The sequence below is a fragment of the Peromyscus leucopus genome, chromosome 9 (assembly GCF_004664715.2).
Source record: "Peromyscus leucopus breed LL Stock chromosome 9, UCI_PerLeu_2.1, whole genome shotgun sequence".
NCBI lineage: Eukaryota > Metazoa > Chordata > Mammalia > Rodentia > Cricetidae > Peromyscus > Peromyscus leucopus.
The window spans coordinates 73,935,823-74,493,099 of record NC_051070.1 but is presented as its reverse complement, the minus strand read 5'-3'; the positions used below and the strand labels follow the sequence as shown (position 1 = coordinate 74,493,099).

At 41.7% G+C, this 557,277-nt stretch overlaps 3 protein-coding genes across 8 annotated transcripts; 1 reads left to right on the top strand and 2 right to left on the bottom strand.

Annotated features, from left to right (window-relative positions):
- The first annotated feature begins 75,672 nt into the window (after positions 1-75,672).
- On the top strand, positions 75,673-91,817 carry Naa30 (N-alpha-acetyltransferase 30, NatC catalytic subunit). Of its 2 annotated transcripts, XM_028873551.2 has the most exons (5): positions 75,673-75,726; positions 75,966-76,770; positions 80,920-81,043; positions 82,436-82,491; positions 88,365-91,817. In XM_028873551.2, the coding sequence occupies exons 2-5, from the start codon at positions 75,967-75,969 to the stop codon at positions 88,500-88,502; spliced, it is 1,122 nt and encodes a 373-aa protein (XP_028729384.1). In that variant the 5' UTR covers positions 75,673-75,726; position 75,966; the 3' UTR covers positions 88,503-91,817. The 2 variants fall into 2 exon arrangements, with proteins under 2 accessions (XP_028729384.1, XP_028729383.1); XM_028873550.2 differs by lacking the exon at positions 75,673-75,726 and having other exon boundaries at positions 75,826-76,770.
- A 6,888-nt stretch (positions 91,818-98,705) lies between these two features.
- Positions 98,706-147,127, bottom strand: Ccdc198 (coiled-coil domain containing 198). Of its 4 annotated transcripts, XR_005092186.1 has the most exons (9): positions 146,622-147,127; positions 146,297-146,523; positions 143,398-143,480; positions 135,553-135,639; positions 134,150-134,251; positions 131,942-132,098; positions 124,212-124,487; positions 101,587-101,704; positions 98,706-99,065 (listed from the first exon to the last, which is right to left on the bottom strand). XR_005092186.1 is itself a non-coding variant. In XM_028873549.2 (8 exons), the coding sequence occupies exons 2-7, from the start codon at positions 146,517-146,519 to the stop codon at positions 124,252-124,254; spliced, it is 888 nt and encodes a 295-aa protein (XP_028729382.1). In that variant the 5' UTR covers positions 146,520-146,523; positions 146,622-147,123; the 3' UTR covers positions 120,529-120,828; positions 124,212-124,251. The 4 variants fall into 4 exon arrangements, 3 of the variants coding, with proteins under 3 accessions (XP_028729382.1, XP_037064473.1, XP_037064474.1); XM_028873549.2 differs by lacking the exons at positions 98,706-99,065; positions 101,587-101,704 and adding an exon at positions 120,529-120,828 and having other exon boundaries at positions 146,622-147,123; XM_037208578.1 differs by lacking the exons at positions 98,706-99,065; positions 101,587-101,704 and adding an exon at positions 120,529-120,828 and having other exon boundaries at positions 134,150-134,248; positions 146,622-147,122.
- A 47,066-nt stretch (positions 147,128-194,193) lies between these two features.
- On the bottom strand, positions 194,194-431,975 carry Slc35f4 (solute carrier family 35 member F4). Of its 2 annotated transcripts, XM_028873547.2 has the most exons (8): positions 431,417-431,975; positions 219,524-219,709; positions 216,128-216,425; positions 210,432-210,651; positions 201,830-201,955; positions 199,780-199,972; positions 196,269-196,358; positions 194,194-194,638 (listed from the first exon to the last, which is right to left on the bottom strand). In XM_028873547.2, exons 1-8 carry the CDS (start codon positions 431,517-431,519, stop codon positions 194,397-194,399), a joined length of 1,458 nt encoding a protein of 485 aa, XP_028729380.1. In that variant the 5' UTR covers positions 431,520-431,975; the 3' UTR covers positions 194,194-194,396. The 2 variants fall into 2 exon arrangements, with proteins under 2 accessions (XP_028729380.1, XP_028729381.1); XM_028873548.2 differs by lacking the exons at positions 210,432-210,651; positions 216,128-216,425 and having other exon boundaries at positions 194,221-194,638; positions 431,417-431,716.
- Positions 431,976-557,277: the final 125,302 nt, after the last annotated feature.

Genomic DNA, 557,277 nt, shown 5'->3' with positions numbered 1-557,277 from the left:
TATTGTTGAGTTTAGTACAAGGAATGTCATTCCAGTGAAATATCCAGAATGTTGTCTAGGGCTCACATTCCCTCACTGAAAGAAAATATGGGGAATATTTCAATATATTTAAGTTTATTCAAAACTTTGAGAATAGCTTCATGTTACCGTTTATCTTTTTTAAAAACCCATACATTTGAAATAGCAAGCCCTGCTTTTTCAGTTTGCATCAAGTAAAATGACATGAATTCTAAAATTTATACCTTTTAAATAATAAAGTTCAATAATTACCTGAATGAAAAAGTTAAAAGTTGCACAAGTAACCAGGTGATGTCACGTTAGGGGTCCGTGTTTAAAGGGACCAGTCGACCTCGCTTTGGTATTGTTAGTCTGTAGGTTTCCCCCACTAATAAAAGTATTTTTAGTTGAAGGCAACATTTTCCCCTCCAAGGTGTAGAATATGCCCCATGCAGAATACACCAGCCCCTCGACTTAGTGTACGCTTCCTTTCTTTTGGGCATAGCAGATTCGTCTCTAAGATGTAGTTCATCTGTGACGCTGTAGAGCTCGGTGCGGCTGGCACTTCTGGTTCAGTTAACTCAGCGAGGCTGCTGGGAAGCTAAGTGTGAGAACAAGAGAAGTGGCTTGGTCAGATCCACAGAAACAGGTTTCTTTGCAAGCAGTGTAATGATTCTGACCATCAACCTTGAAAAGCAAATTAGAACAGGCAGAGGACTATTGAAAATTCTTCCAGTGCTCTGCTGTTGCTACTGTGCTGGCCATGGCTCCGCCAGAGGCAAAGGAAACACACACTGCTTGGGGTTGACAAAGGAAACATCATTAAAGTGAATGTTTACATTGTGTTTATTGAAGTGTTCAAAGTCTGTGTGTTGCCTCTTCAAGCAGCCCGCTGCTCCTCGGAGGATTAAAACTGCATAGCTGATAGTAAAAACCAGTTACTTAGACGTTATACAGACAGATGGCTTTTAAACAGAATGGTGCTTTTGCTTGTATTTTTTTTTTTCTGTAAAAACTGTATCCCATTCAGGGTGAGGGACCTTCATTTACTCCCACACATTCCGCTTTTTTCCAAGTCCTTTATATGACTCGGAAACTGTTACGCTTAAATAATGGTTTTATTTCTTAATACACCACAAATAACAGAACATGAAAATGATTATGAAATTACTGGCATGGCTGTCCAGTTGAGTATTAGTGTGTATTGGACAGCTTCTTCCAGATTGGTGTGGACTCTTGGGAGTGACATTTATCTTGAGCTCCCTCACACAAATTAAATTGATAACGGCAGAGTCACTGTATAACAAACATGCCAACCTGACATCTGAGAGTCTAATACATAGTATTTGTACCAGTAAAATGAGAAAGTTGACAGAAATACCGCTGTTGTTTTGTTTTTTGAGACAGGGTTTCTCTGTGTAGTCCTGGCTGTCCTGGAACTCCCTCTCTGTAGACCAGGCTGGCCTCAAGCTCAGAAATCCACCTTCCTCTGACTCCCGAGTGCTGAGATTAAAGGCATACACCATCACCACCCGCCATTACTGATCTTCCTAATATGAGCAATATGAATTACTTTTCAATTGTAAAGCTAGTATAGCATTTAATAGGGATTAAAGGGGCTGGGTCTGAGATAGCTCAGTCAGTAAAAAAGTGCCTGCTTCATAAGCTTGACCTGAGCTGGCTCTCCAGTGCCCGCAAGACAACCCAAGGTGTAATGGCTTATGCTTGTAATCCCAGCTCTAGAGAAGCAGAGATGGACAGACTCCTGGGGTGCATTAGCCAGCCTGAGCAGCGAGTCCAACACCCCAGTGAAAGGCAAAGTCTCAAAAAACAAGGCAGATGGCTCCTGAGGAGCAACACCCAAAGTTGACCGTGGGCCTCCATGTGTGTGGCCACAGTCACTTGCAAACACAGGAACATGCACATGTGCGCGCACACACACAAAAGTTAAAGTACTATACTCTCCTGCATTCCTTAGGTGGTGTTGATTGAAAGTTCATTATAGAACCCCTTGCAAATCAGCTAAATTCTGGAGGACTGTTTTCTTAGACTCACTATCAGGACATGAGATTGTTAATCTCTCATCTCATTCACTATTTCTGCAACACATGGAGCACCCTACATTGATTATTTCATAGTTCAGAATTATAAAAATCCTTTTTCTGTAATGAGAAAATTTGTATGAATCTAGAATAAAGAAGGTTCCAGTCCTCTGACGTGGCTTTGGCTAATCAGTAACAGGAGGGGGTTAGTGATGCTTGTAACCTTTTAAACTAATGTCCTACCAAAGGGCTTTGAGTGCGCGTGCGTGCGTGTGTGCATGCGTGTGTGTGTGTGTGTGTGTGTGTGTGTGTGTGTGTTGTGTGCATATATGTTGTGTCCTGAGAATTGAACCCCAGGGCTAAGCATGTGCTCCACCACTGAGCTATATTCTCAGTCCCAAGGAATTCAACTAATGTGACTGTCACTGGCCTTAAGCCCAAAATGCATCTTCCCTTACATATAACTAAAATAGAACATACTATTCATTGTATTTAATGTTGAGACCTAAACATGAACTAGACACATCAGAATGAAAAGTTGCTGAGCAATCCAGAATTGAAACTGGAGTCCTTGTGTAGCTGATGCCTAATTTTAAACTTTTAACATGGTTTTACTATTTTTATGGCTCTCCAGATGTAGGCAGACAAGAAAGTACAGACTTGGATCATGCATTATAGCTTCTACAATGTATTGATAGTTTAACATGGAAAAATACTCTTCACCATTGTTCATACAGAAACTGTCCAAAAGGATGGTGGCTGAATCACCAGGTAGACAAGAGGAGCATCCCAAGAGCAACATACATCTCTGTAGGTCTGTCCGACATGCCTGAAAAGACAAAAAGTAGATTACAAAGAGCCCATTTATGCAAGAAAATACCTTTTGCTTCCAAGTGATTTCAGTTTGGATGTGTAGAATAAAGTAATTACGTTTAATTCAGTGTGTTTAATATGCCAGGTTAAATCCAGATACAAATATGCCTTCATACTAAATATGTGTCTTCCCATTGACCCATTTTATTGCTACATTGTCAGTGAAGAAACTATAATGTATAGATAGTATTAAAGGGAAAACATACACGAAATTCCATATGATCATATCGATACTGAAATGCATATGATTTGTAGTCACTGATTCACATCTAGGAAACTTTCTGCCTTGTAACATTACAAGCCGTGTATTCATTGTGTGTGTGTGTGTGTGTGATCAAATTGATTTATTTTACTATACAAATCCTTTCCCTAGCTCCTACCTAATTTTTTTGGCAGTGACATTTATCTTCACATCTTTTTATTACCAAAGCCACTAGGAACAAATAAGAAGCCGAGGAATGGTGTAATGCGTAGCAGAATCTCAAGTGTGTAATAAAGACAGTTGTCTTCCCACCTAGACACGTCAGCAACTGTTGTTAGAGGTGTGAGTGTGAAAAGCTCCCGGTGTAAGCTGTGCTTTGACTGCCTTGCACACAGGTAAGATGTACTCTGCCATTTCTAGCACTCTGGGAAGCTGGTGGCATTAAGGGCACCACTCACTGCAGAGTATTCAGTCTGTAAGACTTAACGTTAGTTAAGGTTGCGATCCTAGGAGACTCCTGGCTCTGCTTCAGTGAACCTCAGAAATTCCCTTCTGGAACTTACGCGACAACAAACAGCTTTGTAGGCTCCCCGCTATTTCCCAAAGGCAAACCTGATTTGGTTTGATACTATATGATCAGGGAGGCACCCCCTTCCATAAAGCCACAGCATTCATTCATTCCTGTACAGCGATGAAATGGACTTGCTGGTATCTAAAAAAAGTATGTGATTCTGTGTGTGTGTGTGTGTGTGTGTGTGTGTGTGTGCGCGCGCGCGCGCACGCGCGCGCGTATGTGTGTGGTGATAATGATGGAAGGAACACAGAGCCTTGTACACTTACTAAGCCAGTATTCTGCCACTATTCCCAGCCCCCAGTGATACTTTAAACATTTCTTTTAACCATACGACCAGAGAATAGTCCTTGACGTCACAAAGGCCTGATTTCAAATCCTAATGCACTGTTTACAAGCTGGGTGGTCCCGGGGAAGTTATTTAACCTTTGTGGTCTTTGGTTTCTTGTTTCTTGGGGTTACTGTGAGCACTGAATGATACCAAGTTAGAAGTTCGTAAGTACTTAATGCCCATTCCTTTCTATATCAAAGATTTGTAGCAGCCCTTCCATGGACCTGTCTGTTTTTAAATGCCTGTAGTTTTGAGTGTGGGGCTGTGTGTTATGTTGCAGGAGCTAAGTCTGTTGCCTCACTGGGGCCTGAGAGTAGAACAGCTGTAAAACCGTGTGTGTTCCGTCGTGAATTCACAGAACGACATTCACTCAAAATCCACATAAAAAAAATAGTCATGTTTTATTAACAGCAAAGCTGAGTGAAAGTAAAATTTGCCCTCAGAAACAGTGCACAAATTCAATGATAAACCCCAAACGGTTAATGGAGTTCAGTTGATTTCTGGAGGTCTTTCCGTTGTCTAAAGAAAGGTATGTGTCATTTATAATAAATTCCTGTGAGTGGAAGGCGCTGTGATAAGATGAATCACTGATTAAATATGAACTGGCTATCTGGTAGAGATGACTATATTATGAACATCCTATCATATTTATTATGCCATACCTGCCCAGGAAAAAAAAAATGTAAGATTTGACTACGGGCTTGCTTTCTCGGAATTTACAATTTACAGAAGATCTAAAAGTGCTTAGGTCTCTCTCTCTCTTTTTTTTTTTTAATTTAAATGTTTTAAAGTATTTAATTGACAAATACTTGTCAGGTGGCCTGACTTATGATTTAATGGGACATTACTGAGTTATAAAATTTAGCTTCTAAAAAGCTGTTTTGTTTGTTTCAAAACAAGGGCATTCATGCTAAAGGGAAAATAGTAATTACAGAAAAGAGACTTCAGGGCTGGAGAGATGGCTTGGTGCTTAAAGACTGACCGCTCTTCCCTAGGACCCAGGTTCAATTCCCAGCACCCATGGGGCAGCTCACAATCATCTGTAGCTCCAGTTCCAAGGGATCTGACACTCTTCTGGCTTTCAAAGGCACTGGGCATGCTCATGGTACACACACATACAGGTAGTCAAAACACCCAGACAAATGAAAACAAATAAATGATATTTTTAAAAGAGACTTTAATTTGTTGGAAAGTGGATGGAACTGGCGATCGCTGTACTTAGGAAAACAAGCCAGGCTCAGAAAGACAGTTTTATCTTCTGTGTGGAATCTGTATTTAAAAAGTACAAGACATGAAGACGAAGGGGATCTTTTGGGGAAAAGGAAGGAGACCAGTGAGAAGAGGATGAAGAATGAGGATTTGAATATGAAGTGTATGGTCTATATGCCTGAAAATGTCACAATAAAGCCCATCATTTTGTAAAATGAATACATCCTAGTGACTTTTAAAGTAAGAAGGGCACAGTGCCTAATAAAGGAGGTTTTCTTCCCTCTAATTCTATCAATCCTTCTGCCCAAATGAGCTCCATGCGGTACTGTGGAGCTCGTTTTCTCCTGGCAGGAGACGTGATCCTGTGTGGGGACCAGCATCTCCACCAGAGCACCAGGCTTACTGACATCTACAGAAGTGAATGACCGGAAGCCGGGGGCCACAGGAACTTCTGCTGCAGACCACCCTGTCCACTCAAGCTGCTTCCCAACACTCAACTCCTGTGCCCATCACCCCTCACACATACGGTTGTCAGTGCCCAAGCACTGTATATACATCTTAGTAGTTATTTCTCTTTGTGTTTTCTTTTTATCTCTTCCAGATACACTGGTTTTACATTGCCAATTCTAACAAAATTTCTGCTAATTTTTAAAAATAAATTCACATCAAGGAGAATGTTGAATAACAGTTAAGCAATAACCGTTCAAGGTACATATCTAATATAGAAGTTGAAACTCAGGATGCACAAACGTGACCTAGGGCCTTCATAGAAATCAAAGCTAGATGCTTAGGGAATCTATAATAGAGGAAAGCATCATACTGCCTAAGATTTCCAGTGAAGCTTGAGTTCGTGACCAGCATAGTGGAGGGTGTACTCTGATGGGTGAGGCCGAGCATGGTTCAAATACCATCTCTCTTCAAGCAGACCTTGGGCCCAGGGTCCTCACTTTCAAAATAGTACTATTACCTTGTGACATGAGTGTATGGATTACATGAAGTTGCACATACTTCTATTCATAGCCTCTGAGCATGAATACAGTTTTGTTTTTTTTGTTTTTTTTTTTTTTTTGATGTTTTAGTAAACTAGGAAAAGGCCAAGTGTTTACATATCACATGGGGTTTTTTTGATAACGTTTTAGTAAACTAGGGAAAGGTCAAGTGTTGAATCTATATTGCAGCACATAGACTTTATCTCAGTGGCAGATGAGCTAACAAGAGCACGCACAGACACCCAGAAACTGAGCACACACTGCAGAGATGCTGCTACAGTCCCAGCTCTCGGAAGGCTAAGAAGGGAGAAAAATGAGTTTAGGGGTAGCTTGGGCTACGTAACAGGTTCAAAGGTGGTAGTCTGGGCTACACAGCGAGATCCTACCTTATGAAAAGAAGGAGATGGAAGGAGAAAGAGGAGAGGTCTCAAGTGAATGCATAGATATATCCTTATAACTGATGAATTTCTCTGTTTTGTTAACTAGGAAGCCGAGAGCTGAAATTCCCGCCTTTATTAAGTGCCTTTTCTCCACACGTGATTAGCAGCTTTTAAAAAATGGTTTTTTTTTTCTTTTTTTTATTATTTTATTTTATTTTCCAATACTATTCAGTTCTACATAACAGCCACAGATTCCCTTGTTCTCCCCCTTCCTGCCCCCCTCCCTTTCCCCCCAGCCCACTCCCCCATTCCCACGTCCTCCAGAGCAAGGCCTCCCCTGAGGACTGAGACTGACCTGATAGATTCAGTCCAGGCAGGTCCTGTCCCCTCCTCCCAGATTGAGCCAAGTGTCCCTGCGTAAGTCCCAGGTTTCAAACAGCTAACTCATGCAATGAGCCAGGACCTGGTACCACTGCCTAGATGCCTCCCAAACAGATCAAGCCAATCAACTGTCTCACCTATTCAGAGGGCCTGATCCAGTTGGGGGCCCCTCAGCCTTTGGTTCATAGTTCATGTGTTTCCATTCGTTTGGCTATTTGTCCCTGTAATTTATCCAACCTTGGTTTCAACAATTCTTGCTCATATAAACCCTCCTCTTTCTCGATAATTAGACTTCCGGCGCTCCACCCAGGGCCTAGCCGTGGATCTGTGCATCCAGATTCCTCAGTCCTTGGATGAAGTTTCTGGCACAACTATTAGGGTGTTTGGCCATCCCATCACCAGAGTAGGTCAGTCCCGGCTGTCTCTAGGCCATTGCCAGCAGTCTTTTGTGGGGGTATCTTTGTGGATTTCTGTGGGCCTCTTTAGCACTTTGTTTCTTCCTTTTCTCATGTGGTCTTCATGTACCATGGTCTCCTATTCCTTGTTCTCTCTCTCTGTTCTTGATCCAGCTGGGATCTCCCGCTCTCTTTCCCTAGACCCTCGACATGTAGAAGGCTGCAAATAGATCCATATCTGTCACCGTGCACAAAACTTAAGTCCAAGTGGATCAAGGACCTCAACATAAATCTAGCTACTCTGAACCTGCTAGAAGAGAAAGTAGGAAGTAGTCTTGAACGCATTGGCATAGGAGATCACTTCCTAAATATAACACCAGTAGCACAGACACTGAGAGAAACAATCAATCAATGGGACCTCTTGAAACTGAGAAGCTTTTGTAGAGCAAAGGATACGGTCAACAAGGCAAAGCAACAGCCTAAAAATGGTTTTAATTACACTCTTCTGTCTTTCCTTCCATCTATGTCTCAGTATCTTTTGCCCCGTTATGTTCTACTGCGCTACACTCTTGGCCTTGGCCTTGGTTGATGTTATACTATTCTGTGTTCACTATAATTTTTGAGAAATTTGGAATAAGGCTAAAAGTAATTACTTTTGCAAATAATGGCATGAATCCACTGCCCACAAAGGATCCGGGCCCAATTTAAGGGGGAAAGCATAGAGAAACACAAATCTGATTTTTGCCAGGCACTTTCCTGTCAAATGTTTGATTATGTTTCATTCCTGCCCAAACATAGATACATTATTTATCCATAAGGCCTTCACTTCTAATATCATTAGAATCTGATGGACTATTAAAAGGGGGAGTGGCTGGGGATGCCTGAGTTCCATCTCCTGAACCCACATCCTTCCCCCTTGTGAGCCCTGCAATTGGCTGGCCAGCCAGCCTTGCCTAGTCAGCCAGCCTTGGGTCCCAGTGAGAGATGCTGTCTCAAAAGAGCAAGGTGAATGGATCCTGAGGAAGGACAACTGAGGCTGCCACAAACACACAACAAACCCATACCCACATTCACACACCAAGAAAGAAACTTTTAAAAAAAAAAAAGCACATCAAGCTGGCCGTGGTGGCACACACCTTTAATCCCAGCAGTTGGGAGGCAGAGGCAGGCAGATCTCTGAGTGTGAGGTCAGCCTGGTCTATGAGTTCCAGGACAGTCAGAGCTACATAGTGAGAGTCTGCCTCGATAGACAGACAGACAGACAAATAGATGATAGATAGATAGATAGATAGATAGATAGATAGATAGATAGATAGATAGATAGATGATAGATAGATAGATGATAGATAGATAGATGATAGATAGTAAATAAATAAAATCACATCAATAACTGCATGAATGTATGTTTTCAAAGAAAGCTATAGTTCCAGTAATGTTCTTCACAAAAATATTTAGGGGACCCCCCCCCCTGCAAAAACCTTTGAAGCTACTTTGGAAGCCCTAGGAGGAGAATGAACCTTGTAGCTTCCTCTTCTTAAAAAACCTACATTTATTTCTTTTGTGAAGGTGTGCACACATGTGAGGCCAGAGTGCAACTTGCAGGGGTCAGTTCTCTCCTTCCACTCCATGGGTCCTGGGTATTGAACTCAGGCTGTCAGCCTTGGTGGCGGGCATCTCTACCCACTGAACCATCCTGCCAACCTTGGTTGGCAGTACAGACATCTGGAACATAACAAGCCCACGTTTCTAGAAGCCAAAATATTTCAATATTAGAATTGTTTGGGTTCCATTTACACAGGGCATAAAGATAAATTCCAAAAATAAAAATAGTAATTTGGGGATCTTTTGAAGAAAATATCTATTTTGACAGGAAAATTACAGCAATTGTACCTGGAGTGTGGTATAGTCGAGGGCTGAGGTTGCTTAAAATGAGGAGGAAATAAAAGCATGTTTGTACACATGTTTTTGTATTCTGATTTGAATGCCCTATCAAGAGAAACTAAGAATTATGTTTTATGGATCATTCTTATGACAATCTTGTGGTTATTTATATTTTGTATTAAATATTTCCTTACATTTTTGCTTCAATTATGTTTAACTGTTCACCCACAAACGCTGTAAGGCCTACATAATTACTTCTTTTCAATTCACAAAAGGTGTGCATTTGCCTATTTGTTGTATTGCTGTTCGTGCTAGCATGCTGCTTCTGTGGCAAGACTATGTTGGACACATGGAAGGTAAATAGATGTTGTATGTTGCTGTGATGGTTATTCTTGACCACATCTGGAATTAACTAAAAACCCAGCAGCTGGGCACACCTGTAAGGGATTTTTTTTCTTGATTGGATCATTTGAGGTAGGAAGATGCACCTTAAATCTGGGCCACACCTTCTGGTGGCAGCGTATATGAAGGACATGAAAGAAGGAAGCTTTTGTTTTTGCCTGCTTGCCCTTATCCTCACTGGCAAGTTAATCTATCCTCCTGCTAAGGCATTCCTTTACTAGTATTAGAACCTATTTTTTTATTATTATTATTATTATTATTATTATTATTATTATTATTCAGGATGTCACTGTTACTGAAGATCAGTTGAGACATCCAGCTTCATGGACTGAAAGCTAATGGCCTCTTGGACATTTCATCAGGAGACAGTCATTATTGGATTAGCTGGACTGTAGCCTGTAAACTACGCTAATAGATACTATTCATATACACTATCAGTTAGTCTGCCAGTTATGTTCATCCAGAGAACCCTGACTATACAGTTGCACAGAAAACCCAATAACTTAAGTCAATGTATGATAAGAATTATTATCTTGTAATGGAGTTAAAATGGAAGTGAAATTGGCCTCATTGGCTTAGTAATCACATAAAAATAAAGTCAAGGTGTAGAGCATATATTTGCAAAGTGGCAAGTGGTCAATAACAATCTCTCATTAATAGTGTCTAGAAGAACTTGGTATACCAGCAGTATACAAAGTAGTGCCAAGCCTAGGGCTGACAAGGGCCATCCATCGCCCCCCACAGGGAAAAGGGTTTTTAGTAGTTACAACAGAAGGGACAAGAGTGAATGTCAGAAAAGGAGTGTGGAGAATGTTAAATATGTATCTGTGGACGTGGCTACCAGCCAGGTATGCTGGCATGCCTGTCATCCCAGCACTCAGGAAGCTGAAGCAGGAGGATTGCCACAAACTCTAGGCTAGTCTCATAATGAGTTTCAGGATATCTTGAGCTATAGAACAGTATCCTGCCACCAACCAAACCCAAACCATACTAGTACCAATAGGGAATATGTATTGAAGAATAAGGAAGTATACAGGCCTTTAATTCACATAAATGTGTCTTAGAAACAGGAAGGTTTATACCTAATATTGACCCATTACAATAATGTGTAAGAACATAATAACCAATTAAGAGGATTTTAATAAAATCAAAACTCTTGCAAGGCATCAGAGCCATTTGAATAACCGCACAATAGCATTGATTTGACCGTGTTCTCTTCAGCTCTGCTTTAGTTTAAAACAAATGGTTACATTTGTCTGAAGCACTCTTCAACTACGGCGGAAGACCTGATGTCTGGGAGGAACGCTCACCTCTAGAGCGAGCGTTGCACCTCAGGTGTTGGGCTGTCTCACAGCTGTCAGAACAACTGTACCCAGAGACCTAGCCGCACCTCGGGTTCTGCTTCTTTCTCTTTAAAACCAAGTATGCTTTTCAAAAGTGAAGTTACGGAGTAGGACAAAGTTTGGAGATGAAAAGTGTCTGGGAAACAAGCTTCAACATGGCTCAGAAGTTAGGTTCTCCCAAAAGGAGTGTCGTCACAGCCGAGTCTGTGTGGAGATTCAGCTGGGAATTCTCTACACTAACATGGGTGCAGGACACGGTGTTTACTAACGAAGAAATTATCAGAGTGCTATCAGCTTGATTGCTTGAGCGAGAGGTGGTTTGGGGAGGGTTGCATATGGCAGTAGCAAAAAGCAGCCAGCTAGCGCTTCCCTTTAGACCCAGCACTTGGGAGACAGAAGCAGGAAGATCTCTGTGAGTTCGACATCAGCCTGGTCTACACAGCAAGTAAGTTAGAGGCTAGGCAGGGCTGTATAGTGAGACTCTGTTTTGAAATAGAAAAGAAAGGAGGTAGGGAGGGAAGGAAAGGAGAGAAGAGAAGAGGGAAAGAGAGGAGAGGGAAGGGGGAGGGGAGGGGAGGGAAGAGTTGGGAAAGGGGAGGGAAAGGAAGGGGGAGGGGAAGGAAGGGGAGGGGAAGGGAGGGAAGGAAGAAAAAGCAGCCAACTTTTGGTCAGTGTTATTATTATTCTGACTTCCTGGCAGATGATGTGTCCCCTACATTATTCTGTATCCTACATTACTGACTTTCATCTCTGCTCCCCCAAACATGCCTTGTATTGTGTAGTTTGGTGCCAGGTACATCTGGTAACAGAAGGCAGAGGTATGGACTCATCCCCACCCTTATGTGTTCAGCAGCATTCACTGGGTGAGAAGCAGATCTAAGGGTGCTCCCGTCGCTAACAATTCTCCAGATTCATCCAGATGCTTCCCAGGGCCTTTATGCGGCGTGATTAGCCATGTGTTGACACTCACTGTGAAAACTCCAAGCCTTGTTAATTCATCCAATGCAGAGAAAACTCAGCTGGCCTTACGTGCTTAGTTGGCCCTCAGCACTGGTGCAGCCTTAGCATCCATGCTGCTCTTTCTGCAGGGCTCTCAGCACTTCTGTTCTCCGGAATTTCTGGGATGACACCAAAGTTTCTGTGTCCCCAGTAAGTATCAGGAACCTTTTGTGTTGCAGCATTCGGGGGATTCGCTTTGCAATTAGGATCGTAGAATGGGTAAGGCTTACCGCAAAGCCCAGCGGTAAAACTTTTGAGGATGGGAGTATTCCTTGCTGGGGTCTAGGGTCTCTGTGCTCCTTCTCCATCACACTAGGTCTGTGACCCCCGTCCGTCCTGCTCATGTGGCCCACCCTGATGAGGTAACCATGGAACTTAGTTGTTTCTGATTGCAGATGGGGGACGAGGCCTCATGAGTTTAAGGGAGCTTCCTCCTTGATGAGCAGAGACTGGCAAATCTTTTTAATGAATGATGGGTTCTCTAGAACTGAAGCACAAAACCCAGATTCAAACAATGAGGGAAACTGTACAATGACATCATCTACATCGCTTCCCATATGGGAAGCAAATAGGGATGGGAGAAGTGACTAGGTTTTTCCCCTACCCCCTTTAATTTGTGTGTGTGTGTGTGTGTGTGTGTGTGTGTGTGTGTGTGTGTGTGTGTGTACATGCCACAGCACATATGTGGAGATAACCTGCAAGAGTCAGATCTTGCCTTTGACCGTATAGGCCCTGGGGACCAAACTCATGTCAGGCTTTTACCTGCAAAGTCACCTCCCCTGCTCCCCTCTCTTCCTAACATCGTGTCAATGTAGGTATCAAATTTTTTCATTTATATGCCACATAATTTTGAGAGAAGAGTCAAATTTTTACTAATATAGGAGAAGTGGTGGTGGCGGTGATTACAGGCAGATCACAGAAGGAAGAAAAACGTAGAGTTACAAAAACCTTTCCCATATACAGTGTCAGTCACACACACAAAAAAAAAGGTTGGGGGCTGGAGAGATGGCTCAGTGGTTAAGAACACTGACTGCTCTTCCAGAGGACCCAGGTTCAATTCCCAGCTCCCACATAGCAGCTCACAACTGTCTGTAACTCCATTTCCAGTGGATCTGGCATTCTCACACAGACATATATGCAGGCAAAACACAAATGCACATAAAACAAAAATAAATAAATTATTTAAAAATGTTTAACATATTGTATTTACACATAACTATTTATTTAGCATCTACTAGCACCAGGCATTGTTTTAGGCATGGGGGAGAGGGGGTAGATTAAAACCTGCCATTACCATGGAGTTGGGCTACAGTAGCAGATGGAAAATAAAGACATGAATGAATGAAAGACAAATGGGATTGTGTGTTTACACATTGTTTGAAATGAACAAAGAAAGAGAACTAAAGGGCTTGGGGTGGACGGGTGTGCAACATTTACAACCTAATGAATCCTGGTCGCAGAAGGGGTGGGAGGTAAGGGAAGGCGAAAGAGAACCACTTAGCCATCCAGAAAGGAGCCGAACATGTTGTGAAATAGCTCTTACCCATGCTGCTCAGGATGGAGCTGGTCAGTGCCTGAGTGACACCTGAGTGTGCCTGTGCAGTCCCCAGCACCGGTGACACTACAATCGGTGCTACTTCTCAACCCCAATGTCTTGATAAAAGTGAACACACTTGAGAACAACTACTGTCCTGTTGTAGAATATTTAACTAGGCAAAGATGTGTTACTTTTGTTTATGCTACATTGTTACTGGAGTTATCTCCAGCCCCCCCCTCCCGCCCCCAAATTGCACAAATATCCTTTACTGCTCTTTAAAGATTATTTTTATTATTTTATCTATAAAAGTGTCTGCCTGCATATGTGTATGTACACCATGTGTGTGTGTGTGCCAGGTACCCTTGGAGGCCAGAAGAGGATGTCAAAGTGAGATGGTTGTGAGCAACCATGTCAGTGCTGAGACCTGACCCCAGGTGCTCAGCAAGAGCACCAAGTACTCTTCACCTCTGAGCTATCTACCTCCCCAGCCCCCATTTACTGCTCTTAAATCAAGAGGAAACCAGGTAAAATTACTTACTCGATGCCACTCGAGGTTTTAAATCCTGGTCTCCAGGAGGACATTTTGGTAATAATCACTATTACACAGGTGTTTATTTATGCTATACGCATGCAGCGCTTTAGGCTGATTCTGAACCTGGGTAACTAAGATAGCTGGGTACCACGGACAACTCGGCTGTCCCTGGGATGAATCCCTGAGCATTGTCTCCTCCATCCTTAAGTAACACGTACAGGTTGGCTCTTTCAGTACTTCCATTGTACAAAGGAGGAAAACTGGGGCTTCGGAAGGTTAAATGCTGAAGCGAGCCTCTGAGGCCAGGATAACCTCTTTGGGGAGCCTTCTCCCTTCTCCATCATCCAGGAGACAAGCCACATTTGCAAAGCGAAGCCTCGCATCTCCTCTTTCCCTCGGAGAAAGACACACAACACCAAAGCTACGGAACTACCATCCGCGTCCATCTTCTCCCTAGTGAGGAAGTGTGGCCATGTCTTCCTACCTTTCCTCCTTAACCCCGCCTTGCCCAGTGGTGGCGTCTCTCGTCCACGTGTGCTCCCCAGCACCCTTGACAATGATGACTCTTAGTCACCTTGAGTCCCTCCCTTTCCACAAGAAAATGATTCACTCCAATCTCACAGTCAAGAGGCGAGACCAATGTAACTGCGGTTCTGTGAAATGTCTCCTTTGCGGACAGGGGCTGCGCATTGCAGAGGCTAATTGTCAGAAAGTTTAATTGTTACTCTGCAGCTCCGGCTTCCCCGTGTGCTGGGGCACACCATAGGTGCTAATAGTGAGAAACCCTGCCTGCAACCCTGCTACTCTCTTCATTAGGCTAATGGAACATTTTCCTCTCATTTTCTCCCCAGGGTGGCCGTAGGAGTACAACCTGATAATTGTTGCTCTTACGGTAATTGGAGGTGGTGGGAGTACATATAATCTTATTGTCTTTTCCGTGTGGTTGTAGTTTATTTATGACCTATTGATAATTCCCAGCCAGCCGCAGAAAACTCAGTGAGTTCTGCATTAGCGTTCCCTCCCAGGAGAGCGACTACTCAACAAAGACTATTATTAGCCAGAAAGAACACCTACCAGGGATGGCCCACCATACCAAATATAAACTTCCTTCCTGCAGAGATTGACCCCTCTGGGTATCATGGGTGGGATTTTTTTTGTTGTTGTTGTTGTGTTTTGTTTTTCTTCACTAGAACATCTAAAGCCTTAATCTGTACCCTTATTTAGAGGCAAAGACTAAACTTCGTGAACCATGTTGAGAGGCTCTCCAAGGCCACCACACACTTTCCTCAAAGTGATGGGAGTTGTATTTAGCCATTAAAGGCGTTGGAGTACTGTAACCCCAGGGGAAAAACATGCACCAGCCTCCACTCATGCATGACTTGGATCTGAAATATCTCGCAAAGGCTCATGTGTTTAATTCAGGCTTGGCCTCAGCACAGCAGTGTTTATAGGTGGCACTTTTGGAGAAGTCCTTGGATTTCTGAGGGCTCTGATCTCATCAATGGATTCATCCTCAGGTGGATTCACAATTGCATTGACTTCTGGGAGGTAGTGGAGAATGTAGGAAATGGGTCCTAGTTGGAAGAAGTAGATCAATGAGGTGTGTGCCCCTAGAGCTGTATCTTGTCTCAACATTGCCCCTGCTTCCAGGTTGCCTTGAGGTGAGAAACCTTTCTCTCTGTGTGCTTCCTGCCATGATGTTCTTTTCTTCCTGTGGCCCAGAAACAATGGTGTCAAGTGACCATGGACAGCCAAGATAAGTGTTCCCTCCTAGAGCTGGTTTTCTGTCATTTTGTAGCAACAGTGAAAACAAACCTACCTCCCATGTCTAGAGGGGAGAAGAGCTCTCTGGGGTCCCTTGTCTAAGGAACAATTCTATTCATGGGGGCTATCTATGCCTTTATTGCCTCAGTCTCTCCTAAAGTCCCCACCTCTGAAAATATCAACATGTGAGTCTGAGGAGGGACATCAACCTTCCTCCTATGGCGGATGCTAACACTGCTTCCAGCCATTTTGCAAAGCAAGGCCACCATCTTGGTGTAGATGGGGAAAGGGACATTTAAACGTGTCTACATGGCTTGGTTCACCCTTCTGCCTCTAGCCATGCAAAGGGACAGCTGTCTTTGAGTGTATCTGAATTATATTTTGAAGTATACAGATTCTCTGTAGGTTCTGAAAAGGCTACATGATGCAGTGTTAGCTGTCCCTCTGAACATCCATCCTTCTGTCTTCAGTCATCAGGGAAGATGACTAACTGATAAACTTAGCTAAGTTTTTTTTTTTTTTTTTTTTTTTGGTTTTTCGAGACAGGGTTTCTCTTGTGTAGCTTTGTGCCTTTCCTGAAACTCACTTGGTAGTCCAGGCTGGCCTCGAACTCACAGAGATCCGCCTGCCTCTGCCTCCCGAGTGCTGGGATTAAAGGCGTGCGCCACCACCGCCCGGCTAAGTTTTTCATTTTTTAAGTGCTTGTCAAATTAGAGATAGCATATCATGTAGTGAAATAGCATTTGTCCAGCATGTGAGAGCCCTGGGCTCCATCCTAGCACCAGAAAAACAAACCAAAGCAAAAAAAAAAACAAACAAAACTACAAGACTGTAAAGAACAGTTGATCGTTTCTGAAATCAGAGCTTCCTGTCTTCTACTTTCTTTTGGCATCAATTTTCCATTGTCTCATCATTATAATCTAGCCTTCAAACTATTTAAACCAAGAGGGAATAAACAATGTTTTCAGAGAAGGGGTTGGATGGGCTTCTAGATCTATATAATACAACTTTTAGAGAGAAAAAAAAAAGGGGATATCATACTCTGCTTTCAATTTCCCTAACATCTTGCAGTTCACTGTGTTTTCAGCAGGTCTAGATTTAAAGAAAATGTTACAGGGAACCATTTTCTATGCATTGTGTTTCTATAGTGCATGTGGATGTTTGCCCATCGATCCTAGCTTGAGAGACTACCTTTCCCCTTCCTACATGGTGAAGGTGTAAACAGCTGTAACATCTGCATGGGAACTATGCCTCTCCCCAGGTGGAGTATGCTTCCTCCTGACCACAGTTTGGTTCATGGGTCGAGGATGTTTTGTATATGGCCCTAGATGGTGTAAGGAAGGGTCCTTCTTGAGACTTTATTGCCAAAGAATAAAAGAGGCTTTTCTCTTCCTCTTGGACGAGGTATATGAAGAATATAAACCTATTGGCTCTAACGGCCATTTCTCCAGAGCCTCAGAGGACAGCCGTAGGCTCCATGAAAGAATGTAGTCAGGAGCTGAGAATGGGTGATACTAAGGAAAAGAGCACACGAAAGTCCCAGCTTCTTTAGCCATGTGTTACCCACCTGGTCCTGAGCCTGGACTCTGAGCACAAAACCAACAAAACACTCTTTCAAATCCTATTTAGTTTGTTGTGGATTTGTTATTAAAATGGAATGATTTTTAATTTAACTTTTTTTAAAAAATGGATATCATAAGAAGAACATATATATAGCAAAAAATGTCTTCTCCAGGTTTTCCTCACCTGCCAAGCCCCCACCCCCACCCCCACCCCCACCCCCCCACCCCCCATCCCCCGCCGCCGTCGCCCACAAGTCATTTTTTGGGGGTGGGGTTTGAGTTTTTAAGACAAAGTTTCTCTGTGTAACTCTGGTTATCCTGAAACTCACTCTGCAGATGCTGCAGAGGCAGCAGAAATCCCAGAAGGACAGTCCTTAAAGGTAGTGCCACACTAGGTCATGTCCAAACCCTAGTTCTGACATCTTGGAAGAGGGAGGCTGCATATATATGTATATATGTACACACACATTATATATATATATATATATATTATAATAAATATATAATTATATATATATACATATATAAATTAAAAGTCTAGTAGAAAAATCCAAGAAATCAGAAGAAAATTTGACAACCCCTTCTGAAATTGGAGCACTGGGTGAGTATACTCCTCAGTAATTCTTGCACTTGGGAAAGTAGAGGCCAAAGGGTTGAGAATTCAGCAGTGTAGGCCAGCCACACCGCCAGATAATGTCAGGAAGGTCGAAAGAGGGGCTGGGGATAGTAATCACAAGCTAGTATAGAGGGAAGCAGACGCTCCAACCTCAGCCTCCCAGCATGACAGAGGGGTAGAAATCAGCAGCAAAGACATTCAGCAGAGCCGGGTTTGGCAGCCCACGCCTATAACCCAGCACTTGGGAGACCGAGGCAGGCAAAGCATGACTTCCCAGCCAGCGTTACCTACAAAGCTGGTTCCAGGCCTGCCTGGAACACATAAAATCCTCTTTTGAAAATCCATGGAGAGTTCCCATAACTAAATGAAGAGTTTTACATCCCAAAGGCTCTGGCTGTGTCTAGCACAACAAATAAAAATATACTAGGCTCATAAACATGACATTTTTAGAACTCAGAAAACAATGAAAAGACCTACAAATTTTTCAGAGGTAATAGGTTAGCTACAAACAGCCAGGTCTCAAAACTAACTTTCTTAGGGGAAGACAGGGAGCCAGTAAAAAATGAGGGAAGATAATTGGGATTTCAGAGTTCTAACCTCAGTAGAAACACCATTTGAGTTACAGATGTAGAGATTCAAGTTGCCCCAAATTTGCTCATGTGTCAATTTTTATGAGACTAGTACAGAAAGTCTTCCATCCACAGAAAGAAAAAAGGGGAGCTCATCAGGAAAACCTACAATCTACTAGACGATATTGCAGAGGCTGAAGAGGCAACAGAAATCCCAGAACAACAGAACTTAGAGCTAGTGCCACACTGGGTCATGTCCAAACCCCATTTCTGACACCTTGGAAGAGGCTGCAGAAAGAACAAGAGTTAGGGGATGGGGAGGAGAACGTAACCCTGTTTCCCGACATGGCACGGTCGTGGTACTCCTGAACCCACAGCTGCTGTGGTTACCTGCCTGCGATCAAGCCAGTCAGCATTCCATCATGGACAGGGGAGGGGCTCATGAAGCCTCATCCCTAGCTGAGGAGCCCCTGGCCATTGGTATCATTCTCTTTGTGGGTGTGGCTGCTGGGAGGGTGCTGATGGCTCCACACCTGTGCACATGTGCACTACTTGGACTCAGTGGGTTATGCAGAAAAAGAAGAGGTCATGAACGTGAGAGGGGTTGTGGTGGTGGTGAGATGTGGACATGATCAAGTTATATTGTATACATGTATGAAATTGTCAAAGAATAAGGGCTGGTGAGATGACTCAGTAGCCTCGCTGCCGAGCCCAATGACCAGAGTTCCATCTCAACATCCGCATGGTAAATGGAGAGGACTGATTCCTGCAAGTTGTTCTCTGACCTCTGTATAGCTGAGGCGCGCGCGCATGCGCACACACACACACACACACACACACACACACACACACACACACACTATCAAGGAATATGTGAAAAATATACATTTATAACTACAGTTGCAGCTTGTTGTGGTTTGAGTGAGAATGTCCCTCATACTTTTAGGCATTTGAATACTTGCTACCAGTTGGTGATGCTTTTGGAGGATTAGGAAGTGTGACCTTATTGGAAAAACAGTGACCCTGGGGATGGACTTTGAGGTTTCAAAGCTGGGTACCATACCCAACATGTTCTCTCTACTTCCCGCTTGTGGTTCAAGATGTAAACTCTCTCAGCTTCCAGCTCCAGCTGCCATGCCTCTTCTCTCCCATCATGGACTCATATCACTCTGGTGCCAGAAGCCCAAATAAATTCTTTCTTTTATAAGTTGCCTTGGTCATAGTGTTTTATCAGAGCAGTAGAAAAGTAACAAATGCCCAGCATATGTTCACCAGCTTATGCACACCCTTCATGTGAACATCAGCTTCAAACAAAAACATGGACTTCTTCAAACCCAATCAACCCCCTGATCACCAATACCCAGAAAGATGAAAAGCCTTGGGTGTGGCAGAGGAGTGCTTTCCACAATGATGCACACACACTCACCCTCGCCAGTTTCCTGAAATCTATCTGAACTGTGAAACGGAACTGGTCTTAAACATCCTTTCTGCAAAGTAAACTCCCACTTTTAGAATAATTGTAGAATGAAAGAAGATTGTAAAAACAAATTTAGAGCTCCATATATATGTATATGTTCCTAATACCCTTAGAAATAGTAACTAAAAATAACGATTTACAAGCCACTTAAAAATGCTAAGCATGTAATCCAAGTGTCAGAGACAGTAATATTAAACACCTTAGTACCTGAAGTCCCATTAATACATCAGATAATTAACAGTTTTAGTCTATTATTAAGAAGATGGAACTTGTTTCATAAATACAATACCAAGTCTTTTAGCGTAGGCACTGTCATTTTTAATCTTAAGTACCTTTATTATTAGCCAACAGTAGAACCCAGAAAGAAGTTAAACTTGTATGAAATCTGTGCTATGTAACTGTGAATTCAAAGTTAATTGTATCTTTTCCCCAAAATGCTACATTTGATTTGCACTTCAAAAATACAGGACTCAGCTCAACTCCTGTGGCCTTAAATTTACGATGGGATGTAAAATTTTAGTGAGGGAGAAAAATAATACATTCTTTTCTTTAAAATAAGTTTGCCATTCAAAGGATTCCCTCAGTTGGGCCTCCAAATTCTACTTTTAACCTGAGAAAATCTTGAGCACAAACCTTGGCTTCAAAGGCTTTTACATTCAAATCTAACTTTACTCAGAAATGAACTAAAGAGAAACTGGGTGTACCGGGACCATACTTAATCCCCTAGAAGTCAGCATTGCATTTTTTAAAATTAAGCCCTTCTCTTTGTTTCTCTCCTCTCCACCAGGCTGGCTTCAGTAGAACAGGCAATGTTTTTCTTTGCTAGTTCATTTGGAAAAGTTGCTCAGCTAATTGAGAAACAGTTAATGAATTTTACTTGTATTAAACTAAAGGTGATTGCTTAGTGGCAACAATGTACACAGTTGAGAAAGTCATTACATTTATGTATTGTGTTTTCATGTAAATACTTTAAATACTAATACTTTTGCCAAAATGTATTAGCAAGGACTATAATATTATGGTTCATGGTTCATGTGGTATCTGAGAAGAATAATTGTATAAGTAATCAGGGAAAACAAAGTAAATGTTCCTCTTGGCCTTGCACAATAAAAATGGAATTAAAATTATTCAGGCTCAAAAATGCAAATAGAATGCCTCTCTCTCAGCTAAGAAAATAAAATAAAATTTCAAGGCAAAGTTTGTATATTCAATTTCTCCAAAAGTCCCAGCTTAATTCCAGAACCAACCTCATCAAAATTCACTTGATATTTTTTTCAAAGTCATCAAATATTTCCTTGTTTTAAAAACAATGAAATTATAATTCATGCTCCTGAACAAGATCACTTCCTATTCAGAACACATTTTGGGGAAAGTTATGCTAATCGGTGCAGGAAAGCAACCATATAGCACTTCAGTGTATTAAACATGAGATTAAATTTATAGTGAACTTAAGAGCAAATAACCACTATCCATTTAAACAGATTAAATCTTGGGAAAGGGCAGAGTTTAGAATGATCATAAGAACCAAATTGACAGTAGGTCTTGCATTAGACAACAGCGCCCCCTACTGGAATTTTGAGGCTGCCTAGCTAGGCATCCTTGGAGCCTACAGAAAAGGAGGGCCGGGTTCATAGAGGGAATGGATTTCCCTGCTAGGCACCGGTGAGAGTTCAAGGCTACCAGCGCTGGAAATATTTCTGTCCTCTGTGTCATTATAAAGATCAGGCTCATTGCCTGGCATTTTTAATATTCTTCAACTGTAAGTGTGCAAGAAATTGATTCAGCTTTGATATGTTATTTTACTTGCTTTTTTGAGACTGAATTTCTCGTAATCCAGACTGACGGCAAACTTCCTAGGTACATGAGGACGGATGGCCTTGACCTTCTGATCCTCCTGCATCCACCATCCCAAGGGCTAGGATTACAGAAGTGCACTACCAGGCCTGCTTGTGTGGTGCTGGGAAATGAGCCCACTTCTTCGTTCATACCAGGCTAGCCCTCTACCAACGGAGCTACACCCGCTAGCCTCGATTCGGGTATATTTGGAGAGTCTCTTCAGTCAGTGTAAATACACGATGAATTCCTGACATGAAAAAGAGATGCCTGGTAATGCAATTATCTCGATTAGACTTCTGTTAACGATGTGTTTCGCAGGGTGCTTTGATCTAATACTGTAACAGTCATGCATGACAACATTTGTTTTTAAATACACGTATTCACACATCTTACACACATGAGGATGGCGTGCACGCTGTGGCTCAGAATGAAACCTTGTAGCCCAGAAGCTTAAATAAGATGAAAACTCCCCATCCCCAGGTTAACTTCCTCCCCACCAAGTGCAGGTTGATGACTTTGGCTGGCATTATTCTCTAGGTGGGCAAATACCCTTAACCATCACAAGACAAGACATTAACACTTGCAAGGTGATAAAAGGCAAATAGTTGATAAATAGATTGGCCACCTATAAAACACTCTTAAAAATCCACGTAAAATGCCAAATTGTATCTTAGATGCAATAACTCAAATAAGTCAAATACCTAATAAATTGACTGATATCTATTACTAAAGCAAGCCTCGATCAAGCTAACTTGCTAAGTGTGTATAAACATCTCTAAGCTGTAAGCACAGAAATGAGAGGAAAGCGTTGAAAGAAAACTTTGGGAGTCAGTTTTACCGATGGACAAAACACAGAGAGACACAGGAAGAAGACACGGAAGCCTGACATAGAGTAGACCCATATCAACACCCACTGAAGGACAAAAGAAAGGATGGAAAAATTCAGAGCACGTACCTCACTGACTGGACTCCGCCTGCTCCCATCTAGCATAACGATCATTCTATGGAGTACTGTTAGATCCTACCTCGTGCTACACAGTTCTCATAAAACCTGATTTACCATCAGAAATCCCTCTGAAAAACTGTGAAATGTCTTCCTTTTGAAAGATAAAAAAACTCAGGCACAGAGGTCAAATGTCACACAGGCTCACACAGCTGAGATTTGATGTTGGGTCCGGCTGGGATGTGATTTGGGGCTCTTACATCCTGACTCATCAGTCCAAAACCTCATAATGCTTTTGATCTGGTTTCTACAGGGAATGCCTGGTATGCCTGAAGACACCTCCAGTTGAATGTTTAGCCCTTAAGGAAATGGCTTTACTGTGTGCAAAACAGATTCCGACTTTCCCTGGACTCTCTCCTTGTGTGTTTCAGAGAGTCTCAGGAAGACAAAGACCAACTTCTTCCCTCTGCTTCCGGGAGAGTGGATGCAGCCTCTAAGGGATTCACTTGCTGGGGTCATATTCCTTCCTTGTGGGCTTTAACAAAAACCATTCACACGAATGACACCACACCTCAGTATTTGATATTGGAGGTGGGACGGGAGATGCTCATAACGGAAAAGAGAAAGCTGTGTGCTAAGTTCTCCTTCAAACTTTTTCAAGGGGAGCCTGGTTTTCATGCTTTCCTGTTCTAAATGAATGAATTTGCTGTAATTCACCCATCCTGTTGTGTTGAGGTATGTGAGCTCGCACCCCCAGATGCTGATTAAACAGGTAGATAATGTAGAGGCAATGTATGTTTCCCGTGAGTCCCAGGTAGAAGAAGGCTACTAGGCTCTTCAGCCATCCACCGGAATCCCATCTCTGTCCACATTCTGTAAGAGTTGAACAACAAACACAATGGACAAGTCAACAAATGATTATTAACCTGATCCTGGGATTGTGACAGACCAAGGTAGTTCCTTTGTGTTGGATAGCTACACGGTATCAAGAATATCTCTAGGTCCTTAAGGGAGTGTAACAAAATATCTAAGTTTTTTTTTTTTTTCCTCCTTGGAAATCTTATCGGAAACAGTGGCAAACTAAATCCAACGCCTACATCTGGCATCCAATAAGCTGCCTCAGCAAAAGCAAGTAAAAGGGAAGGCGGAAGAGTTGCATCAAAGAGTTGACAGACAGGATCATCAGCCTGACAGACAGCCTTTTCATCATTTGCTTTGCTTCTGCGCGCGTGTGCGTGCGTGCGTGCGTGCGTGCGTGCGTGCGTGCGTGTGTGTGTGTGTGTGTGTGTGTGTGTGTTGGTGGTGGTTGTTTTGTTTTGTTTTTGTTTGTCTGTTTTTCCTTTTATGGGAAATATGCTCTTTGTAACTGTGAAGTTTTCATTCATTCACCATCAGTTCATGGGAAGAAATTTCAAAATTACTGTATGAATCTCTGGAGTAAGTCAGCTGATGCTCCAATGACAGGAAGTCTTACAAAGGCGGGAATGAAATTTCAGCTGATGGTCTAAACCAGTGGTTCTCAAGCTGTGGGTTGAGACCCCTTTGGAGTTCTTGTATCAGACATCTTGCATATCAGATTTTACATTACCATTCATAACAGTAGCAAACTTGAAGCAGGAATGAAATAATTTTATAGTTGGGATCACCACACCATGAGGAACTGTATTAAAGGATCACAGCATTAGGAGGGTTGAGAATCGCTGATAAACAAACTGTCCCCGTGGTTCATGTAGATTCCTCTGGTTATCTGGCTTGCTCATATTTCATCCTTCATCTATAGCAAATTCATAAAGCTCAACCAGTCCAGTTTTGCTTCATTACCATAGCAACACAATAGTGACAAAAGCATACAGTTCCTCCGCTGAGCCACATGCACACCCTTTACAGTTTCTTCTGTTCAGTCTGCATCTGTTTGTGTTTGGTTTTTTAATTTCTTTCTCATAGGCTTGATCTCCACCCCCTCCAAGATGCAGCCACAAAAAGCATACCTATAACTAAACAAAACATTCTGAATTCTCAAGGCCCGCTTGTTTTTCTGCCGCATACTTCGTAGTCAGCCCTAGTGAGGGACAGCTACGCTTTTGCTGGAAAACTTAAAAATTTGATACTTCTAGATATAAATAATTTTGGTTTGAATGAAGTAGAAGAAGAGACCGAATAATGGGGAGGAGTAAATAGATTCTGAGTAAGTATTCCAATTCCTTCTCCTCGGCCTCTCTCATAGACACAGGGAATCCACATTGATTTTAGTGACTATAGGGAAGTGAGACCCACATAGACAATGTCACAGATGAACATTCACACCTGATGCAATCAGAGACCTGGACAACTGTTTTCTTCACAAAGGAAGTACAGGTGGCCTTCCTCTTGAAATGACTGTGGGCCCCTGCCTTCGCTGTGTCTTCCTCCTTCCTAAGAACGATGATGTCACTCAGCCTCTGTCCTATTTCTGGAAGCCATGTCCTTCAGAAGAGGCGAACCCAACTTCGTAACATAACATAAACACATGCCGTTTCCATGGCACCCTTCCTTCATTACGGTTGGCTTAGGCACGAATGTGCAGTAATGTGTAAGAGGAACCTGCTGGCGGCTTCCGGGTGATTTGAGAGGCACGTGAACATGACATGACTACTTGTAGCTTGGCCACTAGATACACTCCATTTATGGATCAGCAGGATGAAGTCACAAGGGCACAGTGACACCCAGAACACAGATTGTATTTCTCAACCCACTTAGCCTGACATGTGCAAGCAGACACAGCGTGGAAAGCTCCTCCTGGACAGCTGACTCGTGTTCTCTGCCTCTTTCTGTTCTGGTTTTGCTACATACAATGTGGATGTCATAGCTGGGGGTACAGCAGTCACCTCAGTCTGCGGATGACTTTGGGAATGGACACCATGTATCACAGAGTAGAAAAGAAACCACACTCCAGCCACCGTTGCTTTTCGTTTTTTCTGACATTTGCATTCAATCCTAACACTAAATAAATGATACAAAGGAAGACATGGCTATTTGCAGACACTGGATGTTGAGGTGTCTGGGAGTTACAGCCAGAACTACGGCGGCCATTTTGCAAATATGACGAGCCTGAGCCCAAAGCCCAGCGCAGGGTAGCAGGTGATGATAGAAAGGCAACCGACCCTGTGGTGACTTTCCCGGGGCGTTTTATTATGTGAGAAAATGTCCTTCATTATTCTTTGAGGTACTGCCTCGGTGATTTCCATCTCTTGCAGCTGAAAGCAGCTCTGACCGGGTTTAATGGTTTCCAGTGGTTGTAAACGACATGCTCCTTCTGAAAGGGCTCAGTAGTCAGAGATTTGGAGGACGCTGAGGAAGGTGTGCTGCAAAACATTTCATAAATAGAAAACAGGGGGAAACAATAGTCCCGCCAGTCCTCGGTAATCATGATGATAATTTGGGCTTTACGGCCCTTTTTTAAAAGTACTATACCTAACTACATATATTTTTTGCATACAGGTAATCACACTGTATGTCTGACTTTGGTGCCTACTTTGCGCAAATACAATCTCTGTACACAATGCAAGACCCAGCTACCTGGGAGTTCAAGACAGGAAAGTTAAATAAGGCAGTTTGAAGGAGAAATTCAAAACGTGAGGCAAAATCACAATGGTGGTGACTTCCTGGACTGGCAGATGATAATTCTGGAACCTGAACTCATTCCTTTCTTGTGGGATGGGTGTCACAATGGTAGCGGTCATGTGTCTGCTCTTTTGTGGTTGAATTTTGACTTTTTTTGGCGTTTTTGCTTCTTGGTCTTCCAGATTTTATTGAAGGGTGAGCCAAGTTAGAGGATCACTCAGCAGACACAGAAAAGAGAGCCTTTTAGGCCAGGGGCCAGGAATGAAAAACCACGAAAGTAGAAGATTGTATAAGAACCTTCTAGAACCTCCTTGCCGCCTCCGTGGAGCCAGCAGCAGTTAGACACTGCAGCAGCTCTGCCCCCCCCTCCCCTGTTGCAGTGGTCTCCTCTGGCCATCTTCAGACTTCACCATTTTCATTCTGTCCGGCCAAGACGTCTTTGGATTTCTTCTGTTTAACAGTCATGGAGTGTCTTGACTATGTGCACAGCTTTTCACAAGGTAGGCATTTTTCACACATTCCAAGTAAATTTTCAGCACCAATTGCTTTTTCCTCCTCTTCTCAGGACTCTGGTAACTCATCTCAGGCTGCTTGCTAAGTTCTGCAGGTGCCGGAGGTTCTGTTCTTCCAACTGGATTTTTTTGTTTGTTTGTTTGTTTGTTTGTTGTTTTGTTTTTTGAGACAGTTTCCCTGTGTAACCCTGGCTGTCCTGGAACTCACTCTGTAGACCAAGCAGGTCTCAAACTCACAGAGAGCCACCTGCCTCCGCCTCCAGAGTGCTGGGATTAAAGGTGTGCGCCCCAACTGGATCATTTCTATCAATGATTCTTCAAGCCTGCCAGCTCTTCTCTGCCGTCTCAACCTTGCCATTGAGATATTCCATCCCCCCTCCACCCCCAGTTTGAGACAATGGCTTGCTATGTAATCCAAGCTAGCCTTAAATTGAACCCTCCTGCCTCAGTCCCCTTAGTGTTGGAATTACAGATCCATTTACTTTGTTTTGTTTTGAAACAGGGTCTCATGTAGCCCAGGCTGGCCCCAAACTCGCGGAAGGAATCCCCCAGCTCCAGTACGTCAGGCAAATGCTCTACCTCTGAGTCACACTCTCCACTCTCATGGGCAGTTTCCCAGTTTTACTTCAACCTTAGGCAGGGCCAGGCATGGCTGTTTTCTGTCCTGTGGCTATTACTGCCCTTGACCAGCTAGCTGATGTTCCTTTGCCTTGCTGGCCCACAGTCCTCAGCCACTCTAGAAAGAGTAAAGATGAGAAGTCGTGTGAGGACACCAAACTTTAGGTATAGGACATGATAATCAAGCTTGGTGTTTAAATTCTCTCTCTCTCTCTCTCTCTCTCTCTCTCTCTCTCTCTCTCTCTCTCTCTCTCTCTCTCTCTGTGTGTGTGTGTGTGTGTGTGTGCATGTGTGTGTGTGTGTGTGTGACTGTCTCTGTCTGTCTCTCTCTCTCTCTCTCTGTCTTTCTCTCTCCTCCCTTCCTCTGTCTTTCCCTCCCTTCTCTCCTATTTTCTTTTCCTTTTTTGGTGAAAAAACAAAAAGGCCAGGTAACTAGAAAACATGGAAATCTCTGAGGACACCTGGGAATGCCGTTCAACTGTAGAGTGCTTAGCACATATGAGACCCTGGAGTCATCCCAGTAGGGCATCAACAAGGCATGGTGGCTCATGCCTGTGACCACAGTACTGGGGAGGGGAAGGCAGAATCAGACTCTCGAGGCCTTCTGCAGTATGTATGAAGTTCCAGGACATCATAGTGATGACGAGAGTTCTCCACTTTCCTTTTCTAATTTACCTTAAAATTTATTTCATTGCAAACATTAGACACCTCTTTGGGCCTCTTAAATCATATTCCTTGGAATAAGATTTTCTTATCTGTTTTAAAAGAAGACACATAGTATCAAAAAAGTATTAACAGTTAACTTATTTGAAATCATTTATAACACCAGTCTTTTCTTTGTTTTCTGTGTTGATAGGAACTATGAAGCAAAAATTGCCATTTTCATTATACCCCACGTCCACTAGTCTGACGTCACAGCAGGCAAAAAACTTCTAATTCCTGATTTTCTTTTACCAGAAGAATACAATTAGTTGTTGGATCCAAGAGGTGGGCCTGGTAGATCTGGCAACCCCCTGACTTTCCCCTCCCATCTGTCAATCTGAGGGGTCCTGAGACTAGATTCCAGGCCGTGACTCGAAGCTATCTAGGAGTCTCACTCCTGCTACAAATGAGCAAAATCTAAAGACAAATACATCAAAGACAGCATTTGCTAAGAGGGAAGACTTGGCGGTCCTCAAAATACTCATGGATCACAGAGAGGGCCCCCAGGATGGCAGGGGCCAGACCGCTCCATTAGGGGGCTGTTTGCTTCCTGCAAAATGTCCTGATAATCATCGTTCAGGAATGCTCCTTTTTAAGGGTCAACCTTTGGGTGCTGTGATGTTTAATCTTGGTTTTCAACTTGACACACCTGGGAAGACAGACCCTCAGTTGACATATTGGTGTCATCACACTGTCCCGTGGGCATGTCTGTGGGGCGTTTTCTTGATTGTTAATTGACACTGGAGAGCCTAGCTCCCTGCAGTACTATCCTTTAGGCAGGTGGGCCTGGGCTGAATAAGAAAGGGAGCTGAACTTGAGCCAGAGTGCAAGCCAGTAAGAAGTACTCCTCCATGGTCTCTGGATCAGTTCCTGTCTCCAGGTTCCTGCCTTGAGTTCCTGTCCTGACTTCTCTTGATGATGGGCTGTAACCCGGAAGATGGAATAAACCCTTTCCTCCCCACGTTGTTTCTGGTCATAATGTTTATTGTAGAAACTGAATGCTGGCTAGAACAGGTGTTCCTCTGTAATGAGTTCTGTGCATTGCTTACTTTAACATCACAACCTAGATGTCAAAAGAAATCAAATTATTTTGCTATTTCATTGCATAACTGTGATTTTGTTTTGAACCTCTGCTATCTATGTTATTTGAAAACAGTCATTTTATCAATAATATGACAATTTAGAAAACTCTGTCACTTAAATAATTCACATTCCTTTATATTTTATTACTTGTAAAACATTGTCCGTAAAGGTACAGAACATTTTTGTAGCCACCAAGTACAATTTAAATTTTTTATTACATTTATTTATTGTGCATGCATGTGTGTGTGTTTATGTGTACATGCAGATATGTGTGTATGATTATGTGGAGGTCAGAGGCTTGTGGGAGTTAGTTCTCCTCAACTCATGGGTTCTGGGGACTAAACTCAGGTCAACAGGTTTTGCCTCAACCCTTACCTACTGAGTCATCTCACCAGACCCCAGTTCAATTTTTTTTTTTTAATTTATGAGACAGTGTCTTACTATGTTGCCTAGGTTGGCCTAGAATCCGCTATGGGGACCAAGCCAGCTTTGAACTCTCAGGGATCTGCCTGCCTCTGCCTCCCAGTGCAGGGATTAAAGCTGTGCACCACCCTACCCTACCCAAGTACAATCTTTTAAATACAGTCATCTCTGATGATATTTCTCTAGACAGTTCTTCAGTTGGGCATCCACGGTATAGGAGTGTCTATGTAGGTATCTGAACTATTTATACATTTCTCACAAAGTGAAGATCATCAAAGGGTTTGTTGGTTTGTTTGTTTTTAGATTACCTTTCGCCAGATATGGTTTGCAAGGTCTGTGACTAGCATAAACATTTCTCCCAGCTTTCAGGCAAGAATGAGAGCTGAAAAAGAGTAGACATTGTTTAAAGACAAAAACCTTTGCAATGCATTCACAATGATAAAGTTTAACAGAGGTGTTGAAACGTTTGTTGTGATCAGGGTAATGTGGGCACATGAAAAGCCTGGTAAGTAAATAGAGCTTAGGTGTACTGTGAATGAGGCGAGGTAATGGTGGAGCCCTGGGTAACCTTGCTGCTTGTAGGGCAGAGGGGCTGGAAGCCCAGGGGAGGGTGTACTCGACTACAGAGTTTCCACCCTAGAGAAACATCCATCTCCCTTATTGTCCCATGGTGCCTTTCTGCCACACATCAAACACCAGCTGGACAGCCAGCTGTCGGGGAGCATTGCCTGCTTGCCTCCTGGATGGGAGGACAGTGTGTGGATTGGACCATTTTCGACTCTTGTACTTTCATGTGAGGAGTGCTTGTGAGGCCGCGGGAGCTCAGGGCAGGGGTTGCGTGCAGTGAAAATGTCAAGGAACATCAAACATTAGGCTTGCTATGGAAAGGTAGGCTCTGGCTTGAGCGCTGATTCCTTTGGCTCTAGCTGAGTCAAATAGTACACAAAGAATAGACAAAAGCCTGCACACAACTGGCAGTCACCATGGGGGACGCCAACCGATGCTGATTTGCTACAGACATTGTTCTTGCCCGTGGCAAAGCCGCTGCACCTGCGGCCAGTTGAGGCTTGGTCTCATCAACTCCTCTAGACTTCTGGAAAACTCTCCGGGGCAAGAAGACTGAACTCTGCCTAGTGAAGGCCCATTTCTATGCACAACTGATGCTTATTGGCAGGGAGATTTTTATTCTTTGGTTGTTACTGATTTAATCTTGGGTCTTTTTACACTGAACATAAATTAAAGCATAGTAGCTGTAAACAGTATCTCTCCTTCAGTGATCCAGCCTCTCTGCAGTTTCAGTTTCCTGGAGGTTTATGGGACTAGCCACGTATCTGGATTGTTACCCGCCCAACCTTTGGACACCCCAAACCAGTCACTCTTTTCAATTTTTTACTCTCTTGTGATAACACAAGACCTCATCTCACCGACTATTCTTTTTTTTTTTTTCTAGTGGTCATGATGCAGGATAACAACAGATTAGTGGGCACTAAGAACCAGCAGCCCCCTGGGTTCATTTCAAACAAACATTTTTCAGTGTGCATCCAATGTCCTAACACTTAGCCAGACGTAGTGGCCCACAACTTTAATCACAACTGGGGAGGCAGAGGCAGGTGAATTTGTGAGTTCAAGGACAGCCAGAGCTGTGAGACTGGGAGGGGGTGGGGAATGGTGTGGGGGGGGGGGGCTAGTCCTGACACTTAAGAATCGCCCAACTGGTACCTTTTCCATTTTATGGAAAATAAAATTCAGACTGGCCATATGCTTTCTATAGAATTCTATCATGCAATCTGGGCTTGTGAGGTTTAGAAATGTTGTGGAGACTGGGGGTAGGGGGTGGGGGTGGGGGTAGCGCATGCCTTTAATCCCAGCATTCGGGAGGCAGAGCCAGGTGGATTTCTGTGAGTTCAAGGCCAGTCTGGTCTACAGAGCAAGATCCAGGACAGGCACCAAAACTACACAGAGAAACCCTGTCTCGAAAAACCAGAAAGAAAGAAAGAAAGAAAGAAAGGAAGGAAGGAAGGAAGGAAGGAAGGAAGGAAGGAAGGAAGGAAGGAAGGAAGAAAGAAAGGAAAGAAAGAAAAGAAAGAAAGAAAGAAAGAAAGAAAGAAAGAAAGAAAGAAAGAAAGAAAGAAAGAAAGAAAGAGAGAAAGAAAGAAAAGAAGGAAAGAAAAGAAAGGTTGTGGAATAAAGTGATTGAATCACTGTCAGCTGGGTTGTCATAGTGACCTAACCACTGTGAGTCTTATTGCCAGAGTGATTTAATCATTGTTAGTTCTGCTGTCATTCATCAGGTCAGGAATGCCATCAGGAAATCTGCATGTGTGTCTTTTATGAGAGGCAAAGCTGTGGGACGGATGGCATTCCTCTCCATATTTTTTGCCTTGGGATTTTTCTCCTCTGTCTCCAGCAGGGTAGGATTACTGGCTGGTGGCTGCAGCCTCAGTGTGATCCTGGATGTTTCTAAGACAGTGCTTTCCTGAGCAGGAGATGCCTAGGAGTGGCTGAAGCCCAGAGCATACTGGGAAAAACAAAACAAAACAAAAAAACTACTTACAGAGAAAACTGGCCTCTTGTGTTAGACTTTTATTTGCGGTTACCTGGATGGAAGGTCCCAGTTATGTCTTGCATCTGTTTGTATTCACACAAATACACAGCTATTTTATGTTCACAAAAAAAACACGCTTTTCAGAAGTCGACCTTCAAATATCCTTGAAAGCAGAAAGGCAAACAAGTGTGCCATTGTTCACGTAGATGTCACAGGGCACCTCCCAGTGTTTCCTGTAATCTGCTAATACCCCGTGGCAGGTGGAAACAGTACAAAGAATTCCCACAAGAACCGCTTTCTCAGTTGTGCAAGATGGAAATGGCACTGGATAAAATTCAAATGTCACCTGTGACTGCGGTACATAAAGACATCAAAAGAGTCGGTGACACCGTGGCAACCGCTCCTGAAACTATTGCTGTCCCTTAAAACCCATCCCTCCAGCCTGTTTGCACAACATAAGAAAGACAGCAGGATGTGGTAATCCACATATGTCCTGGCAACTCATTTACAGAGCCCATTTTTTTTTTTATTTTTAAAGCTGGTAAAAGGGGGACACTCTTTGTTTAGTTCATAATCAATCATGTAGCCTCCCAACGTGGACCTCTGCCTCCGTCATGAAGCACACGGGCTACCAGTGCCCTCGCAGAAAACTAACGTTTCCAAAAGATCACTTGTCACAAATAATTTCTGTGGAAATTCGGTACCGGGGAAAGGCCTACGGCAAGGACTTAACACGGTGAAGATACCGCAAATGCTGCATATAACTGAGAGAATGCACCAATCCTGAAGGGGGGTTGTAATGCTGGTGGGGGTCACATGCTTTCATGGGTACCTTGTGTACAAAGGACAGACGGCACCTTGTGTACAAAGGACAGATGCCTCACAGATTTATAAAACCAAACATTTTGAAGCAACTGAGATCCCTGTTTCAGTAACAGTGTCACAAAAATAAGTAAGACCCTAACTTCTGCAGGAGGGAGGAATGAAAAAAATAATAAAGCAAAAGAATTGGGAAATGGAAGATAGACTCTTGGTAAGCGGTTTCACGCTTTCGTCCAGAACACAGAGGGTAAAGATTGCAGAGATGGCTCGTTTTGATGGCAGTATAGAAGAGAATGTTCTTAGCCTAAGTCTTTACCGGCTGCAAACAGTTATTGATAACCCAAACAGGTGTGACTGGCAGCTCTTCAGTCAAGGAAGAGGCACAGTAAACATCAGAAAGGGGAATCTGTGGCTATGGGATGTCAGAAGAAACAGGGATGGCCTTTGTTATAAAGCCAACACAATTAGCTTTAAATGCTCTCTCTTATTAAATCTGTTATGTTTTAAATGAAAGATACGAACTAGCGCCGAGGTTGTAGCTCAACGAGAGAACACTTGCCTAGCTCACTAGCCCCTGGGTTCCGCCCCCCCCCCCCAGCATCGAAAAGGAAAGGAAAGAAGAAGAAAAGGGAGGGAGGAATTGGGGGATTAAACTAGCCTTAGTTCAATATGTCTTGCAGCAAAATCATATACAGTATGATCAGGACTGTAACACATGTGAAGAGCCAAAGACATTAATTAACTTTACAACTCGTGTGTGTGTGTGTGTGTGTGTGTGTGTGTGTGTGTGTGTGTGTACCATGGTGTGCGTGTGGAGGTCAGAAAACAGCTTTGGGGAGTCGATTCTTGCCTTCCACCTTGGTGAGGTCTTTTGTTGTTTCTACTGCTGCACCACACACTGCATAAAATTCTTCCATGTCCACCTCTCACCTTGTTACAGGAGTGCTGGAATATTCTGCATTGGGGAAACATCAAAGAAAAAATCTGCAATGGAACCTCGGGCGTTGGTGTGTTTTAGAGGCTGTGTGAGGTAAATGCAGAGCCCCTGACTTTCAGGCTTCCCTCAAACTCACCTGCCTTAGCTTTGGTCACATTTGAAAGTCTGTTCTGGATTGGACTTTATTGCTACTCAGAGGTTGCATGTGACTATCTCTACTATGCACATAGGAAGATTGAGGATTCAAGTAAATGTGACAAAAAGTGTCTCTCTTGACAGACTCGACCTCCCTGAACGGTTCTTTTCTCTCAGGTTCCTGAGAAGCTTTTAGCTTGCCCCAAACCAAGTTTGCCATAGCCATAGCATCCTGTAAGGATGATGATACTCGTTATATTTACAGGAGGTAGACGTGGAAATTGTCAGGACAGTTAGTCCAAATGATCTACCAAATTCACAATTGAGCTGTAACTGGATGTAACTAGGGCCCCATCTTGATGCCTTTTGCTGGGGCTTGTTCGAATAAAAGCATTAGTGATTTTAAGGCCATTACAACTGAGAAATAGTTCAGACTTCTGATCATTTTCTGAGTGATAGTGATGCACTTCTCAAAAGAAAGTAAAAGCACATATAAAGGTGTCGGAATTGTATAATTTGGTAGCATGCTTTCTATGTTTTCATAGATTGAAAAGATAATAATATGGGATGAAAATAAATATATATTCACATCCAAGATACTTATTATGCAATAACAAGGTGAAGAAATGACAGAATCTTGAGGAGAGGGGCAACATCATGATATTAAAAATATAAATAAAAGAAAACAGGACCGGTCTGTCTTGGGTAACCCAAAGCAGTGGGAGTTATTTAACAGGTTAGCTGAATTTGTAATTACTGATTCTCCAAATCACCATGACCATTTACTTCCTTTACTTCAGCTAGAGGCACATGGATATTTTACAGGAAATTATTACTCCTTATTCATTTGCCCATGATATGATGGATGTGGCATAATATGATATAATAGGAGATAAGAGATGATAGAATAAATTATACTGGATAGCTTCCCCTGAATTACATAAATGTTACCAAGATTGTGGTCATGAAATTTTTTATGGAGCAGATAAAAATGGTTTTAAGAATATGAATAATTGAAACTAGATTTCTAAGGGAAACTGAAAGTCAATGTATAACAGAGAAGATGCAAAAAACATTATCTTATTCAAATACTGTTTTTAGAACAATGTATTGGGGGCTGGAGAGATGGTTCAAAGGTTAAGAACACTTGCTGCTCTTGTAGAGGACCTGGGTTTGGTTCCTAGCACCCACATAGGGCAGCCTACAACTGTCTGTAACTCTAGCTCCAGGAGATCTGACACCTTCTTCTTGACTCCTTGGGCACCTGAATATTTGTTTACATAGACAGACAATCAACCATACATGTACACATAAAATCTATTTGAATTTTCATTACATCCATTTATTTGGTATGGGTATGGGTACCACAGTGCACACATAGCCGCTGGAGGACATCCCCCTCAGGAGCCAGTTCTTTCCTTCCACAGGCAGCTGTAACTGAAAGTTTTTCTGTGTATCACCCAGTCTGTAGCTGCTCAGACACAAGTAAACACACACAGCCTTATATTAATTAAAACTGCTCGGCCATTAGCTCAGGCTTACTACTGACTAGCTCTTACACTTTAACTCAACACATTTCTGTTAATCTATATGTTGCCACCAGTTCCATGGCTTTATCTGTGTGCCATTACATGCTGCTCCCTGGATGGCAGGTTGGCATCTCCTGACTTAGCCTTTCTCCACCCAGAATTCTCCTTGTCTGTTTATCCTGCCTATACTTCCTGCCTGGCTGACCAATCAGCGTTTTATTAAACCAGTGTACAAAAGCATTATCCCACAGCAGACAGCAACTGCTCAGAATCATGAGAGGCTACAAGGAAAGTCTACTTTAGACCCAGCTGAACAGAACTATCCTAAGGTGGGTGGCACGGTGTTGAGCAGCTTATCTTCAATGGGTGTTATTTCAAAGTCTGCTTCAGGAGCACATTGTGCCAGCCAGAATACCTTGGTCTTTTTATTCTGTCTAGTGTAGCTCCAGGAAGGAAATTCACTCCGGTTTAGGTTTGGAATAGAATCTGCAACATTCTCCATGCCTGCTCTGGGCCTAATAGCTTGAAGAAAGAGAGTCTTCCTTAAGGCTCACACATCGTGGCTGTCCATGTTCATCAAGGTGAAATATGTGTTTTTGAAATGTTAGGTCTCCTTTTTAGAAACAGTGTAATATGAAGTTAAGTTATCAAAGAGTGGGCTTTTTTTAAAGATTATTTTATTTTATGTGTATAAGTGTTTTGTCTGTGTGTATGTACATGCCTGGCTGGTGCTGCGGAGGTCAGAAGAGGGAGCTGGATCCTCTGGAACAAGAGTTTCAGATGGTTGTAAGACACTCTGTGGGCACTGAGAACAGAACATTATGGATATGATAAGATAAAAAGGTAGATTATTGAATCCACTTTTAAAAAGGAACTACTTATTTTACATAGGATAAGTAATGAAAATTTTTTTGTCTGAGTTTATCAAATGTTACTGGACTGGACATTGTTAATATATATAATGGAATTTTTCATCTGAATCTGTCAAATGTTAATAAACTAGACATTGTTAATGCAATTCTTGACTGTATATATTGTATATACTTATTGATATAGTTTTTCTTGTATTAGTTATAAACTTTTTAAAATTTTAGACAAAAAGGGGGAAATGTGGTGATATTGTGTTCCCCAATATATTGTGCATCCTAATAAATTTATCTGGGGTCAGAGGACAGAACAGCCACTAGATAGACATAGGGGCCAGAAAATGGTCGCACACATGCCTTTAATCCTATCATTTGGGAGGCAGAGATCCATCCGGATCTCTGTGAGTTTATTATATATACAGTATTCTATCTGCATGTATGCCTGCACACCAGAAGAGGGCGCCAGATATCATTGGGTGGTTGTGAGCCACCATGTGGTTGCTGGGAATTGAACTCAGGACCTCTGGAAGAGTAGTCAGTGCTCTTAACCACTGAGCCATCTCTCTAGCGCCCAAGGATCTCTGTGAGTTTAAAGCCACACTGGAAACAGCTTTTGAGCAGCAGTTCAGCTGAGATCCACTTGGATGAGGACACAGAAGCTTCCAGTCTGAGGAAACAGGATCAGCTGAGGAATTGGCAAGGTGAGCTGGCTGTGGCTTGTTCTGCTTTTCTGATCTTCCAGCGTTCACCCCAATACCTGGCTTCAGGTTTGTTTTTATTAATAAGACCTTTAATATTCGTGCTATAGAACATGAGTCCTCTGCAAGAGCAACGAGCACTCTTCACCCTGATCTATCTCTCCAGCTTCCTGCCCTGAGGTTTTCGTTTTTTCTTTAAATACTAAAAAGGCAATAGCTTTTCAACTATTCCAGATGAATTTATATAAACTGTATCAGGAAGCACTTTATAAATATTATACACTGTGATGCTCCTTATAGACTATTGTGATATTACAGAAAATGAAATTTCAAATTTGCATTGTGTTGTTTCTTCACACCCAGAGTCAAATCTTGCTCATGATGAGGTAGGTATCAGACTCTGTTGGTCATGGTGGATTATGTACTGACCAGTAAATTATCCTGATTTACATAACATTATCTTAATATTTTTTGAAGACTGACTATTTTTGTTAGGTGGGATGATTCTATATGAAATATTCATTATTAATTAAAATATTGATGGCAAAACATCAATTTAAATATTAGTTTTGATGACACTTGGCATGCAATCATTTCTAAAAACAAAACCAGAGGTCCCCATGTTTAAACACTCAGATATCCTGAGTTGCCCAACACATCAGCATTTCCATATTTCCCTTTAGGTGACTTTGAGAATGTGCACCTCCCTCTGGGGCGTTCTCAATTGCTGATACTGAGAGCATCGATCCAGAAAAGGTGTTGACTGGCAAAGGACTCGTCTTTACACAGCTATCAACCCGGGGACCTTTGCATCCTTCCAAACCTGAGCATACCATCTGTCAAGATTCTCCTTTAATAATGAAGTCAGGTGGAATTGTAGCATTCACATTATTTGAAGCAACTGGCTCCATACATACCATAGCCTTTAGGGAGCAAGGTACTCAACTCATAATGTACCACAGCCTAGCCATTTCACAGGGATCTGCTAGGACTTTTATTCTTCTGTCCTTCTCGTTTTCCTAAAGAGGATTTCAAGAGAACTTGGGATTGCTAATGTGAGACTTAGGATGTTTTATTAATTCAGCTAGCATGAATTTATAAAAGCCTACTGTATACCAGGCATCATGTTTAGCTCTAGGCAGCGGTTCTCAACCTGTGGGTGGCGGTCCCCTTGGGTGTCAAACAACCCTTTCACAGGGGTCACCTAAGACCACTGGAAAACACACATTTACATTATGATTCATAATAATATAAAAATCTGACAATAGTTATCCTTTATTATATAGATTATTATGCAATATCCTGCTATTATATAGATTTGGATCTTGACAAATCCAGGGGGGGTAAAGTCAATGATAAAAGTAAAAAAAGAAGTAGGAGCTGTCAAGGAGTTTGGTCAGAAACTTCCTCAAGGAAGATAAACAAACGGCTAATACACAGCTGAAAAGATGCTCGACATAGCCGATCACCAGAGAGGTAAAAAATGTCACCACTGTGACAGGCTACCTGATGCACACTAGAATTCCTAAAATAAAAGATAAGAGCAAGTGTTGATGAGGAAGCCGAGAACATGGAACTTTCATACACTGTTGTCCCCGAGGAAGGCAGCTTAGAAGTTCCAAGGAAGTTAAATATGGAATAAATGAAAGACCCAGCAATTCCATTTGTAGGCGTGGGCCCAAAAGAACTAAAAGCAGGCACTCGTATGTGCAGGTAAAGGAATGTTCACAGAACTAAGTTCACAAAAGCCAACAAGTGCTGGGAACAGATGTCCACCAGAGGACAGAACTGATAAGCAGAAAAACGATCTACCTGTCTGGTAACTATGACTTCACTGTTAGGTCTCAAACCCAGGGCAGTCTCACTCAGTTCCTGTGGCTCTTTCCAGCAGTCCTCATCCTGTCCCCTACCCTAAACCTCTCCTCTCAGGGGCTGGGCTTCTGCTTTCCTCCTGAGCCTGATTCCTACGTAAATCAGCCATTGTGGCTACACCAGTCTCTTGACCTCTCAGCCCAGGCTTCGTCTCTTGGTTGTCGGCTCCTCTCTTGCTCTCCCTCCCCCTCTTCCTGCTATGCCCTCTGGGACACCTACCACATAGGCATCTCTCTACTAAGGAGCCTCCTATGCCCAGTGCACCCATCACGAGGGCATAAGACTTAATCCTGTTCTCATCTTCCCCTAGGAGCTGCCTGCTAAGTCCTGCAACTTCTCTAGGTCCTTATGGCCTCTGCAGTATTGGAACCGTCTGATGGGTGGAGTTCCTGCTTATTCCTCCTTATCCCTCAGGGCTACACTGTTCTCTCTCTCTCAGCTTCCTCTTGGAGCTTATTAGAACCCTTCCTATGGTAGAATCATTTCCCATCCTCCTTTTCTCTTCAGACTCAATTCCTTTCTCAACTCAGAGAGTTTATTAAAGCCTGTTCCCGAAAACAGCTGTACAGCCTCTGTACAGCTCAACAGCCAAAGATGGAGCATTCTAGTTTCAAATTCTCTCAGATTGTAGCATCTGCCACCACACAAGTAAATGATCCCAAAGTTTCTTATCTCTAAGGTTTTTCAACTTTCCTCTCTTGAAAATCTTTGGTCTCTATGATTTCTCTGAACTCTGCTCTCAAGAAATCCTTTAAAACTATTGTATAAAGAGTCTTTATTCCGGGGCTGGAGAAATGGCTCGGAGGTTAAGAGCACTGGCTGCTCTTCCAGAGGTCCTGAGTTCAGTTCCCAGCTGGCTCAAACCATCTCTGTAATGAGGTCTGGTGCCCTCTTCTGGCCTGCAGACTTACATGCAGGCAGAACATTGTACATAATAAATAAACAAATCTTTTTAAAAAAGTCTTTATCTCCCAGGATTTGTAAATTCATTGGATGTGTTAAAGATATCTATAACAGAAAGTCAGCTTATCCAAAGCTACAGAGAAACCCTGCCTCAAAAAACAACAACAAAGGTAGCTTAAATTTAAAACAAAAAGCTTATGCATATGTAATTTTAATTTGATACAACATACTATGTATGTGATTCAACTTTGGTTTAGAATATACTGTATATGAAACTTGGATTCAAGACTTGTTTTTAAAAGTAGATCTATTAGAAAAATAGATGTTTTAAATAGTAACCATACAACTTGCCTCCATCTTGGCTGATGAACTCATTAAGATGGAAGTAGCCATGTGACCGGCAGCCATCTTTGCTAAGGTTAAGGGGTACATGCCATGTAACTCAGCCGCCATCACAGTTAGGATGACCATGTGGTATAAAGCAACTAAAGCAACTATAAAACCTCTTAGTCCTGCTGAACCCTCTGTTTATCATCCTATCCTCTTTTTAGACTAAGGAGACAACAGGTCTCCAAAATATCTTGGATTAAAATGGTTTTTTAAATTAATACAATCTAGGCTTATAATTTTTAAGGTTATAAAGGTGTTGTGGGATATATGTACACTGTGTGAAAATGTATTGCTGGGATTGGTGTAATAAAAAGCCAAACAGCCAATAGCTAGGCAGGAGGTATAGGCGGGACTTCTAGGCACAGAGAGAGGAAGAAAGAGGAGATAATTGAGGCACAGGGAGATACAGAATGAAAGAAAGGTAAAAAGCCACATGAATAGAAGAAAGGTAGAAAGCTGTGGTAGAAAGCTTTAATCCCAGCACTCGGGAGGCAGAGGCAGGCGGATCTCTGTGAGTTCGAGGCCAGCCTGGACTACAAAGCGAGTTCCAGGAAAGGTACAAAGCTACACAGAGAAACCCTGTCTCAAAAAAACAAACAAAATGTAGATTAATAAAAGCAGGTTAATTGAAGTTATAAAAGCTGGTGGGACAAGCCTAAACTAAGGCTGAGCTTTCATAATTAATAATAAGTTTCTGTGTTCTTATTTGTGAGCTGGTGGCACAAAGAAAAATCCGACTACATAAAGGTCTACTCACTCGGACTAACAAAAGCTGACTTAGAGATTCCACCTAACTTCTTATGTCTTTGCTAACTGTTCAACACCAGGCTTCTAGAAAATTTTAGATAAGTAACATTTATTAAATATATATTTGATAAATAATATATGTATATTTGATAAATAAGGTTTATAAATTCCCAAGGATATAAAAGTATACTCAGGTTAACAGGAAGTGACTTAGAGATGTATGTCTAACCACTTATGTCTTTGCTAACTGCCCAACACCAGGCTTCTAGAAAATTTTAAATTAGGAACAGCATATGTTTGATAAGTAAGGTTTATAAATTCCTAAGGTCTACCCAGATTAACAAAAAAACTGACTTGCGGTTGGTGGTGGTGCATGCCTTTAATTCCAGCACTCAAGAGGCAATCAGTCAGATCTCTGTGAGTTCAAGGCCAGCTTGGTCTACAGAGGGAGTTCCAGGACATCCAGAGCTGGTACACAGAGAAACCCTGTCTCAAAAAATAACAAAAAACTGACTTAACGATATATATCTAGTCTTTTTGTCTTTACTAACTTTTTTAAGCTTTAGCTATTTGTATAAACTGAGTCCTATAAGAAACTGTAATATTCTGTAATGGTGCATTATGAAAGGATCAAAAGTCCCCAGTTTCTCTAGAGATTGTATTTATGGTTTAAAGTTTTAGTTTTGATGCTAAAGGATCTTCAATTAAATCTTTAACTCAAAATTTTAAAGCTCAAACTTTCCAGGGATAAAGCCAACTAATGGTTAGACACCTCATAAAGGATCAAATTCTTTAATGGTCTCAGAACTATACTTGCAGTCATGATAAGTTCAAATGCAATTCATTTACAATGATAAGCTTTATTCAGCCTCCTGTATGTGTTTTCAAGGTTAAGTGTAGGGCAAAGCTTGTTTAACTCAGGTTTACTTAACAGATGGTCTTCAGACTCTTCAGAGATCTGCTGAATGTGGCATTTAAAGTGTTTAATGAAACAGCTTCCCAGTGTAGACAGAAATGCCAGATTTCTGTTCCTAGAGGTAATCCTAAGGTCTCTAAAGAAGACAGATGGGACACAGACTATGCCACCTGGATTGTGCTAACACTATCCATTGCCCCATGCCTTGCCTGCTGCCAGGGCTCTGCCAAAACTGTGGGCATTCTTGGGTTGATTGTGCTATGCTACCTTGTTGAAGGTCAACTTTCTCAATTCCCTTCTCTCCAGAAAAATCTCCGAGACCTTCTGGGTTTGGCAGCAGAAGGCCAGTGCTGTCCTGTGTGGCAGCTGAAGATTTAACACTGTCCTGTAGGGCAGTCAAAGACCTGTGTATGGCCTCTGCCCCGCAACAGAGCCATTGAGACCTTGGGAGCCTAGGGTAACCATCCAGGTAACAGTAAATCTCTGTCATATTAATTGATACATAGGCCATTTGGGTTATACTTCCTGGTATAATTTATCCTTCTCAGATCTCTGATGATATTGACAGCTGCTGTGTGTTAATAGCAGCAAGCAAACCAGCGCCTTCCCCAAGGCTGCAGCTGCCTTATTAATTCATCTCATATATAAAATCAGGCCCTGGGCCTCACTTTTCTAGTTCTCAGGTTTCCTGCTAAAAAAGGGCAGGAATAGACAGTTGACCTTGCTGACAGACTCCTAAAGAGATAAACACTTGACGGGTTCCAAAGTAACTTTTTACTACTCCTTTATTTAAAGGAACTTGCTTTGCAATGACTGCTCTCAGTAATCAACCACCTGTGTCTCATGGTGAATGATTGGATAGGGAAACAAGGTTTAAAGCGTCAGTAGGCTGTTGGGGTCTAGATAAGTGTTTTAAGATGTCTTAAATGCAGCCTTAGTTATAAGGTCTAAGGAAGTGATGTAAGGTGTGTGAAAAATGAAAACGGTTTCAGATTTCTTTCCTTCTTGCTTTGCTATTGTTGTACTAAGATTTCAAAAGTTTGGAATTTTAACATTAATCAATGGAATTCTTATCACACAAACACAAAGTTTTAAATTTCCTTTGGCTGTCTTCTAAGTATAAACCTAAAAATGCTTCTCATTGTACCAAAAACATCTCTGTCCAGTCTATACACCCAGCCATCTGGACAGAGAAAATTGTATTCATGCTTTTAACCCTGAATCATTTTTGGGGGGTTCCCAAACTTCTACTAGGACTCAAAGGTTTGAGTCTACTGCCCTCTCTACAATGTGGATTTCAGTACAGATTGCAAACAGTGGTAATTCTAATACAGCTAAAATTTTTATCTCCTTTTATAAACTTAAAAAATTCATGTAAGCTTCAAGGGGTCTCCTTGGAGTCATCTCTTGAAGGTCAAACTGACTCCAGATTTGTACATCTAAGTTTCCCTACCTGCCTATTCCTGAAGATGGGATCACCCTCTTCCCTGGTCCTGGGGCTCCCCTCCCCCAGTTACCATGACCATGGGCCTGAAAGTTGCAAATGTTCACACAAGATAAACATTTTCCCCTAAACTCTTTAACTTTACCTTCTATCTTTCATCTGTAGCTGTCCCAGGAGAACAAATGAAGATTGAAAACCACTCCAAATGTGTCAGCCCTAAATGCTTCTGATGGGATTCCAACCAGCCAGAGCTCCTGTATCCTAGACTGCTCCAAAGCTCGGTGAGCCAACATCACAGGCTGCTTACAGCTGCCCTCACTTCACTAGCCCTTGGTGGTCTCTCAAAACCTGGGTACTGAGCAAAACAGATGTCCCTGCTCCCCTCTCCCTTCCCATTCTTTGAGCATCATTCCAGCCTCCCTGGGTCCCAACAACGATGCCCAGATTTCAGCAGGAAATAGTGAAGAGAAGTCTCTTCTCTAAGAGAAGAGACCATGTGGTCCCTCTATCATCAGCAAAAGGCCGTAATGTTAGGTCTCAAATCCAGAACAAGTCTCACCTAGTACCTGTGGCTCCTCCAGCACTTCTCACTGAACCCCCTAACCTAAACCTCTCCCTCCCAGGGGCTGGGTGTCCCTTCCCTTCCCCCAGCTTCAGATTCCTGTATAACTCAGACCTTTTGGCTATGCTAGTCTTTTGGTCTCTTGGCCCAGGCCAGCTTTCTTGGTTGTTGGCCCCTCTCTTGCTCTTCCTTCTCCACTCTCCTTTCACGGTCCAGTTTAGTCCGCAGCCATGTTCAGCCTGGCCTGCTTTCTCCCTTGTATCTACAATAAACATCTTCTCCCTACTTTAGGCGTAGTCAGTTCCTCCTCCTTTTATTTCATTTTTCATTCAACCATGGAAAGAAAACAAGTCCCTATTCTGCGACAGCATGGCTGAGTCTTGACAACGACACACTGAGTATAAGAAGCCAGCCACCAAAGGCCACATATTATATACACAATTCTACTTATGAAATATGTTCAGAGTGAACCACCCTACAGAAATAGAAAGCCGATCGATGGTTTTGAGTGGCGGGGAAGAGGGGGGAGGCGACTGTTAATGGAATCTGGATTCCTTTTGGAAGTGGTGAAAACAATTTCAGTGTTGGGGACCCAACCCAGGGTCTTGCGTGCTGGGCAAGCATTCTGTCATGGAGGCACACCACCAGCCCAAGGAAAATACTTTATAGTGGGGGTTGTATAAGCCTGAATAAAATGTGTTGAATTACATTTTTATAAATCTCATAGTGTGTGAGTTATACATGACATTTGAGAAGAAATAAAATTAGATAGGCATCTAGTAAGAACCTTAAAGAGAAACAGAATGGTTTTCTTTTTTTTCCTCCACTTTTATTAAAAATACTCTTTTTGTGATGACTATTGTTATATTTTAAGTTTAAATGACTGTACTTAAGAAAACTATAAAACAACAACAAAAAAAAAAAAAAAAAAACGCCCCTGTCAGCCCCACTTGCCCAAAGACAGACAACTTTCTGGAATGCTGGGGGCTGTTGTTCATGTAAGACAACAAGCTGAGTGTTCTCCCTTCTGTAAACAAGCTTGCCCCAACAGCACAGGACATGGGCTTGATCTCACATAGGGAGGAGGTACGGTCAGGATGTGTGCTTGCCTCTTACTGGACAAAGGCAGGAAGTACAGAGCTTTGTGGGTTTTGCCTTTAACAGCCTCAAACTAATGTAATTTGGTGCCATATTCTGAACATGAGTCTCAGGTATGGACCTGGCCAGTATCCATTGTCCTGGCCAGTATTTAATAAAGCCTCTTATTTATTAAAAATGTATTCACGGTCAGCCTGGTGAGTCTCTGGAACCCAGACACTAGCATTTTCTCATAAATAGATCCTGAGTACAGTTTCCCCTTCCTCTCCTCCTCTCAGTTCCTCTCCATCTCCTTTCCCATCTGGATCCACTGGTTTTGTTTTTCTTGATCCTAAACATCCCAAACACCCTTGGCCTGGGTGTGATAAGGGCGGGAACAGCACTAACAGGATAGATACTGAGTTGGCTGGGTAGGGGAATTATTTCCCAAGCTAAGCTCAGAGTTTTCAATGAAGAAGGTGTGAAATACAGGGAGTGACTTATAGCATGAACTCACTGGTTTCCTGGAAAACAGTGGCTAAGGTATTTGTATTTTGCACACCAGTTCCTAAACCACTTACGTGAAGTTAGCTTTTTAGAAAATGGAACGTTCTGGAAATGGGTAAAAATGGTAGCAGAGATAATTTTATACACGCCAAGAGAGAAATACCTTGCAATCCCTATTTTAGTTGAAAAATGCTGTATATATGTGTGCTACACACATGTGTAACAGAGGATGAGAACGTCTTAGGTCTCTGTGGGCATTTCAGTGAGTTTTCAACACTTAGGATGAGTGTCTTCATTCTATGCTTAGAAGAGATGGAGTGTGGAAGGATCTAGGCCTTTGTGAAATGACCTTCAAAGGTAGAATTTTCATAGCTCTTTGTTAGCAGATTTCAAAAAATTTTAACTTATAAAAGGCTTTTTAGTCTCCAAGAGTAAGATTTAGCTTGGGAACTCACTCACAGATACAGTAATCAACCAGTCCTTCAAACCCAAAGCATCCTGGACAAACCACAAGCACCCTTGCCTCCATGCTCTAGAATTTCCTTCATTATTTGTCTCCTTATGTTTTGGATCAATTCAGGTGAGATTTCAGAAATCTCCGGGCAGCTCTTGTCCTTGTGCCTGTACCCTCTTAAGAAGGCAGGCGTGGTGGAGCACACCTGTAATCCTAGCTACTCAAGAAGGATCATCTCTGCTGGAAGCAAGAGATCAGTCATCAGATGAGTCAAGTAACAAAGTACAACCAGTCAGGAGTAGGGAGCAGAAAGAGAGAGAGGGAAATAAGGAGAAGAAAGGAAACAGTAGAGGAGAGGCAAGAGAGCGGAGTCCATGGAAACTACATGAAGTGTCATCAGGAGACATAAATGGTTTTGAAATGAGCCATGGAAATGATTCTTTATAGCTCTGAACCCACAGGAAGAAGTTGCAGTCTTTCTTTTCATTTATTAAAAACAAAAGGCAAGAAGAAATAAATGCTTGGGTTTTTGCTACATCCATTTTCCTCTTTATAAACCCATGATCCTCTTTGAAGGTCAGTAGCTAGATGCTAAGTAAAAATCATAATACAAAAAGAACCCAGAGGGCTGCAGAGGACCAGAGTTTGGTTCTCAGCACCCACAATGAGAGGCTAACAACAGCCTGTATCTCCAGCTCCATGGGATCTAACTAACACCTTCTCCTGGCCTTATTGTGGGAGCCCACAATGACTCCAGCTTGTGGCTTGATTCCGTCTTGACTTAAGGTCAAGAAGTTCAAGCTGTTTTTGCTCCTCAAGGCTGCCAAATAACAGGATGATTGGCCAAAGGCGTGGTTACTAGATGTTTTGAGAACTAAGGTGTTTATGCTTGTTTGCTCCTTAAACCATGGTGAGGAACTCTTTTGCCCCCCTTGCTTTGGGTATAAAAAGACTATGAGAAATAAATTCAAGGCAGCTGCGGTATTCACTGAGAGCCCTCCTGAATCTATCCTATGTCTCTGTTTTCGTCCTATCTGTTTTTTCTTAATCCTCACTCCCCTAATTCAGGTGCTGTTGGACAGGTCGACTGGTCCTGACACCTTATATGATACCCACACATACATGCACATGCTTGCATGAGTAAACACACATACACATACACATACACACACACACACACACACACACACACACACACACACACCAATCAATCTTTTAAAAAAAATCACCAAGAATCATTGATCAGTGGCATAATCTCTGGTCCCTTTCCTCCAGTAATGTCCCAAGCCACTCAAAGACACTAAGCAATGTAGTGATAGAAATCCCTATGCCCAGAACACAATGGTGAATGTGTGGGGCTTTGGCTTACCCAGGGTAGATAAGCAGTAACATAGTTGCTTGCCCCAAGGATGATGCTCACCAGGATGCCCATGGTCTAACAGATGATGTTACTGTAGCCCAGGTTTGTCTTCAGAATCCTTTTCATCATGGTATGACAGGCAGCCACTCATTTCCACTGGATTTACCTCAAGAGAAGAAGCAGGTTCAACATGGTCTGTTCAGACACGAAGGGCACAAAGATGTAGAGAGGATGGAACCACTAAGGCCAAGCAAAGAGGGTCCTGTGAGATGGCTCAGTAGGTCAAGGTGCTTGCTGCCAAGACTGAATACCTGGGTTTGATCCTTGGGGCCCACATGAGGAAAGGAAAGAACTGACTCCTGCAAACTGTTCACATGCATCCTCCCAAGTACATTCAAAATAAATAAATATGTAGTAAAAATTTCAAAAGAGAAATAATGAATTTATCAAGTTTAAAAAGACATAGACACACAAACCAGTACTGTATGTGGCTCTCTGAAGAACACGCATGTTGAGAACTGGGAGGGTGCCTCAGTTAGTAAAGTGTTTGCTTTGCAAGCATGGGGACCAGGGTTCAGACCCTCAGCACCATCAGAAGCCTGCCCTGGGGGCGTGTACCTGTAATTCTAGCAGATCCAGGAAGATCCATGGACCTTATTTGTCAGATAGTCTTAATGAAGGGGTAATCTCCAGGTCCAGTGAGAGACTCTGTTGTGAAGAACAATGTGGGGAGTGATAGAGGAACATGTCTGGTGTCAACCTCAGGCCTCCACACACAAGCAAACAGTGCATTCCCCCACCACACACTAAAGAATACTAATGTTGGGTTCTGAGACTGAGGCACAGTAGTGGGAAACACACCCATAAAGCCTTGGGTTCAGTCATCTGTGCATATTGTTATGACAAATATTAGATGCCATTTTTTTTTACTATAACCAAACAAAGCTCTGGTTTGTCTAACACTTTCTTTAGGGGTTTTAAATTATATATATATATATATATATATATATATATATATATATATATATATATATGTGTGTGTGTGTGTGTGTGTGTGTGTGTGTTTATGTGTATGCTTCTACTTAAAAAAACAGTTTAGATCTGGAGTACTCATCTACAACACAACTAAGGCTCAGGGAACATCATGGAAGATGGTGTACAAAGATTGTAAGTCAGAGGACCAGGAAATCTGCTGTGAGACTGACTCTCCTAAAACTGATGCGGAAGCTTCACCATGACATCTTAATAACATGGTTGACTAAATACGGTTGAACAAGGACAACACCAATAGACATGCTAACGTGGACAGCAGAAAACTCACAGACACCAATAGACATGCTAACGTGGACAGCAGAAAACTCACAAACACCAATAGACATGCTAACGTGGACAGCAGAAAACTCATAGGGGCCCAACCTTAGACAAAGAACTACAGGCAACCAAAGGATGCTAAGGTTGGGAGAAATAGCCTTCCTCTGTGGAGGAGACCCCCATTTAGTTTATTCCTTACCAAGTGGTCAGCCCTGAAATCATGTACATGGAACACCTGAATGGACTCAGCAAGTTGTATTTCTACATTTATGAGCATGTGTGTGTGTGTGTGTAACAATAACAGTTAGGAAGGAGGAGGCCAGGAATTTGAGAGGAAGTAAGAGGAGGAGTATGGGATGAGTTGGAGAAAGAAAGTGGAAGAGAGGGAAATGATATAATTATTTTAATAATAAAAAAGAGCTAAAACACAAAAGGAGCATTTGCTGGAATGCATGAAAATTAACCCAAAAGAGCCTCTACTGAGGGACCAAAGCTTCATTTGTCAGAGATAGATCTAAATTAGTAGCTAGAAAACACACGGCACTATTTTAGACCTATGGATTCCGAAGCCATAGTCAATAAGTAGAATGATGATATATTTAAACCCAGAAAGTCAGTGTCAGTTTCCAAACATTAAAGACCTCATCTTTTACTGCCTTGGTCAACAGATGACAGGGCCAAGAGTGACAACTGGCTTGTCACATCCCCTTCCCCCTCTAATAAAATGGACCGGAGCTCAAAAGAGGCAGTTTGTTCTTATTTTTTCAAATTCAACCATTAGTAAAACATATAATGGGAACAACAAGTCCCGGTCTACATCACACCCACACTAGAGAGATAACTCAGTGATTAGGTGTCTATCTCATCATGGCTTTCTTCATGCATTTTTATCTTAGTCTTCTTGACAACGGTATCGTATTTTGCTGTCTAGACGCCTCAGAGTTGATTTAACCAGGGTTTAGGGATGAAGACAGCACTGTTCTGTGATGAGCAGCACTGTAGTCATGATCCCAGCACACATGTCTTTGTGTATTTGTACACGCACTCCTGCAGAAGAAAAGAACTCTCTAGAGGTGAAAAGGCAGGATTGAACATATGCACATGTAAAGTTGTAATAAAAATACAACTAAACTCTGAAGATGATGTATTAATTTATGCTCCCACCAATAGTTATTAGACTGCATGCTTACGTTTTTTTTTTTTTTAACACAAAAACAGTGAGAAAAAAATTGTGAGATTGGGCTCATCTAGTCTTAGACCACAGGATTCAATAGACAGAAAAAAAAATGTATGTGTTCAAAGGGAGAGATGTTCCAGCTGCCAGTTGTAAGGCAGAATACCATAACGAACCTTCTTGTGCATTGTTTTGATTTCTGAGATTCCTCCATAATGTTAGGGTGGAAAGCTAGCCCAGCGTGCAGGTTCACCTGCATGCAGGAAGGGAAAGGAGGGCGAAGTGCAGGCCCATTGTTTATTATTATTATTGTCATTACTACTATTCTTTACTGTTATTTGTTATTGCTATTTGTTCATCTACCACCTCAGCATTTGGTCTCAAGATCAGGAAAGGGAATTACTGAGAACAATATAATACAGAAAATTAGATTCCTACAAGTGACAACCCATTTTTTCCCACCAAGTACTAGTGTTTGGCAAAGCCAATTAAATAACAAGTTTGAATGGAAACACACACACACTTTTGAAATTCACTTCTTGTTAGAGTCAATGCAGCCTACACTTACAGAACTTTTTGTATTAAATAGCGAGCCAGGGTAGCTTAGTAGGTAAGACATCAGTAGCTAGTGATAGGAATTCCAGCCACGCTCCCATGATCGACCACGCCCCAGTAGGACACTTAAATCATTTCCGCCTAGTCATTTCCGGTTCATACATCCTACGTAGCCCATGTGCTGTGTGGTCACATAAATCGCAGGTGGCGTGACCACGTGATCTATGCGCATGTGTGGAGTAGCCATGTGGGCCTGTGTGCGCATGCACAGGGTGGGTGGTCCTTAAAAGGCAAACCCCATGTCCCTCCCCACCCCCTCCCTTCATGTGTCCTTTCAGCGGGCCTGAACACATCTATCCCTCTCCCCTTTCTCAATAAAACTCTTGCTAGTGGGTTCTGTCGTGTTCCATGTCTTTTCCTCGCAGGGTAAGAGTGCGGCTAAAAACCATCAGCTAGTACCAATGCTAATAACTATTAGCATCTTCGAACACAGGCACCATTGAGGTTGACAGTCATCATGTCACTGGAGGTGGAGTTTTTCTGTGTCCCAGCAGTCGCTCCCAAATAACCACTTAGAAACTTAATAGTAATTATGAATGCTCAGCTGATAGCTTGGGCTTGTCTCCAGCCAGCTCTTACAACTTAAAAAACCCATTTCGATTCATCTATGTGATGCCCCGAGGCCCGTTTACCTCATCTATGAGCTTCCCATGTTGCTTCTTCCGCTTCTGGCTCAAGACTCCTCAGACTCCTCCCTTCTTCTTCCCGACATTCTCTCTGCCCCGAAAATCCTGCCTAGTTATATCGGCCAATCAGCTTTTTATTAACAATGAGAACAACACATTTCCACAGTGTACAGAAAGATTATTCCACAGTATGTGACTACTATTCATTATAATGTCAAAAAGTGTATATTATTGTTATCCCCATTAGGAGTCCAATATATAGCTTTTTCCTGCTGGAACTCTTGAAGCACAGTTGCAAATGCAGATGCTTTAGATGGCAGTCGAGGGAACGGAGAAGAGCCTAAGGCTCACCTTATTTCAAGTTCACCTGCTTCCTGTGCTTCAATCTCCCTTCGGAAGGGGGTCTCAACTGACCACACCTTACTTCTCCTGCACTGGCTATTGTAAGGGTTCTCCATCAGCACACAAATAGGACTCATTGTGGGTTTACTTGGTGAAGGGGACGTTTTAAAACCTCATAGTGAGTACTTTCGTCCAGATGAAACAGGGGTACGATTCAGCCTTGGAAGCTGGGGTTCTGCTGGCAGGGAAGGCAGGCTTCACTGCCGTGCTAAAGCTCAGGTGGGCAGGACTCGACTTGCTCTTCAAAACAGGAGAGGGTCTGCAGCTGCCCCTAAGGAAACAGAAGGAATAGAAGGCTGGCACTCACAGACCAACCATCACTGTCCTCATTGATGAGCAACTCTTGGACTATCGATGAGCTGTGTTACAAGGCAAAAGCAGGGGAGACGCAAGCCCCAGTGTACAGCAAAAACCCAGATTCCATTTGGCAGGGAAGGGATCCATGGAGAAAAAGAAGTTTGCAATCTTAGCAGACACATGCTGGGCACAGCATCAGCAATAACTTTTGAGGTTTGTAGAGTAAAAATGGCATTGCTGAGGCAAAGGAAGAAAAGAGAGCAATGGATGTGGATGCTCAAAGGGGGGTTAGCTTTGTTCTACTTCAACACAAAGTGATATTGTGTTTGTATTGAAGTATAAATTCCAAACAATGCTTCGTCTGCACCCCAGTCTGCCTGCAATAAAGATGCCCTCCTTGAGGCACTCACAAGAAGTCTCAGATAGTTATCCATTAGGGGGAAGAGGCTAATGAATCAGCCTTGATGCTAGAGCAAAAGTAAGGAGGAAGAAGGGGAGTTGGTGAGGTTTTGTGAATCAAAGGCTTAAGGAAAGAATGACAGTGTCTTCTGGTGTAACCGCTGATATTTAATGCATTTATAAATTGTAACTCTGTTATGTCTTCTGCTGTTCCTCCATGTGAATACTTATCATTTAATAAACTCAGTTCCTGGCGGGGGGGGGGGGGATGCCGAGCGCTCTGTCAAATTTTATCTGAGAAATGAGTTCTAGAGAAAAGGAATACTTTGGAGATGAATTTATGATCTCCTTCTACTGCCCCTTTCATGGCCTTTAACTGCTTTCTGCCCAACTGGGAAGCTAATCTGGAATGTTCTCAGGAAGCTTGAGTTCTTGCAAGTCTTTTCCCTAAAGCGGGATCACAGCTGTACAGGGAACATCCTTTGAAGTTACCATGCTCCCTCTTCTAGCACGTGTCCGGCTTTGATCTACAAGTAGCATTTTTCTTTCCTAGAAAGCTTACTCATGACTGTTATATTCCCTATCACAAGCCATTCTTATTCTGTAATGCCCATATTCCTATGAAGCAAGGTGGGCCAAGATGAGCAGCTTTTTCGTCAATTGTGCTGTCCTTGGGGACAGCGGAGCAAGAGCAGCAGTCCACCTCAAGTGATGCAACACTTTTTTACATTTCCAGATGCGCATCTCATGATTTCTTTTATGTTTACATTATGGTATTTGTAAGACAGGTGGAGTTGTTTATTGGAAACTTAAAGAAAAATAAAGATAAGGGGGAAAATCAGATCAACCTCTCAGTGTTTTTTTTTTTTTTTAATTTTAACAGGTACAGGGCTTGGGAAGTTTTGTTTCAAATGTTTAAGAACGATTTGATGTATGTGTAATATTTTCTGAAATACTTACTAACTCTTACATGTAGAGTCATAGGTACTAAATGTGATGGGGAAACCAAGGAGGAAAAAAAAAACTGAAAGGAGAAGCTGGGTGGTGGTGGCTCACGCCTTTGATCCCTGCGCTCGGGAGGGAGAGGCAGGGGAATCTCTGGTTTTGAAGCCATCCTGGTTTAAAGAGTAAGTTCCAGGACAGTCAGGGCTACACAAAGAAACCCTGTCTCAGGGGGAAAAATTGAAAGGAGAAAAGGAAGAAAATTCAGCAAGGGAAAATGGAAACAAAAGAAAAATCAAGAAAAAACAGGAAAGAGGGAAATGGGAACGGATTGTTTTCTACAAAGCTTAGTAGCGTGAGTTATTGATATATATGTGCATGTGTTAATATAGCGATATACATTCTTTTTTAAAGTGTTTTTAATTGTGTGTGTTGTGTGCGTGCATGCCTGTGCATGAGTGCAGTGCCCAATGAGGATAGTGTGGAGGCCCACAAAAATTTCCTAGTGAGATCTGAGCTTGCTTTACCCAGCAGGGCTGCATTTAGAGGATGGCTTGGCCATGTGCATGGTTACTAGGTGATTGAAAGGGTCTACACTTGGCTGGGCTAGGGGGAGGGAGGTCTTTTGCTCCACCCCTTGGCATACCTATAAATAGCCCTTTGGATGATACAGGAGGGTCCAGTGGATAAGGATCCAGGCCCTCCTGAGGCTATCCTGTGTTTCTATCTGTTTCTCTCCCCTCTGTCCTTCTACCTAATATTTCTCACTTCTCCCTCCAAGAGTACCCTGAGAAGAAAATGTGGGAGCTGGTCTCCCACAGGATAGAAGAGGGCAGAACTAGAGTTATAGGCAGTGGTGAGCCATCTTAAGAACTGAACTTTGGTTTTCTACCAGAGAGCAGAATATACTCTTAATCTCTGAGCCATGTCTCCAACCTCCATATCCATTAATTGCTTTTTATTTTTATGTGTGGGTGTTTTGCTTGCATGTGTGTCTGTGTATCACAAGCATGTCTGGTGCCCTTGGAAGACAGAAGAGGGCATCAGGTGCCCTGGAACTGAACTAACATATGGCTGTGAGCTGCCATGTGGGTGGTGGGAATCTAAATCCAGGTCCTCTGCAAGATCAGCCAGCACTCGTAACTGCTGAGCCATCTCTCTACCCACATATCCATTTCTTTAAATAAATGTATTTCCTGAGTACTCATCATATGTAGAAAAAGGAGTCCTAAATGCTTTTTCTTCCCCATTACTTTATCTCACAGAAAGCGCCTTTAAAGATGACCTTTACCTCTCAATGTTCTTGATGCAAGAGTAAATGTTGTTTATTATTTTTTTACAAAGCATCATTTGTGTAGATTTTCCTAGCCTAATGTTTGCCGTTAAGAGGTTCACATTTTTGTAGTCTGGAAGATAATTGCATCGCTGAGGGAATACTTTAGCTCCTTCCAACAAAAGGTACTAACAATGCTGAGCTAAGTATAGAGCCCTGTGTACAAAAGCCATTTTGATAACAAAATCAAATTCCTCTCAGTCAACAGATGGCTAACTCTTCCAGAGGGCAGTGGATGCAGGCCGGGCTCAAATGCATGGCCCCACATTGAGAAAAGGTCAGTTGAGAGTGCCTAGCTTGGGTGCCAACATTCTTTCATTTCATCTTTTCACACTTTGAACCCAGTTTTGCGCTCAGGACCACCTCGCAATTAGCACTCAGTCTGCTGCCCTGGTGTGGCCTCTTGTGGAATACTACAAACCTTGAGCGTACATGGCTGCTGTAATACGTAGCAAAAACGCTCTGTATAACAAGTCTAGGGTGCATCAAAGCAGCTTTTAGCATTGGCATTTGGATTTGGACTTCCCTAGTTTTTTTCCAGATGTCTTCTCTGCAAGATGGTAGACCTCTGTCTGTTAGCTAGAGGGCATCCCAGGGAACTCGCTCGGCTCACAGGGTTTTGCTCTTGGTTCTTTGCCTGTGTGTGTGGCTACCTTGTATTGTGTTCTTGCACCAGAAGGGACTAAGTAAGGGTCAAGCCAAGCAGCAACATGGAATTGAAAGCCAACTGCTGTGAGAGACGGAGCCAAGGATAGACTCGTCTGAACAAAGAGACCAATGTAATTCCACATGTGTTCCATACCCTCAAGGACAGAGTCCCAAAGCGGGGAGCTTGCGCAGTCTCACAACATGGTTGATACCCACTCACACACCTGGCTGCTCTTCTCAGAGCAGAAAACAGGACATTCTGAAATGTGCGCCGCCCATGCTTCTGAACACAATGGTACTTTTCATCTATTTCTGGTGACTTTTATTTTCTTTTGTTGCCGGATCCCCTCCATAATTGTAAGCATCTCCGAGGCGAGCACAATGGCGAGCGGCGGGTGAACGCTTCCTCCGCAGACGCACACAATGTCTGCCCGGCTGGCACGGCTTAATTCGGCCATTAACCCACTTTTATACGCCCTTTTGAGGAGAAAAAAAAAAAAAAAAGATGCAGAAAAGCTCTTAAGAACTTAAATGAGAAGACGCTTTTCAATTTCATTTCCTGACGCGAGATGTTTCTGCGAAGCCATCTGAAAATGCCATGGAAAAGAATCAGAAAGGCCTTCCGAAGAGTCGCAAACAACCCCTGGGGCTCATTTAGCGCAAATGATACACATCATCACTACCCCGCGACTCTCAGAGCAACCCAGTCAGATGGACAGATGGAAAAGTATCCTGCAAGCCATGTTTCCGATGGAGAGGAGCGACCCATGTGGACCTCGGGAATGTGCAAACCACAAGCCCCTTTATGTCCTCGTACCGGGGCTGTGGAGGGTCTCAGAACCAGTGAGATCCCCTGCCTTGGAAGTTCAAGATTTGCTTCCAGGCCTCTCAGAGCCGGCAATTACAATTGCAATGTGTTCTTCTCTGGGTTCCACCCTCACTGGTTTCCCCATCCAGTCCATCCTGCAAACAGCTTCAGGCTAACCCCTGCGAGGTTCAGTGATTGAACTGTGCTGTCTGATGGAGGACTTCAGGACTTGTTCTTCCCTAGAGGGAATAGTCATACAGCTTGCCAACACACCCCTACTGTAGCTGGAAGTTTCTCCCGTCCCACCCAGCTCCGTTGTCCCGTGTTTCTCTGGTCCCATGGTCCTGCAGCTGCTTATAAAATAATCATTCAGAGGCTTAATATTAATTGCAAATTATATGGCCTATGGCTCAGGCTTCTTACTAGCTAGCTCTTAGAACATAACTCAACCCACAACTTTTAATCTATGTATCACCACGTGTTCCGGGGTTTTACCTGAGTCCCGTTACAGGTTGCTCCTTGGAGGGTGGTTTGGCATCTCACCCACCTACCCCCAACTCTCCTTTCTCCTCTCATTATTTCTCTTGGATTTTCCTGCCTGGCTCCATCCTGCTCTGCCATAGGCCAATGTAGCTTTATTTTCTAACCAATGGGAACAGCATATATTCACAGCATACAGAAAGACATCCCACAGCACCTTACTTGAAGTGTGGCTCTTGCAGAACTGGAGAGCACACTGGACAAAGTACTTGAGATTTACTGGGCATGCCCTGTGCATCCTATTGATAAGCTGTTGTTTTTCTTACTTCCTACTCATTCTCTTCTACTGAAATCTAGGGATGCTGTGGGATAATGCCGGACACTAGCGCCAACACGCTGAGGGAAGATGATGTGAAGGCAGCTACGTGGCCACAGCAGCAGAGTCTAGACTGGTAGTCTCTGCTGTGGGATGGTCTGTATGTCAAATTGTTCTGATTGGTCAATAAATAAAACACTGATTGGCCAGTGGCCAGGCAGGAAGTAGGTGGGACAAGGAGAGAGGAGAATTCTGGGAAGCAGAAGGTTGAGGCAGAGAGACACTGCCAGCTGCCGCCATGATCAGCAACATGTGAAGACACCGGTAAGCCACCAGCCACGTGGCAAGGTATAGATTTATAGAAATGGATTAATTTAAGCTATAAGAACAGTTAGCAAGAAGCCTGCCACGGCCATACAGTTTGTAAGCGATATAAGTCTCTGTGTTTACTTGGTTGGGTCTGAGTGGCTGTGGGACTGGTGGGTGACAAAGATTTGTCCTGACTGTGGGCAAGGCAGGAAAACTCTAGCTACAAGTCTCTGCACTCTGGATACCGGTACAGCTAGTCGGGCAAATGGTGACCATTCCTCTTCTACAGTGAGAGTCATGCATTTCCATGAACTTGTTTCTGGAAAAAAAAAAATTTTTACATTTATTTATTTATTGTGGGCCTGGTCTACACGTGCCACAGTGTGTGAATGGAGGTGGAGGACAACTTGAAGGAGTCAGGTCACTTCCCCCTACCATGTGGGCTCTGGGTATTGAACTCAGGTAGTCAGGTTTGGTGGCAAGTGGCTACCAATTCACTGGCCCACACTTTGGAAAGGCAAAACATGTTGTGTTCTATGTTTAAAACTATTATTTGATGAAATATATTTCAAAGTATTAATTCTTAATGATACAATCAGAAAAATACATTTTTAGCAAATAACCAAATTATGTTAAATTTATTCTTTATGCATATGTACATTTATAAATTGCAACAATCCTGCCTTGGCTCTACAGCACTGTCTGTAGGTCCCAAACTGGTTTTCTTCTCAGTGTTTGAAAGGATGCTATAGTTACAGTCAGATCTAAAAGGTCATTTTCAGACTTCCCCTTCTGAAAGCTATGCAGGGCTCTGAGATCATATGAAGCATGGTATATAGTCTAGAAGTCTGACACAGGGGAATGTCACCTTTGTTGTGGAATAAACTTTTTGTACACTGTGAGAATTTGTCACTCAGATTGGTTTAACAAAAAGCTGAATGGCCAATAGCTAGGCAGGATTATTTTTTTTCCAGGGTAGAGAGAACAATGAGAAGAAGAAAGGCAGAGTTGCTAGGAGATGCCATGAGACAAAGAGTAAGCAGGATGGGAAGTATGTAGATGAGGTAAATGAGCCTCAGGGTAGCACATAGATGAGTAGAAATGGGTTAAGTTAAAAGAGCTAGCTAAAAACAAGCCTAAGCTATTGCCTGAGCTTTCCTAATTAATAAGAAGTCTCCCTGTAGTTATTTGGGAGCTGGCAGGCGGGACAGAAAAGTGTGCCTAACACACCCTCCCCCTGAGTATGGAAACTCTGAGATAAGAAAGCCCTGAGCATACCGTCTGTATCTGTGAGTCCCTGAGTCCTTACGGCTGTTGGTTTCCATGGCATTTGCCAAGTGGCATCCAGTGGTGTTTTTTACACAAGCCAGTTTGACACAGTATATTAGTAATGGGTTGCAGTCTGGGTTGTATGTCCCAGGACTAAAGTCTACCAATGCCACCCATCCAGGATAGTAAACATTCTCTAGGAGAACCAACAATCTCTAATGAGCAGCACTTAGTGCTTATTTCGTACCAAACACTATATTAGGTTCTGAGACTATAAAAAGCAGACAAACACAATGCCAGTCCTCAAGGACTTTATAGTAAAAGGAGAGAAACAAAAACGAAATCTTGGCCTTTCTTCACTGTGGATTTTTCTATGTTTTAACTACACTCAGATGAAATGTGGCCCTGTTAGCATGGGCCCCTGGAGAGAAAGGGGTCATCTGCAGTAAGACAGTGTTGGAAACCTCTGTATTTCTTATCTGTTTGCCTTTGTTAGATGGTCAGGTGGGGGTTGGCTATTACACAATTTTGTGTAATAAGCATATCTGTAAACAACTTCCATTATTTTATGAATAATAGCATCTCTTATACTCTTTTAAAATCACAAAACAAGCTCTTTGGACAGTTTCGCTCATGCTGAACTCACAGTTGCCTTTCCCTTGTGAAGATCCACAAGGCATAACATATAAGCACATCTCACAGTGATGGATTTCTTGTCAAGATCCGCAAGGCATAGCACCCAAGCACATCTCACAGTGATAGAGATCTCTCTGTGAGACCACACAGGTGTCTGTAATCCATAAGATAGCAGGCAGTCCATCATCATGACTCTGGGCAGTTGTTTTCCTCCAACTCATCTGGGATTACAGATTTGTGTCCTTGTGGTGATGGCTAGATAATAAAATGCACCATTCTCACCCTCAGTCAGTATATAATTCAGTGACATCGACTCAAACTACTCTGTCTCCGTCACTGTTATCCATTTCCCCATGATCTTCATCATCTCAAACAGAAACTATGCCATGGGGGAGAGTTTCACTTTCTTCCTTAGCCCCTGGTAACCATGATCATAATTTCTGTCACTACCACTTAGATTTTTGTAGATACTTCAAGTAAGTGAAATCTTATGACATTTGGCCTTTGGTGTATGACTAAATTTTAATGAACACAATATTTTTAAATTTCATGCATGTTGTAGCATGTATTGGAACTTTTTTTTAAAAGGCCCAGTAGTACTCCATTGTATGTTTAAATAATTTGTTGTTTGTCCATCTACGTGTTGATCAGTTGCTTCTACCTTTTGGCTATCGTCAAAAATGATGCTATTTTTTTTTTTTACATCACACTTGGCACTGCTCTTCACTGTTCCTTCCTTCTAAAGGCCCAGGAATTCGATGAGTGCTTACATCAACTACCTAATGGTTTACGTCACTTTTGCCTTGAGTTTGTGGGTACACTGAGGTACCTGTGGAGTCAGAGACTTGAGCTAAAAAAAAAAAAGGCACTGATATGGTGCTTCTAGGCTGAAAAAACTCTTTATTCATAGAACTGACACACAATGTCAGTGTGTTCAAGGAAAGAATGTATCAACAGCCCTGGCAGTGGTGGCGCACGCCTTTAATCCCAGCACTCGGGAGGCAGAGGCAGGCGGATCTCTGAGTTCAAGGCCAGCATGGTCTACAGAGCAAGATCCAGGACAGGCTCCAAAGCTACACAGAGAAACTCTGTCACAAAAAAAAAAAAAAAAATTATCAACAATCAAAACTGACTTGTAGACAAGTATAGAAAGAAGTAGACTTTGGTGTTGGAGAGCTGTGAAAAGCAGACCAGAAAGAGCGAGGCTGTGGAGCAAACTTCTCCACTGTCGAGGTGACCACAGCAAACTGCTGTGAGACAGTCAGTGTTGTTTTAAGTTAGCACACAAAGGAGTGGGGTTCATTATGGCATTTCTCACATGTGTGTTTCATACACACTTTATTATAATGCAGCCTTCTCGCTCACTACCCTTTCCTTCCCTGCCTGTCCTCTCTTATTGGTTCCCTTCTTCACCCAAATACCTCTCCTTCTGCCTTCATGACACAGATATTCTATTATCTTCTTTTCCCACCTCAGCCACATCTCCTTTCTCATAGTCCCCTGTCTAGTTTACACACACACACACACACACACACACACACACACACACACACACGTGCAAGTTAAATATAGGTTCTGCATATGAAAAAATGTGCTATTTGTCTGAGTCTGACTTATTTTACTCACAGTGATGTCCAGTTCCAATGTTTTGAAATTGTCATGATTTCATTTTTCTTTATAGTTGAATAAAATGCCACCACATAACACATATTTATGAAATAAAAAATCTAAGTTATAAATGTAAAAAAATGTTCTATCCAGGTTTGGTGGCACATGTCAGTAATCTCAGCACTCAGAGACCGAGAGAGGAGGACAGGGAATTCCAGGCCATCTTGAGCTATATAGTGAGACCCTGTCCTCCTACTCCATAAAAATGAGTCTTTCTCCATAACCTTCAACCTTCATGCCCACCCACGTATGTTCTGTAGACCCCAGAGCATTCTTACTCACAGTTCAACTCAATAATAAGTTATCCAGGTGTTTGTCGAATAAATGTTTCTTTCCTTGAAGCAAATGTAGGACAAGGTTTGTGTTTCTTTTATTGTACACACACACACACACACACACACACACACACACACACACACACACACGTAAATTTGGTTTGTCTGGTTCTCTCAGAACTGGAGATTAAATGTCAGAACATGAAAAGATGAAGCTGCCAACTCTAAGTAACTCATCAAGATAAACTTGCATTATCATCTAGTTAAACAGGCAGTCTAGCAAAATCCTTTCCACTTATTTGTCTGCTCTCCTTGCCCAATGGAATTCAAGTTTGCTCAAGTGCCTCATAGATATGATAGAAAGGTTTTCAGATGCTGGGAAAGGATCTGTGTAGAAACGTGAACAAGCATGTAAATGATAAAACCCAAAATCTAGGTGGAATAATGCAAAGCTAATAGTTTTTCTCTTCTTTTTTTCGGTGCTGAGGATGAAGCCTAGGGCCTCATTCAGGCAAAGCAATTGCTCTACCATTAAGTTACATTCCCAACTTACAGTATGGCTGATAGTATTCTTAATGACACATTTGCTTCCCACTCAGACACTCTAAGCAACTGTGAAAATGTGGAGTCTCGCGGAAAGGACAGAAGACTTCAGCATGTGCCTCGTCTGTTCTCTGAAAGCAGCAAGGGACAGTTCTACAAACTGAACTGTGTGTCTTTTTCTTTCTTTCTAATTTCAGTTTTCTGTCTTCCCCAAACGGAGACTATTTGAGGGTATGGAGGTGACCTGACAGAACTGTCTTTCGCTGAACGTCATATTGTCCATGGTAGACATAAGCCTTGTTAAAGCAACTTCCCCGAAAGCGCTGCATAGTTCGTTTGTCCTCTTGGGAAACTCATCCCTTATTAAAACAGTGCCACTTGAGATCCTGTCAGCAGACATTCTGGACGCTGAGGCTCCTTAATGAAGGCTCTTATGGACAGAGCAAGGGTCTCTCAAAATGGAGGAACGAGTAGGTGTGGTTTTCTACATAGGTCCCATAAGTCACTCTTTGCACACTCATTAAGTTGTTACAGTTATGGGCTGGGGATGAAGTTAGATGATAATGTGCTTACCTAGCATGCATAAAGCCCTGGTTTCAGTCCCCATCATGGCATAAATGGGGAGTAGTGGCACACACCAGTAATGCTTGCAGGACAGAAGCAGGAGTGTCAAATACTCAAGGTCATTCTTAGCAATAATTCACAGACAAGTCCAGCCTGCGATAAATATGGACCTCTCTCTCTCTCTCTCTCTCTCTCTATATATATATATATATATATATATATATGTGTGTGTGTGTGTGTGTGTGTGTGTGTAATATATTATGTATGTTATATATTATTTATATATATTATATATTGTGCACATGTGTGTGTATATCTGCTGCTAATTTCCCATTCCTTCTCTCTAGGAACTTAAGAAAGGCCAAGTGTATCTTAAAATATGGCAGCTGGGTGTGGTGTCAGTCATATGCCTTTAATCACAGCACTCAGAAGACAGGCAGGCAGATCTCTGTAAGTTGGAGACCAGTCTGGTTTACAGAGTGAGTTCCAGGACAGCCAGAGCTATATAGAGAAACCCTGTCTGGAAAAACCAAACCAAAAAAAAGTGTGTGGGTGGGGAAAATAGCTCTAATCTGAATTTATTGTCTCATAGCCTGTGCTAATCTCCCCTTCTTCCTCCAGCTGGATTCTTACCTGTATCCTGTATTCTGATGGCTGGACCTTAATTTTCTTTAGGGATTCCCAAGGTTGTCTTGTAGAAGAGAAAATGCCTAACCAAAGCTTATCTTGAACCGGACACTGCCACAAGCATTTTCTGACTTAAGTTTTTAACCTTTCCATGATGGAATGATGGGTTTTCACCATAAAACTGCATTATTCAAATGAGGAACATAAGGCACAGAACGGGTGAAGAAACAGGCTCTATGCCCACAGTAAGTTATGGTAGAAACTGAGGATCCAAACCCACAATTAGCTACAGTGCTACACTGCTCTTTAGTACTAGACTTGGTCATTGAATCTTACGACGTTCTTCTATCAATATTATCAGAATGACGCCTGCTTCTACTCCCCCATCTCCCCGTGCTACTTGCCATAAAACCCCAAATCTGTTTAGATAGGGTGCATGGAAGCTGGTACTGCGTCTGCAAGTCAACATCCAGAAGGGGCTTTTCATGCTCAGGCGTGTTATCGCCTGGAACTTGCCATTTTCTCATGACCATCTTTTCTAGATATTTTACTTAAGTGTCAGGAGACTCTCAGGAGGTGGCTAAAAGACCATACACTTTTACTTCACCAAATCATTAGGATATTTTCTTTCTTTAGTTATTTATTAATTTATTTATTAAAAATAGCCTTGGGCCAGAGAGATGACTTAGGGGTTAAGAGCCTGTACTGTTCTTCCAAAGGATCCGAGTTCAGTTCCCAGCACCCACATGGCAGTGCTCAACCACCTGTAACTCTAGTTACAGGAGATCTGACTCTCTTCTGCCGTCTGTCTACACCTGTACTCACGTGCACACACACACCCATAATTAGAAAAACAAAGTGAAGAAAAGAATAAAAGTCTTACTGGGCATGGTAGCACAGGTCTATAATCTCTGAATTAAGAAACTGAGGCAGGAGAGGAGTCTAGGCAACATAGTGAAACCCATCACAGAATAAATCAGACTACACACACACACACACACACACACACACACACACACACACACACCCCGAGTTTTATTTTTATATGTATGTGATATTTTTTACCAAATCCTATAGAAAAGAAGAATTGTTCTATTTGCCTTCTATATCATATCTATCTCCTTGCTTTTCTAAAAATTGAAGCCAACAAATACAGTAGTCAAATAAAATATAGATTCAGTGGTTTGTTTCCCCCCAAGATTTATAAACAAGATCAGCACAATTCCAATCCAGAATTCATTATATGGATATCAATGCTAAATTTCCTTGCAAATTTACCTTTCTATAAATTAACAACAAGACAATACATATTAACAAGTCTGTAAGCATCTCCTATGGAAAAACTCACAGTCGATGAAAAACAATGACTTACGTTTCATCTTATGCAAACATTTTATCGCTGTGCAAGATTGCCCTCTTGTGTTTTCTCTAGCTAAATCATTTTTTACTGATTTAATGTTCTAACTTTTCTATCTAAAATTCATTGACTCCTAAATTAACTTTAAAACTAAATCATGAAAAATGACACAGATCAGTGTTATGACTTGTGAAATGAGGTTAACCCCCAACATCATTTATAAAATACTATGGCCTAATATTAAGGAGAACCAGAATCAAGGAGAAATAGTTATATACCTTATTTCCTGCCCCCCCCCAATAATGTCAAAGAATTTCAAGAGCCAGATACTAAGCCCCAATACTACCCAAGTGATGGAAGATGCAGTCAGTTAGCCTACCGGAGAGACTTTGCCTTAATATCTCCAGTCAGTTTCTCTCTTTGCTGTCTCAGTTACTATGTATAAAACATTCACATTTTTATTAATTAAAAAAAATTCCTTGTGTATTCAGTGAGCCAAATTTTCTTTTCAATGTTGTCTAATTATTAAAGCAGGTAATCATACATTCCAATAGAAATGTAAATTTGGTGCACATACATGCATCCATGTGTGCGTACATGCGCACGCACACGGTCATTTGGGTTAAAACGGATGTGCCTTTTCTCTGGTTTAACTCTTGCCTACCCTTTAAGTCTCTGATATCATGTTGCTTTTCTTTGGAAGTCTGCACGGTCCGTGCTGCTGGCATTCTTCCTGGCACGGCTCTTCCTAGTGTAATTTGCTCTGGGTGCTGTTGAAATCTCTGTGGCGCTGGGGACAGAATCCAGGTTCTCATGCATTCAAGGATAGTAGTTGAGCACTAAACTGTATGCTGCACACCCCAGCCTCCCACCCTTAACTCTCCTCTTCTCTTCTTCATCCAGATTTTGGGCTTTGTGAGGGCAGAGCTAAGTTTTCCCTTTTCTCCTTGGCACCCAATAGTGCTCAGCAGGGAAGCAACAGTTGTTCATTCAATGTAATGGAGCGAGTGAATAAGTGAGATATCCTGATTATATTTGACCTCTGCACAACTCTAGCAAAGCATTCCAATAAATAAACATGAAATAAATATTTCTTTATAAATAAAATATTTATTTCATATTGAAATAAATACGAGAATCTTGTGATGATGATGGTCCAGGGGGATGCTAGGGGTATTGTGTCTGGTGTCAGTCTCTCAATTTTGTCTTATATGTCTGTGTCTGTTTCTCTCTCTCTCTCTCTCTCTCTCTCTCTCTCACTACCCCACTCCTCTGTACTTTAAAATTGTTTTTCAAATGTTTTATGGGGGAGGGTCAATTTTGATATATTGACTTATCTCTAATACTTTAGAGACATCTCTAATAGTAAGTGAATAAAATAGGATTTATTAATGATTACAAATAATCTCTAAAGACACAAGAAAATATTCACTTATTTTAATTAATATTAGCTACTTATTAATTGGTGTCTAACATATATTTAATTGTCTAATTAATGAGTGAAAAGTATGCTCAGTGATTGAACTTGGGACTATTTTTTTTAATGTACACAATTTTGTTGTTGTTTGAGACAGGGTTTCTCTGTGTAGCCCTGGCTGTCCTGGACTTGCTCCACTAGGCCAGGTGGTTTGAACTCAGATATCTACCTGCCTCCACCTCCTGTGTGCTGAGATTAAAAGTGTGTGCCATCACCACCCAGCTATATACACAATTATATTCGCTGTGAATAAAGCCTGCTTCAGGTTCTCCTTTCCAAAAATATTTTTTAAGTATACAAACTGCATGATTTGAAATAAATTGATATAAAATATATTATGTATTTAATTAAGATATACGAAGTAGATGGCTGCGGTGGTGCACTCAGGAGGCAAGGCAGGTGGGTCTCTGTGAGTTTGAGGCCAGCCTGGTCTAATATAATTAAGACCTATAATATAATTGTCTTTGAGGGCTATTCTGTGTAAAATGTTTTTTTTTCTTTAGAGTTTTTAGTGTTTTCTCTGAATGAGCATGTATTATGTTTGTTAAAGGGCCAAGAATTAAAAATCTTTATATCAGCATGAATGTCATGATAATTAACCAATTTGCAAATGTGTTTGTAACTCTAACTCATTTCCAAATGATTTAGAAACTAGGCCAAAGGGATGCATCAGGCTCTAAGCAGCAGCTCCCACAGCTGGCCAGGAAAAGCCCCTCACCTGCTCCAGTTACCTCGACAAATCTAGGAAGTCGCTTTTCTTTTGCTTAACAATAGGTCCCAGTGATAAGCAAAACCGCTCTCCTCCAAAGCTCCTTGAAGTGCAAGAAGTCAGTGAGGATCAAAGGAACCATTAGCCACTCCCGGAACTTCAAAGGTTTCTCCGGTGGGAACCCTGAGAAGCAGCTGCCCCCGTCTGCTTTGGAGACTTCCATTACTGTGGAGAAACACAACATTACCTAGAAAAAAGGTCACTGCACCGGTCTCTTTCTTCACGACAGTTGCATTGGCGGTTTTGAACACGTACCTAAATTGATGTGCAAATCAAAGTATGTATTAGGAGGAGAGACCCATCCACTCCAATGAGCATTGTAGTATTTTTTTTTTCAGATGATTTGTGTTTTAATGCAACATTAAAGTCTACAAAGTCTACTTAAGTTTTTCAGAGCCTTGGTCCCAGCCTTGAAAAATGTCCTTTTACTAATAAAACATTTCATGCAGGCTATGGTGACCTGAAGCCAAAATAATGCAGTCAACCATATAAACTGCTGTTTTATTGTAAACATTGCCTCCAAATGTTCATTTTAATGATAAAATCTTATCTGTAAGTTATGATTTTAAGAAATGTTATCTTTTTTTAAAGATTTATTTATTTAGAAGAGGTCGTCAGATCTCATTTACAGATGGTTGTGAGCTACCATATGGGTGCTGGGAATTGAACTCAGGACCTGTGAAAGAGCAGCCAGTGTTCTTAACCTCTGAGCCATCTCTCCAGCCCCAAAAAATGTTATCTTAAGTCCCAAGTATATCATCTATGTAATAAAAGAAAGTCCTATATAGTTAAACTTAGTTAAATATGTTCATACTAATAGAAAGCTACATTTTTTTTCTTTCAAGACAGGGTTTCTCTATGTAGCCCTGGCTGTCCTGGCACTCACTAGGTAGACTAGGCTGGCCTTAGACTCACAGAGATCTACCTGCTTCTGCCTCTCAAGTGCTGGGATTAAAAGCCTGTACCAGCACCGCCCAGCTGAGAGCTACATTCTTAAAAAATGTAACACAACTCAATCTTGTACCCACAACTTTAGAATAAATGCATTGCACAAAGCATTCCTACTCCTAAGAAATCTTTCATAGGGGCTAGAAATATGGCTTTGTGAGAGAGCACTTGCTGTTCTTAAAGAGGCCCCGGGAGGGATTCAGTTCCCAGCACTCATGTGGTGGCTTACATAGGTCCCTAAACTACAGTTTCAGGAGTTCTGGCACCCTCCTACAGCCTCCAGAGGCACTATATGCTCATGATGCACAGTCACCCATAAAAATAGATCCATGTCTGATAAAAACTCTTTTCTAGAAGAAGTCACAGACAGACAAGCAAAGGGATGGTCCTAAGAAGTGCAAGCACAGACATCTGAAGCACACAGAGGCTGGTTCTTCATGGGGAAGTGTGTATGCCGTGTAGAACCGGGAGGAGTGGACTAGAGGTTAGTATGATGGTTCCGGGCACAGGTGACGGTATCTCGAGCACAGCCACGGGGGCTGGAAATCGCGAGGCACATTTTGGGAACTTCAAACAATTCATCTCTAAAGTCACTCATTCATTAAAAAACAATCACCATTAGTTGACTATTTTGAGTTGAATTTGTTACTAGAAGAAGAAAATAATGGAAAATGTACTAACATACCAAGAGGGGAAAAAATGTCCTGAAGGGCATGGCAGGAAGAAATGCCACAGAGGAGCAAATTGACAGGAGCACTAAGGAGGCCAGAGGTCCAGCTTTGGGAACACAGCAGGGAACTATTGCCGCAGGGCAGAGCGGAGGAGAGAGACACCATCACATTAGTTGAAGGATGAGCCTGCACTCAAGGGGGGCAGGAGCTGTAGTGTGGATTCTTTTGCATGAAAGGCCATGGGGACAGCACAGAGAAGGGAGAGTTTGCAATGGGGCGTGTTTTTCAACTCCGAGGCTCCATTCCCAGCCGGGGCACATGGAACATCCAGGGGGCAACCGTGACCGTGAAGGTCCAGAGCCCCTGAAACAGGCTGCGGGAGTCTCTTGGGTGAAGGGAGGTGTGAGCCATGGAGAACTCTGGACTGGGGGCAATAGGTGAGGGTGAGCTCAGATACCGTTTGTTGGATAGGGTGGTGTGGGGGGACCAGCCCCCACATTTATTTACCCCAGGGACTCTTGAGGAATGAGGGCTAAGACTTAGCTAGAAATAAAGAGAGAGAAATGCAGGATAACCTGGATCCTTATCCACCCGCCTGAGCTTTACGCCAAAGGTCTATTCATAACAATGCCAAGGGGTGGCGCAAAAGACCTCCCCCCGCTTGCTAGTTAGACCCATACAAACCCCTGGTACCCAGGCCCGTGGTCCAGTCAACCTCCCATGCAGTCCTGCTGGGTACAGCCACTGGGAAACCTAGTGGGCTCCAACAGAGTGGCAAGCACAGCTAAGAAATAGTTCACTTTCTTAGTAAAATGGCAGCAGTTGCCCGTGTGAGCATGATAAGCCAGCAGTGATTCAGCTTGGTCGCAGTTAGCTTGGCCCCAGAGACTGGCGGAAAGTCTCTGAAGTATCGATCAACAGCTAAGGGCACAGCTAACTTGGGGACCAATAATTTTCAACAGCTTTCAAATGAAAGGAAGGTAGTTCTCCCCAGGGCCTCTTACCAGCCCTGCATTCAGGTCTGTAGGGTGGTTATGAAATTAGAACAGGGTAGAAAGTAATGGGAAGAGCGCTGTTTGACCATAACCCTATCTGCTTCGGAGGCCTCTGGTCTGTGCCTGCAGTTGAGACCACCAATTACTGTTCTCAAAAGAAGGCAAGAGGTTAAAGAACAGACCACCACCCCAAGCCCTCCATTCAAAGGAAGAATCTACATTAATTAAAGCATTTTAAACTGGGAATCTTGGTGTACCAGGTTAGGGAATAAAATTACTGTTTTACTAATATTCATCCTTTGGCTAAATCATAATAGCCCTCAGATTTGAGATATGTCCGTTCTTTCCACTAGAATGAAAAAAGTTAAGGACACACACATCCAGCACTTTATGTATAATAGATAAGATTAGTAGGATTAAGAACCACATGACATGTAAAATAAAACTACACAAATACTTAAATTATTCAGTGTTTGTGCCTATGGCACATCGTGTCATCCTGCTGAGTTAAGGGAACTGAAAGCATCTTTTCATTATTAATGTCTTCATTCCCACGGTTGCCATGCAGGTCCGTAACGCAGATCAGTTTCTCCGCTAAACCTAGACAAAAAGAGAAAAATGTCTTGCTGATAGCGAGACTTGGAAAAGAACTTTTCTTCTTCGGGGGAAATTCCGCCAAGTTGCTTTAAGATGTTGTTTTGAAATTGCTGTTGGTCTTTTTAACTGGTTTAATGAGGAGAGTGTTTTTCTTCTAAAAGTTAAGATGTGCCCTTTTGTTATTCAAAAGAGAACAACAGCAGTTGTGTTGTTTTTTTCAAGTGGCTATTGCATCATAGAATATTACAAAGCAGCAAAAATACCAATTACCCAGATAGAGGAGTAGCTGTATCACTCCCCTGCTCTGAGGCCATTTCTTTTCCTGTGAAGTCTTTGCTCACGGAGGTAGCTTTCTTTGTAGAATCTCACAGCAGGCAGATATGCCTGCAGCATTGTAGTGAATTAGTTCTATTCCTGTGTTACAACAACATTATCGCCATGTCAAGTGAAAAGTCAAAAAGGGACACTATTTCCTAAGTAGAAAAGTGACTTCCAAGAGAGGTCATCTGACCCAGGAGGTCATTACTGAGATTTTAATACTGGATTACCAAGAGAACTCATTGGTGCTCAGGTGTCAGAGACATTTCTGGCGATTGTAAAGGAAGCCAGAATTTACTTTGTTACTGTAAGAATTCAAGACGGCTGAAGGATTGTGTCAAAAAAGCTTAAGATTCCTTTCTGTGTCAGCTGGGAAATACAAAATAACAGCCTCCTGGCTTTAAGGAGGGCTTCCCATTCTGAAAAAATGAAAACAAAAGCAAAACAAAACAAAAAACCAAACCTCACTTTTTTGTAACATTTGTGTGTGTGTGTGTGTGTGTGTGTGTGTGTGTGTGTGTGTGTGTGTGTGTGTGATGAGGGAAGAAGATATGCCTGTCACAGATCCTGTTTGGAGGTCAGAGGACAACTGATGAACTGATGGGAACTGTTTCAGTCCCTCCTCTACTCAGGGCCCTGAGATTGAGTCAGGTCATCAGCTTGGTGGTGACCTCCTAGACCCTATGGACCTTCTCCCTGAACCACAATTCTGATTTATTTATTTTTGAAAATAACTTTTTGAGAGACAATATCCAATCAGCCCTTCAATGTGACCAAATTCATTGTCAACTAACAATACAGAAAAACCTTTAAGACAAGTTGCCCCTCTTTATTACACTGGGGTTATGTGTGTTTTAAGAGACAGCTGTATTCCAAAGAGAAAGGATAAGCCACATTATTCTAAGTGAGAATTTCCCTTAAACAGTTCTCTGAGGATTGTGTGAAGCCATTTGGGTATTGTTCCTTCGTGATTTGAACAGATCATGTTCCTCTGGCCCAATTCCCAGATAATGCTTAGGAACTATGTATTTTGAAACGTGTGTGTGTGTGTGTGTAGCTAGAGTTTTCCTGCCTTGCCCACAGTCAGGACAAATTTTTGTCACCCACCAGTCCCACAGCCGCTCAGACCCAACCAAGTAAACACAGAGACTTATATTGCTTACAAACTGTATGGCCGTGGCAGGCTTCTTGCTAACTGTTCTTATAGCTTAAATTAACCCATTTCTATAAATCTATACCTTACCACGTGGCTCATGGCTTACCGGCATCTTCACATGCGGCTTGTCATGGTGGCGGCTGGCAGTGTCTCTGACTCAGCCTTCTACTTCCCAGAATTCTTCTCCTCCTTGTCCCGCCTATACTTCCTCCTGCCTGACTACTGGCCAATCAGTGTTTTATTTACTAACCAATCAGAGCAACACATTTGCCATACAGAATATCCCACAGCATATATCACAGAATATATATATATATTTACTGAACTTTTTAAGATTTGTTTATGTGTATGGGTGTTTTGCTTGCATGTATGTATGTATGTATGTGTACCATGTGCATGCCTGGTACCTATGGAGTTCAGAAGGTGGCATCAGATTCCCTAGAATGAGTTATGGATTGTTGGGGGCCACCATGTGAGTTTGGGGAACCAAATTGGGTCCTTTGTAAGACCAACAAGTGCTCTTAACCACACACACACACACACACACAAAACCACATATAACCATCTCTCCAGGCCCCTATATATGTTTGTTTGTGTGATAGACTCTCGCTGTGTAGCCCAGGCTGACTCAAGCTCGTAATTCTCTCCCCCAGACTTCAGAAAACTGTCATTATGGGTGGTCAACACTATACCTGGCCTGAAAAATGTATATCTTTAAACAATGTATTCATATATTTGAAAATATGATTGCTGTGATGATTGTATTGTTTTTTCGAAGCAAGGTCTCACCATGTGGCCCAGGCTTAACTTGAACTTGCTGTGTAGCAAAGGCTGGCTTTGAACTTACAACATTCCTACCTCAACCTCTCAAACGCTAGGATTATATGTGTATGCCCCTAGGCCTGGGTTTGGAAATTTTTATTTTTGTGTTTTTTGAAGAGGGGAGACAGGATTATGTCACACTCATGTGTCTTACTTCCCTTTCCTATAAGGTATCAGGAAGGGACACGCCTTTGTGTTTGAGATAGAGTCTCATGAGGTAGTCCTGTCTATCCTGGAACTCCACGTATAGACTAAGTTGGCCTTGAGCTTGTGGCAATTCCCCTGTTTCTATCTTTTGAGTGCTGAGGTTACAGGTGTGGCTCACTAGCTTGGCTTTAGGAAACCTTTCCATGTAAGTGTCTATGGCAACTCAAATGGCCTGTCCTAGTGAGGGTTTCTATTGCTGCAATGAAACACTATGACCAAAAGCAAGCTCAGGAGGAAAGGAATTATTCAGCTTACACGTCCACATTGTAGTCCATCATTGAAGGAAGTCAAGACAGGAACTCAAGCAAGGCAGGAACCCGGAGGCAGGCGCTGATGCAGAAGCCATGGAGGGGTGCTGCTTACTGGCCTCCTCAGCCTGTTTTCTTATAGAACCCAGGACCACCAGCCTAGGGATGGCACCATCCACAACAGGCTTGGCCCTCCCCCATCAGTCACTAATTAAGAAAATGCCTTACAGCTTGGTTTTGTTTGTTTGTTTTTGTTTTTCAAGACAGGGTTTCTCTGTGTAGCCCTGGCTGTCCTGGAACTCACTCTGTAGTCCAGGCTGGCCTCAAACTCACAGAGATCTTCTTGCCTCTGCCTCCCTACTGTCCAGCTATTGGAGTCCATGGAGGTTTCCTAGTGGCTTTACCCAGTAGGTCTGCATAAGAGGATGATTGGGCAATGGGCCTGGGTAGCAGGTGTTTGGAAGGGGCTACACTTGGTTATATCTAGCAGGGGGAGGTCTTTTTGCCCCACCCCTTGGCATTGTTATAAAAAGCCCGTTTGAATAAAGTTCTGTGCTGGTGGGTTTTGACCCAGGCCCTCTCAAAGCTATCCTGTGTTTCTGTCTTCCCTCTTGTCAACTAGGTATCTCTTTTTATCTAAATATTTCCCACTTCTCCCCTGCTCAAGAGTGCCCTGGTCATAAAAGTGGGGGATGATCCCCCACACATCTGGCACAACTGACCCCTTCTCAACTTGACAAAAAAATACATCACCATTAAGTCACACCTTTGCTTACTTATCCCCAAGATCTCACATTAAAAAAAATAAATAACTTTAAAAGTCCCACAGTCTTTACAAATTCAAACACACTAAAATTTCAGTCCCTTAAAAAAATATCCAATCTATTTTAAAATCCAAATTTTTCTGTAAAACTCCAAAACCTCTTTCTCTCTTTTTAAGTTTAAAGTCAACTGTGGGCTCCTGTAAAATCAAAAATAAGCTAAGCACTTTATTGCTTCAAAGAGGGAAGAAGCAGGGCACAGTCACAGTTTGAACTGTGCAAAAACCAAATTCCCAACAGTGTAAACAGCACAATGTCCAATGTATGGGGCCCTCATCATCTGGGCTCCTCTAAAGGACTTGGATCTTTTTCCCGGCTCTGTCCTCTGCAACACACACAGCTTGTCTTCTAGGCTCCAAACGGCTTCGCTCCATAGCTACTGCTGTTCTTGGTGGTCATCTCCAAAATGCTGGGGTCTTCTACTGTAGCTGGGCTGCATTTTCACCGATAGCTTCTCCCTAGGCTCTCCTCGTGGTGCCAAGATGCAAAGTCTCTGCAGGACCCTCCAATCCTGGGTCTTCAACTGCTACTGTGGCTGCACCTTCACCAACGGCTTCTCACAGTGCCGAACCTCAGCTACTCTCCATGACCCCTTCATGCCTTCAAAACTTCAAAACCATTCAGCTGTCATTACAACCTTGGCCCCCCTCTAAAACACTGCTTCTGTGTGCTCTCAAGGAAACACTCCCCAGAAGGTTTTACCTCAATGATACTGGTCTCTTAATCACTGATAATTTCTCAGCTCCAGGTGACCAGAATGGAGTACTTTAGCCAAGCAAAGGTTTTCACTTTAGTAGTTTCTGGGATCTTGTTAATCACAGCTGATTCTTCAGCCCCAGCTAACGAGAACCACAAATTCTTAATTCCAATGGCCTGGTCGAGTCACAAGCCAGGCCTTCACCATCTGCACTGCTCTCAACGTTCTTATCAAGCAGCTACAGAAGAGTTCACTGCGCTCTCAAGACTCAAGGACATTTTTAGTCTCAAGTTCCAAAGTCCTCCTCCAGTCCTCCCCCAAGACAACATGGTCAGGTCTGTCACAGCAATACCCCACCCATCCTGGCACAAACTTGTCTTAGGGTTTCTATTGCTGTGCTCAAACACCATGAGTATGGCGGTTTGAAAGAAAATGGCCCCCAAAGGGAGTGGTACTAAAATGGAAGATGTGGCCTTGTTGGAGAAGTGTGTCACTGTGGAGGTAGGCTTTGAGGTCTCATATATGCCAACATCTTCTGTCACAGAAGCCTATCCCTGAAAACATTAATCGTGGGCACACCCGACTAGCTCTATAAACCAGTCTAAATAAAAACTATTTTAATACATTTTATTTTTTTTTAAACATACATGGGTGTTTTGCCTGTATGTGTGCTTGTCTGTGTACCATGTGCATTCCTGAAGTCCTTGGAGGCCGGAAGAGCTTGTAGCATCCCTTGGACCTGTAATTACAGACTGTTGTGAACTGCCATATGGGTGCTGGGAACCTAACCCCAGGAGCAAGTGTTCCTACCAGCTAACTCATCTCGCCAGCCCCTACAAACAACTTAAAACAAAAACAAATAACTTGATTAGTATGCATGTGAGTTATTTACACAACTTTTGTGCCTCTGAGCTCAGCTAGGCAGCAAACTACCAGCTGTGGACTAGAGCAGACAGAGGTAAGCCACATGCTCAAATGCATGCTGAGGCTCTAGTCTTCTACACCTGCTTAGCACGCATGTCACACGAGTGGATCCCGTGAACTCTTTCTCGGTGCTTCTCAACCTAACACATTTACAATCACAAATTAGCAATGTGCTTCTTAGCCGCCACCATCTCTGCCACTCTCCCCCAGGGGTGCCCGTAGCAGTCCAGCACCTGTTAGTCATTTATGCCTCCAGTCTTCGGGATGGAGGAATAGGGCAAAAGGGACTTTGGAAGTCCCAACGGGATAATGAAGTTCTTTCCCATTGCAAAATGCTATCTCCACAGCCCAGTGCTTTTAAATTCCCTCTTTTTCGCCGTGCAGTCGGGGACTTGCTACCTTCTGCAGCGGCTGCTCCCTGCCCCACGCGCCAGGTCAGAGCAAAAGTTGAAACCGTGCGGCTGCGAAACGGCTCTGGAGATGGGCTGTCGATAGCCACAAGCCGCCGCAGCAGTCCCAGGGGCCGGGCCAGCCCAGCCTTGCCCTGCCCTGGAGGCTGCCCGGCGACTTCCGGGGGCCAAGAACCCTAGGCTAGCGCCACACCCCCCCCCCCGGCGCGCGGCCTCCCGGAAGCCCTCCGGAGACACCTCGGGCCCCGCCCCTGCCCAGGTCACCTCCCTCCACGCCCCTTTTTTCTGGCCCGGCAGCCGGCAGGCAGGGAAGTGTCGTAAAGCCTGGCCCAGGAAACTTTACCCGGGGTAACAGGCGAGGCGCTTTACGGCGGCGGCGGCGGCGGCGGCGGCCGGGTGAGAGGCTCGGCGGCGGCGGCGGCGGCGGCAGCGGCGGCGGCGGCGGCAGCGGAGCGGCCGCAGCGGCAAAGGCGGCTGCGGCGGTGGCTGAGGGAGAGGAGCGGCGGCAGCGGCGGCGGCGGGGAGCGGCGCGGGGTGAGCCGCGAGGAGGGGCGGGTGGGAGGCGGTGACACGGCCGGCGGCGGGGCTCGGGCGGCCGGGGACGGTGGCCGGCACGGCGGCGTGGGGGCGGCGCGGCGTTGGGGACACTCGGTGAGGGACGGTTTCTGCCTTTGTTCCCCCCCGCCTCGGCCGCCCCCGGCCCGCCGGCCCGCGCTGCCTGGCGCCGCTCGGCCGCCTCTCATGGCCTCCTCTCTCGGCTGTGTCGCTTCTAGGATGGCGGAGGTACCGCCTGGGCCTAGCAGCCTCCTCCCACCACCAGCGCCTGCGGCCCCAGCGGCGGCCGAGCCCCGCTGCCCGTTCCCGGCGGGGGCCGCCCTCGCTTGCTGCAGCGAGGACGAGGAGGACGACGAGGAGCACGAAGGCGGCTGCGGGAGCCCCGCGGGCGGCGAGGCGGCGACCCCGGCCAAGGCGCGTTCTTGCCGTCGCTGCCCGCCGCTGCCCCAGGAGCAGCAGCAGCAGCAGCAGCAGCAGCAGCTGAACGGATTGATCGGCCCAGAACTGCGACACCTCCGGGCCGCGGCGACCCTCAAGAGTAAGGTCCTGAGTGCAGCGGAGGCGGCCGCCCCCGACGGGGCCCCCAAAGTGACTGCCACAAAAGGAGCCGGAGAACACCCGGAGGAGAGACCAACCCACTCGGTCCCCAACAATGCAAGAACTGCGCTCTCCGGCCGGCCAGAGGCGGCGGTGGCGGCGGCGGCTGTGGCCGGCGACCCCGTGGCGGCGGCGGCCAGCGACCCCGCGGCGGCTCGCAACGGACTGGTGGAGGGCAACGAGCCGGAGGAGGAGGACGAGCAGGTGCGGCTGCTGTCTTCGTCTCTGACCGCCGGCTGCAGTATAAGGAGCTCCCTGGGCCGGGAGGCCGAGCCCGGGGAGGATCGGACGATACGATACGTCCGATATGAATCCGAGCTCCAAATGCCTGATATCATGAGACTGATCACCAAAGATCTGTCTGAACCCTACTCCATTTATACGTATAGATATTTTATCCACAACTGGCCACAGCTGTGTTTCTTGGTAAGTGGATGGCGTGAGAACAGGGTGAGCCCAGCCGAGATCTTGGCCACTCAGGGCAGGGAGCGTGAGGGCCCGGTGGTTGTGGCAGTGGTTGTATCTTTCATTTTCGTAGTACCTTACAGATGGATGTGACTGGCTAACGTGCGCGGGCACATTCCTAGTTATTAAGTGGAAAATGTGTGGAAGGTAAGAGCTCCTGATCTGGGTTAACTTGCTACTGTTGTAACAGCAGCAAGCCTGCGCAAAGCGTGTTTCACCTGGGGTGTGGGGGGAGGAGGTGTCTTCCGTCCTGTTTACCTTAGCGCCTAATCATGGTTAGTCTTCATTATTACCCCCCCCCCCCCTTCATCCTCAGAGCATTTTGTAGTGATTTAATTGGAACACGGTGCTGTTCGCAGACAGGCCTTTGTAATAATTCAGCTACAACCATGGTCAGGGAAGGATATATGCAGTAAACATGTTATGGTGAACATGGTTGTCTGTAAACTTGCTGTGGCCGCTTTGGAGAATGAAATCTCAGAGCCATGTTCACTGATTATGGGTATTGTACCCTTCGGTAGGACAGTGGTTGTAGCCAGCCTGCTTTCAGGTGTGCCATTGCAGAATGTGTCCCTGACACCTTTGGTGGCCGAAAGTCACCTGAAACTTGGAAAAGAAAGTCCTTTTGTGGGATGCAAGAAATTTAAGCGTGAAACTACTTAAAAACTGGTACCATTGGTTTGTATCGGGTATAGTGGACAGAAGTTGTTTTTTTTCCTACCTATATGTAAGCCAAACAGATCGGTCTATTGGATAAGATGAATAACCATTTTAAGTTTACGTTCCCAGCACCAGTAATCTCTCAACAGTAACATTGACCCACTTTCTGTCTATGTGAAATCCTTAACCGAGATAGTGTTAGACTGGAGGTGTGAGCTGTGTGTCAGTGAACACAGCACACACTTTGAAGAGAGTAAAGGTCCTCCTGTTCTTGTGTTAACCCTGACTTAGTTGCACTCAGTATTCCTTGCAGTATGTTTTGACAAGACATCAAAAGTCTTGTGGTTGCTTCCACAGCTTAGTGGTAATCCAGAAATACTATTAGATATTGTAGATATTGATAGTTTTGCTAGCCTTCATGTTAATTATGCTTGAACTTTATTTTAGAACATTTGTTTAAACTTTAGGTACTATTTTGTATTCCAGAAAACGTGGTTTTTTTTCTTCTTAAGGATTCTTAGCATTGTATTAAAATAGTTACGCTGAACTTGGTGGCGCACACCTTAAATCCCAGCAATTGGGAGGCAGAGGCAGGAGGATCTCTGAGTTCAAGGCCAGCCTGGTCTACACAGCAAGTTCCAGGACAGCCAGGACTGTGTAGAGAGACCCTATCTCAAAAAACAAAGACAAAAGTTCAAGACATTAGTGGCAGTGAATATGGGACAGTACTTACAACACTATTATAAATGTCATTAAATGCAATTCCTTAGAATTGTGTATTGATTTAATTGTAAGTTAATCCACAGAGTGTATAATGGAGTCCCATTGGAAACTGAATTGGAGCTGGGGATGTGGTTCAGTGGTAGTGGGCTTGAGTCGTGTTTTCTCTAGACCTCAGTTTTTCTGGCATTTTATACTATGGTAAAACTTCAGTCTTTTATGTACACCCCTCTTAATTGACCAGTTAATTTGTACGTTAGCCTTTACTAGCCAAAGTTTTACATTAGGTTATGAATATCTAGAAGTTGAAATGTATACAAGTGGCTGGCCTCTAAGGTTTCTCATGGAATATGACTCTGTAGATAGCGAACAATAAAACTAGTTACACAACAGAGGCAGTTTACAACTAGATCTTTTATATGCTTTTCAAATTGAATTTCCCATAAGAACTAATTTTTATAAACAATGTCTTTCAAATTATGTCAGAAAGGACAACCTTAGAGATAATCTAGACCCACCTCCTTTTCTCTTTTTAAAGGGAATAAAAAACCATGGTGATGTATAATGTTTAAATCTTCAGCTGTTTAGGAGCAGAGAGGTCTTTACCTCTCTGGTCTCCTGGCCTCTCATGATGGCAGGTAAGATGAGGAACCATATTTTCATGGCACATAATTGTCGTCACCAAGGGACAGTTGTCATTTTAAGCATCAGTCTTGGGATTAGAACCCCCAAAGTGCCCCTAGGTTCCAGGGAGAACATGTAGTAGACCAAATGGGATATGTGAGGTTGAACCTTAAAATTGCCTATATTTGGTTGACTCATAAAAGCAAGTTTTTAAAGACTCTTCCTAATATTTGTAACACTTTGGAAAATAGAAAATAGAAGCTAGTACAAATGAGTCACTGTCAGTTACCATAAATTTTACCCCTGTATAGGTCACAGTATTTTCAGTTTCAGTGTTTTCAGAAGTTCTTAAACTTATGACTAGCTATGCAATGTAGTATTTCCACTTGTTTGTTCTAAATTTAACTTTCTTGTGTCCTCCAGGGTTCTCTTTGTAATGTTCTGGAATTCGGGAATCTGTATTTTGCACATACACATTTCCATAGTTCTGTAGACTTGACAGGCTTTTAAAAAGCCTTGAGAAATTAAACAGATTTACTACTTCCTATACTTCAGAAACACATTTAATAATATGCTTCAAAAGTGTGTGCAGCAGCTTTTGCTTGGGAAAAAAAACAAGTAATTTAGTGATTATTATAAATGTTGATAAGCAATTTATTAGGATTGCGGTATTGATTTTTATAATGAGCAAGTTATATATCCATATATCAGATTTTTATTTTTAGATGATGTGTACAACTTGATTTATGCTTCTCTACATTTTTTAATTAGGGAAACAATGTAGTAGTCTCAAGAATAAACTAACATAATATTTTGTTTGCTTTTTACTTACAATAAACTAACATAATATTTTGTTTGCTTTCTACTTACATGGACAGAAAACAAATATTTGTTTGAAATCCCACTGCAATTTGAAAGTATTGTCTATATTTAGTGGCTTTAATTTTACTTATTGAATGGCTTTATTAACTGTAGGATGGATACAGCTGTCCTATGGGCTTATGTAAGATTTACATGTATTTCCATTTCTCATGAGCCTAGCTTACTAGGTCAGGGCAAATTTTTTTTTCTGGCTGTTAGAAGTATATGAATTGTTCTGTGATAATTATGTATATGTGTACACATGTGCACATATATACATACATATGCATATATATGCATATATATATTACTGTGTATATGTATACTGACAATCCAAGTCAGGAAATGCTATTAGTTGGGCCGGGCATGTAGCTCAGTGATAGAATACATGCATGTGACTGGGTTCAGTCCTCAGCACGAAAAAGGTTGTGTATATATATTTATATTTTGGAGACAGGATTTTGCTGTGTAGATCAAGCTGGCCTTGAACTTAGATCCTTCTGACTAAGATCCTTCCATCTTAGCCTACTGAGTGCAGGCTATTGAATTTCTGGGAGCTTTATGATAATGACTCATACAGTCCGGAATATCCTGAAAATGAGACCATTATGTATTAGTTTTTGTAGTGCTAAAGTGCCTTTTGAGTGTGATCTAAGTAATACCTTCTAAACAGTGCCTTTTCTGAAGAAAAAAAAAAAAACTACAGGTACTTTTTTCTTGATCAAAGTTAACTACCAGGTGTAATTTTCAGTTATGTTTTATATTTATCCTTCATTAAATCTTTATTATAAAAACTTGTAATACTCTGCTGATGGGAAAATTGTACAATATTTTATTGTATTCTAATAAGTAGATGTTTCTTTAAAATAATTTGTTTACTCCCTCTTCCCAAATGTAAACCAGTCTTTATTGCAAACTATATTAATTGTAAGCACTTGATATGTAGTCTGTAAAAGTCATTAAGTGTTTACCTTGTAGAAATCTTGTCTGTCTCTCCCTTAGGGCTTTAATAAGCATTTAAAAAAAAGTCATGATCTGAAGAAAGTTTGAGTTTTAGAAACAAGAATATTTGAAGAATTTTGAGATTCAGATTTCTGAAACTTTCTGTGATTGCTGTTTTGCTCTGGAGTTCTACTGATTTCTTCTCTCAAAAATGCTGACCAAGGGTCAGTTGCTGTTTTCCCTTGGTAATTTTGCAGTACCTGATGGCATTGTATCCTTCATAACTGTTTGTTTATTTTCAAGGCCATGGTAGGGGAGGAGTGTGTAGGTGCCATCGTTTGCAAGTTGGATATGCACAAAAAGATGTTCCGCAGAGGTTATATAGCCATGTTAGCCGTGGATTCCAAATACAGGAGAAATGGCATTGGTAAGGAAAATGTTATTTCACAAAGGATGAATAAATTATTTTTATTTTTTGTTTTGAAACAAAAGATTTAAATGTCAATATGTAGGAATAAACTTCAAGGTAAGGGAAGAAAGTTTTTTTTTTTTTAATAAATTTATTGTGTGTCTATGTATACACATGGTTACAGATGTCTGAGGACAGCTTTGGGGAGTTAGTTCTCCTTTCACATGGGTTCTGGGGATTGAATCAGATTATCAGGCTTTATGGCCAAGCGCTTTTACTTGCTTGGCCATATCACTGTCCTTAAGATTTTTTTTTTCAACGTATTTTCAGAACATTCTTAAAATAGGTTTTATAATTAATGTTTTTGAGAGATTATGTTTTTAACAAGTAGATGATGATCAGTTTTTGTCTTGAGAGTTTTTAAAAAAATTGATCCAGAATGCTTTGTATTATAGTAAGTACTGGAGAAAGTATTCTTGTTTTTTTTTATAGAGTTATGAGAGCATTTTATACCAGGTACTACTTTCAAGTTCACTGGACATTAATGGAGCTAAAATTATGGAGTAATTGTTATCATTACATAATGCTAATTATCAAACCTGTTGTAATTTGAGAGTCCAGTAATTATTATTCTGAGATGCATGTTCCTAGACTTCTTTTAAAGTTGCATTCCTTAGTTTTTTTAAAATTTGTGTGCGTGTGTGTGAGACAGAGACAGAGATACAGTGCATGTGTAGAGGTGAGAGGACAATTTGGGGAGTCTCTTTTGTGCGTCCCAGGGATCTTATCTCCTGTGGAGCCATCTCTGGGTCAGCATGTGTGTGGTTTTAACTGTCACTAGCATCACCTGGATGGTCTAAAAGCAGATGGTTAGACCCTCCTTGAGAATCTCATTCAGCTGGCTGGGCTCAAGCTTTCTCTGTTGACTGTTTTGTAAGCCTAGTTAGAACTACTGTCCTAGTGTCTGGTACCTGCTGGTTCTTTTTTCACAGTGGACAGTAAGATGGAGAAGTGCTTGTTGGGATGTGTAAAATCCTAGGGTGTTTTTAAAGCTAAGTCAATATTTATGAAATAATATTTTATATGCTTTTAGTACTATTAGCAGTTTTGTTACTTGTAGCTTTAAAGGAATATAGATATTACTGCCTAATACTCATATTTAATTCAAAGTTAGGATCATGTCATGAGAAATCTTTATAAATATAAATATGTCAAATAAATATTTATTTGACAATGAGTTTAAACCTGGGCTTCTCCCAGCTGACTTCTGGTTTATTTTTCATTTAGAGATGATCACTGTATCTATATTCAACCTAATATTGACATTTCTGTGCATTTCTGATTATCATAATTTAGATTCTTTAAGAAACTTATACTTTCCCTTCATTAATACTCAGATCTATATTCTAGGTACTAACTTGGTAAAGAAAGCTATATATGCCATGGTTGAAGGAGACTGTGATGAGGTGAGTCTTTCAAGTGTTTAATCCTCTTGTCCCAGGCAGGGTTCTTCTGGGTAGATTTTTACAGTATCCTGTAGTAATAGTACTGTCAGTGCATTGCAGATCTTCTACACAAATGCAGATTGTAGAGGAAAAGTTATTTTGTTTAGAAACAATTATAGAGTAAATTTTAAGATAACGAAGTTGAATTTCTTCAGAATACAGATTGAAATCTAAACATATTCAGTAAATACTTAATATACAAAGCTTTGTTATCAGGTGAGTCATTTAAGTGGTGGTGTTCGTCTTTTGCTTACCTTTTGTCCTGTTTAGCTAGCTGGCTTTCTTTTCTTTTTTCTTTCTTTCTTTGTTTCTTTCTTTTCTTTTCTTTCCTTCCTTCCTTCCTTCCTTCCTTCCTTCCTTCCTTCCTTTCTTTCTTTCTTTCTTTTTTTAAAAAAAAAGAAAACATGGGAAAACTCTCAACCTGTATGGAGGACATTTCACTCTAGGAAAATGTCTCTAAGTATTAAGTAATGAATGACTGATTTGCATATTAACATAAGAGCACATCTTCTCTCTTCTGCTTGTCTGTAAGGCCTTTTGCCACCTGTACTTTCTTTTTTACTATAGCACTATGCTTTACATATGCTTAGTAAATATTGGTGATAACTGGGGATGTTAACATTGTACCTAATATAGGTGGGAACAGTTAACTAGAGAATGGATGCCTTTTATAGCAGTGATGACTAAGAAATAAAGTTATTGTACTTTATGAACAACACAAATAAATGACAGTTATCCACGGAAAAAAGTCACTTGTTTGGTCTTTTGGGACAGAGTCTCACTATGTAGCCCTGGCTGGCCTGGCACTCACTGATGCTTGCCTCAGCTTCTCAAATGCTGGGATTAGAGGTGTGTACCATTATGCTCAGCACCTGTCTTTACTGTGAGGATGTAGATGTGTCTTAGCAAAGTTGTCAGGTACACGGCATTAGGTGATTCCTTTGTTTGGACCTTAATAAATGCTTTGACTTTTTAAACCCCAGGGTTTTTGTTTTGTTTTGTTATGAGTCACGGTCTCTATCTCAGGCTGGCCTAGAGTTTACTAGGTAGTTCAGGATGCCCTTAAACTGGCTATTCTCCTGCCTTAGTCTCCAGAGTACTAGAATTACAGAAATGTGCCCTGCTAAATTGCTGTGGGATGTTCTGGAAAACTCTAGCTACACTCAATAAAGTTAAGTGTTTGGTATAAAATTTATAGTAATTTAAAATAAGAGTCTCTGTGTGTTTTTAAAAAATTCCCCCTACTGTCTTGTTCCTCAACTATGTCCTTTCTCCTGAAAGCTGATTATCTACCTTCATATTTTCTAAGCATATTTTCATGCAGATGTAATAACTTTTTAGGCTTTACAAAGGTTGCTTAGCTGTTTGGAGAAGTCTTTGAGTTGATAGACTGTATTTTGATTTTCTGCTACTGAGAATTATTTCTTGTGAACAGGAATGCTTAGGGCCAGGAACTACTTTGTTTCTGGGGTTAAGGCTTTCATGAGTTATATTAGTCATTGCCTATAAGGCAAGATGTGTACTTACTAAGTGTTGAACTAATTACTAGCCTTTCATCAAAACTTCTAAGATAGTATGCGGAGATTTTGAAAAAAATGTGTTAGTATATGGCTAAATCTTAATTTTATTATGTATTTTAAAATTAAATACTGCTATTTATGTATGTATTTATTGTGTGTGTGTGTGTGTGTGTGTGTGTGTGTGTGTGTGTGTGTGTAAGTGTAAGTATGTGGGCATGTAGAGGCCAGAGGTTGAAACTGATTGTCTTCTTTAATTACTTTCCACCTTAATTTTTGAGATAGGGTTTCATTGAACCTAGACTTTATCAGTTCAGTTGGGCTTGGTAGCACTTTATTCATTAAGCTGTCTCACTGGCCCCATACTGTAAGTATCTTGAGTGAATGGTTTGGCTTATTTAAAGAACTCAGTATGAGACACCTTGATTTCTTATCCATCTTCTGTGACTTAGTTGTATAATTGAGGGCAAATCATTTTACTTTGCCTACTCTGTCATTTTGAGTGAAGTTATGTTAATATGCTTTTAGCTTTTGTTGTGAAGAACAGTAGTTACTTGTTCATTCATCAGATATCTAGTCAAGGTCTGTAGGGAGCCAGATAACAGTGGGTACAGCCTGCTGTCCATGAACTTCCAGCCTACAGTGTTAAAGGGTATTGTCCAAATTGTGCCAGTTTGGCTTATCTTCATAATGGGTTATTGGTGGATAATTGGTGGAGCATCACTGCAATTGTATTTCTCTTGTAAAAAAGAATCAAACACATTAAGCTTCTTTAAAAAAGTGTGTGTGTGTGTGTCTGTCTGTCTGTCTTGTCTGCCAGCTGGTGTGTAGGTGTTCAAGAAGGTCAGAAGAGTGAGCCCCTTACAATAGCTCAAGGTGTGAGCTGTCTTGATACATAGGTGCTGGGAACCTATGTGTTTCTTTAGGACCAAAAAATTCCAGAATTATCTTGTTTTTTTTTTTTTTTTTACTCTTTGAGATCTTTACCCTTGGGGGGCCCGCCTCCCAGCTCCCAAAGAAATCACACACACAGAGGCTTATTATTACTTACAAGTGCCCAGCCTTAGCTTGGCATATGTCTAGCCAGCTCTCCTAAGTTAACCTGTCTGCCTTTTGCCTCTCTCTATTTCTGTCAACCTTTCATTACTTCTTACTCTGTGGCTGGCCCCTTGTGTCCTCCTCTCCTCGCTTGCTCCTTCCTTCTCCTTTTCTTTCCTATTTATTCTCTTTCCTGCCAGCCTTGCCTATCCTTTCTCCTGCCTCACTATTGGCCATTCAGTTCTTTATTAGACCATTAGGTGTTTTAGACAGGCACATTAACACAGCTTCACAGAGTTAAACAAATGCAAAATAAAAAAATGCAACACGTCTTTGCGTCATTAAGCAAATGTTCCACAGCATAAACAAATGTAACACATCTTACAATATTATTGTACAACAATTATCTTTTGGCTTCTTTCGTCACACTTCTATGTAAAGTAAAAGAGCTTTGTAGTAAATTTCCATTATAAACCTTGATTTAAAAAAATAAGGTGCCAGATGGCTGTGGTGCATGCCTTTAATCCCAGCACTTGGGAGGCAGAGCCAGGTAGATCTCTTGAGTTCTAGGCCAGCCTGGTCTACACAGCGAGTTCCAGGAGAGGCACCAAAACGACACAGAGAAACCCTGTCTCGAAAAACAAAAAACAAAATAAAAATAAATAAATAAATAAAATATTTATGTGTTGAAGTGATAAAAATGTTGAAAAATAGTTAACTTTTTTTTGCTATTGTTATGAAGTATAATGTAAATATTTTTGGAGATAGAAGTTTGTCAAAGGGTCACGACCCACAGGTTGAGAACCAGTGATACAGATAGCCATGTCTATTTCTTTCTTTCTTTTTTTTTTTTTTAAAGATTTTATTTATCATGTATACAGTGAGTGTTCAGCCTGCAGGCCAGAAGAGGGCACCATATCTCATTGTAGATGGTTGTGAGCCACCATGTGGTTGCTGGGAATTGAATTCAGGACCTCTGGAAGAACAGTCAGTGCTCTTAACCTCTGAGCCATCTCTCCAGCCCTGCCATGTCTATTTCTTAAGGTTGCTGTCTAAATATAGCTATCCTTCTAAAAATTTTCACTTTTTATTATAGTGAAATCAGTTAGTAATTTTGCATCATGGCAACATTAGTTTTTTTTTTCACATTAAATTGCCTAATTGCTTACATGGGTATAGGAGAGTGGTGGGAAAAGAGTTTAGATCCCTGGGTCTCAGGCTGAGGAACTGGATGGTGAGATAGAGAGCCTCTTCACCATGATGCAGAATTGTGCAGGTCCTGAGTGGTTTTGGACAAAGCAAATTGAGGTGCTATCTGTTCTGTCTCTTGAATTCTTGTCGAAGATGGAACAGGAAGAGACTCAAGTCTTTATAGATGCTTTGTGTCTGTGTTTAGTTGTACTTTTGCCATTTTCCCCTCATTCTAAGTGCCCAACCTTTGAACTGTGATTAGCTGTGTTGCTAATTCTCAGTGACACAGGTGAGAATAAATACAAAAGGTAAATAGAGTAACATACATAAAAGCTGGGAAGGAAGAGAGTGTTTAGGTAGAGGAAAGTAGAAATAAGAGCTCATAGTTTCAGAAATATCAGCCCTATGGTGTCAGGGCTACCAGTTCAGTGATAATTCTAAAAGACTCAAATGGAACCTAATACTCTGTGAGCCTCTGTTAAGTTTTGATCTGAGTAATATTTAGACCACTGATTCTCAGTGACATCAATCTCACCTTGTCATTTGTTTAAAATGCAAATTCTTGGGCCCTCTTCTAAGTAAGTCTCTTTATGTGTGAGTATATGTGTATGGCATATATATGTGCATGCGAGTTGGAGGTCTAAAATCAACAAGGGATCTTCTTCAGTTGCTTGCCTTATTTTTCCCAACTTTAGTTTTGTAATTATTACTGTTTGTATATAGTTGTGATGTGTGAGTGCATACACCATGGTATATGTGGACATCAGATAACTCTGTAACAGAGTTGGTTCTGTTCTTACACCACCGTGTGAGCTTCCCACTGTCAAGCTCAGGTTGCCAGACTTGCTCTGCAAACACATCACCTGCTTAACCATCACCAGTCCTCCTTAGTTTTGACACAGGGTCTCTCCATCTAACTTGTAGCTTGCTGATTTGTCCAGACAGGCCAGTGATTTAGAGATGTGCTTGTCTGCTCAACCTCGCATCTTTCTTCCTCAGCCCTCAGCGATCTTATTCTAACCATCCCTCCAGGTGACTGATGGACCCTAATGTTTAAAGTCCTTGGTTTAGTTAGGTTCAGTAAACTTTTTCTGCAAAAGACCAGATACTAAATATTTTAAGTTTTATAAACCATGGGTCTTCGTGACAGCTGCTTAGCTCTGTTCTGTGTCAAGAAAGGAGCCATAGGCATGTGCACAAATGGATATAGCTGTGTTCTTTTTTTTCTTTCTCTCTCCCTCTTTTTCTCTCTTCCCTCTCTTTTCTTTTGGATGTTTTGCTGAAAATTGAATCCCAAACCTCATGCATGCTAGACAAGTACTCTGCCATTGAGCTTTATCCCCAGCCCACCAGGAAAATTTTATCTATGGAAACTGACAGTATTAGGATATTTGGCTCAATTCTTGTAGTTTGCAGACTGGTCTAGACTCTAGACCAGCGGTTCTCAACTAGTGGCTTGTGACCCTTTTGGGGGGGGGGAGAGGGATGATGTCAGATCTTTCACAGGGGTCGCCAAAGACCATGTGCTTAATATATGTTTATGACTCATAACAGTAGCAAAATTATAATTACAAAGTAGCAATGGAAATAATTTTATGATTGGGGGTCACCACAACATGAAGAACTGTATTAAGGGTTTACTGCATTAGGAAGGTTGAGAAACCACTGCTCTAGCCAATATGGTAGTTGTTAACCAGGATAAACAGTGACAGGTTAATACAAACAGGAGTTAGAGGTCAGACTAAATAATTTCAAGTACTGACTTTTAAAACTTTTGATTTTTGATTTTTCTTTTTCTTTATATATCACCTTAGTTTTCACCACAGGAAAATAGTTCATCTTTGTTTTTTTATAAACATGTAGTCAAGTCCTAAAAGTTGAAACAGCACAAAAACCAGGAGAAAAGTTCTCAGTGATTTTACCCATCTTAACTCAAAAATAATTAGTATTTTGATGACTTTTTCTGTACACCAGTATTGTTTTATTATTTTTTTAACAAATCAATGTAATTTTAAAAATATTTAATTATATACTTTGTCAGTTTTTAATATAAAATTATAACTTAAGTTTTTTTTTCCTCTTTTGAAGGTTGTTTTGGAAACAGAAATAACGAATAAGTCTGCTTTGAAACTTTATGAAAACCTTGGTTTTGTTCGCGATAAGAGGCTGTTCAGATACTATTTAAACGGAGTTGACGCACTGCGACTTAAACTGTGGCTGCGCTGAGAGACTGCCAGCAAGGAGTGGCTCCCCCATGGAAGCGACTTGTGCATGCAATGCAATTTGTGCAGAATTGCTTTGCAGGTGGATGTAGTAATTCCCATGCAGCTGTTATCTGTCAGTGTCCATTGAGTGTCGCACAACATTTGTTGCACTTTGGCATGGCGCATTTGTTCTGAATTAAATGAGATTGTTTTAAACTTCAAGGGTTCTTTTGGTACCAACAGGATGTGCCAGTTCCTAGCCAAGACTTGTTCATTTGCAAAGTTTGCTGACAGTGCTCTTTACATAGTGATCATTTTATCACAGAACAAGGAAGTGGGACATGATTTTGTTCCTTAAGACGCCAATGTAGTAAGTCTCTTAAGTATACTAACATTTCACACAAAACCTGCCATAGTTTTCTGAAGAGGGTGAGGGAAAAGCTTCAATTTAGGTTTTATTTTTTCAATATTAAATTTTCCATTCTTGAATATTATTGGTACCTCAGTAATTAGTGGATGAAAAGTGTGGGGTGGGATTTGTCTTACAATGAGTAAAGATGACAATTCAGTTGCGTCTGCCAGTGCCTGTGTAGATAAGTATTCCTGTCTTCATCTCTAGTTTTTGAATGCATGCTGTCTTTTCTTTTTCTTTAATGCCTTTGCAAGCAAACTTGTTTTTATTTAAATTCTAAATTTGATAATAAATTATTTCAGATTTTTATAATTTGGACAGTTTTTCCAGGTGAGTGACAGTGGTTTGTTGTAGGAGTCCCTTTTTCCCTTACAGTAAGAAGTTGAATCTACTTGGGAAATGGAAATGGCTTAAAGGGATGGAGCTGGAAATTGCTGGGTTTTGGATGCACTTTTTTTGTTTTTGTTTTTTGAGAACGGGGAATTTTTGGAAAGGAATAGAAAATTAATGTAAATTGGTATGATTTTATTTAATCAAAATGATTGCTAAGCTGTGAAGAACAGCTTCTATAAAGTAGCTGGGTTTTTTTTTTTTTTTTTTTTTTTACTTGATTTGAATTCACATTGCTTCCATTTTTGAAAAATACTTCACTTATGGTTCTTTGTCTTAGAAATAAATTTCAAAGAGCATTGTATCCGTTTTAAGCTGCATTTATTTTCTTTACACTCGAGCAGATTCTTGGGGGACCTTTGCTTTGTTTCTCCAGAAAAAGGGGAGGGATGAAAATTTTTTTTAATGAGTTCTTTGGGTTTTCTGAGCAGCCAAGGTGTTTATTAGTTACAGTGTATTTTGGCTAATCAGTGTAATGTTAATAAATTTTAGCTAATTGTTTTGAGTTGAGTCCGTAAACTTGTGATGGATAATTTATTTAACTAGAAAACCTAAGCACTCATAAGGAAAAGATTCATTCTCTGAAAAATGTTTTATAGGAATCTGGCATTCATGTTGTTATTTTCATTTGACTATACTTTTCTTCTGCTCTAGTACTTGGTTTGAATTTTATTTTATGGCTGTAATTACTGTATTTTTTTAAAACCCTACCTCCATTAACAGTTGGTAAAAGCCCCTTTTCAGGAAAGTTTGTTGCTTTTTTTTCCTTTTTTTTTTTTTTTAAAGGAAAGCTGCTCTTTGCTCAGTATAATATTTTGAAAGTGAACATGGTAACAAGTACTTTTAAAATAAAGATGCACACTTTATATTTGAAAATAAAAATTCCTGCTGGTGGGATCATTTATAGTTCCTTATTTTTAAGAAAATGTGTCTTTCCATTTTATATTGCTCTTTAAAGTTCAATGCAGAATACTGGTAATATTAAAAATGTGATGGCCACATAGTACTCAGCTTTTCTGCTGACCATTTTGAGTCTGTTTTGGTCAAACTTCATTTGGGCTCCAACATTTAGAAGACTGCCAGTCATCATGATGCTTCTGTTTCATTTTCAGTGTGAAGGAAAGTAGCTAAACAGTGTACTTGACATCATCAAAGTTTGTTTTGATTTGCTGGTACATAAGTATGAATTGTTGATGAACATACATTTTCTTGACTCACTCTAATGGGTATAGTTGTAAAGTAGATACATGCTAGATTTATCAATTCGAAAGTTTTGTTCTTCTAGGTAGTCAATGAGACTGTCAGGACTCCCCTTAACTTCAGAATTGCTGAATTAACTGAACTGATTGTCTGGTGATTTGTAAACATGACCTGAACTATGTGACTAAAATATCAGATCATTACAATACTGCTCAATGGATGGATACATGATGAATATACTTTGATATTTTTAATTAATTGACCAATTTTTTTTTTTTTACCTAAAATTTTTACCTCTAACTTGATAACCTGATTACAAAATTAAAGCTTTCCAAGTTGAAATAGCTTCAAACATTAATTTGATATTAGGCTTTCATTTTTCTTATATCAGCTTAAAGTAATTCCATTTATAATTGACAGTGGGTTCACTTGGCTAAAACTGAGCAAAATTGGTGCAACTTTCTTTTAGTGGGGTGCTGCTTCTTTAAGACTGACTGTACTATCCACTGATATCGGTTTGGCAGTTGATACTGCTGAACATTAAACACATGCTACCATGAAGCTGTATATGTTAGTATTGAAGAAAGCTAACGGTATGCTACCAGTCTTGATGTGTGAGCTGATTATAATTTCCCTTACATTGGGATGAAACTACTTAACTCTGGAATAATCAAAGTCCACAAATCATAACATTAGTACCTGATGTTGAAGCCAGCACAATAAGAAAAAATTAGTATTAAATGTTGATTTTTAAGGTTTTTTTTGCCTCTCTTCTCCAAATTACCCTCTACACACAAGAGAAAAGTCTGTGTGAAGGAGTTTAACTGATATATCAACCCTTCCCATGCCCTGTGAGACAAATCTGTGTAAAGGAGTTTAACTCATATTTCAACTCTTCCCATGCCCTGTATTGTGATATTGGCTGGCATGTATAAGACTGGATGTGTATATTTATTATGGTGTCTAAAAATGATGAGGTTCATCACTTTCCAGGAACATCGAGGAAATCAGATTGGTAGTACACCAGTTACTTTTCAGTACACCTCGACATCACTAGGATGAGTGCTATAATGTCCTAGGGCTTTCAGGTTTGTAAAAACATAACCATAAGTTATATTGACGTCACATATGAGTTGAGTATCTATGAAATATCACGTGTATCTCAAAAATATTGGACTGCTGTTTAATGACTGGGGTATTGCTGCATAGTTTTCTCCTATTGACCCCTATCCTTTCGGAGAGAGATTTAATGGGATTTGAAATGTGCAAGCTGTGTGAATAACATGCAGTCAAATAAAGTATGGTTAAGTTGTGTTTGTATTTTTCTTTAAGATACAGCTGTGTACATTCTATACTTCGGTTTCAGATAATCAAAAAGCAACCTGTTCTATTTCTCACTGCCCTCCATCAAGAGTTACTTGGAAGGAATGATACAGTTGTTATCTTCCTACGTTATGTTCTGACAAAGTAAATTTGAAAATAAAATTACAAACTTGATTGCTACAAACTTGATTGCTAAATGTACTCAGAGTTAGTCAACTGAGATAGCAGTACGAGGGAGAGCATTTTTAAACACTCATTAACTGGAAGGAGTTATTGTCCTTACTCCTCGCAACTTACTCTTAAGACAATTTTATGTTTACTGTTTGTACAGTACCTCCTTGTGTAAGTAGTACTTTTTTCCTCCTGCTAAACAGTGAAGTAGAGCAGGAGCTCATGGGCTTTTTGGCCCATTCTTGTGAAGACCTTAAATTGGTAGTTGTGTATGCTTTTATATTTGAAGTACTGAATATCAGTTGAAGGGTGAGATGATATGTTTTAATTATGACTGCTAAGTTTTATCACCCTTGCTGAGTATTTTGTTCTTTGTAACAGTGTGAAGTGTCTGATGGAGTTCATATTGTACTTGGATCTGAATGCTTCATAAACTTAGTGTTTAAAGAGGACCAGAAATGTGAGACCGTTGGTGTCCAGTCCTTGTTTGTTTTTTTATAAGCAGCTTAAAGGGTTTAAAAGTCAGTCTTAGCATATAGCACAGTTGTGCTCCTGACAGCTGGATGAGCTGTCAGGTTGTGCTGTTCACAATAATGGAAATGCTCTGCACTCTTCAGATGGGAGCTGCTCCTCGGTCTTTACTAGACAGGGAACTTAATTTTTAATTTTACTTATTTGAAATTAGTTACATGTAGCCATTGGCTCCTTATGGATAGCAGAACTTTAGACAGCATATGCCTGAGGAAAGCTTATTGAAATGTGAAATTAATGGATGACTTAAGATTGTCTGTGAACAAAAGCAAAAACACGAAGCTGCTTGTGTGTTGACACTTTCATGTGCTGCTCCCCCCCCCACCACCACCATGAATCACCCTTTGTTTGAAAAGGCAGTTCTTACATCTTACTGCTCTTGCAAGTGCTTGGAATTGCTGAGACTATGGACTCAAGTGCTAGAAACTGGTTTCTGAGACTTCATACTTTTTAGCTTTAAAACCTGTAGCATTAGGCCCAACAATTTATTTTAGATTAACTTGAAATAATTATCCTGCTAAATCAAATAGATCTCATTTCACCAGTGGTCAAACTGGAGTGTGGAGGTATGTCATATTTATACATTTTTAAAGCTAATGAGACTAAAGGCAAATGTTCTTAATTCTAACGAGTTACTTGGATCTGTTTTCCTGGAGTATCACTTCATCTTTGCTGGTCATTTGATCAGTTGTCCTTCCTTAAAAGGCAACAGTGAGGATGCCACCACAGAAGAGTTCTGGGTTGGTACACCCTTTGATGAGCTCTCAGCCTGTTGTGTTGATAGCACGCAGCTTGTGTAATTTCCATGTGACAAAAATAGAAGCACCAAGATGTATGTTCTGCTACCTTAAAATTGATACAGTATAGGGGTTATGGTGAAATAATTAATAGTATATTGAAAGTTTGCTTTTTGCTTTTGTTTTTCAAGACAGGGTTTCTCTGTATAGTTCTGGCTGTCCTGGAACTTGCTCTGTAGACTATGCTGGCCTTGAAATCAGAGATCTGCCTGCCTCTGCCTCCCGAGTGCTGGGATTAAAGGTGTGTGCCACTACTGCCCAGTTATTTAATGATAAAAATAAGTGTACTTTATGGTAGATTTTCATGAATACTTCTTTGCTGTATAAATGCATCTTAACTTATTGATACCTCAGTCTCCTGAGAAAAGACATTTTTGTAAATAACTTGCCATATCCTAGGGGAAGGACCCTGTCTCTTGAAGTTGTCTAGAGAGTTACTGGATGTTACATAGTGAATCAATTTCAAATTTCTTAAGATTTTAGAGAAAAAAAAGGTTTTAGAGACTTGACAGGGTAGTAAATGCACTCTTTAGTAAAATTTCCATTCTATGAAATGTATATCTTTATTTGTTCACTTACAACTAAGTTTCTGTGTATTTGACACTTTTCTTTCATGTCATAGAAACAGCATTTTATAAAGTTAGCAGGTTATATGAACTAATACCCCTCCAAAGCCCCCACAAATCCCCAAATTTCCCAGTCAAATAGGCAGTTATAAGTCTTATTTCTTGAGATTTAAGTAATTTCAGAGTTAAAGTGAGAGATGGCATGCTTTTTTAGCAGTTCATTAACCGCATTAAGGAAAATACTGGTACCTTAAGAGAACTATTGCATTAAGTTCTACAGATGCATGAAACTTTCAAAGTTGATTTAAAATAATAATGTATTATTAATAATATAAATTTGTTTATACTTGCAATTCAATGCCCTGGTAGGTAAGGAATTGATCACTGACATCTTTAGGGCCAGGTTTCCTGTTATTGTTAATGTCATTTTTAAGGGAGCTGAACCTATTGCCTTAAATTTAAGCCTGCTGCATCTAGATGCTGTTCTCCTCCAGACTGGCTGTAACCTGTGACTGCACAGTCATCATGAATACCTGCTTTTACTGTGAATGCAATTAAAAGAGTTAAGCCCATCAAGCATTGACTTAACTAGGTAAATGTAAACTGATTTCAAGTTTGTCTTCAGTCATGTCTACTCAATAGCTTAAAGTTTAGAAACAAAGTACATTAATATGGATGGAAGCATTGTTTTGTGTTCTGTAACAATTATTTTTCTTCCTATTAGGAACTAAAGATGAACATTGAAAGTGTTTGTCTTCATATTTCTGGGCAATCACGCTTTTGAACTTTTGGTGAAACCTGTGACAAAGTTATGCAGAATAAATGGCATAATGTTTATTGGTAACCTAATGCATAGTAACTAAGTAACTAAGCTACTAGTAATACAAATCAGCTGTTATAGTGAGTGTTAAGGCACCATTTGAACAGAAGTAGATACTAGATTTTTAAATAAAAAGATTTACTTTTGGGTGTGTGTGTGTGCACATCATGTGCACACACGCTTATGTTAGGCAATAGCTCGCACAGATAGCAAAACAAAGATGCTGTGTAAGAATTGAGTTCCTCTGCCGGAATGTGGGCTTTAATGCTGCCCAGAGCTGGAAGTGCTGTTGACATACTTTTTAGCAGTCAGCTTCTTTAGCTTCCACCAAGAAGAACTGGTTGGCACAGTGTTCCATCCTTTCCTGGGGCAGCCTAGATCCAAGGCCTGGTTGATATGGGTGTAAAGGCTCAACTGCACTTCTGCCAATCTGGTAGGACCAGAAATCTTTGCAGGTTGCTTGAACCTTCACTGGCACTACATCTTACTTAAGCTTCCCACTTCTTAGCCTAGCTACCTAAGAATATTTCCTAATCAGTTTCCAGAATGCTGATCTCCATCTCAGATCTTGTTTCCCAAGGAAGCGCTGGGAACACAGTACGCCTAGGATGGTCAGAGTTGATCAGAGGCAAAGGTTTTAATAGATAGCTTTAATAGTAGACAGTTTGGTGTTTTTTCAATAAGGAATGATAAGAGATGGGAGAACTGTGCCAAGAAATTCAGAGCCACTGCAGTTTAGGCTTAAAGGATGGGCAGTGAAAGGGCCCAGCCCTATGAAAATTTTATCTTACAGATAAGTGTTAATTGAATTAAAATCTAAGTTATTTAAATATTTTAAACTTCTGTTTTCTTATCTAGAAAGCAGGAATAATAAGTTATTTTATGTGTTTGTGGTGATAGTTAAATAGCAGTTGCTGTGATGTGGTCATCGTCATTGTTACTGCTTAGTTCTGGTTCATTTAATGCTCAACCACACAGAGGAACCAAAGACAGCTTGTAAATGACACCAACCTGCCCATTTCATTAGTTGTGGCTAACACAAGGACAGACCCCAAGGGAATGCTCTGTTATCTTTGACTTTCAGTGCTCTGAATGATAATGTCCACACCTGCTAAGAGATCTTATACATGGGAATGAGGCTCTGGGAGGGAGGCCTGCTTCTAAGTTGAAGAGCTAGTTTTCTGTTGCTGTCTTGAGCAAGAGCAGGGCTTGGTAGAGTCTGAACAGTGTCTTGAAAGTGTAGTGAGTGATCAGAGATACACCTTAAATTCTCAGCAAATCTAGGGGGTGGCCAGAGGGGATTATGATCTTTGTTCATAATTAGAGACTGAGGAAACCATGAAAGCTTGGGTCAAGAGAGCAGAAAGTAGTTAGGACTGAAGGTGAAGGGCTGGCTGACTTCCACAAAGTATTATCCTATGCTTCTCAGCCTTCTGGGAGGATGGACTCACATCCACAGAGGACAGGCCATGAAACTACATCAGATACCCAAAGCTGTCTAGTATACTAAACAGCTACCACTTGGGAGTTTGGATTCTGTGTGTGTCATAGTTGCCATTTAAAGTTTTAACTCTTCATCTTGCTTTCAAGTGAGTAAAAGGTTCTAGCAAGTTTTTTCCATGTATAGCTCATGACTTCTTCCCAGCACATCAGCCTGAGTCACTGGAGGAATGAGTAGTCTCGCTTGAAGTGCACTTCGATTTGGGATACATTCATCACTCTAGGGTGAGTTCTGGGCTTATGTCTGGGACAGTAAATGGGACTAGGAGTCACAAAAGCTTTTGACATACCACCCATTTCTTACACAGGACCTAAGGGCCTGGTGGCCATTGCCTTCATGTGATGTGTGTGAAAGGTAATGGGACTGAGGAGTCACAAAAGCTTTTGACATACCACCCATTTCTTACACAGGACCTAAGGGCCTGGTGGCCATTAGCCTTCATGTGATGTGTGTGAAAGGTACTGTTCTACATCAGCTTGAATTCTAAACCACAGGAGGTGGAGCATTTGGTAGCATAAGACACAGGGATTCTGTCCTTGTTTTCTGTTCCAGAGAACTTCAGAACTAGAGTTTCTGTCATTCTGCATAGGAGGTGAGCCAGAGAGATAATATAACTGTCCCAATGACCTTGTACCTGTTCTCTCCCCCATGATCTTTAAACAAATTACACCTCCAGGATACTTAATACTTGCCATTTGTTTCAATGGGAACTTCAAGGGTATCTTTTTTACAGTTACAAATCCAATTTACAATGAAAGTTTACTGATACAAGTCAAAATTGGTGCATACAGCAACTAAACATGAGAGGTCAGTGAACAGATCTTTTTTTTTTTTGGGGGGGGTGGCGGGGAAGGCGGGCGGCTCACTATGTAGCCCTGTAGCCCTGGCTGTCTAGACTCACTCAAGGTCTTTAAAACCGGCAATCTCAGCTTTGTGTCATTTCTTGGGTGGGAGTGATTGCTAACAAACTTCTTTGCCTCCACTACCTGTCTGGGTTTCTGTGGTATGGATCTAGGTAAAATACAAAAAGGTAAAATTAAGGGGGAAGGGAGGAATGGCAATAACCCTAAAAGGAAGAACCAATCAAATTTAACTTGGGATATATAAAAATGTATCTATAGCTACTTGTGACATATTACTTATAACAGTTGACTCAAAAAGTTACAAATTCTTTTTCATAATTTGAAGTCAATAGTATGCCTATAATAATGTCCCCAGATCTTACTGTGTACTGATACCATTTCCTTTGTGAAAGCGATGAATGCAGTTCCAGCAGATCCTTCAGGGAGTGTGTGAGAGGGCATGTTCCATGATTGTCCACTGTGCACCGATGAAAGCCTGCAAGCTCCTGGGCCTGGACTTGTAGTTTGAGATCATGATTTATTTGATCTGGCTCTTGGACAATCCTGGTTTATTTTTGCAGATACTATTCAGGAGGAGCTATTGGATCATTTTTTAAAAAAAGATTTTCTTTGTGTATGAATGTTTTGCCTACATGTATGTATACCATGTACATGTCTGTTGCCCTAGGAGGTTCTGGGTGCCCGTGTGGGAAATGGGGAACAGAGCCTGGGGCCTGTGCAAAAACAAGTGCTCTTGTACCAGGTGTGGTGGTGCATGTTTTTAATCCCAGCACTGGGAGGGAGGAGAGGGAGCAGCAGAGGCAGGTAGATCTCTCTGAATTCTAGGCCAGCCTGGTCTACATAATGAGTTCCATGACAGCAGGGCTATGAGAGACCCTGTCTCAAAAACAACAATGGAAAAAACAAGTGCTCTCAACTACTGGACCATCTTTTGAGCCCTATATTTGTCACCTTTAAAAGTTCGACTGAGGACACAATATAGTCAAGTCTTTAATTAAGAGCACAAAATGAATAGTTTTTTACACTTTGTAAGCAACCCCTCCCACCTTCCCCTAACCAAAATATCAAAGTACCAGTTTGCAAGTACTTAGCAAGCCACTAAGTAGCACTCCTGCATGACTTCTGCATCAGCCCTTGCCTCCAGGTACCTCCCCTGTTTGAGTTCCTGTCCTCCTTCAGTGATGAACAGTGATGTGGAAGTGTAAGTCAAATAAACTTTCCTCCCCAAGTTACTGTGCTCACATTGTTTTGTCACAGCAGTATAAATCCTAAGACACTTAGCATGCTGTCAGCAGACCATCAGTTGACATGGTCACCCCACACATTCAACCTGGGATCTGTTGTCTGACAGAAAGAATTGCCATTTTTTTTAATTGAAGAGCTTCAGAGATTCTAGATAATATTGCTCGACCTAGATTGAGTTACAGATACTCTTTATGCAGCTCTCTCCCCCAAGTTGAATGCCTACTGCTTATTTATGAAAATTAAATCTTTCATTTTACATTTAATCTACCTACACTTCTTTGTTATTAAAGAAGTTGGAACTTCTTCAGCACAGCAAATGAGTGGTGATATTATTTTTAATTTCCAGTTTATGAGAACAGAATATATACCTTTCTAAACTTAATTTTGAAGTAATTTTCAATTGATGGAAAATTTGCAAAATAAAAGGTTTAATTATTTTATGTCATTTGAATAGGTTTTTTTTCCGTCTTGATACTTACCCATCATTCTTTGAGCAGTTACTTTCTAATACAATAAGATGCTGTGGGTTCAGGAGTAGGTAGCCCAAGTAGCTGCACAAGAAACTGCATCAGCATGTTCTCACTTGAGAATACAAGAGTCCTTAAGCTGTGGCCATTGCTGGTGTTCGACAGTTGGTATGCAGTACTGAATTGGCTGTTATGACCTCTCAAGGCTTTGATCAGCAGGTTAGTGTCTTAATGCTTGAAGACTGCCAATGCCTTCAGTCATCTATATTATGTGTCAATTTGTCCACCAACACAGTGTCCTGGAAGAGGGGAGAACAAAACTAGAACCTTACAAGACCAGACAGCAGCAAACTGCTTTCCAGATGCCACGGACATGCCAGGCCTTCAGGCAGAAAAGTAATAGTAAGCCTTGCTGACTATTTTTATTAAGCAAGACTGAGGTGACTAGGGACAGGCTGAGGGCAGGGATTCGATAGTTTGTCTGTTCCCTTCAGTGTTCCTCATGGAACAAAGTCAGATGAGTAAGCAGAAAGAAAACAAATGATCAATAAGCTTATACTTAATCAGCTGCATGGAATGCTTTCACATTTACTACTACATTAAGTCTTCATAAGTCACCCAGTGGTAAATGACCTTATTACCACTAGATAAGGAGAAGGAGACGAGAGTGACACTTGTATGATTACCCAGATAGCAAGTGTCATAGAAGTTCTCAGACTCTGACTTAAATTCAGTGTTTGTGCAATAAAACATTGTGTCGGGCAACAGTTTCTATTAGGAGTTTCTTTTCCTTCCCAGGAGGACGTTATTGAAGAAAATAGACACTGCCATGCATGAAAGTGTCAAGCCAGCAGACCTACTTACATTTTTTGCCTAAGTAACAACAAGGTCATTTACTTAGGAGTGTTGTCTTTGCTTCTGAATTGCATTATTTGCTCATACAGAAATGTATTGTTTTAACAGCATTTGTTCCAGTTGGTAGCCACACAACTGTGTGGCTTTATATTAATGGATGCCTCCTCACCACTATAAAAGCCACAGCAAGAGAGAAGGCATTTGCTTTTATTCATCTGCTCCTGCTCTTTGCACAATGCCTGGTATGAAAGAATTCGTTGAAAGAGTAACTAGTGATAAGAGGACACGAGAAGAAAACTGGCCAAATTTTGTTTCAGAATGGGACTTAGAGAAAAACCCAAATCAAACAAACCTTGGGTTTTGGTTCTTTTGTTCACCAGTCCCCTTCCCCCTCATTTCCCTTCTTTCGGTAGAACTTACTCTCCTCTCCCGTCCTCCTCCATTTCCTGTCTCCTTTCAGTAGAACTTACTCTCCTTCCCATCCTCATTTCCCTTGCTTTCTTACCCTTCCTTCCTCACTTTTACTCCAGTGAGAACTCTTTCTTAATGAACAAAGGTTATGAAGCATTACATTAACAAGGAAAATGCAGATCAGCTTTTTGGAAGGGGCTTCAGAAGTTCTGAGATGCTTCACTAGAGTCTGAATTAAAGCACCTGTTCCCTTAGGACTACTAGTTTTGTAATGAATTTCTTTTTTATCTTAAAAATCATAGTTTTATTTAGTTATGAAACTAAATAGAAAATTTCAAAATTATATAAAATAATGTTCATGTTTATGTAGTCTATCCAGTTTTAATAATTAATAGTGTTTGTCAAACTGGTTTCATTTTTCTCCCTCAGTTTTTATTAAAGCACATGCCAACCCATGTCATAGTCAAGTAACTCATGTAAGAATTTTAGAAAACAATCTTGTGCTACCATAACTCAAAAATAATTTCTGCCCATGCTTAAATATCTGTCATTTAAAATTATCCTAAAATTGTTTTGTTTAGGATCAAACATACTTTACACTACATCATTTCCCCAAGTCTTTTTAGTCCATAACAATTTTTTCTCCTTCTACCTTTTAAATTGGCATTTGTTGTATAAACTGGATCATTTATCTCATACATTATCCTGTCTTCTAGGTTTGGCTTATTGTCTCCTTGCCAAGTTGTTCTTTTCATTTAAAAAAAAAAAAAAGACTCACAGTAGTACATGTTTTAGAATTTCAGTGTAACATTTCAACCCATGTGTGCAGTGCATGTAGATTAGATTAGGATAATTAATATACTCATCATCACAGTCTTCCATGAGACCCTTGAGTTTATATGTTGCAAGCAAACCTGCACTCTGCTTGTCCTATCTTCTCAAAGATGGTTGTATAGTGAACAGTTTTGGAAGACAAAGACAGTGTCTCTTATCTGGGTAGAGGGCAGACAAGCTTACCCATATAACATCAGAATTCCATAATTTTAGTGTTCTTTTCCTCAAATACAACTCACTATGTGCCTCTTTATGTTGCTCTGCTGGAACTAGAGCTCAGGGAATCAGCATAATGACAGTTCTCTGACTATTGCTGTTGCTATGGACAACAGTCTACCTTTGTTCTCTGTATTAGTCTGGGTCTTCAGAAAACAAACCAGTAGAGTGCGTATATATCAACCATATCTTTTACTTATTTGCCTATTCCTGTCTCTCAGTGTATAATTGACTTTATAGTCAAAATTCTGTGTTTAAGAGTTACCAGAAACACTGGAGAGACGATTCAGCAGCCAGGAGCTCATGCTACTTTTGTAGAGGACCTGAGGTTCGTTCCCAGTACCCATAGTAGATGGTTCACAATCATCTGTAATTCTAGTTCTATGGGATCTGATGCCATCTTCCATACTCCACGTGTACCTGTATTTAATATGCACATAACCTCTCCACATATCCTCACATATATGCATCATTAAAATAATACAAATCTTTTAAAAGACTTACTTTAAGTCAAGTGCGGTGGTACCTGTGATCTTAGCACATGGGAAGTGGAAGGTTTGAGATTTCAAGGCTTATCCCTGCTATATAGTGAGTCTAAGGCCATCCTGTATTACATGGCTCCCTGCTTAAAGAAAAAGAAAAAAAAAGGTCCATAAATGTTTTCTCTGGTTGTTTCCACTTTGATAATTGAGCTCTTTATATGTAATAACAACTGACTTGTAAAAATAAAATTTATCTTCTCGAGTAATTTTGGGTTTCCCCTAAGAAAACAGTAGAAAATACAGAGTTCCTGGCAACAAGAGATGGCCAGTTGAGACTCCATATCCCCTATTATTAGGAGTTGTGATATTTTGTGATCTAATAAAAAAGCTTGCCAGAAAATCAGAGTGCAGAGCTAGCCACTAGTTAACTATAGAGGCCAGGCAATGGTGGCATACACCTTTAATCCCAGCATTGAGGATCTCATACCTCAGGACCTCTTGCCTTTGATCTCAGTGCTTGGGAGGCACATGCCTTTAGTCTCAGCATTAGGGAGGTGGAGACAGGAAGTGATATGGCTTGGCAGAGAGAGAAATACAAGGCAGGAGGAGACAGGAGCTCAGCCCCCTTTCAGGCTGAGGAGTTGGCAAGGTAAGAGGTAGTTGTGGCTTGCTCCTTTGTCACTCTGATCTTTCAACATTTACCCTGAAATTTGACTCTGGGTTTTTATTAAGACCAACAAGGAGTCCTCATTAGGATCACTTTCATAGATTCTAGGCATTTTCCTCTGCACTAGGTTTCCATACTACCCCCCAAATCCCACCAATTCCAGCTGTGTCTACCTGCACTGTCTCACTCCTCATCCCCATTCTGATGCTCACCTCCTGTCCCCACCCACTCCCAGTTGGCCTGTAAAGTCTTTTTTTTTTCCCCGAGACAGGGTTTCTCTGTGTAGCTTTGTGCCTTTCCTGGAACTCGCTTTGGAGACCAGGCTGGCCTAGAACTCACAGAGATCCGCCTGCCTCTGCCTCCCAAGTGCTGGGATTAAAGGCGTGTGCCACCACTGCCTGGCAAAGTCTTTTCTATTTCCCCCTCCCAGGGAGATCTATGTGTCTCCCCTAAACCCCTCATCTTTACCTAACTTCTATAGGTCTATGGATGGTAGCTTGGTTATTATTTAGTTAATGGCTAATTTTTACTTAGGAGTGAATACATACATTCATGATGTCATTTTTTTAACAGCTGAGTAATACTCCATTGTGTAAAAGTACCACATTTTGTTTATCCATTCTTCTGTTGAGGAACATCTAGATTGTTTCCAGTTTATGGCAATTATGAATTGCCACTATGAAATTATGAAAGCCACTATGAACATAGTTGAGCAAGTGTCTTTGTGGTAAGATGGAGTGTCCTTTGACTATATGTCCAAGAGTGGTATACCTGTGTCTTGAGGTAGATTGATTTTTGATTTTCTGAGGCACTGCCATATTGATTTTCCTAGTGGCTGTACAAGTTTGCACTCTCTCCAGCAATGGGGGAGTGTTCCCCTTGTTCCACATCCTTGCCATCATGAGCTGTCACTCTGTTACTGATCTTAGCCATTCTGACAGGTACAAGATGAAATCTCTAATCTTGATTTTCATTTTGCTGATGGCTAAGGATGTTGAACATTTCTTTAAATGTTTCTCAGCCATTTTTTTTTATTGAGAATTCTCTGATTAGATCTGTACCCCATTTAAAAAATTAGATTAGTTTTTTTTTCTTCCCCCGAGACAGGTTTCTCTGTGTAGCTTTGCGCCTTTCTTGGAACTCACTCTGTAGCCCAGGTTGTCCTCAAACTCCCAGAGATCCACCTGGTTCTGCCTCCCAAGTGCTGGGATTAAAGGCATGTGCCACCACTGCCCGGCTTGTTTATTTGGTTTTTTGATATCTAGTTTGAGTTTCTTTCTTTTCTTTTCTTTCTTTCTTTTTTTTTTTTTTTGGATCGTCTGTATCATATGTTGAGTTTGTAAAAATCTTTTTCTATTCTGTAGGTTGCTGCTTTGTTTGAATGACTGTGTCCTTTGCCTTAGAGAAGCTTTTCAGTTTCATGAAGTTCCATTTATTAATTGTTGATCTTAGTGCCTGTGCTATTGGTGTCCTGTTCAGAAATGTATATTCTGTGCTAAGGCATTCAAGGCTATTCCCCACTTTCTCTTCTGTCAGGTTCAGTGTATCTGGTTTTATTTTGAAGTGTTTGATCCACTTGGACTTGAATTTTGTGCAGGGTGATAGTTATGGATCTGTTTGGATTCTTCTACATACAGCTATCCAGTTTGACCAGCACCATTTGTTGAAGATGCTGTCTTTTTTCCAGTATATGTTTCTGGCTTTATCAAAAATCAGGTGTTCATATGTGTGTGGATTTATGCCTGGGTCTTCAATTTGACTCTATTGATCAACATGTCTGTTTTTATGTCAATACCATGCAGTTTTTATTACTGCAGCTCAGTATTACAACTTGAATCATCAGAGAGGCTTCTTCTGGCAACAGATGGGAACAGATGTAGAGACCCACAGCCAGACATTATGCAGAGATAGAATAAAAATGGGAGGTCTCCATCAAATTCCTCCCCTCAGAGCTCAGGAAATCCAGTGGAGATTGTAAGAGCCAGAGGAAATGGAGGACACCAGAAATTAGCCCTTTGAATCAGCTAAGCAAGGTGCATATGTGCTCATAGAGACTGAAGCAGCAAGCACAGGAGGTCCTCTGTGTACATATGACAGCTTTTAGCTCAGTGATTTGATGGGACTCCTGACGATGAGAACGAGTGGGTCTCTTGACTCCTGTGCCTGCTCTTGGGACTTTTTCTCTAGTTGGGTTGTTTTTTCTCTAGTTGGGTTGCCATGTCCCACTTTGATATGACAGATTTTGCTTCATCTTCTAATGAAAGACAGAAAAGGAGTGGATCCAGAGGGAGGGGGAGGTGGGAAGGATCTGGGAGGAGTAGAGAGAGGGGAAATGATAATAAGGATATATTATATGAGAAAATATTTTCAATAAAAGGAAAAAAAACAAAAAGAAAATATAGAGTTCCCATGTATGCTCTGTCCCCACACATGCACACAGTACTATTAACATCTGTACCATTAAAACAATTGTCACCCAGATCTTAAATTGATATTAGGGTTCAATTTGAGTTGTATAAATTCTACAGGCTTGACAAATGTATAATAAATATGTATAAAGAATAATTTTATGGTCCTAAACAATCTTTGTGCTCCATCCCTTGGCAACTAGCTTTTTTTCATTGTTTTTGAAGATTTACCTTTCCCAGGAGCTTATATAATTGTAACTGAATAGCATATAACCTTTTCAGGTAGGCCTCTTTAACTTAATAATATGCATTGAACTGTGACTAAGTATGAATTATTAGTTCATTTCTTTTTAATGCTTAATATTTCCATTGTCTAGATATACTAGTTTGTTTATCCATTCAAGTGACTGAAGAACATTTTGTTTGCTTTCAAGTTTTGACAATTATTAGTAAGGCTTTTATGATAATCTGTATGAAGGCTTTTGTGTTTACATAGTTTTCACTTCATTTGGTTACGCCCCAAGGAATATGATTATTTACAAAGAGTATATCTAGTTTGAGAGACACGAAAAGACAAAACTGTCCTGACTGTCCTATTTTCCTTAACATCAACAGTGAGAGTATTCAACTGCTTTACATTCTTAAAAAATTTGGTGTTTTCAAATTTAACCTTTGTAACAGGTATGAAGTGGTACCTAGTTGCTTCTGTTAGGGATTTTCTCACAGCAGTGAGAGAAGTAACTAATACACACTTCTAGTCCCTTTGCAGGTTCCGAGGATCATTATACATCCACAAGTGACAAACAGTAACTTTAAATTTCTGATACAACATATTAAGTTGTAATAGGTTTTATTTTTCATGCTTTGCTTCACAACATATATTTAAATTTTTCTTGTCTTTTATGATGGAGTGTTCAATTATTGTTCTTTAAACATAAAGCTAAACAGAAAATAGGGATGACTAAGACATGTCATCTCATATTTACATCCTCCATTAGATCCCCTACTTCACTGGCCACCAGCTAGGCTACCAAGGGCTAGGTTTTGAGGTGATCTAAGAAATCACAATTGAACTGTCAAGAGTAGGAGAGTGCATCAAGGTTGAAGCAGGGCTATCCTGCCTGTCTCTATTCTTATTTGCCTGGTCTTGAGTCCTGGACCCTGGATTGAAGATTTGTGATTGAGGATCAGTCAGCTTTTGGCCAAGTGGAAATGAAACCACATCATTCTTGTTGCCTCACCACTGCCCCTGCCTGCTTTCTCACGACCAGGTACTTTTATTTGAGGAGGTCTGCTCAGGGTCTCGTGTGAATATGTCATAGCAAGGGTTTCTCCAATCTTACCTGCTAGACTGAAACACTGGTAGAGACACTCACTTTAAATTTCAAATATTTCTGATCTTTATTGACTGTATCTGCTGTGTGTTCCTATCCCAAGCTTTGACATTTCATGTCTTTCCACTGATGTCATTTTGTTTAGCATAATCATACCCTTCGGTGCATGATGTTTCTCATAGGCCAATCTTTATTGACTTGTTTTCAGGTGTCAAAAACCCCTTTAGCTAATCTATCTCTGCTACTGTTTGCAATCAACTCTATTGTAGACTGACTTATCACCATAAAATTAGAGGAGGATAAGACATTTCAGAAACCCAGACATGTGGGCAGATACTTTATTTTCCAAGATTTACATAGAAGATTGTTGCCTACAGGGACAGGAAAAGGTACAGAGTAGCCTAACAGATTCTGCAGAGGAAATAGGAATACTAAAAAGATTAAAAGTGGACCCGAGGGAGGGGGATTAAGTTGTGGGGATGAATTCTGCCTTTAGAACTCCGTGGGCAATGCATCTTGTCCTGACATGTTCATAGCTTACTCCGTTGGGGAAGTACTTTGTAATAACTGGGCATGGCTCAATACTTCTGCCTCTAATTACTCCCCTGGAAATTACATCTTATTTTAAAGGCTTGGTATGCCTTTGATAGCCCATATTTAGGACTATCTCCAAAATATTAATCCAGGAAAGAAGTCATAATTTAGATAATAGAAACTTTGCAAATAATAATGAAATAAGTGGAAGCAACCTAGAGCAAGACAGATCAGAGCAGGATCTGCCTGCCTGCTTTCCAAGAAAAAGCAATGGGAGTATGCCTGTCAGCTGATTCGGACCCAGGGCAGCAAGCAGACCAGAGAGAAACAGGTGAGGCAGCAGAGTTAGAGCAGGAAGTTACTAAAAAGTCTTTGCTGTTTCCAATGTTTTTTTGTGTGACCAATTTTATTTATTTTTTAATTAAGAAATATTCATCATGAAATAGCCAGCAGAGGGCTCTCAGAGGAACTTGAGTGCTCTTACATATTTATGTGGCATCTTTGAGTGTTTAGTTCTTACTAAACTTTTTAAAAAGAAGAAACACAAAACAAAAACAAGCCCCATTCAACTGGTGAAATGATTGCAAAAAACTAAAGCCTCAATATGTGGAACTACCATTGAATTTCACAGAGAACAAGATACTTTGTAGTAGTGGTCAGAGGTGGACACAGGTTATTTCCTGCATCCAGTTCTAGACAGTATTCAGGTTCCTGCTTCTTTTTGAAGTCAGGGGTGGATAGTGATGGTTTGTGTATGTAAATGTGTGACATGTTGGACATACACTTAGTACAAAAGGGAAGTCTTTCCAAATAATTTTTGTTATTACTATTTTAGATTTATGAATAAATATGTGAATGTTTTACCTAGATGTATATATGTGCACTATGTTCATGTAGGTATCTGCAGAGGCCAGAGGAGTGTGTCAGAAGAGGAGTTACAGGTGGTTTTGAACTGTTCAATGTGGATTTGGGAAACTGTAGTATTAAGGCAACTCCATGTAGTTAAAAGGGAGGTTGATTTGGTGGGGTAACTTACAAGTAAAGGGATAGGTTACAGGGTCTGGGAAAGGTGTAGCACAGTCCAGCAGTGTTCTCTGGAGAACTCCGCTCGATCTACCTCCAGCATCCAGGATACAGACCAAGAGAGCCGGCACATCCGGATCTTGGGTCTTAAGGGCTCCTGTCTCAGCCCTGCCTTGTAGGCGTGACAGTTACTGAAGCCTCAATGGGGGTAGTACTTCCAGGTCAAAGCTGGAACAGCTACCCACTACAGGGAACCAAAGCCAGGACCTGTGCAAGAGCAACAAGTGCTTTCAAACTACGAAGCCATCTTTCTCCCTCCTCCCTCTTCAAAGAGTTATGAACACATTTACCAATAAACTGAATCAGTATGAATAAAAATTGGTCACATGTGAGGGCTGTGGGAATCTCTGCCCCTCCCATGTGGGGGGACAGAGGGTGGATGACCAGGTTCTTAGATTCACTTTTGGCAATTTGTGCTCAGCTGTCCCATATTTATCTGAAGTCCGAGCAGCTTTGGGGTATATTTTGTAGGACTTTGTGGCTGGGGACTAATATTTTTGATTGGTCATGGGGATCAACACGGGGCCTTGTGCATCCTAGGCAAGCACATTATCACTGAGCCCAACCTGCAGCCCTAGACCTTTTGAAGCGTTGACTTTTCAGTAAGGGATTGAAAGAACAGAACACTACTAAAGTAACCTTCCTTACTGTGACTTGGATTGGATGCCGGCATCTTTTTCTTCATTTCTGGAACTCCCAAATTTAAAGTTTTTCTCTGATAAATTCTGGAGCAAAATGAAATCATTTCTAGAAGCAATGAGCTTCCAAACCCCTTTAACCTCTCAATTGTTGTCACATTGTGCTTGGATAGAGTCACACCAAGGGTGTGCCTTACAGATGGGTGGCATGTCACCTCTAGTTCCTTGCTGTGCACCTGCTCATGAACACTTGCTTTTATTAAATCTTTGAGACCTTTTTTTTGGGAAACTGTTTGTTGGCTCCGTGTGATGCCACCAAAGTGCTCAATTCTACCTTCTCAAAGTTGGGATGTCCACTGTCATGACAGATTCCTTGTGGGGTAGATTTCACACGAGTGAGGTGTGAAATACTTCTCTTCTTGCCAAATTGAGAGATTGCATACTTGAGCTACTAATAGTGAGTGTGCCTATTACAGGCCCTTCAGTCTATTTTGTCTACACTACTATGATTATGCGAGAGGGTTGTTTTGTCTTTCAGTGCTGGTGTTGTCTATCTTGTTCTTTTATCTCTAGCCATTTGTGTCTTTTGTTTTTAATTAAGAAATTTTTTATTCATTTTTACATAACAACCAGAGATCCTCCTCTCTTCCCTCCTCCCACCCCTCAGCATTCCCCTCCAACCCAACCCCCATTCCCTCCTCTGACAAGGTAAGGCCTCCCATGGGGAGTCAGCAGAACCTGGTACATTCAGTTGAGGCAGGTCCAAGCCCCTCTCCCTGCATCAAGGCTGTGCAAGGTGTCCCACTAGAGGTAGTGGGCTCCAAAAAGCCAGCTTATGCACCAAAGATGGATCCTGATTCTACTGCCAGGGGTCCCCTTAAGCAGATCAAGCTACACAACTGTCTCTCTTATGCAGAGGGCCTCGTCCAGTCCTGTGGAGGCTCCACAGCTGTTGATCTAAAGTTCCTGAGTTCCAACTAGTTTGGTTTGGTTGTCTCTGTAGGTTTCCTCATCATGATCTTGATACCCCTTGCTTATAGAACCCCTCTTCTCTCTCTTTGACTAGACTCCTGGAGCTTGGTCTGGTGCTTGGCTGTGGATTCTATCAGTTACTGAATGAAGGCTCTCTGATGACAGTTAGGGCATTCACCAAACTGATTACTGGGGTAAGCCAGTTCAGGCACCCTTTCCACCAATTGCTAGTTGAGCATGTGTCCTTTCAGTCTAAGCTAGGGTCATCCCTGTGGATTCCTAGGAACTTCCCTAGCACCCGATTTCTCCCTACCCATGATGTCTCCCTCTATCATGGTATCTCTTTCCTTGCTCTCCCACGCTGTTCCTGTTCCAGCTGGACCATTCGGTTCCCTTATGTTCTCACCCCCCATCCCCTACCCTCTATTGCTCCCTCACACACATAGTTTACTCATGGAGATCTCATCTATTTCCCTATGCATCCCTCTTAGGGTCCTCTTTGTTAGCTAGTCTCTCTGGAGCTGTGGGTTGTAATCTGGTTATACTTTGCTTTACATCTAGTATCCACTTATGAGTGAGTACATACCATGTTTGTCTTTCTGAGTCTAGATTATCTCACTCAGGGTGATATTTTCTAGTTCCATATATTTGCCTGCAAATTTCATGATGTCATTGTTTTTTTGCTGCTGAGTAGTACTCCATTGGTATATGTACCACATTTTCTTTATCCATTCTTCAGTTGAGGGGCATCTAGGTTGTTTCCAGGTTCTGGCTATTACAAATAATGCTGCTATGAACATAGTTGAGCATGTGTCCTTGAAGGATGATTGAGCATCCCTTGGGTATATGCCCAAGAGTGGTATAGCTGAGTCTTGAGGTAGATTGATTCCCAATTTTCTGAGAAACCACCATACTGATTTCCACAGTGGTTGTACAAGTTTGCATCCCCACCAACAGTGGAAGAGTGTTCCCCTTGCTCCACATCCTCTCCAACATAATAATACTGTTATAAGTATTTTTGATCTTAGTCATTCTGACAGGTGTAAGAAGGTATCTCAGAGTCGTTTTGATTTGCATCTCCCTGATGACTAAGGATGGTGAGCAATTCCTTAAATGTCTTTCAGCCATTTGAGATTCTTCTGTTGAGAATTCTCTGTTTAGCTCTGTAGCCCATTTTTAAATTGGATTGTTTGGTATTTTGCTGTCTAGTTTCTTGAGTTCTTTATATATTTTGGAGACCAGTCCTCTGTCAGATGTGGGGTTGGTGAAGGTCTTTTCCCATTCTGTAGGCGTCGTTTGGTCTTATTGACTGTGTCCTTTGTCCTACAAAAGCTTCTTAGTTTCAGGAGGTCCCATTTATTAATTGTTGCTCTCAGTGTCTGTGCTACTGGTGTTATATTTAGGAGGTGGTCTCCTGTGCCAATGTGTTCAAGACTACTTCCTACTTTCTCTTCTATCATTTTCAGTGCAACAGGATTTATGTTGAGGTCTTTGATCCACTTGGACTTGAGTTTTGTGCATGGCAATAGATATGGGTCTATTTGCAATCTTTTACATGTTGACATCCAGTTATGCCAGCACCATTTGTTGAAGACATTTTCTTTTTTCCATTGTATAGTTTTGGCGGCTTTGTCAAAAATCAGGTATTCATAGGTGTATGGATTAATGTCAGTGTCTTCAATTTGATTTCATTTGTCCACATGTTGGTTTTTATGCCAATAACAAACTCTGTAGTAGAGCTTGAGGTCAGGGATGGTGATGCCTCCAGTAGTTGCTTTATTGTACAGGATTGTGTAGTCAGAAGGTTTCTCTGGTCCTTCGCAGGCCCCATGGTCCTGCTTTCCTCTGGTCCTGCCTGGCCCCTAAGGTCCCATGGCAGCTTACAAAATAATCATTCAGAGGCTTAACATTAATTACCAATTGTATGACCTAAGGCAGGCTTCTTGCTAGCTAGCTCTTATAACTTAACCCATTTTTATTAATCTATAAATTGTCACATGGCTGTGGCTTACTGGTACTTTCACATCTTGCTTCTCATGGCAGCAGCTGGCATCTCCTCTCTGCCTGTCCTCTCCTTTCCTTGTCTCTGTCTTTTTCTTGGAAGGGTAATGAGAAGAAACAGTCTTTTAAATTGATAACTATAAGAGGCCATCCTTTAGGTAACAAAGTAGGCAAAGGAATTCCAGATTGTAGAGAGCCCATTGGCTAAATTACCTTGTCATTGCTCTTAGGTCTGTTACCATTCTCCATTTACCAGATTTCTTTTTAATAACAAATACAGGAGAATTACAAGGGCTGGTTGATTCTTCAATATGCTGAGCATTTAACTGCTCTTGTACCAGCTTTTCCAAGGCCTGCAGTTTCTCTGTTGTTAAAGGCCATTGCTGAACCCATACAGGATTTTCTGTTAACCATTTTAAAGGTATGGCTGTTGGTGTCTTTGGCAGATCAGCAGCTGTTGTGCCCTGTTCTTGTACAATCTGGATGGCCAGTGACTGCTCTTTATTATACCTCCTAATATTTCACTCAGAAACATGTCTTAGCTTATGGCTTGTTTCTGAGGTTGGAGGAATGTTGTTACATTGTTATAATAGATCATGGCCCCATAAATTCTTAGCTATATTAGCCACATATGGCTTTAATTTTCTTCTCTGTCCTTCTGGCTCTATACATTTGACCCTTCTTGCATTCTGTTTCACTTGAGATAATGTTCACACCTCTAAAAGCTGAACATTTACCTCCTGAAGAGGCCCATTTAGATGCCAAGGTTCTGGTGTAATTGTGATATCCTCACCTATGTCTACAAGATCCTCCATGAGAACGTCATTTATTTGTATTTTTAATTTTTGTTTTTGTTCATTTATAGAAGTTTCCAAAAAAATTTGCTTTATGGTTTCTCCTGAATTTTCTGTTCTCTCTGCTATAGCTGAGTAGTATGTAGTATCATCCTGAGTAGTATCGTTTATTACAATAGGCATTTGATTATTTAATTGCTCTGAGAAGGGTTTTCTTCTGTGATGGTAGGAAAGGACTGAACTGGATTTGCCATGGGGCCTGGGAGAGGCCAGCCCCTCAGGGAGTTTCCCAATGGCAAAGGCAAAGGATTACCTTGTCTGTCCCTTGTTGATCTACATTGGTTAGTCCAACGTTTGCCTTTATCACACCTGCATAATCTAGAAGGGAGAGGCTTTCTGTTGCCATTGTTCCTTGAAGAAACATTGTTTCTGGGAATGCCCTGTTTATAGTCCCTTTTTAGGTGACCTTGTTTGCCACAATTAAAGCATCTGACATTATTCTTCAACCCTCTTGAAATAACCTCTCCTGTCCATGTATCATCATGGACCTAAGATTCAATATTAATTGTATCCCTCATCCAATCCTCCAAGGATGCTGATCTTGCCTTTAATAGCCTAATTACCCTCTTCATGCTGCATTAGTGTTCCCAAAAGCTAAAGATTCAATTATCTGTCTATCTTCTGAATTTTGCATCATTCTATTTACTGCTGAAGACAGCCTTTGTAAGAAATCTGTGAAGGGTTCTTTTGGGTCCTGTATAACTTTCGTAAGTGTCAATTATCTTCTCTGCTTCTTCAATTCTGTCCTACGCATTCATGGCTGCCATGTGGCATAGAATTAGGGTTTGGTTATCACATAAACATTGTATTTGTATATCAGCATAATCACCTTCTCCAAAAAGTTGATCCTAGGAAATGTCCATGCCTCTAGTCCTACATCATTGTTCTATAGTTTTAGCCTCCTCTTTAAACCAGATTCTCCAATCTTTCCAGTCCTGAGGGATAATTCTATTACAAGTTGACCATGAGATTTACAAATGGAGAATGCATACCATATGATACTATAGCTTCTTGAATATCCTCAAATCTAACATTTCCACTGGAGTCCATTTAGCTCATACATACCCTTGAGCATTTGGCAGTTCCTGTAAGGTTACCAGGTAGATTAATGTTTGCTGTCTGGAAACCTTAGGCTGTTTCTCTGTAATCATATAATTCAATGTTGAGATAGGTTCACCTTTACATTCTTCTGTCTGGGTCTGAATTTCTCTCTAAACCATTTTAACAGGATTTTCTAAAACTTTTATCTTGTCACTCAAATTGACCAACCTTTTTAATGCTAAAATATAAATGATCAAACAAATAATACACATAATTGATGTTATGTAAATCCCATCAACATTAATTATCTTTTTATTTAATTGTTCTATTTTCAGACTGCCTAATGTGTTATCAAACAGAGACCAAATTCCCTCAATTGTAAAAATGTTTCCCATTTTTTAATGTGGGGAAAAATTTCTCTTTTAACTAATTCCTCCCTTCAAGATATCTTAACTGACTCATCAAGTCTGTTGACTTTGTAGAAGAGTAGAAGTGTGAGGGAATTTCACAGCAGCTACCTAGTATGGTAGCAGTCTGAGATGGGAATCCAGAGAGACCCCACCACCCACCAGGAGAGAAAAAGCCAAAGAAACTCTAGCCATGTGTAGTTCAGGCCTGAGCCATGCAACTCAGGCCTGAGCTAGAGGCCTGTAAGGCCACAAGCAGCTTTTTAGTGAACTCTTGCCAAAAACATTGGGCCACCAAATGTAAGATGAATTGCTAAATGCTCTTATTAATAAAAAAAAAAACCTGGAGCCAGATATTGGGGTAAAAATCTGAGAGATCAGAGGAATAGGAAAAGCCACAAACTCACCTTACCGATACCTCAGTCTCCAAAGAGCCCTGTTTCCTGTTTACCCATGTCTATGTGCCTGTTTTGCCATCTCATTTCCTCTCTCTGCCCAGCTACATGACTTCCTGTCTGTCTGTATAGACCTCCAGACCTTTATAGTTAACTAATGTTGGAATTAAAGGCGTGTGTCACCATGCCTGGCTCTGTTCCCCGTGTGTGGCCTTGAACTCACAGAGATCCAAATGGATCTCTGCCTCCTGAGTGATAGGATTAAAGGCATGTGCTACCATTGCCTGACCTCTAGTCTACTTTAGTGGTTGGCTTTTTCCTTTGATCCTCAGATAAACTTTATTGGGGTGCACAAAGAAAATACCACCACAGGATTGTTTTAGCTATCCTGTTTTTTTTGTTTTTCCATATGAAGTTGAGTATTTTTCTTTCCAGGTATGTGAAGAATTGTATTGGGATTTTGATGGGGATTGCATTGAATCTGTAGATTGCTTTTGGTAAGATTGCCATTTTTACTATGTAAATCTTACCTATCCATGAGCATGGGAGATATTTCCATTTTCTGATATTTTTTGTAATTTATTTCTTCAGAGACTTGAAGTTCTTGTCATACAGGTCTTTCACTTGCTTAGGTAGAGTTATCCCAATGTATTTTATATTATTTGTGGTTATTGTAAAGGGTAATGTTTCTCTGATTTCTTTCTCAGCCCATTTATCATTTGTATATAGGAGAGCTACTGATTTTTTTGAGTTATTCTTGTATTCTGCCACATTACTGAAGGTGTTTATCAAGTGTAGGAGTTCCCTGGTAAAATTTTTGAAATCACTAATGTATACTATCATATTGTCTGCAAATAGCGAAAGTTTGACTTCTTCCTTTCCAATTTTTTGATCTCCTTTTGTTGTCTTATTGCTGTAGCTAGAACTTGGTGTACTATATTGAAATGATATGGGGAGAGTGGACAGCCTTGTCTTGTTCCTGATTTTAGTGGAATCACTTTGAGTTTCTCTCCATTTACTTTGATGTTGGCTGTTGGCTTGCTATAAATTGCCTTTATTATGTTTAGGTATGTTCCTTGTATTCCTGATCTCTCCAAGACCTTTATCATGAAGGGGTGTTGGATTTTGTTAAAGGCTTTTTCAGCATTTAATGAAATGATCATGTGGTTTTTTTCTTTCAGTTTGTTTATATGGTTTTCATATGTTGAACCATCTTTGCATCTCTGGGATGAAGTCTACTTGGTCATGGTGTATAATTTTTTGATGTGTTCTTGGATTTGGTTTGCCAGTGTTTTATCGAATATTTTTGCATCAATGTTCATAAGAGGGATTGGTCTGTAATTCTTAGTTGCATCTCTGTGTGGTCTGGGAATCAGGGTAACTGTAGCCTCATCGAAAGAGTTTGGTAATGTTCCTTCTGTTTCTATTGTGTGGAGCAATTTGAAGAGTATTGGTATTAGTTCTTCTTTGAAATGCTACTAGAATTTCACTGGAACCATCTGGTCCTGGGCTTTTTGTGTGTGTCTGTGGTGGGGAGACTTTTAGTAACTGTTTCTATTTCTTTGGGGGTTATAGGTCTATTTAAATTGTTTATCTGGTCTTGATTTAATTTGGGTATTTGGTACCTATCCAGAAAATTGTCCATTTCTTTTAGATTTTGCCATTTTGTGAAATATAGGTTTTTGAAGTATGACCTGATGATTCTCTGGATTTCCTCATTGTCTGTTTTTATGTCTCCCTTTTCATTTCTGATTTTGTTAATTTGGATGTTCTCTCTTTGGCTTTTGGTTAGTTTGGATAAGAACTTGTTTATCTTATTGATTTTCTCAAGGAACCAACTTTTTCTTTCATTGATTCTTTGTATTGTTCTCTTTGTTCCTATTTTATTGATTTCAGTCTTCAATTTGATTACTTCCTGGTGTCTAATCATCCTGGGTGAGTTTGCTTCTTTTTGTTTTAGAGATTTCATGTGTGCTGTTAAATCACTAGTATGAGAATTCTCCAACTTCTTTATGTGGGCATTTAGTGCTATGAATTTTCCTCTTAGCACTGCTTTCATAATGTCCCATAAGTTTGGGTATGTTGTACTTTCATTTTCATTGAATTCTAGGAAGTCTTTAATTTCTTTGTTTCTTCCTTGACTCATTGGTGATTCGGTTGAGCATTATTCAGTTTCTATGAGACTGTAGGCTTTCTGTAATTTTTGTTGTTGAAATCTAACTTTAAGCCATGGTAGTCTGATAAAATACAGGAGATTATTCCAATTTTTTTGTAGCTGATGAGATTTGCTTTGTGACCAAGTATGTGGTTGATTTTAGAGAAGGTTCCATGGGGTGCTGAGAAGAAGGTATATTCTTTTGTGTTAGGGTGGAATGTTCTGTAGCTATCTATTAAGTCCATTTGAGTCATAACATCTGTTATATTCCTTATTTCTCTATTAAGTTTCTGTCTGGCAGACCTGTCCATAATGAGAGTTGGGTATTGAAGTCTCCCACTACTAGTGTGTGGGGTTTGATGTATGAATTAAGCTTTAGTAATATTTCTTTTACATATGTGGGTGCCCTTGTTTTGGAGGCATAACTGTTCAGAGTTAAGACTTCATCTTGGTGGATTTTTCCTGTGATGAATATGTAATGTCCTTCCTGATCTCTTTTGATTAATTTTAGTTTGAAGTTTAATTTGTTAGATACTAGGATAGCTACACCACCTTGCTTCTTAAGTCCATTTGATTGGAAAGTCTTTTCCCAGCCTTTTACTCTGAGGTGTGTTTCGTGTAAGCAGCAGCAGGATGGATCATGTTTTCGTATCCATCCTGTTAGCCCGTGTCTTTTTATAGGTGAATTGAATCTATTGATATTAAGGGATTATTATTGATATTAATGACCAGTGATTGTTAATCCTGTTATCTTTTGGTGGTAGTGTGTGCGTATTTTCCTTCTTTGGGATTTTCTGCTGTGGGGTTATCTATTACCTGTGTTTTTATGGGTGCATTTGACTTCCTTAGGTTGGATTTTTCCTAGTGCTTTCTGTAGGGCTGGATTTGTGGATAGGTATTGTTTAAATCTGGTTTTATCTTGGAATGCCTTGTGCATTCTGTCTATGGTTATTGAAAGTTTTGTTGTGTATAGTAGTCTGGGCTGGCATCCATGGTCTCTTAGTGTCTGTATTACGTCTGTCCAGGACTGTGTGTAATTCTAATGGGTCTTCCTTTATAAGTCACTTGACCTTTTTCCTTTGCTGCTCTTAATATTATTTCTTTATTCTGTATGTTTAGTGGTTTGATTATTATGTGGCAATGGTCTTTTTTTGGGCAGTCTTGTGGTGATATATTGTGTCCCCCAATATATTGTGCTTCCTAATAAACTTATCTGGGGTCAGAGAACAGAACAGCCACTAGATATAGAGGTTAGAAAATGGTGGCACACATGCCTTTAATCCTAGCATTCCAGAGGCAGAGATCCATTTGGATCTCTGTGAGTTCAAAGCCACACTGGAAACAGCCAGGTGTGGTAATAAGAGCCTTTAATCCCAGGGAGTGATGGCAGGAACAGAAAGGTATATAAGGTGTGAAAACCAGGAACTAGGGCTGGTTAAGCTTTTAGGCTTTTGAGCAGCAGTTCAGCTGAGATACATTTTGGACGAGGAATCAGAGGCTTCCAGTCAGAGGAAACAGGATCAGCTGAAGAACTGGCAAGGTGAGGTAGCTGTGGTTTATTCTGTCTCTCTGATCTTTCAAAATTTACTGCCCCCCCCCCCAAGTCTTCAGGGAACCATGACCACACCTAACAGTAGCTTTGAAATCTTCAACAAGGTGACAGGATCCCACAATGATGATTCCACATGAACTATGGTAAAGCCATTAACACCATGGAAAGATTGGCTTTGGACTACAAACTGCTCAGAACAATTTCCAGATGGCTAGCTGAGATGGTCCAAATTCATGACTACTCAAGCAAGTACTTGAGACAAGCCCTGCATTTTCCCATTATGCAGAGACTGGACAAAAGATACAGCTAACTCTCTCAGGACTTGACAATTAACCCAAACATTTTCTTTTCAGGATTCCCTAAAGATGTCTTCACCCCCAGAAAGCAGGAAGTAATTTTAAGAAAATGATGTCCACATTCCCAAGAGGTGGGATGGGAGGATTTGGGTTGTTTAATTGTTATGGATATTGTCATTGTTTACAATGGTTGGTTACAAGTTGTTAATCATCAGGAAAAAAGCTGAACAGGGAGATTAGATTCAGAGTTTTTGTTTGAAAAAAAAAGGAAGTTGGGGTGGTAACATCTATGGTAGCCTTTGTAAGCTAAATTTATTGAAATGATTTATACTCTAGAGCAGTTTCTAGCTCACAGCAACATTTTGTGGAAGATATACATTTCTTTTTCTTTATTTATCCTTCGTGTCTTTCATATCATGCATCTCAATCCCATTCATTTCCCCATCCTTTCATATCTGCCCCCTGCCCTTGCAACCTTCCCCTCCTCAAATAAAATGAAATAAAATTTAAGAGAAAAAAAAGGAAAAATCAATTTCATCATGGAAGCTGTAGTGTGGCACAGTGAGTCATGCAGTAAATCCTTTTATCCATAAGATGCACATTTCTATAATACCCCTGTGCCCAGACATGCACAGCCTTCTGCATGAGTGATGTCCTTGCACATGAATTACACCTGAAGAAGCTTCATGACACATCACTGTCCTCCAGTTTCCATGAATTAGGGCTCATGGTTGTGTTGAACATTCTGAGTTTTCGATTAGGTGGAAGTCGAGAACTGACACTCTGTGTCATCCTCCACATGCACACTATGGTATGTGTACCCACACTCACACACAGAGTAATACATCCTGTATACACAAATACAATCACACACACACAGATTGAGCCTGCCTTCTGAATCTTTCTGACGTGTCTTAGCATGTGTACTATGATACTAGCTACCATCTGTTAGTGTAGCCTGGAAACCCCTCACTAGAAGCTGAGTTGATGGGGCTGTCCAAACCTGGACCAAATAGACTTCTTTTTAAAGTAAAGTGTGGATGTGGCTGGAGGGATGGCTCAGTGCTTAAGAGCGGTGGCTGCTCTTCTAGAAGATCTGGGTTCAATCTGCAGCACCCACCCACTTTGCAGCCCACAACTATTTATAACTTCAGTCTCAGAGGATCTTACAACCTCTTCTGGCTTTCACAGTATCACATACACATGATGAACAAACATGCATTCGAATAAAACACACACACACACACACACACACACACACACACGATAAAAGGAAAAAGCATGTGACCTCATGTTTTGTTATAGTAACAGAAAAATGAACGGATGCACTCCCCTTTGGCACTTTGCTATTCTAGTCTTGTTGCTGTGTTTATCTCATGGCCTTTGCACACTGCCCCCTGGAAAGCCTGCTCCATGGATTTTCTCACGGCTTACACCTTTTTTCACAGAGTCTCTTAGCATCCTGCCTCAGTCTTTTTCCTTGCTTTGTTCTTAATGATGCACAAATCCTGTGAAGCTTTACCATATACTTGGCTGTCTGCTCACAATCTCCCACTGCATTGTGTAATCTCAACCATGCAATAGCACTTGCTTGGCCTAGAGTAGATGCTCACAACCCATTCTCTAGTGCAGGATTAGATGAATAGTATATAGGATGGACACATGGTTCAGTAGTTAAGAGTATTTGCTGCTTTTGTGGAGGATCCAGTTTCAGTTCCCTGCACCCAGACAGCTCACAAACATCTGGAATTCTAGTTTCAGGAATTTGGCACCTTCTGGCCTCCACAGGTACCAGGCACACACAGTGCTCTTACATACTGGCAAAACTCATACACAAAAATAAATCTTTAAAAAATGTAAAAAACAGAATGCATGTATTACAGACTTACTGTGAAAATGTATTTTAAATGTGCCTTCACTACTGACTTGGGTATCCATTGTTCATTATGTGCCTGAATGAAATAGTATTTCTTTAAAAATAAGATGTAATTTAGATGTTTTTTTTTTCTGAGACAGGGTTTCTCTGTGTAGCTCTGGCTGTCCTGGAACTTGCTCTGGAGACCAAGCTGGCCTTGAACGCACAGAGACCTGCCTGCTTATTCCTCCCAAGTGCTGGGATTACAGGCATGTGCCGCCACTGCCCAGTGTAAATTAGATTTTTAATGGTCTTTCCTCATCTAGATAGTGTACTCTCTTTTGAATTCTCTGACATTGTGCTAAATCAGTGAGGCCTGAGGGCAACAAATGGAAACAAGTTTCTGTTGTTAAGACAGAAGCACTGCCACGTCACAGTTTGAACAGTGTGCTCCATGGTGAAGGGAGGATGTTGCGTGGCGTCTGTGCATTCTGGTTTTGCCTAGTGCTGTGGACAGAACTCAGGGACCTGGACTCTGGGACTCTGGAACTTGGGGACCTGGATGTAGTGGTCAGGTGCTGTCAGTGAGCTGTTTCCTCACTGCAGCTTTCTGTTTCCTAGTCTAAAGACTGTGTGCTCGAAGTAGACAGTGTCCATTCATTTACAAGACTGCCTTTTGTAACCCTGGCCTGTAGCTGAGGACAAGAAGAAATAGAATTGAGAGAAGCACGTTCCCAAAACTATGCAAAAGAGACAGCTTTCTCATGAAAACTTCAAAACAAGAAGGAATATCTAAATATTCCATATATATGTATATATGCATATTATAGACAAAGCCTTTTTCTTTCCAAATCTCGATTTTTTTTTTTCTTTTCAGTTGTAGGGAACTGACAGCTTTGCCTCCAGCTGGATGTTACAATTTTCAGCAGCAGCAACAGCAGCTATGTCTATGAAGGATGTAGCTTGGCCAGAACAGATTCAGGATGTACTATAGGACTGATGTTCTCAGGCTGTCAGTAGCAAATGCTCATTTCTCCCATTGTTTGTAGAGCTCTGGGCCTCCTGTCTGTGGCTTCAAAAAAATCAATCAAAGAAATTGTTGCTTTAGATAGATGTTAAACATTTATACAGTGGTAGCTGTGATTTTGTTTTCAATCCTAGTCATTCTATATTTTAAACATTAGATTCACCTGTATAAAATCTAGAGGCCCAGCGAAACCAGCTGCTGATAGGCTCAGTGGCAAGTGCCTTTCCTAACAACCCGAGCTCAGCCCTCAGAACATGCACAGACAGAGATAGCTAAATTCTGAAAGTTGTCTTGGATCATCCACATGTGTGTCACGGCCTGCACACCACTCCCCACAAATGAATGAATGAATGTTATGGTGGGACATATTTGAGAATTAGAATACTTATTAACAATAAGTAACCCACTACAACACAGTATCTGAATACTACCTCTAAAACAAAAGGAGGGCTCCTAAATCTTGATGGCTGTTAGCGTTTTGATCATGCAACAGGTGTTTCTAACCTGGGGCCAGCACCCAGCACTGCTGTTCCCAATCATGGCCATTATGTCTGGGATGGGGCTGAGGGGTTGGGGTGGACAGTGCTTACCCAGCTACTTCCAGGCCCAATGACACAGTAGAATTTGTATTTGTCTCAAGTCTCTGCAGGTACTTTGAGCCTTCCCTGTGATCACAGTCTATCAGGCCATTCTTCCTTCCTCTAAAAAAAATCTCCCATAGAGTACTTTTCTTTTCCAATGTGCTCCTATACTTTCAAAACAAAATAAAATACCAAAACAAAACCAGGGAATAGAAAACAGTATGGGATGCTGGTCACCATTTGAGTTCTTAGAAGTAAATTTGGTAAAGAAGGGAAGAGCCTATCAGTGGACTATCAGTAAACAATGATCAAGCCTGAAGGGAAGTTCTGCTGGATGACTCTGGCACTTCACTGAGCCCCTTTGTGCCCCGTGTCCTTGTTAGATGGAAATGTTAATGCTGGCTCACAAAACTTCAATCATTTTAAGCACCGAAGAGTGTGCCTGGCGCACACACGAATAGTCCATGCACATTACAGCCATTATCCTTTTCAGATTCTGGATAAAAACTGACCAAGGAAGAGTTCTAGGGCAAGCAAATCAACTCTCACACAGAAGGCAGTGTGATTGGTTCTCCTTGCATTGAACACATTCTGATGTGGTTTTGGAAAATACTTGGAGCTATGGATCTTCATCAGCAAATGGTATATCTTCTGGACCTCGCAATGGTGTCTGACTGAGGTCATCCACTTAGATGCTCACATTCGAAGAACTTCTGAGAAGCCTCTTTACATATAATGAAGCTTGTGGATGATGTAAGTCTTGAGAAATGAAGGGACTGTGAGCAAATGCAGAGCTGGGGAGATACAAGTGTCTCCCATCTGACAAGGCAACTCAACACGTAAATTGAGTAATTCACAAACATCTGATAATGAAATCTGTGCCAGATGTCAAGTTGGACAGTGCAGGTATTAGTAATACAGGAAGAGGTTGTGGTCCACGCTCTAGTGGAAGTCATGGCATAGGGAGTTTGTAGAAGTTTTGTCTAATTTTGTGTGACAGAGCAGAGTCTAGACAACACGTTGGGTGCTACTTTTTTTTTTTTTAAGATTTATTTATTTTCATTGTGTATGAATGTTTTGCCTGAAAGTATGTCCATGTACCACATGCATGCAGTACCTGCAAAGGTCAGAAGATGGCATCAGATCCTCTGGGACTGGAGTTACAGATAGTTGTGAACTGCCCTGTGGGTGTTGGGAACACAACCTGGGTCCTTTGTAAGAGTAACAAGAGATCTTGGCTGCTAAACCGTCTCTCTCGTCCCTGGTGCCACTATCTTGAACACTGGGAGTTTCTCTTCCTTTTAAGGTTTCCAGGTACCCTTTAAACATGAAGACATCAGAGGTATTTTGAATTTGCATATCCTCTGATGGTTCTTACCATTTGGAGAAGGCTAGTGGGCAAACAACCTAGTATTGATAATTATCTTTTGGTACAGATTAGCTTCTTGTCCAAAGTACAGAAAAGGAAGTACAGAAAGGAATTACAATAAAAGACCCATAACTCTCCATTGTTGGAGGACATGAGGTCATCCTGACAGGCTTTGGTCTTCTTAGCAACCTGTTTGAAGAGACTGAATACCACACTCAGGTGGTGCTTTCCTCTAGTTTTTTCTTTTGGGAAATTTCCTACTGAAGGCTTTAAAAGGTGTTTTTATTTTGATTTATTTTAAAGTTTTACTAAATTATCAAAAATTGAAATGCTTAAAACCATTTGTAGATTATGTGAAGTCTTAATTTGGAACTTTAATTCCACAATTACTTTTCACACCTGGCTTTATTTACCTCTTTCTTGAGCCTTTGCTATATGGGCAACTTATTTAAAAAGTAGCCCTAAATGTTCTTAGTGTCTCCTATAGCATCACGGTGATGTTTCTTTAAAAACTAACTTTTTAAATATACAGTATACTCTCATCTATTTTTATAGAATTTAATTTGCCTTTATTGGTGATCAATTGATTGAGGCAGGCTTCTGTCATGTAGCCCAGGCTAGTCTTGAATTCATGATTCTCCTGACTCAGCCTCTCCAGTGCTGAGATTACATGCATGTTGTCACCATGCCTCTTAAACTCCTCACTTCCCCACCCACCAAGTCTGGGTTTCTCTGTGTAGCACTGGCTGTCCTGGAACTCACACTGTAGGCCAGGCTGGCCTTGGACACAGAGATCCACCTGCCTCTGTCTCCTGAGTGCTGGGATTGAAGGCTACCACCTTGCTTCTAAAGACAAAACCAGTTCCAAGCTTTGAAATGTGTGGTGGTGTTGATGACCTCCAGGATGCACAGGTACCTGTCCCCTTGTGTAGACTTTTCCTTTGCTAGCAATTGTCCTGTGACTTGCATTAATTGATAGGATATGGTGGAAGTGGTTTAGGGCGGGTTCAATGACTAGACACCTGTCAATTCTGTGTCTTCCAGCTTCCTCCAGCTGGAATATTTGATGTTAGAAACATTGGACTGGTTTAAAGGGAAAATGTACTACCTTGCTGCACAGACTGTTAAGAGACTCAGACTGGATGGAACATGATCAAATTTCAGTTGTCTTGAGTTCTAGCTCAGCCTCTATGTGACTCTAGTCTCAGCTGCCATCTGATGTCAAATTACATAAGCTATGTGAAGAGCTCAGCAGAACATCCTCACTGAGCCCAGCTACCCACAGAAAAGTAAGACAATCAAATGACCTTTGTTTGAGCCCCTTAGTTTTAAGGCCTAGACTTATAGCATACATGACAAACCCATTAGCCACAAGGCTCCAGATGACATCCTTTCACTGTACCAACGTTAAGTTCCTTCCCTCAGTACTTCATGGGCAAACAGGAATGACTTTGATGAAAACAGAGAAACAGACATACCATTCGGTGTCTTAACTGTCTGGAGTAGTGTGTAGTTTTCTCATTCTCTGTCATAAAACTCATCATAAAGAGGGACCCTCTCTGTCCTGGTCCTCACTAGTGCTTGTGGTCTCTTCGGATCTTTCTCAGGCTCGTCTGAGTCAGAGCTAGAGCTGTCACAGAAAAGCTGTCCTTGGACTGCTTGTTCACGGAGCCATGCTTCCATTTTGCCAATTTTCCGGACACAATAGCCATTCTCTGTGTGATATTCCACAAACTTTTCATCCCGTGGATTTCCTGTAAAAGAGCAAAAGTCCTTTTACTGTCTCCTTAAGATTGATTATTTAAAGTGCTCTTATTATCATAGAATAATCTACTTGACGTTAATACTGGAAGAAAAATATTAGCCTTTTCTGTAAACACTGTAAAACTGCTGTTTGCCACAAGGAATTAAAATCTTTTTTTCTTCCCTATCTCTATTATGAAAATGTTTAAATCTTCCTACCCCACCCCCCCATACTGTTAAAACTGTTGTTTACATAAAATTCTTGGATTTAAGTGACTTAAGCACCCCATCCCTTCCCACTTCCCTTCATTTCCTTTCTACAATTCTTTCAAAACTAGCCAATTTCAAAAGACTGGGAGGTTGGCCCCCAGCCAATGGGGAAAAGACACAGTCACTACCTGTGTTGGAATAAAACCCTGAGCACTTCCTGTACCAGTGTGCCTGCTAGCCCAGGTTGGATTGGCACACCTTTTTGCAAAAAGAATTCCTTTGCTCTTTTGTTTTGTTCTGGTTTTCCTTTGTACAACATTGAAATTATTCATTCTTTTTTTTTTTTTTGGTTTTTGAGACAGGGTTTCTCTGTGTAGCTTTGCGCCTTTCCTGGAACTCGCTTTGGAGACCAGGCTGGCCTCGAACTCACAGAGATCCGCCTGGCTCTGCCTCCCGAGTGCTGGGATTAAAGGCGTGCGCCACCACCGCCTGGCATATTTATTCTTTTTTTAAGATTCATTTATTTATTATGTATATAGTATTCTGCTTGCATGTTTGCTTGCAAGCCAGAAGAGGGCACCAGATCTCATTACAGATGGTTGTGAGCCACCATGTGGGTGCTGGGAATTGAACTCAGGACCTCTGGAAGAACAGCCAATGTTCTTAACCTCTGAGCCATCTCTTCAGCCCTATTCATTGTTTTTAACTACAACAAACACACATACATTGACTGTTATCTCTGTAAATACTAATTTTTAGCTGTTATTTGAATTTTATTTAATCATCTAAAAGTAACAAGACTAGTAAAACAAACCTAGATCTCCAACTTCTCCTCCACAATATTTTGCCACAATATTGCTTTCAGCTGAACCATCTGAAAATCAGGGGAAGGGGTAGAGTTCAGTTGGTAGAGTGCTTGATCAGCACACACAATCAGCAAGCACCATACAGACTGCACGAAACATGGGGTGGTGGCAGATGCCTGTGTTCCTAGAAGTCAAGAGGTGGAGGAGGCAAGAGGACCAGAAGTTCAGGTCATCCATTGATGCACACTCAGATACGTGAGGTCTGTCTCAAAACAAACAAAGCCAGAAAAACAAAACCACATCTCTAGACTTTTGTCATTAGCAAAACAAATAAATGAATGAGCCAATGAGTAATCAGAGAATTTTAGGAAATGAGGAGTAATGTCGACCTGGGAAATACTTCATTATTGGAGCTTAAACTTGTCAGTCATCTCTGTTCTGAAAATGAGCTGAGCACTGCAAGAGGCATCACTGAGAAGAGAAATTTCTACAATGTCTAACTAGAAGCAGAACTTTGAAATGGGAAGAAAATGTCTACTAGTGGTGGGGTCTAATATACTATGAACGGTAGCTTAAGTCCCACAACGTTCTTGGTGCCATGACCATCCCAGTCTAAAGTTGTACGTGATGCAAATGCACACCCTCAGTTTCATCCTTGAAAACCAGCCTTTCTCACCAATAGGGGACCATGCACACAGTTCTGGGTACATAGCACTGAAGCTTGAGGGCATCTGAGCTAGATATAACAATATTGTTATTGATGTTCCATGGTCTATGGCTTATAGACTCGAAAACAATAAAATTAAAACAATCATGACCTTTAGAAACCTAAATGGATTTTGGGTGGGTCCAACAGAAGTCAGTATATAAAGCTCCAGGATTAACCTTTTTAAAGTTTTTTTTTTTTTTTTTTTTTTTTTTTTTTTAAGGGGAAGCCAATATATGCTGATGTGTGTGGAGGAAATAAGTGATTTAAATGGTACAGCAATCAGCATGAAGAATCTTTGACAGTTGTATGCTTTATAATATGTGTTTTAGAAAAATCTATCATGAGCAGGGCGGCGGTGACACATGCCTTTAATCCCAGCACTTGGGAGGCAGAGCCAGGTGGATCTTTGTGAGTTCAAGGCCAGCCTGGTCTACAGAGTGAGATCCAGGACAGCCACCAAAAACTGCACAGAAAAACCCTGTCTTGAAAAAACAAAAAAAAAAAAAAAAAAAAAAAAAATCACCACTTTATGACACTATAACATGACAGTAGTTTAAAGACAAAGCTATATATTTTCAAAAAATTTATTGATTTAGTAGTTAAATAGTGTGGGTGGATAGAGAAGATTAGAATTATGAAGGTGATACTGAAATGATAGATTTAGGGTGACATTTTCTGAAAGATATGGTTGTTTTAGTATAAGACATTGTGATGGTTAATGTTGGCTGTTATCTTGGGTGATTCTAAAAACCACATGCCTCTGAGCATGCCCAGGAGGGATTGTCAACTAGGTTAATTGAGGTGGGAAGACCCACCCTGAACGTGGTACCCATGCATAGGCTGGGCTCCTGAACCAAATGAAAGAGAGAAAGTGAGCTGCGTCTACTGAGCCCTCTACTTCCCAGCTGGATGAAGTGTAGCCAGCTGCCTCCTACTCCTGACACCACACTTTCCCTACTGGACTTCACTACCTGAAACCGTGAGCCAGAATAAACCCCTGCTCCCTTAAGTTGCTTCTCTCAGGTATTTTGTTGCTTCAGTGAGGCGACAGTTCCATCCTTCTCCCTTCGGTTTTAAGCACATTCCTATGTATTGCCTGAACCTCACAGCTTATGTTATGCGCACTGGAGGTGGGGAAGACTATGTGCACAGGTGCAAGTGGAAGCCGGAGGCTTAGGACAAGTGTCACGTCAGTTGCTCTCCATCTTATCTGTTGAGCCAGGGCCTCTCACTGAACCCAGAGCTCACTGGGTTGGCTGGCTTGGTTTGGCTAGCAAGCCTCAAGGGTTCCCCCATCTCCGCCTCTCTAAAACTGGGATTGTAGACGCATGCTGCCATGACTTGGCTTTTTATGCGTGTACTAAAGATCCAAACTCAGGTCCTCAAGCTCATGGGGCAAACACTTTCTCAGTGTAGCAATCTCCCTAGCCCTGACTTGGGCTTCTATACAAATGAGATTGTAGCTGGAATTTTCTCCAGTCCTGGCCAGGTCTGTAGCCACTCAGACCCAAATAAACACACAGAGGCTTATATTAATTAAAACTGTATGTCCTAATGGCTCAGGCTAACTATTAACTAGTTCTTACACTTAAATTAACCCATAATTCTTATTTATGTTTAGCCACGTGGCTTGGTACCATTTCTCAGTTCTGCCTTCACATCTTGCTTCCTCTGTGTCTGGCTGGCGACTCCTGACTCAGTCTTCTTGTTCCCAGAAATCTCTCTGCTTGTCCTGCCTATACTTCCTGCCTGGCTACTAGCCAATCATCACTTCATTTTTAACCAATCAAAGCAACACATTTACAGCATACAGAGCGATATCCACAGCATGAGATTAACTTTACATGAATTCTACTTTGATACTATTTATCCCCATTTTACGGACCTAGAAAGACAGGGTCACAGAAGTGAAGCAATAAATATACTTACATTTTCTCTTTAAAAAACGAAACAATGCATAAAAATCTATGGTTTGTCAGACCCTGCTCTAGGAACAGGAGGATGTGCCCTCTGTCAGGAGAGAGTGCACTGTTGGGGCTCAGGGATGAACTTTGATCCCAATTTCTGTGACTTTCTCCAACTGTATCCAAGTCATGCCTCTGGAAAGGGCAGGGGCCACATGAAAATAGTAAAACTCACAGAATTGTACACCAAAAAGAGTGATGCTCACTGTATGTATGTTGTACTTAACTATTTTATATGACTATATGTGTGATTTATCATGTGAATATATAAACCAAAAATTTAAAGGTAGTTTTGTTTTAAAGAGGCAGCAGAAAATAGAGCTTGCCTTCTGTCTCACTAGAGGCTAAACTTCTCATCCTGTCTTCCAGAGGGAAACAAAAAAAAAATGGTGGACACACCACTAAATTAGTGAAGGCTGGAACAGAGGTGTCTGCATTGCCAAACCCTGACTACCAGGATGCTCAGGTCTGTGTCTGAGCTTGGCTCTATCCCACTCACAGGAGAAAGCAAAGTGAAATGCTTTTGGAAGACAGGGAAAGTAGTCCAAGAGGTTCTCTGTGATGGGCAAGAAGGAGCCTTTGCTAGAACCTGTGGCAAGAGTAGTCAAGTGTGAAGCCTCTGGGCTAAGGCATCCTGAGAACACTATCTGGCTGTGACCTTGTGCATGAACCCGTCCTTTCTGGATCTGGTCTCCTTATACAAGAAACAGGCAAATAATCCTGACCTCTTGTGATTCATATAGGAAGAACTCAATACTGTGTTATATATTATAGTATTATATCATCCCTGTAAGCTCCTGCCTGTGGGACTGTGCAGTAAGAATGGAAGCAATGGGGAGAACGGCCAACTTTGTGACCCACAATCTCTCCATCATCAAAGCAATGTGTGGCGATACTTCACTTCTCGTGACAATTCCCATTGTCAACTTGACTGAATTTGGAATCACCTAGGAGACACACCTCTGGGTATACCTGCAAGTGTGCTTCCAGAGGGAAGACATACCCCAAACGTGGGTGGCACCATCCCATTGACTGGGGTTCCAGACTGGGTCAAGAGGACCGAGAAGGAAGCCAGCTGTTGGGTCAGTTTCCATTTCTACCTGCTTCCTGGCTGCAGACACGAAGTGACCAACCTCTCACTCCTGCCACCATGCCTTTCCTGCCGTAATGAACTATATCCTGGAACTGTGCACCACAACAAGCTTTTCCTTCTACAGAGCTCTTGTGGGCAATTTTGTTAGAGCAACCAGAAAAGTAAGCAGTGGATTTCCATTTCTAGCAATTTCAGCAGCTGGCAAGGCTAATTGCCTGCAGACATCTCCCTCCATGAGATCCTAATTAATAGTGATCTCATTAAAAAAAATTTCTTCAACTTTATATTTTTTTAAGAAACTTTTTATTGATTCTTTGTGGATTTCACATCATGCATCCCACTCATCTTCCCTTGCAACTCTCCCTCCCCAATAAAATAAAATAAAGACAAAAAAAATCTTGTCATGGAAGCTGTAGTGTGTCACAGTGAGTCACACAGTATACCCTTTAGTCCATACATCTTTACATGCAATGAGTCATTGGTCTGGTTTGAGGCCTCTGGCTACAGTGAGGATTAATACTGGATCCTCACTGGGACTCTTCTTGGATATCCTGTTGTAAGAGTGAAATGAGAGACGGTGCTTCCAGGATAGATCACATGACTGGCTGTTTGGTCTGTTTTTGAGATAGGGTCTCAGTGCGGAGTCCAGGTTGGCCTGGAAGTCACTATGCCATCCAAGGAACTCATGGTGATCAAGAACTGGGATTACAGGTTTAGGAGAGAGAGAGAGAGAGAGAGAGAGAGAGAGAGAGAGAGAGAGAGAGAGAGAGAGAGAGAGAGAGAGAGAGAGAGGAGAGATCAGCAAACCACAGCTGGAGTAGAGTGAAGCCTCTTTAGAAAGCTTCAGGAAAGCAATGGAAAACCCTTGTCTTCAGTCCCTCCTGGGTCCCTCCCAGCCTTTGCCAATGTGATTGTATTAGGCTCATCTCAGATGATGACTTGGAGTGCTTAGCTCTAGGGAACCCCTTTTCCTTCGTTGTTTTGTCAATATTTTTTTTTCAGTTGCAAATGTTTATTTGACAACAAAGCCTGTCTCTATCTGAGACTGGGACGTAGGTTAAATGGATGCCCCAAGCTGATTTTCAGTGACTCTGCCTTTTGTTTAGTTAACTTATTGATGCGTTCAGACCTTTTGGAGCGGGGACAGCATCTCCTTCAGCAGGTGATTCTGCATCTTAGAGCTCACTTGCCGTTGCTGCAGCTCCACCATGGTCAGCCCTACAGATGTGGGGCTCCCCCCCCCCCCCCCCCGGCACAGCCACCTCTGTGTGTGAACAATATAGGACACATGCAGCATTCTCCTGGGAGAACTGAAAACTGAATGGGCATTCCAGTTGGTGGGCAGCATAGCAGACAGGTTGTGGATGAGGATGTCTGTTGGAAAGCCCAGAACAACTGGAGGCTGGAGTGTGGAGCAGCAGGAGATGAAATGAGAACATAGGCAGTGACCAGATTCGGAAAGGCCTGGGACCCCCTGTTAAAGAGTTTTGGCCTCAGGTTGATAGAAGTTTGGCTGCATTTTTTTTTTAAAGATTTATTTTTACTTATGAGTTTATGCTTATGTGCTTATAGGGCATGTGTGTACAGGTTTTGTAGGATGCTAGAAGAGGGCACCAGATACCCCGGAGCCGGAGTTACAGGCAGTTTTGAGCCACCCTCCATGGGTGCTGGGAAGCAAACTTGGTCCTGTGGAGGGATGGTAAGCACTCTGGACCACTGAGCCAGCTCTCCAGTCCTGGCAATTGTTTTCTAAGCAGGAGAGTGATGTGGCCAGATGCTTTCCATGAGGTCACTCTGCATCAGCACAGTGCTTCTAGAAGTTCAGCTTATGGGGCTGGGGATGGAGCTCTGGTCCAAGTGACATGGGGTATGAGGGCCTCCTCCATACAGATGGTAGATGAAGCAGGAGCCATGTGGAGAGGGTAGGGGTGCTAGATTCACTGTAGCAATCATGGGTATCCACGAAGGCTGAACTACACACAGGGCAAAGGGTGCTCGAGGGATAAGGGGTTGATGTATATTACATATATGTGCCTGTGAGCACAGGAAACTTCATGTATCTATCAGAGCCTCTCTCTGACAGTAAGAGATGCTGTGAGCCTGTCTTATGAGTGCCTGCAAAGCACTTAGAAGCTACAAGAGGAAAGACCTCTATGCAGAGCTTGAAAGCTTTTTTGTCTTTTTCTCTCAGAGATGAAAAACACAATGCAGCATGCCATTTATTCCAAGACATCAAACGTCCCCTCAGTGACAGCTGTTTGCTGTCCCCTCACTTTCCTTCCCCTGCCCATTATGGATGTTTATTTGATGAAGTTTCAAATCTGTTTGCATCTCAGTGCTCAAGAAGCTGAGGCAGGAGGATATTGAGTTCAAGTTTGACTCGGTCTCAAAGCAAAATTAAGGAGCTGGGGATATAGGCATATTGGTGGAGTGTTTGCCTGGCATGTTTACGAAGCCCTGGGCTCGATATCTAGCTTGACATAAACAAACCGGGCATAGTGGTGCAATCCAGTGCTTGGGAGGTGGAGGCAGGAGCATCGGAAGTTCAAGGTCATCTTTGAGAACATAGTGAGTCTGAGGCTACCCTGAGCTACATAAAAGCCTGTCTTAAAGCAATAACTGAACCCCAAACCGAACCGAAACAACACGTGAAAGGTTTTCCTAAAGAAATGACAGTACCCACCTGGGTGTCTGTTCACGGTTTCATCAGGCAGTATGGTGACAACGTCATAGTGCTTGCTCCTGGGCATGCTTTCGGTGATTTTATTGCCGTTATGGTCCTTCAGCTTTTGCATATCAAGTCTTGCTTTACTCTGAAGACTCTCCAACTTCATTTGGGCCTGCAATGATAAGGTGGAAGTGGTTAAGAGTCTCCCAAACTGTCTTCTCCAGAACAAACGCAGCCACAACAAAAGCATGGACAGTTCACAGACCCGGCCACCCTTGAACACATTGGGATGGTTTTGTTCTCATCACGTTCTGTGGCACCTTTATTCCGAGGCTTGTCAGGAGACAGACGAGCATGCTCACTGGCTTACAGAGGCGTGGATCAAGGAAACGAGGGTCCCCGTCAGCCTCTGTCTGTAGGTGAGGTTTTGGAATTGCAGAGGATAGAACTACAGGCTGGTTCCTTAGAGGGGGTGGGGGGCTCGGGGTATGACAGTGGCAGAGCTTTCCTGGAGAAAGGTGTCCTCCCAAATTCATAGGTTGGAAACATGACCCTCCCCGATTCTTATGCTAATTTGTAGGTGGGTTTTTTTTTTTTTTTTTTTTTTTTTTTTTTTTTTTTTTTTTTTAAGAGAAGTTCGGGTGGTGAGGGTTTCGCCCTTAGGACAGAGTGAAACTGTTATCCCAGGAGAGGCTAGTTCTCCCTGGTGAGTTATAAAGGCTGCCTTGACTGCCTTGGTTTGCTCTGGCTCCCGACTCCTCACTCTCGTGAACATTGTTGATTACCATGTCCTCTGCTGTGTTGTGCCAGCTCTTATCAACTACCGGTATCTCAGTCTTAGACTCCCCCCTCCCCCCAGAACAATGAGCAATATATTTATCATCTGGGGGGTTTGAAAGAAAACGGCCGCCAGAGGGAGTGGCTCTATTAGGAGGTGTGGCCTTGTTGGAGTGGGTGTGGCCTTGTTGGAGTGGGTGTGGCCTTGTTGGAGGAAGTGTGTCACTGTGGAGTTGGGGTTTGAGGTCTCATATATGCTCAAGATACCACCGCGTGTCTGAGACCACTTCCTGTTGCCATCAAGTCAAGATGCAGGACATTCAGCTACTTCTCCAGCACGTGTCTGCTCACATGCTGCCAATGTCCCACCATGATGATAATGGACTGAACCTCTGAACTGTAAGTAGCCACTCCAATGAAATGCTTTCCCTTTATAAGAATTGCATGGTCATGTGTCTCTTCACAGCGATAGCAACCCTAGCTCAGACATCATCTTTATTAATTACCACATCTCTGGTATTCTCTTATAGCAGCAGAAATGGACGAAGACAAAAGTCTTGCCTGTTTCTTCTTTTGGAAACAGGGTTCCACTCCATATCTCGGCTGTCCTGAAACTTTCTGTGTCACCCAGGCTGGCCTAGACCTTGTGGTAGTCCTCCTCTACAGCACCCCCAAGCATGGATACAAGTGTGCCTAGTACAAGGCGTTTCTCACTAGCAAATTCTATGGCATGAGTTAATAGGGAGAGGCCTGTGTATCAGAATAAAGACTGACCTCGATTCCCTCTCCTACTAAACCAAGAAAGAAATATTATTTACCTTATTTTCTGGCTCCAGCTGGAAGGTCAAAGGTTATTACAAGAGACACAAGCTAGGCTTTTGCACATCTTTAATCCTAACATTCAGGAGGCAGAAGGTCATCTTGGCCCACACAGTGAGTTCCAGGCCAGCCAGGGCTATATAGCGAGACTCTTTCTTAAAAAACAAACCAAAGAGACAAAGAGAAAGGGACACTTGAGGGACCAATGAGATGACCCAGTGGCTAAGGGAGCTTGCTGCAAAGCCTGACAAATTTGCGTTTGATAACCAGAACCCATATGATGGAAAAAACCAAAAAAACAAAAAAACAAAAAACCTACTACTAAAAATTAGCCTGTGACCTCTAGACGTGTACTGCGGCATGTGTATGGGCTCTCTCCCTCACAAAATAAAGAGATGAGAGAGAGAGAGAGAGAGAGAGAGAGAGGGAGATGCTTGAAGCACAGATCTAATCTTGTAGAGAAGTGAAAAAAAAAAGACTCATCAAGGCTTGGGGCAAAAGGTCATCTTCCTGTTTTTCCCAGCTCAGGCAGTGGCGGCTTCTGCTCTGTTGCTGAGAACAGACTGGACTCAGCAGGACAGTGACGGTGCCCTCCAAATTTGGTAAACATGACCCCCTTCTCTTTACCTCCTGTCTCTTATGGTTTATCTCCAGCATTTTCATCTTATGTAAATACTGTCTCTTCCCAGAAGTGTACATTGGAAGCTGCATTTTCTTCTCAAGTTCCTGCTATGAAAGATGATATATTTATTAGTATGGATGGGGAAAGGGTAATTTACTGCCTTCAACCCTTCTTGGAGCAGGAGATCTTAATCCCTGGTAATCCGTAGCCGGTCTCGTGTCTTGGTGAAAGTACACTGCAGTTGTGTCCCTGACAAGTCGTTTGTGTAGCTGTCAGAGAATGAAGTGGCACTCTGCCGTGTAGCTGACAGTGTTTTAAAGGTCTTTGCAGGGTTTTGGATTCGAGGGTTTTTAACAATTTCATTTTGATAATCTCACGTTGACAGCAGTCTATTTCCCCTGCCAACAGATGCTTTTACTATCTGTCTAGAAAGGTGTCCTGGTCTGATGAGACCTTCCTTTCTCTTCCTGTGTCTTCTATCATTGACTGGCTGGCTGTGCAGTAAGAGGAGGTGGTTCAGTAGAACCTATTTCTCTACAATATATTTTCACATTTAAATACATGCCCAAGGGAGCATGGCCAATGAGGGGGGATTTGAAGCGACTGCTTCTGTGTCTGGTGGTCTCCCCTTAGTTCGTCCCAAAATTCAGTGGCACAGTCAAGGTGGCTATTGAGGACGAGCAGAGGTGAAGATAGTTTCGTTTGTCACTTGCTGTTGTCCAGAGGTGAAGGAGAGAGTTGATGACAGCCCTTTGTGCGGCTCTGTGGACAATGTGTTGGATAGTACAGGAAGGCCGGGGGAGGATGTCCCCACTGTCAGCACCTTAAAAATGAACTCAAGGACCTATAGCGCTCAGGTGTCCCTTACCCGGCCACACGGCAGTGTCTGGCTGGCTCCAGGATGAGTCAGGACAGGGTATGAAAGTGACCCGGACTAACAGCTTTCATTTTTACTCAGCAGGACAAAGCTAACAGAAGACCTTTCCTGGGATTACATTTTGATGGAGGTTGTGGCCCAGAAGTCAGGAACAACTTCTAATAAGATCTTCCCTGGAGTCAGAGCAGAGGGAGTGCGAAACTCAGGAGAGGTGAAGGGAAGAGCCATGCTGGCTTGCCTCCACCGCAGATTTAAAAAACCTTTAGAATCACTGGTTTCCATGTAAAATCCCCCTTTCATCTACATAGCTCTGTTTGCTCCACAAAGCAAACAGAGCCTGGCCTCTTCCAAGAGTGAAGAGCACTTGCCAGTTGGAGGCAGGCATGGACAAGCGCTGAAGCTTCAAACATTCTACCTGCCAAGGACTGAACTGTCTGCTTCGCCTTTGAACTCCTGTGTGAAGGGGAAACATGAAAAGAGTGACTCCCCCAGGCTCACCCGCTTCCCCAGCCAGGAACTGCCACAGCTCACCTTTGCTTTGTGTCTTGTTCTGGCTTCTTGCTGGCTCAGGAGTCGCTCAGAGGTAATGACTTGTGGCAGGTCAATGGGCTTGAGCTTCTAGAAGTCCAATATTTAGAGTATTCAGCGTCCCTCATGCCGTGACATGATGAAGGGCAAAAGCAGAGACATTTAACTACCTGAGCACTCTGTGGAAGCCGAACTTCCTCCAGGGCATGCGCAGAGAAGGTGGCTCCCACAGTATCACAGTTGTTTCCTGTGAGAAAGGCTTTTTGACCTCTGGGGTTCTTTACTGTTCTATCACACTGTTTCCAGTGAGTTATTAATCAAAATATTGGTCAGAGAATTGAGCACTTTTTCTCCTGTACTGATGGGCCATGTTTTTCTAGCAAGGGGTAGGCTTTGGGGGAGACATTTTATCGGAACTTGAAAGAGTCACTAAAACTGAGCAGAACTATTGCATGGGTTTGTCTAACTCGCCTCTTTCCTTCTCTCTCTGTTGTACATGTATGTGTGGGTACACCCATTCGTGTGTGCACATGTAGAGAGCAAGGGTTGATGTCTGGTGTCTTAGATAGCTCTCAAGGTTATTTTTATTTTTATTTTATGTGAGGCAGGGTCTCTCACTGAATTTGTGACTAACGGTTTCCACTAGATGGCTAGGCAGTGAGCCCCTGGGAACCATCTCTTTTCATAACTCCTCCCACCCCAGTCTTCCTGGGGTTATGGACGGGCACTGTCATAACTGAGTACTTCCAGACCTGGGGTTTTAGCTTTTTTTGTGTGGGTGTTGGTATCCAAAGTCTGCACTGCAAACGCTTTACCCACTCAGTCGTCGCCTGGCCCACAGCCTAGCCTTCCTTCACCTCAGAGAACACTGGGCTCGACAAGCTGACCATGGGAGACAAAGCTGGTCTCTTCACGTTGACGTGCATGTGTGGGTGTGGGTGGGGTGGGGGGGTCTGCAGAGTTTGTTCACTCAGGGTGACAGCTGAGTTCTTCACATCCAGGCAGTCTGTCTGTGTTTGAGGCAAGAACTGGCTTGTTGGAGAGTATTATTTTAAGGTGTGCTACTTTTGTTCAGGTTGCATTTGTTTAACTCTGTGAAGCTGTGTTACTGGGCCTGTCTAACACACCTGATGGTCTAATAAAGAACTGAACGGCCAATGGCGAGGCAGGAGAAAGGATAGGCGGGGCTGGCAGGCAGGGAGTATATATAGAGGGAGAAATCTGGAGCGGGAGATCTAGAAGGAGCCAGAGAAGGGGAGGACATCAGGGGCCGGCCACCCAGCCACACAACCAGCAAGCCTCGGACAGAGTAAGAGTAAGATTTACAGAAGTAAGAGAACGGGAAAAGCCCAGAGGCAAAAGGTAGACAGGGCTAATTTAAAGTTAAGGAAACAAGACAAGCTAAGGCCGGGCATTCATAATTAAGAATAAGCCTCCGTGTGTGATTTATCTGGGAGCTGAGTGGCGGGCTCCCTAAAAGAGTGAAAAAGGAACAACACTGGCTGTCTGTCCTAGTCTCAGCAGAGCAGCATTTCCAGACTCCTCGGTAGTAACCAGTGGTGACTATGAGACCATTCCCATGAGGCCTGGCCCTGTACCTCCGTCCAGCGGAGAAGCAATGAGAAGTGACTAACACAGGAAGGGAAGCTTGGTTGTCCCCTGCCTTTTCAGTTGTTCAGGGCGTGAAGACGCTACTTGAGGAGGGAGCAGTCAGGATGCTGGAGGGAGAGGCCCAGGAACGGGGGAGACTCCCAGACACCCCCGGGAGGAAGAGTCTATGACAGCTGGGGGTGGGGTCTGGGTAAAGGGAAAACAGAAGGGTCTGTGTCTCCTCCACATGGGCCAGTCTTCAGGATTTGTGCATGTACAAGTCTGTCCGGCTGCATAGCTCTTGTTCCATATTATGTCCAGGAGTAAATGTACCATCACTTGTTGTTCTCAGGTGAACCCGGTGTATAAATCACGAGGGTCCTCATTTTAGAAAGCTTAATGCCCAACTGGAAAGTGGCATCACTATGATTCATCTTTGATGTACACCCAGTCTCGAGCCAGGTTCTCCACCTAATTGTTTGCCCTGCAAATGCTTGAGCCTCAGAATGCCCTCGCATTGTGAAACAAAATCTCGCAGAATTTCGCTGGAGCTGCGGAGTCCCCAGGTCTGGGGTATGTCTTGGGAGTAGATAGTTTTCAGAGCTCCCCCAGAGACACTGAGGATTCCTCTGAAATCGTTCTGTCGGGGGGTCTGGAGTGGTCCCACATTGCCACAGATGAACAAGAGGACTGCACGGAGAGTACACTATAGAAGGTTTTGTGTGCAGTATGGACACCCAGTCTGAAGAAGCCAAGATCCTTGAGTCATTTAAAAAATAGCCTTCGGACCAGCTTTTTGGTTTGACAGTGTGAATGTCTGAGTCACGGCAGGCTCCTTTTCTTTATTCTTAGCCTTCCATTTAAACTCACGTTTCTGATAACGGTTAAAGAGTAGATACTGGTGAGAACGCTCCAGACAATTTTCTGAGAACAGAACACGACCGCCCGGTCTCTGTACAGAGCCACTAGATGGCAGCAAGCGACACTGCAAGTGGCTTTTCTGTCCACACAGAGTTTGGCCCCGAGAAGTCGAGTACAGAAAAAACGGTTGGGAAAGCTAGCTTCGTTTAAATATGCCAGCCGAGTGCCGTTCAGGATCCTGGGTTCTCTGGCACACCCCTTGCCCTACAGTGGTAGGGAGAGTCCTTGCTTTTCCCTTGCAGAGGAAACACACTGGAAGGAACTGCTTAGAGAAGTGGTAGGGTGGCACGTTCTCACTTTTAATATTAGGAAATATCTTATTTGTCTTAAGATTTATGAATTACTTGGCTGTTCAACACATGATCGATATCATCCGTTGGAGTATGTGCTACGGCTTTGGGGATGGAAAATAAGCCATCCACGCACCACAAATATCTGCACTTGGTGATAAACACTAACCTAGGAAAGGCTGCTTTCGTTTATTAGTAAGAAAAGGAAGGTGGGCCGGAGCAACCCAAAGAAAGCATAACATTTGTTTGGCACAACGACTTAAGAGTGCGTCTTTAGACTCTGGGAAGTGGGGAATGTGTTCTCTGACAGCTTTATGTAGGTGATCACCAAGACAACTTAAGGCCGAGAAAGAATTTCTGAGCAAGTCCTTGCAATGCAGTTTCGTTTCAGTAACATCCTTTGTTCCCAACAGTTGTCCACGAAAGACAAAAAATAAAGCCAACATGACATGATTTGGCTTCAGTACAAGGCAAATATTTTCCTAGGTCAGAAAACAGAAGAGAAATGCAAACATTTGTGGGGAGCTGATCCATAAGACATTGGGGCAGGAGAAGTCTGTGAGTTATTTATCTTGGATAAAGGGGATCAGGAAACGCTCCATGGAAGATCTAGGCTCACAGCTTGAGATCAGAGCTGAGTTATCCACCTTGCTACATATGAAAGGAGGGCTGGGGTAGAGCTGAGTAGTAAAGCATGTTCTTTTAGCATGTATGAGGCCATGGGTTCAATTCTCAGCACTGAAAACGTGAAATAAGGTGTCTGGGGCTGGGGAGATGGCTCAGTGGATAAAATGCTCATCACAAAAGTGTGAGACCTTGAGAGCTGGAAATGGGATTCTCAGAACAAACTGTCTGAACTCTGTATTGGTGAACTCCAGGTTCTGGGACAGACTCCTTGTCAATAAATACAATGGAGGGTCATTAAAGAAGAAACCCAACACCAATCTTTAGCCAACACACACACACACACACACACACACACACACACACACACACACACACACACTTCACACTGTAAGTTGGAAGATTCATTTCATAAGACTTAGCAAAGTGTTGAATATGGAGAAGACTTCGTAGCAATAAATTCAAATGCTTTGTGTTAACTGGATAATTTCCAAGAAACAGCAAGAATAAGATACCCAAGTCAAACACAGAACTATAAAGAAATTAAGCTAGTAGGAAAAATGCTCACTTCCCTTAAAAGTCCACGAGTCTAAAAATAGTACTGGAGGCATGTTTTACAAAATGTTAGGAGAATAGAGAATTCCTGCTCTATAATAAATGTTTTGGAAAAGAAGGACGATAAATCTCTTCCTTTTAGAAGACTGATTCAATCTTAGTGGCAAAGCTGGTGTAAAAGTGCATTAGAAAAGTGTAGATCCATCTCAACTCATTAAAGCAGATAAATAAAGCCTTTGGAAATCCAGCTCAGCAATATGTACACTTAGATACTTTAGGACCAAGTCCGGCTTCTTCCAGAAATGCAAGCATGGTTCAGCATTATAAAATTCACATTCTATCAACTAGGGAAAAGAAAGCTCATGGGGTTGTTTATTTTTGTGTGGGCAGACACATCTCTGTGTGTGGGTGGATGTGATTGTTTTAATAAATGAGGACAAAAATCCATTAAATCTAACACTCAGCAGTAATAAAGTCTTAGCATGAGGTAAATGCGTGAAATTGAACGCCATGGTGCCAGGTATCTTCTGTTGGTTTCTCCAGATCCGCTCACCCACTAGTCACCTCTCCTCTGCCTGTTCCCATGCCCAGCTAGCTCCCTTGCCTCCGGCTTCCTATGGGATATAGCCAATAGGAAGGGGATGATGATGAATGAGGTCATGTATTTGGGCTTCCAGCTCTTCACAAGGTGGTATGGGGGGACTGTCCCTCCATGGAGGTTCACTTTTGTTCTCAATGCAACTTTCTCTACCTGGCTTTTTCCTTTCAGGCTCCAGAAATCTCTCCTCTTGCCTTGGCCTGGTTACCCATTAGCCACCTCTAACAGTTTCTGCAATATCTTTGGCTGTTTCTCTTAACCAAACTTCCTTGCAGGATAGTTACAAAGAAAACTTTCCCGAATTGCTATGATTTCAGTGTGCCACCTGTGTCCTTTGGGGACTTCGCCAGCACTTATCAAAATCCTACAGCATACATTATATATGCTGAGTATCCTTTACTTGAAATTCTTGGAACTAGTAGTAGTGTTTCAAATTTGGGGTCTTATTTTGGATTTTCAAATATTTGCATGTATGTAATGAGATGTCTTGGGAATGGGACCCAAGTTAAACACAGCTTGTTTCATGTGTTTGCTAGGTGCACTAGCTGAAGGTAATTTTACACAGTGTTTTTGCTGTTTGGGTAGCAAACCAGTACACAGGATCAGGTGTGGAATTTTTCTCCTGTGGTAATGTCAGTGTTCAGATAAAACTGGATTTTGGACTTTACATGTTAAAATTAGGGATTCTCAATATCTTTGATGGAAAATAGTGTCCAGGGAAAGAGAATAGAGAAGGCCTGAGGGAATCAGGACTGCTGGGATGGGGTTTGCAATGGTTAATAGGTTGTTCAGGTGAACCTCAGAGAGATGCTGAAATTTGAACACATCTCTGGAACTCAGAATTATCCAGCTGGATTAGGTGGGCCAACACTGTGTGGGGTGGGAGGGGGTAGTAGGAGGGCATTCCTATTAGGCTGCATGGCCAGAGGAGAAGGTGGGCAGGCCAGGGGGGTGGTGCTGCTGATCAACTCTTCTACATAGCGTGAGCAGGGGGTGCACTATTGATTAAGAGCTCCAGGCAGAGAGGCTCAGTTCTCACCTCCAGGAAGAGGTCCTCTCTGCTTGAGGAGTAGAGATGTTCAGGAAGTGGAGAGTGCCAAATATGCAACTCAAATTATTTAGGATGCAATTAGGTTTGGTTTAATAATTAAAAATACTTTTAGAATTTTCTTTGGCAGAGATCAGGCTATTAATTAGCCTGTCATGGGAACCCAGCATTTATTATTCTCTCAAAAACCCATTTGTGGTGGAAAATGTGCCGAGCCTCATTTGTGAAGATAATTATAGATGATATCTTTGGGAGTGTCTGCCAAGTTCCTAGTGATTTCCCTTTTCTCTGGGAGCTGACTCCAGAACCTACAGGGTGACTCCTCGGCCCACGTTTCTACAGTGCAAGAATGTCTTCTGCTCCTCACTCATTGGATCAGAGCTAGAATCATTAGCAAAGCTGAGCCAATAAGATCTTTCCTCCACAGGAATCTGGAATCCCAGCCATGGTCAGGCCACTCTGTCCATTTGATTGGATATATAAGATTCAAGTTTAGGGTGGCCTGAGGAACAGAGAAAGCTGATCTTTGGGGAAAATTAAGGCAGGTGTACAGAGCTCAAGCGAGCTACATAGAATTCTGCTTTCCAGAGCTTTGCTAAATCTAGTGTACCCTGGCTCTTGGGGTCAACAAAAAGTCCCTGTATCCTTAGAACGAAGCACACTGCTATCTGTACACTCAGTGTGCTTCCCCTTCAGCAGGATGAGCCTCCTTTCATTCACTCACTCCTAGACTTTGGTGTGGCACATGTCAATGGCTGAAGACATAAGATTGCTTAAAGCCTGGTCTTTGCAATCAGATAATGTGTCTTGATTCTTTATTCTTACGGTGCTTTGCTGCTGTGTGGAGAATGGTGCCAGACTCTGAAATCTCCAAGTCCTCTTTTTTAACTCGGGGCAATCAAAACCTAACTTTAACTTATTTAGAGTTGGTAAGTATTAAAATTATTCTGTGGACTAGAGGGTGCAACACAGACATATTTCTCTGGTTGTAGTGATTTCTTCTGCTTGAGCCAATGAGTATCAGGGCTTCACAGGGACATATAATATTCTTAAACTAAATGTGTTCCTTTGAAGGAACACATTTAGTTTAAGAATAAAGCCAGCTTTCGGGTGGCTCAGCTAAGCTAGAGATGTGCTCACCGTTTTATATTAGACATGGATTTATTACATTTACCCTTTATTTTTCTTGAACTAAATATTTTTGCACTTTCGAATATTTTACAAGAAGTGCTCTTTTGGAACTAAAAATGATAACCACTTTGAGTAGTAATCTTGAGCTTCCAAAGAAGACAAGTAAATAAGACCAGGCTGAAACAGAAACAGTCTTCAACAAAGAGCTCCATTAGCCCCGGAACTGGTCTGAGCATCTAGGTGAATTGTGGAGCAGGCAGGGTTTGGCTGGTTCCTTCCCTCTGCTCACAGAGAGCCCATGTTTTCTGTTGTCTGATGTTCATTTCCAAGAACTCACTCTGATCTCTTTCCCTTTCTAGGATGAGATATCTTATTAGAATTTATGCTATGCATAAAAAATTCTTCCTCTGATGTCCCTAATCCCCCGTTTCTTCTATTTTAGACAGGGTCTCAGGATGTAGCCCTGGCTGGCCCTGAACTCACAGAGATCTGCTTGCATCTGCCTCCTGGGTGTTAGGATTAAAGGCGTGCACCACCATATCTGGCCTCAGTCTCCCTGACTTCAACAACTGCTTGTAGCATCTAGGATGTTTAAAGGATGGAGTCAGGGGAGTTAGAGGTATCTTACACTGATGGTTAGACGTATCAGAGACCTGGCTAAGAGCCCCAGTGGGTCTTTTGGCAGGTTCCTTCACTCTGAACCATATGTAGAAAACAAAGATGACATTTTCTTATGTTGGGCTAAAGGACTAGATGAATGACAAAGATCAAGTGGCCTAGTATGGTGTTTGACTTGAATAGAAGTGGTAGTTGTTGTGATTTTCAAATACTCTGTCAACTAAATGCCAGATTTGGGTCCTTTAAATATCTAGCTAAATCCTTGTTAGCATATTTTTTGGGTAGTGAGCCTCAAAAATGACGTCAATTGCTAAAGGAAATTCTAATGCTATGGTCTTTGCAACTGTCAACATTCTTTGTAACAGCATTTCCATTAACGAGGTATTTAAGGTTCTTTTTATGATTATAGATAAAAAGAGATATTAGCATTAACGCAACAAAGTTCCTTAAGAAGACTTTTAAATTCATCTTACTTGAATTCTTCGGGGTGGATGCCTTTTGATAATGCTTGATTCTTCATTTTTCAGTGGGATGTCAAGATACATGGGCCTGGATACTTGAAGGGTGGGGGGAGGCAATAATAAATCATTAGAATCAATTTATTGTCAAATTCAGTATCCAGGCTGATCGCTGTTTAGTAGTCATCATCTACACAATTTTGTATCTTCACTTACTCATGCCTAACACACTAGTCAAATGCAAAGATGAGACATACGTAGCAAGCTTCCTTGTTGGACTATCCTTGGATTGCCAGCCAGAAAATAATGGCCCACCGACTTACTATTAATTATGAAAGCTTGGCCTTTAGCTTAGGCTTGTCTCAACTAGCTCTTAAAACTTAACCCATATTTTAAAATCTATGTTCTGCCATGTGGCATTACCTCTCTTTCATCTTGTACCTCCTGTCTCTTCTCCATGTCTGGCTGGCGACTCTGCCTTCTTCCCAGAGTGCTCTCTCTGCCCGGAAGTCCCGCCTACATCTCCTGCCTAGCTATTTGACCATTCAGCTTTTTTTATTACACCAGTCACAGCAATACATTTTCACACAGTGTACAGAGATCCTACAACAGACATGTAAAGCAGGGTCCTTACATGAATGTAAGTGAACATTTTAGTCTGCTTTCTTCTTTTCTCATCCCACTCCTCAGGTTGATTTTTTTTTTTTTAAACAGTTGCAAAATTAGCTATGTAGTGACCACAGGTACTACTCAAACACATAATTTAGCTTAGAAAATAGAAACCTGCTGATTGGTCTTATGACTCCCCCCCCCCCCCCCCACTCCCTGTACCGGAGATCAAATACCCAGGGTTTCACCTACACTAGACTCAGCTCTACCTTTGAGCTCTGTCTCAGCCCACTAGTTAAATACCATGAAATCTCCCCCAAAATAAAGGAAATAAAAAAATAAATGAAAATACATTATCTTTTCAGGTAAATAGGAAATTAACAGGGGGCAGTCCCCAGTTTGCTGTGGGATGCAACATGGCACTCTTCCTTCTCTATACAACAAGCCAGGGCTACAGAGTTGCTCTGCTGAGAATCAGATGGTGAGCCCCTCCCCACACACGCTGCGCTTGGCTTGATTCACTGCGCCACTCAAGAGTGCTGCCGGGACCAAACTGCACGGTGTCCTTGGCCCTTCTCTTAGAACAGTCAAAACACATTCTGACACTTGTGCTTAAGTTTTCTTAAGACATCTGAGTAACCTCTGTGAAGCTTTGCCGTCTCCAGCTTTGAAGAGAATGGACTCTGTGACTTTTTTTTTTTTTTTCTTTCTTTCAGATTATGGCATACATTGAGCAGGACAGAAACTCTACCACCATCAATTGGGTTTTTAAATCTAAATTGTTTAAAGCATTTTTTCCTCCTAGAAACTTCAGTACTCCTCACCTTTATATGACGTGAGTGATATCCTGTTTTTAGTTGGACTGCCCCATAAGGCAAAGGCCGTCCCAGACACTGACTTCTACTTCTGAACATAGGCAAACAAAACTGAGAAGTAACTTGTCTAAGGTTGTGTGATATGTTTAGTGGGGCTGGGGCTAGAACATGGGCCCCTAAAACCAGCTCTCAGAATGCTTTTGGTACAGTCAGTATTTATAGAGAATGTTTTTCATCCCTTGTTATTTATAACGAATGTGACTTTTGTCTTTCAAGTATCATTTTTTCAGTTGGGACTCCAAAGTACCCAAGTCAGCATTTGCCACCTAGTTACCAAAACCTTAGAACTCAGAAGAGGATAAAACTGCATGCCTTTAATCCTAGCACTTGTGAGGCAAAGGCAGGCAGGACTCTGTGAGTACAAAGCCAGTCTAGGCTACATGGAAAGTTCAAGGCCAACCCAGGGTTATGCAGTGAGACACTGACAGCAGACAAAAAACCAAAGCAACCAAAAAGGGGAATCAATGTCATTAAGAAGGAAATTATCATTCATAGTGAAGAACATTAAAAAAGCCGTATTAGTCAACAGTACTCAATACTTTACCTGTACAGAAAGTAACCATGAAAACCTCCCTGGGAAGGTCTGGCAGCTAAAGGTATACAGGGTCATCTGAGACAGAGTCATCTGGGAAGGACAGCCCAGTTTTGTTACTGATGCGGAATGTGAAGAAGAGAAAAGCTGATTCAAATATATGGAATGTGTGCCAGATGACACACATCAGTATGAATTTTTTCATCCCAAGTTAGCACATCTGTTTAGTTATCGCGATTGTCATCAGAAAACATTTTACATGTCATAAAAAAAAATATCCAGGAACAACCTGCAACCTGCAGCCATTTCAGCTCACAGCTCCCTCCCGACCCCCGACCCCCATGGGAAAAATTCCCTTAATTCTGTGACAATCCTGAAGAACATGGGGTTATGGAAGGTGACTCATCTACTCTCCCTCATGTGGTAAATTGATTTTGTTTGGGCTGGTTTCAAAATTCACACGAGAGAGGTTTACTCCTAACGTGCTACTCTCAGAACTACAAAGCCTGATGCATTCCGTCTCTCTGGAGATAATGACTTAAATTCAGAACCCAAGTGGAGCACAGTTGCCACAGTCTGTCACATCTGTGTGATCTCAGTGGCCTAATGGAGGTAGACACACACATTGAAATCACTCCAGACTAAGCTGAGACCAGACTGTTTTCCTTCTTATTTAAAAGGTGTTTTTTTTTTTTTTTTTTTTTTTTTTTAAATCTGGAATCGACGCAAGCATTCAAACACCCTGGAAGTCATTCAGCAGACAAACATTCAGTCCTCACTGAAAAACATTCTCCTGCATCTCAATCATCTAAGCTTTCAGAGATCACGGAGACAGGTAAATGTGCCGCAGCTCTCCCGAGTCCTAGACATGCATGTCTCATGTTCGCTTGTGGTATACCTGCAGGATGTCTTCCGTACCAGGTTTCTCGAAGAGGTGGTAGCAGTCCTTCCAGAGCTTGCTTTTGACCCTGCAGTCTCGAGAATGGGTATGAGCTCTTTTCTTCTAGGTTCCGATTTAATGCATAGAACACAGGGCCAGCTGAGGGAATCTCTGCTTCTTGGCTTTGTAAAGGTGTGACTTTGATCACCCGAGGGTGAGGCTTGGAGCGGCCCAGGCCCATTTTCCTTGAAGATATTCAGAAGAAAATCATGATGGAGGGGGGTCGTGGGGGGCCTTTATGGAGTGTGATTTAGTTCAGTAGTTTCAGTTTACCCCAGCTTACCAAAACAGGTGTTTCCTTCATGACATCTTTCCAGTTCTGTCCCCCGACACTAACTTCTCTGGCCACTTCCTGGGAGGCCGGTTTCCATGGAGACTTCCCTTCAACTTCTACTTTGCCATTCCAGAACTAAAGAATGCAGTTAAACATTGACCTGGTTATTCTAGTGGTAGGGGCAGACGCTTCTGTTGATCATTAAATGACTGCCCAACCCCAGCCTGCGAACAGAGATGCAGAGCAGGGCTTAGAGTCTGAGAACCACCGTCCTCTCACAGCAGACCCTTTGGGAAGATAACGGCTGAGAAGAGCTGTCCTTGGAAATAAGAGGACAGATGCTAATGAACCAGGGCGTTGTTAACCTATAGTTTTAACTAGAGAATGTCTTCCAATTAAGAAAAGAAACAGGAGGGTGGATAATGCTTCACTTGATTTTTCTGTCAATGGCTTGACTACATTGGAAGGATGTGAGTACATTGTAGGACAATGGAGAGACAATAGAATTCCTCCTCCTCCCTGCCAGGAACGAAGGAACAAATTTCTTAAAGAAGTAGTCTAAATAAATAAAAACTTTTCAAACAGAGCCTATTTAATATGTTTTTTTTTTTTCTTTCGAGACAGGGTTTCTCTGTGTAGCTTTGGCACCTTTCCTGGAACTCACTCTGTAGCCCAGGCTGGCCTCGAACTCACAGAGATCTAGAGATCTGCCTACCTATGCTGAGATTAAAGGCGTGTGCCACCACCACCTGGCTATGTTTTTTTTTTTTTTTTTTGTAGAAAGAAAACAGAAGGAAATACACTAATGTGTTGAACAGTGATGGGATTTTTGAGTGATGGGATTATGGCTAATTTTTATTTCATTTCTTTACTCAGAGTGAGACTCACTTTCAAGTTTGATTTGTTCATAACCATAGATTACAGGTACTTTTGGCATTTTTTTTTCTCTTTTGTTTTTCAAGACAGAATTTCTCTGTGTAGCCCTGGCTGTCCTGGGACTTGCTCTATACACTAGGCTGGCCTCAAACTCAAAGGTCTCCAGCCTCTGCCTACGGAGTGCTGGGATTAAAGGCCTGCTCCAGCACTGCCTGGCACTTTTGGCATTTCTAATTCCATAGGATGTAGGGAGCCGCTATTCAAAGATGGCGCTGGCTTCCTGGTAGCCTAGCTGTAAACAACTCCATATTTGGCTATGATGCACGAGTATGGTAATTGGCCTTATGTCCTCAGCCTATCCCGTGGCTCCCTGTGCTAGCATTCTGGCAGGACCCAATCACAGTACGGCACGTTTGCCTGATTCCCTATATAAGCAGCTGCAGTTTAGTCCTCGGGGCCCCTCACCTCCCGCTCTCCCTTAATCAAGAGGCTCTCCAATAAAGTGTGTTCTGAGAAGGATCCTCGCATGGTGGTCGTTCTTCCTCGCTGGCCGAGGAGCGCGCCGCAACTGGTGCCGAAACCCGGGACGGAAACTTTGGACAGCAACTGGTGCCGAAACCCGGGACGGAAACTTTGGACAGCAACTGGTGCCGAAACCCGGGACGGAAACTTCGGATACCAACTGGTGCCGAAACCCGGGACGGAAACTTTGGACACCAGGTGAGGGGTCGAAGAGGATTCAGAACTCAGCACACGGAGCGGTGACGTCAGTGAGTTCTCCAGGAACGGTGACGTCGGTAAGTTCGCCAGGAACGGCGACGACGTCGGTGAGTTCTCTAGGAACGGTGGTGACGTCGGTAAGTCGCCAGGAACGGGGATGACGTCGGTAAGTTCTCCAGGTATGCTGATGGCTGGGATTAATCTGTTTGTGCTTGCTCTTGTGTTCATTCTTATGACAATTGTTGTTCTTCTTTGCTGTTTTGTACATGCATGTCTTAAGGAAGGACGCAATGTGGAAATCATTAGAAAGGGACGCAAGGCATTAATTAAGCACCAGGATAGTCTATCAGAATCAGACTTTAAAGGGGAGAACTTAAGTAGGCCTAAAAAGAAAGAAAAGAATGAAGAAAAGGAAGAAAATTCAGAAAACAAAGGGGATCCTTTGTATCTAGTACTAGAGAGATTTGCAAAATTTGATTTATCTGATAATGAATTAGATTCAGATGAGGAGGAAAATTTAGAGGAAGCTGCCGCTGAGTATAAAAAAGAGAGATATGGGCGGCAGCGACCTCCTCCTTATAATGTTTCTGCTGGGGTGAATGTGGAACCAACGGCGCCTTCGGGACCACATCCACCCTCGGCAACACCTTCGTGCCTGCAAACAGGTGGAGGTTGTCATTTTATCAGGAGAGACACCTGGGCGCGGCTAGCGTCCGCGTTTCCAGTCTTTGAAGATCCGCAAACAAACAACAGATATCATGAACCTGTGCCTTATAAACAATTAAAAGATCTGGTAGAGGCGGCAGGAAAGATATTTGGAGAGGTAGAAACAGCTATGCCTCTGGTTCAATAACTAGTGTATGAGCAGAGCACAAAAGAATGTCGTAGGACCATTACCCCGTGGAAAGGAAAGGGATTAGAAGCTTGGCTAAAAGCCTGTCGGGAAATTGGGGGACCGCTAAGTAATGCTGGCCTAGCGGCAGCAGTCCTTGCAACCACACAAGCTGCACGAATGGATGCTAGCTGCTCTGACGTAGCTCCTTTAATTATGCTCCAAGGAGGGAATTATGGCGTTCACACATTACTTGTTGTTCTAATCATTCTCAGAGAGGTTATGGGGAATCCTTGTGCTGGCTGGGGGCCAGGTGCTAGGCATCACCTTTGCAGTGGAGGTTCAAACTGCTGCAGCTGGTCCCTGTCTCCAGAGATGCAGGCTTGGCCATTTCAGCCTCTTCAGGTGGAAGGAGTTGATGGCTCCAAACCATCCTTCATACCTCTACTTCCCTAAATGCACAGTTGAAAGGTGGCATTATGGTGCTTAACCAGTGCATTGACTTTGTACAAGAACAAGTTGACATCCTTTGGCAGGTGGTCCAATTGGGCTGTGAGTGGAGAATGCCTGGTTTGCGTGTCACTAGCATGCAGTTCCAGAATGGTTCCTGAGCAGCGAATTTGTCTAAACAATTGTCTAGTTATCTTATAGGAAATTGGTCTGGAGAATTTGAAGAGACACTGGAAAAACTGAGAGTAGCGGTGGTGACCATCAACTCCACCTGAGTGGATCTCAGCATGGCAGAGGGACTGTCGTCCTGGATTGCTTCTACCTTTTCCCTGTTTAGAATGGGTGGGGGTAGGGTATATTTTTGGCATGCTGCCTTGGAGGATGCGTGTTTTGTCTGTGGTTGGTCTGCCGTTTGCAAGCACATACAAAAAGGACAAGGTCATTATCACTTAAGCATTAGCCGCTTTGGAGTATGGCTCCTCCCCCCAGATCTGGCTTTACCTAATATCCACACAGCCTTTGCACCCCTGGGACTGGCAGTCCATTGCACTCGGGAAGGTATGTGGACAGCTTTCACATACTTGTATTGAGCACAGGATGCCAGGCTCGTGCACTGCACTTGAAGTGTAGGACATTTTCCTTCCTTCAAGGAGAGCAAGTCTGACTGCATATGGAGTCACATAGCCTTTGCACCCTTAGGACTGGTTAGTCCATTGCACTTGGGAAGGTATGTGGACCATTGTTACACGCATAGCCTTTGCACCCCTGGGACTGGTTAGTCCATTGCACTCGGGAAGGTATGCAGGCAATTATGCACAGTTAACTCATCCTCGATCGGTCAACACATCATGAGGTGGGGACCTGATTGGATGAAATACTTGTGTTGCAGAAATCAGACCTATACTCTCTCCTGCTGCTTAATTAATAAAGAGGGGGGAGATGTAGGGAGCCGCTATTCAAAGATGGCGCTGGCTTCCTGGTAGCCTAGCTGTAAACAACTCCATATTTGGCTATGATGCACGAGTATGGTAATTGGCCTTATGTCCTCAGCCTATCCCGTGGCTCCCTGTGCTAGCATTCTGGTGGGACCCAATCACAGTACGGCACGTTTGCCTGATTCCCTATATAAGCAGCTGCAGTTTAGTCCTCGGGGCCCCTCACCTCCCGCTCTCCCTTAATCAAGAGGCTCTCCAATAAAGTGTGTTCTGAGAAGGATCCTCGCATGGTGGTCGTTCTTCCTTGCTGGCCGAGGAGCGCGCCGCAATAGGAGAATTAAAAATGTTCTCCATGTTATGAAATTCATTGGCCAAAAGGCTAACATGGTGATTGGAAAGTCCTGATAGTTAATACGAAGGATTTAGTTCTCATTTTTTGCCTTATTGTTATTTAATTTTGAGAAGCTGCATCTGTAGAGAATACGAACCTTATTTGAGGAAGCTGGTCAGTTGCAGAAATGATTACAGAGACCAAGGTGCTACATCCAAGCTTTGTGACTATTACAAATCATTTACTGTCCTGACCTGAAAAGTGGGGTTACTGATAAGACCTCATGAAGAATGAATCAATTGATTCCATCTATAGCCCTTAGAATAACACCTGGCATCAGCTTCTGTTCTCTTCCTCCTAGGCCAGTGTTGCTACATGTCCACATATGCAGACTAGTCTTTCTAGCCCACAGGTTAGACGCCATTGAAACAGACAAGTTCCTGTCTACAGACCTCATACCTAAGGATAGAGAAAACACCAATGAGGATAAATGAGGGCAAATTCATTGATTTTATTGACTAGAAAATGGCAGTATTTAAAAATTATTATTTAAAGCCAAGCATGGCAGGTGAACACCTGTAATTCCAGCATTCAAGAGGCAGAGGCAAGCATTCTCTGTGAATTTGAGGCCATCTGTCCTACATAGCGAGCTCTAGGACAGCCAGTATAACCCTGTCTCAAAAAAACAAAAACTATTATAAAAAAGTCATATGCATGATCTTAGAATAATAGTGGGAAATAAAAATTGTCACTGAATTTCAGCTACAGGGTTAAAAATAAGATGTAATTTCTTTTTTTTTTTTTTTTTTTTTGGTTTTTTTTTTTTTTTTTTTTCGAGACAGGGTTTCTCTGTGTAGCTTTGCGCCTTTCCTGGAGCTCACTTGGTAGCCCAGGCTGGCCTCGAACTCACAGAGATCCGCCTGGCTCTGCCTCCCGAGTGCTGGGATTAAAGGCGTGCGCCACCATCGCCCGGCAAGATGTAATTTCTTAACCGAAAGAGTTGGAGCACATTAAAGAGGTCCTGTAGTGGGTAGCTGTTCCAGCTTTGACCTGGAAGTACTACCCCCATTGGGGCTTCAGTAACTGTCATGACTATGAGGTGAGGCCAAGACAGGAGCCTTTAAGACCCGAGATCCAGATGTGCTGGCTCTCTTGGTTCCTGTATCATGGACGCTGGAGGTAGATCAAGCAGAGTTCTCCAGAGAACACCGCTGGTCTGTGTTACACCTTTCCCAGACCCTGTAACCTACCCCTTTACTTGTAAGTTACCCCACAAAATAAACCTCTCTTTTAACTATGTGGAGTTGCCTTAATACTACAACCAATAAGGTCTCATCTTCCAAAGCCTAAATGTCTCCAAACTATTTAGGATACTTTATAATAATCTCTTCCCAGTTCCAGGATGGTTATGAACATACATTATTATGAGTAAATATAAAATATGGATTACTTACAACAGAATTTATAAATAGGAAGTGATATTTTGAATTTATAAATTTTTTAATTAAAAATTTTATTTTGGTAATTTCATACATGAATACTGTATTTAGATCATTTCTCATTCCTTCCCCTCTACAAGTCCTCCCATGCTATTCCCTTTTTAAACTCATGACCTCTTCATAAATTAATATTGTTTTATACATCTATAAATCTATAAACCTATTTTCTATCATCTATCTATCTATTGTCTATCAATCATCTATCTATCTATCTACCCATCCTATGGAGTCCATTTAATGTTGCTTGTTTGTACATATGTTTAGATCTGACCACTTGGGAACATCAGGGAACTCATTCTTGAAGAAACCTGATCTTCCTCTCTTGGCAGCCGCCAGTTGTTAGGTGTGGGGCTTTGGGAAACATCCCTCACCCACCTGGCCTGTCATCTGGTGCTGCATTGTGCAAGCCTCGTCTGGGCCACCACACTGCCGAGACTTCACGATGCGGCTGCCCCACCGTGTTTAGAAGACACTATCCGCCGCAGCTTTCCTCTGGCTCCTGCAATCTTTTTGCCCTCTCTTCAATTTTCCCAGAGCCTTATGTGTAGGGATTGCATTGTAGGTGTATCTACAGGGACTGGGAAAACAGAGAGACCCAGAAAGGATTAATTTCTTCTAAAGCTATACCCAGAGCAAATATTTACTGTTTTCTTGGCTGTTCTTTTCTTTTGTGCATATTTATGAGTGTATGTGACTGTGTGTGTGTGGGTTCATGTGGAGGCCAGAGGTCCACCTTGAGTGCTATTCCTCAGGACACCATCCACCTTGTTCTTTTTTTGAGACAGGGTGTCTTTCCCGCTGACCTGTTTGGTTAAGGCTGGCCAGCCAGCCAGCCCCAGCAAGGACCTGCCTGTCTCTACCTCTCCAGCCCTGGTGTTATAAGTGTGCACTGCCGTGCTTGGCTTTGCAAATGGGTTGTGAGGATAAACTCAGGTCCTCGTGGATGCCCAGCAAGTACCTTACGGACGGAGATATCTGCACAGCCCTGTCGGTTTGTTTTCTGGGACAGGGTCTTGCTGGGTAGCCTGGAGTGGCCTTGAGTGCATTATGTAGCCCACGCTGACGTCACATTATCATATGGAATTCCCAAGTGCTGGGATTACACCGTACCGGGCCAGAGTAACAGTGACTAAGATGAAGTGCACAGAGAGAAGAGAGGGTGGTGAGGTCTTAGGGGAGGATGGGAAGAAGCCAGAAGCAAGAGCCAAATGTGCTATTCTTGAAGGTGTACAATCAAGGCTCTTGGCCTGGCACAGCTTGCCAGGCACTATGACCTGGAGGTTCCCAAGGAAGTTCAGGAGTTCGGAGGGTCAGAGCCTGGGCCCTGACAGCCCTAACAAGGTGGACTGGACACTCATACTCAATAATCGAAAAGCCAAAAGCAGAAAAAGGGGATTTATCCAACGTGGCCTTATTAGGAAGAGGAACAAAGGAGTCGAATGTTACTCTGCTCTTTACCCTCCACATCAGTCTTCGGGGGTGGGGCTTCACATGATGCTTACGTTTACATAGAAGGTAAGAGGTAACTAAAAAGTGTCTTTTAAAAGTCTGTTCATTCCTGCCAGGAGGATACAGGAACAACCTTGTTACCAGCTCAGAGTGTTGGGGCACCCTCCTTTAAGACACAGTGAGCCTAGCTATGAAGTTAGTTGCTTTTCTCAGAGAGAAATCTTAGCTTTTGTTCTTGGTTCACTCCAACTAGCCTTGGGGCAAAGTTGTTAAGCAATCTTGTTTAGTAATTTTAGGATCTAGAGAAATTCAATGCATGCTTATAATGAGATATCTGGGTTTTCCTGCTGCCTAAGAAGTTTACATTTACATTCAAATGACAAGAAACAAGATCCAGAGCTTTAAGTGTGAGCTGGGTATCAGATCGAAGGGGGTGGTGGTGGTGGGGTGGGTGGGAGTGAGTTTTTCCTTAAAGAATTCCAAGGACCTGCGAGCAAGTTAGAGGCAGCAAGAGATTTTCTTCTTGGATGAAAATGTCATGTAGCTCTGTCCCCGGGACTGTGACTTGATCCCCTTGTCCTCCTCCTGATGAGCTTCCCTGAGTCAGCCACTCTCTTGGCCCCACCCTTTGCTAAGAGAAGGGATATGCCCAGGATGAAAATGCTAGATTTATTTGCAGGAACCCTACAAACTACTCTCTGACTCAAACAGGACACTGCTACAGCAATAGCATGGAGGAAACCAGACGACCACTTACTGGCACGGTTTATTAATAGGGAGTAAAATTAAAGTGTAGATAATCTAATATTGAGCAAATGAGCCATAGGTAACCACAGTTGGATATTGAATGTAGTTGCCTACTGGAGATTAGGTGAAGGACCAAAATTGAGGGTCTCTAAGTCCCTTATAAAAAAATTGCAAAATGGACTGGCAAGATGGTTCCAAGGATAAGAGCACTTGTCAAGACCAAGGATCTGAGTTCGATTCCAGGGACCCACAGGCTGGAAGCAGAACACCAAGTCCTGAAAGTTGTTCTCTGATCTTCATACACATGTATGCATGTTATGGTACTCACTGTTCACATATGCACATGTACTTGTACACACATACATGCGCACACATGCACACACACACCAAACACACACATACATAAATGATAAATGTAATAACTGCAAAATATTTACATTTAACCTGCAAATATCCCCCATCTACCTTGGTCATCCTGCATACTTTAAACTACTTATAATACCAAATACATTGTCATGCTATATGAAGAGGAATTTTACTGTATTGTTTATGGAATGACAGGAAATTATCTTCACACATTCAGACTTTTGTTTAAACTATTCCTCCATTGATCCATGGTTGGATCTGTGATGTAGAACCTGATACAGAGAGTCAAGAATATGAAGCACATGACTCACGCTCAGGTAATAGTCTTAGGATAGAGTGGTTGCTGTCTCAAGCCAGGCTTGTTCAACTGCCTTGTGCTCCTTTGACATGTGATTTTCACAGAAGTCCTCAGAATTTAAGACAACCTGCACATAAATATTCCTTAGGGTTGTACTTAATTTCATACACAGATTAATTATTGTACATTCAGTCAATAGAGTGGAAATCCCAAATGCTTGCAGGGTTCCTAAATTACACTCTAATAAACTGACAGCCTCTCTTGCAATTGATCTATAATGGATAAGCAATCACAAGAGGCTTTGCAGCAATGTGAATTATGCATTTGGTTGCCAGCTAAGCAGGGCTGATGCATGACCCAAGCCTTAATGTCCCTGCCAGTGATGGCATCTCCCTATATTTATCTATGCGTTGGCTGCAAGGTGACAATGTAGCCAGGACCCACTTGGTTTGGAAAGTGCTCAACCAAAACAGCATGCCGAGGCTTCTCGTGGAGACTGCTAAAAGAGCACAGCTGAGTAAAATCAGCATCTTTGGCCTTTAAAGCCATCATTGAGTTCAATATTAAAATCAGGTGACCACGTGATGTGCAGTCAGTGGATAAATTCCTCAAAAGGAATTTTCTAAGGGATTTATTTGGATGAAAGAATTTTTGCTTGTTTTTCTTCATTGGGAATATTAACCTTTACTTATGATACCTTTAAATATGTCTTTAGAAAAACCTCTTCCTTTCTTTCCTCCCTTCCTTTTCTTCCCTGTCTCCCTCTCTTTCAATTTAAGTATGTTCCTATCAGTGGAGATGTGAGCTTTCAGCTTCCAGGAGATACAAGTGGATACAAGTGTGATGTGTCAGGTGTCCCTAGGTTCAGGGTGGGCTGTGCGGTCCAGAGAAAGGCTTCAGTTGTCACCGTTGACTGTCACTCTGGTCAGTGCTAGGAAGAGGAATTCCAGAAGTTTCCACCTGTCAACCATGTGTTTTAAAAACACACTGGCATCAGGACTAACCCAAGAAAGGAGGTCACTCGGCTCTAAGAAAGCCTTTAAGTTCAAAACAAAACAAAACAAGGCTGATGTAAAGTTTAGAGGACAGCATATGTGCAACCTGCCTTAGAAGGTTTCCTCTCCTGTTCTTTCCTTTGCTCCACTTATTTCTCATTAAGTGTAATGCCGGGCAGGGCCAGTATGCCACACTCTGTGCTCTTGCCCTCTGGATGGCAGTGGTGTTCTTAGAGCCATGCTTAGAGCTATGGCAGTGTCGTTCTTAGGCCGGTGCTTAGAGCCCCCCACCTGACCTGGGGCACTGGGTACTGCAGGAAGAACAGGAGCTTCCATTCTCTGTGGCAGAGCTGCTGCTGGCACAGTATTCTGACTGCTCTGATGCTATTAATTATTTTATTTATTTATTATTAGGGGCAGAATTTATGTCTCCATGACGACACCCAATTCTAACTCTGTGATCTCTTTGGGGGCTCCGGAGGGAAACATGCTACCTGTTTTCGTTTTGTAAACAGAGATCCAATCTGCATCACTATTAAGCAGAAGATTTGCTGATCTTGCTACCAACCTAAAGTCCAGGAAAGATGACAGATCTTAGAGTATCTGCCTTTACCTATGGATGGCTAGAACAACAGGCCCCATCTACTTATGTCTCGTGAGAAAGCAAAATATGTTATGTGGAAGTGTTGCAGGGTGTGTGTGCGCGCTTCAAGTTCTACTGAGGAATTTGTCTTCAAGGACTTTTTCTCATCATAATATCAATTTGGACCCTTGAGTATCCCCAAGTGCTGTGCACAAAGCCTCGTTGATAATTGGACCAGCTTCCTGTTCTTGCTATTTGGTGCCATGTCTGGATCTCCTCAGCCTGCTCATAGAAGAGCTGCTTGCATATGGGCAAGCAGTCTTAGGTTATCATTGCCGCAATGACACCATGGCCAAAAGCTATTTGAGGGGGAAAGGGTTTATCTGACTTATACTTCCACATTATCACGGAAGGAAGTTAAGACAGGAACTCAAACAGAGCAGGAACCTGGAGGCAGAAGTTGATGCAGAGGCAATGGAGGGGTGCTGCTTACTGACTTGCTCCCCCTGGCTTGCTCAGCCTGCTTTCTTATAGAACCTGGGACTACCAGCCTAGGAGATGGCACCACCCACAGCGGGCTGGGCTCTTTCCCACTAATCACTAGTTAAGAAAACGCTCTACAGTCTTGCTTACAGCCCAGTCTTGTGGAGGAATTTTCTCAGTTGAGGTTCCCTCTTCTTAAATGACAATAAGTTACATTAGCTTGGAACAGCACAGCAAGGCAGAGGGTTTGGGATTCTCTTTACCAGAATAGTGTGACAACGTGTTTTCCTTCCTTCCTTTCCTTCCTTCCTTCCTTTCTTTCTTTTCTTTCTCCTCAGGTATGAGTCCCCTGGCACAGATTTGAAGGTAGTTAAATAGGAAATGACACTTCCCATAGGTTATGTTGGGTGTCATATGTAGAGAAGGTGCTGGTAAGGATGAACAGGAAGGCTGCTATAACCCCAGATCCAGGGTATTCTACAGGCAGACAAAATGTGGCCAGCCCATCGTTCTCAAGAGATACCAAAGCCTGCTAGTTGCGGACACTGTTTCTTCAGACGTGTCACTTTTACTGGCATGATATCACCGCAGGGTTGGACATTGGGACTGCAGGCATCCCAAAACAGAATCGGCACGAATGGATCGTTCTTTGTAGTCCATCTGGCTACATGCATTGGGTCACCAAGGTCTCTAGGAGTACCCCAGCTTCTGAGCCTGTCATTCTTGGTGGAGAACGAGGTGAGAGGGCTGCTGTGGAGTTAGCCAGCTGTGCCAGGCCCCACCTGAGGAGTGTCTGTGGTGAATACAAACATGGCTTTTGCTGAGCTGTCTGGATTTGAGCTAGCCTGGACAGGGGAAAGCAGGATCAACCACCTCAGAGCTCAGATGAGCTATCACTCAGGGAGAGTTTGCATAGCTTCCCACTGCCCTCTCAGTGGAGAGTCCAGACCCATTTAGGTGGTACAGGTTCCCTTAGACAAAGATTTTTAGAGCAAGTGGTTCATTTGGGAGGCTCTTCTAGAAAGTAGGCAGCAGGTGGAAGAGGAGACTTGGGAGAAGAGAAAGAGATAAAAAAAAAAAAAAAGGAGGCATCATCTAGCATAGCACATTGTGAGAAAAGGTTAACCCTGAGTCAGAGTTCTGGGAAGCATCATGGCATGCACGCTTCAGAGGCAGTCACCACGGGGTGAGGGAGCTCCTGGTCAGTCACTGGTAGGGGACTGATGAATGGATATCACTTCTGTGGGACTTCTACAGGACCACACACATGAGGTTGGAATGAGTGGGCTCCGGCAAGTGGACCAATGCCAAGGCAGAGGGACAGATGTGAGTGCTGGCGTCTGTGCTGACTGGGAGGTCCAGGACACTGAACTGGGCCCATCAACATTTGTTGAAAGTGGTTACACAGGTTTCCCCCTCTAGCCTCATCTCAGGATGAGGGTGAATGTGAGGGGAGCTATTTTTTTTTTTTTTTGGTGGGGAGAGAGAACACTTCCCATAGGTTGAGTATCATATGTAGAGAGACTGATAGGATGAGCAGGAAGGCCTAGGGTGTTCCAGAGGCAGACAAAGTGTGGCCAGCCCCACAGATCTCCAGAGATATTAAAACCTACTGGTTATGACATTTAATCTGCATAGGTTCTATGTGAAAGATGTTTTGGCATTTTCTTTAGCTCATCTGCACAATGTCTCTGTGAAATAGAGTATCATCATCCTTGTACGGGTGAACACGTAGGTGTAGACAAATTAAGAAACTAAAGGTACTCGCTTATGACGTCGAGCCTGTCTGCTTGCCTCCACCGTGCCTGTTTGATTGCTGAAATGTTCACATCTTTTAATCTCAAGGAAACTTTTTACCTCCTTCCTGCCTCTTGTCTGCTGAAGAGATGGTGGATTCCACTGTCCCATGAACGTCCCATATTTGGAATCTGACTCTGTCATTACCCTGGGGGTTCTGTAGACTGAGAGTTTGGCCAAAGGCTTCTTGACACATGTTTGAGCAATGAACATTGCTTCCTGCTGTTGCTGCCCTTACATGGCTCTGTTGCATGGTTAGCTGATTGCGCAGCAGGCTGATCCTTCCAGTAGGCAGTCTGTGAGGTGGCATGTCCACAGGGTGCTCTTAACCGTACATGACGGAACTGTTGGAACGTCAACATTTCAAATCAGGTGGGCGGCCTGCCAGCGCTGATCACTAGGGTTCTGAGGCTGAACAAAGACTAACATATCTTACAAAGAAACGAAGAAGGCGCTGGCCGGATATGTCCCGTTCCCACGTCCATAGATTAGCCATGCAGGAGCCTTCACAGCCTCAGGTTTATGTGGAGATAACTGCAAGTCTCTTAGAGCAGACTACAAACTTTGGGTGACCAGGAGGCCAAGACGGGAGATACTGACACAGAGCCCCTCACTGAGGACACCACCTTCCTTCACAGACCACCTAACCTTAGCAGCTTCTTTCCAGGTGGAGCTAGCCCCTGTTTTGTATCTTAAGTCGGCCCCCCCTAGGCCCAGAGAAATTGCCAGCTTCTACTCCCAGTTACGGCAGACAGGTGGAACCAGATCTGGTTGAATCCAGGGATAGACGTCATAGCACCAAGATGCTGACATCCCTTCCACTCTGATCCCACACACTCCCTACCTGGCTTGGTAAACTAGGACACTCGGGTGTGTCCCTGGACCTGGAACTGTGCAGGGACAGCTCAGGGCAGAAGGCTGTAGCTGCTTCCCTGAGGGCCCCGAGGAAGGATGCTCCGGTTGGGGCTGCCATTTTCACTGTCCCACTGCCTCATCTCCTTGTTGCCCGAGTCCCTCCGTTCTGACATGTAAGATGCAGTCAATGATAACTGGGTTGCCTGAATCGGAAGCACAGGAATTTGTAGAGTGTGAAGGCTGGGCCAGCTCAAGGGAAGGATCTGCTGTTATTAGCTCTCCTCTCTGACCCCCAGATGTTCCTGGGTGGGTGAAGAACATGCAGAAGTATATGCAAGAAAGAAAAGTAATTGGCTGGACTTGGGTTCCATTTTTTAAGTCTGATTTTGTTCCTCAATGGTAGCCTAAGTTCTGTACAAGAAGAGCATGTTTCAAAGGAAGATTTTGAGATGACCTGAGCTTTCAGTGTGAAGAATGGTCATTGACATAGGGCTTGTTGCCCAGTGGGGGATGCAGCCCTAAGTAGGAAGGCCGCGAGGACCAGAGTGGAGGGAGGAGCCTGTTGGTAGTATGTGTGGGCCGAGGACAGACAGCAGGTAGGCAGGGCTGGAGCCCTGAGGAGAGAAAAGGGCAAACCTTAATGCGAGAGAACTTCAGATCTATCGTTTTCAAATGCGTTAGACAATTTCTAGTCTCACCAGAGGCCTGTCTACTTCAAAGCATGTACATATTTGTAAACCCAACTTTCACCTTTAAGGATCTCCTGACTGAAGTGATTATCATCTGCTTTGGATTATTTAAAATGATGACAACAACAGGTAACATCCAACACATAACGCTCCAACTATGCACTGGGTGTTCTACACAAGTTTGAGACACCCGTGGTGCTAACTTCCCACTGCTCTGTATGTCAAAGTACCTGAACGTGATGATACTTTGTTTGTGCTCTAACAAATAAAGCTTGCCTGGAAATCAGAAGGAGGAGCTAGCCACTAGTTGACAGACAGGAAGTGATAGAGCTGGGCGGAGAGAGGAAGTGAGAAGGCGGGGTGGAGAGAGGAGCTCACTCTCTTTTGGCGGAGGATTTGGTAGGGGTAAGAACTAGCGGCTTGCTGCTTGGCCTCTGATCTTTCAGCTTTTAACCCATATCTGGCTCTGTTTTTTTTTATTATTATTATTAATAAGACCGCTTAGCAATTCATGTTACACCTGAAAGCCACTTAAAGGAGGGAAGGGTTAGCCTGCCTCAGCGTCTCAGAGGCCTCAGCCTATGGCGGTTGGAACCACTGCCTGGGGACTTGTGGTAAGTGACAGGCATATTAAGGGGGACATCTGTACTTTGTGGAGAGAGAGGGAGGAGGGGAGAGGGGCACACTCTAACACTGTCTTCCAGAGGCATACCTCCAATGACCTAACTCTGGGCTTACGCCTCACCTCCTAAAGTTTCATTGCCTCCCAGCAGGGCCACTAGCCATTGACCATGCCTTCAACTTGTGGCCTTTGGGGGACATTTAAGATCCAACAATAACAAACGCTTTTGTTTAACTTTTACAATAGTGATGTGATGGCAATCCTGTCATTATCTTCATTTTAACAATTGTAACATTTTAACATTAAGCAATGAAAACTGAGAGGGGTTAAGTCACCTGCTCCGAGTCACACAGCGTGTGCTCGCCAGGATTGAGTAGGAAAGGTGACCGTTCTAACAGCTCAGTTCTGTCTATGTTTGATGTAGAAAACCACAAATCCCAGACAGGTAGTGATAGTGAGCTCTCTTTATGAGGTCTCCTTTCTTTTCTCCTTCCCTCGCTCCATCCCTCTTTTCTTCCTCTCCCTCCTTCCATCCTTCTCTATACTTAATTCAGAACCCAACTTCTAAAGTTCCCTCTAAGTGGGTTTTTTTTTTTTCTTAGAGAATTGGATAAGGTATTCTCTCATCTGCCCCAGGCTCTTGGGAAGGAACTCTTGGTTTCTAATTAGTGCTAAATCATCAGAATAGCACAGAGAAAAAAAATCTTTAAACTCTCATTAAGCTGCTAATGAGTTCTATTGCAGCATAAATGCAGAGCAGTGACCATTTGGATTTGCAGCTGTCGATCTGTAATCCTCTTCATCATCACGTACGCTGTTCAGTCTCAAGTGGAGCCTTTGAGTCAGTCCCTTTGAAGAAAATCTCCCTGGAAGCAGAACTTGGTTTTTAAGAAGCCAAAATCCATGCCAAGGAAATGTGCCAGGAAGAATATGGCCTCTCTCTCAGAAAATAGATGAATGACTTCCCTTCCTGTGGTTGACCTGTATTCCCTTCCGGATGCTCACCACATATTTTATTCCCCCCTTGTTTCATCCACTGAGCCTGCAGAGTAGGACACATATTTCAAAATAGTGACCTTGCTCAGAAGGTGAAAGGATGTGTCAGTGCATTCTACAGCTGTCACGTGACTTCTAGATGTTCCTGTGGGGGACAGGCCAGCCTCCTGGGAAGCCAGCTTAGTCTAGAAATCTTGTGTCATGTTTCTGAACACTCCCGGTGAACTGCCGTCACAAAGATACATGCATGAATAGAGCTGCAACCAGGAAACTGGGTGAAATACTCTCTCACTGGGTGAAATGGCTTTCGAGTGACAGCTAGCCACAGACTCCTTATTTCCCTCATGTCAGGCAAGATTTGATGTAGTTCAATTCTAATACAACGAAAGAGCTCAGAACATATCTTGGGATGGGCTTGATCTTTAGGCACCCAGGCCCTGCCTTGTCCTTGGAAAAGTTTCATTCTGTGTCGCCTCAGCTCTGATTTCCTTGGCCAAAGCAGTAGCTTTTTTTTTTTTTTTTAAATTAAGGAAGTTGTAAGCAGGGCACCCAGGGCAGCAGCACTGTAGACAGGAATGAATGAACCCTGGCACCAGGAAGCCTGTGTTCTTGAGCTACCTCTTTCTCTACTAGCACTAAAAGTTGCTCGTTTTCTCACCTCTTGCCCACATAAGGCATTGTATCATGCAAGCCACGTGACCTGAGCTAGAGGCAGTGACTGTTGGAGAGCTTGGATTCACGAGCCAGCTGTCTGCTTCAAATCCAAGTGCGCTTGCTTTCTGGCTGTGTAACTCGGAGCTTCATGGCAACAGGACATATCTTAGGGTTATTACAGGGATCAAGTCAGTGTGTGGAGCATGTAGAGGAGAGACTACCATGGTGGCGGCTTAGAAGTTCATTAATAATGGTAATAATATTAGAAATAAAGCCTCACAGATCTGTTAAGCTTTTACACCTGTTGCTAGGAAAAGGAGCTTGCCATTCAAAGCAGTTTGTAAGCTGCTCAAGACGAAACCTGGATTTAATCAAACTCTTATCTGTGGCTCACCCTTGGGCTTCACTCTCCCCAGCTTTAAAATAAAGAAGAAAAGATAGCCTGTGAGATGTTTCAAGCCCTAAAGGTCTATACACCCACAGCTCTCCATCCTGCTCCCTGACTGACATCATCAGTTTTAAATATACTCAGATCTCAGTTTGTCTACAAAGTTTTCATTTCACCTTTCTGTGGTAACTTTTCTCATTGCTGTGACCAATTACCTGGCATAAAAACACCTTCCAGCAGGAAATGTCTATTTTGCTTCATCGTTTGAGGGCCACAGTGGCTCATGGGATGGGGAATCGTGAGCGTTCAAAGCAGTTGCCAGGCCTGGTCCACAGTTAGGAAGCAGAGCGGTGCTCCGTTTACTTCCTCTTTATGTTCAGTTCAGGAGCCAGCCCATGGCGTGGGGCCGCCTGCTTTCAGGGTGGGTCTTCCCACCTCCACTAAATCTCTCTTTGGGAATGCCAGAGCCACACCGATATGCCCAAAGGTGTCTCCTAGGTGATTCCAAATCAAGTTGACATTGAAGATTCACACCTGTTGTCCTTAAAGGGTCAGTGATTGGTTACAGAGAGTACGCTCACTCATCTCTCACCATCTCCCTCCCTCTACAACACTTTTCTCACCATCCATGCTCAGCTGGTAGCTCTCTCATAGAGGTCAGTGATGAATGACTTCTGCTTGCTCGTTTTTTGGTTTCTCCATGACTTGGCATCTTTGCAGAATTCAACATGTCAAAGGGCAAGACTCCATTGTCATTTGCCAGGTTTCTCTTCTTGAGAACCCCTCTATGTTTGGCAGACCTCCCCCTCAGACACAGAACCAGTTCCATGTGGCTGACAATCGTGTGGTCCTTCCTCTCACTCTTCCGGTCGATGTTGTTAGTGGGGTTCTTTCCCCAGCAGTCATGGAGAACTATCCTCTTCTCTGTCATGGCCTTGCATTGCTTCAGCATGTGCATATACTTGATTATTTCCCTTTGGATGACACTAAGGTTATTTTTTCTTTCCTTTCCTTTCCTTCCCCCCCTCCCGCAAACAAAGTTAGATGAATGTCTTGCATTTTCATGTGTACAGATGTTTTGTCTGCATGTATATCTGTGTAGCATGTGTGTGTCCGGTGCCTGAGGTTGTCAGATCACCGAGGACTGGAGTTACTGACCATTTCAAGTCACGATGGGGGTTCCAGAAATTAAACTTGGGTCCTCTGAAGAGCAGCCAGTGAGTGCTCTTAACTGCTGAGCTATTTCTCCAGCCTCAACTCATCCGATTTTGACCCCTGCTCCAACCTGGACTTGCTGGATTTGGCTTCCACTAGTCCTTTCTCCTAGGATTCTGGCGTTGCTGATCTGATTATAGCCCAGACCCCCTGGCTTCTAAAGCAACTCTTTATGGACCTCTGTCCTAGACTCAGCCACTTTCTAGCCCAGTGGCTGCCCAAGCCTCCACATTGTTACTCTATCTACGTTTACCCCCCAATATTAATAATTTCCCATTTCTAAATATATCTTTATTTCCTTTGATATTATTCAAGGTCTTCATTCTGTTATGCCTTCTCAGCACTCAAACTTGCAATATTTACCTCCCTTATCTTAGCTTAATAGACTCTAATAGAGTTTACTCCCACATCTACACACCCAATCCTCACCTTCTCTGTGCTCCACCAATGCGTTTCTAATTGTCCCTGTAACATCTCCATTTGGTTGTTACCCATCATTTCAGTTTCAATATGTCTAAACCACCAGAACCATCTGTTAGTGATCCCATCCCATCTGTTCATTTCTCCATTTCCTTATCTCTGTTAATGACACCACATTTTCCTAATAACCCAGCCTAGAAATCTTGGCACTATATCTGATTTCTTTATTTATTTACCACTTATAAACAGTCTATCACTAAGTCTGGACAATTTTCCTTTTTCAAAAATATCATAAAAAGTCATAAATTTAGTAATAGAATTGGTTCTTTGAAAAAAAAAAGACTAACAAACTCCTAGTCAAATTAACCAAAAGAAAAAAAAGATTCAAAATAATAAAAATAGAAATAAAAAATAGAAGGTTACCTATGAAATACAGAGAATAATTAGGGGATACTTTGAAAATGCACAGTCCCCAAACACTGGAAAATCTAGAAGGAATGGATGAACTCATACACACGTGACTTACAAAAACCAAATCAAGGAGATATAAACAACTTAAACAGATCCACATGTCAACAAAATTGATCCAGTAATAAAACCTTCCAGTAAAATAAAGCACAGAACTAGATAGATTCACTACCAAGTTCTACCAAAAATTTAAAGAGCTACACCAGTGCTCCCCTACCTGTCCCACAGACCACACCAGTGCTCCTCTACCTGTCCCACAGACCACACCAGTGCTCCTCTGCCTGCCCCATAGACCACACCAGTGCTCCCCTACCTGTCCCCTAGACCACACCAGTGCTCCCCTACCTGTCCCCTAGACCACACCAGTGCTCCCCTACCTGTCCCCTAGACCACACCAGTGCTCCTCTACCTGTCCCCTAGACCACACCAGTGCTCCTCTACCTGTCCCACAGACCACACCAGTGCTCCCCTACCTGCACATAGACCACACCAGTGCTCCTCTACCTGCACATAGACCACACCAGTGCTCCCCTACCTGTCCCCTAGACCACACCAATGCTCCTCTACCTGTCCCCTAGACCATACCAGTGCTCCCCTACCTGTCCCCTAGACCACACCAGTGCTCCCCTACCTGTCCCCTAGACCACACCAGTGCTCCTCTACCTGTCCCACAGACCACACCAGTGCTCCTCTACCTGTCCCACAGACCACACCAGTGCTCCTCTACCTGTCCCCTAGACCACACCAGTGCTCCTCTACCTGTCCCACAGACCACACCAGTGCTCCCCTACCTGTCCCCTAGACCACACCAGTGCTCCTCTACCTGTCCCCTAGACCACACCAGTGCTCCCCTACCTGTCCCCTAGACCACACCAGTGCTCCTCTACCTGTCCCACAGACCACACCAGTGCTCCCCTACCTGTCCCCTAGACCACACCAGTGCTCCTCTACCTGTCCCCTAGACCACACCAGTGCTCCCCTACCTGTCCCCTAGACCACACCAGTGCTCCTCTACCTGTCCCCTAGACCACACCAGTGCTCCTCTACCTGTCCCCTAGACCACACCAGTGCTCCTCTACCTGCACACAGACCACACCAGTGCTCCTCTACCTGTCCCACAGACCACACCAGTGCTCCTCTACCTGCACACAGACCACACCAGTGCTCCCTACCTGTCCCCTAGACCACACCAGTGCTCCTCTACCTGTCCCACAGACCACACCAGTGCTCCCCTACCTGTCCCACAGACCACACCAGTGCTCCTCTACCTGTCCCACAGACCACACCAGTGCTCCCTACCTGTCCCCTAGACCACACCAGTGCTCCTCTACCTGTCCCCTAGACCACACCAGTGCTCCTCTACCTGTCCCCTAGACCACACCAGTGCTCCTCTACCTGTCCCCTAGACCACACCAGTGCTCCCCTACCTGTCCCCTAGACCACACCAGTGCTCCCCTACCTGTCCCCTAGACCACACCAGTGCTCCTCTACCTGTCCCCTAGACCACACCAGTGCTCCTCTACCTGTCCCTAGACCACACCAGTGCTCCTCTACCTGTCCCCTAGACCACACCAGTGCTCCCCTACCTGTCCCCTAGACCACACCAGTGCTCCCCTACCTGTCCCCTAGACCACACCAGTGCTCCTCTACCTGTCCCCTAGACCACACCAGTGCTCCCCTACCTGTCCCCTAGACCACACCAGTGCTCCTCTACCTGCTGCATAGACCACACCAGTGCTCCTCTACCTGTCCCCTAGACCACACCAGTGCTCCTCTACCTGTCCCCTAGACCACACCAGTGCTCCTCTACCTGCTGCATAGACCACACCAGTGCTCCTTTACCTGCTGCATAGACTACTCCAGTGCTCCTCTACCTGCTGCATAGACCACACCAGTGATCCTCTAACAACCCCATGAAGCAGACTACACTAGTGCTTCTCTAACTGCCCTGTAAAGTAGAAAATAGCCCATCCATTCAAACAATCTGATATTACCCTGATATTAAAACTAGATGAGGACACAACAAAGAAAGAAAGAAAGCTATAGACCAATTTCCCTGATAATCAGAACAAAAATCCTCATGAAAGTCTGGTAAACAAATATTTTAAACACACTAAGAAACTCATATACCATGGCCAAATTGGTTTAATTCTCAGGATATAAGGATGGTTCAACATATCCAAGTCAGTAAGCATAATACAGTACATAAATAGACTTAACAGAAATCATGTGATGATTTCAATCAAGGAGGAAAGGCCTTCAACAAAGTTTAACATTTCTTCAAGATAAAAGGCCCAAAGAAACTAGGGCTATAGCAAACAAACCTCAAGATAATAAAGACCACACATAACTAATCTGTAGACCATAGTATACTAGGAGGGAAATCTTGAATGAATCAAGAGTGCCCATGTTTCCCACTCTTATTCAGCATAATACTTGAAGTCTTAGCTATAGCAATAAGACAAGAAAAAATGAAAGTGTTACCCACAGGAAAAGAAAAAGTAAAATTATCTCTATTTGGGTGATATGATCCTATATTTAAAAGATCCTAAAGATACCATGACATTCTTTACAGAACTGAGAAAAATCCTAAAACTCACATGGAAGCACAAAAGAGCCCAGTAGCCTCAGTAGAAAGACCATTCCTGGCAGAATCATAATACCTGATCTCAAATTCTATAACAGAGCCACAACCATAAAACCATGGTGTTGCTACAGCAGTAGACATATAGACCCAAGGAATAGAATACAGGACCCAGAAGTAAACCCATCAAGTTACAGCCATCTAATTTTAAACAGACATGTTAAGAACATGAATTATAAAGAAGACAACTTCTTTACCAAATGAGACTGGAGAAACAAGATCGTCACCATTGAGGAATGAAACTACATCTGTATCTCTCCTCCTGCATAAACACAAGTTTGAAATGGATCAAACACTTTAAAATGCAGAATGATGAAACTTATAGAAGAAAACATGAAACACTCCAAGATGTAGGCATAGATGAGAAGTTTCTGAAAAAGGACTCCATTGCCAAGGAGGGAGTGGGTGATAACACCCATGTCCTTCCTTCTACGTTTTTGAATTTTCTGTCAGTATCTCCAATTAGCCAAGATTCATTTGAAAGCCAGATGGCATGGAATCCAAGCTACTGCAACCCCTGAGAATCAGGCTTTCAGGTATTACTGTTGGTTCATAAGGAATTACTTATTGGGCCCAGGGAACCCAAACTGACTGAGGGAAGGATTTCAGCTTCCAGTTTAATAGAATGGTTGACTGTGTTTGCTGGTGAATCTTTTCTCTCTTGGGCAAGATGCATTATAGAAATGTTAAATTCAAAGTTTCTATGTCAACATAAGAATAAGAACTCCTTATGTGGGGATGTAGAGATGTCAGCAGCTCAGCAGTTAAGAGCATTTGTTGCTCTGGCAGAGGACCCAGGCTTTGGTTTCTAGCAGCTAGAGCTCACAACTCCTTATAACTTTAGTTCCAGAGGATCTGATGCCCTCTTCTGGCCTCTGTGGGTAATTGTATACATGTGGTGCACATACTCAGGGAACATACATATACATTAAAAAAAAATCCTTATGTGGATTACTGAGTCTACTAGTGAGAATAGCCACTCCTATTTGCATTTCTTGCTTCCTAACCAGAATATTAGACCTATAAGGAGATGGCAATTTATGTAGCTCTAGTTTAAGGCATGGACTCTGTTGGAATTGCAGGAAGGCACATGCCTATAGGATTTTAACTCTGGGTCCTGTGAATGTAGGAGACATAGCATCATTCTGAGCCATCATGGGGCCTTTCTGAACACCTATGCAAACCTGTAAAGCCCTAGCTCATACATTTATTTTTTGTTTTGTGTGTGTGTGTGTGTGTGTGTGTGTGTGTGTGTGTGTGTGTGTGTGTGTATGACTGAGGCACATTATACATGCCATTACATGAGTGTAGAGATTAGAGGACACTCTTGGATGTCCTCATCTTTTATCTTGTTTGATATAGGGGCTGTTATTGATGGTCACTGCTGTCGTGTCTCTACCCTCCATCTTGCCAAGTACGAGTGCTGGACTATAACTGTCTACTGCAGCTGACTTTCCATTAACCTTTTCAATTAAAGTTTATGCAGAAGAAAAGACTCTCAGTGAGACTTACTATAGTCTTCCATAGTGACGTGGGGAGACATAAGTGAGCTTCTGGGATAAGTGCAGGGATCAGAGAAATCATAGACCAGCCAAGCACTCTCCATTGTCCTCGTAATCAGAGAGTTTGTGGAAAGACATATAGGAGGCAGGGGCCTCTGTTTAGCCAGCTCCTCTGCTGGCCTTTAGCTAAGCCCTTGGTAGTGCCTCTGAGATCTCTGTGGCTTGGGGAGTGGGCATCATCTGGGAAGAAGGAAAACAAACAAAGGACCTTCAGAGTAATGATAATGCTTTCATTTCTGCTTTCTGAATTTCACATATATCATTTTGTTCAGCTCTAAACTAAAACCATATAGGGCAATTCACAAACTGACCAAGTTCATAGAACACAATTCACCCGTTGTGTGACTTTAGCTGGGAAACATGAATAAATTGTCTATTCAGCCCAGTTAAGGCACTGATGGCAGACCAAAGCTGCCCAGTATTACAGGACTGGGATATTTGAAGTGGTGTGCCTATTTTACCATGATTTTCTGATATTATTTGTCCTTCTTCAGTGTCTTGATCGTTCTGACATTGGATTTTCAACTTTAGCATTGCTAATATTTTGGATTAGAAAATTCTTTGTTGTGGAAGATTGTCTGGTGCGTTGTCAGATGCTAAGCGGTGTCCCTCCTTCAACTCTCTACAGGGCGATGACACCTTCTCTCTAGTTACAGCCACCAAAGTGCATCTCTAGGCATTGCCAAGTGTTTACTGGAGACTGAGCTTCCCCCTTCCCCTCACTGAGAACCAGTCATCTTTAAGCTGAATATAAATATAAAAACACAAAGAATATGGACATGTATTTGACAGAGATAGAATGAATCCCTCGGGGCTGCTGTACTTAGAAAAGGAAACGTTTGAAAGATGGGGAAAGAGAAGCCATGCGATTAATAGCTCTAGCAGATTTCTTTGTATGTCTTGCATCCCAGTCCCTGGCTGTATCTGATCTTGAGGACAACTAAAGCAAATAGTCCTCCATGAATTCGTACCTCCCTTGCCCTGCTGTTTATTTTCACCAACACACAACTTTCACTATCTGTCCCAGAGCCCCTTTCCTTCCAGGAGGGTAGCTGAATGTTTTTCTGTCCCCCCCCCCCTCCGATCCGCAGGTGCTCAGACCCCAGTAAATATACAGAGGCTTATATTAATTAAAACTGCCCGGCTGTTAGCTCAGGCTTCCTACTGACTAGCTCTTACACTGAAACCTAGCCCATTTCTGTTAACCTGTATGTCACCACATTTTCTGTGGCTTTACCTGTGTGCCATTACATGCTGCTCCCTGGACGGCGGGCTGGCGTCTCCTGACTCAGCCTTCCTCTTCCCAGAATTCTCCTTGTCTGCTTATCCTGCCTATACTTCCTGCCTGGCTACTGGCCAATCAGCATTTTATTAAACCGGTGTCCAAAAGCATTATCCTACAGCACAGGGGAGGGTCTGCAGGCTCCTGACATTAAGTGTATCTCCTAAGTGCTGTGTGTGTGTGTGTGTGTGTGTGTGTGTGTGTGTGTGTGTGTGTGTGTGTGGTGAGAGGGGGATGTTAACACTATTACGGCTGGGCAGCTAAGCCAGAGACCGGACTCTCTGATTTCCCATTCTGTAGGCAGATAGTTCTGGGAAACATTTAGAGTGTTTCTCTGAAGGGCCCTATGCCCTTGAGCCCAAATGCCTATGTCAATGACCTCAACTGTTACACCTTCATGCTAGTTTTTTTCTTTGTTTCGTATTCCTCAATCCCTCAACCTCCATTAATCCAAGTGTTTAACCCTGCTCCAGGGAAACCACACTAAGACTAAAGCCTTCATAGTTTTTATAGCAAGTTAGATACTATCCTAGTTAGGGTTACTATTGCTGTGATGAAACATCATGACCAAAAGCAACTTGAGGAGGAAAGAATTTATTTGACTTATACTTCCATAGCATTGTTTATCATTTAAGGAAGTCAGAATAGGAACTCAAACAGGGCAGGAGCCTGGAGGCAGGAGTTGATGCAGAGGCCATGGAGGGGTGCTGCCTACTGGCTTGCTCACTATGGCTGGCTCAGCCAGGTTTCTAATAGAACCATGACCATCAGGCCAGGGATGATACCACCCACAATGGGACAGGACCTCTACCATTAATCACTAACTAAGAAAATGCTTTAAAGGCTTCACTACAGCCTGATATTATGGAGGCATTATCCCAATCAAGGTTCCTTCCTGTCAGATGACTACAGCTTGTGTCAAGTTGACATAAAACAAGCCAACACAGACTCATCATCTAAAAATACATTCACATTTAAAATCCAGCCACTGGAGGAAATTGTATGTTGTTATTCTTCAGTTAATTCCCATAGTAGTTAAGTTCCATAAATTCCATGGATGAGATAAGAGGACACTGTGTTCCTTTCCCTTTTTAGCTTGCTACATTCTTCAGGTCTGTATCCAATATGTATTTCTTAGAATCTACTGGTCCAGAGTGGAGGATATATTCTTTGAAAAAAAAATCATCTGACAAATCTATGCCTTTTATGGAGCTTACACTCCAGTAAGAGAACACTATAACCTATGCAACATGCAGGGAAGGGGCCATTGTGTGCGGCACTCATAGCCTCAGAGCCCAAATCCAAGGCACCTTCCTGCTCAAATTGTCTTGCTCAACTTTGCATTATGGGCCTTGTTTTTCATGGCTTCCTAGCACAATCTCATGTTTCTCTCAAATGAGTTTTTCCTCCTTGTTCTGTAGGACTTCAAAGCTGCTGAACTTTGAGCAACCCTAACTCTATCAGCTTTAGTGCCTCCCAGTTTCTGAGGTACCATGCACCTCCTTGAGGCGTCCCTCTTTGTCCATGGGGTATTATCCAGCTAGGTTTTTAACCTGACATAGCTCTTCCTTTCACCATATATACACTTGGCATTGATGTTACATTGACAGCTTCTGTGATTTGCAAATTTACATTTTTCATGGGGCAACTCTCAGGCAGGGCCAGTGAAGTGAGACAACTGATCTTGCTTTAATGAAAACCATGCCAGATTACCGGGTCCTGGAGAATATGCGTAGTTGGGAAATATAAATAAGAATGGCTGCAAGAAATCGAATGAGGCAGGGATGGGGCAATGCTTTGCATGTATTTTCCCTGGGAGAAATCAGGTGCTCTCAGCACCCACCCAAATGGATTTTGGTATTAGTTCTATTTTAGGAACAAAGAATGATTCTTCAAAGAAAAATCAAGCATCCTTCCCTCCTCAACAGGAGTAGCTATGTTTTCCAGGGCTTGGAACAAGGTAAGGCTCATCCATAGTATTGGATGTAGGTCTTGGAATCCACTTCTCATTTCCTGTGTTTGTAGAGGTGACAGGTGTCCTGTGTGTACTTACAAGATCTGGTGTTGGCATGTGGCCTGAACCTTTGGAAAGTGTCCCCTTGCACTCTTGACTAGAGGTCCTATTGACTTCCAGGTGATTAGGTGTCCACAAGACTTATGAGCACACCGGATTGGAGCCAGGTGTGGAGTCCACTTAGACATCCCCAACTGCCCACCTATCCCAGCTTGTGGTTGTAACACTTGCCGTGGGAGTCTAGGGAGTTCCCAGGCAAAGCAGCCTGGCTGAAGCTGTCTTCCGAATACTCTCTAGTTTGACTTTCACAGTGGAGGCAAATTTCAACTCCAATATCAACTCAGAAAATTCTCCTGGGAGTCTCACAGAACTCAGTGGAAAGTCATAAATATAGGCTCTGTTCCTATTAATATCTCTGGGGCACTTCTAGCAGTTATAAAGAACTTTCATAATTCAAAGAAAAACTTTTCACTTAAGAAATAGGCCCAAAGAAGTCATAAAGGAATACACAGAGAGCTCAGGGCTTCTACCTAGGTGGTCTGCTCTTAAAGTCTATACTCCCTATACTATCTTATATTACACTTTACCTAAGCATTTGTCAATCATTCTATCTGGTGCTATTATGTTGCCTGGGACTTTATATTCTGTTGATCATGAGCCTCAAATTCAAACCCCACTTTGGCTACTATATGAGAGCATGATCTTGACAGGACTCTCAGCCTTGCTGGGCTGGGGTTCTGTTAAGTAAGGGGCTCAGGCCAGATCTCTAGTGGAGCTTCTCTTCTTGTGTGTGTGTGTGTGTGTGTGTGTGTGTGTGTGTGTGTGTGTGTGTGTGAGAGAGAGAGAGAGAGAGAGAGAGAGAGAGAGAGAGAGAGAGAGAGAGAGAGAGAGAAGATACTGCAGACAATGTGGAGGGCAGTCTTAGTGGAAAATGAGTGGATCTGAGAGTTCTGCCAGTGTTGGCCAAGTTAGAGTTAAATATCTGTTTAAAAGTCCTGTGGTCCTGGCCTGCCCTAACTGTGCCTATTGTCTAGCATAATGTAGAGGCTTAAAATAATCAGACATAGTGAATGACTTTAATTCTGGCACCCAGGAGGTAAAGGCAGATCTCTGTGAGGTCAAGACAAGCCTGGTCTACATAGTGAGTCCCAGGTCAGCGAGGGCTGTGTGGTAAGACCCTGTCTGAAAAACAAAACAATACAATGAGGATTTCATAATCTGAAAAACTCTGTGAGTTGGCTGGGCTCAACTGGTAGACCTGTTCCATAGGTGGCTGCACTCAGTTGTGAGTTGGTTGAGGCTAGGATTTTCGAGGTGACCTTGTTCGTATACTAGGGCGTAGAGTCTGGCTGTTGGATGAGATCCTAGCTCAATTGCAGACAGGCTCTTTACAAGGATGATTGACTTCTCTGCCTAGCAGCTCAGGGCTTTGAAGAAGAGGAAAGGTATAGGTTGCAAAGTCTATTAGTGTGGAGGCCAAGAAGCCAGACAGCAGTCCTGCTATATCTGGGCATTGAAGCAAGCAAGGACCACTCAGAATCATGAGGAAGAGGGAACCTGTAGTTAGTCAGATGAAACTAGATGGATCCTAAACAAACTCTACTGTTTTATCCCAAAGCCGCCCTTCTTTCATTTACTGGTTATCTGCCAGGCCTCTGAGGGCATCTTTGAATCACTGATCTGGTCCTACAGCCCAAATTACAGGGAAGAGAAGTAAGATGTGAAAGGGCAACACAGTTGACTTTCCTGAACAAAACAAAACAGAAACCACCTAATCTTGGCTTTAGTATTTATTATCTGTTCATTCTTTCAGCACCTCTGTGGAAAAGTTGATAGATGGGAAGGTCAGTGTTTTGTACATTAAGGAAGACCTACTCAGGTATCCTGATTCTTCTGCAGCATACTTTTAGGAGAGAACAGTGGATTGGTGTGGAGCATATGGAAAAGCATACTTGCTGTTCCTTGTGCTGGGGCAGTGATATCTTGAGATCTTGTGGGGTCAGGCAAACTCCATAGGCTCAGGCCCTCAGGACAAAGCAGGTTTCATTTGATGCCCTTGAAAAACCCCAGGAAAATGAAAGTGTTTACAGAACGATCCTTGGGAAGCTCTTCACTTATTATCTTAAAGCAAATAATAAAAGCAAAAGCGAGACTCAAGTGAGTAATATTACTTTGTGCAAACATTGCAGGATGTGTCTTTCATCTTGCGCTGCAGGCTCCAGCAGAGCAGGAGCCAGGTCGTTCAGTTGCTCAGTGTCTGGAACAAAGAGCAGAAAGAGTGGGTGTGCAATCTGTGGAGGCACAAATGGAGTTCTAGGGGGCATGGCGAGTGAGCTGCCTTTGCTTCCTGCGTGGATTAGTGGTAGGGGTTGGTATGCTGGCCAGTCTCGGAAACTAAGGCTAGCCCTATCATCTTCTGAGAATCATTTAACCTCCCCCTTTTCATCTCTTGTTCTCGTTCTCTCTCTCTCTCTCTCTCTCTCTCTCTCTCTCTCTGGATCAAAGTTCTATACCTCGTTCTTAAAATATTGCATCAGGAAATGGGAAATGAGCATTAATATTCTCTACATTTTCTCATTTCTCGGTTTCTAAATTTTTCTATTGAAATATAGAAAAGCAATGAATGGTTTTTGTGAGGTATCTTTCTTTGAGAAGTGAGGCTCGAGTGAAAGAAATACATTTGTGGTAGCGGTCAGTATGAATCCCTCTGTTCATTTATATTTTACACATCAAAACCTTGGAGTAAGTGAGTGTTTTGGGAAAGATGGAACCTCAGTTTACAGGCTAGATCAGCTATTCAGAATTTAAAATAAATCATTGTGTGTGTACATGGTATGTCTCCAGTGGGGAGGCATACATGTGGCATTGCACACACATGGAGATCAGAGAACAACTTTGTGGAGCTGGTTCTGTCAGTGCACAATTGGGTTCCAGGAATTGAACTCAGGTCATCTAGCCTGCACAGCAAATACCTTTACCAACTGAGCCAACTAGAATTGGAAATTGTTTTCATTTGACAAGAAAAAGCTAACTAATAGACCAAGAAACAACAGCAGCAATAAAAAAACCAGGAAATATTATTCCTAGATTAGGGAGACAGTCACCCACTGAATGTCCCACTATGGATGTTAGGGATATGATGCCTGGCATTTGGTACTCAGTAAAAGTTAGTGAGTGAGTGAATGCCTGAACCAACAAATGATCTAGGTTATTCTTTCTCTTCTCTACCTACATAGGAGATGCACTAATTGTTTCTTCCTTTCTCTCAATTTTTCTGGTCTGGAAAGTGTGCATGCTTTTCATACTAATCATGGATTTCCCTTTGCTTTGCTTTCCTCAACATGCAGGAGAGTGCTGAGTCTTTGTAATTTGTCTTCTCAGTTTCTGATTGCTTTTGAAAGAGGCAGGTGAACTCCTTATTCTTTCACCAGAGACAGCAGTGGATCTTTAGTGATGCTAATGGGTTGGAAGTGCCGAGTCCCTTCTTTGCACATTCTAACATTTTAGCATGTGTTTAACAAGTGTGCTGTTATTATCACCATCCTCCTATGTGAAGGTACGATACACACGTTAATAACTGTGTGTCTTCATTAGTCTGTCAATGGAAACTTGGACAATAGGTGTGAGAGTGGAAATTAAGAGTGTGTGTGATTAAAGTACAAAAACACAGTCTAGAAGCTTTGAAATGTGAGCTAAGATTTCTGACAGAGACAAGAAGGTAGAGGAAGAGAATGAAAGGAGGAAGAGAGGGGAGATGAAGAGAGAAAAGATAAGCACTGTAAATAGCTCCCACAAATCACCAGTCTAGAGCATTTCTCCTGTGGATTTTGAACTTGATTAAGCAGCCACTATGACTGCATAAGCCTATTTCTTGTATTTTTGTGAGCAAATTCCTAATATATCTATCTTGGTGATTTTTCTATTGTTGTGATAAAACACCATGACGAAGGCAACTTCTAGAAGAGTTATTGCTTGGGCTTACGGTTGCAGAGTGTTAGAGTCCGTATGGTAGAGTGAGCGCATGAAGGCTGGAGCTGGAAGATGAGAGCACACGGCCTGAACCACAAGCAGGAAGCAAAGAAAACAGAATGGTGTTAACACAAGTCTTCAAGCTCTCCAAGTTTTCCCTAGTGAAAAACTGTTCTTTCTCCAGAGAGACCACCCCTCCTAAACTTATCCAAACAACACCACAGACTGGGGGACCACGTATGCAAATGCTTGGGACTGTGGGTGACATTCCTCACTCATACCCACAGTTGTTTACTGGTTCTGCTTCCCTGGTAGAAGCCTACTCAACCTATCCTATAATTTCGAAGCACACCTTTCCCAACTCTTTGATTCCTGCCTTAACTTTTTTTGTCTATTCCTTGAGTTAACTCTTCGAATGTTTTGAAAAAATTTATTAAGATGTTTTCAAACACCGTTTCTTTACTGAAAGCTCTGGACTGTGAAGTCTTTTCCTGAGTGGATGTGTGACTTATGAATTTGATTGTAATTTCAGGAGTGGTTTACAGTTTATGTCCTTTTATGTTGAAGATTTAGATAGATAATTTATGCTTAAGATCACTTCAAAGGTATCCTGTCTTATCCCCTGATAATCTTTCTCTTTCTTCCAACATGTTTTCTTCTAATAATTATTCATCATCTTCAGATATACAAGCGTCATGTACTTTGATTCACAGTAATCTTTAATCTTCATTTTGTTTTTAGTATTCATTCTTCTGGGGATGAGAAAGGGCAAGATGATGGTCACTTTAAGAACTTTAGATCAATTTTATCTTTAACCAGAAGGTCAATTTTTATTCTATTTCACATTTGAATAGTCTACACTCCAATGTTCCTATTTTTCACGAGATGGAAGCATTGCCCACTGTACTAAGGAAGCAGATTAATTTTAAAAAATTTTATGTTATTTTATTTTTTTTGAGACATAGACTATATGTCCCTGAATGGCCCAGAACTCTGTATGTTGTCCAGGCTGGCTTGGCATTCTCAAAGACCACCTATTTTTGCTTCCTGAGTTCTGAGGTTAAAGGTGTGTGCTATTAGTCTCAGCCACTCTGATTCTCTTAATTTTTTCCTTTGTGAAGACCGTGTCAGGGAAGAGATGCTGATAAGATCCAACCAGAAGTTGCAAAGGGGCTGCTTCTGTTCCTTCCCAGCTTTCTCCCTACCCCGAGCCTCTCACACTGCCCACCTCCCTGAAAACAGATGCTCTCTTGGCTAAAGGAGGATGCTCAGAATGTCAGTGACTCATCCGATTTGAGCCTTGGATGGAGACTTCTATCTTCATGTTTATTCCCAAATGAGTCTGTCACTTATGTACAAAGGCTACAGAGACAGGTGAACCCTTACAATAATACAACACTATGTGGAGGTAGATAATGTTAGCGAAGCAAATTGCAGACGTGTGAACCTAGATTTAATCACGGAGGCTAAAAAGGGCTAGTTGTCATTCAGATCCTTTATCTGAAGACATTTCTCTTGTGTTTTACTATAGGGAGGGGATAAACTGACCCTTCCTCTTTCTGTACATTTAGGAGGCCTAGAGAAACCAAATGATTTGCATGATTTCCAGTGAAGGGGAGATGTTGGGGGGAGGCAGAGTGGAAAGGCAGATGAAGGGTGGAAGAGCCTAAAATCTGGAGTCGTAAGAGAGACAAAGGGTGCAAATGGAGGTAATGGCAAAATCTTCTGATGAGGCATTCTCCTCAAAAGACTAAAGATAAACTGCAGTGCCCAGAGAGAGAGACAGACAGCCTGGAGACATACTGAGAAGACTGGGAATGCCATCCTGGCTGAGAACGTTGAAGGGCGAAGTGGGACTTTCTTTGGACCATCAGATCCTGAATAATAACATGGAGACTTGGCCTTAGCTTAGACTTGTTCCCAACTAGCTCTTAAAACTAAAATTAACCTGTTTATATTAGTCTATATTCTGCGACACGACTCATTACCTCTCCCTCAGTACCATAAGTTCCACTTCCTCCGTGTTTGGTGAATCTTCTTCTTCTCTGATTCTTCCTCTAAGTACCTGTCTCTCCCCATAAGTCCCGCCTATCCTCCCCTAGCTATTGGCCATTCAGCTCTTTATTAAATCAATCAGAAGGTGCCTTAGGCAGGAGAGGTAAAACAGAGACAACTTCACACAGTGTGATCAACTATCCTGAAACAGAATGGTTAACTTAAAAAAAACTGAAAAAACAAACTCAAAGTAAACACAGACTAAACCTGCTTCGGGGCTCTGGGCGCTTAACTGGTTGACAGTAAGACTATTGTGTTCCATTTTGTTTTAGGCTTATCCCCTTCTGTGTCCACCCTGATTTATAAGAAAGAGGTCTGTGGCAAGGTTATAGTTGAAAGACATATGTCATGTGTTAGGAAAAAACAGTCCCAGGTCTGGGAGATTCTAAGTCAATTGCACAGCACCAGACTGCAAGTCTGTGGGCGGCTCCTTAGCCCTACCACCCACTGCAACTTCGTGAGTCTGAGCAACTCGCAGCAAGTCCTGGTGATTCATTTTACTCCCTACACCTGCCAACAGCACATGAATAATTCATACTGCACTTAATACTCAGGGAAGAATGCAAGGGCCAAGCCCAAGTGTGACTTTTTGGCCAGTCAGCTACTGCTTGATCAATGGATTCCTCGGTTAACTGTGCTCACTGTCTAAGAAACCTAGGAGGTGAAATTAAACTGGAGAGCTTTTGGAGACAAGGCATTTATATTGATAAAAATTCTTTTGTAAAGTACAAAACTTCCACCAGTTTCTTCTGAGCAAGGGGACGCTTTAAGAATGATGCTCCAATAGAGAAGAATAGCAGGGTATGGTGATTTGAAGGGAGAGTAGAGAGCTTTAACTAGGGAGGAAGAAGGGAGATTAATGCCAAAGACGGAGGGTAAAATCACAGTAAGAATGTCTGAAGCAGTCATAAGGAAATATTATTATGTATCTACCTAAGATTACATATAACTCATAAAAGTCTGTGTATACATATATGTATACATATGCATATATGGATTCAATGAAAATTTCCCTCTGGGCTGGCAATGCTCCTCTTAAGAGCCATACACTCCATAACAAAAACTCCAACACCATGAGAAGCCCCCATGTGAGGTGTTTGTCACGGTTGTCTAAGAGACTCACAAATTCTTCTAGGAAACTGAGGCTGCCCTTGACTTCCCATCCTCACTCCAGATGTGGAAAGTAAGCCTCTATTGCTGAAGATACCATGTACTGGGACCCAGGACCTGGAGAGTGTGAGCTATTTTTCACCTCTAGCCTCTTCCCTGAGGACTAGCTTCCATGGTATCAGAAGGTGTCATGCAAGCTTCCAATGGAGGGAGGTAACCAAGAGTCCTGCCTTGCTATGACACCTATGAACTAAAACAATGACCAGCACGGTACGATAAGGATGCACTAGGGGCATGCAACCTTATCAATAACTTACAGCTGTCTAATTGAACTTAAGATCTGTTCAACAAGAATGGAATCATGCCTGCCTGGTACTGGAAACCTAGCCAACCATCCAGGGCTATTAAAGTCATGAATCATGGAGGAGAACTTATAACTACTACTTCACTGAACCAACACAATTCCTACCTCCATTCTAAGTACTCATCCTTATATTCACAAATAAGTTTAGGTCTCATTCATCAAAGAAACACCTCCTTACACCATTACAGAAAGTCAAACCCCATTAAAATGCAGAGAACCAGTGACCCCGTGGTGCCCAGCCCCATCTGGTTCATTGACAGCACAGCTCCTGCATCTAAGGCTCAGAGATAATGGTGAAAGTGAGAATGGGAAGACTGTAAGAGCCAGGGAGACAGGAGGCTTGCTTTGAGATGCCATTTCCTAGAAATATCCTAGAAGCTACACCCATGACATCTCACCAACATGGATGTCTAAACAAGGACACCACCAATAGGCATGCTAAGAGATAAATCTTGTGGGACCTCAACCCTAGACAAAGAACTGCAGGCAGCTAATGAATGCTGAGAGTGGGAAAAATAGTTTTCCTTAGGAAATGTCCCTGTCATTTATCCAATACCAAGTGGTGAGCCCTGAAACCACATATATATACAATTAAGATTATACAGACTGAGTAGGTTACATATTTAGGAATGTATATGTAGCAACAATTAAAGAAACAGAAGCTGTGAATTTGAGATGGATAGAGAGAGAGAACGATAAAGAGAGAGAGAGAGAGAAAGCACAATGAGGATTAATAGGAAGAATGGGGGGGAAGAGGAACTGATGTAGTCATATTTTGATTTCAGAAAAAATAAAATATTAATTCTTCATTTAGGTAATGGCACCTTCATGCTTGGAATGAAATTCTAGTTACAGCTGTAATAGCAGTTTATTTTTTCTCACTCAAGGAAAAAAACATAACAATGGTGGTAGAGGAAGTCACTAGTGATATATAAATAACAATTAACCTTTTATAAATATAATATATTGGTCTTGGAACTCAGTGATAGGTCTGGTGTGGTGGTGGGCACCTTTAATCTCAGCATCTGGGAGGCAAGAGACCTGTGGACCTTTGTGAGTCCAAGGCCAGCCTGATCTGCATAGAAAGTTCCAGAAAAGTTGGGACTACATAGACCCAGTCACAAAATACAAACAACAAACAAAGAAACAAACAGAAAGAAACCCAAGAGTGAATGTGATTGACTAATTTGGAAGAAAAAACAAATGCTACTATTGTCTATAGCTTTTGTAAAACAAATATCTTTGCCCTGGATGGGAAAGATGACCTACTACAGAGAAAAGAACTATAAATAGACCAGGAGTCAGGCTGGGCTCAGGCCAGAGATAAACAGTGAGTTAACACACAACCTCCAACAGACCACCTCGCCACACTCGGGTGATTCCTGTGTTCTCAGACACAAGATGAGGGGGCCTGTCTTAGATAAGATCAAAGATGTTGTCTCACTCTGACATTCTATAACATTGCTGTAATTTGAATGAGCATCGTCCCCATGGGTTCATATGTTTGAAATACTTGCTCCCCGGTTAGTGGAACGGTTTGTGCAAAATTAGTAGGTGTGACCTTGCTGTAATAAGTGTGACCTTGTGGTTTTGTACTGAGTGGACCTACGTGGGCTTTGAGGTGTCAGATCCTACACCAGGCAGGTCTCTCTCTTCCTCTCACTCTCTGCCTTTCTGCCTGCAACTTGCAGATAGAGGTGAGCTATCAGCTACTTCTCCAGCCCCATGTCAGCCTCCCTCCTGCTCTCATACCCCTGCTGTGATGATAATGGACTAACCTTCTGAAACTGCAAGGAAGCCCTGGATTACATGCTTTCTTCTGTAAATTGCCTGGGTCATGGTATTTCGTTTCAACAATAGAAAAGTAACCAAGACAGTTGGTACCAGAGAGTGGCATATTGCTGTGACTGCTGTGACCATGCTGCCTATTGGCAGGATGTAAACACTGGATTAGGAAAGCAGCAGTTGAACGTTGTAAATAAGGCTTAATGGGACACCCCAGTAGGAATGTGGAAGACAGTAGTGTTGAGAGCAATGTAGACTATGTAGGCCTTGCCTAAGAGGTTTTCGAGGGCAAGAATTTTAGCAACTGGCCTAGAGATCATTCTTGTGATATTTTGGTAGATAGTTTTTGCCCTTGTCCTAAGAATCTGCCAGAGGCTAACTGGAAGAGTTTTGGACTAATATCACCGGCAGAGGACGTTTCAAGATATTCTAGTATTGAATGTGTCACAGGGTTATTAGTGATCACTCTCGTGCAGATCTACAGTGAAAAGGGCATGGGGCAAGAGAAATAGAAAATATACACTTGGAGGAGAAAGGGAGCACCAGGGAATGTGATGTTAGAGCCAAGTGCTGTGCTCAAGGAGATGAGCCACTTAAAGAAATGCCTGAGGCTGAATTGAATATAGGGAGAGGCATCCCCGTGAGACCCCACCCAGCCAATCCTGCAACTTGAAAAAGGGCAAAGCTTGTGCAGAAAAGGAATCCATAAACAAGCCAAAGCTGATGCAAATATAAGGCCTGGAGGGGGCAGGTTCCAGCCCCAGCAAGCAGAAGAACTTGGCAATTTCAGCCATGTGGTTCTGGATTTAGAGTTAAGAAGGATACAGGAAAGGGTTGTGGAATCTTCCTTCATGGTTAAGGAAAGCAACTGAGGTCAGGTATATGACGGGGGTGTCCCTGCATGGAGGCCCAGAAAGGCCATTTTGTGAATCTGGAAGGTGAATCCTGGATTGCACTGAATTCCCCAAGATGCTAGAGATGCAAGTGCCATGGGGTCCCTGCCAAGGAGAGCTGCATACTGAAGGGTTCACAACACGCCCCCACGGTCGCATATACCAGGCGGACACTTCCGCCTAGCCAGTTCCAGGTCAAGATAGCCATTTCCGGGTCAAGGCGTCTCACGTAACCAGGATCCATGACGTTACATGGCCACGTAAGCACGCAACGTGACCATGTGATCTACGCACATGCGTGGAGTAGTGACGTGACCTGGCCACACACCCAGCCGGTTTTAAAGCAGAGCGCCATGTTCCCGGTTCTCTCTCCTCTTCCTCTTCTTCACGCACGTGTCTCTACCACAGGCCTGCGCACTCTCTGTCCCTTTATCTGTAATAAACTCTTATAAGCGGATTCTGTCGTGTTTCGTGACACTTCCTTGCAGGGTAAGAACACAACGCAGCTAAATAACTAACACATACACCATGTGAAAACAGCCCAGGAGAGAGAAATGTGTTGCAGTCAGAAAATCTGGAGGGGAAGAGCCATCTAGTAAGCCCTTTAGTGTCAGGCATGGAGTTGCAGGATTTATTTGGAATTTGCCCTGCTGGTTTTTGGTCTTACTTTGTCCCAGTATTTCCTCACTATGCTCACTTTTCTCCATTTTGGAATAATAATGTATATTCTGTGTGTGTTGGAAGTATGTAGCTCAATTTTTGATTTTATAGGGTTACAGTTAAGAGACTGTTGGGAGTCAGAACAAGTCGGAAGAGACTTTAGACTGGAACATTGTTGACTTGGGGAACTTTTGAAGTTGGACTAGATACATTTTTTGTTATGATATGAATATAGGCTTATGGGAGCCAGGGAGTGAAATGTGGTGATTTGGATAAGAATGGTATCCATAGATCATATGTTTGAATCCTAGTTAGTGAAACTGTTTGGGCAGAATTAGGAGGTGTGGCCTTGTTGGAGTAGGTGTGGCCTTGTTGGAAAAGATAATGTCACAATAGGCATCTCTCTTTCTCTCTGTCTCTGTATCTTTCTGTCTCCATGTCTCTCTGTCTCTGTGTCTCTCTCTTAGCTTGCAATTTGCTCATCAGAAGTGAGCTTTCAGCTGCTTCTCCAGCACCCTGCCTGTCAGCCTGCAGCCACATTCCCTGCCATGATGGTAATTGTCTAATTCTCTGAAACTGTAAGCAAGCCTCTGTAACAAGAATTTCAAAAGGTCTTATTAATAAAAACAAACCTAGAACCAGGTGTTGGGGTGAACGCTGGAAGATCAGAGAAACAGAACAAGCCACAGCTTCCTCACCTTGCCAATTCCTCAGCTGATCCTGTTTCCTCAGACTAGAAGCCTCTGAGTTCTCATCCAAATGGATCTCAGTTGAACTGCTGCTAAAAGCCAAAGAGCTTAAGCAGGCTCTTGCTCCTGGTTTTCACGCCTTATATACCTTTCTGCTTTCTACCATCACTTCCTGGAATTAAAGGCGTGAGTCACCATGCCTGGCTGTTTCCAGTGTGGCTTTGAACTCACAGAGATCTGGATGGATCTCTGCCTCTCAAGTGATAGGCTTAAAGGCGTGTGTGCCACCATTTTCTGGCCTCTATGTCTATCTAGTGGCTGTTCTGTCCTCTGACCCCAGATAAGTTTATTAGGATGCACAATATATTGGCTTTCTTCTATAAGTTGCTTTGGTTGTAATGTTTCATTGTAGCACTAGAACAGTAACTAAGATAAATACTTTATCAGTGATACGATCCCTACCTTTCCCAGAATTCCAGGCCATGAGTCTGGAAATGTGTGTGTGTGTGTGTGTGTGTGTGTGTGTGTGTGTGCAATTAACTGTGGAGTATATAAAAAGGTACTAGATTCTCCATAGCTGGGGTTACCAGTGGCTGTGAGCCATGTGCCATGGATGCTGGGACCCACTTGGGTCCTCTGCCAAAGCAGCACATCCTCTTAGCCACTGAGCTGTCTCTTCAGCTCCTGGCATCAAGTCCTTGTGTATTGTTGTTGTAAGAGTAGTAGGCAACTGTATGGCATTCTGTGGAATTCAGTCACCTTCTCTTTTGCAAATTAATTATAACATCTAAAGTCAAAGTGTTTTTCCCAGCATCATGTCTTATTTTGTGCTCCAACTTTCTTTTTTTCTTTTTTCTTTTTTAAAGATTTATTTATTTATTATGTATACAGTGTTCTGTCTGCATATACACTTGCAGGTCAGAAGAGGGCACCAGATCTCATTACAGATGGTTGTGAGCCACCATGTGGTTGCTGGGAATTGAACTCATAACCTCTGGAAGAACAGCCAGTGCTCTTAACCTCTGAGCCATCTCTCCAGCCCTTTGTGCTCCAACTTTCACCAGGGTCTTTTTGCCTTTCATTAGTCAAAGTAATGTCTACCACTCTGCATTAGCAAGAAGGGTAGCAGATCAATGTTCCTTGGTAGTTTCAGTCTACTTCTAACTCTCTGAGTTTGCCAGCTGCTTGCTGGTTCAAACAGCCATCCTTCTATTGCTGTCCATTGCCCACGGCTAGTAGCTCTCATTTATCTGAAGTAAGAAGAGCTCAGTGCATTTTGCCTTTACTCACAGATCCTGATCAAATCGTCTCTTTCCAAGGTAGTTCCACCTTCCTGCTGTCTCCCGCTGTTCCTTCCCCTAGGGTCCAAAAGTCTGTCCTCCAGAATCCCCATGTTGAAATGTCAACCCCCAACATGTTCTAAGGAGGGAGCCTTGTGGGAGGGGATCGTGGATTCTGCTCTCACAAAGAAGCTTGGTTTCTTTTTTTTTTTTTTTGGTTTTTCGAGACAGGGTTTCTCTGTGTAGCTTTGCGCCTTTCCTGGAACTCACTTGGTAGCCCAGGCTGGCCTCAAACTCACAGAGATCCGCCTGGCTCTGCCTCCCGCGTGCTGGGATTAAGGGTGTGCGCCACCACCACCACCACCACCACCACCACCACCACCACCACCACCGCTTGGTTTCTTTATAAAAGGGGCTGAGGCCCAGGAGGATTGCCTCACCCCCTCCACCACTTGAGAACACACTGAGAGGACACCTTCGACGAGCCAGGAAGAAGGCCTTCACCAGACTTGGAAGTACTGCCTACTTGGTCTTGGATTCCCAGTTTTGAGAACTGTGAGAAATACGTGTTGTTTCTTAAGCCCAGATATTTCATTATAAGAGCCCTAATAGACCAATACAACGTTAAAGTGATTCTTAACCCGGTAGAGCAGCGTCAGCCAACAGAAATACAATGTAAGCTACAGATGTGAGTCACTTACGTGACTTGAAAATTTCTAGTTGCTGCATTCAACAAAAGTAAACAGGGATGGATGTTGATGTGGGCCATGCTGTCGCCAGGGGCCATGTTGATGGTAAATGGCCTGTGTTGCCACCTGAGGCCATGGTGATGTCCTTGGCCCGCGCTGCTGCGCGGGGCTGTGATGGGGTCTATGGTCTGTGCAGTGGCTGAGGGCCAGCTTGATGTCATGGTCTGTAATGGCACCAGAGACTGGGCTGAGGTCCATGGCATGTGTTGACGCCAGACACCATGTGGAAATCCATGATATGTGCTCCTGCTGACTGTAAAGGGCAAGGGAGCTACTTTTGCCATGGTATTGATGATTGCAGACTCACAGTTGAGAAAGAGACATAGAAAGCTTCTATGACAAACCCCTCCAAAAAAAAAAAAAAAAAAAGGTAACAGTCTAGGCAAGCCTAGACAGAAAGCCATGGAAGGGAACTCTTAAAAATTGTGATAAGGATGCTGAAGTGTCACAACTGATGGCTTCTGGCTGGGATACAGGTGGGGAAGGATTCAATTTTCTTTAAGGGACTGTCCACTGCGAGTTTCACCATGCTCCCGTGACTTGGCAACACCAGTTGGACTTTTCTTCTTCTTCTCCTTCTTCTCCTTCTTCTCCTTCTTCTCCTTCTTCTTCTCCTCCTCCTCCTCCTCTTCCTCCTCCTCCTCCTCCTTCTTCTTCGTCGGGGAGAGGTCTCAACAGTGGAGGGGGACATATACCTGAGAGGACTAGTAAGTTAGTGTGCTCGGGGTTCATGATGTGAAACTTCCAAGTAATCAATAAAAATATTATGAAAAAAATAAAAAGGAAGAATTAGCATGAATTCTACAAAAACCACTCCAGGCAATTTAAGTAGAAAATGTGCTTTCAAGCTTGTTTGAGGATGTCAGCATCCTTCTAATATCAAGACAAGACAAAGATTTTATAAGAAAAAACAAATACTGACCATATTTCTCAAGCATGATTACAAAAATTCTCAACTATGTATTACTAAATCAAGTAGAATGTGGGAGCCCGTTCTCGGGTTCCTTGTGGCTTTACCCAGCAGGTCCGCATAGAGGATGATTAGGACCATGGGCCTGAGTGCAGGTGTCTGAGATGGTCTGCACTTGGCTGTGCTGGGGGAGGAGGTCTTTTGCTCCACCCCTTGGCATCTCTATAAAAACCCTGGGGCAGAGACAGTCGGGGCCGTTGGAATAGGTTCCAGGCCCTCTCGAGGCTATCCTTTATTTTCTATCTGTTTATCTCCACAATAAATCCTTCTATCTAATATTTCCTGCTGCTCACACTCAAGAAAACCCTGGGGAGCTGTGGGGTTGGTGGGTAAACGCCCCACAGTAGAGCAACACGCATAAGGCTAAAACAAGCCAGCTGGGGTCATGCACATCTGTAATTGCAAGACTTAGTAAGCTGGGAGAGGAGGATCATGTTGGAGGCTAGGCTGGGCTATAGAGCAAGACAAAAACCAAAATGAAAATACATTATTGCCACACATGGTTTATTCTAGGAATATATTCGTGAAATAGTCCATGGATAAAATTCACAATAGGATGAAGGAAAAAGAAATCACACGACTCTCAGAAGATGTATAAGAAACATCTGAGAGAATCCAACAGCTTCTTACAATATTATTTCACAAAAAGTAGGATGGAAGGAGCCCTCCTTAAAAAGCAAAGAACATATACAAGATTATTACAGCTAGTATCATGGCAAGAGGTTGAACGCTTTCCTTCTAAGACCTGAACGAATAAGAGTGTCTGCTCCCATCAATTCTTCTCAACACTATTCTGGAAGTCTCTGACAATTAACTAGAAGAAAAACTGAATTTATATTAGGAAGAAATATGTGCCATTGTTTGTTGGAAGAATGTGTTTTGCTTTTTTATTTAATAAGGGATTACAATTAGGGGGTTGCCTTATGTCTAAGAAGAGACTTTGGACTTTTATTTTTTGGTTTTTCAAGAAATGGTTTTTCTAAGTAACAGCCCTGGCTGTCTTGGAACTTGCTTTGTAGACCAGGCTGGCTTCGAACTCACAGAGATCTGCCTGCCTCTGCTCCCTGAGTGCTGCAATTAAAGGATAAAGGCATGCACTACCATGCCCTGCTGACTTTGGACTTTTAAAACCTATTGAGACTGTGAAGGACTATGAGGATTTTTGATATTTGACTAAATGAATTTTGCACGATGATGTGGCTTCAAGCCTATGGGGTCAGGGAGTGGAATGTGGTGGTTTGAATGAGAATGGCCACCATAGCTTCTTTACTTGCCGCTGATGGAACTGTTTGGGAAGGATTAGGAAGTGTGTGCTTTTGGAGGTGTGTCAGGGTGCAGAATTGGAGGTTTCACAAGCCTCTGACCATTCTCTGCGTTCTCTCTCTTTCTCTCTTTCCCCTCATGCTTGTGGATGGGGATATGCCCTCCCCTACTGTTCCAGCACCATGTCTCCTTATCTGCTGCCATGCTTTTCATCATGATAGTTGTGGATTCTAATCCTCTGGAACTATGAACCTCAAAATAAATGTTTTCTTTTATAGTTAAAAAAAAAAAGAGAGAAAGAAATAGGACTGGGAGTGTAGCTCAGTGGTAGAGCGCTTGCCTACCATGTGTAAGGCCCTAGATCCAATCATCCCCACTAAAAAATGAAAAAAAAAAATAAACAGATGAAATTGCTTTTTAAAAAAGATTTATTCATTATGTATACAATGGTCTGTCTGCATATATGTCTGCACGCCAGAAGAGGGCACCAGATCTCATTACAGATGGTTGTGAGTCACCACGTGGTTGCTGAGAATTGAATTCAAGACCTCTGGAAGAATAGCCATTGCTCTTAACCGCTGAGCCATCTCTCAAGCCCTAAAATTGCTTTTAAAATACATTTTACTTAGCTAAATATATCCAAAAATAGTCCGGATATCTAATGAGTACAAAGCTCATATGAAACAGCTTACATTTTTTGCAAAACCACAAGGCCTTCCAAACCCAGAGTGTCTGAAACAACACATTTCAGTTAGTACTTGGCATATTTTGAGATATTATGTGGCTAGCTAGTGCCTATCGTATAGGACCATGGGCCTTCAGATCCACAGAGGTCTCTGAATTTATTCTTCCAGAATAAAGCAACTAAGCTCCTACTAATTTGAAAATCTTACCAGGGTTCTTGTTCCTACCAAGGTTCTGTTCCTAGAGCCGAGGTGAAGAATCCTTGCTCTTGTAATTCTTTAGGCTCTGGAAGCATCCGGGTGCCTGTCTCAAGCAAGCTCCTTTGCTCTGGTGGCACACACATGGGGACATGCTACCAACCAGCGTTAAAGTGTGCCTTCCTTCTGTCTCTGTGCTCCTGGCACTACTACCCTACACTATAACCTCTCTTTTTTACTTCAATTCCAGTTGCCACAGAGATGGAGGAGGAATTCAAGACACGAAACGGAACCACAGTTAACAGAAGCCTTCTGGTTTCAGTTGCCAGAGATAAACCACGGGGCCTGCATCAGACACTCTTTGTGTTTCTGACAGGGGTTTATGGATCCACGAGAAAGAGGATTTGTACTTAAGTATCAGGACATTCTAATGCTCTGCTGGCTACATCATTTGCTCTTTTATCTCAGACATTGTCCTTCTCCCAATCATTTGTCCTCTGGATCTTGACAAAGCGCCTGCAAGAAATTAACAGGCGTGCAAAGCCTGGATGAGCAAAATTGATTCGCCTATAATCTGTTTGTGAAGAGATCAGGACGTGGTTGAAGTGATTTTAATTTCAGAGCCGAAGTTGCTAGTCTGTCTTTTTGTCAGGCAATTAGTTCCACTGGCTGGGCATGAATGCTATGACTCAAAGTGCCGAGGGGACCAGGCATGGATGCTGCAGGAGCCTGCTCTGCCCCTTCCAAGTTTGCCCATGCCAGCCTTCTTTTGTCTCTCTGGTTTATTTTGGTAGAATTCTCTGCTCAGCAGCTGGCTATGTGGCTTTGGGAGGGCACTGTGCCATGAGCCCAATGGTCAAAGGACAGGCCTGGGAGCCAAGCTATGTGCAAAGGTTTTGGACAAGGACCTAGAAGGAGGCAGAGATGCCCTGTCAGGGTTGTTGCCTCTGACTCTGGCAGTCTGTTAAGATCTCAACATGTTATTTTAATTTTTCAGTCATCTCAGCTGACAGTACTATCTTACTTTGCTGACTTTGAAGGCGAGGGCCAGGGAGAGCCTACCATTTGCCAGAATCAACTCTGGAAGAAGTGCTTGTTATGTTCACACATGGGCATTCTTATCCCTGAACTACACTGGCTGCTCAGTAATCCACAGAAGCCATTGCCTTCTGGGATTCTAGAAATGAACGATGTTTCCATAAAGAGAACTCAGCAAGGTGCTTTTGACTGCTGAACAGGGACTAGTCTTACTTCCTCCAGTGACTTCTAAGACCCAGCTGCAGCCGGCTTGTTAAGGCACAACACAGACACAATCCTCTTGGCTCAGTAACTGAAGACAGAGCCTCCCCTCTGATTCTCATGATGGCCACGAGGAGGCAGCAAGGACAGGGGTTGTCCTTCATTATGAGAACCTGAATTAGAGGGGAGGTCCTATAATCCTAAGGGTGATGTAAGTAAAGTTTGAAGCTGTTGCTTTAATTGTCAGGGTGATAACTTACCTGCAAAGGTGGCGAGCTCCTACAACCCAGCTTATTTCCTGCACATCTGTGTATCCACCTCTCTTACTACAACATATAGAATATTTCTAAGATTATAGAAATCTCCAACCTACGGTGCTGACCTAGACTCAAGCAGGGACCAGTTGATAACAATCTCACATAAAAACCAATTTCAAGTAACAATTATGTTTGGGTGAGTAAACGAGGGAATAACACAATGGAAATATTTTCTTCAAGTAGCCTGAGTTAGTTCCGGGGATCCATATAGGCTGAGTTAGTTTTAAGAGTCCACTGTATATTGAATGAGTTCTCTCCAGGGTAGTGAATACCATCTCTCAAAATGAACCGTGCTAAAGAGCAAGACAACTCATTGCTTAAAGCTGTCAAAATGTAATTTTAAATGTCTTGTATGTTATAAAGCTTAGTGAGTTAGGCAGTGATTACTACAATTTAACAATAATTTAATGAGGCAAGAACAATGGTTGCCTCAATATGGCATTTAAATGGCCGAAAGTGACTGTTTGTAGATAACAAACTAATTCGATTTACTAATAACAATACATTTCCTTTGTACTACTTTTCATAAAGCTTAAAACATGTTCTGGAGCTTAAAATGTTTGTTATCTGATTTAATATCACGTCATTTATCTATGCCAGGACACTGAAGGTGCCTCTTCCAAAAGGAACAGGAAAATCAAAGGTTTGATACAGTAAGGTTTTATTATGATGCCCAGCCAGCAAGGCACTCTGAGATCCTCTCTCTTGCCAAGGGATTGGCTCACTTACACTTTTAGGAAACTTGGAGGTGGGGAGGGCCAGAGACCATATATGCTTGATTTATTGTCCTGAATTTCCTATGAAGCACAGAGTATCTTCAGTGCCTCTGAACCAGCCTCTCAGGGTCCAAGTCCCTTTTATCAGTTCAGCACACTTGCACAGATAAGGGAGGTCATGGTTCTCTTGCTCTCTTCCAGTCCCAAACTTAAACAATCTCATCCGTGCTAATGTCTGTCCCTCACCAAGATGGACCTCATACAGTTTAGGTCCAAGGATATCCAGCACAGAGCTGAGCATGCATTCTCGAATGGGATGTTTGTAAGTGCTAAAACTTGGGAACACTACCGTGATTGCCACATAGCCCTGCTCTCAAAAGCTCATGGTCTCCTGGAAACTCGGAACAGTAGGCCGGCAGTGATCATAGACAGCGCTAGTGTTTGAGTAAGTGTATCCCAACTGTTGGTGGTCTCCAGACTGTGCGGCTATTGAGAGGTAGAGAAACTCCTAGGAGATGGGACATGTTGGAGAAACTCCTAGGAGATGGGACATGTAGGTCACTGAGTTAGGACTTTGAAGGGATATTGGAATTCTGGGCTCTTCCTCTCCTTTTTCCAGCTATTGTGAGGTGAGCAGTCTCCTCCACCAGGTGCTTCTGCCACCATGATACCAGAGGTCCAAAACCACAGGGCCAATTGTCTGTGGACTGAGACCTCTGGAGCAGCAAGCCCAAATAAACCTTTCTTACTTGTAACTTGATTCTCTTGGAGATTTTTGTCACAGCAGAAGAGAGCTGACTGACACAGAAAGCAGTCAGTACTATGTTGGGGCTAAGTAAACCCCATTATTTAGACTGGGGGGTTAAGAAAAGACCCTTTAGGAAAACAGCTGTAGGTAATATAAGGGAATGTAAATAAGGTAACATTACTCAGACACTGAGAGAGGGAAAGAAGAGGGTGTAAGAAAGAGGCATAGTGTCATGAAAGTGTCATGTGTCCAGGGCAGCTACAGGACAGTGGGGCAGAAGTAGGCTCTCTGCTTAGATTCCAATATGGCAACTGAATGGGCAGTGCATGGTAAATGATTGAAATAGAAAATAGTTTCTTCAAGATGCTTAATAACCACGCATAGCTATTGTCTCAGACAGCGTGATAGACTGCATACGTCCTTGCATAAATAGAGACTATACAGACAGGTACAGACAATGTCCATCATCACAGAACATCCTAGTAGGTGGGAAAGGTGTAGATAACTTCCATTAATACCAAGTTCTAGTGGCAGCTACCGTAATATAAGCTCGCTGTGACCAGTCAATAATGAGCTTTGGAGGACATGTCAAGGTATTTAGATCTGATTTTGTGGACAATGAGATGCCATTGGTGTATTTTATGTAGAGGGGATAGAATCAAATTTATAGTAGAAAGGCACTCTACAGAGATTACAGACAAGCAAGGCTACAAGTTAGATATCAGTGAAGAGAAGAGGCTGACATGGAACCTGATCCCTGGATGATGTTAGTAACCTAGACAGGAGAGAGAGAGGGCTGAGTCTGGAGAGGAGTGACTGACTTAACTTTGCTACATTTGAGGTATCCAAGTGAGCTGATGAAGAGATCCTAATGTAAGATCCAAAGCTCAAAGTACAAACTTGGTTTGCAGAAAATGAATTTTTTAAGTCACCAGCATGTTGGAGACAGTTGAAGCCATGGGAACAGTGGAGACCCCGAGGGAGACAGTCAAGAAGTGTGACCAGAGAAGCTTGGTGACAAGGGAACTAGCCTAGGAAGAGGAGGGCAGAAGGAGAACCACGAGAAGGTGGTGGGTTTGAGAGCTGAGACTACTTTAGCAGGCCAGGGGGGAGAAGATCAACCTATCAACTGCTTCTGAAGAGGTAAAGAGTTGAAATTGTCAATATGATTTTGTTCGGGAGAGGCCATTGGAGACGTAATGGAAGGTAAACTAGAGCAATGGTTGGGGCAGAGGGTGAAGGGTCGTGGGGTAAGGAGAGAATAGGAATACAACGTGACATGACAGACGTGATAGAACAGTCTTGCAGGGAACTTGGTGGTGAGGGGCTGTAGAGATGTGGGAGGTCTCCAGACCGCTTCACCGCTGTGCGTCGTCTCTCATAAAGATGTCAGCGTGTTACTCGAAGCATGTTGAAAGTTCAGCTGCGTCTTTTCTGCCTTTATATCCTTACCATTCCCAGCGTAGGTCTTGTGTGCAGAAGGACTCTGTTGGTTTTTGTTTAGTGACTTTTCAGCTTTTGGATTTCAAGGCTGAAGTAAATGTAAAATAGGTATCATTTTCATAGGTTTTTCCTGTTTAAAAACTAGTTCTTAATGAAAAGATCTCAGTAACACTTAAGAAAATGATGAAGATTCTATGATTTAACCAAATGTCGTATTTTTAGGAACCTGTGTGGATTGTGGTGATTCGTCCATCCTTCTGAATAGGATAAACAAAACAAGGAAAATATGTTTTAATAAAAAAAAATTTATTATGATTATTTACATCAGTTCCTTGATATGCATATAAATGTAAACTTTTATTGTTGGCAATATTTCACATATGGTTTGTTCAAATTCCGAGTTGATACTGTCATTTGAGTGTACAGGTAGTGAGAAAATGTTATATTCACAGAATATACACACAGGTGCGTCCAAGCGTCCTTTTAAGCCAGCGGTATGGACACTGTCCCGTTGACCCTGCTTCTGCTCCGCAGGTGCACGCTGACATCTGCCAGGTCCTCCACGTGCTCCTCGCTCTTCTTCTCCTTCAGGCTGTTGATAAATCTCAGAGTGATTTCATCCCACTCCTCAGGCAGCAGCATCAGAAGAAACCCGATACAGATGATGATGGTGGCAGCCAGGCGGACCACGTTGAATATCACCTCCTGCTTCAGGAGATCCACGGCTAGGGAAGGAAAATGTCACACCAGTCACACCCTGTGATTGTTCATGAGCTTCTCTGAAAACCAGGGACCAAAGCCAGGGATAGATGTCAAAACCTCCAAATGCCATAATTAGTCTCCATCACTGTCTATGCTGACTTCCTGTTCCTTCTCTGTAAACCACACTTGCATAAGACTCAGTCCAGGGTCCATGCAATTGGGCTTAGGGATGTCTTCAGTTTCCTCTCTAAGCACTTTCCCAGGGCATGATTTCACCTTTCTTCTGTGTACTGGACTGCTGCTGTGTTTTGCCTTTTTTTTTTTTTTAAATGAGTCAAACCTGTTCTTGTCTTGGACTTTATACCTTTTCAGGGTTTAATTAAGCTGAAATTTATATAGTCTAAAATTAACAGCTTTATAAAGGGGATTTAGCACACTCACACTGTTGTCTAACTACTCCCCTCCCCCACCCCCACCCACCCCCAGATCCTGGAATCCTACTTCCTTCCACTAAACTATTCTTTAGACCTCTGTACAAAGGGCTCCCCATAAGAACCCTTTTAAAGAATGTCACACCTGTGTGTGCTCAGCACATTTCATGCCAGCGTCTATCAGAGCAATTGTTTCTTTGTGCTAGAATGATTCAGTTCCTCTGGTTTCCCACTCTGTGCTGCTTTCATGGTCTTGAAGGTGCAAACTACGCCTCATTCAGGATCTGTCACCATTATCAGCATGGGTCCTGACATATGCTAACCCATCAGAAGTTAATTGTTGAACAAAGGAATCTATGGATGGATAAATGGACGTTCTGACAACTCCACTTATGCCTGATTTTTGTTTCCCTCTGGATATCTTACAGCCCTTGGAGTCTGTCTCACACAATTTTACACTTAATAATAAATTACTTCATAGAGGTCCTAGCTGTGTTGAGTATGTCTACTGTCTTTTCCAAATTCATCTGTAAGTTTCTTAAGGGAACAGCAATGTAATTTTTTCCCCTTTTCTTGTACACAGCCCTGATCACATAGTAAGTGCTTAACAAACACTGACTAATTGTTTTGAAGAAAGATGGTTACTAGAGACTTGGGATCACAGAATTTTTATGTCAAAATAACTGAATAACGCGTTACCCAGAGAACTAATTTCCATGACTAGTTTTAATGGCAGGTTTCACTAGAAACTTCCTAGAAAAAATATTAATAGCTTTTCCTCTTGTCCTTGAGACACATTGCTTTTCCTGGAGGGCCACCTGCTCAGCAACCCCCTCCCCTGCCAGAAGCTTCCAGAACTCCCCAGGGATCATCTGATGGGGAGCCGACACCCTGTGCACTGCTTACACTTTCATTAGTGATGTTGACTTCACAGTCCTGTGCTGAGAGGCCTTTTGTTTCCATAGGACTTCCTCTAAAAATACCCACGAAATTAGGTTGTCAGGGAGATTACATGAAACCCAAATGATACATTTGGTATTTAATTCTAAAAGCACCACCAAGCAAAACAGAGCCTCTGTAGCTGCAGATTTAAGATCTGCTGCGTACTCTGCTGTCTTCCGCATCGTGGTATTTAAAAACATCTTCCTAGGGAAGGGATGTTATTCTCCACCATTAGAAGAAACAAGTCAGAGCAAGCACGTGGCCCACGTTGTACCAGTACCTGCGTTTCCAGGGACGCTGAGCACTGTCCCGATGGAGATGAGGATTGGGTATGTCAGTACTACTCCAACGTTCACTAGGATGTTGAATGCTGTGAAATAAGGGAGAAATACAAGATAAAGGGGTTGGTACACTTGTCTCTCAATGTACAAGAACCAACACCTTTGCTAAATGTGTTTTCTCAAGGGTCTACACCTTTGTTCAGTTAATCTTCTCATTTTGGCCACGGGAGCATGAATCACTTGCTTGAATCAGTCAGATTCTTGAGTCCTCTTTGCCAGCGCTGCCCGAACTCTTGCCAGCTGGCTGATAAGAGTGTGTGGAAGAGGTGAAGTCATCAATCTTCCACACTGCGTGTTGGCTCTGGAAGGACAGTCTGGGGCTCGCTAGAAGCTCAAAGCAGGTGACTGATGAAGTTTTGACGCTTCCTTCTTTGTTACTTTGCTATTTAAGTCATAATCCGGGGCACTTTACAGACTCTGGTGCTAATGTCTAAAAGAAGTTTGTCCAAGGACCACAGAGCCTGTGTGTTTCCCCCCCTCTTCTTTCAAGGTCATGTGGACAAATGAGGATGAGCTCAGTGTAATTCTCTGGAGCTGGGGGACCATTTTCCCACCCAGCTTGTGCACAGATTGACCAAGGTCAGACCACAGAATAAACAGAGTAAGTTGATGCTCTTTAATTAATACCTTTGGACTTCTTTAGTTAAAAGACCATTATTTAAAATGATCATCTAACTCCATCTGAAATTACCAAAATTATACTTTTCCAAGATTTATAAATTATAGACTATCATTTTAATAGAGTTAAATTAAACTCTTCAGAGATTGTAGAGATGAGTATTCACAAGTACAAAAGGTCCTTTAGTATGAGAAGGTCTCTACAAACACAGCTGAAGCATGTTGCCCATATTTCTGAAGATTCTAGACTCAAAAAAAGTTCTAGAACTATTTTTAGTGAGAGTGTTGTATATTTTTCTGTTGCCATCTAATAATTAAGCTCACCAGCTTAGCAATCTGGAGTCATTTGTGCCTGGAGATGAGAGGCAGTAGGTTTGACCCTCCAAGACTCACAAGCATACAGCAACGACAGCAAAGACCTAGGTTTGTAAGTGTTCCTTTGTCATGGCAAGGCTCGATGTGAATGAACATTCCAGCATCCTGAGTCTGCCCTTCATTGCATGGAGTCAAATATAGAAAATTCTTACAAGTTAGGAATTTACTAAATGCATCAAAGCTCAGCTAAATTCCTCAATTGTCTTTTAATTGACTGAATTGGATTTTGGCATTCTAAGTGAATGTCACAGTGTTTCAGAACTGAGCCTCCAGCTTCCATGAAATATGGTGTTTCTTTTTTCTTGGTTCTTTAGATGGAATAGTCTTCTTTGATAACCCAAGGAAAAGCATGCCCAATTAAATGTGTTCTCCATAGTGAGGGATTCAGCTTGAGTTTAGATGCAACTCAGATCTGTCAGATGAATGTTTGAGGCTGACCTGCATCCGGATTAAGATAACTCCCTGGAGGGCAGGCTACAGGAGATGTGGGAGTTCAGAGCACACACAGGGTTTCAGCTCTGGCTCTCAGACTAGTCCCAGCTAGATCATGTGTGAATCCCATGGAGAAGAGAGGGAATGGAGATAAAAACACCGGGAGAAAAGCACTGAGGATTCTCCAAGCCCGGAGTCCATAATGCAGGAGAGAGGCTGTCTCTTCAATTTGTCACAGCTCTGCTTTGGCACAATGAACTCCGCTGTGCGCTGGTGGGTCTAATGGAGCAGCTGCATTGCCAGCTGGCACCAGGCCTGGTGGAGTGTGGACGCACGCTGCTTGGAGAATCCAGGGTCTGACTGCCACGGGTGGCCCAGCCTGACAAGGCTTACTTAGGAGGGCACACTAGACGTGCCAGTGACTCTCACTGGTGGAGGGCTGCTTTACAGGAGGCACAAATTCCGTGTGCACAGGGGTGGCTAAGAATAAGTGACGTTTTGGTGATGATTGTTCCCGGTTACGTTATTTCTGGCCAGGAAATGATCTGAGGACTTTTAATTAGGATGCTATCAACTTCCAAATGTTGTTACTGATTTTCACTCAACTTGGAGATAATGAGAGATGATAAGCATACAGTTTCGGCCTTGGAAAGCCCGACTCCAGGGACCAACAATGAGTGCTTGATCCTTCTCTTGACTGTTTTCAGTTTAAGAGCTTCCCTGAGGGGTCTGGGCTGGAGTAGGATAAGAGGGGCCAATCAACGATCTGATCTTGGATCTTGCAGGACTCAGGACATTTTTCTCTCGGAACTGCTGTGCTGATACTATTTGCAGCGCTACCCGGGCTGAGAAGGTAGGTCAGTGGCAGCTCTGGAGGACCAGCATGGGGGGAGCGATAGAGGGGTTGGCCTTGGGCAGTGTGTGGAAGGAGCCGAAGGAAGCTGGCTTTATTCAGAGTAAGCATTGGGTTGTGCTCTCTTCAATGGCTGGAGGAGAAGAGCGGGGGTCTTTGGATCTTAGACTCCTCTCACATCAGGTACCAGTAGGGGAGTAGCTTGGAAGTGGGAGCCTGGAGCCCAGGGAGGCATACAGCCCAGAGTTCCAGGATGCCCAAGAGAAAGACCTCAGATAACCTTTAATTAATTAATTAATTAATTTTTATTTATAAATTAATTATTTTTTCAAGATAAGGTTTCTCTGTGTAATTTTGGTGCCTGTTCTGGATCTTGCTCTATAGACCAGGCTGGCCTCGAACTCAGAGATGCACCTGGCTCTGCCTCCTGAGTGATGAGATTAAAGGTGTGCGCCGCCACCTCCTGGAAGGTGACCTTTATTTTGCCCTCAACTGGACACAGTCTACTTAGCCAGGGTCACCAAGCTCATCACTCTCCTGGTAAGGAATTCCTGGTGCAAACCCATTCTCCATACTCAGTAGAATGAATGGTTTAATATGCAAGTGTGAGCCTTTCAATTTCAGCTCCAAAACGAAGTGGATTTTAAACCCAACTTCCTCAATATGGCTTTCCAATTTATTCATGATCTGCTTTTCTCTTGAATGTCTTCCCTTCCCCTCCCCCTCCCTTTCCTTCCCTCCTCTCTGTCCCCTCCCCTCGTCTCCCTTTCCCCACTCCCGCTTTCAGCTGAACCCAGTGCTCTGGCTCCTTTGAACACTTGGGTGCACCACCCATTCTTGCTTCTGCCTGTCATACCATGCACACAGGAAGCAGCGTAAGTCACACACTACATCATGAAGACTAGATGAGGCTGCCTAAAGGCCAGTGGTAGATAGAGTGACCTGGGCTTTCAAATGGATACCTTAAACCATGGCAGCCACACACCATGTACAGCCCTTAGGTAATCAAGAAGGAGCCCACCAAGAATCTTCCACATATTCACTGTCTATAACCAATGAAATCTGGGTCATGGAGCACAAGAGCCGCCAAGGAACAACCCTACCATGAGCATCTGTCCAAGGGAAAGATCAAGAGACTTAGAGACTGGCCGACACAGGCTACAGCCACTTACCGAGCCACAGCCCTGCCATTCCACAGAGACAGCCCCAGGGCAGAGCTGCGAAGGAGGACCAGTGCTCCACCTTGGTGAAATACAGGATGATGGGCGTGAAGGAGATGAAGATCAAATTGAAGAAAGCCAAGGTGGAGACGAAGTGCGCGGCTTCACCGAAGTTGGCACTTCCAAGAAACATCTTAAACAGAACCTGGAAAGGAGAGAAGCTCTTCAGCTGCACGTGGAGAGTTTTTGCTGCCAGAGAAAAGTGAGCTCTACTGAACTTGCTGGCCTAGAGCTTAGTCTCCATGTCTTCCTGCCCCGCCACCTCCACGTGACTAAATGAGCCAGGGTGACACGGCATTCCAATTTCCCATATTGTTCACACGGCAGAGTGACTGTCACGAAGTGAGTTTCTTGTGGTGGTGTAAGTTCCTGGGAATACTCAACAATGTGCAAACAAAACCAGTAAGATGGGGGCATGGGGTGAAGGATAAATAAAGGTTATATGAGCCCAGAAAACCCTCAGAGTGCTGACACACTATCAATTCTCCCTTGCAACCATGGGGTTTGTTGCACCATTATTGTGACAGGTGCTGAAAAAGCTAAGTGGACAGACAGCCTGTTATTTGGTTGTTAAGAGAAACACCGAGGCCTTACGTTCATAAGCACTAACCTTCCTGAGCTTAAGATGTCTTCACAAACATTGGTTGCCCTCTGGATTAAAAACAAGCTCTTTTTCTGGATTCCAAACCCATGTGTAGAGGCAGACAACAAGTGTAAGGGGAGGGCTAACATGAACTCACAGAGCAGCAGGAGGAAGTGAGGCCTGAAGCCTGTATTCTTAGCTTCTTAACTCCCTTCTCCCTTTGCTGATCCACTAACACATATTATCAAACCAAGCAGATTGTGTCTGCCTGGAATTAGGGGTCAGATAGGATTTTGTGTCTGTTGACAACTGTTACCACTCCTAGAATGAATGCACTCTGTAATCTGACCAGGAGAATTCTCTCTATGTAATAGCCATCCTGCTCTCCCAGCCATTTCCAGTACAGTTTGGATTTTTAGCTTCATTAAATGTATTAGTTTTTCTCTTAGAAGACTTAATCTTGCTGGTCTTTGGGCCCATCAACAATTTTAGTGGCGTTCCCATGGGAGAACAGATTAGGCAGGCGTGGTAAACGAATGAACAATTGTCACGTTTGTCAGAATCAATGGGCCCCAAACACATTGTCAATGTCCACGGGCCACAGTGGTGGCGACTGGGCAAGCCTCCAGGAGGGGAAGCAGAGGGCTGTTTCTGTTTTCCAGAGAGTTTGTTTCATCTATGATTTCCATCTGATTGAAACTCTACGGGAGGTGAAATTGGAATTGCCCTTTACATCCACTCAGAAAGTTGGCTTTTAAAGAAGTTGAGCTTCGGGGGAATAACCTTTTAGATTTGCTGTCTGAGACCTCGCTTCTGAAGTTAGGTGCAGTGGCCGCAGTGACATTTTCCTGGGTGACAGGGAATCCAGGGGAGAAAGAACACAAAGTCCAAACAGCAGAGAATGGAGTGGCTTCATTTTGCTAATGGCGTAGGTTCCTTATAGTGTGGACTCCCTGTTTAGCAAATAGCACACTGTCAAACGACAGCTTATGATTTTTAATACCTCTATGGAGTTAATATAATTACCATATACTCAAGTGAACAAAAATATAGAGGAGAAGAGCTGCTTTTCTTACGTTCTTGCTGTAACTGCCTGATTTGGAAGCAGGGGAGGGCCACTTTGTTGGCTCCGGTCCAGGGTTGTAACTTTAGCTACCTCATATGGCCTTGGAGAGTTACTTAATCTTTCAAAGCTTCAGTCCTTTCATCCAGTAAGTAGAATAAGATCTATGGCAGGTAAGGACATGCCAACAGAGGTGAAATTCCCTGTCAGATGCCCCTCACACAAGTATTGACCAAGAAGGTACGTTCTATTATTTAACACACCTGCATTTTTCTAAGGTTTCCATTGCTTCCTTACTTTGTTCTTAGTCTTAAGCTATGAGTGACAGTTGACTATAGAGGAAGACACAGACATACCTTATATAAGGCGGATGTAGAGGCCGAGCCCACTGCAAATGCCACACCTATGATGGAATCCGCGTGGAAATTGTCTGCATATGCCATCATGACAATGCCGGTAATTGCCATGATTGCGGCAACTATCTGTCAAACAGAATGGGAAGAAACAGAAAAAGAAATTATGCTTTCACATTCCAGATCAAGTTATTTAAGCCCCATGAAAGCTGCTAAATACTTCCTTAAGGCTAATTACCTCTTCTTTCATCAATATTTACATTTAAGAAGGGTCAGTTTCAAAGAGACCAGTCTGCTCATGCCACAGGCATGGAATATAAAAAGCTGTGCTGATTAAGGGTGAGAAACTTTGAATTTGCATTGTTTATCTTCCTTGAGATTAATATCCTTGTTGGTGAAATGGATTTAACAGGAAGTCACATCTAAGCATTTTTATCTGTACTAAATTCTTCAGATAATTCCGTATATATCTTAACTAGCTCCTTGGATCAGTGTGTGTTTCTGAACATGTCCACATCACTAAGACTTGATGAGGGAGATGCACTATTGATAGAGTTGAGAGGGAAACCCTAGATGAAGGCCAGAGAGACCTCTTAGCATATAGGCAGGAGCGAGCTGAATCTGCATTGGTCACTTGGTATGTCCTGCGAGGCCTCTTCTCCCATTCTTTTCATGCAATTTAATTGATTTTAATAGATAAACCACAGAAAGATAATTTAATTTAATTACCTTTTATTTTTATCACTTTGCTAGAACATTCTTTAACTTTACAAATAGAAACACGAATAATTTGACCAAGGTTATAACAACTTGTTGTCAGAAGATAGGACATGGGTATGTTCAGGAGCTCATTTGGAGTGGCCTGCAGCCTTGCATCTGTTTTTTAATTTTCCTGAACTTGTCCCACTGGAAAGCATTTCAAAGTTACAGCAAATAGTAAAACAAAACCCTGCAGTAGGAACATGCCATTTCCTCACTGCCTTGAAATTCAAGATGAGAACCTGCAAGGGATTTAACTGTAGGAAGACTCACTTCTGAGTATTTTTTAAAAAACATTTCCTTACTTATTATGTATACAGTGTTCTGCCTGCATGATGCCAGAAGAGGGCAACAGATCTCATTATAGAGGGTTGTGAGACACCATGTGGTTGCTGGGAATTGAACTCAGGACCTCTGAAAGAGCAGCCAGTGCTCTTAACCTCTGAGCCATCTCTCCCACCTCCCAGTTCTGAGTATTTCAAAGTCAGTGCCTCTGAAGCTAGCTTTTTCACATTTGGGATGTTTCAGGCCATTTTGAATGCTATTAGTGCATTACTTATGATCAGAAAATGGGAGTAAAGCCTTGAGGGCAGCTCAGAGTGTGCTCCTGATGGCTATAACCCAGTGATGCTTTTGTTAATTACCATCAGTGGCAAGCACACAGTGGCCCCAGGATGGCTCTACATTTAAGTCCTTTATAAAAACCAGCAGGAACCCTTGAGAACAGATCCTACATGTTAGCAGAAATAGAGTACCTTTATAACAAGTTACTAGGGAGGTGAGAAAATGTTAGCCAACTGGTATTGCCAGGTGTGTGCTCTTGTTAGCGCCTGCCTGTGTGTGTGTGTGTGTGTGTAGGATATAATACACACATTGGAAAGTACCAGGGGCATTTTACAAATAAAAAGTTATAGGCTTATAAGTAAACCCACAAGGGGGTTAATTATATCTGAGAATTCTAGAAGGCAATCACTTGCTTTGATTTGGGATTTATCATTCAGCCAGAGAATGTAACCATTTTGGGAGAAGTCTCATTTCAGAGAAATGAAAAGGCATATTGGCCAACTGCATTTTGATTTGATTTTGTGTTTAAATTTTTACCACCTAAAGTGTTCATGTGCAGAAACAGATTTCCCTCCAAACACCAAACTTGCAAGATTGATACTTTAAAAAATGCTGCAAGCCAACCATCAGTTTTATTTTTCTTGATCAAATAATTATATAACTACTTGAAACAGGGTTGATAAAAGTGTTAATCCTAATGAGCTTGAACATGGTTAGCTGTGTTTACAAGGTAATATTTGTATTTATGTCATATATAATTCTGAATGACAGGAACTAGGGAAAAAACACTGCCCCCAACAATCGAAAGAATAGAACCCTTGTCCAGAAACTGATAAACAGACTATACAATTATTTTCAGGACAAGCACAGGTAGGAACTCGTCCCTTTCCTCATTAGCCAGAAGTAAAAAAAAAATGTGAATGAAGAGATTTCTATTATAAGTTTTCTCAAGATGAGACTCAACTATGGCTAAAGATGACATAATTTTATAGCAATTGGAAATTATAGCCATAGGAAGCATCTTCAAGAACTTGTGAAAATATTCGCCTGAACTACTTGAATTGACATGCCAACTACACCAGTGTCTGTTTCAATTGCTTGCATGGGGAGAGGTGGTTTGCCCATTAGGGGGCCAGATAATACTTAGTTAAATTCTGAAAGCATAAAATCTGAGTATTATGAGGTATTAGGAAAGCCCTTCCCATGGTGGAGGCAATGATTTATAAGGCATATAGTACATTCCTATCGAGGAGATAGATGTTTTCTACATTTTAACTTAAAAATTTATAATAATCTGAATAGATAAATTCTCTACCTCATGTTTTAAGAAATTCCCAATGTATTTCTGATGGACACAGCTGGAAGTTGAGGAATGGATCTCAGCTCATCTTGAACATGTAGGAATGCATTGGGTGGAGAGCCTACTTGGAGAAATCATTTGGATGACCCTAGAGCACCTCTGCTTGGTACCACTGGTTTAAACTTCAAAGAGTAAACACTCCAAGCACTCATATAACAAACACCCTAAGCACAGATCTAAGTAAGCCACACACACTTTCAGAATCAGTCTCTAAAGGCTTGGACACTTACTCAACAGAAAAAATGGAAGGACGCTGCTTAGCATGCTGGTCATGAACTCCCAGAAAGTCTACATCTTAAACAAGTTCTTCTACATGCTCATGTTGACCACCCAGGAAAACTGGGACACTCTGCCTCCCATGAGAGCCTCCTTTGTCACAAAATGGAATATCCAGTGGGTCTAGGTGTTTGGCTTCTGAAAAGCATGGTTTTTCTTACAGGTTATTCCAGATTCAGTTTCTTAACCAATTACACTCATCTCAGTCAGATGAGCACAACCATCTTCATCATCATCACCTGAATCTCATTTGGGTAACAATGTTAGTCACCACTGTGATAACAAAACTGACAAGGCTGCCATTCTTAACTTCCCAAAGCTTTCTGTTTCCTTATAGTCGGTGTGGCTACTTCAGCTGAGTACCTCTGGAAATGGATTCAGTTATCACATTTCCCCAGCATGCCAGGCAAGTGACACAGCCCTGTGAGCCAGCTCCCATCTTCTGCAAGCTGTCCTTCAGAGAGTCCTTGCCATTAACTCTTAGGGGAAATTTGTAGAGGGCTAGGAGACTATTTGAGCCTGTTTCTGAAACTGAAATGCTTGCCCTCCTAAACACCATCTGTAATCCTTCAGGAGAATCAAGCTTCTTTTACCTTTCAAAGAAAACCCCACTAAAGTCATGAGAAGCTTCTGGATTTTGGCTGTTTGTGTTTGCATGTGTCTTTGTATTTCCTCTTTTTTGGAGGGTCCCTGTAGGCCCCTCCAAAAGCCACAGGATTCAATTGCCCTTGCATCATCTCATTCTCTATGATTCCCATTCACAAATGGTTTCCAGAATTATTTTCTGCCTAGCAACACCACCCATGTTAGGGCCTAAGTCATCGAAATAAGCCTTCAACCCACTTTTTTCCTACAAAGTTCCTATAAGATCCTCACAGATCTAAATGAGAAACTGTAATCTTAGTATGTTTCCTTGAGACCAATTCTACTTTTTGAAGCTAATGAGTGTGGAAGAACTTCACTGGTTCACAAGGAACCCGTAAGCCTCAAAGCCAACAAGAAGTCCTAGAACAAAGATATTAAACTATATTGTTGATCATAAGTGACCTGAAGTTTGAGGCTATATATCAGTGGTTGAGACTAAGACATCAATTAAGAGCTCAGCCATCCAGGGCTGTATAAACGCAGCTTTTGGGTGGATTTCAGTAGACCTATTTTCAAGGAACCACAGACTCCTTAAACTTCTACACATGCTATATTTAAAAGTATGTAAGGAACTATCTCTTTTATTCTGAATCATAAATTGAACAGGAGCTGAAATGTGAAAAATAAAAGAGCTGTGGGAATCTATAACCATCATAAAGGGCAAGAAGTCCATAGAACATTGTGGGTACTGGGCCTCTACATTTCTAATCCACCCATGACTATTTTTATCTGAATAAAATCCACCTAAAAGTGAGATCACAACAAGACCTGGGTAGAAAAGAGAAAAAGAAATCCCGGAAAGAAGGACTGATAGCTGTGTGGACGCCACAGTGACCCTCGAGTTAGTGACCAAGGATGCAGCCCTTGCGACAATGGTCAGAACCTTGCTTTCTCCTTTCTGGGCTCCATTCATAAGGCCTTGTTCTGCCCAGAGGGGCCTAACGGGGACGATTTCACTGTCTATCCTCTGCTGCCACCCGGGAATCATGAAGGCTCCCGTGAGTCTGCACTGTGTATGAACGAGCAGTTGCCAAAGCAGACTAAAGGTCATTTTGAATCTTCTCTGAGTGTTCAGGATTAGCACACTCCAGTGGCAGCTCAACGCCAGTGTCCTGTTTTAAAGCCATCCTGGGTCCAGTTTAGTTCAAATTACAGATTACGAAACCAAAGAATCAGAGCAGCTGATGGTCTCCACTTAGAACTGGGGGCTCTCAGAAAGACTCCCAAAGAGCGACATTGTGTTATGTTGGCTGCTTGGGGATAACATAATGGGGGGATAGTTGGTTGCCGCAGGAACACATGTTGAAGGAACATAAATCATCCCCTAAATTTCTAAGAAAGTTGGAGTCTATTTAAGTATTTTTCCTTTCTTTCTTTCTTTCTTTCTTTCTTTCTTTCTTTCTTTCTTTCTTTCTTTCTTTCTTTCTTTCTTTCTTTCTTTCTTTCTTTCTTCCTTCCTTCCTTCCTTCCTTCCTTCCTTCCTTCCTTCCTTTCTTTCTTTCTCTCTTTCTTTCTTATTCTTTTTTTTCTTATTGGGTCTGGTCAAGCTAAATCAGACTTGGTGTTTAAGTATTTTCAACCACCAATTTTCTAAAAATTCTCTATTTCACTAATTTGAAAGTGAAAAACTGAAATAATGATACAAAATGTAAGAGAGGATCAAAATTCCAAAGAATGGGTTTTAAATTTCTAGTCTGGTATCGAGTTCTTGTTGGAATGAACAGGCAGCAGTGACAGGGAGGGCCATCCATCCTCTGTTCTTTGCGTCTGTGGTGCTGGTGGCGGAGGCCAGAGTCTCATGTACACCACACCAGCACTCTCCGATGGAGTAACTGTAGCATTGTCCTTACGATTTTAAGAAATATAGTTAAGTGCACAGGACCTCAGGGGTAGAAAAACAGCCACACGAAAGGCGGCAAGGGGTAGATGACGGCTTTCTAATATCTTTTAAAAGTATGAATTTTACAAACTTCAAATTAGTTTAATCAAATTAGTTATAAACAACTACTCCTGAAAGAGCTGTTTAACACACCACAGATTACCAATTAATTGGATGAAATGACTTCATAATAGAAAAATGATGATTTTTTTTTATTTCTATCTGTACTTCAATCAGTAGTCCAAGGAAACAAAGTATAAATGAGAGTTTTATAATGGATAATCTATTATTATTTGAGTGCTATCCATTAGTGGTCCAGATAAGCCCTTGTTTACTGATATGACTACAGCTTAAAGCATCTTCTCTTCTGTATGGTGCTATTTTGAGATGGAAAAACAAGGAGAAAGCCATCATTATTTATCTTTAACAGGATCTTCCTTGGAGCCAAGCAAATGAGAGCTTGAGTCCAGTGACTACCTGCTTACAACCCTGCCTCCCATAAGCCCCGCACCCTGGCCCAAGCTTTAGCTTGAGGTAGAAATGTCAGCCTTGTGACTGGAAGCAGCCCTTCATGTTTGGAGTTCAGGAGGGTGAATTCTGGGGGACTAAGCTTTGGATTGTTTACAGATGGGGACAGTCGGAGCAGCATTCAGGTTGGTAGCGCTGAGTTCAACCTCTTTTGATTTCTCAAATGATCTCAAATGATGAGGTCTTACACAGGCCAGGAGGCCGGGAGTGCAGACTTACACAAGGCTAAACTTCCTTGCTCTATATGCCTTGAGAGGAAAAGAATTGCTGATTTGTCAAAAGGCAACATGCTGAATACATATTGGCACTTTCTGGATTCTACAGCTTGCTTGTGGGCATTGTTTTGTTGTTGTTGTTGTTCAGGTTTGTTGTAATTATTTTCTTTTTTTATTATTATTAAGAAACTTTCTACATGTGGGCATTGTTAAAATTAGATTTTGATATCCTTCAGGAGCGGGGGCATGGACCACTTCCTAACATCATGTAAGTGGTGTAGCACCTTGCTACTGATTAAAAAAAAAAAAGTCCAGACTTCTAGCTTTCCTGACACCCACACTTCCTTAATGTTTCTAATGTCTCTACTTGGCAGGCAGATTTACTGACAAGTATTTGTTGGCTACTTAGCCGGGTTTATTCTCTACCAGTCACTCAAGACTGCTGGGACAAGTTGCCACAAACTCGGTGACCCAGAACAAGTGATGAGGTCTCACACAGGCCTGGAGGCCAGGAGTGCAGACTTACACAAGGCTAAACTTCCAAAGGCAAGTTTAAGAGAGAATCCAGTCCCTGCATTCTCGAGAGACTGATGGTCACCTCGGCACCCTGCCATGTGAGTATGTCCTCCCCTCAGAGTCTCTCATAGGGATACTTGAGTTTTGGATTTAGAACTTACCCTAGTCATCAAAGTTGATCTTTTTGTCACGATCCTTACTGACAAAGCATGGATTCATTCATTCTATCTTCAAGTAACACCTGAGCTTTGTGCTCTACATTATTCTAGGTGTTGGAAACACAGGTGGCTGACTTGATGAGTATGACCAGGGTAGATAAATGGGTCCTGTATGAGGGTCCCTCTATTTAGCTTAGCACTCTGTTGTTGCCACCCGAGAATAGTTCATTTTTAAGGAAGTGCTTGCAGTTGTATATCACACAGGGCTGGAAAACAGAGGTAGCCTTTCCGGAACAGCACAGTGAACAATGCAGGAAAGGTCCCTGCTTGCATGGGATTGTCAAATGTCCTCATAGTTGACAACCCACAACAGTGCTTCTGCTATAAATACATGACACTGGCCTCTTTGGGTGCCAAATGTAAGGTTATTCAGTGGAGTGTGTACATTTAGAAAGAAATAAGGAAAGAAAAAAAGGAAAAAAGTTCCTTATTTTATTCCTTATTAAGTCTATCTTTTGACTGTTCATGTCAAGCTTCCACTCTGAATTTCTGGGCAATGTCTCTCAAACACAATTGGAAATTTTGTGACTGTGTATTTTTTTCTCCTCTAAAGAGATAGAAGTCTTTCTGTTAACAAGGCTCGCCTTGAACTCCTCGTCTGAAGTATACCTCCTGCTTCAGCCCCCACTACAGGCAGCAAAGTGCACCAGGCTCTTAATTCTTTTAAAATGAAAACTTTTTTAGTCAATGGCTGCCAGGCCCTTTGTCTGTCCGTAGATATTAACTTCAGCATTTGGAAAGAGACAAGGACCTAGGCAGACTGTCAACTAGACAATATTTGGGGAGAAAAATACATTTCCAATGCAATCCTGAAGAGCTCTTCCAGAAAAGAATAGATTGCATAATCCTGATCCTTCAGAAAACAAAGTTCCTTGGATGGGTTTCCTTGTAAGGTATTACTGCCTTGATGTGGACTGGAGCATGCCAGATATGAATGGGGTCTGGCTCCTGAAATCCACATGGTTCCCAAGAAATCTGCTTCTAATGTGGAATAGTCGCACAAATTGTATCACATTATATTTAAAGTTCCAGGGCACTACTAAAAGGAATAAACCCAGGACTGCGGTGGTAACATTTCCCACAGTTCAGTTAAGGATTTGTACCCCAAAGTACAAGTTGTTGCTTTTCTTTCCACTCCTGGATTAGTCACACTAGATACATAGCCACTTTTAATAGCATCGTGCCACCGCCAGTGACTTAAATTACTGTTTGGTAATCTCATCTACTTACACCAACATTAATTAAATCCATCTGGGTAAGGGCAGGTTGGGGGTTGTTCCAAAATATGTTGATTGACAAAAGCAAATCCCAATCTTTACTTGTGGCTTATTTTCTCAGACCCCTTCTTTGCTGAGGACAAGGAATTGATCGTGACAATAATTCTACGAGTTAGTTCTAAGGAACTTAATTTCTCAGTCTGTTTCAGTGCCTACTGTTGTAATCAACTGACTCCCCGGTAGAAACATCCCTTTCTCCTTTCATGATGCTGTCACTGCCGGGGCTTCCTAACACATCTTCAAATTTCAATCTGTACTCAGACTCAGGAGGGACAGTTTTAGAGACACTCCACGAGACAGCAGCCGCGGTGGTGAGTTAGGAAGCAGGGAGGCACCGCGCATGCGCATGGAATTGAGCGTGCCATTACCCGCACTCCCATGAACCTGTCCTTCAGCACAATCCAGGACAGCAAGAAGACAAAGGCTTTGTTGCAACAGAACAGAGCAGAGACATCAGTGGCCGTCAGCTTCTTTAAAGCCAGTAAATACAGGTAATTTGTCAAAGTCCACAGAATAGAAAACGGAGCAGTTCTTTTAAGAAAGAGCTTGAGTGTCAGGCCATCTTCGCCGAAAATCCGACTGCATTCCCTAGGAAAGAAAGACAGGGTAAGGCACAGGTGCGTATCTTGTCTGGCTGTCTCTGTGCCCGGTGTCAGGCAAGAGCACAGACACCAGGGCCCCTCCATGTGGGCTCCCTAGAACGTGCTGAACCCTATTTTGTCACCCGTGAGCTTCTGGAAGTACATGGGGGTCCTTGGAAAGAGGCCACAGATGCTCAGCAGAGAGCAGGACCCTCTCCTCACCATACTCGCCTGAGATGGCCAGCCATTCTGTTGCTTCTGAAGATTCTCAGAGACGCCTGGAGAAACTCAGACGTGGGCCATCACCAAAGTCACTGGCTACCGACAAAGCTTGAAGCTTCCGGTGCGCAAACCCAGCAGGACCTAGATGGCTGCTGTAGGGTATGGTCTGCAGACAACTCCCAGAATCCTGCAAACAGGGAGCTTCCGTGTATGTCTGTGAAGCCATACATCTTGGGGTTTAGTTATTTCTGAGACACTACTTCTTTCTAAAATCTCAATTTAGTGACGGAGTTCTGTGAGTTTCCTTAAAGCAGAAAAATGAACACTTCTTGATAATGTGTTTAAATTCAATTATTTAATTTTTTTTTAATATACAAAGTAAGCATGCAGCTCAGGTTCAGTAAGCATTGTCCATCCGACTCGTTTGAATTTAGTATATGAAAATAGTCACTTCCTTCAGTGAAATCTTTGATTTGTTTGAATTAGGATTACATCGTCTACTTATCTTTTGGGGGCTATTGTCATAAACATGTTCAAGCTAGTGACACAGACAGGCAGTCACAGTGGTACGATGACAGTGCCTTTGCCACTGTGGGCTGAAAAGACTCCCTTTGAGAGCTTCCTTCATGAGCAATCACGAACACAAAGTATTTACTAGAAATTATCATTTGCCAACTGGTATTTTTAAAAGTAGTATAAATATCTTGCTCAAGGCAACAATTTACTAATATTTGAGCGCATTTATAGTAGAATGCACTTCTAGGACAGTACAAATACTAGTTCAGCTTTTACTGAAGGGAGATCATGGTCCTGCAAATCCAAGTGATTTCTAGCCAGGGTATGCCTCACGAAATGAAGTGGCTTCCCTTCCAGGAGGAATGGAACAGCGGCAGGGACTCTAAGCACAGGGAGCAGAGCTGCAAATGGGGAGTCCTATGGTAATCTCTGCTTTCAAGCCGCTAAGGATGCTGGGGATTCAGGAAGGCTAAAACTTCATTTGGTACACACACACACACACACACACACACACACACACACACACACACACACACCTGTGAGTTGGCTTTCATGTGAGACAGATCCCCAAGCTGGGAGTTTTCATAAAAGGAAAATGAAATTTCCCAAAGGGCGATTTTAACTTGACAGAGACACGGCTTTAACGAAGGGAATCAATGCCCTAAGACAAAGCCTTGGGTAAAGCACTCAGAAATCTCACATATCCCATGGGAAAATGAGGGACGCTCAGCCACGCGTGCTGGTGGCACGAGGCAGCTTCACACAGAGGGCGAGCTGCAGTGTTTCCAGACTGTCCCAGATGCGAGGTTTGCTCTTGGCAGGGTAGGACATCTGCCTAGTCAGAGAGTAAGAGGGAGTTGAGCGTCCTGGGTTTATTATTTTACCTACAACCAACAGATGCCTTTGTAAATACACATTTACTCACAAGTATGAAGAAACCCATTTCTTACTAAATGGTTTCTCTCTTCTTATCCCTGGCTTTGTGATGGTTCTTATCATAGAGGAGACCAGAGTCACAGGTTAGAGTCTCTAGTAAAGTCAGGAGGGCAGGGAAGCAACACAGTTCTTCAGGAATCACCAGAGAGGCTCATGGGCAAAGTGGAGAGCAAGGCTGATTGCCAGCAGAGGTTGTTCTCTAGCTGGTCTCGTGCTCCAGGTAGTCAGTCTCTCCTTGTTCCCCCCCCTTTTTTTTTACCCAACCCATCTAGCTCCTCCATATGTAACTACTGTTGAGACATTAGAAATCATCCTCCAACTTCTTCTATATCCAAATACAAGGTGACCCATGTAAAACAATGTGCAATATAAACAGTAGGTACTGAGAAATGTGAACACTCAAAGAAAGGATGCTTACTAAGAAGCAGTGAACAGTGTGCCTCTCTTTGGGATGATGGGAGAAGAATTTCTGGATAAGAGGCATTGACAGGTGGCAAAGCTTGGAATGAAGCTAGAAGCTGGGGGAATAATGAATTAATTATGCTCTCCCTTCAGTAGCAGCTACTTAACTAGTTACTGAGCACTTTTGTGTGCCAAATGGTACTTTAAGTGTATTTCATCAGAGACTGCTGTGTCTTTGACTCTAACTCATTGTTTCTAGAGTTTTTTTTCACTAATGAAGCATCCTTATTAAAACTATCCTGAACACCTTTTTCTCTGTGAATTTCAAATGCACCCGGGGCACTTGAATTCTGGCAGTATTTAATTGGAACAGCGGATTCATCAAAGTCCACTTCTAAGGGGACATGTTTTACCACCTAGATTTGATACTTTATTGAAAATTCCTTTGATGTTAGAGATAAGAAAAAAACCCATGAAATTCTTCCATGCTGCTCAGGAGAAAAAATACTGAGAGATCTAGTGCTGTGGGAAAATTCTGCTTCCAGTCTTCCAGGCTAACTCATCTCTCCCTGTTCAGCCTTGAAAGCTCTGGGGGTGCCTTCTTAGCAGATGGTGTTAATGAGTCTGCAGGGAAAAAAGTTCAAAGATCTAAGGGTTTTCTAACAACGTTTAGCTCTCTTTGTTCTCGCTAGAGAACAGTCCTCTCAGAGACAATGTTCTCTGCTTCACAGTAAAAGCCTTTTGAGTCAGTTTCAGAAACGGCCGGCTTTGCTCTGCCTACACTAACACACAGGTGGAGGCATCTTGTTGAGGCACACACTCCGCAAAGCTCAGAGTTAGTCCAATGCAAGGGATATGGAGGAGACGCAACTGGTTCCCCAAGCAGCGTTTCCGCCTTCTGTAAACGGGTTATCTTGGATAAAGCAGCATGGCTTGCTTTAAAGTGCTCTTAAGTTGTTCTCCTTCCTCTAAACTTTTAAAATTGTTTTTATCACACATGTATCTAAACACAGGAGGTTTTGGGAAGAGCATATATGTTATACTATCTGGCACATACAACTGTTTTCAAATATGACACTTACAATTTGACAGTCATACTTCCTTTCTATCTTTTTAAAAAATGCCATCATTAAAAATCATGCCCCAAGTGCCAGGCAATTTGGCTCATGCTTTTAATCCCAGCACTCAGGAGGCAGAGGCAGGCGGATCTCTGAGATTGAGGCCAGCCTGGTCTACAGAGTGAGTGTGAGGACAGGCAGGGCTACACAGAGAAACTCTGTCGGGGAGGGGGGGGGATCATGCCCCAAAGATGATCTCTATTTTAACAGCAACCAAATACAAAATATATTCAGCAATCATAAACAATTATAGGGCTTTTCTTCAAAAATAGAATTTATTGTTTTAATTTTTTTATTTAAAATTTAGATTTTAAAATTTTATTTTATGTGTATGATTATTTTGAGTGCATGTATGCATGTACATCATATATGTGCCTGGTACCAAAAGAGGCCAAAAGAAGGCATCCAGATCCCCTGGAAGTGAAGTTATGGATGGCTGTAAGCCACCACGTGAGTCGTCGAACCAAATCCAGGTCCTCTGCAAGAGCAGCAAGTGCTCTTAACTACTGATCACCTCTCCAGCTCTCTTTTTGTTTCTTTAAAATCGAATGTTTATGGTTACATACAGGAAACAAGCTCACAGTGCGACCTCAGTATTCCCCCACACTTCCAATTCGGTGACAAGAAATGGAAGTTGTTTTAAAATCTATTCTTAGAATGTACCAATCATAATAGCCATTTTTTTCTTGTTGAGCACAGGGGGAATAAAGAGGGGTTATTAGAGCTCCGGTATGACAAATTGTTATCATCCTACCGGAGACCAGTTGTTGTGATCTACTGAGGACCCTGCAATGAGCATATTTGTTGCTGATGATGTTCCTCTGTGTGTGTATGTGTGTGTGTGTGTGTGTGTGTGTGTGTGTGTGTGTGTGTGTGTGTGTGTGAATGTAGAGGCCAGAAGACAATTGTGGCTGTCATTCCGTAGTCAATATCCACTTTGCTTTTTGAGACAAGGTCTTTCATTGGCCTGGAGCTCACCAAGGAGGGTAGGCTGGCTGACCTGGGAGCTCCAGGGGTCCTCTGGTCTCCACTTACTCAGTGCTTGGATAACAAGTATGCTCAAATGCTGTGGGATGGTCTGTATGTCAAATTGCTCTGATTGGTCAATAAATAAAACACTGATTGGCCAGTGGCTAGGCAGGAAGTATAGGCGGGACTAACAGAGAGGAGAAAAGAAAGAACAGGAAGGTGGAAGGAGTCACTGTCAGCCACCACCATGACAAGCAGCATGTGAAGATGCCAGTAAGCCACGAGCCACGTGACAAGGTATAGATTTATGGAAATGGATTAATTTAAGCTATAAGAACAGTTAGTAAGAAGCCTGCCACGGCCATACAGTTTGTAAGCAATATAAGTCTCTGTGTTTACTTGGTTGGGTCTGAGCGGCTGTGGGACTGATGGGTGACAGAGATTTGTCCTGACCGTGGACAAGGCAGGAAAACTCTAGCTACACTCAAATAAACTTAGATTTCCTCCCCCTTTCTTATTTGTTCTGGGATAGAAATCAGATCCTCATGTTTGCAAGGCAAACACTTTACCTGCTGCACTCCACCAAGAAACTTTGACCCAAACATTGCTTTTGCCTTCCAGGAGTGTTGTATAAAGCTGACATTAGCCCTGCCATGTTCCTGAGCACTCCCAGAGGGGACCTGTCTTAGCAATGGACAAATACCAAAACCACAAGACAAGTAGGCTAGCCACCACCGTGCACATTTCCCAAACAACAGACAAGGCCTATGTACTCGTACCACAGAGGCTCAGTGCTAAGCCTCCTGTCTCAGGAAACAAGGCCATTTCATCCACTAAGATATCAGAGTGCTGGGAATAGTAAGCAAATGTGTGTGTAACAGCGATTAAATTCATTAATATACATTTTTTCCCCTCTAGAGTTTGAGACATTCTGAACATATGACCTTCAGAGACAAATAAATATGAATGTAAATCAGAATTCGATTATGCACAACCAACCTTGGAGCAGACTTTCACCCTTTGGGAATCTGTTTCATCTTGGTTAAGATGAGGATATTAACATCACCTAGAAAGGTGCTTGTTACCATGATGAAGATGACTACCTAAGGTAAGGGACACAGCTCAGTGTCTGCCATGTGTAGACACAGTCTTTGAAGAGGGGACTGATTCTGCTTCCTCCTGCTTACCACCAACACTTCACTTGCTCCTTCACTTGGAAAGCAAAGTCAATTCATATCCCAATGAGGTGAGAATACACTGCACATTTACATACAACAGGTTTTGAAATGTCACCTATGGATCATTAAACATGGAACCTACCTGAATTTTTTCATTGGTGACTGCTTCTCTTGAGCTGTGGCTAGATGGCCGGAATAATAGACTGGGAAAAACATGATATTCCAGTTGGTTGAAAACCAGGTCATGAAAAAGGGACAGTAAAAATTCTTGTAAGTGATTTTCACAATTTGCGTGGTTCCAACCCAAGACGACGAAACTGACAGGATGATCAACAGCCCCCAGACGGCCTTCAGAACCACGGACGTGCAGGACAGGCAGCGAGCCTTGAGTCTGTTTTCTTGGCTGCTGCTCTCAGGATGAGTCTGTGCCCCATCATCCCCTGAAAACAGGAGAGGAATACAGATGTGGGGGAGCAGGATGTAAAACAGAAATCACATGTGTCGGCTCCTTTAAGAAGATGTATGGAATTGCAAGCATCAGCATGCCAGAGTTTGTCTTTTCTGTCATCAGAAGAGAACAATGATCCCCAGCTCATTTTTTAAAAAAATATTGCTTATCTTTATTTTATAAATATGAAGTGTTTGATTGTATGTCTGTGCCTCACATGTGTGCAGGGCCAGTGAAGGCTAGAAGAGGGTGTCTAATCCCCTGGAACTGGAGTCACACAGCTAGTCACAAGGCACCATGTGGATGCTGGGAATTGAACCCAGGTCCTCTGGAAGAGCAGTAGCTAGTGCTCTTAATTGCTGAGCCACCTCCAGCACCCCACCCTGAACTCATTCTTTCTATGGTCTTCCCTTTGCAGGGTCTAGTATGGATCTGGACCCCACCCAGAAGGTAAAGATGCTCATGCATGTGCTGCATGTTACATTGTAGGTATGCTTTGCCTTTAAGAGTGTTTCACACCTCGGCTTCTAAGGACTGTGGCAAGCCTCATCTAGTTCCATGGAGCATATGCCTCTAAGAGGCATCTGAGGCTCTATCAGGTCTCTTCTTCTTCCTCTCTGTGACTAAGACAGAAAGTCCATAATAGACAAAGCTGCTCTTTCAGTCTGTGTAGGGGGATGAATGCAACTGAATCAAAGCTGCCCTGTATCCACCAACATGAAAAGTTAGTGAGAAGTAAATACTTGTTCATATCATCTCCTGAGATCTCTTAAAACTCTTAAACCGAAAGCAGTGCATCCCAAGAACAGAGCAAACCATGACCATACAAAGTCATTTCCCATCTTCTAACAAATTATTGTTCAGCTGTGTTTCTGGAAACATAGTAGGCTTTGTTTGAATTTTAACATGGACTAAGAAAATTCAGTAGCACTTTTCACTTTGGAATTGTCAAAACTCTCTGGAGTTGAGAGCCATCAGTGCCCCTTCTTCTGATGGAAGAAAATAAGTTAGAAGTGAATTTGTGTACCTCTCAGGCAGCCGAGAAGGACACCCTCCTAGCTGAGATCCCATACGGGAGCATCCTGCAGGGACACGGAATTGCCTGCGATATTTTCTTCTGTCTCTAGGAACTTAGCTTGGGGGTGGCAGCAGTGAAGGGTGGGGTTTTTCTCACCCAGCCTTTCTAGAACCTGCCTGAACATGTTCCTACTGCCTGGTGAACCAAGTCTGATGGACTCCCTCCTGCACTCTGGGTTAAAATCCTTATTGGGCAGCAGCTTTTAAGAATAATCTTTGAAAGTGAATTCTTCACTTCAGAATATAAATGTGAGCCACAACAATCACTCTGAAACTTCGTAGTCTTCTAAATGATACTGAATTCTTGGGGTCTTGAGTAATGGGAGTTGAAAACTGTCTTTCTCTGACTTATTTATTCAATAAACTCTTTGAAGACTCTCAGATCTGGTTCTTTCCTTGCGTCCCAGGGGTTCAAAGGTGAAAGACTTGAGTTTACAGCCTGGTAAAAGACACAGGACCCAAGATGACAAGCGCCAGTTCACAGAGAGATGAGGCTGCGTAGAGCAGAGAAACAAATGTGCTCGGGAGAAACGTCCCTAAGGCAGAGACATTGAAATGAGCAAGGAAACAGGATTTATAGCTAGCTCGCTTGACTATGTCCAGATAATACCTGCTTCGGCAACAGTTCTGCAAATGTCCTGTGATTTATGCAGAGATAAGAAGGGGAAAACGAAGATAAATAAAAATGTTAGAATGAGAGACTATTCTGTCAGGAGGCCAGAAAAGAAGCACAAACCTTCTCAGTGCAGATAAAAAGAATGAGGCTTAGGTGAAGGGCTCTGCCAGCCTGTAGAACTCTGGGTCCCTCTGTTCTGAGCACACATTCACTCTAGGCTTTATTCATATAAAACAAGCTATTCATAAGTTAGGAGCACTCCGTTTCCTGCCTCATTTTACGATTTACTCACATCCCCCCATTAAATCTCACAAATTGTCATTTTTATTCATTAAAAACAGTTTAACTCTCTGCTTTGTTTTGACTAGCCAGCTATTATGAATGGTATATGCTTTTGTTATTTTTACTGCTTTTTGAAATTTGAAAGAGATTTTGTGTGTTCGCAGTGCTTGAAGGGTCCGATAGAGGAGGCTTTGTGTATGTAAGCAGAAGAGGCACCGAGGGGCTGATCATGGAAGAATCCAGATAGAGTATCTGACATCAAATAGGGAGGGAGCCACTAGCTAAGGGAAGATTCCTCAATGATGGTCCCTGGTGAACAAACTCTCCCAGACAGAGAGGGAACTTATTTGTTTGTTTGTTTGTTTTTCCTTTCTGGGGAGGTAGATGTGTGGTCATTTGATGAGAAGATAGGAAATGAATATGAACTTGGGGCTTTCGAGTACTATTTGAGACAGGAAATAAGGTGTCCAAGACTAACTAGTCGTAGTCTTTAGCAGCAACTGGTGAATCTGGCTGTATCTAGAAAGTCAGGCCTTGTCAGGAAGCTCATGGGCATGGCTGAGGTCCCTCTAGCAACCCAGTAACCCAGGAGTTAGTGAGTGGTCAGGTGGATGTGGGAGAGGCAGAAGGTTTCAAGTGATCAGAAAATGCTGCACAGGAACTTGGGGAGACAGGACGGGTGCCAGGGACCGGTAGTTCTGACAGATACAAAAGCACAGTGTGTGGTTTTGCTGATGTTTTCATTCTCTTTAGACTGGACACAGAATGTTATCACTGAAACCCAGAGCTGAGCTAAGAGATGCTGGGGTTGGCACTTGAAGACGAGAAAAATGAACTACCTTGTGAATTTCACCAGAGGTCATTGGCTGACTATGATAGAAGTTTTTTCCACAATAGATTTTGGAGTTTGGTTCTCTATGATACCATATATCCCTAATAAATTGCATCTCCCTATGTCCTAACTTCCTCCTCTTCCCATTTGATAAACCATCCCTGCACTTACTCTTAAGAGTCTGGGAAACATCTCTGCCCTCTGTGCCCAAAGCACTGTTTCCCCTAGCTGTCTAGAAGGCTGCTAAAATGTACTGCTACTCAAGAGGAAATCACCCACATACCTGACCTGCTCTGTCTCTCAACTCTGTGTCCACAAACTCCAGAGGATCCTCGGCTCTGAAGTTCAAGAATAGGAGCAGAAGAATCTTCAGTGACAGATAGAGGAGACAGTTGCCTGCTGATGCTGCTGTGTGACGTGGGGCAGTTGGATCCTGGTTTGCATCGAGTAACTGATGATCTGGAGGTACCTGGAAAGACAGAGTGCACCCCAGTTTGAGAACTTCTGAGCAGAAAAGTCAGAAATGACTTCACATTCCTTGGCACTCAAGTACATGACCATGACAGTCCCAATGAACTCATTTCTAATCTGGAAAGGAATCCCTAGGAAGAAAATGCATGGAGGCTCCAGGTCTCTAAAGGCATTTTTTTTGGGGGGGATAGATTCATTAACTGGGGGTGAGTATTAGAAGATGATGCTTGTATGGAAAGTTGCATTCTGAATTAAATCTACTCACACACCCCAACAGTTAATTTAAGAAGAGCAAACCATTGTGTGAGACTTGCTTTCACCTCTCTTCCTTCCTTAAGTGGCAAACGGCCAATAGCATCCCCTATCAAAAACCACCCTATGCTTTTCTGCCAGTCTGACTGCTAAAGTTGGGTCTCACCTGTAGTCTTTGTCCGATGCAGTAGATGAAAACTCAGCCTTCAGAACGCCCCCTCCACTCTAACATCCCACTCCTCTTCTCATCAAAGTTCCATCTATCCTCAACACAGGATGGGCTTCGTGTGACCAGAACAGTTGTGGAGGAACTCAAGGGAGTCTATCCCAACAATCGCTACAAGCAAACTTTTGACTTTCCCACCCCAATGGTGCCTTTGGCAACATTACAACATAAATATTGGTACATTACTGTTGACGAGACTCCAGCTGCCATTTGAACCCCACTTGTTTCATCACTAATGTCCCTTTTCTATTCCAGTATTTCATCTAGGATGCCATGTTACATCCAGTCACCGTATCTCCTTAGCCACCTGTGGTCTGCGATGATTTCTCATTTTCCCTAGTTTTAAATAATTTTGACAGTTTTGAGGAGTGATGATAAATTATTTTGTAAAATTTCCCTCAAGTAAGATTTGCCCTGTGTTTTTTTTTTTCTTTTCATGATAATGTTGGGGATATGGGTTTGGGATATAATGGAGAGATGGAGTATCTTTCTTGTTATCAGTCATATATGCTACTTATATGACATCAGGGATGATGCTATGTCCACCTTGCCAAGGTGGGAGTTGTTAGGTTTCTTCTTCTTTTATAAACAGAAAGTATTTCTTCTATAATTTTATTTATTTATTTTATGTGTCTCGGTTTTTGTCTGCATGTGTGTCTGTGCACCAAGTACATGTTGTCTTAGGGTTTGTATTGCTGTGAAGGGACTCCATGACGACAGCAACTCTTATAAGGAGAACATTTAATTGAGGCGGCTTGCTTATAGTTTCAGAGGTTCAGTCCATTATCATCATGATGGGGTACATGGTGGTGTGCAGGCAGACATGGTACTGGAGAAGTAGCTGAGAGTCCTACATCTTGCAGGCAATAAGAAGTCTACTGAGATACTTGGTGGTATCTTGAGTATAAGAATCCTCAAAGCCCACACCCAGAGTGACACACTTTCTCCAACAAAGCTACACCCACTCCTACAAAGCAACATTTCCTGATAGTGCCATTCCCTAAGAGATTATGGGGGCCAATTACATTCAAGCTACCACATGTGTCTAGTGCCTGCAGAGATGAGAAGAGGGTATCAGATCCTTTGGAACTGGAGTTAGGTATAGTTGTGAGCTGCTATATGGGTACTGGGAATTGAACCCAGGTCTTCTGAAAAAATAAACCAGAGCTCTTAACTGCTGAATCATCTCTCCACATCCAATTTGTCAGGTTTCTTGTTCTGTCTTCTTGTGCTCTTGTTTCATAGCCAGTGACTAAGTCCTGCCATGCTATGGGATGATAGACAGAGGGTTTAAGCCACTTTCTACAGAGTTTTACATTAACTATTTATTTCATAAATAGAAATTTTCTCTTTTCATTCTCTCATTTACTTATTCAACAGCTTATAGTGGTATGGATATATATATTGCATTACTGACTCTTGCTCAAACCACTCACGTGCAAGATGAGCTGCTAAGTCTCATTGACATGCCCTCATCACTTTGTTTATTTTTATGCTCCTCTTTACCTCTTGGTACTACAAGACTCTCTCTCTGGGTTTGTCTTTTATTTTTGTGTCTCTCTCTTAGAATGGATCCTTATTTCCTTGAAGAATGATGTTTAGAAATCAGTGTCTCATTGTGAATGAGTTCAGTGTTATTGGGTTCTTCTGCCTCTAAGCCCTCTCAGTTGTCAGAACTAGAAAATGTGTACACATGTCAAGTTAGGAATATATGTGTATACACACACACACACACACACACACATATGCCTTAGTCAAACCTGTATCTATGTAACTTATAGTTTATATGGTTTCTAAAATTTGGGTAAGATGTTCTATGCATAGGGTAACTTTGAACAGCACTTGTTGGTTCCAATAAGGATCCACCAAAGTGATTAGATACAGAATATGAGAATCAACTTAGACCTGTGTATACCAAAATAGATATACAGCCCTCTTCACTCTTTGGACATTTGTATTTGCTCTTCATAGAAAGGCATGGGCTCCTCTATCACCAGTGCGGAGCAGAATAACATTCTCTTTGTGCCATGGCAGCTCTGTCTTGATGTGATTCTTCTAAGATAGTAGAAATGTCTAATGAAAACTGGACTCTTGAACTCTCAGTGACATCCTTGCTAAATTTGGCTTTGGATTTATCATTCTGTATACCAGTTGATAACCACGAAAATCATCAGACTTGTAGCTGAGAAGTAGCAGTATCGAGGAAAAGGGAAGTTTGTATTCCTCAGCTCTCAAGAGCTAACAATAACTAATCAGAAGTGTGTAAGTACAGCCTTAACTCAGTGTCAGTTCTATATCTAGGCATATCTGCCTATCTTTTCCTTCTCTTTTTCTTTTTTAATCTTGGAAGAATGAATAGGGATATCTAAAGATTCAGTTAGCTGCATCATCTAGTATATTACTAAGTGTCTCAAGCTGCTCTGACTAAAGTGTATTATTTAATAGTTAATTAAAATGTAGAGATGCTTCAGAGCCAACAGAAGCACCACACACTGATGCCTCTACTTAAATCAATGCCCTATGCTAAGAATATCTGTGGCCTTATTTTCATATCCCAAATGCTCATGGAACGTTGCATAGAGATGTTTCTAACGAACAGTGTGAGTTCAGTGGCAAGAGATTGAGATCCACATGCTCTCAGCCACTGATGCTTTTCCAAGAGGGCTGATTCACAGATACTTCGAGAGTCTTTCAAAATCAAGTCTCTTTGATACTATGTGCCCCCATAAGGTGTACTTCATCATCTTCTCTTAGGTTAATGCCAGGTTTCCTTTTGTGGTTACCCAGCATTTTAGGTGGGAAAGAGGAAGTCTAGAATTAAGCTGGGCTGCAAGTGAAGATGTGGCTGAGGCAAACCATTGGTCGTGACTACCTGAATCTGGCAACTCATGTGTAGGTATTACATGGTAAGTTGTTGGTTTATGATGCTTGGGATCAAACTCAAAGCCTTTTGCATGTTAAGCACATGCTCCACAACTGAGCTACACCCTCAGCCCACATGCCATAGATTTGTAAGCCACCTAAGTGATTTCTCCTTCTTCCTTGTTTTCATGGGAAATATTAGATCCTGGCATTTGTACCTCCAATTCCTTATATGGTGTAGCCAATTGCCCACTGCCAGCTGTCTGGTTTGTGGAGGAGAACTGGCGGCAGTTCATCAATCGGAGGGATTTAGTCATTAATTATAATAAAGACAAACCTTAAGCTTCATGTCCAGGCCTAGAGGCACACTAGGCGTTTGAGCCATGAAAGAGTCATCTCAGTTTTGAAAATGAAGATACTATCCTATCCTACATTGTCTTACACCAATCACTTAATACAAAACGAAGCATGCCCCAAAAATTCAATATTTGTTGATAAGAGGGCTAAGAGGGCTAAGATAAGAGGGTTTCCAGTGGTTTCCTCCCCTCAGAGCTTGTGGAACCCCGTGGAAGACTGGGAGGAAAGATTGCAGGAGCCAGAAGGGATGGAGGACACCACGAGAACATAGCCTACTGAATCAACTAAGCGAGATCACACGGGGTCAGAGACTGAAGCAACAAGCCCAAGGCCTGTATGGGTTTGCACTGTGTCCTCTGTGTATATGATAAGGCTGTTAGCTTGGTGTTTTTGTGGAACTCCTAACAGTAGGAGTGGGTGTGTCTCTGACTGTTTTGCCTGCTCTTGGGAATCTTTTCCTTCGACTCGGTTGTTTTATCCAGCCTCAAGATGGGGGCTTTTGCTTTTGCCTTGTCTTTTTTTTTTTTTTCTCGAGACAGGGTTTCTTTGTGTAGCTTTGCGCTTTTCCTGGATCTCACTCTTTAGATCAGGCTGGCCTTGAACTCACAAAGATCTGCCTGGCTCTGCCTCCCAAGTGCTGGGATTAAAGGCGTGCGCCACCACTGCCTGGCATGCCTTGTTTTATTGTATCTTGTTTAGTCATGTCTGGTTGTTGTCTCTTGGAGGCCTTTTCCTTTCTGAAGGGAAACGGAGAGGGAGTGAATCTAGAAGAGAGGGGAGGTGTGTGTAGGGGAATCTGGGAGGCATGGAGGGAGAAGAAACTGTGGTCAGGATGTATTATATGAGAGAAGAATCTATTTAAAAAGCAATAATCAGAGTATCACTTGAGATGCAACAAAGCATTATAAATAAATCACATCTACTTTCTATGGCACCAAGTGTCTGGGTGGAAGCAGGGTTTGCAAACACATGTGTAATACTCACTCTGACAGGCGCCGAGAAGCAGCTGTGTTAGGAGTGCTGGGCTGGGAGTCAGTCTCCTAGTAGTCAGGCCAGGTATTTTCTCTATTCTCTCTTTAAGACAGGAGCCATAGTAGTAGGGTCATTACAGGTCATTTTTCATATCTATCCAGGCTGGAGAATATTTTTCTATCTGCAGTGATGGGACTCTGCATGCTCCCAAATTAAATTTGGCTCCACAGATGGTTATTAAGTATCTATTATTAAGTAGGTTTGTGTCAGGGGCAAAGTCAGACAACTGAAGGATACATAATCCATGCCTACATGGAGCTCTCAACTCAGTATTAAAGTGAGATAGGTAACCAATTAACCATAACTTTATGTGACCTGTAAACTAAGAGGGGAGTGAATCTGTGTCAAGCATGGAGCAGGAAAAGCTTTGTGGTTATAGCAAAAGTGGCCTTGGAGATGGCCAACACATCACCAGGCAGAGTTTTAAGCTGAGGGCTGGGCTATGTAGTTAGAAGAGATTGAATACTGGGATATATGAAATGTATATCATGGGTTCTTACAGCAAATGACCAACTCTAAGATTCTGATGTAAGAGCACAAAAGAGCATGGGAATCCTGGTTTTCTGCCTTCATGTGTTTCTTGAAAAGGAAGTTCTGCCCAACTGAGATCAAAACAGCAGGTAGTAGTTAAAAGCCCAGGCTGTCTTAATCTGGGGAGAGCGGGTAAGAAGCTAGGCTCAGCAACGTCTAAGTGCAGATACTGAGCCCTCTGTGGCCATGTGAGTCTCCATCCTTCTGCTTCCTCTTCGGGTTGGATTCATGGCTCACAGGAAGCACTCAGTAAGCCCAGGCGATGGTAACTAACAATGAGCAGGGGAAAAAAGCGACCCACAGTGGACTTTCAAGAACACCGACTTCAGGCATTAGAAATCCACTCTAAACTAGGTTAGGAAAAAGGGGAGTTTTTAGTTTGGCACCCCAAGGACAGAATAGCTAAGATGTCCCTGAAGCAGGGACAGCTGGACCCAGCTAGGCTACCATCTCTTCACACTGTTAGTGTTCTTTGTAGTGTCGGACTTCATTTCTTCTCATTTAGCTGAGGCTTGTCCCATCTGCAGAAAATGGCAAACTTCCAGCTTCTCATTCTCACCGCCTTAGGCTTCTGAGAGAAATGTAGTGACCCAGAGTAAAAAAAAAATCTAGAGGAAGTTCTCTGTATTATCTGACTTCTTGTCTACTCACATGGCTGGTAGTGAGGATATTGTAAAAAGCTCCCAGGAAAGACTGGAAAGTGCTGGGCAGAGAGGGTTCCATAGGGATCTACTCCAGGGTATTCAAAGCTGAAGGAAAATAGTCTCAACTACTGACTGAGTGAAGCAATTGCTTGAGTGTGTTGAATGTGAGGTGTGGTGTTTTCAGATAAATGGAAAAGCCAAGCTGATAAAGAATAACTAGAAAAAAGGGTTTTGGAAAGCACTGTGAGTAAAATGCAAAGCACTAGAGCAGTTTCCGTGTGAACAAAGATATGGAAGATAATAGACCAAATTTGTAGTTATCATTTAAATCAAGGACCCTACCATCTGCCTTTATATCCCACGGGCACAAAAAGCCAATGAGAACAATGGCCTCACAAAACATTCCTCGAGCAGATCTGGAAACCTCACCTTAACTCTCCCCCAAATTATTAGGTAACTATCATGTGAAGATTTGGTGCCAGGGAGCATCAACCCCTTCCCTCACACTTCCTGGAATTGTGTTAATTACCTCACACACGTCCATTGTCTACCTGGAAGACTAGATTCTTTGGTGGATGGTTCTTCTAACAAACTCTGTCAAATAATGTGTTAACTGTGAAACCGACTTTGAGATTTCCAAACAATTTTTGATGCCTGGAAGAGCTGTAATCTTTTTCATGATGATGCTAGATCAACAAACAAACATGGAGAGCAGAAATAGAATTCTATACCTTTTAATTGTGTTAGTTGACAGTCATGATTATCTGACTTTTTTTTCTCAAAGCAAGATAGGAGAATTCAACAAAACATTCGGTGGAAAGCAATAGTTCATAAAAGAAGTCATCTGTGTGCTAGAGAGTTGCTTAAAAGTCATACTACTTTTTGAGAAGACGCAAGTTCAGTTCCCATCACCTATTTTGGGCAGCTCACAACTACCTGTAACTCCAGCTCTGTTGCTGGAGAGCTTCTCTCCAGGTTCTACCAAGCCCAGCTCAGTACTATGTTCTCCAAGAAACCAAAACTTCCCAGCCCCCGCTCCATCTATTGTACTTGTTACATGCTCTTCTCCTCCTGTAGATGATTATTTTTATTCATTGTATAAAAAAAATCTTGTTAAAACATCTGCTGTTTATATCATTGTCTTTTTTTTGGTTTTATATGTTTTATGTTTAAGAAGTTTTTCAAGATTTGTTAACGATCTTACTTCAAATGATAAGTGTCTAACAAAAAAGCTAAGTTTTTAAGATATGTATTTGAAAGATTTGGGTACTCACACATTTAAAAAAGCATTTTGATTGTTAATTTTTCTCCTAAAAATGTATATGAAAGAAAACCAATAGGCTACTCCCACTATACCTATCTCATCCTTAAAACAGTGTTCATTTATTCTTTCTAGAATATGATGCATCTTGTGTATCTATGGTTGACTTTAATACCAAAGAGTTAGCACTACTGCTGATTTTTGTGACATAAAAATAAAATGCTTAGCATGTGCTTAACACCTGCTATGTGCCAAGAAGCTTTACATATACTATCTCCAGGGGTTTCAACAACACTGCAGGATGGATTTTACTATCCCCATTTTACAGATGGGGATGGTGAATCTCTAACAGCTCAGGCACGAATCAGCGATTAGTCAAAAATCCCATTTCTTTAGTATAGTTTCCAGCTCATCAGATCAGTTTTGTTAAGCCACTTCTATACATGAGGAGCTGGTGGTCTTCTTGGAAAAACGACTGAGAGCCTTTTCTGCCTGGGTGTTAGATTCTAGCCATTGGTAGCATAGGGAAGGGTTTGGAGAGGAGGAGAGCTTGAAGAGCTGCCAACATTGGTAAGGTCTGGATTCTCACAAGCTAGGCTTGCTTCTGTGAATCACTCACTTGCTTTGCATTAGGTGACGCACCGACTTTCTTCTATAATGACTAGGCCTCTGTCCCCCCTCCCCTGAAGTCCTGACTTCCTCCTATTCTAAACCAGATTGCTCATTCACACACAGGGCTTTGTAAAGGCACCTGTAATTCTTATGTACCTTACATCATCACAGCCACCCTCATGCAATGCCACCATTGCTCACCAACCTTGGGAGATACTACTGGTTCTAGAAAACCTCTGCTTACAAATTTGTTCCTGGAGGTTTTCTGGAACACTTTCCTTTCCAAATGGCCCTATTGAACTTCTTGATTGATAGATTTGACAGAACATTAATAAAGCATCCTCATCATTCATTATTTAGTCCAAACCTCAGATCAAGAGAAACCTTTGTCTCTTGGCCTGTTTCTGTGATGACCTGGTAGTCAATGTGACTGACACCTAATGTGGGCCTGGCTGTGCCTTAGCCCTCTGCTAAATGCAGGGAAGAACAAGAAGCCATGGTGCTTGCCCTCATTTTGTTATGGTCCAGCAGGGGAAAAGCCAATTACAGAAGCAATTTCTGTAAAGTGAGCTAAATGCCAAGTGGGTGGAAAAGCTAGTCTCCGGGAGCCAATTCATGGCATAGTCCCTTGCCAATGCTAATGGTCCACAAATATCTTCTCTTTTAGGAGCTGGGCTTTTAAGCCAGATGCCTATGTATCAGTTCACAAAATATTTATGCCTTACTCATGAGCAGGGGAAAAAAGGATAGATACACCTGCCAGAGGAAGAACTAATGGTGTTTATACAGACACCAATCACCCTAGGAGGAATGCTGGGCAGAAGCTGGCAGAAGAACCTGCTTAGGCAGTCCTTCTGTGGGTTAAGACACAATAGAAATAGAACTGTATTGCAGTTCTCCCACTAAATGTCCAGCATTAGGCCATATTCATAATCATTATGGACACCTACTCATACCAGTAGGTAGGCAGAAATAGCCTTTGAACCCAAACCCACTTGACAAGTCCTTGTCTGACACACCGAGAAACTCTTAGTTTCAGTTCCTGTTGCTGTGATAGATTGCACTGACAGAGACAGCTTAAGGAGAACAGGTTGTTTCAGCTCACAACTCCAGGTTACAGTCCATCATGGCGGGGGGAGTCAAGTCATTAGGAGCTTGATATAGCTGGACACATTATAGCCACAGCCAGAAGAAGACAACAATGGATGTATGCTTGCAGAGTTGGCTTGATTTCTTCATGTCATATAGTTCAGAATCCCTTACCTAGGGAATGGACCTGCCACAATTAAGATGGGTCTTTTCATATCAATTAAAGATGTAATCAGGATAACCCACCACAGGCACGTTCAGTGGTCTGTCCCTAATGTAATTTTAGAGTTTTGTAGACAATACTAACCACCACAAGAATCTTCCCCACTTGATGAAATCCCATTTTTCCCATCAAAATTGATCTTAAGGCCTAACTATCTGGGCCCACTGTCCACTACTTGTCTCATGATACCAGCCCCTCTGATTATTCTATCTCTCCCCATTTTTTCACATTGCAGAAGAGTCTTCCAGGAACCCAAATCTGTCCGTTCTATTTCTGTGTTAAATCCATTCAAATGGCAGTGGGTGGGGGTTATCTTGGTTACATTGTTAATTGATGTGGGGAAACACATCTTAATTGTGGGTAGATCCATTCCCTGAGCAAAGATTGTGAATATGACTTAGTGGTAAAGTACTTGCTTTATATAATTATAAGGGCTTGCAGTTGAATCTTTGGACCAATGGTATGGTGGTGTGTGCTTATAATCTTAGAGAATAAAAGAGGGGGTGTGGAGAAAGGCAGACCCCTGGAAGCTCATGAGCCTACTATCCTGGCTTACTTGGTAAAGGTCTAGCCAATCAGAGATCCTATTTCAGACAAATGTGGAGAGCACATGAAGACTATATACCTGAGGTTACCTTCTGACTTTCACACCTGTGCTGTGACCCATGTACCTGCACCCATGTGGGCGCACACACACACACACACACACACACACACACACACACACACACACAATTAGTTACTATCTGAGACATCTAAATTGGCAAAACACTCTTCACAAAGCTAGGAGGACCTGTTTTGAGGAAGGATGCTGAAATGTGGTCTTAAGACACGACACAAAGCTCATCCATAGGAAGATGACCAGGGGGCGACAGCACTAGAGTCCATGAGACACATTTGAGCTCAAGTGTGGGAGTCATAGCATATTAACACATGACAGTAGACGTGAGAACAGTCGTGAGGTGAACTGTACTTGCTTATCTTTCCAGTCACACAGTGAAAACCTAACCCCCAGAACCTGAAAATATGACTTTCTTCTGAGACAGTAAGAGGCAACCAAATTACAATGAGGACATAGGACTGGGCCTCATTCCATAGAACTGATGACTCTATTAAAAAAGAGATAGCCCACACCATACTTGGAGGGAGGACCCCATGCGAAGAAGGAAGGGATATGGCTGATACTTCCACAAGTCAAAGGATACCCAAATGTCCAAGAAACCACCTGAGGCTAAGCAAGCAGCTTTGAGTGGACACCACTCTCATGGTCCCTGTAGAGAATAACCCTGTAAATAGCTTGACTACCCGCCTTCAGAACAGTGAGACAGTAGATCTTGGCGGGTTAATGCATTGAGTTTGTAGTACTTTGTTATGGCAGTCCACGAACATTAACAAATAGGTAGATGAGGCCATTTCAAGGGAAAATGTTAACTGAGGAATGCAGATGAGTAAGGCTAAGACCCCCTAGAAGCCACAAGGTTAAAATGGCAGCTGTGTAGGTTAGGTTTATGTGAGTGTGACACACACTAGAATCATTTGGGAAGAGGGACTCTCAACTGAGAAAATGCCTCCATGAGATTAGCCTTTGGGCAAGCCTGCGAAGCATTTTTTTTTTTTTAAATTAATGATTGATGTGTGAGGACCTAGCCCACTGTGGGCAGTGCTACTCCTGGATAGGTGGTCATGAGTTATATAAGAAAGAAGGCTGAGCATTCCACAGAGCAGACCACCAAGCAGCATTCCTCAGTGGCCTCTGCTTCAGTTCCTGTCTCCAGGTTCATGTCTTGAGTTCCTGCCTTGACTTCCTTCATGATGGATTAAAGCTGAAAGGTGAAACACCCTTCACCCTGCCACCACCACCACCCCCGCCCCCAGTTTCTCTTGCCTATGATATTTATCCCATCAATAGAGATCCTAAGACTTCAGCAAACCTGAGAAAAAGTACCCAGAAGGATCAGGAGAGGGGAAGCATGTTGTGTAAGAGGAGAGAAGGCAGTAGAAGAGAATAGAAGGTGGCCTTCTTAGAAGAAAGGTAATCCTCATTCACAGCACAAGGGATTTATGACAATCAGCATGGTTGTGTGATTTAACAGGAGACAGTATAGACTGTTTTTAATTTCTTTGACATTTTCCTACCTAGAATGCAGGGGAGCCGAGTAGGGGGTTGACCATCTCTCGGCTCCCACGGCTGTTGTAAAATGTTCATCAAAATCCCCACCACAAAGATCATTTCTTGGCTGAAGATGAGGGGAAAAGATATTACAGGATTTGTTCTGTTCCTTTGGTAAGCAAACAGGGGTAAATTATCTCCTGGGAGCGGTGTAAGTCAGCCACGTGAGGCAAATTACAGCAGCTATGCAAGTGTTAGGATGCTTAACGTGCTGTTACTGACAATTGAGTGTAATATAAAGGTTTCCTTTTACAGTGTCATTATGCATGCTGTCTTCTTGAAATCTTACATTTCTCTGCTGGAGTGAAAGATAATTCTTCTGATGCTCACACTGTCTAGGAGTCAACTTAAATTTGCAACCGTAATCCTGGAACAAAATGAAAAGTACCATTCATATTCTCTTCCCAGCATCCCTTGAAGCCAGCTCCTCTTCCTATCCTTATCCCCCCAGTTCCCTCCATCAGGCTCTTGCTGCCTTTGTTTTGGATAACCAACTACCCACCATCCCAGGCACCAATGACTGTGGAGAGAAACCACCACGTATGAGGTTAGCCCTCCTTGGAGAGCAAGTGGGTCAACCCTGTCCCACACATCTATAGCCAGCAGGCTAATTTTTCTTGCTATGGTTTGGCAGCACAGCTCAGTTGCCCATGAGGGCTTTTGTGGTGTGGTTTGAGTGAGAACTGTACCCCATAGCTTCATGCATTTACACTTGGTCTCCAGTGGGTGGTGCTGTTTGGGGAAAGTTATGAAACCTTTAAGAGGTGTAGTTTTGCTGCAGGAAGTATGTCATTGGGGGGGGGGGCTTTGAGGGTTTGTAGCTTCATCATACTTCCTGTTCTCTCTCTGTCTCCGCTTCCTTTTTTAATTTTAGAAACAATTTTATAAGCTTTCTTATAAAAGCCTTGCAAATAAATAAAAAACATCCCACACCAAAATGAACCAGACCCCAAATCTATACAACTCCCTGTTTCTTGCATATAGTTAAAATTATGATCAGCCTGTATCTTAGTTATTTTTTATTGTTGTGATAGAGACACCATGACCAGGTTAATTTATAGAAGGGTGAGTTTACTTGGGCCTTGTTTACAGTTTCAGAAGGTTAGAGTTCATGGTCACTGTGGTGGGGAGCATGGCAGGCAGGCACTGGGAATGGCATGGACTTTTGAAACCTCAAAGCCCATTCCCAGTGACACATCTCCCCCAACAAGGCCACCCCTCCTAATCCTTCCCAAATAGTTTCATCAACTGGGGACCGCATATTCAAATATATGAGCCTATGGGCCACGAAATAGTCAGCCAGCTTCCTGCTTCTTTAGGCATGCCATGCCTACTCCACTGTTATGGATTCTAGTCCTCTGGAACCCAAAATAGAGTCCCTCTTTAAGTTGCTTTTGGCCATGATATTTTATCACAGAAACAGAAAAGTAACCAATACAACTCTCCTGTGCACCTAGTGTTGCACAAAGCTCTGGCCTCCAAAGACAGCAAAGACCAAATTTGTGCCTCAATCCACATTCTCTTGAGGTAAAGAAGCTGGAAAAAAAAAAAGTGAATTGTAACCCAACATGCAACATGCTAATGTAGTGACAGTCCTGGTTTTAGTGGAAATAGACTCTGCAGGCCCCTGGTCCTGGAGAGTAGAAGAAACTGTAGGACCTTAGAAATGAGGAAGTCATCAAAGACTGTGGGAAAATGAACAGGTTCTTGTGTCTGTGGCACCAGCTCTGCCATTCAGATGGAACAACAGAGAGCCACAGATATCCATGGTGTGTGGCAGCAACCCACCAGGAGGTGGAGTTTGGGCTATTGGATCAAATTGGGTGTTTCCACTTTAAATTCCTCATGAACCATCTCCTGTCCAGAAATTCTTATCCTGCAGAACCCACCCTCTCAGATCCTCTCAGTTTAGTGTTCACTTCATTTCAGATGTTTGGTTTATTAGTATAGGGACCAGAGTCTGCAAGACTGTCTCCAGCATCAGCACCTAGGATGGCAAACCCAGGGTGGGTTTCTCTTCTTAAAGGGGAGAAATAGATAGTGATCTACTTCTGAGCTCACCCATTCATCCAATGGATAGCTATAGAGTTCCCACTGTGTACCAGGCACCATAATAGGTGCCACCAAGGCCAAACTGGTAAATGGACATGGTCTCAGTTATGGTTTATAGTAAGTGAATGGACATATGGATACAACATGGGTAACCAAATGCACCAACAAGAAAATCTACATTCTGTGTGTTATGTGTTATGGGAAAAGCAAGAGGAGAGAGTGAAAGAGGAGAACAGGGTCTAGATGGGGAACCAAAAAAATCTCTCTGAAGACGGGACAAACAAAGTGGGTCTTCAAGGGTAAGGAGGTGACAGATGGACACTAAGTGACCAGGGAAGATGACACAGCATGAACAACTTTATAGGTAATAAGAATTAAATGCACGTCAGTGTAAAGGAAGCATCATGGACAACAGAAAAGCCAAGGACAAGTTATAGAAACCTTCAGTTTTGATGGAAGAAGTTTGGACTGCTCATACACAGCTGTCCTCGTTAGCATAAAAGAGACCATGGGGGAGCAAGACCAGAAGCGAATCATGTGAAACTGTGGGGTAGAACTGTCTAGAAGGATGAACATCCTGGAGAATGCTGTTCTGAAGAGTTGAGAGAAACTGAGGCCTTTAAACAAAAGGGAAGAGTAGGCACACCAGAAGCAGACTCATGGAGGTCAGGAGAGAGTCTAGGAGAAGAGTTTTGGGGGAGACAAAGTCCACCACATCACATAACAGTTCTCCTGACTTCTAAAGATGATGCTCTTATCAACCCAGAGACAGCCGAGACTGTAGTCAAAACCCCAGACCTGATCTGCTATAGCTTAGCAGCCTGCTCCTTGGGTATTGGTTATTGCACTGGTGGTCACATGCCTGACCAGGAACAGTGGCTTGCACCAGAGTGTCTCCTAAGGCATGTGCCTGGCCCATCAAAGACCAGTGTACAAAATTCAAAGTACACTGTCTACTGAATGTGCATTGCTTTTGTATCTTTTAAAGTGGAAAGACCACAAATCAAACTCTCATTAAGTTGGGACTCTTAATGTCAGAAGGTCCAGGAGATGGAGGATGAAAGAAATAGCTGTTAGCTATGGCCACTAGAGTGTCACAGATGGCCTGGGAAAGTTCTAACAGAGTGGAGGAGAGAGGAAGGAATAGAAACTAGACAGGGGCTTGAGAAGTTGGAAAGTAGATGAGGTTGAAGTCCAGTGAAATGTTAGTCAAGATTTGTGGGAGTTTCAGTCATGGTGATGCTCCCACAAAAGGACAACAGAGGGCAGATGACAGGTGACTGCCATTTTCAGGCATTGGTCAGAGGTGGCATGAGAGTGCACTCTCCCAGGAAGACCTCAGAAGGTTGGTTAACCACCTCTAGCCATTGCTCAGGGGCCATTTTGTCGCTGTGGTTAAAAAAAAAAAAGCTAGATTGAGGTACCACTGCACAAAGGGAATAGAAACCCAAGTCTGAAAGAGCTAGAATTCACAAGCTCACTGGAGAGAGAAGAGCTGGGTCTTCCTAGCTTGTTATGTGCAGGTTTTCTCCCATCCATGCTTTCCAGCCTAACATGCTACCACTTCCCCTTCCAGGCGGGACTTTTTCTGGAAGTTCATCTTTCGGTTCCAAGACTCAGTTCAACTTGAACATTTCTTGGCTCTCTTTTGCATCCACTGTAATTACCCAGTTCTACTATTCTGCATTTTGATTTCTGGTCTACTTCTTCCTTCCCCAACATCTCTCCCCCAGTCCAGTTTCTTAACAGAGCTTTGTCTTGACTTGTAGTCTTGGTTTTTATTAGCTTTCCGTGGACATTTGTTGAAGCTCCTTTGACAGGGCAGGACAGAGTGAAGGTTCCTCCATCTTGTATTTTTGCTGAGGTCATTTTATATTTAACCAGAACTTGATCTCCTTGATGGAGAATCCCATGGAAAATTACCCATCTCTATTCTAAGAACCCAATGTCAGGATGTCCTAGATAACTTATCTTAGTTTCTGTGTGAGACATGACCAGACTCCCCTGTTCTGTTCAGGTGTGTGAATGTGTGGTGGCCACTCCTGTTTGTCTTTACTATGTGTCTCTCTGTATGACTGTCCCCCTGTGGGCTTCTCTGCCAGTTCTGCTGACTGGAGAGACAGATCTAAAATAGAAGGTGGACTGAGCCATCCTGAGACCACAGCCACAGCTGCCTCTGAGACAGTGTTCTGGCAGGTTCCCAGGCCATGCCAGCTGCCCATGCACACTGGGGTGCCCCTCACCGTGTGGTACTGTGGCCACACTACTGCTGCTGCTGTTGGTACGGTGCTGCCCGCAGCTCCGGAGCCAGGGCTGTAGCAACCAGTTCTCTATAATAACCGATGACTTTCTCTGGTGTGAGACCCCCTCCCCTCTTAGCTTAAGACCTATGCCCCCTTGTTGGGGACCTGAATTTTTTTGGTTCAGCCAGGTCACCCATGGAACCCCCAAGCATCTGCCTACTCTCTCAACCCTGCCACAGGAAGAAGGAAATGGTTTCTGGAGCGGCATGCTCCTCTGCCTGCTCTTAGCAGCTGATTGGGCTGGGAAAGGAGGAAGCAATCCACCCCCAGTTCCAATTGGGGGAAAAGTGGAAATTCAACTCCTTTCCCCCTTCATGATTACGTCACCTTCTCTCGGTGACTTGTATAACTATACTTGGAAGACTCAAACCCCTCTACTATCAGAGAAGCCACAGGCCCTTGTTTGTCTGTTAGAAAATGTTTTAAGGTAAAAGGGTATTGGAAGGTTTCCCCCTGCCTGCCCCCCCCCCCCAACATTATTGGGAGGATTTAAAGCAGTAGCCAGGAGACCTACTAGCTAACTCAAAGTAACTCAGGTCACTCAAGGACCTGATGAATCACCTGCTGTGTTTCTGGAAAGGCTCTGTGAGACATGGTGGGTCTCAGAGGTCCCCCTGAAAATCACCCTCTTACCTCCTATGCATAGGAAATGATGCTGCTGGGAGATGGTGGGCCAATGCCTGGGCTGAGTCTGGCTTTCAACTCAAAGGTTCTGTACCTGGTGCTCTAAGGTAGGAGGGGAGGGTAAGGAAGTGCTCTGGAGTGCACGCATGGGCAACTGTTTTAAAGAAGGAAAGGAAGTCATGAGGGATGGTGAGTGAAGGAAGGCAGAGAGAGAAAGAGAGGGAAAAGAATAACTGATAGGAAGGGAAAGAGAATGAGTGCGACAGGGAAAGGAAGAGAGAAGAGAAAGGGAGAGAGAGAAAGAAATGGAGAGGAAAAAGTATCACAGAAAGGAAAGAAGACATAGGTCAGATACTTGGTGTCTGTCTCTGTTAACCTGGTCCCTTAGCTGGCCATCTTACTGTCAGCCTCAGCCAGATCATTGATTCATATTCTGATCCAGCTAACAGTGGGACCCTGCATCCTCATCTGCGTGGGCCAACTAAGCTACTGGTCCTTAGGACCAAGTATGTCCTCCCAGAACAGGATGAGTCAATGATTTAACTCACTCCCATAGAACCAGTGGGGAATGTGACCGGGCAAGACAGTGCAGAGGGTCCTCCATCTTGTATTCTTGTTGAGGCCATTTCAGGTTTAACTAGGATTTGATCTCCTTGATGGAGAGTCCTGTGGAAAATTACCCAGCTCTGTTGTAGGAATCTGAGGTCAGAATGCCCCAGCTAGCTCACCTCAGCTTCTGTGAAGTTGCCTGGCTGTGCAAACCGCCCCCTCCAGCTAACCACTTTCTGTCCAACTCCTTGCTCTTCTACCCCACACCTTCCACACTGCTGATCAAGGTCAGGATGCGGTTTCTGCCTTCAAATACCTGCGTTCTGGACACTTGGGGCTATACATAGGTGCCTGAATACCTGGGTGTAGTCCCAGCCAGCTGGAATAAAGACTTTCAGCTGGCTATAAACTGGGTTTGGGTGGTCATTTCTGGTGGGCTCTCTGTAACACCTTGACTCTTGGGGAGGAAATAAAGATAATATTACATGTAACATCCATTTACTTTCATGTGAATATGCTCAAGGACTATTTGTCAAATGACTAATAATAAAAAAGGTTAGAAATGATCTAATTAAGGATATGGACTAATCTTTACTTTTATTTGTGAAATTATTATTATTATTATTATTATTATTATTATTATTATTATTATTTTATTAACACTTGAAGTCCAGACTGGCTTTAAGCTCACCATGTAGCAGAGTCTGGCCTTGCAGTCCTGATCATTTTACCTCTACCTTCAAAGTGCTGGGATCATAAGCCTGTGCCACCATGCCTGGGATTAGTTTCCCCTTCTTTTGAATCCTTGATATCTTTATGAAAGGGTATTGGGTACTCACTAAATATTTAGTAAATGCTTGTGAAGTTGGGGTCTTAGCAGAAAAGTGAGCAAGCTCCAGGTATAATCAAGTGTCACCTCATTGTAGGAAAGAGATACCTCTGTATTTGAGAGGTAGGCACTTAATGAGGCTGCACTGACAGTGACTTTTAGAGCCTCCTGAATCTGGGCAGCAAGCCAGGAGTGGTGGTGTACATCTTCAATTATGGCAGTCCAAAGCAGAGGCCTATGAGTTCGAGGCCAGCCTGATCTACATAGAGATTTTCAGGCCAGCTAGAGCTACATAGTGATGCCCTCTGTTAAAAAAAAAAATCTGGGCCATAGAGGTTGGATTGCTTGTCACCTCTGCTCCTGTCTCTTGAGAGAGCTGAGAGCATGCGTGTGCTGACTCTTTTTGAGAGGTCTCTAAGTTTTTACTTTCTGGATGAAATTCATTAAAAGATAAGTAGAGAAGTCTGATCAACAGACACATGCAACAGACCTGGCTCTTAAAGCGTTTTGGCAAATTTAATACGGTCATAAAATAATTAATTGTATGTTTGGCTCCATTAGGGGTTTAGACGAAAGTGAAATACCTGTGACTTGATCATGATAGACTAGAAGTCTTTCTGGTGGGAGAAGAATCTGTCTATCATCCTATTTAGAAGGTGGGGCTTTGTCCCTTCCTACAGTTCTTTCCCTTTCCTACAATGTGCAATTCACAGTCACAGGTTTCAGAGTCTCCCTGTCCTTCTGGAGTCTGGCTACTTCAAGGATACTTCTCAACCTCAGAAGCTTGGGTAAACATTCAAGGAGGAGCTTTCCTAGGGCAGCGATAGACATTGTGGACTTTGTTCCATCTGAAATTTAGCTCGATGCTTGTCTTTGTCCACAGCAGCTTCTAGGGGGCGTTGAATGTGTGGTTTGGTCCAACCCTGTCTAGCGAGATCATAAATCCTTTATACTGACCAGCTTGGACCTGGGAGACACATGACCTGGGTGCAATGCCATCTTCAGCTCTCTCTGGAGAGCAGGTTGTCTTCCCTCTCCTTGCCTTAGGTTGTTCATTGGCAGAGGGGAAAGTTGTTTATAAACATTCAATGATATAACATGCTGGCCATTATTTTATTTGCAGAATGTTACAGCACATGGGCGGCTGGCTTTTCTCAGTTTTCACTAGTTAAATTTTACTGAGAAATCAAGGCTCAGGCAATCACTGACTTGTAAACTGTTTCTTTCTTTCTTTTTATCAATTGAGAATTCTGTGCATGCATAGACTGTTGTGTTCACACCCACCCCAAACATACGCTTTTCCAAGTGTGAATGAATTTCCGCACATAAATCAAGGGGCAGATTGAGGTTTGGCTACAGTGTAGCACTAAATCCCCTCCAGTGCATCCTGGTGCTGACACACTGCATATTGATTTGTAAGGGGAAATCCTGTAAAGTCAAACCAGTCATTAAATGAGACAAGAAAACATTGAATCAAATGGTTTCAGGATTATTTTGAAAGTGCCGGGAGGAGTGGAAGCAGGTTTGGTTTAAGGAAGTTGTAGGCAGTTACTGGAGAGGGTCCGCTGAGAAACTATTGTGTGTTTAACAAATGTTCTCAGTGTTGACACCCTGCATCTTAATTCTGCTCCATTCCCATCAAACCAAAGTCTAGTCACAGTGGTCAGTTCCTGGTTAGGTGAAAGACTCTAAGAAAGCAGAAAGGAAATCAAGGAAGGCACTCTGGTCTCCACATGCACGCGAGCACACACACACACACACACACACACACACACACACACACACGTTTCTACACATGTGCACACATACACACATAAAATAAAAAAGAAATTGGGGTTTCTAGGGCTCACTGGCTAGTTTAACCACTAACAGTACAATCCCATCTAACTGAAGATATCTGTCTTTTGATTTTTCCTGATAGGAAACACAGAAATAACTGTCATTTCCTCACATCAAATCCCATATGGCACATAGCATCAAGCTTACCAGTTTTACCATTTTAAGCTATGGTATGGAAAGCTTTTGCATTGCTGCTGAAGGATCACCACCGCCTACTTTCATCCATTCAAACCCAAACTCCACACCTGTCCTCTGATTCTAATAGCATTCCTCTATATCTACTTAAAGAATCACTCTGAAAGCTCATAGGATGCCTCATAGGATGAGAATTTAATTTTGCAGAATTATGATGAGGAGGTGGAGCTTTTAGACAGGTTAGTTTGATGCCAATGTGTCACGGGGCTGGCATAGCAAGTTGTGGTGATTAAAAGCTTCCATCCCACCTTGGGCTCCACTCAAAGAAGGGGCATGTTGGAATTTTGTGAGCTACACACACCCTTTCTGAAGAACACACCACAAGGATTCTCAGTCATTATAAGGGAAAACATCAATAATTTTGAGGGAAAACTGAGAGACCAGCCTTCAAGAGAAGCCAAGGACTGGGTGGATTGGATGGATCCATCCATTCCATCTAGGGTCTTTCCTAGGTTTGCATCATAACTGTCCCCTCAATCAGCTCTTCATCTTGAATCTCATTCTTTCTGTCTCATCTATTTTCTGGCATTTTTGCCTATCCTAGCTTCTATGTTTTTCCTTGCCTGTATTTGCCAGATCTCTACTCCTCAACTACAATGCCTTCCTCATTTTAAATAAGGATTAAGTTTACTGTTTACTCAGCCTTATTTATAATTTGGATTTTAAAAAATGCACCATTGCCGGGGCGGTGGTGGCACACACCTTTAATCCCAGCACTTGGGAGGCAGAGCCAGGTGGATCTCTGTGAGTTCGAGGCCAGCCTGGGCTACCAAGTGAGTTCCAGGAGAGGCGCAAAGCTACACAGAGAAACCCTGTCTCGAAAAACCAAAATAAATAAATAAATAAATAAATAAATAAATAAATAAATAAAAAAAATAAAAAATGCACCATATATATGACTTTAAAACTCCAGTCATGGGGCTGGATTAAGAGCGCAATCAATTAAGTTTTAGCACCAGAACCTATGTCACAAAAGCCTGGTATAGCAGCTCACATCTGTGTAAACTCACCTTGGAGAGAGATGATGTAATCTCAGTGGGCCAGCCTTGGTGCAGCAACTAACAAAGCAATTCCACGTAGTTTATCTTATAGTCAAAGAGGTTTATTTTGGTGCAACTTACAAACAGCAAAGGGATCAGTTACAGGATCCGGAAGGGGTGAGGTGCAGTCCAGTGTGGTCCTCTGGAGAATGTTGACTTGGTCTGCAACCCAGCATCCAGGATCATGAGATAACCAAGAGAGTGGGCATGTATACATCTCAGGTCTTAAGGGGTCCCTGTATCAGCCACGCCCGAGAAGCAGGTCATAGGCAGGTGCAGCAGTTACCTGTGGCCTCACTAGGGGCAGTGCTTCAAGGTCAAAGCTGGAACAGCTACCCACTACACTACTTCTAGGTGAATCCCAGACAGGTGAAAGAAAGGCAAGGTGGATGACATCTCAGAAATGACAGCTGAGGTTGTCCTCTGGCCTTCACCTACACACACACACACACACACACACACACACACACACACACACACACACACATATGGACACACACATAGATACAGATACACACACACAGACACAGGCATAAAGACATAGACAGGCAGGCAGGTAGGTAGACAGACAGACAAACACACACACACATGCAAAACACACACACACACCACTAAACCTAGCCATGTATTGAAGTACCAGCCAGGCCTTTGTTCTTTAAAGTTCACATATGACAAGAAGTAAGGGATCTTTATAGGCTTTTTATCTAGAGTCTAGGATACTGAGAGGCTTCAAAAGGCCCCAAACTGTGAAATTATATCCAAAATTTACACACTCATACATATACTGAACAAAATTCCATTGCTTTCAGTGTACACTCCACAAGGAAGTGAACACTGACTCTTTGAGCTTGCCTGGCTTTAAATATCAGGAACGATTTATTCTTGTGAAACAGGCGCCATGAATAATAGTCACACCAAATATGCTCCCCGGGGAGAATATCAAAGTATGACAGGAAAGATTTGGATTAGCATAAGGCTGAGTATAGGAAAGAAAAATTCAAAACAGCAATGAAGGAGTGAGCACAGGGCCATGATTTTGAAGGCAATATGTAGTTTTCTTCCTCAAAAATATATTTATTGAAAAATGCGATTTTTATTTCCTGTATTATAAGTTCTCTAGCTACATGGAATAGATGGCAGGACACTGAGTCCCCACATGTTCGTCTTAGTGACACACGAGCAAACAAAATCATAAGCCCATCTGAAGACCACTGCGGCATATGGCTTTGTATGTGAAAGCCACAGGTGAGAAAACGGTGCATTTGTATCCCCAGCATTTCCAGCAAAGGATAGTGGAAAACATCAGGCCCTACAACTTGTCCTAGAATGGAAACAAAATTCCAGCTAATTTACATTTTATGATCACTTGGACACAGTCCAGATTGATGCTTAGACTTGTCATCTCAAAATGGGTCTAACAGAAGTGTTGAGAATAGAGAAATGGCATGGGGAAACTGAGTCATCTGCACACACACACACACACACACACACACACACAGAGTGCACTCTCTTATTACAAAAATTAGCTAAAAATTCAACTGCTGTCTTTTTCTTAAAGATAAAGCTTTATGTAATCTTTTTGTTAGCTTATTTTATATTATTGTTATTCATCATGGAAATATGAAAGAAATATTCAATCTTAGGTGAGCCCAATGAATAATATAAGAAAAGTTAGCTTACCTCTTGTTCTTAAATATAGTATTTTTACAGCTGCTTCAGTCAAAGCAATTCTAAAATATTCCTTTACTAAATACACTTTTTACTTATGAAACATGATGGTTCAACTAATAAAAGACATTGCTGCTAACAAGTGAGAATTTTAATTCTCTTCCTTTAAAATGCCTTCCATGAATTAGTGTATTATAAAATTCAAGACTAGCTATTTATTATGTGATTCAGAAGAACTAGGAGTTCCATCTTAATTCTATTGTTTTCCTCTTCATTCTTTAGAAATAGAGTCAGCCCAGACTCACTTGGAATGTCTGCAAAGCTCATGAGGATGACAATTCAATATGTAGAAAACAACAATTTTATTTGGTTCCTTTTGTATTCTTTTATTTCTCCAGGTGCTAGGCTCTTACACAGAATTTTCACTTCATGTCTTTTTTTTTTAACCTACCAACAGCTAGGTAAATGACTAAAATAGCATTGAAGTTAAAACCACTGGAGCCTGGCTGTTGGAGAGGTGGCCCAGTGGTTAGAGCACTGGTTGCTCTTCTAGAGAACTGGAGCTGGTTCCCAGAATCCACACTGGGTGGCTCACAATTGCCTGTGACTCCCATGACAAGGGATCCAAATCCCTCTCTGGCCTCCATGGGCACTGCATGCACACTCACACATATGTGCAAACATGCAATTAAAAATAAGTAAAATCTTTAAAAAAAAAAAAACCACAGAAATCACTCTGATAATTAATAAAAGACTTCACGCTCTAAATAACCTGGCACCTAAAATAAGTAAATTCTAAGCAACCTTTAAAACACTTTCTTTTGGAGGGAGTCTGTCAAATTTCTCTGAAATAATTTCCAAACCTCCAACTGTATAAGTAAAAATTAATTTAACCAGCAGACTTCCAGCCACGCTTCATGGATATCCACTGAGAACCATGCTGTGGCGGTGACCGTGACTGCAGGAACTAAAGACTGCCTGCAGGGAGACGGGCAGACATCCAGGAAAAGAGCATGCGTGCTGGAACACAGGGATGGGAAAGACACCTCTCTTACAGAGCATGCCTTCTCTTCAGAGACAGAGAACTTTCTTCTTGGTGCTTCCTCTGACTGCTCGGAGTCTGTCCGAGAGCAGACAAGCTGCTGCCGCTGCTGTCCCCATGTCCTTCTGGAGAGAAACACTGCTGAAAGCTACAAGTGCTAATTTGCTGTTTCCCTGGAAACCATTTGCCACTCTGCCAAACATCGTTTGACCTCCACTATAATTTTTCTTTTAATCAACTGTTAGACATAGTGAGAATCTATAAAAAAAAAATAAAAGGAGAAATCAAGATTGTTTTACTGGTAAAGTGTAAGAGTAGCCAGTCCCAAGTCTTTCCTTTCTAAAGGGGTAATTGTGGCTGAAAGCAGGATGTCCAGAGCACAACCAGAAAATGTTGAGTGTAGTGTGCCCGGGACACACGATGAAAGCAACACCATGGTGTCCTTTCTTCTGATGTTGATGAAAGGGGTTTGTTCAGACCACACAGACAGATTAAAGAGTTACCATATGCAGAAAAGAAACAAAATGTTCTCATTTAGGGATCACAGAAACAATTGCCTTATGTACACCAGTTTACTCACAATCAGCAAGGATAGATCTATGAGTCGTGGTCCATGTGGGTCCATAAGACCTGCATGAAGAAGCAGGGGCAGACATGGAAAGTATCTGGGAGGGGTTATATCCATGGTTGGAAAAAGACTCCCAGTTAGAGCTTACTGGAGGGAGAGATGAGCAGACCCCCAACACTGCCTTCAGGAATACTTTTTAAGATCAATTATATTTTTTAGAGCAGTTTAAGGTTCCCAGCAAGACTGGGCAGAGATTCCTGAGATTTCCCATTCATTACTTGCCCCACGCCACCGACTCTCAACAATAAGCATGTTAGTATTGATACACTTACACGGCACACAATAATGTCAAAGCCCACAGTCTGCATTAACATCAGGCCTCTCTTGCTGCTAGCAATCTCCAAACCTTTGCTAGGTATATAATGGCATGTAGCTGTCCTCGTGGTGTTATTCACAGTAGTTTTTGTATTGATTACTTTCTCAGTGTTGCTGGGACAAAATAGGAGAACTTATGGGGAGAAAGATCCATTTAGGTTCAGTGTTTCTGCTTGGCTTGAATATTACGGTGGCCAGAGGCTATGGTAAAGGACATTCCTCACTTTATGGTGGATAGGAAACAGAGACAGGGAAGGGATCGGTGTTTAGGGACAACCTTTCAATTAAGGCATATCAATTAAGGCATATCTTCTACTTCCTTGAAGACTCTGCCCCCTAAAGTTTCTAGAATACCCCCAAATAGTGGTCACCAGCTGGGGACCAAGGGTCAACACCGAGCCTGTGGGGGCACAGTTCATGTTCAAATCTTACCTGTGTCAGTGAGCTGAGTACCTCTATGCTTTGCTTATACATTCTTCCCTGCCCTCAACTCTGAGGTAGTGCTGACGTTTTTATGTCATATAGTTGAATCCACACAGCACATGGAGTTTTCTGATTGGCTTCTTTCAGTAGGTGAGATCCATTGTGGTTCCCATTATGCTGTCTCACAACCTGATAGCTCATTTCTTTCCACCATGGATTGATATTCTGGTGTTTGTTTATCCATACGTGTACTGGAGATCATCTTGATTGTATCTAGACTTTGGCAATTGTGGATAAAGCACAGGTGCATAAGCTTTCGCCTGGGTATAAATATTCAGTTTCTGTGAGTGAGTAGCCAGGAGCAGGAGTGCTGTGTAGCCTGGAAAGAATATGCTGGGTTTTGGAAAAACTGTCTCCCAAAGGTACGTCACCATTAGGATTCTCCCTGGAACGAATGAGAGCTCCTGTTGTTCCCATACTCAGCATCATGCTGTGGCATTGCGCTGGCTTTATTACGCATTCCCCTCATGATAACTGGTGTGGGATACCAAGCAGGACCACTCATGAGTGTAGCTGTGGAGAGCAGATAGGAAGGAGGGGTGAGTTCAGGTGATCTGTGACGGTGGCTGTGCTTAGAGTGGTGGATGGAGAGAGACAAGAAGAAGACTGTAGTTTCAGAGAGGAGTGTGACAAGGTTTGAGGTCAGATCATTTCATGCAAGCCATTTGAGAATGAACGAGTGTATGCTGATAACAACCCCCCAACCTCTAGCTTTTGCTCTAGATTTCAGTGCTGGCACAGTACAGGTACAAGGGGGCTTAGTGATCTTTCATCTATGTATCTATGTATCTATGTATCTATGTATCTATGTATCTATGTATCTATGTATCTATGTATCTATGTATCTATGTATCTATGTATCTATGTATCTATCTATCTATCTATCTATTTTGGTGTGTGTGTGTGTGTGTGTGTGTGTGTGTGTGTGTGTGTGTTTGTGTGCATGTGTAAGTGTTTTAAGCTTGGGAAACTAATGAGAGAACTGAGTAGAGGTTGTTGGCGTAAACAGTCTGTTGCTATCTAGATAACGCTGGGAAGTAGAAGTATGAAATTGTCCACTGTGTGATGCTTTAGCAGCTGCAAGTTCGGGTGAGATGAGCTCACACAATCCTTTGCAAGAGGAACTGGTGCTTGAGTCCACTAATGTTTAGAAATGAGGTTGAGATTGGACCAATAAAAAAGACCTATGCTGAAAAGGTTAGCATTGTTAGCATCTGTAAGCCTGCAGCTCAGGGGAGCCTCAAAGATGGCAACCTGTGCTGCACTTGAAATGTCAAAGAAATCATTTTCCAGGAATTATATACATATTTTTGGAAGCCAGTGAGCTGTTTTGATGTCTGAGAACAAATTTAAATAAGTCCTAGAAACTGCATCAGACAATTTATGCCAATGTGTGCAGCTATACCAGCACAGACTTTAGGTACTCGGTAATTCCACAGTCTGTGCAAAAGTGAGTAAAGCCAGGGAATATGGAACCCCCAACTCAGAGCATCCGGGCCATGCCAGGAGAAGTAAGACAACTTTCTCTTTCCTGCAGGACCTTGTTACCATTTTGCTAGTCTAGATCTCACATGACTGTAGCAGATGCTTCAAGAAAACAGCCCTGAGCCTGCGTAGCCTAAGATGCTAAGAAAGCAGATGTGACAGATGGAGGAGGGATTCTGTGATCAAGGGGCATCAAGATCATGATGGGGAAACCTACAGAGACAACCAAACCAATAGTGGGAACTCATGAAATTTAGATCAACAGCTGTGGAACCTGCATGGGACTGGACTAGGCCCTCTGCATAAGCAAGACAGTTGTGTAGCTGGGTCTGTTTAAGGATCAAGATCCGTCCCTGGTACATGAGCAGGCTTTTTGGAGCCCACCACCTATGGTAGGACACCTTGTACAGACTTGAGGCAGGGGGATGGGCTTGGACCTGCCTCTACTGAATGTACCAGGCTCTGCTGACTCCCCATGGGAGGCCTTACCATCTTGTAGGAGGGAATGGGGGGTGGGTGGGTGGGGAAGGCTGGTTGGGTGGGAGGAGGGAAGAGAGGGGGATCTGTGATTGGTATGTAAAGTGAATAAAAACTTTCTTAATAAAAAAAGACAGAAAGAAAAGAAAGCAGAAGTGACGTGCAGTTCTAGTCCCTGCCGCTTGCTTAAGCCCAAATGCTGCCCCCTCCAGGTGCAAATGGGAACAGCTGGGCAGGAACTGCTTCCCAATGAATATGTCAGCTACACAAGTAGATTGTACTAACACATTTAAAAACCAACTTACCAGTCTCTCTCTCTCTCCCTCCCTCCCTCTCCCTCTCCCTCTCCCCCTTCCTCTCCTCCCCCCTCTCTCTTAGTCCTGAGGATGCAGTCCATGGCCTCTTGCCTTCCAGGAGAGCATCCTACCACTGAGTGATGCTCCTAGCCCCTCAATTTTCTGCCCCTTTGTTCCTTGTGGGGTCTACAGCACATCTGCAGAAAACTCAACAGCTCAGGAAGACGGCTCCTGAAGTCCATCTCATGTCACTCACCCATTGATAAGTGAGATGGTGACTACTGTTACTTTTGCTTACAGATCAAAACAAACAAACAAACCTCAAAGGAACTGATAGAAGCAATTATTCATTTTACTGTTTTTCAAATAAATAATCTAATAATTATTTTATCTCAGAATCCCATGATAAGCATTTTCTGTGGGATCAAAAGTTGTTTTAAGATCAGAAAATATCAAGTAGGAAGTCAGCTGGGAGTAAATAGCAGTGATTAAGAAGAGACTAGAATAATTGAGGGTCTTATATCTTGAGAGCATTTCCTGAGGGTCAGCACACAGAAGCTGTAGTCTAGGGAGGCCAAGGCTCCATCTCATGCTGGGAGCCAAACCTGGTAATACATAAAAGAGTAACCTAGGTGGAACTGGTTTTGAAGGACGAAGTGGTCACAGAGAGCAATTGAGGCTTGGCACTGTGCAGCAGGGCATCCGTCCATAAATGGAGGCCATTGGTGAAGGTACACCCTCAACCGGAGCAGAAGGTCCAGAATTGAAGGGGTCATAAAGAGGGGCTAAGACTCAGCACCAGGTGGCAGAGGCAGAGTCCCTGAACAGAGCTTGGGAGACACTACAGGTGAAAGTATGGCACAGTTGCAGCAGGAGTTGCTAGCATTTTGGAGATGATAGTGCCAGGCAGTAGGTGAGAAGTAGAGCCATCCTGAGCCTAATAGGCAAGCTGTGTGTACTGAGAAATATGTAACTGGAGAAACTGAGCCCTTTGAAGCCCACAGGGTTGGGAGTGGATCCCAGATGCCAAGCGCTGGACATTTTACACTTTTTAAATTTGGTTTTACTTTGATTTGATTATAACTGTACTCTGGTTCTTCCCTCAGAATGAGAAGTTGTGTAACTTAAATTTTATTTTATAGGAACCCACAGTTGGGAGATTGTGAACTTTAAAGTGACATGGGAGTTTCAGAGAGATTTTGGATATTTTTGAGAGTTTGGATATTTTAGAGACCGGATGTTTTAAAGAGAATGAACTTGTAAAGTGTTTGAATTTTTAAACGTTGGCAATTCTAAAATTTGAAAGGTGTTTTATATTGTGCTATTAATATTAAAATGAAATCTTAGGGATAACAAGAAAGGAAAGGTTATGATTTAACAGTGATTTGTTTGTGTGTCAAGATGGAAAGTAGTCAGCTGTGCCTGCTAGTTTTATGTCAACTTGATACAAGATAAATTAGGAAGAGGGAACATCAATTGAAAAAAATGCCCAACAAGATTGGCCTAGTGTGCTAGACAGTGGTGCATTTTCTTAATTGATGATTGATATGGGACGGCACAGATCCCTGTGGGCAGTGCCATCCCTGGTGCTATCAGAATGTAGACAGAGAAAGCCACGAGTAAAAAGCAACTAAGTAGAACTCTTCTATGGCCTCTTCAACATTTCCTGCCTCCAGGTTTCTGCCTCAATTTCTGGCCCTGACTTCTCTCATGGTGGGACCTGAAAGTTGTAGCTGAAATAAATTCTTTCTTCCTCCTCCTCCTCAAGAAGAAGAAGGAGGAGGAGGGGGAGGAGGAGGAGGAGGAGGAGGAGGAGGAGGAGGAGGAGGAGGAGGAGGAGGAGAAGAAGAAGAAGAAGAAGAAGAAGAAGAAGAAGAAGAAGAAGAAGAAGAAGAAGAAGAAGAAGCCAACGCTGGATGATTTCTGCTCACAGTCTACTGACAAATTTTCCCAGAGTTACCAGAGAAAACTTTCTGCAACATGCAGGTTAGATTTAGATAAAAATTATTTGTTGTTTATTTGATTCAAAGTTAACTGAACATTCTTCTTTTATTATTTGCTTATAAAGTTTGATAACCTTATAAATCTCTAAGATGACTAGATTTTTTAATGAACCACCAGATTAGTCAAGCCCACCATTATTTTTCACATTATATAAGGTGGCTCTAAGTGCTTAATTTTCCAGACAGTTATATCTACTGACAAAATGCATAATACAAGCTGGCATTTGTAAACCACACCACAAGCAGGCAAAAAAGTAAAAGGCTGTAGTCAAGGAGAGTTGCCCCCTAATTCATCACCCGTAAAATGTTTTTCATTTACATAAGGAGGTAGTGCATGTATCACCTCATGGGTCCTTGGGCAGAGCAAGCGATATTGATTCAGTTTACTGATGAGGCCAAGTGGCTTGTGAGGAAACAGTAAACCTGAACTCTGAAATTGTCTTTGCATTTCCAATTCTAAGGCTTCTTTTCCCAAAGAATAGATGATGGTGCCAGTAAGAGCTGCTAACACAGGATCCTAAAACTGAACTCCTGTTCCTTCAGTTCTGGTTGAAACACCAGAAGCAGAGAACAGTAGTAGTATGTTCCTCAGACCCTAAAGTCAGAACATGTTCTCTAATCACACTGCAAAGAAAGGGAAGACACTTCTGTGTCAAGCTTCCGCTTCCTCACCTCCCTGTGGTCTCAGTGAAGATGAAGGTACAACAAATGATCACTTGGTGTATGCCCATTGAAGTTTCAAGTTCATAACTGCTGTTGGTCTGAGTCTCTCAAGGAGAAGTTCATAGGCAGAATTCATTTCTAAGATGGCCCTACGAGTTAGCAGAGACTAAACAGTAGTACTGGAAGCAAGTACCTCTCTTGATGACCAGGGTATGTGCTAGAGACCTATGAGGGACCTGCCTGGAGGTCTTCAAAGGTATCTTACTCATGATGATGATTGCTATAAGAGGAAATGTGGCCATGTGGAGGGTGGGAATAGGGTTGGGGGTACCTTCACCAGCCTGTGGTGTGGGCAACTGCTGGGAACTCTCTGTAGCACTTTGTAGCCACTAATTCTAGCTGTCACCACAGCCCTGTGAAATAACTACTAGGTTTACATTATATCTACATTATAGCCAAGGAAACTCAGCTGTGTACACAGGGATTTTCCCTAAATTCACAGTATTGGGGCTGGAGAAGTGTAGTTCAGAGACTGGTTAATCGGATCCTTACCTTATTTCATTTTCATACAACTCTATTACTATTCTATAATTATTTTTATTCAGGTCTATAATTTATGAGGTTAAAGGTTCTTAACAATCCACTTACATGGTCAAAGAGCATGCACAAAGATTGACTTTCCCTTTTCTTGATTTTGCACGCCTTGGTGCTATGAAAGGAGACATGTTAACATCATTTTCCCCCCAGGTATGGAAACTTCTTGCCAGATTCCCTGTCTCCTACCCCCATAGACTCTAGAGACCATTTCACAAATAACATAAATGAAGACTGTAGAAATACTGGGTTTTATGTGCAGTCTTGGGCAATATCTCAACATTTGGTGGCAGGTATGTGGTGAAAAATGAAAAGACAAGAAATAAAGGAAAATTTGACTTTAACTTGCATGAGAAAAACATGAATGTATAAAGAGCCTGTGATCCCATGCAGCTTATATAGAAACATATGCAAATGTATAAATAAATGAAATGTGATCTTCTCCAAGGAGGGTTTTTTCTAAGACCACTGAACTCAAAGCAGCATCAGTCTTCTGAGCTAATTGATCGAAAAGCCAAAAGTCACCTCCTAAAGGACTTACCACCAGTAGATTACACCACTTAGCATATTCCAAATGACTGGTTTAATAACATGAACATCATTCCAAATGCTTCCTGAAGAGATGAGGGCATGAGGCCAGCTGGGTCAGTGCTTTGGAGTCAAGTGAGATTAAGTCAAGAGTCAGTCTACTGCAAAGGCAGGGGATTGGAGGGAACAAATTTTCCTCTTGTCTGCAGCAAACACTTTCTTCTGGACCACAGATTGCTTTCCAAAGAGAAGCTCTTGCTCCGTTTCACTCTTTGGTTTGTAAAGCCTTCCCTCCCAGTCAGGGATGGGGTCACTCTTCAGCTTGAGGCACAATTCTGCATTTCCATCTCACACAGTTTTAGTTAAACCAATAAGAGCTAGCCCTGGGACTTTGGTGAAATCCTTGTGAATGGCACTGTTTGATTTTCAGGGTTGCTTGTATCAGTAGATGGTAAGCATGGTGTTGTCAGAATAACCCTTACCACAGCAGATGGAGAGGCAGAGCCCTTATTGTATGTGAATTTGTGTTAAGCTTTACCAAAGTCAACAGGTCCCCCTGGACTCGTTAGTTTCATGAAGCAATAAATTCTCTTTATGTGTGGTGTATATTTGAGTTAGGGAATTGTCATTTATAAATAAAGACAATACTACCATTTCAATGGCCCCACAAAAAGGCAGGCTAGTGATGGGGGCATTTGACCTAATCAGCTGTTGCCAGCATTTAGAAAGCAATTAGAAAAAAAAATGGCTCATTATCTATATCAGAAGGCTAAGTTGCTTATACTGAATGTGACTTGATAGGAGATATGGAGAGGGCCTTACATCACCATCTTGCCTCATAATGACACAGACAATCATGTTTTTCATTTTTTTTCTGAGACCGTTTTTCTCATCCCCCTTTGCGCGCGCGCGCGCACACACACACACACACACACACACACACACACAGAGAGAGAGAGAGAGAAAGAGAGAGAGAGAGAGAGAGAGAGAGAGAGAGAGAAATAAGAGTCAAGAGATGTTTCCATCTCTTTTGCATTCATGTTAATAAGGCATTTCTTTGTTTGAGATCAATGTGGTACTGTACAGCTTCATGTGGCTTCATCATGACATTCATTTTTTCAGCTCAGGAAAACACAGGGCCATAGAGCACCCAGTCAATCAAATGACACATTTATTTGTTTTATTGGCATCAGAAATAAATGTGTTTTGAAATATGTTTTCATTTTGAAGTTGTCATAATGCATATGAAAATGATTCTGGGAACATGATTGCCTTCTTGATGAGGGGCTATATCATTTATTAGAGATGAAGTAGAGGACAAGTGTCATTCCAACATATTCTAGAGATAACAACCACTTACTATGAAGACTAAGACTACCCAAAAGCCCCCTGCCTCAGGAAACTTGGTTTTCTGATGTTCTGGAGCAACAAGGGGAAGACAGGCTGATTGACCCACAGATCCCTAGGAAATACCTTCTTGCTGATGGTGACCATTGACATCATGGGGATGTGAGGTATCATCTCATTGTGTAAATTGACAACATGACTGCTCCGTGATATGTGAAGGTTTTATTGTAGTATGAGAGAGCAGCCAGAGGCATCTGAAAGAGTTCAGAGCAGAGAGGAAAAGAAGTGGACTGAACATGGACAGCAGACTGGACATGGCCAGGGCTAACTGTGACAAAAGGGAGACCAGAAGAGGATAGAGAAGAGAGAGAGAGAAAAGAAGGAGGAGGAGAAGGAGGAGGAGAAGGAGGAGGAGAAGGAGGAGGAGGAGGAGGAGGAGGAGAAGGAGAAGGAGAAGGAGAAGGAGAAGGAGAAGGAGAAGGAGAAGGAGAAGGAGAAGGAGAAGGAGAAGGAGAAGGAGAAGGAGAAGGAGAAGAAGAAGAAGAAGAAGAAGAAGAAGAAGAAGAAGAAGAAGAAGAAGAAGAAGAAGAAGAAGAAGAAGAAGAAGCATCTGAGAACAGTGAGACTATCTGTCACAAGAAGGGTGAGTAGCTGGGGGGAGGGAAGGTTCAGGAGAATTGTTGGGCACATTGAAATGTCTAACAAGTACTGTGAGAAGGGACTGAGGGAGCCTGGAGGCCAGTGTGGACCTTGATGCCACAGGTATGTGTTAATTGGAGAGCCACATGGCCCTTTTGCCAGAGGTAAGAGAGATGACTCCTTTTGGTAGATGGGAGCTGGCTTCACAAATTCTTGAGCAATGCTGGGTTTTATCGAACCTCCAGAAATCCTCCTATAGTCCAGCTTGAGCTCATGTCTAGATATCTGGACTACCCTGTGAAGTTTAGGGAATTGGAGTTTCCTTTAGATCTGAGTTTCCTCAAAGTTAACCCTTCCACCCCATTTTAAGTCTCTCCCCATAATGCCTCCCTTCCTTTGACCATGACAACTTACACTTTACATATCACAATAAATCATCAAGTCCCTAGTTCTGAAAGACAGGCACATGAGAGGAGGGAAGGCTCAAGTTTTTCTCCAAAGATCTGTACTTAAGGATTTTCTTGAGGAAACTCTTCTAGGTGTGTGTGTGTGTGTGTGTGTGTGTGTGTGTGTGTGTGTGTGTGTGTGTTGTGTATGTGTGTGTTTGTATGTATGTGTGTATGTTGCATGTTTGTGTGTGTGTGTGTGTGGTTGTGATGTTCATCATTTGGTAAATCATCATGTGTACTTTGAGCTCACTGAGAAGGTAGCTTTGGAAGCAGGGTTGCCTCCCAAATCCAACTCATTTTACAGCCTAGCATGTTTGTCTTCAAGTTTCCTCTAAGACCCGTGTCTGAGCATGGACTGCCCCCTCCAACTTTGTCACAGTAAGGTAAGAGAACAGCAGAGCAGCTGGAGACAGCCATTCCAACAGAGGCTAATACTGCTTGTCCCACGATATGAAAGTGCCCTTAGAGGGAAAGAGAAACAGGAATTTCAGCAATGGGAGGATCAGACATGGAGAGAAAATTCAGCTGGGACCTCTAGCGGACTGCTGCAAGTATCCCACTTGGTGTCTGCTTGATGTCATGAGAGCCCAATTTGATGATGTCACCTCATTTGTTCTTTTTACTTAGAAGCCTCACCCAAGGGGGCACTCTGCTCTGTCCAGGACTTTATAGGGAACTCTAGCTGGCTGCCTTAAGGGGCTTCCCCATTTTCATTTCTGCTGGCTATTTTGAGCACCAGATTTGATTACCCTTTGCTTACCCCACTCTTTCTCCCCTCCCCACTCTCCCTCGCTTTCATTACTCTTTGACTTTGGTTTGAAATATACTTAATAAACTCATTCTTTCAAAACCCACAGTATGGCTATCGTAGATCATTCTCCGTGCTTCACACAACATTGATGTGTGTGTGGCACACGTGTGCAGTGTGCATACTTGCACACCAAGGTGCACACACAGAGGAAGATGTCAGGTGTGTGCTTTATCATTACCTGCATTACTCCTGTGAGATGGGGTTTCTTAGTGAACCTAGAGTGAGGCTGGCTAGAAGCAAACTCCAGGCTCCCGTCTTCACGCTCTATAACACAGGGGCTTACAAGAACATACATGCTGTATTAGCTTGCTTTCTGTTGCTGTAATAAATAAAATATTGACCAAAATCAACTTGGGAGTAAAGGGTTTGTTTGAGCCCAGGTCATAGTCTGACACGGTCTGGACAAGAACTCAGTGGAGGGATCTGGAGGCAGGGACTCAAGCAGAGGCTTGGAGGAACACCTCTCACCAATTTGCATAACTATACCCCCAAAATCACCTGTTCAGGGCTGGCACCATTTTAGTGAACTGGATTCTTCCACATTAATCACTAATCAAGAAAGTGCCCCTACAGACTTGCCTACATCAATCTTATGAAGCTGTTTTCTCAATCGAGTTTTCCTCTTCCCGGATGGCCGCAGCCTTTACTTAAAGCTGACAAAATAAGCAAACAAATAAATAACTGACCCTCATACATAACCACTTCAAGATTTTCACTTGTGTGCTGCTAATTTCAAACACAGGTCCTCATACTTAAACACCGAGTCCTTCTCCTAGCCCATACACATGTTCCAGATGGATCTATTTGCCCTCAATATCACGAGTTCATGGTATTGCCGCCAGCATGGCAGCTCAAATTCTCTAAATCCCGCTGAGCACATGAGGAAACAGCAAAGGATCTACCCCATCCATCTAGACCTTATGCCAAGTGAAACCAAATACAAAATACCTCCAGATCTTGGTGGTGGGGGTGGAGGGTTTGAAGGTCGGACAGTTTCAAGCCAAGACAACATACAGATACACAGGAATCAGATGTAGACTTAAGCATTTTCTGCCTCTTGAATTATGAGTCAGAGTAATTCTTCTGTTTATTTCAGTATTAGTATTAGTCTCTGACACCCCACCAATTCCAGTAACAACTTTGTACATATGCCAAATTCCATTTCAAAGACTCAAAAAGCCATTTTTTTTTGCTATTTACTCAGTAAGGCATTATTCTTATTTTATGAAGAGGAAAATTGAGATTCAGAGATGTTAAGTACAACAAATAATGTTATATAGTAGGTATAAAAATCACAGAACCCTGATACATCGTGTTGGATAACACGATCCCCATAAATTTGGGTTTTGCACACTATCTTTATTAGAAGAGTGTCTAGAAAAAATTTTCTTCAGTTCTTCAAAAGGGCCATCTTATACAGGAAAGGAATTAACCAAAGTATTATAAATAATATTAAAATAAGAATGGAATTGACACAGAACTGATTGAAGACAGACAGTTGAGATAATAGGAAATTTATGATATACAGACAGAAGGAGGTTGGCTGACTTGCGAATGTATTAGTAAATGGGACTTGAGTTTGGGTACCAATGTTCCTTTGGTCTTTTTATCAACTCATTTTTCACACTAGAAGGCATTATCATCAGAAATGAAAATCAATACTGTGTTACAGAAAAACAGATTTTGTATAAATAAATACAGCAAGCATAAAGAAGAAGCAATGATGATCAGTCATGAGAGGTCAATAGTCGATTCACTGGCTGCATATTAATTACTTTCTCAGAGGAAAGATGATCATGTACATACTGATTTAAAAGGAGAGATGACTGGCCTGCCAGCAACCCAGGTATGCTGTCTGCAGACCTTCTCTCTCTCTGTCCCCAGACCCAATCCCATAGTCTAGTCCTGAGCCCATCAACAACAGAGCACCAGCTGCAGCCTCCCTTCTCCTCTGCCCACATGTCTTGTGGATTCCACAGACCATTCATTCACTCCTGACCCCCCTCCCCCACTCATTGCTGTATCCCAGCATTCAACACCATCAGGCATTCCCTGTGAACATACCAGCTGAGCAGGCCAGTAAAACAGGCAACACATAGCCATCACAACTCTCTGAAAATCCAGAGAAGAAACAGCAACTAAGGAACAAAACACCCACCCAATGACAAAACCAGAAATCAGCTATGATCATCCCAAACCCAGATGCCTAGACTCAAGTGTAAGAACGCAGTCAATAACAACCAGGGCAATGTCTTCACTAGAGCTCCGCCATCCTACCACAGCAGGCCCTGAACATTCCAACATAGCTGAAGCACAAGAAAAATACCTATAATGAAGACTATAGAGGTCTTTAAAGGGAAAACAAGTAAGTCTCTTAAAGAAAGCCAGAAAAACACAAACAAATAGTTGGAGAAAATGAATAAAATCCCTTAAAGAAAGCCAAGAATAAACAGTTGAAGGAAATGAATAAAATTATTCAAGACCTGAAAATGGAAAGAGAAGCAATAAAGAAAACACAAACAGAGGGAATTCTGAAAAAGAAACATTTAGAAATGCAAACAGGAACTACAGAGGCAAGCTTCACCAACAGAATACAATAGATGGAAGAGATAATCTCAGGCACTGAAGATAAAACAGAAGAAATGGATACATCGGTCAAGGGAAAAAATGTTGAATCTAAAAATTTCCCGACACAACACATCCAGGAAATCCAGGACACTCTGAAAAGACCAAATCCAAGAATAATAGGAATAGATGAAGGAGAAGAATCCCAGGTCAAACAAGGGGCCGAAAATAGGGACAGACAACATTTTCAACAAAATCATAGAAGAAAATTTACCTAACCTAAAGAAGGAGATGCCTATTAAGGTAGAAGAAGCTTATAGAACACCAAGTAGACTGAACCAGAAAAGAAATTCCCCTTGTCACAAAATAATCAAAACACAGAACAAATAAAGGATATTAGAAGCTGCAAGGGATCTGTCCTGCTGCCTGAGACCATGTTGATGTCTGTGATCTGTGCTGGCACCAGGGACTAGGTTGATGTCTGTGAAACCATGTCGATGTCCATGATATATGCTGCTACTATAAACCATGTGGAAGTCTATGATCCCTGCTGCCGTTGGCTGCTATGGGCAAGGAGGCTTCTTTTGCAGCGGTATCTATGACTACAGACTCATAATTGAGAATGAGAGACACTGAAGGCATCTGTGAAACGCCTCCCCTCCCCCCACCTCAATAAACAGTTCAGACAGGAAGCTATTAAAGACAGTCCTAAAAAATCGTGATAAAGGTGCTAAAGTGTAGTCTTCACAGTGGATATTAGCTGTTAAATAGATGATTACCAAGCTACAATTCATAGATCCAGAGAGATTAGGTGAAGAAGAGGGCTCTAGGAGGAAAGCATCTATCTCCCCAGGAAGGAGAAATAGATTTTACAAGTGGACTGGAGGCCGGTGCGGAAGGGAGTGGAAGGGTGATGGGAGATGGGATGGAGGGAGACAGTGGGAGGGCAGCTGAAATTGGGGAGGGGGCACTTGAAGAGTGATCTGGAAACTGAACACAGTGCAAACTTCCTGGAATCTATGAAGGTGATCCTAATGAGGACTCCTAGTAATGGGGAATATGGAGTCTGAACTGGTCATCTTTTGTAGCCAGGCAAGGCTTTCAGTGGAGGGACTGGGTTGCATGCAATTGAGTTGTTGATGAAGGGGGTTCCTGGGAAATCTCCAAATCATCTAGGCTGATGGTACAACAAAGAGGGTCCCCATTGCCAAGGACAGTATCCACACAATGCATAGAGAAGTCAAGCTGGAGCTACATGGAGCCTTTACCCTTATGTTCTAGTCTCTTTGGTACAGAAGGTACCAAAAGAGAAATCTGGACACCAACACAGCCACAAAACCTTTGACCTACAATATGTCCAGCCTGCAAAACAGGCTAGGACAATGGTAGCACAGAACTTGTGGGAGTAGCCAACTGTTGTCTGATTTGACTTGAGTTCCATTCCACCAGAGGGAACCCATACCTGACACTGCTTGGATAACCAAGAGCCAGAGACTAGATAGCATAATGACTTATGGTAAAAACCAAACACTACTGGTCTTAAAAAGAATTATATTCATAGATCAGTGCCTTATCCAGTCATCATCAAAGTGTCATCCTCTGGCAACATATGGAAACAGATGCAGAGACCCACAGCCAGACATTATGTGGAGAGAGAGCCTTAACTGGAGGCCTCTATCAAATCTCTCCCCTCAGAGCTCAGGGAATCTCATGGAAGAGGAAGTGGAAAGACTGTAAGTGCCAGAGAAGATGGAGGACACCAGAACAAGGCTCTCTGAATCAACTAAGCAAGGTGCATATGAGCTCACAGAGATTTAAGCAGCAAGCACAGGGTCTACCTGGGTATATACCAGGTCCTCTGTGTATATAGTATAGCTATTAGCTTAGTATTTTTATGGGACTCCTAACTATGACAATAAGTAGGTCTCTTGACTCTTGCCTGCTCTTGCGACTCTTTTCCTCCCGTTGGGTTGCCATGTCCAACTTTGATATGAAAATTTTTTCTTCATCTTATTATATTTTATTTTGTCATGTTTTGTTGTTATATCTTAGAAGCCTACAGAAAGGGAGTAGTTCCGAAGGGAGGGGAGGGGAAGGGAGGTGGGAAGAAACTGGGAGGGGTAGATGGAGGGGAAATGATAATCAGGATATATTATATTAGAAAATCTATTTTCAATTGAAAAAAAGAAAAAATAGAGATAGCTTTAAAAATCAATTGGTGATTTCATGCTCTCTGTCTCACTGAAAATCTTTTTTTAAAATGGTTTTTCAAGACAGGGTTTCTCTGTGTGGCTTTGTGCCTTTCCTGGAACTCGCTTTGGAGACCAGGATGGCCTCGAACTCACAGAGATCTGCTTGCCTCTACCTCCCAATGCTGGGATTAAAGGGGTGCGCCACCAATGCCTGGCTGAAAATCTTACAGAAGCCAATAGACATGACTCAGGAAAGACCCAGACACCTTGACCACTGGGTGAGTCCAATTTCTGGGAAACTCTTCCTCATACTTTAGATGAGAGTGTTAGGCTGGGTAACCCCAGTCAGTCAGAAGCAACTAAAACACAGACACCCCCAAAATAACAAAGATCTAGATGTGTTTTTTTCTAGCTGAAGTTGTGTAATAACTAGTCAGTTATAACCTTGTGGTCTGTGTTAATGAAACTCAATAGGCAAGCCCTCTGAACTCCCCAAATGGGTAAAATTAGAAATATTAAAAAATAATTCATGTTATGATTTTTAAAATACCAATATTCTATGGAAAAATGAAAACAAAATTTAATTCAGATAGAGCAAAATTTTATCTGCAAAGTTTTAACAGTTCAGCCGTTTTGCAGAACAGGAGCTTCCATATTGAGAGACAACAATTTATTGGTTTTCATGGACATCTTGGAAATGGGAAACATTCACTTGTCTAGACTCACAGAGGAATAAAGCAGCCTTAAAGGAGATGGATAAGGGCAGTCAAGATGGCCCATTGAGTAAAGACGCTTACTGCTAAGACTGACAATGTGATTTCTATCAATGGCACCCACATAGAAGAGAGAACCGACTCCCAAAATTGTCCTCTGACCTCCACATGCATACCATGAACCCACACACACTCTCATTCTCTCCCTCTCTCTCTACCCCATAAACTCTAAATAAATGTAATAAAACTTTATTAAGAGATGGATAGGCAACTTTTATGTATATGAGCCTCTGTTTTCTCAAGAGCCATTATTTTGGAGTTATTAAAGACTATCTTCTTTGAGCACACCATTGAAGATTTCATAATCAGCCCAAATCTATAAATACATATCCATTGCCTTGACACAAATGCAGTTCCTGGGATGTCTTCATAACTGGACTTCCTGACCAGTGGAACTTAATTGCCTAGTTTCATCTTATTAGTTGGTCCCATAGTTGTCCATTAATAAATAAAATAGCAATAGAGCCACTTTTTAGGGTGAAATAGGAAGATGATTTTCAACCTCGTCCAGACATACTTAAATTTAACTCCAACTACCATCACCATTTCTTTCTTTGCTTAACTTTTACCATTGGTCAAAAAGGCACTTCAGACTGAATGTTGGCAAAAATTGATCCCCTCTTTGGGGGTTGGTTTCACACAAATGTTCTTAAGTCATTTCAATTTTTTTTCTGCAATATTCAAGATGCTTAGACTATGTAAGAGCACCCTAATAATGGTGACAACCATATTTCATAAGATGTAGATTTTTCCTCTCATGCTCTAATACCTACCAAATCAATCTTTATCTTAGAATTAATGATCTCAGAATCCTGTCAGCCATGGAGCCATTGTAGGGTTAATGACAATGTCATTGAGAATGTTGCAATTCCTAGTGGCATTACCAGACAATTTTAATCCTTTGATGTCTCCTTGAGTCTGCCCATCATTTAAGGACCATCTGAGCAAGCAAAGAACATTGTGCTTGCTGTCTGAAAGTTCTCATTAACACTGACAAGAATTCTGCCTGGCCAGATTTTAGTCAACACTCTTGAACTTCCTCCTAAGCTTGTCTTCACTTCTTGATAAAATTTTGTTTTAGCAGGAAACCACACGGGGTCTTTCAGCATGTACCAGTCATTTTCTGTATCTGACCACCACAGATTGGAACTCTTCATCCTCCACTATCCCCAAATGGTGTCTGATCACTATGGCCCGCTTTCAGCCTGAGTTCCATCAGCTCACTTCAGCAGAAATACTCAGAGATTTACTCTTAGAGATTTTCCACCTCCAGCTCCTCCCCAACCCCTTGGATATCAATCCCTACTTATCCATTCTGTGTTCAAATTAAGTCCATCTCTACACAGAGGTCTCTACCTGTAGCAGTGCTGGATAAAATCTGATTGTAATCCACTGTCAGGGTGTCATTATGACGTGGCAATACCTTCTGTTGGGTATAACAAAATATAATGTGCTATGGGTACCAACAGCCTTGCAAGAAGTTCTGCAGTAATCCTGGAGCATTGCTGGAAAAGTGGATATACCCTCATCACTCATGGCAGCACAGAGGAAGGAAAACTGAAGGAAAACTCAGACATCCCCAAGTGAGCTGGTGAATGACTTGGATGACTTGGGCATTTAACTTTTCACATGTTTGTAAGGCAGACAGATGTTAACTTTTATGTCTAAATGAGCCTCCATGGTCTTTTTTTTTTATTTAACAAACCTCAAATAAAAGTCCAAACACAACATGAAAACACTATGTACTGTGATTTATTGCTATTATTTTTTTTGTTTACATAAAATACTGATTTTTTGAAGATTTTTTTTTTTACATAAAATAATGTATTTTTTTGAAGATAGGATCTACCTATAAAGCCCATACTAGCTTTGAACTTGGTATGTAGTCTAGGATGTCACCAAACTTCTGAGCCTCCTGCCACAGCCTCTGAAGTTCTGGGACCACAGGTGAGTACCCCTATGCTCAGTTAGTCTGTCTAAAGTCTTAGATTTGATAGCATACAGTGAGTTTCAACTTGGGAACCATATGTAGCAGATCAGTAGTGCCCCCTTAAAGGGCAAACCTGAGGAGCACTCTGACATGGTGTCTGGACTCCATGCAGAGGGAGTCAACTGTCAGTACAAACCCCAGGAGAAGAGGGCATCTCCGCTGCTTTCCTGCGTTTCTTTGTTTTTCTCTTAATCTTCAGTTCAGAATATAAACATTTTTATATTCTTAAAATTTATATTCTTTTAGATTTCTTTTTAAAAGGCAGAAGAAACTGAGCTTTTAAAAAAGCAAGGACAAAGCATATTTGTTTTACCACCCCACCCCCCCATGAAAAACAAAATCTGTACCTTTGGCCTCAACTGCATGTCCAGGCACAGTATGTACAAGATGGACGTCTACAAGCTAAGACTCAAATTTAACTTGGTGAATTTTTGTTGACTAAATCTGTGAACCCTAGCCCTCACCTACACTGCTCTAGTTACTTACTTTCCTGTCTGTTTCCCAAATGCTCAAGTGTCCCACCTCCTCCTCCGTCCTCCAGGTCACAGCTTCAGGGCCACACTTCAGATGTCCTCCTGACTACTGAATGTAAATCAGCAACTCTGAGGGTGCTTCTCAGACCTTTTCCTTTCCCGGCGTGTGTCTCAGCTACACTTACTCCCTTTAATGGCCTTGTTCGTGAGAGGGTGCCTGTGTGAGTTTCGTCTTGCTGCTGTAACAAATAGCTCAAGCTTAGTGAGCTGAAATAACATAAACCCATCTGGCAGTGCTGCTGGCCAGAAGTCTGCGACTGGCGGCAGTTGTCACCTGTAAGCTCTAGGAAGTATTTCCTTGCTTTCTCAGAATTTAGAAACTGTTTGCATATTTTGGCTCATGACCATGTGTCCTCCCTGCCTTCATTTACATATCCCTTTCTCTGACTTCTATCTCCTGCTTAGAAGGAACCTTGTGGTTAGATCAGGCTCTCCCCTACCCCCCCACTCCTGACCCCCCATATTCCAGAATAATCAAGATCTTCATTCTTTACATCTAGAAAGTCCCACTTGCCGTATAATGGAATGTGCTCACAGGTTCATGGATTAGCATGTGGGCATCATTGAGGGGTGATCATCCTGCCTATAATGGCATTTTGTTGATGGTAGAAATGGACCATGCTTCTCCTCTTGCATTATACCTCAGATATTGCCATAGAACAGACACTAGATCAATGATCTCTTCTGTTGCTTTATTTAAAAGTAAATAACAACCCCTTGCATGAGTTACTAAAAAGAACCAATGAGTGTGGATAGTTTGTTCAGAACCTCCATGCTTCAGAAGCATGTCTTAAGGAGATGGGTAAGAAATACAGTACATACCTGGAGGCTGGGGTGTGAGGGATCAGAGATTCCTTTGGCAGCAGAAGACCCCATGCTGGCCCTTTGACTATGAGGAGCCCAGCATCCCTCCTCAGAATCCAAGGGAGGGGCTCAGGCTAGGCAGCAGGTGTGGACGGCATCTTCTCCACCCATGTTCACTTCTGTAGCTATGGCTGGGCAATGGGTCTCTGTGTGAATGTGGGGCCCAAGGCACTGCTTCCTGTTCTCTAATTCTCAGAGCCCCAGTCCAAGAGGGCCAGTAACAAGCAAAACACAGGGGAGAAATTGATGCTCATCAGCCAACAGGTGGTGGCTCATGACTGGAGACTGCTCGATGTGGCTTCATGTCAGCCATGGTCCAAGAGGAGGAAAGCCTCAATGGGTGAGCAAGCTTCTTCAGCTCAAGTGAAAAGTAAGTCAGGTTGTCACACTGGACTGTGTCAGACTCCTTAGGCTCCCCAGAGGACCTTAGGGAAAAGTGTCAAGAGTAGAAAACAGGGAGCCATTTGCTGTGAATTCTGAGCCCTAACATAAATCCCCAGTGGGATGCTAACATCATATCCATGCACGTACCATCAGATAATATATGTAAAAAAAAGACTACAATTTTTCTATAGGCTTATGTAAGTTCTAATGTTTAAGGACTCTTACTAAACCAGAAGCAAGAAATAAGAAGCTGCCCCATGAGCAGGCTTGCCAGCATTCTGAGCTTTTGTGTTGGTCCACCAGTTTCCTGGCCCATATTTAAGGCAAGTGCCTCCTTGTGGTAACTGAAATCTAACCCTGGTTACCCTTATTCCTTTCCAGGAGGACTGCGACACCAGTGGTTTTGAAGCACTTTTCTTCCTCGGTTTAGATTGGCTTCTCTCAGCAGAAGGCGAGTTTACCTCTTTCTAGCCATGCTTGTAGATGACATTGGTTGTTGCGAATGTAAGGGATGGGTGTTTCTGTATGCATCCAGGGATGCTGCTAAATATTCCATGATATAGGGGACAGTAAGCCCCCCCCCCAATTATCCTGTACAAAATGCCAATAGTGCAGAGATGGAGAAACACTGACTTACACTACAATGTACATATTCCCTCCTCTGTCCCAGCTCTGATTATAAATGCAAGGAGAGAAAAGATCTGTGTTATTGAGCCAGTTGGTGGGCAGTCCATCTTGTGAATGATTTTAATCTAGAATGGTTCAACCAGCTAGTCCATTTCCTTTGTATTTAGGGCTGGGGCATGCCATGGAAGGTTCTGCTATACTCTTTTCCTCTAACCACTTCCATTCCATGGACTAATCTCCCTCTAAATGCAGTCAGTCCCCTTAGACTCTTGGAGGGCTGTATACCCTTGATATATTAAAAAACCTCAGGTACATATTCCTTAGGAAGTTCAATCTCACCAAAGTCACAAGGCCATTTATGAGGACTACTTTAAAAGGCTTTTTATGACTACTATTAAATAAATTATATGTTCAATGTACTGGAACATCAAAGAAGAAATAAGTGCAGAATTCTTGTCGCGAGTGCTCACAATAACCCGATGGGCCCCACAAAACAAGGCACGTGAGGCTACTCCAGTGTGATAAGAACTGTCGGGTCTCATTGGGAGAAGAATTCACAAAGGGACACTATTGCCGAAGAGCAGACAGAGTTCCCATACTAAAGAACTAAGGTCCTGCAATCAGTGGGGACCACCACTCACTTTACATCTGAAGTAAATGTGTCCTGTCACCTCCTGCTGTTAACTCTGTGACCAACCTTGTCAGAACTGTTCATATCTGGCTCTTTGGTCTACTTCTTCCCATCAGCACAAGTTTTGATTTCTTGAAATTGCTGGGAACATAAAATTGTTTAGTTTCGTCCTCAAGAGTAGCCCAAGTTCTTGAAAATTCTTATATTGACAAATCATGACACAGAGCAGCTGTTATCTGCTGCCATTTGTCGATGAGAGGCTCTGCAGAGGTGGTCACATGTCTCAGAGCTGAGGGCACAGCTGGCTAGGGAGACCTTTTGTCGAGCTACTGTACAAAGGCCCGCTGAGTGGTTTCAACAATAGAAACGTATTACTTCACAATTCTGGAGTTTTGAGACCAAAGTATCAATAGAATTGGCTTCTTCTGAGAGCTGTGAAGAATCCTGCCGGCAGTTACCCAAGATTCTTGTGGTTTGTTGGAAATATGTGATGCTTTTATAGAAGTGTCCTCCAATTTCTGCCTTCATATTTGTACAGGTCCTGCCTGTCCAAAGCCCCTGCCCTGCCCTTTTCACAGTGTACAAGTCAGATTATATGACTCTCCTCCCACTCCATTCCATTTACCTCACCTTGTCAGAAATGTAAAAAAAAACATGCTTCCAAATACACTTGTGTGCCAAGGTTCTGGGAACTGGGACTTTAGCACGTGAGTTCTTGGAAGACACAATTCAATGCATCACAGGAAGCTAGTGAAGCAAGGGAGAATTTAGAGCCTCCAGCATTCTCCTATTTAAAGACACAGGATGCCAAAATGCCTCCAAACCATAGGACACTTCAGGTGTGCCATCCTTCTTAATTCTGTTTACTATGGTGTCTCCTAGTACAGAAGTTCTGGCTGGTGTGATCCTTCAGAGCTTCCCTCTAGTTGTTCTTGAAATATCTGCCTCTACTATCAAGAGTCAACCTGTCAATCAGCATGCTCTTTCAGATGCATCTAAACATTGTACCAACAATGAATTAGCTCCCTGTTTATTTCCTTTCCGTTAAGAATGTGAAGAAGCAAGCTATAAGTGATCCCTTCTAGCATTGTGTGCTGTTCAACAAGTAGTTTGGTGCCCTTTGGGGAAGGGCAGACAACTGTGCCAAGAGCCACGGAGGGGAACAGGACAGATAGTGCACATGTTGTAACTGTCACATGGATTGCTGGAAAATATAGGGCTCCAGCAAAACCCAGTCTCAGTATATGAGAACCAGCCCCGAGGTTCTTTGTGGCTACAGAAGGATGTACTTAGGAGGGCACATGTGCAGCTTATTGGGGGCCTACTGGCAGAGTGTGGTCTTGGGGGCAGCAAGGCTATAGATCTGTAATCAAGTTTAAACAGACAATACACCAAAGCATAAGCCCAAGTAACAATCTCTCCCCCTCTCCCTTTCTCTCCCCGTCTCCCTCCCCCTCCCCATCTCTCTCCCCCTCTTCCTCTCTCTCCCCCTCCCTCTCCCTCTTTCTGCTTACCTGGATTCCCCCATACATGCCAGCTTTACAGTTTGCCCCTTGCCTTCTATCTTTCTGTGGTGAGAAGAGAGAAGGGAAGAGGCAAGCGGCTCCCACTTGTGACTGCCCCCCGGCTTTTATGAGAATGCTGCCTGTGCTGGAATATGTTGAGTACAACTCTCCAGCCTGGACTCTTTTTCTGACATGGCCAAGTAAGTTGTGAATCAGAATTGAGAATCCTCTCATACTGTGGGTCCTTTCCTTAGGTTTACAAGCACTCCATACGAAGCCAACACATTTCTGGAAAGACAGTCATAGTAACACACATACACACACACACACACACACACACACACACACACACACACACACACACTTCTCTAGATCCTGGATCTGCACTGGCCCTGGTTCTTCTCCGCAATGACCCAGTATCATCACACATGAGAAGCTGTGACTATGGAAATCAGTGCTATGATTTGGGGTTGGATGACTTTTCTCCCTTCAGGCTGAAGTCCCTGAGTACAGGAACCAGGCCACCACTGTGATTTATTTAACACAACAATACTAATAGATTTAAACATTCTCAAATACTCAAAGAAAGAAGCCTAAGGTTAGGTGGATACCAAAAGGGTTACTTGTCTCTCTCCACTAATTGACTATATATAGCATTGTGGTATGAATACAGAAAGCTACGGTACCACTTTGAGGAAGTCCCTTAACCTCTCTGAGCCTCGAGTATCATCACCATTCACAGAATAGTTCTGTGAATCTAATGGGATTAGCCATAAAATGTAACTACATGTTATGATTAGGATTATGAAGATCCAGGCAAGTTGCTTTTTTTCCCCTGGAGACACCATTCTTCTCCCAAATAAAGATCACAGTTGTCACTTGGTGTCACCTAGTAAGAGTATAAAATCCATCAAGGGCTCTCAGATGGGTCTTGGATAAAAGTCTCTCTATGAAGTGAAAAATATGCTGTTTTTTTTTTTTTCCAGAGAAGCTATTTGCTACGGTTTACTGTGAAATATTTGTTTTCCTGATACCTCATTAATAAAACCAGTGCCGTGTGTGTACACTTTCAAATGTCCCAATTCATTATTTTAAGTGCCTCTTTATCAAGTGAAAACATCTGTGTTGAACCAACTCTGATTCAGTGCTTGTCACCGTGACAGGAGCATTTGTCAGGTCTACAATAAATCTCTTCCCATGTCTGCATACGCTTAAGATGCTCGACAATGACCTGGAGAGCAAAGCCGCTCCTGAAGCACCAAGAAGACAGCAGACAGACAGGACAGTAGAAGCTTCTCTCGGGTTCCCAGAGAACATCCTGCTACTTTCCCTCTTCAGTTTTAAATGCAAGGATTCCACCCTGATTCTCACCTGACCAATTCCTAAAGTGAGGTCTAGCTTAAAACCATACATGGCTCTGGCTGCCAGGTTTCTTCGGAGAAATGATAAATGTGTTGAAGCCTGATTTAGTGTGCTATGCTTCCTAAAAACACAGATATAGCCCCCGTGATGACCCCAGCCCCCCATACAACAAAACAAAACAAAACAAGAGCAGCAAACAAACAGGCCCAGAACAGCTTCTGGAATGGCGACTAGCAAGCACATATGTGTTTATGAATGAACAGATAAGCCCATATGTGTTTATGAATGAACGAATAAGCCCATATGTGTTTATGAATGAATGGATAAGCCCATATGTGTTTATGAATGAACGGATAAGCCCATATATGTTTATGAATGAATGGATAAGCCCATTGCTCCCACATTTGGACACGGGGAGATATACAGACATTCAGAGAAGATATACAGACATTCAGAGAAGTAAAGATAGAGCTGTCAAATAAGCAGAGGTCAGCAAAATTCCCTTCCTGCTAAAAGAAGCCAGGGAAGGCTGGAGTCCTGGGAATCATCATTCAGAGACTCTGCCTTGTCTCCTGGTGTGCACACCAGGCTCTGTCTGTATTGTATGACTCATAGAACCTGTACAAAGGATAGCATGTGACTTTCAAGATTAAGTTATGAATGACTTGTCTTTGTTGCTGTTACTTTTTATTGGAATATTTGTTCTGAGAAACCAGCTGCCATATTGTGAGCAGCCTGGGGAGAGGCCAATGAGCCAAAACAGCAGCCTTCCTGTCAGCACGCAACCTAGTCAAGCCCCTCAAACACTAATTTCAACTCGTAATTGGTTTGGACCCCAAACAACAGAAATAAGACATTCTTAGATTCGGGACTCTGGAACTATGTGTAATCATAAATACTTGTAGCTGTATGCTGTAATTCTGTGGTTAATGTGGAAATAATGCTGGAGATCCAGTACCTCCACTGTGGCAATATTTGCCAATTCGAACCATTCAGTTTCTGCTGCACTGTAGATAGGCTCAGACAGACATTGTTCCACCCAGAATTAAATCGGGTAGATCATCTTATCAAGACCACTTCAGAGCTTATCATCCTGTGGGTACCCCCTTCAGGCTCTTCATTTTTAAAGTCTCAAGTCTGTAGAATGAAATGATTCTTCCATGGTTGGTGCTAAAATTGTTGCTACTTAAAATATCTTCAAATGAATCAGGGTTTCTGGGGTGCACAGTTAGTCTTGAGGATCACAGGCTAAGGGGGCACACTGAGTAGGCACTGGATGAAGCCTTTCCCTCAAGGCCTTTCACTACTGCCTATGATGCATCTATCCTGTGTGTACCTCATGCCTGATGGACCACGAAAGCTCTACAGCAGTGGTTCTCAAGCTTCCTAATGCTGCCACCCTTTAGTCCAGTTCCTCATGTTGTAGTGACCCCCAACCATAGAATTATCTTGTTGTTACTTCATAACTATAATTTTGCTACTCTTATGAATTGTAATGTAAATATCTGATATACAACCCCAAAGGGGTCAAGACCCACAGGTTGCGAACCACAACTCTAGAGTCTCCAGGACATATTGTCTCAGGTATTTCCCCAAGTCAACCTGGAGAAGTCAGACATATGACTCAACATTATTGACTTTTTGGTTTCTCGTCTACTTTTTTTATAGATTTTTAAATGTGCCAACAAAACCATCTTAAACCAGTAAGTAACTGTAGCAATAACAAACCAGTAAGAACCAATCCTAATCATACTGTCATTAGAAAAACATCCTGGGCTGGGCGGTGGTGGCGCACACCTTTAATCCCAGCACTTGGGAGGCAGAGCCAGGCGGATCTCTGTGAGTTCGAGGCCAGCCTGGGCTACCAAGTGAGTTCCAGGAAAGGCGCAAAGCTACGCAGAGAAACCCTGTCTCGAAAAACCAAAAAAAAAAAAAAAAAAAAAAATAAAAAGAAAGAAAGAAAGAAAGAAAGAAAGAAAGAAAGAAAGAAAGAAAGAAAAGCTGCCTTGGGACCTCAGGCTGGTAGCTGAAGAAAGTCAAGGGACACAGACCTGCTGGTGATGAGACCCATGCCACAGAGCCAGCACCCTTTCAGAAAGCTTCAGCGAATGCTAGACTTTCCAGGAAGGTTGATGAAAAGCATTTGCTGGGCCCCGCCCTGCAAGCCTTGGCTCACCATAGAAAGACTGAAACTGAATAATCTGAATTCTAAAAAGGTTCAAGAAGGTGGAGATGTAGCCCGGTGTAAATCACTTGCCTCGCACACATAAGGTTTCTGGGTTGAATCCTCAGCTCTGTAAAACACAACCAAATGGTTTTTTTTTTTTCTTTTTAAAAAGGCCCCAGGTAAAACAACTACAAACTTGCAACCATTCTCTGAGCCTTGAATGTAGGATCCCAAAGTCAAAAGCATTTAATAACCAGTCCCTATCCCCCCCCCAACAACATAGAGAACAGGTCACATGATAGAGTGGTAGTCTGCAAAGTACATTCATGGTTTCAAAGCCATTCCAAACAAAAGCTTTGTTGTAAACATTGCACAGGATGTGGGAAGTCTGACATCCTGTCCCAGATTTGGACTACCACAGTCACTCCAGCGGCACAACATGCTCTAAAAGAACCACAGAATTTCATGTCATGCCAGAGTTCTATAACTCATGTTCAACGTTTTCTCTTCCTAATCACCCTTTCGGAGGGGCTATAGAAATTAATTATTATGCATTTTACTTTCTAGTGTCCGTTGGAAGCAAGCTGGTGTTGTCCTTTGGAAAAAGAGGGTAGGGCATCTTCAAAGAGCTGGCCAGCTATGCAAGATAGTCCTCATTGTCCCTCCAAACTCACCCCTCATTCTATTCTGCCTTCTGTGCTCCACAGATGACTTCTGGGGACTCTGTGACCCAGGCTCCCTTGCCTTCCAGTTTCTAGTTGGGATTGGCCAATGTGTGGCGCTGTGGGAGACAGTGATAGGAGAGGGGGACCTGAGCCCTGATTGACGGTGTCTATGTTCCTCTGAGTCAACAACTCCTATTTGGTGACTGCCTCCTAATGTTTATTAGAGTAACTTTTCCCTAAAAGCCACTGCTGGGCTGGTCACTTCATGTCTACGGGTGGAGATGGCTCTTTGTTTTCCCATTCCTGGCTGCTCTTCCTGAACTCTGAGAAACCCTCAGCAGCTACTCCCATTACCTCAGAGATTCAGTCTCTTCCTTTAAGTGTCATAAATTCCTTTCGTAGACCCCATTCAACCCACAGCTTTACTGTTCAACAGGTAGACTCTACCCTATTAGCATTGATTTTACACAGTCTACTCGGCAGGAACCAAACACGCAGGAGAAGAAGGGGCAATTTGTCTTTCAGTAAAAAGCACTGAATGTTGCTTTAATTACAGAATTAACATTTTTATCTGACTGCTGGTCAGTGATTCAATTCTAGAGTCAGAGTTTAGGCTGTTCAGAGGGAAGCCAGGCAATCACAATATTGACTTTATCTAGAAGAATCTTCCCAGGAGGCTCGTAATTGCTTATTCTTGTTATCAAAGGATGCTGCATCCAGCAGCTTCTGGAAGCAGTAATGGAAGCTGCTGAGTAAGTGACTTGTCGTGACACTGCAGGGAATATGAGCCAAGATGAAGTTACACATGTCTAACATTTCTACGCAATTGTTCATGAGTCTCAGGTTGTAAGGGTCACATCTGGGACAAGTGTCAACCCCAGTTCCATGGGGTTCTAGCGATGGAAACCACCATGGGTGAACACAAATGGAACTTGGAGGTCTCCACAAATTGGTCTGCTGGTGACATCATGAAGGATCCTCACTAGGAATGATAATTCAGTGCCATATCTGTGAGGAGAAGGAAAGAAACACCCTGGGTCACCATGCAAGGCCATGGTCAAGAGACTGAAAATGAGCAGCTCCCAGCCACGGCACAAGCCGCACACGGTTCATTTGACCCAAAGGGTATTTTTATTTTTAAAAACTAGTTATTAACTGTGGTGACATATTGTGTATTAAATAAAACTTGCTTGAGAATCAGAGGACAGAGCCAGCCACTAGATTAAACATAGAATCTGGGCAGTGGCACACACCTTTAATCCTGCCACTCGGGAGGCAGAGATCTGTCTGGATCTCTATGAGTCCTCAGCTAAAAAGCTTTTAGTTCCTGTCTCCTTACATCTTCTATGTCTTTCTCCACCCAGCCATTTCAACTTCCTTCTTAGTGCTGGGATTAATGGCCTGTGTGCTTCCCAAATACTGGTAGCAAAGGCATGGGATCTCAAGTGCTGGGATTAAAGACATGTGCTATCACTGCCTGGTTCTGTTTCTCTCCTAGACTGAATCAATCTCCTATAGTCCAGGGAGACTTTGAACTCACAGAGATCCAAATGGACCTCTGCCTCCCAAGCGCTAGGATTAAAGGTGTGTGCCACTACTGCTATGTTTAATCTAGTGGCTGGTTCTGTCCTCAGGAAAGTTTTATTTGATACACAATATATCACCACATCCCCCCCCCCTTTTTTTTGTCTGGAGGACTCAGAGGCTTTTAGTCAAAGGATTAATGGAGACAGGATCTCGCCTTCCATTCTGCCTGAGGATTCTGCAGTGGTGAGAAGTTTTTTTAGTGGCTAGTGGCTGGTTTCTTTATCTCTCTGATCTTTCAGCATTTACCCCAGTATCTGGCCTCGGGTTTTTTTTTATTATAAGACCATTTAGAATTCAAGCAACAATTAACACTTAACACTTGGGAGATTCTACATAAAAATGTAGATGTTCACTTTTATTAAAAACGAAATTTCCATACAACACTCTACATATGATAGCACATTTGACTAGTTGATGGAAATATTCATGGTATAAGCTAAGGGATGTTTAGTGTTTCCACAACCTCAAGACATGTTAGTCATGGATCTGGTGATGGTCACGCAGCTACTGGAGAAGACACACAGAGAACACATATTTAGGTCAGCCTGACACTCAATGACTACATTAGCTGTGGCTTCAAAGTTCTGAAGGAACGGCTGTGACCAAGGACATTACAACATTACATATCTCATTCTCTCTTCCCACGAGACAAAGCCACTCAGCATGTGGAGTCTGGCGGGATGCTAAGAATCCCTGTTCTGAATCAGAGGGAGCCTGTGTTTTTCTTTCCCAATGAAAGTATATGTAACAGTGACCTTGAAGTGTCCCTATGAAAACGAGGCATCCTGGCCTCAAGGCCTGTCCCATTGACCTACATGTATGAGATCACAGCGACAGGGGAGACCAGGGCTTGAGCACAGCATAAGCAAACAATGAGATGGAAGAAATGACATTGATTTGCTCTATTTCTCAAAAGGTAGGCCAGCAGGGTCCATGTGCTCCCCGTTTCATGGCGGGCTGATTTAACAACGTGATTCCACATCCTAGTAAGGCTGAAACTTCCCAGGGATCTTCTCTCATCTCTCTCCTTTTGCCTTACAGTTTACATATATAAACCACATACATACTTCACGGCCACCACCACTTCCCCTGAGAAAAATCAGAAGTTTATAGAGAAAAAGACACATGCTTGAATGCAGAACACTTTATTAGTTAACACAGGTCTTGAGTCCCTAGTCCCCAAGGTCCATACACCACACACATCTTTGCATTTTAAATAAATAAAACAAATAAAAAACAGTCAACAATCACCAAGAAAGGCATACAGTTGTGGGCCAGGTAGATGTATATATCACTTTATTTAAAATATCTTCATTTAATCCTCTTGGCAGCCTTTGAGGTAAGCACAATCATTATCTGATGTTTAGGAATGAGGAAACTGAATAACAGTGCCTAGCTTGTAAAACAGGATTCCTATGAGATTACAGGTGACCATACTCAATCATCCTGTAAAGGAATGTCTGATAGTCTGTAGGCCTTGGACAAACAATTTCAGGAAGCCAAGACCACAGGAGGGTCACTTAGCACACTCTATAGCTTCAACAATGTCCTCACTCCCAAGTCCCTTTCCCTGTCCCTATAGAGCGTTGAGGTCAGCTTTTCCCCTGGCAAACACCTCCATTTCTTGTGGGAGAGAGGCTGCCCTTGCTGTGTACACTAATAAAGACAATCCCATCTGTTGAAGGTCAGACTCTGATCTCTTTTTGCCTTCTCTCTCTTTATGCTTCCTTGGAAATCTAACACTGAGGCTCAGGGACTTCAGCCTCTGCCAATCAAAACTCAGGGCCCCGGTCACACAGCCTTGAGGAAAGGAACCCAGGGCCCTCCATCATATAGCCACAGTGGAAAGAACCCAGCCAATATCTGGACGTGCACATACTTCTCAGCAGCTCTAAGAACACTGCTTGGTCAGCGTTTCCATTTCAGCTCTGGCAAATCCTAAGTTGAGGGTCAGTTAACCCATCTCCTGACTCCCAATCTACAGACACAGTGAGACTGTGACCTTACACGAGCATATACCATCCAGTTTGCTGTTATACAGCAGTGGAACACAGGGACAGACACAATGAAACCAGGGTTATGCCCTCCGCCCCCAAAAGAGATGTCTGATTTGTTTTTCAACTGCTAGTGACTCCTTGGGAAGCATAAGAAAGGCAGGCCTCCCATCAAAGCAGCTGAAGTGTGTCATTTATTTCTAGACAGTAAGTGTCCAGGGAACCCATGTGTACCTGACATCCAGTTTAGTGGAGGCAGGATTTCTAGAGGCTGCAAAGACACTGGCCACTGTATCTGTCCACAGGGAGACAGACACTACAAACAAGGAGCTGCAGTGTGGAAGGTTCTAGAAAGGCCAAATATGTAGGTAGGATGGTCAGGAGCAAGAAGTGGAGCTATGAAGTGGGAGGAAGTATGGGAATAAGCATCAAGTAAGACAAATTTTTGATTTAGGTCATTTGGGATGAGGAAGAATGACCTAGGTCAATGAAGGAGACTACAAAAGGAAACACCAAGATCATCCAAATAACATGGCACTTGGAGGCTCATGTGCTCCCCAGAGTTTGTGTGGGAATGGTGTAAGTATCCGGGAGGGGAGAGAAGAGAAGAGAAGGTATTACTGCTGAACCATATGGGTGTAGTAGCCCCAATGCTGTTAGAAGGAGTATCAAATTGAGTGCTGCTTCCAACCACCTTGCTGTTACATTGGGGGAAGGGAACAGACTAGTATTGCTTTTCTTTAATGAGGAACATGAGGACCTAGGACCACCTTGTGTAGTTCTCTCCAAAAGAATGTAAATGATCCATATGCAAATGCACCTGATGCCATTAGTCCTTGGAAGAACGCAAATGAAAACCACAACCAGATACTATTATAATACTTATGGAAACAGCTAAAATAGAGCAGGTAGACAGCATCAATCACCAATAAAGCTATTGACCCACACTGGACCTCACATATGCATTGGTAGGAATGAGAAATGACACAGTCTCTTTGGGAAAGGGCTTGGCTTTTCAACAAAATTAAACATATGTCTACTTTGTAACCTAACGACATTCACAATCAACTCTGCCACCAAAGTGAAAACATATTTATAAAAAGACATGGATTATAGAAGTTTAACTCATAGTAGCCAAAACAAAAGGCAAGCAACAGACAAAGGAAAAAAAATGGAAAGAAAAGAAAATGAAACTGGACAGAGCCCAGGCATTCATCCCCAGTAGAACAGAGAAGTGAATTATGCTACAACAGGGTATCTCCCCATGATAAAAACAGAACAATGTATGTTAAGAACAACAGAGGGTCTAGTGTTTTAATCTCCTTGTAAGCTAACTGGAGAGCCCACCACATTTACTGATAGAGGACACGGGATTCTTTTACTGTGCACAGCGACAATGGCTGCCAGGGAGGGGACCGCAGTCCAGTGTTGGGCGTCAAATAATGGGATTATATTGCTAGCAATCCACGGAGTCTGCTTAGTGATGAAAGGAATTTATTTGGGGGTTAGCTCACAAGACTGAATAAAAGAATTTGTCACAGGATCCTGGAAGGGTGAGGTATGGTCCAACACTGTTCTCTGGTGAGCTCTACCCTGGTCCGTCCCACCATCCAAAGCCACAAGGTAGCACCGTGCAAGTGCATCCCAGGTCTTAAGGGTCCTTGAGCGGCCACACCCCAGAAACATGTACCTCAAAGTCATAGGCAGGTGTAACAGTTACCTGCTACCTCATCAGGGTGGTGTTTCAGGGCATGGCTCAAACAGCTACCCACTACAGGGGACAATTTCTTGAGCTGTCATTCCAATGAAGAGGGTCCTAACTTACCAAATTGCATCTTTTGTAGTCAATGGTAAGCACACCTGCCCTTTGCTCCTACAGGAGACAGCATCTGTGTATTACAAGTCCCTCACCACACACATATCCTTGAAAAATGTTTCCTCCAAGAGCTATATTTGCACCTTAGCTGGCAAGATGTGAAGAAATTCTGTAGGTAGTAAATCACTGACGCACAAAATTCTAGAACAGTGTTTTCTGTGTAGTTTTTAGAGAGGCCGTCGTGGCAGGGAACTCTGGGAGAACTTTAGTTTATATAGATGTCTAGGTGTGTGCATTTGTCAAAACTCAGTGAAAGCACACTCAAGATGTGCTCATTTCATCTTTAGTAAATTGAAATAAAGCTTTGTAGGCAGATATTAGGGTCTAGTTAATGATATGACTTAGAGAGGTTTACACAGTGCTGGAATAAGTTCTCCACAGGATGAATTTCACCTTACCAGCAGAGGTGCACGTGGCCCTTAGTGCAACAATGTTCGTAGAGTGAGAAGTTTTAGAATACAACAGTGCTGATTTAGAGAGGAAGTGTGCTCTTGCCTGTAATTTGTGCTGGAAAGTACCAAAAGTAAGCTGGGAGAATGGATGGATAAAAGGATGAGTAGATGCATGCCTATGCATACAGCAAGTACAATAAGATGTTCATGGTGGAAATCTAGGTGGTATACACACAAGTACTGTATGTAAAATTCAGTTTGGGTGCTTGTTTGAAGACAGTCATAATTAAGACGCTGAAAAAATAAAAGAAAATCTGTAAGAATAATAAGACACTGATGAACATTAAGAGATGATTTTTGAAAAGCCATAAAAGGGGCAAATTGAGTTATAGAATTATACAATAATTAGAAACATCATTGGCACATAAACAAAATGAAACATTATGGAAAATATTTACATAAATCCAATAGTTGAGTTGTTGAAAAGAAGATTTCTTATAAATAATACAGAAAAAGATTAAGGCTAATTAATGCAAGGATTACCAAGCTTGTAATATTAGCATTTAGGAAGCTGAGTCATAAGGCTTGTCTAGGCCACATGGTGAGTTCTAAGCCAGCCTGGGCTATTTAACAAGACTCTGTGTCCAATGAACTAACTTTATTGGCAAGGATTATAAATAAGCACTTAATTAATAAGAAACATTGCATCAATACAATAACAAAATGCACGGCATCATTAATAATCAAAGATGTAAACTAACGCATAAGTACTAGGGATTGGCAAAAGCAATTTTAAATAAGCATGACTCACAGCAAAGCTAGTGTGATTGAGGCTGGCTGCCTAGCCTGGATGCCTGAGCGTGAATCCAGCTCCTCCAGGTAACAGCTAAGTGGAACAGGTACTTAACCTCACTGTGTCTCAATATCCTCATCTCCTACACTGAAAAACAGTAGCATTTGTTAATTGTGTGGTAGGAGTTCTTCTCTACCCACTCCCGCCCTTGTAAGTACACTGAGGTACAGGTAAGAGTGTAAGACTAACTGGGCCCCCACTGAACACTCACATCGGAAAGATGTCTATGGAAAAACCAAAACCAGAACTTCTTGAGATAAGTACATCTTCTTGTGTGAAGAATCCCTGATTTCTCTATAAAAAATATATTTAAAGATATTGTTTGAAGGTTTAAAACGTCGAACTGCGCTATTATTTTTTCCCTAGAAATACAATCCCCAGTTGGGACATTTTCAAACTGCTGCTTTCAACTCTGAGTTCCTCTTTGTGCCAGGGACATTTCCTATCACTTCTCTGCTCCTATTCAATATGTTTAGTCCAGTATTTGACTCAACACCCCCCCTCAAGACCCCATCTGCAGACTAGCCTTGGGGTCACAGAAAGTCAAACAGGAAGCTTGGTGCATGGGGTCAGAGCAGGAAAAACTGCTGCAGAAGTTGTTGGTCAAAGGTGCTGCTGGCAGTGGGCAGTGAAGGAGGTGGGGGTGGGGTGGTTTCCACCCTCCCTCCAGTATCCCACAGTGGGGGCTCAGCAGCTCCCCCCTTGGACCTCTCTAGCTCAGAAGCAGCAGCAGTCTCTAAGGTCATACCCATCCCTAGTGGCTCAGAACTAGCTCTCCATGGCTCTTCCCTTGGCAAATGGGTCTTTGAGTTTGAAAAAACAACAACAAAAAGACAGGCCAATTTTCCCATCTAGAGGGTACCTTCACCTCTCAGGAGCCTCCTCACCTCTGTGGGCTCTGAGGAAGAGAAGGTGTCCCTTGTCTTATCCACAAGAGGGCTTGCAAACAAACACTGTAGCTCCTTATCAGCCAGCCCTAGTCCTGGGTGGGTGCTGGGCTAACCAGCACTTTTTCTTTTCAGTTTTAAGCCTAAATTGGAAAATCTGAATCCCGAGACAGAACCCCATTTTATATTACTGAATGACTTGAATATTCTAGAAATTTGGATAAAAGACTACAGATGGATTAGTATGTGTAATGTATGTGAGAAGAATCATCTTCTCACTGTTCTGTAGGACAGGTGGGTTAGTTACATCTTTATTGACAATGAGGGGAAGCAGTCTCATTAACTCTAAGCACGACAACGATATCACCTTAGGCCTCCCAACCTTCAGTGGCAGGACGGATGAGTCTGTACCATCCTGCCGATTAAAAATTCAAGGTAATGTAGGAAAGGAAGCACAGTCAGGTATGGCCTCACAGCAACTGCAGGGTCATCACCTGACCTGACCACGTGACAGGAGGGGGTTGACAAACAGAGAATGTCTTTTGGCTAAAAATGGACAATTATAGTGAATCTTCTTTGGCAATGATATGTAGTGTCCTGCAAGGGAAAAATCATCCTTTTCCATGCTAATGTTTTTAAAGTTTTCCTCAGTTTATTCAGAATGCAAATATTTCTAGAGCAATGTAGGTCTTTATCTTCATAAACTCAGTTTGTCATAACATCATACTCTCTTTAATTCCTCGATCTCCTTAATTCATGGTCATCTTTACAAATTGCATTTGGGCCAGGCGTGGTGGCACACGTCTTTAATCCCAGCACTCGGGAGGCAGAGACAGGTGGATCTCTGTGAGTTCAAGGTCTGTCTGGTCTACAGAGAGAGATCCAGGACAGGCACCAAAACTACACAGAGAAACCCTGTCTTGAAAAGCCAAAAAAACAAAACAAAACAACAAAACAAAAAACAAAAAACAAAACAAAACCCAACCAACCAACCAAACAAACAAACAAAAATTGCATTTGCTGCTCAGGACATTTGACATGAACAAGCACTTTTTAAAATTATGAAATATATTAATTAATTAATTAATTAATTAATTAATTTAACATCCCAGTTGCAGTTTCCCCTCCCTCCTCTCCACCCAGTCCTTCCCCCCATCCCCCCATTTGTTCCCACACCCCCAGTCCACTCCTCCTTCTTTCTGATTAGGAAAGGGCGGGTCTCCCATGAGTATCAACGACACAGGGCATATCAAGTTGCAGTAAGACTGAGCACCTTCCCATGTATTAAGGAACCCAGTATGAGGAGTAGGGCCCCAATAGTCTAAGAACAGGCACTTTTGATGCATACATACACCAACCTTCAAATTTACCCACTTCTAAAAATCATTTGCTTGCTAGAAACTTGTCTTCAGAAATGTTTTCCTTACAACCAGTTGCCCCTCCTCACTGCTATACTCTGGCCAATAAAAGTCATACAATCTGATGCTCCCTGGATGCCGAAATCAGATGACCTCCAAATTCACTTGAAATTCATGAGTAGGACAAATTAAAAAACTCACAAGAGAGGGTCTTGGCAGGTCTCCAACACATAAAATGTGTGAGTCTTAGTGCATATGATACTCAAGTTTGCTGCCCAAGGTTTATTCCTGGTTCTTGACTGTGTTTGAGATGGGCAAGTTTACTAGAAACCTGAGTTCCAAGTAAGTAACCAGCTTACATAACTTCTAGAATGAAACTTGGGGCAGAGAGGAGGTATGTATTCCTACAGCACTGGGTTATTTCTTTTTAAAAACCGACAGAGAGTTGGAGACATAAGGAAATGTCTTAATGTTACTAAAGAGGCAGTTACTTGCCTGTCCCATATCTTGAAATTAATTCCTAAAGCTATTTATGACACATGAGCTATCCCTAGACCTATACTTTAAAGGATGCTATTTCCAGGCATGAGCCATTCACGGCAGTATCTTGGGGTTTTCAGGAAAGAAAAAATCAAATTAGTTCAGCTGGTCCAATAACCAAAAGCCATTAGAAACCTTCAGTTCTCTTGGTAACAGCTCCCTGTTCTTCGAACTCTCCTGCCTTGGAACTGCAATGTTTAGCGCAAGAGTCCTCTTTCTGATTGCTTTTGGCAAGGGCTGCAGGCAGGTGAGCATGTAGTTGGAAGTGCATCTGGAATCAAAGTTTTACAGTGACATTGATCTTGCTCTAAAAGCCAAAGGGAGAGTTCCATTTCCCCTGTCATGTGCAAGGGATATTCACATATTCTGGCTGGGGGTGAGCGTGGGACTGTAGATCAATTTTAAGACTTTAATATATAGATCCCACAATATAATGTGAAAATAATCACGAAAGTAATTGTCCAATAAAATTTTGATTTATTAAAAAATGATTCTTGCCTGTCTAGCTAGTAATGGATAACTTGCTCTCTGGTCATCATCTCTTCACTTTTTTCCTCCAGACAAGGGTTTACCCCCCATCCTCACCCCATGCATGCACACACACACACACACACACACACACACACACACACACACACACTGACTGAATTATTTCCCTCTCCTAATTCATATCAGTTATACTCTCCAGTGCCTCAGAACATGAGAGCGTTGAGATGGAGCACTTGAGGTCACTGAGTCAAAACCAGAGAATTACAATAGAGCCTAAACTAGTATAACCAATGTCCTTAGAAAGAAGGGATTAGGGCAAGCACAGAGAGAAGAAAGACCATGGGAAGATGACAGGGAGCAGACAGACACTAACACATTGAGGAGAGACCTCACCTCTGTTGACACCTTGATCTTGGATTTCTGGCTTCTAGAGCTGAGAGAAAATAAATTTCTGCTGTGTAAGCCATCAGTTTGTAATGCTTTGTTGTGATGCCTATAGCCAGTTAATACAAAGTTTCTTTTTGAATTAATTTTTCCTTACATTTTCTATTTATTTATGGGGGTGGGGGCACTGTGTGCCAGGTGTACCTGTGGAGGTGAGAGGATATCTTAAGAGAATCAGTTATATCTACCATAAAGGTTCCAGAGATCAGCCTTAGTATCTTTGTGTCCACTGAGCCATCAGGCCAGTCCATGATACAAGATTTCACTGGTTGAAAAATATGCATCCCAAACTAAAGAGTTAGGAGAAAATGGATCAACACATATAACCGCAGTGGTACCAAAGATAGTACTTGAATTATAATTTGAGGATATATTTTTGCTCAGCAACTGGACTTGTTTAAATATATTACCTGGGGCATGGGATATAGCTCACTTGGTGGAGTTCTTGACTAGTACGCACAAGGCTCCAGGTTTAAGGCAGTTCAAAGTCATTTTTAAATATATAGCAAGTGGGGGCCCAGCCTGAGATATATGAGACTGTGTCTCAAAAAAATAAAGTAAAATAACCAAAAGAATGAAATCACGTGTAGCATTTTCCCAGGAGGTAGCCCTTGTTTGTTCTGTTCCGAACATGAAATGCCCCCCCCCCATTCCAAGCATTATTTTCATCTTCTAACATGTGATAAGGCCATTCCAATTGCAGGCTTTACATCCTTGCTGTCTCCTTCATAGCTGTGTGCCAGCGGATTCAACTCTTCCTTCTCTGTGGAGCCAACTTCTGTATTCCTTTATCACTCAGCCAAAGAAGAGCCCCTCCTACAAGACAGAGGAGCCCCTTCTACAAGATGCAGGAGCTCCTCCTACAAGACGGAGTAGCCCCTCCTACAAGGCAGAGGAACCCCTCCTACAAGAGGGAGAAGCTCTTCCTACAAGAGGGAGAAGCCCTTCCTACAAGACAGAGAAGCCCTTCCTACAACACGGAGGAGGGGCCCCTCCTACAGGAGGGATGCCTTGGCAGGTGCTGCCTTCAACACCCTGTGGTTTATCCTCTTTCCTCTTAGTACAGACTACCAAGAACCAATCAATCAGTACTAAGGCGACTCTTCTTATAGGAAGAGGAACTTCATCACTACACTGAAATGTCATTTCTGAAGAACATAAGAGAGAGCCTTAATTTGGGGCAAAGATTTCAATACTATATGAAGATCATGTGTACTCATGTTAAAACTGTGACAATAGTAGGTGGATTGTCACACTGAAGACTGTAGAGTCATTGATCTGCATTGCTCCAAGAGAAGGGATGGTTCAGTTCTGCGTGCATATTAGAGTCTCCTGAGGAATGCTTAGACGATTCTAACAGCTTTCACTTGGAGCCTGAGCTATTTGGTATGGAGTGAGGTGCATTACTTGGCATTTCCAAAATATACCAGGAATTTAATGATGGGATGAGGGAAGGGGGGGGTTGGTGAAAAAGAGAGACACAGAGATTGTGAGAGGCTGAGAGATAGATGGAGGAAAAGGACATTGATTTATTTTTGTTCCTAACTACTGTGTTTAGACATGTGGGACCCAGCATTGTCTTTGAAAGCAAAACTTGGAATAAATTAGGTTTGATTGCAGCTAAGAGCATCGTATTACAGCTTTGGAAAAACAACTCAAATTGTTGCATTGCGAATGGATGTTATCTTTAACTGCAGCATCACCGTGAGACAGCTTTATAAATTACAGGGTACAGTGGGTTATTTTGATGAGATTGTGGGTTCTTTGTATTGCTTACTCGGACAGGGATAATAACAGGATACAACTGCGTATGTTTATAGTTTCAATTGAAGAAGCCCTTAAGGACGATCAAGAAGAAATTAATCTTGATTGCATCTCCAGGGCACGTTTGCTTCACAGTGAAGTTGGCATCACCTCAACTGCAGTTAGATGTCAAGGTGAGCAAGATTCCATCTAGGAGTAACCAGTAACCTACCCTCTAACTGCAGCCCAGCTTGTCCTGGCTGTTCTGCCTACTTGCTAAGATGAATTTGTTGATCTCATTGAGTTGTTCAAATGATGAATACTTAAAACCTCAAGTAGGATTGCAAGTTGTTATAAAAGGCTCTCCATTATTTTCCATTGTAAGTGAATATAATCTTGTTCATTAACAACTCTAATTGGCAACAAGAAGGACATGATTAAAATAGTGCTACTGGCAACTGAAAGCTGCTGGGAGAGGGAGAGTCAGTTTTCCTTAAGGGATCCCGAGTAAGTAGACTTTGCTCCAGGAGAAGGTCCCATCCTCAAGACTATTTGGACAGCACAAATTAGACTCTATGGGCTTTAAAGTAAATAATAAATAAATGAATAGGACATTAAATTTGGTTGTTAGGGAGGTAGGGGTGGATATTGGAGGAGTTAGGGGAGAGAGTTGAATGTGATCAAGACACATTGTATGAAAATTTCCAAGAATAAGAGCATTATTTTCGAAAATAAAAATAAAAACAAGGCCGGGCGGTGGTGGCGCACGCCTTTAATCCCAGCACTTGGGAGGCAGAGGCAGGCGGATCTCTGTGAGTTCGAGGCCAGCCTGGACTACCAAGTGAGTTCCAGGAAAGGCGCAAAGCTACACAAGAGAAACCCTGTCTCGAAAAACCAAAAAAAAAAAAAAAATAAAATAAAATAAAAACACTTTGTAATTACATCACACTGTTTTTCAATTAAATAATATAATAAAACTATTTCCTTTAGTAACTAATGGACTATCAGGTTATGAGTGTGCAAAGTACTGTTCATTCATAGGAGAGAATAATGACATAAAGTATAGTAAAGTTTAGGCCGAACAAGTTACTTTAGTATCTAGTTTTCAACATTTAATGCTTTATTTAACTTATTTTTAACTTATAATTATTTAATTTATTTTTTCACAGTTTGCCTAATGATAAGTTAATACAAAGCATTAAAGCCAGTGATCAGTGAGATAAAGAATAGTAGACTATAGTTACTAATATGAAGGGCTGCAGATTACATGCTTAAAAAGGCTTAAAGGAGAACTGGAAAACTTATTTCTAAAGGGTATGAGTAAAACATGAGTATCTATGTATATGTTAATATATTTAACAAGCTTAAGCATATCAGTGAAGTCTATAACCCCATTAAAACAGCGCTCTGACAACATGAGGCTCAGCCCTGTGATGGCTAAAGAAACCCCACTTTGTGCTAGGCATCCATCTTGGTACCCACTAGTCATATCTGTCTGACCCCAGTCCCTGGAAGATAAGTTCCCATAACCCTCATTCAATGACCCCCACCCAAAAATGTGCAGTTGTGAGCATCTGCTGTGTTATGATATGACGGACTGCTTTTTGTCTTCTGTAACCTGCATATGCAGATATTCAAAGACTATTTTGAGGCCACTTTGACTACCTAATCTTGGCAGAGCATAACAGTCTTGGCTCGTTTGTACAGATACTCGAGGTCTTCTTGTGGTTTTTGCCTTTAGAAATCCTTCCTTTACCTCCCCCCCCCTTTGTATGACACGTCTCTGATTTGGCTCAAAGATTGTTGTCTTGCTAGCGGCTTTAAGAAATTTAACTAGTTATAATCCAGATCAAGTCTATGGTCTTTTCCCAGGGGTGGTCACAAACTCCAGACCAGCACTAAGGGAAAGTAGTCATGCATAGGGAAGTTGGCTGAGATGATGTCTGAGTTGCTATTACAGCTGCAGCAATGATCTCTTTATAAAGCTATTAAATACAAATAACCAAGGAAGCCATCGCTTTTCTCTGTCCCCATCTTTTCCTACCCAGATAGCCTACAAGGACTTCAAATTCGGCATTTTTCAAAATGAAATCCTTTCCCCTCACCCAACAGCAGAGCGCCGTCTTCAGTTGACCCCAGTTAACCGTTCTCTGATCAAATTAGATAATCTCTCCATCACCAACTCCTCTTTCCTTACCCTAACTCACCCACCCATTCCTTCAACTAATGTCTCCTAGTTTTCTCTCGGGTCTCTCCCACCGCCCTTTAATCCGCAGCCACTAGGTTCCTTACGTGTCTGTAGCATGCCCAGCATCTCCCGGTGAAGTGCTGTCCCACTACTACTCAACTGTCTTTAGGAACAGGGCACAGTTAAATAGCAGCAGGGACAAAACCCCCCCTTCCCGGGGTCACTGCCCCGTTCCCACCCCAGAAGCCGTTTCCCATCCCATTAACAGATGAAGCTTGTGAAAACAAAAATTGACTGCATCACTCTTTTGCCTGAGATTGTTCCAGGGCTACTTAGCACCCGTGTCTTAGTATTCTAACCAGTTTATCCCAGTCCAAACTGGAGAATTTCATTTTTTTCCCTACCTCCCCTACTGACACATCCTACTCCCTCTTTCTAAAATATCCTTCTGCACTCCCTGTTTTAATATAAACAATTCTATCACAAACCCAAAGTGTAAAATTACACTGCCAACCCAGCTAAGCCCGCATCCTTTGGGAAGAGTAAGAGGGTGCCTCCCTGTTAGCACTGTGTGGACTCTTACAGTGGGTGAGTAGCTTGGCAATAAGTCTAAAGTACCTACTGTGTGCTCGAATATAGTACCAGAAAAGAGATATGATCATATTTTCGTGGAACTAATTTTCAAATTGTGTAATACAGTTAGTCAATGAACAGAAAGAACAGTCTGTCTAGTGAGATGGGGATGGACTAATAGCGACATGCAGGGCTGAGCATTGGAGACTTGCAAAGTGAGACAACTTAATTCTTTTTGGGTTTTTTAATTGACTTCCATGTCTTTGGTGTCCTTTAACTGTGACCCACAAAAGAACAATGAAATCTTATTTGTTAATGTACACGAGTCATTTGTCAATTAACAAATAACATTATTTGTTAATGTACAGTGTCTGGCTTCAATATATGAATCAATATATGTTCAATAAAAGAAGTTAAGGGAGGGAAGGAGGGAGTGAGGAAGGAAGGGAGAGAGGAAATAAGGAACGTGAAAAGGGAAGAAGAACAAGAGGAGGGAGGGAGTGGGAAGGAAAAGGAAGAAGCGGCAAAGAGGGACAGCGAGGGGCGAGGAAGGGGGGAAAGAATTTGGGTTATACGTGTCTCAGAAACACACCTAAAAATGCTTTGGCTGAGCAAACATTAATTACAGGTATTTAACCACTTATGTGGACTGTTGACCAATTACGCATAATCATACTAGTTTTTCACCAGTGTGACAAGGGTTGCCTGTAAATAATTCACCTTGATTTACACCTGTCTACTCTGAGCAGGTAAGTCACCTCATCTCTCTCTGTCTCTGTCTCTTTCTTTCTGTGCGGGAAGTCAATCCAGGACCATGTATATCTCCTTTATCCACAAGTCTTTGTGATGAGGAATAGTTACTCTTTGCTAATGCTGGAACAACAACATACCAATAAAAAGATACAATTGACCTGAAGAGCACTCACTTACAAAGTGAAGGGCTGAGCACCAGTTTTTTCTTATTTGTGTGCAAGCCTCCACCTCCAGGTGGAGCCAGTGTGCTAGGAAGTCATGGACGTGCAGTTGGGTTTGGTTGAATTAATGCTTCCAGATAAGCCCATCACTGACACATATCTGTTGCATTATACAACTTTTGATGCTTACTTGTTTAATTTTAAACATAGCAAAAAAAAAAAAAAACAAAAAAACTCCTGTATGTTTCATTATTCCAAAGGCTATTTGATTAATTGGACTTTAAAGAATGAATATGAGAGCCAGTTGTGAGTCTCAGAGAGAAGACATTCAAAAGAAATAGTAAATATGGCCCAACTGTTTTTGCACACAACTCTGTCTTGAAGTAATAATATTTCTCTGAAAAGAGTTGAAGTGACCAAGTGAGTTGGGCCTTGAAGCTAAACTTTGGTTAGGGCAAAACCGCCATCAATACACAGTGGGTTCCAGAGTCTTCCCTCCGCCTAGGAAGTCCTACACTGACTTAGCAGAGCTCGTCAGAAACCCAGCCAGGACCCGAGTACAGGTCAGACATGAATCTTTTCCCAAGAATTTTAAACTTGTTTCACTTATGATACCTGGGCTGAGTGAAGCCAGAAATAAAAGTTTCATAAAGCTCAACTCGTCCTGTTTAATTGGAAGCATGTATCATAGAAAAGTGAACAATTAAAGTCACAAAGTCAAAGGGAACAGCAGCTTTCCAGCCAACTATGAGGGCAACCAAGGATTTGTTTATGTATGAGGGTGGGAAGTTGTGGTTTAGGATAGGACAGGACAGGACTTCTTGAATGCTGCCAACAAGCATCCTTGGTTTCCCTCAGTTTGGCTACTAAAGTGTGCATAGATAAATCCTCTGATTACTAAATTGTTCCAAGTGGGTTCACTCTTGTATATTTTGAATGTCTTTATTTCTTCATTTGATAGGATGTTGGTGAGATTCATGTAAACATTTTGTGAATTTTCAGTGAATTCATTTTTTCATTTTATGAATATGTCACAGCTGATTATCTATTATCTTATCAATGGACATTTCGTTTATGAACAAACACATGCTCACCATGCAATACCTACTTTTTTAAGAACAGAAAACAAACCAGCAAAACCACAAAAACCCTGGGTTTTAGGGACTGACTCATGCCTTCATGTTTGTAAGGCATGCATTTTGCTGACTGGGCTGTCTCCTCTGTTTGACCTTTTCTCATTATAAGTTAATTACCTCAGGTATTTGGTATAGTGGAGGAAAGCTAGCTAAAATGATCTCTCATGGACTTTTTTTGTTTGCATTGCTTTAGACCTCTATATAGTTTGAACAGAAGTAATGCTGGGGACATCTTTGCCTAACTCTTGATTTCCTCCTCATGGTAGATGAAAGCTTTAAATATTTCTTTATTACTGTGATATTTGTGATATGTCTCTTGTCACAGGCTCCCAGGATGGCTTTTAATTTGTTTCCCTAATGACAAGTGATAGTTCGTTGCTTCCTTGTTATGTTTTTTTTTATTTAAGTGGCAGAGTGATGTTGACCTTATAGCATGAACAGGGCATTACTCTCTACAGTTCCAATTTTAACAAGACATTGCACAGAGTTGGTGCTATTTATTCCTCAAAAGACAGATAGATTTCACATTGAAATCATCTGGACATAGAGAGCTTTTTTTTTTTTTTTTTTTTTCCGAGACAGGGTTTCTCTGTGTAGCTTTGTGCCTTTACTGGAACACACTTTGTAGCCCAGGCTGGCCTCAAACTCACAGAGATCCGCCTACCTCTGCCTCCTGAGTGCTGGGATTAAAGGCGTGCACCACCACCACCCAGCAAAAATTTTTTAATATTCATAACACAATCACATTTCCACTTCCTCTTCCTTTATCTTGGTTGTTTGTCTGGCCTTTTAAACTTTTTTCCACACATGACTCCATTTTGTCTGAGAAAGTCTTGCATGGCCTGGATATATAAGTGTATAAAATACATATACAAATCAAGAACTCACTCACAATACATTAAAAACATATTAATTTTAAAACAATTCCTTGGTACACATATAATTTTTACCATTTGTTAAAGATAAAAGCAAATTTTCATACTAATAAGATACGCTAATTGAATTTTATATATAGGAGTTACATCATGGCTGTATATTCAATGAAAAAGAATGAAGAGCATCTTCAATGCCTTTTTTCAAAGTTGAAAAACAGTGATTTTATAATCCTTAATGCTGAGACCATGACTCATATAAAATGTAGTATAATATAGCAAAAGTATGCTTAGGGACTTTTTAGAAATTGCTGAAAATTCTGGTTACACCCAAGTCAAAATTTATTTGAGATTTTAATCTGAAATTCAAGTCAGCATAGAGCAATTTTTTCAAATCAAACATTTCCCCTCTTTCTAGTTATGTAACCTGACCCCATGGGTTACAAACCAGTAGGTATGAAGCTGTAGCCTATCGCATTCTCATCATTTGCCAATCTTATCTACACAGTTAGGTAATGTTAAGGGACTATTGTGATAATGGTCATTTTCGTCTTAATTTTTCTTTTGGTTTATTTGTGTTTTCAGTTTTATCTTTTTAAAGAATCAGGTTTTTTGTTCACTTGATTTCTCCTACTTTTATATTGTTTCTGCATCTCTTTCTTTTTAAAAATTTGTTAGATGGTTGGTTTTGAAACAAGTTCTCACCAGCTAGTCTAGACTGGCATTGAATTCCTGCCTCTTCTGCCTCCGATTACTGGCTGCTGGGGCTTCAGGCCTCCACAGTCGCGTCTGGCTCATCTTCATCTCCATTATTACCTTTCTTCTGCTTGATTTCAGGTTTCTCTACTTTGTTTCCTTTCTTCTTCTTCTTTTAACTTTCTCAATATAGAAACTTAGATCATCAAGACATCCAAAGTTTTCAAATATAAAAATTTTACTATATACATGACTTCTAAGATGGCTTTGGTACCTTCCATAGATTTCAATGTTTTTTATTTCATTCAAAACACTTCAGTTCCCTTCATACTGCCTCTTTGCCCATGTAGGAGTATGTTGATTAATTTCAATATGTCGGAGCTATTCAGAGTCTTTGGGACTTGTTTTAAGTTTTGTTCATTCATGGAAAAATATTCTTAGTATTATTTCAATTTCAAAATAAAATCTATTAGGATTTGTTTTGTGGTAATTACATAGCATTTAGAAAATTCATCTTAGCAAAACTGTACTTTGTTGGTAGAGTCGACAGAGCTTTTTTGACAATGTATGAACTAGGCACGAAGTCCTCATCACAGGGAGAATACTGCTTCCGTGACATTTGACTTGAGAATACTATGAAAATAAATTTCTGTGTTTACATACTGAAAACAAAAAAACAAACTATTAAATGGAAGTACTATTTTTGTATAAAATAGAATTCATTTCTACAAAGAGCATGACATTTGGGAGGCAGAGGCAGGCAGATCCCTGCGAGCTTGAGGCCAGCCTGGTCTACACAATGACCTCCAGAACAGCTAGGACTACATAGAGAGACCCTGTCTCACAAAACAAAACAAAACAAAACAAAACAAAACAAAACAAAACAAAACAGAACTTAAATATAAAAATCTTTAAAAATTCATCCTCTAAAGATAGTTAACAGTTTGATACGCATTTTTCAAAATACTCTATATAAACAACCACACACACACACACACACACACGCACACACACACGCACGCACGCATGCACGCGCGCGCATGTGTGTGTGTGTGTGTGTGTGTGTGTGTGTGTGTTATCTACATTTATAGCTGTTTGTATGTGGGTACATATAATACATTTGCAAAGAGGAAAAGAGCTCATACTATTAAGATCCTTTGTAATCTACTTTATGTCTACAAAAGGACAAATTAGTGGCTGGCACTAATGATATTCTTCTAATAAATCCATGGAAGAATAATTTCTTCGAAGGATAATTACCTTTTTAAAGGTTCTTAATGCACTCATCCCACTCCAAAGAAGGCTTTTGACGTGGTTCTTTAGCTCATTCAGCAAGCCACCATGTCACAGTGTAATGACACGGTGTTTACAAAACATTGTATGAAATCTTCCAAGACATCCTGCTGCTGAGGCTTACCCATCTCAGAGTTATGCTGAGCAAGATTCCACCCCAGACTTCAGAGGAGGGACATGTCACCTCCGTAAATGAATCCCAGAAGGATGACAGCAGACAACTACAAGGGGAAATGTACGGCTTCATTGATGGCCTTTGGAGTGTGTTGATGAATGTGGAAATCAGTGAACTGGTTAAAAACAGCGACCCTCCAGGTACTCATAGCTCTTCTACCCAGGAAGCAAAGCTGGCTTCTGTAGGAGTAGACAATGTAGAGATGAAGGTGTTTTCTAGCACACAGACTGTCTATAAATCTGTATTTTAGTAAGAGGAATGCTGTTTTCCACCATAAATACTTCCTGACCTGATGGAAAAATCTGCTTGATAAGAACAAAGTAATGATTCAGGATTTGGGAACTATTTTTTCCATGACAGAGCTCTCAAATACCAATAGGAATGTGCAGGGAGCTGATGAATATGTCATGAAGAGCCCTTGAAGCTTTAATTTTTACATTTCTCTGTGTTCAACCCTATTTTCTCTTGAACAGAAAATACTTGAAAAATACAGGGCAGTAATATATAACCAAACCCACAAATCTCTTAAATGGAAAAAAAAAAAAATCTCTGGTTACCAGTAAAACAACAACAACAACAAACAAAAAACTGGCTCATGAAACCAGTACAGAAGTTGTTCTGTGTATTGAACCAAGCCTCAAAGGTAGGTATCTTGGGTCATTCTTCCTGTGAATCAATTTTTTTTTCCATAAAATACATTTAATCATACCCAAAGAGACATCACTCCAGGGTCCCCATCTTGCCTTAAGGGAACAACAGTGCACCTCACCTGGCACACTCAGTCAATGCCTCCAGGAGGCATTAACCACATTGGGAGGGCTGCCATCTTCCCTGACAGTGGGGTTCCCCCCTGGAGTGTGTGCAAGGGCCATGACAGCAGGAGGCGGAAACAAGTCAGATGAATTTAAAGGCAGGGACTGAATCAGAGAGTGAACGGTTCTAGTTCTTGTCCTTGTGCCTGAACCAGGATGCCAGGAGAGTTTTTATTTCTTGTTATCTCTTCTAAAGGAGCAGCCCTGCCTATACATGTCACATGTATGTCACTGAAACGCCAGGCCAGACAGTCATCCCTTCTGGAGAACAGCCTTGGAACTGGATCTCCAGGTTTTAATGGTGAACATGGGTTGTATATATCCCCCAATTTCAGTCCACCTTTTAAATATCACCAGGGTCTCAACTCTCAGAGGGTTACCGGAGTGTTGGCGGCCATCGAAGGTGGATACCACAGCTCTGTGGAGACCCATGAAGGGAAAGCTGCGGTTAAAGAATAGAATCTAACAATGGTGACATTCCAATCCACTCCAAACATTAAAAAGTATACACTGTTGCTTTCTCTCTCAAGAGTTGATCTAGCTTAGCCTGTTAATCACACGGCCAGGAGTCCACCCAACAGGAAACCTGACTATCTGAAGATATACTAAAGAGAAGGGAGAAATAATTATCCCTTTCGTGAGATATTCTCTTACGAGCCCACCCTTGGTATAGTCCCTTACAGAGACACTGCCATGTACCTCTGCTAAACCTCCAATTCTTAATGCTCCAGCCTCCAGAGTGCTGGGATTATAGGTAAAGTCCAGAGTGTCCAGTTCTGTGGAAATTTGTACAAAATTAAGTCTAATTGAGCAAATAACTTGTTTATTCTGCTTATTATCTACATTTCAGAAACACAAAAGAGACCAAATGTGCAACAGGATCATGAGGAAGACAACTTTGACAGAGAACACAGGCTGTGCCTTGACTGCACGGTCAGGGTGTTTGGAAAGCCATCCACTTAAATCAGCAGACACCAGATCTGAGCCTGTGCAAATCATTATATGTCCTTACACTTTAAATAATACTCTGTTACCAGTGGTAGCTGTGTGTATCTGTCTATATGACAGGTAGGTATTCATGTGAAAATTCCAAGCAACTTTTTGTCATCTTTGATTTAGTTTCATAAAAGATCTCATCCCACAAGTTGGTAATGATAGCTCATCAAATTGTCTGCTCTGCACCTCTGTCAGAAGAGCTCGTATTAACAGAAATGGGGAAACATGTCAACTTCTGATCCAAACATTTTAGGGCTGAGGGTTTTCAAAGCTAATTTGTTCCAGGCTAGCAAAGTTTCATAGCAGCCAGGCATCCTTTCTTTTCAAAGTGCTTTTCATTATGAGTAGCATTTCCCCCATAGTTTGCCATGAGATGGATCAGTCTATTCCCCACCTCCTGGATGAATACATTTGAACAGAGATGGCAGGTTGAACTTACATGCAGATAGGAAGGAGCCACCAGCTGTTTTGTTAGGCATATGGTGTGTAACAACAACAACAACAACAAAAAACAAACAAAAGAAGGAAATTTAGAATCATGCAGACCAATTCAAATGTTGGTTTTGGCCACCTACCAGCCTATAACCATCCCCTCTCCCATGCTCTTTCCTCATCTGTAAAGTGGGCTGAATGGTGTTACTTTTGCAGGGATGAATTTTGATAACCGAGCAAATAGAAGCTTAGACACTGGCACACAGGCGATGTTTGGATATCTGCCTGTTCTCATCTTCGTTCCATATCTTATTAACAACAACAGCAGCAGCAAATGACAAGGAGAGGAAGGCAGGATCTCCTGCTACTGACTATGAACAGATGTCAGAGCAGTGCCGGGCTCTCAGAAAACCCAAGGCAGGGTAGGTAGACGTGTGCGGCCCTCAGAGAAACTACTCTCAAGTGGCCAACAGACAGATGTGATTAACCTCTTTGTTCATGTTATCACATTCCATCCAACGCATTATGAGAGGTAACAAATATCAACATGTGGACCGTGAGAGAGGTGAGCCACTGTGGACAGGGCTGAGTCAATTCTCAATAAAGTCAGGAGTTGAATATGTATTCACCATACAGTAGCCTCCTCTATAAATACTTCTCTTCACCCTGGATGTTAAATTTAGCATAAGCTATTTTACTGCATTTATCTATCTATCTATCTATCTATCTATCTATCTATCTATCTATCATCTATCTATCTATCTATCTATTTATCATTTATTATTTCTATTTATTTAGTGTGTGGGTGTAGAAGCTCATGGCATGTGTATGTGTGGAGGTCAAAGACCAACTTGTAGGAGTCATTCTGTCTTTTCACCATGAGTGGTCTGGTCTGGGGATTGAATTCAGGCCATGAGTCTTGCCAGCAAGCACCTTTACCGACTGAAGGCATCTCACTGGTCCATAAGCAAAGCATGTTAACACTTCTTTCTACTTACGAGCGTGAGGCCAAAATGATACTCAAGAAATGCTGTACGGTTCTTCAAAAGGGAACATAACAGCTGAGGAGATTTGCTGCCAAACTGTTTTCATGCTGCTCCAGGATTTTCTCTTGCTATCCTTGAGCAGTTTGAAAAGAAGTGCTTTGAAGGTCTCTTTCTCACTTTCTAGAAAAGGTTACAGGGGCATGACAGTGAGCCCCCCCCCCATCTTCAAGGTTCTCTGCTGGAATTTCCCACTGATGCTGTCTTGGATTCCAAACTATGAACTGTCTAGCCAAATGTTTCTCTTTTCTAAAAGAAAGAGCTATTTCTCTGTACTGCATTTTAAATTAGGGAATGCCAAAGCATTTCACTTTAGTAAAGTAAAGGAAAAAGGGCTCATTGGATGACCCGAGCAAGCATCTGACTCCTTGTGGCTAGTTGGTAGCAAGTTTCTCGTCAGACCGTCCACTTCAGTTTCTTGTGAATATAAACCCCCCTGGATTGAAGGTTGGAATCCTGGGTCCACTTCCGGGTCTGATAGCATTTCCGCGGGACCTTGACTTGTGTGGCTACATGGCTATGCTGTCTCTTCAATACAGTTAGAGTCAATGGCAGATATGGTTTTTGCTTTTAGACAGCTCCAGATAAAAGCTGGACTGCCCAGAGCTCATCCTGCCTGTTCACTAACCAGAACTCCATGGTTACCGTTCTTAAGTATCCTAACAGTTTATGAGATGATATGCCTCCTTGACATTTTCTGCCTCCAAGACATTTTCCTGCCCCCTTTGCTCTGGTTGCAGGAGAGAAGGAAGAATTGATTAAAGACACAGAAGCATGAGGAGACCAAGGTTTACTCTCCCTACACGTACACTTAGACCTCCATACAAATTAAGAGCTCACTTCGGCCTATCTGCGCAGGAAGCCAGCTGGAATGTCTCCTTTCCTTTTGATGGTATATGTATGAGAGTGAGAGACAGTGCACCTGCCGTAGTCACTGCCCACCTGAAGTCCTAGCAGAAGCTCACTTTGCATACAGATGGTCCATCAAGGCTTCCTGCTACAGAGTCAGTGAGGAATGCTTCTTGGCCAGGGACTCTTTCCTGACTAGAGCTAGACAGCAGCCATCTCTGTGCGGGCCATGGGTTGGCACCGGGAATGCCCCATTGAACAAATAAGGACAGAGAATAAACGTACGGCTCTGCACTGGCTACTCACCAGGCAGTGTTCGATGCGGCTCAGGAAACTGTTCTGAGAAGGAAGTGAATCGATGCATGAGAAGGACTCGAAGCAGAGCCTGGTGCTAACATAGCACTGATCGTTAGTAAGGATCAGGGCCAGCAACTCATTTACACCACCACAGAACAAAGAACACACGTGCAAGCCTTCAGACACACAAGGCTGGCAGGATTCACCCCATGCCTTTTCACTAGCTTTATGACTCAGGAGATGTCAGCCACAATGAAGGCCCTAGTCTAGGTGATACCGACTCTGATGCCATATACAGATACCATACAATCTTACATCACTTATATATGAACTGGACTGGTTCTTGTTTAACCACTTCAACTAAGGACTTCCATTTCCTATTACAAACCATCTCTGGATTCCCCCACCATCTCATGCTAGTCTCCTTAACTCTTTCACCCACAGTTCTAAAACGTGTCCACAAAACCCTTTAGTCAAAATCTGTAGACTGTGTCCTCTGTCACCTGTCGAGGAACTGATACACTATCTTTTTTTCTTTATGTAGACATTTTCTGAAAGTCAGCCTTTACTCCCCACCTACAGGATGCTAGAGTGGCCTTTGACTCTTTCTGCTCCATCTCTTCCTCTTCCCTCTTTCCCACTTTAAATACCAAGAACAATAGATTCAGGCACCCAAAGCATGGCTCACACGGCAAGTGCATCATTCAACTCTGTTTCCCCCAATGAAACCTTTAATGTCTCTTTACAATGAACAAGGGGAAAACGTTCAGTTGCCCACAGACCCACAAAGAGCCTTTTTGTCTAAGCTGGGAATGTTTGTGATATTATCATTTATTCACTTAATATGTGTTTGTTGAATCTACCATGTGGCAGGCCCCATCCTAACCACAGAAAAGACCGCAGCCAATTAGACAAGTGCTCTTCATCTTCCAGGATCTCGCTATGTGATGTTAGCAAGGCTAATCATGATAAGTATCCTGAGGAAGAAATTCAGATGCTTGCTGAGTACCTGACAGGTGATGGAACGTACCTTGGGTGGTTGAGAAGGCTTCTTAGAGGAAGTAAAGGTTAAGCTGAGACCCAAAGTACTGAGGCTGGAAAATAAGTGGAGCGGGTGGAGGGGACTGGAGAAGGATGGGACAGTATGTGCAAAGGGCAGGTGGGCAGAGCCTAGGAAAGATCACATGTTCAAGAGGTAAAAATACTCAGTGTGGCTGTGGCAGAAAGGGCACAAGATGAGGCTGGAGAATCAGCCTGATAATGCAGGACCTTGTGACCAGGTTAAGAATGTAGGATTGTCTATGACCAACAAGAAGCTTTTGCTGGCCCAAGACAAGGGAGCACTGTAGTGGGTAGCCATTCCAGCTTTGACCTGGAAGTTCCAACCCCCATTAAGGCTTCAGTAATTGTCACGCTTACAAGGCGGGGCTGAGAGAGGACCCTGAAGACCCGAGATCCAGATGCGCCAGCTCTCTTGGTTCCTGGACCCAGGATGCTGAAGGTAGACTGAGCAGAGTTCTCCAGAGAACACCACTGGACTGAACTACACCTTTCCCAGACCCTGCAACTTATCCCTTCCCTTGTAAGTTACCCCACCAAATAAACCTCCCTTTTAACTACGTGGAGTGGCCTTAATAATTTCACCAATAGAGCGCTGCTTCCAGGCTTGCAAAAACCCTCTCTGATGGCAGCAGTGGAGAGGATGATCGATGAGGATATAAACAGATGAAGGGAGACTTTCTGTCAAAGCAAAAGCTTATCTTGTTTGAACCAGGAGCGCAGTGGCGATGGTGGAAAGAGTAAGCAACACTGAGGTAAAAGGGGCCACTAAGAGGTGGAAACTGGGAGGCTATGAAGAATGAAGAGGGTAGCATTTTGTCAACTCCAAGTTGCATGGCTTGGTTGATAGCTGGTCTAAGATACCACTTCCCGAGAAAGGGAGCACGGCATGAGGTCAGGGCTGGAGCCCTGGGAGCTCTGGTCTTTTGGTTAATGAAGAGAAAATAGTTAAGAGCCTCTGGGTCACCCAACAGATTCAATCATGCATAATCTGCCAGTGCCAGGCAGCTGATGGACAATACCGATGCAGAATCGCAATGCTTCTCTTCTGGGATTAACTTGCTGCTTAAGGAATGGCCATCTGATGTGGTTCACTCCAAAACTTTCCCACAGCTTCCATCAACAAGACTCTAGGAAGAGCACCCAGAGACATACGTGTCCATATAAACTTCAGCTGATCAGCCCCGATCATGATAAAGAAAAGCATCAAACTCAAGGGAGGGAAATTAAGCCATATGCAACACAGCACTAAAATCGAATCAATCTCATGTACCCTGGAGCTATTTTAGGACTATTGGGAAACACTTATTCAATTAATTTGCAAGTTCAAGTTTAAAACCTGTTTCACAGTTATTTATGCTAATACTAGGAAAGGCAGGGGAGAGAGTACAGTGTTTGTTTCTAATTTTAGACAAGGATGCAGGTTTCTCACTCTGGAAATGACTTAGGGAAACAGGTACACAGTGTGGCATATGGAGGTGCCACCCTAAATCCTAGATGCCTGTCACTTGTCTTTATCTTGCACAGGAAGAAGTTCCACAAGGGACAGTGAGGTCTATTTACCAGGGCCTGGTTGCTGTCCTTGATTTTCTTAGAGGTATGTGTCACCTTTTTAGACTGCGTCCTCTGCTATGGAGTCCCAGGGTCCACTGCCTTTATCCTGAAACTAAATTATAGTTGTAACCATATTGTTGTTCTCAAAGTACACAATCTTATCCCTAAGGACACTTCGAATTAGGGACTCACTTTACTTTGCTTCTGACTGGAGTTGGTACATTACTTTTATTGACGGAAATATGCAGGCAGTGAACAGTAAAATTTAGGTATTTATATGGTTCAGTCTTGGTATAGCTAGCTACTAGCTTAAGTTAATATTAGTCTATTAGCTTAAGAGTTAGCCAAGGTATTATTTATTTATTATTCTTTCTGACAGGGTCTCCTGTAGGCTGGCCTTGAGCTTCCTATGTTGTCGAGGTTGACTGTGGACCTCTGATTCTCCTGTTTACACTTTCCTCTCAAGTGCACACCATCGTGTCCAATTCATGAAGGATTGAGATTCAAAGCCAGGGTTCCTTCTGTGCGTGCTAGGCAAGCACTGTAGTAACTGAGCTCCATATCCAGCCCAAATATGTTGTGTGTGACTCTTCACGCACAATATTTTCCATATGAAGATACACCAACAGATTGGTGTCAGTGCGGATGTTTTCTTCTTTTTCTCCAACCCCAGGGGAAATTTATACTTCACATATAATTACCTTCTGTGCCTACTGGTATTTCTGAGCTGCTTTAACAAATAGATTTTTTTTTTAAGTAGGAAAGGAATATTTTGAATTTATAGGACATTTGTTTTTCCCTCAAGAAGGCATTCCACATATATTTACAGTTTGTAATGATGAAAGAACTTCCCAATGACTGCTCAAAGTAGAAGCAATTTATAAAGTATTTAATAGAAGATTTAAATGTTTAGTATATGGCTGGTTAGTTGTCATTGGCTACAACAATAATTCCCCACCTACAGGGGATTTTAATAAGCACTGTTCTTGATTTTGTTTTATATGTTCTGATACCTCCAGCTTCTTGTGAGAGTATATACTACTCTCATATGAAATGATGGGTAATCTTGATTGTCAGCTACATTGAAAAGTGCTTAGGAGATCAGTGCGGTACACCCCTTTGTGACGGTGTTTTCAGAGAAGATTAACCCCCTGACTGTAGGTGGTACCATACCTCATAGTCTGGGCCTGGACAGAATAAAGAAGGAAAAGGGGGAAGCTCACACCAACATTCTGTCTGTGTGCTTCCTGGCTGCCATGATGTGAGCCGTTCTGCTCCACAGGCCTTCCCACCACAATGCACTGAGACCTTTGAAACTGTGAACTCCGCCCTCCCCCTCCTCCCCATAAGTCTTTCCAAGCACTGCAGGAGGATCAGCAGAGTCCTAGAGGAGGCATGCTGGAAGTAAATTTGTGAAGAGTGGGAAGAGTCTCTGGGTCAAGGATAATAACTCTTTCTGGTAAGGGACTTTCATCCTTCCCATCGGTATGTCTGAAAAGTTCTGAGATGACTTACTACACCCATGTGCCCCCACAATCTCAGTTTACCATATAAACTTACACAGTGGCTGCCTTTCTACTCCCAATCAATGATGAATGGTCTGTAATGGATGGGTGGTGACTTATAGATGGTTGATCAAAAAAAAATCCAGTTCAATTTTGATAGCTGTATTAAAGGAACCAGGTAATTTCTCTTATACCATGTCTTTCCCCCACCCCCAATTTTCTTGCCCCTCACTTCAGGGGCAAGATGTCATATTGTGAGGTCAAAGACACATGCTGTTCAAAATGCAGCTTATTGGGACCACGGGAATGGTTCCCAGCCATGATGCTAGGGTATATTCTATTTAAATTAATGTAAAAGTGAGGAATACTTTTCAGAGAGGGGTCATTGCAAAGAGGAGACTTTGACAAGCCAAAATGGCCATTGGATGCCACCTCCTAGTTTCATTGAGGAAAATGCAACAACGTGGAGCTTTTTGAGTCCGATGGCATACTCCAGGTGATATTCTGGAAACCAGACTCCCTAGGGGAGGAACAACAGATGCACTTTTACCCAGCCTCTTCCTAAAGAGGTGAATAGCACTGTTCCTGCCTTCATGGAACTTACCAGACACCCCAGCCAGAAGGAAAGATGGAGCTCCCTTGCCTGCATGCCATAAAGTGGTGGGCACCTGATATTGTAATGGTATGACCCCACACCAACCCATCATCTGACAGCTGGTGCATGGTTCAAGGACCAACAAACAAATCGAGGTCCCTGGAGATGTCCCTGTCAGGTCAGCTTGGTCCCCACTGTTGACATAGACTATACCTGCATATCCTATCTTAACCTGAACCCACCTTTTCCTGCTCTCAGATCCTGGCCTTTCACCACTTAGCTGAACTCTGCAGCTTTCCTCAAAGCCTGACCTTAGCAGCAACTCCCGCTCAGTATTAGTCTGGTTCATTATCTTAACACAGGCTCTCGAAGGAAGGGATGACTGAAGAGTCACTGCTTTTTCTGTAACTTACCATGCTACTTGATGTCATTAACAAGTGTTAGAAGAAAAAAAAAAATCAATGACTATAAGTAAGTCACTTGTACTTTGCATATGCATACTCAAAAATCTCAATTCACAGTGCCCACCCATCCAGTACCAACTGAGATAGGGTGAGAACACTGTATGAAAGCTCCCACAGTGTTGATTCCAGCATTCTAAATGTTCACTCCATAGCCTTCTCTCTTTTGTATTATTAAGGTTTTCCTTTGGGTCAGACTCCTTGTAAACAGCAATCAAAATAATAGAAAAAATTCGACCTGGTCCCTGGTTGTGTAGAAATAAAAGGGGGAAATTTCTTTTGTTCTTATGAGGACTCTTCACTGTGAATAACCTAAACTTAATAAAAGCACCACTGCCTGAGTTGATGCAGCTCTGAAAAGTGGTAGCAACACAGAATGCATTATTTCATCTCTCACTGTTTCATTATTTAGATCCACACGCTTCTGCAGCGACAGGTACCTATATTTATCTCATAAGTCTGTCAAAAAATATTGCAGTTGCCTTGTGAGCTGAGTCTACAGATACAAAAAGGCCAGTGCCCTTTTAAAAAAGGATTTTACACTTCAGATCAAAATGTCACATTGTGCGGTCAAAGACACATGCTATTCAGAATGCAGCTTATTGGGGCCACAGAGATGGTTCCCAGCCACAATGCTAGAGTATATTAGAGTATATTATATTTAAATTAATGTAAAAGTGAGGAATACTTTTCAGAAAGGGGGTTATTTCAAAGAGGAGTCTTTGATAAGCCAAAATGACCATTGAATGCCACCACCTAGTTTTATTGAGAGAAATGTGACAACTCGGAGATTTTGAGTCTGATGGCATAACCCAGGTGATATTCTGGAAACTGGACTCCCTGGGGGAGGAAAAACTGATGCACTTTACCCAGCCTCTTCCTCAGGAGGTGAACAGTGCTGTGCCTGCCTTCATGTCTGGGATAACATGAAACAGAGGCTTCCATTAAACCCTGTGTGGCAATTATGACCACCTGAAATTTTTGAGCAGCCTCATTATTTCCTAGAGTGATATAAATTCTTTTGTGTGCTTCTTGGTAGGGTTAATCCAGACCTCTGTCCTTCCTCTTATACGTAAAGCTGCTAGAGTTTGCTTTGCAAGAGTCTTCTCCTCTTTTACAGCTACAGGCGGCAGGCCCATGGTCTTTCCTGGTAGGCAAGATGCTCATATGTCCATCCCGACACTTAGTAACAGTCTCTCCTAGTGAGTGTGAGTCCACAGCCACTTTCAACGAAGACATTCTCCTATGTATTTGCAATAAAACAATTTAAAAAACCTACTCTCTTAGAAGTCAGAATCAGAATTGATTTCTGCTGCTCACAACTGAGATTCCTACAGATTAGAGCAGACTCATGGATTAATGAAATGTGACCAAAGCCAAGAAAAGCCTAAATCTGCTGACATTTGGGTGTAATAGGTGATGGGGTTTCAATGTCATGACAGTATTACTTTGGAGTTAAAAATCACTGACACAAGAAGCTTTTGAGAAGAATAAAAATTAAATTTCAAGATAAAATCCAAGATGAAAAGCAACACAGAGTTCTAGCTAAACCAAAGGCTAGATTAAAATTTAGGAGGGAACAGTAAAATCAATTGAAAAGAAATTATTGCTATCTAAACATTCATTTAAAATATTTCCTCTATATTATTATCTACTTCCTGCTTCATAGTTTCAGAATGTTGAATTTTTCTGTTTGGAATTTGATTCTTTGAAATGTAAAAGATGATGAATCACAAATGGTAAAATGAGAAATTATGTCAGGGAAAAATAACTTCTATAGTTAAATTTTTACTCAAATGCTTTTGAAGCATATTATTACCTTCTGGTGGTATGTATGCTGTAATTACAGGTTTTTGTTTCTCAAAATCTAAACTTAAAATCAAAAGTATAAAATCAAGGACCAAACAATTGACAAATGGGGACTCACAAAACTAAAATTATTCTCTACATCAAAGCAAAGAATTGATCAAGTGAAGAGGAAGTTCAGAGATTGGGAAAGAATCTTTGTCAGCTGCACATCTGCTGGAGGACCAATGCCCAGAATATATAAAGAATATATATATATATATATATATATATGAAATCAAGAATATATATGTGAAATCAAGAAATATATATATATATATATATATATATATATATATATATATATATATATATGAAATCAAGAAAACCAACAACTGTATTAAAAATGCTCTATGGATCTGAATAAAGAGTTCTCAAGAGAAGAAACAAAAAAGGCTAACACATTTTTAAAAGATGCTTAACATCCTTAGCAATCAGGGAAATGCAAATTAAAAATACTTTGAGATTTCATCTTACCCCAGTCAGAATGGTCAAGATCAGCGAAACAACTGACAATAAATGCTGGCGAGGATGTAGAGAAAGAGGAACATGGTAGTGAGATTGCCAACTGGTGCAGCCACTGTGGAAATTAGTGGGGAGAATTCTCAGAAAGATGAAAATAGACCCATACATAGGACCCAGGTATACCACTCCTCAGCACATCCCCAAAAGGCTCAAAATATGACTACAGAGACACTTTCTTGGTCACATTTAATGCTGCATAGGAAATGGAAGCAGCCTAGATGCCCATCAACTAATGAATAGATGGTGAAAAGGTAGTGTGTGCTGGGTAGTTTTATGTCAACTTGACACAGGCTTAAGTTACCCGAGGGGAGGGAACGTCAATTAAGAAAATGCCTCCATAAAATCGGGCTGTAGGCAAGCTTGTAGGGCAATTTCTTAATTAGCGATTGATGAGGGAGGGCCAAGTGCATTGTAGGTGGTGCCATCCCTGGGCTGGTGGTCCTGGGTTTTATAATAAAACAGGCTAAGCAAGCCATGAGAAGCAAACTAGTAAGCAGCACCCCTCCATGGCCTCTGCATCAGCTCCTGCCTCCAGGTTCCTGCCCTGTTGGAGTTCATGTCTTGATTTCCTTTGATGATGGATAGTGCTGTAGAAGTGAAAATTGAATAAACTTTTTCTTCCCCAAGTTGCTTGGGTTGTGGTGTTTTGTTGCAGCATTAGAAACCCTAATGAAGACACAGTGCATGTACTTGGTGTAATTCTATTCAGATGTAAAGAAAAATAAAATGATGAAATTTGCAAGTGAATGGTTGGAACTGGAAAATACTATACTGAGTGAGGTAACTCAGGCACAGAAAGACAAATGCTGGGTGTTCTTTCTTATTTGTGGATCCTAGATCTGAATATGTAATCTGGAGTAACTGTAGAAGAAGCCAGGAATGTAGAGAGGGACACCAGGGGAGGGATAAGGAACCTTAGGGAAGTGGCTAATAGGATATTGGTGCTATGAAGAGAAAAGGGGTGGTATGGGCAAACTTAACTGGAGATAGGAGAGGGAAGGTAATATAGAGGGAGAGGGAAGGAGAGATAAATAACACAAAGGGTGTTTGAAGAACTATAGGAAAACATTATTTTATAACCTTACTTAAAATCTCTCTCTCTCTCTCTCTCTCTCTCTCTCTCTCTCTCTCTCTCTCTCTCTTTCTCTCTCTCTCTCTCTCTCTCTCGTGTGTGTATGAGTGTGTGTGTCTCTGTGTGTGTATATACATATTTTAATGGAGCTATGTCACATGGGGGTGACAGTGCCTTACCATAAGCCATAGAGTAACAAAAACCCAAGTGCTAGACAAGGGAAACACTTTTTAAGTTGTTGGTCAGGAGGGTCCAAGGACAATGGCAACAGCCTATATTATTTAAGGGGTCTAAGCCTAGATGAAAAGCTACAGGCAGTTGATGGCTGGGGAGCCCTAACACAAATACATAAGAGCAACATGAACTGGATTCAGTAGCTCCTTTCTTCATCATAGTTTTTTTCAACTTGACACAAACCTAGATAGACCCACGAAGAGGAACTCACAATAGAGGGATTGGTTTTGTCAGATTGGCCTATGGGCACATCTGTGAGGACACTTCTAAAATTATTAATTAAATAATAATAATTATCAATTCTTAAATGTAGCAGGGTTCAAGCCACTGTGGGAGGTGCTGTCTTTGGGCAGATAGGCCTGGACTGTATATAAGAAGTCAAAGGGTAACAAGCCAGTAAGCAGCTCTCCTCCATGCTCTCTGTCTGCTTCAGCTCCTGCCTCCAGGTTCCTGCTTTGAGTTCCTGTCTTGACTTTCCTCAATGATGGAATATAAAGTATAAGATGAGATAAACCCTTTACATTATACACACACACACACACACACACACACACACACACACACACACACACACGAAGAGGTCCTGAATTCAAGAGTGAGTGTTGAAGACACAGGAGGAATTGAAAGAGGGAGAGGGAAGGTTATGTATGAAATTCTCAAAAGATCAAACTGTTAAAATGTAGCAAAGGCTACTCCAAACCTAGAAGCTGGCAGAAGTTGGTAGTGGCTGGGGAAGGAAGAAACACTCTTTAGGAGGGTGTTGTCCCAGGTAGGTTCCCTAGGAGTCGGTGGATGCTCCACACCCATGTATGTGGAAGACCTGATTAGACTTAGGGGGCCATGGAAAAGAAAAATGTCATTGGGTTGGGTGGAAGACCTGTTGAGAGTATGGGAGGAAGTTGGAGCATGGAAATGGGGTGAGTTCGATTTATTACATCATATTCATATGCATGAGACTGTTAGGAATAGAGAAAATTATAATAAAAAGCAGTGAAAGTCTTGACTTGTATGTACATTAGAAAAAAGCATTTCATGTGATATGAAGAGTTATTTAGTTCCAGAATGATAGGGAAGGTTTTAGAGAGTGATAGTTAAGACATGTTAGATTAAGGCCAATCAAATTCTACTATGCATCAATTTCCCATCTGTCCTGGATAGTTTTTTATTTTATTTTTATTTATTTTTTTATGACACAGGGCTTCTTTGTGTAACAGCTCTGGCTGTCGTGAAACTCGCTCTACTGTAGACCAGGCTGGCCTCAAACTCAGAGACCTGCCTGTCTCTGCCTTCCAAGTGCTGGGATTACAGGCGTGCGCCACTACTGTCCTGGATAGTTTTATGTCAACTTGACACAAGCTAGAGTTACTAGAGAGGAGAGTGTTTCAATTGAGAAATGCCTCCATAAGAGCTGCCTGTAGACAAGCCTGTGGGGCAGTTTTTTTGTTTTGTTTTTTGTTTTTGAATAGTGGTTAATGTGGGAGGGCCCAGCCCACTGTGGGTGGGGCCACGTCTAGGCTGGTGGTCCTGGGTTCTATAAGAGAGCAGGCTGAGCAAGCCATGTGAGCAAGGCAGTAAGCAGCACCCCTCCATGGCCTCTGCATCCGCTCCTGACTCCAGGTTCCTGCCCTGCTTGACTTTCTGCCCTCACTGCTTTTAATGATGACCTGTTATGTGGACCTGTGAGTGAAATAAACCCTTTCCTCCTGAGTTGCTTTGTGTCATGGCGTTTCATCACAGCAACAGTTTCCCTAACTAAGACACCTTCCAAAGATTTATAAATCCCTGTGTTGTACCAAGGAGCCTTTGGAAATCAGCTGAGTTCCCCAGCTGCAGTCATTAGGCAGATGACAGGACAGAGTTTAAGAGCTTCAGCTGGACCAGCAGGCAGTGCCTGAAATGAAAGATTTCACAGACCAGTCTCGCCTGGCTACAGGGCCGCAAAGCCTCTGATCTCATTGGAAGGAAAATCTAATCACAAAAGAATCATCTAGAACACCATACATCAAACTGTTGCTACAAGGAGATAGAACTCAGGGTCAATTTCTAACAGTTTAAAACAACTTTCAGAGTCTGTGTGAGAAACAAAAAAGTTCACTTCAAAGTTCACATTGCTTTTGGAAAAGAGGCCACCTGCTCCTTCCATGAAAGGTTTTAAAGTCTTTGATGAAAAGTATTATGAGACCAAAATAGGAACAATATACTGTGCAGGTTAAGGTTTGTTTGTAGTTAAGACAGTTAAGGATAAGTTCCTGTTTGTCCTGTGCACGTTAAGGTTTCTGTTTGTAGTTAAAGAACAAGTTCCTTGAGCTCCATTTGGCATGTTTTATGTCAAAGTTGATCATATCTTTACTGAATTCATTTTCTTTTTTTTTTTTTTTTTTTTTTTTTTTTTTTTTTTTTTTTTTTTTTTTTTTTTTTTTTTTTTGGCTTTTCGAGACAGGGTTTCTCTGTGTAGTTTTGCGCCTTTCCTGGGACTCACTTGGTAGCCCAGGCTGGCCTCGAACTCACAGAGATCCGCCTGGCTCTGCCTCCCGAGTGCTGGGATTAAAGGCGTGCGCCACCAACGCCCGGCTGAATTCATTTTCTACCCAGGTAGTAAAGTGATTTAAAGTAATTAAAGCTCTTTGCTTGTTATATAAAAACTGAAGTGTTTTATGTAGTATTTAAACCTAGCTTTATAAGTAAATATGCTTTTTTTTAAAAAAAAAAAAAAAAACAAGTTCCTTGTCCTGCGTTAAGTCCTTGCAAGTTAAGGTTTCTAATTGCAATTAAGAATAAGTTCCTGTTTCTTAGCTCTGATGTAAAATGCAAAATGCATTTTTCAACCTACACTAAACTTGCAACACGTGATGTATTCCCTTTCATTGAGTCTTTCTGACAATGTATAACAGCCCCTGTGAACACTTTCTCTCTCCTGGAAAAGGGACCTCAAGAGGCTGGCAGGGGCAGCTCTCTCAAATCCCGATTTAGGGTGAGACAGTTGCTGGAATACACTAGACCTTGAGAATCATGGTCATGTGGAAACAGTGTTTGGAAGACAGACAGACCTGAGTTGGCATGATGCTTCCTGTCGGAGCCGCCCCTCTGCCACCACAGGACCAGTTAAGTGATATAAATAAAGTGTCCAGCACATAAGAGATGCTTGATAGGCTTCTTTTCTCCCTTCCTTCCCTATATGGGTTTTCCCACAGTCACAAAGGAAACACAGAGACGACAGACACAAAGATGAAGATGTAAGCCTGAGTAATTTTCCGGTCCTTGTCTGGGGAGAAGCATCTACTGAAATATCATCGTGGTAGAATTTTCGCTACAGCCAAACTCCCTCCCCCCCCAACCCCCTGCAAGTCATATGTAACAGGGATCTGAGAATACCGTGGGTTCAAAAACCTTAAGCTAGGCCAACACTTTGCCAGTCATTGCAGAGATTTATTGCAATAAAATCTGTCATCTGTTCTTTTAGTCACTTTCTCAAAAGATGATAGCATATTTGGAAAATGAAAAACAAAACAAACAACAACAAAACAAAATCTTGCTAGAAAGGAAGAGAATCCCATGACAAGAACACAGGAAACTCCTTCAGTAGATCAGGCTTTTAATTGCCTTTCTCTCTCTAGCTTAGTACCCAGGCACAGTGGCACAGCCTTTCAAGTTAGGAACATCTGGGTGGTTTCACTGCCTGTGAGCCCTCTGTGTAAAGCAAGTCCCCAGGCAGGCTGGTGCCTGTGATCAGCATATCTCTGAGGCACAGCAGGCTCTCTGGTCCTAATACTTACTCCCAAGGCAGGCAAGTTCTAACAGCACAAGAGGTACCATTATTCTACAAGGAACCAACAGCTAAGAATACAACTCCTCCTATAAATACCTGTTGTGTGATGGGTATTGACACTTGCGGCACTGGTAACACAGAACACTGAGCCATTTCAGGGTCTCTATGGGTTGTATTTCTCAGCTGTAGCACATTTGGTGACTTTGTTGTATTCTCCCCTCCCCCCACCCACATGAATATTGTCCTCTGCTTTTCTTCATCCCTCTGACATCCTACAGCCATGAAGATGGTTCTGCTTCAGAAGCCTAAGTATCAAAGCCATTTATTGAGGGTTTCTCAGCCTATGCCTTATAACCAGCCTCCCACCCATTGGCTTACAACACCAGTGCTTTATTACGGTGTTTGACTCTCAGGTCGGTGGGACTATTCCTCTCTTGGTTTCACCGAGCTCGCTCATGTCCCTGTGGTCGGAAGGTTTAAGATGGCCATAACTACATCTGCACTGGATAGAGTGTTGGCTTAGGTGTTGCGGTCCGCTGCTTAGCCACACATCTTCATTGCGTGGGACTAGCTTTTCCACACGGCTCTCTGTGCTGGGTAGTCTTGTGTCAGGTTGACACAAGCTGGAGTTGTTTAGAAAGAGAGACTCTCAATTGAGATAAATCCCTCCATGAGACTGGCCTGCGGGCAAGTCTCCAGGGCATTTTTCTTTGTTGGTGATTGCTGTGGGAGGACCCAGCCCCCTGTGGGTGGTGCCCTCTGGGCTGTTGGTCTTGGGGTCTTTAAGAAAGCCGGCTGAGCCGGGCGGTGGTGGCGCACGCCTTTAATCCCAGCACTTGGGAGGCAGAGCCAGGCGGATCTCTGTGAGTTCGAGGCCAGCCTGGGCTACCAAGTGAGTTCCAAGAAAAGGCGCAAAGCTACACAGAGAAACCCTGTCTCGAAAAACAAAAAAAAAAAAAAAAAAAAAAAAAAAAAAAGCCGGCTGAACAAGATCTGAGGAGCAAGCCAGTAAGCAGCACTCCTCTGGCCTCTGTGTCGGTGCCTGCCTCTAAGTTCTTGCCTTGAGTTTCTGTTCTGATTTTCCTAGAGGATGATCACAACCTGTAAACTGAAATGAAACCTTCCCTCCTTAAGTTGCTTTTGGTCCTGATGTTTTACTAGCAACAGAAACCCTGGCTACGACTCTCTCAGGACAGACAGGAGAAAGTGCTGGGAACCTTAAGGTCTAGCATTGAGTCTGCAAAACATTATTTACATTGTAAGCCACAAAATAAGTTCATAGGCTAGTGTGTGAGTTTTCAGAGATTGGAAGGTAGACTCTGCCTCTTGATGGGCAAAGTAGGAGACACAAGGTAGGAAAGAAATATTGCAGTTATTTTTGAAAGCAGTGTACCGTAGAGCGCTCTGACTACTAGTTTAAACCACTTGTCTTGCCTGAGCAGACTGAAAAGAGCCCCACCTAAAGCCCAGACTCAGCCCAAAGCCTCTGACTATGATCTCCTAGGACCCAGAATTGTAGCACGCTTTGCAGTGTTGGGTTGTAGTCAGGTTTTATCTTTATTTACAAGTGGAGGTTTGAGAAAACAAAGTAGCTACATTTTTCTTTTCTTCTTCTTCCTTTTTTTTTTGTGTTGCTTTTACCTCCCACTCCACCTCTCTTCAAAATGGACAAACTGGAGGGAGGGTGACTTGGAAAACCAGGAACCCAGGAAAATCCTCAAGGCCCACCTGTGGAGGGCTTAATTGGGATGGCACAATAGTCCTCAGTCTTCGTGCCAGGATGGCACCATGAGCAGAGCTCCTTCTCCACACTCTCAGCAAGCCGGACAAGAGCCAAGAGGCAACTGGGCAGCAGTGGGGGGCGGCTCAAGCCTGGACTGGCACTAAAGACTGGTGCCCTGGCCTCTGCTGGGGCTCCACACTGTGATCCGACTGTGAATCCGAGACATCTACCCTTCCCTGCCTGTGTCTGTCCTTCTGTGGTGATACCACAACTGCCCACAGACTATGCAGAAGACATGCAGGTGTCTCTGATGAGACAAAGCAGTAATGCGGGGTGAGGCCTGGCCCTGGGGCAAAGTGCTTGCCCAGTGTATTTCAGAGGCTTTGGGTTTGATCTCCAGCTTAGAGAAGAGTGAAAGAGAAACACACACACACACACACACACACACACACACACACACACACACACACAGAGAGAGAGAGAGAGAGAGAGAGAGAGAGAGAGAGAGAGAGAATGAGCAATGTTTTGAGGTGTCTGATATTGTGCATGGAGAGAGAAGGAGAGGGGGAAAGGGAGGAAAAGAGGGGGCAATGGAGAGGGAGAGGGAGAAAGGACATGAAAAATTTCACTTAATTCCCAAAGCAACTATTGACTGGTTGTTGATCTTTTAATCAGTTACGGTAGGAGGTGATCTACCACAGTTATCGATCTCCTCTCCTCCGATCTAGTCTCATTTCCTCAAGGGCCCACAGTCCTCAGTACATTGTCTGCCTCTGTTTATGGCCGAGAGTAGATAGTTATTAGGTTGAAGAGAAACAAAAGTCTGCCACTCTCTTTGCCTCTTGGCTGTGAAGGGTGGTGCTTCAAGAGTGAACCATGTCTAGGATTGTGAACAGATAACTGGAAAGGAGCTGACAGCAACCACAGAACGATGCAGTCAGGTGTCAGAAGACAGAAATGTAGGCTGTAGCTGGCAGGGCCTGCCAAAGCACCCAGCTTTAGAATATCTGAGCGCAGACCTCAGCTTTGGACACATTATCGCCGCTCTGAACCCTCCTGTAGTGTCCTAATGCACATTTTATTACTGTAAGCCATGCTACATTGGGCTTTCTCGAAGAGGCTGAGATGTAAACAGTTCCAGCAGGATGCAGCAGGGCAGCTGGACTGAAACTACAGATGAGCAGAAGCCTGGCACCCATGGCACCCAAGGGCAGAGTGGTGGAATTAATCGTTTCCAAATGCAGCTAATTGGATCTTCTACTCTGAGGTAAACAGTGATAAGGCTTATTAGATTACAATATTCATAAGCAGAGAAGGCTCAGCATGAACCAGGGTGGTCAGAAGAAAGGGAATTATACCAGGGCAAGAAACTGAACAGGCTTTGAGCAAGGATACAAATAAATGAGCAATCTATGCATTAAGAACATTTTGAGAGGCATCCTAATTATGCCTGCAAGCACAGGCTCAAGATTCACAAAGTTGATTTCTTAATCCAAAAATGCTGGTGCATTAATTCCATCTGACTCCTCTGGAATGCTTCTCACCTGCACCCACTTATTGATTCAACAAATTATTGCAAGTGCCAATTTATATGGTTCTCATTCATCTTAATATCATAGGCAGTGGGAATCCAGACAGAAAGAAAAATGGCCCCATCTTGGGAAGAGGCATTTCTAATAGTTTACCTGGCTTGAAAGTTTTCCTTTGAGCAAATCTACCGGAGTTCACCTAACTGGCTGGCTTTTGCCCCATTATGTTCTGGCGTTCCCATGGATACCCATGAACTGTGTGGCTTATTAGCAGAAAAAGTATTTATGGAATAATAAAATGAACATGTAATCAACCAGCCAAATGAACTTTTATTTCTCAAAATCACTGGAAGTCTTTCAGATTTCAGGTTTAACATTTCAAATTGATTACTGCTCACAGGCAGGCTTTATTTCATATATTTAAAAAATTTCATAAATACATGCATATACACCTTATATATACATTTAAAGTTGTAGCCAGCTTTGTGATTAAGGAGAACTTTAGAGCTAGGGGTAGCCTCCCTCCAAACTGGACACAAAGAAATTATTTTCTTTCATTCTTTCTTCTCCTCCTCCTCCTCCTTCTTCTTCTTCTTTTTTTTTTTTTTTTTTTTTTTGGTTTTTCGAGAGAGGGTTTCTCTGTGTAGTTTTGCACCTTTCCTGGAACTCACTTTGTAGAGCAGGCTAGACTCGAACTCACAGAGATTCCCCCTGGCTCTGCTGGGATTAAAGGCGTGTGCCACCACCGCCCAGCAAGAAATTATTTTCAATCTTTCTTTGCAACTTGTAAAAAAAAGACTTTTCCTTTGCACAATTCACTGGCCGTGAGCAGACTTTGCATAGGTAACCCCAGAATTCCATTTACTCAGAATCTTCTGTGAACTTTCACGGCTCACACACTGTCTTAGTTACTTTTCAGTTGCTATAACAAAATACCATGGCAAAGGTAACTTAAAACATAAAGCATTTGGTTGGGTTTACAGTTCCAAAGGCTAGAGTCCATGATGGCAGAGCAAATGGATGGCAGCAGGAACAGCTGAGAGCTTATATTTTTTTCATAAGCAGGAGGAAGAGAAATCCTCACTGGATATGGTACAAGTCTTCAGAAACCTCAAAGCCCACCCCCAGTGACCCCACCTCTAACAAGGCCACACCTCCTAACCCTTCCCAAACAGTTCTTCCTACTGGGAACCAAGTGTTCAAACATGAGCCCTTGGGGGACATTCTCATTCAAACCACCCTGCACACTATGCTAGAGGCAGGGTTTCTGACTTCCAAGATGGAACTCAGGAACAGGTAGTGTTGGGACACAATCTACAGGATGCTCCCAGAGCTAATGACATTATTCAGAATTACAAGTGTTCTTGTAATTTTCATAAAACACCCCACAATCATCCAGCAGAAGGATACGTATTTCTGGGCTCCTAGAGAACCAAGTTTCTAAAGCACCATTCAGCCCCTGAAGGCTCAGCTTTCACTCAATACTCATCCCTCTCCATCCCCTTGGTCACTGGGGCATTTCTGTGGGTGATGTTATGACTTGAATCTGAAATGTCCTCTTGTAGGCTCATGTTCAATACTTTTGTTCCACAGCCAGGGGACTTTTGGGTTGTAAGTCTGGCTGGTCAACGTAGGCCACTAATTTGGGGACATTGGCAGTTATGTGCATCCCTAGTTCTCTCCTTTCTCCTCTGTCATCCTGTGAAGAGATTTCACGAAATGCTCCCATGGCCATGAACGCCTCTGCCATGCCCTCCCTGTCACAATGTACTGACACTCCCCACCCCTGAGAGATCATGAGCTCAAAAGAAATCCTTTTTTCCTCGAAGTTGTTTTAGTCAGTTATTTACCAAAACACTTGGTAAAGTGAAACAACCTGGCTGCTTCAGTTAGGGTTTTATTGCTGTGATAAACACCACGGCCAACAGCAACTTGGGGAGCAAGGGGTTTCATGTATACTTCACCATAATAGTCTACCACCAAAGGAAGTCAAGGCAAGAACTCAAACAGGGCAGGAACCTGGAGGCAGGAGCTGATGCAGAGGCCATGGAGGAGCTTCCTGGCTGCTCCTCATGGCTTATTCAGCCTGCTTTCTTATAGAACCCAGGATCACCAGTTCAAGGGAGGCTCCACACACAATGGATTACACCCTCCCCCATCAATTACTAATTAGGAAAATTCTCTACAGCCAGATCTTTTGGGGGCATTTTCTCAATTGAGGATTTCTCCTCTCGGATGACTCTAGCTTGTGTCCAAGTTGGCATAACACTAACTAGCACACTGGCATTACTTAGGGAAACTTACCTTCTCAACAACATAGCCAGCTTCAACCAGGGAAGTCCATGGTTTCCACAAGCAAAAACAATAGGATTTAGTAACACATCCTTTTGCTGTTGCTAAAGGTAAGCAAAATGCCAGACTTCAAGACCCTCTCTCCCAGAATGAACTACCTCTCTCCAGTTGTGTTGGAATAGGCTCAGCAGGGATGCTTGAGATATGTGATTTAAAAGGAGACTCTGTGGGGGTCTCAGCCTAGGCCTAGTTAAACCTCCTTACACTATTGGTTGCATTCCTTAGCCTTGTTGAGTTTCCTCACCTCCAACTAGGAGGTAATAAGTCCTACCTGCAAGTTCAAAATGAATAGAAAAAATAACCAATGTGGCTTACCTCACATAGCCCAGGCCTTTAGCAAATGCTATTACTGTATTTTATTTAAAATGAGGGTCAGTGAGAACCTGACTCTCGGGAAACTGGTACATCTATTTGGGATCATTGTTTTTCAGGCTGCAGAACTCTATTTCTGAGATGCTTTAAAAACATCAATGATCACTGGCCATATATTTCATTTTATAAGCATTCACTGACAGAATGGGGGTCATTTTATTTCAGGACTGTGGGTAAGTTTTTAATTGTTACTGTGCTATTCTCCAGGGGCTTGCACATTTCATCTCCAAACAGGCTGAAACTCCTAAGCTACCTAAACTACTTCACACCCTGGAAATCCTCAAGGAATGCTCGCTGGAAGAGAGATAAGAGTTAGCCATTCCAGTGTTTTAGTGGCTCTCTCTCTCTCTCTCTCTCTCTCTCTCTCTCTCTCTCTCTCTCTCTCTCTCTCTCTCTCTGTGATTGATTGGTTGTTTTTTGTCTTCCAGAGCTTTGTGCACTTTCAAAATGACTCAAGGGATAGCTATTTGCAAACACCATTTATCAACCAGAAATGCGAGGACAGGGAAAATGTGTTTTTTAAAAGACAAGAGGGTTTCTATGAGTGGCTGAAGGGTACATGCAGTCATGAGCATGTGCGCCAATCCTGGGTTCAAGTCCATTTCTTTTGATTACCTAACTTATTTCTCTGTCTCTGTGTTTCCCCTTTCTTTTGCTCCTCTCTCGCTCTCTCTCCCTCCACCCTTTCTGTGTGTGGTGCATCATCTTTTTAGTGTGAAAGTGTGCAGCAAGTGGTGTGTGTGTGTACCTACCTGTGTGCACATAGAGGTGAGAGTTAACATTGGGTGTCTTTCCTTAATCACTCCCCATCTCTATTTATGGAGACAAGGTCCTTCAGTGACTCCGAAGCTTGTGAATTGGGCTAGAGTGGCTGTGGAGCTGCAGAGATCTGCCTAAGTCTGCTCCCTCTCCCTGCCACCCCTCCTGTCACCCCCTCCCTGTCACCCCTCCTGTCACCCCCTCCTGTCACCCCCTCCCTGTCACCCCCTCCCTGTCACCCCTCCCTGTCACACACCCCCCACCTCCCCACCCCCCCACACCCCGCTCTGCAGTGCAGACTGACACCAAGTGCTTGGCTTTTCATGAGCTCTGAGCATCTAAAGTCAGGTCCACATGCTGGTGAAGCAGTCATTTTACAGCGTTAGCATCTCCCTGATGGCCCCTTAACTCTATTTCTAAAGGCCCTGAAACCTCTCTCCTAGGAGCAGGCTGCCTATGACCATCTCCTGCCCCCAACAGGGACCAGAAAGAAACTCTAAGCAGGAATGCTTTTGTGGTAGCCTGTCTCTAAATGAATTAAGAATGTAAAAAACAAAAACAAAAACATTATCTCTTCTGTTAGTATTTTCAAAATCCTGGAAGTAAGATGAAGCACATTCCTCTTACTCTCTTAGAGTTATTTCCCCCAGAACAAATGGTGCACAATTGTGAATGTGAAGACTTCAGATGTAAAGCCCAGGTCCAAAACGGCCTGGTGCTTACTGTGGAAGCCGAGCTGGACAAGCCGGCATCCACAGCATGCAGAAACAGTCGCCTGCTGCTCCTCAGTGGTCCATTCAGGAGTACTCTACGCCCTTGAAAAAAAATGTAAAGTTCCTTTCAACGTGTTTCAGACGAGCACGGTGTGAAGGTTAGACTTTGTCTTATGTGCTTCTCCTAGGATGCTTCTAATTTGGCCTTCCCAGTTCTTTAAACATTCTCATGTGAAACATTTCAAACAGGTTATGAAAGTGAGGAAATGGATAGTGGACCCTCACGTACCCAACACCCAGCGATGAGCTACCTGGGTCCAATTGTCCTCCCTCCACGCTTCTCTCCACTTCCTCCTTGGATTGTTTTGAAGTACATCATACATTATATGACTTACCTATAAATATTTAATCATGTATTTTTAAAACATTCAGATTCTGTCCTCCTGCCTCCCCACAGTACTGTCACGGCCGCTGAAAACATTCACAGCGATGCCCTGTTGATTAATTATATACAACCCCAACTCCCCTTTGAATAAACATACAAGGGCTAATTGTATACAAATGAATACATTAACATGAAACTGACCCCTGCCATCGGTAGGAAACCAAAATCTCTAAATATCCTTAGTTAATTTTAAATTATTGATGTGGAGTAGGGCTGCAAGAATGGAAGTCTACTTTGGTAAAGAGAGTGATCCACTTTCTGGGGCTCCGGTTTCCCCAGTGTACTTAAACAGCACATTTCATCCCTCCACTTAACTCAACATGACGGAAGGCTTACACACGGTGCAGGGAAGGCAGTTTATTTTTAGGTTCAAGTTGTAGAACTGTGTACCTGTCCGAGAAACATCACAGAAACTTAATAAAGTCAGCCTGACCATGCTGGCAGTTGGCTAATTCATTGGCTTATTAAAGAAACACTGACCGGGCGGTGGTGGTGCACGCCTTTAATCCTAGCACTCGGGAGGCAGAGGCAGGCGGATCTCTGAGAGTTTGAGGCCAGCCTGGGCTACCAAGTGAGTTCCAGGACAGGCGCAAAGCTACACAGAGAAACCCTGTCTCGAAAGAAAAAAAAATTAAAAAAAAAAAAAAAAGAAAGAAAGAAAGAAAAAGAAAAGAAAAGAAAAAAAAGAAACACTGAAGTTTCCACTGCTGGTTAGAAAAGTCAGGATTATGAACTATGTGGAAAGCGGCAATGCTGAGGGCTGAGACTGGTGTCATGTGCGTGTTTGACTCTATGGACTTTTTTTGGCATGTGTGTTTATCATATTTATACCATGTATTTATCACCATACTCAAGATACAGAAACATTCCCAGCCAAGGACCTCTTGGGCTACCCTTTTTTAACCAGTGGTTTAAAGGCATGATTCAGGAACTGCGTGCATCATCTGAAGTAGGAACAGGTGATGCTTACAAACTCAGGGCCTCACTCAAGAAAATCTGGGCTACACATTGCTGAGGGCTGGGTTCAGGAATCTTCATGTTAACCAAGCCGCCAAACAAAGATGTGTTTGTGTTGTGGGTTGAGCACCTTTGTCACAGTCCCACATTCTTTCTGTCATGGTAACACACAGTTTTCTTTAAAACCAGGCCTGAAAATATCCAGAACTGTCACAGAGGAGAACTAGAAGGCTGCACATAAACATAGGGAAGCTAGTATGAGCCAAGTGGATGAGACCTACAAAGATGCTAATTTGGGCCTCAGTTTCGGTGGTTCAGGGCGCATAACTAGTCATGGCCACCTTTGCTGGCAGAGTCTCTAGATAGCCCAGGTTATCACGTGGCAAGAGACAGCGAGCACATTACATGGTTGCTTCTCTCTTTTACAAAGCCAGCAGCATTTAATAATGGGGCCCTACTCTGATGGCCTTATCTAATAATACAAATCACTTCCCAAAGGCTTGACCTCCAATTGCCATGGTCCGGGTAAACTTTCACCTTCTTCATAATCCCCACTGAGGAGTACATCTCAGTATGTGAAAGCTCAGAGGGTATTCAACCCATATCTAAACCGTAGCTCTCAGGGTCAACCAACACTTCAAAGCTTGGGCTGTGTGATTCCTCAAATATTCAATAGGAAGCAAAAGTTCTTGCGAGTTCCTGTGCACTGTGCTAGGAATTTATAAACACTAGGTCCGCATTGGACAGATGAAGAAAGAGAAGCTCAGAGGAAAGACACCTCCAGCATATGTACAGCTGGCAAGCAGTTGGCTTGGACTCTAAAAACACCAAACAGGTGTGCCTGATATCAATATTCACACTTTCTGATGCCAAGATTTATATAGAAAGCATGGAGTGGCTGCCACGAACCTGCTCCAGATTTTCTATTTTCAGGATTGAAAACGCATCTTCACGTTGCTGCTTTTTTGACATCCTTTGAGTTCGGGGGAAGAGTTAGGACAGGACAGTTGGTGCTACACAAGATATGTGAGCGGACCAATGAAGTACAGAAATGGAGGGGAAACGTTTCCAAACTTCCATAGCAGCTGGACATTTCTGAGACAGCCGAGAACCATGAGTGGGTTTGTCTCATTGAGCACAACATAGACCAGCTCAGAATGTCCAGTGTATAACAGGATCCCGTGTGTCCGAGTACTCCTTCTTGTTGCATGAGGGGAAAGTAACAGATCCTTCCATACAGACAGCTTGGGAAGTGGCGGGTTTTTGCAACCGAATGACTTAAATGCAACAGCTGTCTTCTTCTTCCTGTTCACCCATGAGGTGGAGTCTATGTCACTTAAGCAGCCTCTCAGAAACTGCCCAAGTCTCCCAAGTCTCCAGCTGCCTCTGATGAGACTCATCAGGCTTCCTCACCCCGCCATTACCATCACACCAACTCTAGGCTGTGGTAGGTTCCCAAACCAAAGTCAATTCCAGATGTCTCCTAAGTTTTAAGAAGTAGGAAGGTACAAGGGAGGAGATGTGAGTACGTGTTTCCTTCATGGCTACCTCAAAAATGACTTCTGGCATCCAAATGCTGATGTTAACTACTGTGAATGTATTTTTTATGACTGCTGGTCCCTCCAGTGGCCTGGTTTTGTCTTCTACAAGCTGTTTGCTTTAGAATGTGCCATCCCATTCCTCACAGGCCAGTGCCCCCTGTCCCCTTTAATCTATGGCAGCTATGAAAGCTCTCACTCAGCTGTGATACTGAAAATTCCTGTGGCAAACCTGGAGCCAGGAGCTTTAGGTGAATTATTTCACTTTATTAATGGAAACCACACGTTACAGATAGTCCCGCCCAGTTTTCCTAAGTAGGAACTTGAGTAAGAAGGCAAAGTTATTTTCTCTGTGTAAAGCACTTAATAAAAGAAAGGGCAAAGATTTTATTTCAAACTTTGCTTTAAATGATTTTTTTGGTAAATAAATATCTACCATTATTAGAGGGTAGATATTATAATATGAGTATAATATTATAAATATCTCGCCATTGCTCCAGTGTAAAGAGGGGAGAGAACAGAAGTACCAGGAGGATCAGACACCCAAGAATAAGGAGCTTCTAGTGACTTGGGGGGCAATCTTCAGTTCCCCACTCATTCAGAGCCTTTGTTTGGCCACTGCTTACTGGTGTCTGCAAATGCACAAGGAACACTCTGGTTTTAAAAGTGCAGATTTCCTTGAGTCTATTCCAGAAAAGACAACACCATAAAGTACATCATATCACTCAAAGTTCTGTGTGCCTTGAGCTGCTGGACCATATCTTTGTTTGGGTTAATATTTAACAATGAAGGCAAAGTGAGGTTAAACACACAGAGAGAAAGTGGAACTCTGTTACACAAACTATGACAAAACCAGCAGGATATTAGTGTTCAAAAGTGAGAGTGGCAAAATCTCTAGGCTCAGAACGGCATTTGGAAGCTGGAACATAGCTGGGGTCTTTGGGAGGAAGCATAGAATTTGACTTACATTAAATTTTGGAAAAGTCCGTATGGAGCATGAATCCAAATTCTGAAATTATAAAAATGAAGCCTTTAAAAACACTTTCAGGGCTGGGATAGTTTTCTCATGATCCGTCAGTCTGGTGATTTTTTGGTAAATACTTGGATAGAGAAAGCAAGGGACGGACCTTCCTGTTCTGGGCGCTGGAAGAGCTCACAGCTGCCCACTGCCTTTCTGATGGAGTCAACATAATCAACAGTTCTCAGGAATGTTGGAAGGGGCAAGGGAAGAGTTCTTCAAATAATTTCCTACACCTTGATATGTTTTGTTTTTTTATTTTATTGCAGGGGATATGGCTCAGCAGCTGAGAGCGTTTGCTGCACAAGCTTGAGGCCCTGAAGTCACATCTCCAGAACTCACAGGAAAGGCTGAACATTGGTTGTTTGAGTGCGAGTAATCCTAGCCCTGGAGAGGACAGGAACGGAGACAGGAGAATGGCTTCAAGTTCAGTGAGAGACTCGTCACAGGGGACAGTGATGAAGCAGGCCACCGGATGTTATCTACAAATGCTCATATACAACACACACACACACACACACACACACACACACACACACACACACACACACACACACGTTCTGGAGACCCACCCCTAAGAATGCTCTCATATACCACACTGAGGGCAACACCAAGAGGGCACTGGGCAGTCCACAGCTCAGCATCAGTCCCTCCTCCAGGGTCGACATGACTGTCTTACTTCAGCTCTTTTGTGTTATTATCCGAGGCAAGAAGTGGCTGTACCATAGCTGCTGGAAAGGAAGGGTTCCCAGATGGGCATCTCCATCAGTTTAGAATATGTGCAACAAAGATTTACCTTCTGTCTCATTAGTCAAAACACCAGGACAACAGGGGGAAAAAAAACCCCAAAACTCCTTCTACACATTCTTCACACAGAGACAAGATCCTGTGCAATTATTACCACAATGAGTTCAATCCTTCCAGATTCAGAGTTGCCTCCTGGGAGGATTATCATCCCAGGGAGGACAGGAACTTCCACTTGGGGCTCCTTCAACTCCTGCAGAGTCTGCTGATGAGACAAACTTACTAAATTCCTCCACAGACCCTGCTTGTGGCTGTAGGAAGCTGCCTGGAGCCCCCTAGTCCTGTCCCTCACCTTCATGCTTAGCATTCTCAATCCTGACCTTCTCAATCAACTTTCAACCAGAGGCTCATTTTCCTCTTGCTTTGATCCCCATGGTAGGCAGCCATCCCATGTCTCTTAGAGTTTTCTTTCTAAGGAGTCTCTGGGATTCTAGGGGGAAATGAAGATAAGAGACAGTGAATTTAAAAAGGGAAGGAAAGTTTAATGTTTTCAGGAAACGGGGGTATCACTGCAAAGTGGTCAGCAGTAGAGTGTGTCCTGGTTTTCCTCTATTCCTCCATTCTGTGCTGAAGCCAGAGGAGGTTTGTGTGGGATCCAGATGGGAGAGCAGTTTTGTTTTCTAGGGCTAGGCTCTAGAAATGGGCTGTGGTGTGCTAGGCAAGGGGTACCTCAAAACCAAGCTGACTCACATGCCTTATGAACAGCAGCAGGTGTTCCTGTGTCTCCAGGGGCATCTGCCTCCAGAGGACTTCTGTTCAGCAGCCTCCAATCACAGCAGGGTTCACTGTGAGGGATTGGGCACGAGAGAGACAGACTCGGGGTTTCATTAGTGAAACTGAGCCAGCCAGGCTCTGAGCAAGAAAACCCAGCCACCAAAACCTAAGTGACAGTACAGTGCCCCCCCCCCCCTTACTACAACTGGAGATGAAATGAAGTAGGGAACAGAAATAGGAGTGTGGCAACGCATATTCCATAGGACTTGTGTTAAATAACGTCTGCCAGTAGAATGTGGGATTGAATGAGTTCTTTCCTGCCCCCTTGAAGGTGGGAGCTCACAAGGAAGCTCAAACAGATTATAAACGTGAATAATAGATTTAGCTTATTTATCTAAGCTTAGAATCCTGTTAGATTTCATGTTTTCTCAAGTGCTGCACCGAAATTTCAGCTATCCATTATAAAAGAGCACAAAGATGATGTGTGAAGACAAAATTTCATGCGTACACCTTTTAAGCTTTAGTTTAGTAATTCCAAACGCCTCCCCAACAAACCGTCTATTTCACATTTGACTACAGGTTTCTGTAAACTGCTCTGTACTACCCTGTCTCGTTGGGCCTCTCAACTCTCTCAGGCTGTCAGGAAAGATGCCACCATGGTGCATACATATATTGTGAAGGATGTGAGTGTGCTAAGTGATTTTTCAAGATCTCAGAGCCATGGAGAGGGTACCAAGCTGGGAAGCCAGGCCAGGTTCCCGTCCAGAGCTCTCCGTACTGTGCCGTCACACTTTTCTGACATCCTCCTGTGGGACAGCTAACATTTGGCTGAGGCAGCCAAGTTTCCTCCTCTCTGCTAAGCCCTGTCTGCTCACAGCCAGAGAACTTGGGGCAGCTGCTCTGTTTTCTCTTTCATTTGTTTCTGTTCTGACTTGGTTGTTTCCTCACATCTGTTTGCTTTGAATTCATTTTCTCCTCTTTGCTGTTCACTTAAGATGCACACTGAGGGCTTTGATTTGAGACCTGTAATCCTGTATAACAGTATCACTGGAGTTAAGGTCAGAGGCTGTATCCTGGCAGCCTCAATCACCCAGGCTTAGCCACTGGGCCTTAATAAGCAAATTAAAAGAGCCAGCTAGGCATGGTGATATGTGCCTTGGAGTTCAGAACTTTTGAGGCAGAGGCAGGTGGATCTGTATAAATTTGAGGCCAGTCTAGTCTACATAATAAGTTCAGGCCAGCCAAGGGTACATTGACCTTGTCTCAAAAAACTAAAATAAGTAACAACTAAATTAGCCAAAGCAATTGTGAAACACAGAAACGAATGATTTATTCAATGTGGCCACATTGGGAAGAGAGACAAGGTGATCCAGGACCTCTCCAAGTACATCTTCAGAATCTTTGCACAAGGTTTAGGTTTAGTAGAGGGCCAGGGTTCTGCATATTAAAGTAGAACATTCCAAGATGTGGTCCTGCCCAGGATGGATTATCCTGTCTGGGCTTCAGTTTCTCCTGCAAGATTAACTGATAAAGTCAGTAATAGAGAAGTTCCCCTAGCCTAGGTAGCCCAACATTAAGCCTTTTCATTCAGTCAGCATGAATTTCTATTCCTATCCCTTGGTGTTTGTTGTTTCAACATTATGATAGCCAAAGTGAAGGGCACAAATGTTTCTTGAGCATGCCGTCGTTCCTGCCAGGAATCCAGCCAGAAAGCAAGCATCTAAGGCTATGAATTTTCCTCTAAATACTGCACCAGCAGCACATGGTGTTTTCTTTTTATTTAGCTCAAACTTCAGAGAAACTTTGGACCCCTTTACTTGTAAGTTTTTCACTTGGTTTCCGAATGTTTCAAGGAGAGATTCCAAATGTCTGCCTGTTACTGATTTCTAATTTAATTCCATTGAGGAAAAGAACTTTCCTTTCCGTCTTACATCCTTTTATAATTCAAGACTTGTTTTAGTGATGGGAATGAAGTCTGTCTTGGCGTATTTCAGCATATTCTTCTGTTTGTACTGTGTAGCAGTTTCAGAGTTAAGTTTAAATGTAACATCTTGCTGTTTGTTTTCTTGTTGCTCCATCTGCTGTGTGCTGTTTCCTTTTTTTGCTTCCTTTTTTCCAGAGGAAGTAAGGGTTTTTATTATCCCATTTCATTTCCATTGTTGCTTTATTAACTATAAATGTGATGATTTATTCTAGGACTTTATTTGACATTTTTTAGTGCACACACACACACACACACACACACACACACCTCACTCACCTCACTCACAAAATAGTGTGATTCACTTTCAAGCAATAATACGACACAATGTAGATTAAGACCTTTGTAGTGGTATGCTTCCATCTCTTCTCTCCCAGATTCCTTGAAGTTTTTTTATTACCTTCTTTAATTTTACTTAGGCACTCAGACCCACATGTCACTGTAATGCTACCCTTAAAGAACAATGACTTTTTGTGGCAATTTAAAATGTATCTTAATTTTTGTTGCTGTGATAAAATGCCCCAAACCAAAACAATTTAAGAGAGAAAGGACTTATTTTGGCTTACAGTTGAAGGTATAACCATCAAGCTTAAGAAGTTCAAGGCAAGCCGGGCGTGGTGGCGCACGCCTTTAATCCCAGCACTCGGGAGGCAGAGCCAGGCGGATCTCTGTGAATTCGAGGCCAGCCTGGGCTACCAAGTGAGCTCCAGGAAAGGCGCAAAGCTACGCAGAGAAACTCTGTCTCGAAAAACCAAAAAAAAAAAAAAGAAGTTCAAGGCAACAGGAGTTCCACACAGCTGGCTACATTGTATCCATAGTCAGAAGAAGAAAGCAAAGAATGCAGGCCGTTGTTCAACTCCATGTCTCTATAAAATCTAGGATCCCATCCTGGGACTTCCCACCTCAATCAATGCAATCAAGACAACCCATCTCAGAAGACTTAAGAGGTTTTAGCAAGTCAACAATTCACATTGACATCATAAAACATATAAAAATCTTAGCTCTTTGCTCACATACTTAACCTCTAGACTTTTCACTCCTGTATAGACATCTAGATTCTATTTATCTTCTGTTTTCTCTTCTCTTCCTCTTCTTTCTCCTCTTCCTCCTTCTCCTCTTTCTATTTTTCTACCTACCCCACCCTCCCACTCCCATTTCTTTTTAAAAATCAGTATGGGTATCAAAACTAGGGTCTTACTCATTCTAGGCAAAAGCTTTACTAGTGAGTAGCAAATATTCTTATCCCACTTTAAAAATTAATTTTGTTTCTTGCTTTTGTTGTTTGGAGACAGGATATCATGTATCCCACACTGACCTTAAACTGGTTATATAAGTGAGGATGGCCTTAAACCAGCTCCTGACCCTCTGCTCCCACCCCTGAGTTGGGAATATCTCTTTCTGAAAATACCTCTTGCTTTCAGAAGCTGAGCTTCTGCCTTACCTTGCAACTAAGTTAATAATGTGCCATGAAACCATGTGAAGCTATGCACTTAATCTGTTTCCCCACTGTGTATTCAGCCTGAGTAACTTGCCTGGAAACAATACAACAAGTCTTACAATGCCTTGGACCTCCTGTGGAATCAGCTTCTATAAGCTAGGCTAAATGCCTCCTTTAATCTTAAATTATGTAGTCTTCCATGCCCTGACCCAGAAGGCCAGTCAAGTAAATTCTTTTCTTGTAAACTCTACTAAACTTTTTTTTTCATTCAGACAAGAGATTCCTCATTCTTTTCCCATATAATTTTTTTTCCTGTGTTATTCAGTAAATACATGTACAAAGCTCTTTGTTGGGGACAGATGACAGACAGAAGATACAGGGAGGAAAAAAATGAAGAATTCAGATTTGGACTCCCTTTTGTTGTAAATTACTACAAAAGGTTTTTAATATGGCGCTGTCTGCAGACCTAGGGCAATTAGCATGCAATGCTGTGACTGGCCAATCTACCCTTCTTTTAATTTTGAGACACGATATCATTAAATTGCCTAAGTTGACCATGAACTTCCTTTGGGCCAGGCTGACCTGAGTTGGCAATTTTCTCTCCTCAGCGAATCTGGGATGATAAGCTCGAGCTACCAGGCCTGTTTTTTTTTTTTTTTTTTTTTTTTTTTTTTTTTTTTTTTTTTTTTTTTTTTTTTTGTCTTAATGTTCTTGTTTTGTCTGCCAGTCCTAATGTCTCCTTCTGTCCAAGTCAGTCTCTCTCAGTGATTTTCTCTAGGACATACCACCGTTCCTGGCACTGTTTAACAAAATGAAGTTTCTGATACAGCTTTGCTCTCTATGCTTACACAATGCCCTGTTGCAGACCCCCAGAACCTTCCTTGCATCTTGCCCACTGAGCAACCAGTTATTCCTTACATAGTTTTGATAATAACTTCTGTGTCACTTAGGGTTTCTATTGCTATGAAGAGAAACCATGACCATGGCAACTCTTTTTTTTTTTTTTTTTTTAAAAAAAACTTTCTTTTTATTTATTCTTTGTATCTTGATCCCATTCATTTCCCATCCCTTCATATTCACCCTCTGGTTTCTGCTACACTATTGATGCTGGACCTTCACTGGAACTCCTCTTGGATATCCTGCTGTTGCCCTGTGTTGTGGAGATCCTGTAGCTTTGGGTCTCCAGGACCAGTCCCTTCATGTGCTCCAGCAGATCACAGATGGTGTGGATATTGGGGTGGGCCAACCCATAACCCTGGGTCTGGGCCTGGGTGATTGCAGGGTTGGTCTGACAGCCAGCTCCAGCTCTCCTTTGTCCTCACCACCAGGGGGAGCTTTCCTGCATTGTCCTAGTAAATTCACCCCTTGCAGCTATGACTAAGGGGCGTGACCAATTCTCCTGCTTCCATGTCCAGAGGGTTGGATCTTCTGCACCTGCAATTTCAGGGACAGCTCTCCTGTGTCGTCCAGGCGAGGTGTAGGTGCCGCTCTCCTGAGTGCTGCAGCAGATGAGGGGCAGGGCTTGCTTCCCCTCTCTTATGACCGCAGGGCCAGCTCTCCTACCTGCCCCAGGCACTCATGGGGAGGGGGCATCTCTCTCCCACCCATGCTGCCATATCACAGGTCAATTATATGTGAACAGCTCTTCTATGCTCGCAATATCAGGACTGGCTCACCCACACCTCTGCCAATAGGGTTGGCTACATTGTGCTGTGTAGGCTAGGGGCAGGGCCGGCTCTCTGACCATAGCAACTCTTACAAAGGAAGACATTTAGTTGGGGCTGGCTTACAGTTCAGAGATTTAGTCCATTGTCATCATGGTGGGCATCATGGTGGTACACAGACATACATGGTGCTGGAGAGGTAGCTGAGAGTTCTACATCCGGATCCAAAGGAAGCAGGATGAGACTGTGAGACACTGGGTCTGGCTTGAACATTTGAAACCTCAAAGCCCACCCCCAGTGACACACTTCCTCCAATAAGGCCATGCCTAATTGAACAAGGCCATACCTCCTAATAGTGCTACTCCCTATGAAACTATGGGGGCCATTTTCTTTCAAACCACTACAACCCCTTATAAAAGCTTTGTGAGTGTTCTCTCTAACTCTAAAGGTTGCCTTTTCAGCCTGTTGCCTTTGCTGTGCAGAAGCTATAGTTTGATATTGTTGCCCTTGTCCTCTGATCTTGTCATTTCTTGCTTGTGCTTTGACATCACATCCAAGACATCTTTGCCAAGACCAATGCCCATCTACTCTTACCTTCATGTTTTGTTCTAGGGTTTCAGTTTTAAGGCTATAAAATTCTTCATCCACTTAGGACTCACCCAAAGGATGATGAAAAACATTCAGCAATAAAACATTCAGATTAAGTGTAGCAAATAAAATGACAAAGATCCATTGAGTTTTCTCACAGGAAAATTTGTTTATGTCTTGGACACAGTGTATAGGGACTCTTAGGAGCCTTACTGTGTCATGAGAGATTATGTCTAGTAGACTAGGATGAAAAAAAAATCCTAATTTCCAGAGATTTGTACCTATATTCACCTAGACACATGCTATTGATTAAGCAATTTCTAACTCTGCAATGGTGGGAAAAGAGAAAGTGGATCTCCTTAATACAACTATGACATGGGGAATATTTCAACTAGAAAAACTAAGATTGTGAGGTATTGAATATCCAGAGTAACTATCATTTACTACTTCTGTGATCTTGGGAAAGTAACTCAGTTTTCCTTAGCATAAATTTCCCCTTCTATAAAGTAGCCCAGTGTGTCTCATAGTGCACTCCTTAATTTTTTCTTTTCTTTTTGTCAGCTTGACACCAACTAGAGTCATCTGAAAAGAAAGAACCTTAATTGAGAAGATACCTCCATCAGTTTGGCCTTTAGGCAAGTCTGTGTTTTTTTTTTTTTTTTTGATTAATGATTGATGTAGGAGGGCCTATCCTACTGGGGGCAGTGCCATCCATAGGGGGCAGGTGACTTTGGGTGGGAGTAAGCCAGTAAGCAGTATTCCTCCTGGGTCTGGGCTTCACTCGTTCCTGCCTGCAGGTTACTTCCTTGAGTTTCTACCGTGACTTCCCTTCATGATGGACTCTTAACCTGTAAAGTGAAATCAACCCTTTCTTTCCCAAGTTGCTTTTTTTTTGTCTTGGCATTTATCTCAGTAATAGCAAGCTAAGATGCATGCCAATGCAAATGGATTGAATGAGAGATACAAATAATTTCTGTCTGAAATAAAACGGAATGTGAATGTAGTTTCTCTGTTTTGTGAAATAGTAACCACTTTACAGTCTAAGTGATCGATCTCAGTTAAGTTTCGTATTTCAGCAAATAGAAACATTTCTGTTTTTAAAGTTTTCTTTAAATTAGCCTCTTTGGATAGCTTCCCCATGGATATGATTGTAGTTTTTTTTTTAAACTCTTAATCTTTGGGGGCCTGCCACGCAGATCCTAAATAAATACACGGAGACTTATTCTTACTTATGAATGCCCAAACTTAGCTTGGCTTATTTCTAGCCAGCTTTTCTTAAATTATCCCATCTACCTTGTGACTCTGGGATTTTAACTTCCTCTATTACAGTAGATCTTTTCTTTCCTTTCTATTCAATGTCTGGCTGTGTGGCTGGATGGTTGGTCCCTGGCATCCTCCTCTCCTCCTTTTCTTGCACCTCTTTTTTCTCGTTCTTTCCTTCTATTTATTCTCTCTCCCCACCAGCCCTGCCTATCATTTCTCCTTCCTAGCTGTTGGCCATTCATCTCTTTATTAGACCAATCAGATGTTTTAGACAGGCAAAGTAACACAGCCTCACAGAGTTAAACAAATACAACATAAAAGAATGCAACACATGTTTTGCATCGTTAAACAAATATTGCACAGCATAAACGAATGTAACACATCTTAGTATTCCATATCATACAATAAATACTCTCTAGACATGCATTCACTTTTAATTTTGTGTGTCATGTTATTCACTCTTTGGAAGTTATGCTTTTGTAATGAATTCTCCAGTACCTGCATACCCAGCCTCAAAAGATATCTTCATGCTCTATTTCTCTAGCTAATTTATGAATAAATATGTTTCATATTTGTGTATACATATGTGGAGGGGGGGAGAGAAAGTGGATCTCCTTAATACAACTATGACATAGGGAATATAGGGAGTATGTTCAGCTAGAAAACTAAGACTGTAAAGTATTGAATATCCAGAGTAACTATCATTTACTACCTCTGTGATCTTGGAAAAGTAACTCAATTTTCCTGTGGATAAGTTTCCCCTTCTAAAAATTTATGATAATATCTGTTAGTTAGACTATGTCATAGTTATTTTCTATTGCTGTTGTAAGAGACCATGGCTAAGGAAACTTGTAGAAAAAATAATTTATTTTGGGCTTATAGTTTCAGAGGGTTAGAGTCCATGACTGTTGTGATGCGGAACATGGCATGAGGCAGGCAGGCATGGTACAGGAGCAGTAGTTGAGAGTTTACGTCTTGATCTACAAGTGCAAGGCAGAGAAAACTGACTGGTAATGGTGAAGACTTTTGAAACCTTAAAGCCCAACCCGGTGATATACCTCCTTCAATAAGGCCACCTCTCCTAATCCTTCTCAAACATTCCCACCAATCAAGTATTCAAACACAGCCTATTGGGATTGTTCTCACTCAAATAGGCTATTATGAGGATTAAATAACTTGAGATCTGTGAAGAACTTAGTTTAGTGTCTGAAAACAATAGACAGGTATGGTTCAAATCATTACATTTGCATTTCATATTCACAGAGTACAGAGTTAGAATCTTTGCAATTTAACACTTCTCAGTTTATCTGCCAGTTCACACTGTTGTAGCTTTTATCTTTCAAAACAGAAGCATTGGCCTTTTTCATCTCATTTAATACTTTAGAACATAGACTTGTCATCTCCTTATCAAAGATATCTATTTACCTTATGGAAACTTGGAGGGCCTTCCTGGTGACTTTTTTTTGCCAGCCAAATGTGGCAGAAGTAACATTCTGGAATGTATAGAATTGGAGAACAAGAAGCCATCTCTCTTACAGAACATTTGCTTATGGAACGCAGATGCTACACCCTGACAAGCCCAAGTCACAGGAGAGGTTGCCTGTGGGCACTCTAGTTCATTGTTCTGTTTTATCTTCAGGAAATTGCCCACATCAACTGTCAACCATATGGTTGGTTTATTTTGAATGTTCATGTCAGCGGTGGTGGCGCACACCTTTAATCCCAGCACTTGGGAGGCAGAGGCAGGCGGATCTCTGTGAGTTCGAGGCCAGCCTGGGCTACCAAATGAGTTCCAGGAAAGGTGCAAAGCTACACAGAAAAACCCTGTCTTGAAAAACCAAAACAACAACAACATTCAAATGATTCTCATCCGAGCATCAGACTGAAATGACATAAGACATTCCAAGTAAGAGGCTTCCAACTGAGCTCCACCAATCCAAAGAACCATGGTAGATATAATAAATGTTTGTGAAAGCACTAGGCTTTGGGATCGTTAGTCATGTGACAGTGGACCACTACTGCTTGCATCTTTTAGTCTCCTTGCAAGGACTCTAAGAATAAGAGCTTTCTTGGTTTATCTTACTGGCCAATGGCTCAAAGTAAACAGCATTCTGTAAATAACTATAAAATTATAGCCATTTCAAACCACCATTCCTCTCAGACATGAGCTAAGTAGGATATAAGTTCACAGCTCATTTGTAGCCAATCACTGTATAAATATTTGAAAATGATAAGCTGTCTTTTTTTTTTTTTTTTTTTTTTTGTAGTGCTTCCTGATTTGAACTCTACTCTCCTAGGAATTCTGAATTTGCCCTTTCATCAAAGCAACCCTGGGTTTTATTGAGTGCCAAAATTTTTGAAACCCTACTTGGGGAAAAACTTTAAAACACGCTATTTAAAAACTACAAACTGGAGGAAGAGATGGCTCAAAAATTAATAGCATTTGTTGCTCTTGTGGAGCCTGAATTCCATTTTAAGGGTCCACATGTGGCTCATAACCATTTGTAATCCAGTTCCAGGAGATTTTATGGGCTCTTCTGACCTTTATAGGTTCCAGGCACACATTCAGTGCACTTATATACATACATACAAACAAAATATTCATACAAATAAAATAAAATAAATACAGTTGAAAATAAGTAAAAAACTGTAACTAATTTTATATTCCTTGAGGAAACTGTAGATAGTCCTTTGTGGCAGACAAAACTGTGATTTAGAGACAGAAAACCTTAAATTATACAAAGCTATCACTGAAACTCTTTTAAAGACATAGAGGTTAAAGGCTGCCACTCCAAAGAGCTGGGTGTTTTGAATGACAGTATAGGATTTATCTTATTTGCACATCAGTCTCATTTTGTAGATACTATCTTTAAAGCAGGCATCTTCAAGCTTGAAATTACTCTTTCTTAGAGATTTATATTATTTATGTGTATGTGTGTGTCTTAGAGATTTATATTATTTATGTGTATTTATTACTCTTTCTTAGAGATTTATATTGTTTTATTATTTATATTATTATGTGTATGTTTTAACTTCACATGTTTATGTACACCACATGTGTGCAGTGACCATGCAGACCTTAAGAGAGAATCAGATGCTCTGGAACTGAACTTACACACAATTTTGAAGCAACATGTGTGTGCTGGAACCAAACCTTAGTTCTCTGCAAAAGCAGTAAGTGGTCCTAACCTCTTATCCACCTCCCAGACCCCAAATTTCTTTTTTTTAATGTATTAGAAATATTCTGCATTATTTTTATTATGGTTAGTTTATTTCCCTATATAAAAACACAAAAGAAATAGGGATTAAATACCTGTCATATTCTAGGCATTGTTTGAGGTGCTGGGGATGACCCTGAATGCAGAGAGTGTATGAACCATGCAATGACTACAGGTGAGCCAAGCCATTCATTTTCTACATATGGTATTGTTCAAAATAGAAAAAAAATCATATTTTGTGAAATGTATTAATGATGTTCAGTGTTAATCTAATATCACCAAAAGGGCACAAGGGGTCTGGAATGGTAGCTGTTAATGCTGTCAGTTGGCTGGAAAAGGACTGACTGGCATGGGCAGCAACAAGGACTCAGAAAGTAGGCCTAACAGGAAGGTAAAGATATCCTCCCTCCAGGTTCCTGTCAGTCAAATACAGGGCAGCAGCAGGTCATTCTTCAGTGACAGGGTCCTGAGAGAGAGGACTAGGGAGTCAGAAGATAAGGAGACAGGTAAGTTTGGGGTCGGGAGATCTTGAATAAGCTATGTCTTATTCCAAGCAAACTTATTGAGAAGTACAGCATTTTATATACTGTTTCCAGGAGAGAAAAGGAAAAACTCAGCCGAGACTATCATACAAGGGGATGAAGACAGTGGGAAGCTAATTAAACAATGTTACACAAGAGAAACATGGGACATCTCAAGAGGATTGCAGACTGAGAATACAGTGGTCTTGAGACTGGTAGCCCCAGCCCTTTATATTGGGAAAGGATTAGGTTCTCAGGAGCCACAGCTCCTTCAAGGCTCAGGCCATTACCAGCTCTGCCAATTATAGTCCTAATTTTAGAGAAAGAATTGTGTTTCTTCACTATATTTTAGGACCTCAGAGAAAAGCTTCAAGACCCTGGCCCCAGCCTGTTACCAGCTCTGTCAGGTGTGGGCCTGGTTTTATACAAGAAACTGCATACCTTTTCCATACATCAGAGCCTCAAGAAAAGTCAGTTATTAATATGTTCTACAGTGGGAACCACAAATCCAAGCCTCCTGAAAGTTGAAAAACTACTGTCTGCAAAATATTGAAATTATTATGTCAATGTTAATAGATGTTTGATTAAATGTCTATGAAATACAGCATTGTGTCAACAACATTAATTGTTAAAATTAGTATTCATTAAAATGTCATTACATTTTGGGAATAATTAATTGGTCACATCATCTCATTTTGTAAGAATTCTCAGAAATGTATAATGAATGCCAAGAAATCATTCCTAACCCTAAATTAAATGAGTTGCCAAATAATTTTAAAAAATCTATCCATATCTTCAGTATCAAATTAATATGGGATGTGAGTATATGTCAACATGTTTGATAGGAGGTAGAATGTGGTCTCAGAAAGTTTGTGAGCCTTGAAGCAATGACAGTTCTCAGTGCTGAGTTAATTTCCCAGAACCTCTTCAGCAATGGTGAGTAGTCCCCTACCTGTAAGGAGCAATCAGGGCTACTTTAAAATTGTTTATTACCTTTATATGATTTAGAAAAAGGTCATCTCTTCCAGGTAGATGCAATCCCAACCGAGAACAATGTGGGAAAGAGTATATTTCAGCCTTGTGTGATTCCTTGTTCAGGGTGTAGCATTCACACTGCAGCCATGAATAGTGTTCTGTGGACATGCCCACATCTGTCTGTACTTGTTGGCTGTATCTGATCACTTTCCCTTTAACAATCTTGAAACCTTGGTTTTCAGAGAAAAAATTGGCTTGGTCACTGTTTTCTTGTAGGAATTGGGTTGGGGGATGGAGAGTGAAAACTCACATTTGGAACAAGAAGAACAAGATAGGTTTGTGTCAGATCTGAAAACAGATGTGTGTACTAGAGAAGGAATGTGGTTAGGGTCATTATTAGGACACTGTGAACCAGAGCATGATAGTATCATTATAGAACATCAGGCAGAATGCTCTAGAGCCTGAAATTAACAGAGACTTATGTCAACACACAGCGTGATAGTCAGACAGTGTGGCCTGAGCCTTGTAAATAGGGTACTTAAAAGTGAGATTTATCTCGTAGTTACAGGTTATTGAAGCCAAGATAGATGATGACACTGTTCTTTTGCAGAGGGTCCCATATAACAAAAAAGCTCAAGAATAATTTTAAAAAGTTCACTAAATTATAAAAATTAAATTTGCTTTTGCAACTTACTCTTTAACATGTCAGCAGTTACCTTAAATGCAAATAAGTAACAAACTGAAAGACAGAGATTAGTGAGTAGCTAATGAAACAGCCCATCTGTATGCTGTTTACAGGAAATTCATTTCAAACTCAACAACACATATATTAAGAATAAAAGGAGAAAAAAGGTATACTACACAAATATTAAATTTCTCTAAAGCAGCACACACACACGCACGCACGCACGCACGCACACACACACACACACACACACACACACGCATGCACGCATTCACTCACTAAATCAACTTCCAAAGAAAGAAAAATGACTAAAGACAGTGAGGAATATCACCCAATGACAAAAGGGACTCTCCACCAAAAAGACAAGTGATCCTAAATGTGTAACCACTAAACATCACAGCTTTAAATATACATGAACTAAAAAAAATGATAGAGCTGACAGAATTGGCACATATACAAATATTGCTGCAGACTTCAGCATGCCTTCTTATATCCAGTAGACCATCAGGCAGACAGCAGGTACATAGACTCTTTGAACAATGCAATTAGTAAACATGACCCAATAGTTACATGTGGGACACGGTAGTCAGCAACAGCAGAGCCCATGTACTTGTAAAAATCCTGCATGAATTATGTCTTAGTCACTGTTTCGCTGCTGAGAAGAGGCACCATAACCATGGCAACTCTTTTAAAAGAAAGCATTTAATTGGGGCTTGCTTACAGTTTCAGAGGCCTAGTAAATTATCATCATGGCAGGGAGCATGATGATAGGGAGCATGGCTGCAGGCAGGTATGGAGCTGGAGAAACAGCTGTGAGCTACATCCCGATCTATAAGCAGAGAGAGAGAGAGAACTGGGCCTGACAATGGCTTCTGAAACCTCCCGCCCCCTAGGAGCCCCTTCTTGCATCTCACCTCCATCCCCTGGGGACCATGGCTCTTGGTAAGGACCCAGGGTCCTGTTAGTGCTCCTGTTGTCCCTTTCAATCTTTCCTCTGAGCTCTTCTTCATTTGTTTGTGTAACCCACCAATCCTCAGAAACGCTCTCTACCGGGGACCCCAAAGAAACTATACTTGCCTTGGATTCAGAGTAAGCAACAGCAACAGAAGCAAGAAAGACCCACTGAACAAATACAAGGCCAAACTTTACAACAAGAAATGTCTCAAACATTACATCTCCAGATACCAAGGTCCTAGCCCCCAAACCTAAGCCTGAATAGCCAAGACAGTATGAGTCCCCAGAAGCCAGCAACCCTATTACAATAGGCCTTGGGAAAAGCAATTTAGCTGAATCATAAGACAAGAACTTCAAAATAGAAATTATGAATATGCTCAGGGACCTTAAAAGGATACATTTAAATGCCTTAATGAAGAATCTGAAAACACAAAAAGTTGAATGAAATAACAAAACCGTTTCAAGACATGAAAGTGGAATTTAAAAAAGAAATAGAATCACCAAAGAAAACCCAAATAGAAATAAAATAGGAAATGAAAAACTCTGGAAGTCAAACAAGAACCTTAAGTCTCATCAACAGAATACAAGACATAAAGAGAGAATCTCAGATCTTGAAGACAAGGAAAAAGAAATGAATAGCTCAGTCAATGAAGATGTTACATATAAAAAAGAAAAAAACTTCAGGCATCCACAACATCCAAGAATTCTGGGACACTATGAAGAGAGCACACCTGTGAATAATAGGGATTGAGGATGAAGAGGAAACCTAGGTCAAAGATATATATTTCAAGCAGGGTTTCTTTGAAAATATTTTAAATAAAATCTTAGAAGAAATTTTCCTAACCTAATGAAGGAGGTGCCTATCAAGGCACAAGTATACAGAACACTAAATAGACTGAACCAGAAAAGAAATTTCCAATGTCACATAATAATTAAAACATTAAATATATAGAACAAAGAAAGACTATTGAAAGGTGCAAAGGAAAAAGACCAAATCACATATAAAGGCAGACTCATTAAAATAATACCCAACTCTTCCATGGAGGCTCTGAAAGCCAGAAGAGCATGGACAGATGTTCTACAAACTCTAAGAGACCATAGATGACAGCCCAGATTGCTATACTGAGCAAAACTATCTATTACAATCAATGGATAAACAAACATTCCATGATAAAACCAAATTTAAGCAGTATCTATCAATCCAGTTTTACAGAAGCTGCCAGAAGGAAAACGTGAATCTGAAAAGGTTAACCACACCTAAGATAACACAAGGAATAAACAATTCCAGATCAGCAAATCAAAAGCAGGGGAAAACCCCCATACTATAACAACAAAAGAACAGGAATCAATAAACTCTCAACACTAATGACTTCAATTCCCAAATGATAAGACACAGAGTAACAGATTAGATTAGAAAACAAGATTCAACTTTCTGCTGTATCCAAGGAACACACCTCACCATCAAGGATAGACATTATCTCATGCTAAAAGAATGGAAAAAGATATTCCAAGTAAATGGATGGAATAAGCAAGCAGGTGTATCCATTTTAATATGTGGTAAAATAGACTTCAGATTAAAGCTAATCCAAAGATATAGGGAAGGACAATACATACTCATCAAAGGAAAAATTTACCAAGAGGAGATTGCAATTCTAAACATTTATGCACCAAACACAGGGTACCCAAGTTTATCAAACAAAAACAAAACACTATAGAGGTAAAGCCACACATTGACTCTCATATAGTGATAGTGGGTTACTTAAGTTCCCAACTCTCACCTGTAGATAGGTTATCCAAATAAAAATTGAACAGAGAAATGGAGTCAAATAATATCATAAATCAAGTGATCCTAGCAGATATCTATAGAACATTATGTTCAAATACTAAAGAACACACTTTCTTCTCAGTTACCAATGGAACTGTCTTCAAAAGTGACCACATAGTTGGACACAAAACACATCTCAACTAATAAAAGGAAATTTAAAAAACACCTTGCATCCTATCTGACCACCATGGATTAAAGCTGAATATCAACAATAGAGTGTGGAAGAAAGTATAGAAACTCATGGAAACTAAACAACTCTAATGCATGAAACTTGGGTTAAGACAGAAATCACGAAGGAAATTAAAAAAATTTGAAAAATGTAATGAAAGTCAAAACACAACATACCTAAGCCTATGGGAAACAATTAAAGTGGTTCTGAGAAGCAAGTTCATAGCACTAAGTGCTTACATAAAACAAAACAAAACAAACAAACAAACAAAAACCTGGAGGGATCCCATACTAGTAACTTAGTGATATATATGATGTCTTAGTTAATATTCTACTGCTGTCAAGAGACACCATGACCATGACAACTTTATTTTTGTTTTTCGTGACAGAGTTTCTATGTGTTGCTTTGGAGCCTGTCCTGGAACTTGCTCTATAGACCAGGCTGGTCTAGAACTCACAGAGATCCACCTGCGTCTGCCTCCAGAGTGCTGGGATTAAAGGCATACACCACCACCGCCCAGCTGACCATGACAAATCTTATAAAGGAAAACATTTAACTGGGGCTGGCTTATAGGTTCAGAGTTAGTACATTATTGTCATGGCAGGAAGCATGGCATCACACAGGCAGACATGGTGCTGGAGAAGAAGTGGAGAGTTCTACATCTAGATCAGCAGGCAGCAGGAAGAGAAAGTGGCACTGGGCCTGGCCATTCCCCCATTCCCCCAGTGACATCTACTTCAATAGGGCCACACCTCCTAAAAGTGCCACTCCCTATGAGCCTCTGGAGGCCATTTTCATTTAAAGAACAACACCTGAAAGCTCTAGAACAATAAAGAAGAAATAATATTCAAAAAGAGCAGGAAGAAATAATCAAAGATGTGGCTGAAATCAATGAAATAGAAACAAAAAAGTACAAAGAATCAATGAAACGCAGAGGTAGTTCTTTGAGAAAATTAACAAGACAGACAAACCCATAGCCAAATTAACCAAAAGATGAAGAGAAAATATCCAAATTAATAAAATTGGATTTGAAAATGGGGACATTATAATAGACAACAACCACATTCAGAGAATTACAAGGGCATACTTTAAAAATCTGTTTTCTACCAGCTGGAAAACATAGAAGAAATGGATAATTTTTTTTCGATATAAATGACCTACTTAAGTTAAATCCAGATGAAATAAACAATTTAAACAGACGTCTAACCCCCAGTGAAGCAGTAATTAAAAATCTCCCAAACAAAAAACAAAACAAAACAAAAAAACCAAAGAACAAAAACCAAAAATACCAAAAAACAAAAAGCTTAAGGCTAGATGAATTCAGAGCAAAATTCTGCCAGATCTTCAATGAATTAACACTATTATTCCTCAAATTATTCCAGAAAACAGAAACTGAAGGAATATTTACTATTATATGTAATATATGAATATGTATATGTAATATATGTAATATGTATATGTAATATATGTATATGTAATATATGTAATATGTATATATGTAATATATTACATTTCATTTGGTGACTCCACCATTATCCATATAACTAAACTAACTCAAAAGAAAAACTGTAGATCAATATTCCTTATGAACATAGATGCAAAAAAAATTTCAATAAAATATTTGCAAACTGAATTCAGGGACACAGCAAAAAGATTACTCACCACAATCAAGTTGGTTTCATCACAGAGATACAGGGATTGTTTAACATAAGTAAATTTTTATTGAAACAAAATACACATGATAAACAAACTGAAAGACAAAACCATCTCATTGGATGCAGAAAAATCCTTTGACAAAATGAAACATAAACTTATAAAAGTACTGGAGAGACAAAGAATACAAGGGACATATCTCAATATAATAAAGGCAATTTTCAGCAACTAATATCAACTTAAATGGAGAAAAACTCACAATTTTCATTAAAATTACAAACAGGATTAGGATGTCCACTCTCTTCATACCAATTCATTATAATATTTGTAGCTAAAGTAGTAAGACAACTGAAGGAAATCAAGAAGATGCAAATATGAAAGACAGAAGTCAATGAATCTTTATTTGTAGATGATGTAATTGTATACATAAACAACTCTAAAACTCCACCAGGAAACTTCTACAGCTGATAGACCTTTAGCAAAGTAGCAGCATATAAAAAATTAATGTGCAAAAATCAGTAGCCTTTCTACATAGAAACTACAATCAGAGAAATAAATCAGGAAAGTAATAGCTTTTATATATTCTCAAAAATATTCTGGGATAACTCTGGCCAAGTAATTGAAAGACTTGTATAATAGAAATATTAAGATATTGAAGAAGATACCAGGAGATAGAAAGACCCCTCATGCTCATGGATCAGTAGGATTAATACTGTGAAATGGCCATTCTACCAAGAGCAATCTACTGATTCATCTCAATTCCCATCAAAATTTTAGCATAACTCTTCCCAGAAATTGAAAGAATAATCTTCAACTTCCATTGGAAACAGAATAAAATAGGGATAGCTAAAACAATCCTGAATAACAAAAGAACTGCTTGAGGTAACACTTCCCAAATTTCAAATTCTACTATGGAGCTACAGTAATAAAATAGCATGGAATTGGTATAAAAACAGACATGTTGATCAATGAAATTGAAGAGCCAGGCTTAATTCCATGTATCCACAGACACCTGAGTTTTGACATAGAAGAAAACAATGAACACTGGAAAAAAGCGTCTTCAACAAATGGTGCTGGTCAAAGTAGATGTATGTAGAAAAAGGGAAAATAGATCCATATCTATTACTCTGCATAAAATTCAACTCCACATGGATCAAGAACAATTAAGAACAGATACTCTGACTCTAATAAAACAGAAACTAGGGAATATTCTTGAATCCATTGGCACAGGAAAGGACTTTCTGAATAGGACACTAATAGCACAGGCACTAAGACCAACAATTAATAAATGGGACTTCATGAATTTGGAAGAGTTTCTCTATGATAAAAGACACCATCATTTGGACAGAGCAGCAGGCTACAGAATCGGAAAAGATCTTCACCAATTATGTATCTGATAGACAGCTAGTCTCTAAAATATATAATGAACCAAGACAACTGAACATCAAGAAAACAACCAAATTAAAAATGAAGTACAGATCTAAACAGAAATTCTCAAAAGATGAAACACACAAATGGCTGGGAAACGCTTAAAGAAATGTTCAACATCCTTAGCTACTAGGGAAATGCAAGTTAATACTGATTTGATACTTCATCTTAAGAAGGTCAGAATGGTCAACATCAATAAAACAAATGACAACTCAGGCTGGTGAGGATGTGGGCTAAGGGGAACACTCATCCATTTCTGGTAGGAGTACAAACTTGTACAGCCACCACGGAAATTAATGTAGTGCGTTCTACAGGGAGCTGGGGACGGATCTACCTCAAGACCCAACCATACTACTCTTGGGCATATACCCCAAGGACTCTACGTTCTACTACAGGGGTGGTCATCCATGTTCATTGCTGCTCTATTCAAAATAGCCAGAAATTAGAAACAGCCTAGATATGTATCAACTGATGAAATCGTACAATTTATGGTGTATTTACACAATGGAATATTATTCAGCTGTTAAGAAAAATTAAGTTTACATGAATAGAACTAGAAAAAAAAACAGAACTAGAAAAAAATTATACTGTGTAAGGGAACCCAGATCCCTAAAGATACATATTGTACATTTTCTCTTATATATGAATGTCAGCTTTTTAGCTTTTGACATGTGTGCTACAATCTGAATAACCACAAAAGTTACGTGTCTAGTAAGGCAGCCGGGGGAGACTCTCCCAAGAAATGAGAAATAAAATATAGTATGATGGAGAGATAAAGAGAACCAGAATAGGAGGATTAAGAAAGGAAGGGGATGATAGAGAAGAGTAAAGGAGAGAATATGGGGAGGGGCAACAAGTGCTATTTGAAAAACCACATGGAAACTTACTATTGCAGAAACTTCTTGAAATATATACATACGTGACAGGAATACAAATGGAGTCACTACATAACACAGTTCCCCATCTTATATGTCAAGTAAAACCTCCAGTTCCAGGAATGGGTTACATCTTGTTGAGTCATGGGCTGAACAGGTCCCGTGAGACCCCAAGCATCATAGGCTATTGCCAAGACTATTGGTTGCTCTCCACAGCCACCTCTGAAGACAACATAATAAGTCATCAAACATGAAGAAGTCTAGCTGAATCCTAACTAGAAGCTTCATCTCTACTGATTAGTGTTCATGGTATGGGAAGGTACTCGGCACATTACCAAAGAAGAAAATACTATTAATACCACCCAGTTACAAATACTTCAACCTACAACAGTGACCTCCCTGTAAAATATACTGGATCTGTAGTGGCACAAATGTTATGGGAGTAACTAATGACTTTTTAATTTGACGTAAGGTCCACTCCATGAGAGGGAACTCATACCTGACGCTTCTGAAATTGTCAAGGACCTGAGACTAGATGGGCCGTGGATCTAAGGGAAAACCTACTTACTGTTCTGTTAAAGAAACATAGCACTAAAATGACACCTAGTGGCACATTGCTGTCCCCATAGACCAGTGCCTCACTCAACCCTCATCAGGAAAGCTTCTCCTTGTAGTAGGTGATCATCAACAAAGAGGGCTGATGTTTGTGGCTTAGTGGCTGCATGCGAATTTACTGATATTTTAATTATCATCTGTGGCCCCCCACACCTGCAGTCAGCACCCTGCTGGCCACTCAGGCTGCAGCCTGGCGGGGCTTCCAGTCCTGTGGCCCTGGCAGCTGCGATATGTAGGTTTAAATTAAGTCTCTATCAATTAGACTGGGGAGTCAAAGGCTGAGGTGAAAACCTGCTAGCTCAGAGAGGCTGAGTAGCAACTAGCTGACCTTGCTTTTTGACTGGAGACACCACAAGAGACACAGCTCTTCCCTCATCCCAGAACCAAAAGGATGCTCCCACTCTAGTCTCTGCTCTTTCCTTCCTGTGCATCTTCTCTATCCAAATTGTTGGCTTCTCTATGGCAAATTCTGGTCAGCTAGTTCCTGGCTCCACCCCCCTGATTCAAGATAAACTTTATGGACAGTCTGGAGTATGACAAGACTATCAAAGCATCCCACAACACAGGTCTACAATTAGACATGTGAAGCGTGAGAGGCTTTGCAACACTCAGTGTAAGTAGAATGTCTCCATCAAACCCCTCCCCTCAGGGTTCAGGGAGCTATGCAAAAGAGGAGGAGGAAAGATGTAGGAGTCAGAGCGGATGGAAGGCTCCAAGGAAACAGTGTCTTCCAGACACAACAGGATTGATACACACAGGAACTCACAGACACTCTCACAGCATGCAGAGGACCGACATAAGTTCAAAACTAGAAGAGGTTTCGGCACTGAGAGGGAGGAACAGACACAGGGTCCCACCCCTAACCAAGAAACTATCTGTTATTGATACTCAATGTCAACCAGAAAATCAGTTTTCTCCAGTGGTGTCTTGCTGGGTGAGTCAGTGACACTCCAAAGCAGGCCCCATGCCCAGGAGTGGCCAACACAAAATGAACTCAGTGGTATTTTTGTGGACTTCTTGTTTCATTTCAGTTTGTTTTGTCTTATGTATTTTTCCCTTGTTTGTTTGGTTTTCATTTTTGTGGGTTTCTTTTATGTTTCTTTCTTCTTTTTTTTGAGAGAGAGAAAGAACATAAAGTTAGGCAGATAGGGAGGTGGGGAGGAGAAAACATGATCAAAATATGAAAATACCTTTAATAAAATAAAAGTAATAAATATCTCAAAATAGGGAAATTTCTGAAAAAGGCAACATTGGTTCTCACTTTCAATTGCTCTAAAGATTCTGAATTGTAAGAGAAAAATAAATTGAAAATAAAAATAAAGAAAAGAATAAAACTTGCTTTCTTTTCAGAGACCAGGGCAGCTCATCCACCTGAGGAGTATTAGTGTGAGCTGTAATCGTTAGGAGCATTCCCAACAGAAAAACACACAGCTTACCCTAAGAAGCCATTTGACTTCTCTGCATCCCTACCTGGTTCTATAAGCTCCTTCAATGGGCTCGCATAAGCAAAGACAACTGTGGACCCAGTGCCCCTCTGGGGCCAGATAGCCGTCCATTTCAGGCATGATTGCTTTGAAGTCAGTCACAAGCTCTAACTCACACGCTTATGTTCCTTAATTCACTTCTGTGCAAAGGCAAGTGGATTTATTCTCTGATAAATATGTGTCAGAATATTAGTCTTTCAAAATTCTGAATCTACGTAGAATTAGTCCAAAACCTCATGAAGAATCTTTAATTTCAGTGCTTCAATCCCTCTGCTGCCTCTTTCTTGAACAGACAATGAATAAAAACCCGCCTTCCTCAGTTTTGAAGAGGACTTAGTGCTTTCTAGCTTGAGACATCTTCCCTGAACAAGATGACTGACACATGACCACAAGGCGGGAGGGTGTCCAGAAAAGCAGTCAATGCTGAACCAGCAACTTCGTCTGGTGTTTAGGGATTCTGCAGCCATCCTACACTTCACCCTAGGAGAGAACTGAAAATGAATTTTCTACCCCTTTTGTGAAACTCAATGTAATATTAGCACTTGGAATGAGTTTCAGTTGCAATGTCATATAGTATGAGGCCAAGGCATTTTTTTTAAAAAAAGCAATCATAGCATCCATATTTTACCGATGCTTTGCATTAATCATTGAAAAATACCATCTGCCTCTCTGCCAAGACACCCGATCTGTATTTAGATGAGAAAGTACAATAAAAATCCCCCAGTCACAAAAATCAAACTCTGTGAAAACACTAAGCCTCAGATAAGTTCTGTGTATACAGAGTGGGTCTCAGGTGACTCATTTGGAAGAAGGAAATGGAAGTCCCACTTCACCGAGAGAAGAGCCTGCTAAAACCCAGCTCATCAATGGCAGCCAAGTGCACTTCAGGGGGCCATCGGGATGAAAGCGCTGAGGCTTCAGCTCTCCCCATCTGACATGGTGGCAGTGGGAAAGGAAAGGTTTGTGAAGGACAGGGCATCTTTGTGTACTGTGTAACGTGATGATGTCTCGCCTACCTGTGCCGTGTGCCATGTGCCGTGTGCCGTGTGTGTGTGTGCTGTGTGCCGTGTGCACAATGAAAAAGCTAGGAATAATTATATTTCTAGCTTAGCAGTTGTCATTGAGATAAGTGTCATCTCGCAACTAGTAATCAGGACCCCAGAGAAACACAGTAGAAAAATCAAGCATTCCAAGGGACAGGATAAGAGCAAGGACAGAGGGTGTTGGCCTTTGATATTTCCCGCTGTCATGTTCTCTCCTTCTGAGCTCTCAAGGACCTTGAGCTGGGCGGATGGGGAATCGCTGGGGCAAAGATGAGGTAGTGGGGATGAGGGATGTATGTGTGACCTTCAAAGCCTGGCCAGTCCAACCTCACAGGTTGCCGTTCTTCTTCAGGACAGGGGATAAGTATGGGTCTTGGGACTTTTCCTGGAATGCCCAGGGCAGTTTATTATCTCATAAGTCAGAGTGTGGAATAGTAAACACTGGTCCTTATCTCTGCCTTGGTGTGCTCACAGTGGTGGGAAGTATTCATACCCCACACTCTTTTGTTTGTCCTGTATATTTGGAGAACAGAATCTCTGCATGTCTAATTTCCTAACGAGAAACTCCAGGCACTCTTTCTCATGCCCAGAATCTCAATGGTCAATTTTAGATTTCAATTCCGGCTTCTCCTGCAGTCTCCCAGGAGCTTTATATCTCATAACCAATTCCACTGTTATTTCAGGGCCTGATGAGTTTTCTGGAATAGATGATTCTTTCAGAGAGTATAGCTTTACTTCATATTCATCTAATGCCTTTTCTCCTTCCTCTAGTCTCTTCAGGCCCATTAAGTCAGCTCTTATTACACACTCTGAACTTATCCACTCTAAATTAACCTGACAGGAAATCTCTCACCTTCATACTTCACCTCCATTTGGGTCCATAGCACACAGCTCCATTTAATAATTATAAACACTATTAGAGGCGAGTACATACCAAGCAAACATTTTATGACTGAGCTCCATCCTCAGGCCTAAAGCCATCTTCCTGACACGAGGTCTCGGATTCCTCAGCTCTCTATTTATAAGTGGAGCCAAAGATATATTTTATAGTTTACAAGTCACTTCAGACAAAAAAAGTGCTGTGAGGGTACAATGTGATTCTTAAACACTATAGCAACACACAGAGAAATTAGGAAGCAAGATTGATTTTTAAAAAATGTTTATTACATTGTGTGTGTATGAGTGTGTGTGTATGTGTGTGCATGTGTGTGTTTGTGTGTGTACACATGTGTGCTACAGTGTGCAGGTGGATATACAAGAAGACAAATTGAGGTACTTGGTTCTCTCCCTCCACTTTCTGGGTCCCAGGGATTGAACTCAGGTCATCAGGCTTGGCGCCAGGCACCTTCACCCACTGAGACATGTTGCCAGCCCCGTAGATGATACTGCTAGTCAACAGACCGAGAAAGGACAGAGGTGAGTCCACCTACATACAATCTGCTATACATTTTTCCTAAAGTTATAGACTCTCCTTTTACAAAACTGTCCAATAGTTTTAAAAGCACAGCTATATTCTTCTAGAGACAGTAGCTATATTTCACAGAGCATATTCATAATTCCACTTAGAATAGCATGCATTATCTTTAGCTTTCTGAACCCCTTTCCAATGCCTTGTCTATCCTTGTGTATCCAGGCACATTTGCACATAGAAATATGGAAACATGTCTGAGAAACAACAGCAAAGATACACTCCAGGCTTATATAACACACTGAACCACACATGCTGCTAGTCACGTTTCCTCTGGCAGGAAGTGAAATGTCATGCACAGTGATTTAACAAAAGGAGGGAAATTTTACTTTCAGGTTTTCTCTTCTGAATCACAGAAGAAGATATAATCAAGGTCAAATTTGTCAAATTTGGGGAATTATTTAGGCAATAAAAGCAATTGAATGAAACCCAGCTACCTGAAGGTCCCCTGAAAACACATATGCAAACTGAACACTAGAGATTAGTTTTTATCCATCACTTAACAATGCATTAGGCATATGTAGTATATACATTGATCATTTACAGCTTCAACCTCACAAGGAGTTTCTGTCAGGCTCATCTTATAGACGAGGTATCAGACACTATCCCACTGAGGTTTTATATCTCTCAGTTTCTTAAACATAATGATTATGAGTTGTTTCTGGTGCTCACACATGCTGCATCCCATGACTTCACCTTTGTTTCTGAACACACTCACACTTTGCACCATGCAGCTGCCATGCCATGCAATGCCAACAAATGCTACCTGAAACATTTCAGCTATGATTGAAGACTATGGTGTGTTAAGAATCACAGTGTTTTTACTCTATGTCCAAAGGTGTATGATATTATAGAAACCCAATGCTTTAACTATGGAAATCAGAGACTTTGGATATTTTCCTGCTGCTGCCCCTCAGCATGTAAGTATCAAGTCAGTGTGTCTTTGGATTTGATTGTATGAAAGAAGTAGATCATTAGGGGCAGGCCATTGAAGGTTACCAGCCTGTGTGTGCTGTGATGTAAACACCATACTCTCCTTTATTATGTTCTGTGCCTCTCAACTGTGCTTTCCCTAATATGATGGATTGAGAACCTCTAATACCATGAGCAAAGATACATCTTTCATCTCTGGGCTGCTTCTGTGAAGAATTTGGTCACAGAAATGGTAAAAATAGTTAATAAGGAAAAATGATAGCAGAAGAATGGAGATGTTCATGTTATGGTACTGAAATCAAACCATGGGACACATAGGCCCTTGGGACTGATTTAAAGGAGGAATGTGGATGACTTTGGAGCTGGAGATAGAGAGGAAGAAATTTTAGGTCAGTATAACATTCAGACTGCATCACAGTTATTGCTCACTGTCTTTAGCTAGGTTTATAGTGAGAGTCAGGAGCAAAGGGTTACAGAAGGATTTTGGAAACGAGCAGTTTGGGACCACACATTTATTTAAGTCTGGAGACAAGGCAAACGTCGATGAAGGAGGTGTAACTGTTAAAGAGATTTGTATTTCCAGAGAAACACAATGCATTCTGCATTGGGACAAAAGGCAAGGAGACTTGAGGGCAAACCCTTTCCCATTGAAGTCCACATAGTATAAACATGTAAACCCATTTAAAAGACTTTAAAAAGGAGAGTGTAAGGGATGCCCTGCTGGGAAAGGCTCACCTAGGGATATATTTTCCCATGTTCAGCTCGGTAAGCATTGAGAGGCTGCTGCAGCTGTGGTCCAAAGGGGTATTGCCATGTAGCAACATCTCTAGCTCTCAGAAGAACATGACTTCATCTATGTGATACAGGTATACAGAATGGGATCATGAAGGCTTTCACTCGGGTTTCACAGTAAAACAAATGAGACCAGGCAAATGTGCAGTAGGGTGAGGTTCTAGGCAGGGAGCCCCAGCATGGGCTATACATAAAGCTTTGAAGGTGAGACTGAACTTCAATGGCTCCCTGGGATGTTGTGGGGGGGTGGGGCTGCCAGGTGTTTTGACTTTATAGTACCTCACTTCTAAGCATTTGCTTTGAGTCTCAGAAGAAATCTTGGATTCCGGACGTTTGAAACAGTCTTGAGTCTGTTAACACTGTGTGGGTTCTTGGAGTCCCACTGGATGTATGTTTGCATTATCAAGTGGCCATGGCCACACAGAATGTTATGGTTCGAATCTGAAGTATCCCCCATGGGCTCATGTTTTGATTGCTTGGTCCCCAGTTTATAGTGCTATTTGGAAGGCTGTGGAGGCTTTGGGAAGCGGCTGCTGTCCGTCAAAAGTAGATGATAGGCTTTGAAGGTTCTATCCACTGCTGATTTTGCTTGCATTCTCTCTCCTTGGTCTACTGTGATGGAAGGAGCTTCTGCTCCGTGCTCCTATTGCCTACCACTAACTGAGCTGTCTGCTGGGGTTTTTCTGTTATCCTGGACTAAGAGGCTTTGGTGCATGAGCCAAAATCGATATTGTTTTTTCCCCAAAGCTGTCAGGTTGTAGACATTCAAAGGAAACCAGACAAACTTCCTTCAAGGTTTACTCTCAACAGTTCAGCCAACCACAGCGATGTCCTCAGACGTTCTGGCCAAATTTACATATTTAACCCTTTTAGAAAAATGTGATCTTGTGTTAATCCAGGATGATAAGAAACCCCAGCCCAGCGTAGTGACACACACCTTTAATCCTAGCACTTGGGAGGCAGAGGCAGGTCTAGACAGGGAGCTCCAGGACAGCTAGAGCTATATAGTGAGACTGTATCTTAAAAACGACCAATAAATAAATAAATAAATAAATAAATAAATAAATAAAATGAAATAAAAGAAATCCCAAATCAGCCAAGATTCAGCATCATTATTCAGTCTGGAATTTCACTTACTGGAAGCCTCCTCCTAACCCAACAAAGGAGGAGACAAAATGTGATCCCTTTTATTAAAAAAAAAGATAGCATAAGAAAATATGACTTCAATTTCTAAACAGAGTTAAATGAATGAAGTGATGCATAAATTATAATATGAAGGTATTGCCAGAGTAAGCTTATGAATAATTAAAAGATTCATCATTAGAATGTTTAAGTTTTCATTTCCAGAGAATAAGAACTCTCCACCCAGTACTTTGTAACTGATAGTCACTGTTTATTCTCATCTGGTTCAGAAAACTTCATCACGGCAGCTAAATAATAAACTGTTAATTCTCATCCAGGCACCATAATTCTTACAGAACATTCTCACAGCCTACGTCAGAAACGGGAATGTTACTAGATAACGTGAAGACAATATGATTTCCATCTATGTCTCCTTTCGGTTTCACACATAATATGTAAACCTTGTGAGCAAAAGCCTTAAGAGCGAGTGGGCAAAACACAAAAGAACAGAAAGACAGCAAAAGGTTCTCCTCAGGGCAGCTAACCCCAAACAAATGAATTATGGTTCTTTCTCCTCCCAATATTCTTCTCATTTTTTTTTCATGCAAACATTGCCATTCTACTGAATTATACCTGCTGAATGAAGCAAGGAGGCCCAGCTGGTTCCTGGCTGTAGTACATAGGAGGAAATTAATGAAGTAGCTAGATCCCAAACTGAGCGGAGCATGCACATGTGTGTGAGCATGCATGCTCTTTCCCTTTACAAATCTTATTTAATGTTCATGAAATACTCAAATTCTCTGGGAATCTCAAATGGACACAGAACATACATCATTAACCACTTTATAAACACAAATAAGATTAGATGTGCTCTTGCCATTCAGGAAAAATATGAACCCACTAATTTGAACTTGCTCATATCTGAAATACCTAAAACATCCTCATTTCATAGCTCTTTACCACACAGAAGAGTTTGTTAGAGGGTGTCCAAAATTTTACACAGAAAATGTTGCTCTAATGTCCCAGTGACGTTGAGGTCTCAGAAAAACATTTTTTCAAAGGCACCTTTGCAAGTAGCTTGTCAAACCTGACCTTCAGAAGATCAGTGAGTCTTACCCAGAGCCCAGCAGCCCTGGGCTCTGTCACCTCTGCCAGAGGAGAAGAGAGCTTGCTGCCTGCTGGGCCATTTGCAGGCAGGACTCACTCGTGTTCCTTCTGCCTCAGGTAATCTATTATTCTGTTTTTAGCATTTCCAGTGTAGGCAGGCCAGCTGGATTCCTCCTGGGAAGTGGCATTGAGATTATTCATGGGGCGCAGAATGAGACCAGACATCTGAGTTAAAGGGGAAGAGGGACTTTAGAATGCCCTGCTCATTGTGGCCATTAAAATATATTGTCCCCGACTAGCCTTGTGTTCTTGTGCCAATCACCTAATCTCTTCTGACTTCAATTTCCTTATCTGTAAAACGATAGACTAATACCTTCTGCTCAAAGATTCTATGAAGTGTAGTTGGTTGTGCTGATAGGGCACTGCATACTCATGAAATTTAACAGAAAGCTATTAAGGAAGCAGAAAAAAATGAATGATAAAAGGTACTTTTAAAAATACACAGGAAAGTTCAGGCTGACTTATGCAAAGTCAATACAGAAAAAAGAATGTTGAAACTCCAAACAGCATGTTAAGCACGTGGTAAACAGAATTAACAGTGTCAGTTTGTCTCTTTCCTCTAATAGGATCCTTGTCACACCTGAGGATATTGGGATGTATTTCCCAATTCATATTGGACTTGGCATGTGACTTGCTTTGATCAATGGGATATTAGCAAAAGTAATACAGACTGGAGCTTAAAATATGCTTGCGAGTTGGAATTTCTCTCCAGAGCTTTAGCTATTGCCAGTGGGAAAACATACTATTGTGGCCAATGTTCATGAGCCTAAACCCTAGAAAAGATCCATGGGACGGTCCTGAAGTAGCCCCATTCCCCGAAGTAAGCCCAGATGAGCCCAGATGACCAGCAAATCACTCACTAAGCTGTGTGCACCACAAGTGCCTTGTTGTAAGTCACTGAGATCCTGATTTGGGGCCACAGCATTATTATAACAAGATTTGACAGATAGACTCTGTAAAGAAGCAATATATGAAAAAACCATAAACTGCCTAGAGAGACCAAAGATGATAAACACCTTAAGCTATATAAAACCCAACCTATCACAGAATTTAGAATTAGCCATTCTCAACAGGACTGCAAATGTGCCAAAATTACAATGATATTGAATTGAGAACCACACACAAATTGCAAGATCTTTTGTACCAAATTTAAAATAAGCACAATTAATAATCCTATGTAGTTAGTTTGATGACAAAATTAGTTCTTTATTGGGTAAGAGGCGGTGTGGTGGGGAAGATCTAAATAGTCCTGAAGCTTCATTTGGAACATCTGTTTTTTGCAAGCTATCATATATTGCCTTTCCTCTCTTCTCAGCTAAGAATGCTGCAGATGTATGTCCTAATCCATGAAGCGGTCTGCATGCACCTGCCGCAGAGCTGAAGTTCCAGCTTTTCCCGGGATCCAGAAGCTACCAAATCACGACAAATAAACTTTGTGAAACACGTGCACTTATCTGCCCTATAATTAGACGACACCGTTACCAGGCTGTCATCTGATTTTTGTGCTCTCCTGTGGGCTGGAGCCAGGATACGGTCCTGATCTGTCAGCTTTAGGACCTTTCTAGTAAATGCAACAAAGTCTTAGTTTTAGGAGATTGAACAGGACCAGAGGGTAAACGGAATGGAGGATAATCACAAGGCTCAGTCCATATCACAGAGTATTACACACATTAAGAGCAATGGCATAACTGTTATGGGGTCTGGGTGAGTCTCCACAGGCTCATGTGTTTCAATACTTGGTCCCCAGCTGGGAGTGCTGTCCATAAAAGTTGAGGAAACTAGTAGATGGAGCATTGCTGGAGGAAGTACGTCACTTAAGGTGAGTCTTGAGGCTTCAGCCTAGCCACACTTCCTGTTCTCTTTCTGCTTCCCGAGTGTGGCTGCAGTGCGATCAGCCAGATCTAATTGCTGTCTGCCCACTGCCGTGTCTCCCTGCTGTGATGAACTGTATCCCTTTAGAACTGTGAGCCAAAATAAACCCATTTTCTCTTAGGTGGCTTTTGTCAGGGATTTCATCACCGCAGTAGGAAAAGAAACTAAGTCAATAAGCAACTGGAATAAAAAAAAATGTTAAAGTTTGTGGTAACCTATATAACTTGCTATAATTGCATGATTATAATGTTAAGTGTAAAAAGCTGCATAGAAAATGGTTCGTATAATCAGGTCACGAGATGTAAAAGGGAAAGGCTTCCAAGTCCAGGCTTGGGAACGTTTTCAGAATATTGTTAACACAATCTCTCTGAGTGGTGGAGTGCTTTTTATTTTTGTTTTTCATGTATTTTTTTGTATTAAATATCATTTAAAATTCTTTTTCCTAAAGGGTAATTTTGTTCTTTTAAAATGTGAATTTTTCACTGTTTATTATACTTTGTTCTGTCTTCTTTTACATGTTTACCAAAAGGAGGTGAAATTAATATTGCATTAAACTTTACATATTTATATCACATCGGCAACAATACATTTTTGATTCCATAGCTAAAATGAAAGCTAGAATTTTTAAAACTTAGCACTCAGCAAAATAATGAGATTATATAATTTCCACAGAAGAGTTGAAAGTGCTTTATAGCACAGTCATTAAAAATGAAAGTATCATTTTGTTATTGTGCATTTTGACATTACAAATGACAGGAGAGTATGGTATTTCAAAGACATACTAATAAATTTGTAATTATCTTCAATAGAACAGATTGGCTTAACTCAAAATTTACATTAAAATAAATTATAAATGTCATCTCAAAAAATAAAGAATTAGCATTTTGTTTATCCCAGAGAACTTCAAAGAGTACTTAATAGGATATCTTGATCTCTATTTCGGAGACAAATAGAAACTAGAAACGTGGAATCATTTTCCTAAGGCCACGAAGACTTAAATGTAATCATGCCAGACACTTACTGATTTATGAATGTCTCCCAAGTGCATCATTGGGAGCTTGAAAATATGTCACCACTGGCTGTGTAGAGATGATATTTCTTTTTCTTAACAGTCTCATGTTGCAAAAGTAATTTTCTTAAAACCAATATTTAATGTTTTCATTTCCAAAGCAAGCACTTGAAAAAACTAAAATGACTTTGCATTTGGCTGTGTGGGGGAATTGCTACTAATAACTGTTGTTAAACAGCATGCAAGAACATGATATTCCATCTCATTGCCTGATAGTAATGAGCTTGACAGAATAGATTATAAATAAAAAATATATTACTGCTTTTAGCTTCATGAAAATATGTGTGCTTTTGATAGTCGATCATTTTGTGCATTTAAAATCTAGTAACATTGGGGATGGCAGTTAAGAGCACTGGCTGCTCTTCCAGAGGACCAAAGTTTGATTCCTGGCACCTATGTGGCAGCTCAAAACCATCTCTAATTCCAGTTCCAGGGGATCCAATGCTCTCTTCTGACCTCTTAGGACATCTAACTTGTATGTAGTGTACAAAAATACATGCAGGCAAAACACTCATACACATAAAATAGTAGTAAGAAGAATTTTAAAAAATCTGCTAATATTCATGAAGAATAGACTCATAAGCAATGTAAGCATACATTTAAAAGCATTCAGGATAGATTGTTGATACTTCATAAAATTAACAATGCAAGACTACTGTTTCCCACTTCAAAGTTTTCCCTAAATTTTTAGGAGGGTTTAGGAACAGTTGTTGGAGTTAGTTTAATGTATATTTTTTTTTATGATCTGTAAGAGGTAAGAAAGAATAAAAATGACTTCCTATCTATCCAACATATACATATCAATTACATCATGATTGCTAAGACCGTCCATGAATTTGTCTTTTTCTAGAACAGAACTGCATTATATTATTTTATACCATATTAAGGAAAAGATGCTTCACTCACCAATGTTGTCTAGGAAGACTTGGTAGGACTAGTGGGAAGAATGGGTATACTGCATGTGATGAATTAATACCAAAGGGTAGTGCTGACATGCTAGGTTTTTAATATTACAAGGGAGGAGCCCTCACGAGAGAACACCCTGGCTGTTTGAGACTGTATTAGGGAGAAACAGTTTCTTTTCCCCACCCCAAATTTTGCACAAGCACATTCTCAGTTTACTCATGCCACACCTGGGGAAGGGGAGTTGCAAACAGGATGAGTATATGTGGGATGAACGGAAGGGACATTCTCCACGCTGCCCAATTCTTCTTCCTTCCAGGAAAGGCATTCTCTTGGCTCTTTGATTCCCAGAGCCTCCCCTGGGAGTACCTCCACTGAAGGGATGCTGCTGAGTGTCTCTGCCTACCTCAGGACCCTTGTTAGTTGCCCAGGTAGCCAAGAGAGCCAACACTCTTGGCATCTCCCTCGCTCTCCCATAGTGCACAGGCCGTATTTGGCCCCATGTTTTAGCTACATTTTGTACCTCAACTTGTTCAGAAACCAACAGGACTGTAGCAAGGAATTATACTTCCTTTCAGAAAATCATTTCCATTCATCACTGAGGGGTTTGAAAAAATTCCAAGCCTGATTTGTAAGGAAGATTATTACTCATCACTTAATATAAGGAGGCCCCATGTGAATGATTCACTCACCAACACTTCACTCTACTCCTTCTACCATTATTTATTAATGTTTTTCATTTAAAATGTTCATTGGTTTTCTTCCCTTAAAGTATTGTGCTAAAAGGAAACTATTTCAACTATTTCAATTCCATGAAAGGAAAATACATACCATTTGTCAAAAAAAATTAATGTCCAAAATACATAAAGCATTTGATTATATGCAAGGAATCATAATAGGTGCTTTATCAGGACTGAGGGGGATGGCTCAGTGGGTAGAGTTATTGCCATGAATGTTTGAGGACCTAAGCTCCTATCTCTAGCTCCAGGGCTTTTGACCCCAGTGCTGAGGATGGGGATTGAGATAGGAGGATCCTAGGGGCTCACTAGCCAGCCAGTCTAGCCAAACCAATGGACTGGCTAGGTTCTGTCTGCAGGCCTGGCTTTTAAAAGGTCATGCTTGGGTAAAAGAAGATCTACTGGAACTTTAAATCACAATTACAGGGACTAGGAAACGGCCTAGTGGGTGAAGTACTTGCTCTATGAGTCCGAGGAGCTAAGCTTGAATCCCTGGAACTCACATAAAGCTGGTCTCTTTAATTCCAGTTTTCCGACAAGAGAAGCATCCAGAAGCTCATTGGCCAGATGTCTGGTATGGAAGACAGCAGCAAACAAGCAATGTTCCCTCAAACAAGGTGGAAGATGAGGACCAGCATCTAAGTCTGTCCTCTGACCTCCACACATACACTGTGATATTTGTATTCCTGAACACACACACACACACACACACACACACACACACACACACAATCACAATTGTAGTAAAAAATGAATTTCAATGTTGCATATTGCTCTGCTGGATCTAGAACCAATGATTGGTGATCATCCTGAGTTGACTTATTTCTGGCACAGGTCCTTCTTCCTCTCCTGAACTAGTAGCAAGGAAATGAGTGTAGTTGACACCTGCTGTGGACAAGCTGTTCGGCAGGCAGGACATGGTTGTTGCCATCTCGCAATTATGGCAGCTGTGATTACCTGCATGAGACTCTCATAAGACTGAGCCGACTAACATTCAAACATTGAAGGTGGGAGAGCTCATTAGGGGGTGCACAAGGCAGCTCAAGAGCCTGCACACGAGGCCCATAAGGCATGTCCCCTCCTGGGGGGCACATGAGCAGTTAACAATTGCTGGTGGAAAGACTTGTCTTTGGTGGTACAGCTGCTTTGAAGTCACTCCTGCCCCTGTCTGTCAACCATCTTTTGTCCATGCTTTGGGAAGTAACCTCAGTTAAGCCTTTGTTGTGCCAGGCTAAGCCTCAGTGGCAACATTTCTTGGGCACATTATCGATGTATCTGGAACGGCTAGAATGTGTCCTGTCTCTGTAGAAAAAGTCATGCAGCATTTGGTACTCAATCAGGGACAACACACAATCCAACATCAGCTTTGGAGGAACAGTTGTTTTCCCCATACAATGGGTGACAAAACACACAACCGAAGTTAGGCCACCTGAGAGTCGAGCATCCCTAAGGGCAATCCTGACATGACCGTCCTTCTCCACATGGTATGGAACGACAGGCCTTCTTGTTATAGTAGTGGCTGCAATGTCCCTTCTAGTGATGATAAGATGCACAACTGAGCTGCTCCACCAACAGTACCTGTACACGGAAGGATGGTCATCTTCTAAATGATTTGGGATGGCGTACCTCACATCTTCCTCATACGTGTAGGGATAGCCCTAAAGCAGCGGATGGGATGGAGACTGCAAAGACTGCATCTTTGAAAAGAGCACAAATGGGGCATTATCTTAAGCAGTCTGCAATGGCATTGCCTGGCCTTTGTTGTGGATGATAAGACGTACAAACAGAACTCGGGTGCCTTCCCAGAAACAGCTTGCTAGTGTAAAGGGGGAATTACAAGGAGGAAAAGACATGCAGGATGCTGTTTTACAATTAGCCTCTGCTTTGGCAGGAAAGGGAGACAAGAGGAGGATGTGATGGAGATGTTGGCTTGCCATGTCTGATGACTGGGTGTGGGTATGTAAGGGAGTGTACAAATTAGAACTGTGTGAAATCATCGCTCCCAGGAGCCAAAACTGATAGTTTGCATTAATTTGTATAAGACTGGGAAATTCTAATGCTTTCAGGTGGCAAACTTTCTTTTTCTATGAGTCCTAAATACCAGGTTTTAAGAAGATAAACAGAATATCAATTTCCCTAAAACATCCTGACTACAAAGCAAGGGTCCCTTGGGCAGCAGAAGCCTCCCTGGCGGAGCCCAGCTGGAGAAAGGACTTGGCGAGGTCAAAGTGGGGACTGGGGAGTTACGGCTGGAGCAGCAGCTTCAGATTTGGAGGTCGGTGCTATTTGCCACGGTAAGTCAGAAAGAGGGAGGGTTAGGGAAGACTGCAAATAGCAATGATTTCAGAGGATAGATTCAAATTCACCTTCTCTACTTGTAGCTGTGTGACTTGAGATGGGAGTTACGTAATCTTTCAAGGCTCAGTTTTTCATGTCAAGAGAAAGTGCCTCCAGGGTCGATATGACAATTAAAAGAACACAAATAAACAACACTAACAACCAAGAGGCCTAATGTTCTGCCTAATGCATGCATGACAGATGCTGAGAAAATAGCCTTCCCATCCCCCTGAGGAGCTCACAACAGACACCAAGACATATGGTGCAAAGTACCTTAGGTTTGCAAAGTGCTTTCAACTTTTAAAACACCTTCACAGCTGTTTCCTTACTTTGTTTTTTATTAGGAATAAAAGGAAGGCTGGAAGGCATGAAAACAGGAAGGCGGAAAGACAAGAAGGAAGGACCTGATATAAAAAAAGAAAACCAGGAACTGTAGAAGCAGCACAGGATATTACATAACAAAAACACAGGCCCCTGACTCCACCAGACCCGAGGGAGGCCGTGGCATGCAGTGGTCTTCAGAAGGCTGCTGAGAACCGGTCTCACAAATTAAGTCCATAAGAAACAGCTTCCACTTAAAACAATAAGTCAGACATCTGAGTTTGCTGTGGATTTGACCTAGAAACTCATTTGGAGGAGAAAGAAATCTTTCTATTGTTACTATTGGCAAGTGGAGCAACTGGCCTTGCTAATCACTGGTGTGTATTCCCCAGTGGGACCCCAGGGATGTGATAGAGGCAGGCTACCTATTAAAACTTGCTAAATATAGCCTTCACGGCACCATGCTTGTTAGACTCTTACGTCTCAAGATCCAAATCAAGTAAAAGCTTCACTACAGATAAAAAGGAGACCCAGCTGAAGCCCAAATTGTGCCCCCGCCTCCCCCTCCTTTCTACACATGCTTGCTTAAAGCCTCTTAGCATTTCCCAAAATATAGATCATGCTAAAGGGGGACATCTTAAGTCCCACCTTCTGGCCAGCCAGTACTGCTCTGTTGACCTTTGACTGTGTTTTGAAAGCTATAACATAGAGAAATGGGTGTAACAAAATACACTGCTACAAATATTTATTACAAAATACATAGAACAATATCTGAGAGATACTGGCACAGCAGGTGGCCTTGCCTTAGAAACCCATGACAAAGTGAGACAAGGTGTCCCATGCCATGGAAGACATGGTGTCCTTTCACCTAGTGGTCAAGTATCCTGGGGCCTTGTGAATTTGGGTTTAGTACAAGTTATGCTGTTTTGAAGGGCATGACTTGACCCGAGTCTGTTCACCTCAGCAGCAGCTGTAAAATAGACTCAAAGGTAGAAGCATGGCTTAAGAATCTGTCCAAAATGAATTCACCCAAAATTGATGTGTCTTCGTGTTCTTCACATCACCATGACTACATAAAACAACAGGATGCATTATAGTTCCATGATATTATGTGACCATGTGGTCCCAAAGGGAACAGCATGAGAGGTTCTGGGACCATGAGATATGCCTTCCTCTCTTGGGATCAAGGGATACCAACAGCCAAGAGCAAGCTGCATCTATGTAGTGGCTGTCAGGTGCCAGCTTCTGTTCCAAGTACTTCACATCACTTGGTTCTTTCGATTCCCAATGCAATTTTCATTATCATTTTTCATGAATGAATCAAAGGCAGAGAGGTTGAGTGACTTGCCTGAGATTACTCAGATTTGGTGAAGGCCAGGCCCAAGCCAGGCAGTTAGATCCAGAACTCTCACTTCCCTGCATTAATATCTCAGTATCATGATAGATACCTAACTCCCAGCCAGAGGTCCCTTCCAGGGCACACTTTCTCACTGCTCTTGGCACTCAATGTCTAATGAACATTAATAAATATGAAGAGCAGCCCAATAAGTATGTGTAGAGAAGCCCAGGACGATATAGTCACTGGGTTGACAGAGCAGGACAGTTCAGAGAAGCAAGCAGTGGCCCAGCTGATTAAGGAAAGGATTCATAGACAGACTGCCAGGGCTGGCTTGACAGCTGAACCTCTGTTCTGTACGTTTAGAGAACCATCTACGGTAGCCATACTTAAAGTTTTGAATGGGCGAGTTTATTGAATATGTAGCAAACTGAAGTAAAAGAATAAATAGTGACAGATAGATTGATAGATGAGAGATAGGTGATGGATAGAGAGATGATAAATGATAGATAGATAGATGATAGATAGATAGATAGATAGATAGATAGATAGATAGATAGATAGATAGATAGGAAAATGTCAGAAATCGACTGGAGGAGCCCCATAAAAGCAGTTGGCTGGTGTTCTCTGTAGAGTCCTGGGCAGATCAGGGAGTCCTCTCAGATAAAGTTTCCAAGGAAAGAACAAACCACAGATGAAAGGTAGCACCATCCATCGGGGGCTTACGAGGATCTGGCAGAAACTGACTGGGGAAGTTGAGGCAGTCTACTAGAGAACCCAGTTGAACTTTCTGTCTGAGATGAGCTTCCCAGGGCTGAACTCCCTGAACTCCCATCTCCTCTTGCCTATTGCAGGCATTTTTATATTATGGGATAAGCCAGTGGTTCCCAACATTCCTAATGCTGCCACTCTTCAATAGTGACTCTAATATGAGCGTAATAACTTCTACTCATGAAGTTCCCCATGTTGACCCCCAACCATAAAGCTATTTCCACTGCTACTTCATAACTGTAATTTTGCTGTTGTTATGAATCATAATGTAAATACTTGTGTTTTCTGATGGTATTAGGTGACTCCTGTGAAAGGGTCCTTTAAACCCCGAAAGGGGTCACAACTCCCAGGTTGAGAACTGTTGGGATAAGCAATGGTAGCTTCAGAAATAATTTTCCTTCCAGATGTTGTGAAGAACACAATGTTCCTAACATCTGCAACTGTTGTTTTTGCTGTTTTCTCTCCCTGCCACAGTGTTAGAGTGGTCAGCCCATACTCAGACCCGAAACCTTGGAGGGCATTTTGAGATATTCATACCTGGGTCCACAATAAGGTGGGGATAAACTCTGCTTCCAGAGCCAGCTTCTCAGTGAGCCCAGTGAGCTCAAACAAAAAATAACAATGTACTACTATGATGCACATTACACCAAGTCACACAAGGTACAAAGATGGATGAAGCCAGAAAATTGCCATAGTGCTGAATGCTCTAGAGTTCACTAGTTAATGAATCATGGTGGAGACTAGAAGTCTAGCTTTAGTGGTGAGAATTAAACCCATCCTACTTTTTACTGTAGGTAATACTGATATCATGACTCCCACTTTGGAAGACCAGGTACAGTGGAAGTGTCTGCTGAACTTCATGTTTACTTTGATGGTTGGAAACTAAATTTCTGAAAGGCCTAGAATGTGCCCCTAATATTTTGATAATTCCAGCGGTCATAGGCCTTTGTTCACATAGAAGGCCATGGATGAAAAATCAAGTCAATCAATAAATCTGATGAAAATTTTCTACAGACAGTGGCTTAAGATATTTCAACCTCTAATTATTTGATCTTATGAGCATATGAGAGTGTATCCTCACAATCACTCTGCTTTTCACTCTTAGCATGGCCATAGAATGAAAGAGCTGCTGTTTCATTCTAAAACAGGTTTGGGGTTAGATGATCTTGCCCAACAGTAGGTTAATGAAAGAACATTGAGTCTGCTCAAAGTTAGATGGGGCTGACCCATGACATCTGGTAATCAAGTGTATTGAAAGTGACCTCAGTTTCAGAGGTTTTCATCCTTTGATGGGTTCGCTGAGATGTGACTATTGGTGAAATTATTAAGGCCACTCCATGTAGTTAAAAGGGAGGTTTATTTGGTGGGGTAACTTACAAGTGAAAGGATAGGTTGCAGGGTGTGGGAAAGGTGTAGCCCAGTCCTGTGGTGTTCTCTAGAGAACTCTGCTGGGTCTACCTCCAGTGTCCAGGGTCCAGGAACTAAGAGAGTCAGCCCATCTGGATCTCGGGTCTTCAGGGTCCTTTCTCGGCCCTGCCTTGTAGGCGTGACAGTTTCCGAAGCCTCAATGGGGGTTGGAACTTGCAGATCAAAGCTGGAATGGCTACCCACTACATGTGACCTCTTGTAGGTCAAGAAGCACTTGTACCTTCAGCTTCAAAGTTTCCTTTTGCACAGGCAGTGGGAAATGTTAGACTAAGAAGAGAAAAAGGAAAACACATAGCAATTGGAAGACTTAAGGCAAACTCTAAACAGAGTGCCTGCCTGTACGTTAACTCTGTGCGGGACCTTTAAATACTAAAGCAGTCTTGGCCTAGCCATGGTAGTGGTTCAGGAGGCTGAGGCAAGAGGATTACTAAGAGTTCAAGGTCCACTTGTCAGCATAGCAAGTGCCAGACAATCTGGGTCTACAGAGGAAGACTGTCTCAGAAAACAAAACAACAATAGCAAGAACAACAATCAGAATCTTTCCTCTTCAGGGAGAGGGATAACCCCCCAAAAATGCATGAATCTGGATCTTGTTAGATGGCCCAGTATGGAAGGGCACTTGCTGCCAAGCCTGAAAACCCAAGTTTGGTTCCCCAAAATTGATTTTCAACCATTTGTCCTCTGACCTCCTCATGTGTTCCAGGTGTGCTATGTGGTGTGTGCACACCCACCCGCACCCATCCCCCACACCCAGTTGCTTCCTCTGGGTCAAACAACTCACTCTGAGCAGCATGTTGCGTGCTAGCATTTTGCCAATTCTAAGTGAATTAAATCACATAAATGTCATTTGATGAACTAAATAGCTGGTGCTCTGACTCAGGGGAGATTTGGGCCCTCACTCTTTTTCAATGTTTTTCACATGTAAAGTGGTGAATTAAGGCCAGCTTAAAACACAAGTTGTCACTCTAAACATCTGAACTCCTGTGTGGACATGGGACAGAGGTAGAATGTGATAAAAAGGCATAAATGAAACGGGACTGCATCTTCTTTCACACAATCTTACAGATCCTTGCCAAGAAAACCGAAAATCTCCTGCTTTACAGAGAGGGGTAAAAGAAAAGGAAGAAGAGAACAAAGATTTGGGAGTTCTGTGCATGGCAACATCTCAGTAAACATTTGGAACAAGGATAATACATACAACCTATGGCCCAAGCCAGCCAGTCTCCTGTTTACACAAATAAAATTTCACCGCACTCAGCCACGTTAATTTGTGTCTATATTGTCTATGGTGGCTTTGGCAACACTGAGGCTGCGGAGGAGTTGATAGGTTGCAAGAGATAAAATGGTCCCAAAGCTACAAATATTTATTACCTAGCACTCTACAGAAGGTTTCCCAACCTTTAATCTAGAATAATGCCAAAGTCACAGGTGCCAATTTCTTAGTGACAATTCAGAATGCTGAAAAACTCTTTGTATCAGTTCACAGGCTAGCTCCTTCAGACAACAGAGTTTAATTAGAGCCATTAAATATTTTCAGGCATTTATATAGCTCATTCCATGAATTGCCCATTGTTCTTGCCAAAGGAATGCACATTGGCTGCTAATAGGGAGAACAGAATGTAAAGGTCTTGCTGTTGATCCTGGCAATCGGCATCTAACATTACGCACAGACTGTATTTGTTGTTTTATTGTATTTCCCTAATAAGTGAGCAGTTTACATGTGCATAACTTGCATGATTGAGGAAAACTTAGTCTACAACATTGAAATGCACAATAAAGAAACAAAGGAAAAATCATCTCATTAATTCTTAAGCCGCAATGTTTACATCTATCTCTGGTGACGAAGTTATACCTTCGTCAGCTTGGCCCATGCAGCTTCAGAATCTGCTGTTTTACACTTGTCAGAGGAGTGCAGCAATTCTGCTGCTAGCCCGAGAAAAAGCCTTTTACCAAAATCCCATAGCAAGTTTCACGTTCAATGATAAAAACCTAAAAGCATTCTATTTAAGTGTAGTTGAGAATTCCTACTACTAAGAGAGCTAATTAATTCCCTGAAGACATCCCAAGCAATAACTTAAAATCATGAAAAAAATTAAAGAGAATTAGAATTGGAAAAGAAGAGATAAAATAAACATTATGCAAAGTATAATTGTCAGTATAGAAAAAAAGCAAGAAAACCTTCAAAGACATTACTAGAATTGATAATAAGACAGGATAAGCTGTGAAATACAACTTCTAAAACCAATAATTCATTTATATTTATAACATTAGATTTTAAGATAAAAGTTAAGGAAAAATGTCACCACAGTGAAGCACATGAAGAAGATGGAAAAACTAACCCTACAATATTCAAGCTTCTTATAAATCTACCATATTGATAAAGGGATTGGGAAACTCTCGAATGGAACAGAGGGCTCACAAACAGTCCTGTTCCTGCTGAAAAACATGACACATGGTGGGCAGCGGTGTGTAGAACTGCATATAGCTGGGGGACTAGATATATGGATAATGAAATACATATCCTAGAGCCACACTGGGCTGGGACTAAGGTAGACAATCTTCACTCTCCTTCTCATCCTCTAACACAATTTCTCTGATCTCATCCCCACCCCTGTAGCAGACGGCTTGCAGGGGCCTGTCCTCGCACCCTCCCTTCATGCCCTGGGGACTCCCCAAAACTTTGCAGCAAGCCCAGCTATCCTCCCTGTGGACCCTCTCACTTTCCCACCTCTAGTCGGTTCCCATCCCTTTGTGTCAGCTGCCGGTACCCAGAAACACTCTCTGTGATCCCCAGTGGCCACATCAGGCAGACATCTTCCCTTCCCTTCCTGTCCTCAGTTACAATCTCTCTACTTTCATGCCTAGCCCTTCAGCAGCTTAGCGGTGCCCTCCTCCCACCTCAACTTCATTCACTAGAGATGCCAACTTTTAGTCCAGGCCCAGGGTCCCCAGAGTCCCTTCATCACTGTCTCTCTAGATAAGTCTTTGTTTGTTTGCAGCCTACTCGCAGATCTTCTCATCACATCTCCAGCTCCCTGGACACCTCACCTCTAGGTATGAACAGGACCCCCCACCTTCTTCCCGAGGCCCCTCTCACTCAGCCTTTCCCACTTCTGTTCTGCTCTGACAGTGACCGACCTGCAGAAGCACTCCCTACTAGGCAACCCGCAACTACCACCACACTTTCCTATGACCTAGAGAGGGCAATAGCAACCACTCAACAAAGACAAGACTAGATTTCAACATTCAGAATCACCTCAATCATCCCAACCCCAGATGCCTAGACACCAGCACAAAATCACAATCACTAACAGCTAAGACAATATGCCTGTACCAGAACCCACTGTCCTACTATAGTAGGCAATATATATATATATATATATATATATATATGAAATGCAATATAACTGAAGCCTAAGACAGGGACTTCAAAATAGCAATTATGAATATGTTCAAGGACCTTAAAAAGGATATAAATAAGTCCCATAAGAAAGCTCGTGGTGGGGAGGGGGAAGCAAACAGTGGAATAAAGTAATTAAAACAGTTTTAGACATAAAAGTAGAAATAGAATCACTAAAGAAAGACCATACTGAGATAAAACTGGAAATGGAAAATTTAGGAAGTCAAACAAACCCCTCAGAGATTAGCTTCACCAACAGAATACAAAACATGGAAGGCATTGAAGCCAAGGTAGAAGAAATAGATACCACAGTCAAAGAAAATGTTAAATCTAAAAAAAAGTTAAAAAAAAATCAAGGTACAAAACATCCTGGAAATCTGGGACACCATGAAAAGACCCAAATCTATGAATAATAGATATCCAAACCTATGGGACACAATGAAGGCAGTTCTAAGAGGCAAGTTTACAGTACTAGTAACTACATAAATAATTGGAGAGATCTCCTATTAGTAACTTAATAGCACACCTGAAAGCTCTAGAACAAAAAGAGAGGATAACATCCAAAAGGTGTAGACAGCAAGAAATAATCAAACTTGGGCTAAAATCAATAAAATAGAAAACAACAAAAACAATACAAATAATCAATGAAACAAAAAGGTGGTTCTTTGAGAAAACAAATAAGGTTGATAACCCATTAGTCCAATTAACTAAAAGACACAGAGAGAAGACAAAACCCATTAGTCCAATTAACTAAAAGACACAGAGAGAAGACAAATTAATAAAAGGGGGACACCAAGGAAATCCAGAGAAACAGAAGGACATACTTTAAAAACTAGTACTCCACCAAACTGGAAAACAAAACAAAAGATAAATTTCTTGATATATACAACCTACCAAAGTTAAATAAAGATCAGATAAGCAACTTAAATACACCTATAATCTCTAGTGAAAAAGAAACAGTAATTGGAAGTCTCCCTTATGCTCATGGATTGGTAGGGTCAATATAATGAAAATGATCATCCTACCAAAAGCAATATACAGATTCAACTCAATCCCTATCAAATTCTAACACGATTCTTCAAAGAATTTGAAATAGCAATTTTCAGCTTTTTAGCAAAACATGAGCACGTGAGTGCATTTACACACACACACACACACACACACACACACACTAAAAAAAGAAAAACAACAACAAAACAACCAAAAAACCCCCCAATGAACTACTACCACCACCACCACCACCACCACCACCACCACCAACAACAACAACAACAAAAACCAAAAAACCAAACCCCAAACCAAACCAAATCAAAACAAAAAACCCAGAATGGCTAAAAACAATCCTGAAAAATAGAAGAACTGCTGGAGGTAAAACCATCCTCTGTCACAAGTTGTAGTACACAGCTATAATAATTAAAAGGTGCATGGTATTGGCATAAAAACAGACAAGTTTATCCATGGAATCAAACTGAATACTCCAACATAAGTCCATATGCATATGAACAACTGATTTTTGACAAAGAAGACAGGAATAGACACTAGAAAAATGACAGCATCTTCAACAAATGGTGCTAGTCAAACCAGATGGCTGCATGAATAAGAAGAAAAATAGATCCATATCTATCACCCTGCACAAACTTCAACTCTAAATGGATTAAGAACCTCAACATAAAGCAAATAACCATGAATCCAACAAAAAAGAAAGTAGGGGCTAGTATTGTATTCATCGGCACAAGGAAGAACTTTCTAAATAGGACACTGACAGCACAGGCACTAAGACCAACATTTAACAAGCTGGACATCATGAAATGGGAAAACTTCTGTGCAGCAAAAAAGTCATCATTTAGAGAAAATGGCAATGTACAGAATGGGAAAAGATCTTTACCAATTACACATCCAATAGAAGGTTAATATGTAAAATATATAAATAATTTTTTAAAAATTTGGTTATCAAAAAAAGGTAACCCATTAAAAATGGTGTATAGAACTAAACAGAGTTCTCAAAAGATGAAACACAAATGTCTGAAAAGCACTTAAAAAAATGTCCAACATCTTTAGTCGCTAGGGAAATACAAGTTAATCCTACTTTGATATTTCATCTGTTGCCCGTCAGACTGGACAAGATCAATAAAACAAATGACAGCTCATACTGGCCAGGACATAGGGAAAGGGGAACATTATTCATTTCTGGTTGGAGTGCAATCTTGTTTGGCCATTATGGAAATCAGTGTGCTGCTTCTCCAGGAAGCTGGGAATAGATCCACCTCAAGATCCAGCTGTACCACTCTTGGGTATATGCATTCTACTATAGAGATACTAGTTCATCCATGTTCACTGCTGCTCTATTCAGAAATTGGAAAGACCCTAGATACTTTCTAACTGATGAAAGGATACTGAAAGTATGATACATTATTACAGTGGAGTATTTTTCATTTGTTAAATATGAAATCATTAAAGTCTCAGGTAAAGGGACAGAATTAGAAAAAAAATCATTCTGATTAAGGTAACTCAGATCCCCCTAAACCAAATAATATATATTCTCTTATATGTGGATTATAGCTTTTAAGCCTTGGACAGCCATGCTATAATCATATAACCACAGAGGTTAAGTATAAAATAAAGGACTAGGGTGAAGGAAGGATCTCGCAAGGAAGGGGAAAGATAATATATAGTTATGGAGAGAGTGGGAAGACTATAATGGGAGAATTAAACAAAGATAGGAAGAGAAGAGGTGGATAATAGAGTGTCTTAGTTAGGGTTATTATTGTTGTAAAGACACCATGACCACAGCAACTCTTACAAAGAAAACATTTAATTGGGGTGGCTCGCTCATAGTTTCAGAGGTTCAGTTCATTATCATCAAGACAGGGAGCATGGCAGTGTGCAGGCAGACATAGTGCTGGAGTAGTAGCTAAGAGTCCTACTTCTTGAAGGTAACAGGAAGTCAACTGACTCACTGGGTGGTATCCTGAGCATAGGAAATCTCAAAGCCCACCCCCACAGTGACGAACTTCCTCCAACAAGGCCATACCCACTCCAACAAAGACACACCTCCTAATAGTGTCACTCCTTATGATATTATGGGGGCCAATTACATTCAAACTACCACAAGGAGGGAGTATTGGGAAGGATAGCTAACACTAAGGGCCATTTAAAGGGTCATATGGAAACCTACTAGAGTAGAAGCTTCATTATATATATATATACACACACACATATACATATATGAAAGAAATCTAAATGGAATCACCAAATAACATGGGAGACAAGCCCCAAACTAAACATCTCTTGCCACCAAGAGAAACCTCCATTGTCTGGAATAGATTATATCTAGTTGAGTTGTTGGACAAAGAAGCACCAGGGAAAGCTCTAAACAACACAGGCTATTGCCAATACTGTTGGCTGTTCTCCACAAACTGGTGGTAAGGCCCTATTGTAGTGGGTAGCCATTCCAGCTTTGATCTGGAAGTTCCAACCCCCATTGAGGCTTCGGTAACTGTCACTGCTGGACTGTGCTAGGGACTGGTCTTCCCCAGACCCTGCAACCTACCTATCCCTTCATTTGTAAGTTATGCCACTAATAAACCTCCCTTTTAACTATGTGGAGTGGCCTTAATAATTTCACCAATACCCCATTGCTGAAGAAAACATTCACATATCTCATTGTACATGGAAAAGCTGAGCTGGTACCTACTTAGAGCCTTTACCCTACTAACTAGTGTTCATGGCATATGTGTGTGTTCTGCCTACTGGCAAGGAGAAAGGTAACCAACCATCAACCCAGCTATACACCCTGTGGTGTACAGTGGTGACATGCCTGCATGATAAGCTGGTACAATAGGGGCACAAAGCTTGTGGGAGTAAACAACCAATATCTGATTGGATTTACCATCCAAACCATATGATATAACCCATCCTCAACACTGCTTGGGTAGCCAGAACCTGAGACCAAATAGGCTATGGACCTATGGAAAAATCAAATTCTATTGTTCTGCTAAAGGAACATAGCAATAAAATGACCCCCTAATGACATTCTGCTGTGCCCATAGATCAGTGTCTTGTTCAGCCATCATCAGAGAAGCTTCCTCCTACAGCAGATGGGAACAAATACAGGGACCCACAGCCAGACATTACACAGAGTGTGAAAGACTCAATCCTAAAGGGGATGTCTCCATCAAATCCCTCCTCCCAGGGCTCAGGGAACCCTGTGGAAGAGGAAGCAGAAAGACTGTAAGAGCCAGACGGGATGGGATGGATCATTCCAAGGAAACAGTGCCTTCCAGACACACAGGAGTGGCTCACATATGAACTCACAGAAAGGGTGGCAGCATGCACACGGTCTGCACAGGTCAGAGTCGGATGGCGTCACAGCCCCGAGAGGGGAAGTGGACAGGAGACCCCATCTCTAACCCAGAAACTATTCCAGTTGACAACAGCTCACAAAATAGTTTCTCCAAAGGAGTTTTACTGGGTGTGCAAAGCACACTTAAGGGCAGGCCCTATGCCCAGCAGTAGATGGCCAACACAGATCAAACTCAGTGGTATTTTTGGAAACTTTGCCCCCTCATATTGTTTTGTTTGTTTGGGCATTTTTTTTAACCTTACAAGTATTTTGTATTTTGGTTTTTTGATTTTGTGTTTTTTATGGTGTGTCTCTGTGTGTGTGTGCCTGTGTTTTATTTTAATTTTTTAATTTGTCTGTTTTCTAAAGAGAGAGAAAAAAAGTTATGGAGATGAAATGATGGGGAGAATCTTGGAGGAGACAAGGGAAGATAAATCATCATCAGAATATATTGTATGAAAAATATTTTCAATTGAAAATGAAAGAAATATCTTGGGACAACTGGTTATCTATGAGGGAAAGACAATAAATTTTGATCACGATCAATGTTCAATGTCATTAAACATGCTAATGCTGACCAATATGCAAGCAATAACACTGGAGTCGTTCAGAAATATTGTTATGTGTGGCATTTTGCTAGGCAATGATTTTTGTAAACACACACACACACACACACACACACACACACACACACACACACACACCATGAAAGCAAAAGACTCCCACAGTTTTACCCCAAATCAGAACAGCTCTCAATACACATTACTACCATTGTGTCTTTAAATCACCTGCTATACTTTGTTCCCAGTAGAAGAAGATAATGAAGAGTAGCCTGAAAAGAGTTTCTCAGAACGTGAGACCGGAGACACAGGAAGAAAAGGATAGGCTTTATGTAAGATAATTTTTCATGACATGGTGCAGGCCACAGGAGAGACAAATTGCTTAAAGCAGATTCAATCCTCCTTTCCCACCAGTGACCGGGGTTACTCAAAGCTTTGTGTATCCTAGTAGTTTGTATTTCTTCTGAAGATCAATTAATTCTCTCCAGAGTACCTACAATTCAGCATCCTAAATTATGTCATGTTTCCCTCCCTTTGAAATGCAAGTATTTGTCAAAGGAACAGGAACAGAAAAGAGAGAAATTTTCATTTTTAGTAACATATAAAGCAGCTGTAAAATATGAAACCTGTTATCTCCTCCAGAGTATCTTTTTATTGTCAGATTTCATGATGAGTCACTGCCTTCCATGGGGATCATCAATCCCACAAATTTAAATGGACTAAGGTAATAAGAGAACTTGGCAAGGATGCAAAGGTACACTAGAGAAAGAACCGGGTTTTCTAATCATGTGCCTAATGCCTTGAAAGTCTGTAAGATACCATGAGGCCATGCAATGCATCTCTGAATAAAGTCCCCAAGGGAAACTCGGGAACCCAGAGGCCTTTACCTTCGCCTTGGGACATGCTGTACGTTAAGTAAGCTCCAGTGTATGGGCTGGAATTGGGATCAAATGTGACCAAAGTACATTGTGTATTCTTAAATTTTAACAACAAAAACAAAAAATGAATAATGTTGCTATCTCATAAACCTCATAAAAGATCTTATACTTTCATGTAATCCAAGCATTTTATTTGGTTTACTATATCAATTGTTAGTACTATTTCACCTTTAATATCTTTCCATCTTATATTCACATCACACCATCTTTTGTGATTGGACTGTTATTTAAGACCTGGCACTCACTAATTTGCTCCATAAACATATTTAAGGCTAAACAATGCAGTTTCAAAATCATGTTCTCATGGGCCAATAGATTATACTAGAATCCATATTTTTGAAGGAACTCTTTGGTCAATAGCGATTACAACTTAGTGTAGAAAATTCACTTAGTGTACCACTGGTCAGAAACAAATTTTAAGTTACCAATAAATTATCAGGCTTTCAGGGGTAAGGATGTGCTCCAAGTACATCATGGGAGCAGTAGCGGCAGATAGTAAGAGCATCTCACAAGACATTAGAGAGATGTTCAGGGTCCTGGAAGGATGAACCCAGCAGGGAAGCTCACTTCATAACTTGGTCATTCAAGTGTGGCATACCAGTTGACAACTGTGAGCCCTGTGAGCAAGTAAAGTCAACCTTCTGCTTTCCATCATATCTAGAGGCATGGATTATTTAGTTAAATAAAATATCATGGTAAACCCCAATGTGAAAATCAAAACCTTAGCTCTAGTCTATGCATCTAGGGGCACCTGGGAAATTGATCCCTTTTAACTGGCTTCTGAAGTTATTACCCTGCTAAATGCTAACCTGCATCAATTCCCTGGATGAGGAAGCTTGCATGTGGGAAATCCAGCAGGCAGAGGAAGGTGGGAGCAGAGACAGGTCTAGAGTGGACAAGTGATGTGCCAGCTGTAGAAGATTTGAGGAAGTTCTCACTGTCAGGTACCAGCTTGGGATCTTGACACTCTTCAGAGGACCTCCTTAAATTTTAGATTTTTGCCTTCATCCTAGCCATGGCCTGGAATATACAAACAGAATCAGTACCTTGCAGCTTTTTGAGGCTGTGCAGATGCATCACTGACAGCTGAAGTCCCCGTGGAAAGCCCTGGAGACCTGCAGACCTTTATCTTTGTCTCAGGGCATGTTGCATTGTCTCATTTGGACACTTACCTGCCTAGAGGTAAATTTCTTAGACTTTCAATTTACAGTACCTTTCTGTCAATGACATCATTGTCCTATAGCCTGACCAACACAACATTTAGCATTGAAATTAGATTTTAAATCAAAGAAGAGAAAGAATATAAGCCAGTCATCATTGAGAACAGTGGTGTCTACCCTACAGGTGTGGGCAGTCCACAGGACAGCAGATCTATTCTCTAGGTTCATGTAAAGATTCTTGTTCTTAATCATTTGACAGTTTCTCAGAAAAGTCTCTCTCTCTCTCCCTCCTCCATCCTTCTCCTTCTTTCTCCCCATTTACAGGCTTTAAAAATTAGCATGTTCCCAGTTCTGAATAAAATGAGTTAATTTAATATCAGCAAAGAAATAATATTGTTTGTCCTAAGGATAAATGACCTAAATATTCAGAAGGTCTCCCGGGGTACCAGTTATGTCTTGCTGCAAATCAACACACCTTAAAGTTCTTGGGTTAAAGCAATTTCCTCAGTCCCCCTCCTGTTTTGGGGTCCTGTTCCCCACAAGTGTTGCTCCTGTCTTCTCTTTGGATGGATTTCTAAAATCTGGGGTATCTTGGGTGTTTTGTTCAGGTTTAACTTCTTCTTACTCTGTAAGCTTGCTCCCTGAATGTTCCTAGTCACCACACAGCTATACATCGATATATTCTAAGCACACACCTATAATGTGGATTTCTTATGTGAACCCCCAGGTTGGGGTTTGTGACTGCCAAAACCTTGCATCAATATTAGATCATGACATCCCCTTATATAAAACCCACAGCCCCCCACGGTACTCTCAACATTATCCATTTCCTGTTTTCATCATTCCCAAGCCTTGTATGACTTGGCACACACTACCTTTCGAAGTCTTTTTGAACTCTGTCCCTTACCCACCTTGTTTCAATTTTCCCCATCCCCTTTTCTCTCCTCTTTGCTTGGGACACTCTTGCTGAGCTGCCTTAGCCTCTGTCTATAGCTCGGCCCACATACTCTCTACCTAGCTCATCCTCATGGCTCTGAGCAGAATCCATAATGAGTTTATCTTTGGTTTGCTTGTCTCTACCTATATCTCTCTCTAGTAAATAAATCCCCTGAATTCAGAATTAGCATTATTACATACTTTTTGTGGACCATACTCTAGAAGAACATCAAGGATGTAAGGTGTACAAAGATGCTGTAGGCCTATGTCTTGTTAACTGGTACCTCCCAAGTGCCTATCACTGCCTGGTACCTAAATGATGCTCAATTAGTATTTATCAATGAAAGAGTGAATGATTTAATGACTCTGGACCCATTCTTTTTAATAGTTTTGGCTGTCTGGGCAGTTGGCAATCTGATATGTAGGTCTCTCCCACTTCTAACAGATCCATGTTTATGCATAGAAACCCAAAGCATGGCAGACAACATATTTATTTTAAAAAATCAGTTTAGTTTTATAATCACTTGAAATATTATTTGATTGAATTATAAAAGCATTTTGAATGTAGACATGAAAAAATTAAAAAATAAGTTGCTTTTAGTTTCACTGTTTAGATAAATAATGGCCTAAATACCTAATTTACTATTTTGTTTGCTTGTTCTCTTAGAAATGTTTTTCTTGGGGCTGGAGAGATGGCTCAGTAGTTAACAACACTGTCTGGTCTTCCAGAGGATCTGGGTTCAGTTCCTAGGACCTCCACGATGGCTCACAAACATCTCTAACTCCAGTTCCAGGGGGATTTGGTGCCCTATTCTAGTCTCTGTAGGCACTCTCCACATGTGGTGTGTGAAAGACCCTAACCCTTCAGGCTTATGACCCCAAACCCCAGGAAATGAGAAACTAAAAATCTAGTTCTAAGGGCAAGCTAACTCAAACATTATTCAACCACCCCTATAACAATGTAACAATGTAAAAAGATTTCTGTTAAGAGATGTGCTCAACTGTGACTGGGATAGTTGCAAGTGTTCCAGGAAGGACCACTGTGACCTTTGTGTAAACTCCACTCCCGCCCTGATACCCCCCTTGAAGTTTCAGGAAGAATGTGCATGTGGACAGACGTGACTATACCCACTCTGTGATCAGACCATGATCTTGTGAAATGAAATTGTATGGGAATTGTAATCTTATGGCTTTTGTGGGTTTTTCCTTTAAAAGCCCCCATGTGGCTGCAGTAAGATGCGACTCTTGCTCTCAGGACAAGAGTAGCCCATCTGTACAGTCGCTTCAATAAGAACCTTGTGCTGTTGCATCAACTAGACTGGAGTCTGGGTTCTTGGGGCGCCCACTTGAGACCCTAGATTTTGGGGGATCTAACATTGGAGGTTCCACCAAGATTTTTGGGGTGCCCCTGGACCCCCACTCTGCCAGTTGGAGGTAAAAATGAGCTCGATCTATGTTTTATGTTATTATGTCCTTGTCCTTTGTCTGGTTGATTTGGCATTTGTATTTGGTGCCTGCAGAAGTGTGCAGGACTTGTATTTGGGACTTGTGTGAGAACAGATGTGCTCAGACGTCCTCAGGTCCCCATTCTGAAGGTCTCCTCCAGAGTGATCTGAAGAAAGGAGATGAGTCTCTCCTTCCCTGGGGGAGCGAGGCTATTCGTGGCCACTCCCATTTGAATTTGTATATGTGCAAGTAATTATTGTTTTTTTAATATATATATATATATATATATATATATATAACACCTAAGTACTTAAAATTTAAATAGATAACAACATATGTTTAATAAATAAGATATTTGATAAATATTAAAGCTGCACATCAATGCTTTTACACAGAAATATACCTTGCTCTGACAGCTAAACTTTGTAATTTAAGATTTACCCATGTAAAATAATAATGGTTTTAAAAACATAAAAGGATCATAGGAAACAGCTAAGGTTTGCAAATATATGGCAGGACTAAAGTTTCAAAAAGAGTCTGTTTGCAATGGTAGACCTTAGCAGTTTTAAAAATTGCCAGTGTCAGGTGATGATTACCGGAAACACCAGCCATAATAAAATAGAGCAGACAGACTATGTATATGCTACCAAAGGTAGGGTCAAAGAAATCATCCAAGCCTCTAAGTAAAAGAACCAGAAAGATTATAAATAAATCCCAGATATTAAACTTTGGGATTGTTTGTACTCTGGAGCTTGGTTTTACTTTATACAAATTATGATGATGCCATGTTTTCTCCCCCTTAAAGTACATTTGTAAGATCTTAATCTTTTAAAAACAGTTTTTATAGTTAAAAACCAATGACTTAAAAATGTTACTCCTTACCCAAGGTACATTCAGGCTTAAGAATGTTGTCTAGCCTCCTTGTGTTTGCTAAGTTTGTTAAACTTAAGTTATTTGGATAAGGTGATACATATATTGATATTTTGTTTTGGTTTCTTTACTGAGCCTGTATTTGATGCTAGAAGAAGCTTCAACTTAAAAGCATTGTTTTTAATAGTCAGTCATGAGTAATCAAGCTTCTTTTTAATTGTAGTCATGGTGATTAAGTACTGATGTAATATTACAGGGATAAATTTACTCATTTACTTAGTCCCTTGCATATGTTTTCAGGGTTGAGCTTGAAACAAGTGATTAGAAACAAAGTTTGTCTATTTAGACACCTGGACAGTCCTCATACTTCAGAGTTCTGCAGAATATGGCATTTAAATGTTGATCTAAAAGTTTATTACGTCAGACAGGCTTCCAGATCCTAGCAGTGACCCAAGGTCTCCAAAGGAGATTATGTATGAGGCACCACAATGTCTCTGCCTGGATTATGACAACACTGACCACAGGGCAAGATGCCCCAATGCAACGCCTGCCGCTAGGACCCAGCCCAGACTGTGGACAAGCAGTAGGACACTGGAATTGATTGCACATTTTTGCCTGGTCAAGGTCAGTCTTCCATGTCCCTATTCCACAGGAAAAATACTCTGCCTTATGGGCCTGATGGCGGAAGAAGATTGATGCTGTTCTGACTGGTACCTCCAATACTATGGAGACCTGGGTAGGGATTGGTCCCTATAATTTATAGCATTGGAAGCTTTTTGGTCTGCGCTCAGATATAGTTTATCCTTCTTAGATCTCTGACAGTACTGATGGCTAGGCTAGCTCTAATTTTGTCAGCATGGCACCATCAGACAACTAGATCCTTCTGCAAGGCCATAGCTATCTTGTTAGCTCACTTTTAAAAATTTTTCTAAGATATAAAAGTTTAAATAAATCATAAAGGTTCAGATATGAGTCTAAAATGAGATATGTTTCAGACTACTCTCCTGTTCTATGGTTCAGAGCTTAACATTTAGGAGTCCTGATGAGCTGGTAAGGCAATGACTAGTTACTGTTCAGTCACAAGCTCAACATTTTAGATTTGTTTTAGATGTCATCTAAATATGTCTAAATGTAAACCTAAAAGTGCTTCTCACCAGGCCAAAATCTCTGTCCAATTTATACCTGGCTTTCTGGACAGAAGAAAAATGCCCAAATCTGTAGTTCTTGTTGGGACTCAAAGGAATGAGTCCACTTCTGCTGTTTTACAGATACCCATTACCTGCTTTGTCTACAATATGGATTTCAGTACAGGTTGGTAATACTAATGCATCTAAAACTTTTATGTCATTTTGTAAGTAGGCCTCAAAGGATCAAAATAGTCATAAAAACCTGGACCACTTCACTGAGGTCGAAAGGACCCCAGATAAGTATTCCTAAAGATGGTATTTTTCCTCTCTCCTGGTCTTGGGACGACTGCTTTTCCCATTATTAAGGGTATGGACCTAAGGGCTCCAAATAAGTTCATAAATTTTAACTTCTGTTCCCAGTTTAAATTTGTGTCAACAGATTTCTACTTGGCTGGCAGACACCTCCAAGTTTCAGTTGCTGACTCCACTGCTCCAGATAACTGTGGGCTCCGGACTTGCTAAAGGCTAATGTAGACCAGCCCAGCTAACATGATTCTTCTCTGTCCCTATGGGATCAGGCAGCTACATGCTACTGAGAAATGCCCCCTTGCCCAGTTTTTAAGCCTTTTGGGGGGCCCTGACAATGGTGCCCCAATGCCAGCTTGAAGCAGTTCCAAAAGAGAATACATCATCCCGTATTCCTTGTTCAGAAAAGGCTGAAATGCTGGGTCAAAAGAAAACTCCCTGGCATAGAGACAAGATGGCTAATTATACATGGACTATGCATGGCTATTACAGACCATGAGTTAATGTAATACCATAATTTTAATATTAAAATTTGCCAAAAAGAAAATGGGGAAATGAAAGACCCTAACCTTTCAGGCTTATACCCCCAAGCCCCAGGAAATGAGAAACTAAAAATCTAGTTCCAAGGGCAAGCTGACTCAATCATTGTTCAACCACCCCTGTAACAATGTAACAATGTAAAAAGATTTCTGTTAAGAGATGTGCTCAACTGTGACTGGGATAGTTGCAAGTGTTCCAGGAAGGACCACTGTGACCTTTGTGTAAACTCCACTCCTGCCCTGATACCCCCCTTGAGGTTTCAGGAAGAATGTGCATGTGGACGGACATGACTATACCCACTCTGTGATCAGACCATGATCTTGTGAAACAAAATTGTATGGGAATTGTAATCTTATGGCTTTTGTGGGTTTTTCCTTTAAAAGCACCCATGTGGCTACAGTAAGATGCGACTCTTGCTCTCAGGACAAGAGTAGCCCATCTGTACAGTCGCTTCAATAAGAACCTTGTGCTGTTGCATCAACTGGACTGGAGTCTGGGCTCTTGTGGTGCCTACTTGAGACCCTAGATTTTGGGGTCTAACAGTGTGCACATATACATTCAGGCAAAACACTCATATATATGCAAATAAATAACCATTACTTTGAAGAAAATGTTTCTCTTCATTGCAGACAAGTGTGGAATTTCCACTGATTTTATATTATATTCTCCAGAATCGAGAAAAAAAGAGCAACATTACACTATTGTCAGTAACCCAAGAATGTTTAAATAATGTTGATACTTTTAGGTTATCCCTACTAGCTTATTTGACTAAAACAATGTCACTTAAAAGGTTTATAATCAGTTAATCAAAAAATGGTACCATTAGAATTCAAAATTGTATCGCTGGTAATTAAATTAGAAGCCTGAGTTACTAGAGTTGAAAGTTAGTATACAACTTCCATTCAGTCAGTGTTCAATTAAGAAGCACTTACTGAATACCTCATCTACATTGTCAGTGATGTTCTAGGACCTGCCAATATGGCAATAGCAAAGGCTCTACCTTCTCTGAGTTTGGGTTAGTTGGAGTGCAATAGATAGTAGGTAGACATATATAGTCATATAGATGATAGATAGATAGATAGATAGATAGATAGATAGATGCAACATGTTATATAACAAGTGTTTTGGATAAAACAAGGTAAGGAGAATGATTCATGATCATAATTTTAGTTTTTGAATGAGGCTATCAAGGATGACCTCACTGAGCCCTCAAAGAGGTGAGGAAGTCAAGCATGAAGATGCTAGGAGAAAACATGCTCTGACCAGAAAAAAATGAACCTAATGAAAAAGTCCTCAGCTGGGGATGAGTCTGGCTTATTCTAGAAAGAGTTCAAGGACAGTGTAGCTGTTGCTGAATAAGATGAAGTAGCCAAATGGAGTTGGAAGACCGTTCAGGGTTATGGTGGATCTTACAAGAACACGGATTTTACATTGAGTAGGTCTGAAAGGAAGAAGAAGTCAAGCAGACTTGGACCAATATGGAGAGAGGTGCAAGTAGCAAGACTCAAGCTATACACTGATGATAGAAATAACAACACAACACATATGTAGGCATTGGAGGGAGGTTAGGAAGGTCCCAGAATCTTAGGTCTGAGCAACTGGAAGGAGGTAATCGTAGTTTCTAGGAGGTCAAAACAAAGAAGTTTGGAGGGAAATTTGGACCATCCAAGAGAAAAATGTTTTGTTTAAACAAAATAATTTTATTATTAATTAATCAGCTTATTTTTGCATATTTATCATACAAAGTGATGAAATCATGACATTTCCTTGTATGTATCTCACAGTTACACACACATTTATAGGTCTCCATGGCTTCCTTTTGACTTGGTTGTTTCTGTGAAGAAAGCTTTTGAAATTTTGATGGGGACTAAACCAAATCTGTAAAGGTCTTTCAGTAATATGGCAAATTTCACCCCACTGATTCTGCTAACTCATGAACATGGTATGTTTCTCTAACATCTAGTGTCTTTTTCAATTTCTTTTCTTAATGTTCTGAAGTTTTTTGTTTTTTTTTGACAGGACTTTCTATGTAGTCCTGGCTGTCTTGGAACTCATTATGAAACCAGGATATGTGGTGATATATTGTGTTTCCCAAAATATTGTGCACCATAGTAAAGTTTATCTGAGGATTGGAGGAAAAAGCCTTTAATCCCAACACTAACCATAGAGGTCTGGAGGTCTATACAGACAGACAGGAAATGATGTAGCTGGGTGGAGAGAGGAAGTGAGATGCAGAACAGAAAGGCATAAAGGCATGGATATACAGGAAGTAGGTCTCTTTGGCTGAGGATTTCCACGTGATAAGAACATGGCTGGCTTCTTTCTGTTTTTCTGGTCTCTCAGTTTTTCACCCCAATATCTGGCTCCAGTTTTTCTATTATAAGACCGCTTAGCAATTTGTCTGCAAGGATGGCCTTAAATTTACAGAGATCTGCCTGCCTCTGCCTCCCAAGTACTGGGACTCAAGGAGTGTGATACCATGCCCAGCTATTTGTAGAAATTTGAAAGGCTGTGATAAATGATATTTTCTTCCTGATTTCTTTTCCAGCATATTCATTACTGGTATATAGAAAAGCTTCTGAATTTTTGTATGTTGACTTTTTTCCTGCTGTTTTGTTGAAGGTGTTTAGCTGATCTAAAAGTTTTCTAGTAGAATCTCCAGGGTCTCTTATACATGAGCACAGCATCTGCAAATTGGGATGATTTTAAACAACAAAAATGTGTAAGCCTTAGGAATGCTTGAGAAATAATTATTTGATTATATTAAAAAGGAAAAGGTAGGAAGCAGGGTAAATAGTAACTGCAGATAATTGGGGAAATATTTTAGTTTCTTTTCTTATTGCTGTGACTAAATACCCGATGAGAAGCAGTCCAAGGGAGAAGAATTATTCTGGCTTGAGGTTTGAGGGCTCTAATCTGCAGCAAAAGGAAAAGTACGATGGTAGGAGCAGCTCAAGACTAGAGCAGTGGGAGCACTCCCATCCAGAAGGATCATGATGCACAGAGTGATAAGTCAGCTGCTCATCTGGCTTTCTCTTTTCCTCCTTTTTATGCAGCCTGACACTCTAGCCCATGGGGTGGATGATAGGTCCTCCTTCCCTGAAGATACCCTCACAGACAGAGCCAGAGGTGTGTCTCCTAGGTGATTTTCAATCCAATCAAGTTGACGGAGAAGGTTAGCCACTGCTGGTATTGGATAACTAATGTAAATCATAAACAGAAAAAAATTCTTCTCTGATACTGGATGTGTTTATTTAAAAGGGTCTCTAAAGAGCTATCCAAGGAATTTGGTACTCTCTTCCTACCCACTTACAGTAGCTTCCCAGATTGGATCAATTCACCAACCAATAAAATATACCCTCACAAGCTTTAGGATATGTTTTGTAACCAGAAAGTAATTACTGATTTTTCTCTTGAGGGAGTTATTTTCTATCCTCATTAAATATAAGTCCTTATGTCCATGATAATGCAAGGTGCAAAAACTCAGGATTTTTCATCAAGTAGTCTGCCTGAAGGCCATGGAGAAAAATGTTAGAAACTGATATGAAATCCCCAAAAAATGAGACCTAAAGAAAGAGCAAATAAACAAGTTGTTCAGTGGGCCCTTGGGTACCTGCCTTTCTAAATGCATGAACGATTTCCTCAGCTGAAGATTCTGTGGCTTTCAACTGATAACCCAATTTGCATTTTGGTCATGCACAAGCACTTCCATGAATCCCAAACCCCTCTAATTAGCTCTTCTCCCAAGCTGCTTCTCAGACAATTTTTTGCAAAAAGAAATAAAGAGTCCGGCACAAAATAAAGTATCCTGTCACGCAGTGTGCAATGTTCCAACAAGTTCCAGCTGAGAGCTCAGAGGACCCTTGAGATAATTAAGTGGTCTTCAAATTTACTTGTACACTTGAATCTTTAGTAAGATTATTATTTTAAATAAAAAAATCCCCCAGACTCAATGCCAGAGATTCTAATTTCTTTGGTCTGGGAAGAAAGAAGGTTTTTTTCAAAGCTCCACACAAGATTATTCTCCTAGGACTGAAATAAGCACTTTAGAAATCAAACAAACAATGTTGAATTATAAAACCCACTGAAAGGGGATAATCTAAATAGTACCTGGTAATCGAATGCCATAGGAAGCTTCGGGAAGGGAGATTATGTACAAAATGTAAATAATGGCATATTAGAACTTTGAAACAATGTAAAGATTGTTTTCCTCCAGCAGTACAATATCCTGCTTCCTACACCCCCATAGTTATTTCATTTTGATTTTCTTCTAAATCTCATGAAAGCAGCCTATTTCCTGGCCAAATTCTTTATGAATGTATGGAAAAACTTGTTATGTCTCAAAAGTATTTCCCAGAACCTCCCCTGATCCTGGTGTCCATCTCCTTCCACAGGTAGCTCATCTCCTAGAAATCCGGGCAGGGATTAGAATGCCGTCCTTACACAGACTGCAAACTGAGCAACACAAAACGGGAGTCAGCATTTCCATCTTGAGAAAGAAAGGGTGATCGAAGCTCTGCAGGAACATCCTGAAGACAGAACAAGATTCCACAACAATGCTAACCAGGGTCTCCCTGCACCCCAAGCCCACTCATGAGGCACTCCATAGTGTTGTGAGAACTAGTTGTTTTAAGCAGTAGTCCTCCTCATTCCTCACACAGGGAGTAGGTGGTCTTAATTAAGCCTTAATGCTCTTAGATTTTTTTTAAACCACCATACAACATTTGTCAGGTTCTGAAGTTCATGAGAAACATAACAAGCTGGCCTGGCCGCCAAGCAACTTACACGCTGCTGAGACAGGAATGCATGCACACACACACACACACACACACACACACACACACACACACACACACAGCCTTTCACAGACAAATGACTAGTAAGCTGCAAAAGATGTTAGCGGCATTGGAAGCAGCTCTTGAGCAGTAACTAGGCTGTCAATCAAAGGAGGAGGAAACTAGACAGCAGGGATTACTTTAGAAAAATCACTCTGGTAGGAGCAGAGAGAGTCTACAGTTTGGGGAAGGGTAGTGGGGGGTGGTTAAGATGGAAGGATGTAAGTCAAAACTCGAACAGCTCTCCTGGAAGTGTCTCTCAGCTGGTGTGCAGCTATCACATTTTAAAAGAAAAATACCACCACTGCCGCAGAATGCCATTGTCTAGGGTCAGAGTACAAGCTGGACGTTCTGGAGAGCCAGAGAAAGCAGCTATCAAACTTGCTGTGCCAAGAGGGCAGTCCGAAAGTGGAAGGAAGACCGTTCCCTCTGGAACCTAAGAGGAAGGTGTGGTCCTAGCTCCATGTTCCATGTGCAACGAGAAAATCAGGGTGCCAAGCCGCCTGGGGCTGCATCCGTGGGTGCTGAGACAAGTCGCTACTTTAACAGTGGGTTGTTAGCTCACTGGCTGGGGCTGGGCATTCTAACCCCTCAGGCAGGAAGCACAAGGTTCTATTATTTCAAAGAAAGCTGTTATTGGAACATGGTCCAAGAAGGGAGTCATGTGAGGGCTTTTGAGAAAACAGCAAGAAAATAAGTGTCTCCTGTGCTGAGTTTCTTCAAAAAACGTGGAATTGTTTTTGGGATCTGCTTTCACACCCCTCCCAGGAATAGCAGATAGGAGTGCGTTTACTTTAGACAATTCATGATGACTAGTTATTGTTTATATGCCTCCATGGAAAAACATGTTTTTGCAGTGTGTGGCTTGTCTGCCACGCGTGGCTTATTTTTGTGATTGGACACTTTACTCATGTGACCCATCTTAACCCTCAGAGTATACAATGTCTGACGTTCAAGTTGAATATTGCATGACACTTTGGTCTGCCTCATTTATCTCATTTATGGGCTCCATTTTCCCAGGTTCTACTGTCTTTAGAGCGGTGACAGCTGTGAATATGAAAAAAAGAAAAAAAAACACAGAAAATCTTCAGATTGTGTAGTTGGCTTCACTGACAGTTTTGAGGAGAGCGGCTTCATGGAAAAAAAAAATCATGGTACAAAGAACAATCTCCCAGTAAATAGAATTTAGAATGAAAGAAGAAGATAGTACAGAAACAAGCACAAATTTTATTTCATTTTTTTTTTGTTTTTTTTTTTTTTGTTTTTGTTTTTGTTTTAGCAGGATCTCACTATGTAGCCCTGGCTGGCATGGAGGTCTGCCTGTCTCTGCCTGCTTAGTGTTAGGATTAAAGGTTTGTACCACCATTATCACGAATTTTATTTTTTAACTATTGCATCCCCTTTATCTATTCTGGGTGGCAGCGGGGCACATGGATGACTGAGGACAGCTTGCAAGGGTCAGAAAGGTGGTAGGAGCCTGGCCTGTTTCTCCACCGTTTGGGTCCTGGCATGCCACTCAGGTTTCAGGCTTGCTGGCAAGTGCCTTACTGGCTGAGTCATCTTGACAGCCACTAGTTCAGCCCCCAAGATTTAATTTTGAAAGTAGGAAGATGCTATGTAATTTTTCACCTTAAAAAAATATCCAGTGTATTGAGTTCTACTGGCAGTAAAGCTCTTCAGGAACAATCTTGGAAGCACTGCTCCAAAGAAAACGTTTGTATAGTATGAATTCCCCTCTCCATATCCTCCCGTCACTCCAGGTTAGTAGCATTCAGCAGTGTTGTTAAAGCCACACTGCTCCGTCTGTAAAATGAAGTCTCCTGCTGGGTTAACATGGCCTCCTCAGAGACATTGTCCAGATCAAATGAAACAATGTGAACAAATACTCCCTCTTCCTAAAATGTTTCAAGGAAACTCTTTGGACCACCCCAGCTCTGGGTAGGAAAATACTTCTTACAGCCCAAGGATGATAACCCGGTTTCTTACTATCCTATGGAAATCCTTGGAGGTGTCTCTAGGAAGCCCTGAAGCCTATCCTAAGAAAGACTGAGGCTATGCAGAGGCAGAGAGTCATTCAAAAGACCAATGTAGCCTCATTATTGATGAACCAACACAGCACTTTCTTTTCATTTCTCTTCTTTTCTTTTTTCAAGACAAACCTACCTGAATGTACAAGCTCCCCCCTTTCCCCCCCCTCCCCCCTCCCGGTGGGGGGGGGATACACTTTTGTGGCACTTACACATACACGTGGGGACTAGACTTCAACTTCCAGTGTCGCTCCTTGGGAGCCATTCACCTTGTCCTTTTGTTTTCATCTGGGAGATGGGCCTCAGAACATGACTGTGGGGGGATTGTTTTGACTACATAATGGAGGTGGAAAGACCAGAGGGCAGCGGCATTATTCTCTAGGCATAGGATCCCAGACTATCTAAGGTGAAAGCGAGCTGAGAAGCCTGCATGTACACATTTACTGGTCTCTGTTCTTGACCATGGATGAGATGGGACCAGTTCCCTCAAGCTCTTGCTGCTGTGACTTCCTATTATGATGGACTCCACTACTCACAGTGCTGGTATAGACAGTACCAGCTGTTATTTTAGGTACTGGGGTGCACAAACTAGGAGAAACGCAAACCCACTCTCTGATTGCTAACACGACATTGCACTGTTCTGTCAGATTTTATCATCTTTCCTTTCAGCTCTGATTTCCACACTGTGCTCTTATTTCACTTTCTACCTCATTTATCACACACCAGCTACTCAAGCCAGAGCACTCTGGGGAAGTGTGTGTGTGTGTGTGGGGGGGGGTTGATTTCTCCTATTTCTCTCCTTACTACTAGTAGATACCAAGTTCTGCCAGTCTCCCTCCATAAAATTTCTAGAATCTTCTTCCCTTTTATTACTCTGTTAATAACCCTGTGCATTTCCTCCCCTCAAAGTAGTTACAGTTGCTGGGAGACAAATCTCCTGACCTCCAGTCCAATTTCTCTCCATTCGGTGTGACTTTTAAGAAAAACGACTCTAATGTGACAGTTATGTATGTAAACCCAAGACTCCTCACTGTCTTTATTGTAAAACCCGAATCTCTTTGCTTGGCATTCGAGATGCAGGTGCCTTGACGTCTCTCTCTCTCTCTCTCTCTCTCTCTCTCTCTCTCTCTCTCTCTCAACCTTTTCTTCTACTGCTTTGCTGCGTTTCATTTCTAGAAAGCAATATCTGGCAAGAACTTTAATAATAATAATTTTTAAAGTGTTGCAACATACAAAATGAGAGAACACTCACTGTCCAATATGTATCCTCCAAAACATTTCCCAGCCACCTGGGCATCTGATACTCAAATTTCTGTGTGGCCCTTTTCCCATGGGCCCAGGCTGGACCTAGCAATTTACTTCAATAAGTACAACACAGATCTATGGTGTTCTCTCCCAAGAAGGTACTGTAAAAGACTGTGGCTTCTCCCTTGCTCTTTCTTTCCATTCTTGATTGCTTATTTTGCTGTGGTAAGATACTCTGAGGAAAGCCTACAGACAAGGTACTAAAGGAAGCCCCAGGCTAATAGCTCACAAAGAACTGAAGCCTCCCCCCAATGGCTAACAAGCAGCTGAATCCTACCCACAACCGCGTGAGTAGGCCAGGAAGGGAATCCTTTCCAGTTCACTCTCAAGATCCCTGAAGTATTGGGAGAGATTCAGACAGAACAAGAGGATGTAGCTAAGCCATACCTGTATTTCTAACCCACAGAAACTATGAAATATGTTTTGCTATAAGCATTTAAATTATAGGGCAATTCATTAAGCAGCAACAGATTAACAGTAGCTGACTTTGTTGAACGTGCAATTAAAAAATAATTTGATATTATAATACATAATTATCTCCTCATATCTAATTTCTGCTTTAAAATTAGAAGAAATATTTACTCATTGGACAGGATTGGATGAGTGTCTCTTCTGTGAGAGGTACTTCCCATGGCCTTGGAGGAGAATAACAAGCCTGGAAAGGCTGGCGGCTTGCCATCAAGACACTGAGAGTCTGAACAAGATGATGCTGGAGAGTGGACCATGGAGTTCAAGGGTTTTAAAAGAGAAAGTGAGAGGATGCTGAAGGATACTGCAGTCTACTGGGGATATGACCCCAAACCCAAACCAAGCCATAGCTGGGTGACAAATGAGTGCTCCAATTCCAGGGTGATTGCCATAAAACCCTCCTCGAAGCTCAAAGAGTACACAGAGGGAGGACGTCTACCCTGTAGGGGGAATCAGAGAGATCAACCTGAGCTTCATTATCACTGGAAATCTAACTACAAAGGATTGGGGATGGGGAGTGTCAGGGGACAGACACAACTTCAAAAACACAAAGCTGGAATACTCCGACTGAAAATGATGAGTTAAATTCAAATTAAATGTATCCTCAAACCAACTTCTCTTTACCTGGGGCCCATAACTTAGAACTGTTACTCTAAGCCCATTGGCAGTGAATGAGGGCAGATGTGAGAGAAAAGACAGTCTCATTTCCTGGGATTTTTCTGGAGCCTTGGAAGGCGCCTTTGCAAACAAGGGAGTCTGAATTTTCTTCCCATCAGCTTCTGGTATGGGTGCCCCTGGACACAGGCAGGAAACCCTCATTTTCCCCCTGGATTCAGTTTGCGGGTGGGTTGACCAGGACCAGCACCCGACTTTATGGGCCAACTTCACTGTACACAGACCAACACTTGTGGTGATAATGTGTTCCCCAAAATATTGTGCACCCTAATAAGCTTATCTGGGGTCAGAGAACAGAACAGCCATAATATTAAACATAGAGGTTAGGCACTGGTAGCACACGCCTTTAATCCTAGCCTTCTGGAGGCAGAGAACCATCTGGATCTCTGTGAGTTTAAAGCCACACTGGAAACAGCCAGGCATGGTGACTCACACCTTTAATCCCAGGAAATCATGGCAGGAGGTAGACAGGTATATAAGGTGTGAGGACGAGGAACTAGAGCTGGTTAAGCTTTCAGGCTTTCGAGAAGCAGTTCAGCTGAGATCCATTTGGATAAGGACTCAGAGGCTTCCAGTCGGAGGAAACAGGATCAGCTGAAGAATTGGCGAGGTGAGGAAGCTGTGGCTTGTTCTGTCTCTCTGATCTTTCAGCATTCACCTCAATAACTGGCATCAGGTTTGTTTTTTTATTAATAAGACCTGTTAAGATTCGTGCTACAAACACTTCTCCAGTTCTGATAACTATTGATGTAATCATAAAACAGACTAATGGAACAGGTCTATTTTTTTTTATACTGCTCAGTTTCTTTGCAGATGAAGTGTAAGAATCTGCTTGAAAATACTTTACAAATTCTATGTAACCTGTGCAATACAAAAGCTGTGGTAGCTGCTCCAGGAAGCTGATTGCAGGAGATGTTTGTTGCTGTGAAAGGTCACACTGTGTGCTGGCTAGCTTGTGTCAAAGTGATACAAGCTAGAGTCATCAGAGAGGAGGGACCCTCTTTGAGGAAATGCCTACGTAAGATGTAAGATCGAGCTGCAGGCAAACCTGTAGAGAATTTTCTTAATTAGTGATTGATGGGGGAGAGCCCAGTCTGTTGTGGGTGGGGCCATTCCTGGGCTGGTGGTTCTGGGTTCTATAAGAAAGCAGGCAGAGCAAGCCATGGGAAGCAAGCCAATAAGCAGCACCCCTCCATGGCCTCTGCATCAGCTCCTGCCTCCAGGTTCCTGCCCTGTCTGAGTTCCTGTTCTGACTTTCTTCAATGATGGAAAGTGAGGGGCATAAGTAAAACAAACCCTTTCCTCCCCAAGTTGCTTTGCTCATGTGTTTTATCACAGCAATAGTAACCCTCACTAGGATGCACTGCCACCAGCAGAGCTGAGACACGAACTCTGGATCTTTGGCACCAGAGAAGCATCACTTCGATAGTCAGAAGACAGCTCTGGGTTCAGAACTCAGCTCAAAACTTGTTAACTGTGTAACTCAGACAAATTATTTCCTTTTTTCTGAGCTTCGTTTTCCCCCATCAATAAGATGGAAATTGCAAAGTGAATACTATTGCATTATTGAGAGGATTAAAAGACAGAACCCGTGTGCTTGGCTTGGTGCCTCAACATAGCACATTCCCAGTAAATGCAAGTCATTATGATGCCTACTGTTTTGTGCCCTTTAGACTCAGCCAGAAGGCAACCTATCCTAGCGGCTCGCCAGTAGTTACTTTGGGACCAAGCAGTGCTTAGAAGATATTAATAAAAAGCAAGACCTGTCTGCAGCCTCTTACCACACCCCTTTCCACATGCTCTCCACTTCAATGTTACTCCTTGTGCTGGCACTTCAGGTTCAGGTGTTTAAAACACTGTCCTTCCCCCTCCCTTCCCACATGAGTGAACTTCAAGGATGTCTCATTTCTTCTAGATTCTGCTTTCTAAAGTAGCATGGTCCTATAGCCAACGTACTGCTTGTAAGATTGGATAGTGCACTTTCTCACCCACCCTGTTGCCCTGGAATCTCTTCCTCTTATCAGAAGCCCACGGTTACACAGTCTGTCAACCTGGCACCGTGAACCAGGAGATTGGATCAGGCTTGGCAGAGTGAATGCAAAAATTCATGAATGATGAGGAAAACTAATTTCCATACCCCTGTACCAAAGAGTATTTTCAATACTAACAAGGAAAAGGAATTGGAGAGGGTAGAAGAGACTCTGTAGGTGGGTTTTTTTTTTTTTTCAGAAATAAAATCAACATATGAGGTAGATCTGAAGAAAGACCAAAGCTTTCTTTTTAAAAATATGTAGGAATAATTTAAAAACCTACTACATAAACAACAGTGATGAAGAAAGTGTGGTAGTGATGAAGATAGGTAAACACACTACTGGGACAGAATAGAAGGACCAGAAATAAACCTTTGCATATATGGCCAAGTGATCTGCAGTAAGAATGCCATGACCACACAAGGGAGAAAGTACAGTTTCTTCACCAAACGGTGTCAGGGAACTGGATATCTGAAGAAAAAGAGCAGCAGGAGGAGGAGCAGAAGATGTTATGTTAGACCTTTGCCTTTCTAAATTAAAAAAAAAATGATCTCAAGTTACACAAAAAACCTAAGCATCTATGTGTAGATGTTAGCTGTTAGGCTTTCGACAAGCAGTCTACACTCCGTATAACCACAGAGGTTAGCTATAGAGTAAGGGACTTGGGGAAGGGATGGATCTCCCTAGGAAGGGGAACAAGAGTAGATAGTTATGGAAGGATGGAGATAGGAAACCAGAATCGGAGAATCAAATGTGGGGGAGTGAAGAGGAAGGCAAGGGAAACATGCAGGGAGGGGCAGCTAAGACTAAGGGTCATTTGAGGGGTCACATGGAAACCTAACACAGAAGAAGCTTCCAAAAATACATACATTTGTGAAGAGGGTCGACACAAAGTAACGCAGCCTCCAGTTCCAGGAATGGGTTCCATCTAATCAAGTCTTTGGCTGAAGAAGTGCCATGGGAACCCCTGAAAAACCCAGGCTGTATTGTCAGGGCTATTGTGCTGTTTTTCTTAAACCAATGGTAAGGCACTATTGCCAAAGACAACTGCTGATAAACTCACTGTACAACTCATTGAACATGGAGATCGAAAATTCAGTGTTATGGTTTGTTGTTGTTTTGTTTTGTTTTTGTCTTTAGAAGAAAAGTAGGAAAAAGTTAACACTATACAGCTGCATCCATCTGGCAAGGGGAGAAGGCTAGAGAAGACAGCCCTGGAAAATGGGTTTGGAAGGAACACTGGTGGTTAGAGCTAAACCCATTTTTTTCTTAAATCCTATTTCTCTGAAGGTGTTAGGTTTTTTTTTTTTAAAGCTTTCTCATCTACAGCAACACACACACACACTCACACACGCAAATATATTTATTGAATATAGAAAATAACAAAATCAGAGTCACCAATAGTCTCTATGCAAACAGATAATCACAGAAGACTCTGGTATGGGAAGGTTTCATTTTGCTGTTTCTAATCTTTTTCTCTCCTCTCCACCTTGCCCCACACATTGAATTTTCTGGTTCATCTTACATAAACAATTTTGTGTTCTGATTTTATGTACTCGATATTGCTTTGTTTGTAAACTTAGTTTTTAATGGTTGTGTGGTATCCTATATGGATATAATTTAATTTATGAATCTATTTCCACACTGCTGAGTAGTCAAAGATGTATATTAGTATGAAATTTATAAGTAACATTATTATGTGGTTGCAATATTCCTTTGGATAAATGATTAGAAGTAGAATTACTGGATTAACATTGGATTGACAGTTTTTAATTTTTTTAAAATTTTAGTTTGTGTGTATGGGTGTCTTGCCTACATCTACATCTGTGCACTGCTTGTGTACCTGTTGCCCAGGGAGGACAGAAGAGGACATCAGATTCCCTGGAATTGGGATTGGAAGTGGTTGTGGGCCACCATATGGTGCTGGGAAATGTACCGAAGGTCTCTGGAAGAGCAACCTGTTGAGGAGCCAAGGAAGCTTTGAGTGAATGTATTTTATTGACAAGGACCAAAATCTCTAGACCCATGGAAAATTGGCAAAGCCTTCTGTATATGGGTCAGGATTGGAATTGGCTATGGTGATATTTTATTTGTTTACCCCAATAAAGCTTACCTGAGGATCAGAGGAAAAAGCTAGCCACTATATTAAACATAGGGGTCAGGCAGTGGTAGCACATGCCCTTAATCCTAGCATTTGGGAGTCAGAGTCAGTCATGGTGATCTCTGTGAGTTCAAGGCCACACTGGGAACAAAGCCAGGCGTTGTGGCACATGCCTTTAATTCCCAGCTGCTGTGGGATGTTCTGTATGTCCTGTGGGAGCCCTTTTTGGGTACTTTGTGGCGTTACCCAGCAGGTCCGTATAGAGGATGATTAGGACCATGGGCCTGAGTGCAGGTGTTTGAGATGGTCTGCACTTGGCTGTGCTGGGGGATGGTCTGTATGTCAAGTTGTTCTGATTGGTTAATGAATAAAACCTGATCGGCCGTGGCTAGGCAGGAAAGATAGGCGGGACTAACAGAGAGGAGAAATAAAAAGGGACAGGAAGGCAGAAGGACGCTGCAGCCGCCGCAATGACCAGAGACGCTGCAGCCGCCACCATGACAAGAAGCATGTGAAGTCGCCAGTAAGCCACCAGCCACGTGGCAAGGCATAGATAAAGGGAAATGGTTAATCTAAGATAAAGGAATAGTTAGCAAGAAGCCTGCCACGGCCATACAGTTTGAAAGCAATATAAGTGTCTGTGTTTACTTGGTTGGGTCTGAGCGGCTGTGGGACTGGCGGGTGGCAGAGATTTGTCCTGAATGAGGGCCAGGCAGAAAAAACTTTAAAGCTACACCCAGCACTAATTAACCATAGAAGTCTGGAGGTCTGGAGAGACAGACAGGAAGTGATAGAGCTGAATGGAAAGAGGAAAGTGATGTAGCTGGGCAGAGAGGAAGTAAGGGGGCAGGGACAGAAAGGCATATAGGAGTGGCTATTCAGGAAGTAGCTCTCTCTGGAGGCTGAGGAGTTGGTGAGGTGAGGTTGGCTGGGGCTTGTCCTATTCCTCTGATCTCTCAGTTTTCACCCCAATATCTGGCTCTGGGTTTTTATTAATAAGACCATTTAGCAGTTTGTCTTACAATTGGCAAGGCTTTTCTCTGGTCCCAGTGTGAATGCTGGCAGTATGTGTAAAATCAAGCAGGTGCAGCGTCCTCCACGTAGATGTTCACAGCCTGAGACTGCTCCCATACACAGACCTCTTAGGAGACCAGCTAACCCCTCCCACCTTGTTGTATATAATCAGTGTGCCTAGGTTCCTCACAGTTATGCTATCGTGGCTGCCACTCCACCAGAATGCACACAGCCCACCTCACCCCAGATTACGTGTCTGTTGCTTTCTGTGTCACAGTCTTTTCTTCATTCTCTCATCACCTCTAGTTAGGCTAAGGCACCAGGCCTCAAAGATCCTAGTAGCAGCCAGTGTACTTAACCACTGAACCATCTCTCTAGACCCGAAGCTGGCCATTTTTAAGCTCACTTGCACTTACATGTTTTGAGGACCTTACTAAAAATGTCAAGTTTCTTTCCATCAAGTTTGTAGAAATTCATTATCCCATTAAAAAATGCAAAGTGTTCATTTTGTCGTATCTGCATGCAATGACTGTTATTTATAAAACAAGAAAATAGAGAAGATGCATTTTTGAATCAGGGAAGTCTGTGGTTTCTTGGACAAATCACTTTGTTATCCATTTTCCCCCTAGTTGGCATAGGAATAGATGTAAGTAACTCTGAGTATAATTACAGAGAGTGCTTTGCAGCGAGGTTTCTGGTGTTTGGTTGTTTGGTTGTGTTTTCTTCGTGGTTCTGAGGAACATCCAGGGCCATGTGCACGCTTGGCAAGTGATTGACCACTGAGCTCTACTCTGCAAAGATGTGTTGTGGAATAATCTTTTTGTACACTGTGAAGATGTGTCACTCTGATTAGTTCAATAAAAATGCTGAATGGCCAATAGCTAGGCAGAGAGGATGCTGGGAAGAAGACAGAGTTGCCAGCCAGACACAAAGGAAGCTGGAAAGCAGGATGGACAGTATGTAGATGAGGTAAACAAGCCTCAGAGCAGCACATAGATTAATAGAAATGGGTTATTTTAAGTTATAAGAGCTAGCTAAAAACAAGCCTAAGCTACAGGCTGAGCTTTCATAATTAATAATAAGTCTCTGTGTTGTGATTGGGAGCTGGCTGGTGGGACAGAGAAAGCCTCGATACAAAGATGTTCTTAAATGATATTTGTAATTAACCCCCTTAGACAGTAAATCAGACAAAATGCCATGGAGGTGAATGTGTTCTAGCAGTGTTGAGAGTGGAGGATAGCTGAGGATAGGATTGTTACTAACAGAGTGATACAGAATCAAGACTTTTCAGGAGAACGGGATACAGCCAGCACTTCCCCTTGACCTCAAGGGAGGCCAAGGAGAGGAAGCTGGTGATGAGGAGAGTACAGGCTGCCTGACAATAGATACAGTCCAGTGGGGGGGGGGCAGGTGAACACCCCAACATCACTCTCCTCCAGTCCCTATCTCTTCTTTGAACACTCAGCTCCACTCCCAAGGGCAGGACAAGGGAACTTGGTGGCTGTGGACAGAATATTTGTGCCGCCCGTGGTGGCTGATCTTGACTTTCAGATTGACAGGATTTAGAATTGCCTCCAAGTATTAGTGGGTTGGGGTAAGGGCTTCACTACATGTATTGGCAAGGTATTACTGCTTGCTTTCCTCATTGATGAGACAACATGTTTGACAAACAGAAACTTACAGAAAGTATGTTTGTTTTGGATAATGTGTCACTTGGGAAGAGTCAGTCTCAACTGAGGAACTGCCTCCACCAGGATGGCCTTGGACATGTCTATGTGGGCACTTCCAGAGAGGTTTAACTGAGGCGGCAAGGCCCTCTCTGGCTTGGGTGCCCCATGGGCTGGGGTTCACAGAGGGAATGCAAGTTGACTACTAGCTTTCCTATCTCTGCTTCTTCACCACAGAGGCAAGTGACCTTCACCGAAGAGGCTGTGACCTAAGGTGCTGTTGGTCATGGTGTATTAGCACAGCAGTAGTAAGCCAAAGTAAGACAGGAAGGAAAGTCCATTTGGGGCTCATAGTTTGAGGGCACAAGCCATCATGGTGGAAAAAAAAAACCCACAGTGGTGAGACCAGCTCTAGCTGTGGTAGCCAAGGTGCTGCGGGGGCCTCGGGGAACTGGTGTGACTTAGATGAGGCCACAGGAGAAGAGGTCCCATGATAGGATTAATAGCTATGGTCAAAGAAGGAGAGAACAGATCTCCCCTCCCCTCCCCTTCTTTTTCCTCTCCTCCCCTCCCCTCACACTTCCCTTCCCTCTCCTCCCCTCCCCTCCCCTTACTCTTCCCTCCCCTCCCCTCCCCTCCCCTTACTTCTTCCTTCCCTTCCCCTCCATTCTCCTCCCCTCCCCTTCCCTCTCCTCCCCTCCCCTCTCCTCTCCACCATGAAGATGGAGTTAAAAAGGCAACTATCTGCAAAACGCCAGACACCAAAGATTCTGACTCCTTCATCTTACATTCCCCAGCCTCCAAAAATGTACAAGATAAATGCTAAGGCACACGGTCTATGGGAGTCTTTTTTTGACAGCACTCCAAATTGACTAAGATCCTGGCAGATCTAGTCATAAGGTACAGCCGCTCAGCACACTTGGGAGGGAGGGCTCAGCAAGTGAATCTGGGTGTGGGGGAGGAGGGAGACTGAGGCTCCTCAGTACAGGTGGCAGTAAGAGACGAGAGGGTGTGCAGTCCGGCAGCTTCACACACTACTATGGCCAGTGTTAAGTTTTTCTCTGGGATTCTCAATTAGCAACTGGGAATATTCCCATGTAATCACGCGCCCTCATTTCACAAATTTCAGAAACGAAACCCCTGGTGCTTTTTTTCTTCTCTAGAGGCCAGGGTGTATTTGTGGGCCCAATAATGTCTTTACCAAACAGAAAATGCATTAACTGTATCTTTATATTACCCTGGCAGAAGAAAGCGTTCTGATCAGCAATTGAGTGCAAACCCCTACTGTGGCTGAATTTATTTTTTCCACAGAAATGTACAAAGTAGTCATAAATGTTTCATTTAAATGTGTCCTAATCATAAATGTATATCTGTGGCTTGAGAAGTGCTTGTTTTTCTTTTTTTCTTTTCTTTTCTTTTTTGCATTGGAACTCTCTGAGCCAGCAAACAACTCTGGAAAATTGTCTTTAATCCCTCACAAATGACTCAGAAATGCCACTGAGGTTTTAGCACACATTATTTAGCAAATCCAAGCATCTCTAAGCCAGGAGATGTGGAAAACCATAGCAACCAAGGGCAAGACTAGGGAGGTGGCCAGTGCTTGAAGGACATGCTGCCAGGAACATAAGCCCTTTGGATGCTCAGAAGCCCCTCCCTCCCATCCACCCCTTTGCACCCCTTTGGCTTTGTTCGGTCTCTCAGACTCAGAACATGAACTTGCAGTGGAGTGACTTCAAGAATCTATCTAGTCTAGATTCTCCTTTCCTATACTCTAGGAATACAAGACCTGTAGTCTTTAAGCAGCTCACCCAAAGTTACATAATGAACAATTCAAAGACATAAAAAGTACTACAACCAAAGTCTCAGTGCAACCATTAGCAACTGTGATTTATTTTTCATTAGTTGGATGGGATGGGATGGGGTGGGATGGGATGTGATGTGGTGTGATGGGATGGGATGGGATGAAAGGGGGGATGGGATGGAATGGGAAACCTAAATTCCCTGCACAACTATGACAGCAATAAACCTGGTGTTACAGCCATAAAAAAACAGTTTTATGAAACTGAAATTAATCTTTGTACAACTAGATTCACAGAAAAGAAAACTGTACATTTCATAGAAACTCTACCCTTCAGAAAAGTATTTCATATATTGCTTTCTGTGAGCATAGTCCATAAAGACCTGAGGTATTTTTTGTAGAGGTTGATGTCCCTGCCCTTAACCTCTACTCAGGGTTCCATAAGAGAAATGCTTCCAGGATTCCAGGAGCAAGGGAAAAGTGAAAGATTTCTATAATAATTGCATATGCATGGGCAAGTGCTCTTCATTCTATATGCTCTTTATTGTTATGTTCTTTGTTTCTTTCATCTTTATTCTTTCTATAACTTTATTCTTCTACATCTTTATTCTACTCTACATCTTTATTCTCTACCCATTACGAACTCCCATATCCATTCATTAGCAACTTGTTAGTAAAAACTGCAAAGCAAATTGTAGCTAGAGTTTTCCTGCCTTGCCCACAGTCAGGACAAATCTTTGTCACCTGCCAGTCCCACAGCCGCTCAGACCCAACCAAGTAAACACAGAGACTTATATTGCATACAAACTGTATGGCCGTGGCAGGCTTCTTGCTAACTGTTCTTATATCTTAAATTAACCCATTTTTATAAATCTATACCTTGCCACGTGGCTGGTGGCTTACCAGAGTCTTTACATCTTGCTGCTTCTCCTGGCGGTGGCTGTAGTGTCTCTCCCCCCTTCTTCCTGTTTCCCCAATTCTCCTCTCTCCTTGTCCCGCCTATACTTCCTGTCTGGTCACTGGCCATCAGTGTTTTATTTATATAGAGTGATATCCACAGTAGCAAATTCTCAGGGACAAGCATTCTGATACGAGTTACACTTGGCAAAAACGTGGTCAGCTTAATTGGTGACTGACAATAGCTATAGGTTGTAAAAAGTTCTGGCTCAGCTCTTAAAGGGATAGCTATAAGGGTTACAAGGGAAGAAACTGAACCATAGAGATTTAAGGAAAAGGTAAAGAATATGTGTACTATTTTATGTGATAAATAATACCTGGACATGGTTTATTCTGTTAATCACCTAAATCTCAGGACCTAAACATAGTCTACTGAGCCTAAAATCTTCCATTAAAAACTGGTATAGAAACAAATACAAAGTGTTAGTTGTTGTTGTTGTTTTTTTTAATCAGAGTGGGGAGGTGCTGGTGGAGGAGGCTTAGGGAAACATAGGTGCTATTGATCTCTTGAAGGTCTAAGATATACCAAGGCCAGACACCTGCACTATCACTTCTAGTTTGCTGTAATACTTTTGAAGGGATTTGATCCAACAAGGCCAGGCACCCGCAATTCTGCTCTGTGAAAATTCCACAAAGACACTTCATTTGGCCAGGTTTTGTTTTGTTTTGTTTTGTTTTTTTGAGACAGGGTTTCTCTGTGTAGCTTTACGCCTTTCCTGGAACTCGCTTTGTAGACCAGGTTAGCCTCGAACTCATAGAGATCTGCCTGCCTCTGCCTCCTGAGTGCTGGGATTAAAGGTGTGTGCCACCACCACCCGGCTGTTTGGTCAGTTTTGCCTTGTCAGTGGCTATGGATGGAGAAGAAGAGCTTTAAGTGTCTACAGTCCACATGGAACACTAGATACTATTATGGAGCATATTTTAACATATTTATATTCATCAAAATTATACAGTTCAATGAGAAACCATCTTCTTGACCATCCACAATTATGTGTACCCATAAAATTGAGATGTAATCATGAGACTATATGTACGTATTATATGGAAATGCATGGCAAATGGGGAGATATCGAAGTTTCAAGTTCTTAAGGAAGGAATGCAGTTCTTAGGGAAGAAATGAAGTGGCAAATGAAAGAAACACAGATATGGAGACATTTATAGTCAGTAACCCCATGGTCATTTATAGTCAGTAACCCCATGGCCTTGCCAGGTGGGGCTTCCCATCAAAGAGTTATTCATTTGATGGGTTGACATATGAATACCAGTCATCACCTGCTGTATATTCTCACAGCCCTCAACAGTTTTTTTTTAACCTGTTCTATCCAAGTTTTTATAGGTGTTAGAGAATTTGTTCATTTAGGTAATGACAAACATTGTAAGAATGCCATAGTAGGTGTTCCTTGAACAATGCTAATTAAGTAAATGTCAGCAGCACAAAGGTCATCTGCTTAGAGCTAATAAAAAACACAACTGATATAAAGCTCATTTCCACTTGCTGGCACGGTCATGACCATCATCATAATTTAATTTCAAGGTGACTTCACTGGAGACAGAATTCTGAAGTTCATTTTTAGATGTTGATGAGCTTTTCTAAGGTTTGGTTTCAGCTCTGTATGTCCTAAGGTAGTATATGATATCTGGAGGGGACCATCCCTACCTGAGAAGTATAGTGCTTTTGCTTGTGGCTCTCCAGAGTTTTCAGACTTTGTGTCCACATCTGACTGGTGTTTTGGGATGGAGCCCAGGTACCAGCAGGCTGTAAACATGCCCCATGTGATTCCTATAAAGCAAAACACAGATGCCTGGGCTTCATCCCAAATGACTGACTCAGCTCTGGACTTTGCGACTTGGCAGATCTTTGTTGTGAAAAATCTCTCCCATGTGATTAAAAAGCATTCCAAAGAGTGAGAAATCTTCTCCTCAACTGAGAGCTATAAATTTCCTCACACCATCAGGATTGTTTCTTGGAGAAACAAACCATGTTAAGTGAATATTTGCGTACAGACACCAGCTATACTCAGCTAACCTCTTGTCAGATTTCCAGTTGGGATAAACACTGTTTGCTCTGGAAGGTAGCTGTTGCATGTATTTAAATACGCCATGGAGATTCCACAAGCAACTCTGATGTATCTTTTATCTGTTCAAATATTCACAAATTAACATTTATGAATGTTAGCTTCACACCAAACAATAAAAAATGTATATTAAGGAAAAACACAAACTACAGCAACAGCCTACATTTGAAAAGTATTTAATTTTACCTTAAAAATCCTTTGTTCCCTCTCCTTTTATAGGTTAAGATAAATTTGAGTCTGTTTACAAAACCTTGTTGCTGAATTGAACATAAAAACAAACATAACATTAAAAAATAGCAATTCTTTTTTTTGATGGAATACTTCACTTATAGGACTTTTTAAAATAGTATTTTTAACCTATAATTAACTTAATTTCACATATCAGCCACAGATTTCCCCAACCTCCTTCCACCCACCCTCAGCCTTTTCCCCTAATCAACCTCCCACTACTACCTTCTCTAAGGCAAGGTCTCCCCTGGGGAGTCAGCCCAGCCTGGCAGACTCAGCCAAGGCAGGTCCAGTCCCCTCCTCCTTATGCCAAGGCTGAGCAAAGTGTCTCAGCATAGGCCCCAGGCTCCAAAAAGTCAGCCCATGCACCAATGACAGGTCCTGGCTCCACTTTCTGAGGGCCTCCCCAACACCCCACTCTCACCACTGGACAGATCTACAAAATCAAAACTTAACAGAGAAATAAGGGACTTAACTGATGTTATGACTCAAATGGACTTAATTGATATCTACAGAACATTCCACCCTAACAAAAAACAATATACCTTCTTCTCAGCACTCTGTGGAACCTTCTCTAAAATCAACCACATACTCGGTCACAAAGTATATCTCAACAGATACAAAAAAAAACTGGAATAACCTCCTGTGTTCTATCAGACCACCATGGCATAAAGTTAGATTTCAACAACAACAAAAACTACAGAAAGCCTACAATCTCATGGAAACCAAATAATGCTCAACTGAATCACCAACGGGTCAAGGAAGAAATAAAGAAAGAAATTAAAGACTTTCTAAAGATAAATGAAAATGAATATACCACATACTCAAACTTATGGGACATGATGAAAGCAGTGCTAAGAGGAAAATTCATTGCACTAAACGCCCACATAAAGAAGTTGGAGAAATCTCACACTAGTGACTTAACAGCACACCTGAAAGCTCTAGAACAAGAAGAAGCAAAGTCACCCAGGAGGAATAGACACCAGGAAATAATCAAACTGAGAGCTGAAGTCAACAAAATAGAAACAAAGAGAACAATACAAAGAATCAATGAAACAAAGAGTTGGTTCTTTGAGAAAATCAACAAGATAGACAAGCCCTTATCCAAACTAACCAAAAGGCAGAGAGAGAGAGCATCCAAATTAGCAAAATCAGAAATTAAAAGGGAGACATAACAACTAACATTGAGGAAATCCAGAGAACCATCAGGTCATACTTCAAAAACCTGTACTCCACAAAACTGAAAAATCTAAAAGAAATGGATAATTTACTGGATAGGTATCACATACCTAAGTTAAATCAAGACCAGATAAACTATTTAAACAGACGAATAACCCCTAAGGAAATAGAAACAGTCATTAAAAGTTTCCCAACCAAAAAAAGCCCAGGACCAGATGGTTTCAGCACAGAATTCTACCAGATCTTCAAAGAAGAGTTAATACCAATACTCTTTAAATTGTTCCACACAATAGAAACAGAAGGAACATTACCAAACTCCTATAAGGCTACAATTACCCTGATTCCCAAGCCAAACAAGGATGCAACAAAGAAAGAGAACTATAGACCAATCTCCCTCATGAACATTGATGTAAAAATACTCAATAAAATATTGGCAAACAGATTCCAAGAACATATCAAAACAATTATCCACCATGATCAAGTAGGCTTCATCCCAGGGATGCAAGGGAGGTTCAACATACAAAAGTCTGTCAATGTAATACACCATATAAACAAACTAAAAAAAAAAAAACCACATGATCATCTCACTAGATGCTGAAAAGGCCTTTGACAAAATCCAACACCCCTTCATGATAAAGGTCTTAGAGAGATCAGGAATACAAAGAACATTCCTAAACATAATAAAGGCAATTTACAGCAAGCCAACAACCAACATCAAATTAAACGGAAACTCAAAGCGATTCCACTAAAATCAGGAACAAGACAAGGCTGTCCACTCTCCCCATACTTATTCAGTATAGTACTTGAAGTTCTAGCCAGAGCAATAAGACAACATAAGGAAATCAAGGGGATACAAATTGTAAAAAAATATCAATTCTTATTAATTCAAAGAACATCAGAGACAGACTCCAAAAGTCATCTGAGAACAACCTGGCATTATAAGATCTAGTTTCTCAGAAAAGAAGTCACTGAGCATGTCTTGGAACTCCAACACACAAGGCTAGAGAGTTGGCTCAATGGTCAAGAATACTGGCTGTTCTTCTGGAAGACCCATGTTTGACTCCCAGCACCAAAATGGTGGCTCACAAGCATCTTTAACTCTAGTTCCAGGGGATCCATTGCCATTTTCTGCACCAGGTACTTAATACGGTGTATGATACATAGAAAGTAATAAAGTAACTTAAAAAAACCTTCAGCATATAAGTGTCAATACCAAAAAGACTGAGTTGGTCAAGTGAATAGAGAAGTAAAATTTGACTCAAGCAGAAATGACTGCAAAATATTGTACTTATCCAAACAACTACAGTACACCAACATGTCCATGATTTTCCTTCCAACCTACACATTCGTTCTCTCTATACAAGTCCTAGCTGAGAGCAATAAAAAAATATCAAAAATTACAGAGTGCAAGTAGTGAAAAATGCTGTACTTGCTGGGAGGTCACGAGTGGTCAACAGGCAGTTTTAAGCACAGAGGACAACATGCTTTGTGCCAACAATTGAAGTGAAGTCCACTGTAAAAACATCTCAGTGGAACTGGTCCCTCATCTCTGCTGCCAGTGAAGGGAGGGGAGATGTTGAAATGGGTGGTAGAAAGGATATCGATATAACTAAACCATCCTTCTATTAATGGAAAGTCCCAATACTGTAGAAACGTGTGGCATATTTACTCCAACTAAAATTAGATCAAATCCTCCTTGTCTGGCATACCAGTACAGAGAGCTGCCTCTCAGAGAGGCCCAAAATAGAATAGCTGAAGTGCTAGCAGACCAATACAGAAGTTTCTTTTTGCTAGGAAAACTTGAAAACAGACCTGATGTTAGTCGTGGTGTCTAGGAGGTGACACATGCCTGGGGAAAGGAGCCATCTCTCCTCTCCTCAGTTATCATCACACTAGCCCTCCTTATTAAAGATCACATTTTTCAAAATGACACACTGTCCAGGAGGATCTTGTGAGATGTCTCCAGTTAGACCCTGTAGTTTAGGCGCCACGGTGAAGCCACATGACAACAGCTGCCTCTTACCTCCCTGGAATCACAACAGAATGGCTGGGGAATAAGAATTAGACCTCAGCCCTAATGGACAACTTTATAGAAACTAACATTTCTAGCTCTCCAACCCCCAAGCCTTTCTCAACACTCCTGAAAAGCAACAAATGACTGATTTGCATTTCACGCCCCCTCCCTTCTTTCATTCTGCCTCACTGTCTGTCAGCAGAAGAATATTTAAAAATGACTGATAAGAAAGAATAAGAGGAGCAACAATATTCCGCAGCATGTCTAGCCTATAATTAGCTACTAATGAATCAAAAATTGGCTCAAGAGGCATGGCCTCTGCCCACTTTCTGCTATTTTCAACGTCTTGGAGTCATGGGGGATACCCCAAATTCAGCATGACTGAAATCTCCTTTGCCACTGACCATTCAAGGACACTGCTCTTGCAGCCTGCCCACCCCATCAAAGGCTTCATCATTTCACCATGCAAATCATGCCATTGTCCTGACTCCATCTTTTCCCACACCAAGCCACAAGCTCTAGGTAATTATCACCATTCATTTCCTGAGTGTCTCAGAATGCGTCTTTCTTTTCCTGTCCTTTTCTTCATTTTATTTGTGTTGTTTCTTTATTTTATTGTGTTGAGAGGTAGAGAGCCAAGAAAAATGTTCCAAGGAAACGTGTTAGAAGGGATTCTACTAAACAGAACTGTCTGCATCAAGAAGTAGGTGTGTGAGCACCAAGCACACTGAAAGCCACTGCTGACCTGAGTGCCATTCAAAGTGGCTGGAAAGGAGGCAAGAGGAAGGTCTAGCAGAATGAATCTTCAACCACACAGTGAAGATCTTGGACTTCTAGTAGGCCAGTGTCTTACAAGCCAGTAATACAACTACTCACCTACTGCTTATAATATTCTTACCTTCTTGATTACTTTTTCACAAATTAACCTATTTTTTCCATGTTAATTCGTTTAATATCAAAGATTTATTTTAACTCTTAGACATTCTATTATAAATAGTCTATAATACATACAATAGAAAAAAATGGTTTATGCTGTTGTCTCTATCTAAAATATTGCCCCAAGTCTGTTTATCAAAGGCTTATTAGTCTTTAACTTGGGAAGGTAATTATTTTTAAATGAGCTCAAAGGTTTTGGCTCACTTGGTGTATGTCCTCCAGGGGAACTGTGGAGCCTCAGTTTCTTCTCTTTCCACTTCTCTACCACAGATGAACATCTTTCACTCATGTCATGTCTGTGCTAACACACACACACACACACACACACACACACACACACACACACACGAAACAAGGCTGACCAGCCCCAACCTGAAGCCTCCAAACCATGAGAGAAATAAACACTTTATCTCTAAGCATTAATTTATCTCAATTTTTTGTTAAAACAGAAAATCACTACATTATAATAAACATGTACCCAGCACAATAAATATCAACCAATCCCTAAAGTTGCTTCATCTACATCCCCCTAAGCACCACCATCACTTCCACCTGCATATACACATGCATCATCCCACTAAGTAGACCATAGACAGTTCATATTTTCACCTGTACATATATAAAGGATAACAACTTTTTCTGAACACATTCATAATACAATCATCACACCTAAGAAAGTTAACCACAAGTTTTAAAGATCATCTCTAGACGAATACAATAAAGTTGCATGTCAATGACATTATGAAAAACTGAATGAATTTGTCATATGCTTTTAAAAGAAAATATTAGCATAATATAATTATTTTGGGGAATATTTACCTTGAAATCTGTTCTCTTTCTTAAAAATAGAGATTAGAAAGTATTGGATGTACTGTTGTGGATTTATACTTCCTCATTGTCAACAGCAGGAAGATTAAAAGATTGCTTGTAAAGGAATTCATTTCTCATTTAGTATTTAATTCTGTGTCTTAAGATCACCAAAATCATCATACATTTACCCAGGAATATTTCTCTTTCACTTTTGAAGACTCTAATACTAAGAATAAGAAATCATCTTGGAATTCTGATTTGATAGAATCCACGATTTTGCAAAAGTGTTCCACACAGAAGGGAGATACGCTGCAGCTGTGAAAGAGGGATGGAAAGCCTCTTACTGTGTCTGAGATGACCCAGCCAACCCATTACTACCTGAGAGCTTGCTGGGTCCTGATAGAAGAGTTCTTCTAGTAGTCACACACCCTTGGCCAATAATAGACTTCTATGGGAAGGTTGTTGGCTTTGGCTGAAACCACAGTTTCATGGGGGGAAGGGACACAAATGGATGTGAGGGGAGAAAGGAGACAGCACCTAGGATAACAAAGAAACCAAGTCAAACATGCCAACCATTAAGATTTCTGATGTTACAGACAGATTGCCTTCATATCCTGTGATATAATTTCTTTTTAAAGACATGATTTGTGTGTGTGTGTGTGTACCTGCATGTGTGTAAGTGCACCATGTGTATTCAGGAGCCTCCCCAAAGGCGAGAAGGGCCAGTTCTCTTGGAAGTGGAGTTACAGGCAGTTGTGAGCTGGCACACTGGTGCTGGGAACTAAACTCAGCCCCTGTAAGAGCAGCAAATTCTCTCAACTACTGGGACATCTCTCTAACCACTCAAAACATCATTTCCTAAATTTTACTCTTGTCTAAGCTGTCTCTACCTCTCCAAGACAATTCCCCCAGGAAGAATTTCAGTGTCAGGTCTCAGGTCCTCATGAACGAGTACCCATGTCTCTGAGTAAATTACCAAGCTTTCAATAAGGTCACATTATCACATTTTCTAGATTATTTCTCATCATAAGTCTCCCACACAGATATTCAAATACTCCCGTGGCTTCTTTTTCATATAGGAAAATACCACTGTCTTTCCTGTGTTGTTTTCGAACCTCACAGATATGATTCTATTATGGTTTGAATTTAACCTATTCCTTTATATGTGTTCATGTGTTGAACACTTGGTCCCAATTGGTGGTACCATTTTAGAAGGGTCTAGAAACTTGGGAGATAGGCCCAGCTGATGGATAGAGGTCATAGGGAGTAGGACTTTGGAGGTATATTTTTTCTTGGCGAACTGTGTCTCACTTTCTGCTCCTGGGTTGTCCACATGCTACTGTCCATATGATATCCTTCCTGAGGACACAGGATCAGACTACCATGAGCTGAGTCTTTTGAAACTGTGAACCACAAGAACTCTTTCTTTCCTAAAGTTGGTTCTGTTGGGTATTTGGGGCACAGTGGTGAAACTAACACAGACTCTCTTATTCTGGACACTTATTCTTCCAGATTTACTCCCTGGTATTCTTCCAGAGGCCTCTTCATTAGGTGATCTCTTCTTATTGCCACCATTCAGACATAGAAAGCACAAAAATCATTTATGGACACTGAATGGTTTAATGCCACTGCCACATCTTACTCACTGATGTTCCCATCTTTCTCAACTACCTGGGAAAGTCACATCTCAAGGCTTTCCTTAGGGAGTGTGTGGCTTAGCATCTATATGTTCTCTGGCCCAGCTCTGCATGAGATCTACGTGTCCTTTAATAAATTCATTTAAAACATTTTATTTTAATTGTGCATATATGTGTATGTCTGTGGGTATGTGGACATGAGTGCAAGTGCTCACAGGGACTATAAGAGCATGTCCAGTTCCCTAGAGCTGGAGTTAAAGGTGGTTGTTAGCCACCCTACATAGGTGATGAGAACCAAATTTAGGACCTCTTCAAGAGTAGGAAGTCTTCTTAACCACTGACCATCTCTCCAGTCCTAAATTCCATTTTTTTTTTTTTTGCTTAAACTAGATAGGGTTGGCTTGGTTGTATGCAAGAAAAATATCTTTCCAGGGCACTCACTGTTCCTCGGGCTACTTCAGTCCAGGTGTTTGGAATGGCCTCCTCAGTTCACTGTTGACTACATCTGACCCTTCTATCGCATTCCTCCTTTCCCAAGTTTTCTTTCCTAATCTTTCTCAATCACTCTTTCCAAATGCATACAGCTTACTGGTTGTGTCACGCATAGAAAGCTCAGTGCTTGCCTGTGCATTTCATGGTCCATCTCTGCTATTTCTTATCTCCACAACTTGATTTGAGGTCCTGTACTTTCGCAATGACTCTGTAGCTAGTCAGTCCTCCCTCTGGGTAAAGAACTGTGCTTAATACCTACGTATCAAGGTGACTCAGAAAAACATTTCTGTGGTCATCAGTGCACATCCCAGTGGGATAAGTGAATGCTGGGAGAGAAAGCAAGCAAACTCTGTGAGAGAGGACCTGTGAGCTTGGGCAGGGAAAGAACTCACTCTCCCTAAGGAGGTTCTGAGAAGATGGGGAGGGCAGAAGTTCAGCCTCAGGAGTGAGAGGCATTTGCCAAATAGGCAAAGAAAGAAAATGGTGAAAGTTTTTGACTCCTGAAAAATGCTAGAATCCCCCAAATATGTCTTGTTTCCCAAATAGTTCATGTGCTTCAGCAGTCTTCTAGTCAAAGCTTTAGCACATGTGCCTAAAGGTTTCAACAAACATGGATTTTGATAAAGAGACCATAAAGGAAAAGCAAGAAATGAAACAAATCATAGTCAAACCAATATATTTCCCCCCCAAATCAACACTGTGTTATTGAGCTCTTGCTATATGAAATACAATTTAATGTTGCCTCTGCCTTCAAGGTCCAGTGTTTGTTTAAATGCAGTCTGTCTTGTAAGCTATACTTAAAGAAAGTTAAACTACAAAAGAACTTGGCAGTTCAATCTCACAACAGAACATAAAAGGCATATGTAACACATGACCAAGCACTGAAATAAATGCAGCCCCAAGGATGGTTTTAAAAGAATGATCAGCTTACAATGTACAAGCCAGGGGAAATGTTATGGAAATGATAGATAAACAGAGTATGTGTTTAGTGCAAGGCAGGAAAATGCAAGTCCAAAATTAGTAAGAAAAACCATATGGCTGAAACAGAGAAGTGAGGTGGGAAGAAGAGAAATTAATGAACCAGAAAAATGGGTGGAGATCATCCCTGGTTGACTTGGTATTTGATTTGTAGACCAGGTTAGCCTTGAAATCACAGAGATCCACCTGCCTCTGCCTCCTAAGTGCTGGGATTAAAGGTGTGCACCATCATACATAGTCTGTGAGCTCACTCTTTTTCAACACAAGGATTCAGTATGTAATTCAGGCTGGCTTCAAACCTTAAACTCATGATCCTTTCACCTCATTCCCAACTGCTGAGATTTCCAGCATGGGCTGCCACATCAGCTAGAGATCACTTTTGAGGATGCCATGGATGAAACCTCAAAGATGAAAGCAGCTGCTTTTAGAACACTTATGACCATACAAGTACCACTAAGTGAATTATAAACCAATCCTTAAATAAAGCATCTTAGGGAAATTATTTGTTTAAGGTCTTTCTAGGAATGTCCACATGCCACAGAGAGGGTTGGCTTCTGCCTTCCAAGGCTTATAGTGTAACTTCTGTACAGCTTAATGAGTGAATGATCTAATGAGTGAATGGACTTTAGAGCCAAGGAAGCTCCTTCTCCAAGACTTTTCTGTATTTGGTATCAAAATAGATCAAACATTATAAAACCTCAATCTGTCTTCATGTCACATGCATGAATTATATTCTATAGTCATGGGTGCAGTAATTATTGACCCAACTTGAATACCAGAATCATCTGCTGGGCTTTGGAAAAATGCACGTGCTTAGGGTCCAGGCCCCAGAAGTTGGAACTGAAACCCAGGCATCAGAAATGCTGAAAAGATTCCACAGAGGAGCCTGACACACAGACAGAGCTAAGGGCTTGATATAGATTAGCATGAATATACAACACCTCACCTTCTTTCCACACCTTCTTACCAAAGACCTAAATAAAATGCACAAGAGCACACTTTAGTCTCCCACATGCCATCCAGGTAACAGCTACTAAGATAATAATGAGACAGCATGGAAACACTGCACTGATGTTAATAGCTACCTCTCTTTTCTAACATTTATCTATCTATCTATCTATCTATCTATCTATCTATCTATCTATCTATCTATCTATCTATAATCTATCTATTCTTTGTGTCTTTCACATCATGCCTCCTGTTCCCCCCAATAAAACAAGATAAAATTTAAGAGGAAAAAAGGAAGAAAGAGAGTATCTCATTATGGAAGCTGTAGTGTGACACGGTGAGAGTGACACAGTGAATCATGCAGTAAATCCCTTTATCCATACATTTTTATATGCAGGCATTTATCATCACAAAGAATCATTGGTCTGGTTTGAGGCCCCTGGTCTCTGCTGTACCATGGACACTGGGCCCTCGCTGGGACTCTTCCTGGACATCCCATTGCTGTTCTGTGTCTTGGAGATCCTGCAGCCCTGAGTCCACAGGACTGACACCCCCCCCCCTTGCATCCCCTATCATCCCCCATCTCCCCATGCTTCAGCAGATCACAGATGGGTGGTTGTTGTGGTGGGATAACACATAACCCTTGTTCTGGGCCTGGGTAGTTTCAGGATTGGCCAGTCTGCCTGTGGGAGCCCGTTTTCAGGTTCCTTGTGACTTTACCCAGCAGGTCCGCATAGAGGATGATTAGGACCACAGGCCTGAGTGCAGGTTTCTGAGATGGTCTGCACTTGGCTGTGCTGGGGGGAGGTCTTTTTCTCCACCCCTTGGCATCTCTATAAATACCTTGGGGCAGAGATAGTCAAGGCCCATTGGAAAAGGTTCCAGGCCCTCTTGAGGCTATCCTTTATTTTCTGTTTATCTCCGCAAGATTCTCTGCAAAAAATCCTTCTATCTAATATTTCCTGCTGCTCACACTCAAGAAAACTCTGGGGAACTGTGGGGTTGGTGGGTAAATGCCCCACACCTGCCACCTCTCCCCTGTCTTCACCACCAGGGTGAGCTCTCCAGCAATGCCCTGGCTAGTTCACCCCTTGTAGCAATGAACAAGGGGTGGGGCCAGTTCTCTGGTTTTCACATCCTCGTGGTCAGATTTCCCACACCTACATCTTCAGGGCCAGCTCTACAGTGGTACTCAGGTGAGGTGTAGGGGCCACTTTCCTGGTTGCTGCAGCTGATGAGGGAAAGGGACAGTTCTGGTCTTATGAACTCAGGGCCATCTCTTCCACCTGCCTCAGGTATTGATGAGTGGCAGTGGAGGGTGGAGGGAGGAAGTGGAGAGAATAAGGCATCTCTTCCCAGCCTATGCTGCCACAAGACACATGAATAATGGGGACAGACACAACATAGCGATGGCTCACCCACACATCTGCCTACAGTGTCAGCTCTACTATGTTGCTGTGCAGAAGAGGTGCAGGGTCTAACAGCCACTTTTTATTGGGGGCCTACTCTGTGTTACCATGTGTTGGGGGCACAAAGGTCCTTGTATCCATAAAGCACTAGGAAACCAGGAATGTTAAACACACAGGGGCCTCTCCTCAAAGGAGGAATTTGCTATTTTCCACCCAGAAGGTTGGGAGTGCATATTGTTAATGACCTTGTGACCTCTTTGCTATCCATGGGGGTAGATGTTATCTACCTTGTGTTATAGAGGCAGACCTCGCCTATAATGTTTTCCCCAGACTATTCCCTCCCTAAACCATTACCTTTAGCTCTCCATTCTTATGAGGGATTGTGTTGGCCCACAAAGGTTCCTAGTGAGTTCTGAGCTTGCTTTACCCAGCAGGGCTTCATTAGAGGATTGCTTGACCATGTGCATGGTTACCAGGTGTTTGGAAGGGTCTGCACTTGGCTAAAAGAAGGTCTTTTGCTCCACCCCTTGGCGTTCATTTAAAAAGCCCTTTAGAAGAGACAGAAGGGGCCAGTGGATTAGGATCTAGGCCCTCCCAAGGTTATCCTGTGTTTCTATCTGTCTCTCTCCCCTCTATATTTCTATCTAAATCTCTTATCCATCACTCCTCAAGAGTACCCTGGGGAATAAAAGTGGGAGCTGGTCTCCCATTGGTGATGTCACATGAACTTAATAGCCAGCTGACTTCTATGCTATCTCAGTCAGAGACCATACTAGATTCTAGGCTCTTTAGCTATAAAACTCACCCTCATGGTCACATGTACTTTGTAAAGGAGTTTCTAAGTAGTCACACCTTGATATAAAAAGACTGATCCCTCCTGGATTTTCACTAATGTTTTGATTGGGTAGGGTGATGCTTTTAATCTTTCTCCTTTTTAAGTGTCTCCTACAGCACATCCGGCAACAATGAGCAGGCACTAAGGTGACTCTACAGGTGTTAATGGCTCTTAGACATGCAACTCATAGCCCTCCACAGGAGGTTATGCATGCCTGGCTTCCGGAAATTCAAAAGGCGACTGCCTGACCCTCCCCACTGTAGGTGACTTTCCAGGGATGGATGCTCTTCATGGGTCAATGATGGGTAAGAGTCTGTTTGGCAAGCCAACCTAACACAGGCACAGTCTAGTTTCTGATCCCCCTTGAGGTGGGGTCAACAAGGCTGGAGCAAAAAACTCCAACTCCCACTGAGTGCCTATGTAATAAAATAAAAGGGTAGACATGTAGTAGGACAGACCCATAGGGTTGAGGAAATTGGCTCAAACCAGTTGCTCAGGCATACACATAATGTACTTCCTTATGAGCCAATCTGGAGTCTGCCTGAGGGCCTAACAACAGGTGCTGTCAGAGTTCCTGGTTGTACCTACCCAATGAGAGATCACCACACAAGGCCACCAGATTGGGGCATAGTTTGGGTTCTGGGAAGAGGGTATATAAGGCCTTCCCTGTTATTGAATAAACGAGTTTGTTGTTTGCCTTCAACTGACTCCTGGTGTCTGTGCCATTGATGCCATGCCTTCTCACTCCCCTCCTCCCCAGAGGGAGCCATTAGGATCCAGCAACCTCGCATTAAGCTTTATTGTATATCTGGAATTTAAATGATTGTCACCTGAAAACCTGGAACAGGAATGATTGTTACCTGGAAAGTTTTTCCCAAATTATACTGTGCTTTGAATATGCTGACAATGAATGACCTAGTGTCAGACTCCCCAAGTCTGATTCACTTCCCTGCCTGGATACCAGCAGGACCCCCTTCAACCATGCTGTCTTTAATTTTTTTTTACACATTTGTTTATTTAAATCTTACAAAATAATATGGGAAGAATCTTTAATATTCCCAATTTCAAAGGTACAAGGCTAGACTAGATAGCCCAAACCAAAACCCAGGAATTTACTGATCTAAAATAAATGCTCTTTATGGCCACTCCACTAGACTGAATTTCCAAACAAAGGATAACCAGTAATTCATTGACTATGTGATTGACCATCATCTCTAAGCCAGGCACTATGCCCTCACACACACACACACACACACACACACACACACACACACACAGCACGAATCAATATCTACACTCTCAAAAGGAAAGCATGCATTTTGGAGTTCTAAAATATAAAATTTATCTCAGAGACTACCCCAAAGAGGTTGACAATAGGATGAACAACAAGCTTTGTTACACATGAAATAAGCAAAGATTTTGCTATCAGAACATCAAGTTTTCTAGAAAGGGTTTTAAAGTATAGGCTAGAATGATGGAAACATACAAATGAAGCCTCTAGGAAATAAGTCATGGCTGATCCCCAAGGGTCTAGGCTCTCTGAATCTCAGTTCCTCTCATATCTGTTCATTTCAAGATGCTAAAGGCTAACCATTAGATTTTCCCCCCATTGGTCCCTAAACAAAGACCTCTTACTCATGACTGAGGTCACCAAAATGTCATTTGATGTGGATTGATTTTCAATGTGCTTTTAGAGTACCAAACACCCCAGAAGAACAAATGTTTTCAACAGAGCTGGTTCTGGGTCCTATCCCTGATAGGTCATCTGAAGGCTGAGGATGTTGAACTTTTGAGGATGATGGATGCCACTGATAAGCTCTAGAACCCTCTGTAGAGTCTCATGACCATGCAGAGCAATCCACAAGTAAATCCTTCCATAAAGGTCACTGACTGAATCCATTACTTCATTTTATCTTCATTTTGTGCCCATATTTTTAAGAGGAAAGATAACTAGGTTATTGGATATAACTTCCTTAAAAAAGAGTGAAGAGTCCCTTGTCCCACAGGGCCCCCTCTACAGTGTAGCAATCATATTTATTACAAGACTTTAAAATTATATCAAAGATAAGTTATTAATAGCAGTACATCCACCATGAATGATTGGGATATTTGAGCATCAGATGATGACATATAATTATAAAAGGTAAGAATCAGGTATGTCTGGAAAATTGGCAATTGTGGAGATCAGGCAAAGGAGATGGGAATTTATTCACAGGTGTCTAGTTCCTAAGAAGATCTGAATCAGGGAATGAAGACCAATTATCAGGCTCAAGGATAAAAGGCAGGAAGCTTGAGACAATGGGGCAAGAAGACCCAGATCCACTCATTGACATCAAGGTTTGGAAAGTACTACATCAAATACAAACAAGCAAGACCTTGTACTTCAGTGAAATAAGTTTAGAACCAGACCTTTGTTCGACTCACGTGGAACAGAACTGGGAACTACTGGTCTGCTCTTTCTGAGTCTCAAAATTCCAGTTTCCTAAAGGTCAAAAATTAGTATGGAGAATCATGGTCAAGTGTAAATGGTGGCAAGTATTGAATGCCCAAATCCCATGATGGAGATTATAGACTCATGAACTGAAGTCAGGATTATTGACAGTGAGCTTCTACATAGTACAAGACATCTTCATTACTCTGAAAGATGGTGCCTGAGTCTATTCCAACAAACAGGATTAAAGCTGGTACAAACCTTCAGCTAAATACTTAGAAATGTTTGTCTGATGAATGTTGGGCTTTTTAGTATCTGGAAATTAAGCAGAGGAGATCTCTCAAACACTAAGCTATTGTTTTTTTCTCATCATATTTTGGAAAAAACAATAATCCATTTCCTGGCTGAAGCAAATTCTACACTATAGGTAATTTATGTATTAAGTTGTTTCTCTGTCTCTCTCTGTCTCTGTGTTTCTATCTCTCTTTTAAGCAGAAATGCTGAGCTATGTTCTGTTTATTCTGAGAATATTAAAAATGATTGAAAAATAACCAAGCTAAAAAGGGTATAAATCTAACAAAAAATAACATGGCTGACAGCTCATCTATGATGTTTATTTAAAAAAAAATGTGTGTCACTTTTAAACTTTCACACACCATCTAATCTATTAGTTCATAACAAATAAAAATTAATTTTTCCAATAAAAAGACATTCTGAAATAGATTAGAGTCAAAACAGGTAAACCTAAAGGAAATTTCCCTTGTTAGAGTGCCAGAGATGTTGTATTTGCCTCCACAAACCCAATCTGCAGTTAACTCTACCCTTCTTTATGCCCTAGAAGCTGAACAGTTGCAGGCTCCCACTAGGAGACACCTTAGTCTTTAATTTCCATGATGTTTGGTCCATGGAGAGCACCCATCTGGAAGCAATGGGAGAGAAAGGAGAGAGCTATTACTGAAATCACTGGGAGCTAGGTTATGCCCTGAAACTCACGGTAGGATATAGATGACCTCCCCCCTCCATATAGGTACTGTCAGGAAGCCTTTCCCACAGAGCAATGCTTGGTGAAGTGTTCCCTCCCCTTGAACTCTCATGATCCACTGCTCCTAATTCTTTTGGTGTCTCTACTTCCTGCTATCTCCTCTAAACAATCAATTTGAGGTTTTATTGATTTCCTGCCAGTGTCCAGTGCCAGAACTTGGACAGAATATTGTGAAATATTGTTATTCCAGAGCCTCCTCTCCTTGGGCAGATGGGAGGGTAAGGGAACTATCATGGACAATTCTGTTTGGATTAGTGGGGGATCTGTTAGTCCTAGGGGTACAGAAGAGGAGGCTTGTTATTTCCTGGCCAAGTACTCAGAGAATAAGGCCAGATCACCCTCTTTCTTAAGTCAGCTCAACAAGTTAGGACTGTCTGGATATTGTTAGGAAGAAAAAATAATTCCATGGCACCTAAAAATTAACCAGCAAGGCAGAGCAACTAGAAGGAAGACAAGAGAGGCTGGGAGGTGGGGGAAGGGCTCTGAGCTCATCTCCACTCAGGACTTTTCCTATGCAGTCAGAACTGTTCTCTTAATTATATAATAAAAATCTTCAAAGCTGAATATGTACTTAGGTACCAGAAAAAGACTTTACCAGAGATGTGTGTTGCATTCTGCCAAAGACAAAGTAGAAGTTTGGATTCTCTCTCCAGACCTTCAGGTAGAGGAAGACCTGAGCCATGGAAGAGTGTGAAATCCACCATGTTGACTTCAGGTCCCTCTAGTGGAGAACAGGTTTGGGAACAGAGAGTTCCCTCTAAAGTCGAGTTCTATCCGTGACACACGTGATAGCAGCCCTTGGGCTGGGCAATCTTTTTGAGCCACCATTTTCTCACCTGTCACAAGGTTACAGTGTCAGCAGTTCAAAGAGCAGCTGTGGAACCATGGGTGTTATTCCCTGCTGATGGTTAAAATGGGCACACTTGTAGAGTAGTGGCCATAACATCCTCAGTCCTCTGTGTGCCGTAGCAACTTAAGACTCTTGCTATTTCACTGTGTTTGTTCAGGGTCTTATAAGCATTCAATCTCCACCCACTCTTGAAAGATACTCTGCAAAGACCTCAGCCTGATATTGGTTATACTCCTATTATGACGGTATATCATGAATACATGGGTGTAATGTTCTATTAAAAGCTGTGGAAATGTTAAATATTCAGTTATAGTGTAAGCTGAGATTTCCAAATTCCTGGTTTTCTTCTTGGATAAGCATTCTTATGTGCTTTCTATGAAAGATGCCATGTGTGCTTTGTATGTATGAGCTTTATATACAATCTGCGACTTAAGACAGAAGTCTCAAGAAGGCTTGAGACCTCATGTCTTCATTTTCTGTCCTTTATCAAGTAACCGCACTGGGTTGGGAGAGACACCTAAGTACAAAGGCACAGAGCTTGCGTTCCTCTCAGAAAAGAGACCCAAGCCACACTAAGAAAGCCACCATTCATTCCACTCTCCCAACACCTGTAACTGGAATGTAACAGAAGTCAAAAGCAGTAAAAAGGCCACTGAAGACAGCTTTATTAAAGACTACACAAGGGGCAGAGAGTGGAATTCACAAGGTTTGAAGCAAATTTTGTTTTCCTAGTGTGGCATCCAGTTTGAAAAGGCTACCTGGATGTCTGTCCTTGAGAGTAAAGAGGGGAATGTTAGATGAAGGCAATCAGAGAAGCTGTTTCAACTAAACACTGAGGTAACCTGTCCAGATCAGAACACATACATATGTCATTCTGAACTCCTCCCCAGATGCAGATCCTACCAATTCTAGACTTCACTCTCTACACCATGCTTCACCAACCTGATGAGATTCCTTCCACATGGGCAAACGCACATGTTATCAGAATAGTGGGGCTGGTTTCCAGGGCAGCTGCTTGTTGCAGCCTCCTTCCTTTCATTTAATCTTGCATAAACAATGGGTAGCACACTGGTCTCTGAGTGGAATTTCCCTGAAGTTCATGTGCCCACTTTACAGATTAGGTCCACCATAAATATATATGAGATCACAGTAAGACTTTTGTAGTCAAGAATATTTCCTGTGGGGCTGGAATGAAGGTTCAGGGTTTAAGAGTGCTTTCTGCTCTTCCCAGAGGACCTGAGTTCAGTCCCAGCACCTACATCAGGTGGCTTACAATTGCCTATCCCCAGCTCCAGGGGATCCAACACCCCCTTCTGGTCCCCACAGGTACCAGCACAAGCATGCACTGGCACACACATAGGCATGTAAATGGTAAAAATAAAAGAATTGTTCTTGAATTACTGTAGTGATGAGAAACAGCACTTGGCATCTCTCAAACGGATGCAAGAGTTAGTTATCCACAGTGATTTTCATTGCATGCTCTGAGAGCTAGGGAATGCATCCAAGTGATGGTGATGGATGGTGGGGTGGGGGAGGAGGGCACATAGAATATATAGGAATACGCACTACTGACCCAACTTTGATCCTCCTGAGTCTACAAAATGACTCATTCCCTTAGAGAGGAGACGATTAGAAACCCTGCTGTAACTGGAAAAGGGAGAGATCCTTTCATATCCAGTGACCTGCAGAGTGTTCCTGGCCACCAGCTGTTACCAGTCCAGGATAAATATAGAAACTGAAAGTAAATACTGAGAAACCAATATATCAACTCAACACTACTATACCACCATTCAGTGCATGGTTGTGGTTTCAAATCTTAACTTTCATTAATTTCCCCACACCTTTGATTTATGATAGGTTGAAACTTTAAAATATAAATTGTTTGATGAAGAACCAGATAGTTGGATGAACACAATCCTAGACTCTTTTCATGTTTCAGCTACTCCCTGGTATCTCCCAGAGAGCTTTATGAAGTACTGATGCCTATGTCTCCTTCTGAAAGAATTTGTTTTAACCAGGACAGGATGCAGTGAGGACAGTGGGGATATATTTAATTCCAAGGTGTTTTGAATATGAAATGAAGTATTTGAGAATCATTTGTTTCATAGAAGTAAGGGGTAAGAAACATATTTAGAGATTGGGGAACTGAGAACACCCATGAAAGTAATCCTTTATGTTCTGTTACTTTGGAATTTTGAAAAAGGAATGTATTATGTCTAGTTCACATATACTTCAATCTTTTCTTGTAAGCATAGGTAAAATGAACCAGCATACTATCATATGTAATTATGTGAGGTACAATTATTATTTTTAAGACAAGGTGTTGCTATATAGCTCTTGGCTGGCCTGGCACTCACTATGTAGACCAAGGTGGCCTCAAGCTTGTAGAGAGCCACCTGCCTCTGCCTCTGGATTGCTGGTATTAGAGGTACATGCCACCAAATCTGACTGTGAGTTGCAATTTTTTTTGAGACAGGATATGTGTAACAGAGACAGCTCGGACTGTCTTGGAACTCACTCTGTGGACCATGCTGGCTTCAAACTCAGAGAGATTCACCTGTCTGCCTCCTACGTGCTGGAATTAAAGGTGTGGGCCACCACTACCTGCTGTGAGCTGAAATTTTTAAATTTATATTGCAGTATTACCTACATACAGAAAAGAACACAAACTTTGACTATACAGCTCAATGGAATTGTAAAGCAAACACATCTGTGTAACCAACATTCAGATCAAGAGATAGTATATTATTTACTCTCATATTGTGATGTCTAAAACAGCTTCCCACTGAGAGGAAATAGAGATATTGTACTTTGCCACTAAGAATATGCTATTTATTTTGGTTCATAAAAATCTAATTCACATCAGAAAATTTCAAGGAAAGAAATAGAAAGTATAGTGATTCTTGTTGTAGAATATTATTTTAATGTGTGTTATTTTTGTTTATGTTGCATTTGTTTAACTCTGTGAACCTGTGTTACTTTGCCTGTCTAAAACAGCTGATGGTCTAATAAAGAGCTGAACAGCCAATAGTGAAGCAGAGAGAGAAATAGGTGGGGCTGACAGGCAGAGAGGAGAAATAGAAGAAATCTTGGAGACAAGGAGAAGAGGAGCCAGAGAAGAGAAGGATATCAGTGACCAGCTACCCAGCAAGCCATGGAGAAAGAGTAAGATTTACAGAAGTAAGAAAACAGGAAAAGTCCAGAGGCAAAAAGACAGGCAGGTTCAGTTAAGGAAAGCTGGTTCTGGACATCTTCTCAAGAGCCTATTCAGTCAATAGGTTTGGAAGATAAAAAGTTCCATGTAGTACAGAAGGCAAGTTTGTTACCTGTAATAATCACCCTCAGTTGTCAACCTGACATCTGGGAAGAGAGACCCTTACCCAAGGAACTCCCTCCACCAGACTGTCACTATGTGACATTTTTTAAATTGCTTATTGATGTAGGAGGGGCCAGCCAACTGTGGGCGGTACCATCCCTGGGCAGGAAGTTCTGGGTTGTGTAGGGAAGGTAGCTGAGCAAACGGGGAAACAAGCCAGTAAGTAGTATTGCTCCAGCATCCCTTCTTAGGCTTGTACTTCCAGGTTCCTGTTTGGAGCTCCTGCCCTGACTTCCCTCAGTGATGAACTGCAACCTAGAAATACACACTCAAATAAACCCTTTCCAACCCAAGTTGCTTTGGGTCAGAGAGTTTTTATCACAGAAACAGAAAAACAAACCAAGAAAATCACCCATTGTCTCACAGTTTCGGAAGGTATGCCTGTAGGTCACCTATGTAGAGTCTGCCTTTTGCAATAGGGACAAGAAGAACATGAAGTTCATGCTGCCTGCTATACTGTGAGGGACAGGTCCTTTGACTCTAGTCCAGTATTCTGAGGACATTTGTCAGCATCCATGAAACTGTAGCATGCAAACTTGGTACCTTGAAAGAAGGGTACACATCAAGAACTCCTCTTAGTTTTTGACCAACTGTTGAGGTTTGAGTCCGAAATGTCTCCTTTCCCTGTAGTCAGGGCTTGGTTGTCAGCTGATAGGCTCTTGAGAAGTGATTCGTTGCTGAAAGCTTTGACCTAGTCAATGGAGTTTGGATCCAGAGGGACCTAGTTGGAGGAAGTAGATCACTAAAAGCATGTCCCAAGGCAGCCCTTTCCTATAACACCTTTTCTCTGCTCACTGTCCACTGTGAAAATGTTTTCCACCACAGTCTCTTGTCACCACATTGTTTTAACCAAATGTGCCACCATGAGGAACCATAGTCAAATTCTCCAAAACCGTGAGCTCCAAAACTATGCACCAAAATAGAACTCTCTTCCTTAAAGTTGCTCTCTTAGATGTTTTTGTCATAGCTATGATAAAATTGACAAATTCTCCATCCATTGTCATAGATTCCAAATAGTTTTTGGTATTCTTTCATATAGAATATAAGCAGTTAAATGAACAAACAAACAAATAAACAATAAAACAAAAACTTTCAAGATTGTTGACTAACACTGATAGATTTTTGAAAAGGCAATTTGGAGGAAATAGCTCATTCAGGAGAGGAAAATTTCAAAGGTATATTTATATCATTCGGGGAATAAATACATATTACACCCATAAAATAGGACGAGTGTATCATATTTTTAAAACAAATATTTATAATACAAAAGAGAGCTATCAAAACTTTAGTGAAATTTTAAGTCAGTAAATTAATAGCCTTTCAGCAAAGAAATCTTTTGTTAAGGTCGTCATGGTGTCATTGTCCAGCAGGGACCGTGGGATGGTGTACAACAACCTGGAGCAGATGCAGATGCAGACTCTACCTCTGAGCCTGCCACCTGGCTGCGGGATCCCCATGGCTTGGTGCAACTACAGAGGCCCCAGATCTGGATTGGACCTCCTCAAAGGACCACTGTGGTCCATGATGCCACCAGAGACCATGATGATGCCTGTAGTCCATGCTTCTGCCCCCAGCACAGTGAAATCTGAGATCATGTGATCATGTGCAGTCTGTCCTGCTGCCTGAAGCTTTGGTGATGTTCTTGGGCTTTGTTGCCTCTGGGGGCCATCCTTATGTGAGTGGAATGCGTAGCCATCTGAGGCCATGTTGAGATCCAGTGGCCTCTGCAGCTGATGAGGGTCATGAATGGGTCAGTGGTCCTGGTATGGCCAAGTGCCATGTTGATGTCTGTGACCCAGGTTACCATCTAAGCACATGTGGATGTTTGTGGTCTGGGCTGCTGCTTGAAGTCATGTTAATGTCCCAGGGCATGGGTGAACTGATCCTGCCCCTCCTGGGAGAGCAGGCCCTACCCCTGACAGAAGACCCCGCCTATCTCTCCAATCAAAGCTCAAGGGCACCAGCATCCTAGAGCATTCTCACTGGTTGCTGAGCAGTACAAATGCTCATCATCTGATGAAACTTTGGGAGCCAGTATGACTTGGAAAGGAACAGTAAACTGGTCTATGGTGAGAGCAGGGGATAAAAATGGAAGCAATACCTTTATCAAATAAAATCCTCAAACTCACTCATTTGCATTAATTTTGACATAACTATTAGAGATGCCAGCAGCTATGTTATTTTCCTTCAGCAAAACTGAGCTCCTCACAAAGCTTTTAACTCCAGATTTCCTGTGAATGTTTCTGAAAGTCTGAAGGAAGCGTCTGGGAGCCTTTGGGGAGGCACAAAAAGTTGCAATGCCAAGCAGAACTGGAGAGATAGAGATAGAGATAGAGAGAGAGGGAGAGGGAGAGGGAGAGGGAGAGGGAGAGGGAGAGGGAGAGGGAGAGGGAGAGGGAGAGGGAGAGGGAGAGGGAGAGGGAGAGGGAGAGGGAGAGGGAGAGGGAGAGGGAGAGGTTGGGCTGCTTCCATGATGAAGCTGTCTTTGCACATCAATGCAGCTCACTCCCTTGAGCATCAGCATGCAGGAGCACCTGAAATATAGTCAACGACCCCACAAACAGCCTTCTCCATTGCCTTCTAAGGTGGCTGTATCAGAATCAGGATCTAAATCATTACTTTCTCCAGGTGTTTTTTAAAGCAAGAAAAGTGAATATAGTATAAGATTCTCCTTGACGCCCTGGAAGCTGCTATGTTTATAGAAAGCATGGCTTGAAGTTTTAAATGATGTTTAGGAAGACGTTTGCATCACCTTTCAGAGAAAAGGGCAACCCACTCCCAGTGTAATTTAACAAGAGGAAGAATTGTCCATGGCTTTGTTTACTTGGTAGCTACAAAGTGAATACATTTCTGCACTCAGTGCCTTTCAATGACCATTATAAGGCAGTGGGAAAACCACAAGTTCTTTTTGAGATACAGATTCACGGGAAAATAAGGTCCCCCAAATGAAAATGTGTCATAACATGTTTCTGTAGACAAACCCTCTGAGGCTACCTGGATGTGCTGCAGGATATTTGAATGTTAATGCTGCTCGAATGACCTCAACTTTGAGATGTGACTTAATTTTTCCTTCCCTGCTGACAAAGGTAGCATAGTTAGTACAGACCTTTCTTCAAAACCCATCTCATTGACTTGAATGTCAATGAAATGATGTGACTCGTTCCCTATGGGGGGGTTTGTGGGAAATTTGGTGTTTCCTGAGGCAAGTCGACCTTCTTCCAGCAAAATAATGAGTCCTTATGAGTCAGAGTTTTTAGAAGTTGTTAGGATTTCATTAAGTGGAAGACAACTGAATTTCCGAGGTGGGCTGCAGGTCACTGTGTTTGGACTACTCCAAAATTATTATCTTCACATGACTGATGCTTGTTCACTAAAACCAACTTTTGAATAAAACTGAGGTTTCTTTTCAGTTAACCAGTTTGAGTTATTTCAATTTTCTAGGTAATACCATTATATTTTACACCCATAATAATAAAATATAAAAAGCAGATAAAATTCAATAGAATTACATTTTAATAATCTGTTCATTGAAGTAAAATTCCCACATAATAAAATAAACTGAATAAAAATTGGCATACATATATATGTGCATTTGGATTGAATTATTAATTAATGGATTTATCTTTTCAAATACGTGTGTAGCTCCCCCAAATATTAAACAGCTGAAGTGTCAAGAACTCACTGATCTACACTGTAGAAAAGTCCCTAAGATGCCACATCATGTCATATCAAGAATCATTTCAAATATAACTTTAATCCTATATCATCTTGAAAACTAGCAGTTAAAATTTAAAATGTAACCTAACCAAGCCACAAAATATCCAGCAAATTTCTCTAAAATTGAAATTGCTTTCCAAATGCAATGCATTCAATCCTACTTGAAACACAGAACAAGTAAAGACAGGGGGCATCCTGGGTCTAAATTCCAGAAGAGAAAGAGAAGCTGAATAGAAGAAATCCCAATAAAGTCTAGAGTTTAATTAATATCAAAGTACCAATATTGGTTTTATAGTCTTGACACATGTAACAGTGATGTAGTGTTCACAGTGGGCAAAGCTAAGAGAGGGGAGCACAGGAATGCTCTGTACTATGTTCATAACTTTCCTGTGCACCTAAAAATATTCCAATCGAAAAGGTTGTTTAAGTCTCCTTGAATTTTTTAATAAGGCCCAATCATTCAACACAATTTGTGAAGTACACATGTACTGTTCTTTATGCTAGAAGTGCAATACTGAACAAATGGACCCATCCTTACCCTGAGGGAACTGAGTCGAGCAGGCAGGGAACACATTAGACAGTCACAAAGATGAACAGAAACGGTAATTGCAGGCTGCAGTAAGTGCTTCAAAGGCAAAGAGCATGAGATGATAGAGTGCAGAGCTGAGAAGCCCTCTCTGAGGTGATGGCACTTAATACAAGGCCTGATCAGCGAGGAGAGGGCCACCAGGTAGCAGCCCAGGGAGAGAGAACAAAGTCTTTGTCAGTCCAAAAGCATGAGGGTTCTGGAGCATGTGCCAAGATGACACAGCACAAGGACAGCAAGGGGGAGTAGAGCCAGCTGAAGAGCCAGCGACCGAGGACTCCGTGGTCTGGGTTCAGAATCTCATAGTTTTCTGAAGAGTCTCAGAAACCACTTGTATTCGTTACCTTTCTGCTGCTGTATTAAAACACAATGATCAAAGCGATTCATGGAGGAAAGAGTGTATTTTGACTATGGTTCCAGAAGGGTAAGAGTGTATCAGTGTGGGAGGCAAGGCCACAAGCAGCAAGCCAGGCTGCTGAAGAAAACCCAGGGCTCCTATCTTCAAGAACATACAGGGAGTAGAGAGCAAAGAGGAAGTGGCTAGGGGATTTCAGTGCTCAAAGCCTGCCTCCAGTGACAATCTTCAGTCTCCCCAAACAGTGTGACCAACTGGGGACCGAGTGTTCAAATACCTGACCCTATGAGAGACGTTCTCACTCAAGCTGCTACACCACTGACGACCCTAACCAGAGGGACGGTAAGAAACAAGTAAGGCTCTCGAAGGATAGCCATGAAGTCGTCATGATGGTGCTGCCAACCTGTAACCTCACTTAGGAGGTGGAAGCAGGAGGGCTGCAGGTTCAAGATCATCTTGGGCTACCTCGTAAGGCACTTTCTAACAACAACAACAACCACAACAACAACCACCACCACAACAAAAGACCTGCCAGCATTACTAAATCACCATGGCTATTAATTCAATGTGGATTAAAAAGGTCAAACCAGGGAACATCCGATTCATGTATTCACAGTTGTGAAATCATTGAAAACCAAAACTTTCTCAACTTCTAAGTATTTCTGTTCTAAAAAGACTCTGGTGCAATTTCTAATGGTGCATTTTCAGTTGTGCATGCCACTTTTGCAGAGCCTGTCACCCTGATTGCAAGCAGGGATGATGGTGCTCCAAATCCTTCCTGAACTCACTATAAAATGCATATAATTAAACACGGTCCTAAGCAAAAACTCAAGACAGACACCAAACACATGTGGTGTGGAGCATGGTCAGATGGCTGCAGGAAAACTTTCCTTCTCTGACGCCCTTAGGAATCTCATCTTTACTAAGGCAAAAATAATTCTTACTTTGTATGCCTAGTTTTCAGGACCAAGAAAACATTATTGACACCTCACTGGGGCCATCTTGGCTCTAGCCCAAGTCTAAAAATAGCAAATCCCAGGCTGCAGAAGACTGTAATTTTTCAATCCCTGTTTAAAATATACAATGTTAAATGTCATCCTTGATTACAGTACACTGAGTCTGAAGGCCCTGGGATGTTGCCCTCTCTGACCTAGAAAAAGAAGTATGTCTTCCAAACTTGATTTAACCAGTGACCCTCAACAAGGCTTCACAAGCAGCCCGCAATGCCATTTGCAAGCTCCCTAGAGACTTCACCCTGAGCAGACACCTAGAGTTTCCAAGTTTGTAAGATTGGACAGTGTCTATAACCCCACTAAATTTATTGTAGATCCATGTTAAAAGGCTATCAGGACCAGAAGAACAGATGGAAACTTGGGAAGAAGAGGGTCTCATACACGTGTCTGCATGTGGAAGCTAGAGATTAATGTCAGGGGCCATTGCTCAGGCTCTGTCCACCTTGTTTTTTGAGACAAGGTCTCTCCTTGACTTGGAGCTTATCTATCAGTCTAGGCAGGCTGGCCAGTGAGCCCCAGATATCTGCTTGTATCTGCTTCCCCAAATTTGGGGTTACAAGCACATGCACAATTGGCTTACATGGGTTCTGGAGATCAAACTCAGGTCCTTATGCCTGCCCAGCAAAAACTTCACCTATTTGTGCTATCTATCCAACTCTAGTATTAAAGTCTATGATTTGATAAAAAACAAATGTACGCAAAGCTCTGTGAAACAAATTGCTATCAAGATGACTTTCTGGTCAACTTTTCCCTAAAATAGTCCCCTGCTCCCACCATCAATATTGCAGGCCAGTCAGGTAGCCAAGATGCAGTAAGTCTGCCCTACCACCATCAATAGCATCTAGAGTATGCATGTGCCATAAATTGGAACACAGAGTGGCTTTTCCCAGGAATCTGGATTTAGAAGTAAGAGACTCTTGCTCAGTCTGTCTGTGCTCTTGAATAGAGGACACGTAAACACTAAAACTGGTGGCAGTGACTATTTTTGACCATTTGGACGAGGACGCGGAGAAGCCAGCCTGCTGCAGAGATGAGAATGAAGAACACCTACCAGAAAAGAGAGGGAGGGCTTCCTGTTTCCCTGATCACAGGATCCTGCTTGATTTCCACATAGAGCAGTGTGCCCCTGTGCTTCAACTCCACAGAGACACTGCAGGACCCTTCAACAGCTTCCAAATCCAAACAAGCCATGACTAACACTCTGGGTCTTTCCATTGTACTTAGTCTCAAATGACTGAGAACCAGTTTGTACAAATTCTGTAAGCTAAGAGTTCTGAAAGAATTCAATTTTGGCCTCTCAAAGCAGATAAACAAATCATCCTAAGAAAGTAGTTTAAAAAGACAGGCACAAAAGGTGTGTGTGTGTGTGTGTGTGTGTGTGTGTGATCAGAATTATAGCTATAATTATAACACTATAGTTTCTATTTGTTAAAAGATCAAGAAATGAAACCCCATATGTATTTAAGAAGATTTCACAGAAATTAGCCAAAATATCAGTAGTTATGTTAAGAAAGCAAGATTATTTTCTTCTTCTTTATATTCCTCTATTTTTAGAAGTAATTAAATGATTTTAAACTAAAAAACTGTAACTATAGGGACTACAAAGATATTTTTTAACTAAAACATAAAACAGCCTGTCTGTTATATTTACTGCTATATAAGCAGCAATTAGAAGGAGCTCTCCTCTTAACATTCCACATAGGGGAAGAACAATGCTACTTCCTATAGACCATTGCCAAATTTACCTTACCGATCACTTCCTCCACCTCTGTTGCCTCTTATCCTACCTGCATCTCACCCACTCCAGGCACACAGCCTGCTTCTGGGAGTCCACTATTCCCTTCCCCTTTCTCTTTCCAGCCACTCTTCCCACTTTGATGCCTGAGTTCTTGCATCTCTAGACATGCAGACTCATCCTATTTCTTGTTGATTCTGGATTTGCTCCTCTTTCTTTTGGATTAGTCTATGATACAAATATTTGTGGCAAATGAGTTCCAGTCCATTTTAAACAAAATGCGTCTTGTTTCAGTTATAGCGTTGCCCAACCATGGGCAGTTGGAGGGGAAGGCAATGTCCACAAACAAGCATCATTGTGAATGTCATAACTGGTCAATTGCTTTTAACATCTTGGTAACATACTTTTCTTTTTTATCAACAACCATGCAAAATGCAATATAGATATAAAGAAATAATTTATTTAAGGAAAAAGTGAGTCCCTTTGGAACTGTATACCTGTTCCTTTCATTTCCTCCAAAGTCTTAGCAGTTTTCATATACTGAATTGTACATTAATAGGCAGATATTTTGTAGGAAGCATTTATACAATCCTCTCAACCACTTGTGTGTGATGGCTAATCTTGGTTGTCAACTTGACACAGCTGGGGAGGAGGGCCCTCAGTTTCGGAGTTGACTCCACCATATTCATCTGTTTTGGGAGTGCTAGCAGGTAGAAGAGGTCCCAGAGAACTGTGGGCAGTACCACACCTGAGCAGGTGGTATGGTGGTATTGTATTTGTACTGAAATATGATTTTAATTGTATGTTAATAAACAAAGTTGCCCAGGGGTCAGAGCTATTAGAGCCATAGCAAGAGTATGGCGGTGGTGGCACATGCCTTTAATCCCATACATCTCTGTGTGTTCAGGGATACAGCCAGCATTGGAGACATATGCCTTTAAGACCTGGAGGGCTGTACTTACAGGCAGTGACGAGGCAGTCATGTGTTTGGGTTTACAACCAATGAGAAGGCAGAACAGAAAGACTATATTAAAGACAAACACAAAGGAAGTAGCTCTCGTTCGGAGAGGTAGGAGCACCACAGGAGTAAGGGTAAGGTTTTAGCTCTGAGATCTGACTTCTTGGCTTTCTCTTTTACATTGGTTCTGTGTTTCTTATTTAATAAGATGGTTGGTTACATCTACAAGGTGGTACTGGGATAGATCAGAATAGTAGCTAAACACATCTGGAGGTAAGCCAGTAAGCAGCACTCCTCTACAGTGTCTGCTTCAGTCCCTGCCTCCAGGCTCCTGCTTGAGCTCCTGTCCTGGCTTCTCTCCCTGATGGACTGTGACTTGTAAGATGAACTACATCCTGTCATCTTTAAGTTGGTTTTGGACAATGTTCTCACAGCAACAGAAGGCAAAAACAATACACTGTGACACAGATCTTACCATCTCTCTCTCTTTCTTTTTAACGGAAATAAAGTTGTTGTCCTGATAAATTAATCCTTCTATACAAATTTAAAAGGCTACCAAGTGGCTGAGCAGAAGGATGGGCTTGTCTGTATTTTTCCATTGTCAAATTTTATGGCCTTTGGGCTAGATCTCATTCTCCAACAGGTCATAGAATAGGCAAACAACATAAATCTGAAATGTAATGCTAAACCTAATGTGGGTAAATAGCAGTGGTATTTTATAATATGTGTCTTAGGGTTTTATTGCTCTGAAGAGACACCATGACCATGGTAACTCTTATAAAGGAAAACATTTAATTGAGGCTGACTTATAACTCAAAGGTTTAGTCCATTATCATCACAGAGGAAAGTATGGTGGCATGCAGGCAGACACAGTGCTGGAGAAGGAGCTGAGAGTTCTACATCATCAGGCAGCAGGAAGTGAATGTTACACTAGATCTGGCATGAGCATTTGAGACCTCACAGCCTGCCCCCTAGGGACAAATTTTCTGCAACAAAGCCACACCTACTCTAACAAGGCCACATCTCCTAATAGTGCCATTCCCTAGGAGCCTATGAGGCCATTTTTATTCAAATCACCACAATATGTTTGTCTAGTTTATTATACATTTGTGTTTTCAATTCATATTATATGAATATATAATAAACTACCACACTATACAACAGCACAGCAAAAATTCTGATCAGGAAGGCATGTAAACGGCACTTATTTGGAACTGTTTACAAGATATACCCCTCATATATAAAGAAGCAAAAATCTTGTCACCAGGATATACACTAAATATAAACAGGAGTAAATATCTATTGCAGTCATTTCACTAGTAAGATGCAGTTGCATAACTCAATCCTGTATTAGGAAATACAATAATGTGTCACAAGGAACAATAGGACCACTTCAAAAGAGAGAGTGGGGGAGACTCCATTTTCTTTCTTATGCTTTTCATAAACATACACTGTTCTGTGTTTCTTTTATGTCTTCACTCAAACACAGAAAATCTTAAGACAGCTGTAAGGACTCATGAGTTCACAAGCTTCAATGCATCGGATCAGATGATCACAGGCTGCTATTTGCAGCAACCTCTTGACCTGGCCGTTGGTGGTGATAATCGTTCTTGTCCTCCTGTCACTGGCATCCTGAACTCTTTTTTTTTTTTTTTTTTACAATGGAAAAGGTACTTCCTTCCCCAAAGGAAACTGAAACCATTCATTCATGAGTACAACAAACTTGACAGAGAAGAGCAATTTGCCAAGCTGAAATAAAAGTAAGTCCTCACCTTCCCCAAACTCTGAGAGTCAAACAGTCTCATGCAAAGGCAACAGACCCTGATAGCTGACTAAGTCTCAGAGGAGATGTGAGCACACAATATTGGGAACACAGAGGGAGGATTAACCCAGCCTGGGGCCAGCAGACAATTCCTATAAGACAATATTTAAAACAGAGACTTTAAATATAAATAGGAGCTTTCCCTGCTAGGAAGGGCACGCAGGGAAGGGAGCATCTGTGCCAGTGTTTAGTAATGCTCAGAGAAAGAAAAGCACGTGGAGGCAACAGTGTCATTAAAACAGGGAGCTACTTCTTGATGAGGCTCAGAGCAGGGTGTGTAGAGACCAGATGGGATGTATGGGAAAAGAAAAATCAGGCCTAAAAGCACATGCTGGTGATTAGTTAAGTAGGTTAAGATACTTGCATAGATGAGAAAGGATAGATAAATTAAAATTAAGTTATTAATACAGACCAATAGGAGAAATGTTTGGTATAAAATAAAAACATGTACATGTGCAGTTATAAAAAAATTGAAAGGATGTATAGTAAAGTGTTAACACTAATCACCTCTGGGTGGTGGAATTATGAATAATTTTGTCCTAATCTTTCTTTGCTTCTGTGCCTTCCAGATTTTCTGCATTAAGCATGTATTATTTGGCACTTTGGATGGAGAGGAATGTATGTACTAAAATAGAATTTATAAGCTGGGCTTGAATGGTGATATCCTAAAAGAGTTTGGATTTTATTTCACAGAAAATGAAAGACTCTTCCAGGTATTTGATTAGGGAAGTTGGACGAACAGACTTTTACATAAAGAAACGTTAAGTAGGCATGCTGTGGTAGAAGGGCTTGAAACTGGGGAAATATGATAGAGACAGTCATGCAGAGGCAGGGAGGACAGAAAGCACATGGCTGAAGTAGGACAGACAGGACTTATTAACTACAAAAGGAAAGGGCAGAGGTGGGGAAGAACTCCAGAACTCTGGTGTGGGTAATTGCTTCTATACAGATATTGGAAGCTAACAGGCATAATGAGCAGGAAAAAGGCAGAATGATGACTTGTTTCTTTATGAGACATGCCTGGAGGAATTCAGGTGGGTGTGCTACTAGAAAGTTTGGAATATGGGCCTGGATGTAGAAAACAGAGGAGCCTAAGAGTACACTTGCATAAGACATGGAGGAGTCTGAGACTGAATGAGCTCAACTGGATAAAGCAGAAAGTAAGCAGGACCTTGGGAACTGCTGAGTTGAATCAGCCATTGGCACACTCAGAGGACCATAGTGTCAGAAGTGGGTGGAATTCTTTTCTTTTTCTATTTTGATTCACATATATGATACATATTTCTGAGACACAATGGGATGTTTTAATGTTTTCCGTATGCATTGGGTAGTGATCACACCAGATACATTGATCTGTCACCTTAAACTTTACCATTTCTTTTTTTTTTTTTTTTTTTTTTTTTTTGGTTTTTCGAGACAGGGTTTCTCTGCGTAGCTTTGCGCCTTTCCTGGAGCTCACTTGGTAGCCCAGGCTGGCCTCGAACTCACAGAGATCCGCCTGCCTCTGCCTCCCGAGTGCTGGGATTAAAGGCGTGCGCCACCACCGCCCGGCGACTTTACCATTTCTTGATGGGAAACATATTTAAATTTTTCTCTCCTAGAAAGAGTTCTTCTTTGGGTAGAGTATGGCCACAGCTGGCACAGAGCAAGGGGCAGGGCTTACCACAAATCTTCAGCTGCTAATAGAATATCACTACAGAACCCAGTCTCAAAGAGTCTACAGAAAGAAAACAGGACAAGAACAAAAGCATGGGTCAAGGAAAGGCTGCTGGCTATCTGTGCCCAGGGATAGGTAGGAAGGTTTTTAGAAATTGCTGATGGATTCTTCTGAGAACCGCTGGACTCTTGAAAGCCAAGGCTGACCTGCAGCAAAGCTGTGCTGAGACAGTGATTCCAGACCTCTTTTGACAAAGATATTTATGTCAACGGAGAAGCACCCCATGTCCTATTTCATCCTACATTTCAGCCCTCCCTCTAACCACATAACTCCTAACTTTATTTTCACTAACTTCAGTGGTGCTGAGACCTTCAACACCTCAGTCTTCCCATGTTTTCCCCAACTGTCCCTAATTCTCTTTATCTCCTCTCTTCTCTGCTTCTACCAACTTTAAGAGCCATGTTCAATCATATACCATCTCCCCTGATACAATTCAGTTGCTGCTGTTATTTTTATTAAATCCATTGGAATTTATTAAATTCAAGGAATAAAATAACCTTCTCCAGCCCAGCTGAATTCCACTTGACTCATTCCATGCCTTTGCTGTGTCAGAAGAGAGTCTATTGTCTACTCTCAATTTAAATCCTTGACCAGAAATTTGAAATACCCAGTGACCCCTATGCTTGAGCAATTCCTCTGTTTGTCTGTTTGTTTTAACAGCTCATGCATTTTCTTCCTGACAGCCTCTATTGCCTCTTCCCAATCCTCACTCAGTGGATAGTTTTGCTTCAGTCTGGAGAACACTAAAGCAATCAGCAGAGAAGTTCCAAAGACCTCCACCATTTCAGTGATCCATCTTCCAGAGCCTAATACACATCTTTGGCCTCTTCACGTTCCTTTGAAAGTAATGTCGTTTCTATATTCTGTCTCTCTGACATCACTAACTTTTGTACATTGGGTTATTCATTTTTTTTTCATGCAAATGTCATATTTACTTTAAACTCATTTTGACCCTACTGTCATCATTTCTTCTGTTCCTTTTGCATAAAAATCCTTAAAGAATCTATATTTACAGTTTCCAATTTCTCCCCTTAAGTCTCTTTTACACGCATTCTGGTGCATGTGGTCCCAGCCACCATACTCTTGTCCACAGTCTCATTAAGTCTCTATGGCCCTCCATTGTCAAGTCCATGGTCAGCTATCAACTTCATTACACTTGACATTTTGAAGCACTGGACTCCTCTCACCATTCCTCCTGAAACATCAATGGTTTCCACTGCACCACATTCTCCCAAGTATCCTCCTACCTCCCCGTAAGGCTGTCTTGGTCTCCTTTATTGGTTTCAATTTTTCCTCCTGACCTCTTAATGTCAGAGAGCTCCTGGGTGCAGCCCTTGTACCTCATCTCTTTTCTACATATACTTGCTTCTTGGGGATCTCGTCCAGTTTCAGATTTAAAAAAAACATTTAAGTGTTGGAAAACCGCCAATGCATTTCCAAGTCAGACATCTTGGAACTCCAAACTTACTCAACCTCTCTGGCATTCCTAGTATATCTGGAATGTTATCCATCATTGACACTTTTCACACGTGGGCTCATGACCACTCCAACTTAGTCAGACCCCAAACTATAAATTCTGTTTTTCTCTTTCTTATCAATACCACAAATAGTTCACCAGGAGATCCCTTTGGTTATAATTTCAAATGTACCCAGAGTCTGAACACTTATTACCACCTCCAACGCTGTCATGCAGGCCACCATCATCTCTCACCTAGGTTACCAAAATAATGTACTAATTGGTGTGATTGATCCTTTTGAAAAGCAAGCCAAGTTATCTTATTCCATCTTCAGCACCCAAGCAAAGCTCACTATGCCATTCAGAGAACAACCCAAAGGACTGACAAGGACCTATAAGGTTCTATCTCATCTGATTCCCTCTGTTCCCAGGATCCTCTTCCAGTTGCTCATTGCACTTCCACCATGCAAGGCCCCTTTACTGCTTCTCTGCCGTGCCAGACAGGTACACAGCACTGGCTGATCCCACTGCCTGGAATGTCTCCCTCCTGATGTTCACATGGCTAACTCTTCCACATTTCCCACAGCCTTGCTTAATTGTTCCCATGTAACATTGTGACAGACTCTGCCTCCCCACTCCCAGAATTTCAGCCCTTTCATCCTGTTGTAATCTTTTGAAAATCACTATCACCTTGACACATACAAAAAATATTTATATGGTTATTCTCTGTTCCTTCTCCCTGAGAATTAAAACTCTAAAATTGAAAAGACTTTCATATGTCTTTTTGAACATATTCCTTATATGTAGGAATTGATCAATTAACAATTAACAAGATGAGTCTATGCCTCCTACCTGATCACAGATAACTCAAGGTTAGCCTTTATCCCATTCCAAGTGTGTGTGTGTGTGTGTGTGTGTGTGTGTGTGTGTGTGTGTGTGTGTGTGTGCTCAGTAAACTGATAAGTAAATTGAACAGAATTTTTTAATGGATCATTAAAAAATCATTTATATTTGATTACATTTCTTTTCATTTCTTCACCCTATCAGAGTTTGTTCTCAATGAGGTATAAGTTTAGAAACAAGGTACATTGACATGAGGCTAATCTTGACATATTTTCCCAAAAATGAGCCCCCATCTGTCTCCAAAAAGGCAAACAGCATGGATCTCTAGAGAGCACCCCATCCTGAAGATCTCATATGTGATGAGTCAGGAGAGGGAAAAGCCACCTTACCTTTGCATATCTGATACTCCTTGCTGTAGCTTATTCCTAAATAGATTCCTCCAGACTTTCCCCAAGCTGTTGCTCAGTCCTGGTAGCAGCTAAATCAATTGACCATATTGTACTGGTTTGCTTCAATGTGTTTGTTTACTAGTTGAAGCCTGCATCAAGAGCAGGATTATTTCATGGTGTTTGGTTTCCTGGCCCTTCTCCAGCTCTCTCTCTCTCTCTCTCTCTCTCTCTCTCTCTCTCTCTCTCTCTCTCTCTGTGTGTGTGTGTGTGTGTGTGTGTGCAAAACGACAATGTCACTCTTGCTCAGAAAGAGCATACATCCTGAGAGTTAAATTTGACTACCCTTGGCTCTCTGTTCTTCTGGGATTTGCTATCTTTAGTGGTTGAACTATATGGCCTGAATTTAGGCAAGTGCCTACCACTAATAGCAATGCCAAAAGCATCTTTATCCTCTTTTTGCTTCCAGTTACAGCCTTGGCTGATGCACTTCCCTTTTTTGCCCTGTTATTGTCTTGCAAATGAAACATGTGCAGCTCTTTGAGCAAGTACAAAAATAAAATATGAACATGTTCTTATCTAAAATGCTACTTTCCCAGTATTCTTTCTGGGTTGCTCTTCATTAACCAAAGTACCATTGTCACAAAAATTATAATACTCTATAATTTTAGCGACAAGTTCTAAATTCTCTTGACCACCCAAACGCCTGGTTTCTAATTTAAATATTCAGAGATGGCACTCAAATAATTTCCGCAAGATCTAGTAAAGATTCCAGTTCAAGTGTCTAAGGTTAAAGAAGACACCCTTTGCCAAGAGGAAAAGAAAAACTACAAAATTTTAAGCCTGTAGTAAAAATGTTTCAAAGAATGTTCCACAGCATGTTATTTTCCTTCCAGAAAATTCTAACACTATATAATTACTTTTGTATGGAAATGAATAATGTAAGCCACTACTGCTAAAAACAGCTAGACAGAAACATCCAAAGTAGACAGGCCTTTCCTGAGAGCAGATAAAATACTAAACTGGAAAATATCTGTATGAGGATGGCCCACAGGACAGCGCTCCCAGGTTATTATTCAATGGCAAGACAGAATATCCCAGGACAAAGTTACATGGGAAATGAAACGCTTTTTCATCTATGTGTCAAGATTAGTGTGGGTTCTCTGCTTCACACAGAACCTGTAATATTGATGATCCCAAATTGCCAGAGAAAAATACCAATCAGAATGCATCTAAGGCACATCTGGTTAAAAATAACAGCAGAACCATCAGTTAAGGTCCTTCTTTTGCGGCAGAAATGCTTTGGTAAGGAAAAACTGAAATTCCACCTGCATGGAAATTAAAGCGAAGCTACTCTCCCAGTGCAGAAAAACAAAACAAACAAACCAACAAACAAAAAACAGGCTTCACTTTGGTGGTTGGCAGAACTAATCCCAGCAGATACAGTGGCGGGTTTATATATCAAGAAAACAGAATGTAGAGACTAGGAACATAGAGCCCCTCACTGGCCCCCTTCACTCCTATTCTCAACAACACGGTGCGTGTATGCATGCGTGCCTGCGTGTGTGTGTGTGTGTGTGTGTGTGTGTGTGTGTGTGTGTATAGGTGAAACTGCTCCCAAACCTGAGAGCATCCATGCAGACTGGCTTAGCCTAGCCAGAATAAAACTAGAATCCAACAGCTCAGAGGTGGCCGCGACGTGCAGCGGGGGCGGGTGGCTGTGTCTCGCTTCCCAGTCCCACTCTGCCCGCCTTTTGCATGATTTCTCGCTCCAAGCTCCGCAATTCAGGCACCTAAGCAGGTTCTTTTCTCTGCCCAGGATGGAGAACCTTCTAAGGACGTTTTATCATGAGCAATTCCAATACTGGCAACATTTCAATGGCCCACGGTGAACAAGCTGACCCACCCAGCCAGCCCAGCCGCAACCAACTAATGCCCCCCACTGTCTTCGTCCCCAGCGCCAGGTGAGCACCCTGGCACCCAGTAAAGCCTTTCCGAGTGGGTAGCCCAAGGGCTGATGGTCAGCTAGTAGAACAGCCATGTTAGCCTCCTTCAGGCATAAATCAGCCACCAGTGAGCTGACCGACGACGCTCAGGAGTGCTCGCCTATCCTCTGCACGCCTCCACCCCCAAGAATGCGACTGTCCCCAAACTCCTGGGTTCAAGCGGCCAGCCCCCACGACTGCCTCAAGGTTCAGCACCGAGGACAGCAGACGGCGGACATACTTTTCTCCCTAGAGGTCCAAGAGGCCAGGGATGTGATTGTGACAGCGCAGACCAGGCTGCAGGTGTCCCACTGCGCGCCCTCCCGCACCGCACCCCCCGTGCCCCGGAGCGCCCACCTCCCACCCTCATCTCTCTCAGGACGGCCTCCCGGCGTCTTACTTTTCTGGCTGGAGTAACCCGGGTAATAGCCATAGTAGCCAGTAATCCGCAGGATCCGGTCCTCGATGGTGGCTACCCCGTTGGGGGCCGCCTTGACATCCATAGAGAGCGCGGGGCGGCGGCTCCCGGCGCCGCGGGGCGTAGATCAAAGCGCGGGGCCCGGGAGCTGCTGCAGGTGCCGCCGCCGCCGCCGCCGCTGGTGCTGATGTTGCAGCTCGTGCTCCCGCGCCCCAGCTCTGACTCCACCGCCCGGCGCAGCTCGGGCTTCGCATCACAGCGGCGGCGGCAGCGGCGGCGGCAGCGGAACGGCCCCCACTCTGGCCGGCCTCTCCGTCAGCCTGGCAGCTCTCCCGCCCGCCACCAGCTCACTGCTGCCCGAATAGCGCCCCCTCACCTCGGACGCCCACCCAGGTCTGGGACGCATGTGGGCGCCCCACCTGCTCTCTGACTTTCACCATTAACCCTGGGGCCAAAAGTAGACACCTCCAAGCCCACTTGAGGGAAGGGATGGTCGCTAGGTGCTCAGGGAGGATCGCTGTGGGTGGGAGAGAGCCATACAGAACTAGGGGCAAGTAATTCAAGAGATGCACACTGTAGTTCAGCACTTCTTCCCCTACCCTGCGTTTCTTCCATGCTGCTGCCCATCCCGCCTTGGATCTGAGGATATGAAAGCATTCACAGGCGTTGATCCTTGCAACTCGTCTAGACAACCAAAGATCCCTTTTTCTTTCTACGAATTGGAAAAAAAAGAAGAAAAAAAGAAAAAGAAATGAATCCCCAGCAGGTGGTGTGTGGAATGATTATCCAGGTGAACACAAAGACTTTAAGAGTTACAGTCCTCACGGGACCCTCTGCCCTCCAATAAACACAACGAAGTCTAGGGCCATGCATCTGAGCACAGCACACTCATTTACCCAATTCCAAATATCCCACAATCTAAACGTATTTTCTTCTTTCTTGTCACACTCATCAGAAGTGAGGCCTTTCAAATTGTATCTGGGCACAGGAGTTGTTGCTACAGTCCGGAGAGAAAGACTTCCTCTCCATGCAGAACATTCTTGAAGCTCTATGATCAGAGTGAGCAACTGTTAAACCAATGTGGCTTGTCAGAGTTGATGAGAGGCCCTGGGGTTAGGTGAGTGCAAGGAGCAAATGGCTGCCCTGCTTGTAGTTTACAGCCACAGTCTCCTAAAAATAATCTTCCGATCTTCACCTCCTTTGGGAAAGGACACACGAGAGAGGAGTGGAGGCAGCCATTTTCTTGGAGGCAGTCAGATCCACCTAACCCCAAGAGGTGTTTGACATCTCTGCCAATTGTCACATCTCTAAAGGTCATGAGGGGTGAGGAGCAGACATGTGAGTTCATTTCCCAGCTCCTTTCAAAGGCCTCCCAACAGTCTCTTCACTGTGGATGGGCCCTTAAGAACAAAGAAACCAGCCAGGCCATGGTGGCACATATGCCTTTAATCCCAGCACTTGGAAGGCAAAGGCAGGAGGATCTCTAAGTTCAAGGCCAGCCTGGTCTACACAATGAGCTCCAGGACAGCCAGGGCTACACAGAGAAACCCGGTCTCAAAACACCAAACCAAACCATACCAAACCAAACCAACCAACGAGTCAACCAAACAAACAAAAGCTAAAAACAAAACAACAAACAAAAAACAAAACAAAACGGCAAAAAGAACAAAGAAATGTGCAGACCATTTTCCTAAGATGACATGGGCTTTAACATATGAAAGTGCAGCATTGCATTTCACAGTGGGCTGATCACCTTTATTCAGACACAAAGCTCTACAAGGCATCTTGAGAACAGACCGAGTCTCAGATGGGTGTGGCTGTGAAGAGTCCCTAAAGAAGCCAATGTCCTGGGGCACCTGTTCACTGGGTGAGAAGAGAAGTGTGACAGGAGAGAAAAGGTCCGACAGAGCCAGAGGGCAAATGTGATGCTTTTCAGTGGGAGAAATGCACAGAGGAATGGGGGAAAGCTAAATGTTGGAAGCAAAAAAAGGAAAGAATTATATTCATCCACACTCTGATGTAATTTGTAGCATGATTTTGTTAGTTTTACTATTTGTATAGCAAATCATATATAAAATATATTCATTGTATACAGAAAGGTATGCCAGTCATATTAATTTAAAATGTTCCTTTTGTTTAAAGTTTCTATAAAACATAAATGGCCTGTATGACATATAGTATGCATTTAATATCATTCATTATAACAGAACACACTAAGGTGCATTTAATAAGAGAATAATTGGGAAATGACGAAAAAACTTTCAGAAGTAACAAATATATTAATATGCAGACTTGAAAGGCAACTGATTTTGCCCTGTGAGTGCTTATACTGTTCATAGTCTGCCTTGGAAATACAATTTTAAATAGGAGAACATTTACAGATGTCTTTAACCATTTGCAAAGGTCAATTGATCACAGGTAGATGCTACACTCTGGAACATGCTTTTTCAATGGCAGGAAATGAAATTATATATATAAACTTCTGCTAGTGATAAGGACTCACTTGCAAATATAATAGTGGTTTTTCTTTAGCTTTTCAGATATTTTTCTGGACACCTTGTAAAATTATAGAAATTATGTGGAGAGGAGAATTTGTGAAGCATTTTTATGTGCTTACGTGTTAAATCATTTTCCACAATCAAGACAGATATTCAATTTTATAAAATTGCCTCAGATCTATTCTGGAAGAATTAAGGAAAGAGGTAATTTAACAAATGAAGATTCAAAGTGGTTCATGATGCTTATGGCAATCCTTCACACTGTTCCTCTACTCCTCATAAATCATTCTCCAACCTTAAAAATTGCCTACAACTTTTGAAAAGATTTAAGTATTGTGTAAATATACATGGGTGTGTGTGTATATGCATCGATATGGGTCAGAGGTCAGAAGAGGGCATCAGATTTCATGAAACTGGGGTTACAGTTGTGAACATCTGACATGGATTCTGGGTCCTTTGGAAGAGCACGAAATGCTTTTAATCATGGAGTCATCTCTCTAGCTCCTGTCTGCAACATTTTAGTTATGCCATCAAGGCATTTAACCAAGGGCATCCAACTGTGATTCTGAGTTTTGATATCTGGGACATATTTATTTTAGTGATCTGGTAGACTTAGCTTAGATATTTATGCTAATTGTGTATAAAAACCAATCTATGTTGTTAAAACATATCAAATCATCTGCAAACTAATTCATGTGATGGGCACATCATGCACAATCACATGGATATAAACACACACAATATACACACACATTGCTAAAATGAGTGGAAATTACCTCCCACTCCTCTGAGAAATTAATGTAGTGTGCATGCTTTCTTGAGCTAAAAGCAATAAGACTGCCTGAAGAGCCAAGAACGTTGAAGCTTCTATTCCTGAGGGAAAAGTCTTTTGTACAATACTAAGGGCTGTGCCCAGAGTTGACCTCAAACAACTTGCACAATGTTAGTGTTTAAAAACCATCTGGCTTTTAGCCAATCAAGAAAGGGCACCTGGGAAGGAAAAGTCATGGCCTTCATACACCACTTTAAAGAAAGCTGTTTTGAATATTTAGCTATTACATCATCAGCTGCTCCATTTGGAATGCTGACAGGGCCTTTCTATTCTAATTTTAGGCAAAGGCGAGCATTGCTAATTTACCTTTCAGCTGAAAGGTGCTGGGGATCCAGAAATCTGGGTGTCTGTGTGGGAAGTCAGGGCAGAGTCAATGCTTCTTCACTCTGAAGTGGCAAACTTGTTCTAGGGAATATTTTCCATGCTCAGTTCCCTGGAAATGCACTGAGCTTCTTTAGAGAAAATCTTAAGTAATTTCAACAAAATTGAATTTTAGAACATGTCTGCATCTTTTCTGTCTGTCTTCTTCTGTCTCCTCTCCAGTTTCCTTTCCCTCTCCTTCAGTGGTATATAGTACAATAGTTTGGAACAAAGACTTGGGAGCCAGACTGTCATGGATGCTCTATGACCTCATCATTCTCTAGCTGTGCAACTTTGGTAAGTCTCTTAAATTATGCATGACTCCATTTCCTCACCTTTAAAATAGGAACAGTTACGATTCTTTGTACCCCCTCACATAGCAGTGACTGACACATCATAAGCTTTGTAAGTGGTAGGTAGCACTGTTTTCTTCTGTGCATACCTAGAGCCCTCTGAGCTCCTCTCTTCTTCTGTGAAACTGGCTCATTGCCTCTACCTCACTGTATTTCTGTGTCAGTGAAGTTGGTAGTATATAAAAATGTGGCCAATGCCTGGCTCCAAGAGACACACAAGAAATGTTAAATATTGCTTTTCCAATCCTACCCTTGTCCCATCCATTATTTATTACTTAAGTAATTCATACTCTAACACCCTTAGGAGTTTTTCTGTGGCAGTTAATTTCACAGGTCTCCTTCACTTCTTTGAACCAGGACAGGAATCATGGGAGGCAGGTCTTGTTTACCCAAGGAACTTGGTTGACTTCAGGAGTTGACTTCAGGATGAGATGGGGACAAAGACTAGTGAAACCCAGTTCTAAGACACTACCTTGACTTAGTGTTCTCTTGAAGTCTAACATCCTTGGAAGATCTTTGGGGTGCTCTGTGGGAGGCTGAACTATTGCCACTGGGCTTCTCACCCTCAGCAATGTCTGGTGCCTCCCAGCTTGTCCAGAGCAGCAGAGCTTGAATGAAATAAATCTCTGAAGTGCCCAGATAACTGAAGTCTTAAACATATCCTTGGCATTTATATCTGGCCAAATATCTTCAGTGGCTGCCTAGCCCTGTGGTGGTATTGTGTTTCCCAAAATATTGTGTACCCTAATAAACTTATCTGGGGTCAGAGACAGAACAGCCACAATATTAAACATGAGGATAGGCAGTGGTAGCACACACCTTTAATTCCAGAGGCAGAAATTCATCTGTTTAAGGTTACAGCCAAGCATGGTGACTCACGCCTTTAATTCCAGAAAGCGAGCCTTTAATCCCAGGAAATGATGGCAGAAAGGTATATAAGGCTTGAGGGCCAGAAACTAGAAGCATTTGGCTGGTTAAGCTTTCAGGCTTTGGACCAGCACAGTTCAGCTGAGATCCATTCTGAATGAGGACTCAGAGGCATCCAGTCTGAGGAAACAAGATCAGCTGAGGATCTGGTGAGGTGAGGTAGCTGTGGCTTGTTCTGTCTCTCTGATCTTCCAGTATTCACCCCAATAACTGGCCTCAGGTTTGTTTTTATGAATAAGAACTGTTAAGATTACTGCTATATAGCCCTGCTACAGGAGCCTCAATAATACTGAGACTACACTTTCTACTGTTTTTTTTTTTTTTTTTTTTTTTTTTTTTTTTTTTTTTTTTTAAATCAGGGTGGGAAGTCAGAGTAAGATTTACAGTAACTTAGAGTGAATAAGACATTTTCAAACCTTTTTGAACAGCTGTGTTGTTCATTATATACTCAAACTTGGTACACACTTTACAAATAAGTTTTTCTGTAATTTAAATGTCCTAATCTGCTCTACACACCACAGTCTCAAACATGCTTTGTGCTATTTATCACATGAGGACACGAGGCTTACACACATAACATTAGCTGTAAAAATGCCAAGCCTGCTGAAGTAGTCATTAGTACTGTTTGCCAAATGTTTATTATCATCCTCCCCCATTTCAGCCATAGGATGGAGCTGCACTTCCCGCCCCCTTGTGGCTGTGGGAAGTTATGTGACTGATGCTCTTCTGTGATCAAAAAGGGACATTTGTCATGCCAGCCGGAGGTGGTACAACACTTAAGTGTTTTCTTTCACTCTGTCATTGGGATCATCAACATTCAAGATGACTTTGACATATAAATGTAATGTTACTAAAATATTAAAATTGAAAGGAATTTGAATCCCTTCTACCAACACTATATTTAATTTTAAATCATAATATCTTTACCCTTTGGATTTTGTTTTGGTTGGTTTTGTTTTCCTTTGTTTGGGAATTTGCTTGTTTGTTTATGTGTCTGTTTGGTAAGACCTGGTCTGGACTTCTCTGTGTAGTCCTGACCAAGCTTCCAATTCATAATTTTCATGCTTCAGCCTTCTGAGTGCTGGGATTACAGGCATACACCATCACACAAACTCCTCTTTACCAAAGACATACCACACATATTTAAAAACCATCAATTAAAGCAACTCATCAATAAACCATAAGAAGACAAAAATACATTGTTAGAAATATCATGAACAAACAGAAATAATAGAGAACAGAATGTTTCAAACTCATTAGAATACAGCAGTAAGATAGAAAGCCCACAACATGCACTCAATAACCCCACATCTGGAACAATAACTGCTATTAAAGGAAATTTCAAGAAAGACTTTAGCTTTTGTGTCAAGAACTAATTTTTAGGAAATATATTCCCAAGGCTTTATTTCAACATTATTTCAATGTCTGTGACATTCATCCAAAAATGCTCTTTAAACACCATGAGACGATACAGAAGCAGACTACTTCACAGTTTTCTTTCTTTCTCTGGCTACTGGATGATGCTGGAAGAGACTCCTGGCCAATCATAGACAGCTGAGCTCTCAACCGGGGCACAGAAAGAATTGTGCCAAATACCTTTCATTCTCTGGTTCTCTTGCTTAACCTTTGGAATGATCAGCTTTGCATGGATTTCTGTGGGCTTCAAAAAAGCCAGAGACTGACAGCCTGGGACTTCCTTGTTGAGACTGACATGAAAGTGTATCTGCTTGATTCGGGGTTTGTAACCCAAAAGTTCAGGGCAAATGTAGCATCAGACCAAACTGCAAGACCAGGAGATCAGAGCTGGTACATAAAGTCTTCTCCATTCTGTTCTCAATAGCTTGCCCTAAGAAACAGTCATTCATGCAGTCTCTTGCCAACAAGATCAAGAATCAGTTTACTGCTCAGTCTAAATGTTAAATCCTGGTCAGTACAATAACACGTCCTTCCAAGTACATACCCTAGTATAGAAAAATCCACCTAGGCTCTGCTTTCTACAGAACACAAATGAAGACATTATTTTTTCAAGGCTCTCATCATCCACTCCAGATTCTGAGTTGGAAACTAAGTGGAGAAAGTGCTGGCCATGTTGGCAGTGGGCAGCATGTCAGTGGTATAAGCTGTGAAACCAACTACTTTAATATGTCCATGGTTAAAATTATAGATTTTGTATTTTCCTGTTATTCATATAGTCACAGCATATAATCTGGTATGTCCCCAAGATCATCCTATGTAGCAGGAATCTTAAAGAGTCTTATTAATAAAATCAAACTTGAGGCCAGTTATTGGGGTGAAAATTGGTAGATCAGAGAGACAGAACAAGCCACAGCTATTTCACCTTGCCAATTCCTCAGCTGGTCCTGTTTCCTCAGGCTGGAAGCCTCTGAGTCCTCATCCCAATGGCTCTCAGCTGAGCTGCTGCTCGAAGCCTGAAAGCTTAACCAGCCAAATGCTTAACCAGCCAAATGCTTCTAGTTTCTGGTCCTCACGCCTTATATACCTTTCTGCTTTCTACCACCATTCCCTGGGACTAAAGGCTTGCTTTCTGGGATTAAAGGCGTGATGAGTCACCATGCCTGTCTGTATCCTTGAACACATGGATTTCTGCCTCTGGAATGCTAGGATTAAAGGCGTGTGCTACCACTGCCTATCCTTTATGTTTAATATTGTGGCTGCTCTGTCTCTGACCCCAGATAAGTTTATTAGCATGCACAATATTTGGGGGAACACAATACCACAATCCTATAGCATGATCTGAGGGGGAAGGTTATAGGCACCATTTTCTAGCTAGGCTTTCAAGTTGTGTTTTATGGAAACCAGATATCTTCTGAATTCCAAGAGAGAAAGAGACTAAAGTAATATTTCATGTTCTCACAAGTTCTGTACTCTTGTGACCATCAAGGAACATTACTGAGAACAAACAACGAATGGAATCAACTCAAATCTCAAGAGAGGAAAATGGTTTAGCAAATCACAATGAATCAATTGACGAGAATATTCTGAAGAACTTAAAATAATAGTAACGAAGACCATGGAGCATTAAGAAAAATATCAAGATTATTAATATGCTTCAAAATATTCTAAAATATTATTCGGTCATATTACATTAGAACAAACATGTATACATACAAAAAACCCTAAAACTCTTTCTAAGTTTGTTCCCCAGTGTTTTATGTGCACTATGCTATCATGTGCTGCCTGTACATTAATCTCTTCAGTAATTGCAATTATCTGCATTCCAGCAAATGTCATGAGGTCTGCCTAAAGGTCTCTAGTTCTTCTGTCTCTCCATGTTCTCATAAATAATAACTCAGAGCTCCATGACAACAAGCGTATAAAAAGTTTTATAAATCTCAAAGAAACTTTAAAATCTACAGATTCTTACACTAATAAGGTGCTCCTGGTACATAACAGTCCAGCTCCAAGTTCTAGCTGATGCTGTGTAGTAGAACCAAGTGATGAGAACATCCATGCTTGAGGACTCTTGGCTACTACTTGGGTAGATGCATCTTCATCTGACTAATGCTATCAGTTATAAAGATTTTCTGTTGAGAAACCTTTTGGGATGACCCCACGCCCTTTCTGAATGGGCCAGATATTTTCTCCAACAGAACTCTTTATATACTACATATCTTTCCCATGCTGCATGATGAAGTTTCTCAAAGGTAGATACTATGTTTTCTTCATCATTGCTTGACCAGTGAATGGCCAGTGCTTCTCAGAGTGTCTGGCACTGTCAGGCAGTCAGAACACATGAAGAACAAAATAATCATTGTAATAAACAAAAGCTTTCATGAGTAGCCTTGAGCCACTTCCCAAAGTAGAGGCAAGGCACAGACACTGACAGGCTGATTAGTCTCAGGACCAGGAATGTAAGAACCTCTTCGTACAGAGTTTAAAATGAGAATACTGCATTCTGGACATCTAAGTCAATGGCTCGGTGGCCTTTCACAGAGTCTGTGGCAGCACTTCATAGTCTCAGGGAAGCATTCTTTTCATGACACTGCAGAATGCTGGCTTTTCCTACATGGCTTTATAACTTCTCTTTGTGCTCATTCAGATATATCCTTCTCTGATACCCTTCCTAATCTGACTATCTGCCTGTCTTTTTCCTCTTCATTCTCTCTTGCCCTGCCCAAACCCTGTGCTCAGCAGGTAAAAGGATCCAAGGAGCCTTAAATTAGGTTAAAACTTAAGATGTCTATTCCCCAATCTATGCGAGTTGAATTTCTGTTGTGATCAATACTTGCTTAGTTAACCAATTTAGCATCCAGTCATGCTAAAATGCTGCCCTTCATCTTTTGGAGGTGTAGGATAGAGATAAACCAAGCCAGTATTTGCAAATGAGTGGAACTATTCATCTTCTTTTTTTTTTTTTCCTGGATGACGTTTTCAGTATCCATTGCTTAAGTCAATACAAGCTCAATTTTACAAATTTCTTGGGATGTATAATTAGTTAAGAGGTTTGGATTTCCTCCTTTATGTATAACCTTCTGCTACCACGGGCAAGACACTTGTTTACCCAAGTTTTCCTTGATTTAGGTGAAAAAGTCATCTGCCATGCAGAAACTCAGTGAGTGCATGAGTGAGAGCATGTTATTCTTTGCATCTTTTTTCTCCCCTCCTTCTTTCCTTAATCCTGCTCTGTTCTAAAGTCTACCATAGCTTTCCTATCACTGGGGTGCATCAAAATTATACTCCTATTATCTAGCTTTTACTGCATACCAAATAACCACAAACCTTAGTGGCTTTATTACCATTGGTAACTCATCATTATTGGTCAGGTGATGAGTCTACTGATAGTTCCAGGCTTGCTGATCATGGTTTGGCTCACCTAGGCATTGATGTTAGCAAGTGGCCAGCTGGGACCTGGTCTATATCTCCAAAGTTTTGCATAATTGACTATTAGTCTCCAAACTGTGTTGTCATGAGCAAGCCTGGAATAACCTTTAGTGTTCTGAGGCAATGCATGGTAGTAGATGTGGAGAAAAACCTACTTGGACAATCCAGTCACCTAGTGGCTCACATGCTGACAAGCAGAATCAATTTCTCTACCTTTCTAATCTGTTCTTGCCCTGTAACTTATTTAGACCAACAGAATATTTCTTATGTAATATATTGCATATCCTTCTAGTTGATGGAATTACTGTAAAGAAATGGGGCCATTTCCATTTTCTACATCTAGCCATGGTAACTCAGAATCAGTATTGCTAAGAAGACGAATCATAGGCTTGATGACTTCATTTTTTTGTTGTTTTGTTTTTTTGTTTCTTATTTTCCCAGAACGTGACCTTTAGCAGAGTTCCTTGATTCCAGATCAGAACCAAGTGATCTGCTAGTAGTGGGTTAACCAAGGCCTAATTTTATTAGTCAGAACCTAGCATTGAAAGGTTACACTTAGCAGTGAGATAAGATCTGAACAGAAACTGAAGCCTTTGCATGACATGAAATTCCAAAGCCCCTGACTTCAAAATGGGAAGCCAAATGTCCAACACTCACCTGGGTTGAGGCCTGCGTTACACAGGCACAATCAGATGCCAAACAAAGACTAGTGAGTTTGATCAAGTGGGGCTGTTGTCTCTCAGTCATGATAAAAGTGGGGACCTGGGCAGTTAGGACATTCTCTGCTTATTGGCTGTGAGAGCATTTACCACAATTGGTAGCAAAGATCTGATGGATGCCCCTCCTTACTCCGCACACTGTATTTCTAGTTTCTTAGAAACACAAATAAATCTTTTAAGTCCATACTTCTTTTCTATAATTGCAGAACCTGGCTGTTGGAGGAAGAGAAAGAGGGAGGAAATAATTTCTATGACTCAGAAAAAGACTAACCTAATATAAGCACATTTATATTTTTAAAGTACCTATTTTAATCAAATACTCAATATTCTAACATACGAAAAACACAGAAATGCCAGGTGAAGATAAATTACAATTTCAAAACCAGAAAATGCAGCTAGTTGCCTTAAATCAGGAAAGTGAGGATCAAATTATAAGCCAAAAGGAAAAGAGTTGAGAAATACATGTTTTTGCTTATAAAGGAACTGAAACCTTTGCATTAAATTTTTTCATCTACATTTTTGATTTACAGTTAAATACTTAAAGGCTGCATGCGCGCATGCACACACGCACACACACACAGTATTAACTGCTGTCTGGCTCATAGAGACAAGAGAGATTTTTATCCATTACATTATATTCAGTTTCATCCCAGAAAGGAATTAAAGTGCAAGTTTTGAAACAATTGCAAACAAGTAGATACTAGGGAGAAAGTAAAATTAAAAGTAGAAGCCAGAAAACAAAGCCAGAATGAGGTCAACAGTGCCGAGTGGGCCAACTCATTTTGTTAGAAGCAAGCAGCAATGTGTTTTGAGGCTTCCTAGACACCAGCACACTTCCTTCTTGTGGTTTCTAACACCTAATGGTCAGAAGCTGAAGACCAAGAGAAACATAAGTGAGTCCCAATGTGAACACACATAGTAAGTTTTCCCAGATACATCCCTAAACAGAACCTCCTGCAGTGTTCCAAACAACACCCTGAAGAACAGGCACAGGAAAACACAGAAGCTCAGTGTCTGACAGGACCACGATAAAGCACCGTGGGGTGTTAATTGACAGTGCACTTTAAACATAAGGACTTACTTATCATTTTTAACTAATCCCAAACCAAAGAGTGGAGAGCAGTGGGCTACCTAACTCTCAGGCAATCTCTGCAAACATGGATTCCCTTAAATGAGAAACACAAGTACCACTAAATCCTTTAGATAACCATTCCCTACAGGTCTCTTCTCTTATTTTTTGGTGTTGTTAGGCAAAGTCAGGGGACCTTCCTTCTAGTGTGGATCACCACACAGCCTTCTGACTGACTTTGTACAATTTAAATCCCCTCTCTTAAACCACAAGTTGCTTTCTCTAAAATAAAGCCCTCTTTAAGTATATAAACAGCTCAACAAAACTCTTAGACCAAATCCCATCCTCCTAAAATTGGAGGCTTTGGGCCCACGTCTACATGTTTAGCTCCACTCAGAGAGTTCACTCCACTCAGGTTCCAGTTCAGCTTCCTGAATGAATTTCTTTGAGGTCCCCAAGAAACACATGCTGTCTTGCCCTTCTGCATTTTAAATGTGCTTTTTCTTCTGTCTGAAACACTCCTCGACTCTTTGACCTCTTTCATTGGCTGGAATATTCCTTTCTCATATCAACACAGAAGGAATTTCCCCAACGAAGGCCTCTTTACCTGTTGGTCTCCCTCTCCAGGTTGTAAACACTAGCCACAATGCTCCCCCATCTGTTTCTTGTTCATTTTAATCCCAATCAGCACAATGCCAGAGGTGTTTAATAGATATCACCATATTTATTGATTAATTAGTCAATATTAGTTATCACAGAAAAGCCTTGGAACTAAATAGTCTGTGTTACTCCTTAAAGGAAGATCAATTTGTTTCCTTTAAAATAAAAACAAATGTAAAGATATTTTTGATAACTTAAAAAACATTGGCAAACTAGCTCCCTGAACTAAACTGAAAAAATACACACTGCCTGTTCAATTTCCATACATACAGGACCAATATTTTCCTTATAAAACAAGCTGTAACCCATTCCTCAACAAGGACATATATTGAGGTACTGTTCATTATAGTGTGGAGAGGGAACTACAGTAGCAATGTTTTTGGTCTTGGTGAGTGAATTTATTAAACATATAGCAAGCCAAAGTAAATGAACAAATAGTGGTAGGTAGATATGAAGACAGACAGGAAAGCATCATCAAGCTGGGTGCTCGAAACATCCAGCAGAAACTGTCTGGAAAGTTCCATTGAGGCAGTCAGCTGGAGTTCTGAATGGAGAGAGTCCCAGGCAGAAGATGGTAGCCCTTCAGGTCAGATGTTCGAGTAAAAGAAAAAATGGCCACAGACATAGATAACTATCAAATCAGTCACCCCCAGCATCTGGTAGACACCAACTGGGAAAGTGAAACAGCCAGCCAGAGTTCCCAACTGAGCTTCCTATCTCCACAGACAAGCCTCCCATGCAGGCATTTTTATATCATTTGACAAACAATTGCAACCTCTGTTGGAAATGATTTGCATTCTAGTTATTGTCAAGGACACAATGTTTTTGTTCTTGGCATGTTTTGCTGTTATCTTCCTTTTTTTGTCACAGAGGTAAGGGGACAATCCATATCCAGACAAGGGGCCTTGGAAGACACTTTGAGACAGGCAGCTCTAATTCCAGAGATAACTTTAGTGAGCTCAAGCAGAGCATAAGAATTTATCAGTACAATGTGGATTTCAGACCCCCCCCCATGTGTTATACTTTTAGACCATGATGGTCATTTTAGTGTGGAAAAATTTTAAAGCAGGTGATGCCGAATGCAACATTCTCAAGAGATTTACAAAATATTCAACATTGTCATTTTCCATAAGATAATTTGAGTTTGAGAATCTTAACCCATGTGTAACATTAAGAAGACTTGACTTGGGGACATAGAGCTTATCTGGAGAAATAGGATATGATTCATTCCTTCCCCAGAGTTGGACAACTCCCCCACCCTTACCTTGAGTCTGCTCTGCCTGACATCTCAGCCATAAATCCTGGGGATCTCCAAGGGTTACCACAAGTACAACAGAGCTCTCGGCTCTCACTACCATGTCATCCTGCCGATATTATCTTTTACCCATCCAAGCACTCTTCATCCAAGCTGGCTAGTACTGCAGGTTGTTTCTGAGCTCTAGACTGAACTCCATTCTCTTTGCATTTCACATTTCAACGACCTCTCCCAACCTGACCATCATTCACCACCAGGAATGTAGTTGGAAGTTTCCCTGTGTCCTGACCAGTCCACAGACACTCAGACCCAAATGAACACACAGAGGCTTATATTAATTAAAACTGCTCAGCCATTAGCTCAGGCCTACCACTGACTAGCTCTTACACTTAAACTCAGCCCATTTCTGTTCATCTATATGTCGCCACATGTTCCATGGCTTTACCTGTGTGCCATTACATGCTGTTCCCTGGATGGTGGGCTGGAGTCTCCTCACTCAGTCTTCCTCTTCCCAGAATTCTCCTTGTTTGCTTATCCCGCCTAGACTTCCTGCCTGGCTACTGGCCAATCAGCATTTTATTAAATCAGTGTACAATAGCATTATCCACAACACAGGAGGAACTCTTTCAAGTCATAATTGTAAGAAGACTTCTATTAAAATATTTCCCGAGTCCTCTGGCGGCACTGGAACCCTCCCCATTCCTTTGCATTTCTTAATGCTTGGTACCTCCTCTCATGATTTCTGCTCCACTTCATTGAAACTGACATTCTCACATCTGTCTTACCTACTGGAAATCAAGAACTGTAATACAAGGTTTGCTTCTGGGTTCCTTTTGATGTGTCCATTATCAAATGTTGCATTTAGAACATAGTAAATAGAGAAGGTAGGAAGAGTGGGGTGGGAAGGACAAGGAAAGGAGGAATGAAATCATAATATCCTTTGAAATATTTCTGGAGCTCCATAGTTTTCTGAAGTTTTCTTTATTTCTGAAATAGGAATAAAAATGCAATTTGCCTCCTGGAAACTATTATGGGATAGAATGAATGAGCACTTAAAGCAATTAGCATGCTGTGTGCATGCAGTAAGAACTCAATAAATGCAGAGCAATGAGAAAACGGGACATGATAGATGTGAAACAGAGCTGAGGGCTTATTGACAGGAAGGGCTTATTTTCATGGCCCCTGCTGTCTAGAGGCAGGGTGTAATGCTTCAAGAAGTAAAGCCACCATCACAGGGGACTGTCAGCCTCCTCTGGAGAGTTACCTGGTGGTTCATTCACCAATAATTTATGTTTTAAATGGATAACTGTATGTCAGTTCTCAGGATGCAGTTAATATTTCCATCAGGATAGAAACTGATACCAAAGTATTACCATTATGTTTTTGACTTTTAAAAGTGTATTTAAAATTTTCAAGATTATAATTTAATTACAACATTTCCTTTCCTTTACTCCCTCCAAGCCTACCATATACCTCTCCCCACTCTTCTTTAAATTAACAGCCTTTTTTTAAACTATTATTGCAGGCATACATGTAGATATGTAGATGTAGACACACACACACACACACACATTTATTCCTAAATATAACATTCAGTCCATGTAATGCTATCTGTATATTTTCTTCAGGGTTGATCATTTGGCGCTGGACAACCAATTGGTCTGCTCTTTTCCAGGGAAGACCACCTCTCTCATTCTCAGTTTTCTTCAGTTGTCTTTGTGAAGGGGTGGAGGTCTCGTGGGCTTTTCTCTATCTACTTTTGCATGTTCATTTGTGTCACCCTTGTTAAGCCAACATTTGGGCAGTCGTTTTGGTGGGACTTTATGCATGTAGTTTCTGGAATTACTAGAAGACAGTCTCACAGACTCCTCTCTGATCCTTTGACTCTTGCAATCGTTCTGACTTTCTCTTTCACAATTGCTCCCGAGCCTTGGGTACAGGAGTGTTTTGTAGATTGGGGCTGGGCTCCACAACTCTGCATTTGGACTGGTTATGGTTTTCTGTAGTGGTCTACATTTGTTTCAAAGAGAAGTTTACTTGATGAGGGGTGAAAGCTATGCGTATCTGTGGGTATAAGGTCAGATTTTTATAGATTGGTGTTAGGTATTATATTGACTTAGTAAATTAGTGGTTGTAGATTCTCCTCTAATAGCTGTGAGTTCACTAGCACTGTGTAATTAGTTAGATTTCCAGTACCAGGTATAGTCTCCCTCTTGTTGAGCAGGTCTTAAGTCCAATTACAGAGATGTTGGCCACTGGCAAGATATGCATGACACTACTATACTCTTAGAATTATTGTGCCACGTTGGGCATTGATGTGGTTCACAGCTGGGTAGGACTGTTGGTTGCCTCCCTCTTTGGAAGTTTGTATATCACCTTCTGGTACCATAAAAGCTAGTTCTCAGGGAGGGGACATTCAGCTCATTTCCAGCTCAGGGGTGTCTAGGACCTGTTTCTGAAGTGCATGCTATCTTAAGCAATAGGAACTTAGCCTCAACCTTTGTGGAGACAACCAAAGTCAACAGCAATAGACTGTATGTTTTGAGAATCTCTTGGAGAGTCTTGGCCAACAGCACAAAAGAGGGCTTTAGTGTCTGGTATTGGAGTTTTAGCTAGGTGCTTTCCTGCTCTTAGAAGGAGGAAGCACTGTCAGCCCAGATGAGAAAGGTTCATTAAAACTATATATGTAGCCGGGTGGTGGTGGCTCACGCCTTTAATCCCAGCACTCAGGAGGCAGAGGCAGATGGGTCTCTGTGAGTTCGAGGCCAGTCTGGTCTATAGAGTGAGATCCAGGACAGGCACCAAAGCTACACAGAGAAACTGTGTCTCAAAAAACAAAACAAAACAAAACAAAACCCTATGTATGTATATGTATATTTATACATTGGGTTATGTGGATTAATTTTTTGGTAAATTGTTAATAGTATGATTCTGTGTAACTTCTTCAGACATCCTTATTGTCATTTTACCTCCCTCCTTCTGTATTTAATTCCCTCCCCCTTCCTAAAGAGACCTTCTTTCTCATTTCCCCTATCAGATCACTTGTATTGTATTATTGTCCTTAGCCCTCTTTCCCATCTTCTATATTCACCCCATAATCTCTCCCTAAGGAGCTTCCCACTTTACCATTTCACTGTACCCTGTTAATTCCCTCTCTATTCTTCTTCAACCCCCTCATCCTGAATATGATTCTGTTTTACTTTCTTGGTTTTTGTAGTTACTCCAGGATATGTACTCACAGCTGAAGATTTAAAGCTAGGAGCCTCCAATGAGAGAGAACATATGATTTTTACCTTTCTGTGTCTGGGTTTCCCCACTCAATATTACTTTTTCTGGTTTTATCCATTTCTTGCAGGGTTTATGATTTCATTTTTCTTTACAGCTGAATCCCATTGTGCATATGTACCTCAGTTTCATAATCCATTTGTCTGTTAAAAGACAATTATGTTGTTTCTGTTTCCTAGCAGTGGTGAATAGAGCAACAATGAATATGGCTGATCAAATATCTTTAGAGTACAATGTTGAGTCCTTTGGGCATATGCTAAGGAGTGGTACAGCTGGGTTATATAGTAGACTTATTTTTAGATTTTTGAGAATTCTCGACACTGTTTTCCATCCCTTCCAGCATTCCTTGTAGGTTGTTCCCTTGATCTTTGTTATTCTGACAAGAGTAAGATGGAATCTCAAAGTTGTTTTGATTTCCATTTCCATTATATGTTTTGAAGAATTAAAAAAAAACCCATGTGTATGTTCAGTGTACATGGATTTATGTGCATTACATGCCTGTCTGTTGTCTGAGGAGTCCAGAAGGCGTCAGGTCCTCTGCAACTGGACTTGCAGATGGTTGTGAGTGTTCTTTGGAAGCTAGGAATCTAATGCAGGGCTTTCTGTAAGAGCAGCAAGTGCTCTTAACATCCCAGACATCTCTCTAGCACCTGCTCCTTCATTCCTCAGCCCTACCATGTTTTAAAATGTGGACAATGAGCCAGTGAGATGGCTCAGCCAGCAAAGATGTCTGTAGTCACCTGATGATCTGTGTTTGAGCCCTGGCACTGATGTGCTAGAAGGAGAATTAATTTTTAGAAGTTGTCCTCTGACTTGCACAGGTACTCACACTCATACACATATGCTCACATATGTACACATGCACATAAAATAAGCCAAATAAAAGTGTAATACTTTTTAAAACATAAAATATGGACCACAACAGCTAGCATTTTAAAAACTACATCTTTTTGAAGTTACATCAGTTGGATAGTGACATTAATGTTTTTATACAAATCAAAATAATAAGACATTATTTTAAGTGCTGACATTTGCCAGTGTGCTCAGAATGTTCTTAGGAGGACATTTTTTCAGATTGCCTGGAGACCTCATAGGGTGCGGCTACCTTTATCCTTTTCAGAGTTCAACCCCCATCTTTGCAGGTCTAGAAACTTCAATTTCTTGGCACAAGTCTCAAACAAGTTCTTTGGGAAAGAATTCAGACCAAAATGACTCAGCCAGGTCATCGTGTCCTGATTAATGAGTTGGTTTGCTAAAGGATTCATCCATAATGAAAACAGGGCATAGGTAGAGTAAGTAACTTAGTACAACCACTACTTTTTTCCTCCTACTTACAGATCTACCAAAATAGTCGAGATATAATCAGAAATTTGCTTACTGAATCTAGATCCACAGAAAGCGTTATGTTTTAAAAATGCAATGGAGTCAGTCCCAGTGTGGCTATCCCTAATGCGATCAGCAAATGACCTATACCCTGATCTTCCCATAGTTAACGTTGGCCACCTCATCTTTAAACTCAGACTTTTCCTTCTGAATGTACTATGACCATCAATCATAGCTTTAGCACCAGGTAACTAAACCACATGTTCCCACTCCCCAAAACACTTTGTAACTGAATGTCTTTCACACATATCGTGTGAGCTCATTTCATCTTGAACTTCCTGACCATGAAGGGCACCTTCTGTCCACTTGACAGATGTCTTCCTCCAACATTTCTCTCTACCAGGAAGTTTATGTGAAAGAAAAGGTGGAGATGGCAAAAATGTTTACATGAATGAAGTGTTCCATATACGTATATAATAAGGGGGGTGATATTAATGCAGTTGGAATATCTGTTGTGCTCTGCATTTGATGATCAAAATAACTAACTTCTTTAAGCCCCAGACTCCATTTTAAAATAAGCATAAAGCTGGACACGGTAGCTCACACCTAAAGTCCCCCTTGGGAGTCTGAGGCAAGAAGATACACAGTGAGAGCTTGCCTCAAAAAATAAAAACAAACAAACAAACAAAACACAATTAACGGATGATAAATAAAATGGGTATCATATTAAGAACATCTGTCTGAAATGCTTGTTATAGGAATTAAATGAGAAAATGAAGTTCAGTATACAGAGTGGGTCCTAAACAAGTATTGATTCCTGGCTGGAGTGATGGCTCATTGGGTAAGAGTGCTTACTGTGCAAGCTTGGAGACCGGGTTGGAATTCCAGAACCCATATAAAAGACAGGCCTGGCCCCATACACCCCTATGAGTCTGTCACTGAAGGGGATAGAGTTAGGACGGTTGCCGGGTTTTTGGCCACCAGTTTATTAAAAGCTCTAAGTTTCTTAAAAGACCCTGCCTAGTGGAACAATGGAGTGTGATAGAAGAAGTTAGCCAATGCCCTTCTCTGGCTTCTGTGCTTGTTCGAAGGTATATGATCCTGCACATACATGTGTACAAGACCTCCACTCACTTGCACTACACACACACACACACACACACACACACACACACACACACACACACCCTTTACCTTAATGAAAGTTATCATAGTAGTGGAAATGTGGCTATTGCTTACACTATAGTTCAGACATGCAGAGGCCAAGCTTGCTTCTTTATTTTTTGTATAATTAGTATGGTCTTCTTGAACCCCTATTACATGGATTTAGGGTTTTAAAAGTCTGAGTCAATCTGGTTTCAAGCCTAATAAAATAGATACTTTAAATAACCCCTCTAGGTATACTTAATTTTTAGGAGATTTCTTGCTTCGTTTTCACGCTTCTTCTTTAGTTTCTCTTCTGGGTGGCATTATCAAGTGAGTGAGGATGAGCATATCTTACAAATCCTCCCGGAGAGCGAAGATTCTGAGTTTGCTTGGCATTTTCTGGGCTTCCTCATATCCTCGATCTCATACATGGCTTCCATCCAGATCCAGTTTGGGTGGTCGGGTTTCTGTGCAGGGGATATTTGTGCCCCTCCTCCTCCCCACAGCTGCTCTTGGAAAGTAGCTCAGATCTTAGCTTCCTTCTGAGATATACACCTGACTCTCTTGGAAGAACTAAGGAACATCCTTCTTCCCCTCCAGTTTACACGGGAAGCACATCATCTAGAAATGTATCATAGCCATTGTCCGCCAAATTACACTGTGTCTGCACTTTAGGCATTTGTGTTTTGTGCTAGGGCAGAATGACCAGGCCAAGATCCTCTAGACATCCTAATGAGAAGCAGAAGAGAGTCTTTCTGCCTCCCCACCTCCCAATTCCTACATGATACTTCAAGAGAGAGAGGGTGATGGGGAGGGAAGGGAGGAATATATACTTGTCAGTATGAATATGCTATCTACCTATTATCTATTTGCTTATCATCTATCTATCTCTATCTATCTATCTATCTATCTATCTATCTATCTATCTATCATGTATCTATCTATGTATCTATGTATCTATCTATCAATCTATCTATCTATCATCTCTCTATCTAAGTTCTCTCACATTTTTATGCCTTGCATGGGAAAACATTTGAGATTTTCTTTTAGTTCACACCCTTGATATTCAGTTTGTGCAGTTAGGCAAGCACTTACAAGCAGAGTCTTCCCTGGACTGGAAAAATGCTACAATCTAGATTCATTGGCCTTTTATTGATTTGTCAAAGGGAAGTCAGAAGTCTGTGCAAAACCTCTTTCTTTACACATCATGGTTTTCCAGACTGTTTTCTTGCTATAGAGGTCATGTTTCCACCTTCTCCCACTGGGTGGTAAGCTTCACTAGTAAAAGATTGCAATGACATGATTTTTAAGGACATATGACTTGTTGTACTCAGTTATTTACCTCTTCCTGTATTCACACCATAAACAATACAATAGTGCTGTTATAGCCAGGAAAGATTGATTGTTCTTGCCAATGTAACTTCAGGCCTGAACATGTAACTTGTTTTAACTAAAAATATAATATAAGCAGAAGCTAGGGCAATTGTGTATGCCTTCTTGTACCTTTAATTTGTGAGGAAGAAGAAGGAGGAGGAGGAGGAGGAGGAGGAGGAGGAAAAAGAGAGAGGAGGAGAGAAGAGATTGGGGAGAGAGAAACAAGAGCAGCTGGACTCAAGAAGAGAGAGTTAGGGTGAAGAGCCTGATCTGAAGCTTGAAGCAGAGTCCAGTCTACATAAGCTAACTCCATTATACTGCAGGTGTGTGGAAAATACATGCTTAAAGGGGTATGCCTATGAGATTTACTATACAACATTACTGAAGAACCAATTAATTCAAGATGGAGTGTAGCAGGAATCTTAAAAGTTCTTATTAATAAAATCAAACCCGAGCCGAGTTATTGGGGTCCATGCTGGTAGATCAGAGAGACAGGACAAGCCACAGCTATCTCACCTCACCGGATCCTCAGCTGGTCTTGTCTCCTCAGACTGGAGGCTTCTGAGTCCTCATCCCAATGGCTTTCAGCTGAATTGCTGCTCCAAAGCTTGAATGCTTAACCAGCCAAAATCTTAACCAGCCAAATGCCGCTAGTTTCTGGTCCTCACGCCTTATATATCTTCCTGTTTTCTACCACCACTCCCTGGGATTAAAGGCTGGCTTTCTGGGATTAAAGGCGTGTCACCATGCTTGGCTATTTCCAATGTGGCCTTGAACTCACAGAGATCCAGAGGGATTTCTATCTCTGGAATGCTAGGATTAAAGGTGCGAGTGCCACCATTTTCTAGCCTTTGTATCTAGTGGCTGTCTGTTCTCTGACCCCAGATAAATTTATTAGAATACACAATACCACCACAATGGAGGTTGGAATGCATCAGTTAAATATTTGTAAAATATCATATCTATCTCATTATCATAATCTTTAGGCAATTGCATTCCCTGGACTGGTCCCTCTTCCAAAGGCTGATCGCTCAAACTCTGTGATAGAAGGAGCCTAATATTAAAACATCATTTTAATATCTATCTCTCTAAAAGAAATATCACCACTAAATACAAATATCCTTACCAAAAGAAACTCGGGGAATAAAGTGCTAATTTCATCTTATAATTCCCAGGTTACAATCCATCACTGAAGGAAGTCAGGGCAAAAACTCAAGTATGAACTGGAGGCAGGAACTGAAGCATAGACCATGAAGAAATGCTGCTTGGTGACTTGCTCTCATCATAGTTTGCCCAACCTGCTTTTCTTCTACAGCCCAGGACCTCCTGTCCATGAGTGGTAATTGCCAACAGTGGGCTGGACCCTTCCACATCAATCATTAATCAAGAATAGGCCCCACAGACTTGCCTTCAGGCCATTCCGATGAAAGCATTATCCCAGTTGAGGTTCCTTCTCTCATATGTGTCAAATTGACAAACAAATAAAAATGTAAGCAGCACATCATGGTGGCTCTGTCAGTGGAGGCACGTGGCAGCGGCTCTTCACATGGCCTGAGCATGAAGCAGATAGCTAGGCCAGAAGCAGGCCAACTGATAACCCTCAAGGCTTGCCTTCTGACTCAGCTCCACCAGCTAGGCTTCTTGCTCCATATGTTCCATGATTTCCCCAGATAGCACCACTATCTGGGGACAACATATTTCAAAACATGAGTCTGAGTGGGAAATTTCACAGTGAAGTCATATCAAGAGACAATTTAGGCTCAAGTTGTAATAGGCTCTTACTTCTTTAAGGGGTGTCACCATTGTTATTCTAAAAACCATCTTTGGTAATTCATAATCTTCTCTGGGAATGTGTAGCCAGGATGAGATGGTAGTGATGAAGGTTAGATCTATATTCTCCACTTCAGTGTATGTTTAACTTTGACTGTGTATCCTTTAGTCTGCCTAGAATCATCTATTTTCTAACCAATATTCCTTTCTATGTCTTTGTACTTGATTGTCAGGGTTATTTATAAACTCTAACTAATTTTAAACTCTAAAATCACAAATGTGCGGAGAAGGAAAATTTCTCCAACTAACAGGTCTGGTGATGGAGTTAAGAATAGAAGTGGATAAAATAACTTCCAAATTATAGTGTCAGGTTCCTGTACTATTTAAGCAGCTTTTCTAGATTTCCTAGGTTCTTCCTCAGCCATTTAGTAATTTTGACAAATCTTAAGTGCCTTTATATCAAGGTACTGACTATGTAACTCTTTTGTAGTTGACTCTTATTTTCAGGACTCCCAGTAAGCAAAGCTGAAGATGATCAGGACATCTGTCCTTCCCCAGCAGGCTTTGGCTTTTAATCACTTCTGAAATCACCTTCCACAGCAATACCAACTCAGCCAGTAGAGTATGTGTAGTCACAGAATTCACAAATAAGTAAGTGCACACCCACTCCTCCTAGTGTTATGATTTCCACATACTGGGCCTGAAATTAGATTCCAATGTTCAAAACAGATGGGGGCTGTTTTCTGTTTGGTTCCCTTTCCATTCAAGACAACGATTCTAAGCTACCTCCCCAAAGGGTAAAGTTCTGAGTTTCCTAATGGGGCATTTCCTGACAGAAGCAGCCACTTCTTTCCATGGTTTCCAACAATTCACGTATGTCATGCCTTGGCATAGCAATTGCTTTCTGCAATTCAGAAATCAGTTGTCAAAATCTAAGATCTGACACAGGGATATGTCCACTATTATGACTAGCACACAACAAACAATAATAGCAAACGCCCTCGTAGTAAGGGGTCAGTCAGTTTATAGAAAGGCATGGGAGCTGTGAGCTTCCATATTGAAGAGCTTTCTCCTCTTGCCTCTGCTGTGACACAGACTTTATAAACAGCAAGAATGCCAAAGACGTCCCGTAGGACCCGTCAATGTTTCCCCAAAAAAGAGCTCATTAGATACACATATTGCTTATCATTATTGGCTATGTTGTCATTTGGAAGTTTAAGTAGGGAAAATCTGCTTCCAAGCTCACCCAGGTTTTGGCAGAATTTCCATAATTAGAGTAGAAATAGTCTCCATAAAGTATCTATCTGCCTCAAATGTAATGTATTTTACAAGTCAGCATCATAACATAACTCCAAGAAGAGGATGCCATTTTATTCCTTGAGCTTCTTCTAGATAAAAGAAAGGACACAGGAAGGAAGAGATTTATATATTTCCTCACTATTTCCTTCCCATTACCAAGAATTTGAGGAGAAAAAAAATGTGATCTCCAAGAGTCTGCTTTTATTTGTATAGCTAAAGTCAGGGGCTGGGGTATAAGATCGTGTCCTTTAGCAGAGTTAGCTATTAAGTGTTTGGCCACACAGAAACAGGTGAAGGAACTAGTCAGAGCATGGAAAGGAAATATACAAAACAGGATTACTGTGCATAAGAAGAGAAGAGTAGATTGGGTGTTACAAGTTCATTTAGGAAAGAGAAATGACCCAATGGGATAGGGTTCCAGAGAAAGTCTGTGTGGCAAATAGATAAGAAACTTCAGAAGAGAACTGATTTAAAAATAGCTGCCTAGACTATGATGGTTGTGCAAACCTATAATTTCAGTGATAGGGAAGCTGAGGCAAAATGATCTCGATTTCAAGGTGGTGTGTGATACGCTCATTTAAAAAAAAGTGTGCTTGAGTTTAGGACAGCAGTAGGGTATGTGGGGAATATTCCCACTCTCACTCTGCCGTTCTAGTGCAATGCTCCCCTGTAGCACACTCATTTCTTCTTTCCCTCAGTTGTTCCCAAACCTTTGCTAAAAGTCTGAGCTCACAGAAGGCTTCAGCAAAGGAAACTGGAAGGGATTGGGAGAATAAAGCGGTAAAGGCAATGATAAACCTCATTCTTCTTTATAACCAAATAAACTTCCATAGCATATGCACGCCACTCTTTATCTATTCACCTGCTAGTGGACACCTAGACCGATTCCTTAGCTTTTACCTTATCTCTCCACACTTACTTCTGAGGGTGTCGAAGGTAAGAAGTACCTAAGAGGAAAGGTGACTTGGGTACCTCATGAAGTTCAGGCCAAATGAGGAAACGTGGGTCTTTATTATTTCTGCTGGCTACAGGAAAGATGGATTTTCAGAGCATCTCATAATGTGCTCTTCTTTCAGCTGACTCTTGATAGCCATTTATTTCTCTGTAGTCTCCTTCTGTTAGAAACAGTAGTGAGAGCCACAGCCTTTGTTTACATGGAGAGTTAGAATCTTTTGCAGAAAGATAACAGCATATGATCTATTGCATACATTCATTGTAAGAATTAAAGTAAATAATCATGCTTGATGAGTGCTGATTAGTATATTATTGTTGGCACAATCATTATCATCGTTTTAAGTGATATGATCTACATAAGGAAGGCATTGGGAAGACAGAGAGCCACGACTGAGAAATTAGGCTGTTTACATTGTTTCGAATTAGAAAAAAATGAAATCGATCTCATTCTTGTTTTGAACTTAACTTTACTCCATTAAACACAATAGGCCTTTTAAATAAATTTTATTGAATTTGTTTATATACATGTATAATGCTTTCTTATTGCTCTCACCCCAGATCCCTTCTCATCTCCCTTCCCCTCTTCTCAGCCTCCCCTTCACCCTTACAAGTCTCTTTCTCACATGCATGTATTTTTGTTTTATCTTGTGACTTGCTGGCTTTAACCAGGGCCATCTGTGTGACCATGAGTTTGGAACAATCCGTTGAGGCCTGTTGGGCTCATCCATAAATATGCAACTGGAAACAATGACTTCTCCTCACTTAGAATCCATCGTCAGCAACTCGTTCAGTAGGGAGTTGTAGGGTCCTGTATTAGCTACTTTTCTGTAGCTATGATAAATACCACGATCAAAAACACATTAAAGAAAAAAATAATTGATTTTGACTTATGGTTCTAGGGAAGTAGATGTCCAAAATGGTGAGAAAGGTGTGGCAGTGGGAGCAGGAAGCTGAGAAATCATATCTCACTTAAAGAAGCACAGAGAAAGAACACGAAATGGAGCAAACCTTCAAAGCCTTCCTCCAGTGATAGATTTCTTTCAGTAAGGCTATACCTCCTAAAGTTTCCAGAGCCCTCCCATCAAGCTGGTACCAACTATTCAAAGATATGAATCTATGGGGGATGTTTCTCATCCAAACCACCACAGGCCTCATGAGCCCTTTCCTGTCTATGATTGTCTGTTGACTGTTTACAGGCTCAGTCTGTACAGGGCCAGTGCAGCATCTCAGCTGTTGCTCATTATTGTAATGACATTCTCTCTACCTTCCAGCTCTTAACATTCTTTTTCCTTCTCTTCCTGAACGTCAGAGGGAGTGATATAAATGTCCTCTTTAGGACAGAGCACTCAACCATCACTTAATCTTGACGGTTTGGCCAGCCGTGAATTTCTAAATTCAGAGCTATTCATGGCAAAAAGACATTTCTGCGATTAGGGCTGAGAGTAACATTTGTCTATGGGTGTGTATATATATATACACACCCATATATTTAGAAGGCATTTTAGCAGCATGTCAATTTAGCTGGACATCAGTAGGGCCTAAAAACCTCTTCAGCCATGGGTTTTTGTCTGCATTTACATTATGAAGCACAGATTCCCTCCTGTAGAGTGGGTCTCAAATCCAGCTAGAGAGCAGTTGATTACCCTTTTAACAGTCATGCGTCTTATACCAATGGGTACATCTTTCCTGGCAGATTAGTGTTATAGTTACTCAGCTGTGAACACTGTGATTGTTATTATGTGCCTTTTAATGCTCTAAACACAGAAACTTGTCATTTGAACTATTGCACATTAGACAGCATCCATATTATGGCATATTGAATAATAGTTTGAAAGCTAAATGTAAATAGTTTGGGAAATGCATGTGCTTTCTTTTTATTCAAAGATGAATAGCTGAATGGCCACTATAGGTTTTCCTTGGTGCCAGACACTGAGATGACAGTGTCAAACATGACTGATAAGTCATCTGCCCCAAATTTACATTCTGCTCAGATATTTGAAATATGTTTTTTTCTGCATTAAGTTTTCATTCAGACAAAATTTATGATAGTTTAGCTATTATTTACCAGTAACTTTTAGATTCACCCTAGACACACTGTGTGGGTTCCTAAGGTGATGGCTCTTCTTGGTTGCTACCTCTACGACATCTGGAATAATTAAAATGCTAGTTGCTGGGTACACCTGTGAGAGATTTATCTTGATTTCATCATTTGAGGTGGGAAGACACATCTTTAAATCTGGCCAGCATCTTCTGGTGGCAGTCTATGTAAACAACATGGAAAAAGGAATCTTTTGTTCTTTGTCAGCTTGCTCTCACTCTCACTGGTAAATTCATTCCTTCAGTGGTATTAGAACCCATTTCTTTGAGACTCTGACATATAGTGAAGACCACCTGAGACATTCAGCCTTGTGGATCAAACAACTATTCAGTTATTGGACTTTTCACTGGTAGACAGCTATTGTTGGAATAGTTGGACCACAACCTATAAGCCACTCTTAATAAATCCCATATATAAAATATGTATATTATACATATATATTTAATAATCCCATATATTATATATAGTATAGGTTGTGGTCCAACTATTCTGACTATGTAGATAAGTTCTATTCATTCTGTTTCCCTAGATAACCTTGAGTAATACACTCTAGGAAGATCTTTGACACCTCCCTGAGATGCAGTAGCAAGCCATGCTCAATGTCCTGTACAGTGCCAGCATCAGCAACAACAGACCGCTAAGGAAGTATAAGCCATGTTGGCAGACTCTAACTAGAGTGGACAGCACAACAACTTGAAATATACCTTGCAGGATAGCTTCAAACCATGTGATGCAGATGGTCAGGGCCAGCACAACAGCAGAAGCTGCCACACACCAATCTCTGCCATGCGATTCATGTTCAGCAAAAACACTGGTCAGGCCAGGAGGCTCAGGGCCAGAAAGTTCAGTGCAAGGAGGATCTATCACCATCAGAAGTTTCAGAATGCCATTATGTTCCATTATGTTTCTTCAGTGTGGAGAGGGCGTCTGGCTGGAGCAGTGCCTATTAACTGCATTGATGAGGGCACATCAGTAGGGCAAATAATAAGGTGTGAATGTAGACTGTGTTTATATTATGCACAACTATCTTAGGCAAATTGTGCCCTAATTTTTAAAATGTCTCTTATTAAGATGAACACTTTTTTATAAGAAGTGTATCTTACTCTGTGACCACTAATGCTGTCATTAACCAGGCACAGTGGACCATGCCTATAATCCCAAAATTCAGGAGGATTTCCACAAGTTCAAGGCCAACCTGGTCTATACAATGAGTTCCCCCCTCAAGAAATAAAAAAAACCCTATTATTAATCTATTATTGCAAGAACTAAATTATTGACTTATTCACACAATAGATGGTCATTGAGCCACTGCAAGTACCAGGCATCAAGGATGCAGTAAAGAACAAGATGGACACAAGTTCTTCCCTTGTAAAGTTTATGGTCTATGGACCAGGCAATAATTCATATTACTGCTCAGTAATAATTTCCTCCCTGCCCTCTCACTATGGGCAATTTATTCTTCTTTAATCCATTGAATTTGGATTTGGTTGTTGATACTGGAATAGGTTATTGATTTGCTGTAACTAAAAGAATGTTAGCAATTGAGAAGTGAACACACTCCCTCAACATGCTGGCCTCCTTTATTACCTTCTTCTTCATGAGAACAATGTGCTTTGGGCAACCACTGTCCAAGATGTATGAGAGAATATGTAAAGATATGGACCCACCCATATTCCAAAGACAGACAAAACCCAACTGCCCAGACAGTGCTGGGGAGATCTGCCAAGTCAGCTAAACTGCAGACCCAGGACCCACGAGAGTAAAAGTGTAAGCACTTGTAATTTCATGAGTTTGGGGCTAATTTGTCCCACACTGTGATTATAACAATGATGCTCTAATACATAGTCAAGTCCAGTATTCTTGATGTTGGATTTCCTATTGACACTATTATATCGCAGTGGAGGCATTTTGAAAACTTTCTGAAAATCTTCACACAATTTGTAGCTATTTGTACTCCATACACTCACCATGACACATCTAGTTTGTGGACTTGTAGTTTAGGCAAACTGTGAGGAAACTGGAGAAGATATAGAAAATTATGAAAATTAATATAAAAAGTCTTATATGCAAGGCATGGTACTGTAGGAGAGCAAAGTACTAGGTCCATAATCTAGTGTCTAAAAATAGCACTGATTGATGTCTGAAGAGAACAATGAAGGAACAAACTAATTTTAAAAAATCATATAAACAAAAAGGGTATAGTCAGAATCTTTTCTCTTTCTCACTAAAGGGGAAACAAATAAAATAAGCTTTCTAGGTGGCTTTTGATTAGACACAAGAAAAGACAGCAACTGAACAGATTCCCAGGGCAGGTCGTTCCTGCTAAACTCACCCCAGGAAAGGAAAAGCAAGAGATGCTGGGGCTTTATCAGTGTTGGAAGAATGGACCGACTCATTGATCCTCGGGTATTTCCAGGCTCTGAATTCTTTTATGGGGCACAAATTCTGGTCTACCTATTTCCCTGTTGTCTTCTATAAGTATCAAAAGATACCTAAACAAACAAACAAACAACTTCCTGTGTCTAAGGGCAAGATCAAAGTTTCCTTTGGCTCACTACTCTCTTGATTTTAAGTAGAAAGAAGGTCACCCATTCAACAAAACTTCACAAAGCATCTACAACAGCATGGCTGGCACTGCTTTATACAGTCCTAAGCTAGCCAAATCACCTGCCAGTGGAGGTGCTGTGTGGCAACTAGGGTAGGGAAGAGCAGTAACAGTAACAGACCGACTGCTGCTGATTCTAGTTACCTGTGAACTTCTACAAATACTGCAGAAATGTCAATGGATTTATTCATTTTAAACATTATTTTATCATTACCATATACTCATTGAATAAAATACGAGTTTCATGATAATATTTTCATACATATATGAAAGATGTACTTTGCTCAATCCACTTCCCATCTCCCTTTCTTGTATCCGCTTAATGAATTTATTGCTTGTGCATATTAAATAAAGGTAGACAATTCCCAGGGTAATCATCTTTCAAAAGTCTATATATTCATTTATTACTCAATAACCTTCTAGTATTCTAAGGCACAGTTAGTTTTGGGGGTGTCTCTCACATTTTGGGCTAAAGATATTTTCCTTCATCCTTTCACTTTTAATCACTTCAGAATGAGATGAGGAAAATGTGGCCTGAGCACACTCTGTATAATTCTATGATACCATATTGTAGGGAGGTTCTGAGATTAAGCCTGTGTCCAGGACTTCTCATTTTTGAAAGAATGATGTTGAAATGCTTTACCCAGATGATGCTTCTGCTCTCACCAAGAATCATTTTCTCCATATCCTCCCCCATCTCCTGTAGAACTCCCAGAGTGATAGTCTGGCTGCACAACCAGGGTCAGCATAAAGAGGATGTGGCTGCCTATCGACCAAGTCCATTAGCACATTATGGGCAGCTAAAAGACTGGCCAAAAATAATTCCACTCTTCCATCCACAGCTTCCAGACCACTTGGCAGGAGGGAAGCTGGCAGATGTTACAGGAGCAATTCATTTAGAATTTACAAGACCCATTATGGATATCAATACCCAATCAATCCCTGGAATGAGGGATCAGGAGTATATTAGATATTTTGTTTTGCATCTGAGGAACAAATGAATTAGATTAGAATTTTGATTTTAGCTGCTGCCTCTACTGGAACTTTCCTCTGAAGTCATGAAGCTGTCATATTCATCCTACGAGGCCACACTGGCAGCCCAACATCTCTTGTGCAGCATCCTTTCTCCACAAGCAACATTGTGTTTCTTGTTTTGTAGTTTTATTAAGGTTTCTAACAACCTGAAACCCTATGCAAATAGAGACAGTTTTTTTAAATGCTCACTTGTAAAAGTCAGTCTGTGAACAGTTGTTATTATTGGCTGCAGTTAGTTTGTACAATCCTGTTTCTTTCTTAAAAGAAAGCAAACAGCTACAGAGTAAAAGTGGGCTTTATTAAAGACAGAGTTTAGCCATGGCTCACAATGATTTCTATTAGTTGGTGGGCACAGCTTGGATCTCTGTCATCAGCACAGTAGACCTTTCTGAAAGCTCTGTGGGAAGAAACAAAGGTTTGTGTCCTTTCCTGAAGCCATTGTGGTGAGATACAGAAGCAATACATTCCCTCCCTGGGTTCATTTTTGCCTCCCCCACCAAATGCACACCGTCTCCATGGGTCTACCCACGCAAAAATACTAACGGCTAATGATGCACACTGAACATGTCCTGTCTATTTTATATATACATATAGTGCATATATAGTATATATGTGTATATAATATGCATATAGTATTTCATTGAAAGTTGAACTTTATTCTTTGAAGTAAATATATTCCCACCTTTTAGATTATTAAAGCTTAGAGAAGCTAAGAACTCTTCTTTGAGGTTGCATAATCAATAACTTTAAGAAGTGAGGATTTAAATCCAACTTTATTAGTTGCCAAAGTCCATGCTCTCCTCTATGATGCATACCACCTCTAAGAAGTCACTGGTTTATGTAAGAACAATGTCCAAGAATGGAGTTGTATGAGGAGATTTCTGAGTGCTTGTGAGAAAACTCCAAGGAAACAAGATAAGAGTCTTGTGACCTCAGCTTCTTTAGGACATGGACTTGTTCTTGGAATTCATTTCCATGCTTCTCCCAAGTGTAGCAGACAGGAGTAAGTTTACTTCAGCTGTTGTTATTTCTGAGCCTTTATTGAAAAACATGATTTTGCCACATGTGGCTTGTCCTTGTGATTGAACACTATACTCACGTGATTCTTCTTAACCCTCAGAGTATAATTGCCTGATGCTCTCTGAATAAAGTTGGCTGTTGCATGAGACTTTAGTCCACCTCATTTTTAGGTTCTGTTTTCCCAGGTTCCTGTTGACAACCAGAGTGGGAGCATGTGTCTTCTGTAAAATAAGTCCCATCTTGTGAGCCACTCGGGTAAAGTCCCAGTGCTAACCTGTCAACGCATGTCCATCATCTGACATTTATCACAGGCCTCAGTTCCTCCTGGTGGCTTCTCCATTTTTAAAGGAGAAACCTTATTTTTGGCCACCATACTGAGTCATCCTGGACCACAGGACATTTACAGCCATATCACAAGAAAGTAAGCCATGCTTTGCCATCTGTTCCAGCTGTTTACATGCACTGTTTACCCTCTACTCTTTACAGAGCTAAATGATGGTTTCAGTTAAATGGGACTTTCTTCTCCATGGCAACAACAACAACAACAACAACAACAACAAACCCTCAGTGAAGGTGCTACACAAATTTGAACTTAAGTTTATCACATTCAAACCCTTTCTCAATCCAAAATGATCAATGAGATTTTTTCATGAATATCAACAGTATTTTTATTTAATTTTAAGTTCAGATAACTAAATTATCTATACATAAAAATACCTTGAACATTAATACAATTAAATGATGCCCTGAACTAGTTTGTCAAAGCCATGCTAGCCAGTTAATAGAAAATAGCAGACAGAGATAGATCAGAGCAAGCTGTTTATACAATTATATTCCTTATAAACTAAAGTAAACAGCTATTCACAAAACTATGTTTGGCACTATTGTGCAAGTTTAAACAAATATTATTTATGGCATTTTTTTGTTGATGTCAGGACATGCAGTCTGAAATTCAGGAAAAAGACAATTCTTAAAATAATTCATGATTTTATAAATCATAATTTCCCATTTCAAGAAAATGGCTCAAAAGAAATAAGTTGAGTAAATAAATAGTCCCTTTGTGGCACTATTTAGCAATGAACAAATAGAAACCCAAGTGTTCGGCAAGAAACAAATTGCTCTGCAGCTGTTTATTTGTGTAAGTGTGGCAACCTCTGAAAGAAGGACATTTGGATTCTGTTATTGCCTAGGTGTATAATAGAGCACCAAGTTGCAAAAACTAGAATAAAAACAATAACAAAAAGCTTTCCAAAATATAAATGCACATACATAATTGGAGCTGTGCCAAAGGCATTCCCCTGTGGTGATTTGTTGAGCTGTATCTTTATAAGTACCTCTCTGTATTTCACTGATCTTATAATACATGTTAGTAAGGGTTTTTTGTTTTGTTTTGTTTTACCAAATTCCAACACAAAACTATTTATTGGAATAATTAACTTTTACTCACCAAAGAAAGAAAGCAAAACAAAATACCACCAGTCATTTTCATACCCCTCTCATGGGTAAACTTACTTCATCATGAAGTCCTGCTTTCTTCATGAGTCTTGAAAGGAAAAAAGACACTTGGGAGTTTCAGGGATAGATAGTTACTTGAAATTGACTGCTAAAAAAGTTACATAACTGAAGAGCTGACAAATTTTCTTTGCTTCAACATTTATCCCAAGTCAGCATGCAAGCCTTTTCTCCTACCTCCCTGACAGAGCATGCAAAACAGTGTGCAGTGAGTGCCTAATTCACACAGTGTGGGCCACAGTTAGGAACTATAAGGCTTCAGTTATGCGAATAGGAGGCTGCCCAAGCACTCAGCAAAGTCATTCAACAGGAAACAGAGCTCAGAAACTTTCCCAACCTTCCATTGTACAACCCACACTTCTGTTAGTGGACATAGACCTGGCCCAAGCCTTCAGGATGGACTTAGACTGCCCAAGCACATGGCATATCATTCTGCCATCCTAGGTGCTTCAGGTACCATTTTAATAAAGATATGCTTGACTGTCTGTTTCTGCCTTCCTTGGGAACTACTTCCATAATCTACAGTTCACCAAAGCCAACTACTGCTTAGAAGACTTGTCAGTGAATGTCCTCAAAACTAAGGAAGGGAATCTTGAGGATTTTGTGTTTGTTGTGCTCTCTTGTCCTGGCCTTCTACTGCTGTTGTAATCCAGCCATGCTGAATGGTATTTATGTGTCTGTACAAACACCTCCTGATGAACTCACTGTGTACTCAAGAGCAGGATTCATGCCCTAGAAGCACAATAAATATGTGTTAAATTAACATTGTCAAGGTGGATTTTATTTACCCTAAAATATAATTTTGACATATCAAAATAGCTTTTTTGTCAGACTCAGTAATTATGATCCTTAGAAGGTAGAGTGAAGAAAATATAGGAAGGCAACTGAATATACCAGTAGACCAAGCAAAACCCTTAATCACTAAATTGGAGAAGATACGATCGTGGGTAGATATTGATATATCAATTGGGAAACTATATAGTAGTGAAAAAGAACAAATTATTATTAATATATTCCATGACATGAATTAATCTCATAGACATGATGATATGAAACATTATCCTAACAATATCAAATATGACTCCAGTTTCTATTCAATTGAGTTACAGAAAAGATAAATTTTGCTGCTAAGGAGTCAGAATAATGGTTTCCTTAGGAGAATATTAACTAGAAAGCAATATGAGGGAATCCTCTAGAATGTTAGAAAATTTCTCTATCCTGACCTGGGCACTGTGCATAAGAACGTACATTTATATGCCTTTAAAATGTGAGTTTTTATTGAACTGTGATTTTATTTTTCTAGAATCATTTATGGAATGTAGTGACTTTTCACTGAATGGTAATTATCTGAGAAACTGAACAGACTATGCTCTTTCCCTGCATGCATTCTGTTGTGTTTCACTATGTTTTTACTGAAACCATCTATCTGGAAGCCCAGCCATCTACCTGAGCTCACTGACATGACAGCTTCTATCCTGACCCTCAGGGTTCCAGAAACCTGTCTTCTTCAAAACTTCACCAAAAGCACTGAAGATAAATCACATGAAGATGACACAGAGACAGTCTTGCTCTCTTCCCAGTGGCTGCTGTCACTTTGGAAATGTTAGCAAGACACGTTGTCTCAGTGTGTTAAGAGATCCCTGACAGAATTGGATGGTCAAGCTGGAACAGGGATGGAGTGGGAGAGCAATGAAAAAGATACCATGTAGAGGGAGACATCATGGGGATAGGGAAAAATCGGGTGTCAGGGAAGTTCCTAGGAATCCACAAGGATGACCTCAGCTTAAAAATACTAGAAATAGAGCCAGGCGGTGGTGGCGCACACCTTTAATCCCAGCACTTGGGAGGCAGAGGCAGGCGGATCTCTGTGAGTTCGAGGCCAGCCTGGTCTACAAAGTGAGTTCCAGGAAAGGCGCAAAGCTACACAGAGAAACCCTGTCTCAAAAAAAAAAAAAAAAAATACTAGAAATAGTGGTGAGGATGCTTGAACTGGCTTACCCTGGTAATCAGATCAGTGAATACCCTTATTGTCATCATAGAATCTTCATCCAGTAACTGATGGAAGCAGATGCAGAGATCCACAGCCAAACACCAGGCTGGGCTCTAGGAGTCCAGTCGAAGAGAGAGAAGAGAGATTCTATGAGCAAGGGGTATCAAGATCATGATGGGGAAACCTACAGAGACAACCAAACCAAACTAGTAGAAACTTAGACCAACACCTTGTAGAGCCTCCATGGGACTGGACTAGGCCCTCTGGATAAGCAAGACAGTTGTGTAGCTGTTCTGCTTAAGGGGCCCACTGGCAGTAGGATCAGGATCCATCCCTGGTGCATGAGCAGGTTTTTTTGGAGCCCACTAGCTATGGTGGGACACCTCTCACAGACTTGAGGCAGGGGGACGGGCTTGGACCTGCCTCTACTGAATGAACCCTGCTCTGCTGACTCCCCATGGGAGTCCTTACCTTCTTATAGGAAGGAATGGGAAGTGGGTTGAGGGGGGAAGGCTGGAGGGGTGGGAGGAGGGAAGAGGAGGATCTGTGATTGGTATGTAAAATTAATAAAAAAATTCTTAATTAAAAAAAAAAGAGATCCCTGATAGGTTAAAGCTCCTTAGCATTGTGTGGGAGAGGACATCCTCGCACCATCTGCTTGATCTGCAGTTCTATTAAACTGTCAGTATGATAAATGACAAAGAGAGGACATAGGGGCAGGGCCATCTCCACAGTGAAATGCTGCAGTCATAAAACATGGAGAACCGAAAAGGGTTTAGGCCAAATGCACAAACTATCCTTTGTACTAAGATTTTCCCTTCGCAGGAAAAGAACTAAGAGAGTGAGCTATTGACTCCCAGGTCCAAGCAGAAGGCAGTGGGACCGTCAGCCCTCAGCCCTGAGGTGCAGCTCACAGATCAGTGATGTGCTGTCCAGTGGTTCAGTGGCTCCACCCCTGCTTCACCCAGTCCCCCTGCAGTTCAGTAAAAATACACGTTGTTCACTTTGTACAAAGATAGTGTATACAGAGCTGGTTGCCTACTTATCCCTTTTGCTTACACAAATAAAAAAAAAGACATCTTTGAAATGGAAATACAATTTGGTCACTGGCTCCACCTACAAGTTATCTAAAGAGCTGCTACCCAATGCCTGGTCATCCTGCCCCTAAATTTAACCCCAATGGATGGCACAGTCTATAAACAGGGTGCAAGCTATTGGTTTCTGAATGCTGGGGATTTGAAATGAGTTCCATTGAGTCTTATTTCAGCTTCCAGGCAACAATGAGATAATATTAAAAAATAACATTAACTTGTGATACAAACCAGTGGCTACAAAAGTGCTATGAAGTTAAAACGCCTTTGAATATCCCTTCTTCAGGGTGTAGTGGGATTCATAGAATAAAATTTATAAATAATCTCCATTCGTATCTTGTTACGAGAAGATTCGGTTATCCTAAGGAAAAAGTTAATAGTCAATAATAATTAGCATTAATGGGGCTTATTTATTTGACACTTTAACTAATATTGGTGGTAAGAGAAAAATGAAATTATCTCAGTAACAAAATGGGGCCTATTGGATTCATAGTGAGTGGCTCATCCCCCCTTTCTGCTTACCTGCTTGTCACCACAACCAAGTTCTTACATGGAGCAGGTCAAATCCATGCATTCCTTGACTTAAGACACTATGATTTTCCTTCTTGGTTTAAGATATATAACAGTGGAGTGTCCCACTGTCAAAGAGATGTTCAGAAGAAGAACTATTGTCTCTTCCAACACTCGCATCTTTAAAGCAATTATCTGTCTAGATCCAGATAGACAGTAAGCACTTAAGATGTTTGACATTTTTTTTCAGCTACTCGATCTGCATGTCAAGATTTTTATTGCATTAAAAGAAAAGAGATATGAGGTCAGCAACTCTGGTAAGAGTCCTATTGCTTCTGGCAAAGTTGTTCAAATGCTTATAAACAGTCAATGTTTGATGCATTTTTCCATGTTCCTTTATTGACTTGATTATGGATTTTTAAAATGGGTTTTTTGAGAATATCATTCAGTATTTTTGCAAGTCACAATTCATGGTTTAAAACTTGTTCAGAAAGTTGATAGAGGATTCCACAGAATGGCAAGCTCATATCTCCAGTGTGAAATTAGCTTTTATTTTTTCTCAATTGCCATAAAAATGCTTCTCTACTGCTCTTAAGCTCTAAAGATGTGTCAATGAAACACTCAGAAATGTGTGGTCATTGTTGTGTACACACACACACATTAGGGAGAAAGGAGATACCTTGTGTATAAGAAACAATGAGTTGTCACAATGGTGACACTCGCCATCCTGGACTTCTTTGGAAGTTACCATGTTCATTACCTTTGCTGGGTGAGCATCTGCCATCACTAGATACAACACTGAAAATCTATCCTAACTCTCCATTCCACCAAAATTCTTCATGACCAACAGTATAACCCTAGTTCTTCAGAAGCCTGAGGCAGGGGATAACTCACTGTGGTCCCACAGAAGGAAATGGCAGGTGTAGCCTGAGTTTTGAACTTGCTAGGTAACTACCACAAACTGTCTTAGGTGCTTCACCCTTGAAATTACACTAGCACAACTTACAGAGGGGGTTTCTCAGAGCTGTGGGAAGAAAGCAGTGCCATGCTATGTGAAACTCTCTGATAACCATGGAGTACTCCAATAGCACCAAAGGTTCACATAATTCCGAAACCATTTGGCTTCAAGTGACAGAATAGCCTTTGAAACTGACTTTAGCAGAAGGAATGCATCATCTCATGGAACAGACCAGCTGAACGCTGAACGGAGGACAGCCACACTTGAGGGGTCACTGCTGGAAGTTTCTCTGCCCCTTTCTGGGATCAGTTTTAGTCTACTGTGATGAGGTTCTCAGGCATTCTTTCTCAAGATTGCAGTACATTCAGTCTCTTCATATACCAGCAGGAATAATGTGGATGTCCTCCAGTATGCTTCAGTAAACATTCTATATAACATCTGATCACCACACAGACCTAGTCCTGAATGGATTACCCCTTGAATTACATGCTGGTTGCAGGTGTTGGTCACATGATACAGTATATGTCAGAGACCAGCATTTAAATGAAAGACCAGCTTTAAATGAAAACACTGTGCATCTTGTCAGTGAGATAATGATAGAGAATGCCTAGTCCACACTAGCTATGGTATGCAGACTCCTTCCAAATTAGAAAATGTTTCCATGCCATGTTTCATTTTATTCTTTACCAAGTGTAATGGCTATACTTGGTTGTCAAATTGATTACATCTGGAATTAACTAAAACCCAAGTGGCTGGATACACATGTAGGGGTTATTTTCTTAATTAAATCATTTAAAGTGGGAAGACCCACCCTAAATCTATATCTTCTGAGGTGGAAAGATCCACCTTAAATATGGAACACACTTTCTGCTGGGAGCCTATATGAAGGACTTGGAAAAAGGAAGAAGGAAGCTTTTGCTCTTTTCCTACTTGCTCTCACTCTCACAGGAAAGTTCATTTATCCTTCAATTGAGGATTTCTTCATTGGCAACTTTGGGATTCCTGTATACTGAAGACCAGAGGAGACATTCAGTCTCGTAGGCTGAACACTACCAGATTCTTGAAATTTTCATTGGGAGATTGGATATATATATATATATATATATATATATATATATATATATATATATATATATCCTATCAGTTCTGTTTCTCTGGAGAATCTTGACTAACACACCAACTAATACTACCCTTTTCTGGGTGAGAAACGAATCAGTGTAGTTAAGAGTCTCACCCAAAGCCAACTGATGGCCAAAGCAGAACATGACTCTGGCTCTTCTTATGGCAGCTCAGAACTCAGTGCAGCCCCTCCCCACAAGCTTGACTGTATGATTTTTTATTTAATATTCCAGAAGAAGTGAAGAAGGTACTAGTAAGCACAAACCTCAGATCTCAGTGCATTTCTGCCCTTTACTGTAGGGAAATATTACTGCCCCTTTGAGTGTGGACATTAGCAACAAACACACCCTCCCAATATTTCTCTGCAGTACTTAGAAATGGCCAGTGGCAATGTGAACTGTGGTCTTTGACAAAGTGGGATAGTGATAACTTCAAGAGTCATAAAAAAAAGTTCCTATCTTCTGCTTTGAAATCCCATTCCCAGAGATTTATTCAACTGAAATGACCCATAACCTTGTGTATAATAATATCCCTAGTACTTGCATTATTTAGCGCCTTTAAAATATTTGGGTTACACTCTACCCAGCTCTTATTCTCTGCCTATTCTTGAGTGTTTATGGCCTTCATGTCTGTGCTCCTTCTACATAGAGGGCTCCTCTCTCCCCAAACACTCACATGATTCTTTCCCTTTTTCCTTCTGGTGTCTTCTCAAACATGAGCCCATCTAATGCACCCTCTCTAAATAGCACCTCACCAATGCCTTCTGTCTATCTCATTACACTGGCTTGTTCTTGACACTCCATATTTATATTTTCTCTCTGTTGCCCATGAGCTTAGAGATTGTGATTAGATTCATTGAAATGTATTATGTAGTTTTAACAACAGTTGGAATGCTGCTGGGATAAATTTTTATTCTTGATCTTTAAGCATGGGCCTCCATATTTCTGCACTTAACAAAAGTTTTTTTTTTTTGCAATTCATACTCTTTTGGAAGAATAACTTAGGTAGAGACCAATAGACTAGCTTAAGAAGTAAATAACAAGCAGATTGTGGCCATGCTGGCCTGTCAGAGGGCTGCAATCTGAATGCAGAAATACAGCAGAATTGATAAATATTTTGTAAAGAAGGCACATATAAGGAAAGCTGGTGGTCAGGTCAGACTGGATAATAAATTTACCAGAAAGGGATGGAGACCCAAGGCATCTATCAAACCAGGACCCAGAGAGGCACAGTGAGTTTACTTTCAGTGATTTTATGATAGGAAAAATAAAGTTGTGTGGGGAAAACTGAGATTCCAAGGATAAAGTTTATTGAAGAAATGTATATTCAAAGTGGAGATTTTAGACATTAGGGCTTACAGGAGATTAATCTACTTGCCCCTTGCTGATCAAAGGAGGCCCAGGGACATAAGCTCCATGCCATTTATGTGGAAAGGAAGTCTAGAAGCCTGATCTATGAGTTATAGAAACAAAACTATAACAGGTGATGCCTAGATCTAATTGAGAAAAGATTCCAAAATAACAAGACTAGAGTGAATTAAAGAAATATGGTCAACATCCACTTTCTCCATCCAACTTCCTGTCCCCACAGGCTTCAAAACTATCATCAAAGACAGACAACAGCCCTACAGAGACTGCTTAACTACCTCCCACAACTGAATAAATGAAGTCCCTAGTTTAGACACCCACATAGTTTCCATATATCCATACACACAAAGCACCCACACATAAAGCAAATCAAATTTTAAGTTAAAATTAGAAATCCCTATTTAAAAAAAGAGTTGTGCATATACAAATAATGGAGCTATATAATCAGATATATGCAACACACACATTTGTGTATTTATACATTTACATGAAGTATATATACTATGTTATGCATGTGTTTTTCTAACAGGACTCTGATTTTTACAGGGGTATTTGTCTAAATGACTAACCTTTTCACCACAAGTCTATTAAAAGTTAATTTTCTCTTGGAAGCATTAAATTTTGTACATGATGAAAACCTAGCATAATCTAATTAATATTTAATTGAAATGTCAGTCCACTGCCATAAGACAAGATTTATAAAGAATGGTCTAGAGGGCAATCATAAATCTCTGAAAAGCTGGGTATGGTGGCATGGCACATGCCTTTAGAGGCAAATGGAGCTCTATGATTCCAAGTCCAGCCTGGTTTACGTAGCAAGTTCCTGGACAGCCAGAGATATATAGATAGATATATCTCAAAAAAAAAAAAAAAGAATGGAAGGAAGAAAGAAAAAAGAAAAAAGGGAAAAGAAAGAAATCATTGACAAGAAAAAATAATGCATAAACTGAATTACTTGTACTGAACAAATGAACACTTAGTGTAGAGGTACAGATCTGCCATAATGGACATTAGAAACACAGCTAACTATCTCCCTATGACCCAGCAACACATCTTCATGAATATATTTACTTCCATAAATACTGTATGTCTTAGTTAGGGTTTTTATTGCTGTGAAGAGACACCATGACCACATAACTCTCATAAAGGAAAACATTTAATTGGGACTGGCTTACAGTTCAGAGGTTTAGTCCATTATCATCATGGCATGATAGCACCCAGGCAGACACAGTACTGAAGAATTAGCTTAGAGTTCTACATCTGGATCCTCAGGCAGCAGGACGAGGGCATGACACTGGGTCTGGCTGGAACAGTGAAAACCTCAAAGTCCACCCTCAGTGACACACTTCCTTCAACAAGGCCACACCTCTTAAGAGTGGCACTCCCTATGAGCCTGTGATTCTGACAATGATGTGAATTTTACAAGATTTACTCCTAAGCAGCATACGTAACTAGTTGAGGATTGAAGGATATTCTTGCGGAGGAAAAAAAAAAGTGCTCCCATCACAGTTCTAGTTATTAACTTGGGAAAGTGGAGTCACTTAATATTTGAATAAAGAATAGATATAAATATTTAGGAGTTTTACATCCTGATGCAACTCGACACTAACGTGTCTCACTGGCAGACCCATTAACCATTTAGCTAGGAATGTGAGGTTTACACAAGCTGAATTATTTATTTCATCACTATTGTGCCAAGACCTCTGGAAGGCATATCTGCTGGTGGTAAAGTTCCACTAATGTGAAATTATAGTAGGATAAAAAGTAACCAAAACCTTGGTATCTCTCTCATACTCTAGACTAGAGAAAAATGCTCAGTCTACTGAGAAAGTTTCAGTCAGTAGTGACATTCATACCCTGGAAGTAACCAACATCTCTTTAACTTGGACATGTCTTGGACTAAAGACATGATCAATAAGAGGGAAATCAAAACCTGGTATTGGAAACCTATCCAACTACCCAGGGCTAGTGAAGTCATGGATCTTGAAGAAGAGTCCATATCAATTTACCAAACTGGCATAATCCCTAATGACATTTTAAATATTTGAACATTTAAACTTACAACTAAGTGTAATACTCACCTTGAATCAAGGAAACCCCTCTTTGTAACAGATGGAGACCACTGCAGAAAATCATATCCAATCAAACTGCTGAGTTATGGAGCCCAGTTCCAGGAACCATTGAGGAAGCAGGGGCAGGAAGATTCTATGAGCCAGAGGATCAGGGAGTTTTCTGTAAAACTTTGTCTCCTAGGAATGTTAGAAGCTACATAAATAAAATTTAATATTTGAAAGTATCCATACATATACAGTGTAAATTCTCAATACTGTCTATTCAGAATGGTCTTTCCCCCTGTGTCCTCTGATTTCCACTTGTGTGCCATGGCTTGTCTGCCCACACACATGTGCCATATGCGTACACTAAGAATACAAATATGATGAAATGAAAATATTGCCCATAGTGTAGTGAAAAGGAGAAAAAAAACAAGGGTAACACACAGAGCACAAAAAGAAAAGGAAAAATATGAAGAGTTGGAGCAACTTGTTTCTGGGTCCTCAAAAACTGGAGATGGCCAGTTACACCCATAGGGCACAGGATGGAGAACAAAGAGAGTACAGGCTTGATTTGTAGGGTATTGTTATTCCTACAGCGTATGCAGGTCTTGTGCCTATGTTGGACAAATCCTTGACTGAGGACATTTCCACCATGGCTTGCTGAGATAGCTCCCAAAGTTGGTCCTACCTGTTATCAAAAGACCTCAGTTTCTCTCCAAGTGCTTGTCTTCCTAGGACTGACTACATGTGCTAACAGCCTGACGTCTGAGTTCTCAAGCAATAATGAAACAGACAATCTGTGATTCCTTTCATGATTGTTCACTATGATTTACACACATGTTATTGGTCACATAGATCAAGGCTAGTTCAGTGTGTGAGCATGCTGTACAAAGATGAGTATCACGAGGTCAGGATCTTAGGACCAGGGCCATCTTTGAAGCATATCACCCCTGTTCTGTTGTTCTTCTGGCAGTTAGTAGAATGCCTTTTATCCACAATAGTGCTTCAAAGGCAGCCATCCCTCAGACTTGCATTAACTGGTGGAATGAATACCTGCAGTGGAAAGCTAGTGAGCTCAGACTCAGCTGATGCTGGTAAGAGAGAGTTTTGTACTCTATTCTGAGTAGGTGACCACAGAAAACAGCAGCAGTTAGAGGGATTTGCCTTTAGAAGATGATTTCAGAAAGAATAAAAGTTAGCCTAGAAAAGAACCTGTCAGCATGAAACAGACAGCAGAAGAACAGAGCATAGAAGTGCTGGGTACAGATGGAAGAGCATAGAAAGAATCAAACGCACATTTGAAAGGATAGAAGTAAAGCATCAGATCCTCAAAATGAAGGCATTGATAGTGAGTTGGTAAGGAAACTATATCCAGAGCACCCCACACTGCATGATGGCACAGAAGGCCATGGACCATACCTAACACCGCAGGCTGAGGAGGCTATGGCCACAACTAAGCCAACCTTGACACAGTATACTTTTAAAAATATTTTTATGTATTACATTATTCTGTGTTGGTAAGTGTGTGTATGTTTCTGTGTACGTGCTCATGTGGAGGCTGGAGGACCACTTGCAGGAGTCATTTAACTTATGAAATGTGGGTCTTAGAGACCAAATTCAGGTGGTCAGGACTGGCAGCAAGTGGCTTCACCTACGGAGCCATGCCACCAACCCTCAAAAGATACGTTTATTGCACAGCCAATGTGTGTACTGAAAAGTCAAACACTAAAGATAATATAAGGCAGAAAGTGGGGGCTCAACCTCCAAAGAAGCTACAAGTTAGAATTTGTTACATCTCCTTATGAACATTTCCTCAGATTATGTAGCCACACAGAGAAATACAAAAGGTCGGGGTGTGTGCACGGTATTTATTGTGGTTTCTGTTAGGTCCAAGGGAAACTCCAAGTCTCCAAACTCCAAAAAGTAGTCCACATATCAAAAATGGCTTCAATGTGGACCATAGGATATAGTTGGCATTGTCTTTGGGCCTCCAACCAACTCACAAGTGAAGACACAGAGAATTATTATTAATTATGAATGCTTGGTCTTAGCTGGGCCTTGCCCCACTAGTTCTTTTTAACTTAAATCAATCTGTTTCTATTCATCAACATTTTGCCTCAGAGCTTTTTGCCATTCTTTCATTCTGTATGCCCTACTTTCCTGCTTCCTCAATGTCTGTCTGTCTGGCCCTTGGTGCCTTCCTGGCTCTCTTTTTCTTCTTTCCTCCAGCCTAAATTCCTCCTCCTACTTTACTGTCTCTGCCTGGAAGTCCCACCTATATCTCCTTCCTTGCTATTGGCCATTCAGCTTTTTATTTGACCAATCAGGTGCCTTAGGCAGGTAAGGTAAAACAGCAACACATCTGTACATAATTAAACAAATATTCCATAAACAAATGCAACACATCTTTACATATATAAACTAATATTCCACAACATAAAAAAATGCAACACATCTTTACACAGTTAAGCTAATATTCCACAACAATAGGAGGATTTCTCATGGTTAGATAAATACCATCACTAGTTCCTGAGGTTCCCCTCTACCAAAAGAAGTAATTTCTGTTACCTCTGTCAGAAGGGACATATGGCTACCTGTGGTGTCTATCAGCATATCAAAGCTCATGCTGGCCTCAAGGCTGCTCCCTAAGTATCACAAGTATCTGTTACACATTTCAAAATCCATGCTAGTATACACCTCTTTCCCTATTCTAAATCAGCTCAGGGCTTCCCACCCCACAAATGCATATTTTCCCTGATTCTCCCTGTAACCCTGATATTCTTCTTGCCATGTATTTATTCTCTCTCTCTCTCTCTCTCTCTCTCTCTCTCTCTCTCTCTCTCTCTCTCTCTTTCTCTCTCTTTCTCTCTCTATTGTGCTCCTGCTTTTCTCACTGTTTTCTCTCTTCTCTATCTCCTGTTAGTCTTTTCCTTTCTCTTGCAGATAGCTGGCCATATCCAGTCAGCTGGCAAAGTTCAGTCTTCTTCGTTCTGTGCTCTGGACTCTTCCAGATGCCTCCTTGTTCTCTCTCTCTCTCTCTCTCTCTCTCTCTCTCTCTCTCTCTCTCTCTCTCTCTCTCTCTCTCATATCTACAGCAAAATCCATGGAGCAGTCATGCCATCAATTTATGCAGTTTCAATGTGGAATGCTCTTCACAGGTTCAAATATTGGGGACACTGTCTCTAGCTGGTAGCTTCATTTTGAAAGAAAGTGGTTATCTCTCTTGCTTGAAGAAATGAGTCATGAGGAGCAGGCCTTGAAGCTATATAGACAGACACCATTTCCTGTTCACTCTCTGCTTCTGAGTTTAAATGCAAATGTGACCAGTTAGCTTCCTGCTCTTGCCCCCATGTGTTTCCTGTCTGCTACCATCTCTCTGTGTTAAGATGACTGTATCCCTCTGGAACTGTCATCCAAAATAAACCCTGCTCCTTTAAACGGTTTGTGTTAGGATATTTTATCACAGCAATGAGAAAGTAGCTAAGCCGATACTGAATTTTCTGTTTTCATATACCAGTATAGCTTTGACAACTTTTGTATAAGTCATTCATTGCAGAAATACCCTCTCCTTTTTATGTTGAATGTATTTTGTCTTAGCGTTGTTGCATGACATGTTTAACCCAATCTCCAGCAGGGGACATTGTAATTATTTCTAATTACTTACCAATATAATACTTGGGAAACCTTTTTATAGAAATACCCTTGCTCATTTGCTGTGGGATGGTCTGTATGTCAAATTGCTCTGATTGGTCAATAAACAAAACACTGATTGGCCAGTGGCCAGGCAGGAAGTATAGGTGGGACTAACAGAGAAGAGAATTGAGAGAACAGAAAGGCAGAGGGAGATACTGCCAGCTTCGGCCATGACAAGCAGCATGTGAAGGTGCTGGTAAGCCACAAGCTATGTAGCAAGGTATAGATTTATAGAAATGGATTAATTTAAGGTGTAAGAAGTAGACAGCTAGAAGCCTGAGTCATTAGGCCAAACAGTTTAAACAATATAAGTCTCTGGGTTTACTTGGTTGTGTCTGAGCGGCTGTAGGACTGGCAGATGACAGAGATTTGCCCTGACTGTGGGCCAGGCAGGAAAATTCTAGCTACACTCATTTGCAGAGCATTTCTATGGGAAAAATTCCCCAAAGTCTAACTGCTGTCTCCAAGGGATTCACAAATTTAAAGTAAATATTGCCTTCCTGAGATGTTGAACTAATTTTAGTGTATTTTTCAATATGATGCAATTTGTGGTTGATTTACAAATAGACTCAAATGTAAAAATTACACATGATGTGGATACACTTGTCAAGTAGTTCTGAACATAGTCTGTCATAGTTAAAAATGTAAGTGTTTGGAATAAGTCATTAGTTATTACAGTATAAGGTAAAATATGTTAGGTGAGGAAGGCACTGTGCTTACCCAAGAAATTACATATGTGTATCAGCAAATTTGAGGTGCACACACTGAAATCCTCCATCAATACAGTACCAGTCCAAACTCTAGTGTCTTAGTAACTTTCCCTTCATTTTCTAATTTCCAATATTCTTCATGAACTCTTTTTATCAAGACAAAGTATCTAGTAAATCACTATCACTTTGGTGTGTATCATCTTTATCTGTAACCTTGATTGTGGTTCTTCAAAGTGAGAATTGAATGAAGAAATATTAGCTTCTAAAGGTGTTGTTTTTGAAAGGAGTGGTAAGAATGTTTAAATCAATAGACAGGGAGATAAAAATCAACCCAAGTCAATGTAACCACTGCCCAGGACCTACATCCAGTAAGTAGATGGGAGGCCCTAGTGTCCTCTCTTGCGTGTGTCTGCTGGCATAAGTTTGTGATGCCAGTCAGATTAGCAAGCACTACTAAACACTTTCCATTTCCTTGTGGTCCCAAATAGTCTCCACCTGCCAGTCATCCTCCTTTCTCTGTCTTCCCTGGCCCCTCCATCCTCCTCACTCTGCAGGAACTCAAACAGGTGAGAGTACAGCCAGCAGCAACATAACTCCCCATCTTGAGTTCATAAGGATTGACTTTCCCGAGGGAAATTTGTCACTAATCAGCTCCAAGGCTGAAGCCTCTAAGGCTTAAAGAGAACTAGAAGTGGCACTTCTCGAAAAATAATTGAGGACTCATGGTTAATTTTATGTCATCTTGACACAGGATAGGGTCTTCTGAGAGGAGGGAACCTCAACTGAGAAAAATGTTTCTATAAGACTGGGTTGTGGGAAATCCTGTAGGTCATAAAGTGTAGGGCATTTTCTTAAGTAGTTATTGATTGACTGGGGAGGGCCCAGTACAATGTGGGTGGTGCTTCTATAAGAATGCAGGCTGAGCAAGCCATGAGGAGCAAGCCAGTAAGCAGCATCCCTCCATTGCCTCTGCATCAGCTCCTGCCTCCAGGTTCCTGCCCTGTCTGAGTTCCTAACTCTTTGGATGATGAACAGTGATATAGAAGTGGAAACCAAATAAACCCTTTCCTCCCCACAAGTTGCTTTGGCCATGGTGTTTCATCACAGAAATAGTAACTCTGACTAAGACATGGATAGGTTAAAAAAAAAAAAACTCATTTAGGCCAATCTTCACAATGTTTTTTTCTTTTTTTTCCCTTGCAAATAATTTTTGTATTCCTCTCTTGCCTGTTTCTCTATTTGGTCTTTGATTTTGTTAATATCTAATAACATAGTCAACATCTACTTGTTTCAACCTTAAGAAATTGCCACCTCATATTTTCCTACTTTCAAGTGTTACAAAAGAGCACTCCTGCTAACAACCATCATCAGCAACTTCTGTGCAAGTGATGATGGAAAGAAAGACGGAGACCCCAGCTCTAATGTGCTCAGTTCTGTGGAGGTGGCCTGGATGGCCCAGGTACTCGAGAGCATATCAGCAAGGATTCTTACAGAGCCACACCATCCTGCTAATTTGGAAATTAGCAGAGTGAGTTGCAGCCCTAAATAGTAAAGGTCTACTTCAAGTGGGTAGAGAGGGGAGCTACCCACTTCAGTTGCCAAGATGAGACAAATCCCCTTCAGAGCAAACAGTGACTGGAAACAACTTTCAGAAGCTTTAATCAATAAGCATCGACTTTAAGGAAAATGAGTTGGCATTACTCACTTATATCGAGTGAGTGCTAGCCTGGTCCCTGCCAGCTTTGCTCCCACTTTCTTCAATTCCTTGAAAGTGAGGAAGGCAGAGGGGACCAAGAAGAACAGAGAAAAGAAAATTACTGGCAGGTAGAACTATTTGGCTGTACCAGGAATCTGAAAGGGTTTAACACTGGTTGCCAATTTGACTGGAGCCAAAAATTTTTGCTCGAGGACACACGTAAGATAGGATAGCGTCACTGTGTAACGTTTACTGGATTCAGATCCCTGGCAGCTCTTCCGTTGCTTTGGGTTGATTTCCTCTCCTTTTTCTATTGGCTTAAATTTCCTTACTATTTTCTTCAGAAATATCTCTGTTCTCCTTGTGTGAGGGCATGGCTTACTTGGTAAATAAAATGTGACTAACAGGCAGCGCCCCTTGGAAGCTGTCCAGCCATTAATGTTTGCCCATCCATCTGCTCAACATGCATTGATGAGAACCTGGGTGGTGCTATGTTAGAACTGTTGTCAGAACTGTCCAAGGATCTGAGAGCATAATAGTGTAACTGGACATGGACTTTTTACTGCTCTTAAAAAAATACTTTATTTTCTGGAGCACTTTTAGATTGAAAGCAAAAAATTAAGTGGAAAAATGCAAAAAATTCCTGCACATCCCTTGTCCTCACACACCTACATCATCTCTTGCTATTGATCCACAGTGGTACATATGAAAGCAATCAAGGAATATCACTATCATCTGTCTTGGTCCATGTTTCATAGTCCCAGAGGTTCTAGGGCCATTGCACCAGCATCAGAGTGGTTCTGGGGAAGGTGCCATTGGAATAATACTACAAGGGTGCAGGTGCGTGTAAGCGGAACAATTATGGGATGAAACAGGAAGTCAGAGTGGAAAGGTTCCTTGAAGACAACTCACTTCCTGTGTGTGAATTATGCGTAGGCATGCATGTCTCTGTGTGTGCACATGTTCAATGCATGTGAGTGAGGTTATATCTGCGGCATGATTACACACATGGAGAGTTTAAGGAACATCCTTAAATGTAGATAGGTCTTTGCCTTCTGCCTGTTTGGGATAATGTCTGCTTGTTTGCAATTGTATATGCCAGACTAGCTGGCCCGTGAGCTTCCAGGAATTCTCTTGTCTCCAACTACATCTCATCTTAAGAGTACTGGGATTATAGATGCACAGTACCAAACCCAGCCTTGTTTACACAGGTCCTGGGAATCTCACTCAGTTCTTCATCATGGCAAGCACTTAATTTTGCAAAAGCTAAGTTAGGGTCGGTCCACAAGCACCACCTAAATTTCGCCCACAGTCTTTGCCTCCAATGACCCAACCAGTACCCTATATCCTCCACTTCTTGAAGCTTCTAACAACCTCACACCATAGACCAAGATCTGGCTTCTGATACACAAACTTTCAAGGAACACACTCTCCAAACTGTACCATCCCCTAAAGTGGATTCACTCAGTGAGCAAACATATAATGGCATGCATCTATGATTGCACCTTATAGAATAATTTCACTGCCCCCCAAATATGCTCCTTGATTTACCCCTCTTTCTCCTAACCTCTGGAAACCACTGGAATTTTTACTGTCCCCATTATTTTATATCTCTTGAAATACCATACAACTGAAAGCATATATTACTTTTACACATCACATCAACACCTTTCATGTTATAATATTCATCTATAAAATGCCATGTGTTTGTTATTTAATATCATTAATATTTTTTAGTGCTGAATAATATCTCATGTCCAAATGCACTATAGTTTATTTTTCTGTTCATCTACTGAGAGACATATTTGGGTGATGATGAATAAAGCTGCTATAAATATCTATGTGGGTTTGTTTTGTCTTTTGTGTGAATATATGTGTGTACATCATGCGTATGAAATGTTCATGGAGTCCAGAAGAGTGTATTGGACTCCCAGATCGAAATGACACATGCTTGTGAGTTACCCTATGGGTGCCAGGAACTCAGTAGGGGTCCTCTTCAAGATAAACATGTGCTCTTAACCACCAAGGCACTTCTCCAACCCTATTTGAGAGGGGTGCTGTGCAGACATAAGTATTTGATTCATTTGGGTAAATACCAGAAATTGAAATTGTTCAGAGTATTTTCACCCAAGTATGGTGATGCTGGCCTATAATCCTAGCAAGATGAATGTCAACCTAGATTATGTGAGACTCTGATTCAAGCCAAAAATAAAAAATAAAAAAAAATCAAGAGGATAGTTTTAGTTTGTAAAACAGTGTTCAGGAGTATCTGTACCATTTTGTTGTCCCACCAGCAGTTAACAGTGGCTCATCTCAGGAGCAGGTGATGTTATGTGTGCTTTAGGCTTTGACCATTTCAGTACAGTGGTACTGTTGGGGTTAAATGACATTTTATTTACATTAGTCTGGGTTCTCTAGAGAAACAGAACTAATAAAATGAATGGTATGTATGGGATTTATTATGGCTTACAGGCTGTGGTTCAACTATTGTAACAGTAACTGCCTCCCAACAGAAAGTCCAGAATCCAGTGTTGTTCAGTACACATAACTGGAAGTCTCAGCCTGTCTTCAGTATATATCAGAATCATGGAGAAGTGAGCGTTAATACCAGTGAAAGAACATACTTGCCAGTAGAGAGTCAGGGCAAGCAGGCAAAGAGCAGAAGCTTTCTTCTTACAAGTCCTTTATATAGGCCACCCCCAGACAGTGTAGCCCAGATTTAGGATGGCTTTTCCCACCTCAAATGATCCACTCAAGAAAAATTCCTCCCAGGTGGGCCCAGCTGCTTGAGCTACGGTTGATTCCAGATGTAGTCAAGTTCACAACCAAGAACAGCCATCAGAACACTGAATAGTCCCTAACATGCTGCCTTCCTGTTATGGATCTCTTTAGATTAGGCTTTTGTTTATGTCATCTATTTTATTTATTTGTTTGTTTGTTTTTACATCCTGACCTCAGTTTCTCCTCCCTCCTCTCTTCCCAGTTCCTCCCCTCCCCTCCCCTCTGCCCCCACCCCACCCACTTCTATTCAGAAAAGGGCTGGCCTCCCATGGAGATCAACATGGCATATCAAGGCATAGAAAGACTAAGCGCCTCCCCTTATATTAAGGTTGGACAAGGCAACGCAGTATGAGGAGTAGGGTCCCAAAAGCCAGTAAAAGGGTCAGAGACAACTCCTGCTCCCACTGTTAGGCGTCCCACAACAAGACCCAACTACACAACTGTAACATATATGCAGAGGGCCTAGGTCAGTCTCATGTAGGCTCCCTGGTTGTGGCTTCAGTCTCTGTGAGACCCCATGAGCCCAGGTTAGTTAATTCTGTGGGTCTACAGCCATACCACCCTGAACACATCTGATCTCGTCTACCATTTATTTTTAATCAGGCTCCAAAGTTCTTATTATTGAATTTTAAGAGTTCTTAGAGTATTTGAATATGAGTCCTTCATATGGCATGGATTTACAATTGTTTTCCTCCAGTCTTTGGCCTAAGAGCTGGCTATTGTTCCAGTATGTAAAAAACTGCAGCTGGTTGGAGAAGGCCATTTCTCTTTCCCTGGAAAGTAAGTCCAGCTAAGACAAAGGCCCAGCAGGCTCTGCTGAGGTTTCTGAAGAACAGGATGCTCTAGCATATTTCTCAATGGTTACTTTTTCTTTCTCCTTGTTAGAAGCCCAAGAGGATGTTTAATTATTATAAAAATTCAGACGCCCAAGTTTCCTTCCCTCTGGTGGCTCCTTTATCTTCTACTTTCAGCTAATGGAAAATTCTAGATGTGGCTCACATAACTGTTTTTACATTCTGTTGGTGAGAAGCAATCACCTGGTCACACCTGGATACAAATAGTACTAAGAAATGAGTTTGTGATTGAACGGTTGCCTCCCAACAAAATTCACAGTACAGAAAATGCAACACAAACCATTGGGTACCAGCTAGCGTTCTCAGCTATGATATGGTATCTTACAGAAGTAAAAATCATGAAGTTTATATACTTAACCTTCTTTGGATGATCTCACTCAAGTTTAGGAAGCATCAGTTCTAAAACTATCTTTAAGTTAAGCTTGAATCCAATATTCTCTGCCTGTCTTTCTTTTTTCCTTTTTGCTGTTTTATTTTTGAGACAGAGTCTCACTGTACAGCCCAGGCTAGCTTAGAATTCACTGTGTAGCCAGGCTGATCTTCATTCAACTCACAGATTCATCTCTATTGTAACATCTAAGCCATGCTCTTGGGAGCTTAAAATGTGTATTACACTCTATTTTAGAAGGGTTAGCAGATCAGGATCTCAATCCATTGTCTGTGGCTTTATTGCTGAAACCAGCGTGGTATGTATTGACCTAACTAGGGAGATATGGAATGAAGAATCAACACACACACACACACACACACACACAGAGAGAGAGAGAGAGAGAGAGAGAGAGAGAGAGAGAGAGAGAGAGAGAGAGAGAGAGAGACTGGTATCTGGTGGGTTGTGTATTCTGAAGACGCAGAGGCAACAGCTTGGAAACCCAGAGTGTTTGTTTAGTACATCTGAACTAGAAGGTGAGTTTATTGCATACAGCTGAATTCGGGGACATGCTTAGCAAATCTTAGTAGGAGGTCTCTGTAAGGGAGCAGTCTCAAGCTGTAAAAATTTGGGAGGAAGAAGCTGTCTCAATTTTCTGCATACACTGTTAACATTGACACACAAACCAGGGAAAGTTTTGCCACTTCCCTGAGCCTGACCCAGAGAAGGCTTTGCCATTCCCATGGATCTGAGACCTTGTGGTCCTTGACATGGCTGTGCTCATGTCAACAACCTGTATTCGCTTGGCACTTTATTTCCTTCCTGTGTCTATCATCCTCCCTCCATCTTGAAATTCTTCACTAGATAATTACAAGTTTGGAAAAAAAAAGATATGCTTATTCCTTTTCTATCGAGTTTGGAGTTTGATAAAAATAAATACTTTTCTTTTATATTTTTATTTGCATTTTCATTCATTTATTCACCTGCTTAGGGAATCTTGCTGAAGAGAGGAAGGAAAAATTGTAGGAGCCAGAGGGGTCAAGGATCTCACAAGAAAACCCACAGAATCAACTAACCTGGCTCATAGGAACTCAGAGTCTCAACCAACAACCATGGGACTGACCTAAGACCTCTACATGTATGTGACAGTTGTGTAACTTGGTCTACTTGTAGGAATCCTAACAATGGGAGCAGGGACTGTGTCTAATGCTTTAACTGGCTCTTGTGAATCTATTCTTTATACTGGATTTCCTTGCCCAGCCTAAGTACTAGGAGGGGTGATTGGTCTTACCACAACTTGGTATGCCATGCTTTGTTGATATCCATGGGAGACCTGCCATTTTCTGAACAGAAACAGAGGAGGAGTGGGTTGGAGGGCTGGTGGGAAGGGGATAGGAGAAGAGGAGGAAGGGGAAATTGCAGTTGAGATGTAAAATAAATAGATAAATAATTTTTAAAGACTGTATCATCTTCCACTTTGGAGTGTGATACACTAAACTCTTGGAAACTGTCATTCCATCCTAGCATGTTAAAATTTGCATGTTCCTCAACCTCTGCTGTTACATGAAGTCTTTGATTCCAAATCATGGGTCTTCTCAAGTGATCCCACTGTGGGTCAGAATCCTCTGGAATATGTCAGAGGAGGCTTATGGGAGACTCAGGCGAATTGTCATTTTGTCTTGAGTGATTCTCAAACTTTATTGAAGGTTATTAAAGAACACACACCTGAAATGTAACAGAATTCAGCAGAACCTGTTTGAGATAGTCTGGGAACTTATGTTACTATTAATACTTTCCCCATTACACAACGGTGGCAGGTATCGTTAACCAGTCATAGAACTCTATCTTATTCAGATCACAGAATTCTTCCCAACACAACAAACAACTACTGATACTTGATGGTGATGTGAGATCAACCTGCCATGTATACTCATGGCTTAGAATACGTCTGAGTTCCCCATAGTGAACAAATTATGGGGCCTCTACAAGACCCAATATTGTCAGTGACTGAAGGAAACACTGAGACACTTACAGAGATTCAGAATTCTTTACCCCACCTTTCTTTGCCGTGAGGACTGTTGAATGAATAAGAATATAGTGAAATGTAAAGGCCAACAACTATCCTGATCATCAAGCTTCTGGTATGGGCAACATGGACCTGCGCAGCAGAGCCTATGCCCACTATATCCTTTAGTAAAGTCTCTGGACTTCGGTTTCCATGTTTACAAAATGTAACGTTAGACTAGATAAATTGTCACCTCACTTTTGCCTCTATGCGAACTGAATCTGGATCTGGGGCTAAGAGAAATCTAGAGAGAAGAACTTCGTTGTCCAACTTCTAAGAAATAAAAGCTAAAGATTTTTTGGTGATACGAATTTGGCAGTCAAATTAATATTTGGGTGCCTACTGTGTGACTGAAAACTTTATGCTTTATAATCTTTCATTTCATCTCTAAGAACTATGCCAGTGTCAGTGTGTCTATCTTTCAGATGAGAAAAATCAACTTGGGAAAAAAACTGAACTAAACAGCCTACAGTAATCTAACAAGCAGAAGCTCTGAGATTCAAACGTCTTTTTATTCCAAACTCTAATCTTTCTAATCTTTCTAATCTTTCCAGTTTCAAAACGGCTCCAACATATCCTGGAAAAGGAGTGTGACTGGGATCATATAAAGTGCTGAGTCACGTGTTGTTGCCAATATTTATTGTCTTGTTCTATAGAAATAGAAGCTCTCCATGATCAACTTAATAGCTCACTCACAGATGCTCCTTCACATCGGCTGTGCTTGAGCAAACTTATTTTGCTCACATATTTTCCTCCAAGTACCCACTGGGCCAGGTGAACTGACCCCTGCTGATCTCTGAATCCTGAATTGTGCTAAGCTTGGTAGATCATTCAGAAGCATCCCTGGCTTTTGGAAATAGAGCATGTCTATCCTCTAAAGCCACAGTAAAACAGAGCAAATCCCTGTCTCAACTTTTTAAGTCTGTGGCTAAATAAACCACAGCTATGCTGCTGTCCCATTCAACACTCGCTTTAAATACCTCCCCCGAGATGTCTTCCTTCCCCTTGCTCCTGTAATCCATTCCTTTATTTCGTGGGTTGACTTAGAGGCTACAAAAGGATCTTCCCACTTTGGCAGAGGGAAGAACAGGAGACTGGAGTGAGTGCTTAGAGGGTTTTCTTTCTTTAGAGAGCTGGCAGAAGATGGATGATTTGAGTGTTCTTGGGTTAATAGTGTCTGTCTTTAATGCGGATCTCAGGTAAGCATTTCACTTGTATATTCTTATCAGGCTACACAGAGTGACAAAGAATGAAGAGTTCCCCTGAATAGGGACTTTCTGTTGGCCCTGTGTTTTCAACATTTTGAAGGATGGGTTCACTTTCAGAGTTCCCAAAAGACAGGCTTACTTGTGGGTCCTATTGCTGTTCCCTAGCCGAAGCAGAGGTGGTTAAGCTCTGCTGTGACTGTGCTGCAGCCCCGAGGACACTCTGTCCTACTGAACAGATGAGGTGCAGTGCTAAAATGAGTCATAAGCTCAGAGGATGGAAAGAGGCATCCTGAGTGACCAGAATTAAGACTGAAAGAACCATCCCAAAGTCACCGAGTCTTGTCTTGCTTTATGGTGCAGCAGATGTGAGCTTTCTCAAACAAAGATAGCCTCTCTGAGGTAGCGTCCACCAACTCTACATTACTAGGCTTGGCCAGTGATGATCACAGCTTGGCCACTCTGCAAACTGTCCTTTTTGCAGTCTGAAGGCACAAACTCCCTACAAGGGTGGTGTATGTTAGTAAGTAATGGCAACAATGCCTGCCTTAGAAGTCAGTCTTCAGGTCTAGAAGGTTCTCACGTGCATAATTTCTTGCTTCTCAAAGGATCTGGGAGTGTCCTGGTTGATGGTTCAGAAGAAACAAAGCTTTAGAACCACATGATTTCAAAATCTCTTCCAGGATTTCTTACTGGGTGCCTTAGGAAAACATTCACCTTCTGTCAGAGTAACTATGTGATAGTGTTGGTTTAAAATATCTCTTTTGAAACAAATGCATATTCATATACAAATATGATAAATAAAACAGAGAGAACCCTCTGACCTTCAGCCAGTTTTCCCCAAGGATAGATTCTTACAGAACTGTAGTGAAAATTCACAACTAAAAAACTGACTGTGATAAACTCAAAATAGAGTGCATTTCTATCACTAAAAGAATTTTATCCTTTTGATAAATTTGAATATTATCTTTTTATGACCCAACCCACTTCCTTCTTATAAACACCTCTTCTCTCATCTGTAGGAACCACTCCTCTGCTTTCTATCACCATAATTGTGTCATTTAAAAGACATAAATGAGATCTTGCATAGTCTAATTCTCTAGATATCCATTCATGTCAATGCTTGGTTGCATTGCTAAGGAACATTCCAAGATCCAAATGACCCACACTTTAATAACTCATCCCCAGAGATGCTACATTATTCCTCATTTGGGACTATAACAAGAAAATGTGCTGTAAACATATGTGAATGGATTTTTGTGTAAGGTGCATTGTCTTCTCTCTCACATAAATTCCCTGAATCACAGCTGTGGTCACTGGGCTGTGTGGTCACTGTATGGTTATTTTTTTAAGTGCTAACATTAAATGTTAGCAACCAAGTGATCCAGTTTCTCCACATCATCAATGTTTAGTATTGCTAGAGTGTTTCATTTTAGAAATTCTGACTGATGTGCATGGATATCTTATTGTGGTTTTAATTTGCACTTTTTAATGGATAAGCAGGGTGAAGATCTTTTCATGTGCTTACCATCATCTCTCCTCTGGGATGGGAGGTCCTGTGTTATTTGCCCATTTTCAAGGTGAATTGTTTGTTTGTAGATGTTAAGCTTTGAGCCTTTTACAAACTGCAGAGTATATGCCTTTGATGGGCAAGTGGCTTGCAGATATCTCCTTCAAATCTGTAGCTTGCCTTCTCATCCTTTTAACAAGAGCCTTCACAGAAAAGATTACTTTTCAATTTGATGAAATCTAATTTAGCTCTGTTTTTTTCCCATTATGGATCACACTTCTTATTTTAGGTCTGTGAACCTTTTAAAAACATATCTATTTATTTATGTTCAGTCAAGTTTACTATATGAAGATCAATCATCATATAGTTGCTCTCCTCTTCCAGCCCCAATATGCTACTATGGGGAACCTGTGTATCTGCCCAACCTGAGCCATAAGGAGCCGCTCGCTCTCACCAGGATGGTACCACAGGTAGACTAGTGAAGAATCAGAGCTTTCACCACCACTCAATGGTAACAGTCACACTTCAGACAACATGAACTGTCCCCAACAGGTGCATCGCTGATGGGGTGGCTCCCTTAGTGGTGCTAGTTTAAAAGAGTCTGGGAACTCAAGGAAATGGAGCCGAGCTAGAAGACATAGGCAGGTCCTTGGTTCTTACCATGAAGCCCTTTTGCCTCCTGTTTTTCACTTATTTCTCCTCTATGTGTTCTCATCACCATGATGCTCTGTGTCACTGTGGGTCCCGAGTCAATGGCATGTCCAAGACACAAAGCAAAACAAACCTTTTCTTCCATTAGTTGTTTATGTCAGGCATTATTTAATAATGATGAGAAGCTAACACAGCCATCATCACTGAGGTGCCAGTGGGGGCCACTACAGATAAAACCACTACCCCACATAACAATAACAAGGAGACTACTTCCACTGATGCTGAAGTTAGAGATGTGTGCTCTTACAACCATCTGGAGGTAATGGGACACTGCTCTCCCTTCCTCTCCCTGACAACATGGTGTCTGACAATTCCAGTTAAAATTAGTGGCTTGAAGTAGGAGCCGCACAGGCCTATAGTATAATCTGAAAATGTTTCAGCTTATGGTTTCAACAGGAAAATCTTTTGTCATGTCAAGAACAGAAGATCTCAAACTAAATAGAAAAAATACAGTCAAACACTGTCAGCACCAACATGACAAGAAATAGGTCTAAACAAAGATTTGGAAGCAGCTGTGATAACCACACTCCAACAAGCAATTATGAACATGATTGAATAAAAGAAAAAAATTAAAAAGTCTTATGAAGAAAAAATATAAAGAAATCAATTGGGATCATATGCTCAACATACAATATATTTGTTTAAAAACTTAAACAAAAAATTAAAAAATCAAATAAAAATTTTGAACTGAGAAATATAATACAGTAGTGGAACTAGAAATCTCACTAGGTGTTCAGCCTCAGAACGGAGGAGGCAGATGAAATAGCCTGTTGACTTCGTGATAGGACAACAGAAGATAGAACATCAGAGAGGAAACAGATTGGAAGACACTAAACAGATTCAAACTCACAAAAGGAAAAATACTGAAACGTGAGTAGTCTTGAAGTGTGAGTGGTTGGGAAGCTGTGGTGGGTTTTGACTGAAGGCAACAACATGAAGGTTTAGATGACTACAAGGTGAGTTTCTAGTTTCCTCTCTGTTATGTTTCCTTTGTGGCTGGCCAAGGCAATTAATTGGTCTACTATCTTAGTCTCTCCTTACCCAATAGTCAAGCTGGAAAAATTACTAGTGAGATCAAAAGAAAATAAAAATATATTCTTGCTTATCTTAAATCTGAGTCTGAGTTTGGCAGAATCACCAGGAAGAAACAGGCATTTGGGAGATACTGACTCTAAGATCTATAACTGCTAGGGCGTGTTTCTCATTTTTGCATCCAAGCTTTCAAAACTCCTCTTTAAGAAGCACAGGTTTGTCGTGCACCACATTCCTTGGCCACTTCCTCTGCTGTAACATCCACAGTTGCTTGTAAGGTTAAGAACATGAATTATTGAAGAGAGAAGAGAGTGTCTAATCTACTTCCTCCAGAAGACACCCACATATCATAAAATGTCAGAACAGCATGAAAGAAAGGCAATAAATGACTGAAAACTCTCCACAGCCAGCACAACACCAAAGATAATCTCCCAGAATGCACCTCTAACTTTAACCCACATAGAAGTTTCAGGGTGGCTGTTATCAACACAAATATGGAATACAGGAAACTAATGGCTTCTTTTTCAAAGAACCTTCAACAACTCAACTTTATTGGATTTTTAAGAGAGATCATGTCTTGTGATGGACAAGGGAAGAATTATTGCATTCTCCTGTTCCACAACATCTTCCAAATGGTGGTGCTAGCAAAGCTCCCTGTGCAGAACATTTTCTCCTCGACTCTAATAATAGATCTGTAATTCAGGCAAAATGAAAACAAAGATTCTGAACTAGCCAGCAGAATGTGTAGCCAGTAAAGTCACTTTGAACTTCTGCCTGCTTCCTTGCTCTAAGAGGTCATGGGGCCAGAAAGAAGTTCACTAGTTTCATACAGATTTCTATGAGTGTTTAGGCTCAGGAAAATTGGAGGGAGAAAGTTGTAAAATTCTTGGTATTTTCAGAGCCCCTTGCTCCCCTTTGACCCCAGCAATGTTCCCTACCACACTGCGTTCTGTTAATCTCTTAGCTATCCCTAGTCAATGGCTCACAAACTCTAGGTCTATTCCCTGTGAGTAGAAACACTGGCATCCTGCAGATTTTTGATGAATCACTCATTTCTGCAGTGAGAACTTTTCTATTGTCTCTCTTCTGCTTTGGAATGCTGTGATCAGGAAGGCAGCTCACTGAGGAAATCCAGATGCATGTGTTCTATCAAGGTTTATCAGAAAATGTGTGCATATTAATAGAATGCAGGTGCTTTATCTACAAGAGGCAAGCTCCTGAGGACAGAACTTCAGAGTCAATACAGTATAGGAGACATTTGTGTGTTGCCCTCAGCCCTCAACTCTCATTTAAAAGGGAACCACTGGGTCTGCCTAGGTGTCAAGACTAGCACTGTTGTGAGACTAAAGAAAATACGAAAAGGGGATTCAAAATAGCTAATACTTTGGGAAAGCTCTGAAGTGGGAATGAGAGTGAAACAATTTGGGATGAATGAAGTTCAGCAAAGTATTTGTGTGATTTTTCACTTTGTAAAAAATATAAAAGTATAAGAAGAAACAAAATTAAAGTATCAAAATTATTGATGACCTTACATTTGAAAAAGACCTTAATAAGTGATGCTTTCACTTCCCTCATTTCACAGAGGATCAGAAAAGAGCCCAGAAACTTGCTGAAGGTTATCCAGTGGACCTGTATCTGTGGCAGAATCATAATTTAGGTCTCCTTGACTCCCAGGCTTCTAGTATGCCTCATTGATGGTGCCCAATTTCCTGAACCTGACACATATGTCTGATTAGATACATTGGGATGAGCAAAAGAACTCTCCAACGATTTTATCACATAGCCTCATACTTGAATTATGAAAAAATTCCATTTCAATTCACATGATCCTATGTATAGCATTAGGAATTCTAGTCATTTTAACGAAATTATTGTCTGACAAAGATCAAGATTGAAAGAGAGATATAGAGACACAAAACTAGGTAGATAGATACTCTCAAAGGCATGTACAGATGTTTTAGCCATCTGGCTTGGTGATATCAATTTGAAAAACATCCCATTAGCAATGAGAAACTATCATGCAACCCATGCAGAAAGAATATTAGTCCTTTCCATTCAGCAGCAACTTTACAATAAATAAAGCACAAAGCACAATCCAATAGAAGACTAAAAATATCCCAAGGAAATAGTTAAGCATGGGTAACAGCCAGTGTTAATCCTCCCAGTCCCTCTGTCTGTGTGGGCAAAAACCCATTAAAAAATGTTTGTTTGCTTCATCGGTTGGATTTTTGAGAGAGGGTCATATTATGTACCCCCATGCTGGCCTAGATCATGCAATGCTCCTGACCCATCACCCCAAGGGGTGGGATTATAAGCAGGAGCCAACAAGCTGGAAAGGATGAAAATATCTCTACAAAATACAAAAGCATATTATCTCACTGTGGGCTTAAAGTGGTCAAAATCCCCCAATTAGTTATTTAGGTTTATCAATTGCCTGTGTTAAAACTCCTTAAAGGAGTTCATGGGACTGTGTCATGGGCTTTGATAGAACATTTGTATTTTTTATACAAAATGAGTCCTCCTTATAACACATCCCCTCAGGTTCCCATTAACTTCAAAATTCAAATTGTGATACCAAGCCAACAGACTTTAGTGGAGTCTGTTAGTTCAGATCTTGATTGTTCAGTTGAATCAAAACTCTCCATAGTTTTTATGAAAACACTCTCTACAATCTAGTTGCTGCTCTCTACAGAATGTCTCCACATTTTTTACCCCCTTTTAACAACAGTGCAATTTCCAGAGATGCCAAGAGAGAGGTCAGCTGCACACCATGATCTGTAGATAGTGAGGCCAGATGTTCTAATTGTAGCCTATTGCAACTGCGACATGATTTTTATTTTTAGTCTTAGTTTTAACATCCTTCCATATCCATATACACAAATATATAGGTATGGTATCATGACCATCTACTTTACCTGAACAAAAATCCTTTGACAAAGGAACCAGAGGTGGTAATGTATAACGGAGTGCTGTTAATAATTCATAGAGACAGCAGGTACCAGCTGGGAATGTTCTGGGTAAGTTAGAACACTTGACCTACAAGTAATAGAATATAATTTGAAACTAACCTCCATGTGTAGATTAGAGAGAAGCTGTGTACCTCATCCCCCATTTCCTCTGATTTGAAACTCAGCTACCATGGGAAAATAACATCTCTACATTTTCCTTATGAAATCAGCCTCAGAAGCATGAAGAGGCAAAGGCCTGTCTTAATTACCTCTGGGGTTTAGTGCAGAAACCTTGGTGTCTCATTCAGAGAGCACAAATTGCTGGGCCACTCATTGCTTACAATACAGACCACCTAAGCACAGATGCTGTGCTGTGGTGACTGAAGCCATTTAATCTGTCTCTTAGTTTCATTAGAAACAACTTTGCCTCTTCGATAGTACCGATCCTCTTATTGAATATAAAGGAAAACAAGAGAAAAATGCTGATGCCAGTCAGTAGAGTAGCTAAGTCATCTAAGATGAGATCCTGCTCAATACTGTGCCACTTGCTTGTAAAAGGTCACTGGGTGCCAATTTACTGAAGTCAATGCAGATGGCTTAACCTAAGTGCTGACAAAATGAAGCTAAACCAAAATGGGAGTGGGTAGGGAGTTTTATGTATAGATAACCAATGCTCTACTAAAAGCCTTCCTTTTAAAATTTCATTAAATACAAAGAATGAAATAAGAAAGAAACTATACTAAGTATCTGTCATTGAATATACACAGAGCAAAAATTCAAGTCTTGGTATGAAGGTATGATTAGATTACTTTAGTACTCTGAGTGGGATAGCTTTGTTTTCAAGAATATGATGGATTATCCTCAGTTTCTGTCCACATCATTTTTATTTCTACAAATTCAGATAAAAGCCACTTGAGGTCATGATAGAAGGCCACTGACTCATTCTGACCACGAATTACCCAAGGATGAAACTAATAGGTGGGTACCTTCATTCATGAAATCCCAAGCGAGATGGCTCTGCGTTCTTACCAGCCCATTCCAAAGGAGACTTATAATGACAGCAATCATAGAGGTGGTCATTATGTCACTCTCTTACCAGAAGCCCTGGCCTCGGTTTAAAACACCAACTCTGCACAGAAAAAAGCCCAGGTTCCGCCAGCCCCTTTGTGACTTCCTCACTGGGTACACCTGGTGCTTAAGAAAGTCTCTGGAGCAATGACCCTGTTGCTTAGTCACTGCAGCAGAAAGTTGCAAACCTCTCAGTGTTCCTTGAGGTCCATAACCTTTCAAATGGTTTCCCTCAATTTAAGAACCATTTCACAGACTGTACTAGAAAATTGGAGGAAGAAAGGTTGGCAAATCTCCCCAATTTCTACATATAATTGTTTAAATTTTGTTTTGAATTACAAACCCTCTGAAGGAAAACCTGAGTTTAAGTCTTCTCCAATTAATTTCTTTAAAATGTACACCAAATAGATAGTGTCCAATGGATGCTCAATGTTCATTTTGTCTTCTCTTCTCTTAGTAGTCACATATGTGAAAAGATGGACCATTCGTTGAGCTCACATAATGACAGTGAAACTTACAAGTGAGAAGCAGATGTATTTTGTAATAAAATCAGTCTCTGTGGCTTTAAAAATCAGTCTCCCTTTACCAAGTGAGCTCATAAGGAATACAGTCATTGTCTTAGTCTGCTTTCTATTGCTGTGATAAAATACTGACTAAAAAGAACCTGGGTAGGAAAGGGATTATTTAATCACACAACTCCTAGTCTAACACAGAAGAAAGTTAGGGAGGGCACTTAAGGAAGGAATCTGGAGACAGAAAATGGAGGAGTTCTGCTTACTGGCCTTGCTCCACATGGGTTGTCCAGTCTGCTTTCTTATACCACTGAGGACCATCCACCCACAGATGGCACTCCTCACAGAGGTCTAGACCTTCTCATACCAATCATTAAACAAACAAACAAAATGCCCCTGATAGACTGGCCTACAGGCAATTGAGGGAGGCAATCCCTAGATTAAGGTTTCTTCTACCAAGGTGACTTTAATTTGTGTCAAGTTAACAAACAAATACTAGCCAGAAAGCATAGAATGATGCCCTCCATCTCAATATTCTGTGTAGAGTTGAAAGCCCCTTAAAACATGACCTCTAAATCCCCCAAAATTAGTGCTGACAGTTGTATTAGTTTGACTCTCTTTAGGTTAGACTAGAGGTTTTCAAACCTAGGGGTATTTCAGTTATTCCGTTATAGGGGACATTTGAAAAGATCTGAGATATTTTCTGTTGTCAAAGCTGGAGAAGAGTGTGAGGTTGGCCTCTAGTGGGTAAACTGTTCAACATTTTACAGTGCACACAACAGTTCTATTGGTGAAATTATTAAGGCCCCTCCACGTAGTTAAAAGGGAGGTTTATTTTGTGGAGTAACTTACAAGTGAAGGAATAGGTTACAGGGTCTGGGAAAGGTGTAGCACAGTCTGGCGGCAGTCCAGGTTCCAGGAACCAAAAGAGCTGGCACATCTGGATCTCAGGTCTTCAGGGTTTTCTCTTGGCCCCGCCTTGTAGGCATGACAGTTACCAAAGCCTCAGTGGGGGTTGGAACTTCTAGATCAAAGCTGCAATGGCTACCCACTACACAGTTCCTACAATGTGTTGATAATGTCATGATTGGAAAACTCTGGCATATGATTCATAATATTCAGCAATCTTTTGATATATCCTGTAGAGTGGCTAAAGGAAGATTCACGGGAGAAGAAAGATGAATGTGCTGGATAGTTTTGTATCAGCTTAACGTAAGTTAAAATCATCAGAGAGAAGAGAACCTCAATTAAGAAAATGCTTCATAAAATTTTCATAACTAGTGATTAATGGGGAAGGTCCCAGTCCACCATAGGTGAGGCCATCCTTGGGCTGATGGTCCTGGGTTCTATAAGAAAGCAGGCTGAGTAAGCCGTGAGGAGAAAGCCAGTAAGCAGCACTCCTCCATGGCCTCTGCAGTTAGCTCCTGCCTCCAGGTTCCTGTCCTGCATGAGTTCCTGTCCTGAATTCCTTTATGGATGAACTGTGATGTGGTAGTCTAAGCTAAATAAAACCTTTCCTCTCCAAATTGCTTTGTCATGATGTTTCATCACAGCAACAGTAACCCTAACTAGGACAGTGAGTAAGAAGAGGAATATTCCAGGAATAAATTACAATGGTCCCTGAGTAGGCACCCACATTGAATGTTGAGGGAACTCAGAGAAAAACTACCTACCATAAAAAGAGCCCTTACTGGGGCATACTTAGAATAAGTCTGATGTTCCACTTTGGAAGACATCAAATTTATTATATCAAGGAACTGACATAGGTTTTAATATTTAACCATTTAACAGAATTGACAACTTTAAAGTAAGTGATGAAGATGTTACAGTTGACATAAGAGTACCACTTTGTATAATCCAGGCTGACAATGGAAAAATCAGGAGATATATAAGCACCTTAAGTTATCATGAAAATAAAAATATATAAGCCCAACTTAAAAGAAAATTCCAAGAAAAAATACATTTTAAAGAATGAGTGCTCTGGCTTAAGCTCTTAATCTCTGTTGCTTAAGGAATTTGGTTATGCAAGGGATTTTGGGATGGGAAGGTGGGTCTCAGAGATTAGGAATACATGGGAATTTAAGTTCCAGGCAGGACATGAACCAACAATGAGATCAATAGTAAAGAAGGAAACGAATCAAAACCCAGAGTGAAGCATTATCCATTCAAGTAGGCAAATAGGAATAAGGCAAATTCTTCCTTCTCAGCATTTCCCATAAGAATTCCTACTTCTTTCTTTTTTCTCCACTTCCCAACTGAGACCCATCTTGGAGTACCAGCAAAATGCACATTTCTGATTGAAACAAGCATGGCCAACTCATAGAAAGAACACAAAAAGCTGGCTGGATGTTCACTCTAGGAGAATACAAAGGTATTTGGATCTAAGGAGACATTACTACTTAAGATTATAGATGGACACAAGTTAGAGATAGAGCCTAGAATATAGCAGGCCTAGGTCAGAAATGTTAGCAACAAAAGACATACCTGTTAGCCACCTTTCCATCATTGCAATAAAATGTGAAATGAGTAATTTACATAATGAAAAGTTTTGCCTTTGCCCACAGTCTTACAGATTACACTCCATGATCTCCTGGCCTTGCTTTGGAGCTGTAGCAAGGCAGCACATCATGGCAGGAGTTCACAGTGGAGCAAAACTTGCTTGTGTCATGCTATAGAGAGGAGAGAAAAGGGGGCCAAGGCCCCACAATTCCAATCATGAATACCCCCCACAATGTTCTAGAGACCTTCCATTTGGCCCCACTTTTTGAGGGTCCCAGCATCCCCAAAAGTACTATGTTGGAGATCAAGCCTTTAACATGTGGATCTTTGGAGGACATTCATTTCCAAACCATAGCAGTTTCTGAAGGACTGATTTAACAGCATCTGACATCTAAGTCTAGGGTCTCTTAATAAAACAGCAGACATGCAAGCAGTTCCAAAAGCCCCAGTATCTCATGCATATTATGTCTGAATTGAAAGAGGAAAGGGAAAGTCCACCCCTTTCCAACCCTAGAGCATCATGGGAAGAAGACATGAAAGGAAGTAGCAGAATGAGTATTTGCATGTTTCAACTCTCCTTTCTTACTTCTGCCCCCATGACAGGCTAATGGATAAATGTAGCTAACTCTGAAGGAGATGCTGCAATTTTTAAGCTTCCCTGGATTTGTTTGGTCGGTTTGCACACTAGCTTAGATTCTGGCTTGGAAGCTGTTTAAGAAGATTCTCCCCAATAGTGGGCTCCAGGCAGTCTCCCTGAGTTGAGACCAAATGGAGTTGGTTCTTCTGTATTTCCCTAGAATCATATAAAGCCACAGAAAAGAAAGAGTGGGTAATGGTTGACAATGGTCTGAGAAACTGTCTGATTTTTACCTAATATAGACTCAGTATGATCTAGGGGAGCTATTTATAAGATTGGATTATCTTGGAATTTGATCATACAGTTAAATAATGTTCTCTTGTGGCTTAGGGTTGGGCAGAAGTCCAGATATTTTAGAGACAAAAATAAAAATATTATGTTTCTCTTCATTTGTGAAAGCTACTGAGTGAATTAAATTGGCAACCATCCTATAAAGTGCTTAGCAACATGCTTGCTCTCTAGAAGGTGACTGATAACTAAGCACATTAACTGGATGGATTTAAGTAAAGTCTAGTCAAAGGATTTGGCAATTAAGAAACTATTTTCATTTGTAGGCTTTTTTTAGTGTTGTTTTAGCTTTAGTAGACTTTTAGTGGTTTTACTTACAAAGTATGTTCAAAGACCACTGAGCTCCGACATCCTGATATACAGGGTTCTCATTCTGTACAAAGGTAAGAAGGGAAGGGACGGAAGATAAAGTTGTATACTACCTGGTCAGAGCTCAACATTGTCATCCTTTAGGCCAAAGTATCCCTTAAGGAATTTTAAGGCTTCAAAGTAATTATCTTGCTGAGAATGAGTTTGCTATGTGAAGAATGACAGAGAAACATGAAAAGATATCATGTCTTCCAAAGTTGTACCCAAGGATTTGTTAGTCAAAAACAGTCATGAGAAAGATGAATTCTTCCCACATATCCTAAAAATGTGATTTTAGAGTGGGTTTTTCACCACTTCATAGACTGGAAGGACTCTTGATTTTCTCAAAGAGCTCCTGTCTCTTACCTCAGGTAAGGTTTGTGGTTCACTCAAGCTTCCAGACATAAGGCTCCCTTACCGGTCCATGTATAGTTACACTTCACTCAGAGGCAAAGGAGTTGCTCACAGAGAAATAGGGCAATGGGATGGTGGGTCCTGCCTGCACAATTCTCTCTCTGGAATTGTGCAGCCTTCCAACTTCACAGTGTGAAAAGCTCTCTGTCCCTCATTGCTTAGATATATCCTCTCCTAAATATTATACGACTGCTCCTTTACTATAAACTTACACAATGCTCCCTGATATGTCCTTATCTTCTTCCTCATTTCCTCTTCTTCCCTCCCCCCACTTCCTCTCCTTTTTCTTCTTTCTCCTCAGATTCCAGCTATTGAACTTCACCAGTCCTATGGTCCATGACCTCGTGCCCTATTGCCTCCAGGGACAAAGACAGTAATGCCGTTCAGATGGTCTGACACTATTACTAGTGAGTATGTGTTAAATACTATGTACAAAAAATGTGAACATAATTAGTTATTAAAGAAATACAATCAAAACCACAATCTGATAATTCTTCCCTCATATCCATTAGGACAGATACATCAAAAATGTGGAAAATGAACTGTTTGATGTGGGTACCAGGGAGCAAACGTGGGTGCTTTGGAAGAATATCAAATGCTTCTAACAGTTGAGTCATCTTTCCAGCCCGTGTTATGTTTGTAACCTCTATCTTATGAATATTTCTTATGGTATGTATGCTGTTTTGTAAACACTGTAACAGTGAGGCTGTGGAAGAAGCTGATGCATACCTTTGAAGTGGTGTCTTGTCCTGGTGTGAATTTTGCACTGAGTTCATCCTTTACTTTTCCAGGCACAAATTTACTCTTCACTTCGTGGTAAGATATGCATTCACACATACTCATTTTCTTGTCAGTTTGCTAAATCCCACTGTCATTCCAATGTCATTCAAGTTTTAAGTTTAAATCCAAAGAAAGAAGGAAAGAGAGAGAAAGAGAGAGAGAGAGAGAGAGAGAGAGAGAGAGAGAGAGAGAGAGATAGAGAGAGAGAGAGAAAGGGAGAAAGGTAGGAAGGAAAGAAGGAAGGAAGGAAGGAAGGAAAGGAAGGAAGGAAGGAAGGAAGGAAGGAAGGAAGGAAGGAAGGAAGGAAGGAAGGAAGGAAGGAAGGACAGCAAGTGTTGCCGAGGATGTGGAAACCTTACTGCAGGGGGTAAAATGGCACAAACAATATGGTAGTACCTCAAAAACTTAGCCATAATCTTCACCCAGGACCCAGAAAGTCCATTCTTAAGTATATATCCGAAAACTTGGAAACAGGTCCTCAGAGAAATACTTGTGTGCAAATATTCATAGCAGCGTCGTTCATAACTTCAGTGTGCACTGGGCTCTGGACAGGAAGTGTCTCCCAGAAAGGTTGTTCTTCCAGTGCCAGCAGTGTTCAGAGATGGGTTTAAAGGGTCTGCCTTCTTTCATGATTTAATCTACTGACACATGTGAATAGTGTCAGGAATTCAGTGGCTAGGAGCATGTCTTTGAAGCATGCATCATGCCCTGGCCCTTCTCTCTGTTCCCTGGCTGCTGCAAAAAAATCCACTTTCCTCCGCCATATCCTTCCTGATTGGTTAGTACAAAGCAATGGATCCAACCAACCATGGACTGAAACTTTTAAAAGGAGGAGATCAAAGGAATCTTTCTTTTTATTTGTTTCCCTCAAATATTTGACACAGCTGTGGAAAGTCTGACTAATATAACATGGGAACACCAATATGTTCAACAGATAAATAGAGGTATGTTCCAGATTTTAATGAACTATTATTCAGTCATAAAAAAGGAACGGAGCACTGTTAATACAGTTACAACAATGGCAGTGGACCTTACGTACATTGTGCTAAGTCTATGAAGACAGACTGAAAAGGTCCCATGTTATAGTATAGAATTCCCTGCGTACAAAACATTCAGAACAGGCAGATACAGGGACAGCGACAGAAAGTAGATTATAGGGTGCCTATAAGTGGCAGAAGGAGGGGATGGTGAATGGCTGCTCAATTGATACGGCTTTTATTTTCTAGTAATAAAAATGTTGTGGAACTAGACAGAGGGAGTGGCTTCATAATGCAATATTTAGTGTACACTAAATACCACCTAGTCTTATGTCTTATGCCAGGTGCCTTTCACTTAACTTTTTGGATTAATGCTTAAGAACATTTAAAAAAAAACATAATCCAAGATTAGAATACATGGCCTATAAACATCTTGAGAGTGAGAGATTTAAGTCATGAGATTTAATGTCCCTCACAGGAGGTAGTGAAATGCCTGGTGGAGTAGATCTGCAGAAGGAACGAGCAGCTAGATGTGTTTTTAGGATGCTACAAAGCATTTTGTAGTGGGAAACGCTCAGCTCTGCCCTGTCCCCAAGGACAGCTCTTCATCTCACTGGGTGATGGCTCCTAGAGGAGAGATACACAGCAACTGTGAGCCAGAACCCTTTTTTTTTTTTTTTTTTTTTTTTTTTTTTTGGTTTTTCGAGACAGGGTTTCTCTGTGTAGCTTTGCGACTTTCCTGGAACTCACTTGGTAGACCAGGCTGGCCTCGAACTCACAGAGATCCGCCTGGCTCTGCCTCCCGAGTGCTGGGATTAAAGGCGTGCGCCACCACCGCCCGGCCAGAACACTTTTTTTATGTCCCAGTTCTTGGAGTTCTAGTAAGAAACCTCCTCCCCCTAATCATTTCTTCCCCTCCAAGCTGCACATTTTACTCTTCTGGCTGGACAGCAACTAACTGAAATCCGGGTTCGGAGTGGAGGCTCCAGCAACCCACTGTCAAAAATTCCCCCCTACAAAGCTTCACGTTCTCACTGAAAACACTCCAGTTTCCTGTCAAACCGTTCAAATTCAGGTGACAACTAGTCACCTGACAACTAGTCATGAGAGAAATAACTCAGTAACAGCACAATGTGGCAGGATCATTCATACAATGAAACAGAATTCCCTAAAAGGAGTTGAATCTCATCCAGCACAATGTGGCAGGATCATTCATACAATGAAACAGAATTCCCTAAAAGGAGTTGAATCTCATCCCCAGGCTCTGATTCTAGGCTAAATTTAGTTTTCAACTTGCTCATTATCTCCAATCTTAAAATCCCTGTAGTAAGTAAGACTCTTGTTTTCTTTGCTGCCCCAACTAACAGCAGATAAAATAATTTCAGGAGCCTTTTGAGCATCAAATAATTTATGGTAGCTATGGTATCTTTCCCAAACAAAATATGAGATGAGCATCTCCATTGGAGTTTGTGTGTGTGTGTGCCGGAGAGGCAGCCTTTTCAGAATCCCAGGACAAGCCTATCAACACTCCCTGGAATAGCTAATATTGGTTGTCAACTTGACAACTTGACTGCAACCTTTTTTTAAAAAATGAAAACAGATTCTTTTCATACAATATATTCTGGTTGAAGTTTCCCCTCCCTCCTCTCCTCCTAGACCCTCTCCACTTCCCCACCTCCCTATCCATCCAACTCCACATCTTGTTTCTCTTTTTAGAAAACAGGCAAACAAACAAAAAACTAGGATAGAAAAAAAAGAAAGAAAAAATAAGATAAAAAGCACCAGAAGCACATACATGCAGAGATGTACATGTATGCATGCATGTATGTGCACACACACACACACACACACACACACACACAAAATCCATAAAAACATAAAATTGGAAAATATAATGTATCAGAAAAAGGCAAGTAAGGTTAAAAAAAAAATGCCCAGGCAAAGCATTATGAAAGCATTATGAGACAAAAGAAGTCTCCAAAAATACTGAGTTCATTTTAAGTTGGCCATCTACTGCTGGACATGGGGCCTACCCTAATGTATAGTTTGTATACCCAGTGAGACTTTAAGAACACTAATTTTTCCTTTGTGAGCGGTTGTCAAATGGAGATAGTTTCATGATTAGAGATAGGGACTTGTGTCTACTTTCCCTCTCAGTGATGCTTGTACAGTCCCCAAGCATGCTGCCACTGCCTCTGTGAGTTCATATGTGTGTCGGTCCTGCTGTGTTTAGACGGCCTTCTTTCCTTGGTGTCCTCCATCCCTGCTGGCTCTTACAATATTTCTGCCTTCTCTTCAACAGAGCTCCCTCAGCCCTGAGGGGAAAGGTTTGATGGAGACACCTCATTCACCACTGGGTATTCAAAGACCCCTCATTCTCTGAACAATGTAATTGTGGGTCTGTGTATTTGTTCTCATCTACTGCAGGTGGAAGCTTCTCTGATGATGGTGATGGTGGCTGAGAGAGGCACTGATCTATGGGAAAGCAGAATATCACTAGGCACCATTATATCGCCAAATTTATTTTGTAGAACTATAGTATTTGGTTTTCCCCTAGGTCCTTGACCTATCTATTCTAAGGTTTTTAGTCACCCGGGCAGTGTCAGTCATGGGTTTCATCTCATGGAGTGGGCCTTCAGTCGAATCATATCATGGTTGGTTACACCAATGACTTCAGTACTGCTATCACAACAGCATATCATGTAGGCAGGTCGCTATTTTAGATAGAAGAGTTTGTCACTGGGTTGGTGTTTGCCTCTCTCCTTAAGAAGCATGCAGAGTATCTCCTAGGACCATGGACATTAGTCAGTAGGGATGAAGGTTCTAGAAAGGCATACATTTAACTTCTCTGTGTTCAGTGAGATATATAGGTGTTGTCTTCAGCAATAAGGACTTACTATCAGTTTGTAGAAAGCAACCCATAGCCTTGACAATAGTCTGAGTTGTTTGGTGGTTTCCATGAAGATCCTGTGGTTAACAACTCAATTAGATGCAACCCATTCCCTGAAATGGAAGTTTCATTTGGTGGTGAGAGATGTCTAGTTGGGAATTTCTCTCCCTGTTATTTGGTGATTCCATATAGATTCTTCCATTTTTGTATACCCCTCAGATGGCCCTTGGCTTTAGCTGTTCCTCTTTGTATTTCTTTCCTTCTCTTCTGTCCACCCTTTCCTTTTAATCCTTCCATTCCTATTGATACCCCCCAATGTCTCTCCATACTGTATATTCTATTTCCCCTTCCTTGGGAAATGCTTTCCTCCCCCTTAGTCTCTTATCTATTCCTAGCCTTTGTGATTATGCGGACTGTGGCATACCTATCAAATGCTTAAAAGCTAACATCCACATATAAGCAAATACATGCCGTATTTGTCTTTTGGGGTCTGGGTCACCTCACTCAGGGTGGTATTTTTTTTTTAGCTCCATCTACTTGAAAATTTCATGATTTAACTTTTAACAGCTTAATCATATTCCATTGTGTAAAGGTACCACATGTTTAGTGTCCATTTATCTGTTGATAGGCATCTAGGCTGTTTCCGATTTCTGGCTATTATGATTAGAGCAGCAATGATCATGGATAAAAAAATGTCTTTGTAGTAGGGTATAGAGTCCTTTGGGTATATGCCCAAGAGTGGGATAGCTGGATCTTGAGGTCGATGTATTCCCAAGGACCCATCACACTGATTTCCATGGTTGCTGTACAAGTTTGCACTTCTACTAGCAATGAGTGAATGTTCCTATTACTCCACATCCTCACCAGAATGAGCTGTCATTTTTTTTTCCAGTGATCTTGGCCATTCTCATTATTATAAGATAAAATATCAAGTAGTTTTGATTTTCATTTCCCTGATGACTAAAGATGTTGACCATTTTGTTGTGTTTCTCAGCCATTTGTATTTCACCTTTTGGGAACTCTTTGTTTAGATCTGTACCCTGTTTATTTGTTGTTGGTTTTTTTTTTTTTTTTTTTTGGTTTTCCGAGACAGGGTTTCTCTTGTGTAGCTTTGCGCCTTTCCTGGAACTCACTTGGTAGACCAGGTTGGCCTCGAACTCACAGAGATCCGCCTGCCTCTGCCTCCCGAGTGCTAGGATTAAAGGCGTGCGCCACCACCGCCCGGCAATGTACCCTGTTTTTAATTGGGTTGTTTTCTTGATGTCCAGTTTTTGAGTTCTTTATATATTTTAGATATTAGGCCACTGTCAGTTCTGTAACTGGTAAAAATCTTTTTCCCTTCCATAGGCTGCCACTTTGTCTGAATGATGGTGTCCTTTGCTACAGCGAAGCTTTTCAGTGTCAGTAATTTCCATTTATTAATTTTTGAGTCAAGTAAAAACCCAAATTTCTGAGCAAGTCTGTGAGGGATATTCTTGATCATATTATTTGAAGCAAGAAGACCTACCTTAAATCTGAGTTATGCTTTCTTGTGGCAGCCCACATAAAAGGACATGGAAGAAAGATGTTTTCTCTTTTTGTCTGCTTGTCCACTGGCAAGTTCATCTATCTTGTTTCTGAGGTATTCATTAACATCAAAACCAACTTCTTCTGATATCCAGCGTGAGTAACAGCAGCTCTCCAGGAATTCTTCAGGTCTCCTGGTACTACCAGGTGGGACTGCTGAAGACATCTAGCCTGGTGAGACTGAATAACTACTAATCTTTAGCCTTTCTATTGTTATATAGTCATTGTTGGACTACCCAGACCATATCTTAGAAGTCAATCTAATGAATCCCATATAAATATTCAATCAGGTCAGTACCAGGTTCATGGGATATTGCTGTGATAAACATGACCATGTTGTTTGTAGGAGGATTGTAAAAGGATTTTGGAACTTTGGGCTGGGAAAGACTTTGAGTTCTATAATGAGAGCAAAGAAGATAAGAATGCTGAAAGAGATTGCAGACCATGGAGACCTTTTTTGTGAAGCTTCAGAGAGGGAAGCAAAGACTTTATCAATGTCATTTATGTAATATTTTCAATTAAGAATATGCGTTGTCTGGTCAGCTGGAGCTGAGAATTGGCTGTAATTGACAAGAGACCAATACCAGTAAAATTAAACTTTTCTTTTGCTGGGACAATCATGGCTGTGTAACTGGAGCTAAGAAATTAGCAGTGATTAAGAAGAGGCTAGCATCACTGAAGTGAAATCTCTGGGAGTATTTCTTCCAGGTTAGCTGACAGAAGCTGTGAACCAGAAGGGACCACCAAAGCTGCATCTCATACTATCAGCTGAACTTGGTAGTGTTTAAGAGTCACCCAGATGGTATTTGTTTGGAATGATGAAGGGGTCATGGAGGAGAGCTGAGATTTGACACTTTGTGGTTGTCCCTGAATAGAGGACAGGAGAAGCCATTGGTGAATGTACAGCATTAATTGCAGTAGAGATCCAAGCACATGGGAGATACCAGTGCCATGGGGTGACCAACAAAAACAGAGGCAGCTGTAGAGGAGCCAAACTAAGTCTTCAAGACAAGCTGAATGTTCTGCAGTTGGCAGAGCCAGAGATCTGGAGCTTCCGGGGCAGTTCTTAGGAGACCAGAGGATTGTGAATGGGTCCCAGATATCAACTACTAACTTTGTAAAACTATTGAATTTTGGCTTTGCCTTGATTGTGATTGTTCCCTCTTGGAGTAAGAAATCATGGTACTTCTTAAAAATTTTGTTTTACAGAAGCCCACAGTCAAGAGAGTTTGTACTTTTGAAATAATATTGGATTTTTAATGACACTTTGGACTTCTAAGTTGAAATCTTTAAAGACTGTGAGACTTTTAGTTACATTTTGTTTTATATTGTGATGTTAATATTAACAAGACATCTCAGGGGGAAAAGAAAGTTTATGGTTTAATAGCGATATATTTGTGTTTCAAGTTAACAGGAGTTAAAAACGTTAAACAACTGGGTTGTTTAATGGTTTTTTTTTTTTTTGTTTGTTTGTTTGTTTTCTCTGAGAAGAGGGAACCCCAGATGAGAAAATATACCTATCAGTTTGGCCTGTAGGCAATTCTGTGGGACATTTTCTTGATTTATGTGGAAGGGCCCAGCCTCCCATGGGGTAGGGAACACGTTACAGGGAATCAAGGCATGAGAACAGTGTTACAGACAGTGACTTTAGAGCTCTTGCTTTTCAAGACTGGATTCAAGGGCCTGGCAAGATGACTCAATGGATGTAGGTGCCTATGACAAGTCTGGTGACCTGAACTTCATCCTCAGGACCCACATGGTGGAAGGAGAGAACCAACTTCCACAAGTTGTCTCTTGATCTGCACCTGTTGGAATATCCACAACCACACATGCTAAATAAATTTAAACCAATAGACACACAAAAAGGGCCAGATTCAAGCTTAGTCTGTGACTTTCAACAACCCCAAAAGCTCTTAAATCTCAGGGTCTGGATTTAAAAACTAGAGTTAAATAAGCTCCTGCTAATCTCATGGTTAGTTGGAAAGACAAAATCAGAAAAGGCATGTGAGTTGCTTGATAAATAGCAAAATCTTATGCACTCTTTCTTTCTGGCTGTCTTTTCCTTCCTTCTTTCCTTCCTTCCTTCCTTCCTTCCTCCCTCCCTCCCTCCCTCCCTCCCTCCCTCCCTCCCTCTCTCCCTCCCTTCCTTCCTTCCTTCCTCTCTTTCTTTCCTTCTTTCTTGAGACCTGCTCTTGTTATTTAGCTCAGGTTGGTCTGGGAATTGACGTTCTCCAGACTTAGCCTCCTAATGCTGGGATTATAGGTGTGCAATATCACATCTGGCTCTACCTAGACTTTTAACATGAGAACAACAACCAAAGTTGGTCTGGACACCATGTTATTACCACGTACAAGGAGCTTCTAGGCAGTATGTGCACTGGCTTCCAAGAGCACAGGCAGTAGCATCCCTAAGCAGGTGGTCCTGGGTGTATAAGAAAGCAAATTGAACAAGACAAGAGAAGCATGCCAATAAGCATTGCTCTTTCAGAGCCTCTGCTTTAGTTCTTGCTTCCAGGTTCCTGTTTTGATTTCCTATCCTGACTTCCCTTCAAGATGGACTATAAATTATAAGCTGAAACAAGCAACTTCTCTCCCCAAGTTGCTTTTGATCATGGCCTTTACTTTATCACAGCAGTAATATATGTCCATGAATACATATATATGATGTCCATGAATACAACACAATTTCCCAAAGCCACACATGCCCCTGGAAGAGAAGGTTTATGTGAAACTGTGCTCTAATTCTTGGAATAAGAAAGTATGTAACCTACTTTTTATTTCACAGTTAAGAGACTGTACTTTTGAAATTATGTTGGATTTTTTAAAGAGACATTGGACTTACTCTTCTAGGTCACCCAATGTCACAGGTGACAGGCTGCTGTCTGGCCCTCGTGGCTGCAGCTCACGGCTTCAGCAGGTTTTCTTTTAGCCACAGCTTGGCTTATTCCCCAATCACTCATGCGGCATCTTCTGACTCACAGTTTTGGATGCACAAAAGTCACCAGACAGAGTGCATTCTCCTTCCTGTCCCCGACTCATTCCCACATCACCAAGTCCAAGGCTGACCAAAGCAGATTCTTCTATTTCTACTGATCTAATTAATTTTATTTTTCATAAGGAAACAAGTATTTCTAGATGTTTATAACAACTTCTGCAGAACTTCTTGTCAAAGTCTTTTCATGTACATATGAGTTAACTCAGTGGCTTATTTCACATTGAAAATGGCAGGTTTTTTTTTTTTTTTTACCAAAAAGCTCCACCAAGGTCTCCGTGACCTGAAAATACATTTTTTTTTCATATTTCTTATTTCCTAATAAGGAATAGAGTTCAGCATATTCCCTGCCCCACTGTTTGTATTTCTCTCACCTTGTCCTCCTGATTGCAGCTCTCTGATCTCAGGGTCATCATTAACCCTCCAAAGCTGGACATTGTGAGGCCTTCATGCCACACCTTCTAGCTGAGGTGGCCAGGTCTCTGAAACAGGCTGTGACTTTGAGAATTACCAGGGAAGCCGCAGCTCATCCTCATGAAGTTACTATTTCTTGAGTCTCAGCAGAAAAAGGCTGCCACACAAATAGGAAGGCATTCCCACTGCAGCACAAGCCATGATTAAGAGGCAGCTGCCCTCCCTGCCACCTTTTACCAGGTGAGAAAACCAGAGTTCACAGGAGCAAAGTGCATAGCCCAGATGTTCACAGCTGATAAATGCCAGAGCTATGTCTCAACCCCGAGTGAGGTCCTGGCATCACTGTTAACACCAGCTCCCTACAGCAGCCAGGCAGGTCTCTTGGCTGACAAGAGTCAACAAGGAAATCTTTGCTTGGTAGCTTGGCTTCCTTTGGGGCTTTCCAAAAGGGTTAGAATTTGCTTCCTAGCCATAATGAAGATATTTGGCAACAGTGTTTATTTCCATAAGTTGACAAGTTAGTGGCTCGTAATTAAAAGACACTGATTTGGCATAATATTTTTATTTTTCCAAAGTATTTCTGACCCATTGATATCCAAAACAAAGGAAGTTTACTGAAATGTCCCACCATTTTCCTAATCTCTTCTAATATGTGTATGGAATTATGCTTTGTACTGTTGTGTCGGTCATTTCTATTCACACTATTATGCCAGTCTGGGTAGCTAATGCTGGCCACTACAACAACCTTGCACAGTTTAGGCTTATTTTCCACTAATGGCATAGTATAATACAGAGTGAGTACCTCTCCCCTGTCATATAGCTAACCCATATAGCACTAGTGATCTTAAAGGTTATCGTATGAGGAAAAGCAATGGCAGGAAGCCAAATTGATAAATTTAAGGAGCAGCTAGAATTATTGCCAAAACCATTTCCATTGGCCAGAATCAAGTCTTGTGAGCATGGAACTGCAAGGGAGGCTGAAAATGTGGAGAAAGATAGAGATATTTATAACCAGGGGCAGGCTTTGTTGCAATTCTTCATATGCCAAGCCCAGAAAATTGAGAAACACAGGAAAGAGTAAAAAGGAAAAAAAGATCCCAGTTTTCTCTTCTTTGAGGGCATAGCTCACTAGGTTCCTAGTCTGGCCCTGTACTCCTGGACTGGCTTAGAAATAGTTGACACTATGTAACTTTACCAAGAAAAAAAGTCATGAATACCAATCAATGTGACAAAAAAAATTTTGAGCATTTTATGTGATACCTTAGTTTCCTTCCAGTTTCTGTGATAAATATCCAGACAAAAACAACTCAAAGGAGGGGTGGTTTATTTGGGCTGACAGAAGGAGCAGGTTCAGGCAACAAAAGCCCTGAGAGAAATCCATTTCCCTGGATAGAGGTGGTGTATGGAAGAGAGTGCACAGTATGGGAGAATGCCTGTCTTCTGAATTCTTTTTTCTATCCATCCTCCAGAGGTCCACAACTGTAGTGATGGTGGTCTTGCCAAAGCCTCCAAAAATGCCAAGAGGAAACCCATCTCTCAGAAGTAAATTCAGAAAGCCAGGTTATGCAAAGAGTCTGAGTGAGATCCTCCTTCTTGTGTAATAAGGGAAATCCTCCTTCTTGTGAAATGAGAGAAATCCTCCTTGTGTATCTTTTTGCTCAGTCACAATGAACTGTATTACAAGAGCAGAACAGAAAACAGACAACCCCACTCTTCCGACCAGATAAAATGGGAAGAGATGTCTAAGAATTAGAGAAACCAGGAGAAAGGGGTCACCCAGTTCTATTTATGGACATCAAAGGTCCAAGCTCATTCCCATACAGCATTTACATAAAATATGAAATATGAAATACTCAGAGAAGAATAAAGGCTTCATGTTCTTATGAATAAAACCCTGTTACAAACTATCACTACAATTCCCATGTAGTGGCGCACACAGACTCAACATAGTTAAGACTTTGAATCAGAATATTATTCAAAATAGAAAGAGTAATGAAAATATGAACAATTCTCAAGGGAGAAGACAGTAAGCAGATTCCACATTGAGATGATCCAGATGTTGAGATTGCCAGATAAAGACACAAGAGTTGCTTAGCTATTACACTACCCACATAAGATCAAGGAAAGCATTCTGGACTGAATTAAAAGGTAGATATTCTCAACAGAGGAACAAATTACTTTTAAATAGAAAGTTTGGAACTGAAAATATAATATTAGTACCTGAAAATTTAAAACTCAGTGATAGGTTCAATATCAAAGTGGAAATGACAGAGGGAAAAGTCAATAAACTTAAATGACAAATGGCTAGAAAACATCTAATCAGAATAACAGATCTAATACTGAACAAAAATTTAAGAGCCTCACAGGCCTATGGTGCTATCATACATACCAATGTTTTCATCATTTGAGTTCCTGAAGAAGAGACTTGTGTAGAAAATATTATAGAATCAATGTCCAAAGTATTCCTAAGCTTGGTGCATGCATGTGGCATATGCACACATGTACACACACACACACACACACACACACACACACACACACACACAATTAAATCATAGTGAAGCACAGACATGATGGTGCCTGCCTGTACTTCCAGCACATAGTAGGATCAGGAGTTCTAGGGCATCCTTAGCTACATGATGAATTCTGTGCCAGCCTTGCATTAAAAAAAGGCAAGATGATATAAAGTTATCTTTATCAAAGATTCCATATTTATAAATCTGCCTGCTCTGGAAAATTTAATTATCAATATTAATGTTACTTTCTTGGTCATCCATGGACTTGTGCAGAACAGTGAAGAATCTTGGCCTCCCAAATGTACATACTTCCAGGAATAGTGGACAAGATGAGGTATGACGTTCTTCTTCTGGCTCCATACAGAGATGGCCAGTGGACAACACAAGACAATACAAGCTGTGCTTGTAAAGGTCAACTGAATAGGACTTGAACCCCAGCTCTGGCACGTGTTAGTGGAGTCATCTCAGTTAAGTCATGTAATACCTCTTATCATCATTTTCTCTTTTATATAAGGAATAAGATAGACTCTATTAGGATAAGTCATTTATAGAATTTAAGATGATTACCTAGCAAGGCATAGTTTTTCATGTTCTGTATTGATTACTTTTCTTATTGTTGTGACTGCATTTCTGCTGAGAGGTAGGGTTTATTTTGGCTTTGAGATTGCTTTACAGTTTGAAGGGCTGCATTTCATTGTGGGAAGGAAGAAAAGACTGAACATACTGCATCTACAGTCAGGAAACAGAAAAGGAACAGGAAGTACGGTTGGCTATAAAACCTGAAGGCCTGCCTCTAGGGACCCACTTCCTCCAGTGCGGCTCCACCTTCTAAAGGTCCTAAAGCCTTCCAAAATAGCTCCATCAGGTTGGAGGGCAAGTGTTTAGATGCATGAATCTATGAGGAGCATCTTATGTTCAAACCACAACTTGGACATATTTTCCCTAAAAATAATGATGCTGTGTTTTCTACCTCAGCATGTGCTGCAATCTCATAGAACATAAAAACTGAAAAATGTGATTTTTATTGTATTATTCAGCCATAACAGTAAATGAAACCAATGTTAACAACATGGGTGAGCCTTGAAAACATGCCCACTGAACAGTCACTCACAAAAGGTATATATATTCACATTTATAAAAATGTCCAGGAAAGGCTAACCCATGGGAATCTATAGATTAGGAATCTGAGGGTATTGAGAATGGGGAGTGACTGCTACTGTGATTTCTTTCTAGTGTGAGTAATTGTTCCAAACTGAGATCATAGTATTGTGAATATAGGATAAGTCACTGAATAGTGTGCTTTAAAGGGTATTTATGGCATGTGAATTAGATTTCATTTTTTAAAAGAAACATGATATTTTGCTGTATATGACTCAACTGTCTAAGATTTTAAGGACAGAATTGGCAGTAGAAAGTGTTGATGAGGATGTCAGAGGATTGACATTCTCACTTGCTCTTGTTGAGATCTGAAATGGTACAACCACTGTGAGGACCAGGCTGGCAATTTCTTATAAATTGAGCACATATTAACATACAACCAACAATCGAACCCCTGGGTTATTCAAGTGAAATAGAAAACTATCTTTACATGAATGTTTACAGAGCCTGAATAAACACCACAATTTACAAATAATATAGGTATCCTTCAATTGGATCCAGGCATGGTGGCATAAGCCTGCAACCCCAGCACTCAAGAGTCTGAGGCAGGAGAATTATGAGTTTGAAGTTCATGCATTGGGCTACCTAGTGAGATACCGTCTTGAAAATGGAAAATCCTTTTGTTTGCAAATGGATAAAGATGTTGTGAAATGGTCATATAACTACACATTTATTCCACAACAAAACAGAATGAATTATTGATACATATAATGGCATGGATAGATGTGGTGATATATTGTGTATCAAATAAAGCTTGCCTGAGGATCAGAGGACAGAGCTAGCCACTAGATTAAACATGGAAGCCGGGTGGTGGTGGTGGTGGTGGTGGTGGTGGTGGTGGTGGTGGTGCACACCTTTAATCCCAGCACTTGAGATCTCATGCCTTTGCTACCGGTATTTGGGAAGCACACTCGCCATTAATCCCAGAACTAGGAAGGAAGTGAAATGGCTGGGCGAAGAAAGGTATATAAAGCATGAGGAGATAGGAACTTGAGAGCCTTTTGGCTGAGGACTCAGAGGCTTTCAGTCAGAGGATTTGTGGAGCTAGGATCTTGCCTTCCATTTGGCCTGGGGATTCGGTAATGGTGAGAGGTTTCTCCAGTGGCTTGTTCCTTTGTCTCTCTGATCTTTCAGCTTTTACCCTAATATCTGGCTCTGGGTTTTTTACTATAATACCATTTAGGATTTGTGCAACAGATGAACCTCAAATGTATCTTGCTAAGTGGGAGAAGGCAGAGTCAAAAATGATTCCATTTATGTCAGATACTAGAAAAGACAACACTAAAGGAATGGAAAACAAATTGGCAGTTGCCAGAGGCTGAGGAAAAGTGGGGACTTAACGAGTAGGCAGGCAGAGGAGAGACCAGGGAGACGGACAATCAGACTGCTCTGACCCTTCACTGTGAGGTCATTGCTGGATTCCATGGATTTGTCAAACTTCATGTAACTTCTCACCAGTAAGAGAATGCAATTATAAATAAATTAATAATAAAAATTTTGAACTGGGGAGATATCTTAGTTAGTAAAATACTTGCCTCACAAACACCAGAATCTGGATTCAGTCCCTCAGAACTCATGTAAAAAAAGCCTAGTGTGACAGTGTATGCATTTAGTCCCAACACTTGGAGAAGTGGAAACAGGGGGATTACTGCAACTCACTGACAAGCCAGTCTAATCTCAATAGTGAGCTCGTGGCCAATGAGAGACCATTTCATAGAAGGTGGCTAGCTTTCCTGAGGATGAAACCTAAAGTTGTCTGCTGTCCTACACACACACACACACACACACACACACACACACAGAGAGAGAGAGAGAGAGAGAGAGAGAGAGAGAGAGAGAGAGAGAGAGACCAAAGTACACCTGCACACACATGTGCACTGGTGCACATCACACACATGTACACAGGTGCACACACACATACTCCTCCTGCATACATAAAATAATAATATTAAGCTCAGTGATGAAATTATAAATTTATAAAAATCATAGCATGACTTGATAGACTACATCTCCCTCTATATATTATTTAGAGTATTAAGCTGACTTTTGAAAAAGCTGTAGCTGAGACAGGATTCTGTGGGTAGCTGCTCAGTGTACAATATCCAGAAAGTCTGGGTGAGTCAAAAGGGCCAGAGAGCAGTGAGCAGCCAAGCCATAGGTCACAGCCAATACTCTACATGCCACATCATGCAGGTAAACAAGACAGGCATTCCCCAGAGCATCTATTCACCACAGAAAGAGACTGACAAAAGTTGGAGTCAGAATTGTTCCCAAACAGGCTTGAGGCAATTGTCACAGGGCATCTTGCAAAATCTGAGAGGAAACTAAGGCAGGGTGCAGTCATAGAGACTAGATCTACATGGCAGGGGCAGGGTTAAAAGCAGCCTCTATAAGGGATAAAAAGAAAAGACAGGTAGAAAAGGAACTGCTGGGGGTGGCTGGGCTTTGACCTATGTACTAAATAAACAGGTGTTTTATGTACATGTACTGTTAGTTGTAATCATAGATCATTTGAAAGTATACATTTTTATATAAGAATTATCAATTTTTACTACCTTCTATTCATGGCTTTTTACCAGTGATAGTAACATTAAATCAACTTGAAATATTACACAATGGCAAAAAAGACTCATAAAGGTAGCATATGAACACTCAAAAGTTTGGATATCTACTATTCTAGCATCTTTTCTTTTGGTGCCCAAAACAACACAGTTAAAACAACCCCCAAACAACTTAGTACAAGTTACAGAAGAGGAAACGGGGTCCAAGAGTTTAAACAACATGCTCAAGACACAAAAATACGTGCAGAGAGCTTTTCCTTGGGTCTGGGTGGCTCAGAAGTGCCTGCTTCATGGCTTGGTTTTAGCACCACTGTGACCCATCAAAATCAACCAACAGAAGAATTTGTTTTGCTCACAGTTTCCTAGGATCTAGTCTGTGGTGGCCTGAGTAGAACATCATGATGGCAGAAGCATATAGCAAGTAAGGTTCTTCATCTCATGGTGACCAGGCAACAGACAGACAGGAAGGATCTGGGTGCCAAGCATGCCCTTCAAAGCTACTGGTCCCCACTTAATCCAACTATATCCCATCTGTTGGGGAATCGTGAAGTTGGCCTGGCCCATTCTCCTTGAGAGGCTTCTGTCATAGGTTTTTCAGGTTAGTGTTCATGGCTCCTGGGGCACTGTGTGGCTTTCAGTTCTCAAGAAATCAAGGCACTCCCTCAGGCAGTGAAGCATCCAGGCAGCTTCGTGTTTCTCTGTATGTTCCCTTAGAAGTCAAGGGCAAATGTAAGCTTGACAGGACAATTGGTCCAAGACATTAATCTTATGTACCCTGTGTAGTTTGCAGACACTACTGCATCCTGGCAACTCCAACTGTACTGATTCTGCCAATTGCTACTATATTCTGTTTCTGATAAGGGCATACAAAAGTCTGAATGCTTTCTATAAAATTGTCACAGCCTCAGTTTTGCTGTGGCCCCTCCAACCTGAGCCTGGTTTAATTTCTTACCGGCCATATCAGGTAGCCTTGGGCTGGTAAGTAAACATGGGGGCTTATACCACCTCTTAAAGTTTCCACAACTGCCCAAAGCCTGTTAGGGCTATTTCATATTCATAGTGTAATAGGAGACTCTTCTGGATAATAGCTGGATCAGCCATGGTAAATGTGTCAGAAACACCTTGTGTCGACAATTTAAGTGTATATTGAGAATCAACACCTTAGGTTTAGAGTCAGGATCTGTTATTCACTCCCCCCATACCCCTGAAGAAGTAACTCATCCTGCTATACCTTACTTTCCTAATCTGAAAGTTGAAATGTCCATAATACCTATATGTAATGATGAGAACTTGTAATAATAAGTTAGCAAATACTTAATGAATACAGAGTGCCCCTTATATGTTAGCTGTGGTTGCTATTGTTACTTAAGATGTTTCCTGACTTTTACACTGAGACTGTAGACAACCTTGGTCAGCGTATGCTATTAAACAAGCAGGGCTGTGACTTCATCCTAGAAGCAGCAGCAGGGACTTCTGGTGGGAGCAACTGGGGCAGGCAGATGCGTGACCAGGGTCTAAAGTCCATCTACCAAGGACAGTTAGCTAATTTAGCCCATCAGAGGGATGGGAATGACCAAATAGTTATGATAAGAATTATATGTTGGATTTTTTAGTGGCTTCTTTCTCTTTCTTTCTTTTCTTCTTCTCTTCCTCCTCCTCTTCTTTCTCTTCCTCCTCCTTCTTCTTTTCCTTTTCAGAAGATCCATTCACTGAACCAAGACTCGGTGACTACAGATCCCCTTGGTACTTGCTATGGGAACAGCTGACCCTGGTCAGCATTAAGAATACTGCTTTGAAGGCAAATGAATGGAACTAGAAAAAATCATCCTGAGTGAAGTAACCCAAACCCAGAAAGACAGTCATGGTATGTACTCACTCAAAAGTGGATTCTAGATATAAAATAAAGAACAACCAGACTACAACCCATAGAACTATGGAGGCTATATATATAGCATGGAGGTCCCTAGGACGACTATGGCTAATAATAAATTTCAGTTTTACTCAATTACTGAGCAAGTCTCAATGAAACATCTCACTATTAAGATAAGAATACATACTCTATCAAGATGACAATAGAAAAAATAAATTAATTAATTAATTTTAAACAATTAAAAAAAAGAATACTGCTTTGAGAGGGTTTAAGATTCACTCAGTGACCACATGACCAAAGGCTTTCTATCTGACCATCCTGTCTTATAGGATATATCTAATGACTCCTTTGGTCCTTCACTGAAAAACACCCAACCTCAAGCATTTTTAAATCTCTCTAATACACTTTATTTCCTCTTAAGCTGCTAATATATGTCTAGGAATACTTCAGGATGCTCAATCATGGGGCTGGCTGGAGAGATGGCTCAGTAGTTAGGATGACTTATTGCCATTGCCAAGGATCCCAGTTTCATTTCACAACCATTCTCCTAACCAACTCTAACTCTAGTTCCTGTGGCGGCTGCCACCCTCTGGCCTGCTCAAGTACCTGCACGCATCCAGAGCATACACACCCATGCAGGCACACATACATACACATAAATTTAAAAGAATACCTATGTTTAAAACATGTTGAGTAGGGCTTTAGTTGGGAGAAAAGGAGAGAGATAAATACAGAAGGAGAGGGAGGTAGGAGAGAAAGTAACACTAAAGATGTTTGAACGAATCATGAGAAATTCTAATTTTTTATTTACCCTAGATTATATATAATACATATAAGTGTATGTATATACATATACAGTTTAAATGGAGTTAAGCCACTTGGGCTGACAATGTCTCTTCCAAGAACCATAGACTATCTAATATTAATTCCAGGTCCAGGCATGAGAAACTCCGTTTTGAGTTGTGGATCAGGGGTGTCCAAGAGACCCCTAAAACATCATAAGCTACTGCTACTGCCCTTGGTTGCCACCCAGAGGTTGAAGATAAGTCTGTTTCTGAAGACACTGTGAACTTCAGACACAGGACTCACAGAATCTGAGCTGAGAATGAACTTTCACAGTCCTAGGAGGCACTATGCAAATTGCCAAGGGAGAGAAGCAGCTAAGTGTAATTCCCAACACTTACCAAACTTCTCCTTGTAACAGGGACCATTATAGAAAACCACACCTAGTCAAAATGCAGAGAAAAACTGATCTTGGGGTTCCCAGCCCTAATGCATACAAATACAAATACAACTTCTGCATCTAAGGCTCAGGAACCATTGCAGAAGAGGGGGAAATCTGCCCTGAGATTGTGTCTCCTAGCAATTACACAGAAATTTCACTCAACAGTATGGCTTCCTAAACAAGACTTGAATTGAACACTGACAATACCGATAGATATGGTAACATGGAAGAAGGGAATCTCTTGGGGCCACACTACTAGACAGAGAAGTAATCTTTCCCCGGGAAGGAGCCCCCTAATTGGCTATCCAATACCAATGGTCATCCCTAAAATCATGTACACGCAAACAATACTGAACAGACTCATTAGGGTGTGTGTGTGTGTGTGTGTGTGTGTGTGTGTGTGTGTGTGTGTGTATGTGTATGTGTGTGTGTAACAATAACAAGATGGGGGAACATGGAAGAGTTGAAATATGAAATGGATTGGAAGGAAATGATGCAACTATATTTTAATTTTTAAATGCTCAATTAGGAAGAATAACAAACTCAGTAGAATCAATAAATCTCTGTGCTGCCAACATCCCACTTAGGAAGTAGTAAAGGACCAAAGACTGACAGATGAAGCACCTTCAGGATGATGATGATCTCTAGAGGTATTTGAAGGCCTAGCTTCTTCTCTATTATATGATCTATTCTCCACTTCTGTAGGCAGAAGATTCAAAACAAGTAAAAAACTGGAATCCCTCTGATGGGTGCAGAGACTTGTGGGATGAATGAGGCTGACCATTAAGGCAATGGTCTAGGTCCCCATGAAGTTAATGGTATGAGCCCAGTCTTTCCCCAGCACTTGAAGTGGCTCCACCTTGAATGAGTATATAGACAACTTGGGTCCCTGAGGAAAATGTGCTGGCCCCACAGCATGATTCTGGCCAAGTGTGAAGAACAGAGTTTTCACAGCAACTGTCAGAGGGGCCAAACTGGGGACACAATGCTGACTGCCAGTCCCCAGGTGCACGCTTTGGCTCATTGTGAGTTACTAGCCAGGTGGGCTGCAAACCTCAACATTTTCCACTTGCTCAGAGGCTGCTGTCATTTGGGACTTAGTAAGCTATGGGACCCAGTCTAGCTTCTTATACCTTATGAAAATCTGTAGAGATGAAAAACCATCTCTTGGAAAACAAATTATTTTTAATAATTCATTGGCTTGCCTAGAGATACAGAGTCCCAGCAGAGCCCTGAGGACATCCGGAGGAGGAGAGAGAAAACTAGCTGGCTGAGTTGCTGGGCTGAAAACAGGGCAGAGCCAGAGAGTAAACAAGTCCATGAGACAGAGGACAGTTCATACTTGAGCTTTTCCTCTCCTCCATCTTTTCTCCATTCTAGAATAGCTTCTTGGGATCAGCCCTATCCCGCTCTTTGAAAACAAGAAAACTGATTTGATTTGAACTTCTTAAAACATTCAAGTGCTTTGGGATTAGAGTGTAAAAATGTTACCATGCCTTTAATCCCCAATGTTATCAGTTCCCTACCATCCCAGCCTCCATTTTCAACATGCTCCACTGGTCTTTGTATCCTGACAGTCTTAATGTTCTGCCCCAGGACCATGGCCCACATTTCCTACTCCACCTTAGAGGCTTCCACATATGCTGCTCATTTCCTTCCTTTGCATTCCTCAAGCTTCAGCCCTCCCTTGCCAGAGAGGACTGGTCAGTTTCTGTTCACATTATCCCTGTGGATTTCCTTCATGGTGTTCTCATCATCTTGCACTTAACTTACCAGGGTGAGTTTTCTGTTCAGACAAAAGTTCTTTGAGACCTGAACTACCCAATTCCCAGCACAGGAAAAGTGGCTAACAAATACTTTTGAGGGAATAACTAAATAAAGGAGTCAATGTTTTGACCTACTTGCTTAAGGTTGCACAGTTGGAAATCCAACTCCGGCCTATTTAAGTCAAAGTTTGCACTCCACGTCACTATATTTTTACTTGCAGTTTTAAAACTTCTTTGAATTTTTGATTAATATCCTCGCATTTCAAGATTCTCCAAAAAGAAGACAAATTACTTCTGCATGGTTAGAGAAAAAAAAAAAAAACAAAAAACAAAAAACATTGAATAGACCCAAAACTGGGGCCAGCAAAAGACAGCAATTTGAGTGACCTGTTGAAAGACAGGGTAGGGACAGGATCAAGTGGGCATCGCTTCAGAAGTCTGCAGTCTGTTCCTCTCTGGCTGATCCTGAGGCAGGATCTAAGCTCAAGTTGGTCTCTAAGAAAGAATAGGATGGAACAGTTGTAATCCAGACTCTCAGCCTAAATTAGGAACAATTTCTAATTAGGAACCTCTTTTCTAAGATCTTTTAGCCCCCTACATGACACTTTGTTTGCTGTGGTGTATAGAGGACACTCCCTGGAATTATGCACAGCTCTCAATGTGCACAACTGCAAACATCAGCCCAGACGGGAGAGAGACTGGTTACGTAAGTTACTGATTACAGCAATAAGGGACCTTGGCAATTGCCTAGATGTTCTTCTTTGTGCAAAGGAAACTTCCATGCTGGGATGTCTCCCAGGAGAAATACTGTAAGCTCCTCCCTTTCCTCTGGCCTTGCTCCTTCCTGCCTTCCCTCCATGCAGCTGCAACTTCTGGCAGTGAACAGTTTCAAACCTCAGGCTCATTCATCCTCCTGCTCCATAAATGTTTAATGGGTACCAGACCTGCAATTGGCTGGATGCTGGAAGCTGAAAGAACAGACAGACAGGACAGGGCCTCTTCTCCACTAAATAAGGAAGTAGGACAGAAATGGGAATGTGACTGTGGCCCTGGTAATTCAGGAAACTGCAATATCAAAACAGGTGGGAGACTTGCTCTGAGCCTTCTCCTTCCTCTGGACCATTTCTGATGAGTGGTGAGTGATCTGTTGTAGCACGAATCTTAGAAGGTCTTGTTAATAAAAACAAACTGGGGCACAGATATTAGGGTCAATGCTGGAAGATCAGAGAAGCAGAACAAGCCACAGCCACTTGCCAATTCCTCAGCTGATCCTGTTTCCTCAGACTGAAAGCCTCTGAGTCCTCATCCAAATGAATCTCAGCTGAACTGCTGCTCAAAAGCCTAAAAGCTTAACCAGCTCTAGTTCCTCATCCTGATGCCTCAAATACCTTTCTGCCTCCTGCCATTACTCCCTGGGATTAAAGGTGTGAGTCACCATGCTTGGCTGTTTCCAGTGTTGTGGTGGTAATCTAATTGTACTGAAATATTATTCTGATTGTATGTTAATAAATAAAGTTGTCTGGGGGTCAGAGCTATTAGAGCCATAGCAAGAGTGTGGCGGTGGTGGCACACGCCTTTAATCCCATAAGATCTTTGTGTGTTCAGGGATATAGCCAGTATTGGAGACATATGCCTTTAAGACCTAGGGGGCTGTACATTCAGACAGTGACGAGGCAGTCATGTGTTTGGGTTTACAACCAATGAGAAGGCAGAACAACATACTATAAAAAAACGAACCGACAGGAAGTAGGTCTCTTTTCGAGAAGCTGGGACAGCAGGAGGAAGGGTGAGATTTTAGCTCTGAGCTCTGACCTCTCGGCTTTCTCTTTTACATTGTTTCTGTGTTTCTTATTTAATAAGACGGTTGGTTACATCTATATCTGGCGCCCAACGTGACAAGAATCCATTAAAAACTGCTTGGCTTGGCGGCAGGTCCGCTTTCCCGCAAGGGCGGCAGGGGGCCTGCAGCGGCGGCGGCACGCGGCGTCGGCATGTGGTGGCCGGCGGCGATCGGCTTCTTAGTCCGAGCAGCGGCTTCTTAGCCTGGGTCTAGTTCTGCTTGACCTCAGGCTGGACTATCGGTGAGCTGCTTGCTTAAATCCTGCTTGCTTAAAGCCGGTGCTACAAACAACTCAGAGTTGCCCTGCCGAACAGGGCCCTGCCTGTAAAGCCAACGCACGTGGTCGGAGCTTAAGGAAGCCAGACCCAAGCCTTGACTCGGCACAAGAGGGAACACGTGGCTGCATTTAAACTTTAGCCAGCTACGCTTTCTTGTTCTCTCTCTCTCTCTCTCTCTCTCTCTCTCTCTCTCTCTCTCTCTCTTTCTTTCTCTCTTTCTCTTTGGATTTACACATGGGAAACTAGGTGGCTGCTTTGAAAATCCCCTTGGATTTCTACTGTTCTACGCAGATTTGGTAAGTCATAACATATCAGATATTTTAAAGGAAACTATCTAAAAGAGAATTTTTTCCACATTAAAAAACAAATGGGTTTTATGTGTACATTGGAAGAAAATTGGTTTTTGTTTGAAATTTTAGGCAGTCTGACAATGGAACAACTATATAATATTAGTATTGGTGGAATTATGCACCTTATCACTATAATAATCCACATTTTAATATTTAAAAAGATAGTCAATTTAAGTGCCAGGATAACAGCTTTAGAAGAACTTGTTAAACCTGTAAAATTTCAGACAGAAGAAATTAACAGTGAAGTTGTTTCAAGTCGGGATCATAAGGTTGCAGAAAGAAAGCCTGTTTTCACACAGTCACCCTTAATTTATCCTGTAACCGTACAGCAGATGCCTGATCAAATGGCTACACAAAATACTTGGGCTCCAATTGAAATGTTGGATTTAAAAAGGTTTAAGGAGGCAATAGTATCTTATGGCATGCATTCCCCATATGTAAAGCAAATGTTAAACTCTTGGTCAACATATAATAGGATAGTACCACAGGACTGGCGGGACCTTGCACAAGGTGTTCTGGAACCCAGCCAGAGACTTCAATTTCTGACTTGGTTTAAGGAGGAGGCTAAAAACATAGAAAAACAATGGAGGGATAAAGGAATACAAGTTTGCCAGGATCAGCTTATGGGCGAAGGCCAATATGCTTCAGCACAAACACAATGTTTATATGATGTCCAAACCCTAATTTTATGTCGAACGGCAGCCTTGAATGCATGGGACAGAGTTGAGGAACCAGGAAAAAAATCTGAGTCATTTACAAAGGTGATGCAAGGCCCAAAAGAGTCTTTTACAGATTTTTTACAAAGACTGGCTTCAGCAGTAAAGAGAATGGTCTCGGATTCAGAAGCTAGTAAGGCAATAATTGAATCTTTGGCCTTTGAGAATGCGAATGCAGCATGCAAAAGAATAATCAGGCCATTAAGGGCAAGATCTGCACCTATAGAAGATTGGATTAGAGAAACAATTAATGTTGAAGCTGATGAGCATGATGATACATGGGTAGGAGAAGTAATTTCAAAAGGTTTGAGGAGTGTTAGATGTTTTGGATGTGGAAAGCAAGGACATTTGAAAAGGGACTGTAGACAGGTCATTCCCAGAAACAATGTTTCTTCAAGGAACAATGGCAACAGAATGCCCCTTCCTTCTGGAGTATGCAGAAGGTGTGGTAAGGGAAAACACTGGACCAATGAATGTAGATCAACAAAGGACAGACAGGGTAACCCTTTGCCTCAGTCTTCGGGAAACTCCCAGAGGGGCCTCAGGCAGGCCCCCAGTGCAAATCCAGTTCAAACCTTTCCTGCAGCCATAGAGGAAATGCCTGCTCTGGAGAGCGATTAAATAACCAAATGCCTATTGGAATAAATCATGCTGGTCAGGATGATGAAACAGAGAGAATAGAAAATTCAGGAGAAAACATAAAGAAAATTTTTTGGCAAACTTCTATTAATGAACAAAGACCAAAATTAACAATAAAAATAAATGGTGTTTTGTTGTCTGGTCTGGTAGACACAGGTGCGGACATTACCATAATTGCACCAGAATTTTGGCATCCAACTTGGCCTCTTCAGGAGGTAAACGTTCAACTGTTAGGAATTGGGACATTATCTCAGGTGAAACAGAGTGCAAGATGGCTCGAATGAATAGGTCCAGAAGGACAGAGAGGAAAATTAAAACCATATGTGGCTAACATAACTATGAACCTGTGGGGTCGAGACTTGTTGCAACAATGGAATACTCAGATTAACATCCCTCCAATCTCAGAAACAAATCATAAACTAGCACATGTTACTGAGAGAAATATTAGAAGATATTGTTCTAATGAGTGGTCATCAGCCATCCATATTATACAAGAACAGGGCACAATAACTGATGATCTTCCAAAGACACCAACAGCTCTACCTTTAAAATGGTTAACAGACAAGCCTGTATGGGTCCAGCAATGGCCTTTAACAACAGAGAAACTCCAGGCTTTAGAAGAGCTGGTAGAAGAACAGTTAAATGCTCAGCATATTGAAGAATCAACCAGCCCTTGGAATTCTCCTGTATTTGTTATTAAAAAGAAATCTGGTAAATGGAGAATGGTAACAGACCTTAGAGCAATTAACAAAGTAATTCAGCCAATGGGCTCTCTACAATCTGGGATGCCTTTGCCTACTCTGTTACCAAAAGGATGGCCTCTCATAGTTATTGATTTAAAAGACTGTTTCTTTTCAATACCCTTACAAGAAAAAGACAAAGAAAGATTTGCTTTTACAGTGCCTACTTATAATAATTCTCAACCGGTTAAAAGATTTCAATGGAGGGTCCTCCCACAGGGAATGTTGAATAGCCCAACTCTGTGCCAATATTTTGTACAACAGCCATTGGAAGTGATACGTAAAAAATTTCCTAAATCTATAATTTATCATTATATGGACGATATTTTACTAGCTGACTCAAATGCAGATACTTTAGAAATAATGTTTGAAGAAGTAAAGAAAATTTTGCCTTGCTGGGGATTACAAATTGCTCCTGAAAAGATACAAAGAGGAGATTCTATTAATTATTTAGGATATAAAATAGATCTACAAAAAATTAGACCCCAAAAGGTGCAAATTCGGAGAGATAGACTACAGACTCTTAATGACTTTCAAAGATTATTTGGAGATATTTCTCATCTACGAACTATTGTTGGGGTAAAAAATGATGAACTGACTAATTTGTTCAGAACCTTAGAAGGTGACAAGGACTTAAATAGTCCAAGAGAATTATCACCTGAAGCTGAGAAAGAATTGGCCTTGGTAGAAAAGAAAGTGCATGAAGGACACGTGGATCGTATTGATCCAAAGCTGGATTGCATTTTGGTTATTTTACCTTCTAGGCGTTCTCCTACTGGAATATTAATGCAGAGGGAAGATATTATATTGGAATGGATATTTTTACCAAATAAACCAAATAAAAAATTAAAAACTTATGTGGAAAAAATCTCTGACTTGATTTACAAAGGAAAACTGAGACTTCGTCAATTAGCAGGCATAGACCCAGCAGAAATTGTCGTACCATTAACTAAGGAGGACATTGAAAAATTATGGACAGAAAGTGAACCTTGGCAAAGAGCTTGCAGTAATTTTTTGGGAGAAATTAACAGCAAATATCCCAAAAGCAATAGAATTGATCTTATAAAGAGAGCTGATTGGATCTTGCCTCGAATTGTACGGCAAAAACCCATATCTGGAGTTTGTACATTTTATACAGATGCCAACAAAGAAGGAAAGGCAGGTTACAAATCAGAAAATTTAAGTAAAGTGGTTCAAAGTCCGTATAATTCAGTTCAAAAATCAGAATTGTATGCTATTCTATTGGTATTAATGGATTTTTCAGAACCTCTCAACATAGTAACTGACTCTCAGTATGCTGAAAGAGTGGTGTTACATATTGAGACTGCAGAATTTATCCCTGATGCTTCAGAATTAACTTCACTATTTATTCAATTACAAGATACAATCAGGAAAAGGAATCATCCTTTATATATAACTCACATTCGATCCCATACTGGTCTGCCAGGCCCTCTAGCACAAGGCAATGATGAGATTGATAAATTATTGATAGGAAATGTGCTGGAGGCCTCAGAATTTCATAAAAAACATCACATTAATAGTAAAGGTTTAAAAAAGGATTTTTCCATAACCTGGCAACAAGCCAAAGAAATAGTAAAGAAATGTCCTACTTGTTCCTTCTACAATCAAACGCCATTACCAGCAGGATGTAACCCAAAGGGTACTCAGAGAAATGAAATCTGGCAGATGGACGTGTTTCACTTTGCAGAATTTGGAAAATTGAAATATGTACACCACACTATCGATACTTATTCAGGATTTCAATGGGCAACTGCTTTGAGTTCTGAAAAAGCTGATTCTGTAATCACTCATTTGCTAGACATTATGGCCATCATGAGTATACCTGCACAAATCAAAACTGACAATGCTCCATCATATGTCTCTGTTAAAATGAAACAGTTTTTTGCTTATTACAATATAAAGCATATTACAGGCATACCACATAATCCTACAGGTCAAGCAGTTATAGAAAGATCAAACAGAACTCTAAAGGATATGCTAAATAAACAGAAATGGGTAACAAAAACCCCCAGAAATAGACTGCATAATGCTCTTCTAACTTTGAATTTTCTGAATGCCAATGAGAAAGGAACAACAGCTGCAGAGAGACATTGGATAATAGAAAAAACTACAGATTAAATCAGCCTATATACTTTAAGGATGTGCTGACCTCAGAATGGAAACCAGGGTATGTATTACATTGGGGACGAGGTTTTGCTTTTGTTTCTACAGGAGAAGATAAGCTGTGGGTACCATCAAAATTGATAAAGGTTCGATTTGAACAAGAGAGACCTCTTAATTGAGGAGGTGATAGTTCATCAACCAGCATGAACATCCAATTTAAACTAACTTGTATCAATAACACATGCCTTTTCATTTAATCAGATAATAACTTGCCAAAAGGAAACATCCCCAAAATTAGTCTTGGGGAAAGGTTTTTGTTTTTGTCTTTTAGGAGAATGAAGGTTAAGGAATCTGAAGAACACTGGACAAATGAGACAACTGAAGAAAAGTGACAAATCATCTATCCCAAGAAACAGAGTGAAACGGTGTATGGGTATATATTATCTAAAAAAAGTTTTTATGTCTTCCTAAATGTTTGTTTCTGCTTTTCTCTAAAGATTTAACACTATTGGTCTTCTAACAGTCCCAGTTCAATTAAAATTTAAAGCTGACTTTGGAGTTGGAGAATGGCTCTCTCCTTCTTTAAAATCAAGCATGTTGTTAAAAGGTAAATGCAAACTCCCTGTATCATGCCAGAATAAGAGCCATCTTCTGCTATGGTACAGGACAAAAGCAAAATTAATTAAGGGACTATTCTATTACTAATCTCAACTCTTTGATTCTATTCTGATTCTTTAAACTTTTCTTAAAGTATAAATTTTATATCAAAATTTACAAGATTAATATATATATATACATTTTAAACTTTGTTAAGATATGAATGGTCACATAGAGTACTAACTAATTCTAGAAAAAAGGCTAGCTGCATATATATGTTTTTGTGTTCGAGTCTCTTATCAGTTTTCTGCAGGAAATCATGGCCAGGCCTAACATCAACTGAAGTCTCCAGAAAGAAGATGGGGCCCCACAACAACAACAATTCCACGTGGACAATAATAATATCATTAAGCTGACAAACATCATCCATAGATCAGCTTTGAACTATAAGGTGCTCAGAGCAATTTTGAGATGACTAGCTGAGATGATCCAGTCTCAAAGACTACTTGAATAAGGACTTGAGATAAACCCTGAACTTTGACATTATACACAGACTGGATAATGAAGGATATAGTTACCTCTCCTAGAATTTGACAATTAACCTAAAATTTTTCTTTCAGGATAAAGAAAACTTCGCCCATACCCAGTAGGAAGCAATTTTAAGAATACGACGCCCACATTCCCAAAGAGGTGGTGTGGGGCGGGTGGTTTTTTGGTCTTTTTTAATGGGTTTTGGGTCTGGGATAATTTTCAGTATTTAGGGGGGTTAGTTACAAGTTATTGTCAAGGGTTAGGAAAAAGGCTAAGCAAAGGAGATTAGATTTAAGGTTCTTGTTTAAAAAAAGAAAGAAAGAAAGAAAGAAAGAGAAAAAAAGAGAGAAAGAAAAGAAAAAGACAATTACTAGTTTTAAATACTTTACATTGGATTGAATTGTTTTATATTGTATACAAATTTGAAACTGATATTGTTAGAAAATGCTATATGTATATTTCTAATTGTATTTATTCCATCCATTTAACAATGTAATGCAAATTTCTGATCCTTGAATGTTATTATTATCAACTATTAGGATATAAAGAAATGAAAGCTAGTAGTTAGACATTATCATAGAACTTGTAGTCATATTAGATATGTTTTAAAAATTGAGCAGAGATGTTTTAGACAGGTCATCTTCAAACCCTTCAGAGATCTACAGAATATGGCATTTAAAATGTTTTAATAACTTAGAAAATTTTTCTTTTTTGAGACATGTCGGCTCCTGGCAGTACCAATCTACTTTAGAGAAAATATGGGCATTGAAGAAACTGCATATGGAGTCAACTTTCATTCTGGCAAAAGTTAGCCACTGGACAACAAAGTATCCTCAAATCAACAGGACAAAATGGACAGACCACGAAACAAGGGACTACTGATTCTTGCCAAAACAAGTGTGGTTATGGCTTTATCAAAAGGCATCTTCTGAGGCCAGGGCAATATGGCCCCATCCCTGAAGTGGCCTTTGCATCCAGAAAAGGTACAGTGCCCTTTTCTTCGAAGGCAGCTTAACAGGCAGAGGGCCGATGGATTCTGTTGTACAATGGAACAGCAGCTGAAAGCTCATGCCTCTCAAAAGTAGACTGGCATTTAATAGAGGGATGTGGAGAAGAAGGGGATGCTGAGATGAAGCCATATATACACAGCCAAGAAGAATGGACAGCTGAATTTAAAAACTGTCAACAATTTCCAGAATTTAAAATCCTGAATCATGACAGGACACTAGTGGAATTCAGGTGTTTCTGGTACGTGGACTGCTCTCACCCAATGTGAGGTTGAACTGTTGACCTTGTGTACATCCTACTTCACAAATGAGTCTGTCAGATACACTAAGCCTATAGGCTGAAGATGATGCCCCAACACTGCGGAGAAACCTCAGGTGACTGCCCAGGCAGCTGGCTGTTTCTGTCAACTCACAAAATTTTTTGGAAGTTGCTTGCATGCACTTCCTGTTTTTATTTTTGTTAGCTAATATTATTCCCTTCTTGGGTCTCTGAGGGAGTTGAAGATTAGTTAGTTATGGTTGAAGATTAGTTAGTTATAGTTGAAAATTAATTAGGATAGAAAGTGCATTAGATACATCTTGGATTTACCAAAATAGGATAGATAATGGAATTATTTTCTCTGATTTGTCAAATACCTGTTTAGGTATTTATTACTTGTATATATTGTATATAGTTATTGTACTTTTGTATATAGTTTTTCTTTTGTTAGTTATAACCTTTTGCTTTTTTTCTTTTTATTAAAATAGAAAAGGGGAAATGTGGTGGTAATCTAATTGTACTGAAATATTATTCTGATTGTATGTTAATAAATAAAGTTGTCCGGGGGTCAGAGCTATTAGAGCCATAGCAAGAGTGTGGCGGTGGTGGCACACGCCTTTAATCCCATAAGATCTCTGTGTGTTCAGGGATATAGCCAGTATTGGAGACATATGCCTTTAAGACCTAGGGGGCTGTACATTCAGACAGTGACGAGGCAGTCATGTGTTTGGGTTTACAACCAATGAGAAGGCAGAACAACATACTATAAAAAAACGAACCGACAGGAAGTAGGTCTCTTTTCGAGAAGCTGGGACAGCAGGAGGAAGGGTGAGATTTTAGCTCTGAGCTCTGACCTCTCGGCTTTCTCTTTTACATTGTTTCTGTGTTTCTTATTTAATAAGACGGTTGGTTACATCTATACAGTGTGGCCTTGAACTCACAGAGATCCAGGCAGATCTCTACCTCTGGAATGCTAGGAGTAAAGGCGTGTGTGCCACTATTTTCTGGCCTCTATATCTAGTGGCTGTTCTGTTCTCTGATCCCAGATAAGTTTATTAGGGTGCACAATATTTTGGGGAACACAATATTACCACAATCTATAGAAGGTCTGTTCTCTTCCCAGGCAAGAAATCAGCCCAAACTCCTAGTCTTGATGCTGAAGTGGATTCTTTCAGTCCTCTGGGGATCCTGATTCCCTTTGCTCTACAGATAGGACTGGTTGGTCCTACAGCTGATTGCCCAGGGGGGCAAGATTGACCAGCCAACACAGATGGAGCCAAGCACTCAGGCAGGGCTGCAACTGTCCTTTAGAGCATCTCAGACATTTCTTCAGTCCAGCGACACTGTTTTTCACACTAGCCCCTGGGACTGGAGACTCACTGAAGAAAAAGAATAAAGAACTTCAGACTCCATAGCAAGTTCCATAGTAGAGTTTCCTAGAAGGCAGACAAAAACCTGCTATCATCAAGCGGAAATGTGGCATCTGACTTTCATAGCATGAGTCAGCCTGTCAGCTTTCAACTGCCTAGGTACAGAGGATGGTGGCCTTGATGCCCATTCACCTAGCCCCAACAGTTTCAAGTCTAGTTTCTTAATACAGAGACTTGCTTCCCAGGAGCTACTGCATCTCAGCAGTTATGCTAATGGGCAAACCCCAGGGAAGATCCTGTGCTCATCCCAGATAACTAAATCACTCTTTAGTAAGCAGGTGGCCCACCTCAACAGGGGTTCCCTCTCAGGAGAAGAAGTCATGGGGACAAAGGAGGGCGAGGGGACGCAATTGGGAAGCAGAGGTCCCAGGGGAAGATCACCCACTTGTAACAGCAAACCAGCCCATCTCCCACACCTGTTAGCATTCAGTTTCTCTGTGAAGGTACAGAGCATGAGCGTAGAGGGAGGCAAAGGATGAACTGCCATTGTGGCATGAGCCTTCCTCCAGGAAGAAAGAGCCTGGACTTTACAAAGAATACATAAGTAAAATCTCTCGAAAACAAATCTACAAATAATACTTCACAATCTGCATAAATGTCCCAAGGTCTAAAAAATGTAAAACCTACTTTTCTGAGTAACCTAAACAAACTCCAAAATCTGGGAGGTTATTACTGGAGTCAAGAAAGTTAAAATGGGGTTGGGGATTTAGCTCAGTGGTAGAGCGCTTGCCTAGCAAGTGCCACGCCCTGGGTTCGATCCTCAGCTCAAAAAAAAAAAGTTAAAATGATGGTTTTCAAATACCTCTCTATGCCTGGTGAGAGGGGACTTAACCTGGGATTTTTCCTGGGAGGAATGACATAGAACTTCACATGCCATACCACTGCTGAACACTGCAGTGGGTGCTTGTGAGAAGCCGCCGTGGGTAATGCAGAAGGGACTCAGGACCACAGGCAAACAGAAAAGTGATTGATGGGGTGTGGTGAGCACCCAGCAGGGATGTGGGAGGTGATGGTAAAAGGGAAGAGTTCCTGATGCCTGAACACATGTTTGTACAAACATTCTTAGCAGAGACAGTGAAACCGACCAGCATTGCTAAGCTGCTGTGTACCTCTGGGTGTCTCCCAAGCTTGTCTTCCAGAATGATTTTTATTCCCATGAAGAAAGCTATTGTTTTGATCACATCTTATGACTACAAAAAGTCTCCTCTTAGAGAACTGGTCGCTATGGTTGCTGTAACGAATTGTCATAAGCTTACAACAATGTAAGTTTGTTCTTTCTCTCACAGTCTTCTATCAGGAAAGGAGGTCTGATAAGGGTCCTGCTAGGTTAAAATCCCTGCATTCTTGTTTGGAGGTTCCAGGTGAAAATCTATCTTTGAGTTTTCCACCTCCTAAAAGTACCACCACCCCTTGGCTGGCAACTTCTTCCTCCATCTTCAAAGCTAACAATGGCAGGTTGAGTCTTTCTAACATAGCTTCACTCTTCCTCTCTCCCTCTTTTCTTTTAAGGACACTTGCGACTAACTTTGGTCTGTCCAGAGGACCCCAGAGAGGCCCTCTAGTTCAAAATGGACTGACTGGCATCCCTTTGTCCATCTTCTCTCTTCTTTACCTCACAAGGTGACTGTGGTGATCTGAAGAAGAATGGGCGCCATAGGCTCAAATATCTTAATGTCTGGTTCCTAGTTGGTGCACTGTGTAGAGAAGGATTAGGAGGCATGGCCTTGTTTGAGGAGGTGTGTTACTGGGGTAGGCTTGAGATTTCAAAAGCCCATGTCAGGCACAGTCCCGTGTAGTGTCCCCTACCCCCCAACTTGCAGATAAGATGTAAATGCTCAGCTATTGCTCCAGTCCCATGCCTGCTGTCTTGCTCTCTGTCATGATGGTCATAGATTAACCCTCTGAAACTATAAGCAAGCCCCCAATTAAATGCTTTCTTTTATAAACTGCTTTAGTCGTGGTGTCTATTCATGGCAATAGAACAATGTCTAAGACAGTAACATATCCACAAGTTCCAAGGATTTGGACATGGACCTCTTTGGCAGTCTAATTTTCTGCCAACTTCACCTAGCATCAAGATTTGTTCCCTGGGATAGATAATCATAAATTACAAAATTAGATAATTTTTACCCACTAGAATGCATGAAGTTGAGCTTCTAAAACCTAGGTCAGGTACATGTTGATGAAATGAAGGACTTAAAAGGCTGGAAGTCCTAATGGGGGACCCGATGTTTAGTGTGAAGATTGAAAGGAAGGTTCAGTCCACATACCCACTTGTCTAGGTGAGAGGCTTCACCTGTTTGCACCCAGCCTAATTTCTTCCCCTATCATGTTTTCTTTTTGTTTCCTCAACTCCAGGCAGAAGAGGGGAAGGTACACTTCGGGCTGCAGCGACTGTTACACACCGTATCTGCCAGCAGGACACAATTGCCACTGTGCCCTAGCATGTGTGTGGTGTGTGGCCCACAGACCACTGCACGAGAGTCCCCCCACCAGTGATGTAGAATGCTAAAAGAGAGATCCAGGATCTGAACGATAAACTGAATCTCGGACAAGTTCTGTTTCCAAGTCCCCCAGTCTGCACACAGCCTCTCCCAGCTTTCAGCCACCTCCATAAACAATCTGTCCAACCCGTGTCTTTACTGGCTGGGACTCCCAGATGCACAGTGTTGCCTTTGCAGCCTGCAAAGAGAATGAACAGCTTGCTTCTTCAGGACAAGCCCAGAACTTCTCTAACGTGTCTTAAATTTTTTTAAAATTTCTTTTCAGTTCTTTATTATATTTTTATTATTTAAAGCAAATTTTAATTTTAAATATATTTTATCACATTCTTCCCCTCCTCCAAGTCATTCCAGATCCACTTCCCCTCCCCACCCATCCAACCTTAAGTTCTTTCTCAATAGACAAACAAAAGCCCAATACAACAACAAAACCAAGAGAACGAAATAAAACCACACCCAAAGTGAAAACAAACAGTAACCAAATAAAAGCAGACAGAGAGACAGACACAGACACAGACACAGACACACACACACACACACACACACACACACACACACACACACAGCCTGTGGAGTTCATAATATGTTGATTAACTACTCTCGAACATGAAGCCTGTCCTGGATGTTCATGTATCCAGTGTTACTCTATTGGAGAAAACTGATTTTCTAACTCATCTAATATTAAATCAAGAAGGAAACTTGATGGACATGTAGCTCATTAGCACAGCTAACAACCCAAAGTCCTTCTCACAACTTAATAAATTGCCATACAAACTGCTTTTAATTATAAAATAACAGTGTAGGTTTTTACAAATTAATTCTGTAAATAAATGCAATACAAAAAAAAATGATATATAACTTCTATCAAACTGGTCATCACAGGCAACTTGCCTAAGGGATAGAGCAAGTGTTTCCCAAAATTAAAATCCTCAAGAATTTAAAATCATTTAATGAAAAAGGAACAAAAGGCAAACATTTTAGAACAAGGTCAGATTAGTGTTTGCCATTGGCAATGGATGCTGTGGATATCACTCTATATAAATAAAACACTGATGGCCAATGACCAGGCAGGAAGTATAGGCGGGACAAAGAGAGAGAAGAATTGGGGAAACAGGGAGAAGGAGGAGAGAGACTGCAGCCACCGCCAGGACAAGCAGCATGTAGAGACTCTGGTAAGCCACCAGCCACGTGGCAAGGTATAGATTTATAGAAATGGGTTAATTTAAGATAAAAGAGCAGTTAGCAAGAAGCCTGCCACGGCCATACAGTTTATAAGTGATATAAGCGTCTGAGTGATTATTTTATAAGTGGATTGTGGGACTGCGGGGCTTGGGGAACCTGGAGAGAAGCCCTCCAGCTACAAATGGCGCCCAACGGCTCGAGTTTCCACCTTAAACCTGAGAATATTTAATAACCAATTCTAAACAGAACCAAAACCAGGTTCCTGCTTCTTGTCTCATACGGGCAGCTAGATGCGGCAAAACGCAAGTTTGGACACTGGCGGGTTCCTGGCGGGTGCGTTTGACCGGCAGTATGGCGGAAATGAGGCATCTGCCAGCGGCAAATTAAGCTGTGTGGTAGATTTAGTCTTTACTAGTATTTAAAAAAAAAAAAAAAAAAAAAGAGGTTTCTGGACTACACACTGCTTTGATAAAAGCTTAGACCCACTATTTCTGAGACTTGATGACTCCCAGAGCTGGCGGAAAACGTACCACTGCCATGTTGGGAAGCTGAAGTGGGCAGAGCCAGCAGCCACAGAGCCGTTTCAGGCTTACAATGGTACAGTTTAAAGCAATAGGCTCAAGGCTCAAGGTAATATAAAACATAAGCCACATAAAGATGGCTACCACACAGAGAATCTGGATTATGTTCTCTTTGATATTCATAACTAAAGAAAAACATTTGATTACAAAAGCTGTTGAGTTATGCCAAAATGTATATTTTAAAGGTACCTTGACTTCAAAATTTGGATATAAGGATATGTTACTTTGGAAAAGAGGTTCTGCTTTTGTTTCCACAGAAAGCCAGAGGCTGTGGATTTGTTCCAGATTAAGATACATCAGGTTTCACCAGCCAAGACCCCCTGAAAGGACTCCGATGACACCATGGCCCAGATGATCCAACATCCAGATCGGTTTCAAGGCAACTGGTTCACACAATACAGCCTCACGGACTACCCCATAGGTCTAAAATTTTCTTTGCATCCCCATAAGATACAGCGCCCCCCTCCAGCAGGAAGTAGTAAGAGATGCTACGCCCAAATTCCCAAATATACCAAGCTGGCTTTAGAGGTGGAATTGGCTCACTCCCCCTCTAAACCCAGACATATTGCTTTAAAAAACAAAAATGGTTTAGGGATTCTTGTGTCCAAAATCAGAAGAGCCCTCTGGTGTGGGACAGAGAAAAACCAATATTTTTATTTAAAACAGGTTGATTATAAATGTGATCTCTTTCTAAAAAACAAAAGGGGATATGATATATAGGAGGATATGGAGATGATAAAAGGGTAGATTAATGAACCTACTTTTAAAGAACAACTTGTTTAAAATGTTTTACATTGGTATGGATTTTAGTTTATGTTTAAAATGTTTTACATTGGTATAAATTTTGGTTCATTGATACAAACTTGAAGTTAATTTTGTTATACTCTCTCTCTCTCTCTCTCTCTATATATATATATATATATATATTTCTATTCTTGTTTGAGGTATTATGTTTATATAACTCATTTAAAATTGTAATGGATAATTAAAAAATAGATTAATAATTAGTCATCTATGATAATCATATCTGTAGCCATGTTAGTTAAGTCTTCTAGGTATACATAGATATATTTCAGATAGATAGGTAATCTTCAAACACTTCATAGACCTAGAGAATATGGCATTTAAATAACTTAGAATTCTGTTGACGTGAGACACAATTGCTCCTGGCTGCACCAATTGATCCCGAGAGAATGTTGGGCTTCTAAGACATTTCCATTTGGAAGTTTGTCTTTTTGGCACAAAATGGCCTACTGGGCAAAGAACTGCCCTTGCCTTGATGGCTGACAGTACAAATGCAATGCTGTCCTTTCTGGACAAGCGGGACACAAGGAAAGCGACCACTGTACTCTGCCAAGACAGGGTAAGATGGTCTCTTAAAATTCCTGCTTCTAAAAATGGTCTGTCAGATACTCTAGGCCTGTAGCCAATTTCAATGTACCAACAATGCTGAAAAACATTAGGTGACTGTCCAGGCTGCCAGCTGTCTTGGTCTACTTTTGCAAGATTCCCGAAAGTTGCTTGCATCCATCTACCATTTCTCAGGTACCATTATGTTCCTTCTCAGGTCTTTGATGTGGTTGAAGACTAGATAGTCGTAATTTCCTCAGTTATGATAAAAGATAAGTTAGCTATAAAACCTTAAACTCACAAATATAAGATAGATAGGACATCTTCTTTAATATTGTAACTATAATTCTTGCTCGGTAATTGTTTTGTTATATGTAATTTTACCATGTTAAAGTTAAAACCTTCCTTTTTAAAAAAAAAGAAGAAAGGGGAAGTGCTGTGGATATCACTCTATATAAATAAAACACTGATGGCCAATGACCAGGCAGGAAGTATAGGTGGGACAAAGAGAGAGGAGAATTGGGGAAACAGGAAGAAGGAGGAGAGAGACTGCAGCCACCGCCAGGACAAGCAGCATGTAGAGACTCTGGTAAGCCACCAGCCACGTGGCAAGGTATAGATTTATAGAAATGGGTTAATTTAAGATAAAAGAGCAGTTAGCGGGCGGTGGTGGCGCACGCCTTTAATCCCAGCACTCGGGAGGCAGAGACAGGCGGATCTCTGTGAGTTCGAGGCCAGCCTGGGCTACCAAGTGAGTTCCAGGAAAGGCTCAAAGCTACACAGAGAAACTCTGTCTCGAAAAACCAAAAAAAAAAAAAAAAAAAGAAAAAAAAAAAGAAAAAAAGAAAAAGAGCAGTTAGCAAGAAGCCTGCCACGGCCATACAGTTTATAAGTGATATAAGCGTCTGAGTGATTATTTTATAAGTGGATTGTGGGACTGCGGGGCTTGGGGAACCTGGAGAGAAGCCCTCCAGCTACAAATGGAAACCAATAATTAGATATTAATAGGCCTTTGAATTCATTTATCCATTTGAAAAATGAATAAACTTTATTTTTAAAATAAGAATATTTTCATATAAAATGATGTTTTATTTTCCTACTTTTTACTTCATCATTTAATTATTTTGTGATTTTAAAAAAAAAAAAAAAACAGAAAATTAGGTGACCTCTTTCATAGAAAGCAAAGGCATTGCCTTGGTAACTTTTAATCCCATAAATTTATTTACATAAATTACTAAATAAATACATTGTGTGGAAGTAAAAGGTATTATTCAGAGGAAAGTCCCCACTGAGCATGTGGGCAATTAACCAAGACCCTCCTTTTCCCAAGGTGAGAACAATTACCAGCCTGTTCTTCCATGTCCTGCTCTAGGTTAACAATGATGGTTGTGAATCATCATCCTCTGAGCCTAAGAGCCATTTCCATCCTGATCAGATCTGCTGTGGTTACCCACAAGAGATCTCGCAAGCTTAGGCCTGCTCACATGGCTGCCAGAAAGATGGATAGGGAAGGCAAGGACTCTTAAGGTCCAGCCTCTCTTCTGCTCTTCAGCTGTATGCTACCCCAGCTGCATGTGGTCACGGCAGGTTCCGGAGGAGGAGAGGACAGAAGCTTTCCTGAAGCAGGGCTCCCCCCATGCAGTCTCGCCATTGTCACCCATGCTACAGTAGGGGTTTTCAGGGTTATATAAGCTCCTGCTAAGCAATCCCTCAACCACATTCCCAGAAGTAACCCCAATAAATTCACTGGCTCACCAAGCTAGCATTTGACAGAATCACTGCTTAGGTCTGTGGCTGGTGCCGTGTGTGCAGTGAAGGGACTTTTTCTCAGATCTCCTCTGGAAACCAAGTTAATACAGCATAAAATATATTCAAAACAGTTTTGAGTATTTTTTCTTTTATAACTTGCATGTCTCTCACTCCAGTCATGGAAGTCTTCCTGGGTATGGTAATGATAGTTAAGGACCAAACATGGTTCTGTATGCGCTCTAAGATGATCCCCATAGCAACTCCTTAAGAGTATAATTATCACGTTGATCTCTCAGAGGGGGGATCTGAAGTACAGCAGAGGATATGGCTCAGTAATAGAGGACTTCCCTAGCATGTACACTCCAGTCCCAAAACAAAAGAGAGAGACAGACGGGGAGGGGAAGACTAAGAAGGGGGTAATAGAGAGAGGATAAGTGAAGCTATATCCACAGTCACTTGCCTGTAGTCAATATAGAGTTAAATAGTATAAGCCCCAAATAATTCAAGTTGTCCTTGATTTAAATTGAGGCAGGGAATCATCAACCTTAATAACAGGAGCCTTTGGAAGACATTTGAGGCTTTCAAAGGTAACACAATGAATTTACAATGAGCCTTTGTTTTTATACGTAAAAGAGAGAAGCTCAGTAAATATTTAAATTCCAGTTATAAAGGTCACACAAATTTATAATTGTTTTTGCATCTTGATGGCATGCAATTTTAAATTCTTGCTCTTTATGAAAGGCCAAAAGTTTTATACAAAGACTTTGACTTATAACCTTGAGATCATGAGTCCTCGTTGGGGAAAATGCACATTTGTCAGACATTCGTTGGGGACACCATTGCTTCTGACCTCAGGTGATTCCCCACTGAGTCTGCCTTCATGGTCTCGCTCCGCTCCAATTAACTCAACAAGTGCAGAGCCACTTAAGGAGCATCGCTGTAGGCATTCTTCCCCTTCAAAAGTTACTTTGTAAGTAAAACAAATTGTCTAATATATTCAACTTAAGTCGTACTGTGGGTCCCTCATTTCTGCTAAGTTACAGAGCTGTTCCACATGTAGGTTAACGGTCTGGAGAGAACACCCTCCCTTGCCACAGTGACACAACTCTACAGACTCGCTCATGTCTGCTCCATCATTTTTCATGGGCTGACTCCTGCCATGTTGGCCATGCTCCTCTCCACAGTCCTGTCAATCTAACACTTCACAGTTAGTACTGCTGCAAATACAGCACACCTTTCTTCTTTTACACCCCTACATACACTGCTATCTACATTTCTCCAGAGCAGTGATTCTCAAAGTGTACTCCCTGGCCAAGGGCAACTGCCATTAACTGAACTGATTAGAATGTAGACAGTCAGGTCCAACCCTTGACTTCCAGAGTGAAAAACTCTGAGAGAAGCCTATTATCTTGTTTTTCCACAAGTCCTCAAGGAGATGTTTGGTGTACCCTCCACAATGATGATCATGGGACTAGAACTAAAGAACAGTACAACTGCTTAAACATAAGAAACTCCATGGTAGGATGCCAAAAAAATAAATCTCTTCACAGTGTCAAGTATAAGACAAATTGTTAAAAATAGATCTTAATCTTCCCCTAGTTAGAAAAATCAAAATTAGTTTCATAAATCAAATATGTTCTCAGAGAATATATAGAATTTAGAAAAGTAAATCCAAATTTAAAATTTATATTCAAATATTAACATAGGTTTTAAGATATCATAGTCTGAGGAGGTCATTGGACACCCGAGAACACTAACAGACTTTAAAGATGTTTTCCAAACTCCTGATCAGTGGCAGAGTGATGATGAGATCCTTAAGTCTTGGCCTCAACCCAGTACACCTAAAACAACAAACAATGCTGTGCTTTAACCAAAGAAAGCACTTAAGAAAGGATTTTCTACAAATTTGGAAAATCCTAATATGTAGTACTGTGAAAGGAGTAAGAACTAGATGTTTATCCTAGAATACTGTCACAGCCAAATAATGTAAAGAAAATATTAACCTGAAAATGTACTCTAGCTGTCTTATAATTTTATTTGACTGCTTTTATTACAAAACACAATAATTTTATTTAATATTGTAACATGAAAGAGAGGTCACCATGTTAACTGTTATAACCCAAATGTTCATCAGAAAAGTAACAACAACAACAACAAAAAAGACATTAACATAATGTGGACAGTACTACAGAAGAAGACGACCAGTAGGAGAGGGGGAAAGTGTGATACGAACTAGGAGGAGTAGATACGACGACAACCATATTTCCTTTCTGCCCAGGTGGAGATGTCATAATGAAACCTGCCATTGTGTACCATTAACAAGTGTTGGCAAAAGCAAGCTATTGAAGCACACCACGGACATTCCCAGTACAATGTTTCTGCACAGTTCCATAGAGTCTATACATCCTTAAGACTGTGCTTGATCTCCCACAAGTTGTGATAGAAATTACACAAGAGTTCTCTATTTTCTGCTCTAAAAAGAACATTTAGTAAACATTCTTTCATGTTTCCACATTGCTATATAATTTTCATAACTAATTTATAGCTGTATAATAGCCTAGGAAAAATGCCAAGACTTATTTAGCTGTTTTGAGAGCTATTAGTGGTATAAGGGTTATATATATATATAATATATATATATTATAAATAATGCTACAATAAGATATGTTCCTTCTTTGGAGTTAGTCCCTTTGGCTAAATTGCAAAAGATATCCTAAATGTGTGTCCATAGTTCTTGATCAGAAATACCAAGCTTGCCCTTTTCATAGGAATTTTCACCGAGACCCACAACAAAAGTATCACATCAGGTACTCATTTCAGGAGAGTAAAGGGGACCGAAATTAAATCATGTCTTTGAAAAAAATACAAACCAACATTATCAGGCATGGTGGCACATACTTCTAATCCCAGCATTCAGGAAGCTGAAGCAGGAGGATAGCTTGGCTTACATAGCATGATAACAAGATCCTGCCTCTTTTTTTTAAAAAAAATCAAGCTTTAAACAAGGAAAATTATGAAGATGACACCACTGGGATCTGGTTCCAAACATTCCTGTGACTGCCACTCTGAGGTACTTGCCTTGACCATGAGTGAGGTACCAAGAATAAGAATTTGTTTATTTAGCTCAAGAATTTGGGGAAACATAAATGTAAATGGGAGATCTACTTCCTCACTGCGAGGGATCATAAACTAGGATGGGGTTTAAGGAACTGGCTTTGGGGAAATTTTTATTTTCCAAAATTGCCACCTACAAAATAAGAGTGAACATGTTTGACTGTCTTGAGGAAGGACAGTGAATAAAGCTGAGAACACACTGGTGAGCGAATGCTTTCCCTTTGTAAACATCAATCCTGACCATCACTGCTAACAACAGTTCAAAACAGGCATGGTGGTACACATCTGCCATCTGAGCAATTGGGATGCTGTAGTGGGAGGATCCTGAAGCCAAGACCAGTCTGGGTCATTATGAGACCTGTCTTCAATTGTGTGTGTGTGTGTGTGTGTGTGTGTGTGTGTGTGTGTGTGTATCAAAAAGAACCATTCAACTCTAATAGGGAGCTTTGAGGTCACAAGGACAGCTATGTGACAGCTGTCAAAGTTAGGGAGCCCAGGAAGGGTGATGGACCCAACAGAGATGTATAAATTAAAACCTATCTGTAGCAAGAAGTAGCCTACAAACCAATTATTTATAAAAGAAATGTATCTGCCAAGATTTCAAATGTTCTGGCCAGCATTGTAATTCCCTATTGGGTAAAACTGTTCCAGGAAGCCAAATTTGTAATTAGGAAGAAGGCTGCTCAGTGAGGTCACAATCAGACCTGGGGAGCTGGCTCCAAAACTCAGATGTTTGAAAGCATCAGGCCCTGCAGCTTCTGAGTCAGATGTACTTGGCCCTTGGCCACCTCTCTGGGTGACACTGAAACTGCACAGAGGCCTTGGACTTGGAGAATTCCTTTTCCCCCCTTGTTCCCATGATGACTACCATCTTTCAGAAAGGCATTTGTCCCCTTCAGATATGATAATATCTTAGAGAAAGTTCCCCTTCAGGATTTGTTACCCCAGGGTAGATTCCATCCTCAGAGTCCAGTCTGCTCTCATTGATGGACTGCACTCAGGTTAATGAGTTAGCAAATTAATGGCTTGCTTCATATTACCTCCATCTCAACTACACTACAAAAATTAACAACCGGCAAAGTGTCTCAATTCAGGCTTTGAAAGACTTAGTGCATCTCTGCCAGAAGAGGCATTCAGAGTGAGCACAGCCCTCATTAAGATATACACAGAGTTCTAAAAATGTCAACATAATATAATCTCTGTAACAAGGTGGACTGGACTCCTACAGTCTTGTAAGCTAAAAGTTTACATTGTAAAAGCTCTGCTTCCCGGATTATAAACTTTAGGCCCACCCAATACCACTACACTTTCAAAGAGCCCAATTTTAATGGATTAAAACTAGTGAACTTAATGCGTTAATCTATGAATCTGGGGGTATGATGGAGGAATAAACAAGAACATAGCATACAAAGTCAGCTCCCCACACTGTAAAACACCCCTCTATTGGGACTCCACTGAACTGCAGGGCAGGTTAGGTCTCAGCCTTTCATTTTTCTTCTTCAGCACAGGGAGAGGGGTAACATTAGTCTTGGGAATCTTTTGGTTATTGTTTTATCACCATTCCATTTGTTTATTTATGTGTGGGAGGGCTGTCAATACCACAGCATGGATGTGAATACAAAAGAACAACACATGTTTTACTATATGATTCTGAGAGATCAAGCTCAGGCCATCAGGCTGCTGAGCCATCTCCTGGCCCTTGTTATGGTTTTAATGTGTGTTTTTGTGCCTATTTATTTATTTATTTATTTATTTATTTATTTATTTATTTATTCATCTATCTACCTATCACATCTCTATCTCCCTATCTATCTCTCTACCTCTATATCTACCTCCCTATGTATCTATCTATCTATCTATCTATCTATCTATCTATCTATCTATCTATCTATCTATCTACTGTTTTCCCTGGCTGGCCTAGAACTGACTACATCAACCAGACTGACCTCCAACTTGGGACAATCCTCCTGCTCCTGCCTCCCAAGGTAATCCCTGCTGGGATTATAGGCAGGTGTATAAACAGTTTTTAAACTAAAATGGTACTATGCACAAGAACTTAACTAAAGATGATTTCAGTTATTTATCAATTATTTTTTCTTTCAAAATCATCTTGTTATTTGCAACAATGTGAGTGATGTCATAGTATGCCAAGTGAAATTAACCAGACACCAAAAGACAACAAAAAACTTCGTTGAATTCCTAAACGTAGAGAGTAGAGTGGTGGCTGCTTAGGGCTGGGGTGAGGGGAGTAGGGAGCAGTTGGTCGGAGGATAGTTTCAGTTATAAGATGAATACCACATAAAAGGTAACTATGAAGTTATGGGTGTGTTAATTAACTTGATGTGGTAATTACTTCTCTCTCTCTCTCTCTCTCTATATATATATATATATATATATATATATATATATAGTCAAACTATCACATTATAAACCCTAAATACATACCATATGACTTTTTTATTTTTTCCTTTTATTTTATTTTACAATACCATTGTAAAATACAGATTCCCTTGTTTTCCCTCCTCCTGCCCCCCTCCCCTTCCCCCAGCCCACCCCCATTCCCACCTCCTCCAGGGCAAAGCCTCCCTCGAGGATTGAGATCAACCTGGTAGACTCAGTCCAGGCAGGTCCAGTCCCCTCCTCCCAGACTGAGCCAAGCGTCCCTGCATAAGTCCCAGGTTTCAAACAGCTAACTCATGCAATGAGCACAGGACCTGGTACCACTGCCTAGATGCCTCCCAAACAGATCAAGCCAAACAACTGTCTCACCTATTCGAAGGGCCTGATCCATTTGGGGGCCCCTCAGCCTTTGGTTCATAGTTCATGTGTTTTCATTCATTTGGCTATTTGTCCCTGTGCTTTATCCAACCTTGGTTTTTTAACAATTCTCGATCATATAAAACCTCCTCTTTCTCGCTAATTAGACTCCCAGAGCTCCACCCAGGGTCTAGCCATGGATCTCTGCATCCAGATTCCTCAGTACTTGGATGGGGTTTCTGGCATGACTATTAGGGTGTTTGGCCATCCCATCACCAGAGTAGGTCAGTTCTGGCTGTCTCTTGACCATTGCCAGCAGTCTATTGTGGGGGTATCTTTGTGGATTTCTGTGGGCCTCTCTAGCACTTTGTTTCTTCCTTTTCTCATGTGGTCTTCATTTACCATGGTCTCATATTCCTTGTTCTCCCTCTCTGTTCTTGATCCAGCTGGGATCTCCCGTTCCCACAGGCTCTCTTTCCCTCGACTCTCGCCCTTCATTATTCCCACTCATGTCCAGGTTGTTCATGTAGAATTCAGCCATTTCTCTGTCATTGGGCAATCCCCGTATCTTTCTTGGGGTCCGGTTTTCCAGGTAGCCTCACTGGTGGTGTGAGTAGCAGTCCAGTCATCCTTGTTCCACATCTAGTATCCTCCTATGAGTGAGTACATACCATATTTGTCTTTCTGAGTCTGGGTTACCTCACTCAGGATGATTTTTTCTAGATCCATCCATTTGCCTGCAAACCTCATGATGTCATTGTTTTTCTCTGCTGAGTAGTATTCCATTGTGTATATGTGCCACAATTTATTTATCCATTCTTCAGTTGAAGGGCATCTAGGTTTTTTTTTTTCCAGGTTTTGGCTATTACAAACAATGCTGATATAAAACATAGCTGAGCAAGTGCTCTTGTGGTATGATTGAGCATTTCTTGGGTATATGCCCAGGAGTGGTATAGCTGGATCTTGGGGGAGATTGATTTCCAATTTTCTAAGAAAGCGCCATATTGATTTCCAAAGTGGTTGTACAAGCTTGCATTCCTACCAGCAGTGGAGGAGAGTTCCCCTAGTTCCACATCCTCTCCAGCATAAGGTGTCTTCAGTGTTTTTGATCTTAGCCATTCTGACAGGCATAAGGTGGTATCTCAGAGTTGTTTTGATTTGCATTTCCCTGATGATTAGGGATGTTGAGCAATTCCTTAAATGTCTTTCAGCCATTTGAGTTTCCTCTGTTGAGAATTCTCTGTTTAGTTCTATAGCCCATTTCTTAATTGGACTGTTGGTCGTTTTGATGTCTAATTTCTTGAGTTCCTTATATATTCTGGATATCAGTCCTCTGTCAGATGTGGGGTTGGTGAAGACCTTTTCCTATTCTGTAGGCTGTCGCTTTGCCTTGTTGACCGTATCCTTTGCTCTACAAAAGCATCTCAGTTTCAAGAGGTCCCATTGGTTGATTGTTTCTCTCAGTGTCTGTGCTACTGATGTTATATTTAGGAAGTGATCTCCTATGCCAATGCATTCAAGACTCCTTCCTACTTTCTCTTCTAGCAGGTTCAGAGTAGCTGGATTTATGTTGAGGTCCTTGATCCACTTGGACTTAAGTTTTGTGCACGGTGACAGATATTGACCTATTTGCAGTCTCTACACATTGATATCCAGTTATGCCAGCACCATTTGTTGAAGATGCTTTCTTTTTTCCATTGTAAACTTTTGGCTTCTTTCTCAAAAATTATATGTTCATAGGTGTGAGGATTAATGCCAGGGTCTTCAATTCGATTCCATTGGTCCACATGTCGGTTTTTATGCCAATACCAAGCTGTTTTTATTACTGTAGCTCTATAGTAGAGCTTGAAGTCAGGGATCGTGATGCCTCCAGAGGTCCATATGACTTTTATTTGACAAGTATATCTCAATACCACTGAAAATTATATGAATATAAGTTCTGAGATTCATTTACATGAAGTAAATGACTGGTTTTGTGGTTGGGAAATGGGAGCATGGAGAGAAAAACTGATGAACATAGGAATGATATATTTTGAGCTAAAGAAATTATTCTGGAATTATGCAGTCATAGTAGTTGTACAACCTGTGGATAAAAATTACTGAATTGTAGTTAAAATTCACTTTTAAAGGATAACCTTCATGTTATATGACTAGAAAAAATGTAACTCAAAGCAACTTGGATCTCTCCAGAATACTACACTTCAGGGTCATTCATTGCTCATGGGCAAAAGTATCGAGCATAAAGAAAAGGACTTATTCAAACATGCTGGATTTGAAGGATTCTAGACTCTGAACTAGGTAGAAACCAAAGTCGTGCCATGGAATATTGAGGCCCTCCTTGTGGCTGCATGTCTGCAGAGGAGGTGGTGAGTGACTATAGTTGGGCTCTCTCCCACATGTTTGGAAATCATGAGAAGACATTCTCCAGTGGACACATTTAGCAACATTTCCTGTGTCACATGAAGACTTCAGCAGCCCGGTGTATGATGGAACAGGGTACCCACCAGGTTAATTCACTCACTGCGTAACCAGTGTCAGGTGTCCATCCTTTTAGAAGGAATCACATTCCTGCTAAACCCATTCAATTCTAGTGCATCAAGAAGGGCACAGACATGAACAAGGAGGCCTAAGATTTCTGAAAATGTGGTCTGTAAACTGAATTCTTGTGAAGGAAATCACCACTCCTCCACTAAACCTCAGAAAGAGCCCAGCAGTGCCTTTGTTGTGGTTGTGGTTGTGGTGGTGGTGGTATACTATTTGGCAACGTAAGATTAGAGCTATCACTCTCTTCCCAGTGTGCATGACATCCTGGAGGATAGATGCAGGCCATAGCTTTACCCTTCCCTCAGCCTGTACTCTCCTCTTCATTTTGGAGAGAATGGAAATATAATACACATGATTTTTATTTCCCCACTGTCTTCACTAAAGGGCCTTCCCATCATCCTCATTGAATGGCCTCAGACCATTCTCTTAACCAAGGAAATACCTGAATTTTCACATTTATCCCACCCTCCCACCCCAGCTACTGTGGGTTGAAGTGAATTACCCAGCTGTAAGCTATTACTATCAGAGAATTTCAAACATAATGAGACTTAAATTCATAGTCAAATGTAGCATTTATAAGCAGGAGGCTGGCTTCTAACTCAGGTTTTAACACTACCAGGCCTTGTGGGCTCAAGGCCTAGCAACTCTGAGTCTATGCCCTCACTTGAGAGAAATCATCATATTCTCCCCACCCAAAGACAGAGAGCCTGAGACCCAGTCAGTGAGAAGTTAGGTTAGTGAGGATCTCGGACAACTGTATGAACAGCCAGGATTATCTAACAGAGGGGTCTGCTGCGATAGTTGACAGAAAGGCTGACTTTAGAGAGGAGAGGAAGAGACCACCTTTTAGTCGGGTAAAGCCACAAACACCGGGGAAGAGATGGGAACAGACGAGGCAGGAAGCAGCTGTGTTTCTGAAGACGGGTCATCTTGACATCTGAGGACTCACCCGAGGCAGGTAAGTGTTTGTGTAACACTCTGAGTGGTGTCTTTTTAAGCCACCGGGATCTTCTCTTGTCTTCCTCTGCCCATCTATTGCTTTGGAAAGCCAGGATTATAAAACATGATCCCACCCCTATGGCTACAGATGAGCCAACCAGAGGTGAGCTCTAGATCAGTAGAACCAATCAGAATGCTGATGACTCAGAAACTGACATTTGAAGAATCTGGAGCTGAAACATTATGAACTTTAGAGCTAGATTGACTATCATTGGCACACTATGCCACCTGACTTCAGAAAAAGTCACTGAGTACACTGGGAATAAAACAAAGAGCTCGGAAACGTACAGCTAAAGCACAACCAGAAAGCACAAAGAAGCCAGTGTGGGCATTGGGTCTTTCATCCTCTTCCAGATCTCTGGGTGAGTTCTCCTAGAAGCTTGGTTATTTCAGACGTTCTAGTTTTTTGAGGTACCTTAACAACCTTTGATCAACTTTCTTTTTGCCTTTTAAAGTAGCTAAGGTTGACTTACACTGTTATAACCCCAAGGTCTTAAACTGTAAGTCTATCAGCAAGAGATCGTCGAAGTATGATTGCAGTTCTCACAGGCTACCAGACGAGAAAATGAGAGCGGTCATCTGGCTGTCTCAAAATTTGGTTCTTAAAATTGTCATTGCAAATGCAAACTGAAATGCTAACTTTTGCAAAGTTTATGCATCTCTTCGACACATGAAGACCAGTGGCACAGAGGAAGAAAGTTAATGACTAAAAGATATAAAAATTATTTTCAGGTTGAAGCTTTACCTGAGTAATAGATATTATGTTATGTACCTCCTGAACTGGTGAATCAGACTTGAATTTGGTGATTAAACTAATCCGGTTAATAAGACAGAAAAAGTCAGTGTGTTTACAGGGGTTGTATTCTGATGAAAAATAATATAAAGTAAACAGGTTTAGAAAACAAAATTGTGATAAAGCGCCAAGAAGAAAATCAATACGAGGCTGAGATGGATGAGCAATAAGAGAGCCAATTTCAACTGCGATGATCAGGGACGACCTTGATGTGAAGGCATGTCTAGAGTGAGAACTGGGCATTGTGATGGCTCAACTCCCTGAAGGCACCAAGACCATCACAAGGAAGCTCGCCATGCTGAAAAAGAGTCCAGAGAACGGAACAAAGTGAAACAAAGTGGCATGTGAAGCAGTGCAGAAGGCAGGTGCACACAGAGCCCTGCAGATCACAGCAGATCCTTAGCTCACTCTAAACTTTAAGATTTAAAAATTGAGAACTTTAATCTGGGAAGCGGTGTTCCATTTAGGATGCTGTTTTAAATTAGTTTTGTAATTAATTAATTTTATTCTTGACAGTCTCATACATGTATACAATTTGCTGTGATCACGGTCACCCCTTGCCCTCTCTTACCTCTTCCCACTTCTATTGACCCCCTTCTTCTTCCCAACCAGTTCCCCTCCCATGTCTCTGTGGGCGAGTAAGTGTGGGTTATTCAGGTCACTACAACAGCTCTGGGTTCAGGATTGCTATGACCATATCATATCAAGAAGACTGCATTTCTGAGTGCTCTTTCCCATCATCCTGCTTATAATCTTTCTAGTCCCTCTTCTGCAGTGTTCCCTTGGCCTTGGAGAAGATGATATAGATGTCTCCTTTAGACTGAGCACTCAGCATTGCTTGTTCCCAGACTCTGACTAGTTATGAGTCTCTGCTCTGAACTCTGCCCATTTTATAAAAAGCTTCTCTGACCCAGGTGCTTTTATTATTTTTTTTAAAGCAGACTGCTGTGCACACTCAGTGTAAAGGATCAGAAACTTGGAGCTTTCAGAAGGCTACAGCAGGGATCCAGGTGGAACACGACAGTGACCTGAGCAAAGAAGGTAGCAGACACGTGGAGAGAAGCAAATGGATTCACAATAGAATGTTGAGATAATCTCCCGGGGCATGCTACAACCTAGTAGTAAGTAGCTCTAACAGTAGAAATAGGAGAAGGGGCAGTTCAAAGTACTGTGTCAAAGAGGGGTGTGGCTTTAACATATTCTCACTGTACAGAAAGGCACATAAAGGCATAGAAAGCCCAAAGCACTGAGATGATTGATTCAGAGATATGTGGCTGATTCACCTAGTCCAAAGCTCCTGGCTTTCACCCTTGGGTTCTAGTTTCCCTTTCTTCACCCAGAAGCATGCAGTGGCCCCAGTCAGGGGACTAAGAATAGGATGTCTACAGAACACCACATTCCAGCCTGTGCCATCTCCGTCTGCATATCTCCTGAATGCTCTAGCTGTGAGGGAGCCTAAGTGTTCCCTGCCCACTACTACAGACAAAAATCATACCAGTTAGCCTTTGATATGGAACACAATCATAATAGTGATAATCAACTTTTAGCTCTTTCCTTGGTACAACACACTGGTCATGCTAAGTCAGTCTTCACAATAACCCTCGGAGGTGGGTACCATTGTTAAACTCATTCAGTAAAATAAGACATGAAGAAGTTTAACCAGATGGCCCCAAACCACTGAAAACAGTCTATCCCACCACACAAGCTACAGCACTGTCAGAACAAGGGCCAGAAATGGAGTCCTGTGAGGAGAATTCTGAGTGCTTATGAAAACACTCTAAGAATACAAGACAAGGGTCTTGTGGCCTCCGTTTCTGCAGAACACAGAATTGTTCTTGGGATGTGTTTTTGTGCTCCTCCCAGGTGCAGCAGACAGAGGTGAGTTTACTTCACATTATTCATTATTGCTTGCTGTTGTTATTCAATTAAATGATCCTTTATATGCCTCTATGGAAAACATGTTTTTGCCATGTGCAGCTTGTCCTTGTGATTCTATACAGCTTGAACTCAGGTGAACTTTACTCATGTGACCTTTCTTAACCCTCAGAGTATAAAACCTCTGAGGAGCTAAATGAAGTTGGCTATTGCGTAAGATTTTAGTTTGCCTCATTTATCAGCTCCATTCTCCCACTGTCTCTAGAGTGGTGACACCCCACCATTCCCCCACTCCAACTACCAACACCACTTGCAAACAGAGAGTATTCTAGCTGTCTATTGCCTTGTGGTAATTACCGTGAAGAAGCCATGCATCTCCCACCTAGGAAAAAGCTGAGGCTCCTCGCTGCCCACCAAGCATCACTCTACTTCTATCTCCTCTTGCCTGATGCAGATATTTTTCTGTTTCTAGTAGCACGCACCAGAGTCTTTATGTATGGACTGCAAAGCAGGATATGAAAGATGTATCTATTAAGCACCCAGAGAGCCTGTGTGGCTGCTGGTAACCAATGGGTTATTTGTCTCCACAGCAATGGATTCCAGCTATAAATCAATCACCTCTTCAATTGGGTCCACACACTTTTACCATTTTTCCAAAATGTACAGTAACAATTTTCTAGAAAAAAAAAAAAAAGGAAACAGTACGGTGGTGATGGAATATACCTGGAGTTATGTCTTGTCATCTTTGCTCATACATTAAGAACCAAGAATATTAGCCCCAGGCCTTTGTCTTTTCCACAGAGATAATGGAGAGATGCCAGGGCATTCTCTTCATGTTCTTGCTTTCAAGAGCAAGTACTTACCATAGTTATGTGATTCTTTCTAGAAGACCACCTTATGGAAATAACTTTTTGCACTCTGCCTTATCCATAGTTCACATAGCTTTCTTGCACAGGCTTCCATACCTGGAAAATCAATGCAGTGACCATCTAAGCCATAAGTCATGACTCAGGACATGAGGTGGGAGGGACCTTCAAGTCTTCATTTAACTCATTTGGTTCATGAAATGAAGGCTTAGTTTAAATCACCTAAGCCAGAAGAGAAGGGACTAGCTCCTGGCAGGGTTGGGTGGAAGGCTCTGTTCAGCTGGGGCTGTCTGCTAAGCACCAAGACATATCATCCCATTTCTTACAGGGCAGCTCACGACTTCCCAGAAATCCAAGTGGGAGCTGCAAAGCTTCTTTGAATCTAGCTTCTAGGTGTCTGAGAACATTGGGACTCCATTTTATTAGTGAAACCAGTCACTAAAGCCTGCTCATGTTCAAGCAGAAGGACATGAAGCTCAATGGGAAAAGGATGGATGGATGGATCCATGAGACTCTTTAATCACATACAAGTCACCATAGATGTGTCTACACTATATAAATATTTACTGCTTGCTGAGATCCAAGATAAATGAGAAATGGGGATTCAAAATCACATTTCCACCAGCCTTCGAGGAGTTAAATTTTGATGTTTGCTTATGGTTGGGAAGTATTTTCATTATGCCATGGTGGTGATGATAATGATGGTGGTGGTGGTGGTTATGATGCATTTTGTAGAGGCCCAAATTACTCAGGGTCAGAGACTCTGAGGTAGCTTTACCCAGCAGGACTGTGTAAGAGGATGATTGGACCACCATCATTATCATCACCACCAGGCCATTACATTACAGAAAGAGTCTATGGTCAACTATAAGGAATCAAGCCAGACAACATTACAGGATGAATGCATGAATGTGGTAGGGGCTCACAAGTGCTCACCCCTACCTAGGAGCTACCGGCAGTTGGTGGTTTCTGGTAAAGATAGAGTCCACTTTCTCCAGTGGGATTAGTTCCTGGTAGTTTGTCCATGGTCCAGAATAAGACTCATACTCATTGACAACACTATTTGGACTCAATGAGTTATTGAAGGAAAAAGAAGAAGACATGAATATATGAGAATATGTTGGGGTAGAAGATACTGAGAGAGGGAGAAGGGTGAATGTAAATCAAAGTACGTTGTTATATGTATGAAATTATCAAATAATTTTAAAAATAAAAATAAGTGGAGTTGATAGTCAAGAAGACCATTTTGTTACAATGGCTACTGTTTTTTGCATTCCCCATAGTTCTAAAGATACTTGATACATATCTCTGTGGTAGAAATGAACTGTTTTTTTCACTGCCCACCAATTTCTGGGACTAGTTTGATGTCAAATATGCCTTCTGGTGGAAGCTGGAAGAAGTTCTCACAAATTTCTGCTCTGGTACCATTCTTACTTCCACATAGAAGACATAGAAGACATAGGAGCAAAAAGCTCACATAGTACTCTTCTGTAATTCATGTTCCCCGCACTCTGGCTGTGTATCCAGAGCCAGTTCTGCTACAATGGCACTTAGAAGTCTAGAGACAGTAGTGATCTACAGTAGCAAATGGGGTAGAGATGTTGAATGTAATTGGGAGGTTCAGAAGTGTATATGACAGAATAGAGATAACATAGGGGATCTGCAAACCTATGCAATGAACATTCCAGAGGAGGGACCAGAGGACACTCCCTTATTCTAGGCAGAGAAGAGTGCACTGTGAAGAGAAGTCCTGAAATATCTGGTTATGATGCATTTCATCATCTGAAAGCTGATATTGAAAATGCCATTGAATTGGGAGCCATCGAACAAATGAAGCTGGGAAAATGGCAAATGATATCACTTTGTTGTCAAAGGCAAGGTGGATGTACACTGCTCAGCAAGACTTGGAGTAGAAAACAGGGTGCCTGGAACAGTAGAAACATGCAGGAACCAGTATTCTAAGGAGTGGAGACAATGCAGAGCCAACCAAAGCATTATTTGAGTTTTATAACCAGTGAGATGAAATGGTTTGAGGACAGACTCTTTGGTGAGCAACAGTGATAGAATGATTTCATTTCCAAATCTGGGTGAGTAAGAGTCTCAAGACTTGTTGATTTAAGTGAAAGAAGTCAGCTTAAGAAAGGAAACAAGATCGCACTGTATGATATGTATAATAAATATTTGTATTGATTCATTCCCAAAGTCCATGTGTCCATTTTCTAGAGTGACTCCAAGGAAACAGAAACATATAGGTTTCTGCTTCATGAAATACAGCCACACTCCTTGAGTCTTTCACATGCGGATCGCTATGGAGGCTAGACAACAAACAGAATTGTGTTTGTAATCTGTAGCCTGGATATACACTTTCTGTTTAAAAAACTTTTATTTAGGCATATATGGGTGTGGGTGAGTGTCTGTGGTGGCCAGAAAAGGGATTTACTGGAACTGGAGTCACAGGAAGTTGTGAGCTGCCAGACATGAATGTTGCGAACTGAACTCACGTCCTCTAAGGAACAGCAAGAGTTATTAACCACTGAGCTGTCTTTCAAGTCTGTGGGTAGACATTAATAATGGCTAAGAGAAACTTCACTTTCTTTCCTGGTCCATTGATTAAAAGTCATTTTAATAGAAAGACCTAATTGAAATGTCTTAAAACTGTCCACCCCAATGCCAAGAGAACAGACCAAATGGCATGTCATCTTCTAGGTGAAGCCACAGAACTTGAGCCATTACCAAAAACATAAAATATGTAGGAGTGGCAATCCTAATTAAGTCACCTGCCAGTCTATGGCAAAAAGGAAATGGGTCATGGCAGAACACAGTAGGCTACCATGCATTTATGTGAATGGTGACCCAAATTTCAGCAGCTACATCAGAAACAGTGCCATCAACAAAGAGACCAGCACACTCTGACACTTGATCCGGGGCCACTGATGTAACAAGCATATTGTTGTCCCTTTATCAATAAGAATGATCCAAGCTCACTATTTATACAAGCAATGCAGTACTCATTATCATTTCTCATCTACTTTCTTTATTTCTGCAATGTATCTGCAGAGATTTTGATTGTCTTAATATTCTGAGGATGGCATGCTTATCCATCATATGTATAATATCAGTACCAATTATACATAGTGAACAAAAAGTAAGCATTTTTAATGCCCTAATGAGAAGCCAGGTGCTAAGTAGTTAAAATACACATGCACATGTGCGTGCACACTACACACACACACACACACACACACACACACACACTCACACACACACACACATACACAAAATTTTTAAAGAAGATGCTACATTGGTGAAAACTTTCAAGGGGACAATGACCTGATACATACTGAAGAAAACCTACCTAAGGTAAAGAAAACACCTTTAGTTCTTTGTCAGCCCTGATACTGAGAAAAAGATACAGCACTTAGTGCACTTCTTTGGATTTTAAGTCCACAGACATGGCCCTTGGGAATAGTGTACTAGCCCACGTATCAAGTGGGGTTTTTTTGTAACTTTAGAGTGATATCCAGAGGAAAAGAGGGTTCTACAGCAGACCAGTTAGCAAATTTAGGGGTGGGGTGGGGTTGTCAGTGTTAGACCACTTGCCTAGCATGCACAAGACCCTGGATTAGATCCTTAGCCTCCTAAAGTTTATGGTAGGCTGCCATGCTATGTGGGTTTGTAATCCAATGAATACAAGGGGCTAGAGAGGCCCAGACAGGACAAGAATGGTGTCTGAGAGCTGAAAAGACCAGAGGAGAGGACCTAGGGTGCTAGGGCAAAGCCATGCCTACTGCAACAGAGGAATATTTGACTTTGAGGAGGAAAAGAGGATCCTACGAGGTGACATGGAAGTGGTAGATATTGAGCACGTGGCTAGAGTAGCCCCAACGAATCATATGGCTAGTTCAGTGTAGCTAGTTTGGAAGGAAGACGTAGATTCTATGAAGAGTTATCACAGACTTCTTTGGTATCTAACCTAAGTTTACTGATATCACTGACTTCACTCACACCAAAGGAAAAGGATGATTTCCAGACCCAGTTTATGGATGAGTGTGCAAAGTATCGGTTGTAGGTGGAATGTTTCTCCTCTACACTCCCCACTCAGGACTAGCCCTGAATGACCGTAGAAATAGTCTTGTTGTGAAATAGGTAGGGACCATTGCAAGGGGACAAAAGCAAAGAGACTCTGGACCCAGGGGTGGGCTACTGGACAACTCTTTTTCTCTTAGCCACAGTTTCAGCCACAATAACTGGTTTCAACCAACCTCACAAAGGAACAACCTGGGGATGCTTTGTCTAAAGACATAAAACTTGTCACTTTTCTGCTTTGGACTTTTCTGAAGCTGCTGGCACATGCCAGGGAATCTCTTCATTCGTACAGTTAATCCCAGAAGCACAAGGAAGCTAACACCCAAGATCATTGACCAACACAGAAAGAAAAGTGATAAATACATCATCCCCCTTTTGCTCTAAACTTTCTCCAAAGTGCCTTTACAATTGAACCCATTTTCCAATAGCAATGGATAACCCTTTACTCCATCTTTGTATGGGCCTTCCTTTCAGTGACACCTTAGAGTCAGCCCATTTGTGATTCATGGAAGAATGCTTCTCTTCTTGACTCCGTATTCAGTTTCAACTGGTGTGGGAGAGGATTTACATGGCAGAAAAAAAGTAAGCATCTCTGTGACAGTTAATCTTCATTGTCGTTTCCTGGCTTTGGAATCACCATGGAAACACACCTTTGGGTGTATTTGTGAAGCCATATCCAGAGAGGTTTACCTGAAGATGGATAACCACCCTGAATGTGGGCAGCACCATTTCGTGGCCTGGGATCCTAGACTGAATAAAAGAGAAAATGAGCTGAGCACCAGCATCCAATGCTCTGCTCCTTGGCTGCAGACACAGTATGACCCTGACTTCTGTGAAATTATGGACAGTACCCTCAAACCATGAGACAGATAAAACCTTTCTTTCCTGAAGATGCTTATGTCAGGTTCTTTGTCTCAACAAAGAAACTTAGGTTAGATACCAAAGGAGTTTTTGTTTTTCCCAGGGAACTAGCTAATAAACACTAATACATCAGGGTTTTCTTTCCTTGCTCCCTCTGTTATTTCAACCTGCTTTCTCCAATTCCATTACCAAACAGTCACCTGAAAGTAAGCTTTTGTCTCAGACTCTGCTTCCACACCAGTCCAGGCTTTTAAAAATATTTATCTCCTTTGCTATTATTGGGATGAGATAGGATCATATTGTAATAACATGGCTCTTCCTGAGACCCAGTGGTCTAGACCTATAAAAATATAAACACTGTACATTGTTTTATTTTTCTTACTGGCTCTTAAGAACTGTGAGACAAAGATACTCAGAATTTCACTGCCAGGCATCTTGAGAGAGAAAGCAAAGCATATGCTAAAAATAAAGGTAAAAGAGATTTTCTCTGGTCTTCAGAGCCTGGATGGGGTGACTTGAAGACACTGAGAGAGAAATGTTCTGGTAGTGTCTGTCTTTAGGGCCAAGCATCTCTGGACCATAGCCTGCTCTTCTTTGCTTATTCCTTCTCTCAAATGTTTTGTGAAGCCTGTGCTCCAGCTCCAGAAAGAACTAGAATGAAAAACCTGATTCTTGGTTTCTCTGGAGGGATAGTTTGAAGCAAAGCATGACACTGGCTTATAATCCCTTCCATCCTTTCCACTCAATGGGCATGTACTTCACAAACATGTATAAAATATGTATACGGGTTTGCATGTCTCTCTCTGTGTCTCTCTCTCTTTGTGTCTGTCTGTCTCTGTCTCTGTCTCTATCTCTGTCTCTGTCTCTCTCTGTCTCTCTCTCTCTCTCTCTCTCTCTCTCTCTCTCTCTCTGTGTGTCTGTATCTGTGTTTGTGTGTAGGAAAGCTAAGGCTTCACTGTCCAAAGGATTCTCTGTCATATAAAACTATTTTGGTATTATTTTTATTGATGCTTTTGCTAAGTGACCCAGAGTAACTTCAAACTAACAGTCCTTACACCTCAGCCTCACAGTGCTAGAATTATAGACATATATGCCATCATACCTTATCTATTTAAAGCAATTAAAATGAAATAAAAACTTTTCATTAATTTCTAGAGTCAGTTTAGCCAGATATCAAGTGCTTAATACCACATATGGTCAATGGCTACTATATAGCACCACATAGATACAGAATACATCTATCATTACAGGAAACTCTTTGGACAGTTCCTTGAAAGGGAGAAGCATTTGGATCCCAGTTCTGAAGTTATGTGAGGAAACAGCTCGCTGATCAGGAAGAGAAATTGTTCTGTATTCTCTATGCCTGGAAAACTGTTGCAAGGCCTTTGAGCTCCCTTCCCACACGGAAGCCAAAGAAAACAACACTAGCTCTCGGGGCCATGAGGATATCCCATGAAGCAAGCTGGTCTTTGTTTTTAAGACATGTTTTACATGTGCACTAAGCACATGTAACCAGAACTGTCCCTACTATGAGGGGGGACTGGAACTATTCTTTATCACCTCCCATGAAGCAGGGCTGGCTGTGTTTTTCACATGTATTTTCTCATCTAATCAGATCAAAACTATGTGGTAGAAGCTATCACCATTATACCTATTTCAGAGATGAAGAAACTGGGTCTTAGGGGACTAATCTGAGCTCATTAATGAAAAGGATGAGGAAGAAATTTGTTTTTGTGCCAGCAGCTGGGATTACACTGCTTCATAACTTAAATATTAAGGGATATGACCTCATTGTACCCCCATATCACAAGAATAAGGAAATGGGATACAGGGCATGTAAACACGGAGCATGGCAACAATGGTATTTATGTAAATTTTGTCTCATCTATCTTTTGGAGGGCTACTTTCCCGCCAAACTTAGACTACGCTCAGCAGTAAGTAAACAAGATGTGGCTCTTCACAGAACACTAACCTCAAAAGAAAAATACATTCAAAG

Bases quoted from the DNA above. Each gene is read 5' to 3' on its own strand.
- Naa30 (XM_028873550.2), top strand. From the start codon at position 75,934: ATGGCCTCCTCTCTCGGCTGTGTCGCTTCTAGGATGGCGGAGGTACCG. The intron at 76,771-80,919 runs GTAAGTGGATGG...TTTATTTTCAAG, and splicing joins GGCCACAGCTGTGTTTCTTG to GCCATGGTAGGGGAGGAGTG. The intron at 81,044-82,435 runs GTAAGGAAAATG...TCTATATTCTAG, and splicing joins ATACAGGAGAAATGGCATTG to GTACTAACTTGGTAAAGAAA.
- Ccdc198 (XM_028873549.2), bottom strand. From the start codon at position 146,519: ATGGGCCTGGGCCGCTCCAAGCCTCACCCTCGGGTGATCAAAGTCACA. The intron at 135,640-143,397 runs GTAAGATGAATT...TTGGACTTCTAG, and splicing joins ATCCACCCCGAAGAATTCAA to AAGCTCAAGCCCATTGACCT. The intron at 132,099-134,149 runs GTAAAGAGAAGG...TTATCATTGCAG, and splicing joins TAAACCATAAGAGACAGGAG to GCCCAAATGAAGTTGGAGAG.
- Slc35f4 (XM_028873547.2), bottom strand. From the start codon at position 431,519: ATGGATGTCAAGGCGGCCCCCAACGGGGTAGCCACCATCGAGGACCGG. The intron at 216,426-219,523 runs GTATGTGGGTGA...TCCTGTTTTCAG, and splicing joins TGAGAGACAGAGCAGGTCAG to GGGATGATGGGGCACAGACT. The intron at 194,639-196,268 runs GTACTGGTACAA...TTCCTTCCCTAG, and splicing joins CAGCGTCCCTGGAAACGCAG to CCGTGGATCTCCTGAAGCAG.